This window comes from Anopheles coluzzii, chromosome 3 (genome assembly GCF_943734685.1).
Source record: "Anopheles coluzzii chromosome 3, AcolN3, whole genome shotgun sequence".
NCBI classification, from domain to species: Eukaryota; Metazoa; Arthropoda; class Insecta; order Diptera; family Culicidae; genus Anopheles; species Anopheles coluzzii.
The window spans coordinates 88,436,339-88,940,175 of NC_064671.1; the positions used below are offsets into that span (position 1 = coordinate 88,436,339).

The 503,837-nt window shown below is 44.3% G+C and overlaps 23 protein-coding genes, 1 long non-coding RNA gene and 1 pseudogene across 34 annotated transcripts in view; 6 read left to right on the plus strand and 19 right to left on the minus strand.

Moving 5' to 3' along the window:
* Positions 1-7,335, minus strand: part of LOC120958752 (uncharacterized) — a 13,540-nt gene extending 6,205 nt beyond the window's left edge. The window contains exons 1-3 of the mRNA XM_040381752.2: positions 7,020-7,335; positions 390-565; positions 1-118 (exon numbers count right to left, since the gene is read on the minus strand). The exon at positions 1-118 is cut by the window's left edge and continues 479 nt beyond it. Coding sequence (XP_040237686.2) covers positions 1-118; positions 390-565; positions 7,020-7,068 — 343 coding nt within the window. The 5' untranslated portion in view covers positions 7,069-7,335. The remainder of the gene's footprint in view (positions 119-389; positions 566-7,019) is intronic.
* A 493-nt stretch (positions 7,336-7,828) lies between these two features.
* Positions 7,829-9,750, minus strand: LOC120958806 (venom serine protease-like; annotated as a pseudogene).
* Positions 9,751-10,006: 256 nt separating this feature from the next.
* On the plus strand, positions 10,007-14,851 carry LOC120956701 (venom serine protease-like). Of its 2 annotated transcripts, none has more exons than XM_049608732.1 (3): positions 10,007-10,483; positions 13,928-14,030; positions 14,100-14,851. In XM_049608732.1, the coding sequence occupies exons 1-3, from the start codon at positions 10,016-10,018 to the stop codon at positions 14,726-14,728; spliced, it is 1,200 nt and encodes a 399-aa protein (XP_049464689.1). In that variant the 5' UTR covers positions 10,007-10,015; the 3' UTR covers positions 14,729-14,851. The 2 variants fall into 2 exon arrangements, with proteins under 2 accessions (XP_049464689.1, XP_040234324.2); XM_040378390.2 differs by lacking the exon at positions 10,007-10,483 and adding an exon at positions 13,375-13,848.
* Positions 14,852-78,741: 63,890 nt separating this feature from the next.
* LOC120956300 (gustatory receptor 68a-like) lies at positions 78,742-80,884 on the minus strand. Its single transcript, XM_040377682.2, has 2 exons — positions 79,055-80,884; positions 78,742-78,985 (listed from the first exon to the last, which is right to left on the minus strand). Exons 1-2 carry the CDS (start codon positions 80,288-80,290, stop codon positions 78,866-78,868), a joined length of 1,356 nt encoding a protein of 451 aa, XP_040233616.2. The 5' UTR covers positions 80,291-80,884; the 3' UTR covers positions 78,742-78,865.
* Positions 80,885-109,836: 28,952 nt separating this feature from the next.
* LOC120955150 (1-acylglycerol-3-phosphate O-acyltransferase Pnpla3-like) lies at positions 109,837-319,287 on the minus strand. 8 transcript variants are annotated; one of them, XM_040375699.2, is made up of 10 exons: positions 318,989-319,277; positions 316,296-316,957; positions 308,330-308,562; positions 307,598-308,250; positions 306,666-306,956; positions 306,290-306,395; positions 306,072-306,211; positions 305,835-305,985; positions 305,602-305,722; positions 302,642-304,772 (listed from the first exon to the last, which is right to left on the minus strand). In XM_040375699.2, the coding sequence occupies exons 2-10, from the start codon at positions 316,453-316,455 to the stop codon at positions 304,444-304,446; spliced, it is 2,184 nt and encodes a 727-aa protein (XP_040231633.2). In that variant the 5' UTR covers positions 316,456-316,957; positions 318,989-319,277; the 3' UTR covers positions 302,642-304,443. The 8 variants fall into 8 exon arrangements, with proteins under 8 accessions (XP_049464687.1, XP_040231633.2, XP_040231631.2 ...); XM_040375697.2 differs by having other exon boundaries at positions 306,072-306,214; XM_040375701.2 differs by having other exon boundaries at positions 306,072-306,214; positions 306,666-306,734; positions 318,989-319,276.
* Positions 121,152-250,665, minus strand: LOC120957639 (neuroligin-4, X-linked-like; the record flags this gene model as incomplete). The annotated part of the gene is made up of 15 exons (XM_040379943.2): positions 249,308-250,665; positions 228,762-228,831; positions 175,529-176,247; positions 175,221-175,343; positions 165,419-165,560; positions 156,678-156,830; positions 147,148-147,342; positions 146,637-147,010; positions 146,382-146,527; positions 138,450-138,588; positions 137,290-137,575; positions 127,400-127,546; positions 121,898-122,150; positions 121,547-121,755; positions 121,152-121,450 (listed from the first exon to the last, which is right to left on the minus strand). Coding segments are annotated over exons 3-15 (2,763 nt in total), but the record flags the coding sequence as incomplete, so codon positions are not given.
* LOC120956844 (mRNA (2'-O-methyladenosine-N(6)-)-methyltransferase) lies at positions 160,918-379,519 on the minus strand. 2 transcript variants are annotated; one of them, XR_007452557.1, is made up of 5 exons: positions 378,669-379,519; positions 375,257-377,217; positions 375,042-375,185; positions 370,956-372,922; positions 160,918-160,928 (listed from the first exon to the last, which is right to left on the minus strand). XR_007452557.1 is itself a non-coding variant. In XM_040378616.2 (4 exons), exons 2-4 carry the CDS (start codon positions 377,200-377,202, stop codon positions 372,625-372,627), a joined length of 2,388 nt encoding a protein of 795 aa, XP_040234550.2. In that variant the 5' UTR covers positions 377,203-377,217; positions 378,669-379,519; the 3' UTR covers positions 370,365-372,624. The 2 variants fall into 2 exon arrangements, 1 of the variants encoding a protein (XP_040234550.2); XM_040378616.2 differs by lacking the exon at positions 160,918-160,928 and having other exon boundaries at positions 370,365-372,922.
* LOC120958381 (chymotrypsin-2-like) lies at positions 258,079-259,161 on the minus strand. The gene is made up of 4 exons (XM_040381139.2): positions 259,047-259,161; positions 258,584-258,984; positions 258,366-258,515; positions 258,079-258,299 (listed from the first exon to the last, which is right to left on the minus strand). Exons 1-4 carry the CDS (start codon positions 259,108-259,110, stop codon positions 258,162-258,164), a joined length of 753 nt encoding a protein of 250 aa, XP_040237073.1. The 5' UTR covers positions 259,111-259,161; the 3' UTR covers positions 258,079-258,161.
* Positions 259,379-267,480, minus strand: LOC120956301 (serine protease 53-like). Its single transcript, XM_040377683.2, has 6 exons — positions 267,354-267,480; positions 266,842-267,257; positions 266,466-266,753; positions 263,063-263,578; positions 262,748-262,973; positions 259,379-260,188 (listed from the first exon to the last, which is right to left on the minus strand). The coding sequence occupies exons 1-6, from the start codon at positions 267,463-267,465 to the stop codon at positions 259,467-259,469; spliced, it is 2,280 nt and encodes a 759-aa protein (XP_040233617.2). The 5' UTR covers positions 267,466-267,480; the 3' UTR covers positions 259,379-259,466.
* On the minus strand, positions 262,588-263,625 carry LOC120958380 (chymotrypsin-2-like). Its single transcript, XM_040381138.2, has 2 exons — positions 263,063-263,625; positions 262,588-262,973 (listed from the first exon to the last, which is right to left on the minus strand). Exons 1-2 carry the CDS (start codon positions 263,549-263,551, stop codon positions 262,674-262,676), a joined length of 789 nt encoding a protein of 262 aa, XP_040237072.1. The 5' UTR covers positions 263,552-263,625; the 3' UTR covers positions 262,588-262,673.
* Positions 269,821-271,601, plus strand: LOC120957838 (uncharacterized). Its single transcript, XM_040380227.2, has 2 exons — positions 269,821-270,506; positions 270,567-271,601. The coding sequence occupies exons 1-2, from the start codon at positions 270,291-270,293 to the stop codon at positions 271,173-271,175; spliced, it is 825 nt and encodes a 274-aa protein (XP_040236161.2). The 5' UTR covers positions 269,821-270,290; the 3' UTR covers positions 271,176-271,601.
* LOC120958280 (uncharacterized) lies at positions 282,138-284,259 on the plus strand. Its single transcript, XR_005752024.2, has 3 exons — positions 282,138-282,646; positions 282,719-282,892; positions 283,749-284,259. It is a non-coding gene; the product is annotated as an uncharacterized LOC120958280 (long non-coding RNA).
* Positions 287,433-292,884, minus strand: LOC120957448 (lipase maturation factor 2-like). The gene is made up of 4 exons (XM_040379661.2): positions 292,541-292,884; positions 292,079-292,372; positions 288,777-289,852; positions 287,433-288,704 (listed from the first exon to the last, which is right to left on the minus strand). Exons 2-4 carry the CDS (start codon positions 292,233-292,235, stop codon positions 287,865-287,867), a joined length of 2,073 nt encoding a protein of 690 aa, XP_040235595.2. The 5' UTR covers positions 292,236-292,372; positions 292,541-292,884; the 3' UTR covers positions 287,433-287,864.
* Positions 300,084-302,531, minus strand: LOC120955151 (two pore potassium channel protein sup-9). Its single transcript, XM_040375704.2, has 4 exons — positions 301,900-302,531; positions 301,691-301,834; positions 300,969-301,630; positions 300,084-300,893 (listed from the first exon to the last, which is right to left on the minus strand). The coding sequence occupies exons 2-4, from the start codon at positions 301,815-301,817 to the stop codon at positions 300,525-300,527; spliced, it is 1,158 nt and encodes a 385-aa protein (XP_040231638.1). The 5' UTR covers positions 301,818-301,834; positions 301,900-302,531; the 3' UTR covers positions 300,084-300,524.
* LOC120959247 (ninjurin-B-like) lies at positions 320,782-321,615 on the minus strand. The gene is made up of 2 exons (XM_040382510.2): positions 321,047-321,615; positions 320,782-320,968 (listed from the first exon to the last, which is right to left on the minus strand). Exons 1-2 carry the CDS (start codon positions 321,464-321,466, stop codon positions 320,867-320,869), a joined length of 522 nt encoding a protein of 173 aa, XP_040238444.2. The 5' UTR covers positions 321,467-321,615; the 3' UTR covers positions 320,782-320,866.
* On the minus strand, positions 323,267-336,231 carry LOC120958786 (T-related protein). The gene is made up of 6 exons (XM_040381793.2): positions 334,901-336,231; positions 327,071-327,416; positions 325,722-325,842; positions 324,265-325,173; positions 324,010-324,194; positions 323,267-323,942 (listed from the first exon to the last, which is right to left on the minus strand). Exons 2-6 carry the CDS (start codon positions 327,364-327,366, stop codon positions 323,510-323,512), a joined length of 1,944 nt encoding a protein of 647 aa, XP_040237727.2. The 5' UTR covers positions 327,367-327,416; positions 334,901-336,231; the 3' UTR covers positions 323,267-323,509.
* LOC120957499 (F-box/LRR-repeat protein 20-like) lies at positions 341,666-345,634 on the minus strand. Its single transcript, XM_040379729.2, has 3 exons — positions 344,859-345,634; positions 343,595-344,797; positions 341,666-342,260 (listed from the first exon to the last, which is right to left on the minus strand). The coding sequence occupies exons 1-3, from the start codon at positions 344,964-344,966 to the stop codon at positions 341,742-341,744; spliced, it is 1,830 nt and encodes a 609-aa protein (XP_040235663.2). The 5' UTR covers positions 344,967-345,634; the 3' UTR covers positions 341,666-341,741.
* On the minus strand, positions 345,715-350,274 carry LOC120957606 (uncharacterized). Its single transcript, XM_040379894.2, has 5 exons — positions 348,485-350,274; positions 346,687-347,892; positions 346,259-346,462; positions 345,992-346,198; positions 345,715-345,909 (listed from the first exon to the last, which is right to left on the minus strand). The coding sequence occupies exons 1-5, from the start codon at positions 350,141-350,143 to the stop codon at positions 345,817-345,819; spliced, it is 3,369 nt and encodes a 1,122-aa protein (XP_040235828.2). The 5' UTR covers positions 350,144-350,274; the 3' UTR covers positions 345,715-345,816.
* Positions 350,947-353,514, minus strand: LOC120958334 (F-box/LRR-repeat protein 4-like). Its single transcript, XM_049608735.1, has 3 exons — positions 351,847-353,514; positions 351,569-351,772; positions 350,947-351,508 (listed from the first exon to the last, which is right to left on the minus strand). Exons 1-3 carry the CDS (start codon positions 353,338-353,340, stop codon positions 351,209-351,211), a joined length of 1,998 nt encoding a protein of 665 aa, XP_049464692.1. The 5' UTR covers positions 353,341-353,514; the 3' UTR covers positions 350,947-351,208.
* On the minus strand, positions 353,780-356,636 carry LOC120957862 (dynein regulatory complex subunit 6-like). Its single transcript, XM_040380280.2, has 4 exons — positions 356,045-356,636; positions 354,450-355,946; positions 354,145-354,351; positions 353,780-354,006 (listed from the first exon to the last, which is right to left on the minus strand). The coding sequence occupies exons 1-4, from the start codon at positions 356,255-356,257 to the stop codon at positions 353,914-353,916; spliced, it is 2,010 nt and encodes a 669-aa protein (XP_040236214.2). The 5' UTR covers positions 356,258-356,636; the 3' UTR covers positions 353,780-353,913.
* On the plus strand, positions 356,954-358,396 carry LOC120955955 (28S ribosomal protein S31, mitochondrial). The gene is made up of 2 exons (XM_040377229.2): positions 356,954-357,093; positions 357,179-358,396. The coding sequence occupies exons 1-2, from the start codon at positions 357,062-357,064 to the stop codon at positions 358,356-358,358; spliced, it is 1,212 nt and encodes a 403-aa protein (XP_040233163.2). The 5' UTR covers positions 356,954-357,061; the 3' UTR covers positions 358,359-358,396.
* Positions 358,640-368,644, minus strand: LOC120955954 (E3 ubiquitin-protein ligase mind-bomb). The gene is made up of 6 exons (XM_040377228.2): positions 367,610-368,644; positions 364,534-365,526; positions 362,980-363,087; positions 361,807-362,892; positions 360,583-361,737; positions 358,640-360,484 (listed from the first exon to the last, which is right to left on the minus strand). Exons 1-6 carry the CDS (start codon positions 367,763-367,765, stop codon positions 360,344-360,346), a joined length of 3,639 nt encoding a protein of 1,212 aa, XP_040233162.2. The 5' UTR covers positions 367,766-368,644; the 3' UTR covers positions 358,640-360,343.
* A 1,626-nt stretch (positions 379,520-381,145) lies between the features above and the next one.
* On the plus strand, positions 381,146-383,011 carry LOC120958554 (protein 60A-like). The gene is made up of 2 exons (XM_040381436.2): positions 381,146-381,789; positions 381,904-383,011. The coding sequence occupies exons 1-2, from the start codon at positions 381,572-381,574 to the stop codon at positions 383,009-383,011; spliced, it is 1,326 nt and encodes a 441-aa protein (XP_040237370.2). The 5' UTR covers positions 381,146-381,571.
* A 4,291-nt stretch (positions 383,012-387,302) lies between these two features.
* LOC120958555 (uncharacterized) lies at positions 387,303-462,366 on the minus strand. 2 transcript variants are annotated; one of them, XM_040381439.2, is made up of 6 exons: positions 461,504-462,366; positions 404,563-404,687; positions 388,675-388,965; positions 388,334-388,606; positions 388,137-388,264; positions 387,303-388,068 (listed from the first exon to the last, which is right to left on the minus strand). In XM_040381439.2, the coding sequence occupies exons 2-6, from the start codon at positions 404,566-404,568 to the stop codon at positions 387,678-387,680; spliced, it is 1,089 nt and encodes a 362-aa protein (XP_040237373.1). In that variant the 5' UTR covers positions 404,569-404,687; positions 461,504-462,366; the 3' UTR covers positions 387,303-387,677. The 2 variants fall into 2 exon arrangements, with proteins under 2 accessions (XP_040237373.1, XP_040237371.1); XM_040381437.2 differs by having other exon boundaries at positions 388,137-388,606.
* Positions 462,367-477,987: 15,621 nt separating this feature from the next.
* Positions 477,988-492,792, plus strand: LOC120957235 (chitin deacetylase 1). Its single transcript, XM_040379321.2, has 5 exons — positions 477,988-478,498; positions 482,964-483,124; positions 483,236-483,485; positions 490,104-490,425; positions 490,611-492,792. Exons 1-5 carry the CDS (start codon positions 478,447-478,449, stop codon positions 491,437-491,439), a joined length of 1,614 nt encoding a protein of 537 aa, XP_040235255.1. The 5' UTR covers positions 477,988-478,446; the 3' UTR covers positions 491,440-492,792.
* Positions 492,793-503,837: the final 11,045 nt, after the last annotated feature.

The following is a 503,837-nucleotide window of genomic DNA, read 5'->3' on the forward strand; positions in this document are numbered from 1 at the left end:
GCACGGGCTGCCAGCCGGAGTAGTAGTTGTACCGCATCCGGCCGAGCGTCGCGTCCTCGACCAGAAAGTTAGACCACACGTGGGGCAGATAGAACGCGCGATACCAACCGGAACAGGTCTGCAGAGCGGAGAGTGCGATTGAGAGAGAGAGAGAGAGAGAGAGAGAGAGAGAGAGAGAGAGAGAGAGAGAGAAGGCCTTGAGTACACAATTAATCAATTGGTCGCGCTGAACACCGTCGGGGCTACTGCGTACTGGTCTCAGACACCGAGCCCAGGTGATCATTGTTATTATCGTCATCATCATCATTCTCATCGTTTGCGTTTGGGACGCTCGGGCAACAGAGACATGCACACACACACACACTCGCGAGGATTTTATGGCATCATACCAGGCTCGCGTAGTACCGCTCCTTGATGGTGAGATGGGAGAAGATGCGCTCGAGGATGTGATCCGGTAAATTACTCCACTGCGTCCAGCAATGGTCCGGGTCGTCATTGTTGGAATCGTTCTCGTCCGACCGGTCGACGGTTTCGTTCTCATTCTCGTCCACCTCGATGTAGCACGCTGTACAGCATTCGGAATCGCCATAGATAGTGTGTATGTGTGTGGTGGACGTGGGTTATGCACACGCCGCATGAAATGAAAAAGAAAGGAGAATGGAGAATAAAATATTTATAATTCCAATTCAGTGGCTAGCGTTTCGTGCCGGGCCGGTAGTGCCTTAGGTCCGGCAGCAACGGGCCGGCACGGTGCAATCGTTTTTGATATGAATGTTTCGCGTACCTAGCATAGCGTGAGAGAAGTGAAATAAATTGAGAATAAATTTGAAATAAAGACGATAAGGACGACGGGCTCGAGTCGGTGTTGCAGTTTTTGCTTTTGCACCGGATTGCGGGCAATACAGGTGGTTTAACGGTTTAGCGTGCCAGCGTACGCGGTGGCACAGTAGTGATTTCGGACGTCTTATTTCTCGGGTGATGTATATTTTGTGAATTTAATTCGCTTTCTCTACAGGCTATTCTTGCTTTCGAGCTTTCGTAGCGACGGGAATGGTCTAAACTCTATTTTCTTTGTCTCAGATTTTTTAAGGCAAATTTTACAATAAAGATGTCTTGAATGGTGTGAGCGAAATATGGCTGAGCCTTAAAGAATGGTAGGGTTGCAAAAATTCGAATTAAAATTCTAACGCGTCTATAGACAGATTTACGGATATGTCTTAGTTAATCCTTCAGTTGACCATTCCGTAGGATATTACAGCCATAAACTATTTTGAAACTTGTATGTAACTACTGTCTACTTGTCCCAGATTTTGACTTTATTGAGGTTTCTAGGTCTTCCGTAACCTAAATACAAATGCAATGAAGAGGCCAAAATGAATGATATTGTTAAAAATAATGTGTTGTTCAACGCATTGCACAGTTTAAGGCGCTTTGAGACAGGGTTTTCGATGGTATTATGGACGTGTTCAGCGAGTTGTTGATTTGGTGGAGCATATCATTGACTCTTTCAGGGAGATATTGAATAATAATGTGTTGACATGTTCGGCGATACTATCGAGCTGTCAAATGTTTCGTTTTCACCCTGTACCGAAGCGTGTAATTTTGCATTCTTAAAGGTCTTAAAAGTAGTAAATAATCATTCCCCAAGCATTTTAATAGTTTACCAAAAATGTTTTGATACCAGCTCTAACCATAGTGGAGATGCTTCTCTTCTAGACAACGAGTGTAACTAGACCCCTTTACGCCTCTTTGTTTTTTTGTACCATAACCATCTCTGGACCTTGGGCCCAGGATTATGAGCAAAGCTATGCAAAGCAAATTATTACAAAATACCATCGTTACAATGAAGCGTTCTCCTCAGTGCACACGCGCGAATGCAACGAAGAATAGCTGGCGAAGTGTTCATTCTCTGTGATGAGCAGGAACTTTGAAATGAAAACGTCCTGCAGTTTGAGCTGCTTGTTGGAAGCATAAAAAAGGCATTTATAATTGACCGTGATGGGGAAAAACTACACCAAAACAACGAGAGAGAAATGCAAAATCCAATAATATGCTTTAATGCTTTAATGGTAGGAAAAGTTAAGACGTGCCTGATTATCCATTAGACGAACTTCCCGTCCCCACACCCAAAGCGTCCCGAAAAACCACTCAACACCTTTTCAGTCTCTGAAGTTTTAAAGTGCGCAATCATTCCTGTCAAACTTGCCTCCGGCCGGTCCCGGGAACGCTTAAAGCATTTAAAGTGAAGTTTGTCGCACTGTCGCTTACATTCTTTGGGCAATCTTTTTTTACGATTTCAAACAATTTTATACCGGCTAGCGTGCCCCTTTGGAACGGCAGGGCAGGCAGGCCAAATATGCTCGCGTAAAGTGCTGCGCCACCCCACGCCAGCAAAGCCCAGCCAGCCAGCCCTGCTGTCAAAGACTGTTAACTAACACAAGTGGCAGTTCCGTCCTTTCCCCGCCAGGGCAGCGTGGGACAATTCGTGGAATCCAGCGTGCCGCGGTGGGTACGTGTCTGTTTTAAAAGTGGTAATTTTTGTGAAAACTCATAACGATTCCACTTGCTCCTGGTGGTTGGTGGGCGAAAAAAGAACCCCTTTCGCTATCCGGCTGCTTCCCCGGCTACTTTCACCCGCTCTGCCACGGTTCACGGCGGAAGATTATGACAATCGTTTCCGCCTGCCGCGAGGCAGCGCACGAAAGGCTCAGGTGAGATTTTGGGTGAAACACGGGAACACAGTTTCGGGGCTCGTTAACATTCGGATTTATGGGTACGAAACTTATTAAATGAGCTTCTTATGACTTTTCGCGCGCTTTGATGAAACTTTCCGCTTTGCTGTGCGGTGTGTGTGTGTGTGTGGGAATTAGAAGAGGGAAGGGAATAGCGGGAATGAGAAACACTCCATTTCGCTGCATACCTTTCGCGAAAAGCGGAACACTCCTCTCGGGCTGGGAAATACAATGGTGCGCAGCGCGAGGGCGCCCACCAACCCGTTCCCGAGGGGCAATCCGCATTGTTGCAAATGTCAAGAGGAGAGTGGGGAGTGAGAAGAACAAAAGCGGGGAGCGAAAAAGCTCGCTTAAATTATTTAAAATCCACCTTCCCCGTCCTGCAAGTACTTGCGAGTGTAATTCCGACGCTTGTGCATAATTTATACTACGCCCCGTCTCGCATTCCGCAAGGCTAGAGTAGCGGAGTAGTAGCTTTCTTGAGCCCATCCGTCGTCGTTTCCGTCGTGGTCGTTCGTTCCCCTCGCGGTAAGTCGAACCGTTAGCGTATCCGTTCGCTTCCATCTACTGGCAGTTGGTCGCTGTTAAAACCTTACCCTTTTTGTGGAAGAATCTCGTTTCGGTAGCAGGGTCGCTTGCCGTTTGCGTTTGATTGTGAGTGAAGCGATACCGGGTGGCAAGATTTAATGGCGTGTGGTGTGCGGATATTTATGATCGAGATTTTGTTGTTGTTGTAGTAGCCACTCGCTTGTTCTCCCTTCCACTGACAAAAGGATGTTATGCCTTGTTCTGCCCTTACCGCCAAAGCGAACAGCTTGAGTAATGAAGGTGTGTATCTGTGAGCAAATTATTAGCGCCGGTGCGGTGGTGAACCATTCCGATGACTTGTTTCAAGCCTTAATAGAGTCGTCGCGAAAGTAGCGACTAAAAAAAAAATGTGCCATTTCAATGGGACTGGCTCTCTGTTCGGTGGTGGAAAAGCGATCCTTTCCCTGAACCCTTCGTACGGCATGAATCGAGCAAGCAATTATGCACAATTATTCGCTCGTAATACACCGAACGTGGCCGTCGCCTTCCACCACTATCCGGCTAGATTAAGCGCCATGCACCTCACGCAGTGTCGAGTGAACGGCATCGCCCGTTCACACCCGTTCGCATACGTTCGCCGGTAGGTTTTGGTGTGTATCAAGATTTATTCGCCCCTTCCTGTCGGCGGATTTACGAGAGCCAAGGTCCCAAACCCAAGCTGGAGGATAATTTCCTCGCTCGCTCGCTCGCTATTTATTGCACCCGCGTGAATTGAGAGTTGAGTGCGCGGGTCGTAACGCGGGTGTAGCGGGATCGCGATGGTTCCCGATGGCGGTAATTTAGGCGGCACTACTGCCATTAGACACAGTCGGGCGAGAAACCACCACACGCTCACCCTCAACGCCGTTGGTTCGCACCAAAGTTTTCCACTGCCTTCAATTAAGCTAAAACGTGTGCCCCCCCCCCCCCCCCCCTTGTGTGGCAGTGGTAGGGACATTATCGTTTCGCTGGCTTTCTCACGGTCTCGGTCTCGAGGTGAGTGAGTTACAGCCGCTGGGTCTGATTGCGGATGCGAGCGTGCCTCGTCAACGTGTCCTCGTGCCTGTTCAGGTGACTTTAGTTTTTACACGTTGCTTGCTGAACGTTTCTCGTGTCGGTGGTGGTGGTGAAGGGGTGTATTTAGTGTAAATCGAATTTATCACTCACGGAATTATTGAATTCGTCGCTATGGCTTTGGGGACTGATTGGTACGCGTGGCGTGAGCAAACCCAGTGGCATGGGAGATCCAGCTGTAAACATTTGCCATTTCTGGTAATAACTTGTCTACGAAGGTACGGTTTTTGTCAATTAAATGTCACATTGGAGGTTTTAATAATTCGGGTAATGAGTTATCAGATTGTTTGATTCCAACGGGAGCTGCCGTAAATCCACACATGTTCATCAAGAAGGACCAGCTGTAGTGATGAGAAAAATGACAGGTTCTGGAATCGAAATCGGCTTCGGGATTTGGCTTCGAAATCAGAATCTGCTTCGAAATTGGAGTTAAATTTGGCATCTCTATATTAATAGACATTTGGATCGAATGATGCTACTTGTTGATATAAGCAAAGAATCAAAATTCACTTGTAAACGATCCATTCTCATGGAGATTCCCAGACTGATTTTGCTTGTGAAACTTGTGAATTTTGCCCTGCTTGTGATTCCGAAGTTGAAGTATCTGCTTAAAAACAAAATTACAGTTCTTACACATGATTTTCAACTCACCACAAACAACTGTTAAAAATCAATCCAGCTTGAGACGTGTGGAAAATCATGTAGAAGAATTGAAATAATAACAAGGTTTTTCAAGGCACCTTCGAATGTGCACATAATTATTCAGCGATTTCCGATTCAAGATGTTTTTCAACAGCTCTCACACAGTATTCATCAGAATCAGAATAAATTTTCAGTTCTAACACATGATTTTCAACACAACACAAAAAAACTGTCAAACTAAATCCAGCTTGAGACGTGTTGAACACTATGTGCAATAATTGAAATATTATTGTGATGCAAATGAAATGTTTGACAGCTGTTGAAAAACTTCTCGCAAGCAATGAAAAATGCTGTTGACATTGGAAATTGAATCGGAACACAATGTAAGAAGAAAAAGATAAAATTATGGTTATCCTCACTCTTTGGTTGAATTGAGCAGATCAGTGAAAGCGAAAACACAAAGCACGTAGCCTCAGTGTATCGTCTTCTTTATCAGTCTTCAGTGTCGAATATTTCACTCAACGTATTAACTTATCTAACGGCTAACCTTAAAGTCTAAACCTGTAGACAGCAGCATCTCGAGGGATTAACAGTGGAATGTCCGTGTGCTCGGGAAAGAAGAAAAGATTAAGATGAGATTAAAGACGTTTACACCGCATGGATTTGATTGATAAAGGCAAATAAAAAATGATATCAGCTTTCAAATAAATTTTGATTTAGTATGTTTCATTTATGCCACATGTGTTCCATTTGAGAGATATTTGAAAAGATCATAAATCTGTGATAGACCATAAATATTGCTCATATTTTTTGTATGTGATCATTTTATGTATCATTTTATGTGATACATTGCAGCAAATCGTTCCAGCAAAACTAACTCGTCACTTTTTTTGTTTCAATAAAAATTATGACAGGCGCAATCAATTGAAAAGGCATGTTAAATTAAACATTCCATTAGAATGCAAATGTCCTTTGATGTTTCATATCTCAAACGAATTCTTTGTGGTAGCAGTGACAGATGCACTTGTCTAGTGGCCGGTTCGTTAAGCATCAATGGAATGTGCAATTTTTTAACCAAACATCCTTTATTAAATTGAGGATAAACCCTTTGAAGGAAACAATGTAATGGCGTTAATTCAATCAGTTTCCTGGAGATCATTTTTTTCTCCAAACTGTCTTTTGTTCTATGATACTAAAGAAACTTTTCGCTTGCGATGGACATCATAAGGTGAAATATTATTTAATTTAAAGTTGTTTCAGACCGCAATCATTCATGTTTTTTTTTCTCGCTGCATGCATAACATTAGCAGATTACTTATATCAGTTATTTTGTTCCTTATATTACTCTTTTGATTCAGAAATTATGAACTCATTTCACACCACATAACGGATTTCTCAAACTAGCACTTTAGCGTTCATTCAACATTATTTAATAAACTCTAGCTTGGGCCCATCCATGATGGATATACACTCGCGGCAAACCGAAACACTGCTTGATCACCGACACCGGCATTTGTTTTTCCTGCGTCGTTCTAATTTTCCCATTCAACCCCTTTTCCTCACACCATTTCACGGTCACCGCGTTCGGCACACGTTTCAATTCACACAGCTGTGCCGAACTGCAACGAGAGCACAGCAGCAGCAACAGCAACACCACTACACACGCTGTATTTATCTTAGTTTTTCCCGCTACGGGCCGCCGACCGGCTTCGGGGTGGGTTTAAAAATACAACAAGCACGCAGTATACGCCTGAAAACACTGGCCCGACTGACACGACGGGGTTACAAAAATGGCGAAAATTGCGAAATCACCGAAAAGGGGGGTTTTCGCTTGCCACCGCACACACTACACTACACACACACATGACGCAGACGGTGGTGGAGCAAAATTGTGTAACAAAGTTGGTTTTTGATGGCGGTGTTCCTGATGGCGCCTGTCCAGCATCGGTTGGTGATGGTTATGGGATGAAGAATTACGATACACTTCATGCTCCCGGTTCATACCTTTATCATCACTGTCCAGCTTCCAGCCGGCGTTTACAGCTTTCGTCATCGTGGGTGTGTAGCGTTACTGCTGTAGCGTTACACTTTGCAAAAAACATCAACTAATGGTCCCGATCGCTGGATGCGTTTGCGATTGGGGAATGGTACTGCAAATCACTGGCAATTCACTTTTGCTTCCTGTGCGTAGCGCTTGCAGTCTGATCTTATGCGCGCAAAAACTCACGATCGACTGAGTTGGCGATCTCGCCGATCGCCGGTGTGTTTGTGCGCTTGGCGTACAAACGTTCATCGATTTCTGACCACAGCGGCCAAAGAGGACGGTTGTGCTGGTCAGTGAGGGTCGGTGAGAACTGGCAAGGATGGGATGAAACTAATACAAGCATGGTTTGTGCTTTGTAGAAGCTGCAAGCATTTAGGAAGAGTTTTACAAGAAAAAGTAATAGTAAAGAAGAAATCGGGAATAATATTATGATTTACATGACCATCAAACATCAAACTAAATACGTCATACCAAACAACAACTGTACCACAGCGCCTTGTATCTTCCACGCACAGGTAGTGGTGATGCCAAGCGCCAACGAAAACCACCTTGCGCAGTAGACGCAGACCGTTTTCAGGTTCATCCACCAGCACCCCAAAACAAACTCGTTCACGTTGCGCATGAGCATGCGCCCGAATCTATTTACGTTACGCAAATGAATGTTTTGTTTGAACGGGTGTACGCGCTTAACTAACGAATTCATTCGCCAGAACATCAAACAACTGGTAGTTTGATGGATGAATTGAAAAGCACAAACACAAGTTTCTGCTTCATTTGCAAAGTAAAGAATAACGCTTTATTCAACGATCAGGCCGTTACGGTGTGCAGTAGGTAACGCCCGGAGTAACGCTTTGAATCCACGACAGATAGGAAGTGATGCGGCTGCTGACGGACGGTTTGCTGGATGCGCACGATACACCGTAGTTGACGACGCCGACCAGATAGACGCGTCCACCGGTAGCGAACAACAGCGGACCGCCAGAATCGTACTGGCACGTATCCTTCCCTGGCGTGTACGTGCAGATGTGTGAGGCGAGAATGTTGGGCATCGATGACTGGCAGGACTGTTCCGAGATCACATTCAGCGACACCTTGCGCAGCACGTTCGAGGTCGGTGCACCAAAGTCCATCGTACCCCAGCCGGTCGCTTCCACGATCGAGCCGGCAAAGTTGGAGGTGGAGTAGCGGAACGGCAGACAGGCCGGTCCGACGGCGGCATTGAAAGCGATCCGGTCGGCCGTACGCACGAGCGCGATATCGTTGCGCGACGGGCTGACGACGTACTGTGGATGGTTCGTGACGGAGGCGAGGCGCATCAGCACCGAGTAGCTCGTGTCCGTACCGACGCTTAGGTTGTGATCACCGACCAGCAGCCCGGAAGCGGATAGACTGCGTCCCCGCATGCAATGAGCTGCCGTTATCGAGTGATAGTCGGAAACTGTGGATGCACATAAAACAAAACTTATCACTGCCTGGAGAGAAAGATACACTTTAAGCCTGTATACTCACTAATAGTAGCACCGCAAAAGACGCTCCGTGAGGAGGAATCGACCAGTCCGGCCATCATGGGAAACTCGTTCACAAGCGTCGGCACACCGTTCACAATTTTAGACGTACGGCGCAACCCGCAGCTACATTTGGGAGCCTGCGCTACCACCTGGCACCGGAACCGTCCTCCAGATGTGGTCGTGGTCGTACGCAAAGCAAACACCGCCCGATTGCCGGTAGATTGTAGCGTAAAGGTACGCTGTCCGCAGTACTTGGTGGCGTACGCGAGCGTAGGATCATTCTGCAGCGATATCTCCACACGATCCGCGGTACATCCGGTTGACTGGAACGAACGTGAAACGTTGTCAAAATATGAGAGACGTACCTTCGTGAGGGAGATAACACTCGTAGCCTTACCGCAGCCAGATACATGTCGTAGCAGTTCACGTAGATCGTGTTGCCGGCCGGTGCCGCCAGCTGCCAGCGGCAGTTGGTACCGCGCGCATAGTAGTTGGGAAAGCTCGGCGATTCCACGTAGAACACCTCACCGGCAGCAAGTGTCTTCTGCCGATCGCAGCCGGTGAATTGGCCTACCGCGGGCGAAACTGCCAGCGCGACCAGCGCGACCAGCCACGCGATAAGAACGTTGCTTCCGCACATTGCCAAATGATAGCGCGTACTGTGCCGTCCCCATCGTTGCCCGAACCTGTGTTGGGGGGCTGGTTTGCGATGTGATAAACGAGCAACAAGACGACTTATTATCTTAACTGCTGTATCGTTTCATCGCCCCACACCTTACCTCGCTTACCTGTTGCGATCGATCTGTGTACGGGATGACGGTGGACAAACAATGGGGTGTACATTTTGTAACTTTCAAAAACACATGTTACGTTCTAAACTGGCAAGAACTGGCTATCTGATAGCGAGCCTACCGCGCTACACCGCGTGTGGCCGTGAGGTGTTTTTGGATCTAGAGCGCAAGAGGGTGCATGTTAGTGAACTTTGAAACGAAATTTCGATCAGACCTTTGTGGAAGATGTGATCCTTTAAAAAAACGAGCCGCAAAACATCCGGAAGATGTTTTTGTTTTGATGAACCTTCTGTGTATTGGGATGTTTTTCACTTTTGGCACTGTTTGGCAAACACGTGTCCAGGGACGTTCTTGCAACTAGCTCTTCTTGATGAATGAGAGCAAGTGTAGTACTGCTACAATGTTCCTTTCACCGGCTCGAGACGCCATGTAGCTTGATAACAGTGCCAAGTTAATCGGGTCAATATGTTTGATCAGTTGGCTTTTCAAACCCACTTCAAATCGTACCTCAAGCGTAAGCGATTGCATTATCCATCGCAGCTTTGCGGGAGGCTTTAAAATGCTAATACCAGAGGAGGCAAATAGTTTAGTGATCGTTCGCGATCGAGTAGTGAAAGTACGTGAGCAGCAAGAGATAGTGAGAAAAATTAAAGGAAAATGCTGAAGTTCGTTTGGAATGACAGTGGAGCGATCTTGGTGCTGTTGGTGATACTGATGTCCAATGTGGTGACCGGTCAATACGGTTCGTGTGATCTGACGTACAATTACGCCAGTGGCCAGACAAGCTATATAGAGTCGCCCAACTTTTCCAACTACTATACACCGGGCACCAAGTGTCGGTACACAATAAACGCCCCAGTGGGCCATACGCTGTACGCGCAGTGCTACGATATGTATCTGCCAACGAGTACGGATTGCTACTACGACAAGCTGGCCATCTCGCGGTTCGGCGATCCCAATCTGAGCGATGCGATTGTACGCTGCGGAAATACAACATTCAACGTGGAAAGTCAGTATAACAAGCTGGTGGTGGCTTTGCTGGGGAGCACGAGTACGTCCGGGGGAAGGTTCCGTTGTCAGATTACGGCGCTCAAGCTTCCCTGTGACTGTGGACGTCGCAGAACGGTAAGTGTACGATGGTTGTAATGTTTGTTGTCGAGGAAGTTCATGATCGTTACTGGAATTATCTGTCCTATTTACCCCATGTACTATTGAACTGTTCCACTAGCCCACGATCGTCAACGGATTTCCGACGCAGGCGAACGAGTACCCGATGATGGCAGGATTAGTGGACAACAGTTTGGCGAAGGTGTTCTGTGGATCCACAATCGGTAGGTAGCATGGCTTGGATCAATTATTGAAGCTTATTAAAGTGTCCTGCTTGTGGTTTCAGTTACCGATCGTCATGTGCTTACTGCTGCTCACTGTCTGCTGGATAGAACAGTTACCGGTACAAGCGTGCTCGTCGGCGATCAGGACATAAGCACCGGCTCCGACACCCCTTATTCGTCGCTTTACCGCATCTCCACCTTCACACAGCATCCGAGCTATAATCCAACATCTAAAACGAACGACATCGCATTGGTGCAAACGTTCAACACGATCGTCTTCAATCCGGGCGTTGGTCGGGTGTGTCTTCCGTTTTTCTTCAGCACGTCCAGCTTTGAGAATGTACGGCTCAGTGCGCTTGGCTGGGGTGCGATTGATTTCGGTGCGCCGTCGTCGAATCAGCTGCTGCAGACAACGCTGGCCGTGGTGTCGTCCACCAGCTGTGGCACGAAGCTTTCCCGGACGATTCTTGCGTCGCAGATGTGTACGTTCGCTGCCGGTAACGATACCTGCCAGAATGATTCGGGTGGTCCACTGTACTATACCGATCCAAATAGCCAACTGGTCTACAGTATCGGTGTGGTAGGGTTTGGTGTGGCCTGCGCGTCGAGCTACCCGAGTGTGAACACGAGAGTTACCTCGTATCTGGATTGGATCAGTAGTACCACAGGGTATACGTTCTGTGAGAAATAGTTCGGGTTAGATAGTGCTCATGTAGTGAGAACAATGGTAATAAGTAATTCTCTATTTACGTTAGATTACAGGTGGAATATATGTGCAGTCAGAGCTAGAGATGTTAGAGATCTATTTTGTCTCAGTATGATGATAGCTCATAAGTACAGACACTGGAGATGTAAATTAAGCTGCAATGTATAGATTGCAAACGTTGTTCTGTAATTTTTAATTGTAATCGCCAAAACCATAAATTAAAAAAAAATGTAATAATAAACATGTCTACAAATGCAGACTTAACAAACTGTTTAGTTGTGCAATTTTGAATACATAACATCATAAGGAATAAATGGATTTGTCAAAAGGACGCCTCTTAGACCATTTAAATGGAAAATAAAATGATCCCATTGCTGCAATAGATAAAAAATAAAAAATAAACAATTAGATAAGTACATATATAGATAAATAAAAACATTTAATGATAAATAACAAACATGAAAAAGATCAATATAAAAAATCTATGTTTATCAGTGTACTGTCCGGTACACTGATTATTATCACTTTATTTCAGCGTTAGTTCAATGCTCAATTATAAATATCCTAATGCCAGCTAAATTGTATTGATTAACCCATTAGTAGCTTGGTTAAAAGTATTTAATCCTAAATTGATTGCATAGGAAAAATTTAGGAATGGATGTTTAAGTATTCGAGCACAAGAGACCCTCGACATTTGTCTGTAATAAAGATCGAAAACAGTTAGTATCAAGAAAACTAGATAAATTAAACTCTAACATTTCAGCAAATTGACACTTATAAACTAAAAACTCAAAATCGTCGTATCAGTTAGTCATCGTAACTAAAGTGGGTTGTATGTGTAGGGTTTCCTGTACTTCATAGTTGTAGTATTAACACAAAAAGTATGCGATTTATGATTCACATGCTGTGAGGAGTATAGCTCTAAACGGCCGTAATATGAAACAGAAGTAATATACTTGGAATTTCTAATGCATCTCTAATGTCAAAAGGCTTTGCTTGATTAATGAGGGAGCGGTGTGACCATGTTAAACTATACTAATGACCAAATATGCTTTATAGAATGAGTGCAATCAGAATTAAAACGGCCACAGATCAATACTTTATCTTAACAGATCATCACACATAATCTCAAAGATGCCAAAACGCAGTTGAAAGTTTGTGCGTATGATACGCTTATTAAGTCTTCTAAGTTTTTAAAAATATTGTCTCTTATTTGATCGAATCATGTTTACTACCACGAAATTCCGGTTCGTGTATTTTCGACCTAACACTCCATCACTCCAATGTTTAAGTGTAAATAGTAATATTTTTCATTTAACACAACATTTTCCGAACAGTAAGCAGGGTTTCTTTTCAAATAAAGACGAGCGATTCTTACGCAGTGCACAATCGGAATAAAAAAATATATTCGTTTCTTAGGTGTACCGAACTTCTCTCGGCTGGTGAAAACAGCTAGTCATTAACGTGAGCAACAGTAGCACCCATTGTAGGGTTTTGTGCTTGCATGGCGTCAGAGTGACATTTTGCTCAGAAATTTAAGCGAGAGAGAGAGAGCTGTTACCTCAAAAACACACCCTGAAACACATCCGGACGATGTTGTGGTCTTGCAGTGCCTTCTTTGGAGTTGGATGTTTTTCACTTTTGGCACTGTTTGGCAAATATATGTCCAGGAACGTCTTGTACGGGTTGGAACAGACTGGTGAATGATACTATGTGTTGTAAAAGTACAATGTTCTTTTCACAATTTCGAGACGGAGTGCAGCCTGATAAAAACATCAAGTCAATCGGATCGATCTGTTTGATCAGTTGGTGCGCCCCTCCCAACACACACTTCGAATCGTACCTCAGATGTATGCGATTGCGTTAGCCACCCAGATTGGGAAGCTTTAAAATGCTAACACACGTGTGGACGAACAGGTTAGTGTTCGTTCGCGATCAAGTCGTGAAAGTACTTGAGCAAGAAGAGGTGGGGCATCAATCCAAAGAAAATGCTGAAGTTCGTTTGGAATGTTGGTGGAGTGATCCTATTGCTGGTGATGCTGATGATTGATATTGTGACAGCTCAGTATGGTTCATGTGATCGGCAATACAACTACACCAGTGGTCAGACGAGCTTTATCGAGTCGCCCAACTTTTCCAATTACTATACACCGGGCACCAAGTGTCGGTACACAATAAACGCCCCGGTGGGCCATACGTTGTACGCGCAGTGCTACGATATGTATCTGCCGTCGAGTACGGGCTGTTACTACGACAAGCTGGCCATCTCGCGGTTCGGCGATCCAAATCTGAGCGATGCGATTGTACGCTGCGGAACGACCACATTCAACGTGGAAAGTCAGTATAACAAGCTGGTGGTGGCTTTGCTGGGGAGCACGAGTACGTCCGGCGGAAGGTTCCGTTGTCAGATTACGGCGCTCAAGCTTGCCTGCGACTGTGGACGTCGCAGAACGGTAAGTGTTGTATTAGAGAAGTATGTAGTGATGCACGATCTTGATCGTTAACGAAATTGTTTTATTATCGTTCCACCAGCCCACGATCGTCAACGGATTTCCCACGTTGACAAACGAGTACCCGATGATGGCAGGATTGTGGGATAACAGTGTGTCAAGGGTGTTCTGTGGATCCACAATCGGTAGGTAGCATAGTCGATGTACCATTTGGTTACTAGAAGCTCACTCCAGTGTTTTACTTACGATTGCAGTTACCAATCGTCATGTGCTTACTGCCGCTCACTGTCTGCTCGATAGAACTGCAGCAGGCACACGCGTTCTGGTTGGCGAACAGAACACAAATATTACCAACGAAACCCCCTACACATTGCGCATGCTTGTGTCCACCTTCATAAAACATCCCAGCTACAATCCAACATCCAAAGCGAACGACATCGCATTGGTGCAAACGTTTGACACGATCGTCTTTAATCCGGGCGTTGGTCGGGTGTGTCTCCCGTTCCGATTCGGTACGTCTAGCTTCGAGAATGCACGGCTCAGTGCGCTTGGTTGGGGCGCGATCGACTTCGGTGCTCCATCGTCGAAAGAACTGCTGCAGACAACGCTGGCCGTGGTGTCGTCCACCAGCTGCGGCACGAAGCTCTCCCGCACGATCCTTGCGTCGCAGATGTGTACGTTCGCTGCCGGTAATGATACCTGCCAGAATGATTCGGGTGGTCCACTGTACTATACCGATCCGAACAGCCAACTGGTCTACAGTATCGGTGTGGTAGGGTTCGGTGTGGCCTGCGCGTCGAGCTTCCCGAGTGTGAACACGAGAGTTACGTCGTATCTGGATTGGATCAGCAGTACCACAGGGTATACGTTCTGTGAGAAGTAGTGCGAGTATACGCTGTATGGTAGTGATGAGGTGTGATCGAGTAGTAACAAGTAAAATTCTGTTTATATTTTGTACGGGTAGAACGAATTTGAAAAGTAAATTTGCTATATTTGCGCCATGCAATGTCTGTTTTATCTCTTGATGAAAGAAATGTGTGAACATGCTTATTTATTGTGTTTTTAATTCTTTTTGGCACAACAACCAGTGTCGTTCAAAGCCTGTCTGTATCACTGGTGGCCTTGGCTTTCTGTGATCTATTGATTACACATAATTTACTGACAGCAGAATAGTCAGTCCTACGTTTGGAGACAGAGTCCATTTGTGACTTGAACCTATGGAGGGCTCCGAAGTAAGTAAGTAAGTAAGTAAGTAAGTAAGTAAGTAAGTAAGTAAGTAAGTAAGTAAGTAAGCAAGTAAGTAAGTAAGTAAGTAAGTAAGTAAGTAAGTAAGTAAGTAAGTAAGTAAGTAAGTAAGCAAGTAAGTAAGTAAGTAAGTAAGTAAGTAAGTAAGTAAGTAAGTAAGTAAGTAAGAAAGTAAGTAAGTAAGTAAGTAAGTAAGTAAGTAAGTAAGTAAGTAAGTAAGTAAGTAAGTAAGTAAGTAAGTAAGTAAGTAAGCAAGTAAGTAAGTAAGTAAGTAAGTAAGTAAGTAAGTAAGTAAGTAAGTAAGTAAGTAAGTAAGTAAGTAAGTAAGTAAGTAAGTAAGTAAGTAAGTAAGTAAGTAAGTAAGTAAGTAAGTAAGTAAGTAAGTAAGTAAGTAAGTAAGTAAGTAAGTAAGTAAGTAAGTAAGTAAGTAAGTAAGTAAGTAAGCAAGTAAGTAAGTAAGTAAGTAAGTAAGTAAGTAAGTAAGTAAGTAAGTAAGTAAGTAAGTAAGTAAGTAAGTAAGTAAGTAAGTAAGTAAGTAAGTAAGTAAGTAAGTAAGTAAGTAAGTAAGTAAGTAAGTAAGTAAGTAAGTAAGTAAGTAAGTAAGTAAGTAAGTAAGTAAGTAAGTAAGTAAGTAAGTAAGTAAGTAAGTAAGTAAGTAAGTAAGTAAGTAAGTAAGTAAGTAAGTAAGTAAGTAAGTAAGTAAGTAAGTAAGTAAGTAAGTAAGTAAGTAAGTAAGTAAGTAAGTAAGTAAGTAAGTAAGTAAGTAAGTAAGTAAGTAAGTAAGTAAGTAAGTAAGTAAGTAAGTAAGTAAGTAAGTAAGTAAGTAAGTAAGTAAGTAAGTAAGTAAGTAAGTAAGTAAGTAAGTAAGTAAGTAAGTAAGTAAGTAAGTAAGTAAGTATTGGTAATATCAAAGGAGCCCATTATTTCCTCTATGCTTTTTTGTCATGCTCCTTCACTAATTTTTCTGCGACACCAGATCCAACATAGTTGATGCTTTTGAATCTAAATGAAGCTTTTGAATGCACTCTCTAGTTATACTAATGGAATAGAGCAACATAGGTTATCTTTCTTAATTGACACCTCATGAAACACGACCTTGAAGGTCTCACTAACAACCCATGACATGTGTCCCTTGGAGGGGCTCGACACGCAAAAACATGCCCCTTCAGTAGTATTTATTTTAAAAAAAATGAAACCATTTCTAATTATAGCACCACTTACACTTTGTGCACTGTGTACCTTTAGCACTATGCAAAATAGCTTTTCAAATACAGCTCACCGACCGGCACACAGCGCACATTCGAAGGAAATTAATGATGTCTGTGCTTGAGGTGTACCGAGCACCCCTCGGTATGTTGAAAACAGTCAACCCTTCCTTTTGACTACAGTAGCACCCATTTGGAAGGCAGTTCAACGTACCCGGTCGCAGAGAGTGCATTGAAAAATCGTTCTCCAAATGGAGTGGAGAAGTGTGCTTGCGGCAGGGCGATAGTAGCACCGCTTAATGATATGAAAAACCCGAGCCATTTTCCTGCGTAATGACTTTTAGAAGTAATGGTCACTGTCAATGAACTGTGTATAATTAATCTAGCATTTATTTTAGTCAGCTAGTTCAAAGGAAACCCCGGGTGCTGTTAAGGATGTTAAATTGCATTCGACAGGGGACGGCAGGGAGGGGGAGGTGATGCTGCAATGGAGCTCCGATGCACCCACATTCGGATTCGGACCGGTGCTACCGAGATTGGGCCACAGTGGGCACTGCTTTTGTCTGGTTAGGTAGTTGTGGATTTAATTATTTATCGTTCAGGAAAGCTGAATGAGTACATGGGCGGACTCGGGTTTTGGCCTCGGCTTGTGGACACTCATACACACACACACACGTACAGCCAGGACGGGTGCATTGAAAGTTTCACATCGTTTGAACTGTCATCCTGAGGGAAACTCCGAGCGAGTGAAGGGAATGGCAAGGAAGAAGGGGTGGCGTGTGCTGGATTAGGAAAATTCCCCGAAGGACAAATTTGCACAGGAAAGCTTCCCCTTACTCTCGCCCACACACTCGCCATCAGACTTTGAGTTCGTATCGTCTTGCAGCATTGGTACCGGGGGCGGTTCGTTTTATGTATTTGAAATTCGATGATAAAACCTGACACTTTGGTACGTACCGGGTGACCTCGCTCTCTCTCTCTACCCAGGGCCACCAGCAGACAGTGCGCGCTTGTATGTGTTTGTAAAAGTTCATTTCTTAGGTTTAAAGTTTCAAGTAGAGCATCATCACCCAGGAATATACATAAGGCTGTTAAGGAATCGGCACCATTAAAACGAGAGAGAGAGTGTGGAGGGAGGTAAACTTACACTTTGTACGAGACGGTTTAAACCCGATCCAGCTTGAGACCAGCAGCTCAGCTGTTCTTCGGGGTTTGGCAGACTGGAAAGCAAAGGGGCAGCTTCAAACAACGCCAACGACTGGCAAAAGAAGGAAATGTTTAATTTTGTTTCAATTTAGCACTACACTGCACTTTGGGGGCTCCCGAGCTGGTGCAAGTGTCATTGCCCGAATCAATGCTTTGAAACTTCTTGAACAAGGAACGAGATTGGTTCCGTCGCAAGCACTGGGGTGAGATGCACTCTGGTCGATAAGAAAGTTATGACCCTGGATGGGATGGGACCATGAAGCACTCCCAATGCAGGCTGTGACAGTTTTATGAGCAAGATGGTTTAAATTTCTAGTGACCCTCACCCGCCTTAAAATGCAACCAAAACTGACAGGAAACGATAATCTCCAAGGGTGCGGGAAAATGGAACCATCCAGGGACATAGATCTGGGCCGTGCTAGCCGTTTGCATTCGGATTATGCTGGGAACGATATCTGTAAAGGGAAGGGGACGAGTTGTCAGCAGTTGAAGACGAGACGAGCGTCATTTAGAGGCGATTAAATTAGCCGGATAAGCTTTGCAAAAAGCTTTGCGCAAGTAAGTGTGCTTAGTGCAGATGCAGGGGAAGCGATAAAAATGACTCGAAGAAGTGCACAGTTGACCTCATTTTAGTGGCATGTCTCGTATCGCAAGGGCAAAGTATCCTTTCCGAACGTCTCATCAGACTCAATCGAGCGTTACCGGATTTAAGATTCCTCTGCGTGACCATGGCACTCTCCTTGTTACACAGGTTCCGGTAAAAGCGATAGCAATACAACCACAGGCTGGTGGCGTTTAGTGTCCATTCCGGCGTAAAATTCAACATTCCAGCCCCGTTCCGGGGGCGTGCTGGGTGGGGCAGCTTACAAATAGTGCGATGTTTAGCGGTCAGAATGACAGGTTAATTGGTATAATAACATGAATTCGTAACAGCTGCCGTGCGAAGTGGGAATAAATTTTAATTGACAACTGCACCTCTCGCCCGGGCCTCGGTCGGTTAAGGCCACATAGCACCTCGGCAATAGGCCAATCGGTGTCGGCCCCGAACGGGGTTGACTTTTGCACTCGTGGCTCAATAGAGAGAGAGAGAGAGAGAGAGAGAGAGAGAGAGAGAGAGAGAGAGAGAGAGAGAGAGAGAGGGGGAGGGAACCTTTCGCCTACCAGGACAGTATTTGTGCAGTGTCTGGGCTTTGCCAACCGCAACCATGTTCCCCGGGAGACAGATGTCTGTCTGGTGTTGCGTGGTGCGAAAGGGGTTGTGTGCGTTAGTGTGCTGGTCGCTATCGATTGCTGGTTTGTGGTGTAGCGCACTAGGTGCTTGTTTAGCTACACCAGCAGCGTCGAGTTCAGCTCGATACCACCCCGGAACCGTATCAAATCATGTCGGTTTTCACGGCTGACATGGCTAAACGGAAAGACACACACCACGAGTGCAAAAACAAAGAAGTCGCAGCCGGGTCAGGAGGAGCACAAAAAAGGAGATACTCATAGCAGTACGCAAGCAGCAGGGAAGAAGGTGCCCGCTGCTGTTGCTGCTAATGGTGGTGCTAAGCTCGTCAAGCTTGACAACGACTATCGACGCCTACTTGCAGCGCTCCCTTGCTGTGTTGTGTTGGTGTTAAGGACGATTGACGAGAAAACAAGCACAGTGTGGCCGTAGTCTGCTCGAAGGGAGCAAACGCACCGGAGAGTCGGTTTGCCACGTCACTTATCGCGTGCGGAGTGAGTAGAAAGCGAGCGGCGCTTTTGTGAGCTGTTTTTAGCTGCAGCTCGCGTTTGATTGAACGGTGTCGGTGAAGATGGATTCGTTTGCGTCAATACTGGTGCAATTGCTGCAGGGTGGATTGATGTATTATTTCTTCGATGCAGTTGAGATATCGTTTACAACACAGGAACAGCCAGCACTGTTTGGCATCTGTTAGCGTTGGTAATCTGTTTTGATTGGTGTAAAATAAAAGAAAACAAAAGCGCCGGTTGGTTTGTATTGCTGCTTTTCGTTTCTCGTTAAATTGTTCCGAATGATCGTGTTGATGTTAGTTTGTGCTGTAGCGGCGTCAGAACCTACACCTACAGTAATTTGAGAATGGCTCGTGCCTTTAACCGAACGGGGCTTCATGCAAAATACCGGACCCACACGTGGCCACGCGCTGTCTGGTACATTCGATCTTCCTACATCAATTGCTGTCATAAGCAGAATAAGATATTAGATGCAACTTTCGAAATTGACATTGAAATTCGTTTTAGACACTCCAGAGACTCAAAAGGGGATTTAATAAAAAAATGGTTACTTTCCACGCGATAGTAACTTGTAAGAGCAGCAAGAAATGCTCATCGTTTGTTTGTGTTAATATAATATAGATTTGGTAAATTTTTTTGGAATTTCTAGGACAGACCTGCTATTAAATCACAAATCGATAGTGAGGCAATATTTCAAACATCAATTTGTCAATACGCAACTCTCAATTCGATAAGTAAAATAGGTCAACAAATTTGAGACAAAAAGTCATTATTATTAATTAGAAAACGTTAAATTTGTGTTCATAAAATGCCCACCTATCTGCTGATCAGATACCGTTATCGAAGGATCCAAAAATATGTAATAAAATCATGGTATAAAAGAACCCATTTTCATACTGCGAAACCTCAAAACATCAATAGTAACAATGATACGCAGAACCATTACTGAAAAGCCTTTCTGCTAGCGACAAGCACTCATTGGGCTCGCTTTTGGAGCAACGACCACGGCACATGCATTATCCGGCGTATCGACAGGGCCACTATTAATAAAACAATCCACACCTGGAAGGGGAGGGAGGTTGGTTGGTTGGAAAAGCAAAAGCGAACTAATCAGATCGATTGTGCCCTGGTGCGAACGGAACGGACACAAACCGGATGGAATAAAATGACCACCAAATGGACGCGAGCTTGCCAAACACGTTAGCCAAACCTCGAGGCGATGGGACAGGTTGAACTAAATGCACTAAATGACGCTGAGCAAAGGAAGGGGTGGTGTCATCGTGTCGTGGAGGGCAATGAGGATCAGGGAGATGAATTGTAAATAAAATAACTGTTTGCACCAAAACGTAAAACTCACCTCCCGGGTCCCCGGGACAGCATCAAGCGACAGCGACACGTTTTGTCCAGCCCAGTGCCATAATTAAACTCGCTAAAATGACCCCGAGCTGATTAACATAGTTCATTACGGGCGAATAGGTGAGTTATTTAAATGAATTACCTCCGGAACGGGCCGAGCTGTCCACTCTGTCCACTCCGCTGTTGCTGCGGTCATCGCAAGAGTGGTTTTAAACCGCATAATTTATGATGGCAATAGGCAAAGCTCGCTAATGGTGGTTTGGTGGTGGTGTGAGTGGTTTTTTGTATGCATTCGTATGTGTGTGTGTTTTTTTTTGTAATAAATAGAGAAACTTTGCCCACATGCAAAAGCAATTCGTGGAACATATGAGTTAAGCTCGCTTGTCAACTCCCCGAATTGGTAAGGCGCTGGTAGAGTCGCTGTCATTTGCATAGCGTGCGGTTCCGGTTGTGTAGCCGTTAATCGGATGGATGTGCAAATGTGCCACTCGCTGGGCGGCAGAATGTGTATGGTGTAAATGTGCACCGGGATACAGCAGCATGCAAACAATCATTTGGAAATCGATAATTACATTGTGCCCAGCAGTCACTGCTGGCTGTTAGTGAACCGAGGAGTTAGATTCGGCGAGGGGGATAAGAGCTCCTGCAGCTGTCTATACGCGACGGATGGGTAGAGTTATATCGACTTTTTCCTTAATCCAAACAGGTGCAACTATCCGTTCAGCTATCGGTGTAAACAATTCAATCCGGTTTATTAAAATCAATGCAATGCAAGTGTAAACGGGGCAGGTGATGGATACAACGAGCAGGTATGGAATGAAGCATTACGAACGATAAACGTGCATGACGTTTATATTTGCGTAATCCATTACAAATACCATAACCAAGGGGAAGGGAAGCGACGGATATCGGGGATATTGGTAGAATTAATGCATCTGAATTGTGCAATTGATTTGCAATCATTTGAATCAACAGTTTTCGCACGGAAAAAGGGTACCAACGTACGAGCTACACATCCATCCGGCAGCAGTTATCAACTATCGATTGATTTGTTTTGTAATTTTAATTATCGCATACATGGCTGACTTTTGTCGACTCATTTTCTATCGGTACGATTGTAACGATTTGTACATAAATTACGGTGGAATTACCTGGAATGAGCTTTTACGTGGAAATATACGAGGGGTTGTGTTTGATGCATACAATGGATACAATTTGAAACAATCCATGCTAGAGAGAGGCAATTAAAAGGTGTGAAGATATGAATGTATCTTTATAACAGTATTTTGTGTTTAATGATTGGTACATAACGCTGTTTTATTTATTAATGTTACTGTTGGATTTTGGGTTTGTACAATATTTCGAATATGAATTAAAATGAGAAAACACACATTAATTAGAAGGAACTAAACTACAGCATGTAAATTAAACTACTTGACTAATTTGGACTGCACGAAATGAACTGCTCGAACTACACGAATGAACTTTGAATGAATTGAGTAATGAGCTGTGGGACAAATGAATATACAGTGGCAAACAGACCGGCAATTAAAGTGCACGCTTTTCTCCATCAAATTTACACTCAACAATCACAGACTAGTAACTTGCGGGAATATATTGCATAGCAACGATAATGTGTGCTAACAGTTACCTCGTAAGAGTACCAATTGTTGTGTTTTGATATCTTTAGAGCAACCCTGCCGCAGATCAACACTGAACTTCGTTTTCACTATCAGACATTTTTCTACAATGAAAATATCATTGTTTGTCATGTTTTTTATCATCACTAAGGTTACTGGCGGAAGTGTTGCTCCGTCGTAGCTCCCAACGCCGGACTTTACAGAATGATCGATTCTGTGGTTGGTGTCTGAATACGCTTGATTTATTTAGGTTCTGATCTCTTATATACTATGTAGTTCCTCAACGTACATAGGTCAACTAACTGTAACTTTGATTATTTTGATAACAAATTATCATTTTAATTTAATGCGGCATGTACCGCTGTTTGGTTTGTGAATTGCGTAAGGAAACTCACTCGTTTGAACCATGAGAATAGCTGACTAACCTGTGTATATGTTTGTTGCGTTTCTGAAGCTTGAGGTGTGTTTTTACTTGATGTATTTTTACTTTCCTATGAGGTCGTACGCAACAATCACAGTGGTATATCATGCTTTAAACATGGCAAAACAAGGCTTATTTTGCTGCTTATTTGCTGCAACAACCGAAGTCAATCTAGGGCTTTTTGGCTATCTATGGCTGATTGGTGTATCATAAAGTGGTTAGGATCAGTTTAACGTATAGGAGAGTCGATCCATATGAGGAGTTCACTACTCTATCATGATGCCGGCTGAATTTTGAATCAGAACACAAAGAACAAACCACTACAAAAATGAGTGAAACTACACTTTGCTTGATGAAGAGCATTGCTTGATGAAGATACTGCACAAATAATTTGAATGTCCCATATTCACTGAAGTCCAGAAACAATAAATGCCATTTGTTCTTTAACGACCAACGGTACGGCGCGCCTTACGGTAAGCTAATACTTAAACAATGAAATGATTAGATCTGCTCCACTTACTGTGTAGCCTAAACATAGCTTCTGTCTGTTCTGGTCGATGAAGCATGATCTCTCACTCCTTCAACTAGGATTAAATGAAAAAAGGTCGATGAAAGGTGAGTGGTCCAACATCCATGACGATTCGAGATCCATTATTTTACTTTAAAGATGTGAAAAATAGTGGAAATAAATAAAACATACGTTGAACCATGAATAAGTAATCAATCGTTGTATTCAATCTAAAAAAAAAAACGATAAAACTATGAATTAATAAAACTCTTAATAAGCTTTATTTCCTTTAAATGTTACAATCTTACTTGTAAATTTTGTCTATTTTGAACTATGCTGGCACATCTAAAGCTCATTTTAGCAATTGAGTAGCTGCTCTGACTTAATGGGTGTTTTTATAAATAGTATTTCAGCGTCATGACCACAATCCTCTTAAAAAAATCACGCTTCGATATAAAGAAGTCAAGAATAAAACGCTGCGCTATCTTCTTTATAATCTGTTGAAAATTTGCTGAGAAACGTTGTAACAGTTGTAAAAAACTAAGGGCAATCTTTTCCTGTAATTTACTTACAGACACATACACTGAAGCCTCTACGACTATTAAATTCTCCACTCTCAATCTTCTATTGCTGCCGGCTCAAATTGCTAATGATTATAAGCTCAGAAAGAGAGAGAGAGATGGAAAAACTGCTATTCATTCTATCCTCTTCCCATTATCATCTCCCTTTTACTTACTTCCCTCCGGTCGATCGGGATCTCGCGCCAAGCCGCCGCACCCTGCAGACCACCCCAAACGCATAATGATTAATCCAAATGGCAATGATCGAGCACGTTTCGCCGCCCAATACAATCATCATCGCCACATGGTCCGCGAAGCGCATTTCATTGCCAGTCCGATACGGTACACAAACATACACAGCACCCAACAGCACGGTGACGGCGTACATTTTTGCGTTTCTTGCGCCAAAAAGGCAGCCCGCACCGAGCGAGCGGAAATCAGCAACATAAAACATAATCGGCACTAATGTCCAGCAGCAGTAGCGGGCGGCAGCAGTAGCAGGGCGCATCGTTTTTGTGCGCAGCTGTGCCCGGATGAAAGCGTTAGTCATTACCGTACCATCGGTCGCACGGTGTCATCAGCGGGCGCGGTGCCGGATGCAAACAATTGACTGGTCCGGCAACCATTTACTGTTCGACTTTAATGTTTTATTTTCCCCTGGACGGAAAATATTAACTACCAATGTATGGGGATGGGAGCGAGCTTGCCGCTGTAACCGCTTTAAGTAAAATGGGGTAAACATTATCCTTTTTAAATAGCTCTTCCGCGATTCGACTTTAAATTTTCGCTTCCTTTTTACATTCTCACTCGCAGTGTGAGCATGAACGGGGTTTTGGGCAATTTTTACAAACTGCTTCAAATGATCCTTAAGTGTCAGCAACACCCCGCCCAACAATGAAAGCAATGACGAGACAGTGGCACAAATATTGCACCCGAGAAAGTTGCATTCGCTTCACTTCTTGGAAACGCTTTTGCCTTCGTTATAATTGATTGTACAAGCGCCATTTGTGTTGTTGCTGTGCCCACGGTTTTGTCGGCTTGCCACAGTTTTCCTTTTTTTCTAGTCGGTGCAAAACAAAACAAAAGAGAAAATGGGGAAAAAACTCCACCCGGGTAAAACAATAGCACATTGAATTGCTTTCTTTATAATTATTCGACTTTGGTCAAAGTTTTGCCACCACCCCACAGTGAGACGGCTTTGCCAAGGGTTTGCCCATCCATCGAGCCATCAGCGGAGCAAGTGGCGGACGCAAAAGTAGCTCTTTTAAACTTGGTCCGTATTTCGCTCCATTGCTGGGTGGTGTGTGTGTGTGTGTGTCTTTTTTGCAGCATTTTCTCACCACACTGTCTGTGTCAAAGGAGAAGAAAAGAAAAAAAAACCCGCTGGAAAAAGTGCCATCCGAAACAACAACAACCGGAGTGATGGTGCTTGTTTAAACGTTGCAAAGGAAATTGAAAGACGATGTCGGGTAGTGTTGGCTGCTGGCCTCGCCAAAGTATTGTTCTGCATTGTACTAGACAAAGTAAATGATAGATAATACGAATAGAGAGAAGAGAAGGGAGTTGGTGCGGCAGGCAGACGGTGGCAAACATTCATTAGCTCGTTCTCGCACCCGAAAAGTGCTTTCGTCAAGTACGCTCCCCGCCCGGTAGCCATTATCTTGTAATGAAAATGAGCGCCCGATAGCAGGGAACCCGGGAACTAGTTGCAGAAAGTTTCGACCACTTCCTCGCATCGTTCATCACATCCGTCCCGCTAGCAAGTACCAGTTGCCACGAAACAACTCATCGTTCTGACTGAATTCGTTTTCTTTCTTTCTTTTGGGCTTTCGGGGCTACACGCTTCTCGCCTGGCGGGAACAGAATTAACTACGAATTGTAGAAGCAGTGTGGAATGTGTTGTTTTCTTTTCATGCTCGTGCAAAACTGCAATTCGCTCAAATAAGAGAACACATTGGAAATAGCATTGAAAACCATAAGACAAATCGTAGCGCAAAAAAGCCCTACAAGACACACAGAAAAAAGCTCGCCCCCGGTGAAGGATGAAAACTTCGAACATCCCGTTTAGCTGGTACGGTAGCTGTGGCGTACGAGTACCGGGGCTCTCGCTCTCTTCCAGCGAAGCGAAAGGCAACAAACTTGAAATACCATTTCCCACGGGCTATCGCGGGATAGAAAGTTGAGATGAGCTAAGAAGCGTAAGAAGCGCCGTTGTTTTTGTCGTTGTTATTTTCTTCGCTTTTATTTCCTATCGCACGCCATTTCGCCCATTTACGGGAAATGGGCTTTTGGGGTTCTGTTTCCTGTTTCCAGCACGGTGTCGTATTTTTTTCACCTTTTTTCCGCCCCACTCTCATTTAGCTCATCGGATGAAACTGTATTATTGTTATGTTCCAAGCATATTGATGTCAGACCGACGCTCCCTTCTCGTCCCACCCCACAAAAAACCCCGAATTCGACGATTTGTCTAGAAGTTTCATCCGGAACTTAGGGCAACGGTTTTCCAAACCCAATCGATCCATTTCATTCACTACAGAACGGGCACTTTCATTAGGGTCAGCGTGAGAGTGTGTGTGTGTGTGTGTACTGACCCCGAACTGACCATCGTTCGCCTGGCAGGGTTGCGCTCAGCCACGATGTAGGGCTTGCGGGGGCGATTCTTTCTTTTCGCTTTTCCCTGCCCTATTTTTTTTTGCAATAAATTCAATGAGAGAAAAAGTTTTATTTCAACAAACCGGTGTGCGGGTGCGGGGTTGGTGAACAGTTTTCACGTCGTACGGAATTATGATTACTGCCCGGGTCCAAAACATGGTTTGGAATTGAAATTCAATGGCCGCTTTAGGGCTTGCGGATGGTTTTTGTTTTTGTTGCTCAAAACGATTATGTCCCAACTACGTTTCGGGGGTAATAATATGGAAATGTTGGGCCGGAAAACATTTCCCCTTGGCGTGGTAAAAACGGTGCCGTAAAATATAATCACAGTTCCTCTTGACGGCACTAGGGGTTGAAGCTTTGGGTGATGTGTTTTCTAATAGTGGAAAAATGAATTCATGAACTTTATCCTTTTTTGCGAGACTGCTATTATCAGCACATTGTGCAATTTGTTTATTTATTTATGGCTTATTTATTGGTCACCATCTGGGGAAAGGAGAGAAACGTGCATTGGAAGATTTTTAGTAATAATAAGCGTGGGAATGAGTAAACATACTCCTTGACGATAACAATCCCTAGAGACGAATGGAGTCCAAAAGACTCAAAATGTTAAAATAAACTAGGAATCGTTATTATATGATAACTATACACACAGGGCTCCTCAAAGTTGTGAGACACTATCTAGATTCTTATTTATGGGAAGAGAACTTTACATGCTGGGAATTGGACCCAATGGCATCAGTTTCTGGTGCATTTGGAACAGGTTGAATTTAAGAAACAGGAAATTTGTATATTTTGCCTCTTCTAAATATCAATTATGCGCATTTTTTTAAATAAGATAGATTGCAACGCCACAGAGTTTTCAAAATGTCATTATTTTGGGGTACTTTCTTGACTCTTTTTTACGGGAAATGAACTCATCACATAAGGAAATTGAACACGATAGCACCTTTAATGGACAGTTACATAGGAAATTAATAATTGATTTGTACGAAAAGGGTTCTATAGAGCACAATTCCTATCATATTAAGTTCATTTCCCTGAAGAAAAAGTCACGAAAGTGTCACAAAACCATTCGCAGTTATTGTTAACAGAGAAATGGTTCAAACACATACATATGCTCATTCTCGGTCTCGTTAATAAATCTGACCTTCCTGCTTTGATATTTCTGGCTAACTGTTGTACTCTTATGAGTCGAAGGCATTCATCATTAGCACATGGCCTTGTTTATCGCAAGTGATTGGACTGGCTGTAATTAACGTTACCACAGTTCGTAGAATCATTATCTGAGTAAACGGTTTTGCTGACAATCAACGATATTTGTGGCCTTTTTATATGTTTCTCGAAGGTTTGGTTTGATTCGCGCAAATGCAAACGCAAGGAAAGTGAGCTCATTTATGCTGTATTGTAATATAATGTTTGTCGTTATAACAGTGTGCCTAGACATATGGAGACCACTGAACGTCGTGGAGCGTGAAAAATAGGTAAAATCAACATGGCTGAAACATTGCAACACCGATTTGTGTGTACCTGTCATCCAAGGGTGGTGTGATTCTTCTTTTTCTTCTTTGGCTCCACAACCGCTGTCGGTCAAGGTCTGTGCCTGTACCACTTGTGGGCTTGGCTTTCAGTGACTAATTTATTTCCCCCCATAGCAGGATAGTCAGTCCTGCTGCATATGGCGGCACGGTCCATTTTGGGATTGAACCCATAACGGGTATATTTGTTAAGTCGTACGAGTTGACGACTGTACTACGAAACCGGCTTAATGGGTAGTGCGATTACAAACGATAAAATGTCAAATTTTTCACACGAATACCATCAAATATCATCGATTTTGGGTTCACGTTTAAAGGCGTGATTCTATGTAGCGGATTGTCTGGTTGGGTGGTAAAGTATCAGCATTCTTATTTTTTCATTTTTTACCCTTTTCAAGTATCAAATGAATCGAATATACTAAAAACATGGTTTATTCTATATGAAAAATCATTTCAAACAAAGAGACACACACACCGAAGCAATCATTAGCAACACACACCTCTCAAAGCTCTAAATTACACACACGGAACCTTCACAAACTGCTCACCCTGAAGCGAAATTTGGTACTTCATTCTCTGCGCCAAACGAGCAGCAAACCGCTCGAATCTTAAGTTTAAATATTTTCACATAATTTCCCCCACGCGAAGCGAAGCAGCGACCCGTATGGGGCAGGGATTCCGTTCTTCCCAACGCCTAATCCGGTGACAATTAAAACAGCATTAAACAGCGAAGCGGAGCAAAACCTTTCGGGGGTACAACAATTCATTTTCATTCGGGGTGCGCGTTACGGGTTTTTTGACAAAAAAGAGAACCTACACAGTGAACAACAACCGTGGCGGCCGAACCCTCCCCTAACGGATGGTCTCTTGGAAAAGTGCGTCAAAATTCGGGGTTGTTGCAAAATCCTTGAGATAAACAAAACCTTCCCGGGGCCCAACGGTAGTGCCTTTTTGCTTTCGGTAAACAGGATTTTGTCTCCTACTCGTTCTCATGCCTCTTGCGCCTTTTTGGTGCCCCCAGCATCTTCACACACGTGCGCGCACACTCAAGGTAAAAGTGGTCTCCGATGGCGCAGTCCGTGGATCCTAAGCTGTCCCCCCTTTTTTTTATCTATTGCCGCACCACAAATCCTGGGCTCGCGGGTTTCGCTGTTCCCTTCCCTCGGTCTTCGTTGGAAAAGTACTCCAACCATCCGTGCGACTCCATCGCCCGTTTATTGTTGGGCTCATCGTCATCGCACCGCAGGTTGACCATGTAAATGTGGTCAAAATTTTGTTTATTTCGTTTAGCCAGTTGTGTTTCATACCTTTCCTTTTTCGCTCCTTTTTTGGGATACTCTTTCCGCACACTTCCCCGTTTCATCGTCCACCGGCCGGGACAGTGATGTTACAATTTCGGAAGAGATAATTAAATTGAAAAGTTGTCGTTTTTGCTGCTGTATCACGGTCTTGTCTGCTTTCATCGCTTTTCACCATTCCACCGAAACCGTAGTGTGGCGGCTAATACTGGCCAAATGGCATTTGTTTGGCAATCAGCAGCACTCAATCCGGATGAGCATTCGTTTTTTTTCGGTTTTGCTGTAGATTGACAAAAAATGACACAAAATAGGATGGTGAAGTAAAAAAGGAAAAATAAAGCAACAGCCGTTCCACGCTGCCAGTGAAAGTAACCGGTGCTCTGTTTTATCTTATCCCATTTTCCGTTTCGTTTTTTTCGCTACACTTCCGGTAGCCTACTTCGTCATCATCGCCGCTTCCGACTTGATTCGACTTATCTGGTTGCCGCCCTTCGTGCCTGTGCTGTGAGGTATTGCGAACCCCAAAACCATTCGCCGTGCGTCACCATTGCTATGTTTTGGGAGGGGTTTGCGTTTAGCATTTTTCTGCCTTTTAATGTGTGTAAAGCTTGGTGTGTATCTATGCGCTCTCGCTCTTTCTCCTTCTGCCTCCTTTTGGGGCGACCGTTTCCGAAACGGTCCAAATGCCAAAGCGCCCAATTTGCTTTTCATTTGTGGCGTTTTGGGGCCATCCTAAAAAAACCCCACTGTGTGAGGAAGGAAGTGACAGCACCCGACGGGTACGTGGAACGAAAAATGAAAATTAAATTTTATAATATGCTAATAACTCCCGGCGGTATCATTCATATTTTCTCTCCACACCGGGGTTTTTTTGGAAGAACTTTTTTGATTTCTTTTTCATTTTTTTGGGTATCTATACCCATATAAAACTGGACAATGCTCCCAACTGGACCGAAATGTCCTTGGTTTTTTTTGTATATGTACCTCAGTATTCCATTTCCATTTTGTAGCGATCCTCGCTTGTAGGAACGGGACACAGATCGAGGTCCGCATATCTTGGCGGAAGCGCACACGGAAGCATATCTCACACACAGTCACTGGCTGATGAGGATGATTTCGGTGTGTTTTATTGGTGTTTCGGTGCTCCGCTTGCGCTATGGCTTTGCTTTGCAGAAGCGTGCAGAATGTAGCCTGAAAATGTTGTTCGAAATATAGGTTTTTTTTTGTGTTTGCAAGGCAAACCGGCACAGCTGCAGTAGTAGTTTTTAGCGGGTTATGCCACACCGCATCTCGAAGAGGGTGTGCTACATATGTGAAGCATCTGTAAGCCGTGGCCGGCGGAACGGTGGGCACTGGTGGGCCGGCAAGCATTTATTACAAGCTATTTAGCATACTTTTTCGTATCAGTTAATTTATGACACCAAGCAGAGGAGTGGGGGTGCAAAAAATGAATCCACCATACCCGCAGACACACTTAAACTCATGCCGGAAAGTATACAAAAAGTGCTGCGCACAGCAGCAGCAGCAGCAAAAGCGAACACACTTTCGTGCATCTGTCATGGCTGCAGGCACTGCAGTTCCGCCGCACACCATCCCGCAACACACGTGAAAACAATCGACAAAATACATGGCTGCATACATGCAAAATGTATCGCGATGCTGAGGGACACAGGTAAGCGGGCGCGGCGAAATTTGTCAACGCGCAAAAGTCCACTTTTTAATGTCCATTTCGCGCCACGCTCGATGACTTATGGAGCGTGGCAGCATTATACCCGCCCCACGTGGGTGACAGGTTTATGGTTTTCTCTGGAGGGCGGAAAGGGTGTCGAAAATTATGAGCACATTTTTATTGAAATTCGTTCCCGTGAGGTTGTTGAGCCGGTGCTGGGAAAGATCTATTTAGTTTGGGGCTTCATCGATCGATCAGCAGGTCTGTACTTATGAATTAGTCACAATTTTGGGAATGCAATACTTGAATTAGAGATTGAATGGAGAAGGGAAGTAAAATAATTAAAACAAGCGTGTTTTTTTTATTGTGAGTCAGATCTATACAAATAACATGTCCTAACGTGAGAGCGAAACGTTATGCAGTAAACCCTCTCTTATTTGAGACCTCTCCAATTTGAAATCCCCCTCTCCTATTTGAACATTTTCCGCAATCCCCTCATTTCTAGTACATTTTTGTCCCTCTAATTAAGAAAACCCTTGAAATCTGTACCCATCTTATTAGTGTATGGTGTGGCCATGGTTATTGAATGATGTATGTTCCAATCTGAAACCGTATTCGCAGTTTCCTGTAGCAACAGTCAAGGCTGCATACTGAATGTTCTGCTTCTTTTTAGTTTATATGGACTTTTCATTCATTTTCAACCTCTGTAACTTGAAAACCCCTCTTATTCGACAGTCCCAGCGTCTCTCAAATAAGAGAGAGAGTTGACTGTATACTCTTAAGTTCATTGCAATTAATTAATCACCTCATAATCATGAACCTAACGTACGTTCTATAGAGTTTCCTTTATTTTTAAAAGTTTTTATCTGGAATAATTTTAGATGCTTTCCATATTCTTTGACATTCTTTCCACGATTTGTTGGTCGATAGCCAGCATTTTTGGATGATTTGTATTGATTTTATGAGACAATTAAAAAAAATCGGATAAAAAATCTTATACCCAATATAATTAGTGTAGTATACTTTTTACCATAACTTTTTTTTTAATTTGTTATGAATATGAAGGTGATTTATCAACTTTTAGCGCTTACGACCAAACTTGACAGAATACCTAATCATGTTGCACCACTTTGCTTAAAATATTTAAGATGTATTGCAAATCCCGAATTCAAACGAGACGGTTCTTCAGAAAAGCACCTCAGGTTCTTCAATGAATCGATTGTTTGAAAAGTTATAATTATTGATGCTCCAAAGCGAACTGCGTAGTAAATTAAAAGCAAATACACGGATTGATTTTAAAGATATACATTTACTAGTAAATATCGTACCACAAGCTGGCAATATCTGTTTGCGATACAAAGTATGAAGTTTAATAAAACAAACCAATCACACCCTTCCACTGCTAGCTTAATTGACATCGCGATGCGCGATACAAAAATAAAATATAAAAAAATACACATTACCACTTAATTATGACCAAACGTGTCCTGGAAAGAGGCTCATGAAAAAAAAAACACCAGTAATGCTACCGATCAGTGCAATTTCATCTTCACGCACCGACCGACGTAATTACATATTAATAAAAGCCTTCAATTAACCATTCGGTTGCGTATGCACGTTCGCGTCCCTTTTCGCAACGACTCGGCACGATCCGGCATGGTCGTGCCCGTCATCCGCTAAATCCTGCTACATGTCAATAATTACATTTCATACATACAGCGTAATGGCACGTTAGTGGTGGTCATTTTTAAACCTTTTATTTGCTACTGTGATCTGCCACATATCGTGTAAACGCTGACAGATCCAGTGGGACCAGTCCTACCTTTTGCAATCCGAACCCATTCCGGGTTTTTCGGTCGTTCCATTCCGCGCTCCCAGCGTCCCACGGGGCTATTATCTTCCGCTCTTGGCGCATTATAAAAACATCAGCACACCATTACCTGGTGTAGTCACAATTTGCACAATCTTAAAGCAATATTTACCCCTTGCAGCGCTGCAGTTCATCCGAGCAACGATGCAACGCGGGGAAGAAGAGAGCAAAAATTCATTATCGTGCACACGGCACACATGCACTGCAAGGGCAAGTAAATGAGATATTGATGACTGTTGCGGTAGTGTGTCGCGATACTTACTCCGACGAGTGAGAGTATCAAAGCTTCACTTTTGCAAGTTTTTCTTACGATCGAGTGAATTAAATGCAAAGAAGATCGTGTCTGCTAAGTGACGAGAAAATTAGTATTAACTGTAATGAATCTTGCAGGAGGTTCACTATAGTAATATCATGAACATAATTCATTATTGAAATATTTCATAATAAGGATGACGGTTGAAACCCCCTTCAATGTAAGGTTTTACTCGTTAAACTTATTTTGAAATTTTGAAGCCTAAACAGTATGACATCGACATAAAACGTTACTCTTCATTTATGGAAATAAAGAGCTTACATCCAGGAAACAAAACAGCTATTCATGTAAACCCATACATTGATAAGTACAAAATGAAAGGATCAGTTCCTTTAACCATTTCGATAAACAGTCCATTGAGCCGTAATGGTTTATGTTCGTTGCCTACGACTAATATGAATTAGTAATGCCTCAAAAAGTCGCGTAGTAAAGCCCCGACATAAAGCCAAACTCAAAGTCCACAACATAAATACTTATAATCCAAATTCAAAAATCAAAATTTACAATAAAAGCAAGAAAACTGACATAAATTTGTGGTTTGTCAAAAGTAGCTCAATCCTACAATGAACGCGTGCCTATTTCCCACATAGATCAATTTGTTTTACACCAGTAATCGTTGTCACCGATCGGATATCCCGAAACAGTCAAGCTTATTGTTCCCGATGCATTAATCGTATGGTCTGTCACTCGGTTTGGAACGACTTTCGTTATTTATTGCATCGGATTTCGATATATTCAGGTTCAGGATTTATTTCAACTCAAATGCATAAAAACAACCCGCGAAAGAGCACTCTAAACAAGCTGGTTTTGCATTTTTCACATAACACACAACATGTGCACCCGTTCCGGATGGATAATTAATCTCACCGCCCTCACTTTAATACCGCAGGCGTGACAATCGGAAGAAAGCGCAGCTTTGAAAGCTTCAAAAATCCGTCCCCTGTCCAGGGGACACACATCGGGGGACGCACGTAGAGCCCAGTCACTGCACCGGGATTATCTGCTACCGCATACCGGTTTGCACGTACCGAAACGTACACACACACACTCAAAACGGTTGCGGTGAGTGCGCGGTCATTTGTGGACTTCCTCGCCTACGCGGTGGCTGGGATCCCCACGAAGCGGGGAATCCACGGGTGGGCCACGGATCCGATATGATTTATGTTTATGTTGCATATTCATCTCGTATCTGTCTGACAGGCAGGCAAAGGAATGGACAGCACCAACAGCGTTAGATGGAGGTAGCGTGCATTTTTATGCGACTTTTTTGTTGTTCGTTGTGTTGATTTCATTTCAGCTCTACCCCTATCATCTCGTTGCAAAACACAGTCAGCATCGGGCTGCATTCACGTACGTATGAGTGTATACTTTTTGGTGTGTAATTTATGATCATAACCCTCGCACGCGACGCATGGTTTGGATGTTTGAAATGTTTTATTCAACAGTTATTCAAACCTTAAATATAACATACGGGTTAGCGAAGTGATGATTTCGTATTAGCTAAACAATATTAATTGCTCACGCTTTGAAGTGAAACAAACAGTGCGTCAATATGAGTGATAATAATGAGTGATTGTATGAATCTAGGAAAGGAAGTCGTAATTATTAGGTATATTAAAAAGTTACGAAAGCATGTGTCAGCAGTCAGTGCGATTAGTATCTTAACAAAAATAATGTAAAAGAGATGATATTTATTAAATTCTTCTCCTATTTCACTTTATGTCTAGGGAGGATATGCCGGCCAATTCTGACTTTCGAGACTTATTCAGTATCACGCGCCCGGATAGTCAGCCCTTCCAACGGGAGGAAGGTGCAATCCAGGCTTGAATCTACCGCGGGCATGTTTATTTATTTATTTATTCATTTACCTGTACTGCATATTTGTGCTACGATAACTTATTAAACTATCTCAAAATGAGCATTTCAACTAATCCCCAGATCAACGACAATTAACACCGAAATTGAAAGGTAATAGATGACTCGTTAACGAACTAGCCGAGAGATCAAAATTAAAATGATCAATTAAGTCGTTAAATTGCCTTGCCATCGATAATTCAGGATCGTTAGTTGCATAAAGTGTGCGTCTTGGTACGGTATTAATTAAATTGCGCGATCGAAGTGTTCTAGCAGGTGCATTAATAAGCTCTCTTAGTAGAGAAGGTGCATCTAATGCTTTCTTTAACAATTTGCTGACACTTTCATTAACACACTTTCATTAATTTTGAGACGATGTTGAAACGTTTGAAGATGTAATAACAAACAAAGGTCTCTATAGTTTGGCATACAATTAACATTTGCAAGTTCTACATAATTATCTAAGCTTCAAGAATTATAAGAGTCTATAAACTGTTGTAATAAATAAATGAACAATAATTCTGAATTTTAACAGGTTAAAACAGTTTAACATCCTCAGCACACATCAGACTTGTATTGGGTGGAACACAAGTGGTCAAATCGTTGATAAATAGTAATAACAACAACGGACCTAAGTTACCTCTTCTTATTCTTCTTCTTCTTTGGACACAACAACCGATGTCGGTCAAGGCCTGCCTAGTAGTACAGTGGGCTCAGAATTCAGTGACTTATTTATTACCATAACAGGATAGTCAGTCCTACGTCTGGGGGCATGTTCCATTCGGGCTTTGAACCCATGGCTTAAGGACCTAAGTTACGACCTTGGGTTAGCTTAGTTAGTTACTGCGGATAAACTAACGAACACATCCGACAAAATACTATCAATTTTGACTCTATATCGACGATTTGTCTTCGTCTTGTATTTAGCGTATCATATAAGAAATTTATGTGCAGAAGTATCTTGGCAAGGAGTTCGAAAGGCCATGTTGTTAAGCCGTGCGAGCTGACGGTTGTACCACGGGACTGCATGTATTAACTATGTTTACAAATTGAGATTGTTCATACAAATGGAATACCATAGCCATTCTATTGAACTGAACCTCTTATATCGAATTACTCTTGTTGAGCCCAATAATTAGACCCACAGTAATGTCTTGCAGTTTAATGAACGCCCGGAACACAGCGGACATTCGTTCACGCTACTTGCTCGACTAATCCGGTAATAATTTCCCCAAAGCCACAGATAACAAAAGCCATTGCAAACGGTCAAAACACAAATCCTCACATCGCGATGGCCGGCTCGAGCGGCCTCATAATCTAACCATGGCTAAAGGGGCTGATTATGATTAGCCATTCTAAAGCCTTTCACTGCCACTGCCTGCTGCCTATCGATATTCCCCGAACAGTGTGCTCAATTATTTGGCATCCGAAACCGGTGTTTAGCATTTGCATTGCTAGGATTCGGGTGTGGAAAGAATGCTGCATTCACAGCAACTAAATAGCTTCCAGAGGATTGCAGCATTTCGTTCACCCAATCCACTCACCGTTCGGTGTCACCTTACCAACGCTTGGAAGCGTGCCGGGGACTGCTATAGGAAATTAATTTCACTTCCCATTAGCAATGGGATTCGTTTGCTGCGCGCTGGAATGGCGCCAGTTTACCCGCCTGTATGTTAGTCCCGGATAATGGTGTTAACCTTTGCACGGGGTGTCCCTTTCTCGGCCCCTTCGATCTAAACGCTACTGCTGCATTCCAGTCTAAATTGACACGAACGTGATGAAGGATCAGCAACAGCTCTATTGAAGCTCCCCCGTGTCCCGGGCCGACGGGCGGTAAGGGGCAAGGGCATGTGCTGTGATCGCCGCGAGTGTCGTACTTATCGACGGTGACATAATAATTAATTGAACGTGTCACAAACAGTAACGATATTATCAGCGCAGCTGAAATAGGGGACCGGGCCGCAGTACTCACACTACTGCTCAGGCCCACTGTTTGTACACAAATGAGCGCGTGAACCGTGGACGGATCGCTTGGTGCTTGGTGAACCGTATCACTCAATCTTATTGGCTGCTGTCTTCAGAATTGAGTGGACGAAGTGTTTCGAGTGGTTGCCCTGCTGGCACCCGGGGCAAGGTTGAACGATTATCACATGCTTCAACGCTGCATCTCCATTTCAACGCTGAGGCTCAACGAGATTAAAGTTCACAATGCAACGGTCGTATGGCATTCAATGGGGGTTAAACTGAGGAAAATTTTATGTTTGAATCTGATTGTAGTAACAGTTCGACAATGCTCAATCTTAATCGTTTTGTGAAAGAGTTTTATTATAAGCTTATTATGATTTATAAATAAAGCCGTCACCAATTTGTCTTCCTTTTTTCCACCACCTCCTTGGTAAACAGACGGTTCAGAATGCTTGATTCCATCGCACTAACTTTCAATTAATCCTCTCGTTTGCTAACACTCCAGCGCAGCGGCTTTGTCATAAATTTCACCCTCTGAAGCATCCTATCACTTAGCTGCGCTCTGTACATAACCCATCGCACTGCACCGAAGGCACCCTCTGCGCAAAGCAAATTTTAAAAAGGACCAGTATTAATTTCCATCCCTTCGCACCACGCAACCATCATTCATCCGCTCCCGAAAAGTGCATATTGTTCGGTTGGCGATAATTTATATTAAAGTGTAGCCGCCCCTCTCTGCCAGCACGATATTGCACCGGTAGTGAGCAATCTGTTTCGAGCGATAGAGACCGTAGAGGCGGTTTAGCACATTTTCCTATGCTTTAAAAACTTTCCGGAAGGGAAAGAAAAGAATACCCCATCCATCGTTCCTTCCTCAAAGCATGGTTGGCAAAAATAGCTGTGGTGCTGCTGCTCGATTAATGCTATTAGCATAATAAATTATCCTTTCACATTCTCCCGGAAGGTTGCAGCACAGCCTGGAACTATGTGCCGAATGCTTGCGTGAAAGAAATTGCAGCGGGCGAGAAGAGGTGGGTGAATTTTTAATTAAAAACTCTTCGATTATGAATTATTAACAGTTTTCGTAAGTTTCATTTTTCAGCAAACCACGCGCCTCCTCCGGCGGCTGTACTGGCAGCAATGTGCTGTGCAGGGTTTCGCTTCATCCACAACGTTACGAGCTAATTGTCACCCTGTGCCGGTGAAGCAACATTGTCACCGCCTTCTCTGCAAACGAACCCCCGTTTGATCTTACGGACGATAATGGCGTGCCACTTGGACTGCTGCCCTAATCGATTGCTCCAAAGTGATGCGCTGTCATCACAAGATGCAGAAATAATAAGGGAAGTGCTTCAAAGCGCTTCGCTCAATGCAAGCATCTAACGGGGACGTCTCGATGCGCTCGATATCATTAAGGTGTGCTGATTTGATCTTCTAATCTGTATTCGTATCACTCGCTTGCTACACAGGTTGGAAATCTGGACTGAGAACGATCACAAACACACTAACTGTTCGTCAACTTACTAGCGTTGCCTGGAAGCGCATGAAAAGGTAATTTGTGTCGATTGATTGTACAACAACAGCTGTCTCATGAGGAGATACTGTGGGCGCTAATTAATTATGTCAAATGTTTGAAGAGAATGCAGTCTTACTGGACCTGATCTTTGTGTCGCTGTTGGGTGATGATGCAGCATAATAATAGACGCTTGGAAAATGGTGATTCTGAATGAGAATCATGATAGAATAGTTATCATGATTAGAAGTTTCCTTCTACCTTTGTTCGTATACAAACTTTGTGGAAATGAAAAACAAAGGTTTTTTTAAAAAAGACCAATGTGAAAAAAAGTTTTGTCATTTCATGTTCTGTTAAATATCGCTGTAGGTGTAACTGCTTGAATCGGATAGATCAAAGCGGAGCGGATCGAATCTGTTTATTTGAATTTGTTTGAGCTGATATCAGGTGCGATAAAAAATTATTAATAGATGACGAAAAGGCTTTTTCGCCCTCTTCTTCTCTGGCGTTCTTCAATTGTCGTTACAGTATGTGTAATTATTGATAGCATTTTAATGAAAAAAAAACGCACAAGAATAGAGACTATTTTTTTCCTAGAATTAACGTTGGTGCCGTGACCAGGAAATTTTCCCTCATGTTAGCAACAATCTAATTCGGTGAATTGTTACCATAAGTTGCATTAGATGTAAGCCGAATGTTTTTTTTTCACATACCATGGAGGTATCCAGCTATAAGTATAACGCTGATAAACAGTCAAATTAATTGAAATGTGCATAAGAGCATGGTGAATGGCGTCATTGGGTCGTTGATCCAGTGCGCTTAATGCACTTCAACCCATACTCCCCATCCTTAATCAATCCTGTTCATATACCAGTCACCCGCAAAAATGTGCGAAATTGTTAAATGAAAATTCTTCCATAACTTCCCTCACAGGTCCATCCCCGCACTGGTACCGTTTCAATATAGCTGCATCATAAAACAATTGAAGCTGATGAATTCACACCACGGACAGGTAAGGGCGGAAGGGCAAAAATATAAAACCAAAAAACAGCCGCACCAGCTGGATACCCAGTGCCGGTGACGGTCGGATGAAATGAAATTTGTGGAAGTTATCCATCAAAACTAACCACAATATTGACACAACCAGCGCGCCATCCCGGCGCGCGCCTGGCAGCCAAACATGGGGTGGCTGGTGCTGGTTGTAGTTGTCTGTTGTGCCCGCATGCATTCAAGACGGTTTCGGTTTGTGGTTTGAGACCCCACGCACCCCCAACTCGCTTACTCTCACTTCACCGTTTTTCCCCGGTGGCAGGTACATGGTTTGTGGTTTTTGCGGTTGACCCTGCTCTATTGTCACTCCGACAAATAAAGGGACATGACGCACGCGGGGTGAAAAGACCGTGTCACCACGAAATCGTTTTATGTTTTGAATGCTTTGGTTATCCTGTTTTGCGTGAGCGTGAGGAAGGGTGGGGTAGGGGTTACAAAAATAGGGTGACCGTCGTTGTAAAAGGGATAAAAACAAAACAAAACCAAATCATCCACCCAAAGCCGCGTGTACGTGCGTGGCCGGAAATTGTGTAACCTCAGCGAAGCATTAACTTTAATTGAAATATTTATGATCATTTTCCGGCCTTTGCGCTTGCCAGCAGCGACGGGTACCCGCCGTTCGGTAAATTGTCACAATCGAATTGGCTACTGGTGGTATTTTATGAGTTGAGAGTTGGTGCTGGGCTGACAGAGGTAGGCACGTGCCGTCAGACCATAGATTGGCGCATTACTAATGGAGCAATCAGAAGTGCTTTCAACGCATTGGTTTTTGCATGGACGAGGGTGGGTCTTTGAAAACCTCCTGGGGGGGGGGGAGAGATGATAGCGGTTGACAGCTTACGGGACTGTGTATGCATGGGAGATATAATTTCAATGTTTTTCACTCGTGAGTAATGTATTTTTGAGAGGTGAATTTTCACTATTTCAAGCTTCAAAAATCATTTGTAGCGAGTTTGTAGGAATGACAACATCCTTGTGTATTGCCATGCTTGCCATATAAAGGATATCATTTAAAGTTTAAATTTTGAATGATTTATTTCATTGAACACGTCTTAAAAATGTTGAACAAATGTAACATCTCGATTAAATGGTATATTTTTATAATAAATTGGCAAAATTTTATATTTTTTTTAATACTTAGTTCACTATTCTAGGTACTTTAGTTCACCCGATTCTAGGAATGTTTATTGGTAGATTACAGCTTACAACTGGGAAAAGGAATATATTTGTTGTTCAATGCAGTACCAAGTGCCAGCCAGGACAAGATCAGACACAATATGGGGTAAATATTGAATGTAAAACTATGCCATTCAACACAGATTTAAAGTTTGAAAGACAGATACTTTAATTCTACTTTCTTTGACGTTAGGACTTACGATGTTTGCTGACAGGTTACCGAGACAAATCAGCCGGATAAAATAAACAGCTTTGCTGCATTAAAGACGACAAATGTTTCTAAAACTTACTTAGGGTAGAATTAATACTTGGTATGTAATTTATACTAGTTATACCAAGTTGACAAGGAAAGGTGAATGGATGCTTCCGAGATTTGGTTAAAATCATGTTTGTTTTGAGAGTGCCTTCAATGTACAGAAGAACTTGAATCATTATTAATACTGGATGAAGCTTAGCGCAGAAGAAAACACAGCAACTGTGGTTGAAAATGTTACTGACACACTATTAACCCTACGGATGTGGCCATGAACGTGAGTAGCTAATGTGTGTACTTTATACTTAAAACGCACATTTAGGTCATGATTACTAAAACATAACATCCATTGTGCTGGGGCACTTTACAATTACTCGTTCAAGCGGTCGAAGCCGCAAGCCAGCACTCCGAACGGTTCGTTTTTCTGCACTGCTCATTAACTATGATAATTGATGTGTATGCCCAACGAACGGAAGGGTTCGAAACCGGAACACTACCACACCAGGGCTGTCCACTCATCAGGCTCGATCCATTTGAGTCACACACTAGCCGAGGTATCGATGGCAGCACCAACGAGCGTATCCATTGCTTATTGTGTATACCACCGGGTTTTTCCCCCTCCGGAAGTCAATCCGTTCGATTTCGGCGCCGACTGAATGGGGCAGCATTTTGAGAGCCGTTTCATCAGGCCGCCTGCCATGGAAAGATAATTAAAATTTGCGAATCAAGCAGAGCACCCAGACGCGAACGATGGATTGAAGTTTCCCGTAGTGTGCCTCATGTCAATCATTTCACACGGGCTGGCGGATCAGGCGGGATCCACACCGAAACAGGGCCAACTCATCAGCCCCATTCATTATGGGCAAATTGATCAGAACGTTTCCTCACTTTTAAGCTGCAAATGTTGCCCCACTCAACGAGACGCGCTGCTAATGAAAAATAATTAATTTCTGTTTCGAGCTACGGGGCAAAAAATGCTTCAACCAGGGCGGCTCATTTCTTGACGATGTCATTGTGCCTTCCCTTCCCACAAGAGATTGATGATGAAAATTCAATCCTTTTAATCGTGGTGGACTTGCGAGAACGGCGTTTTGCCGTCAATTTAATCAGCCAAGAATAGTGCCGCCGTGGCATTGGTTTGAGGTGAGCTGTTGTTTGGATTGTGCCCCAACGCTGCTGCCCCGCGCACCACCCAACGAGGCAAGGTGCACGATGTCTTGATGGTCATTTTGTTTTGCCACTAGGGGCAGTCATTAGCACACAGTATCAGCGCCCTTGTGCTTTGGCAACGGAAGCAAAAGGGGTGGAAAATGAAACCCCACCGGAATAGGGATGGCGATAAACAAACAAACTAAAAACTGGGTAACTGCTAGGTAGCACGACGGCACCAAACGACTAAAGCGTCCCCGGGGTGCACGGTCGTTTCGTTCGAGTGTTTGAAAATTAAAAGTTCTTCTTCTAATTAATTCAATTATCTGTGGTGAGCGCGAATGTTGAGCTTAATTGAAAGCTGCTCTGCTGTTCTCGACGAGCGAGAACGGGAGCGAGAGCGCGCAAAAGAAGGAAGTGTTGGAGAATTTTCACGTTCGCTCCGAGGTGGTTTTAAATTGTCCCTTTTGGGGGAGAGGAAACGAATATTTTTAACCCAGTCTTGAGCTGTTGGTCGATGCAGACGTCCGGCATTTGCATAGGTACATGTATCTGTTTGTTTTTTAATCGCTGAAACTTGTGGAAATATTTTATCACCGGGGTGAAATAGAGAACCGGAGGCACAAAACAAAAACAAAAAAAAAATCAAACAAAAACACTCGCTATGAATGCACAGCGCAGGGAGGGGCACTCGTATCGGGCTGGTAAAGGATAGTGAAAGCACAGCAGTGAAGTTAAATCCGTTGGTGGGTAATTAAAACGCGGAAATGACTTTTATTATCCTGCCCGAGTATTACGAGCGTCATGATTGTGTAAACTCCCTCGGCGGGACATTCGAATGGAAGGGAGCTATTAAACTAATTGATATGAAGAAACTTTCCATCAAGCGGTGCAGTTGATGGGGTTGTGGTGAATCGTCACTTTGGATTTTATTATTCTACTGATTATTAGTGCAGGTTAACTGTTTCACTTTGCAGTGTTGTAATGTAAAATTGCGTTTTCTTGCATAAATGTTGCTGAAGTATCTTACGGTGAGACTCGCAGAATGTTTCAAGGAAATTTTAAGGATTTTTGTCGTGAGATACCGTTATCATTCAAATTACTGAGAGCTTCAAATTTCGGATTTTGTGCTGTGATTTTCATTTTAATACTTATTTAATTCTGTTCGGAATTTGATGCACGATGTTTTACATTATTTTTAGTTCCGCACAGCCGAAGGAAATTGTGTTTAGTTCCATATTTATTTATTTCTGCAGTGATAATTACAAGAACAACTATACAGTAATGATACTAAAAAGCGATATTTGAAGATAGATGTGACAGCAGTACTTCGGTTAAATGCATCTCCAAACATAAGAGAAAAGCAGTACCCAAACCCTGTTGTCGGTAAGACCGTCGTCCTGTTGGTCCAGTAGAGCAAAGATCCTCAGGATTAGATGGTCTGATTTTAAAATAAGTTTAAAACAAAATAAGGTGTAGTGTGCGGGTGAAAGTGGAGGTTATTGACAAAACTTTGGGACTGTCTGGAATTTCGATCGATCGAGTATGACAAGTGGACATCAAAATGTCCGTTATTTGAAACATGAGCCCGAAACGTTGTCCGGCATATGAATCAAAATATCATTGCAATTTAATGAGTTTCTACAATTTTGCGATTTTAATTATGGTAAAACTTTCCGCCATATTACCAAATTCATTGCTATTTCGATACGATGGAGGCGCCTGGTGTTTTGTCAGTTTATTTATATAAACCATTTTCTTAATTATCAGAATATAACGATATACTATGAGTCATAAGTTATTCATTTTGTGCGGTCCCATTAAACTTGCACGACTCTACAACATATCCATCATGGGTTCTACCCTCATGTGGACCATCCCCTCGTAGCAAGCCCTGACTATCCGGCTGCGTGGTATTAAATAACGTCTAGAAAGCCTTTATCGGACGGCATGTCCGCGTAGGACGTTTACGCCAAATAGAACAAAAAGAAGATGAAGTTCTTCATTGGAAATAATAATAAATTGCACAGTGAAGTAAGTGATAAAAGTTTTAAGAAACACAAACGTCATACCAATTGGACTGGGTGTTGATTGATAAATGCATATCTAAAGTAAACCTTATTCCAGGCAAGGTTTTGAGAATCAAGAAACAGCTACAGCTCATTGTGTGGCAAAAAAGAAAAAAAAACAAAACAAAAAGGCCAAAGTTGATTTTGGGTCACATCTGTTCAACTCAGTTATAAATTTATCGCTCAATCTTGTGACGAGCACTAAATCAGAGGAGAACTTTTAATTAACTCTAGCAATAGCTGCCATGAAAAACTTTGGGTCAGTGTGCTTCCCATTTCAGTACAGAATGGGTTTGCAACGGAGCAAGAAAAACATGCATCGTACAAAAAAACATTTTTGCTCCAGACCTTGATACTGTTGACCGTCAAACGTTGCAAAATGTGTCAACCTATCAACTGATGCAGCTGAATCTCGTTCGCCTGAATCAGAAAACCAAACCACCACCATTGGCTGTGGAAGAAGATGAGATGCTTTTTTCTACACTATTTTCACATTCTAACCATTGCAGTCGTTGTTCGATGGGCGACACAAAAGCACCATTAGATCTGTCGTCCTGGCGCTGCCTGTACCACGAGGCGGAAACGGACAGGAAACGAGGCATAAATAAATCTATTGCAAACCGCTTTCAGCCTCGCATGAGAGTCGAACAAGGCCACGGGAAATATACGACGGGAACAGTTGCGAATGCGGTTAAATCTTTCGAATGATAGTTTATGTGCAATCGGTACAGTCCATTTGTTGTGCTCGGTTGGGGATGGTGGTTGTAAGGAACAGTCATATTTTAATAATTTGTGTTGTGTTTTGCAAAATTTGCCAATTGAAAATACGTAACAGGACTCAGTTTTTTTAATATAAAGGAAACTCTTTCATTAATCTGAAGCAAAGAAACCTCTATGACGCTATTCAAAACAAGAATAATTCACAATCCTTCACCATTTTTGTATTGCAAATAATGCAAAGCAGGGCACAAACGCGAACCAAAATAAGGCGAAGTAAATGGGGCCTCGAGGTTTTGGACGAGATCGGGCGACCATGCCCCGGTCGGCTCAAAATCAGTTATAAATAAAAATCCACCGAAAGATAAATCTCTCAGAAGATTACCATAAATTTTGCCTCGCGTTGTTTAACGTCTCTGCACCGGGCGCTGGTGGTTTCGCTTGGAGTGCCGGTGTGTGTGTGTGAGAGTGTTTTTTCTCTCTATTTCTTCTCTTGTTGGTTCTATTGTGGCTGTCATCCATTATTCCTACCCAGCGGGATGGTTCAATCCCGACCAAACGCTTTTCCCTGCCGGGCACAAAATGGAGCCGGTGGATCGAACAGCGAACAAACATGACACGAGTTTCGATTTGATTCAATTCCGATCCCATTCGGAGCGCGTGGCAACGAAGTTTGCCCTTTTTTCTGCGGGCCTAGTGTGTCTGGCTATGTGTGGGTCTGTTGATCCGTAGGAAAAATCCCCAAACCTTCAAAACTGTTGTGATTGTGGTGTGGCGCGCAGAGCGTGGGTAAAGGTTTGATTGAAATTTGTCTAAGACCATTGCAAACGTTTGGCGGATTATCAGATGCGAGACGCCGCATAATAGTGTGTGCGTGTGTGTGTGTGGGTGGGAGTTTGTGGTATAAGCATATGGATTTCTTTTTGCCTTCTGTGGAAGGAAAAGGAAGCCCTTTCGCAACGTTTTGGTTGTCGATAATCTGGCTCGGACGAAACCGGATGGGTTGAGCGGGTGGAGATTCAAGAAGTACACTCATAATTGATTGACTTCTAATCGTGGTTTTATCGTGGTGGACAGCTGCCAGCCGTCTTACCGGATTAGGGATTGAATTTATTGCCCTCGGAAACCCTTGGCTGGGATTATATCCAACACAGGGAAAGAGAGAAAGAGAGAGGAAAAAACACAATCACACAGTATCGTGTGCTAGGTGTTTACATAGAAGATTTGAAAGATTTGCATTTTAATGTCGATAAAGGGAGAAAGTTCAAGGGAGCTTTATTGGAAATAAATGGCATAGAATCATGCATAATTGCGATTGAAATTAATGTAGGATAAGCCAGAGCGAGAGATTGATTTGCTTTCTCATACCGTGTGTAACACAGTGAAATTAAGATTTATTCGAAAAAAGTACAGCAAGGATCTGTTTGCAGGGTTGTACACAACAACAAAGAGGACTCCCTTAAGGACATTAAGTTTTGTTGACCATGGTAAATAATTTGATGTTAGCACTGAGCACATTTATTTATGGATTATTTCATACTATTTCATATTAGGAGAGTAATAACTCGCACCCATGGCTTCGATTCGGCTCCGACTACTGTTAGTCAGATTCCGACTCTGGCAAAATCCGAATCACTAGTTCTTCTAGGAGTCGTTCGGAGTCGTCCGGAATCTTCCAGAATTATTAAGAGTCGATCGTAGTCTACCGGAATCGGAGTTGGCCGAAGTCCGGTGCAATGGAGCCGTCCGGGGCAATGTGTTTGTGATCAGGAGTTCAGATGACTTCAACTCCAACCGATACCGGACGACTCGGACGACTCCGAACGACTCCGAACAACTCCGAACGACTCCGAACGACTCCGAACGACTCCGGATGACTGCGACTACCAATAACTCCAGACGACTCCGAACGACTCCAGACGACTCCAGATGACTTTTATTCCGAGCGACTCCGACCGATTCCGGAAGACTCCGATCGACGCCGGAAGAATCCTGACGACTATGTACGACTTGAATTCTGATATTCAACGACTCCAGCCTACTCCAAAAGACTCCGATCGACTCAGGAACTCTCCGGAAGACTTCAGACGACTCCAATTCCAACTCCAAAATAAGGATCAATCAGGGAACGGTTTAAATGGGGTCTGACAAGTCTGAATAAAGCTACTCAACTAAAGATTGCTAACAGGCGTAGAAACACTTTATGATATCGGTCATACCAAGAACTGTTGCGTGAACATAATTTACATCATTACATACGTTAGCAATAGTGTCGTAGCATAGTGTTCATAACATCAAGCAGCTTTGTTTATCCTTAAAATCCCCATCCTGACGAACCCAAAATTATCCCACCCACTTTGCACCATCGCGAGAAGCAATGCAGCTGCGTTGTTTTGCTTTCAATGCTAAAATTAACCACATCAACCACATTGCACGGTTCACCTCGTACCGTGAAAGCCAATCCCAACCAAAGTCAAGGAAACCTTACTCTTCTAGAACCTGGGTGTGTGTGTGTGTGCATCTCCAATTCAATAACACCACCGAAAATCCACTTACCATTTCTGGCGCGTGTCGGGGCGGGAAATGCAATTTACCCGAAAAGCTGGCACGACTGCACGAATGCGTCTTTGGTGCGATCCGTGGTGCGTCTTTGCGTCAACAGTGGCACGCGTCCGGCAAGACCGGAAAACGTAGCACGGAGATTTGCCGAACGCATGGCAATCATGCGCTTCTCCTTATCCTGGTTTGGTCCTGGTAGCAGCATACGCTACTCACGAGCCCGGTGGGAGCAGTTATTCATAAATTTTAATTAATTTTCATTATCCTTTCAGCAGCGCCATGATAAGGCCTGGGATTGGAATGTACCGCTGACGTGCACACGTGGCTAAATTGTAGCCCGGGCCAGGTAAGCCCGGCTGACTTACGACGAGCAGGAATTGGTGTTTGTGAGTGGGTGGGTGTGTGACTTGCCGACCATTGCTAGGGCTTTCCGTACCGGTTGTGCATTACTAATGCAGCAGCGTATTGAAATCAAGTTTCTATGCATTTATTTATTCATTCGTGTTGCGCTCACCCTCGGCCCTGGTCGGCGGTCGCCATTGGGTTAGCATTGTTGCCCATCATCAACCATAGATGCAACCGGTGCATCCCAAAAGGCTGCTGCTAAGCTGCTCGTACGAGTGCAATCTTGAATCGGGGCAGCGTTTGTGCTAGTTGATGGATTATATAAACCAGCGTGGAACGGGGAACAACAAACATGAAATCGCAGCCAATCGCACGGTACCGGTGTGAGTGTGTGAGCTGCAAAAGGATTCATTTTTCATTAAAATCCGCTCGATTCGTGATCATCTGGATGGTTGTGTGGCTGTCTTGCTTCCTCCTTTTTTCGTAATCCAAGCTCCAAACATCCGGTAATCCATCATTCATATGGCACCACTACCGCCCGAATCGGGTCTTTTCCCACGGGTGAAACCGACCATGTGGTCAAGTCGTTTTAGTTTGCGTTTTTCTTTTGTGTGTTTGTTTGTGTGTGTGTGTGACGAACGTTGAAATGGAGAACAGAAATATTTGTCCATTTTATGTTTACATTCAATTTTTCAACCGAGCTCACCGAACTAGAACGTAAATATTATCCGATCGGCTTTTTAGTTGCCTTTTCTGGTTTCGTTCCGTTGGCTTGGAATGAAAATGGGAAAAGGAAACGAGTGCGTATCGAATGTTGCCGTTTGTTCATGGCTATGCAATTGGCATCGTTTTCGTTTGCTATCAATCGGTTGTTGCTTGGTAGTTTTCAGTATCAACAATCAACAATAAAACTACCCCTGTTACATCGACTCCTTATGACCCAATGTGACCTTCGGTTCAAATGTGGTCAAATCAAACTCTCTTGATCCTTGGTTGATTAGGACCATTTCAATTAATTTAAGAGAAAAGTACACATTTAATAATCTATATGCTAGATTGTGATGAACAACTTGAAGTTGTGTGAAATTGAAGCATTGAAGAATCAACATATAGTAACAACATAATCATGTACAGATGAAAAAAAAAACATTATGAAAATGAATTCTCAGTTCCAGTTTTTGCGTTGATTTTATCGGTATCATTGTACATGATTACTGTATGTATCGCTATACTCATAACCAAGTGTGATACCCGCGCTCTGTTACCAAGTGTGATGAATGGAAAACTTTCTCTATATAAACGTTATTTATGTCACTGTGCTGTAGCGCACTGTTTGCTGCTACGTGTAGCGTTGCCGCAGAATCGGAGCGTTGTTTGAAGATGGGCTTTGCTCTTGTGCCGGACGGTAAACGTTAGCCGCTTACTTTGTATCATCCAGTGTGCGCGTAAATCCTTGATACCTCCGTCACACTGCTCGACGACGACGACGGTGTAATGTAAGTTGTGGCAACGTTTCCGGGATATATCATTTTAATGGCTGTTGACAACGTTATGATCACCTGCATGATGGGTTAGCACGGTGTGCTGTTTGTGTTTGTGACGGCAGCGAGAACGTTTGCGGTAGCTGTTTGTTAAAGCGATGGAATAAGGTTGGAAGTAAACGAAGCTTTAAGCTTGAACCATAAACCATTTCAAACTTAAGTTCTGTTTAACTGAACTTTACTCTACATTTGTATCATTAGTATTGCAGCTTGAATGATAAATCAGGGCTGGCAAAACATATGGAACAAATCGCTTATAAACCTATAAAGCTGTAAACATATCCTACATATATACGGCATCTTGGAACGATCCACTAGATCACAGCGAAATAAAGAGCAGTAACAAGATTAATAATTAGACACACCGACTTGCGTATACATATAGACTAAAATAAACGCCTTCAATTTGCTTGTTTTGTGAATGTGATAATACGGTTGTTTTGAATATTCTTCCAAAATTAAAGAGCACGGGTTTGGAGAGTATTTGAACATTGTGCTGTCAAAGAAATACATGCAAATTGATAAGCTATTGATGTTTTAAGGATACCAATATTTACAAACAAACAATCAAACAAGTGTACGGTTAAACTTATATCTTTCTTTTAGTTATAAGGGAATAACTAAGTTTTCCGGGCTAGCTGGGATATTTTTATAAAACATAACTACAATGAAAAATCTTCAAAATTAGCACATATTTTTCCACCTCTTATGATTTTTTTTCTCAATCATTATTATTCTTATTAGAAGTCTTTCTATGATTTTATTTTTCGATATTAACAGTCAATTACGAGGAAAAAATGCTGAAAATCCTCCTAATAACATAAAACAACAACCTTGAATGATTCAAAATACTGATATCTATATGAACTTTTTATTCACTCTGTTATAATATCTCAAAGCATTTATCAAAAAACAACAATTTATAAAAACCACATCGTTCAAGCTGATGCCATCTTGACGTTACATATTTGTAGATTACTACTTTGTTCACAGCACCGTGCTGTTAAAACAAACCACCCATGACTCTCCATGCCTGAACTGGCTAGCTGAACTAGCAAAAGGTGCGCTGCAAATGCGTGTTTTCATTTTATTTTTCCACCACTGATAAGTTTACAGTTTGTGCTCCATTCGTGGATTACTTTACCACGGCGAAAGCACAATAAAACAACGAGATGGCGTGAAAAGTTTTCACGGTACGCTGAACCATCTCGGGCAGCGGGCGTACATGATGAAGAAGATGATGAAGGTATAGTTTGTGCGGGTGTTTTTTTCTGTTTTTGTTTTGTTAACTGGCAGTAGGTACAGCAAAAACAGAAACAAAACAAAAACCCGTCGCTCGCTTTATTCCATCACGTTCACACTATTTCTGCGTTCAGCGGGTAGCGAATCGGAAAACCTCAAAGCCGGACAAATGATGGCAAAGCGCAGTAAGTTTGCTGTTGTTTTTGTGAACGAATCAAAAGCAACGGGAATTGTTGCATGAAGACAAAGTGTGTGAAGGTAATGGAGTGACAGGAAAGTACAAGTAGTGTTACAGGTAGTTCAAATGATTTCACCTTACGCTTTCGGGATTTTGAAATAGTGCTAAAGGATTTGTTTTTTTTTACGGTTTGTTTTACTCTTGCAATGCTAGCGCTAGTTGTAAAGTTTAATTTATTAAAAAAAACGATAATAATTATGAACAGTTGAATTTTGGTTTCAACCATACGACTGTTAGGAATGAAATTTTAAAGTTTTGTTCGTTAATTTATCTTGGAACGTCATGGTCACTCCTGAACACCTAGACACAAGTACTACAAACGTCCTGAAAGCCACAGCTTGATGAAGACTTTTTGTTGAGCTGACGCGTTGAAAGGACCCCGTTAGAATTGTTATGCTTCGATTTCACTTGCCAAACACGGCTGTCCTTTAGACAATGTTGAGCTATTGCGTTCGTGGCGGGAAACAATCGAAACACCATCGATCCAACACGATCACCATGTGTCGCTAAGGACGGGAGATTAATTTGTCATAATACGATATGAATACTAATGCGCCTGGCGGTGGCACCACCGTATCACCCAGGACCAACAGTGCGTACAACAGTGTCAACTTCCAAATAACGTGCCACGAATACCCGTGCGGGCGCATCACACAGGATTAACGGTGACCGTGGCGTGGCGGTCTCGGTCCGACAAACTGCAATTGGTCCATCCGTGTCCTACACGTGTCCTATACTCACACACACACAATGTGTCGGAGAGAGGTACAAACCACCAGGTAAAAAGTTACTACCACTTTAACACACGAAGCATCGGCTTACCGGTCGGACAGTTTGGACAGTTCACGTTTTGGCGTAGTTTTGGCGGCCAGTGAACGAGCTTAGCTGTCGCGCGGCCCGAACTGACCGGATGTAGTATAAATCGATCTCTGACCACATCCGTTCGCCATCGATTTTCCGCCATGGCTGGGAGGGATGTTTTTGGTATGAAGTAAGTTAGCAGCCGGTTCGCCGGTTTGGAGTGGGACAAATGAAATCTACTCGGTGGCGAGTAACGAAAAAAAAAAACAACAGAACGTCCAGACCATTCTCCATTTGAATATTCATCGAGAGTATTGGAGAATTTTGGATGGTATAGTGGGCTGCAGAATACAATGTCCCCGCAAGGGACAGGCTACATTCGTGCGCTTGATGAGTGGTTTTTCAGGGTGCTGACATGCTTCGGTTTGGAAGTTATGTTCCGCTTCCGGGCAGTTCTTGGTTGTCATTGGGCATTGGTTTGGTTCGATTGTTAGTGGTACTTTCGTACTAGTTTGATTCCATTAGCCAACCGAGGGACCTTGCATTTGACCGCACGGGTTCGATGGATTTACAGCAAACGTGAGAATAATTCACAATTTGCCAAACTACGAACACTAACCACTCGGCAAGAGATAGTGAATGTGGGTTGCTAGAGGCATCCAACTGGATGTTGAAAGTTGTCCGTACTCTGTCGGTGGTTTGCATGTAGCCGGGGTTGGATATTGGATGATTGATGTTGTTCTTAGAATTGTGTGAAATTAAATAATGGTAATGTATCTTCCTAACGAAAGAGAATAAAGCGATATTAAGAGAAACAATGAAATGAGTACTATATGGAAACCCCATTGATCAGTTGTGGGTATAATCTAGAGATGTGTTCTGTGGGGCGCACCCACACCTCTAATCCGACTCCTGATATTGTTCCAATCCACTTCCGACTCCTTAAAAACTGGATGCAGGAGTTCGACCAGGAGACGGAGTTGTCCAGAGTCGGAGTTGGCCGGAGTCAGGCGGAATCAGAATCAAACTGGAGTCAGAGTCGCCCGGTGTCGCTCAGAATTCGTCAGTGTCAGGCCGGCATTTCTCTCGGATTTCAACTCGGGATGACGTAGACTCCGACCCCGAATGACTCCGACAACGGACGACTCAGACTCAAACTCCAGATGACTTCGCACGATTCTGGATGGCTCCGAAATACACTGGTCGGACCTATCTTCCGAGGTTGTTTCCCATATTTTCGGAGATGGATCGGAGTCGACTTGGGATTTTTGTCAACTTCAGCCATCATTAGTATAAAATACATTCAAATAATTATCAATAAGAATAGGTTCAGTCTGTTCAGTCTAATTCAAACCAAAGTGATAAAAACCAGCATAAAGGACATTTGCAGTAATACGGTAAGTTGCTGAAAGGTGTCATTTTTAAAGCCTTAAAGCCTCAGATGAAATGAAAAGTCATTCTTAATTAATCTAAAGGTTCAACAAAATTATCCTAAATTGATTAGCTAAAACAAGCTTAAAAGTTGAAACGAAATCAAAATACCAGGGAATTTCGATACTGTACGAAACAATAATCGTCAGACCAAGGCAAATGGTTTAATCAAATGTAAAAAAACTCAATTGACTGCCTGATCTTAAGTAATAGGTTAAACATTGAATATTTTAAGGCTATGATAGTGGAAAATTTTTAAATAAATTTAAAGAATAGCATCATTGAAAGTTTGTATCAATTTCAAAATCATTCGCCAAACAAAGTGCAATAAGAAAGGTTTGAGCAATCAATAGAAACTGATCTTCAAAAGAAACACTAAACATAATCCTTTGTTCGACAAATGTTTCAATCAAAAGCAAACCCATTACACCACTCATAAATCAATCCCATAAATCAGCGTGTTATCATCATATCCATAAATCCGAACCAACCTTAAGAATCATTTTTAATATTCTTCCACTCTAGGGGTTCACTTTCCGCCACTTGGGCGATATAAAATCACCCAATTACTTGGCGAGCGGAATTTTATAACTTTGAAAGTAAAAACATTGTAATGCTCCTTTCTCTCTACCTCCATGGGATTCATTTCACTTTGATGTGTTTTTTTCTTCGACCCTTCCCCCTTCTCGCCTCTGCATTTCACTCGATTGTCTTACCATAAATTTTGCTCCCAAACGATGCTGCACGATCCTTTCGCTTTTAATTGCCACTTGGAGGCGGTGGTGGTTCCGCCGGGCGCCGGCGTCCGTATCATCGTTTGCGTTTGAGAAAATGATTTTCTCAATGCCACTGGCCACTGTGCGGTTCCTTTGCCACACCCGCCAACACAAAAGGCGCGATGTTTAAAAGTGTAAAATTTCGTATTAATTAGCCATTAAGTCGTATCATTAAAACCGTTAAATCTCTTCACCGGCCGGCCGAGCGCGGTTTCCCCCGTTGGTGGCCGTTTAGCGGTGAGAAATTTGTCAAGTATTCGATTTGGTCATCGGGCAAGCGATTAACACGGCCCTTCTGCGGGGAGAGGTGGTTTTCGTCCCCCCCCTTAGGTTTCCCACGATCTGAGCAGCTGAACCGGAGAGCACGGCCCTCGCCAAAAGGGGCGTGAAAATGATGTTGTTAATGAAATTTACGGTTCTCGCTTTCGTTTCAGTGCTGCCGCGCCGTTTTAGGACATTCGCTCGCTTTCATTTCCGATGTGTCCGGGTTGAGCACTCCCCGCTATTCCTCTGTTTTGCTCCATGGGGAAATCTGGAAAAACAGTTTTTCTACTCGTCGTGTGCTGTGTGTGTTCGAGCTGTGCTGCAGACGGATGAGAAGTTGTCCATTGACGAAGTTTTTCTTGCTCGCTGCTGGGGCGTAAAGGCTGTTCCTCCTTCCCATCCAACCGCCTCCGTCTTCCTTTGGCCTAGTTTTTGGGGCCGGCCCGCTTCTCCGTAAAAAGGTACTAAACAAATGCAATCAGCATAATTCACTTTATCCAAGGCGCGTACCGTCCTCGGGCACTGGCAGCCCAGCGCTGAAGGTGGAATTGTTTTTCTCCACCCACATTGATGCCATTTTTTTCTTCTTCTTCTCTTACTCACTCTGAGCTTGCTGGGAGTCAGTGTACGGGGTGGATGGTGAAGCGGGAATGGTGACGCAAAACTGATGGCCTGATTTTGGGAATTTAATGTTTGGCACGGTGAGCTTATTTCTCTCGCTCTCGATGGCCAGCAGCTTCAATTTCATAGGGGTGTGGAAAGCGATTTGGAAGGTGCGCGGTAGGGTGTGTGTGCGCGTGCCGGTAGTGGTGCTGGAATTTTGTGGAACAGCAGTTTGGGGGCGAACAGCACGCTCTCGAAACTCTTACATCGATGATGATTGCTTTGCTGCAGGTTCTGGAATGCGAGCGTTCTGAAAATGCTGCTGAGTTCTGAGAAGTACAAACAGCGGCGCTCGGAAAAAAAATCATGTCTTTTGTTGTTCAACAACCGGTCGAACTTTACTGGGGGAATGTTTTATGAGTTTGAAAATGTTGGTGCATTTTTAGTTTGTTTGTTTTTGCTTTCCAAAGGGCTTAATTGAAGCGGAGTTTTTGGTTGTAAAATTATGCCTTTGGCATGTACAGGTGAGATCAATGGTTTGTGAAACTAACGTAAATAACGCTTTCTATACTTCAACGTACATGTTTTATATAGCTTTAGAATGAAATAAACTAAATTTTAATTTTCGCATTTCATTGGTTGAAGAACATTAAACCTTTGTATGCGTTCATGGAATGTCCTAGAACACAAAATCGTGTTTATGTCGATTATAAAGAAGCGCGTGTGTGTGAAGATTTTATGATAACTTTTGCCTTAATTTGGCGTTGCCATTAAATTCACAAACAGTGCGCTTTGATAAATTAACGTGGTCAGTGGTCAATGATAGGTGTGTGTTCCAATTGTAGTGAACGAGTATGATTTTGATTTTCCGTGGCATTTAAGCGTAGCTCTACTTTCTTAGTATTTGAAAAGGGAACGAACACAATAACTTTTGATTAATAGGAAACATGGGTAGTACTTGTATGAATTGAGAATGAAACGTAACCCTTATTATTTGAACAATTATTTTATAAAGGTCTGGCTCCTTCTGGGTACAAAAGGAAACATTTTACATTTTACAGGATTTACCAGTCCAATAAACAACTGCCAACTTGTTTATAACAGTAGTCGTTTTGAATAGACACCGCTTTTTATCACTTGCTCACACGTCAGACGGTGTAAGCTACTCCGTCCTATTAAAGTGGACACAATTTCCGCTTTCGATTGCACAGCTGTCAGATTTGGAGATTATTCTGTTCCAGAAACTTATTGCAAAATGAGACTAGACGGACACTATATGGAGCTAATGAATCGCTCCTTGCCATAGCTCAGCAATTTATTATATGGTCTGAACATTTCGACTTTAACGTTACTACTGATACTTTCAAACGAAACTTGATTTTAATTTTTAACTTTGGTGACGGCACAATCCGATAGTGGGGCCCTTTCCGTTTGAAATTTCAGCCTGTCAGCTGTTTGCATTGTATAGCAGTTTTCGAACAGCTATCTAAGTGAGTATAATATACAGGTGGGCTTATCCCATGGTGTATGAATTTAGAAGGCTGATTTTTATCGCTTCTGCTTCTGAATGAAGATTGTAAGAGTGTTTTATGTATTCGTCATGCCTTCAGAAAGCTTGTTTGAACAAAAGTGTTCACCTATCCTGTCAAAAAGTGATATTCAAATTTGGTTATAAAAATGCTATGAGACCACCTGGACTACATACACTTTGATTCCAGATTCGATCACCTGATTTCTTTAATGCACCTTGGGATAAATGTAAACAAACCCGTGTTTTCGAGCAGGTACTCGAATCTAATTCTAGTTTTTAGGCTAAAATTTTCTAGACTGAAAATCGCAGGCTAGTTTTTTGTGTGGTTTTGTATGGATTGTTTACATGATTTCAGCCTCCAACTGTCAAATTCCATACAAAAAAACTAACTAGAATCGTGAAGGCCCTCAGTGTTAGAGGTAGGGTAGAATTGATATTTTATTTAATTTGTCTCAGCCATATTGAGCAAGACAAATATGGATACAAAAATAAATAAATAAATAAAATGATCATTATAATCTTCATCATTGGCGGTCGTTGGCAGTCAATGCCTGCCTGTACGACTAATGAGCTTGGATATCAGTGACTTCTTGTCTAGCCATAGCTGGATGGTCAGTCTTACGTATGGAGGGACATGGTCCAATTCAGGGCTTAATCCTAGGACGGACGTGATCTTGCGAGAACTAGATCGATTTAATAAATACTCTTACCACTATTGTGGTCTGATTCTTGTGTTGGCCATGCTTTACAACGCTACGAAACTTATTCTCTATTCTTTTTAGGTTACTTAAGTGTAATGAATGCTCCTAGATTGTGACTCATTCGTGGAACCTATTCACAAAACATTTAGCTTTTTTTGGGAGCAGAAGTAGTACAAAAATGTTATTTCTCATTTCCTGTTTGACACTTTTAGATAAACATCTGCTCCCAATAACGAGCACGAACCTCTCTCATACCTCTAAATTGCCCTTTAAGTCGCGCCCGTCAGTGCAACAACTGATGCCAGGTGCAATCTAAATCCATTTGTTAGACTTTCGAATACCGGTGGGTGCAAACAACCTCCCAACTGCCAATACTGCCAGCGCTCAACCGTTGGTCGGTTTCGCCCGTTGAAAGGCGGAACATTGCTTCGTTTACACCGTTCTATTGTGGTGCGCTTATCGAAACGCCCGTCCTCTAGCTCGCGTGGTGGCCGCGCTAGTGTGCGCGAACTAGTATACAAAACCGTTCAGCGCTAATTTACATTCCGGCAGCATATATCATGTACAGTTGACGTAAAAACCTCATAAATATGTTTATCGCCTGACTTGCGTCCCGCTCGACCGTAGGAGCTTGTCTGTAAAGGGGTAGCCCCCACCGTTAAAGAAGCTTTCCTGCCCTTTCCTTGCAGTTAGCATCGCAGGTAGCAGTGTAGCTTTTGTACCTTTTGGAGCGGCGCTCACCGGAAGGGCAAAAACCCGCCCCTACGCAGTACAAGACGTGAAGGATGTTGCGGATAAATCCTTCCGTCCGCATAATGCCAACTAAAAGGTACCGCGTGTTCCGTGAGCACGTCGAGGAGTGTTGATTTAATGCAAATACCAGATATTTACTCAAGCAACCAGCGTTTTCCGGCGGTACTGGGGCAAATAAAGGCAAGGAACCCGCAGCACCGAACAGAGGGTCCGGGAGGTTTCGCCTCACCCCGTCCGCGCCGTACCCCTGTACCCCCCTGCACCGTGCTGCGTTACCGTGGCAGCTTCCGGAGTTTTCTGGCGGTTCCGTGCGTATTATGCATTGCGGCAGGGTGATAATATGCCTAACAAGCTGTGGGTTCGCTTCCACCCCGAAAAAGGGAAATGGTGCAGCGCGGCTAATATTTACCGTAGCGCCTTGGGGAACGCGGGTGGGCGGCGGAGGTAGCGCAGAAATTTTGCTCGCTATAATGAGCACAGAAAACGCACTTCACTAGAATGGAATGGAATAAAAGGAATCGTTTGAGCTGTCGGTGTTGGTTGCTGTGGCGAGGTAGCTATGCTGACTGGTTGTGGCATTTCTTAGACGAAGGGATTGTGCGAAAGTTGTGTTTGAAGAAGTCTTACCTGTTGTTCGCAAACCATCCATCATGGGTGAAAGTAACATGGGTGGGTGCGTGGTGGAGGCGGAAGGGGATGGAAGGGGGATGTATATGTTCAGACAAGTTTTGCCTTTTGCCTTAGAAAAGCAACAATGCACAATTTAGTGGGAGAGGAGCTTGTCGAAATGAAAAGGATTCCCTCGCTGTATTGTATCATACAATATGGTAAAAAGCTTTCAGTAGTAGTAAATTAAGTTGAATTCATATTTAAATATCGTGAGACACACTTTAAGTAAAATGTGAAAATACCTAGAAACCCAAGTTATTAAAGCTTAATGAAACTTAACACTTGACTTTACTAAAGACAGGTTTTATAATCATGTTTACATTTTTGTGAAGAAGTAATTTTAGAATTTCAGATTAAAATATAAAGTTTAGTTACATAAGTTAGAAAGATTCAGTAAAAGGAACAGTAAAAGGAACATAAAACTTAGCACTCGTGTTCAAATAAATAAACAAAAAAGTTTAACAGCAACGTTCATTATGAAAAAATAAAATAAAATTGAAGTGATTATAATGAGCTTTTGTTAATTCATGTTTTGATTGAAACTTACTGCTTCTTCTTATAAACGACGGAGATTATTAATTGACGGAGATTTTACAGGGTTTTTAACTTGATTTCGCAAAAGTAGCAATGCTTAACGCAACCGCAGCATTCAACAGGAAAACGGCAACAGTTGTTTTCGGAACGTCATCATGCGTAAGACAACCTTCGCACTTGATACTACCAGAGCGATACACAATATCACAATTACAGTGTTGCGGTTTCAAGCAAGTATTCAATGACATGTGTTTAAACAAATTCAGGTCAGTTGACAGCATGCAAAACTGGTTGTTAACAAGTTTTAGAGAAAAAATCAATATTTTTCACGTAAATTTACAATTGAATGGGATGAACACTTTACCTAACTATGTACTTTCGATTTTCAGATGGGTGCTGAAATTTCGGATTAAACTATGGAAGAGGTCATTTATTAAATTCGTACGTAAAAGCCTGCTTCAAGTTGTATTGAACATTTTAGAAATAATAAATTATCTTTATCCTATGCAAGTTTTTGCCGCTTCTGTTCAAATAATAGCCATTGACACATGTAAGTTCTATAATCTACGCTCATAGCAATACGGCCTTTTTGGACCGCTTCTCCTGGATAACAAAAATAATCTAAACATGCAACTGCACGGAGCTGCACTATGACTAGACGATAAAATAGTTGCAATTTACAATCCTCCATGGTACGAAACGTCAGAATCAGATACATGGACACATTTATGGCATTACAAAACGAAAGTCAACTAAATTACGATGTCTGGTGGTAAATATGAATCGACCACATACGGTGATCAACGCACCCGTGGGAATGTGCGTGTGTGTGTGTGGTAAACGACTAGGTTGACACTGGAAAATGGGCAAATTTTATAAAACCTGTCCCACCGGAAGCTTCGCAGCCACACACACTTTGGACAACCCTGCACAGGGGACCTTCAATTACATTGGCCAACTGTGGGTCCCGCATGAGCGGACCCCCGTTTTCACTACGAAGAGGTGGTAACACGAAGCCTGGCCAGGGCCGGGTATCGGGTACGCTTCCAGATAAATTCCCATCGAAACTGCACTCTAATCGAATCGGAGCTGCTGGAGCGGGCTTGTACGCGCTCGTGCAGGATTAAATACGTACCGGCTATAAATTCATTAGGAAAACAATGTAGCGCATGCTTACCGATCGGCCTGTACCGATCGAGGGCTGGGAAACAATGGCGAAGTGGCCAGCCGAACGGGACGGCGGTCGATGAGGGATGGCGGCGATGGCGGCGCAAGTGGAGATGCGATGCGTGAATGCACTCTTCTGATTGCACTGACCAAACTGGGCAATGTTGGCATAATAAATTTACTCAAGGAATTAAACTTCAATTATTAGAAACGTGCAGGCAGGCGTGCAATAATGCTCGGGTACGGTATTCTGCACGAGTCTGCCGGACTTCCATTGCCACTGGTTGCAGGTTGCCGGTGGATTGCTGTGCGGTAGTGAGGTGTTAGCACGGTGGCTTAGCATTGGGGGTTCCGGCACACGTGCAGTGCAGGCGCACGGCAGAAAGTGCTGATGAGTGCGTTACAGACTGGAGACTGGGTATATGTAAGGCATTTGGACATGGAAATGCAAATGGACTCATGAAGGTGTTTTGAAAATAAATTTCTAAAATGTTTTATCTTAAAGTTGACATCCTTAAAGAATTGCTGAAAGGCAAGCATTTAACGACGGTATAAAATGTTTGAAAAACACTGAACAATTCAGCAATATTAAAGCCATCTGAATAAGAGCATCACATTTTTGATGAGTAAATCAAACTACTAGTGACAAGTGATCAATTTGATTATTTTATTTCACATCACATGCGATGTCTAATATGTTATGCATGTCTTACGGACAAAATCGGTACTGTTTGTTTTAGTTTCGGCTACATGTTTGATGAATCCATTAAATGATCAGCCAATGATCAGCATTAACTCCACGTACAGTTTGTTTGTAACGAATTGAGTTTGCACGAATTGAGTAATTGAAATTGGGATTGGTTTAACACCTGTTTCCAGCGATACAGTTGAATCTCGTGCCATTTGCTTTGAAATGCGTACCTCTACTCTCGAATGCGGCAGTAACAAAATGCGACGTTACTGCAACGATCCTTTGGTAAGTTTTTCCCTCCATCCGTCTATGGTAACTTCAGTGACAGGTTCAATCCTCGTATGTACCGGTCCCTAGCAATGACGGACTATTGGGCTGTGTGATACATAATGTCTGGGATCCATTTTAGGTCAACATAACCGCGAAGGTTGTGAAGTCATGAATAATATAAATCGCTCATTTGTAATTAAAAAAACATAAATAAAGAACACTTCACACATTTTATTTTGCGTTGCGTTACAAAAGTTTAACTCATCCTCTTCCTCATGTAAATAATTGTAACGTTTACCGACACAAGCTCCCACCCCTATCAGCGTTACGTAATTGATGGATGATGCCTAAGCTTTAATCTTTATTTTCGTGAAAACTATCACTCTACGGATAACGTCTTAGAACAGGTGTTTCACAAAATAGGTAGTATAGTAGTCAAAGGTAAACGTAACAAAAAGCATGCTCATCATGATTTAAGTGCCTAAAAATTCAAATTTGTTGCAATTTAAAGCTTTACAAATGTTTTGTTCGTCGAAAAAGTATGATTGAAAGTTTAAAGCTTAGTAAAAGATTATTTCTAAATGAACTTATGGTATATAGAGAAAATAGTGGTTGTCTAGCACGTGCATGTAGCATTGCCTAAATTTTTTTGTAACAAGGTAACGCATTCGAGCTGACTAGAAGTAACAAAAGTAACATTACGAATAATTACTAACCATTCGTACAAAAACCCTTGTTTAGCTAAATTGTGGATGAAAGCACGCTGATGCGGAGAACCATACCATTTGCCCTTTCGCTACCCTAAATAAACTTTAGCCACTACAAGTGTCCGGTGGCTCCACAAAAAAGGCTTCGCCCTTATCCCTTACCGTACTCACCTGACCGCTTGTCAGTATAGCATAAGAAGACCAATCATGTACTCTTGTGGTTCACTCTCATAAAGAAAAAAAAGTGCTTACTAATCACCACGAGAGCCATGTTCCGGCACGGCCTACATGAAGCATATTCTTCATTTCAAGAGCTTTCGGCGGGCTGGTACACCCTCCATAGGTAGGACGGTAATGAGTGTGTACCTGCATTAATTTAACATTTCTTTGTATATTTCAGCTCACTCATCATGTTCTAATTTTTGTTGGTGGCTTTGCAGTATTTTTCGCGAGCTGACGATAAGAAATCATCACTCTCAGCATACATGCTATGAACAGACGTTTCCTTTTCTCCTTCCAAAACAAACACGCTTGATTTACCTTATCTCATCATTGCTAGCAACGCAGTAGGGCAAATGAATATCACCTTTATGAAAGGGTCTCTTGCAGATGGGGCATGAATAATTTTGCTGATTGAATGAATGGAGCGTAAAATAGCAAAACCAAGACAGCAAACGAAAAACTAACAAAAAAAAAAACTTTCACATTTCCATTCCGTACAAAACGGTACACCCGACCATTTGGCAAGGTGTGGTGGTGGTGCAATAGTTTGTCCATTTTCTGTTTGAGCCATGCTCATCCTCAAACATCGTGCAGTGTGGTCAGCGAACGAAAATTTGCGGTCGGCGATCAAAACTAATGACCGGGTGGAGGCGCACGGTATGTGTGCTGCGTGAGATGGAGACGCCCGGTGGTTGGTGTCGTCGCGGTCAAAAGAAATGCACCGCACAGCTCTGCCATTTTTTGCTGTGCTGCTGCTGCTGTTGCTGCTCCTATTGGTGTGCCTGTATTCGTGTACAATTTTCTGCACAGCGTCATGAATTGCAAAGTGGTTTGAAGAAACAACTTTTCCTCCGGGCGTCTATTTCTCCGGGGTTACAGGCGCGTTTCGGAGGTTTTCCTGGGCCGGGCTTCCTTAAGGAACGAAGGGGGGGGGGGAGCCAGAGCACGGGGCGTGTGCCATTTTTTATCCGTTTTTGTTCTGTCGATGGTTTGCTCGAGAGGAAAAGGAAGACATAAACGTAAATATCGCATCACAGTAGGATACCGGAACGTCTACCGTTTCGTTTAAGCGGTGGTGGTGGTGGTCGTGCAGCACCGAGCGTCGGGAAAAAGGCTTGCAAAGAGAATAAAAACCACATTTTTCCCGTTTTATTCCGCCGCTGTTTGTGAGGCTGGTCACTGGGGGGAGGAAGCGGTTTGCACAGAAAGCTACGGGCGCATCCTGTACGACGTGGTCGCACTCGATTAGTGCGGAAGTTCCGGTTTGGTGAAGGTTAAACGAGATGCGAATAATGGCCGGCGCATTGCATTTTATGAGATGCAGTTTCGTTTTGGGGTTACCAACCCCACTCTGCCAAACCGCTGTGTTGTGTCTTGTTCGTCTTCTTGCATTGCGGCCCCGACGGACATTCATGTTGGTTGGTTTTGAAGTTAAGCTGAATATGTATTTATTCGTTGCATCGGCATAATGAGGTACAGAACGGGCAAGGTTCTGTCCGGTGGCGTGTTCGTTTCGTGATGCGGTGCAAAAACGTACAAAGAAGCAAGCCGCTATGATAGCTCAAACTTGCATTGGCAGCTCGCAATGCCACGGGCCACGGGACAGAGCGAACCGAAGTACATTCATCCATTGCAAGCCAAAGTAATTTCACTGGGAAGCCACAACAAAAATCAACAACGATGAAATTAAATGATATCACTTGAAGTTCTTTATCGTTTGATATCATCGTTCGTTTGAGCTAGTGCTCCATAAAGGGAGACAAACGAGATGGTAAACTGAAGCAACGATATGATTCTTATTTCTTCCTCTCCTCCTCCTCCTCCTCCGAACGCCATTGAAAGCGTGACCTTCGACTGGTGGATTGGCAAACTCACTGTACGGTCTTCTTGCCAGCCGACACAGAACGACAGAAATTTCAATTATTTTGGCCGGAAATAGGAAATAATGAAGCAATCTATCTGTCACCAGGCAATCGACCGAATAGAATATTGTCCACGCGAGCAGCACAACAACAAAAAATGACACCACCGTACAACACATTCCGTGCTGGGAGGGGAAAACAATAGAAGTAGTGAAATGGTTTCTTCCCGCGGTGGCCAGACAGAGGCGCGGTCGGTTGGAGAAAGTTTATTTTTATCACTGTACGTGGCCGCTAATAATAAAGTGATGCGGTGCTTCCGGTGGTTTATTTCGGTTCGGTCGGTTTATCGCCTCGCACAGTGACAGGACATCGCGCGTGTGTGTGTGTGTGTGTGTTTGTAGTGTGTTATCTGTATGCTGTCGTTTAAGAAATTGGAATTGTCCGCTGTTCGAACGAGGACGTTGGACAGCGACGCCTTTCCTTCCCCATAATCGTTCGCTAACCCAAACGATAAACGGTTCGAAGCGGAAAGGAGAGCGACCGATAATGCGTTTCATGCAGCGGATGTAGTTGTTATCAGGGGGCCGATTGTTTTGGGAGCTGCGTTGGTGCCGGCCGGGTCGGGGCGGAGAGGGCATTACTGTCGGCGTGCTGTAAGACGGTGATATGTAGTATCGCGGCACACGTACAACACAATCAAAATTGTAATTTATGTTTTCACACGTTCTTTATTTCCATTGGGCTGGGTGGGGAAGGAGATTTGTGAGATCATGTTGCGGAACCGTTGTTGGTTACACGTTACACAAGTCAACGGCGAGATCCTTATGGCAATAGAATGTAATTGAATTACATGGGTGTTTTATGTAGTTTAAGTATGTTTAGCTGTGTTTTTGTAAGCGTTTCCCATAATTTATGTTTTTGAAATAAGACGTGGAGAATGAAATACCAAAGAAATGTAATAAAAAAGAGGAAACTGATTTCAGGCAGTGAAATAATAACTTTAATTATACGCAAGGTAAAGATTTCAAAGTCCTGCCGATCGTCAATGGCTGTTCTGTCCAAGCATTTTTAGCTTTTTCTTTTTGTTTTTTGTTTGTTTTTATTTTCTGCTCTATCTCTCACTCTATCGCTCTCGATTACTGCTTAAAATTTTTGATATTGTATACTATATTTTTTAGCTTCAAATTTTCGTTTCATAGTCTTCAGCGGCATGCCCGTCATGGGTTCAAGCCCCAAATAGACCGTGCCACCATACGTAGGATTGACTATCCTGCTATAGGGGGAAATCAATTAGTCACTGAAAGCCAAACCCACAAGAGGTAAAGGCAGGCCTTGACCGACAACGGTTGTTGAGCCAAAGAAGAAGAAGAAGTCTTCAGCGGAAAATTGTTGGTTCTTGTTCTGATCTCTTTTGTTTATTTTTTGAGTTTTATTAAACTGCAATGTGTCAAAGTTTTGTTTGATTTAGATGTAAAATTTCATTCGTTGGATAGGCAGTAACATACCATATAACTTAAACCTAAATTGAGAAATAAATAAATAAAATTATTATATTCATTTAAAAATAAATTAAATCAAAATTAATTTATTCATCAAACATTTAATTACACGTAAAATTCCTTGAGCTTATTTGAATACAAATAAATGGAAAAAAGTTATGTAAATTAATGTAAAATATTAAAAAAAAACCTATTTGGATAATCTTATCATTGAAAAAATATAATTTGTCAAAAAAGACAGTGTTTGTGTTTTGTAGAACCAGCCAACAGTTGATACATATTTTGTTTTCCATTATATTTATTATTGTGACGTAAAATGTAAGAACAATCTAAACAGATAGCGAAAAGCGATGCAATTATATTGTTCCAGCACACAGTCTGAAGGAAAACTGAGTGTTTTTCTGTTTTTTTTTTTTTAATATTATAAAATTCCGACTCATCGTTGTTTTTGTTCAGCCTTTTAATTATGCCATCTTGATGTACACGAAGCCAAGAAAACCCCCCCCAAAAAAATGTACGATAATAAGCGAAACGATTGATTTCTATTACTGCGCGCAACAAAACGGTACCCAAACGGTCCACCTAAACAGATGGATGGGTTTCGAAAAATCCCCAAATTGGGTGTTTTAAATTAATAGCAACCAGGTAATAAATGCTTCCGGCAAAACCCGGCCAAATGTTACATTTCACCATTCATTGGCGCTGTTTGGTGGTTTTGTATCGCTTTCCATTACGGGACGCTACCCGGTTACGCTGCCGGATCGGAACGGTATGCTTGCATTTAGATAAAAGCTGGCCAGGGCTCTTTCTGCTGGAAGGCCTTCTTTTGCTGGTAGGCCTCTTTTAGAGGCTGCACACGCTCTGCTAGAGTTGTGTCTTCTTCTCCCCTGCCCATTCGGTGCACGATTCACAGCTCGCCTCTCCTCACAACAGTGCACACGAAAAAGCCTTCACCGATTGGGGTAGTAACATCATTTGCAGAGCGGTGATAAATTACCCTCTACTTTCTAGGCTATTTAGGGTGAGTTATGGGCTCGCAGTTGAAATCGTTTGTAAATTAGGCGTTGAAAGGCTGTGTGCACGTTGGCCGGCCCGGTTTGGGTTCGGTTTTAATGTTCGCACATTTTCGCCCCGCTGGCTCGAGGTTCGAGCGATGGGCTGTGTTTTGGTGGAGAGAGTACAGTTTTCTGCCATCAGCATCGGATAAATGGAATACGAGTGGCTTATTCGACTGCTGGATACAGTGAGCAGGACCGATGGTACAAGGGGAATAGAGATAGAAGAATAAATGAATACATAAATTTGTTCATTCCAATTCGCACACACACACACATACACTCACACAAAGTACACAAAGTCACCGAGTGATACTGTGTTTGAAGTTGGGTGCTTTTAAAGGTAGCTCTGTGTGCAAACAATGCTTCCCGTTTGTAGAACAAGAAGTGGGCCTTTTCATGTAAATTCAATTGTTTACTGGTTTTCGAGTGTGTATGATTTGGTTTGGCTCTGTTCCGCGTGTCGCAACCGAATAACAATTACTCCACTTCGAGAGAGAACTAGATGTTTCATACGTTGAACTAATTAAATTTTAATCTTTAGTCTACCGATGTATTTATTTAGTTAAAATTTGGATTTTTTTTGTCCTCGGTTTTTTTCTCGAATTTTGAAGTGTCCTGGATGCAAAATAAGCACCACTTCCGTTCCCGCTCACAACCACAACTCCATTGTCAGTAGAAAACATTGTCTAGTTGACTTATTGATTGTCGGTTTGAGCGGGAATTTCTGATTTGCGCTCGTCCTCCGCTCAATTGAATTAAAATTTGCCCGGAACTTCTTGATTAGCAATCAACCACTCGACGTGGTGAGTTGTGCCATTTCGCTAAAAGAGATCGTTGTTCTTCCAGCTGGGCTGGGTGGTTTATTTAGCATACATTTCATTTACAATTTAAATACACCCTCCAGGCGAAACGAAACTTAGGCACGGCAGGCCGCAAGAAACGACACGACAAGTGCCGCCAACGTAGCCAATCATATGGCTCGACGCGTTCAACGAGACAACACCGGAGTGCCGGAGAGCGGAGTAGGAGCAAGGAAGGAAAGAAGCGTAACAATTTCATTGCGGTAAACAGGCAAGTTTGCTAGCATAATTGGCATAATATTCACCGATACGTTTCGGGTGGTGGTGGTGATGGTGGTCTGACGATAATGATGCTGAGGTAAAACCCATCCACAGTAACGACGGTGCGGTGGTACCGTGCCGATTCGCTTACCAATCAAAAGGAAGTGTGTGCACGCGGGCTGATTGAAGTCGGGTTCGAATGCAAAACGGCACACTGGTGTCGATAATTTCTCCTCTTCACAGTCCCTTCCAGACCGAAAGGAACGGAAAGAATGGCCTCAGTGGAAACCCAAATACACCTAGCACGCTATGGAGGAAAAGGGAAAATGTGGCTTGCGTCTGTTGCGGTTCGGGAATGATATCTTTATTGCCTCGGTCCCGGGGTTCGTTATGGGCCGACGGAACTATCATCTCGTTTTCGTAAACATCCGCCACGCTGTGGGGCGGCCTGAAATCAGCGACATCATCAGCATGGCATGGCCACCAGTCCGTGATTTCATCACAGGCAAGTGTTAATGTCACGTCTCTCAGTCGGGCGTGTCGGGCGGTGTTGTAGCTTGAACGTTCATGCCGACCGACAGACAGACACAGACGATTGGCAACGGGCGACACGTACATGCGAATTGTAACAGCGGGTTCGCGGAATCGCGTGTCATTTACATACGCTTTCAATACACCCATCGATTATGGGCGTAGAATGGTATCGAAATTAGCAATGAATGCACTTAACCTTGTGCAGAAAGCTTCCTGTTGTGTTGTGCTCAGCCTCAGCTGCGATGCTATTGATTTTGAGTGTGTATTTCGAGTGGATGAGAGCATTCCATTGGATAGTATGGATGGGTGGTTTGCGATTCTGTTCGCGGAAAGTTGTCATTTGTGCGCTGTAATGTTTGCTATGATCGTGATGGATTGAGTTAGGCCTTTTTGAAGCGACGTAGTCGATCAACCGGAAACACAGCTAGGTTTGTTTGACGTTCAATATTTAGGGTACGATACTTAGAAATAGATGCATAGAGATACCTTCAAACTTTAATTGAAATTAAAAGTATAACCACAGGTATTTGTTTTAAACTACATAACCTGTGTTCAACAGGATCTGTGGAAGATTTTATATTGTAATGTTTAACAATGTTATTTTGTTTGTTTTCTTTTGTTGGCCATTAGTTTGGATGTTTGAAATATGTTTTAATAATTATCAAACTGGCTTCAGCCATTCCAAATAATTCATTACTAGTGTATCCTAATGACATTGAAATTTAGTCATCATTATTAGCTTAAACGTCTGTCTTAGTCTACAAAACTCGCATGCAGGATTGGTATTGGTGTTCGTCTAATTAATTATCTTTATATGGCAATGAATGTAGAGTTATTCAAGCGCAAACTTAATTCAATAGTTTACGTCTATAACCTTAACCACCATCAGCAAGCTTGTAAATATGTTATCCGGGACCTTGGAACGCTACTCTCTCATAGACAACAACGATATCAGTCACTCATAGACAAAGCCAATCATGAATTCATACTAAAGATTCATGCTAGAGACTTCAGTGATCCATTATGCTTAAGAGCTATCTTCTCATCATTGGTTCTCTATATTTTTGAGTAAATCATCATGACCGATTCTCACTTCTAGGGTTGCAATCACTTACCACTGGCGCTTAGTTTCTTATGTCGTTTTTATTGCTATGGCATTAAAGAATGAAATTGAATTGAAATAAGTTATTGTTGAATTGAACACAAGTCCATTGAATCGAACAGCAATAAATAATATGTTAACAAAAGCAAGTAGATAATTAAAGGTTAAAGTGAAAGTAAAGAAGTGCTGAAGTGCTCAACATGTTGTGAGTCAGACAAGTAAAATGAGAATGAGAAAAATAAGGAGGCAACAGCACTAGCCATTTATAAAGCTTGGTTTAACATTTCTTATGCTGTCAATGGAATAAACTCAAATCAATAAATAATGCAGCCATTCTTGCCGCAAGAGTTGCTTTCATGAAACTTCGAACAGGTTTACGGTCGCAATAAATGCCAATTCTCGTAATGTTGCTGATTGTTATTAAATTATTTAATTCGAACGATTAAAGGCACTAAATCGTCGTGTTATCGGCAAGCTACAAAGCATACCTCTCGATCTTTCCAGTGCCACCCGTTACCTCGATAGGCTTACACATCCATCAAGTTCACTCAACCGCCGATAATAGACAGATTGTGTGCAAGCGTTCAATCGGCTCAACCACTCTGCACTCTCCCTTGAAGGGTTTACGTCTCGGATGTCGAATCCGAATGACCACTTTAGCCCGCCCTAATAGCACCGGGATTCCCGGGGTATGGTCGTTGCTTTTCCACGAGCATTCGCCGGAAACGTTGATCCGGTAACGAGGCGTAAAGCATTCGCACGCTTCGTGCGGCCGTGCGCGTTACTGAGAGCCTGTAGTCTCACACTGTTGCTGCGGCTCTTTGCGGCCGATACAATCATCCAAACCCTTACAGAGTGTGGGGCGAAACGCTATCGTATCGCTTTGCGAGGTGTCCCGAGGATGAGAGTGAGCTGTATTTACCCAAAACCGTGCCGCTCACGCACACACTCACATCCGGAGGTGCAAAACACTCGTCAAATTAATCGAATCATTCGCACTCGATGAGCGGCAAACTCAGCCACAGCGAGAGCGATCGTGCGTTAATGTCCAAATGGAAGAAACTCCCAACCAACTCCAAGATTACAAACAGCACCGGCACTGGTCCGGGCTTGAGATCACAATTCTCTGAAGCAGCTCTTGGGGGTGACTATGACTATGACGCCTATCGGTCTTATTTGAATCGTAAATACTTGACCGCTATTAGACCCTGCTCGATGTTTTGTCTACCGGCTTCCAGCTCAACTTCTGGACACTGTCAATAGACGAAGTGAAAGACTGAGCACACAGGCACACACACAGGGATCCACAAACAAAACCGGAAAGAATCTCGACAAACTCCTGAACGCTTGGGGGAGAGGGAAAGCAGCAAGACCTGATATGACTACAGTTGCGCAAGCAAAAGATTTGATAGAGTGTCGGACGAGCAAGTCGACCGATGGACAAGATGTCATTAGGAAGTGTGATCTTATTTAATTATTTCGTTTCACGAGCGGCAAGTTCAACAGAAGTCATCAGCAAACGAGGCGTTCGAATAATTCTGGGTGGGTGGGTTGGTTTGGGTGGAAAGAACAGAGCCCGACGCTTAGCTCAAGTGTGAACACGATAAGGATAAGGCAGTTGTACCAGCCGCTCCACCTCGTTAGAAGCTAGAAGGTGGAAGAGTTTTACCAAAGTAAGCTCGGTTGGCTGGCCATAAAAGCAATGGAGCCTTGTCCAAACGGACATAGAAGCAATGGTAGACAACCGAACATGCTAGTATCGTATCGGTTAGTGCGAAGAAACTACACCGGAACCAGTGCCGGTGTGGGCAAGCGAAGGTGGTGGTGGCGGTGTGTTAAGTAAACAGAACCTCATTCAACCCTCATTCGCACCGTTGTACCGTTGTGGTATGGAGAAGCATTTTCTTTTACCTCCTTTCGGTTCCGTCTTGTGCACGACACTTCTTGCGAGATGAGAAGGATGTATGTGTGACTGTGACTGTGGAAGGTGGTGGTATAACTTTTGCATTTGATTATTGAAGCAGCTTGTATGTGTGTGAGAGAGAATTATAGTTCGTAGCTTGAAATGAAACGAATTGACCGAAACATTGACCATCCAGATCCGGAGAGGTTTGCCGGCAGCAGCAGCAAGGACGTATAAGAAGGACGTTGATGTCACTACGTCTACTTGAATGGTCCATTGATGGATGCAAAGACACTGAGTGCAACGGAGCGCAAGCGAGCCTCCGGGAAACGGCAGTCAGTTCCGAAAGGATTGTTCGTTTCTGGTAAAGTTGATTGGCAAATGTTTGCACAAAAAGGTGATTCATAAGCTCATTTGTTTGGTTGTACTGTTGACAGTAGCTGCTCGTGCAGGTTCGGTCCAAAAAGCACAGGTCACTTGTGAGTGTTATAATGCGATTTACAAATAGGGTTTCGCAAAGTTTACCATTGAAACGTTCTGCAGCAAAGGCGGCAGGCACACGTTATTGAACACAAAGATATCGTAATACAGTTTGTTGGTTGGTTAGTCTACGCCGTACCAATGACACAGTCTTCTTTGTACAGCCGTTGGTCATTTTAGCTCTGAGGTTGATCACCTTCCCGCACGATCCACCCTGTCCATCATGGCTTATCACATGGTGGAACACAGAGTGGAATCAGTTTCACCACCGGCCAGCCTTTTCCAGCCGCCGCTGTGCCCTAAATGTCCAATAAATTTGGTGGTGCAATTTTCCGCTGCCATGAATGCACGTTCGTGTGATGGCATAAATTTTAATCTTCCTCCAAAATGACCTCATCAGCGTTGCGGTGGTTTTGTGTGTGTGTGTCCTGTCGCAACAGTTGAATGCACCGGTGGGTTGACTTCAATCACAGGCAAACCCTTGCGTGCCTTTGACTTTATTAGTTGACGTATCGAGGGCGCGAAGAAGAAAGAGGGAAAGAGTGGCGCTTGAAGCTGTAGTAAAACCATGCAATTTCACCCCGAATATATCCGTGGAAATCAGGTTCATCATCGGGGAAAAAAGCGGAGCCGCTCAGTTGGTGCACACCAGTTGAAGCACACGTGCCATTTTACGGTCAGCAGCGTGTGATGAGTATCTTTTGACTATTTGAATTAACAAGCGGCAGCCTAGAAGCGTGCGCCGAACGTACCCCCGCCTTCGACCGAGCACGGTGATGGGAAGTTATTTATGCGCTGCCCGTTTATCAACACATCAATCGGGTGGGGGAATAGGTTTTTCGTGGAGGTTTTCGCGATGCTGCGCTCTGGTGGGGGAGGATTTCGTTTCGGTTTTGATGCGTAGGAATAAAATTTATGGAAATTTTGCGGCTAGTCCAAAGGGACTGTTAAGGTATATCTGGGATACGTTGGATGGACAGGCTATTTTCAGGGACGCATTTCCGGTTATTTGTCCATCAACGTAGTGATGGGTGGGAGTGAGTTTTGGCAGCTAACGTTGTATAATTAAACAACTTCAAATGTGTTTGTATATCAATTCAACATTATCGTTTGATGAAAAAGGATTAGCAACAAATGTATACTTTTTCATAAAGATTTGAACATTTTACGACTGAAAAAATCTCGCTCAAGAATAAACATGTTAATATCATCCTATGTTTCAATCAATCTAAGTATGTTTTGAGCATTATTAGTTATTATGGCCCGGTTACAGGGTTATGAAATGAGTTTTTAAGGATTCCACATTCTGTGAGATGTACGCAGATTCAAATAAGGAACTGATGATGAATCGATACCGGTTCCGGAACTGATCATGAATCTATACTGGTTCTGGAAACGACCTAGAACTCATAACGATCCTGAAACTTCATATGAATCCAAACTTTTCCTGCAGCTCATACTAAACTCATACTAGTCCTGGAACTGCTCATAAAATCCATAACGATCTAAGAACCGATCATGGAACTGATCATGAACCTTTGCTGTGTAATGTGATAATCGTACATACGTCACAACTGGACGTCGGTTACCGTCGCAAAACTAGCACGCCCAGATGATCATAGAAACCTGGAAGGGGCTTTCCTTACTAGAAACGCTGGAGTTTAGAAGCCTTACCTTGGCTGGAGGGACATAGCTAAACTCTTTAAATGAGAAGTTGATTGATGTACGAAGGGCATAGTCCTATGCTGGCAGTCCGAACGAATCTGACTTGCCATGGTCGGAGTTGGTTTTATTTTTACTCAAAAGATGTGATGGGTTTCGCACATTTGGTTCTGAGCTGTATGTTGGAAAGTTATTGTAAGTAAGTTACGTTTGTCTTTTGTTTTATTGCTCCTGAAATTGATGTAGTACCCATACTTCTCCAGGAACTAATAAAGGACTCATGCCAGTCTTTTACCAGATAATGAACTTATACCGATTCAGGAACCAATTCTGAACTACTACCAATCCCTTAACGATCCCATATCGGTCCTCCCATATTATACCGATCATGAACCCATATGAACTAACACCGAACTTAAAACTTATTACGAATCCGAAACAGTTCTGAACTCATACCAGTCCTGGAACCACTCATGGAAAAAAATGCCTTACGGGTCATGGAAAAAAATCTGCAACCCATACCGGCACTAATAATGATCATGAACCCATACCGGACCTAGAACTAATACTGAAGCTTTATCTGCTCTGAAATAGCCCTTAATTTCATTCTGTTTCTGAAACTACATCTGGACCAATTCCGGACTCGGAACCAAACTTGAGCCGGTACAGTTTTAATGCCAATCGAGTAACTGATTCTGTTGTACGACAGCATATACTCAGCAGTACATGCGCAGCATAGGAATAGCGTAGGAATTAGAGAAAGAAATAGCTCAATTTGTTTAGGGATGATGATGATGATAATTTACGGCTTGAAGCTGTTTCCATTAAACCTTTTGACTGCTGGTTTAAACCATAACCGTTCTACGCCTGGCTTCGTTGATCTCTTACTACAGCCAAGTACATGCAGGGTCTGTAGTTTTAGTTTATCAACAATCATACCAATGTAATTCGATGTGTGACGCCAAAAGAGCAACTTTCGCCATAAAATATTCTCGCTGGAACTGTAATTGATACATCACAATTCCAAAGCTTGTAAGCAACATGCTACACTGCAACTACCCTTTAAATCAACCCGGCAGTGTTGAGCGCTCTTTGTTTCGTAAAATCAAAAACCATAACCTTCGCTGCAACATTTCCCAAATTGCACAGCTTAATGCAACATCTTGCACCACCACCCACATAAGCCAGCCCGGGCAACAGTGCGCCCACACAGTGCAGGCCCGTTGTTAATTTATTCGACTCAATTGACGAAAGTGTCTCCCCGGGTTGCGCACTGCAGCGCGCCATCAACGACCTCCTCCCGTTTCTTTCCCACACAACTCCAAGCGCAGCTCACAATGGGCAGTTAATCAACGGGCATCCGGGTGGGCTATGCCGGGTGGAGCCCTGAACACGGAACAATGGATTATCCCGCTGGCCGTGCTTTATGTGGCGATTATCAAGATCCGCTGGTTTATGATTCGCTGGCCGACCGGAAGCGGAAGGCTGTACAATTGTATCTTTCCTTGCAATCGCCCGCCCGGCTCGCAAATGGGCGCAATGCCCGGGCGCGATTGCTTCTTTTGTGATGGAAAAGCGTCCGGGAAAAGCACACTGCTTGGATGTGGAACGGGAGCAAGGGAGGGAGTAAGGTTAATGTTCAGGACGCCGGGTCATTACTTCAGCGAATGTCACCTAGCTTCCTTTTTGCTGGGTCAGGGGGTTGGGCAGTGCCCGGCACGAGGCTTTCCCAGCGCAAGGAACAGCTGTGCGTGCGGAAGTGGAATCATGTTGTGAACGTTTATCAGTCTTCCGGGATGTTGTTGTCGACGTTTTTTTTTCTGTTGTGTTGTTTTGTTTTGTTTTTGCCGTGTTGTTCCTCTTTGCTTTGTGGGTAAATTTACGGCCATTGTTCATGTTTGAAATAATCGAGTGGTGCTATTGATAATTTTAATTGCTCATTAGTCTTATCCACTGTTTCCTTTTGTGCTTTACCGCACACTGCTTACCTGTCCCGATGGAAGTAATGCTCTCCCTCCGTCTCTCTCTCTCTCTCTCTCTGTCTTTATTGTAGCTGCTTTTCTTTCTATTTCCCGCTGATGCTGATTGTTGCGCAAAGCGCAGTGGTTGCAGAAGGATCTGGACAGACGATCGGAGGAGGATTTGCGTCCGGACAGAAAGTCATGTTTCTGCGAGACCTTTTCGCGCGGGATAATGAAGAGAAACAGCAGTGTACGAGCCGAGCGGAGCATGGAGAAAGGAAATAAAAATCCCGATGGCCGCCGGGCGGGCCCAAGCGTGCAATGCAAAGCAATAAAACCCACGTGCTTTTAATGGTGGTTGCTATCGCTACGCGTCGTCGTCGTCACTGCTGCCCTCGGATGCGGTTTTCATTGCATCATTGCAACCTCTCTTGCAGGGAGTTTGCCGCCCGTTTTGCTGCAACAGTCGTTGTGTTTTTATAGTGATTTTGCTTGCTTCCTCCCCTATCATTGTGGCGCTAGTGTTCTTTTCAATTAAAAGTGTCCATTTATTTTGCCATGAACCATTGAGCGCACCCGTCACAGGGTTGCGCTTTTTTCCTTCTTGCTGCATTAAAACCGACTAAAAGAGATTTCCCGACCAGGGTGTATTATGTTGGCACAATCGTTGCTCATCAGCTGGAAAGGGGAAGAGTAGGACCCTTCAACACTTTTTATTCCTTTCTAATGTTCTGAAGGGTAAGAGTTTTACTTTGGCACAGTTGTTGAAGTTTTATTGTTCTTATTTATAGAAACACAGCATGTTGTTACTCATTTTAATGCCGATTCATCAGTTGTTCTAGTTCAGAAAAATCAGTTCACCTCAAAGAACCTGTCACGTCGGACGAAGCTCTTAGCCGCGTTCGAGAGGAAGATGCTCAGAAGAATACTTGGTCCCGTATGTGTGGAAGGACGTATAATGACGAGCTATACGAGATGTACGTGTGTATTCTAGATAAATGAGGAACTGAATGTCCTTTATTTTGGTGTACAATAAGCCATATTTGGATTAAAATTTCTTGAAATATAGCTGAACGATAGCTCATAAACTACTGTGATATTTTTTAGTGGTTTCCAAAAGTATGTTGCTGAGTCGACTGTCTGATTGCTACTAATCCTTTTATATTTTCGTCATAACCCTGACAGTCCTGCTAACACTAATACTAACGTAATCCTATGTACCCTTTTTCCTATAATCTTACAATCTGTAAATTTGCAGCCATTTAGGCGCCAACAATAGCAGAAATCGCCAAAATTTTACGTTCAATTTCACTGTGGCTCTAATGCTGACTTTAGAGACAAAAATTGGCGAACTAAAGCCAAAATTTACTGAAAACGACTGTAAAACCCATCACTGAATACACTTTGAGCATTGGAATTTATCGTTCCTGTGAAATAAAACTCAAATATAGGACCCAATGGTGTCCATTTTGTTCCGCATGCTCAATTTGACCGGCTTTTCCCCTTGTTTTACTCCTTTTTACTGTATATTGCTTTTAAACTATTGTTGATGCCACAAAGTGGTTTGACTGAACGAAGAAGAAAGATTTGGCTTAACATTTCCATAAAATTCATTTTGTTTCAACAAACTCACTGTAATGTTAAAATATTCCCGCATTTGCACTATTCATTTTCCCTCATTTTCACTGCTCCTTTACAAAATCAGGACACCGTTTTCATAACAAGTGTGCGACAATTGCTGCTTCGCTTTCTCCATCGAGCGCATAAAAATACAAGGTAAACAGAATCGGACACAAAATTCGCGCACGAAACGATCTAACTTTAATAATGTTTTTAATGAGAAAAAGTTACCATCGATGTGCCCGGCTTCCGTTGCCTTACGCCAGCGAGGAAGAGGTAGAAAGCAAAACAGCACAACAAAACCGGGTCAAAAGAATGTTAAAGTGGCGCGCGGGAGTTTTTTGTTTTTTGTTTTTTCGTTCGTTCTTCATCCACCCTTAGCACGGGATTTAACACCTTCTGCCCTAACCTTGCCGCAGTCCTGCAGGCAACGAACGGGGCTTCGCTTCGCGCATTGCTGTGGCCGAAAACGGGGAAAAAGTTTAAATATTTCCGTTTGTTGTTTATAATATAAATTTTAATTTTGTTTCCTTCCGCTCTCGTGCTTCTGATGGGGTGATGGGAAGGCGTCCAAAGGAATGAGGGGGTGTCAGGAAGCACTTGACTGATGGTTAGCTATGTGAAGGTTGTCAAGGACTTGTTAGTTGATTTGGGGGAATGTTGTACCACCGATGAAGCGCAAAATTGTGTCGCAGAAAGAAAAAAAGCTCCATCTTTCGTTAGCAAAGTTTCACTAATTTTCATTCAACCGATTGCAATTCATTTGAAAGTGAGGCGAAAAGTGCATGCATTGGGCTCATTTCCACTGCACTTGGGACGCTTCGGAAAGGCATGCGCACACGGATGGATTAAAACTCCAAATCGTACCGATCGGGTTGGCTAGGGTGGGCAAAGAAAATTGCAGAAGATAATCCACTCGTGAAGGTGGCTTGCAGGAGGTAGTTGATATAAATAGAAAAACATTCATCGTTCTGTTCCGGGCGAAGTGGCACGAAACGGCAGCGGGAAATGAGGTTTTTAATTACTGGCACAAATTTCCCTCTCTCTAAACACTTTGCTGGCTGGAAAGAAGGAGCAGCATGAAGAAGATGGTAGCGCTAAAATGGAAAAGGAATTAGATTCCCTTCCATCATTTCGACCCTAGTCTCCGCGATGGATCCGTTTCCTGTGCTGATAGCGTTCGCTGGACAGTGGAAGCACTTCATTCCGTTTTAATTGTTGCGATGTTAACAGAACATGTTGCTACATCGCTCCATATCGTGTTGAGTGGAGTACGACATACCGCGCACTAGTGGCTGTGACTGCTTTCGCTTGGTGAATCCCTAGCATCTGAGGATTTCGTTCATTATGCTAGCTCCATTTTTCATTTTGTTTTACATTTCAAAACCCCCACAACAATACAAAAGACATTTTTTCCTGCCACAGCTGAGTGCGCTCGATGCAGTTTAGTGCCCGCGACACAATAGGGATAAGTGTATTGATTCGGCTTCACAACGTTCACAATGCCGAGCGCACTTCATTTCCTTTCGAGTTTTGGGTTGGGTTTGGGATCGATGAAAGAAAGGGAGCTCAAACAAACGGTGGAAGCGTACGCCCAGTCGCCGGAAACCGTAAATATATGCTTCACGGAAGCGTTCTGCCACCCTGGACGGTCGTACGACGGTGTGAGATTTTGGCTTTCACTGTGCAAAGATAGCCAATAAGAAAAAAAAGGGTCCTCAATCGAAGTGCTGCACACTTCGTTCAATGAGCCAATGCTTGTGACTGTTTTTGTGTGGAAGCATTCTTCGGTATTCTTTAGCATTCCAGGAACAGGTAAGAATGCGTTGGGTGTGAGCATGAGTAGTGCATGAGCAGTGGTGGCCCATTGTTGGTCCATTGGCTTCGAGACGTACGGCTATTCTTTAGTTCGGTACAAAAAAGCACGAAACGGTTCCCAAGACTCTCTCATCACCATCAAAGGGCACTGTAAGACAAAGACCAATACCAATTGCTTCCATTGAAACCAATGTGCATCCGAACGGGAAGCTGCTCAGGATGCAGGATGTGCACGGTTTCTTTCGGATATGCTTGATAAAGGTGCGACACAAAAGCCCCGAGTGGGTGAAATGAAGATACGAGCGTGCAGGGTGAATATCAAAAGAATGCTTATTGATTTATTGCTAGCTTGAGTGCTGTGAATTGTGCGAAAGTTTACCACAAAGGCGAAAAGACCGGGCCTTAGGTGCATTATTAGCCTTTTGTATGGTGCGTTTTGTGAGCTTCGGATCTAGAACCTCTCCTCGGTTACGTGCTGCTTGCGAGTGTGGTGCGTGTCATCCTTACTGGCCGGTACCATCGAGTTGAACTGGATGAATATGATCAGGTATGTAACCATGCCGGCAACGAGCTGCCAAAAAAAATAGAAGTATCAAAAAACAACAAACTTTAAACAATCTCTGCGCTGTCATCTACAAACCCCCGACAGCATGTTGTAGTTGATGGTGAAGAAACCAAACGCCGAGAAGCGAACGCTCGAGATCAGGTTCGGGAACCAAATAGACGAGTGTTGTGCCACCTGGCTGTGCTTCATGGAAAGCTTCGACAGGTAGGACATCAGCAGCTTCGATTCACTCTCCACCTGCTCGCAGATGTACGGCAGGGCAACGATCGCGATCACATTGTACAGAATGATTCCACCCGACAGGACGAGCGTTTCAATCGACAGGCCGCGATCACCCTTGGCCGTCAGATGCAGATAGCAGTAGTACGATTGGATCGTGGTGACCGAGAACAGTGCGGTGTAGACGGTCAGGAAGAGTGGGCCAAAGTACGACTCAATCTTCTGCCCGAGATCGATCGTGCGCGAAACGATCGCCAGAACCTGCAGGTCGTCCGATATTTCACGCCGCCCCACGGAGTGCAGTTCCTCACCGACCGCCGACTCCTCGTCCAGCTTTACCATCGTCGCGAAGCTGATGATCGTTTGACGCGCCGGTGCAAAGATGTGCCCCTGCCGGTAATACTGCTCGACCAGCGTGTTTAGCCGGCGGAACCGCGCATGCAGCCAGTAGATCAGCACGTACGCGTGCAGAAATGCCATCGCGTAGATGATGAACGGCAGCTGGTGGGACAGCCAGTACCAAACCTCAACCGTAGTGAGCTGCACGAACGACACGAACCCATCGTAGACGGTGAGCGACATTAGGGCCAGCAGCACCACACCGTACCGGAGCAGAAACGACACGCGCTTGTAGCCCGCCACCTCGTGCACGTTGTAGCTGCTCAGCTCGCGATCGATGAGCAAAAAGCCGTCCAGTATCGAGCCGAGTTCGTCCGCCTTCAGCTGCGGCACGACCCAGGCCACCGTCAGTGCGATCGTGTTCATCAGGAACTGGATGTGGTTGGCAATGCCGGTGATCAGGGCCGTCCGGCGCTCGATGAAGAACGTCTCGAACAGCGCGATCCAGGCGACGACCACCAGCAGCAGCACGATCAGCATCATCCAGCGCGTGTTGCGCACCCGGTACCGATCCTTCTGCCTGTCCATCAGGCCGGGCGTCAGGGCAAACAGCCGAAAGCACTTGAACGCGAAATGGAACAGCTGCTCGAACTCCTGCTCGCCGACCGGGGTCGCTTGCAGCGCTGGGCCCGGTTTGGACGGTGGGGCCAGGTTCAGGATGGACACCTTGCGCTTATTAATCCACTTCGACATGATGATCCACCGAGTGCACGGACGGTTCTGTACGTACCGACCATCCCGGGCCGTAGTTTTGTGCCACAAACAATGCGGGACCCGAAAGTTTTACCTCTTGCAAGGGAATAATGGGACGGTATTGTGCAATTTTTGTGCGGAACTTTTGCTCCACCCATTCCAAGCTTGGTTGAATTGTTGGTGATGTGATTACCCAACGCCTCAATGGCGCAGAGAAGTTCCTTTTCTGTTTTTTTGTTTTGTTTTGCTTGTGGGTGCTTTCATTCGGCGGTCCGTTTATTTCGCCGAGTTCGAGCTCGAATCGATTTCCAGCGGCAAAGCAAAGTCCCCGGCCGGTGCTAAAGGAGAAAGTTTTTCGTTTATCAATGAGGCAAGAAATATTTTACTCCACTCCCCGTTTCATGCCCCGGGACACTGTAATGGATGCATTTGATTTCGGGTGATTGTGCTCGCCGGTTGTGCTGATGATTTCGTTTGGTGGTTTTCGGTCCGTCGGTTGCCAAGGAAAGATGCTAAAAATCGACCACTAATGGAAGTGGTTTGGAATGGGTGCGCTAGATCATCGCCAGCGCAGAGGACCTTCCATCCACGTTCCTCGGCAGGACCCTAGTCCCTAGACCCTGGTCTATGGTTCAGAAATCAGTCGTTTTTTTGAAGGAAATGTAAATAAACTTCTGCCTGCAGTAAGCGTTGCGGTTGGGTTTGGTTTGGGAGGCAGTGGGACTTGGGGACAGTTTTCCACTTGAATGAGACTTGCGCTGGTACGATGCGGAGCGGTGTGCAATCGGTATAATTGAAAAAGCGAAATAAATTTCCCCAACAAGTTCGCAAAACTCTTCGAGAGGGCTTTGTGGGGGATAACTAGCTTTGAACCTGGGGGGGATAGAATGTTTTTTACCATTTTGTTTTTTTAGCGACCAACAGCGACGAAACAAACGATATCCGTGGGAATGGGGGAATGTTTTAAAAATAGGGATCTAGCATCATTATGTGCGTACCATAAATTAAACTGGCTGACTCTCTATCTCTCACACAGCGCTCTACTGTGAACTTTTCCATTGTTAGCCGCTACTTAACCTGTCATATTTATTGCGTAGTAATTGCTCGGTACAATTGAGCGAGCATTCAATAGGCTGGAAGGTGCTTATTGAATTAAAAAAAACAAAGCCAATAGAAAGATGGGAGCGTGTTGAATGTTTTGTTTCCGTGGCGATAATAAATCAAGCCCTAACGCGGTGGCAATGTGGCATTGTGTGTGTGGAAATAGAAACAATTGATTTTCCGCTGAACGAGAGCTTACGGTCGACAAACTAAATGATCAATAAGGTTTGGCTGTAATAGTGGTGATTAATTGTTATACGCTGAATGTGCTTGTGGTGTGATATGATAATTATATGTAACTACGCCAACCGTTAGTTTTGTTTATTAATCCTGTTACGAATAATTGAATCAGTTTTGATCAATTGATAAAGGATAATAAATATTATTGAATACAGCTCAACACTAAAAATATAAAATTTACATACATTGTTGTTGATGTAGCTTTTCCCATATGATATTTCAGACATAGCACAATACATTATTTCCAAGAGTTTTTGCAATTACGCCTTATTGAAATTATGTCCAAGAAGGCTTACAATCAATAACTATAAAATTTTGATAATTAAAACCCTTTTCGTCCGAAGTTAAGTGCGAGAGTGTTTTTGAATATGCAGAATTTTGCTATTGGCATAATGGGAATGTTAAAGTTTTAGCGTAATATTTCAATTTGAACTAATTCCTTGATTGCTATGTATTAGTACTGTTCATATAGAATGACAATTTAAAGAAGAATAAAAATCAAAACATTGTGTTTTCTATATTACATAATCTTTTGTTATCTGGGCTTCACATTACTAGTATTGGGGCCCTTTCCGTTCTAAGTTCGTAGCAAAGTCTATATAATACAGAGGTCGAGTCGTGCAGAACATTTGATCAAAAAGCGTGGGAAAGTTTTGACAGCTGGATGAAAAAGCTTCAATAGTTTCATCGTAGCATACATTGAGGATTTAGTTGTTGTGCATGCTGTGGTCTGAAAGCATTTTCGGCCATTTTTACATCGTTTGTTTGTAATATTGTACTTTAAAAAGTTGAGGAATATCAAGAAAAGATAGAATTATAGTGAAATTATCAATTACAACAAGATCAGTGCCCGAAATTACGACGAAATCTTGTGCAGCTCAAGAGGGTCTAAGCTAAGAAGCCAGATTTCTGATTGTGGTCATTTTTAAGTGATGAATTACTGAAAAAACTACTCGTTCATGCCACGTTCATGAAAAGAAATCTATAGTTAAACTAAGTTTTGAGCACAAAATGCACAATTAGCTCTAAAAAGTGTATGGTTGTTTGGAATCGTTTGTGAGCGCTTTTTCATCTAACTGTCAAAAATAAGCTTTCAAAATGGTAGACCAAAATCGAGCTATGCATCGACCTCTGTATTATATGGACTTTGGTTCGTAGGCTGAAATTTCAGCCTGTCAGCTGCATTGTATAGCAGTTTTCGACCAGCTATCTAAGCGGGTATAATATACAGGTGGGCTTATCCCAAGGTGTATGAATTTAGAAGGCTGATTTTTATCGCTTTAGCTTCTGAATGAAGATGTTAAGAGTGATTTGTGTATTCGTTAAGCCGCCAGAAAGCTTTTTTGAAAAAAAGCTTTCATCCGTCCTGTCAAAAGTGATGTTCAAAATTGGTTATTAAAAAATGCTATGAGACCACCTGGACTACATACACTTTGACTCTAGATTCCACCACGTGATTTCTTTAATGCACCTTGGGGTAAATGTAAACAACCCCGTGTTTTCGAGCAGGTACTCGAATCTAATTCTAACTTTGAGGCTAGAATAATCTAGACTGAAAATTGCAGGCTAGTTTTTTGTGTGGTTTTGTATGGAGTGTTTACATGATTTCAGCCTCCAACTGTCAAACTCCATACAAAAAACTAACTAGAATCGTGAAGGGCCTCATTGTTTACAACGTTTTAATGATCCTGCAGTGAAAAATGGACTTACATTTGGTTCGTATTATGGCGTAGCCAGGCCCCGTAGCGTAGGATTTGAGCCAGACCTTGAGGGACCATCAAATTAAGAAAACGTTAGAACACAACAGTACGATAAAAAAACATCATTCAGAGCGTCTCTTATGTTATGACAAAGTTATGACAAAAAGGATTTGATATTCGTAGCAATCGTCAGGCGGTTCCGTGGTCCAGTCATGAAATCGCACGTCTCGATATCCTTATAGACCGGCATGTTCGCAAAGGACATTACGTCAAATAGAACGACTAATGGAATCGTTTAAATTTGAGTGTTAAATGAATCTATTAAAAATATAGCTAGGAGACCGAATTCTATCTGAACAGGCAATACCTAATAATGAGGCCCTTTCCGTTTGCAACTCGTAGGCTGAAATTTCAGCCTGTCAGCTGTTTTCATTGTATAGCAGTTTTCGAGCAGCTATCTGAGGGAGTATAATATACAGGTGGGCTTATCCCAAGGTGTATGAATTTAGAAGACTGATTTTTATCGCTTCTGCTTCTGAATGCAGATTTTAAGAGTGTTTTGAGTATTCTTCAAGCCTCCAGAAAGCTCGTTGGAGCAAAAGTTTTCACTCGTTCTGTCAAAAAGTGATATTCAAATTTGATTATAAAAATATGCTATGAGACCACCTGGACTACATACACTTTGATTCCAGATTCGATCACCTGATTTCTTTAATGCACCTTGGGATAAATGTAAACAAACCCGTGTTTTCGAGCAGGTATTGATGTATTGGTATTGATGATTGAGCCCGAAGGCCACTTAATCGAATTGGTAAATTTATAGACAAGAGCAATTAATTCAACTCCCTCGAACTACGGCAAAGGTTGTTAAAGTTTTGCTCACGCACCGTCCGAACACTATCGCATAGTGATGTAAATGTGATTGTATAATTTTATTTGTTCTTCTTCATGGCCTTCACGTCCGGCGACTTTCCCTGACATTACGATTATGCCTGAACAGAAAAGAATCCTTGGCTTATTGAGTATCATGCATTCACTCAATATTTCCTTTTTACGAACCGTTGTGTCTAAAATAAAAAAAAATAAGATTTTAAATTTAGTTGAACAAAAGGATACTAATGAATTTATATTTCACGAAAAGTTACATGTTTTTTTTATTACGGTATTTACGGTTATTAAAGAAATATCTGTTTTAAAAAGATATCATGCATTTGAATCAGTGAACGCTTGACAGTTGTGGCAATATTCTATTCGTTATTAACTCATTTAAATGGTTAGCATTCCTTGCTTAAAGTACTTTATCCAATTACGCAACTTCAAGCAGAATTTTGTTACGGAAGTATGTTTCACTTTACGAAGCATTTAACTTTTTCCAATTTAACTAGTTAAAAACTAGGAAAACTAACCAGGAAAATGTGTTCACTCCCCATTGTACCAGCAACCGTGATGACATATCACGTAAAATTGACTTCAGCCGCTTGACAAGTTTGTAAAGAGAAGTTTTCCATCGCAGAGAGAGAGAGAGAGAGATAGAAAGTGAGGGAAACAGAAATGCCACTGAACAAAGCACTAGCCACAGCAGTGCCGACATGCACCGACAGGAAAAGAAAATGTTTTTCCACAAGAACAATGTACGATCGAGCCGGCGCACGATAAGGTAGCGGCATCACGCTCACCGATGACGGCCCGCTGTTCGATGTTGTTTTCCGTCAACACACCAGCAAACGGAGCCCAAAATTGAGTTATTGGAAGCGCATTCCAGGTGAGGGCGGGAAGTTGCTGCTACCATCAGGGGCTGCTTTCCTCGCTGCAGGCGCACGGGGCGCAAAAAAACCCCTCGTTGTTTCGGTTGGCTGTGCTGGAAATTAGTTTGCACAAAGTTTAGACAGTGTTGATTTTTCGACGCCGATTTGTTGTTCCCCCTAACCTACCCTACCTATTTGAACGGGGTTGTTTCTCATCATAATGAACGTTATGAATGGACGGCGGAGTGAAGTTCCAAGGGGAGTTGTGTTGGCACTTCTGGCTGAAGCATTTGTCATGTTTGCAAATCATTTGTTGAAGTGTCTGTGCCAAGTTATGAGTGAGTAAGTGGTGAGGGTCTCGGGCTCTAGCCATTAGCATACACAACTGTGTGTGTGCGTGTGTGTGTTAACCACCAACATGTGTTGCACCCTAATGAACCCTAACCACGGTGACATATGGAGTTGGGTGCGTGTTCGAGTAAAGTAACATAAAAACACACACACACAGCGACGGATTTTGTTGAACTCGCGATATGTTTTTGAAACAAAATAATCAGCTAAAGCGCATAAAAACGAAGAAGAGGCTACTCAAACATACCAAAAACAAATACACCGGCTCATGTTTGTGGTTAACATTAGCCCCGGTGCGAGAGTCAACACAAAGCTCCACTAAATTAACACCATACAACAGCCCACTTCCGGGGGTCCAGCCCGTTCGGGTCAAGCGGTTTTTCTACTGTGCGTATGTTAAACAATGGAGAGCCCCAGCTCGCTGGAGTAAGCGCTTGTGCTGCGGGCTTTAAAAGTGAGGCACAATGTTAACACCCATCCAACCATCGCCACATTATCGCCACGGAACATTCGTGCTCGAATTTTCAATCGCAATCATCGCCCTCACTAACGCTCACATCATTAAAATGCGATGCCTGCGATGCTGCATTTGCGTTCGATTGTTTGGTAAAAGTACGGAACGGAACTCTTGTTGAAATGTCGAAATGTAGTGACCCACAAAAAGAGGAAAAAAAGTCCACCCGTTTTTCTCGTTTCCAATCCGATTCCCTCTTCGATTTGCAGCACGATCACGGCAAATGGTAAATGCTTCCCGATGTGCAAAAAATTAAAATTCATAACGTTTTACACGTTTTTTTTTTGCTTTCCACTACGGGCGCGACTGTTATTCGTCGATGATCTTGGCAGCATTTTTCCGAGCACCAGGCACAAGCATACACAGGAAAGCAATCATTACGGCGTAGGAGTTTTTCACAGGTGACTCTCAAACTCTTGAACCAGCATGCTTAAAAACGTTGTACCACGCTCTTCGCTTCGTGTAAAGGCTGTCAATGGCAGTGAGACTTTCGATCATGCATGAGGTATGCTTAATGCTTCAGTGTGTAGAGGGAATGGAAGCGTGAAGGCCAAATGGAAACCAAATCCACTCGGCTGCTTGCTGTACGTGGCTGAATACAGAGTGAGATACCATTAAGATTCAAATGAGGAAGTATGCTTTGGATTAGAGGGTGTGTTGTAGTGTGGGTTTGACTTTGGCGGTGGTACTTCAATGCGAGTTTATTTTAATAAAAATTAAACCTTTGATTGTCATGAAACGCTTGATTCATACCCATAAACGTTTAAAGCCGTTTTATCTGGATTAACAAATACCTTAAGATATGACTAATTGAATCTAAGCTTATTTAAAAATAAGCCAATTGAGATAATTTCTTACCATGAACGTCCATTCAACACCATGAACAAAGACATGCTTGTAGACATGCTTTAAGATCTACCTTCAATTTTTACCAAATCCTCCTCAGTTGTTGGAGTAGAGCGTTTGCATCATGTTAGTCTAAAAGACATTCGTTGGGGCGCAGCTGGGAAATGTTGGACCGGTTCGCGGACTTGGTTATCCTATTGAAATACCGTCAAAACTCGCCTGAAATGATTGCATTGAGTGATTTCATGCCACTTTGAAGCCAGTGGGGACGAATTTGCTTCATGATATGTTTGTTCATGTTTCACTGTTTGGCCAGTTGCATCGACCTCCCGAATCCAAGCAAACGCAGCGATATAGAGTCTTTACGCTCGGTCTTCAACATCCTTTGGAGTCGCTCAAAGGATTCAATCCTTTGGAACCTCAAGCTGCTTGGGGTTGTTGGCTTTCTTTTGTTGCTCTGACTGTTTTCTAATAGTGCCAAGATGTTGTAGATGCCGAAATAGGCTTATACGAAGTCTACAAACTGCGCTACGGGTTGTCGTTCTTTGATCGCGCTCGCTTCTAAACGAAGACTTGGATTATGCATGCGTAGTCTGGACTAGTGATGGGTAAAGTTGTCAAAAATCCGGAGTCGACTCCGATCCGACTCCGATAAATTCGGAATCGACTCCGGAGGGTAGGTCCGTGCCGCAATATCCGGAGTCGTTTGGAATCGTCCGGAGTCGTACGGAGTCGTTTGGAATCGTCCGGAGTCGTACGGAGTCGTACGGAGTCGCCCGGATTTGGAGTCATCCGGAGTCGTTCGGAGTCGTCCGGAGTCGTTCGGAGTCGTTCGGAGTCGTTCGGAGTCGTCCGGAGTCGTTCGGAGTCTCCCGGAGTCGGAGTCGTCCGGAGTCGTTCGGAGTCGTTCGGAGTCGTTCGGAGTCGTCGGAGTCGTTTGGAGTCGTCCGGAGTCGCCCGGAGTCGGAATCGTCCGGAGTCGTTCGGAGTCGTTTGGAGTCGTCCGGAGTCGTTCGGAGTCGTTCGGAGTCAGAGTCTTTCGGAGTCGTTCGGAGTCGTTTGGAGTCTTTCGGAGTCGAGGGAGTCGTTCGGAGTCGTCGACTCCGGATGACTCCGGAAGACTCCAGTCGACTCCGAACGACTCCGACTCCGGGCGGATCTAGTGGTTCCATTTTGCCGGAGTCGGAATCGAACTAACAATATTCGGAGTCGGATCGGAGTCGTGGGTGCGCTCCATACAGCACATCACTAGTCTGGACACCATCTGGTAGCACAGTCATGCAGAGACTCGACATGTCCAGAAGAAATTTTCTCAAATTGCAGTCCGCGGACTTCTCCATTGGGCACGATAGGCCAATGCCTTCTTACTCAGCTCGTTGTCGACTTTTAGGTCTGGTTTACATTACGACTCAACACTTGCACGCTCAGCCCTTTGTCATAGCCGGTCTCCTTTCCTCCGATCTTGATGTTCCCTCCCTTGGCTCGTCTATTCTCCTTTACGTTCCTTCTCGTCGCCTCCGGACTAGACCACCAATTTACATCCCTTTCCGTCGTTCTGTCTTTACTCAAAACGATCCCTGGACCAGAACTGATGAATCCTTTAACTCACACTATCATCTGTTTGACTTCAACCTCCCCCTTTCCCAATTTCGCTCTCGCCTCCTCAATTCTATATATTTTTTCTGCACGCTTTTTCTCCTTTCACAGCATGATGGCCTTTTCATCATTCTGCCACACACAATCAATTTGAAGAATTAGATTGATCCCGTCAGCTTATTGGCTTCCATCACCTACCAAACAAAGAAAAATCTAAAGAACAAAAAAAAAGGCTCAAATAATCCACTCGATCTTTTTATTCGCAAATTGCATTGCATCATCGCTATACGAAGGATAATGAAAAATTATCATAATTCCTAGAGGGGTTGCTTTAACTTAGCTCACTCATCTCCTCCGACCAGGTCGTCTGGTGCGCTGCTGTGCCGAGCACAACAAATGGTACCGGCAGCCGAGCACAAAACGAATGTATGAAGTAACATATAAGAGCAGCCCAAACAAAAAAAAAAAAAACACATCAACAAGATAAAACCCCTGTTTACACAATGGGTACCGTGTAGCAGAAGCGAAATCTGTTTGTGAAAGGGCAGGGGAGGCGCACGGTGGCGTACGTCCAACAGCGGGGAGGAAGACGACGTCCCAGAGCAAATAAAATATAACGATCTCATTACCCGAGTTTTGCAAGCGAGCGTTCTTGCCGCTCGTATGTGCATGTGCGTACAGCCTGTCAACCTGTCCTGGCACTGTGTAAGACGAGCCAAGCATATGTGTGTAGGCAACAGTGTTTTTTTTTCGTGTTGGTTTCTATTTCTTCCTCTCCATCTACCAGCATTACCACTCCACCAGCACTTTCCTTGGGTGGATGACGTTACGCTCGAGTGTGAATGTGTTCGATTTATTTGACATATTTTATTTCACATCCATTCGATCGAGGTTAAAACGAGCCGTTTGCTGCGCCCCAGCTGGATTCATCCATACTGTGCGGGTGGTCTCATCCCCATTTTGTAGCCAAAGACACTGGCTTGCAGCAGCAGTGACAGCAGCAGCAGCATCAGGCAGAAAATCAAACAAGCGAAACAGCAAGGTGGTGGTGTTCAGTTTCAATCTGCGGTTCGTGCCCCATCCCCCTTGGGGAAGATTGTGAGCGTACGATAGGGACGTTTGAATGGGCTCGTTGAGGCGAAAGCGATGCAGTTGTAACGGTGTACTCGAGTACAATTACGTACGAGTAGCATCGTACGTTTGAAAAAACAACGCATCGTTACACCGCACTAGTGAGTGACACCACGAAGGGGCGATTGAATGGGTGTTTAAAAAAAATATAAAAAATATAGTTTCCGAAGATAAATTGGAGGAACATTTTTAATGTTCGTTTGTTGAAAATAAACTCTGCGACAGTTTTTTATTCTGGCAATTATTTTGTTTTTTTTAGTCATATTTTTAGGTATTATATCAATTTAATGATTTAATTAAATTAAATTGATGATTTAATGCAAATATTCCAATTCAATATTACAGTTTCTAGTTTTTCTGTATTTTGCTTAATTCATGTTGTAAAAAGTTGATACTAAGTGAATTTTGCAGTGTAGTATATTGAAATATTGGAAGTGTTTAAATTTCATGTATAAAACAAATACTTTCCTATGCCTTTTATATGTTCGATAATAAACCTATTTTGTTGATGTCAACGATAAAATATTGCAAAAGTTTAATTGTTCTGGTTTTATTTAGTTTCAAGTTTCACGTTAACTTAGAGCTTGGCGCAACAGGAGACCAAAGGCGCGACCTTAAGCACCATTGATACAATTTTGTTTCCTACTGCTATCGCATTTTCCGATAGTAGAAGAAGTGCAATGTTTGGTCGACTTTGTGATTTAGTCCTTTGACAGCTTATCTAAGAAAGCGTGAGCTAGCTCCTTACCTTAAAAAACGAAGAAATAAAATACGATACATTCTCAATGCGGATCTGTGTGCGTTTCAATCCTCTCCTTGTACACATCATTTCCAATACACACAATAATAGCCCGGGCCCATAATTTCAGCAAACACTCAACATTCATGTAAACATCCTTTCAAACTAGTAAATCATTCATCATCACTACGTTCAACAGCAACAAACAGTGATTAGTAGTCAATCACCGAACTAATCGTCTCCAGTCATCCCAATGCCCCGAAGGTTCCTTGAAAATCCATCGATAATGGCAAGGAAAGCAGCAAAAAGCGATGGATAAAACCACTTCGATGATGGGAATTCAATCCCGCTAAACACACTGCACTAATCGAACCCGTTTCCATCTTAACATCGAAGCGACTACTCATGCCGTGACGGAAAACTGATACCATTCACACCGGGTGGCTGTCGGTTGCATCCGCACCAGGCGGAACGAGACGATCAAGAGGCAAGAGTCGGTTTTTTTGCAGGTTCCTTTTTATTTTCTAAACCTACCACCACGCTTCCGACAGTTGCACCAGTGACACATCTGTTAGCTGCGGGCATAATTGGAGCTGACGCGTGGGTAGGGCCGTTTACTCTCGTATATCGATTGCAAGCTCCCGGGGCCTGCTGCTGTTGCTGCTGAGCGCGACCATTATCGGGTTTGTGCACAATACCCGGTCGGTGAAGCTAATCGTGCAATCAAACGGCAAACCCTCCGGGCGTGACAAAGTGAAACGGTTTTTCCAAATGTATTGTTTTTAAGCTCACCATTTGGCGACGCTAGGGGGGTTTGTTTTTGTCCCGAGCGCCACAAAAGCAGACACAAAACATTGTGTGCGGCGGAAAAGGGAAATTTAAACGACCAGACCAACCAAAGTTCACCTCACAATCACAAACAGTCGGAGGAGGATGGGGGAAAAAGTGGGCACTGGCAGAACGCCATAAACAGACGTGAAGTGGAACTCGAACGCTTGAACTTCATTACAGCTGGCAGAAAGCGCAAGAAGAGAGGGAGTTTAAGCGGAGAACGTCATGCCGTTTTTGTTGCCTCCCTTGGGAACATTATTCTACTGGATTTGTTCGGGTTCTCGGGTTTCAAGCACTGGCGAAAGTATTCATACACTTTTATATATTAATGCTCGAGCTCCAATCCAGCCCAATCCCAATGGTGGCCAAGCATGCGGGAACTTGTTGAAGGAATGGTCCGACAATGCTGGGAACGCTTGCAAAACTTAACTCATCCCGGGCCGTATGTCCCACCCGCTCCAATCAGTCGGCTCAAGCGAAGGGAATACCGTTGTGGACGTTTTTCATTAAATCCTGGCACCAGCTGGTTGTTATGAAGTCGAAAATTGGTTTTTATGCTGCCCGGTGTTTTGGGAGGCGTGAAAACGGTCTTCCAGCGTCCTACTATAAATTTGAAGGTGACCAGCACTGGGCAGAAAGGTGGGCTGGCATGGAGTTACATCCAAAACAAGGGCGTTCGACAAACAACTTCACGGAACGCTTTGCTTTGTTTGGGAAATTGCAGTTCAAGCTCTGTGTGATTTGAATTCAACCAGAAGAACTTGGAATGCAGTCGTCTAGCGTAGGGGACGAACAGAAAGCTAATCAGATAGAGCTGATGCTGACTACGAAACGCTGAGATGCGATGTAATCGTGGCCGGGAATAACATTACCTGCGATGCTTGGTTGTATCGGTTACGAAATTGATCCCGAATTGCTGGGGACAGTAACATTCCCGACATGGCAAACATGGTGGTTACGATACGGCATACGGTACGAGGCAAATGCTGCCTGTGACGCTGGTGATGCACTAGACCAGCCACAGCCACGACTCGAGCTTGCGGTTTGTGTCGATGGCTTATGATGGCTAGGCTTGGCCTAGCTGGCTCACTGTGAAGAGCCGACACGCCCGCTTAACATGCTGCCAAGGCGCTGCGTCAACTTCATTGGCATTCGAGGCGCGGTTCAGTGTGCGAATGTCTGACGGAACTCTTCAGCTCTGCTCCGTCCAGCGGACGAACGTTTGTGTCATTGGGTGTATCGATACTGGGAATGCACGCTGTCTCGTCTCCACACCGCCAGCTCCAGTTGGAGTTGGACCAGCTAACGTTGGGGGACTGATTTATTTACCCAAAAGCAAAGTTCTTTCACCGTTGCACATCTTTACAACGGTGGGCGATCGTTTCATTGGCCGCACGCCAGCGATGCGCCTTCGCCCCGGACGAACGGCACGTGCCCTGGCATAACTTCCTTTTGCGTTCGAATCGATGCGAGATGTGCCACGGAAATCTATAAACCGTAAGGCAAAAAGACGAAGGTCGACGGTTGGCTGAGAGTGCCGATCCGGTGAGGTATGCAAGTGGACCAGTTTCACGTCCAATACGCGTACGGTGCGCTTGTTTGTGCAGAGTAAAAGTAGGCCTTCAGCAGAGCAGTGGGAAACAGTTTTCTGAGCCACAGCATATCGTTAGCACAGTGTTACAAGCTTATTTGATAGTTGCCTTTTTTGTCGTTTCCTTTCGGTGGTCAGAGTGTACTGAAGCGTGTACCGTTTGCTGAGGAGATAGTTTATCTACCCACCACTGCAGTTAGAGTTGGCGCTGCTACGGAGATACAACGATATGGAATACTTGGTTTAGGGTATGCAATCTAGCATTGCAGCGTTGAAGTACAGGGATTGATTGTATACAGAAACTAGGGTATATAAAGGCTTGAACACTCCTTTAGATTGATAATTGAACCATATTGATATATTTAAGTTCCGTAAAATTATATTTAATCACGGTACATAATAAAATTTTCGTTTTTTTTTAATTCTTACATCAATGAACTAAACTCGGTAGAATGATTTGCATTAAGGTGGACGAAATGTTTTCTGTTTTTGTTTATAATTATTTCCTTACATCATACATTCATGCGATATAGCTCCAATGTTCAATGTTTCAATGTTCGAACAGTTTTGCCAATGCTACCTTAATCTTGGCGAAATGTGGCAATACTTTGTATGAGCCGCGGACACGCTTTTCATTTTACTCAATGCCGTGCAGACTCGTCAATGTTGGGCCTCCTTCACCTGTGGCTGCTACGCAAGAGCGTGATACATGAAGCTGTCATTTCATTTCATTTTATTTCCTGCAATGGTCATGCAATGATAATGCATCCTAAACATTAAGCTGACCTGGGATACCTAAACTAACTTCACAATACTCACAAGTTGGAGAAAATGTACATTTAATGCTCATTGGCCAGGAATCAAAGGTTTAGGTTAAGGTACGGGCAGGATTCGTACAGGATAACAGAGAAGAAGCAGAACGGAAAGTGGAAAATGAGTCATAACATACATTAAATCGACACAAACAGCTTACCAAAGGACCATTGCTAACATACCGCGTACCGCGTCGGATGGTGGCAACAAAAGGATTACGAGGGCGAAGAGAGCGAGAGGGGATATAGAAGGTATTGTAGGACAGTGATGATGGCGCATCAATGTTGTCCAACAGTGAACCAGCAATGAATGTTGTCTTTGCTCTGTAACGAATTTGTTCAAGAGTTTCTTAATTTATTATCTTACAACGTTCCAGCTAACTGTAAAGTAAGTGTAGCGGCAGTGTACCCAAAAGAGCGCAAAAGTATATTGTTGGGCGCGTTCCAGCGTTTGAAGATCCACACTGCCTGAGATGGACACCAAACAATACTTGCATTATCAAGGATAGGACGTACCAGGCCACAATAGAGAGCCTTAAGACAAGGAACGTCCCGTAGATCTCTACACATTCTGTGTACGAGTCCAATAGTCTTCATAGCTCGACCAATTACATATTCGTACTGAACAATGCATCTAAGTTTATTGTCTAACAGAACGTCAAGATATCGTACAACAGTAGCACGATTGAATGCACATGAATCGCAACAATACCTCAGATACCGCATCCAGTATAATACGGTTGGACAGTTTATTGTAACTTACATTGAACAATGTGTGAGATATTTAGGCCTTTAAAAATGAAAAAAAAATCCTCGTTGACCGTATGATTGATTTTTTTTTACAAACACGGTGAATATGATCAATCTAAACTGAGTGTCTCTGGAATCAAGCTACTGTAAAGAGGACTTGAATTGGAAGTTATAAATATTGCGAACATCAAGAGACGTATGCAGCTAATCAATTCAGATTAGCTATACATTAATACTAAAACTAATGCATATTACTGATGTTTGTTTCACTGTACCACATATAGTTTTGTAAAGACTTTTTACCAAAACTCGATAAAGCAAAAAAAAAGAGATTTCAAAACACCCCGTAGACGTTTGCACACAATACATCAGAACACGATGTGATGGAGCACATCTGCCATTACAAAAGAGTTCAGTGGATAACTGTTTACCATGTGTAAACTGGAGTCAATTCAGCAGCCAGTTCGTTGGTAATAAAACCCAATAAGTGTTCATTCCTAGAAGTAGTAATGATGCAGTATTTCTATATTTCTTCCTAATTCACACCTGAATTTCATGGAAATGAGCCTTCAGCATTGTTGGAATAAATTCCAAGGTGAAGAGTTTGTTCCATCACGAGATGCATCATACAGAGTGTGTTGTCTCTTATTCCTGTTTCATAGCTATGTTTCTTGGGATTCGACGTGCAATTCTTCTTGATAATCCTTTCTGCCACAGTTTAATCCATAGCTAACCCCTTCTGGAGAGTTAACAACTACCAAGAATCACAAAACCATTTAACGTTGTTTTTGCTTACGCAATAAGCACTTTCAAACGATGTAACTTTTTCTACCAACTTTGAACTGACTGTGAAAGGTTGCGCCTTAGCTTGCAAAGGTATCACCGTGACCGTTAGTTGCATCGTCACAAGTTTGATGCTCATTTTTCAAGCTCAATCCATCCGGTCGACTTCACCACTTAATTAGTCTTAAAACCTCCGGGTTTCTCGGGCGCAGTCCCGGATCGTGGTGTGGGTTGATTTGTAAAGACTTTACTTTCATACCCATTCCGAGGCCTAACAAGTTGTTCAAAAGGGATGAAAAAAAATGTTTAACGCAAGCAAAGAGGATAAAAATGAAAAAGAATTGAAAAAAAACGCAGCAATCGTTGTCCCTTATCTTGGCACTTGATCCATCCTTAACCGTCTCTTTTTCTCGATTTCTTTGGTTGGCCGTTTTGCAGCTCGTACTAACTGGAAACTGCGTAGGTAAATTGGAAGGAGTGGATTCATTATGCTGGGATTGGTTGTGAGGATGCTGATCTCTCTCTCTCCCTCTCTTTTTCTCTCCCCTCCCACTCTCTCTCTCTCTCTCTTCCTTTCCCTTCTCTCTCTCTCATTCTCCCAGGATATGTTCTATCGGGAAGACCTTATTCGGGAATGTCCGTTTAAGTATTGCTCGTTAGAACACACACACATAAACCCTAGGGACAAAAAGCTCACATCGCATTGACCGACGGTTTCCCACCGCACCGCATTGCTTCCCCTCTTGCTGCGTACGAGAATGACGACTTGCTTCATTAACTTCAAGTGGGTGCTTGTGCCGACCGGTCGTGAAATCGAGCCGAGGAGTCCTTCACGTCAGTAAATGAATCAGGGATCGTTTAGTCCGAATGGTCGGGAGAGCACCAAGCCGGGTAGTACAGGAAACATATTCATCTAAGGCTCGTGTCTTCGATGAATATTATCACAAGAGCTGCATATAGTAAGAGACACATAGGGAAACGACCGGTAGGATTTGCTGAATGAGCTGAAAAAGACTACCGCAGAAGATTTTCCGTTAGCTTTTTTTTGTGGGTTGTAGTAACACAGCTTTTGGGAGCTGCCTTTCGAGATTCGTGTGGCTCTTTGAGTGGTCATTCGGTGGGAATTGAAAAGGGGAACATTATTATGATGATTGTTCGATGCTAGAAGCAAGGCCTCCGGAAGCAGAGGTAGGAGTGGAACGGGAAAGACACTGGCAAAAGTCCATCCCGAAATCGTTCATCATCCAGCCACGTGCACGAAAGGCATCGGAAGGGACTGCGAAGCAAACATAAATCCCAAACGCTGTGGAAGAAAGGTCACTGGAATGCATTCCCACTCACACCAATAGGTCAAAGTTGTTGGTGGTCGGTGTTAGAGCCCGTTGGAAGGGTAGAAGTTACGCACTGTAAAAAAAGGGAGAGAAAATCGTGATAAAACGGATGTGATTTTCCGCTACCTTCCATCCATTATCACAAACTGTGTACTGTGCCCGGCCCTTCGTTAAGGTTGGTGTGATTTTTTGCCTGTTTTAGATGGGGGAAAATGTGGCAAAAAATGGCACGAAAAAAACGCGAAAACCCTGTTGCAAAAATTGATTGGAAATGGGAAGAAAAATATGGCACGGCGCAAGGATTCGCTTCCGAAACAAACTGATACTTTTCAAACACGCCAGACACACCGATGATGGATTCCCATGTGCATGCAATTTGTGGATATATTTTTCGCTGTCAACGCAAATGGTTCTGCGCTGTGGTGTGTGTGTGTGTGAGTTTTATTTGCCTTTCCTGTTAGTGTTTTAGCACATGAAAATGGAACGATTTGCGGTAAGGCGGATATCATAACAACACTTTCCGGCTACCTTCGTTACCGTAGTGTTCCAGTGAAGCACGTGTACACCGAACGAAAGCGATTGCATCGCGCGCGCGCGTGTGTCTGTAAGCGTCCGACACAAATAAGGTTCAAATAAACCTGCACGAAGGGTTTGTAAATACGCATGAATGCACGAAAAAGGAAGGTAGATAAACCACTCGAAAAATAAAACATCTCTATTGCTTCTACACCGTTTGTTTCTCGAGCTCACCAGCTATAACCCGCGCGGTTACTTTAGATATACATCCTGCGGGTAGGGAAAACAGCAACCATTTCCCTTTCCGAAGCCGCTTGCGCTCACTCACTCGCTCGCTCGCTCGCTTGCCCGCTTCCTTTAATCTCAAGCGAGAGGAGGTTTGCTTTGATGCTTCCAAGGGAGCGTTTTTTGTTTCTTTTTGCCTTTGGAGCAAACCGAACAAGAAATGTTGTTCTTGGTCTGTGTGAAGCGGGGCACGCGTTTTTCACAACTATTTGTGCTGCGTACTCCACGCGCACGGGAAACACGCCGCGGTGTCGAACGCAAACCCGAGCAGCCAGGATTTACTCGCGCGGGGAACCTTTGTGTGTGTATGTGTTCGCGTGAGAAAGATTTTTTCTGCTGTTTTCTTCCTTTTGGGTGTTTTTTCCCTCCATGATGATGGATCACGGTTAGTAAGCGCCGCTTACCGCCGCGAGATCGATTGAGATTTTTCATCCTTAGAAACGATTTTTCCGCTGCACTACTTTTCCCACGCTAAGCTCACCCGACCGAGCGAAGCGAGCTTCAGCTTCTGACCGGAAATTGATTACATTGACGAAGTTGCTTCCCCCCAGTGCAGGGCTGGTGCGGTTTATGCGGCTTTGCGGGTGAAGGATTTTGAAGAACGGGGTTTCACATTTTTCATATGAGAAGGCCACGAAAACAACTTCACGGAATGATGGCTGAACGCAAGCGTGCTTTGGCTGGAACGAGGGCACTTGTCTATGTTTACAACCGATCCTGAGATTTTCACTCGATAAGTGGATGAATAAAAGGCTAGTGCGGTAGTAGTAGTAGTAACAAATACGTCTCGTTGTTTCGCTTTCGCGGCAGACAAATTTGGTGAGTGATCGTTTTTTGCTCCTTGTGTGTCTGTGCGCTTTACTCGCTTCAGATGATACTTCGTTCGCTTTACAGCTGCTCCCTTTACTGTGCAAAAGTAGTGGGGTTTGTGATAAAATTCGTACTGAAACGACGCTTCTCGGTCGGCACAGAAATGGAGACACTTAATGAAATGGAAATTACGACTGCACATATGCTTCATTTGTTCGCTACAGCATGCAAATACGTTAGTAAATGGGAGGAATGGGTGAAGAGGAAAAACTTTTATCACAACCAGGAAAATCCATTTCTTACATTACTGTTTTATGGTGGGATCCAATCAAACTATCCAGAGCTGCCTTCAACGCTAGCAGGAAATTGCCAATTTAATCTATCGCTGATTTGTTTTCGGGTCATATAATGATTAAATGCTAGATTGGCAGTATTCAGCTACAAACACAGCTCAATCAAGAAAAAAAGAATCTAGTTCCTGATTTTCAAAAAGTGAAACATTTTAAAGCAATGCTCCTTTTATTCTTAAATCGAATGAACTTTAATTTGTATGTAAATTGGAATCGGAAAAGAGTCATATAAGATAAGAAAAAAAACAGGCTTCTTCCTTCATTGTTGTCGCGTATACGGCATACAAAATCTTCCGCAGATGTTTGCAGATTATGGCATTACAGATGTATTTTTAATAAAGCTGCATTAAAAGTTGAAATTTCTTAAGCAAAATTTCATATTCCAACACAAAAAAGTATATATTTAATCTCAAGCTACTGGCTTTGTTTGAATTTCTACTATGCTTTGGTGAAACCTAGTTGGTTTTTATTAATTTCTTGTTTTTCCAGCAAGAATATTTGAAATGGGCCATGAAATAAAGCGCTTTTTGATAAGAAAATGGGCTCTGATAACCGTTTTTTCTTCAATTTTTTCAAATATAACTGTCTCGCCTTTGGATATATCGCTTAATTCTTTATTGTCTTAGCAGCACTATCTAATGTTGTCTTTTTCGAGTTCGAGTCGAGTTGAGCTTGAATAATTGGGTGGTGTGCAACAAATGGACAAAAACCCGATTTTTTCTTTATATGTAATTTTAAGTTAACCATTCATTCTAAAATCTAATCACAAGTCATTATAATACTTTATAATTAAGTATTGCTTTGCAAGTGGAAGAGTAAAGATCTTATTTATCTCATATAAATAATGTATAAAACTGTTTTAAAAAATCCTTACAATACTGACTTAAAGTGATCGTCTAAGAAAACATCAGTTTTGCTGTTCAAATATAAGAAAACGAAAATTACTCCGACAAACCGGTCAGTCAGTGTATTATGAGCCGTAGCGTATTACACTTGGCCGCAATCACTATTCCATCCACATCAAAACCATCCAGCCAGGTCGGGTGAAATAATAACTTTCCTCCATCTATTCGCCCGAGATGTACACAATCGCCTCGAACGGGGTCGTTCGTTGCAAAGCAGTGCTGCTGTACCAGTGTCCGTTCGGGTACACTCAATTACCCTCGAGGATCGTAAATTTACATGTCTTATGTATCTGAATTCCATCACCCCAGTATGTGTGTGTTAGAGTGCTATCGAGCGTGCAGAAAATGAGCTGCAAGATCGTGTCCTGGCAAAAAGTGGGCCACCGCTTCAACATATACCTGCAGCCATCAAAAGCATCGGATACGGGAACACGGGTCAGCAATAAGGTGTGTCCCTACGGTGGTTCTTTCCCGGCGCCGGTTCCAGAACGGCACTGAACTGAACAGTATGTGTTCATAATGGTTCCTTTCTGTTGGCCCTGTGTCAGCCGACACACAGGCACACAGCTCACCGTTTTCACCTGCACCGTGAACATATGAGCAGGGCTAAATTCCTTTCGCTTCCTTTCTGCTCCAGCGACGGACAGAACGGTTTGACTGATGTCAAATGGCGGAAGGAAACGGTGGAAAGATAGAACGATTCTCTGGGGTTAATAAAATTTCACCCAACCTCATCCGGAGCTGCAAGCCGGATAGGTATAGGTGAGGTTTTTTCCAGTAACACTTGCTTCTTGAGATAAAGAAGCGTCCAGCACGAACGTGTCTGTGTGTGTGTGTGTGTGTGTGTGTGTGTGTGTAGATCGTTTCTGGTGTACATAGATCGTCTTGATAGTCTCCGGGGAGGATGATTTTACGCAACAGCAACAAACGGACCGTCTCGGAAGTGTGAGACCAGCACCAGGTAACACGTTAAATCTAACGTTCAGGTACGGGAGGAGTAAAGAGAAAAGAAGAGAAAGGTACGCATTCCAGTCTCAAATCGAACATTTAGCATGAGAAAGAAAGATGAGAACATGAAACGGTGTCGATGGGAAGGGTGGACATTTTTTTCCCCAATAAACATGTATGATATCAATATTTCTTACCACCGTGTACACTTCAAAACCCACTCGAGCAGTAAACAGAAAACGGTAACACACACACACACACACACACACACACACACACACACACACACACACACTTGCACCAAGAACGGAAGGGCTCGTGGGCTCGATCTTTTGCCAGTGCCCGGAAACGGCAGTAGAAGCTGCTTCTCGTTTACTGGCTCGCCGTCCTTGGTTGGTGTGCGGTGTTGTATGTGCTTTGCTTTCGAAAGTGTGCATTTGAGAAAATAATAATAAAACAGCGATTGGTTTGGTCACACACACACACACACATACTCACACGCACAGCTTCACACACTCGTAGTGCACGGATCGGAAATACATGCCGAGGACACGATTTCTTTATCCTTCTGGCGTGTGGGCATGGACAGGAAGCGCAAAACCGCAACGCAGAGGAAGCAGAGGCTGAAACATAATAATATTTTCCCGGTGTTCCGTGATTGAAAACTGAACCAAGTGGAACGACCAAGCCCCTTACCTCAAGCACAGCACTGCAAACACATCCTTGACTGAGTGTGTCTGTGTGCGTGTGTGTGTGGATTTGTGTTTTTTCCTATACAACATTTCTGCTTCGATGGGGTCTTTTTTTTTCTTCAATCCATCTCCAATCCTACAAAGCATACACCAAGTCAACCGACTGCATGAAACGAACCATAAGAAGATTGAAATTGAAGAAACAGCTAAACTGCTTCGTCTACCCCTTGTAGACACACGCACGCCAACCGTCGAGCTGCTTTGTTGTCGTGCTTTCCGTTGTGACGTGCGAGTGACATTACGCAGGGCACGGCACGGCCTACCATTTTTGCATGCAACCGAGACCGACCGACCTCGACGGTGCTCGATACTCGGTAAGGATATTAAAAATAAGGGCAAGCAATCTTATAAGCCTTGCATGAAAGCAAAACGGGGTACGCATGATAAAGTGTTTTCAATTAAATCCGTCTTCCGGCTGTAGCTCGTGGGAGCAACATGGAGGCGCCCAGTCCTCCATTCTTTTCTGAATGTACATTTGTAACGTTTAAAATTCGATTTTTTTCGAATGATTTCAATTCATTCTTGATTTGGATGTGTAAAAAGTGAGAGTATCTTATGTTCATTTAGAGAGAATGCAACCGTGATCAAATCTAAAACTCAGCAATTGATTTAAATCAAACAATTAATATGGAGAGTAAAATACAAATTAACTATTTAAAAAAGTTCATATTTGTACAATTTACATTCCTGAAATATTTGAATCCAAGAGAAACTTTTATTCAATATGTTTAATCATTTTATTCAATATCTTATATATTCAAGAGCGTAAATAAATTATGCTTTATGAAGCTTGGCTAAATGCATTTTTTTCTAAGGTCATACACTCAAAATTCTACTGGAAATGGATTACTTAAATTTGCCATTTAAATACAAGATTATTCAAGACCATCAAGAGTGAATTGAGCTTCCCGTACACTAGTTTAAAGTAAAATCAATAATCCACAGAAAAAATTCGTCCAACAACTTTAGCCCGAAAAACGTGTCTATCCAGCAGTGCCGCATGCACCAATTATTTTAGCGAAAAGTCAAGGCTGTAGTAGGCTTTGGACGGACGTTCATTGTTGCTCCATTTTTTGTGTGTGCGGAATCCTACATCAACGGCACAACACAGTGAGATCACACTGACAGTTGGGCGACCCTGTGCTGGGTTGTTCCGAAAAGTGAACATCCTTCCGTGCGACACACCACGCCACGGAATGCCCTCATCCCTACGTACCTAGAAGGGTAAAAACTGGGTCGCACTGAAAACCACCAGTAGATTTCGTTTCCATTAGCTGCCCCCGAAAGTATGCTTCTAGCGGTGGCACTCTCACACACACACACACACACACTCTCTTTCGACGGCGTCATGTCTGCAGTGCATCAAGCATTCCTGATTCGGGGAAAGTTTATAACCACGCTGCTACATCTACCACTGTTGCTATTTCGGTAGCCGTTGCCGTACGTGGCCAAAAGCATTCCAAAATGCTTCCAAAAACTCGTCCGACACCACTCCGGTTGCGAATGACATTTGCATCAGACAACGAGTAAAGTTTGGCAACACTGCGGCACAGGAGAGAGAGAGAGAAGAGGCTGTAAACAAGAATAAACTATCCCCTTCTCTTGCCCCCAGTGCGCTGTGACCTTTGCGATGAAGGTACCTTTACCAGTGATGGAACAACCATCGGGTTATTGAAACCGACTGTTCGGTGTGCTCTGAGATTCGGTCGCTAAATCCACTGCCGGCAGATTTCGAAAGCGGCAACAAAGAGAACTGTGCATATAAAATTAACTAACAAAAAAACAAACCGTATCTTTGATGGAGAGCCATCCCAGGAAGGATGGATAGAGGAACGCATGCCACCACACAGACCAGGAGAGGTGAAAGCTTTTCCTCATCTTTCTACCCCTTTGCGCGGGTAGTGAAAGTGCCGGTGCAAGAGTTAAAGAATGCCACCTGATGGAAGGGTATGCAGTGCGGATGCATCCCTGTTGCCCAGCAGGCCACAGGATGCGCTTCAACGATGACATAGTAAGGCAGTGTCGGCATTGGAATGTGATCAGCGAGCTGATCTGGAAACTATCCTTACCGTTCGTACCATCGTATTCGGAATGATTTGTAATGCGCACAATGTTCGGCCAGGCGACGGATATTTCGGTTGCAAGATGAATGGTTCGTGCAGGGAGCGAGTAGTAAATCGATCCGAAATCTTGGTACGTTGTTTCAGATGTTGCGGACTAATGGCCTGGCCGTTCAACTTTGCATCAATAAAGAAAACAGAACATTAATAAGAAGAAATAATGAAAAGCTAATAATAATGAACATGAAACTAGCTTAAATATGTTTGGGCAAAAATCAAACGCAAGTAAAAAACTAGTAAAGATAAATTAACATACAAAATATTATTTGTAATAAAAACTTAAAGAAAAGAATTAGTTTCAAGCTGCTCGATGAAACTCTCTTTTCTGGAATAAAGCTTCTGTAACAAAAATCTTGTCCTTTAATAATTCTTATCCAATACCATCTAAACAGTTTATAGTTCATTACATCCTTCATTTGATTGTACGATTATTTATGTGTATAGCCAACATGTAGTTCAAAATAGCCGATCGAAGCAGCTTTTTACTCTTTTTTCTCCTTTTTTCCTCTTATTGTCCGTATTCATAACAATTTGAACATGAGAGATCTTCTTGATCGTGTAATTACTGTAGCAAATTCTGTGTGGCGAATGTGGACTAGCAAGTTTCAAGAAATATTTATGAAGCCGATACGTGGGATGTCGTCATTAACGCTAAACTTAACAGCAGGTAACTGTTCCAAGAACGTGTGAGCCAACCTGCTTAATACAGACTCCATGAGATGCTGGCTATTGATTAGGAAATATAACGAATGGAAAATGATTTCCCACAAAGATCAATTTTTACTGCTTACCGTATCAACGCTCAACGTAAAAATCACAATAAACTCTTAGCTCGTCAGCATCTACATCGCCATGAAACAATCCCAATATGTTTAACCATCGTACGCGATAAGATTTAAACTTTTCACTAGAAATCTCTAATTTTGTGGGATTATTTTCCTACTCAGCGCTCCATAAGCTTAAAGCTGCTTATCGCGAACCACCTTTCGACGTTTCTCCCGGTTTTCAAAACCCCAACCGTGCCTTCAACGTTACGTACACTGCACAATCGACCGTGTTTGTGCCCGTAAAGTTTGATGGACAATTTTATTGGATTACGGCACACGCCAACGAACGCCGACGACGACGGATTTGGCATTGGGCGGTTGCAAAATTTAACTCCGACAGCAACAACAACGGTATCGCCGTACCGTACTCGCACGCGGTTGCGCTAACGGAATGTCTATCCTTACCAGGGCTGTACCCCGGACCGAACAACACGGCTACGCTCGATAACCACATCGATTGAATGTTATTAGCATAAAACCATCGACAATGCTGCGAACATATCTGCGCTGCTTTCAGTATCTTCGTCGCTATGTTTGGCATCTGACGAAAGCACAATGCTTCCGTCCGTACCGTTGCTACGATGCCGTACCGAGCTTGGTGGGGCAGTATGTAGTCCACGATGATGATGATGATGGTCATGATGGTGATGATGGCTGATGAAGTCGTTTTGACAGAGCTTGCTCCTATGAATAAGGTCATTGCTGCCGGACACGGAGTCAAATGCTGATCCGACCGGGTAGTCTTCTGTTATGCTCAGCGGGAATAAAGCTCCAAGTACAAAACACAAAGCATACCAATGGGCAATGGTGGAGATGGTTGGGAGCTGAGTTGAACCTTTGTCTGTGCACCGTCGAGCGATCGTGTTCGATCCATTGTTTCGCCAATGGCAAGACGATGGGCTTGAGAGTTTAGTCAGTCTCGGTGCGTCTGGGAGAACAGAACAATAAAACAGAATGCTCGACCATTTTTACATCTCACAAGCACAGCTAGGAGAAGGAGGGTAGGGCTGGAAAAGGCTGGATTCTTCTTTTGTCCCGGCACTTGCAGCCTAAGTCGCAACTTCCTTAACCACTAGCATGGCGTCGCATCCGAGGATTTTGCTTCTGCACGAGGAGGGAAATTATTAGCAAAGTTTGTTACCACACCAACTTCTTTCACGCTCCTGAAGAGCTCTTTAGGCCATTGACCCTTGTGTATCTGTGTGTGTTTCGTGCTTTGCGTGAGCGATAAACTTGAAACAGCAACTTCAAGCTGCTTGCACGAGATATTTGGGCAACTTTTTGCTCAGTTGCTTTCCCACCGCCCCTTTTTTTGGTGGCGGTTTTGTGGCGCGAACACTTCCAAACCGTGGTCTGAGATTTGATGAGCTGAGATCACCGTGCGTAGCATGTTTGAACAGCTCCAAAGCCCCACGCCAAACAATAAGATCGGTAGCGTTCCGACCGGGCGTACGAACCGATGACAACTTTCGGCCTGTTTATCGCACACCAGGCGCTAATCTTATCGCGGCAGCAGAGTTTTAAATTGCGATATTTTATCGATGCTGCACGCGCAGCGAGACACAACTCCGGGGGGGGCCACCCCGAAACGTCGTGGCTCGATTCGGCCTAAATGTGAGCCGTCGCCTCGTGCAAGAAGTCAATCAAAAGTCAATTTTCCAACTTGAATTAACTCGCCCGAGCGAGCCAAACTACCCTAACTCGCGTGAGGATTACGCTTCATGCTGTGCTCAGTTTCTGGCTGCTGCCAACATGGGTGGGTAGGTAGATTGGTGGGCGTTTATTGACTTCGTTCCCTTGTTTGGTAGTGAAAGACTGGGCGTCTCCATCCAGTATGCTCCACAAAGTTTACGTTGCATACCATTCAGGCGCAAGCGAGCGGCTGAAACTTTTGAGTGACATATTTCTCGTAAAATGGAAAGATTTTTCAGCTCAACCCATTAGCGATGGTAAAGAATCTGAAGTCGGTAGATGAAGCGGGCGAAGGAGCAAATTAGGCACCAGTGGGATCAATTAGATTTAATGATCATTAAAATTGATTTCTTCGCACAGATTGAAAATTATCGTAATAAGGTGTATAGCTTTTTAAACGGTTTTTGATGTGCCTTTTGTTGCATAAGCGTTAATGTACGAGACTATTTTGCCTAGTTGAACTAATTTGTTTATGAAAAGCTTTTCGAAAGGGGGGCTTTGAGCTCTACAGCTTGTAGTTATTGGTTCTTGGAGTGTGAATTAAAAATATTCTAAATTAATTCAACGTTCCATGAAAGTCAACAAAATCCAAATTAGTATTTTGATCACAAGTGTTGAGCTAGGCTTATTGTTTGTCTGAAATTGATTAATATCATTAAAAATACCCGTCAAACAGATTCTTTCACACCTCAAAATCATAAAACAGTATTAAAATATATTGCAAAATTAACGTACTAGAATGAAATCAAGCTTAACTAACGCATTGTATTGATCCACTTTTACAATCGATCAGGAAACCGTTACAAGAACAATCAACTTGCGACTGGTCGTGTCATTCTCCTTCACACTGCTGCACCCCGATTTATGTGAACATCAACTTCGGCTCGTAAAAAAAGCAAACCACCATCCTGCTCCGGAAGTGACTAACCTCCACCAATGTCAACAGTTTCTTTGTGTTCCTGGATGGTTGTGATTTCGCCGACATGCAAATAGTGGCTCGAATGTAGCAGCACCCGTTTGTCGATGGCTGCGTACCGTCGCTCGTACCGTTACCGAAGTGAGCGTAAGCGGCCGGCGTTTTTGAGCGAATTCGATTAATTTTCCAAAATGAAATTGATGCTCCTGAAATGGTAAATATTTACACACGCTGTCGTTTCCGAACGCCCTCGACCCATTCCGTTGTTACCGTGCACGGTGGTCCTTGCTTCGACGGGTTGCGTTATTTGAGACAAACCTTGAGACAGTTTCCTTGAGCCCCAGCCCCAGTGTGCTTAACCGAAGTGCGCGCGCGTTAGTCAAACAGAAGTTCTTATCTGCTTCTCACCTGGCAAATGGTAAATATGCTCCGATATGATACGCCTGCCAGCCGTGCCCCGATACAAGCCGCTGCAGACGCTGTAGAGGAGAGGCAGGGGAGCGGGTTTCGGCAGAAGTTCGGCACACTTCTTCGGTGGCGAAAGTTTCTGCACCGTGCGAGAAAACGACGTATTGCTTGTCTTGTTATCTTAATTAGATCCATAAAACCGAAAGCCAACTCGAGTCGTGCCTGTGTGTTTGACTTTTGCTTGCTGCCGTGTTGGCTTCCGTGCTTGGTTGGATACGAGATTTTACGGCACTCGACTCGACTGTGCTTGTGATTTATCCCACGGCGTGCGTGCAAAGCTCAGTGCGTTTCGCAGGATGCGGTGTATGTGTGTTTGCGTGGAATAGCATCAATTATTGAAATAATCATCAGAAATGTTATCAACCTGCGAATGAAATTGTATGAAACGAGCTACTGTGCCGAATTCGTCGGTCCTTTAACTGTAGTTGTATTTAATTTCAGTTGATTTGAACAAATTATGCACACAGTGAGGTTTGATGATCGCCGGTGAAGTGGAGCCTTTAAATGGAATATTTTCGTTCAGCAGAAGATCTTCTGAATTATTTGCTACGTTCTTGTATGAGAGATGAGGCTCTTCGTAAGTAATCTTGAAAGAAATTAGGGGAAAAAAGCAATTTACTTTTATTAGTCATATAAAACAAAATATTCAAAAATGTATAAATTAATATGATTAATAGTGTATGAGCGCTAAGATAAAAGAAAAATCACCACCTATGGGACCGTATCTGCGATTAAGTGCTGAGAGATATAGTGATATTGATTCAGAAGAATGATTTGTTTTTGAAAATAAAAAAAATATCATTCTGGAAAAAGACATTACCAACGAGCACACTGAAACATTTCTTACGATTCTCAGATAAGCTACTCAAACAATCTTTTTCTTTCAAATGGTTACACGCCATAAACCAGTGTTCAACCATTGTTCACGATCACCCAGTGAACTATACACATCACGTTCATCTGTCGATGGCAAAGCGTCGTATCAGTCGTTCGGTCGTAGTCATACAGCAAACAGCACCCAACATTTGCCATAATACCCTGCAAGCTGAAAAGCCAAACATAACCAATATCTTACCCAAAGCATCGTCTAAAACGTGTAGCGAATTTATCTCCATTTGATCCATGGTTCGGTTCCAACGCTCTCCGGGTGTGTGTCATCAGCATCATCGAAGCACAGCACAGCACACACACACACAAAATAAAGCAAACCAAACAAAATCCCAACCAACGGAACAGAAGTGAAAGACTAGCCGAGTGCGTTTATGTATTTGTGTCTTTTTGCTGCGTTGAAACATTTATTATTATCATCTCCACCGCTCTTCGCTGGGCTCTTCGCCAACCCAAAACTGTCACTGTCAACGATCGATCGTTTTGATAAAGCCCCACGCGAGTAACAGGGCGTCGTCGTAGCATCAGCGCACTTACAGCGAACGCCCGTGCTCTGTGTTTCTTTTTCTGTGTATGATGAGAGGATTTGTGTACGTGTGTGTGTGTGTGTGTGTGTGTGTGTGTGTGTATTTATGAGCGTGTATTAGTATCTGTGTTTGTGTGTAAACATGGATGACGACTCCTTCACGGCCAGAAGAAACGTGCCCGGGAGCTGATCGTAGCTCTTTATCGCATCTTTATAAAACGTTTGCCTAACATTGTAGTGTTTCTTGATTTTGTTCTTTTTCTTTTTTCTGTGCCATTTGTTCCTCTTCAGCGTTGTGATGGAATGGAAAGGATGAACAATAAAGCTGACCCCTTTGTTGTATTTTTTTTATATTATTGATGGCAAATGGTACTTCTCTTGCAGGTGAATGTGTTTGTTTTATGTACAAACGTTCGTCGCTCGTGAGACGCTTTCTTGCAAATAATTCCTTAATTCCTCGCTCGGCGCGATCGTTTCAAATCGTGTTAAATAGTATAGTTTGCTTTGCAAATAATGTTTAAATCGATTGCACCTAGTTACCATAACTATTACTCAATCCCTCGATCGTTTACACTAACGATTTTACTAATGATTTTTGCTAAATAGACTCTAAAACTAAAAAAGCTGTTCACTTTAACCGTTCCCTGCATCTGCCGACGCGGTTGAACAGTCTTTGCTTTTTTCTTCTTACGTACCGGGTTGGAGAGGCTAGAGGGAGGCTAACATGGGAAAAAGGAATTGGCAGGGATGCGGGCAAGGGATGGAAGGATTGAAATAACGCATCAATTCGCTGCATTTTCCTGCAAGCTCTGTATACACTCGAACGGAAACGGATAAATTCCTTTCACTTCACTACATTGTATCTACAACACTTCTACTTTCCTTTCCAGTTGGCAATCTCCCAAAGCAGCCGTTAGATCTTTGATAGATTTAAAATTTCAATTACAACCGCTCTCCACGCGCTCGACTCTTGCGCGTGGCTCAATTCCTTAAAATTTCCCATCCCAACTCCCTGGCGGGTAACTTCTGGGAACCCTTTTTTCTGTTCAGGAATAGCTTTAAACACGAGCTTCACGTTCACACGGTCTTAAATTTCACCATCAGCGTCTTCCCTATCCTTCATATCTTCCACATACCCCAAGGGGGATATTTTTTGACCGGAAGCTCACCTGTACCGGTCCGAGTGGCGGGTCCGAGCAAGCAAAAAAGGGACAGAAAAGGGATCGCCTAGATGTATCCCTCCCTTGCTCCCACCATTCTCTTCCCGGGCGGCATCGTGTCTTGTATTTACAGTTGAGATTTATTCCAGCCCGACTTTTCTCGTCCTGCGCTGGGCTATTTGGGCCCGTTGACCTTCGGGGCAGCAGCAATCGATCGAACGGGGCAAACATTGGGTGTAGCAGGGGGAAAAAGGGATCAGCAAGACAGCACTGCAGAATAAAGGTGGCTTGCTTTTTCTGCGAGCACTAATCTTGCCAGCTCTTTTTCTGGCGGGGAGTGAAAAGTCGAAAAGCTCAGCCCAACAGCAGTAGGGAGGTAAAAAAGAACACAGGCTCTACTTGTTGCACTTCGAGCAAAATCGAGCTTTCAAGAATCGGTCAAGGGTTCCCGATTTCTTTCCCAGCTCTCTCGCTTTTTTGTTCTTGCCAAAAGCAAAGATGAAGATGGAAAGATTTATTGATTGGAAAATGGTGAAATGGCTGAAAATGTTTCCAATCGATTGAATTAATGTTCTTTTTTCGGTGCTCGACGATCATCCCCAAGTCTGAGTGAGAAGTAAAGGAAGAATTATTGCATCGCCAATCAACTGCATAAAGGAAAAGCACGAAAAAATTAAAGCAAGCACCCCTTTTATCTTATTTACCCTTTCCGATCGATCGACCTGCCGCTGAAGGTTGGCAAGCATCTCGTTCCCGCATTACTGTAGCGCGCGTTACGCTCATTTATGTCTTCACACAGCTTCCTGGTCGTCGTCAGCTGTGCTGTACCGATGCTATACGGTAACCTCCTGGATCTGGACGCGTTTCTTGAGCGTGGCCGTACTGCCCGGAGCCGCAGGGCCGCCACCAGCCGGGCCACTGCCAGTGGTAACCGATCCACTTCCGCTCGCATGATGGTGCGCATGGTGATGGTGATGGTGGTGCTGGTGCTGGTGCTGACCCAGCACAGTTGGTGGGCTGCTTCCGGTGGCTACCACCGCCGCCACCGTGGCTGAGCTTACCAGATCCACCGTTATGACGCTGCTGTTTGGTTGCGGTGGCAGGGTGGCGTTCGCCATTTCGCAGCTCTGTTGCTGATAGTGATGGGGCTGATGGTTGTTGTTGTTGTTGGTGGTGGTGCTGTTGCTATTTACAAGGATGGAAGTGAGCGGAACGACGGAGGTGGACGCGGTGCCGGAGGACGAGGAGGCGCTGCTACTGCTGCAGGTCGTCGAACGGATCGGTGGAAGGGGCGCTTTGCTTGCCCGGGGAAGCGTCTGATGGTGGCTGACGGTGGCAGCCGCCGGCGTTATTGTCACTGCCGTGTGGCCGACGTTGGTGCTGTGCGGTGCGATTACCTGTGCGGGCGTAAAGGCGGGAAGACAGTTTGAAGTGAGCATTAGATTCAAAGAGGGTAAAACCGAAGAAATTTGGATTATTTGGGCATTGAAACGAACTTTAAATGTCAGTTGAAGTTTACCATGTTAGAATACAGATATTTTTAATTGAACTGTCAACCACCTATCCAAACATTCATCCTGGAAACCGTGCAAACTGAAAGTTGGCTTAAATGAAAAACGTTATCATCCTGGTGCTATGCAGTTGCAGTTGTTACAGTTCGATCGTTTTTAGAACAACACTGCGCTTTTTTATGTACTGTGAAGTCTGTCAAAGTTACAGAACATGGAATAAGTAATTTGATTTTTTTTCAAGCTGTTTGTTAGCAATCAATTAATTCCTATCTCTCCTACTCTTACACACGAATTTTGAGCACTGCAAAAAAGCACAAAAAAGCATAAAAACATATCAGCCATAATTGATCGTCAAAATTTATTCCACTCCTGTTCACACAAACACTTCCTCCCAATTCCGTAATGTAATCCGTACAATCTGGCGCAGATTTGCTGGCGTGAGTTTTCATTAAACACTACCCCTCGTGTTTCCCCCGTTCACCACCCGGGAGCTTTTTTGTTAATTTTTCCCACTGCACTGCACACCACTTTAGTGGCGTTTCACTTTCGGGCCCATCGCTTAAACGAATTAATTGAGCATTAAAGCAGAGCAGGAGGAGCGAGAGGAGGGGAAGGGCAACTTATCCCATATTGGTGTGCCCTGCCTTCCCCTTGCCGCTGCCGGCCATACATTATTCATGGACTGTGTTGTGCTGGGCGCACATATAATTAACTGCTGAATAATCAACGGGAATTCATCATCCTGCCGCCTCGCCCAGGGTGGCATGAGGTCAGAGTCACCTTTCCAAGGGCGGAACGCAAGGATGAGCCCGAAAGCGATGCCTCATCAACTTCAACAACCGTGCCAGCAGGTTCAAGTGGGCTGTGCAAGCTTATCGTGGAGTAGGATTTTATTTTTGTAAACAATTTCTAAACCCAGTCACATGGGGATTGGAGTGCTTTGTGCGCGTTACTCATAACAGATGTTGTTTCTTCCTTCGGGGGGAGATGGAGGTATGGTGTCTTGGGAGCTTTTTTAACCACCCCCTTTGGCGCATTGTGCTGCGTTGTGAGTGTTGTGTATATTTTAATGAGTAAAATCACATCCAACCGGTTGCAGTGGAGGTTAAAGGTGACGAGACACTGGAAGTGTCTATTCTTTGGCCGATGATGAGCGTATCCATCATACCGGCTAACCGCACCGTGTGGGAGTAAATCAATCAATCAAATGCAAACATCGTGGTCCCGAGTTCGGATGGCGGATGTACATATAAGGTACAACGCACACAACTTGGCTGTCAGCAGTATGTATGTAAATCTGTACGCTTGGAGGTGAAAGGGACACAGGCGTTCTGCATTTCCTATCCTCACCAGTTCTTATGCTATGCTAATGCTCCTGTTTTGCTCGCTCCTTCTCGGTATTCTCCTCCCAACCATCAGCTATGGCTATAATGGGCACGAAGATAAATCGATACGCATGATGGGGCAGTTTCTCGGGCCGTGATGAGATTATCGTGGATGAAATATTGCCCACACCAACGCACGCACGCAAACGATGAGCTGACAGTGAGCGTTCGTCACCATGTCTACACAGCCCGGGATGGGTTGCTACTACAACCGACAGTCACGTAATCATCCAAAAAGGCAACGTTGCGTTCAACACGGTGGACAGTTTACCGTCAAACGGTAAGAAAGCGACAGTTGTCCAGCAAACTGCCCAGAGGGTATCTGCTGGAATTGTTTGACATTCCGGACGGTACCGTGATTCCGTCGGGTGTAAAGCTGGCTCTCGTATGGCGTTCTTTTGCTGCCACTGTCATTTGCACTGAATCGTATTGGAAAGCATCGAGGGGACAGTTATTGTATGCGACTGGGTGGAAGAAGTGTGCGGACTATTGGCAACAAATAAGAATAAAAAAAACACACCATTTTAGCCTGGAGACTTCGATTCTCGTACTACCTGTACCTCGTGAACAAATCAAAGCTCAATCAAGGTTTTATCTTCAAGCGAAATTTGTACCTTTTACCAGGAACATGATAAAGATACAATGTATTGGAAGGAAAGTATTACCCTTATTTGCATCGTTTAGAAGAGCCACTTCTACAGGGAAAATTTTTCCTCCCCAAAGCATTGTATCTGCTATTTAAAGTCCTTTTTTAAAGGGAGGTTTTTTAAGGCAGCTTTTCTGGGAAAATATTAAACGCTTTGTTCCAAGAACGTTCAGAGCCAATGTTCATTCATAAAATTTAAATTTCGACAATTTTGAGAGCAACGATGATTAACCAATTCTCTGAAACATTAATTTCATTCCGTTCCTTTGCCATCACTAAAGCACTGAAAACTTTAACGGGCTGAAAATGCTTTCAGTATCTGTGTGATGTTCAGGTGGTTTCAGAGGATGCGTTAAATTGCAAATGAAGCTATTTATTTTGTATTTTTAAATTTTAACACATGCTACCAAATATTTTTGCACCTTACGAAAACAAAAGAAAATTCTTTCTATTACAGAGTTTGCTAGTAGTTTTCATAACTGTGGCACACTTTATTGGCTCCTTCTTACGTTAAATGAACTTAATGCAATGGTAACTGAACTCTATAGTATCCTTGTTAGACAAATCCAATAGGAATTTTCAAAACGCCTGTTCAATGAAGTTCACTTCCTATAAGAGTCAAGGCAGTGTCTCACAACTATGACAACCCCTGAAAAACCTTGTAAATATCGAATGGCAAGCACAAAATCTGTAGCTTGGTGTGTTTATTTTTAATTAAACTTGTTTTTTTTTAACTAAGCTAATTTAAGCTTGTTTACTGTTATTTGTGCCAACAAGTCAAATAAGGAATATTTTAATAATGTTCAAAAAACCTTTGATAAATACTTAACATACATAATAAATAAAAATAAAAAGGGATAAAAAGCCGCAATTCCTCTTCGATTCATTATTTTGTATAAAATCGATGCAGTTTATGAACAGACTTATGCTTGTAGTGCTATTTTTCCGGTATTTCGGGTCTGGCAGTTCCGGTGTGATGGGATCTGCAATAAGCCAAGTTTTATATTGTGCTAGTAAACTATCTGTTCACAAAATTTTCTAATAGGCTTTAATATTTTTCAGTTTTTTAATGTTTATGTTCTATGTTGTTTTATGAGTTAAATAAATGAATAACTGATTTGTAATAATGTTTGTATTTTTGATGCTGCGTATTGATTTTCTCGTTTACTTGTGAGTAATTTTGAGCTGAGTTGATTGGAATGAATATTTCGCCCTATTTTGTTCCATTTCACTGTTGAACATGTGTTTTTTTGCAATTATTTAAAAATGTTCGTCAAGGGTCACATTTTTCCATTCTACCTGTTGTTTAGCTCGAACATCTATTTCCAGTTTTCTAGAACTGCCCTATTCACGCATGTGTGAAACGCGCATCCTGGATGAGCATTCAAACCACCCACGGCAAACGGGTCGGCACGTGTAGCACGTGATTCCCGTGTGCACGATTGATGCGTTCTCCATGTGTGTAGTAGTTTGGAGCTTTTGATTTAGAAACGAAAATAGATGGAATAAAAAAAGGAAACAAAACTTTGTTCCGTTCTAAATCGCTTCAACATGTTTTCCCACTCTCTCCTGCGTGTTTCAGACACACACAGTAGCATTCTCAGAACACGCACACGAAACTGCTAAAACATGGAGGCGAAAATCATGCGTCTCCCCCAAGGGGCTTGACAACCGAATTTCTAGCTCTAGCCTCGTGTTCATACATAAAAATACGGGTCGGGTCGGGTTTGGTATGCATTTCATCCCTCTCCCAGCAGGACACCTCTTCACCTTTTACCGCCTCACCGGTACGAGCGGAAGGCAATTTCGTGGCAAACGCAATCGACAGCATTCTTTTTTTTTTTTGTTGCTTGTCTTATATTCCACGTTGCTCGAGCTGCAAATTGAGCATGGTTTGTATTTCGATTCCCCGTTTATTTCTCACTCTTTTCCATCGAATTTGCAGCCGTGTTCCCCGACACCCTGCGATGCTATGAGCCTATCATTTTCTGAAACAATTTTATCTTCTGTTTCGTTTGTTTTTTTCCTTCTTCGTCCTCTTTTTCGTGTCTCGCCTGGAACGTTTTCCCACGGGGAGTATAAAAGGGCTGCAGAACGGATGAAGGAAGGGACACAAAAAATGCAAAAGCACACAGCAGAAGCGTGAGAGATCAGAGACATTTTGCGTTCATTTGTGCCTCATGCCGTACACCTCTTTTCTTCCCGCTTCCCGGGAAGGGTAAATATCAATTACCATTTTTTATCTTTTTTGCAGCGTTTCGTGTGCCCCTTTTGCCCGGGTGCGCGCACGCTGCGTGTCGTTCCGCCCTCTCGTTATCTGCTGGCAGTGGGGATGGCGAGGCCGCACGACGCATCGTGCTTTAGATCGGTGTGATGCGATTTCTGTGCTACTTACTTTCCTCTTTGGGGTTCTGGTTTTCCTTTTTTTTGTAGCACAATTTTCTTCCCTTCCTATCTTTTGCCGTCCTTGATTGCGGCCTACCGAAGAAGGCCTGCCTTGGCATGCAAAAGTACGAGCCCGACGCTGGAATGTGCCTTTGGCGACAGAATTTATTGTGCTGCTGGGCAGACCTAAAGGTCTACCCCCCCTCACGGGCAAACGGTTGCGTTAGTGGCCTCCTCCCGATTTTTGCGATCTATTTTTATGCCCCACCAATGGCATCTTTTAAAGAACTTCAATTGGAGTTGTTCTGGAGAGAAATTTGAATAAAATTATCCTCCCGTTTGGAGATCATCTGAAGAGCCCAGAAAGAGGAAGCCAGGAGAAAGACAGGGAATGCTGTAACAAGCCCAGCTAGCCCTTTCGGGGGAGTTTTGCTTATTTTTGATCAGTTATGCCCTTGGGATAGGCTCAATTCATTTCCCTAGTACGCCGTAAAAGCTTTCCAAGGCGATGAAAGCTAGAACGGAACGTAAAACAGATGGGCTGGAGTATGCAGAAAGTACGCTACCCTTTAAACAGCTTCGATTTTCCTTATGCAAAAAGGAAGCTGGCAACATGAAGCAAGGCTTTTCCTTGCAGCCGATCCCACACCCAGACATCAATCAGTCATGTGTCAGCTGAATCGGAGAAACATGGAGGGAAACCATGTGAGGAGGGGCCTCGGGTACGAGGGGAAACTTGTTTGCAGACGCAAGCATAAATCTACGCTGCCCGGTTTCCCTCCGTCACGGTCTGCAGCACAGATAACACAGATGGAAGATAAATAAAATACAAATCCACCGCCCGGGCACAGGCGGCCGCCTGGCAGCTTGGCAGGACAGTCGAAAGATAATTCAATGTTTTCAATCGGTCACCGAGATGCGCAAAAACCTGCAACCGGAACGGGAAACGGCCGTGGTACAGAGATGGATGTGGAGCTAAAAATAGACCTCCAGCTTGTTCGTAGGGTCTTTGTGGGGGGGTGGATGAATGGAGGAGCACAAATCAGGCGCCTTGAAGTGGGACGGGCAAGCAGCAAGCAGCAAGCAGCAAGGCAGATCAGTTTCTCGGCGCTCGGACGCATTTGATTGATGTGCGGACGGATGGGTGAACAATTAGGGGGTGGATGGAATTTAAATTTGTTTGCCAAATCGAAGAAAGATCTGTTTGCTGAGGCAGCCGTTCTGGCGTTGTTTGTGGATAGTTTTTAAGAGCGCATTTTGGGTGTCCGTTTGTTTGGTTGGTTAGCTCAATGGGTGAAGTTGTGGTGGATGTTTCGTTAGATATCAACATCTAATAATGATTCGAAGAAACATTCTAATCAGTAGGAGACTTTATGTAAACTTTTTTTCAAAATCAAAATTGATGGAAATACAATGCTAAAATTAAAAAATATTAAATTATTTATCCTATTTGTTTTACCTAAAAGAAAACTGAATAGAATCTAATAAGAAATTATGTATCAACTTTCCAACGATAAATGATTTAGCTAATTCGGCCAACGTTTCAATTCTGTTAAAACGTACAAGTTTATTGAATTTCAGCATAAAAGCTTCAAATTTTGCTTCATAAAGCTTTATAAATGTTTGATTTTCTTTGTTGTTTTCCAAAGCATTGCAAAATGTGTTAAAAAATTTAAAAATCTTTTATCAAATGTTTCCTAGCAAATAAGTGAGCAGTATAGCGAACATTTTGCTACAAACTTTTACCAGAAGATTTGAAGACATTTAAGTCGTTTATTGCGGGAATGAAAGTAAATATTATAGTATGTATTGAACACAAAAATATTCAATGAAAAATACTCCGGTTGAATGACGCACATTGAAGTGACAAATTATTGAGATTATTGACAATGCTGTGAATTATAAGACTAATCTACAGAGACAGTATAAGGTTGGTAGAAGTATACAAAAAGACCGAATTTCAAAGTACACTAAAGAAAAAATAGTTAAAAAAGAATCTTGTTGAAAGGACTTGTTGGCTAATTTAGACAGAAAAATCTAAAATGCAACATGTTGCTAATTAAATAAATCTATTGTTTACACCTGTTTCACTTAACTAAGCCTACAGTAAGCTAACGTATAGAAAACAAATCTATTTGAACACAATATTCTGGGCTTTCAGCTTATTTTTAACAACATCCTACCATTATTTTGTACCACAAAGAAGCAAACGCCTGGTAGGTAAATAATGTGCCTTTAGCATGCAATGCGTGCTTCATATTACACAGTTGATTTTCGGCAAACAGAGTTTTTTTTTCTACAAGGCTCTAGCTTTGATTGTGAGTTTCGATTCTTTTTCGACTGCTTTTTATGCTCCCAGCACGCACCGAAGATACACGCACGCCTACGACCGGCATGGAAAAAATGAAGCGAGGCGAATTATTAAAATAATACCAAATACACACTCCTAGTCACGCTAAGTGTGTGTGTGTATAGCCGCGAGAGAAAGAGGCAGGACAGGGTCGCTATGAGCTTAATGAAAATGTCAGAGAATGATTTAATCAGCAGCGACGCATACACAGCCCAACCCACTGCAATGCGTGAGCGTTTTCGAGAAGAAAGCGACCCCAAGATTAGAAACTTCCGGAATCACTCACCCTGTCAAATGGAACGCTCCCCGGAATGGAATGGTTCGATTGCGCCGGACGGCAACGAGACGGCAAAGTTCACAAGGTCGAGCACAAATTGAATGCAGAGCTTTTTTCGGGATGAAAGAAATTGATTCGTGCCCGGGGAGGAAACAGGCACAGGGAAAATCAGGTGGAAGCAAAGTAAGAAACACTCCCAGTGGCAAACTGAAGTGAAGTGAACGAGACGAGTTTGCACCGGGAGGGCGGGGTGAAACGGGTGCTGTGAAAGTTTAGGGACAGCTGTACCTTTCCGAGTGTCATTCCCAGGGACCACAGTACCGAGCGCACATTTGTGGTAAAGGCGGGCGAAAACGGGTAAGGCGAAAATAAAACCGACCACCATCGGCCGGATGCTGCCACAAGCCGAGCCCCGGCCGAGCCCGCGTGCGGAAGGAAACAGTCCCGCCATCCCGCCCCAGACCGGCCGGTTGCTCCCCTTCTCTTTTTGTGGTATTAATGGAGTCCATTAACGACATTCAGCTTCCATTATTCGTCAGCAAATTGAGATGAATGAACGATGGCATCGTCCGGCTTTTCTTTTTCTGCCCGACCGGACCGCCGATCGTACCGCCGGGCGATCTGAAAGATTGAAGAGGGGAAAATCGGGGAAACCGAAAAGAAAAGCGCAAAGCTGCTGCCAAAGGATCGGGTGCTGATGAAATGAACGTGGTTTTGTGACGTTTATTGGCATTTCCTTCGGTCGAATTAATGTTGACCTAAACAATCATAGAACGGGGCACCAGGCGCAGGGAGGGGCCGGGGTACAAAGGGTAAAAAACAGATTTGCAATCAAACGACCGTCTTCTTTGCCGTACTCTCGGTGATTGCAACCGAACGGAGGGTATGTTAAAGGATTATCGCATTCATTTGGTGGGGGCCATTGGAGTGGAACCGAGACCGAGAAAACGGGTTTTGTCCAGAGCAATTTAGAAGCACAGATGAAAAGCTTTCCCCCCCCCCCTCAGCCAGTGCTTGTTTGCCTTTGAATGTTTGGAAAATTTGGAAACCAGTGCTACTAATGAACTGATGAGTGATGGAGTACAACACTATTGAGTTGCTCTGGGGGTTTGTTAAGCAAATAAAGCAAAGGAATGATTCTCGGCACAGGGAAGTTAATTGTAACCAAGCCAATGAAGACAGTTTTTATTTTTAGGAATGAATAATATCTTTTTGCAAGGAAAACCACAGCTTTTTCAATTTTTGCGTAAAAGGAAACTGATTGATTGATGATAGTAGTAGTAGTATATATGGATCTTTGGAGTAGTAGCTATGGAACTGATTTATCATTTAAGAAAGGGGAAAATGTGACTGTTTGGTGCCTAAATACGCTTTGTATTGATTTTTTAATCAAAGGAAAATTTCAGCTCTTCACGATACTGCTTTCGAATTGGAAATTTCAATCAACAATATATTCTAGTTGGATTTTCTAAACATTAATGAATGAATTAGATTTCAAAGATGAAAGATGACATTTCCGATCAGAATATTTGTAGGATTTTTACTTCGTTTTGAGTTTCATATGTGGTATGGTACGATGCCTTCTACCAATATTATTGTATGCACTATCCCAAAATATTTATTTATAAAATTGAAAATTGCACTAACTGCAACAACATCAACATAATGTTTTAAAACTTCTGTACATATTATATGTTTTCAACGGAACGCTGAACGCAATTACACAAAGTCTTTTGCGTGCTACTATCGTGCGAATTATTCCCACTGCACTTGCTCATGTTACGCTCAATAAACATTAATTATTGCACAATCGAAATGAAAACGAAACTCCTTCTCAACGCACAACCGCTACCGTTCTTCACTTAAACGTACATTCATTTGTACAACAATTTAACTTAAAACTTCTGTTCTATAATTTCCATTTAGCTGTAGCCCGTATGCACAGCCACACCGTCACAGAAACTTTATCCTCTGTGTATGATCAAAATTCATGACCATTTTCAAACACCAACCGGAGGGGTGAGAAATGGTCGAGGTAAAGGAAACAACAACAACAACAGCAGCCGCCGCTTAAATGAAACCATTTTGTGCGCACTGGAAACGTAAAGGGTAACACCGTCAGCAACGCTTCTCCAACTGCTGCAACGGTGGGGCAACGCAATCAACCCAGCAACGGTACGCTTTTCGCCTAAGCAATCCCTCTATTTTTATCCACTCGCGTAACACGCACGTGCACTTTTTTTGTGGTACGCAAGCTCTGCTAACATACAAACAGAATGGGGAGGTTTTTTTTGCACCACTGCCAATGTTTGTTTTTTGGGTTGCTTTTTTGGTGTTTTTTTTTTTGCTCACTCTCCAGCAAGCACTTTCACACATGCTTCACATACAACGAGCTGTTTGAGCTAGCTTTTAACGAAACATGTGGTCACAGCTAAGCTCGGTGAAACCGATTTGATTTATTCAGCAGCAACGCCGGTTGACTGTCAACGGGCGAACCTGTAACCGTGCCGATCAATTTTTAAATCAAACAAAAACTTCCCAGGAGTGGTAGGAGAAAAGCCATGGGAAAATCCCTACTCGTTGTGTTTGGGGGGCGTTTTCTTTTTTCGTTTTTTCTTATGGCTTCTATTTGACAGCGTGCGCAATTGGTGCTTGGTTGCTTGTTTTCGCTTCTCGTCAATTCGTCAGACACCGCAAGACAAACAGTGCGACCAATGTGAACGACAGTTTGAGCACCGATTGGTGCCTCGGAGTGGAGCGAACAGCTTGTGCATTTTTTATGCTTCTTGTAGCCTGTGCGCCGTGTTGCACGATAACCGGTGAAGGCTAAACATTGAGCATTTTGGGAATAAATCAATCATTTCTTGCTTATATTTACACATTGCCCTGCCATTGCAAGCAACGCCTCGGTGGCATTTTATCTTTTTTTTTTAATGCTCCAACTCCCTAAGATATCGATGATCATAAGTCACTGAGGTCACGGAAAGATGACAGTAGGGCGACCTTATCGAAGTATTGGAAAAAAGCGGAATGTTTCCACTCACCTGTTGTGTCGAATACGGTTGCTGCTGCTGCTGCTGCTGCTGCCGGCTGCTGGTGGACGAGTCGTAGAAACTCCCCGTCCCGGAGCGGCCGAGTGTGCTGGCCCCCGTCCGAAGATGGGTGGACGTGGGCGGTGATCCCAGCTTGGTCTCCTTCGTCCCACTCGAGCCGCCCGCCAGATGCTGATGCAAATGGTGATGGTGCTGGTGCTGATGGTGGATGCCCGTGGATGCCCCATTGTTGCCGGTTCGCTTCGGCAGTGTCGCGTAACTGGGCGGTGGCTCGATCGTACGCTTCGCCTTGACCGGGGACGGACTCGGTATGCTGGTGAGCGGAATTTCTGTCGATCAAGCGCAAAAGTACAAGATTAATCAGTACGCGACCGGCATGAAGCCCGGGCCTGAGGGAAGATTTATTGGCCAGACACACCACTTACCCGACTCGTCCGGCGTTCCGTTGCTGCCCGAGAGGGAGGCTGATGTGCCGCTGGTAACGCCACTGCCGCCGACCGTTCCACTCGACTGGGACGTTTGCGATTTCCGTTTCGTGCGGTCGCGCTGGTAGTAGATACCGGCAAAGATCAACATGTTGAGCAGCAGCAACAGACAGCCGACGCCCACCGTCACACCCAGCGCTGCCGTATAGCTACGAAATGAGAGTGAGAGAGAGAGAGAGAGAGAGAGAGAGATAGAGAAAAAAGCGTGAGATAAAAGGGGATAAAATACGTAGGAAATTACGTAGTTTCGCTTCGCACAGTCGGCGCGAGAATCAATCATTCCGCCCGTACCTGTAGTAATGCCGGTTGGCGAGCTTCTCCAGCAGCTCCTCCTCCTCCTCCTCGCTGAGCACGTTCGTGAGGGTGTCGCCGGGACCGCCGCCACCGCCGCCCCCGACGCCATTTTCCTGCAGCACCTCGCCCATCGTCGGGTCCGGTGTGCACTCGGTGCCGAACGATTCCTGGCGCGATTCCTGCGCATCGTTGATGACACCGTTCTGGTAGAGCGATCGCGGCCGGCTGAACGATTCCGCACGTACCGAACCTGGGTAGAAAGGGGAGGGAAACGGGTTGGTTGGGTTGGACTTTAGTTAGTGCTGTTACCGGTCTGGTGTGTAATCAGATTTATTTATATTGGAAATGGGTGCCTCGGCAACGGTTTGCAATAATTATTTTCCGATGAAATTAAGAGCACGGAGAATTGTGTCACAAGGGCACTGTGCTGTATGTTACAGTATATGTTTACTGCTGCAGTTAACTATGCGAAAAACAAACAATAAATAGCAATAAATAGATGAAAAGTGTTCAGCAAATGGGGATTTAAGAAAGAAAGCTGAAATTTCTGACCATCAGTGGAACAATATTCAACATTCGTGATGTATTTTCTATACTCAGTTGACAGTTGCGTTCCACCATATTGGATTTTGACAGTTGTAACTGTAGTTGTAGTTGTTCAAGATAGATAGCAGAATATAACATATCCCTAAACTGTAATTTAATGAGAGATCTTAGGGAATTAAGGTAATAATATATTATTCGAAGCTGAGAGGTGTTCAATCAATATTTCTTTTCCAAAACCATTCCTTCATTTTGCTAATGTTTCGATTCAAGATAAACTCTTGATGAGTGATTGTCGAGAACGCAAGTTTGGCCTGTTCCTACACATTAGTAAAGCGTTTAAGTATTGAAGCGATAGCCTTAACGTTTCTATATCGATTAGATATTTCATTCGTCAATTATATTATTTCCTTGTTGATATCACTCGGTATGGTGTAGCGGGTAATGTATTTATGGTAAAGACCAATTACTTATTACCTAGGTCTATAATCATTTCAAGTCTGAACCTCAACGGCCAAATGCTTTCAATACTTTGCAGTTAATTCTGCCACGAAAATATCATCTTTCTCTTGATCTAGTGCTAAAGAGGACCTTCTTGGTGTTTGTGTTATGTGTCGAAAGTAGCGGTGGGAGCTCGGAATCGGACCTACCCGATTCCGATTCCGCCTCCGGAATCGATTCCGATTCCGACTCCGTCTCCGGAATCGGAATCGGCTCCAGAATTGGCTCCGGAATCGGTTCCGGAATCAGAATCGGCTCCGGAATCGGAATCGGCTCCGGAATCGGAATCGGCTCCGGAATCGGAGTCAGCTCCGGAATCGGAGTCAGCTCCGGAATCGGCTCCGGAATCGGCTCCGGAATTGTCTCCGGAATCGGCTCCGGAATTGGCTCCGGAATCGGCTCCGGAATCGGAATCGGCTCCGGAATCGGCTCCGGAAACGGCTCCGGAAACGGCTCCGGAATCGGCTCCGAAATAGAAATCTGTTCCGGAATCAGAGTCGGCTCCGAAATAGAATCGGTTCCGGAATCGGAGTCGGTTCCAGAATAGTAATCGGTTCCGGAATCGGAGTCGGCTCCGGAATAGGATTCAAAATTGGCTCCGAAATCTACTCTGAAATCGGCTCCGGAATCAACTCCGGAAGCAAAATCGTCTTCAGAAGCGGAATCGGCTGCGGAATCGGAATCGGCTCCGGAATCTCCATGAGAATGGATCGTTTTAAAGTATAATTGGATCTTTTGTGTTTTATTAAAAAGAGTATGGAGATCAATTTAATTTTACCAACGTTGTAAAAAAGAACGAAAATGCATCTAGAATATTGACGTCATTTGATTTATGCGTTATAATTTCATTTGTATTTCTGAAATTACCAAACATTCGACAACAATCGTATCTTTTCTTATATGGTAAAACGTTTCATGAACGCACTTTCCGCTTCGTAATATACCTAGGACTAAACATTCTTTACTTGTTCAATCAACAACACCGTTTCTTGTAATTTCTATCTTGTCCACCTGCTGTAAACGGTTCCTGCATCATCTTACCAACTGCACCAACGCTGCTCAGTGGCTTCATGGCTCAGGCATGCACGATCCCGTACCCGGAATGGAGTAATTACGCCAAAAAGTTATTTCATTCCAACGTAAAAGAACGCCTTTGTAGTCTAATTTCGCGACTAAGCGAGCGGGCCGCACTTCCTGCGAAACTGTGAAACTGGCTAACGTTAACGAAACGGTTCTGCTGCACAATTGCTCCACATTTCCAAACCCCAAAAGGCGGCGGCATGGCTTAAAAGAAGCCAGCTACAGCCGAACGGAGCTCTTTCTGAAGCTGATTTTCTACGGTCCGTCTGATGTTAATGCTGTGAAAAAGGTTATTTTCGTCCGTTTGGTCCACGTCGAAGCGGTAAGCGTCTTGTCAGTCATGTTCAGCACATTGTTGGTGTTGTTGCTGCTGTACGGTGCACTTTACAAGGAAGAGGTTTTAGTTAACCCGAGACGAGTACGGGAGTGTGCAATGAAACTGACGCCAAAGAAAAAGTAAAAAAACGCCGTTTCCGCCTCGCTGCAAAACAACAAACTGTACCGGAAACGAGTCGTTGAACGAGTCGTTCTCGCTTGCGTTGGATGCGCTGGCCGAAACGGGGTGCAAAAGAGATGATGGAACCCGTTTACCCTGGAACCGTTTCAGGCGAAGCAGCCAAACGCGGGGTAAAAAATGGCCCCCTATTCTACCATCGTAAACGGGCACTCGTGCGAAACAACCCCTTGGAGGTAGAGAAGGAGAGTAGGAGCGTGCCAAATGCCATTTCCAATGCCCTTAGGCTCTTGGGGACCGAGTTAATGTTTCCGTTGGTGTTGGTGCACGGGGCCGGGCCGCGTTGCCGCGTAAAGCAGCCGAAAGTAAGGCTGGCGATGGGCGGGACGGATCGACATGGATGAGTTAGCGATGTTCAAGCGGCGTTACTAGTTCCGTGGGTTTAGCATGCTCCGGAAGCAATTAGGTTTCTTGATTTGGAAATATTCTTCCCGCTTTTCCATTGGCCCTTTGAGCCAATTCGCTTTGCTTGTTAAAGGGAGAAACTTAAAGGGGTCGCAAGCAGATGCGTGCAAGTTTTCGTCCGCTATCAAAACTATCGACCGCTTTAAAGCAAACCAGCTTCACCAGCACTCCAGCAACATTGCTTAAACCGGGCAATCAAACAACAATTTCGATAAACCCTTGGCATTAAACAGACAGGATCGGATTTTACGTGCGTCAACTTTCACCAGCTGCGATTCAGGCCGCTCACGCCACCAGGCTCAATCTCAGGAGGACAACGACATGGCCCTTTGCTCGATTCGCGGCTAAATACCCAACAAACCGCAAACCGACACTTTACCTAATCGGCAAACTTTCCGCTCACTCAATATCTCAAGGGTTGCTCCTTGCGGCTGGCTGGTGTTTGCGAGCGAGCGAGCGAGCGAGCGGTTACTATTTGCTGGAATGTGTCCATTGGCAACATACACTCACGCACATCCCGCACAGTGTCACTTCGAGCACTACGCAGTGACGTGCAGCAGCGGTCGCTAAATGGACAAACTTTCGATTGAACTACATGCGAGACGTAAGGGACGAGATTGTTGCCACTCACGTCATGTGACAAGTGGTGGGAAAAACGGGTGGGGAAGCTGAACGGTATCCCGGATATTAAGCATCACCGCCCAGGACACAGGCAGGCAGGCTACACACTCACATGAGATACACTTGACGCTTTGTGTATGTGTGTGTGTGTAACGGTTGAAAGTTTTACTTCCACCGTCTGTGCGGGCGTACATCGTTGTGCAACGGTTAACGAGTAACTTCCGCTTGCGGTTGTTTGTTGCGGCTCTCGGTCTGTGCCGTGGACAGGTCGTTGACGGGTGAAGAATGGGCGCAAACAAACTCGCACAAAATAAAATTGTTGAAAACAAAATATAAATTGCTTTAGTTTCTTGTCCGGCTAAAGTGAACCACTGGGAAAGAGGTAACTGTACCACTTTTTTCGTTTACATGTTCATTCATCTAGCGCTGTGGTTGGTATACATTGTGTGTACGCTCTTTTGTGGCAGGTACAGGGTTTCCCAAGGTTGTTTTTTTGGTTGCTTCCCGAAAATGTTTAATTGCTTCCCATATTGTTTGGTGTGTTCCAACTATTATTTGTGCGATTTTCACAATTTCTCAGTTCAATTGTATTGATGTCCAATGAGACGATACCAATAAATCGTAGGTACGAACCAAAAATCTATGGGATACAATGAGACGAGCTCAAAAATCATACTATAGATTTGACCCATATTTCAAATTCCACATTCACAAAGGACTTTGGAGATTGTTTTTTTTAAAGAATTATTCTGGCTCTCATGTTTTAATTAAATTAAGGTAAAAACCGCCTTAGTTCTTCCAATTATTTAATTTAATCCTTTTTTATTTTTTTGAGTTAGGCTTGTGCTGTAATTTCTCTATTTTTTATAATGAGATATTGACTAAATCCTTCCTCGAATATCTGCCGACTGAAACACGCAATACTTTTACATTCATTAACGATTTCTTTGATCTAGTTTGATTGTTTGACATAAAACAATGTTTTCAAAATTTAAAATATGATGTAAAAAGAGTTATATGTGAAATATGCTTTGATGTAAAGTAATAAACTAATATAATATGTTATAAAACGAGAATGATGCATCAGAAGATGCACGATTTCCAAAGTAAAAGGTAGTAGATGTAAAAACTTCGCTTTCAATTCCCACCACCATTACATTTTGTCAGCTAATCCAGTTAAAAAAAATACGAAAAGTTGTGTAAACAATGGGCGAGATAGCAAAACTTTATGAAAATTAAACAAAAGGATCTAAGAGAACACAAGCCGACAAAACGAAAGGTGATAAAGCACGTCGTAGATGCTTAAAATCGACCACGATGTCCCACAAATGGCTTCATCAGACCATGGCTTCCATTGGGACAAAGCGTTCCGATCGCATGTTTTCCCGTGGAACTGCAAGATTGAAACAAAAGTTTTACCTCGCCCCTTCCGTTTTGCTTCAACCAGAATAGTGGAAAATGGAGCAAAATGTTCCACTCCATCGCAGTAGATACACGTTCACATGCTGTGGTTGTGGTTTTTCTTGGAGAACGAGACCATTCCCAACCCAACCGAACAGCAGGATGCTGACCGGGCTAGTGATACATTGTGTGTACATCGCGTGGGTAGTGATGGTCGTTATTGTTGGCTTAAGTTTGTTCGTCCTGAACAACTAAAAAAAGAACTTCTCGCCTCGCTCACTCATCACTCGTTCGACACGAGACAAAAGCAGCAGCAACTGTGGGTGGTTGTTGCTACGAGATTTGAAGGATTTGGAACACTGATACAAGAAAGACCGGCTTGGTGTAAGTTCCCCCGAGCAACCGAAACGCCTGCACTCACTCTTGAAACTTACCGGCATAGTAGTGGGGTTCCCGTTCGCGGAAGTGATGGTGTCGCATGGAAACTTCCGGATCGCCCGGACGATGAAGTTGCGGAATCAGGTTCAACCAGAGTGCCATCTTGTGCCCCCGATAGTGGCTACGCATTTTTGGCTTCGTCGCTGAAATGAGATTTGACGTTGAAAAGAGATGTTCAATGAAATTACGGGAGCAAAGGTTTGTTGTTTTCGCAATCGCAAAATCGCAGGGCTGTTAAAGTGCTGTTAAAGTTTCGTTCAGGAGTGAGCGTGGTTTAAATTAAGCCAAAGAAAACCCCGAAACACGGACAAGCGTGTGTGAATCGTGTATCGCTAAATTAATTTCATAACGTCAAGCTTTTAATTATCCGTTGAGTCTGCATTCATTGTTCACCACAAGCTGAACATACGCCGTAGAAGAGAGGGAGCAGCAGCAGACAAAAAAAAAGAACAATCGGTTTTAATTCTCATCACGTGCGATGACCTTTATTGTGCCAGTCCTTTTGCAAGCAATAATCATATTGGTGAGGTGTATAATTTTTCCCACACGCCAACGCGATCTGGCCGAGCTGTTTTTTGTTTTTGTTCGAAGTGCTCTTTTGTTTTAATTCCACATATTTAACAACAAACACTTTTTCCTGAGTGACGAAAGCCCCGAGGGCGAAGCGCGTTGAAAAACAATTCTCCTGCGTTTGAGCCAAAATTATGAACCACCATTGATAAGCGAGCATTTTTCATTTTGCTGTCCCGAGTTTTAAAGCTTTCCTTGTTTCAATTTAACCCACCCGGCATTTTCCGGCATGAGTACGGGAAAGCGATGAAACGGGATAGCACAAGGCAGGAGTGTCAAAATTTATGAAAATGCATTTTTCATCCCTCACCAGCAGGATATGATTTATGTCAATGATCCGGCCCCCGTCAGTGTCAGGCGGGCACTCCGGGGAACAATGTCAAATCTTGTGTTCGAATCAAAGGACACGAATTCTGATTCTCCTCCTCTCAAACATGGCAGTTTATTCGCAACCTCGCCTAGCACGGAAGTGAAGAGCTATCAGGCTCCTCTGTCACGTGCGCATCTTTGGTGCGATTTTGCCAAATAGATCCGTTTGTTTTCGGACGGTGCAAGATCTGGAAAGAAATTCTCTCCGGTTCGACTAATGCGTTCTTGGGAATGGTGTGAGCGACTGCTGGATGTAGAGCCGTTAGTGTGGGCTGTCAGTTTTCGACGTCTGATTTTTGGCTGTTTTTCAGTTCCTCGGAAGAATGGTACAAAGGAACCGTTCGCTTCTTGCACGTACGCTAGACGGAAGCGAGTGTGTTTGATGAAGCTTCTAGCTAGAAATGAATCTATTCTGGGTCTATAGCATAACAGGAGGAAACTCATTTGATCGTGTTATTGAGCGGAGTCTGAGCTCATTGTGACAGAGCTTTGTTTCAAGATGGTTGATGTGATTTTAATAAATATGGTTAGCATTAGGATGATTGAGTTGTGCGCAATACTGTTTAGTCTGATCGTTTTGCCACAACGTTTTGTGTATTTTTAAATTAACATAATAATTTTGGCTTTAAACTGTGTGCTGGATTTTAAACAGTTCGATTCATAAGTTATTTCATGGAATCTACATTTTTATGCAAGCGGAAAACTCTGCTATTTTGCCCATATCATTCAGCACAAAACATGCATAAGACTTTACAGACGTTTACCAGTAAGTCTAAACTTCTGTTTTAATTTGTTTTATCAAATTTACGATCATTTAACTTAAACAAGCAAACTTCCATATCCTGCACAATAATAAGTTTGCTTACGTCACTATGCAATTCCAACAAGTACTGGGCGTCTCCATCGTATCGATTAATTATTACTCGGCAAAGTCGTTGAAAATTGCTCAAACTTGGCATCGCAAACGCAATGAGTTCTTATGTTAATTTTACTGACTGGTCCTAGACTGTCTTTAAACAAACGATCATTTACGATACAAATTAACAGCCGCCTAACACTCTGATCGCTGTGTGGTTCGCTTTGGAATCACAGCTTTGTTCACTCTCCTTCTCTGTGATTGGTCTCTCAGCAACTTTTAGCAGAGCATATTGCAGCGGAAAGAAAGAGAGAGCGCATATTGCACAAGCGGCGTCGTACATGAGGATCGAAAAGAGAGTGAACGATCGTAAGCCAATGAAACGCTCTCATCGCTCTCTTATCTTGTACTGTGTTCTCCGCAGAAAAATAATGCAAAATGCCAGCGCCCAGAGTGTTAATTATACTGTTTAATTATTTACCTATTTTTGCCTATATGCGATACAGAGAAGTCGTTAACTGTTTTGACGATCGTTCATTTTAACAGGAATGAACAACAAATGCACATGGTTAATGCCGGTTCCAGCTATTGATAGAAAGAGCCCCAAATAGACCGTGCCCCCATACGTAGGACCTACTATCCTAATAATTACTATCCACTGAAAGCCAAAGCTCACTTCATTAGAGTGGGGTACAAAGCAGGCCTTGACCGACAACGGTTGTTGTGTCAAAGAAGACGTAGAAGATTTTTAACCCACAAAAGTAAAGACGTATCGTATAACCCATCCAAACACGTTCGGGAAACTGTCTATAAAACAAAGAGCTGTTAAAAATTAGGATAAATCATACGGGAAAACTTGTGTGTTGTAAAACCACTTCATAAAACGAAGTAGAATCAAACTCGATTTCACTGTGACTAGTTTTAAGAATCCAATTGTAAGTTATGAACACTCAAAACTCTAACGATTCCTATCACTCAACTAATCATAGACATCTGTCCTAACAGTCCCGCTAGGGAAGAAATAGCTGAAAAAAGTTGAAACGTGCGCTTACTAATGCACATTAATTTATCTTCGTCACAATACATCCAGGCTATTTGTATTCCAAGCATACAGGCACACTCACACAAAGGGAAACCCCGAATGGAAAGAAAAACATACCCGATATAAGTTCTATTGAAAGCAGCCTAACAGCGAATGACATCTTGCGAAAACCGATTCAAAACTATTTCGACTTCCACCCACACCCGCCTGGGTGTCTCTACGCTGACAAAATACAACGTAAACAGGAACGAAATTGTCGATCCGCGCGCTCTCGCACAAACATGCCACACAACCTATAGCCGGTAAAAGGAAGACGGACTTATCCTTCTCCCATAGCGCCGCTAATACGAATATTGGCAGCGCCACACACCGTACGGCGAAATGAAACTTTCAATTTGAAACACGGTGTCTGCTGCGACGTGAGCACGGATCTTCTCACGTGTGTGTGTCTGTGTATTCGGTGCTCCTTCCGAAAGGCAAAGCCGTCCGGGGTTTGCTTTTTATCCAGCGGGCGTCTTATTGCGTGCACAGCACAGCCAGTAGCAGCAGCCGGTGGAACGAGCAGAGATGGAACGGATCGAGGACGAACGTGTGCACGATTGGGACGCATCCGCTGCATTGGAGATGAGAGTAGCAAAAGGATAATCCGCCCGTGTTTCGCAAAGAAGGTAAACGCGCTGCAAAAAGTGCTCGGAAATTGGATGGAAACTATCCTTTAGTAGTGCAGCAAATAAGCACTAAGCACTGTACGCTTGCACTGCGTCACTGTGGGAGAAGATGGTGGATTGAAGGCTGCTGGTAGATCAACCTAGCGACACACAGGACAGAAACACACACACAAAACAGGGGTATTAAGTTTGCTCCACGCTAGGCTGAAAGATGAGCTCCCGGAGAAGCGTCTCGATCTCGATCGGCAGATGTGCCTCTCGGTGAGTATTGAATTGCACGCATTCGAATTCGCTACTAATAATGGATGGAGTGCTCTAAACGAGTAATCAATCCAACGGTTCCCGATTGAATTTTGGAACCTTGGCAAAAGGAGCCGGCAAGTTGTGGTCTAATTTGCCCCGGCACGAAGGGTTATAGGAATAATGAGAGGCAAAGAATTGGATGCCTTTAACCTGCTCGCCCGAAGCAATGATGGTGCTGTTGTGGTTCACGAAGCAACCGTAAAGGAAGAAGTTGCTCAGCTTCGTTCGATGGCTTTCAAGCTACGCTTTTATCAGCAGCACAAGGGGCGCAGCGGGGCCATGATTCTAATTAACAACAATCGTGTTCGCTTTTCGCTTCCAATGTTCAATTCGTGGGTAAGATCTCTTGCGCTTCAATGGTGCCGGGTACGAGTCAGTGAGCATTCGTGTCAAACCGACCGCTTTATGTTTAAATCACTCTACGCTCTGGCGCTTGTCGTTGCGCTGAGCGTTCGCCATTTCGGTGTCGGTTTCACAAGCAATCACTGCACCAGATCTCTACAGCCGTGGGTTTCGCTCAACCGTCAACGAAGACGTCAAATTGGCCCCTTTACGGGGTTCCGTGAATGGTTCATATTTGCTATGGCTAATGAAAAGCTAAAACTTAGTCATGCCTGCGAAACACTTCCGTTTCTCACCCCCGGTCTGGGCCGGGGTTTCGCTTGCCGGAGCCAATCTTTACGCCATTGCAGCCTTGCCGCCATGCCAACGCCAAAATAATTCACTGCTCAGTTCCGGGCGGCTTGCAACCCAAAGAAGATGCTGGCAGAAAGTTTAAAGACGCACGAAAAGAACAACAAAACAACGAGACACTGATCGAGATACTCCAAGTGCCATTTCTCTTTCCGGTGACAGTAATTCGTCACTTTTCCTCATTGACCTTCGCCATCATATTCGGTGCCGGCTGGTTTTATCCCGCCGGGCCGGGGTTGCTAGTGGGCAGCTTGACATGGTACGATGAAAGCGTTTTGATCTTTTCCAGCATGATTCGAGCATTCACTTAACGGTCGCTACGGCTCACTCATCCAACACTGGCAACCGTCTTTCGTACTGACGAGAACGCGCCGTTGCGTCTTACCACTACCACTGTCTCTCTTTCTACTCCTCTTTGTCACTCATTCTCTCTCTTCTTCTCAACAAACCGAGATGTTTATTTTTCATTAGATTCTTTTCGGCTAATGAATGATGCAAACAAAAATATGCTTCATTTCATTCCCGGCTGCCGGTTTCAATTTTCCACCAACAGTCTAGGGCACAGCCCGAGAGGACAATGCGGCCCCTTTGGTTACCCTTGGCATTAGTATGCGACCATTGTTCTATGGTAACCGAAAACTGGTGCTGTGGGTCGCCGGAAGAACAACAAGCATTATGCACGTCTGCTCCCGCACGGTGGTGGAGAGCTTTCACTTTTCACCGCCCAAATGAAGCGTTCTACCCCGATGCTTTCCGTTCTGTGCTGTGCTTGCTGTGGGGTGGGTGGTTCGCCGGCCTACTCGTGCAGCATCTTTTGGGCCGTTGTTTTGGTTCGGCCTATTTTGCTGTCGTATTATTTTGGCTTTGGGTGTTTTTTTCCTCTCTTTCTTCTTGCTTTTGCGCCATGCGCTTCCTCCGGATGGAGATGAATGGAGCCCATGAGTATAAATCTTGAAAATAGATTCTTATCGGCGAGTTTGGCTTCGTTAGGTTTGTGCAAAACGACAGCCAACGACCGGATTCGCGTTCGCTTGGGAAAGGTGTGGAGGGAGGGAACGGATGGGGCCGTATCAGGCACTGAGCAGTGAGTTCAATTTATTATGCAAAACATTCGATTCTCGGTGCAGTATGGCGAGTTACATAAACAGCGCGTTCCATTGTTATTGTAATTTGAAATGTAAGAAGGATTAAGTATCGCTTTCGAGCGGTTCAGGGGGGGGGGTGGGATTTACATATCTCAAGGGGAGATTTTAAAAAAGAAATACGATCAACACAATCATTTATTATCATTTGGGACGGAATTATTTATGCGATTTAATTAAGTTACATTGTTGGTAGAGAGTGCTATTGTTTGGTTTAAGTTTTTTTTTTACAATATACTGCCGTATGATGACGACGGCTACACAATTCAGCCATATTAGTCACGATATGAGCTTTGTGGCATTTTATTGTGTTTTTTTTTTGTGACCTGTAATTGTGACAAATAGATAGCAAAATTTGGCGGCTACTTATAACAGCAACGGTTGGCGCGAATTGTCAATAACATGTTTTGCTATTTAACCAAGGTCCATAAATTAATACAGGATGGTCCGTTCAGTATGTTTTGAAAAATCTTCATTTGACAGCTAGGGAGTTGAGAATTGCATTCAAAATCCTTAGCAATCATAACTCCCTATCTGCCAATCTTCTTCAAATAGAAATCTCTCTCCATCATCCTCATTAAAATTAGAAACTATGAATAAAGCTTTTGGGCTGAATCTATTCTTGCAATTGAGATGTCTCGACGTCGAGTAGAATATTGCTAAGAAAATCAGGTAAAAGTTTTTAGTAAACTGTTCCACCTCTAATTGCTTTTTCGAGGATTGTGTTTAAATGTGTCAAGTAGGAATATTTTATTTATGAAAACGTCTTATTATTTTTTTTTGATTCCATAGTCGATTTAAGCCTGTCGTTCTAGACATCAAGACACTACCGGAAAATGGATCGATATCGCTATTTTGGCAGTTATGAAGTCAAATACTTCAGTATTCTGCTTTGAAAAATTAAGTGCTTAAATATATTAAAAACCAATTAGACCAACATTAAAGAAGAAGCAAACTCAATGAAAAGAGATTAGACTAAATCTATTTGATTTATAATCTATAATTCATTGATTATGTTCAATTTTAGGGTAATGTTCTAATTTTTGAAGCGTGTTTTAAAGTCATCTCCGATGGTTGGCCTGGTTATTTGTCAACCACTGTTGTGTCAGCTGCCCTTTGCAATTGATTTTACTCACCAGAAAAGCCTTTTTACCCTTCTATAATAAGCTTCCTTACAGTTAAAACTATATTTTTCACATTTTTTTTTAATTTTTGAATAGTTTTTTTGTATTGAATATTGAATAATTTCACAAATTTCAAAAAAAGTCTATCTTTCAATACGCAATAATGTAATAGCTCAACTGAACCTGTCACAAGAACAAACTAATTGACCATGAGACACATTGAACAAGTCAGGAATGTGGAGTAAGTTCTAGTCCTTCATGTCTAAAAAATGAAAAAAAAAAAACAACTTAATATCACCAGCAAATCGTTCAAAACGAACAATCCAACATCAATGGTAAATTCTACTTCCTTACTGATTGTACAATTTTGTTCTTCGTTTGCCATTTTTGCCAGCTTTAAAAATTGAACCACCATTGCTTTTACCAAGAATTCCTCCATTTCCACATCCCTTGCCTTCTGAAAACTGTAATTGAATGGAAACAACCAAACTTCCACGAAATTTATGAATCACATCCAAATCCGTACCATTTGTTTGTCTTCCGCCGCATTGTGCCCAGACCGCGAGGGAGAAAAACAAGACAAAAGCGGCAAAACAAGAACAGATTTTCCCCCCAGCAAAACCCCCAGCATCTTTTAATATTGGAAATCGTTTTCTTTAGCTGGTTCATGATTCAATTTTGCTACCACGTCCGTGTCCATTGCCCGCCAGCAAAATGGTACGCTCAATTGATGAAACAAAAACTGCTTTATCTTGTTCCACCGCCATGCGCCTCTCCCAACGGGGAAATGAAACACACGCACAACTTTCCACCCTGCCCGCAATGGGCGGCGTGCCAGCGTTCAATACTTTTGCCGTTGAAATTGCCCCACAGATGTGTATCGATTTCATGGCCACTTGCGCACGCACCAATTGCCGGCAAACTTTGACGGGCGATTTGCCGCTAAAGCAAAGTTTCTCCCCTTCTTCAACTTCTTCTCTAAGGTAGAAACAAACAAAGACAACGTGTGAAAGTTTGTACCCAAAAGGACAGGTTGGGGGAGAAATTAAAATCAACGTTTTCCTTTCCCAGTGCACGGTGACAGACACTTAAGGGAACAGAACAAAGCAGGGTAAATATCGATCCACGAACATTGCCATCGATTTATCGACGGTGACAACCGGGTCCCACCGAAAGAAGCGGCCAATGAATCGGAAAAAAAGTTGTCCATTTAATTGTTTACCCCTGAAAGTAAACCATAAATCTTCCATTGGACAGCTGTAGTCATCGACTTGACCAGCAGCTGACATTTCTCTGTTTAAAGGACCTTTTTCTTCCGACCGTGTGCCGGAGGGGAAAGGCACAAGGAAAAGCAAAACAGATCCAAAACCCTGCGAAGCCATCGTAAACTTCAGCCATTCTTTCATCTCCCGTGTGGCCAGGGTCGCTCGTGCACTGTTGAACTTTTCCACAGGTTCGACCGGGAACTTTGAACGAGTTGCCGAAAGCCCCGACTTCACATTGTCATCACCCACCGGTGGGCGGGGGGCGTCCCTGGGCGAACATTCGTCTTCACGCCAATTTCTTTCCGTGGAGTGTTTTAAGCGAAACGGCCCTTTGCCGGCACATATGTTTCGGCACGCAGCGCAAGCCCACACACACACACCCGCATTTCTCACACGCCCGGCTATGGTTTCTTGGTTTTGGCCACAACATGGACGCCCGGCATATCTTGGTAACATATCTCGGGGAAGGAAAAAAAAACCCATGAAACAAGCGTCGCTTCTGCTGCTGTTTTCGATGTTTTATTTCCTGGTCCACCCGAAAAAGGCAGCAGTTCCTGGGAAGTAAATTTAAAAAGGATACACAGGCCACCAGCAAGTCCTCTTAGCTTGAATCTAGCAAACTTTATCGTCCCATCGTGTACCAGTGGGCCCCTAGGAAAGAGAAAAAAAGCAAAAGAAGGGAAACCCAAAAGTTCCAGTGTCGCAAAAGGTTCGTACGGGTAAAAGATTTCCCACATTCGGCCGTCTCCCGCTCCCAGGACGTCCCGACTTCGTTTTGCTTCTTACAACGTAGAAAAGATTTTACTACTTAACCCTCAGCTCTTGGCAGGATGAAGAAAAACACAACGGCAAAAAATAGCAGGCAGCCAGCAAACTAGGAACGAAAAATGTGCTGGCCGGAAAATGGATTCGACCAAGCTCCTGTTAGTAGACTCCACCGTACACATCGTTGTCGCCGCTCGCGCGTGATCCGATAAGAGCCTTATAACTAAATTGAATTTATCTCTCGCTCTCACTCTCTCTCCCTCTTACTCTGGGTCCTTTCAGAGTTGGGGAGTATTTCTTCCTGAACCGGAATCAGTGTGCATTTTCGTGAGGAACAAAAAAAAAATAAGGAAATCCTCGCCAGCTTTTTGAGGTTACGATCTGTTTTACCGATCTTGTGATTTCTTACGACAAGACAACAGCAAAAAAACGGCCAGGGATGTCGAACACAAAGTCTGTGGTGGAGCAGTGAAGAACTATTTTGGGGAAAAATGTGTAAGCCCTCGACGCAGGAATAGGTTATGGTTGCTCTCCAAACCGTTAGGCTGTTTGTCAACGATTCATTCATACCCTACGCTTACTAGCTTCATTTGATGACCTTCATCAACTACCATGCCATGTTTGTCATCCCTGGCAAAGGACGCATGGGTCGAAATTATTCATGCTACGATCGTTCCTTTCATTCTCTGTCTCTCTCTATCTCTGTGTGTGTGTCTATTACCCACTCCGGGCGGGTAATCATTTCAATCGATCTCTGGTACCCCCAGCCAACCCGGGAGTTGCTTAACGCTGACTTACGACCGCTTGCGAACTACTCCACTGAGTGCCTGGGCACGCACTTACCGCACCAGAGCAGGGTGTAATTTATCGAGGCAAGATAAGTTCGCAAGCAATGGAGGTTTTTTTTGCGTAGAACGGCACTTTTTTATTCCGGGGTAGAAAGAAGCCAAAATTAAAGAACTACTAGCCCCAGGCCCTCTCAATATTCCGGCGAGGTTGCGTTTGCATAATTCAATGCAGTGGACTGCTCCGGCAACATATACAAGGCCTTTTTGCCCGGTGGTCATTTTCAAGCTTCAGTATACTCACAGATGCTCAGATACTGCTGCGTGGTGGTTTCGTACGTTTCCCACGTGATCAACCGGAAGCGGGTCCGCTCCTTCGCCGTACCGTAGTCGGGATGCAGCGGGGCCGCCTGCTGGTGGCCGGCCTCGTTCGGGTCGCCCGTTTTGCAGAAGTTGGTCACGAAGTTGAGCACCGCTTCGTTGACGCCCATGTCCTGGCGCGAGTAGTTCTGGGGAAAGACCGGCCCGCCATGCACCAGCGGCAGCCCGAAGATGTACGGCAGATCTTCGCCCCGCACGCTCCCAAGCCGCTGAGGAGGAAGACGACAAAAAAGAAAAGCAGAGCAAGAATAAAATAGAAATATGATAAAAGGTTATACTTTAAAATAAAACATAGAAAAAAACATGGGAAGCACGGGCTACATCCGCTCGGGCAATGAAAAGCGGAAAGTCTTGAGCGGTGCATTAACTTTATTATATACGCCAAATGCGCCCGCACCAAGAAGCGGGTGGATGATAAGAGCTGAGAAGTAAATCATAGTTTATAGCTAGAATCTTCTTTGTTCGAGAGGCACAGAAAGAGAGAGAGAAGATGAAGAAGCGCAACGCTGTTAGAAATATTAATGCTCGAAAAGTATGCAGTTAAATCACACTCTAAATGTAAATCATGTGATAAGTTTTCTTTGTCCGCGCAAAAGCGCTCTAGAGTAAGAGCACAGCAAGTAGTTGAAGTTTGAAAATAGTGTGTTTGAAACTTTATGCAACTCATCACTGGCTGGTGATAAGTGTTCGGGTCAAGCATATTGATAAACCGATGGGCGCGTTGCACGGGAGGAAGTTTAACTACTTATTATGCTATAGGGCAGATATTTACACACTTTTGTTTGCTCCAATTATTGGTAAATTGATAAACTTGCACCAAAAACTGTGACTTTTGCCGTTTGAAATTAAACATGAAATTATTTGGAGATTTAAAATTAATTTTCCAGAATGTGTTGGAAAAACAAATATTTTGAAGCTGAACAGTTTCATCGCTTTATCCTGACTTGGCCTTGGAACGATACCTCAAAATAATAAGTTGAATTATATTTGAACCTTTAAAAAAATCTCCTTAATTTAATTCCCTAAATTTAATACTTATTTTGCAATAATTACAATTTTAAACTATTAATTTACGTATCTTACCTGCGGATATTCACTCTCCTTGCTTTGATAGCCGAAGTGAAACATGTACGTCTTTGCGCCACGTCTCGCATGCAGATATGCGACCTTAATGATCGGTGCCACCGTGTGGCCATCGCTCAACGCTTCCATGGTCGAATCTCTGTTCGGGTTGGGACAGCAAAGAAAAACGAAAAACAATCAAAAGATGGATCGTTAGAAAACCCCAAAACAACAATACAATAAACCCATCCACCAACCCACGAGTCACGACGCCAACGATGATGATGATGATGATGATGCGAGTTACGAAAACGAAGTCCATTCTTACTGTGATTACCAGCAAAACAGTAACAAAAAAACAGCAAATCCAATCAAAATCGCAAACGCCAAAAGCCAGGAGAAATGGGAGTAATAAAACACTGGGGCAAAATCAGTCCATCCATCAGCCGTGGATAGAAACGGGGAGGAAAATATAAACAACAATCATCTTTCAACAACAATTCAAACGCTTCCCTGCGCCCTGCGGGGAGAAAGAGCAGCGCAGGGAGAAGTTGCAATTTGTGGCTGCAAGGACAACAACTTGGATGCTCGAACCGAAAATTAGCCACCACCATCCGGTGTGGTGGGGCAAATACTTGTCACGTCATTCTCTGCCATGACTAGCAGCGGCTGTATGGCAGTATGAGCGAAAGGACGTCCCCCAATCGTATGTTGTTAAGCAGTTGATTTCCTTCATTTTCCAATCGCTTTTCCATGGCAATTACGATTGCAAAGGCACACCAATGCTGTAGATTTTTCTCTCCAACCAGTCTTTGCATCGTTGTAAGCACAGTCAGTTGATATTTGACGTAAAATGACAGATATGTTCTCGTTCCTTCTCGCACTACTTCGCTGTATCGCGGGCAGACAAAACAAGCCACAAATGACAGGATGGTGACAGTGAAAATGAGCGGAAACTCTCACTCTCGGGACTCCGTCGAGGGCGAACGTCATTTGGAGGAAAAAAGGTAAAACGGGAAAAGGAAGATAAATACAAAAAAGCAAAAAAAAAAAATCGGAGAAAACGGAAAGAAAAGCGATAATCCCGCGGGTCGTGACTGGCAGCATTTGCGGGGGAAAAAATAAACGATTGCAAGCTGTCGCGCTAAAAGGGCGAGGTTTTGTTTCTACCCGGGCCCAACCGTCCCGCCCCCCCAAACCACAAAGTGGATATTATTTCTGGACTGTATTTCACCGTAAGTCCGTCCCAGCGCACCATCTCCCCTCCCGAATGCGGTTGTTCAAGCGAAGCGCTTTGTTGGTCCGTGGGAAATTCTGCGCGTGCAGCCCCGTTGCGGTCGTTGATTGTCTGTTCTTGCACTGGCACAAGGATGTATTTTTTTTCCTAGAATTTGTTTTTGCTTCACTCTCCCTTCATGGTAACAATGTATTGATTCCGAAAGCTGGGCGAGATGTTGAGGGAGTGCAGAAGAACAAAAAAAAAACCTTCGCTATTTGTTCGATTCCCGGGCATCCCGGGCAACGTTTAACAGACAACCTTGCGGATGACGGTTGACACATGCATTGTGCCCCGGTATCGATGGAAAAGATACTCCCAGACAGCTTTATATCTCTTCGAATTTTAAGAGCACCCCCGTGAGAAGGGAAAAACACACCCTCGACGAGACGGACTGACACAAAAAAAAAAACAAAAAAAACTGATCGATTTTCAGCTCTTCCAGAAGCTTGAGAATTTGAGGACTGAGTTGCTTTTCCAGCGGGAAATATGTCGTTTGTCGCCGTCGACAGGGATGTCGTGATTATGTCAAGTTGTCCATTAATTCGTTTGACGCCGCAAAGGCAGTGTCGCTTTTCCCAGGAAATTGAGGATGTCTTAAACATTTCTTATGAAATGTATTGAAGCAGTGCGCTCATGCAAAACTGATACCGGTCGAACAACGAATCAAACCAGCAGATCGAAATTCACACGTACATATACGTATGCAGAAGTCAATTTTGCGCTAGAGCTCTTGCGTGACAAACGCAGTGCCGAATATACATTAGCTCACCCATTGCACACTGGCCGAGCACAAAAGGTGAACCCAATTCTTAAAGGTGGTTTTATACATTTTTTATGAGCTGCCTGGTCCCGAGATCGCACCAAGGTGTGGCGCAAGCGATATTCGCCTAACGCATGGCTCGCAACCGGAGGACCACTTTCCGGGTGGTTCGGTTTCATTGGCAATTTATGCGCATCGGAAAAATGGTTCCGTTCAGGTTCGGCGCACCGAGCATCCCTTTCGGGGTTGGGAAATTGGGCCGGCCATTTTCATGACGAAGGACAAGAACTCATTTCACGCCCTCACGACCAGACCAGAGATTCGGGAGCACGGGGGCACGGGCCACGTTGATCTCGGTGAATCGATCTGAACCCCTCCCCATCCACCGGAAGTTAACCCAAAGCCCCCCAGCGAACGAAATGACCACATCTCGTCCTAGGAACCGCTTCCCTTCCCTCACTCACAGGTCGAGACGGTCGAGTGCTAGTAATAATTTTTAGCACAAGCCGCTGATTGATGAGTTTGTGTTACTGTACGTTCGGGGTGGTTGTTTTTTTACCCCCGGATACACCCATCCAAGTAGAAAAAGTTTTATCCCAATCATTATTGATAAAGTCCTTTATGCTGCTCTCGGTCGGTCGCTGCCTACATACAGTTCAATTTTGACCCAACCTCCCCGAATGAATCCGTAAGGGTCATGCGGTGGGAAAAATGGGTATTAATATTTATTGCCGCTATACGCACCAGCAGCAGCAGCAGCAGCAGAAGGGGGTTGGTAGTGCGCTTTGCTTAATTCGCTCCTTGTACGTGTGTGGCGTGTGATCGGCGTGTGACAAATGAGCCGGAATTATTCACATCACGCACAAAACTGGCCACTCATGGCGGATTAGCAGCTTTGGGTGCTGTTGGTTGGTGGTGGTCGTGGATGGTGGATGGTGATCGTTTTGTTTTACTCATGCGCATCATTTAGCCAACGGGCCCGCGTGACCCCGGCCGGAGCGAAGGTAATTTGTTATTTTAATTGCAAAGTTCGATTGTGCCATTTTGGCTTTTGTGACGGATTGGCTGTTCGGTGCAGTAGATATGTTTTTTTTTTATCTGCATCATTTTTTATGCTATGTTATCGTAGAATGCTATGCTATGTTCTCTGTGCTTCTATGTGCTATGTTTTATGCTATGTTCTCTTCTTCTCTTCTTCTATTCTTCTCTTCTTCTCTTCTTCTCTGCTTCTCTTCTTCTCTTCTTCTCTTCTTCTCTTCTTCTCTTCTTCTCTTCTTCTCTTCTTCTCTTCTTCTCTTCTTCTCTTCTTCTCTTCTTCTCTTCTTCTCTTCTTCTCTTCTTCTCTTCTTCTCTTCTTCTCTTCTTCTCTTCTTCTCTTCTTCTCTTCTTCTCTTCTTCTCTTCTTCTCTTCTTCTCTTCTTCTCTTCTTCTCTTCTTCTCTTCTTCTCTTCTTCTCTTCTTCTCTTCTTCTCTTCTTCTCTTCTTCTCTTCTTCTCTTCTTCTCTTCTTCTCTTCTTCTCTTCTTCTCTTCTTCTCTTCTTCTCTTCTTCTCTTCTTCTCTTCTTCTCTTCTTCTCTTCTTCTCTTCTTCTCTTCTTCTCTTCTTCTCTTCTTCTCTTCTTCTCTTCTTCTCTTCTTCTCTTCTTCTCTTCTTCTCTTCTTCTCTTCTTCTCTTCGTCTCTTCCTTTCGACTCTTTTACTTTTCTATTACTTAATTATTTTGCCGTTTTACTTTTTTCATTTATATTATTTTACTTTTCTATGAATGATTTCTTCTACTCCTATAAAATCTAACTCTTCTTCTTTTTGATTTCCTTATTCTTTGAACCTTTTACTTTACTTTCTTCCACTCATCTTCTTTTGCACTCTGCAACTCTTATACTTTTATATTTTTCCTATTCTGTACATCTGATTCCCTTTCCGTATTATTCTACTCTAATTATCTACTCATTGACGTTTACAACAACAATTCATGGGATGATATCGATATTATCCTAAATATGCGGTTTTTCTAATCTAAACACTCATTCTGCTTAAACACGTAGATGCATTTGACAAGCAATCAATAGTTCATACGAAAGCCCTTTGTCACAGATAACAGTTGTAGCGAGATTTATAATGTACGGTGAAATTGTTATAAGATTGTTACAAAGCACCTCTTTCAGAATAACAGATAACATTTGTTATGAGTCGTTACATGGTATTCGATGCTCTTTGTTGTCTTACCATGTGTTTGTTCATTTCACTGTGTGAAGATTAGCAAATATGATTTATTTTAAGAACCAGATAATGAGCATGCTTTCTGTTTAATTCATCGAATGGAATGCATTGAACAAATTTCGTAGAAAAGCGTGGATTTACCTATCTAAACCTTACCACCAGCCATATTAAAATAATCAATGAAGCCGTATAAATACCGCACACCGGTCCCAACGCCCATAACTAGCCATCCCACAATGCGTTGCGCTTTGTCTTCATGTATGCTCATCAGTTTTATTTTCCCAGAAACCCGTTCCCCTTATCGCATCATCACCGAGCACTCTCAGCCCTTTAACACGTAACAATGGCTCGTAAAATACTAGTCTAGCAAATTGATATTTGCGTAACGGAATTCCTCCCCACGTTCCAGCTGCCGGTGATACGATTTCTAATTCGCCGCGATCGATTAATGACTCCCGCCGCTGCATTGGAACGCATTTGGCACTCACTCACTCGTTTATTATCATTATCGTCACCAAGCCTTCCCAGTCCGAGTGGAAAAGGGACCGGAAAGGGACGTAAATTATCGAGTGGCAAATTATTAATACTCTTACTATATCAACACGACAATGGACCGTCAAATGAAGTGGCCGGAAGGGGGACAAGAAGGCCGGGTATTTTGCTCCATAAACATCAACGAATGCAGATGATTTAGTGCACGGTGGCATTATGAAAGCTGCGGGTGAATCTGCGAACCACTCTCCCCCCGCTCGCCACTGCTCCTACCCATCGATCATCCAATCAGCCGTACACGAGCGCTTCAATCCGGGCAATGCCAACGGTTAGCAAACGAGCTACATAACTAATCCTATTTTACGGTATTAATTGGCTTCACATTTTCATCCGCTTTGCAACAGATGGTGGCAATGCATCCCTGGTTTGCAACCGCCTTTTCAACCTCCCGCAGCCCTGTAAGCAAATAATCAAATCGAAGTACCTTCCCCCATCCGAATGCTTCCAGAGTTTCGGGCGTGGGACGTGCGGGACATTCCGTTTCGCAAAACTACACGTGTTTTGTGGACACATCTCGTTCAATCCAGACTCACCGCACTGGCTTTGCCTGGTTACGGGCGTAATGATTCGACCCCCCGGTTGTAGTTACCTATTTCCTGCCTTTGCTAGTGGAGATGCATTCCAAGGCTGTTGGAGCGTACCTTGGGGAAGTGTTTCATTTGGCAGCCCACTACGGATGATTACACAAAACTGGTCCATCGAGGCTGGGTTACCAGCTGTCCGTTCGGTCGAGTGGAAATGTTTGAAATAATATTATTACCATCACCGGTTATCCCAACCCCCCGCGGGAGATAGGCAATTGGGGCAAACTAAAAATACAACTTGTACAAACGCTGGTACAACGGAAATGGGCAGGGAAATGGAAGGCAAATCTTCGCCAAATGCCGTTGTGGGAGCTCAATTTTATCAAACCATGACTACCGACAATCATGCCACTTAACACAAAGCTACATGCTGCTGGGGCTGCTGCTGCTGCTGCTGCTGCTGATGCGAAAATTACCAAACAGTCCCACTGTGCACAGTGGAATTTGCCTCGGCACTCGCATACACACTCCGTTCTTTACCGCAGTGCCCGAGCACAAACGTGAAAACCAGTCCGATCGGATTGCTGGTTGCTTGGGAGGTTTAATCTCATGTTGGGAATTAAAATTTCACAAAATCCAATTTAGAATCAAAAGTCTCGCTTTACTATTTCCGTGACGCGCCGGATTTAGTCGCAAAGGGAAAGGAGAAGAAGAGAAGCTGATGAAAAGGATGTTTCTCTTTCTCTATCCCTCTCGCTCTCGCTCTCTCGCTCTCTCTGGTTTCTCTCACACGCTCACATGTACTCGTACGCAATGGGAAAGCTCATAGTGGGAGCTATTTGCACTGCGTCCCAGTGGAAGCGTCCTGCTCACCCACATACGGGTGCCGATTGAATTCCATTCGAGCGTTTTATTTTCTTGCGTTACCTACCTTCGAAAAGATTCTACACAGCAGCAGCAAATATGGGCCACCACAAACACACACACACACACACACACACACACACACACACACACCCAACTGTTGGGCTGGGAACCAATTTTCATTTTCCATTCCCGTTCCAATTTCACATCCGTTCCGTTTCGTTTGCGATTGTTTCGCAAACGCATCACGTCCGTAACCGTTCGGGGGAGAGTACGGCGAGTGCTGAAACTTTTATCAAAATCGCGCACACTCTGAAGGACGTGCTCTTTGGTCAATTGCATTATCGGGGAGGGAGCGGGTAAGAAGGCTTTCGCTAAATTATTCCCTGAGCTTTCCCTTGCTTGTCTGTAAATGAGCGTATTGTTAGTGGCTGAAGGTCGGCTAGGACATACAAATGAACATAAAAAAGAGCAGCCCAAAAAACTCTAAAATATACATGGCCTCATTAACTCGAACCTTAAATTGTTCTTAAACATTTCAACATCGAGTCACCTTCACATACCGATTAAGATACTCTTTGGATATGCTGGTACAATTCTGCAGTGCGATAGCTAAAAAAAACTCATGAAAGACTTAATATAAACTTTTTATTGATTTTAGAAACTTCCAAAGTCGTATTCGATCCAAATCCATAAACATCGGAATCGACTTCGGAAATTAATTTTCCCCAGAATTATCCGGAGCCGTTACAAACTGCCTGGAGGTGTCCCGAGTCGGAGTCATCCGGAGTCGTCTAGTGTTGTCCAGGGTCATTTGGAATAATCTGGAGTTGTCCGGAGCCATCCGAAGTCGTCCGGAGTCGGCCAGAGTCGGTCGGAGTTGAAATCAGTCGGAGTTGGTTTCGTCCGAAGTCGGAGACGGAGACGGCCGTTGCAATATTTTGTGGTCTGATAACAACAGCAGGAGTCGAATCGGAGTATAGGATGCGCTCCCTAGAGCACTCCACTATTTCTTAATTTAGGTCATTAATTTTTTAATTTCATTTCATTTCATATTATCCATTCTTAACAAGCTACGATGCGATTTTATAAAGAAATGTAGACTGCCCAGCCTTCCGTGGGCCTCATACATGGGTTGTTAGAAAATCGATCTGTATTTTGAAGTCTAAAGATCTAAAAAGCTCCCAGTATATGAAGTGTATAAATGCGTAATTTCAGCCAGCTAATATCAATCTCCATTAGAAAAAACCTCATAAGAATCGCAATACTTCCCATACACGGATAGCCCATGGTGGCTTATAGATATACATTTTAAATGATGATGAGTTTTTAAGCAATTATGTTATCCACATAAATAATACGAAAGCTGCTTACGATAAGCGTGCACGATGATCCGCTCTCTTGAGTTGTCTCTTATCTAGGCTGCATTGCATTCCATTGAACGTACATCAATAATATATAAAGCATTAATCAACCTTTACCTCAACCTCTCGCTAAGCCCCTGGAGGACGCGAAATCAATTGCTTTCCCATAACCTCCTGGCACACATATGGGAACTTTGAATCACAGTCGTCATTTCTCAAGAGTCTCGTCCCAAAATTTCAATCACCACAAGGCAGTACGCTTCATAGGATAATTCCATCTTGGTGCCGCCGTTCCGCGGGTCTAACATTTCCCACATCCTCCGTCCAATTTCCAAACCATTTAGCCCTGCCCTGGTCGAGAAATCCCCTTTGGCGCCGTTGGCTTCCTTACCTGATATTGATTGGGTGCTGGATCGGTTTGTCCCAGTCGGTGTACTCGTTCCGGACGGCGGAGAATATCTCGTTCAGGTGAAACGTGAACGCGTTGCGAATGTACGTCCGCAGTAGCCTGTTTCGCTGGTCTTCCTCGAGCCCGTACTGTGTGTCGTGGTGGAAGCCACGGAACGAGAGAGAGAGAGAGACCAGAAATCATTGTCAAATGTTCCGCGTTTGCTTTCACCCCTCCCTCCCCGCGTGCCATGCTCACCTGAATGTCAGACGCGCTAAAGTCGCTGTAGCTTTCGGTCGTGGTCATGCCCAGCATTAGCTCGCTCGTAATGAAGCCCTCGCCGGAGTGTTCCATCGCGAACTCCGGATCCATCGAGTCCTCCAGCGGCAGGAACGGGCCCCAGGAGGGCATAAAGCGCACGCTGGTAAGCCGCACGCCCATGAGCGCCTCGATTGGCTTGTCCCGCAGGCATTCGGTAATGTCGTCGGTGGTGGGCTTGCGACCGTTCCGGCCCGGCACGAGATGGCATGCCATCTGCTGCGACACCTCCAGCCGTACCGCGTCCGGGTCCGGGATGAGTGCCCACGGGCTGAGTGCCGAGCCGCTCAGCAGGATCGCCCGCTGTACCAGTCCTAAGCGCACGGGCAAGGGGAACAACGATAGATAAGCGAATTGTTTCAAATCAAATGAAAGAACAACCGGAAGCAAAACAAAAAGAGAAAAAAAAAGAAACAAACGGAAAAACCAAAAACGTAGCCAATGCCCTTACCCTTGCCCGCCTTGGAGATAAGGGCGAGATTCGCGAGCGCGGCCCCCGTATCGTGGCCGACGATGGTGATGCGCTTCGGGTCGCCACCGAACGACGCTATGTTATCTCGAACCCACTGCAGAGCGAGAATGATGTCCATTAATCCTAGATTACCGCCGGAACCGGGTGACAGTGAGGCACGAGTTTTTAGAAAACCTGCAACGAAACGAGAGCAAACCGTCCCCAACAACCGGGCGATCGGGTTAGAATCGGTTAGTGGCTAGAGAAGAACAAAGAGAGGGGGCTTTCGGAAGTGAACAAGGCATAAGATAAACTTCTTAGAAAATCACAACATTTATCTTGTGTCGCAACAGCATTACGAATCCTTTGCCGCTGTCACGCTTAATGAGATTAGGTTTCTTTTGAAAGATATTTTAACGCCACCGGGTACTGTTTTGCTTGCCTGAAAGGCTGAATGCCTGCAGCAGTGAAGTGAATTGATGCGGTCAAAAAAGTTACATTAAGGAGGGTTTTGATTTGAATGTTTGGTCATAAAAAAAAATCCCTTTTTTGTGATAATTAATGAGATGTTTCTGTTTTCTTTTGGTCTTCGTAATGGTTCACTTTATGTTTGCTGCATTTGCAATGTGTTCAGCTGTTATCGCGTGATTTGTGATTTAATTAACCCGTTTTATTCTCTTCCCCTTGTTTTATTCATTTTTTTAAACTATTGTAACGTTAATGTTCTTGTTTTTTTAACAGAAAAATTACAAGTATACTGTCTTACCCCGAATTACGCGACTATCGAGATATTTCAAATCAGTACAATTTTCTCCAACAATCGTCTCACGAAAAATAAATTGCATTTTTGCATGAAACAATTTTTTCAAAAGATTTAAATCGCTTAGAAGACATAATTGTTTATCAAAAATGACATTACATAAGTAATAAAGTACAAAGAAGGAGTAAATTCAATCAATAACCATTATTTATCAACTATAGTTTGGCTCTAAAACGTGATATTCGACTTGCGCAAAAATCCAAGTTACGCAAATGTCTTTGGAACGCATTATTCGCGTAACTCGAGGAAAGAATGTTGTTAAAATTATTTCAAAAAATTCAATTCTATCAGCTAATATTTCGCATAAAAGACAAGTATTCGAAATATTTCATTAGTGAATTAAATTCCTTCAATGTTAATAAAAACGCTTCAAAGAATGAAAAACATAAACGTAATTTTGTGTAACAGTGCTTGCGTGCGGTAGCTTTGTTACACATTTCCAAGACATGTTCCTCCCGCTACCTAACCTTATGCTACTAAAGATACAGATGCTTCAACAATGAAGCTGATATTTTATCGTATAAAACATCCAGCCCAGCCTGTCAGCCTAATTTAACCGACATTTGCCACTCTCATTCAACCGATGTGTGCTTCCCGGAAGAAGCAAAAAAAAAAATCAAGCTTGGTGACGGTCAACGAGGCGATGAACCTTAGAACCGTTCCCGACCCTGTGCATATTTGACCGCTGGCCAAACGACGCCACACAAAAACAGTCCTTCCGAGAAATCGTTTACCCAACAAATAAAAAAGAAAAACCACTCGGTAAAGCAAAAAAAAAAAAACAAGTAATTCCTTCAATTATTCAAGCACAAAGCACCAGAGGCAACACTATTCTTTCTGTCACTCCTTCAACCTCCAACCCCAATCATCTTCGGGAGCCCTTTTTTCCGTTTTGGTCGAGCATCATTTTGCCGTCCGATTGCGGCGGCGACCGTTTCCCCGTTTGCACGTACGTGTTCGTGTTGCAGAAAAAGGGGTACAATGGGGGGGGGGGGAACGCATCAAAACCAAACGATTGAACAAATAAACCATTTCCGGCGATATTTATCTACTGATTACCTTTTGACCGTCTGGTCCGGTCTGCTTCTGCCACCGGAGTCACTAGATCCAATCTATTTCTTCAACACCCCAAAGGTCTTACCCCCAGCTTCTCGGGGGCGGAAAAAAAAGGGAGCACAAAGGCTCGCTGGACTCATAAAATTGATAAATGGTAATCTTCTAGGTAAACGTATGCTCTCCCTATGGAATGGGGGGAACAAAAGGTGAAGATGCTCGATTGAACCCAACCCACCCACCCTCGAAAACAATCACCCGCTCCCGATGATCCGCAGTGATCCCCGGACCATTCAAATCGATCGATTGGTTCCGATTCCGAAGGCGCTTTGTTGCTCATTGTCCTCCCGATGGACCATTATATTGGCCTGCGGAATAAGAAACAATCGCTTTTCTTATCGCATGTGTGATGCACAGCGGAGGGGAGGGGAGAAGCAACACAAAAAACTACCCTCCCCAAACGCGTAAATCTAACTTCAATAGAAATAGAACCGGTACTGCACGGTACGGAATGGATGGACCATTTCTGCTACGAAGGATCTTGCCAGCAAGGAGGCAGCAAGAGCAGTTTATTTATTGACTCGTTCGGGATCGATTCAAACGAATGGTCTGGCGCGTTAGTTTTTCCATCCATGTTTTTTTTTGCTTTTTTTTGTTTTGCTTCCTTTTGCTTCATTTCATATACACTTGTCTGGACTGTCCCACTAACAGCGCAGCGTCGAGCATGATTTATGGAAAATTCATAGTAAAAAGTAAACAAACCTCCAGCAATTCCATTTCGCGCACGGGCTTTGACAGCGAAGCGCGCGAACACTTTCTCCGTTCCCTTCGTCTCCTGTTTGGGAACAGAACTACCAACACAACTAGTCCCAAGTGCACACACACACAGGCATAGAGAGGTAAGTATTGCTTCCTTCCCGCGAGAGTAAGCCGAGCAGGCAACACATCACTGAAGCGAAACGATCGGCTGGAGCGTATAAATTCGATTATTGAACCGCATAAATCAAACGACACATTCGATAGTTTCAGCAGACTTTCTCCCGTACCCTGGGCCCCAGGTAAGTCATAAAGCTTCTCTCTTTCATCCAAATCCCCCCTTTGCTGCACCCTTGTGGCAGACGCGCAAGCCAGACGTGCGTTATTTTTCTTGCGCAAGCAGCACCGTTACATCTGTACACGATCGTGGTGCAACTGCTGTGACTGTGCTGTTTTTTTTTCTGTTTCTCTCTCTCTCTCTTTCTGGGTGCCAGATTTTTGGGCCACAAATTCTGCTTCAGCCTAGAAATCATTGCATATGACATCAGGTGGAAAAATGCATCCGCTGCGTTTGTGCGGAACCGGGGCCACGTGAATGCACCATCATTTGCATCTGTAAAACCTGGTGCCTAGCGTGGTGCCGGGGTGTTTTTTTTTTCGCTTCGAATGATGTTTTACACCCATCCACCCTTCAATTGGGCTCACCTATTGGGCGCGCGTTGGTGAAATCGCGAAACTTCATGGTCGGTGGCAGTCCGGGAAATTCAATCGCTCTCCAATGATTTACAGACACATTGTGCAATGCAATTTTACATTGCCATTGGGTGATGCTGTATGTGTGTTTGTGTGTTTGCTTACCTTGTATGAGAAAAAAAAACCCCATCGTTCGTGAGTGTTCAATACACGAAGAGTAAATCTGTGCTCACCCTTTCCTCTCACTCATTTGCCCAGCATGCAGTCTGTGATTCATTTTACAAGCTAAACCACCCCGGCTTGTCGCTTTTGCAAATAAAATTCTATTCCATGGGAATTGCATTTTTGTGTTTGTTTTTTTGCACTGTGAACAGTTTGTTTCATGTCTGTGTTCATTATTAAAAATGTACACAGAGCGCACAGAAATAAATTGCTGGAATCTAACCAGCATACCATACGGCGTCCAATTTGTACGTTTTTCGCATCATGCAAACAGTCATGCGAGAAGGGTTTCGATGTGCATTATTGGTTGGTTCTAGAATTTTTCGCATTTTTGTTATTGATTGCAAACAATTTTCATGCTTTTTGATTTTACATTTGATTGTACAGTTATGGACACAGACAGTTTACATGAATACTATAAAAATAGGTAAATATTAAGTGGTTTTTTTATTTGCAAATAAGATCAAATTTCTGACGTAATAATAGATTTATTTAATTCAATAGTATCATAATCGAATATTCACTAAAAAAAATTCTAGCCAACTTTTCTAGACTGAAATACTGAGGCTTGTTTTGCATTTATTGACTTGATTTAAGCCGCCAACTGTCACACTTTATATAAAAGAGCTGTCTGGTATCATAAAGTATCGTATTGTACCTCGTTGGATTAATCTAAGAATTTTCTTATATTTACAAGAGTTTACTACAAAACATACAAACATTTGCAAATTGAATTCAAATTGAAAATTCGACTTCGTTAAATAGTGATTCGAAGTATTGTCCTGTGGATCAATGCAGAACAACAACAAAAAACCCAGTCAAATAAGCGATAAGTCATTTATGTTCTATAGCTTTTTTTACTCCTAATCGTTCCCAATGATGTTGGGCACACTGATTTGTGAATAAATTTACGTCCCGTCAGCTGTGAAATTTATTGGAAAAAGCTTTCTTCACGTGCATCGCAAAAAAACGTCAAACTTTCGCCGAAATTTTGCCGTCAATCAACGTGACGAAGGTAGCCGCAAAGCTGTTTGATGTGCAAGCACTGAAACTCGATAAGGTGCAAAGGTAAAAATCAAGCCACTGCCCAACAACTTTCGTTTTGTACGCGTGACAAATTTTAGGACGCAACAATCGTTCTGTTTTTTGCACATAAAAAGGGAAGCTTTTTCAAGCTTAATCGTTACTTAAATTCTGCAATAGTCAGTGAACATAATTGTCTTAAAACGATTAGTTTAAGATGGGTAGCATGAGCTGAAATGCTGCTTTTTATCTATTTTTTTATTCATACAATCCAAACACACATGGCAACACACAAATCTGCTAACATTGTCGTACAATTTTGCACCCAAATGCTCACACATTTCAAACGATTATTCCCTTATCTCTTCCGTGCCGCTGGTCGGACGGGGGCCCACCGTAACTGGATCACCATTGAAAATCGATTCCAATTTACGAACAATATTCGATGCAAAATTCGATGCTCTCCATTAACTTTAATACACCCGCTTTTGTAGTACGCCCTGATACGACCAGCGAAATGTGCTTGCTGCGTCCGCCCTGTGCCATGATATGGCGCCCGCAAATGGCTCGGGAGAGGGAATCGTTAGACGATCGTTCGTCTTCCCATTCGTGTTGAAAGGTGTCGGAACACCTGTGGTTAAATTACACGTCAATTCAAATGCAGTCTTCCCCTTCGACCTTGTTTGGTGTAAGGTGTGATGAAGAGGACTTTTTTTTTCTGTCTCCTCTTCCGCCTTCTCCGCAATCTCCCATTGTGGCATAGCTCGTGCGTGTATGATAGCTTTTTATTGTGCCAAAGCCCGCATGCTGCCGCACCTCGTTTTTCCACAGTAACCCATAATCCGCACAACAGTGCGCAACGCCCCAACGCCATGAAGATTTTCACCGCAGGAGGTGCTACGCTTTACAGTGCCACACGTACGATGCTCCAAATTCGTGGGGTTTCACCTTTACCCACGGTGGTAGGCAGTGTGCAACCGCAAACCAGAGCCGCTGCCGAGTCTTGGTGCCCAAAGTGTTTAGGAAGAAAAATAGGTGTTTAGGTGAGAGCATTACAGCCCAGTTGCCCATGGGCACGCGTGTTGAATTCGAAATTTGGGAAAGCCAACGGGTGCGGTAGGTTTTATTCTGTACAATGTGAGTGTGGCTGTGTGTGGATGGCCCTGTGAGCTATAAATATTTGTGTCTCACTTTTCCTTCGGCCGAAGAAACTCATATCAAGCGAATGCGACGACACACAGCTGGAGATAGACAGGTCGTACGTTATCTCGTAGAGGGATTGTAGAAATTGGAACCATTTGAAGGATGCTGGGTGGTTTAAAAGGTGACCCGGTCAGAGGAGGGGAGCTCAAGCATCGTTATAAGAAAAAAAAGCCCCACTAACTGTAATGGAATGTGAGATGTTGTGTAAAAATCCTCCATTCGCTTCAGTAAGTCGCTCAACTTCAGCTCTCCCTTCATCGCAACATCTTCGACTATGAATAGCGTCGCTCGGTTCCCGCAACGATGGAAATGGTTGTTGCCGACTATCGATGGCACGGTTACTCAGAATTGTGGCTATGAATAGAAATGGTGCAAACGCATGGTGGCGTTGAATTACCCTGATTGCTGAACTGGCGATGCACAGCGTTACAGCGACCTGCACGAAGCCGTGCAATGCACATAGGGAAGCCTTTTGAAGGGGAAAAGGTTGAGCAACAATCTCGGCTGAGTTGAATTGCAGTGCACCAGATTATAAGAATGAGTATGATTGTGTTTGATGTTTTCATGGAATCAATTTTTGTTCATAATTAGTTTCATATAATAATACAATGTTGTGCTGTTCGATTTTAAGCTTGCGGCTCATCATCATCATCAATTTTATTCCCATTTTTAAATGCTTCAATTGTTGTTGAATGTAACACGATGGAAAGAAGCTGTTTTGTCTTGGTAGACTGTCGTTACATTATACGTTTGATATCACTTAAACAAAAATATCCCCCCTTTCAAAGAAATATCCATAAGTCCCCTGGTAATCATACATTTTAGACATGCTTTCCTGGATCTTTACAGGCAAAAAAATATGACAGTGGACTTTATTATAATTTAAGCTAATAAGGCTATATAAGGTTGAAATTTCAGTCTGTCTGTGAGACAACATTCATGATACAGGTTGTATTTATTTGGCAATTAAGTTCTGTCATATTGAATTTTACCATTTTTGTACAAAGAAAGACGTATTTTAATATCTTATTGTTATATTATTTTTAAGATTTTAATAAAATTAAATTTAAAAATATCTATTTATACTGTTTTAAACATCTCTTGGCAATCTGATCGAGCCTGTAACAATTTAACGTTTGTTTACATATGTTTCAGGCTGAAATAATCTAAGCTGAAAATCTTAGTTTAGCGTGTGATTTAGTACGGAGTGTTGACATGATTTCCGCCACCAAGTGGCCACCAAACTCCATACTAAATGCTAGCTAGAAATGTAAAACCCCAATAGTAATCAAAGTGTTGAATGATTTCTTATGATTTTGTATCGTTTATAACGAACTCAGTATAACTGTTTGAACAGTTTCTTAGGAATCCATCCAAATTCAATTCAAATTAAGATTAATTGAAAACATAAATCTCTCTCCTTTTATTTGTAATTTTACATTGATACATACTATTGTAGAAGATTTTACAACAACAAATTCAAAAAAGCATCGAAATTTTCTAGTGTTTCGTCGCGAGTCATTGGTACACACTCAGTGAGCCAGCATAGTGCAACGAACTCACGCGCACGTTCCACGCTCCAAAGCGTCCAAATTACCCAACGACGCGTTGCGCATAGTTTATCATCGTAAACAATTTCCAAGCAGAATCTAAACAGAAATTGCGCTTTCGAGTGGTTGCTGGGGCTGCATTTGTGCATGTCCAGCACGGAGTATTCTCCCCGCTGCTTTAAAGCAACAACCACCAAAAAAAAACGCGATTCGGCTACCACCGTTCTAGACGACCGATACGACCGATAACGACGACATCGATTGCACGTGTGCGTTTGGCTGGTTTGCCGTTTGTAGCAAACCGTTTTCCCCCCGACTTTTGCAATAAATATTATTCCATAACGAAATGAATCCCAGCCATTGCGAAGCATTGCTGGCAGCTGTGGAACCGATTTTCCCATGGTTGTGAACCAAAACGGTGCCGCGTGTGTGTGTGTTCACAACCAATTCCATTCATGCTGCTCGCTGTTACATGGTTTTCTGGCGGACGCTGCAGCCGGTCCAACACGCAGCTGGAGAGCGATGGAATCATTTTTCAGCATTTATATTTATCGTTCGTTTGGTGTCGCCGTAGCACCGTCGGTGGGAATCTACGGTACGATCTACATCATCTGTGAAGCAAACGCCCCGGAGTTCGGTTGTTGTTCTGATTGCTCCGCTGTACCTGCTCTACAAATAAACCATCCCGATTGAGGTTGTATTTTTGGGCTATCATCCGATCCACAGCGAGCAGGGATGATCGTGAGCAGTTCAACATTATTTGATATCGTTCTCTTGAGCCAATGACGAAGGGATTGGATGGATTTCGGAGATAATCGGTGTGGAATTGCACCGCTTTATGAAAGCACTCTCCTCCGACAAACGCGCTCTCAATGTCACCTTCAATCATACGCAAAATTTAATGGCTAGTAGTTCGTGCTGTGACAGGAATTTTCCAGCTTTTTGTTCTGTTAAACTTTCCCCTCCAACCGAACCGTGCGTCGCACGTAAGGGTTTGATCCTCTCAGCAGTGCTTTACTGCTTGTTTTATTATTGTTTTCGTATAAGCACTAAAACCAGTGATAGAGTCAGCCGATAATCAGCCAGTGCTGTATGTAGTGTGCAGCAGCGAAATTGCTGCTACCATCCCCCTTGAATGTACTCGTGTCGTAAAAAAATACGTTAGGAGGATAAATTTAATAACACCATAAAACGGGAACACCATAAACCTTGCCCCACCGAGGTGACCGAGACGGCACAGTGCATACAAACAGGCGCGCGCGCGTGGTTGGAGAATAAAGTTTTTCTGCTAGTGCTGCTGGTGCTACAATTTCAATCTTTTGATAAGTAATGATTTATGATATAATTGTGCAAAATAAAGAAAAATACCATCACACGCGTACAGCTAGCAACAACAGCAATAGTAGGAGGTTAAAATATGTTATTTTACGCTACATACTGCTCGTGCAAGTTGATCGCGAGCGTGATGCATGGGGTAATAAAAATATGTGCCCAAAAACAGAAAATCCCTTTTCTCCTGAAAATCCAAAACCCACTAACACACCCTGACAGATAGTTTGCGCGATGGTTGGAGCGCGGTGGTACGCGTTTTAGACAGTGCGCGTTGAGTCAGCGAAAGAACGAATCAAAACTCGGCTCACACTGGATCGCTTCGAGCGCAGTGAATAATATAAATTTTCATTATCCCGAATCCACTGGACACACACTCGCGTTCGAAGAGTGCGCCACCACTTGAGCGCACTGGGACAGAAAGCCAGCCGCTAGCCAACGCTTCGTAGATTTACGGTTAGCCCGGCAGCGACCAGTTCGGGCTTGGGCTCAGTTTTTCGCTCGAATGCTCCTTCGAAAGCCTTCGCCCAAATTAATGAACGATGACGTTGATGATGACTTGTTGCAATGGGCCAGCAAAAGCACACTGAATGCGTGCCAGCGTGCCATATAAGCGTTTCGACTGTGTCAAGTCAAAGTGGTAAGGAAAGTGCACCAATGTCAAGCTGCATGCGAGCTTTTGCTGCACTACGCCTTCCCCGAAGTGCGTACCAAACCAAGGGTTAAATAGTTTTGTGAATAGCGGTTAGCAGACGTTTCTTAGACTAGGCCACCCAGGGCTGCAACCGATAGGGGCAATCACCGATAGAGGGCAAATGCGATAGCTTTACATTACCGTGTCAGCTTGCCAGGAAGGAGGACCGGCACGGACGATAACTTACCGAGTATTCCTAAACGAAAATTGACTGTAACAACTATGACGTGACCGTAGCTTGCCAGTACCGAGCCGTCGTACGGATTGCCGGAACCCCAGTCGTACGCTTCGCCGTGAATGTAGAAGAAAATTGAGTACGGTGCCTCCAGTCCGCGGCTTCCTGTTAGGTCCAGAGAAGGGATAGCAATGGAAGGGAGAAAAGAGAGGGGAGAAAATTATTAGTGCCATGTGTAGTTGTCGTAGTGTGGATGCGTATGCCATCCGTACGTTTGCATAAAGCGAGAAACATCAAAACAGGAAGGGTAAATTCATCAACACCGCTCCGAGAATGGCTTAGATTGTTTCCAGGAAAGTGGTCGCCGTTCGAGTGTGTTACTGTTAGCGTAAGCCATAGAACAGTTGCAATTGAAACAGATCCGGTTAGGAAGACTATTCTCAGTTCGTTATAATGGTGTAAATAGGTATTCTGTTGGCATGGCATGGCGAAGGATTCATGTGTGTAAATAAAAACAATATTCCATTTGAGTTGTTGGCACGTTTGCACGGAAATGAGTGATAGCTAAGTATTTGTAAGAAATTTCCATCAATACCTTTTGAATCTGGAAGTATTTATTTTCGAAGTATTAAATGGCTCAATATTAAGCTTATTGAATAAAAGCTTCTTTAAACGCTCTGTTATTCTTTCATTATTCGCATGCAATTTAACGTCTCTGTGTGAAATTAAACTGGATATCATATGGAATAAGACTTCAAAATGTAAACGTATTTCAGGAGTTGAGAAGGACAAATGAGGTATAATTACTCTCAATTTGGATGCCATGATGCATGGATAGTGGAGATTGACAAATATAGAGAAATGGTTAAATGGGGTAGATTTTACATGACAAATAGTTCTCCTCAAACCCAAGTCCTTAAAACGTACTGCACAAATCAATCTGTTGTAATTGATTCATCTCGATTCCAAAATTAATATGTGAACTATGCTATGAAACTACAAATCTATGATGGTTCAACATCATTAATATCATTGAGGGTGGCTTGTTGAGCAATCAACTTTGAACTTAAAACTTGTAAAACCTATTTTAAGGTGGTTTGTAGAGGTTTAAAAGCTTGCTTACAGGCTCTATAAAAAGTAAAATAAAAAATTCAAATATGTTGGAACCCCCCAGGAAAATCAATTTGCTTCAATCATTGCTCGTAACATCCCGCAAACTCATTTTGAACTAACTGTTTTTAAGAACAAACAATGGACACCCTTTATCGGTACCTTTTTAAATATTTGACGTACCTTCACGATCAAAAAGCAATGAGTTTTCCAACACAAAGTAATAATATGAGCAACTCATCCAAAGGTCAGCAAAGGGATGGGCAAAAGCAAAGTCCCGGAGCAATTTTCTTTTGGATATTTCATATCAAACGTCCTTAATGTCTTCGCAAAACGAACATCAATCAAAATTAAAAGAAGATCTAAATAATAGGCAGATTGAAAAAATGAATACCTTTATATGTTTCCATTTAAAAGTCACCAAAATATTTGTTTCAAAATCTCTCATTTGATTTCTGCAGTTATCTTTCATCTGCGCACATTTGCAAAACATTATTCTCTTATCAAAAATTGTTTTTTTGCTAGCTAGCAGCAATCAAACGATCATTCGTAAAAGAAAACCCATTTAATTTAAAACCCACACACAAACCTGTGCATTGCAAACGAGCGTTTGATGAGCCTTAGTAGAATCAAAACCTCATGTTGTTGTTTCTCCACATCAAGGTAAACCGAGAACACATTCATACGCAAAAAAGACGCATTCAATAGAAGAAAGCAGTACCAGGGCGGGCTTGAAGCAAAAGCTAATCTTCATTAAATGAAGCTTGCTATTCAATTGCTCCTGTTTTTCGGTGACATCAGTAAACGCTACCCAACCCAAAGCTGTGGAAGCTTGCTTTGAACTTTGAACTTTGAACCACCTCTAAATCCGGCTGGCATACAACGCATCACTTTTTTCGGAGAAAAACTGCCTCCGGCTTGCAGCAAATCATAACGTGAAATCCATATCGAATATGAAATCATACGCCGTACGCCCACACTCGCACCCACAATTGAGAATGGGGCTGCGGGGCTAGGATTTTAGCTAAAAATAATGAGTGAACATAAAAGTGAACAAGCGAACGCTTCCCGGCGTTTGTTTGTCCGGATGTTGCGGATGCTCGTTTACATAGGATGTTGTGGTTTGCTGGCTTACTGGCAGAGCGAACAGCGGGGGAAAAGCGGGTCTAAAACTCATCCACACCCGCCCAAACCAGCCACCAGCTCGTTTCGAACGATAGTGGTACGGGGATTATTACAACCACAAATCCGATACGAAAACAAGAAAGAGAGAGAACCATTTAAGACGTGTGCCCGGTCGTCCCGGACCCGGAAACGAAGGATCTGCTTTTAATTGCAAGCACTGGATGCTCTCCATCATGGATGGCGACAGTGGCGGCCCGGACAGTTGTTCTACCCTTTGTCTAGCGAAAGTCCGAAAAATCGATCGATCGAGAGCGTCACCCCGGCGACTTTCTGAAGAAACTTAATTAAAAATAAATAAATGGAAGCACAGATTGACGCAGCCCGCTGTTACACGTTTAATTAAGATTTCAATTAATCCGCTCTCTTCCTTTCACTTTCGGTGCTAAACGTTCGGTGGATGTCCGCTGGCGTCGAGAGCGCACCGTTTAGAGGAGAAGAATCTACGAGACTTGACTGCAGTACTTCCTTTAGAAAATGGGGCGAAAGAGAGAGCTATAAAAAGAATGCCAACTTGTGCCGTTTAAATTGCAGTGCTTCAAAAGCTCTTCATCTCTCTCTCTTACAAACACTGATCACGCCTCAATGCGAACTAAAAGCATCTCATCTTTCCGTAGAACCACAGCCGTTCAGTTTACGACGATCATCATTTTCGTTGGAATCGCCTTTTAAATGAACCACCAACTCTGGTGGCCGGGCTAAGGCGAATCAGACGCAGACGGAGCACACGCATCAGCTCAATTATGGCTGCAAACGCGTGACACACACACATACACACACACACACACTCACTCACACACATATCTGCTCTTAGGAGTCTTATAGCAAACATTAAATAATCGTTGATTTTTTTGTCGCTTCTTTCCCACGTTTTCTCTAAAAGTCACTTACGCGAAAAAAAACATCCCCCCAACGAATGATTTCTTGGAAAGTTCAGACTGTGCTTTATAGCTTTCTTTTTCGGTTCGTTACAACAAATCCACCACCTTCCCTTTCCCTTTGCCGTCTTCGTAGCAGCGTCGAAGCAGTGAGGATTTCTCCGTTAAAGCGAACTCGATCTCGAATGATGGAACACCGAAAATGTTAAAGTTGAAATTCAATTATCATTTATCATTTGCTACAAGTATCCCACTTGCATCCCACTGCGCTGCCACTACGAGGAGGACATTGGACACACACACACAGAACGCACGCTTCCGTTCGAGCGGAAGCGTACTCGAACAACATCCTACGCTTGACGACAAGAAATACGGTTCGTTCTTCCGGCATACGTACGGCACACCGCAGAGACCAGCAAGGATGAGAGAGAGAGAGAGAAAGAGAGAAAAGAAAAACCCGTGAACGTCTGGAGGGCATGGGAGCCACAAAAAAACAGAAGGAAATTTTGCACATAATGTAGATAAATTGTCGTCCAGGGCAGCGTCCTCACCATCGGAAGAACGATTGCAAATACGAAATTCGAAACAAATAAAAACGCAAAGCACCGAATTGTATTCAAATTAATGAGAAAAAGATTTGTGTCAATGTTCTGCCCGGAAAAAGGAAAAGGACAGAACCGCTTTTTGCCTGAGTAGGAGGTGTGTGTGTGTTCGAGGTGTTCCTAACGACACTGCTGCAAGGGCAACAGATGCTGCTTGCGGCTGAACGGTAGTCATCCGCTTTTAGTTATTCTTGAACATGTTTATTCACCTTTTCGGAAAGCGAATGCTTTGCAGCGAATCGTGTAAACAATTGGTGTCGGGAAAGTGAAGTGAGACTGGAGATGTTCTGGAGATACCGACCGATACTATAATAGCTGAATCACACCTTGACGTGTAAGATCGGAAAAATGCGGTGCAGGAAATTGTCATAACCCAGCAAAGTTTACGTGACATCGCTTAAAGATTCAAGCATTTTGGGTGTAATCAATAATAAAACGTTACTTTTAACAGTTCGATCAGTTGTTGATGATCATACAACTCTCAGACATATCTCTCTACCTTTCCCTTGTTTTCTTTTACTTTTTAATATTTCTTAGGCAAAATAACTTTTAACCAGTGAATTTTCAGTGAAATGCTTTAACGTTTTAATGCAGGACTATGTTTTGGCGGATAAATTCAAGGAATTAATCCGTTTATGGTAAATTCATATTTACCGGAGATGTAAAGAAATTCGTGTGAAACATATTTTCCAAACAAAATACTCAAAACATTTGTGACAACTAATGCTTTCGTAGAGTAGCTTTAGTAGAATTAATTGCTGTATGGACTGACATCGACGATTTTTTTGTTGCCTTGCAATTCAAAAATGTTTTAGCAAAACTGAGTTGTCAAAGTTTCATTGTAATTTGCATTGTGTTCTTGCATCCATCGCTCATTCCTGTGGGTCGAAAACTCTGCCCCAAACCTATGTAAACCATGTCAAGAAAAGTTTTGCATTGAACATGCTCCTAATCGAAAACAACATCACCATCATCCCGGCATCATCATCATCATCATCATGATCGTCTCACGAGCTAACGTCTGCCGCCAGCGTTCTCTACAGCGTCAATAGCAAACCAGAACGATCCAATCAAACCAAGCTAAACGACCGAGAAGCTGATTCCACGAAAGTTTGCACTATATCCCACTACACCAAAACTACACCGCTCCTCAATACGTGGCTGCCAGGGAGAGCCAGCCAGGGAAGAAGTTTGCGGTTTGTGGGCGCTACGAGCTCGTACGAGTTTTTGCCCCCCTCGTCTTGAATTTTGCCCATTTATCGACGTTTGAAGCATCCGCTTCTCGTGCCACCGGCCTCATTCTCTCTCTCTCTCTCTCTCTCTCTCTCTCTCTCTCTCTCTCTCTCTCTCTCCGTATGAGTCATGTATTTTGCGTTGAAATAACCATAAAATATGCATTACTTTTGAAACTGCTTGGCCGGAAAACGGCACGGTTCGCCTTGGCTGCCAAATGCAGCTCCCTTAAAAAAGTTTCCCTACCGTTTACGCCGTGCCACGAACGGCAAATCTCACCACTACTACTACCGTTACAAGGGCGTAAGGTGTTGGTACTGATTTTTCACCTAAATTTATGCACAAAAAACCCACACAAGCATGCACATCACCAGCCCCGTCCGTGTGACCCTGAGGTGGTGAAATTGAATTTACCTTTACCATATTTATTCGGTTAGACGTAATTTCATTGCTGTCGACTTTTGCCCCGTTCCCTCCTTTCTACCCAACTCTACTTCACTGCTCTGTCAATGAAGGGGTGGGAGGAAGCGAATGATTTGACGGACGGGAAAGTTAATTCACTGCGATGGGTACGGCTCATTTGGGAGCTTGTTTGCCTGTGCGCTTCAATTTCCGTGCTACCTTTGTGTTGCGTTACACTTTTGACAGCTTCCTGGTGGCGGGAGGCATCTTAAAATTTCTCAAAAGCTGTGAAGGACTCTTACCATGTTGTGTATATGGGTGCATGTGTGAGGAACATACATATTTACACGCACCCTAAACGTTAAGCGTTAAGCGCCACCGAAGTGATGAGATAAATTGAAAATAACACATTCAAAACAGCACTCGCACACACACACACACACACACACACACACACACACACACACACACACACACACACACACACACACACACACACACACATTTCCTCCTAAAACATATTCACGTACGCAAAACGGTTCAAAAATCTTTACATTCGCGTTTTTGCTTGCTACGCTTCTTGGCACATGGATGGCGTTTGGATGATTTATTTTGCGAATTTTATTACCAAGCGTACATAAATCGAATTGCGTCGCTGTTCTCTATCTCTTTCTCTCTCTCTCTGAACCGTGGGTGGGTCGACTTGTAATGAAATGAAACGATAAAAATAATGCACACCCACACACACACGCATACAAACTCAAACTGATGTTGTGGACCAACATTACGAGATTAAAGAACAAACCGATCAACCCACACTCCACAATGAGGAGAAAATGCATAAACAGCGAAATCGAATCTCGTTGCCTTTGTAAAGGTTATCGCTTTGATTTTCGGTCGATTGCAGTGCGCATAAAAGCGGGAATCGTAAAATTACAATCTCAAATACTGTTGATTAAGGCAAAAAATGATTCGGAGGAAAAAATCCTACTCATATCATCCTTTTTTGTTTGGTAAACATGAATTCTACTTCTGCTCAATTGAAGCGATCACCTCTGGATGCCAACAACAAGAGCGATTCAGGCTCATGAACATGTACCCTTTAAAACAACGTCACACTCATCGTATCTTCTCATGCTGTGTATTCACCAAGAAACAAGATACATTTTGGTTTACCGCCATCATTCGATCCGCCCATGTCGAAAACCCGATGCGATACGCTCGTTAACGGTCCTCTCTTCAGCAAGCAGCCGCACACCAGGCTCTAATCTCCCGTTTTCGCAAGCCCCTGGTGACTAATCTGTTTAAAGCATCGTAAAATTAGGTTCGAAGCTTCGCCCCACTATTTAGTCGACATGGGTAAAGCGGTAGCTCATCTGATAATGACCACCTTTTCGCCATTTTCGTCCGGCCTGCCCTTTGCCAACCAAACTCTCCAGTTGGCCATATATCTGAGGTTGATGACGGGGGGTCACCCAACCCGACACGGCCAATCCCGGCTGGCAGTGCCGCACGGGAGCTTAATAGTGGGACAATAGATTAAATTTTATAACTACAATTATGACGCTACGTCGAGGCACCGGCACAACCCCTTTTGATGGGGGTTGCGCATTCGCAGTTCCGGGCCGGTAGCGCCGGTTTCTACCGGAGATGTTGGTTGGCGGGTCCTGTGTACTTTATAATTTCCCATGTTTTGATAGCTCCATCTCTTTGGCATGTTAAGGTGGCACTTTTCTTATCTTGTACCTCGGCCGGGCAGGGTTCTAATGCTAGGAAAGGGGCTTTTATTTTCTCGGTTTCACACATCATCCCGCCAAACAGAGGCATTCAAATAAAAAAAATCGTACTATTATTGAGGTGTGAGAGGAAACAATCTACAGCAGTGATAAGGAGTATTAGTTTTGAACCGATTTAAATTTACAACCGATTGTTTAATTGAGCAGGTTTTAGTCCGAAATTGGATATTTTGAAACAATCTACACTATCAAAGATATTTCATGAGCTTGGATAAAAATATTGCCACAAGCAATCAGCAACAGTCGTCTTTACTGATATCTGAGTTAAAATTTCACAATTGCTGACATTGTGCTTCACGATTAACCGAAACTACAATAAACTTTAGTCTTTAGTCGAATTTTAGGCAAAATGGTTTGCCAAGATCGTACTTTAACAATTCTGTCACCGTTGTCATTTGTCAAAATGACCGAGATATCGGCTTAATCAAACAAACACTTTACAAAGCTTTTATTTTTTTTCGTCTTCTTCTTCTTATTTGGCCCAACAACCGCTGTCGGTCAAGGCCTGCCTGTACCCACTAGTGAAGTGAGCTTGGCTCTCAGTGACTTATTGTTACCATAGCAGGATAGTCAGTCCTACGTATGGGGGCACGGTCTATTCGGGACTTGAATCCATGACGGGCATGTTGTTAAGTCGTACGAGTTGACGACGGTACCACCAGACCGGCCCACAAACAAAGCTATTGACGTACGTACTTGTAAGTGTAAGCTGTTGTATAAGATTCTGAAGTTAAATGGTTAAGGAGTTAGCAAACAACCCGCTTTGGCAGGAAATATTCAAATGTAAGAAAATATTTTTGAAGATCAGCTCGAACAACTCAACTTTCAAAATGTACAGTTCAACCCAACAGTCCACCATTCCAACAAATACCAACCACTGCCACCAAGTTTCACCCTGAGAACAAAGTCAACTGCTAACAAACAATCATTGTTCAACTGCATTCTACATTAAAAAAAAAACTTCCACTAAAGTACCGGTTGTACTTTACAACAGAAAGTCCTGCCCCATCCCGCCGCGAGCGTTACTTTGTGCGTCAAAGTCAAGGCAACTTGTTTGTTGGCCTGCGATAAAGTTGTTTGTTCAGTGTGCTCCTGGGCTGCTGACCTCATTTCTCTAGTCGGGATGCAAAAAGAAAACAATATCCAATTCCGCTCCACCAACTCGCCACACGCTCAACCGAGGTCAACCAATCTCACCAAACAAACGGCGATGAATATTACAAACCATAACCTTACGGTTGCTACGGGAACTCTAAGAAACCTCGAAATGTTCTCGCCGGCTCTTCCGGCCATTCTCTGTCACACCCCGGCGTTGTATTTTGGGCTAAGCAAAGGCTGTTTGTACTGCAGCAGTACTTCCTTCCAGTCCAAGGGTACCTTATAGTGATCCAATTTATGGTCGATGAGTGCGGAATTTATCACCCTTCGTTCACAGCCAGCCCGACAGGGCGCGGCCAATCGAATCGGCGACTTACATGAGGTGAACCTTCGGATGGAATTGCTGGCAAAACTGATGGAAAGAGAAGAGTGCGACAAAGACTGTAGCTTACCACTTCCGGGGACGTAAATGTTGAGCGTCAGACAGTCCTCGCTCTGGTTCGCTAGCAGTGGTTGCAGTCGCTTCAGATGCTGGTAACGCCCCTTCGGCATCGAGAGCAGTGCCGCCGTCCGATTGCTGATGTCGGGGAAGCTCTGCAAAAGGAATGGTAAAGCGTAAAGGATTAGCGACTGTCGCTGGGTAACTACAGTGTGAGAGAGAGACTGTGTGTGTTTGTGTGTGTAACAAGCATCAAGCGAAATGGGAATGGGTAGAAAACATACACATATATGAGAGTTATGAACAGCCATATCCTGTTCGGGCTATGGGTACGATACTGGCGGGCAATGCTGCAATCTGCTCCCAGACGGTAAGGGCTCGATGATAAAACGGTGCCCCGCGGCCACTACCGACTTAATGGAAATGTTCAATTTGGAAAAACGAACTACCGAGACAGACCGAGATGCCCGCTTACGGTGCCGGCAGGCACGGTTTGCTGATGTCACGAAGCGATGCCGGGCTGCAAGCGCGCACACACACACACACCGTACACCGCACACCGATGGAGCCAAAGTGCAATTTGCAGTTTCTGGCTGCAGTGATTTACTGACCGTTTTTGCTTGGTTCGTCCTTCGCTCCTTGCCGTTGAGCGTTGGCTCCGGAAAAAGGGGATAGATTTTAAATTTGATCTCAAAATCTGAAACCCGTCGAGAGGGGCCCCTATTTTCCCCGGGAGGGAAAGAGAGCTCGAATGAAAGGTCTTTCGATTTGGGATAATTTTCCCCACAATCAGGTTCTTGTTTTTCGACCAATTTGCAGCACGAGATCGTAACGAGATGATGCATCATCTCGAGTTGTGGTTTTTTTTTTTGCGAGCTCGGTTTGCACATCGGTGGGGCCAAGGATTGTGAACGGCGATGGAGTGTTGATTGCACTTAAGCAGCAGTCTGGTAAACAAACCAATCTGTTTCGTCGAATGGTCGGGGCGCTGATCGAGTGGGATTTTTGTTTCAGCGAAGGAGCGTTTACCCGACGGGGATATTCATAAGTGGTCTAGCGACCCTTGAGTAGGGTTAGAGAGCGGTTTGGTCTGAGTCTGAACCGCGGTGAACTGGGGGTTTGTTTGCTGATGTTTTCAGCTTTGCCAACTGTTTATCGATCAATTAGGAGAATTTAATTAAACTGAGCCCGGCGTTGAAAGGGTCACAGCATAATGTATTCCATGAATAAGGGGGTCATCAGCTTTAACAAAGATCATTGGATTTGTCTTAATTAAAATAAGGATTGACACTTTGATGTCAAGATTGTCCACGCTCCAAATTTGTGGGCAAGGTTAGTTTTTTTTGCACCTGAACGGATACTTAGATTCAGAGGAACTTTTACAGGCCTATTATATACATCCAACGACTCTCAAATCCGACGGGAGCTCTAGAATCGAACGGGAGACTATTTGGTATTATATTCGCCGTTCGAATCGATGAAGGTTTCGTCGACTTTTTTGTTCTTGTTCCACCGTGCTTGACGCGTTGACGTTGACAGCGTGCTGATATGATATCATATTTTTCTGTCATTGAATTCTTCACTTAATGATCTGTTTGAATGCCATTCCAAAGCCATGATTAGGTTGATTTTGGATCCTAAATCAAGGGGGCTTGAAGGGTGCATATGATAATAGGTCCACCAATGTTCTGAAAAGTATCTTACTGTCCTTGGTAAGCGTCGAAATAGCCTTACACACCAAATTCTGGATAATGTGATTACCACGATTTGATTTTAAACACATTATTACATTTTCTAAAAAAATAAGTTCTAGTTTCTTATAGAAAATTTAAGACGTTTCAAGTTACTAGAATCAATCAAAACTACTTTAAACCATAAATTGATAGCTGTTTAACACTCTGTACTTATATTACTTTAACTAGCATTATCCAGAAATTTCTTGCAGAATTTATACAGATAAATGTAAAATCCAAACAGACACATACATCCATAAAAACCTTAAACACATCTGCCTTTTTGCACGATTATTTCATGCATCGAAATGCTCGAAAGTGATTTCCAATGCAACGGACCTAGAGTAATCCTAACAAAAGCTCACTCACACGCTTTCATCGAAAGAAAAAAAATGCACACCAAAACCAGTAGCCAAACGTGCAATATGCACAGTGAGAGAAAGAGAGACAGAGCGTTTGCATTCGGGTAAGTATGCACTGTGCACAACTCTTTAACTCAGACATTCCAGAACATGCAGCCATCGTTGGATCGTGGTCCGTAAGCAGCGCCCTTGGCCAAACATCTGCATAAAAACGTACACTTCATTTCTTTCTGTCAGCATTCCGATGATGAAAGCTAAGGAACGAACTACAAACACTCCTTGTTAGCAGCACATATAAGACTTCAAGGCAGGAAGAAACCTCCACACCATAGCATGCTAGCCCTTCAGCGTTCAGATTATTGATCGGAGCATGGTTTAGGTTGTGTAGAAGCCCGTTGTTAAATGGAATTCCGTTCCATTTTAGCAGCAGACGCAACCATCTGCATCCATCCTGTGGTAGAACGCATCGCATCCAGCAAGCACCACCAAAACCTCCTTAAATCCACCCCACTAACACACGCTCGCAGGCACACTTTTACAGGCTTTGCGTGTTCGGTTTCCGGAAAGGTTCAGCTCTTCAGGCGCAAACCTCTGCAGTGATGCTTTCTCGCAAGAGTTGGCAACTTTCTACGAGATCTTCCCCCCTCGTTCCCCCATAAGAAAAAAAAACCGCAAGCATTGGACAGTGCAAGCAGTTTGAAGCTGGCTGGCGTTCCGCTGGATAAGGATGAGGTCAGGACAAACTGGTCGGAAAATTGGAAACTTCGTTTTCCGCAGTATGCACTTCACTTTTATCGAAATTAAAAACCGATGACGATGCTGGAATCTCTCGAGCCGCTGCTTCAACCGACCGTACAGGATCGTCTTCCCATTTGCTCGGTTGGCACAACCGTTTGCGGCATGACACAGCGTCCGCTGCCCCGGCCATCGCGCCATCGGTGAAGTAATATTTGTAACGATAATGAGAAAAATTTTCACTCTCGCAAAACTTATGATGGTTTATCGACGGCTATGTGTCGGCAGCATGGGCGCTACGCCCATTGCCAGCCTCTCGAATTGTTACCTCAGCGTCTTGAGCGAGGCAGAAACCGTCGGTGGTGCCAATAAACACGCCCATCCTACACTCGAGCAAATGACTCTTTATCGGCCCACGTTTCTGTGTACTGGCACCATCAGCCTTCGACACACACACAGACACATTATCTGGAAGATGCTCTGAGTCGCCAAAACTCGTCATCCGCAGCACGCCGGAAGAGCGGGCGTTGAGTGATGGATGAATATTGACTTTTATCCCGGGGGCCATCTTCGTATGTTTCCAGGCGCGTGTCCTCATGGAGGTGAAGTGAACGATATCGATCAAGCCCTCGCTGAAGGACGACGCAGGAAAGGTGTCATAAATGACTTGTCTGAGGGAAGGACGTTTCTTCCTGCACGTACTAGCGCAACTCGATTAGATCCTTCGGCCCATCCGTTTGCTTTGCCGTTCCGATTTTTCGCAAACGTGGCCAGTTAGGTACTGCTCAAGTGTTCTTCCCAAGGATCCGGGCAAGAGCGCTTACTGTGCCACGAGGGAAGGGGGGGGGGATGAAAACTTTCCAAACACCAATCCACTGCTCCACCGTTTCCGTATATTGATCATCGTTTTCCTGGCTTCGGTTCGGTTTGGCTCAACGAACGAACGAGGAAGCGACGGGTAAAGCCGTTTCAGCAAGTGCCTTAGTTAGGTAAATGGAGAGGAATGCTCCTTTCGATGGCGATAGCGTACGGTGGGAAGAAAAGAAGAGTTTAAAAGATTATCTGCATCCATTCGAGAGGTGTCGTTTGCTGCACACATACACAGCGAGGCACTGCGATGTGTTGGGACCGTACGGAAACAATTCTCGCCCTGCAGATAAGCGTTCGGTGCGGGGCCGTTTCGGTACGAAGGCAATGAGAAGCAGAACCAGCTGTAAAAAAAAGCGCCACCTCCTCCTTGCTTCGTTTGACGACCGGGGGAAATGGCTTCAATAATTGAAATTGCAATATTACCATCCCGTAACACATGATTTTGTATGCGCGATTGCACAAGGGAGCAAGTGGGAGCAAGTGTGTCGAGAATGTGCACTTTAGAGGGTTTGAAAAGACGCCATGTAAGAGTAGAGCCAAATTATTGATCCACGAGGAAAACTATCGAATTGATGTAATGATAAACAGAGTAAACAGATTTTAACATACATTTTTTTGAGTACATTTAAGGATTCGCGTTTGGTGAGAGTAGTGTTCAGGACAGTGGTCTCCAACATGCGGTTCGATGGACCATTTGTGATCCTTGGCGTAAACAGACGTTTGATCCGCAAAACGTTTGATTTTATAAAAAGAAAAGCTTAGTAAAATACATATCGTTCATTTTTCCCCCAAAATTAAGATTACATTTTCAACAGGCATGCCTAGAATGATATTAAAAATATGTTTAATCAAAATGCATTGAATTTAGTCACATGTTTTCCGTAATTCTTAAAATATTGAAGGGCACAGGGTTAGGACAATGTGCGAATATATAAAATTTATGAATGACCTATAGGTTAAATTTACCAATTATTGCTATTTTATGTCATCTAGGTACCGATTTCGCTCCGTTAATAATAATCATTGGGCAAACAGTCAAAAGTCTATATGTTTTCTTGAAGCCTAGAATGTCTATAACTGTACCAATAATGGCTGTAAGCTAAAATTCATGGACCAAAATTTTATTTTGTGACATTGTTTCGACTCACATCAAGTAATAACAAGTTCGCTGCTGGAAAATAAACTATATAAACACCATTAAATACATAATATTAAAAGTTTCGTATCTCCATTTTCTATCACTGGTTCTGTTAATAGACATGCTCTATAAATGAGACAATTGATAGAGCGTATTATAAACGAAAATTAAACACGTTTTAACAAATAAAAATTAAGCCTTAATAGTCTAAATTATTAAAAATAATATTTGGCTAATAATAGGCAGTAAGGCTCTCGTGGGACGCATGCGGCCCGAGAACTGTAGTTTGAAGACTCTAAATCGAGAGCAGTGTATTTTAAAATAGCCTTGAAATAAATAACAAAACAATTAATTTAAGCTAACAGATTCCCTAACCTCTCCATTGAAATCATTGGTTATTGTATATTTTTTTACTAAAAGTATTGTACGAAAATTTAAATAATGAAAATCTCACAGTTTACTCGCTTTATCTTGCTTTCAATCTTATTTGCAACCGTGTCTGCAAATACTTGACTACTTTGAATGAAAATAACCATCTTATTCTTCTCCACCTTCCTGTCAAAGAAAGAGTTGGTGATGAAAATTTCATGATACTTCAGTTTGCCATTTTTATCGCTTGTACCCCCTTGCTGCCGTCCGTCCGTTTTCCATCTACCTCTAGCAGCTCCAAGCCTACACCGCTTTGATAGCCTTGAGGCCTCGTTTGTTGTGGTTATGGAAAACAGGGGGAAAATAAAAAAGTACAAAGAAGAATAAAAATGTCATCTTGCTGCCGCTAGCGGCCACCCTTACTAGTAGGTAGGCCCCTAGTCGCCCGGTTAGCAAATCTTCTCTGTCTCGGTTGCAGCGTAACCAAACCGGCGTTTGCCTTTAATGGTTTCCCATTTCCTTTCGCCATATGCGAGACTTGTAACGAGCGTTGAGTAAAAAGGAAGCTGGCAAAACTTTACCTCCGGGACTAGTAGAGGGCCACCATACAAAAACACCCACCCACAGCCATTCGTTGGCAAAAGGACCGAGTTTTCTTCGAGCAATTCGCTCATCAGTGCAAACGAAACGGTGTCTACACATGTGTGCATGACTGTGTGTGTGTGTGTCTTTATGAAAGAGAAAAACCTGGTAAAATATTGTAATGATTGTGTCGAGTTCTGGGCCGGGGCCCTGGGCCCGCATCCCATCCCCGTTGGGGGTGCCTAAGAAAAGCAAGTACCACTTCCCGAACCGGGTACGTTTGGCAGCGTTGCCCCGTTAAACGTGAACGTGTCGGTCGTTGCACGGGATGGATATACCGTTTACACACGATGTGTGTATGAGAATGACCCGTCGCGCCATGCCGCCAGGCAAAAGAAGGGAAATGGGTCTGACGATGATGTGTGCGAATTAAAGCGGAAACAGATGGGAAACGCGCCGGCAAAGACAGGACAGACCGGCAGTTGGCTCCATACCTCGGGGCACTTTCGGCATTTTCCTACACCCGAGCAGCTTATTTTTCATTAGCCATTTGTCGACAATTTAATGCAACGAGTGTTTCCTGCCTGTCTGCCTGCGACCTTTGCCTTTTGAGCTCGTTTCGCGTAAGCAACGGTTTTGAACGGTTGCCCACGTTTCACTGCGCAGTGGTCGTGTTCGCCCTTACTTCCACACCAAACTTGGCGGCATTTTGTAAAGTCATGAAATTGACCTGAATTTTTGACGAAGCAAGTGACCGAACGCTGGTCGGTGTTCCCGCCAGACGGCAAAACTTTGCTTCCATTCGGGATTTAACTTTTTCCTGTTGTTTTTTTTTGTGTGTTCCCCATGGAACAAATTGCTTTTCCAAGTGGCTCACACGGTGTGCTTGCAATTTGTTAGCTAAATGATTTATATAATTGAGCGTACCAGCTGGTCGGGGAGTTGTCGTTTTTGTTCTAGCAGTTAATTTCTTTACGACAAAGCATCCAATGCAAGCAAAAAAAGACTCTTTGCACATGAGAATTGCAGCTAGCAGAAAATGCTTGTGTGAAATGTATTATAAGCTAATGCACTTATTTCCTTTCATTTTTAATTTATGAAATATTTAATGTGGAAAAAACTGACATGGCGTAATCCTTCGTTGGATGCATGGATGACGTACGTGAATACTATTTTTGGCTTGAAAAAATTAATCTCTTGTACTCGGGAGGATTCAAGTTGTACACTTTCCTGTCGAGCTGTTTCACAAAGCAACAAAATGTTGGACTACAGTTTATGGTGGTTAAGTTAGGGAAAAAGAGTAGTATTACTCTTCACTCGTGCATTTGTTAGAACGGAAACAATAGTGAGGCGTAGCGTGGTAACAGAATAATTTTGCATAGTGCTCACTACATCACAGTGCTTAATATTTAATTGAAACAAAAAGCAAAACGATGATGTGAAGGACGATGCTAGTTTTTTTCTCAGGATGGGTACAGACAGGCCTTGACCGACGACCGGTTAATGTGCCAAAGACGAAGTAGATTGATTTGAGAGTAATGATTGTAACATATTGGATTTTTTTTACATTTATCCAAAAATCTTTGCTCTGCCTTTAACTTAACAAACACTGCAACAATTTAATTTTGATCTATGGATTTATCAAGAGATCAAAAGAGAGTGAACGATCGTAAGTCAACGTAACGCACTCACTACTTTTTCTGTTAACTCTTTAGTACTCCACAAGCAGCTTGTACAGAATTATTGTTAAACAACCATGAGCCTGCATGCTACATTGGTTTTAAAACATTAACAACCATGCGCCTCCATGATTTAAAAAGTGTTTTTATTATTCCTATTGAAACATGTTTTGTTTTCTTTCACATTTATTCAAAGCACATTCATGTTTTATTTGTCCCAAGAACTATTTCAAGTAAGCTGTAGTCTCATAAACATGAAAACAATAATAAGCAAAAGAACAAAATTATTCCCATCTAACTTGAAATGAGCAGCTTCATTCCAGATTTAAAAGTACTTCGCCATTTCACCTTCTTCCATAGTCAGTTTCATAAAAATAGCAAGGCAAGCAAATTACACAAAAGTAAACTCACTCCCGCACGATTGCACTTTATGCCAACCCGATAAAGCTCCAGCGCTAGTTCGCCCACAACCAACGCGAAACGACAACCAACCAGATTGCACCGGTGTGCCCGGGAGACGGTGAAAAAATTATGATATTAATTTCCTGAACAAGTGCCGCCAGTGCACATTAAGCACGAACTGGCGCACACACAGTGGACTAAAATATTTCACTATTGAATTGAATAAAAGTGCCCTGCTGTCCATGGACGGCAGTGCAATTGCCGGTTGGAATTTTGCTTTCCTTCCTTACTGGTATTTCCCTTCCAGCCCTTCTCGGGGAAAAAAATCCATAAAGCTGAGCAAGTCTGGACCAGATTGAAGCCTTCGAAAAACGGCACACTTTATTGCGGTGCAATCCTTACGCTCAATGTAAGACAGTTGGTGAGCGAAGGGCAAAGAGAGAAGCAAAAAAAACGAGCTCACTCCATCTTGGTGAGGAAATGGAAAATGATGCTGACCATCTTTCACCGGACGACCGACGTAAGTGCAATGCGAGCTGTGAGAGTTACTTTGGCACCAGCATTTCTAGAATACGCCGGCGTTTTGAGCAATGGGGTGAATTTTGTCCTTCAGTGGCTGGTTGAGAAATTTGCCGGATAAGTGGGACAATTTTTATTCCGTACTTTTGTTTGGATTCGGTTTTTTCCATTTTTTTATTTTTTACTTCTTTTCCAACACTGTTGTAAACCCATTTGCCAGTAGTGCTGAAACGACGATGATGGTACCATTTATCATCTACCAGCACGGACTGCAATCACGTCATCAGTGCGTTGAGGCAGGCACCGACCGTTGGAACCCCCTCTTTCGGTGCCCCTCGCAGCAGGACGGCAAACGTGCGCCGAATGCGAGAAACGGAATCGCCTCATCAGCGACCATTAGGCACGGATTTGATGGCGTGCGTGCTGGGCGCCTTAAGTCAGCCACCCATTTACTTTCCATTCAACGCCGGCAGAACTGGTAGATAATGGGTTTATTGAAATATTTCCTCTCGTGAAGCAGGCACACTTTTCCGCTGAAGAACGGTTCCTTGCTGTGTTTCCTGGCCACATCATTAGAGAGTAATTGATTATTTTACATAGTGACTTTTGTTTTGAGACCACTGAATATTAATAATTGGTTTGGGTTTTGTTTTCAGCGGTTTTGTATCCAAAAGCTTGCTTTAATAAACGTTATGAGCATTTGAAGGAAATATATTCGCATTTGAACTACCATGCGTCTCCATTTCCTATGAAATAAAGGACTTTCAATTGCCCCTTCGCATGACCTTGTCTTTTCGTATCACAAAAATTGAAACAAATATGTAGAACAAATTTGGATTAAAAAAAAACACAATGAAAAATACAAGTAGTTGGTTTTAATTTATTTACTAGTAGAACACTTTACAGGTTGGGTACCCAAACAAATCATTAATACTTCCAATACTCAAAATTTATATATATTTCCATAAAAATAAACCAAAATTAAAATGAAATCAATATCGAATGTCAATATAAGTAAAACCATATTTATCAACGAAACATGTACATTGTTTATTTTTATTATTTATCACTCAGAAGGAACATTACCTTATTTAAAAATGAATCATAATGCTATGCAGCATGAATGTTCCAATTCAAAAAGTTATTTTAAGCTAATTTATATAAAAAATTTACAAGTCATAGAGATTGAAACTTTAACATGAGGCTGAATTGTTATGGAATAATTTTATGAAAAGTACCAGGCGCCTCCATTTTCATTAACTACGCACAAACATATTAATTAAAAACAAATATACCATTAAATTAACTGAATAAAGTCAAACTGTCAGTTGAATCAAATACACTTTAAAAGCTTAAATACATCAGTCACTTGCTTGTGCAGCTTAAATCAGTGTCAGAAACAGTAAATCACGTATGGCAAACTTACCTGTGGACACACCGAACCGAACGTATCCGCTAGCTTCGTTCCCTTCCACGGCGGAAGCTTCTTGGGTGGCTCAAAACGTAAACTTCCTATCGGAGGGGTTGCGTACGGCACTGCTTTAAAAACCTGTTTGTAAAAAATGACGGGAAAAAGAAAGCAGCACATACACTAACCATTTCACACCTTACGGCTACACTCTGCAAAACACTGCTTTCGCTCAAAACCGTGCCCACACACACAACAACACACGCGCGAGGGTGTGGTACTGAACACTGATCGAACACGAAACGTGCACCGTAAATTCAATTTACCTCCACTGGCTCGAGGTGCTTGGAGTTGAGCTCGAGAATGACGCCCCGAATGGCGCCCGACTTTGTATCGACGATGCGCGAGCTGTAGCGCGGTCCGGCCCGGGCAGGAGCGACGGCGAAGCTGCAGGCACACCACAGCACCCACAGCCAGATCGTGGCACGGGCTGGGACGAGTTTCGTTTGCAGCACGAACCCCGCACAGGACGTGACACGGCTGCTCACCTCCGGTTCCGGCTGCTGCTGCTGCTGCTGACGGTCGTGGCGGTAGGATCGCTTTGGCCCATCGTGGGCCTGCATTGTACAGTGCGGTTAACGAATGGGGGAACATTACCGGTTCCCCACGTGAGGATCGGCCATTCTACACACGCGACGAACAACACGGTATGGGGCGGGGCCGGCTAGGATGACGGCAAGAACCTGCCCCACTCGGCATGCCGTTCTTATCCGGCTCGCGAGCGCGCCAGTAAATTCGACGGATTCAATTCACGGGTGCAATTAATATTCCTTACTCGGTTGCCAATTCAATTCCACCCGCACACCGAACACTGCATAATGGAGTAGAAATTATCTCTAGACGGTTCCACACCCGCCGCCAATTCACTTTCGTTAATCTTTGCACAGCACCACACGGATAACATACACCAACTGAAGAATGCAAATAAAAACAGGCAGTGTATTATAATTCCTTTTTCCTCAGTCGATGTTTAAGATGATAAAGTCTGCAAAGAAAAATGATGTATAAGACGTATCAGTAAATAAAGTAAGTACAGTTTGATTATGTGAGATGGACGATAAGGTTATGACAATGTGTCTACGCTATTGGTACTTCAGTAGTGAACGCGTCGTGTCCATATGCGATTTCTGTAACCCAAGTTGCCAGTCGTTGCCACTAAATTTTGGTTCTAACTTTCCTATTTTTGACATCGTGACATACATTGTTGACAACGTGAATCAATTTGTGCCTTTTATGCATCAGTTTTTGAATGTAAGTCAATCTTTTTATTAACAAAATTCAACATAACGGCTGAAACTGTGTTTTCCAAAATTGCGGTGAAACAATAACTTTTGACAACTAAACTGAATCTTGAGATATTTAAATTGTTTTGCTGACATTCGATTCTGGCTTGTAAAACCCTGTATTGAATTAAACGAAAAAAATCAAAAAATACGATTTTTGTGGTGTTTTTGTGACGTCGAATAACAGTTGTCATAAATCTGCTCAAATACATTATACATTTATCATGATTGCTACATCAGTCAAATATTGATGCCTTAGAGCTCAAATTGGGCGATAACGATTATACACCAGTTCACGTTGAGTTCATCAGTATATACCCATGTCATTTTGTGATCAAAATAAGGCATATTTAAACACTTAGTTTGTTGGATACCTTACATGGGCAACCCGTTGTTGGTTAGATTCCTTACGTTCTCAATTCAAAGAGACTGCATTTGATTTCATTTCATTGCAAAACTACGTTTTTTTGTAAAAGAAAAAGTCATCAAAAGATTTTCCTTGTGTATACAAAACTTTCCCCTATCGTTGTAATTAGCACGATAGAGCAGACAGACAATTCCTTCTAACAAAAAGTAATGTCACATATTTCGTCGCCCATGCAGCCAGGCAATGTGACAAACTCATTATGATAAAACATTTGCCCTTTTGCCCGCTACACAAAGCTTCACCATTGCTGCAATCGCACCCAATTACCCACACCCTCACTCCCAGCGCTTCTTGATAACTCCAAACGCTACTCCTCCCTTTCACAGGCGCTACTTAAGAAAGATAAAACACCCTCCCGACAGCGGTACTTAAGACAGTGGGCAAGCTCGCCCCCCTTACAAGCAACTTTGCCCTTCCTGCCACATTGCCATTTGCAGCACCACGTTGCAATTCTAGCGCGTTTTTGGTAGAAGTCATCGGAAAACTTGCCAACTCGTACGCTGCTCACACGACAGACCAGCTCGGTGGGCCAGAGAGCGGCCACAGCCGTGCGCATTTTCCACAGCGCAGCAGAAAACGGGAAGAGATTTAATTCAAAGTCATTTAAACTTCTGTGTAAGCCTTTAAATAGCTACCGAAGGGAGAGCAGCAGTGTCAACCCGAGCTTGCATTGCGTTCACAAAATGGTGCCTCTAAGAACTACCTTGGCCTCTTGGTCGTTTTCTCTTCTACACTTTTTGGATCACAGCGACCGAACGGTGCTGTCGAAGTCGATGAAAACTTTCCTTGTGCACATGGGTACACTCACACACGGTGCGCATCAATGAACCACCCCACCACCGTTAGCCGAAGTAGGTCATTTAGCGATGCGCGACGAACCGAGGGTACTCCTAACCTCCAAAGCTACCGTGTCTTGACCATCTCCCCCAAGAATGTCGGTAGCCGAAAATTCGCGCTTCTCACACGCCAGGAAATTCGCTGACTCTCTGCTCAGAGCATATTTGTGCCGTGATTTGCATCGGTACAAATTAAATTAATTTGTTAGCAAAACTTTGCACCCTGCCAAAGTGCACCGTCAGCGGCCGCAGTAGCAGCAACCGGGACAAACAAAATGCCAACGCGCGCCGATGCCCGTTCGGTAAAGTTACTCCTTTCTCGGTTCGTTCGTTTGCTCACGCGTGGTGGTACATTTTGCAGACTGGGAAGAGTGCGTGTTGGTGCACTTCATGTAGTTTCAACCGACTTGACGTCCATTTTTGCAGCTTCCGTTTTCCGTTGTCGAGGCCCGACGGATGCAATTCCCATTTTAAGGGGGGGCTAAAGTCTCTAAAGTGTCTAAAGGAGCTGCTACTATTCACTCTCACGCGGCCGCAGGTTACGACCCAGTGGAGGGTCGTTGCAAATGGAATTACTTTACATTCCACCGGGAGGGCAGAGTTGCAGTTCTTGCCTTCGAAGACGGCAGCCTCGCTCGGGTGGTGGATGAGAAATCTTAGCCATCACTAAGACACCTCGCACGGTACCAAAGGCGCTGCCTCGTATGGTTTTGGATGTTGGGTAGACTCGCTTTGCTAATTCCATGATTAGGGAAACCCATCCGACGATGTAATGGATGAAATTCGTCCATTATACACTCGGAGACGGGGAGGGAGGAGAAGGAGAAAAAAACACTCACAGGAAAATGGAAGCCAACTTGCACACAGCGCAAGCATTACAGTTTTCCGATGAACGGAGGAACGAATTTGAGGAGTTCCACTCAGTCGTTGTAGTATCCATTAGAAGATTAAATACTTTATCCAACACTTCAGCTGCTATAGAACACCCTCTTGCCTTCCCTACCCTCTTTCACATTGCACTATGCATCGCACCAAGTGCATCAATGGCGAGAAAACCATCCGAATCTCGCGCGTTTCCAAAATGAGTTGATTAGAAAAGTTTGGCTTCGTAACAGCAAAAAAGTTTGGCTTCGTGCGCGTGAAAACTCGATCCCCAAAGCGCCCAACTTCTCGCCCAAACCATTCGACTATCTCCTTCGCGCCCGGAACTATCGAAACTCTGCTCCACGGGAACGAGAAATTGGAGAATCCAAAGTGCCCCAGCCAAGGGGTTGCTTCTTCAATAGTTGTTCGTTAAGAAGTTTAATAGATTTCGCCCCCGTTGGCAAGCGCCAGGCTCCCTGCTTCTCGCAGCTGAAAGGTAACCAACCAAAGGCGTTAGCTGTAGTTGTAATTAATTCCTTCAGTTTTGTTCTGCACGGCTACTGTTCTGCACGGCTACCGTAGCAAGCTGTTCGGGGTGACTTAAGAGATTACACCACAGCCGACAGCCACCAAACCCGACAGCTATCATCCGATGCGATTTCGGAAGTGTAGTGGCTCAGAAAAGAGCCGGACCGACCGAAAAGTAAAACCACAAGCCTGTGTTAAACTATCCGCACTGATCGGCTTCTCGTGGGAAACAAAAAACCCCTCCGAAGAGTAGTCAAGCTCGTCTCACTCTCGAGGAGATTAAGATTGTAAGCAAAGATGTTTCACACTGTTAAAGGTATTAAGCGATTTAAGCTGCACATTCTACGGCCCAATCAGTTGCTCTATCAAGCTGTTGGGGACTTTACGTACATCTTTTGCTTCATAAAACCCAAACACATGCAGGGGTTATGCTTACTTAATGCCCGAACGATGTGCAACGTGGTATCGGAAGCTCGTTATCAATCATGGACGCTTTCGGTTGGTCGAATTATGGAAAGCGAAGCACACACTTGATCGATTTATCTTCACAGTTTATGAATTTTTATACCTTCTTTCCGGGAAATGGTACACTTCCTTGCGTTTTAGGGGTCGTTCCTTGCGTTGAAAGCTCACAAACAAGTCGTTAACAAAGCGCATCGCGTACAGCGCGCCCCAGTATGTTGTGCTTTCTAATCACGATCGCTTCATAAAATGTTTACTACCAGCAGCCGGCCAACCATGTCTGCCGTCCGGTTCGCTATCGTAAAATTCGATTCTCCCCCCCCTCGCCCCCATTCCCCATTGCTCCTTCGAATAGTGTAACATCCCAATTCGGGCGTCCCACCGTCCTCCCGTCCGCCTACACGGGCCAATGAATTTTCGCTTTATGAATAATGATTTTTCAATCCAATAAATCTTCCATTCGGCTGGTATTGGAAACAGGGATGCTGTGGATTGGGTGGCGAGTTAGTAAACCTCATCGTAGTAAACACGTTGGACATTGGTGTACGTTCGCGTAAGGATTCGGTATGTTTAGAGCGAAACGGTTCAAAGGCAAAGCCGCGGGCACGGAATGTTTTTCCATTTTTTTTTTTTTTCGGAAAAATACTGTGCCCACCCACCAACGATTTGCTATTACTTGGCAGATCTTTTGCGATCCTTTCACGTACACACACAAAGGGGCCCGCGTGCCGTAATCCAATTCGGCTTCCGGCATTGCACGCGAAAGTGATTCCATGCAGCCGGCAGGTTTCACTTCCCCGAACTCATTGGAAGACTCAGCCGGCTGGCAGCAGTCACAGGCCAAACGTAAACAAACAGAAGGGCCGCGCGCGATCCGACACACTCATCCACATAAAACGCGACTACCCGTGATACTCCCGCCATGGTTCGTTAGGACATTCTGTGCAGAGCGCCTGGGCACGTGGACATGAACTCGTGTATTTAGCTTCTTCCTAAGGCTTCGTTGAATGGTCAAAGCAGAAACGAAAAAAACAACGAGAGCTAGCACAGGAAACCGGAAGCCGGCGACGTCCAACCGGGCACAAATACAGCGTATAAAGTTGGGCAAGAAATCCTTTTAGCCTCATTACGGCCGGATGTTTTGCTTCATTACGGGAATACTACCGATGTGTTGTGTAGTGGGGGGGGGGGGGGCAGGCCATGTACAACCCGGCCCGGCCTGATGCGCCTTTTTGTTTCCTGCTTATTATATTGCTTGCACTTCATCCGTATGATGCTCGCCCTGCCCAGTTTTCCCGATGCCCGAAGGGCCCAGATCTGCCCACGGACGGCAAACGGCACCCTGATTCACTCGTACCTGCAACGGGAGCTATAAACAGATTGCGCACACGGATTGTGTGTAAGCTGGTAGGCGCACGGGGCTGGGCTGTATTGAATTATTTCTGCCTTCCAAACGGCCGGCACCATGATGAGCCAATTAGAGCTGATAGACACAGCAGTTCAATAGATTGCTTGATGTGCGTTATGTTGTTTCTGTGCATCATGAGACTTTCCACGAAATATAATAGTGAGATATATCGCAGCATAAATGCATGATACATTTGCTTACAAAACTCTTGTAAAACGATTTAAAGTATCTAAATATCAAAATTGCATTAATATAGGTCAGCTATTTCCTAAAATACAATAAATTAAATTCAATTATTACTAAAAACTACGCCAAAAGTTCATGAAACATGTATTAAATAAAACTATGTGCAGTATTTCTTAAACAATATTTCGTATAAGACAATTTTACTGGACCTAAAACTCATTTATTAATATTTAATATCATACCAAGTCAAGATTGGTCAAACATATTTGTATAAAAACTCAACAAGACAGCGCTCATATATATCCTTAGCTAATAAAATTAATTCCTTACATTAACTCACATAATTCAAACATTTTTAAAGCACTCATGAGCTCACAAAGTTATCAAAAAAATGAAGTTTACTTACAAAATGCTACTTTAATTTATTTTAGATTTTTTTCCTCTTTACATACAGATTTTTTTTCCTCTTTACAGATTTTTTAATCTTTTTCTTTGATTCGGATGCTCCACTTGTTCATACCGACAGTATAAATCCGAAGTAATGAATTCGGTTGAATTTTTTATTAACCTTCCTTAACTCACCCATTAAATCATTCCATTACTATGAAACACCACAGCACTCCCATTTGTCTTATACGACAAAGAAGAAACTCCTAAATGATCTGATTTAAATAGAAACAGACATCCGATATCGATTTGCTACACTGTGGTACACTCACGCTATTTCGACCCATCCAGCTGGCTCCAACGTTTTCAAAAAAGAATAAAAAAACAAGAGGTGATTTATAGCGGATCATCAAAATGTGCTTCACATCAACTTTATCGGCACATAACTCTCATATGGCTCTTCTAAACGACTTCAGCATTGCATTACAGCCGGCAGTATATGGTTGTAAACTTTCACACACACACACACACACACACACACACACACACACACACACACACACACACAGTGCTGCAAACACACAGAAACACATTTGTAGCTTTGTAAGCCATTTGATTCACAAAGTTAACCCATTTGCACTCCGCTTCTCACAAATGGAACGCTTTTACAGGCAAAAGAGCCACTCCTAGATGCCAACAGCCTGTGCAGAACACGTATAGTTTCGTAACCATTTTCACCGCTAGCCGTAGTGTACAGTGGGTACAGAGACTTCTGATACTTTTACCACTATAAGTGTTTTTATTGCCACCATTCCCATGCGCGAGGTGAAAGTGCCCATTATACCCTCTTGGCGCGAAACAGGCAAGGTGGCGGGATCGAACACCTCACCTAGCACACTATTGCCCTCGGTTGAAGGTGAATAAACAAGCGCAAAAGAGCGTGGCGTACTTGTTTGGTAGCGAATGCTTACGTACACATTGCACCCAAGGGAGTCATCGCAGGAGTCATGAAGTGCTCCAAAAAAGAGAACTTCGAAGGAGCATATTTGTTCGACCTCGAAAAATGGGTCCAAAAATATGGTCCTAGATAAACAGAAAAAAAGGTTGTGGCACAGAAAAGACAAATCTTGCAATGACTTTTGTCCTTTCATACACTTTGAGTCACATAATCATACGGTCTAATAGTACGTAGACAATACGACCCGTTCAATCCAATCCAATTCCATCCATCGCACACTGGTCTTGGGGTTTTAATAAAGCTTCCAATCATGGAGACAAATTTCACTCATAACCTCACACAACCCGGGTCAGTTACGTGCAATAACATCCTGTCATACCATTCCAGCGTGAGCAAATCTATTCCCGTTCTTTGCCGTTCCCAGCCGGAAGCCTAACATTCCATTTGGAGTTTTTCTTTTCGCAGAAACAAAAGAACACAGGATCATTCCACGGCCGATGCAAGAAGTGGAGAAGTGTGGAGAAGCTGAAAAAAAAACACACGGAACACGGTTATTCTGGAACCGACACGATAAGGCTCTCGGCTAAAACCGGAAAATAAACCGGAGCGTCTGAGCTGAAGCAAAAAAGACGGCAACCCGCACCTGAGCAGCAACGCGGGACGCACACACACCGGAAGAAAAGAACATTCGGCTCCACTAAATGAGGAGGAGCAAAAAGACAGAAATAGAGCACAGTGAAAAGCACATCCATCATGGAAGCAACACGGTCTGCTGGACTCTTTATTGCAGTCTGCCTTGCTGGAGCACGAGTTTGATTAGCGGACAAGTCGGGAGCAGGATAACAGAGCCAGAGCCTCTGGACCGATGGGATAGTACAAACGAACGCCGCCTTTCCTGCCGGACCCTTTCCACCCAACCGGTGGATCAATGTCTCTTCCAGCTTAAAGAAAAACGTAAAGGCCACAGGACGTAGTGACCACCGCAGGAGCATCAGAGCAAAGCGACGACTCTAACGGAAATGATGATTTCGTTACGTGTTCGTTTCGCCAGTCATTCGAGAAACGGGATTCACCGTTTGCGTTGCTGTAGAATGGTTCGTTTTGATGCTGCGTTTTTTTTTCTCTACACCCCGCTTTTACTTGTATTATACGCTCAGATTAACTGACTTGGTATTAGCAAAGACTTCACCCTGATACTAAGCGAATACTTCAATTGGGTTGCCGATAAGGCTAAGCCTTTCGTCGTCTTTGCACCGTTGCAATTGCATTTGCCATGCCGGACGGGCAAATATATGTTAAAAGATAATTCTCTTCAGTCTAGTGATGTGCTCTCTGGAGCACAATCACAACTCCGATCCGACTTCGGATATTGTTAGTCCGATTCCAAGTCAGCCTAAACCGTAACTACTAGTGCTAAAGGAATCGGAATCGTCCGCAGTCGTCCAGATTTGGATTCCAGATATCCCGGACTTTGACTCCACATGTCCTCGACTATGATTCCGAATGACTCCAGACGTCTCCAGACGGCTCCGGATAATGTTGGTCGTACCTACCATTCCAATGTCGGTTGCGAAATTTGCAAAATCAAATCGGAATCCGTTCAGGATTTTTACACCCATCACTACTTCAGTCAGTATAAATCCACTGAAAAGGGTGAGCATCACATCGATTGAAGCCTTTTTTACAAGATTCATACCACAGGATAGAAATAAAACACTGCAAACCCGACCCGTCTCCATGGAACTACTGACCTTTCTCTCACAGTGTGCAAATATTTATAGAAATAGCTCACCGAACGATGATGGATAGAGGCAACAGAAAATCCTTTAGTTTCATTGATAGAGGACGCCAACTCCCTAACTGTCATTCACAGGTCGATGTCCAGCAACTTTGCGAGTTGCTTGTCGCTGCCAGGCGCACGACACAACGTAGGACAAAGTCCCAAACTGCGCCTGCCATTGCAGCAACGTCCCGCCTATGAATAATTGATGTAACACTTCGGAAGCGAACCGAATATTCGCCCCGAATATTGTGAGCGCCAACGGGAAGCTGCCTTTCAAATTTGAACACAACGCTTCAACGCTTCGAAAGCTCGGGAACCATAAAGAAAGAGACCGCGACCAAACGCCCACCGACACATGGACTGTACTCCGATCCGTCCAAAAAATATGCATCTACCCAACTTGCAACCTTCGGAGCATTTGTCCTGCGGAGCATGAGGCAAGGCGTCATTTTATTTATGCCGATTTTTGCCACGAGGCTCTCCGAATTGCTGAACCGAAAAAAAAGGTTCTGGTTGGATCTTTCAAGACAGGATGAACCATTTCTGCCCCTTTCCTTTCGAATAAAAAAAACACGGGCGCTAGCGAAAAATGAAGAACGAAAAGGCCGCCGCTTGTGTGGTCGTTCGGGCGACCCCGCTCGCTTTGGGGATGGACATTTATGCAAACTAAGCCTCAAATCCTATTATTTAACAGTCCCCCGAAAAATTGAATCAAACTTTTTTCTCCTTGCTTCATCTTTTTTTTTCTTGCTCCTGATTTTTTTGTAGTTGTTGACACCCTGGTCGTTCCTTCCTTCCGCACCTCATTTACACTCCTATTCAGTGACCACGGGCACTTTTTTGCGCTACTCCGCCATTCTCCCGTTTTCGCCACTTCCGGTAAGGGGTGTGGTTTTGGTATTTTCTCACCACGCTGGCCACGCTGATCGTCGGGTAAGGGGCCTATCTGCCGACTGCCGACCGACAACCTTTCGAATCATAATATTTCAACAATGATGGATCCAACTCCACCCGCCATAACGGAAGTTGCGGATGGTCCGCTCTGCCGCTCTGCGTGTCGAGCGATGCCTCGGGATGAACATTGAGGTCGTGTGCTAGCGGGGAAAATGGAAACTTTTTACTCACGTACATCTATCTCTCCCTGTTGCTTTGCGTGCTTGTGTCCCAAAAACGGGAAGCTTCATTCGTTTTTCACCCTGCCCTCCCGGTGCACCATTCGTTTGCCGTCCTTTTTACGGGCTACGCTAGCAGGGCATCACTGGTGGGATAACTTTTTGACAGTTTCATGTGTTGTTTCGGTCCTGTAGCTCGCACTGGGCTGACAGATTTAGGGTTTTGATTTTCGGGCGACAGAATAAAAAAACCACACAAAGAAGTGTGTTTGCCTGCAGGCTTATGCAGCGGGACTACCTAAGCAAGGTCCGGCAGTGACAGTGGCGCCATGGGATGTGGATTGATATAATCACATTCAATGGTGAAAAAAACATGTCAGCAGTCTGTAGATTGTGCAGATTGAGTTAAGCACACTCAAACACAAGTACACAAGTTGTTTTTGCACATTCCATCGCATGGTTCATTTTGTGTAAAATTCCAAAAAGTCAATCATGTTGCTGCAACATGTACTACGAACAATTAGAGAGCACCTTATTCATTGACTACTTCAAGGGTGTTAGGAATTTGTAGACGTCAATCAATACAATCTTAGCTGAAAGATAGTAAAAGAAAAGCAATTATAATTGCTCAAAAACTTGCATAGTGTGAAAAAATATGTATTTTGCGATCATTTATAACATAGCTCCAATTAGAAATAGAGTGTTTCTAGACCTAAGTGGTTGGGATGGTGCGTGGATATCAATGCGATGCAGTATAGGCGATGAACCGATGAAGCCATTTAGCAGGCCAGCTATAAAAGAGCACTGTGCATGGCGTCTTCTAGCCGAAAGAGGCGCAGCATAAATAGGACGATTATTGCGAAACTGTTAGTCGAAGGTATTGACGTATATCCTCTACCTAATGGTTTATAAAAAAAGATCCTTTTTAGATCCTACTTGCTGGACTTGCTTGAATAAAATCCCAAAAGATGGAGAGATTCAGAGCAAATAGAGAACTTACTCATAATAAAGCATTTTATTGAGTTGCATCAATACATTTGATTGTAGGATTCAAGTCATGCACAATTACTCATTGCGTATATCTCTGTTTCATATTATCTTTTTAAATTCTGATTGCAAATCTAGAGTATCAGAAAGAGATTTTTGTAATATTGAGTAGTTTGATTGAGCTAAATATTATATCATCAGTACCATATATTCGTCCAAGGTCCAGAATCCTTTTTGTTTGTACATTGCTTCATGCTTCATGATTTTGTGATTATTTTGCTTAACTTCGTTTTCAATGCAACCGTTTCGAAAATCACACGCTTAGGCTTGTGCTTTTTTCCTCCCTTTATAACACAAAGCACACAATGAATAATGAGCCCAGCGATTCAAGGAGGTCATTGCGGTTGCGGCTTCCTACTCCAACCACCAGTTATGTGGCAAAATTAAGCGACAGAGCTCTGCTCCATCTAGACTGTTATTATTATTTTAACGAGATGTTTCCTGCCGATTGAGAGGAGAGGAAAAGAAGGAAAACACAATAGAAAAAGACTGACTTCATTGTTTCGCCAGGAAACCATCATTTGCGGTGACATAAAGTCTAGCAACCGCAATGCAGCTTGTTAGAAGGGAACCCGTGTTGGCATGGTATACATATTTTGTGGTGCGAAACATTGGCTCTGAATCGGTTTGTTTATTTTATGCAACACATTTATGCCCGGAAAAACTAAAAATCAACATAAAAGCTTGTGTGTATACATCACTATCACAAATAACACGCGCAGGTGGGGATTTCGGCAATATGTTTGACCAAAATGATTAGTGGTGCAGCACACGTCAAACTCGAAATTGAAGCATCATGTCAAATATAGTCCCGTGTCCATTTGCAAACAAACAAATCCCAGGAACTATCCAGTGCACAACGGGAAATGGAACCAAAAAAACTCGAGCATTGATCAATTTACACACATGACCTGCTTCAAATTAAAGTCAAAATCAACTCCCGATTCATCGTTTCGTTTGCGCGGGGTCACCGATGCGTGACGCGTACCTTATACGCAGCAGGTTGCAAACATTTAAATTTATGCTTTGTTTACACGATTTACCCAAAAACGGTTCCCGTTTCACCCAGGCTTTGCGGGCAATAAAAAGTGGCAGTGGTCGTGCTTTTTTTTGCACTGTCCTCCCCTCTTCATGTTTTTTTTCTTCTGTTGGTTTCCGAGTTTCGCGGATGCGATTTATTCATCGCTTCATGCCTCCCCCAGCCGAGCGTGGGAAACAATGAGCCGCGCCAAATGTACGCGCCAGTGTTGGATCCCGCCCGGATGTGGATATGGTGGATAGAAATTACTCGAACCAATATGACGGACAATAAATTCCGTTCTGCGTACTCTGCGTTGCCGTCCACGCTGTCCCACTTACCACGCTGCCACCTTCCGCTTGCCGCGATTCTTCGCATACTGCGCGCAACGTTTGAATACATTAAAATCCCCGACCATTATTCTCGGAAGCGCAGCTGCACGAAAAGCTACCCAAAATGAGGTCAACGGGACCCCCTTTACCCGACCCGACGAGGGATCGATTTGGAGTACTTACGCTTTAATTTTCCGATCACATTGCGTCGACGGTTCATATCGAACCAAACGCACAAAGACACGCTTGTTCATCTTGTTGTCAAAAGCTCATCTCCAAAAACCCCCGAACGCCCAAATCATGTAATGTACAACGGCAATTTCGATGTTGTTTTTTTATTGCCCTTACTTTATTTAAACTTTTATTATGAACCGCTCTGCTGTTTTTGTTGCTTTGTACGGGGTTAGCGTGTGTCTCATTCTCTCTCTCGCTCCTGGTGCGGTCTTCGCGTACCGCAATTCCGATACGATCCATTGAAGCAGAAGTTTAATTTTCTGTTTCATTTAAAATCCAATGAAAATGTTTGGGCTCGCACACGCGGCAATAGGCCTGGGTGGGAATGCTGACACTAAGGGTACATGCTTATACCCGGTTCTGTGGGACCGGTTAAGGGCGTTCACATGTAGGTGCAATAATTTTTTTTTCCAAGCATTCGGTGAGTTTTTTGCTTTACAATCCTCGTTTTTTTATCGGCAACCTTTTATAAGTGTGGATCACTAATGGTTGCTGTGTTGCGTATTTTTGTTTTATTTTTTCGAATTCATCCTTTCAAATCCTTCACGCGGAGGTTGAAACAAGCGTCCCTCCTGAAGCCCTTGTTGTATGTGTTGTATTTTTTTGGTCGATGAAATGAGCTTTATATCGCACCCAATTCGATTCGATATCGACATCATTCACTTCCTGTTCATTTTTTAGAGAATCGTGCGGAAAAATCACTCATGCGAATTATGTGAAAATCGCTACCGGGGTTTTATCTCTATCGCTCTCGCTGTATCTCGTTCCTACGCCACCAAATCCACCAGTGTTCCAAACAGTGATAATACCCTCAAGGGTTTCGGCACCCCCCGAAACACCCATACACCCAACCTTTTGGGGAAAATACATACCCAACAAGAAACCCGAACATTGTCCTTATGCTCGGCTAAAGCCAACCGATTAAAACACACTCATACTCGACGCGGGCGCTGCTACCTCCCAAAAAGTGTTTTGACGCCCAGTGCCACCAATTCCGAGGGCTTAGCAGTGTTAGTCAACGAAGCAAAACAAAAGCGGCGCGAAAAAAAACGATAACAACTAGATAGATAGAGTGGCAACACACACACACTCACACCGTTTGCCGTTTCTCCAAAAACTAGGGCTTCCCAATGAGATATATTAGGCTTTACTAGGCTTCAAAATGGTGACAGAGTGAGGTTTTTGTGGGTAGGTATGTTTTTTCCTACAATAATTTTCCCACGTTTTGAGTAGAAAAGCACTCAACAAACAAACAAAAACAACCTCGCGCGTATGTTTGTGACAATCTCCACTTTCCTGGAATGGCGGCTTTCGGTTCGTAATTAAGGCTGTCAGTTTTCCCAGCTCTAAGCCGCTAGTTGCGCACAGTTGCGCTAAGCGCATTTAACGAGCTAACGAGCTTTCGTACAAAACATAAGCGGCTGTGTGTGTTTTTTGCGTTGTCTTCCTTCCTTCACCCAACACTTAGCTGTTGATCAGTTCAGCTGCCACGGGACAGGTTGGTAGATGTATTGCAAACATCTATTTTAATTACTGACCAGTGTGTGCGTTGGGTTCGATCCGTAAACAAAGCAGTGGACACATAATTAATTTTAGCAATTTTTGGGATAAAATACGTGGAAAACTCCCATTTTGACGTCTCGTTCACAGGAACACGAACGTCATTCAACAGCTTCGCTGCATCCAAAAAGCGTACTTGTATTAATATTCTAAACGTATTCCGGGTGCTCTTACTGTGATACAGCGCACTACTCGGTCGCTGATGGTAATTATGGCGCTGCGCTACTCAGGCAATACTTTTTACTGAGCATTTACGGTAACATTCGCAACAAGACACCCGTGAAATGGGAGAGTGATTTTAAATTGTAATTTAATGGTACCCATTTACCATTCGACCCGTTTGCTTCCGCCACCATCACTGCTGCCGCTGCCGCTGCCTGTGGTGTGATATAATATTCGGGTGGTTGCAGAAAATATGCTACTGCGGTTTCATTTGCTGGGACGTAATTAAACCTATCCATTCTACCGTTTCTAGCATCCCACCAGCTGTAAACGATCTTACACGCCAGGCGAGATGGCGTTGGGGTTTTGCGTTTGCAGAGGCTCCATTTGCTGTTAATTAAAAATTGGAACCCGATCGATTGATTGGCCGAATCATGGGCGTGGGCACACGGTTTCATTGGCACCATTCGGTAACACGTCTCGCACTCGACACGGGCACGGGCAGGTCAATAACAATTGCAGCCCAACTTCAAACGGGTTTGCAATCGCTAGCAGGTTCATCGTTTTTAGGGTGTGATAGGGCTGATTGCGCTGGAGTTTTGTGTTTGATTTCAATGATAAATTGAAGCACAATAAACGTTAAATTAGCACCGCCCACAGGGGGGAGGCGTATCACTGCAATGAGATATTAAACATTTATTAACCGACGCACGAATGGATCGTTGTAAGTGTCGAAGGGGTACTTTTTAAGCGTTCATTGAATTTAGGTTCAGGTTTTTACGCAAGCAGTATCTGACAAAATTTGAGTATATTACCAAAAGATGTAAAGTGCATGGGTTTGATACCCCTTTGATACCGCAAACGAATAATAGTGCTAGATCTTGCTAGGATATTAGTCAATCGCTCTGTAATATGAAGCCAAACTAGCGGCATTTAATATTATTAAATATTGATAATTATTGGTACTAAAAATTATCAAACAAAAACAATGGTCATCTATTTTTGCAATGATATAAGAGCATTCTAGCCACATAGAAATATCTGAAAGGATAATAAATAATACCGTCATGAAGAACAAATCAGCACTGTAGACGCTTTGAACACATTTATCAAGTCGGTGTCAACATATTTGATAATACCACACTTGTACCCATTATTCTAAAACGGAAATGTTGACAACATCCGAATAGTGTTGCACATAATCCGTTGCGTTCCTATTCTGGGAGAAGCCATTGCTCGCACCGGACCGTTGCCCAACAAGAAAATCCAATTCGTCGTCGTAGGCACGCGCTTAGCACGCTACATTTTTATCGATTTGTCATATTTCTCTTGCCATACTGCCCCCAATTCGTTGGTTTCCTTTTTTCATAGACGAGCACCAGCTTCGCCAGCAGCCAATAGAGGGTTTATTTTATTAGGTGGTACTCAAACAACTCGCTAGAGGACAATTGAGCGTGTCTTCCGTGTCTTGCCATTGTACGAGGAAAGCAACCATTCTTCCTACGTCAATGGTGTAGGCTTGAAGTTGCCAAAGCCAGCAAAGAATCTTTTTCCGGCTTTTCGCAGAAACAAAAACCTATCTCGGTTTTATGTCCGTTCTATGAAACTTATGTCAGGAGAAAGAAGATTTTATGACATTCGTGAAACAGAATGGGCATGAAGCGATGGGACATTTTGTCATCTTGTGTAGCCGTCGAGGAAAAGGAAAGCGTATAGAGGAAATGTTAAAGTAACAGCGTGTTACAGATCTGTTGAGAAGAGGTGAACATGTAACAAACCATGCCAATGCTGCAATACTTTGGCTTTAATAAGTCAGATTATGATTACAGAAGTAAGTAAGTAAGCTAGTAAGTAATGCTAGAGCTTTGTGAAATAAAGCCCTGAATTATTCTCATTTTCATTGCATTTAGTTTAGTGTTTATTAATCGCCGAGCTTTAACGTTGATATGAATAACCAAAGTTTCCATTAACAAATACTCAAAAACTCATAGCAATAAAACAAACCATCTTAACATGCTAACGTAATTCCAGTAAATACCAATAGCATTACGTACACATTTCCTTTTTCCTCGCAATCACATCTCGTGACAGGATTGAATTCTTCCGCCGCTTCCGTAAGCCACCATTTCGATCGTTGCACAGAAGTAGAGCGCAGCACTTGAGCACTAGAGCAAGATCGGTGAGTGTTTTATTTCGCAGCCGCTTTTAGACTCTCTACCCATCCCCGGAAGGATGTAGATAGCAAAAAAAGGGGTAACATCAACATTGCAACCCTTCAACATGTTTCCAAATTAAAATAAATAGATTTACCTTTACCGGGGTTACCGCAGCGAGCAGTGTTTCAGGCAGCCTTTTTGAACATTTTCCTTTTTTTAGGTGTTTTTTATTTATCCCAATTTCCACATTGGAAATGCATCAATTTTTTCTCGAATATTGTGTTTTCCTTTTCCTCTAGCCCCTTTCCTCCCGCCTCTTAAGGTAGCTTATTATGGTCGTTTGTAGCTGGTTTCCTACGTTTGCTGGATGTTGCTGTTTCGGGGCGAGAATGCGCCATGCTTTTCCTTTCTACACAGCGCAAACTTTACAAAGCTGGAATAAAATTAGGAAATCATTACTGGCAGCAAACGAAAATAGAAATGACTTCCATCGCCTTTATTTTTTACAACTAAATGCATTTCCGTACGAACATCCTCTTCGATTACTGCTAACAGTTGCCGGAAACGGCAAACCCAAGCACACACACAGCTCGTCGAAAATAGACCATTCGTGCCAAATCTCTTACCTCCCGCACCCAGTAAGCGTGGCAGTGTTTGAGAAAATATTTACATTTTATCTACATTTTAAAATTCATTCCATCGCCTTCTATTGCACCGTTCGTATTTACACAAACCCGATCCGTGCAGCGGAAAGAAATGTCTTGTGTGCATCCGCACCGAGCGCGGCTGGTGTTGATGAAGCTAAGTGTATCTGGGAAGCGCCAACCACCCATGGGAAGCGGGAGCTTGCGCCAGCAGAAGATAAATAAACATGATCGGAAAGGTATTCGTCGTTACCGCACCGGAACCGGAGCCGGAGGAATGCATTTAGTCGTAAGAGTGGCAAGCGTCTTTTGCAGTAACGATTGCAACGATTGCAATTCTGACTCCCGCACGAGCACGGCCAGCTGAGGAAGTGAGTGATTGGAAAAGAAAAGCACTCCCAACGGTGTTGCCTTCCGGGCGGTTCTTTTTAATGAACGACGTCCGTCGATCTGCTTCCATCTTCGTACCTGTTCTCTGTGTGTATAGCTTCTTGCAAGTGGAAGCCAGAAATAAAAGCTACACTCAAAGGTACTTTGTGGTGCTCCTGTTGGGGAGGAGCGTATAAGCCAGCACACAAGGGTTGGATTGCTTTGGTTTGCTTTAAAATAACGTGGTAGAAAGCTTCCTTGTTTCTTTGCTGGGGGGAAGTTCTTCGTTCCATTTCCAACAGTCTTTTGTAAGCTTTACGGAGCGAAACGTATTCGAGGTTTCAAGTCAGTGATCTTGCTGCTCATAAAATGATTTCTGTAATTCTGTCATAAAAGTGTAATGCCACCCTCAATATTCTCTCTGTTGTAGTGTTTGTTTTTTTTTTTAACTGAGTCTTTTCAATTAGTGAGTTTCAAAGTTTTGGGCAATTGATGGGGGGAAAAGCTGCATAAAGGTTGAAAACCACTGATCTAGACTGTATTTAGTCACACTTTTGTAGTTATTGTTATGCTAGATTTGTTTTAATTGAATTTCTGCTGATTTTCGTTAAGTATTACCTGTCAGTTATTTCACATCAGTGTGAATTTTACTCAGTGTGTCCGTGTGGTATTGACGGTGGTGAAATGGAAGTGAACAAAAATATTCTACTGTGGAAGCAAACGCAAAATATTATGATAGGTCTAATGTTTCCTTTTATTTAAATTCAAGTGATGGCAATTATGAGTAAAAAAGTATGTTTACTCATAGTCGGTCTATCCCTATAGTCCTCCCTGTAGTCGGTCTATCCCTACTCAATCAACTATTTCCCTTAATTCTCTGTGATGTGTCAGTGTCCTCGTAGCTAGATTTTCAATCCCGTTCGGCATATTGTTAAGTAGTGCGACGGTACTACGGAATGGGCCCGAATTAAAACCAGCGTACTGACTTACTCAATTTAAATTTCAAAGATTTGTTTGCATTTTGGGTACAGATACAGATCAAAACTAATTGAATTTACTTTATCCGCCTGTAAAAATATGGATTCCCAGTACGTTCCCGTTACAAGACATACGTGGCCGAATGTGAACAAGACATCAAATAAATGAAAAAGCAATAAAGGGTACTTATCAACGCTGAAAAAAAGAAGGCTTGAACTAACATACAACTTTTGTGTTATTTGATAAGAATGTCAACACTCCGTGTAGTAATTGAAAACACGAGGGTGTACTCAGCCCAGATCCTTTCATCTTGCACTGCCCTTAAACATTCATTACACGCACCGCTACACCTAAATAGCGCCCATCTAAAATCTAAACAAGGTTAAAAAGAAAAGCCCTTACAGTTTTGTATCGCTATCCCTCCACACCGACCACACGCACAGCAGGGTGTGTGTGTGCCTGCTAAGCTGATAAAGAGAGATTGTAACTGTTTTCATTTTTTAATTAAAATATCTCATATGTAAACGCGTCCCGTAGCGCGTACTGGCGTAGATGAAAATTACCCCCACAAAGATCCCTTTGATTTTGTCATTTGCGCTCCTGCTTGCTCCCTTTCCCGTCTCATATTCTCCTCTTTGTGAAGCTAAATTTTTGTATCCAACCAAGAATGGCGCGATACAGTGGGGCTGGAACGAAAATCCTTACAAATCCCACCCGCCAACAAGTAACACACACACACACACTCACGTGCACGCTCTGACACAGAAAATGTGCCATTTGCACAACACGAGCCAGCGTACGCTGTATGCGCCGAGGTCGAAAACGGATCACAGGCAGTATGTCTTACGTTGTCAGGGCCAACACTTTCTCGGAGCGTTCGCTGTTGCAACGCTGCACTGCATGTGCATCGGTCCGTGGCGGGAAAACCGCCGAGCGGAACGCTCTTGAAGATTAACACTTCAAGATTCGTTTGCGCGGTAGCCCTGAATCCACCCATCCTTCCCATCGACTACCCCCGCGCGTTCCCCTCGTAAAAGGCGGCTGCTGGCAACGAGATGCGCCTTTTAGTGCCTTCACACACCACACGCCCCGAAGACAATGTTTCGTTCGTACGTTCGTTCGCTCGGCTTACCAACACTGACAGGAGTTGAAGCACGGGCTGGGTGGTGGTGAAAAATATAGTTGAACTCCTGCCGGAACTTTATGATCTTTTCCCAGCTCACTCGCTTGCCCCCGGTAGCCTTGGCGTGGCATGGTATGGCGTTGTTGCGGTCGCATCGCAAGCGAAAAATGTGCTCGCATTTGCCGACCCGTTTTCTGTGTGTCTGTGCCATGTGGGTTTTAAGAAAGGCTGCAGAAAGCAGGAAGAAGCCCGAGCTTCGCGTTATTATATGGATTGCTTCGTGCACAGCCTCCGTCGGCAGGCGCGTCGCTGTGTGACCCACTTCGGGACGGGGGTCTTTTGTTTTATGTCCCGCAAGAAGATGATGACGGCTTACGTTCCGCGGTCCGTTGCCTTTACCGCGGCGAAATGAGCAACACGGGAGAAACGGCCAGGAGGTTGCATTTTTGTTTCGCCGGCTCATGCCTCTTCGTCGCAGTCACAGCCGTACCACAGCTTGCTGAGCTTCTTCTTGCGCTCTTTCTCTGATGGTGGTTGAATCGGTAACAAACAACGAGTGAAAAGCGCAAAAAAAGGTACTCGGGCAGCGGCTGCTTACGGTGTACGTACGTAAAGGGTAAGATTTACGGTGTATCAGTAAAAGTCAGCTGACCTCGGTTGAACGGTAGCATAGGTTCACCGTATCGAGATGTTTTGCTCAGGTCCCGGGACAATCAGCGAGCAATGATGAAAAGAGCTCGGTAAGTAGTTACTACAATAAGAGATTTGCGATTCGTCGTAAAAAGGTAATTGGGCTTGAAAGGGTGATGCATCAGAGAAGGTTCACAAAGAGTACAGGAATTATAATTTTGTAGTAATGAGAACTTAATTGGTTTAGAATAAAATAGCAATTCTCAACAATTACATATTGTAAGGATTGTTAAAACGATAATAAACGGTTTAATTTCACACACTAACCTACACTAGTTGGCGTAGCGTCATGAAGGTATTGCGAGTTTATTTACCTGCAGAAGACATAAAAAAAAACGCATCATGATTAGTATACTTCAAAACAGGGGCGTAAATTGTGTGATACGTTTTGTGTAATTTGTGAGCAGCATTAATCAAGCGATGTATTTTAATCAACATATTCGTTCAACAAGTCATGTGTCAATTTGAGCTCCAAAATTCAGTGCCAATGTGCCAATATAACGTCTTTAATCCAAAACAATCAAACTAATCTTGTCTTTCGAGTGGCAGTCAAATTGGTTAATGCCAGACTTGCGAAGCGACAATAGCTCAAAAATAAAAAAATAAACTTTTAAGCTAGCGTTTTAAGCTTTACCTATAAAAAACTAAACACTTATGAATTATTTGATAAAAAACGATACAAATGAGGTTTACGCTAGCTTAAAAGGTTATTTTATTTTGCCAATAGAATTCAAGTGATCAAAGATTTGCAAGCTTTTGATGAGGCATTACTAAGGCTATGTTGATGGCATAATTGGAACGCTTGATATATCTATTACAAAAATAATATTTATAATAAATACATGTTTTGAGCTAGAATATCTATTTCAAATACAGTATCACTCAATGCAATGCTAAGGTTTCCTTTTTGAGAATTATTTTTGAATAATCCTATGATACATACAGCAGATTGAAATATGGAACTTGATTGTTACAATTCCCTCCATAATCGTTCTGGAAATGTATGAATCGCGTATTTCTGATGAGGTATTCACAATCTGATTTCGTAGAAACGTTTAAGATCCAATAAAGCTTCAATTTGGGATAAATGATTCCTAGAAAACGATATACCGCTGATGTTACCGCAAGCGAGTGGGAATCACTTTGCTGTAACGTCCTTTCCGTTTGATGTTATAGAACAGGCACCTACATACCATGATCGATATTTATAACTTGTCTCAACTGAACTGACAAAACCCGATATTGTAGTTGTGAAACTGTACTTTTAATTTTGTTTCCCATCCTTTCTTTCCTTCCATAGCTCATGATTTGCTTTGCAGCATCCTTCGCTACCATTCAAAAACCACAAAGCCCCAGATGGAAGCAATGAGAGAAAATTGAATTAAAACTCAATGTTCCAAGCGCCTGATCCGGGGCCAACCATTTCCAAAGTTCCCTGTGTTCCTCACGATTTTTCCGCCTCCACCCTTTGCTTCGTAGCGCACATCGCGCATCACAAACGTGGAAGCGATAGCGAACACAAAAGCAACTTTTCCAAACCACCGGTTGGCAAAACTCTTGCATTGCTGCAAAAACAAAACCGACCGGTAAATGGTTGCGATTGCTCCGCTCGTAGCTCCAAATTTCAGTTTTAAATTGAATTCTCCATTGAATTTGGAGACGGACAAAACTCGAAGCCGTACGCCCCAGCTTAATCATTGACGACGAAGCGGCCATCAAAATACGGTTCCACAGTTGCACACCGGACACCGAGAGCTGGACGTTTTTTCGGGTTGATGGCATAATTAATGCAAGTGTCCCTGCGGTACACGCCAAAGCACGTCAGTAATGACGGCTAACCCAACCCAGCGCCACTAGACAGAAGAAGGAGGCGTTAGTGTGCAGTAGCACACGTTATAATTCCACACAGGAGGTGTGTGTATCAGTTGTGCTCGTTATGGATTTTGAGATCGATTTTTTGTTTCCCACCCCGGAAACCTTTCGTTAAACCTTACGATGGTACATTCCAACGTTCAAATAGACCTGCCAAACAGAAGCACACACCTCCAGCCATTGAAATGAAACGGTAAATGCACGGGGATTTATAAACATTATAAATAATTAAGTTAATGTTGGCTGGTTGTTACCCAATTAGAACTTTGACCGTGACGTGTGCGCTCCCTCGCCCTGTTTCACTGGCTACAGTGAGCACATAATTATTTAAACAAGAACGAGCCTCCACGAGTCGAACGGACCGCGGTACCCAGGGGATCGCCCTTCCGTACACTCATTTGTGGGCCGCGTGGGAAAACCACCGGTTGTATTTGCCTTTTTTTTTGTTTTTGTTCCGTTTCTACCGTAGCAAGAGTCAACAACAACCAAAAAAAAAAAACAAGAGCGCAAGGCGCAAATTCCTAGACGGGTCAAGAAGTTTTGAAGCACTTTTTGTTCGTGCCCTGCCTCGGTTTCCGAAGCGTAGTAATTCCATTTGCGGTGGTAGCCTTCTGGCCCCGCTCGAGGTTGATTTATTTCGTTCTAATTTAATTCCACCCGGGTAGGAGCCGGCATTCCGAAGCATTTTTCAACGAAGGTAGCAGAAATTTTAATCTATCCCAATTACAGCAAGGGCCGGACCGGGTTTACGGCGATCGGCATGGCAACGGCATGCACGTCTGGTTTTCGTCTGTAAAATGTTGTTTCGCTTTTTCTTACTCTCATCATGCCTTTTAAGCCACAAAGGATAGAGTTTGGCAGGGGATGTACAGAAAAACTAAAATGCGAAAAAAACCAAAGGTAAAATTGTTTTACCCTTTAGTATTAGGAGCAAACACAAATCGCCCGTAGAGGTCGCTTCAACTCCCCCGAAGGGAGGCAACCCATTATGCTGGGCAGTAGCATTGTTATACGGTGAGTCAGGTGGGCACACGTTTGTTGGCAGAACGAAATGGTCAAGGTGCGTAAAATACCTGCCAAAGGTTGCAGGAGAACATGGCAAACACTCCAAAACACTCGGAATGCCAGACCAGTTGGGAAAGAAAAATGGAGAAATGAGAAGACGAGGAGCCCTTCAGATCCTTTGTTATCATTAGACTAGTTATTGGGCCAGTCCGACTACATGCCCCTACTCATTACTGGAGGGAATTTTCCCCCGTCCTGTTCATTTTTTCATTTGCTGTGCCAGTTTTCATCATCACTCTGCATGTTCTGGCTTTTTTTTTTGTTTGCCCCGGTGCTCTTCAAACATTGCCTTTGTTCTTGTTGAAGTCAAAGTTCTGTTCCCTGTTTCCTGTCCAGTCCAGACAGCGGTAGTGCAAGCGGTAGGATGCTTTAGAATGATGATTAAAATTTAGTTGTGTGCCACTCCTTCCAATTTGAAGCTACCGATTGGTACCGGTACGACACTGCTCCCTTACTGTAGTGTCGAACAAACTGACCTTAGTACACACCTGAGCACAAAACTCTTGTGCTGTTTGGTGAGCATGTTCTTCCAGTTTTTTTTCGTTTTTTAAGTAGAACCAGGTATGTTTGACTTTTATTATTTTCACAAACATGCACCCATTCCTCCGTTTTTTGCTGACCGATAACAATGCGTGTGCAAAGAAAAGCGGGCTAATGAACGCCCCTGGGGGGGTCATAGCCATTTTGATGTTGGTTTAGCACTATCAACAGAAACGAAAAGGAAGAAACGATGTTCAATAATGCTTTTTACTCTCGCTCGTTGGTACAATATCTAGTTCAAATGAATGTCAGAATTAGTCAACATTATCTCATAAGCCCTATCCTCTGACTAGTATAGGTAGCTTTCGACATAAATGAGCTGACATAAATGCTTGGAGATCTGCCCTTTCTGCATAAATAGGATTTGAACAAAATATTGCAAACTTCAATCGCTAGCTTCTTGCAAGCCTCACAGCTGCACAGCATTAAGGTACTATGAAATTCAAATTTCATATTTGTAAAGCTTATCCCAGTTCGATGCTGCCAGTGATACAGGATGTTGACCTGTTGTTTCCATTCCCGCCCACCGGTTAGCTATTTTCTATCGACTGTTGGCCCGAAAACCGTTGCTTGCAATCGATCGATCAAACCGTTCGACGTTTGCGATACTATGCCATGGCAGAGTTGACTTCAAAACACTTCTTCCCAACCTCCAGCCTCCGTTCAAACTCCGCCTACAAAACTGCCCTGCCAGCCAAAGCCAAAACCAACATGTGCGACGTCCTGTCCGTTGCATAAATTCCACGAATGCCATCATAATGAATGACGCTCCTCGTGTCACACCTTCTCGCCGTGTTCTCGGTTGCGAGAGCTGCACACGACGCCGAGAATGTAAACATGATTGGAATTTTTAATGACGCAAACGCAAAGTTTACCTTTGCGTCCAGGCTCTGGTTCAGCTTTGTGTGCTTCGGTTGAAAGCGAGCCCGGAAACCATCCGCACCCTACATCATCATTGGCTGGCCGAGTAGCCGAGGCTGGACTGGGTTGCGTCTGACATTGCTGGGTGAGGAATTTTACTCACCCACCCAGGACGACCGTCGGCTGGATGGTCCGGCGTTGGTCACGCGTTGGCATTCATAAAAGGATTATTATGTAATATCGTCAACGTTTGGCGTGTTAGAGATGATCGTTGGCTGACGTCTGCGCTTCGCCCTTTTGTGCCTGACGACGACGACGACAAGTTTAGTAAAGCTAGCCGATTAGGGAATGTCTGTTCCAACTAGCGAGATGACGATGATGATGATGATGGTTGTTGTGGTTGCGGGATGGTTCATTTTAAAATTAAGGTACACTGTGACTCGTTAAATACATTTTTCGAAAACAATGCAAATGGTTGGGTGAAACGCTGACAGTTGAATTCATGTAGATGCTGTGTTAAATTATATTGTATTATATAATGTGTATTGTAATATGCGTTAGTTGGAATCTTCACAACGAAGCGTTTCATCTTAATAGGTACTGTACCAGTTGAGTATGGACAGTGAGGTGCAGAAACTTGAAAAACAGTTACGAATTACGCGAATTAACTCTGAAGCTCTGGCTTTGAAGATGGCTTTGTAGGTGATCCTTTGAAAACAAAATAATGCACATAATTCCTAAATTATAAAAAAGCGTTAAAAAGCGTAGAACTATACTATAAAATGACCAAACAGAGCACCAATCACGGTTAAAAGGGTAAACAAGGTGTTGAGACACAGGCACGGAAGCCCTGTCATCTAATCGTGTTTAACGAAACACGAAGATCGTTCCGATGAGCTTTGAGCTTTCGGCTCGGGCGATTAGTTTATAAGTATAAGTGTAGTTCTACAAATAAACTCTCTTCTAATTTTGCAACTGAACAAGCCACAACCGCCGGTAAATATCGAACGCTAGAAAAGTTACAACCGAAACACGAAAGAAAAGATTATCCGAAATCGTAAGATCGAACATTGATCCTGGTCACGGCACCAATGTTTAGTCGCGAATAGTTTTCGGATAAAGTTTCCTTTTCTTTCTTTGGTTTTTGCTGCTAATAATTACCGAAGCCGTTGTAAGAAATTGCTGGTGATGAAGAGAGGGAAAAAGCCTTTTGCCCTCTATTTATTAATTGAAGATCGATAGAGATGTGTACATGAACGGGCACGGATGTGATCCGATCGGCAGTTCAAATCTGCACGATTCGCGTAGCTGCTCGAACACAAGGTTTTTCCAAATAAAGATTTAATTGTTTTTTTTTTCTTTTAGAGCTTGTTTCATAACAACACAAAGCAGAAAGACTAATAATTGTAATTATTTATTTCTTTTTCATGTTTATAGCTGTCAACATGTTTATCTTTTTTGTCAAATTACAAGATTGAAATAAGACAGAAACCTTAATCTCTGAAAATAAAAATAATACAATTATGCTAAAATTGAAATATTGAGAAACTGAACGAAATATTCCATTTCAATTTCCATTTTTCTATAAAGATAAAAATAAGCTTACGTCAAAACTTGGGCACATTTTGCAGCGAGTATTTTTCCTCCTCATTAACGACATGTATATGCAACTAAATGCATCGAAAAAAAAATCTACAAAATAATTGAGGCCAAATCACCTCATTAAAAACCCGTCCACACATTGCCGAAAATTGAATAAACCGACCAAACCAACAGTCACAGCGCATCATTATAGCATATTTTTCTCTCCCAACCCGAAACACCACACACTTTACAGCTTTTTGTGCTGCTTACGTCTACTGTAACGTTCGTTTTATGTTCATTGCACTCATCTGTTGAATGAATGATGAACGTTACCAAACACCAAACAACATGCTCGGTAGTGGGTGTCCACGTTGAATTCAACAGCAACCGATGAGTGGTGACGCGGAAAACTCACTTCATCTTGCTTTGACAAATGTGGATCCCGTTGCCCCACTGCCCACTTCGACTGTGGACGCTTTACAACCGGCCATTCAAATTAAAATAACACTTTACTCAACTCGCCCGCGCCAAGGATGATTCGCGCCCACAATTGGCGCGCTTTTTCTTGCTTCGCTTACGCGCGGAAATGGGCTCGCAAATCACCGCGTGAAAAATTCGCGTGCGAAAATAAACATTAAATTATGCTGCAGGCGGCTGTTGCGGGCCTTGTGGGTGTGATCGCCGACAGTGCGGCATGATAAGTGCGCGGGGACGGTAAGGTCTCGTCCCCGGGATGCGAATGGGTGGTCCTCGGGGAGGTCTTTGCCGTGGTGCTGCCACTCCGTTAATCTAATTTATGGGTCCATTTCGTTTGTTGATTTCGTTGCCGTGGCGTAAAACACGAGCCACCCGGGGGCGGCCCAGTAAGCCCCGATATCCACGGCCCCACGGTGAAGCGCGCTCGTAAAGCTCGTTTGATAAGGGCCGGTCGAGATTTAGGGTACCGTTGAGCGACAATGAACGCATAAATTGCTGGCCGATGGCGATGAACGATGAAAGAGAGAACGAGAGAGAGAGAGGAAAGGAGAAAAAATCGCAACAAACGAGCCCTCGTCCCTCGATGCTGTCGAAAGGTCGCCTTTGGGGATGGATAGTAGCGAGTGGATTAAGCCCAATTGCCCAACACCGCCTCACAGTCTCACAGCCAATATATCATTTTTGGTCGCCCCCTCGAGCGTAAGAAAACGTACGGAGTACGGTAAGCGTAAAATATGTAAAAAAAAAGTTAAACAAAGTCCACTTTTCCTAAACGAAAACGCATGTCCGACCGACATGAAACTGTTAACTTTCCCGTTGTGCCTTCGAGGGCTTTTCAAGTGTAATGTAATTATAGTGCGCATGGATATCACTGTCCACCCCGAAAGCTTGTTGATCAACTTTTAACGCCGGCACAACAGTTAACAGCTAAACTTTCGTAGCCGGTAGCAAAATCTCGGCTGCTTCTGTGTGTTTTGTTGACTTGTGATATGTCAAGCGATACTGCCGCGAGCCGTAAACTGGGATCGGGCTTTGATCATATCATGGCTTTTACAAATTAAGTTGATTTCCTCCCGGATGTACTGCCTTCTGTCTGTACAACAAAATGGATGAAAGGTTCTCTTTTGGGTGGTGTCGTGCAAATGGATGGATGGGATTTGACACGTGCAAAACTTGGCGTAAGATTGAAAATAGTTTCATCGCCATTAATTCAATTACATGAATGAAATTAATTTTCATTTATTTTTTAATTCTTGTGAAACATCCATTGCGTTGAAAGGACCAAAATGAAATCAAACTTTCAATCAACAAAAGTTCAACGTACGGAATTAAGTTCAGCTTAGCCCCCTTAAAATGATACGATCGTTTTAACTACGCATCCTGCTTGAGGGCTTATTTGACTTGAAATATTTCTCCAATATTACTTATCAGTTAGAGATTTTTTCATTTCATTTCGTTTATTCAATTCTACATCTGCCATCAAGGATTAATAACGAATATTTACAACTACTCATTAACAAAAATAAAATTCATGATCTAAACTAAACTAACTCTTACCTAACAAACAAAAAGAAGATAAAAGGTTAAGCGCAAAGAGACTATCGTAAATCTAGAAAAAAGAGAGAGAAAGAAATCTAGCTGCTTGATAGATTAGAAAAAAAACAGTGTATTCAGTAAGTTTTCAGAATATTTGAGCAGTTCTTAGTATCCTACTGTACAATTCATGCATAATTCAAAATCAAATAAATGCCCATTCCCAATTCCTAATTCTAATGTACGTAATGTTATAGTTTCCTGGACCTACGGCCAACATTTCTAAAATTAAACTTTATTCAAGTTGTTTAGATTACCGATGATTCGTTTGATTCAAAGCATAACCAATGCTGCATAATATACTCAACATAATTTTACTATTTTACATAATCATATTAAAAAGATGAGAGGCTATCTGAGCATTACAATGAACATAAAGTAGAACAGATTGCTGACAGTTTCTCTGTAATAAAAAAGATCCAAAGCTTGAACATAATTTCACTCTTTTGCAGTCTGCTTAACATGCAAAAGTATATCATCCTTTTTTTCACCCTAACATGCTTCCTGGAAACGAAAAACAAAACCGGCAATCATTATTAATTTCTGCCCCAAAAACAAACTCCACCGGATTAATGCTCTGCACCATGCGGAAAATGAATAAAATTTATCAATTATTCGTCTACCGAACTGGTGCCTGCATGCGAACACGGCCGGCACCAAAAGCCGTGGCAGCCCGCCACCGGGGCTCCACCTCGGCGACGACACGGGAATGTATCTCCTGGTGGGGGTGGGACCCATTATAAAGAAAAGCGCTATTCCCCCGTGTAGCGTTATTCATCTCCCATAAAGTTATTATGATTTCGTGCCGCATGCTTCCGAATAATGTAATATGCTACGCCATCTCTCCTTTCCGCTCCGCGCACACACACAGCTTCTCACGTCCTCCGCTGCCGCCTGTGCCATCGCACTTCCGATGGAAAGCTCGGCATGGCTCCCAAACCTCCCGGGCAGCAGCACCGGCGGCGAGGCAGTGTGTCGGCGGGCAACGAATGTAAAATAGATGACATCGCACGGGGCCCGGGCACAGATGAGAACATCGAATGTCGGGATGAATTATGATACGGCTTAATACAGGCATAATCATTAGCATAAAAAATGAAATCATCAAGGGTGACAGTAGCAGCAGCAGCAGCGGCAGTAACAGCGATCGAAACTGTGCCTCCCGTACCGCGCAGATGAGTTTGTGAAATTTTCCACGGTGACATCCGGAGCAACATATATACACACACACACATAGCGCGGCACCACGCTCAAAGCCCATGTACACAGCTGTCTCCAAGGAACAGCCGCAAACGGAGTCAGAGCAGCGGTGTAGCACACTTCTTTCCGAAAACCGATTTGTTCACCCATGCGGCACGGATCCCACGGGGCCGATCGCATCGCGAACGATTCGCTTTATCATAAAGCTATCAAACGAACAAGGGCTATTGATGTAAGCATTCCACCGGGAGCCATATGAGGCTGGTTTCCACTCAGGAGTTGTTTCGCCGAACAGAGCGGAAGCGAGCAGCAGCACTCAAACAGAACAACAACAAAAATCGTGGGAGCTCCTCAATTTCTTGATCAATCAAACTCTCAGTGAATAGAGGAAGTCGAATTGCTCCATTTCCGGTGCTGGTTGATTTCTTACCGCTTCTGATCCTGCTTTTCCCTCCTCTCATTTAATCGCAATAAATACCAAAAGGGCGAAATTAAACCCATCATGGAAGAATAGGGGAAAATGGAAGTTTAATCTGCTGCAGGCAAATCTTTGTAATCAGAAGGTTTTATGAATAGAGTTGCTTGTTCTCTTCAGCAATGTTATACACAATTATGTTTTCTTCTCATGCATTTTACTTTAAAAGTTATAAAATCTCAAAAATAAAAGATTCTTCATTATCAAAAGCATTCAATTTATTCTTTATTGTTCTCACTATGAAACTCCCAGGATAGAATCAGTTCAATAAACTTCGCAGGAACAACGCTTAAATCAATACGATCCTATTCATCCATACGTTCAGAGAATGAAATTAAGATTAGAAAACTTTACACCAGCAGCTCTTTGTTTACATTTTACACAGGAAACCAACTCCCCGTCTAGCCCAAATAACATCGCCAGCCATTTTTCAATGCTGGTAGTTTCTATGTGAACAGGATTTAAAATGAAAAGACATCCCCAAGGCGGTACTTTTTGAATTCCCCAACAACTCCTTTCTCTTTTTTGTGAAATATTTAAACAAGCTGCCCGTTTGTTAAATATGTCAAACTCTCTTGCTTTATGAATCAGGCACGGGAAGGAAAGCCTGCTTGAGCAACAGGATCGAATACCTAGGAGGCATCGAAGCGAAATGAACGGAGCGAAATGTCCTGTGCCTTAAGATAAAGTTTAAAGGAAGTAAGAGTCGCCTCGATAACCCTTGTTTCCTTCCACCGGCTTCGGTTTACCATTGTTCGCTTCTTCGCATTTCGGTACAGCTGTCGGAAACATAAAACTTTTCTGCTCTCAAAACCACCAAGACACGCCAAGGCACACATTGCCGTTCTCCTGCATTTGACCGGCAATTTTTGCCCACAGGAAATCCTGGGCCCCCGATCTCACCTAGACACTCACTCGGTGGTATTGTTTTACCGAATGGTTGCCGCGCACGGCCAGGCGGGACACGGGAACCGGAAACAGCGTGGGCAAGACGTGGTCATCATGCTGAAACGGACAACAATCGGCACGAACTCAATGGGGCAACGGGCGAGTATAGATCCATTTCGGATCGGTCTTCGTTTCTCTTCCCCCACATCAAACGTGGTAAGCAGCATCAAAGAGCTGCTGACTGATCAAAGACGAAATCGAGAATGCCAAAATGCGCCATTGTGCAGAGTGAAGCTTTCATTTCACTGTCAGTTTCCGATTTCCGGCGCACAAGACTGGCGCGTGTGCTCGAACAAACACACAATCGATGGATCGATTAGGTTTCGCTCGAACCAAGACCTGCTGGATCGATTTTAATTCAATTTTCGGAGCATGGATTCACGGGGTTTTCGCACATTACCTTCCATCAAACGGACGTTTGTGTGCCGGGCTGGTCCATTGCAAGCACGATCGCTTAATGAACCCTCTAGTAAATGTATTTTCTACTAAACGTATTACCATTAGGTTTTATTATTTAATTTGGTTGTTATTTGCTATTTTGCAATCCATCCAATAGCTTTCTAGTAAGAAAGTGACAAACCAACAAACGAATCAAGAGAATCCTACCTTGTGCCAAGGATTTGACGCTCATAGGAGAGCTTACCACGTAATAGCAAATATCGTAACTGTCAATAGTGCAGGCTTTGAAAGAATGTGACTTTTGTTAATTAGGGCCTTATCTGGACAGTCCACAACCACTTATTGTCTCGAGCGTATTATTCATCCATTATTATGGCCTTAAAAACTGATGCTGACAAGCCATCTTGTTGTTAATTTGTGCCTCAGTACTTTATGAGCTGGGGAACGATCTATTTGGAGGTTCTCTACCCAGAATTTACCTCAAGTCCTTTATCTCAGGCTAGCGAAATCAAGTGTCCAAGAAGTTCTTTTTGTACGTCTGGAATTCTTCCATTTTTGTCTATCTCCCATAGATTTTAAATCTTCATAGTCTCACCGCGTTATAACCCGAGAGACCCTGCATTAAAGCTATAATACATATTTCCCCATTCCACCAGATCTCAAGCACAAGTAAAGAGTTTCTGTAACAGGAAAAAAAACATAATAAAAAGTAGAAAAAAACATTAAAGTTCTTCATCATTTCTCCAATCGTTACCTACACCCTAATTCACGTCGGCAAGAAAGCAAGTAGCGTTGATACAGATTCTAATTATTCAACCAAGCCATTTAAACGCCTGACTAACAACCCTTCCCAAAAGAACCCCCTGTCCCCAACTCCTCCTTCGCTGCAATCGTAGCGCCAAATAAGGCATGTAATTTGATAAGGCTAAAATCATTCCACGTCTTTTTTCTTACCACCTTTGCTCATTTGCTAAATCACCGCTCCGACAGCCAAATCACCGATCCTCAGTCGCCCCAACCTCTTGCCTCTGTTGTGGTAAGTGTTTCTCGTGCCGTTTTTTGACAAAACACAAACCCACAACCGAGTGAAACAAACGTAGGCTTATGATTCATATCGATCGTACTGCAGGTACAACAGCAACACCCCCAACGCCGCCGCCGCCGCCATTTTCACCCGAGCAATTCTCTGTTTTTGTGATTAATATTCTTCTTCTGCTGTAACGGCGCCCCTCAAAATGCTGCAGTAACGGGTCGAACGGCGAACGGGATGAAAACCTTTTGCCAGCGGTCTCGGGGTTTTCACTTTTTTGCACCCACCCGGTGCGCAGCAGAGTGAGAAAACTGGCCAAGCTTCTACGAATCGAAGCTCATCATAAATATTCATCAACATTGTGACCGGATTTTCCGTGGTTCGGGGCGGCCTTTCGCCCGTACGCAACGCTTATCGTTCGATCTGCCCGTTGTTGCCGTGGTTCGTGGCAACGTGGCTACAGAAAGCTTACCGTTTCCTTTCTCTTTTGCGCTCTCTCTCTCTCTCTTTCTCAAACCACCATTGCTAGGGCGCTCTGTACTGGCACGATCCGAAGCCGGGAGGATAAAACTTTGCTCCAAAGAATGACTAATTAAGCTTACCCCGCCAGGCGACACCACTTCAGGTGCGCTGTTTCGGGGTCGTCTAGGCGCCTAGGTGTGGAAATATCATATTTTCTGTACGTACGTCGCCCGAAAAAGGGCGACAGGAAAGCTGAAGCGGGAAATCTCATGCTCGAAGCGATTGGGCACGGAGCCGGAGATGATTTATGAAGCTTTTCCTTTCCGATGATGGATCAATGATGCGTGTTTGCGGGCGAGGATTGGAAATGCTGGACGCGCCGGAAGGTTTTGTTTTCCTAGTGGAGGAGCTTTAATGAAGAGTTGGCTACAGTCGAACGATAACAAACGAGTTTAAACGAGTAAACAGCAAAACAACACATTGAGACAGCAGCACATTCACGACTCAGAAACTCAAATGCGAACAAAACCGTGGCTTAAAAGCTGTCTTTCATTATTTTCCATAATCCTTGCTTCATATTCGGTAGAACCACTAAGCGTTCCCGGCAATAATGAGGCAAGCGTTTTCGTGCTTTCATTCACAAACATAGCTAAAACGATCAGTTTGTGCGCTCTGCAGCGCTTGAACGAAAATTATGAGAGCATGGAGAAAGTTTTCCTTTTCTATTTATCACACGCTCGGGGGGAAGCAAGGAGTTGGAAACAATGGCATACTTTTCGCCCACCACCACCACCAACACCGACGATTCTGAGAAATGACAGTGCCTATAAAATAGATCCTAGACTTGCGTTTTCAATAGCCGGCAGAACTGGCCGGGGATCGACTGAGCGGGACGGTGGAAAGAATATCGCAACTTCTAGCTGAACAAATTCGTAAGCTTTAAGATGGAAAGATTATCGCCCCGAGGAACTTTTAATCCAGATTAATTTGCACTTAAACGGAGCAGAACACATTTCAATGTATGAATTTGGAGCCCAGCATTGGATTCCGGATAAAAGAGAAGCTAAAAGAGCACAGGTTAGTAGCATGATTCATAAAGTTTTGCACTTTTTATACGCAATAAAACTTTTTTAATTGGTATGTAACACTCCTCAAACTTCATTCACTATATTGCATGTATTTATTCAATTCACCTTTCTACAACTTTTCCTATTTATTGAAACATCTTCTGTGCTACGGATGCTTCCCTTGCAGTATTATTGCATCGAACCGCATTGCGGGTCATCCATCTGAGAAGAACTTGCTGCACTCAACCGGACCATCAAACTTCACCAGCATTTGTCGCAAAATCGTTCAGCTTAGGCAAGCTTAGCCGACGAGATTGATGGAATTTAAACGCTGCAAATGTACGTCTGTACGTCGTTCGGGCATTAGTTACCTGCAATGATCACCAATCATTCTGTCTTGACGATGCAGCAAAACAGTGCAGCTAATGGTACTGTAGCAAAATGGTAAAACAATGCTGTATCAATGATAGAAATGGTTGAAACCCGTTGACAATATTGCAAACACACGCTAATAAAATAATTTCTGTTCGAATTATGAGGCTAGAATTATTGCAAAAAGGTGTTTGATACAACCATTCTTGAACATAGTCTTTTGACACGGCTCTTACAAATTCTTTCAAATATTATGTAAAACATTTTCAAGAAACAAGATGCTGATTCTAATATATTATCACACGTTTTCCCAGACGGAGCAAAAACACCACTTTATCTAACTATAAACAATCCAACTACTAGCAATTAGAATGAGTATTATAATCTCCTTCAGTATAGTTGCGCAAGAGTATTACAAGACTGACTCTGTAGACATAAATGCTTGGTTTTTCCAGCAATACCTCCGCCCAGTAAAGTAAATGTAACCTAAAATGCAAAACCCAAACAATCAAGAGCATTTCAACGAAAAACAGATACAAACACTCGCATTTTCAATCCCTCCCATCCTTCAAACCATGCCAAGCGGGACATCTGGGAGCTATGTTTGAGATGAAAATTCCAGCCCCGCCCTGTGCCGCGCTGCATATTGCGCTGGTTCCTTAAAATGTTAAATCGGATTCGGGAAAATCTCACTTCATATATTCGTATTTATAGGAACATTGTTCTACGACAACAACGAGGAGGAGAAGAAAAAAACATCACTTTACCAACTTCCGGGTATGAAGCTAGCCTGAATGGTGGCTTTGTGACTCCCATTCTTTTCTCTTTTTTTTCGTCCCCAAAATTCCCGGAAGCGTCCTCGGCTCTGGCAAAAATGATGCAACACCCGGTGGTGATGCGTGATGGTACAATAACGGGTGACGCTTGCGTTACTGTTGACGTTAAAAAGTCATAACCGTTGCCCGGAGCTAAGTGAATTTTTGTCATGAAATTTTAATTAAAATCGTGCCATATTTTCACTGGTTTATTCACGCAACAGTACCATACAACGTAGCGTTTTAACAGTTTGATTGTTTAACATATTTAAATGATGGTTTTGATGCAGTTTAAAATTTGAATTATATTACATCAATTCCAAGAGCACAAGCTTTGTGCTTCTTTATCCCTTTTCCGACACGAAACTATGGACTTGGGAGCACTAAAGCGATTTGAGAAACTATTTCAAAAATGGCTAATTATTATTCGGACGAACACTCGATCGGAGTTCGTACCAGGAAACGAAGCTTTGACCCAACGATGCGTTGGAAAGAGGAAATCTATTGGTTAACGATGGAAATTTAAACCAGCGCCATTAAAGAGGTAATGCGGGTACCGAGAAGCTTCATCCGGAATACCGCAGCAAAACAACATTTTGCTGCTTTACTCATATTAAAGACGGTGGAAATTTGCTCCAATTATACACCGCCCGTATGAACCACTTTTACCTTTTTACATTGCACGTTGCAATCAAATCTCCGCATCTCTTTACCACCCCGGTTGAACGGAGCATAACAATTGCACTCATTATCAGCACCTAGGGGAGGGTTTGTAGGAAAAAATGGGACGTACACACGACATTCACATGTATGCGTTGGAAGTACCCATCCAGTGTTAGTGTGTGTTTGTGTGCGAGATGGTTTCCTTCTTCATGCTATAACTGTCCTCTGCAGCTTCCGTGAAGAAAAACCCAGCCCAAGATCTGAACCCAAAGCACTGGGCGGGAAGGGCCGCTTCTCAGCTGTCACCGACAGACGGACGTTCCTGCAGCCATGTAATACTGTCCCAGCAGCAGCAGGCAACACTTGAAGGGGCACGGTTGGGAGCACGAAGCACAAAAGCATGCTGGCTGTGGACTCGCCTTACGCGATGGTAAAGATTCTACTACGTTTGTGTAATTAAAACTTGTTCTCAGCGTGGGCTTCTAGGTTGCAGACTTTTTCTTTTCATGCTTGTGTACACGCTGGTCCTATTTACTGTTTTGCTTTGGCGCACTTGAGTCACATTCAGTCACTATTCAGGTCAGCCCGGTTGAGATGAAACGAGAGCCACCGCTCCTGTTTATTCCATGATCTGCGCGAAAGCAGCGAGATGCCTTTCCGCTTACTGTTGACTGTGGCACTGTGTACTGTTTATTTTAAACTTGAACTCAGCCATGTGCAATGGGGCATTAACAAAGGTGTTAATATTTGCAGCAATTTTATTTTCCTCATACTAAAATATTAATGTTTTTTTTATTGTATAAACATCAAGATACCTCATTAACGTAATGTTTTCGATGAATATATGTAGGATTAAAATCTAAATGCAATGCTTTCATTAATAAGTTACAATAATAATTTAATCCATTGAATGAACATTTGAAACGTTCTAAGTTAACTGCTGCACTCACAGTTCTATAGTGTACACTAGTTTGCAACGGCATATGACAGCGATTCAATAAAAACCTTTTAAACATGGGCCTATGATCAGCACTCACATTATTAAATGCCTTTCTCATTCATTCCGAGCACGTGTTTTGCCCCTTACAAAACAATACACAATTACCAGCTCACTCGCTCTCTGGTGAGATAGAAACTGGTTCAAAAATTTCATTTAGACAATGGTTGTCGAACCGCACATCTCTCGTACCAATTATGCCAGACAATAGCATGTGCGTTTCATGACGAGCCAGAAGTTGCATCCCCTGAAGAGAATGAAGAGCGTGCCCGGACAATGATCAGGAATTGCTTTCAATCAAATTTAATTTTCATTTGTGCTGTGTGTGTGTGTGTGTGTGTGTGTGTGTGTGTGTGTGTGTGTGTGTGTGTGTGTGTGTGTGTATGTGTGTGTGTGTGTATGTATGTTCTGACACGAATACTAAGTGATTGGTGCTTTCCTGTAGCCTAACGAGCCACAATCCATGGGCACATTAAGTGAACACTAATAGTAGCAGATTATAAAGGAATACTTATCACTCAATAGAAGTGTAACGATTGGTTACATTCATGATATTCAATTGCATGGTTGATACAATGTAACATCAGTATGAAATGTGTAATCAAACCTTTTCTTTGAATTGCAAGCAATCAACACCACTTGATCGAATGAAGTATAATTATTAAATGATTGAAATACATTTATTATATAAATTACATACAATTGTCAATTGAGATATATATGTATGCCCTACTTCAATCTTGAGCTGTTACCAAGCCATCTTGTCATGCTCAGTCTCACACATTCTTTTTTTATATAATTAATTACCTTCTTCTGTATTTCGAACAAGAAAATGTTTCCCCACAACAAAAACGTATTGATCTCTACCATCAATACCCCAACCCAACTGAACACACTGCTTCCGTTCGGGTATTTTGTTTTTTCCGTACCTTCCGGAAGCAGGAGGTCGAAGCAATTCAATTAATTCTTCCATAAAATCCAATACCAAAGCGATAAATCTCGGGGCAAATTTAAAAACCACTCTGCCAAAATCACCTGGCACATGTGCGTCCGTTTTGCTGCAACTAATCGTTAGCAAACCACCCGCAGCATAAGACTACGTTTTCTCTATTTATCCATGCATCCATCCTCGTGTTCCTAGGAAGAGCTGGGTTCCAAGGTTTTTCCTCCCACATTTTCAAAGCAAAAGCGCCTCTTTGCAACCGTCGACCACGCTAGATCGCGGACAGGGCAAAGAAGTGTGAAAGAGGTTTGCCGCTTTCTTTTCTGCATTCCTTTTTTTGTCCCATTTTTATTTGTCTTCACAACGAACCGTTTTTCATACGGAGCGGAAGAACCACCAACGACCTACCGTACTTTATATATATCTCTCTCTCTCTCTCTCTCTCTCTCTCTCTCTCTCTCTCTCTCTCTCTCTCTCTCTCTCTCTCTCTCTCTCTCTCTCTCTCGACATGCCAGTGTATCGATTGCTGATACGCTCGGTAGTAGTATTTGCACAGCAATCGAATATAAAAACGACATGACGATGCCGCCAACCCCAAAACCCTAAAAAATGGAAGCCTCAAGCAGCCGAACCTATCGCAGAACATCATCAGAACAAACAAATTGTTCAGATTGTGATGCGAATTTTTCACTCTAGCTCCTTTCACTGGCTCATACACACACACCCATATCCATTTGTGGTCGATGCCTCTAGGCGAGAATCAAGCAACCCGGAAGCGGAAGTTCAAAGCCTATCGTCTCTTGTTGAGCCCACTCGATTTTGTGTATGTGTGTGTGTTTCTGTGGGTAGAAAATGTTGAGTGGGGTCCTTGCTCGCCTTGCTCTCTCACCGTATCGCATATCATCGATCCACTCATGCTTCTGCACCGACAGGAGGAAGGAAAAAAAACTCAGCTCAGCCCTTCCCAGAAAACCAAGAGCATAGAACCAAAAATGTGTACGTCGGTGGAGGCCATTCTGTAGCTCCAGCTAGCCATGCTTGCTATGATAGAAGCAAATAAAAATCTGATAGAAATTCATGAGTCGCTGTGTCGCTAGATTGCTATCGACCGTGGTCAAGCAAACTTTAGCGCAGATCGGACCATCTTTACCAGGAAATCATCTTCGAGATTTTGGAACCTAAGGGAAAGAGGATCGGGGGCCGGTGGATCCCGGGTTTAAAAATAGATCGTGGATAGAAAGGTAGTGTTCGGTGTTGGTTTTATTCTTCGCTTGTTTGCATAGATATTGGACGCTAAGCTTGGCTAGCGTATGAATGCTGTTCTGATTGCAGCTTTGCTTTCTATTTTTAACACTCTACATCAGCGGTCGGCAAACTTTTGATTTAAAGTGCAAAAATTACTTAATGATCCAGAGCCGCGGGCCAGGAGAAACGCTTTTTGGCACATACATGTTTACACTATACAATTTTAGAAACAAAACATTTGCTGTTTGATTCATATTAAGCAATGCAATGCGGTTATAATGTAAGCTTTTTGTGATTATATCATCCAAGCAAGGTTCAAAGTCCCACTACTAAATAACTCTGATTAAATATAATTGTAAAGATGATCGTTAATGATCGGCAAGATACCTACAGATACAAGTCTGCAAAACATGTTGGCAATATTCTGGGGATGGAACAAATTTTACAAATTTACGTAAAAGATTTTCAAAATCAGGCAAATCTTTTCGCGGGCTAGATTTAATGTTCCGGCAGACTGCATTAGGCCCGTGGATCAGACTTTGCCGACCGCTGCTCTACATAATGCTTGGACTACACTGCATGGTCACTGAGAATAGTAGAATATAAATTCAACAACTGCACGAATGTTTTGAATAATCTCTATTTGTAGGCACGATTATTTAAATAATTTAGTATTTAAAAAAAATTAAATGAATAACAATTAGTTAAATAATATTATTACTGATCATTGCTTTTACTTAATACTAGGTATGTTTTAAACATGCTATTACATCTTTTTAAAAAAGAAGACAGAAAAAAGAAGAAGAACACAAACCTGATAACAAGATTTTTGGCTTTTCTATACTAAACTTAAAATAATAATTTATCAAATTTCTAATTTTGTCCTCATTGTCCTAATTTTTTTATTTGGCTTCACTGTGTTAGTCATTTGTCACCTTCAACACCTTTCAACAAAATACATCTGAGAATATTTCATAATTGTTGAATGTGAAAAATTTATTTAAACTATTTACTATAAATCAATTATAATTTTGTCGGTTTCATATATTCGCATTATGCTTTTACCTATCAGAGAAAAATCCTTTCAAACAATATTTTCAACTGCCCAGCCGATTATTATATCGCCAAAGACGGATACCAATACACTCACACCTTGTGTGGCTCATCACGTCACTAATTGGATATTCAAGGCAGCAGCCTTAATCCACGACCACGTCACTCTGACACGCCACGAGCATGCTCGCTTTTCCCACGCGTAGAGCAACCTTTTCTCTCATTTTCGGTCCATTGTTTTCATTGATGTTGAAATTAATTACTTAAACTAGTGGGCCACACACTTCACCACAGAATCCAAAACGAGCCAATGGAATGGGAGAGTGAACCAAAAAACCCCGTTCTAAGTAATTGCCACCAGCCACAACGGGGTGTGCCACTTGCTCTACCGGATCCAATCTTCTCGGAGCGGGAAGGCAGAAAGTAGAGAAAAGCAACGATAACAGCAAAGCAAAAACCCCATCAGCACCGCCAAACAAACGATGGCAAAGCATAATCCTTCAAAACCAAAACCCACCGCCACCCTGCTCGTGCACACCCGGTAATGAATGGGTTGCAACATAATCCACAATCATCGTTCGCCGGCGTGGTCGAGAAGCATCGGCGAGAAACAAGTGGGAAAAGAAGGCACACGATCCACCCACCGGCTAACATGCATACACAACACCGGCACACGATGTCGACCGACACCAAACAACAACGTTTCATAATCATTATGTTTCCTCGCAGTACGTACCCTGCTTCTGGCCTCCCTCCCAGTGGGAGCCAAACGCGGAGGCCGAAGGTTATGCGGGTTGCTGCCGTTCGCTTCGATGATTCGTTTTCATTTATCGTCTTGTTTATCTCGATTTCGGGACGCCATTTTCCCCGGTGAACAATAACACGCCCGAGGAACAACAACTATAATTCAAACTGGTGGGCTGCGTGTTGCTTGCCCGTACGGACCACGGAATGGATGGCTGTGTGCTGCCGTACGAGCCATCTTTTATCCATCGTAGGATTTTTCTACTCAAACCGAACCGTATCTGCCTCTACCCTTCTTATCCCTTTTTTGGAAATAGGGGATGCTCTTACGAGCTTATTCTGTTCGGTTCTACGCTTTTTGTTACTTGCTTTATTTGTACTGTTCTGTTAAACCGTCACGACAAACTGAAGGTGCTTTATTATATGTGTCTTCGTGATCGCCTTGCCGCACACACACACACCCACCAGCACAGTTTGCAACATTGCAAACACCGAACGAGAACATTTGTTAGCGAGCCGGTAAGCTCGATGACGACGACGACGACGACGACGATGGCAAACGGTGACAAAATGCCACTTTTAAGCCCACGTCGCGGACGTCGCACCGTATGTGACAAGCATCTCATATAATGATTTTCCCCGGTGGCCCGTGTTTTCCCAAAACCGCCCGCCCTTTTGCCAGGCGCGTGGTTAACACGCTAGTAAATGAGGCATTGCCGTTGGTGGGCAGAGAGTGGAGCCGGCCATCACACCCGATGGTCTGATCTGTTCCCGTCGAGCGGCATCAATGTTGGGTGTACAGCCACTGGGTGAGCGTGCCAGGAAGAAAAACACCTTCACGTGGTTCCTTTTTGCTTGTTTGTGCCTTACATGGGGCCACCCCCATCCCTGCCTGGCCATAGACCCAGTACGAGGTGTAAATGGATGTTTTTGACGAGGATTAGGAAGGCGCATGTTGGCAAGCATCCACTCGCACTTCGTCATGGTGTCACGTGGATTGAAGTGCAATCGATTTTTTACACTCTTATACCGCACGGTCTCCCGGGTGATGGATGAGACAAAAAGCTATTGTAAAAAAGGGGGTGACACATTCGAAGACAAAACCCCTTGTTTGTATGAGCGTGAAAACTGAACTCAAGTGTGACCAAGACAACAAGGGGTTTATGTAGAAAATATAATAAATATCTTACATTGTATTGAAACCAGAAAAAATACTAAAAACAGGTTTAGGTACAATAATTTCTTTTCATTTTAATGGATATCTTATCCCAATTTAGATAAAAGAAAATAAATTACTCATTTTAATGAAATAATTTCAAATTGAAAGGTGCTGCATTGTAAATAAACATAATAATAATAATTACAATAATAATAATAAAAATAATGATAATGATAATATTAATAATAATAATAATTACAAATGGTTGGTAGTCTGTTTTGCAAAATGACACGCCATACAAAGACATTGAAAAGACCTTTTGAAGCTACTTGAACCATTAGTGTGCTATAAGCAATCATATGAGCGAATGTAAAAGTATTGCATTGCAATTGTGTGCAGAAAAAATCCGATGTAGTGTAAATCGAATTAAAAATATACAAATTGGATCGGATTCATGATACCAGTTGGATTCATGATACCAATAAACTTCACAAGTAAAATGAAATTCCACTTCTCAAGTTGTTGGTGCATCCTTTCATGTTCGTAAATTAATCAAATGCAATGGTCAGAATTTTCGCTGCCAGTCATTGAAATGTGCATGTCAGTTTTATTCATTTGTATTTCATTTTCATGTGAAATGATTTTCCCGACCTGCAATCATCAAATTCTCATTAATTTAAAATAAAACATACAAGTTTGATTATCAAATATGAGTAAAAATCATGAAAAACAAGAGTATTCTCATTTTAAAAGAAATAATCATTAAAGATTTGTCGTTTCAACCACTTCTGCAGTAGAACAATATGACTTGGAACGAAACATGTATGCATTAATTATAACTGAATGTTGAAAGTATATTTCGAAAGCAAACCGCTCTGCAGTAATCGTTCGCTTGTCGTGATAACATACACACACATACAACCAAACTTAAGTAACTTAAACTCCAGTGTGCCGATCGCACCGTCAGCGTACGTGCGTGATAAGCATCAAATCCATCACACCGTCCTCGTCGCACACACTAATCCAATCGACCTGCAGTGGGCCTACAAAGCTGGCAGAGCGAAAATTTGTATTAATGTATTTTTCAAAAAAGCAAGACCATGTATCAACGACCCAGAATGAACCAACTCCTCCACCACGTGCCGGGTTTGCTTCAACAACACACCAGCGCATGCCGTGCCACAAATAAACCCAAAACGTGACGTGCAGAATTCACGCTTCTTTTAATCTTGCCGGCTCGTCTGGCTACAAATGGTGCCCGGCCAGTGGCCCCTGCGGAGCCATTTGTGTGCGCAGCCCACCCCAGAACATGGTGGCCGTTCTGCGCGCCCGCTGAAGGACTTTCCCTTTTTGGCAAAAAGCTTTTACCCGTGACCCATTCGCAAAAGCGAAAGCTGGGAGGTAGGGCCCTTCGTCCAAACAGCGGGATGTCGATGGCTCGCGTTTCCGCTCCGTTGTAAAACGAAGGTCAGCTGGGTTCTCCTTTTTTTTCGTGCTGCATTGTGCCACTTTTGAAGCTACGAACCACTGCGGGATGTAATTATAAATCATCTCAACCTACACACCTGGGCAGTTTTTTTCATTTCTGTTCTCTTTTGAAGGTGAATGTTTGCTTTATTGTTTCCCCTTGCAAAGCCGCAGGACGACTCGCACCGCTTCCTTCCTAGCTGTCAATATTGCGTTATTTCCTCACGCACTGTAAACGACACACATACACACAACAAACACACGCCAGTGGCTGGACACAGGAGGTCGAATTTTAATGGCACTGTTTTATTCATGGCCCCGCTTTGGCTGGCTAACTTTTTTGCGTTTCATGTTAGCTGCTGCCCGGCGAAAGATGAATCCGTGGGCGGAGGGAGGCAGTTTTGCTTTCACTCGACGAGCATTTTCCAAACAGTAACGATAAAGTTTGATAATGGAGTCAGGTAAACAGTGGTTGGATTTGAAAAGCGGTTAAACCTGTGTAGGCAGTGCATTTAAACCCCAAGAATAATGTGATCAACGATGCGCCTACCTACACTCGTTTAGTTTGATTACATTTGCTTACTTTATAAAATGGTTTGCTTGCACAGCTGGTAAAATATCAATAAAATATAGCAAATGCTAATGGATTTATCTTATTTTAGATTAATCCTTGTTTAAAAGCTTAGCTTATCGTTTTCCTCCAATTAAATTTTATAGAAAACCTTATATTTTTCATCTTATCCATGCATTTGAGTTGGATTTAAACTTTAATGTTGAGATGGTCAAAGAATTCCTGTAATATTTACACGGTTTTCCAGAAGTGCTCATAGCTGTGGGACACTTAATTGACTCTTTCTTACGTGGTATCAACTTAATGTAATGGGAAATGGACTCTATGGCATCCTTGTTGGACAAATCTAACAGGAATTTCCTAGAGTCCTATCCGAAAAGGATGGCGTATAGTTCAATTTACATCATATAAAGTTCCCATAAGAAGGAGTCCAGGAAGTGTCCCACAACTATGAAAACCCCGGGAAAACTCTATTTAATCATAAATAACTTACAATAAAAACAAATAATCTTATTTAGTTATCTTATTTATTGAGTTATCTTATTTAGTTTTATACTATATATTGAAGCTAAGGCCCCCACATAACTTATTCTCATATTTGTTTTTGGATCGACAAAAAAAGCTAGTCATAAACGAGACGCACAACGGTACAATGTCTCATGTCATCTGTTTCAGTAAAAATACTTGTCAAGTATTTTCTTTTAAATGTTTGTAAAAAAAAGATTTTACACAACACGCTCCACAAAACAGGGGAAAAAATAATCCATTCAAAGACGATGACGATTAAGTTGGCGTAAGTCTATTTTAATGGATATTTTCCACACCCAACCCGGCATGTAACAAAGCACATCTTCAAACATGAAACACAACTCAACCGCCGAGCCACCGTAGGCAGGCTTCCAATATAATCACATAAATCAAAGCAAAACGCAATCGGAAGCCGACGGCAAAGGAACCAGCCGTAACCAACCAACCAACCAACCGGTCCGCCCCGTCAAGCGCGCTTCGCTCCGTTTTCCCCCGAGGGAGGAGGGTGAGTTGAGAAGAAAGGGAGCCGAAAAAATACACCAATACTGCAAATAACTTAAGAAAGAGGATTACCTTCGAGCCTGATTTGAGCATTTCGGTGTCCTCCGTTGTTGGCATTTCCTGTCACCCTTCGTTCCCGTTTGTACCCCACACCTCGACCCTTTTGCTTTGTACCTAGGCGGTTACTTAGTCCTTAGTATACTATTTCAAGCAAGCAACCACAGAAGAAGAAAAAGAACGACCCGCGTGATCAATGCTATTGGAACCGTGGAACCGTCGTACATTGTTGTCTCGTTGCATGTGAAGTGGAGCTCACCAAAAAAAGCTGCTACAGAAACAACAACAACAAGCAACAACAACGAACAGTTCCCATTACATCGGATCGGGGAGCAGAAATAAAAAAGGAAATGAAAGCAGTAGCAGCGCCCCGATTCGCTCCGCTCCATTTAGCCCCGGTGTTCGCTTTCATTTCGCACTCTCGAGACATGGGCAACTGTTGGATCATGTGGCAAATTAATTGGAAGCCATGTTACCACCTCTAGCGGCCGCCATGCATTTCTGCGTGTGTTCGCCTGCAAAGATCGTGCACGGTGTGATTAACTTGACGAAGGGTTTGCTAACCGCCGGCACTGCTAGGAAACTGCTACTCGGATCGGCGGGGTGGGTGCGAGGCGCAAAACGAGATGAAAATCTGCTTAATCCTTTCATCCGCGGTCCGGCACACGGTCCAGCACCCGACAGTGGTCAGCGATGAGAGAAAATGATTAATTAGCTGTGGCGTAAAGTCAAGCGATACGTTTACGCATTTATCAAGCAGGGAAAGAGAGATGTAACGCAAAACGGGAGACCATGTCCGACCGGCTGATTGGTTGATGCTGTTGCGATTTTAATTAGAATCATGTTGCATTGCTTTGTGGGTTTCGTTTTTTTTGTTAGATTATAAGCTATTTTATACAGATTTTAATTGTACTTTGTTGAACGGCTTACAAATTGTTGAAGCTTTGAATGTTGCCTACGGGTGTTTGACTCGGAAACGACAAAGGACGTTTTGTTTTAATTTCGAATAAAAGACTCTTGACGTTGTTTGCAAGAAAAGATCTTCGTAGAATCGGATTCCTGGTGAATAATTCAGATAAATTGTAAAGTTCTTTTGTAATTGTTTAATTGGGTTTTTGGATAATTCTCATATTCTTGCATTTCTTTTTAATTTTAAATTCGTTGAACCTTGTTTCGTTGATTTTTTGCAAACTTCGTGAGATCGTCAATCGTTCTATATTTCCTTTCAAAGGTTCTTGCAATATGCGGATGACGTTAAAGTTTTTCTTCCTATATCTTCTAAAGCTGATTATCTTGTCCTTCAATTCTGGCTCTGTAAATTCTCTTCATGGTGTGCTTCTAGCGGTTCTGTGTCCTGAAAAATGTTCTGTCTTGTCTTTTTTCCGAACCACTACATGTATATCTCAAGTTTCTAGACCCTGTGATGCCCCTACTCCCCAAGTATCTTTGTCTAAAGATCTTGGTGTATTATTTGATCCGAGTCTCTCTTTCAAAGAGCATCAAAAAGTCATCAATCAGCCCAACAACTGGTTATTTGGTTATATTAGTCGTTGCCTTAAGTCCCTTTATTATTGCTGGGTCTGTCCGTGAAATATTCCTATATCATCTGGTCTCCTGTCCAAGTATCTGTGCTCCAAACGATTGAGAGGATCCAGAGACGATTTACAAAGATTGTATTTCGTAGGTCACTGGGTCATCAGTCTATTCCCTTTTCCTTCGTATGACGATAGATGCGCTTTCGGTCGCTCAGGCTCCTTTCACGGCAGGCCTGTTGCTTCATACGATCGAGGCTCCGTACCTTCTGTCTCGTGTACATTGTTATGCTCCTTGTCGCACTTTACGGTCGTACACATTTTGCTCGCAATGAGCCATTATTAGGAGCTATTTCGTCTTTCAATGGTGCCTCAGATCTGTTCGATTTCAACCTATCCCTATCCCGTCTACCAATCCAAGAGAATTGTCTAATAAATGATATCCTTTTCATAGTCTCACACTTGTACCTTTCATTTTAACTGTTAAGCATGCATACTCACCATCCAATAACATAACAATCTCTCCAATCTCCTCTAACATAGGTTCCTATTTTCAATAGCTGCTTGTTTTAAATTTACAATGCTGTTCATTTCCTAAATCACGTGCAATCTTATCAGTGCTCTCATGGAATGCAAACGAGCAGTTGCGAAATCTCTTCTCCCATCCCAATTCCCAATGCTCTGCAACAGCTGGATCCCAAGCATCCCGAAATGCGTCCCACGCCAAAGCGGCTCTGTCGTTCCAGCTGTGCGCGGCCGGAAGAACGTTGCAAAATCAACCATTCATCAAATTCCGCCTTTCTTCATCTTATTCACCTGAGCTGCTTCTACCACCTGCCACCTGTGCACCAGTGCGAACAACTCGCTACGCTACGCCATCAGCTCGAGCTCTAATCCGACTAAGCAGAACGATATCCGGTGAACGCACCCCACTCCTATCCTATCATGCGCAACACAAGCATCAAAGCTAACAAACCTTCCCCGCCCACAAACCGGAAACGAGGAAACAAAGCACGGGACCGGGAACGAGGTGAAAAAATCATTCCTCTAGAACCACCGGTTCCACCGGAAAAGCCGGGCAAGCGTACTAAATCCCGCACCGAACACGGAGCACGGCATGATGCTGCACGTTCGATCCGGTCGGAACAATGCGTCGCATCAAGTGTGTTGCAAGGCGATAAGATATTACAACACTGATCGGAAGGAAGTGCAGCAGTGTGGTGGCAGTAGTAGCAGTCGCAGCGCTGCAGGCACAGTCAGGTGGGACAAATCAAATGACATGTATTCTTTGAAGCGAGAAAAGCGAGAGAGAGAGAGAGAGAGAGAGAGAAAGAGGCACACAGAAAAAAGTGTGTCACCAGAGCCGGCTCGGTCCGGCACCGTCTGATCGTACACGCTTTGCTAGAGAAGTTTCCGGTTCGCTTCCATTTCCATTTCCAGCTGACAGAGTGACTGGTAACCCCCAGCATCCACCCTTCCCACGGTCGTCTAGCCCATGCTGGAAAGTTGAACCACGTGCAAGGAATTTGTAAGTTTTTCACGCTTCTTTTGTTAGTATATTTTAGTCGGTTGGTGCCTTTTTCTCCTCGGTCGGTGATTGGATTGTTGTTGTGCTTCTGTTGTTCTCCCGTTGCTCTCTGTTAACACTGGCAGGTAAATTGCACAGCAGGTCATATTGAATATCTTGGATACTCCGTTTCTCTTTCTCCATCAATGGGGCGATAAACATCGGAGGCCGAATCCAAGTGCCGGTGGGGAGAAGTCACAACGACAACCGATTGTCGTAGCTCAGATTGCTTAAGCATGATCGACCCCTTCTACTCAGTACACATGCATGGCCGTATGTAAGATTGAAGCAACTTTTTCGTTGCCCTTCCCTTATGTTTACTTGCGGGTTCTTCGAAGAAACTTTCCTTTTCGCCCGAGTTGCTGAGTCCACTTGCCAAGTTCCCAGAAGGGGGCTTAGCACCGTTGGCAGCTGCTTCAAGTGGAATCGATTTATTTACACTTGTACAAATATTCACACCCTTGCCTGCTGCTGTGCTCGTGTTTGTGTCCCTGCGATTGTCTTCGCCATTCCCTCTGTGCCCTATTGCTGCCAACGCCCCTTCTAGTCAGGGCGACAACACAATCGTGACACGTGATGCGTGACTATCACCATTCACCGTGATGGCAAGTGTGTTACGACGCGCGTACGATCCTCGAACCCTCGGCTCCTGTTTGGAATGACTCTACTGCTCAAAGTGTCATTTCAAGTAAGAAAAGGCTTCCCTTTTGGTGTGGAGTGTTTGAGAAGCGGGAAGGGGACACCAGACCGTGTCACCGGAGAAGCATTATCGGCTTCAACAACTTTTCGCTTCCAGATTTGCTGCTGACATGAGCTCTTCAGTGCGCACCCGTTTCAATGGTGCCGAAGAGACGAATGTGGTGTGGAATCGCTCGTTTCACTTGTTGTTTCATTCCGTTGGAAATGAAACCATCCCATTTCCTCACTTTGCTAAACGGGTAATGGTTCTGAAAATCGACCACTTCAAGGTGAACGGAAAGGCGTAACGTTGCTCATGCAAAACGAACAAAAAAACTCATAACACGCACAGGTGGCTTGCTTCAAAACCGCAAGCTCGCGATCAGTTTTGCAGCGAAGGCACAGCGATAGGCTCTTTCTTTTGCAATCGATATCGGGCTGAAGGGTGATGTAGTGGACCTTGTTGAATGTAGCTACAGGCTTCCGTTTTCCACCATTTCCTCTAGCATCTACCATTTTATCAATGATCGCTGCAAGCCACCATCCATCACGGGCGTGATACGTGCGTTAGTGATTGATGAGTACGGTCCTGTCTCGTTTGGCTCTACCGCTCCGGTGTTCCATCTTAACGTCGGCCACATTAATTAGGTAGAATGGTTTAGATGGCAAGAGAGGGAGTGAGTAGATTGATTTCAACACATCTGTGCGGTATCTTCGGACGGGTGCGTTTGATCAAACGCTCTTTAATTAGGTAATTCAGGTTACACGGATGAAGACCAGACGCCAGAGAGGAACTGCTTGTCCATCTTTAATTAGCTTTTTTCGATATTAATTACAAAAAATAATCACTTGTTTTCTTTTTCTAGCCAGTAAGCTGAAATTTCAGCTTGTTACTGGAACAATATTCATCATCCGGGTTGTATCCAGTTGACAATTACGTTTCACCCACATTGAATTTTAGCAATTGTGTAAATTCTAAAATCCTTTTGTTAGTGAGATTTTGACAGCCGCCAGCTGTTAAACGTCTTACAAAAAAGCTTACTAGTATCGGAAAACCTCCCAATAATTGAAAGCTGAATCCATCCCTTGATAAATGTAACTATTTAATAACTGTTTACTATTTAAACTTTATTTAGGTGTTGGAATCATTTTATTCCTAAGCGGCTCAATTCAAGAGCTAATGTGGTTGTTTAATTAATCAAGTTGCGATTATTTTTCAATTGCACTTACATAAAATCATCGATTTTAAATTAATTCAATAAGTTCGAGTTTTGTCCTTACGCTTATAAAATAACATCAATCTTAAGGCCATCAAACTCTTCCATTCGTATTTGCCTCCATTCGTGACAAGCTGCCATTTGCACGTTACTGGAATTAATAAACATTCAACAATCTAATTTTACTCCAACTACCACCACTTTGATCTTCAAACGCATCAGCAACAAAACTTCAAACGGTTCATCAAACACGGGAACTCTGCCACGACAAACAACTGTGCAAAACTTGTCCCTTACGGAAGCCGCACCGAGCGTCGAACTAAACTTGCTCCGCCTCCATTTCCGTAGGCTGTGTATTGAGGCGTACATTAGTTACAGAATGTACAGAAAATCAATTAAACTTTTCGTAGCATCTGCATGTATGGGACGGACGCTTGCCAAACCCACCTGCACAAGCACTGACGGCCAAATGACGAACAATGGCTGCTGCTGCTGCTGCTGTTTGATCCCATTGTCGTGGTACGCCCTCCAAACTCGCTGGACAGTGTATTGTTTTAATGAGACAACTTTTAACGCTCTACAGCGGCGATAACAGCAAAAGACAAACGAAGGGAGGTAGTTCGAGCAATGTGCAGCGAGTAACAGCAAATGCTCAAACTTTACTGGTTATGTTCACGCAGCTGTCCGGTGCAGTGTCGGGCGGAGCCATTACGAGTTTTGCATCGTTTTTTAGGAAGTTTTTGTGATTTCTGCACTTGCCGATGCTCTTTTAATTGAGAATGGATACATTCAAATTATGTTTGCATACAGCCACGCAGGTAATAACAAACAGTTTGTGGAAATTACTGTGGAAAGAAAACAAAAAACTTGACAGCATCATCAATTATGCCGTATACTTATTTCTCGATTTGTAACTAAAGAGAGACAAATCTGGAAGAAACGTTTTGAAATTGAATACAACTGTTTTGCCTTTTACTTTTTCTTGTTACTCTAGCAAACCTGTTCCATTTACATTTCCATTACAATCACAATTTATCAATAATTTGATTCAAACAAAATAAATACATTGCAAATTTTCATTCCTAAGACAGAAAGGCAAATGAAATCAACATGCTTAAAGTCTTGAAAAATATAAACAAATAACAACTTCATGTCCTTAAGCGCCTCCTTTCCTGTCCAGATCATCCCATTTTGTAACAGCTGTTATTCAATGAATGTCACCGTATACATCTTCCGCCCGCTCATAGTATCATTAAAATCAATAACCACCTTGGCTTGGCGTCCGAGTGACCTCCTCACATTTGTCCACCTTACCACACCGAACACCCCAAAAACTTGAATTTATAATCCCTCCAAACCTGGTGGACCACAGACGCTGGACACAATCTGTACTCGGTGATGTACAGCACTGCTGCTTCTGTTAACTGTTTTCAACAGGTAGCGCAACTGAGGCTGCCCGAAAACCCTTTGGAAGCTCATACATTACCTCGCTTATCTTGCTACTGCCGCTCTAACTCTTCATAAACACGTAAACAACAAACAGAAGCCACACAGCCACGGCTGTGGAACGATATCGAACGTTTCCTTTACCTTCTCACCTTCCCTTTTGCTCCCTGGTCTAATCGAATAAGACAGCGCACCGAAGTGCACTGAGGCTGGCGTATGTTTGTGCACACATACACACACACACACACTGTATATTTCCTTCCCTAAAATGTAAATTTACCACCATAAAGCATGCTTCCGTACGCCCGCAAACATACATTTCCGCTTCCTGGTGTTGGTCGTTCCGGTTACGCCACGTACTAGACCACGGGATCAACTGCCAAACCTCAACCCCCTTGGGGCAAGAGTCAGGAAGGTGGAAGCGTAACGCGGGGAACAAAGTTTTTTTCCCCTCTTCCGAGCGATACATCCTTCCATCGCGTCGGGTCGGCAGCCCCGATTGTGCAGTGATTCAGCACGGCAGCGTAACAACATGACAAGGGCATTACAACCCACGGCCCATGGTCGCCGCTGGAGCCTGTCAGATGCAGCCCGGAACTTGCACTTATTGTCCACCTTCAGAGATGTCGGTTGGGATGGGAAATCATAAAAAAAGCGCTTTTTGCACTACAGTCCAACTACACCCCTCGAAACCCGCCCGAGTTCCACCAGATGGCGCTGTTTAAGCTGCTTCCAGAAGCCATGTTTGCAATAGAGAAGCCTTCGAGAGAAGAGAGTTAGAAGAGAAAAAAAACGACTTGCAAATGTCCGACCCCTGGGCTGTAAAAGTGGGGAAGCCCACCGGTCAATGGGGCGACCGAGCAATGGCCACCGTTTGCAAAACGTCAAGTCACGGTGAACTTGTCGGCTTATGACGCGCTTGTTTTGCTGCTTGTTCACCGTTCAGTGGAAGCTGCAACATGTTTACGGCTCCCCGTGTGCTGGCAGCGATGGCGATGGTGTCAAACTTTCTTGTGCAGTTTTTGTACAAGCGTTTGCGTGTGTGCCTTGACTCAACATGGGGAAAACAAGCTGCTTTTCAAACTGTCACTGACCTGAAGAAGTACGCTGCACGGACTGGTGTACCTCGGGTACCGTTTTGCGCTACCATCGAGTAAGACGCTACCGGCGAACGAACCAAGTCAACGGCCTGGCGGCCGGGCTGATTAAGCATTTATGCTAATTAATTAGTTTCACCTTAATTCTTGTTTACTGCTAATACGCAAAGTCTGCCCCTTCATCGCGTTGTTAGTGACCTTGCGGAGCGAACGCAGTAACAAAAGCGAGGCAACATATTATACTCGAACAGCAGCAACCTGGTACCACCGACCAATCAGTGTCGGCCCTTGTTCACCGGAACAACTTTACGACCTGCCCACACGGGAACGGGCTGGCCAACTATAATCACATCCGGTGGCAGCGCTGGTAAAAACGCACGGAAGAAGCTATTAATTCCAATTATTTACAACTCAACCGAACGGGATAATGTGCGGCCTGATGTGAACGAGACCCGGTCAACGGGCCGCACCCAATCAACCGAGCTTCGTTGGTTTCACCCCAAGCGCCCGGACGCACAGCCTGCCAGTACGATTACGCTTTGATTGAACCGTTTGATTTTAGCATCACTCTACTCCCTTTTTTCTCTCCATCTCTCTCTCTTTTCTCCCACTCATATGTCAAGTGTTTGCCGTTTAATTTATCTCATCAATGAACGTTTACCGCAGCTCTCATTTTTTGTTGGTACCATCACATCCCATCAAATTGGGCCCATTTTCTGTGGCTTACCTGTTATGTTTCCTCTTTTCTGTGTTCGACTAAATGGCCACGGCTAGCGGGGAAATTACAGCTGTTCTGGCTGCAAAAAAAGAAAGGAGAAAATTGATCGTTAGTAAATTTGAAGAGTTGATTGAAAGTAAAATGCTTCAAAGTGGATGAGTTTTCTACTTGAATAACAATTTTAGCTATTTTTTCTGATTGTAATCAATTACTACTACTATCAAATGTAGATTATCTTGCCTTTGGGCTTACACATTGATTTCATTATCAGTAAAAGTTTAGTAAATAAAATACCACAGATGTTTTTTTTCTGTAAATCAAAACAGCGATTGTTCAAGAGAAACGACCAACTAGGCAGTTGTTACAAAAATATAAATAATACAGCAATTGTTTGAGATTTGTTTGAATTTAATGTAAACATCGTTTTAAATCATCTTCACGAATATTTCAATTATCAATTATAAAAGCCCTTATTGGGCAAATCCAACTACAGCTCAAGAACAAATTTTCTCAAGTTAAACTATTATCGTCGATTGAGCAATATTATTTTTTATTTCTGACCAGTTTTTGAAATTTATAGGGCAACATTGATTAAATTTATATTTATATTTTATATCTTTCTCTTGTTAAGTCGAACATGGTGGACAAGTATATACAAATACATAAATAAAATATTGTGAAGTTTAAGGGGATTTTATTACAGACCAAAAGTGTACACTATCACAACATATTTTCATAAAACAAATATAAAATAATATTTATTTATTTACTTCTATTCCCTAATTTTGTGCATCTGACCTTAAGGCCGGGCTACATTGATCGTACTCCTTAGTGTAATTTTTGTGAACGCGTACGCCATCTAGCGGCGGCGGGTTGAAGCTAGATGCTGGTATAATTTATCTGTCAAAAAGTGTTTTGGGTCCAGGAGGCTATAATTTTACCCAATGATGGAAAGATGTTGGAAGATGGGGAAAAATGTTGCCTAGCGCTTTGTATGAATGACGATTTATCCACCAACAACAATTAACGGCCTATTTTGTTGCAATTTATGGACGTTTATCAACATTTCCTACGGCAAACAGGTAGCCTGGTCGAAACTTGATGAGACACCAAGTATGAATAATTTTGGCACTTAAATTATACCCACATCTAGCTTGCGCTGGTCGCCGCCAGATGCGCTAGTGAAAATCAAAATTACGCCTGCGAGTACGATCAATGTAGCCCGGCCTTTAGATTCTCTTAATTGTATCGAAATTGCTCAGCATCAGAGCCCCATACCACCCTACAATTTCAAAGCCCTCAGAGGATTAAAACAAACATCTCTCTTCAAAGCATGAATTGATTCGAACCATTTCAATGAGCCTTCGAATATTTGCATATTTTTATTCACATAGCGCAACTTAGATAATTCAGCAATGTTACAAACCCAGTGAAAGTTACGCATCCTTGTTATCACAGCAATGCGCCACTAACAGGCCCCATTGATGCAACAAAAATGAAACTTAATGGGGAAAAACTGCCACTTTTCACGTTTCCAATTGGTGCATCCCTTTCTTCCTACCTACCAACCCATACTTGCCCCCTGATGACCTTCCATAAAAAAAGCATAGTGCATAAAAATCAAACCCTGCTTGCTCACTGTTGCAGCAAATTCGAGCACCATCCAGCGATTTGCTCTCCAATCAGCAACAGCAAAAAATAAACCATTACCCTTTTTCCAATGCTTTTCAAAATTGTTCTAATTCTTTGCATCGCTTTTCGCACAGCACCGATCGGATGCATCACTTTACAAAGGGATGTAAACGATCGCTTTGCACATTCCAATATCGGGGGCAATATCGACGCATTGATGGGTAAAATATTTCCACACTAAAACCGATTCCGGGGCTCGTTTCACACACATTTCCGTTGCAGTCGCTTCTCTTTTTTTTGTGCCTTCATTTTCCTCACTTCATTCATTTGAGCTTCACATTTCGCGTGGCAGTGGGGTAAAAAGCGCGCACATTCACGTCAAGGCACATCAAACCATCAATGTCATACGCTTAATTCCCGACCTCCCAACGGTATTCAATTACGCATCGCTGATGCAGCTGCATGCTTCTGACCTTTTTTATATCTTGTGATGAATGTAAAAACGTGCTCGTAAAAGTGAACGCGCGTTACAAGCTTCAAAACGGAACCAAAAAAAGCCGTGCCTCGTATCCAGTGAGCTTTTTTTCAATGCGCAATCAACCGGCATTGTATGCGCGCAGAAACTGGTCCCGGTAGCGTACTTGAACGCTTTGTAAATCATTCCGTTCTGTTACACCAAATTGCCGATTTCAATATTAATATCATCGATCTCCCTAGTCGGAATGAATGCCGAACCGCACACATCCGCCGTGAGCTACGTTCGAAACCGACGTCAATAAATGATGAATCGAATGATCTGACCTCGCGACAGGGCCGAGTCTGTGAGTGGTCTGGTGATCTAGTGATGAGAGGTTTTCTCGCATCAAACAGAGTCGGTTGAAGCATTTCGATCGATCGAATGATAAATCTTGACCACGTACAGGCTCGTACAGGTTGATTCGTGTAAATGCTGACCAGGACAAGTTGGAAAGCTCCCGACGGACCCATGTGGACCGTAACATCAAACAGGCCAATCGTTAGGGAATCACGCTCAAGAATGCATTTGGTTTGGATGCGATCGTTGTAATTTCTTGTTTACCCTTCAAACAATAAACACTGAGTATGTTGATCATCTCTAGCAGGTTGATTTGAATGGGTTCAATCAAACTGCTTAACGAGCTGACGAATTAGTCAAACTGTTTAACACCCTTCTGTAGGAGTAATGTGTTGATCAAAACAAGGGTAGTGATGTTTATTAGTCGCCCAAAACCCCAGCTGTAAGATATAAATCAATAATGATAAAATCAAAAGTAGCAATGATAATAAAAATAAGGCTAAATCGAAACTCACATCGAAAATGGGTGGTAACACCCATCTAAAATCTAAACATTTTCAACAATTTATATTGCTTTTGAAAAAACAGGCTTCATCACGACTAGTTCAACTTTCCAACATTCGATTGTTATGAATGCACTTTAATCCCTGGTGGCCCTGTAGCGTCTAAAGCGGACTCCTTGTGGCAGTTTGTAGGCTTCGTACAAGCCTGTTCCAGCATCTACAACATCTTGGTACTGTTAGACAACTCTCAGAGCGTGGACAGTAATCCAACTTCCGAATGGTCGACGACTCTGAGTGACTTGAGGTTTCAAGGGATGCTGAAAATGAAAACCGGGGAGCATGTGGCTACATTGCTGCGATTGATTGGTCGGGAGGTTGATGCAACCAGCCTGACAGAGAAATAGTACCTGGGGAACATGAACATATAAATCAAGAAGCAGAGCTCGCGTCCAATGACTTCGCAGCGGCAAGCATTTGACGCCAAAACTCAATGTGACGAACTCAAGCAAATTTCGGCGGAATTTCGATATGACACTCTAATACGCGCACCGGTAAAAACATACCCCAGGTATGTCGCAAGGGATTTTTCAGGATCAATATGATGCAAAAGCGGACAATGTACCCCGGCCTTATTACAGGGTTTCCCACGATTTATTGGTTGGTTGCCATATTTTTTTGGTGCGTCCCCACGATTTTTTGGTCATTTCCCAGAATTTTTTGGACCAATTGTATTGATATCCAATCGGAAAATACCAATAAATTATAGGATACGACCAAAAAATCGTGGGAACGCACTAAAAAATCATGGAAACTGACCAATAAATCGTGGGAAACCCTGTAATTTGGTCGCGAAAACGCCTATACTCATGTCTTTGTCCGAAATTTTCGCAAAACTGACGGCAGGTAGCTCACAAGATCATAGATTTATTTTGGAAGTAAGCTTAAATAATTACCTTTACCAAAGAATGTTCATGGAAAGAAATTCTCTGACTTAGTTTTTTCTTCTTCTTCTTCTTCTTTGGCATAACAACCGCTGTCGGTCAGACCTGCCAGTACCCAAAAGTGAAGTGAGCTTGGCTCTCAGTGACTTATTGTTACCATAGCAGGATAGTCAGTCCTACGTATGGGGGCGCGGTCTATTCGGGACTTGAAGCCATGACGGGCATGTTGTTACGTCGTACGAGTTGACGACTGTACCACCAGATCGGCCCCATTCTCTACATCCACTCAAAAAAAGGGTAGATTTTTTAATGCAAATGATGAATAAGGTCACTTTTCCAACTTTCCAACTTTAAAATTACTTTACTTAATAAGAAAACGTTCCAATAGTGCATCTAAATTGATAACGTTTAGCAGCAATTACTTCAACATCCGAGATTAAACTGAGCTTTATTTTATTCAAAAAGAAATATTATAAAATAATATCATAAAATATTAAATGAAACGAAGGCGTTTGAAATTGAATTCTCCTTTTTTTTTAAATCTCCTTTTAGACCTACAGACAAAAAAACACCTTCAGGCTTGATTGCCAAACGGTTCGGGGTTGATTTGCCTCGTGCTTAATTTATGACGCTCTCGAAAAACCCCAGAAGCTACCACTACTACCGAACACACACACACACATACAATCAACCACAATCTACGGAACCAGGTGGGCCGAAAAGGACGAGCTCATTCTTCATTGATGTGCGAAAACCACCGCCAGCAAACGAGCACTTCTGTATTCATTTCAACTCTTATTTATATTCATTGTTGCTGTACGCGCGCGGCCTGGCCTCGCTTCGCCGCCGTACGACAAAAGCCTCGCGCGCATTGACCGTAGTTGAGTAGTGGCTTCCGCAAAATAAAACGCTCAAGTTGTTCGACTCAATTTCCGCCTTTCGGGTGGGAGCGCGACCGGCGGCCATGCAAAAGAGTGCGCACAAATGGCGTTAACGGTGGTGCGCCATGGTGTTGTCGGTCGGTGCACGGGGAACGATAGAAACCCCCCTCCCCTGCGGCCCTTAAAATTTAGCCACCCTCACTAAATGTGACCAAAAGTGGATGCGCCAGATTGGGCGCATTATTTTTCACTCGCACACGCCCAGACCTTTTCACCCCCCCGAAAAAAGAGGCGAAAGAAACGAGGATCCTGCCTTGCCTTTCGTGCCTGCGTGCCAACGCGCACTCTTAGGAGTCGGTTCGGTTTCACCCTCAAACCACCTGACAAGTGGAATGAAAATTGAAATGGCACACTGAAAGGGCAAGAGTGAAATTTGATTTTTCCCCGCATGCGACCAAGCGCGATATAAGACGACGATATAACAGAAAGGCAGGGGAGGGGGGCACAAATAAACTGCACCGGAAACTGTGGGCCGGCTGTGTCAAAAGATATTAAGGATCCTTCTCGTTCTCTCTCCCACTCAGCCATCATCCCCGCTGATTACTGATTCCACCTACCAGCACAGCCTTTATCTTGTGCTCCAATTTTATTTTTATCGACGCTGAGCAAAATTTCGTAGAAACGAACCGTTCGTCCAGCATTTATGCAAAGGCAAACTTCACCCGTGGACTTGTGCAAAAATAGAAAGAATGCTAGAAATTGAGCAGTAGTATTGCCTGCAGGACATTTTCATTGAAACTAGCGTTGCTTTGAATATGATTTTAATGGCCTTCCCATTCGGTTCGGTTCAGCACGCAAGGGGCAAGCGGGAACGGGATCATTCAGCGAATGCTTTATAACATTGGCGACGAAATTGAATTCCCCTCCCTGGAACCATTCTCCCATGCCCATTGTAATGAATGCCAGCTCCAATTAGGGGACACAGATTATAGTCGAAACGCCCTTCTATGTGCGCGCTCTTTCTCCATGACACTGTACTGGGTACCGGCCCCGATGGCTTCCCAATGCTCATTTCGATGTGAATGAGCCAGTTGCCGGAAATCTGTTTGGAAATTTGAGCAAAACATTGTTACGCTCGTAAAAATGAACGACCCCAAAATGGGCGCTGGTTGTCGTCGCCGTCCCGGAAGATGGAAAATTGGAAATTTCTGTCTTGAAACACCAGGCGCCCCCATCGCATCGCTGTGAGGGGGGTCTCCATCTCCAACTCCTCGCCATAATTGTACCGAATAGAGCTGTCAATGCGACACATTGTTGGGGTGCAATTTCTGTCGTCAGCAGAAGCTACCGGCGCTCCGGGACCGTCCGAACCAATCAATTGCTGTCGGGCTTTTGTTGATCGTCACTCTCGCCCCACTCGCCGTCGTCAAATGGGGGAGCCGAATTTGAACACACTCTCGACACAAGTACGCTTTCCAGCTAACAAAAGCGTGCAGCAAATCGTCACCGACGCTTCGGCTTCTCCATTTGACAGCTTTATTTAGAGGCTCACTTACGGTCCCAATCACTCCTCACAAGGCGGACTGCAAATGTGCGAACCAGCTCGACCGCTCTACGACTAGTGAAGATGTGACACGATAAATTGCCCGACACGAGCATTAAAAAACACACACGTTTAGCAGCAACCCACTTGTCGTTTTGTAATCTCGTTCACTTCTTTTAAATGTTTACCCCAATTTTAAACGCTCTCAATTAAAAACAAGCCCACTCTGTTGCGGACGGTTGGAGTTGTTTGACTCCGAACACGATTGCCGAAGCGCACCCGGGGCGCACATCGAAGTGAGATTTCGCGCCCCCCTTGTGGCCGTGCTCTACGCTGTGGTTAAACAACACGCCCCATCACAAACAATACTACTCGAAACTTCACTCCATCACACAGGGTGTTTCGGGTGAGGTCACTCGAGAAGCCTCAAGCGCAGCGCGTGTGTACTCTACAGCTCTTTGCGGGTGTGCTACGAGCATGCTGCCCTATAACCCTCGCTCTCGAAAGCTCTCTGTTGTCCGGGGGGTGAGTGGCACCACAATGGGAAAACAATAAATAAAACGGCACGGTATGAACAACGTGTTCGAAAAGGGTAAGGCCGGTTAAATATTTTCCGTGTCAAGCAACGGGCGAACTGGCCTGTGTTTTTTCGACGCTTTCGAGCTCGCGAAATAGCAAACATTCAAGGGGCTAGTAGTGCTGGTACACTGCTTCGTTTGCGCTTGCGATGCTTCGGCACTTAAACGAGAGCTGTTTGAAAATGAATGTTCATGCCTGAAGAAATTTATTTTAAAAACATATACACAAACGCACCATGTTTGCTATCCACGTATGAAGTGATGCTTACGGTAACTCGCATCAGCATTTCTGCCACAGCAGAGCAGACCGTTTGCTGGAATGAGGGCGCCCACTTGCCACACGCTTCGCTACGCTCTATTTTCTTTGCCACGTGAACAAATTCCAATAAAGCCTTAAAATATAAATACTACCCTCACTGTACGTTGCTGCAATGTAGCCAAATAAGCTTCGCCATCTCTCTTTTTGCCGTCTTCAAACAACGCGCCACACTGGAGCTCATTAAAACCGTATTAATATTATTCCTTTTTCTTCTGTGTGTGTGTGTGTGTGTGTGTGTGTGTGTCTGTTTGGAAAAGCTTTCAAGTAATAAGCATTGACCAGCAAGCAAGAGATGGTAACAAAACTGCCGCCACCGGCAAACCAACACACGCATTCTCTCGATCGTGTGGTTTTATTTACTGTTTGGCTGCTGTTGCGTTTTCATATCAAACCGAGATCCGCGTATTTAATTAGCAGACACAACACAGGAGCACGCAGTGTTATCCTTGTTTTTTTTTATATCTCACTCCCTCTCATCTGGTTTAGCACAAGACACGTGCAAGATCAAAGGCACGTGATGGCATGGCTGAAGCTGAACCGGGCCTTCTTCTTAAAGCAAATAGACGTTCTGTTAGTTTTGCATACTTTTTTACACACACATTCGATGCCGGTGTGCCGAGGCTGAGGCTGTGTTTGACTACATACGGCAACAAAACAAATCGAACATATTTTTCGACGCACGGTTGCAACGTTTGCCCAGCAGTAAGCAGCAATTTTTCTCGGTTTTATTCTAAAACATGACTGGCACTATATTTGCTCCTGGGTAAATATCAATTTCGAGGTATTCAGCTAACGTGTTTCATTAAAGTTCCAACGACAAACACGACGCATGTAGATGAAAATAATGTGTTTAAGCAAAGTGGTAAGTGTTGATCCTTCTGCAAAATGGAAAACGCTCCTGGCCCTGAACAAGGATGGACAGTTTCCATTAGATCATTTTTTGATTAAACATGATTGAATATCTAACAGTGTTTTCGCCTTAACTAAACTACGAAAGTTATGAAACCGAATGCAGTAATAATAGAAGGATCATACACTTCTTTAAGAAAACGATGCTCAATAGCAACAATGGAAAGGCAGCTTCAAACCCAAAACTGTAAACCAATTTACTTCCTTTGGCTCCTTTCATGGGCTATTCCAAACTCAATATAATCATATTTGAACTAACTATGAATGAATTTTACCAATACTAACACTAACATTGCTTTTACATGGCAATAGTCTTCTCCAATAGAAGGAGAAGTTTAAAAAAATCAGTTACCAATTTGTCTGTCACGGCATTACTAGTTCGTAAAGCATTGTAATAGCTACCGAATGTAAAGCCTTTTGAATCATTCCCAGAATGTTCTAATTAAAAGTTTTCCCCGAGATACGCTAATAATGCGGACCGAGAATAAACCACGTATCTCTAATTTCCAGGTAAGTTGAATCACGCAGTTTCTAGCCAAGATATAGCTAGTTTTAGTGTATTTTTGTAAGCAATGGGTGGTTTTAGCAACCAACATTAATTATTCAATATGATTCTTATTCTGAAGATTACAATTTTGAATCGTTTTGAATGATTTTTAAAATTCGATCAGATGGGATGGGTCAAATCACTACTATTTGCTCCAAGCACTGTCAAATTAAGAAATCCGTGTATCTCCAAATCCGCGTATAAGAGATACCACGCATCTTGGGGACTAGCGGTACCTTGTTTAAAAAAATTGTAAAACATAATTGTTTATGTGCAAAAACAAACTGAATGACTTTTACAATACGTGTAGTCTGTGGTTATGTATCTTTTTCTCAAAATATCAACCGCTAAATATCAAAATAATTTGCCTTTAATCGTAACACCACCATTTGTTAAATAAACACTATGTATCAATCAATTTACTTTGAGTTGCCTGATCTTAACATACGTAACGAAACGTTCATTACACTGCATGTGCAAAATCAAATGGATTCTAAAGCCTCTAACACTAATTCTAATCTCTCTAAACTTATCATGGCATAGCTTACGATCTTGCATGCTGTTGAAAGCTTTAAGGAGCTTTTGGACTCATTTTATGTAGATTAACTTTAAGTCTATTTTTTCGATTAAAATTTAAACGAATTTTAATCATCTACAAACGTAAAACATCCAGCTTTCCCTCCCTAATATGCACCCTGTTTGTTACAGATCTCAGATTCCCCAGACCCACGTTTGAACGTTAAATTTCCCGCCCTATTTTGTTAAGTGCGTTGTTTGGTATTCTCCTCCTTCTCGTTGGTTCCTAGTGGAAAACGCGAAAAGCTGCTACGAACAGAATGTGTTTGTGTGTGCTTTATTTATCGCTATAACCCGCTGTCTAAGCCAGCAGCGACCGGACACTAAACCACAAAACCCCGAAATAGGCAAAACCCCAAAGCCAACATGCGAGTCGGTGTATGTGTGTGCACACACACACTTGCTCGGCATCTGCCCAACGAATGAAAACAACCCAAAAATCTCTACACCGTGTACATAGCACGCCAAACATGTGTGTTCCAATATTTGTGAAAGATTGCCTCTGTAGATGTTTGCATGTATGTGTGTGTGTGTGTGCGTATTTAACCTAGAAAAAGGAATTTGCACCATTAGGTTCAAATGCTGCGAAGCTGCGTTTTCTTCCCTTTTTTGCCACGTAGTGTGTTCGTTCTCCTTTTCTGCACTCCCCTGTGACGCGATAGCAAATGTCGACTCAGTGTATGGTTTTGAGTCCTTCCTCTCCTATCTCTTTCTTTCTCTCTCTCACACACACTCGCACACAGCTCCCTTCTTTTCGAACCCACAATGCAATTCGGTCACAGGCGTTATAGTTCTGCAAGTGTTTCGCCCGATAAAACAAACCAAACGTTTGTACAAGTCGTTTTCCCAACGTGGTTGTGCCCTGCCCGTGCTGCGCCCAAAATCTCCGCCGAGCCTCTGATTCGATGACTCCACTCGTTAACCTTTTGCGAGAACTTTGGCACCACTTCGGCCGGTGTCTGGGTGCCACTCTCGAGCAGGAAGTAGGAACTTGGCTCTGGGCGTGAAGACTTGCCCGCCCGTCCCGGTCCCGGGCACCATCCCGAAGGAATGCAACAACGACTCCGATCTCGCTTGCAATAAAAATGCACTGCGACAGCACAAGCTTTACTTGCCCCTGCAGTCACTGTATAGTGTCCACTGTGGCACTGTGCTAGAGTATTCCCAGGATCAGCTTTGGCGAGATAAAAACGCCAAAGCGTTCGTTCAAAGTTCGCATGACAAAAAAGTTAATTAAATTCCGCAGCATTCGCTCACTCGCTACGAAACACAACTCCGGAACTTTGGTTCGGTGGGCTCGGTTGGCAACCGGGGCCATGTTTGGATCGGTTCCAAAAGTGCTAATCCTGATAATTGAAATTAAAAATTAACCGGAGCGCGCAACAAAAAAGAATACCACGCGTGAACAAGTCCATACACACAAATGCACTGGTCGATCGTTCATTTGGCAGTGTTTTGCAGTTCGGAGTTTTCCGTTTTTTCATGTCCTTCGTGTGTCTGGGAATGTCCTTCACGGTTCAGCAGCTCGTAACTTTAATCTTATTATTCTTAAGAGTTTTGCTTGCTCTGTAGTAATTATAAAATGTATATTTCTCAAATTAAATAAAGACATGCCCTTTTTACTCTGACTGCTTTTCTCGAGCATCTTAAGCGTTGACCTCACTTTAAGCATCAAAATACCTAACATTCTTTAAGCCATCACCACCTGACACCGTTCGTTCAACTTTCTCCCTTCCCTCCATCATAATGCCTCAAACCTCAATCAATTCTTCGCGTAGCTCAGGGACCAGCTGAGCCATAAAATTACTCGCAAATAGTCTACGAAAGCTGGCTCGACAAAAACCAGCACTCCCATCCCTACCCCATCCTTTAATGAGCCGTCTGTGCTTGCCGGACCAATGCTTAACCCCGCACAATTCACAGTTCACTCACAGAATAGCTCCTCGCTTCAACACCCACCAGAGGTGAAACTTCCCATTGGCGGTAAGGTGAGATTTGCTCAAGATTGTCGCGTGACTTTCCACTTTTCCGTGTGGCTGAGCTGGAGCGTAATTACAGGCACTAATTATGCTCCGTGATAGATGTCGATTCGAGCCGTCGCATGGTAGGATGGTGACGGTGGGTGCCTAGCCTAGCCTAGCACCGCCTATAGCAGCTGTTGCCAGCGCGGTAGGTGAACGCGTCCCGCGTACAATGGTTACAAGATTAAAGGTGTAATTATGAATCATCTCCAGCCTTCTCCGCCTTATCGCCTCAGCCTCCCACTCTTGATGGAGTTTGATGGGAAAGGCCGGTGGTGGTTATCGTGACGCTGTTGTCTCATCCTTAAGATGGCCGGATATCTCGGCAAGTGTTCGACGAAGACGATCCGACCTGCCCCGACTCAAAACCGTCTGGGAGTTAACGATCTGGAAAAATGCGACACTGCGATAGTGACAGTACACAGGTGTGTGTTTGTCACAGGATTGTGTCAGCCTCTCGGTAAACAAAGCTCGGCGTGGGGACTGTTTATCACACACACACACACACACACACCTGTAAAGGAGAACTGTCCAGCAGAAATAGCAACAGAAGCACCTGGTGGTTCACAGCCATCTACAAGTTAATAAGACTACTTCGCTACCATGCCACTGTCATTAGCGTCATTATCATCTTTAGTAGATTGGAAGAGGTGCAAATTTAGATAGGTATTCACAGCTTTTCGGATGGAAAGAGATATCCAAGAATTGTTGGAAGTCATCGGATTGAGTAAGACAAAATTATTGCATTAAAAAATTATATATTAAGCGATACTTTATAACTATTAGGCATATCCTTAATCAACAAACAACAAATAATTTGAAAAATTAAGGCAAATATGGCAATATGCATCAATATCAACAACGTGTAGACCCAATAGCCCCTTCTGTCCTCCCAAGATAAAACAGAAACTCGATCGATAGCAAATGGAGTTAAATATCCAGCCGTACTTCTTTATGGGACGAAACGAAATGGCCTAGATGCTGACCTGTTTACTAGGAAAAATGAAAAACTTTGTGACACCCGTCCGTCTTTATTAATAGCATCATTTTACAGGTGTCTGGGCAAGTTCTAGGAATTGTTGACGTTTGGCGAAGCCTACCGAATAATGCCTCAACATTCATAATTACAAATAAATCAGCAAAATTTGCATTAATTACTTTTGGGGTAGGAAAGGTAACACCACAATTCATTTATTAAAATCCAGCTCCGTCTACTTGCCGTTTGCGCGACTCGTTACACGGGCGTTGAAATGTGTTTTGGGATTTATTACAGGGAATCTTGTAGCAATTGTTGACTTCAATCTTTTAAATATATTTCTATGATCAAACTAGCTGTTGAGCTATGCAACAGTTACAAACAGCGATAAAGATACCTATAATGATATTATATGAATTGCACATAAAGAACCCCTGATGATAGTTTTTGTGCAAACGTAAGCTATCTGAAGCTTATTTGTATGCACACCTTGATAATGAGTCCAGCGTAAAATTCCAGTCTAGATAAAATTCGAATAGTTGCGTTCTTGGAAGTGACATGTGTCTATCACTCAAATCTCAAGTTATGCTAATAAAACGATCCATGCGTATTTAACTAAACGCAAGCGTCCTCTGCCAGTGCACAAACATCCTCCATAAATCCATTCAATCATAACAGTACATCCTTTTACATCATCTAACAACATGACCACTTGATCTGGGATTACCATCCATCCCACTAATCAATCTGCAATCACAACAGTACAGCATCCGGTGAGCTTACACCCTAATCCTTAACCTTTGCAACAATAGTACATGAAGATGTGTTTTCCTTTTTTTAAAACAATTCCAACCACTGCAGTACACCATGCGACAAAGATAGAGCATGATGGTCACATGATCATAGCCTTAAAGGCTGTAAAACGGTTACGCCAGCCAAAAAGGTTTACATTGAATTGAAGCTCTCTTTAACATGCTAAAGCTATCTACATTTGTCTGCTGCAGTGTCAGGGCGTGGATGTGTGTCTGTATGTGTGCGTCTATGGCATGTTCTTTAATATTTGATCATCTTTTAAAGGACCTCCAGCACACAAATGTTTGCCTTCTGCTCGAATGCTTCCACTGAAGGGCCTTAACGTTTGCCTACTTTAAGAACGGTTCGTCTTCATTGTCTTCATTATTCAGTATACGAAACACACATACAAACGCGCGTACATATACAAATAATAGCTTCAGGTATGTACCTTCATTTGTCACGATTTTGTTCCACTCTCGACTATCCCCAGAACCTCTCCCAAGCTACCAGCAATAAACAGCAACAGCACCACTCCCCGCAGTACACCGGGGCTGCCGACCAAAACTTTACGGCATGATGAGTGTGGTACGTACATCAAAATGTAAGCTGCAGCTGTCTGTCGTGGCAGACTTCTTGTACCGAAGCCGTGAGTGCGCTCGCTACAGCAATAGGGCGGACCGAATCGCCCGTTTTAAAACCAAACAGCAGCACTGGTTGACAAGGCTTTAACACAACGCAAAACTTTGGCGCTTGATGAAGTTCAAAGCCATGCCAGCGTTATCGCATCCACTCCGAATTTTGCTCCACACTCACAAGAGCTCTCCTTCAGCCATTCCGGCTCAAGTGCCAGTGGCGTGTACCAAAAAACAAACCCATCGGTCCTTCTTGAGCCGTCATCTTGATTTCTCGTGCAGACGCACAAACCCTCCGCAAAGTCCCTCAGCGTGCCCGACCGCGGTGACTCGTAAATCTTTATACGTGTCAGTGCCGAAAGTAACCACCCCGCGCTCGTCCCTTCACCATCCTAACACGAACAAAACCATCCATTTCAGCAATCTAGGAGAGTTTCTTTTCCGATGCCCTCACCTGAGCCGCGCAGTGTAAACGTTTTCACTAACGTAAACTAACGGCCGCACAAGCTATGTGGTTGCATCGGCCGGCAAAATGTGGGACAACCGGCTGAGGCCAGCCGACCACCGAACGAACAACGCTATGAATCATTTTAATTTGAAGATATCTTTTGTGTCCTGGCAAACTACCAAACCCATTCCCGGCCATTAGCTACAAGCGCCGGGAGCCGGGCGTTGTTCAAAAGCGCTCGTGCTCTCCTGTGCTCGCTCCTGCACAGGTAGGGGGATGATGTCTTCGGCAGGTAAGAGTCAAATTTGTGGCGATACGATAGCCAACACGGGCAACACGGTTGTGGCATGTATTTTTGGGCACTTGTGCTCGTGCACACCGTCCAATGAATAGCTGAATGCTGATGAAGAATGACTGCAGTTTATGCTTCACTCTTCACATCCACTTGAGCCCACCCGTTCATGTTCTCGCTCCCTCTGGCTTTCCCCCTATTCAATGTCAAACGAAAATTTTGATTTACCATTGTGTCGAGAGAGAGAGCGCGCCATGCTTAAAAGTAAGACACACCCGCATTGTCTGGATTGTTGGGAAAGTTTTACTTTTATCGGTGCCAGGCACGAGTGAACCTTTTCCATTTTCCACCGTCCAACACGAAAAACAACGCACACACATAGGAAGACACATTGGTGAAAAGTTTCATCTCGACGAACGCTAGAGCCCTTCGCCATTTGAATGATGCACCCATGTCGTGTTTGGGTTTCATATTCTGACGAAACACATCTGGCACCGATGTGTGGTTGGGACAAACTTATGACGAATTACTACCACTCCAACCTCCGCACAGGCAGCAGCGTTGGCCAAAGGGATGTTTTAATTAAGGGACGTTCTTCGAACACGCAAACGAGCACATTAGCACAAAAATGTTCCTACTGAGAATGTGGAGCTTTTTGTTTTTACAATTGAAATGCTTTATAGGAATGGTAGAAATAAGAGAGATTCCATCACACTTGCTCTATTATCACACTAAAACACTGGCCTATTCCTACAGTGACTCAATGACATGTTGGTACTGCTGCATTGGATTGGTTCTTCAAGATAAACTTGTGTTGATGGTGGAGTTTTTTTTATTTTCATTAAAGTACTTTGTTATCCAAAGATTAAGCCATTCAAAAAATGTTTCTAAGCATCTATTTGTCAATTTTGAAATCAAAGATTGTACAACTAACCAAGCCAAATGTCAATAATATGGTTCAAATGTATAATTATGAATAAGATTTCATTTGATTTATTTTAACAACATATCAAACAATTGCTGAAAGATCAGAATGTGTTCAACGTGCACAGCTTTGATCAAATTTCCTTTGTTTTCTTTTGGCTGTACACTCTATTCCTAGGAATATGTCGATTTGAGTCGATTTGCTAAATTCGAAGAATTACGAAGAATTCGAAGAATTGTCTGAAGATTTACCCGAAGCTAAGTTCGGGCACTCGCGCTTGTCTTAGGTAGCTTAGGAGAAAAATTGGCATCAGGTCAGGTCCCTTCATTGCCAACGGGACTATTGGATCATTCGGGAATCCTCGATCAACGTTACACGCTCACTCTCTCTCCTAAACAGCATCTACGGCGCTCTCTGTCGACTTCCATAGAAAGCCAGTCGTACGATCGAATCCACCATTAATATTTAATAACAGTTGCATTTAACAGACAATCCAGTCCCTGCTACGAGGGAACGGTCCCAAGACGGGCATGTTGTTGAGTCGTTCGAGTTGAATACTGTACCCGGGGATCGCCCCTAAGAACAAATTAGACCAACTTGTTTAAATTTCATAGAAGTGTCCATGGCTAAATCAGCATTTATTTCTAAAAATGTAGATGATTTATAAAGCCTAAGATGTTTAGAAAGTCTTGGATTCTCATTGCTCATAAACATTGATTTAGCAAGAGTTTATGAATCGATACATACAGAAGCTATTTCAACAGTTATTTATTTGGAAACAATTGCATTGCAAAACGTTCAGGTCAACACACGAGGGATAAATTTAATAGTTAGGTATTCAAGCAGCTTTTTTACCGAGCTGAACATCATAAACGACAATTGCAAATCCGCAAAATATACGTGAATATTGCCAATGGTCATACAAATATTCTGCATTCGTTATTAGGAATGTAAATACGATTTGCACATACTATCCTGATTTCATGGTCAAAGTGATGAAATCAAAAATGAACTTTTCTCAACCATCAAAACAAAAGCAGTTCATCAAGTCGATCTCAAGACAACTTCATTGTAAGAGCGCAGAATACGCTCGATTGCCATCCGATACAGCTGTACCATCAACACTGTAATCCACTGTGTATGGATTTTAATCAAATCACAAACTGTTAATGCCGTACCGTGCATCTTTCCCATTGAAATGAATGCCCAAAACCACAACCGCTCCCGCCTAGTTGAATGATAAATTGTTTTCACAATTTCACGCGAAAGCGCAGTATGAACACACACACACACAAACACATGGAATTCCTCGATGATTAATTACCATCCGCATTCCGGATCTGTCTCACCCGTGCGTCCCCGAGTGTTAACTTTTGTATCAGATCATTTTCAATACAGCCTCCCGCCCCTTGTTCTCCTGTCCCATTGTATCATTGCACGGTCGCATTACACATCACAATCGTGACATTGAAGCACATCGTTGAAGCATTGAAGCTCATACATTTCTATTAGCCGCAGTCGAGTAACATCTAAATACACTTCAAGATGGACCGCCAACAACCATCACCCATATTACAGCTTTGCTAAATCCCACTCCCCAGGTTGGCAGGACAAGATAATGTACACTTCCCGGTATTTATGAACTGGCTATAAATTTGCAATTTCCACAGCAATTTTGGAAAGCGTTCCCGCAGAAAAAGCCTCACGTTCAGCCTCCCAGTGGAATGTTTCAGTTTTATTGTAATTTAGCGGCGTTTTCAAAGTGACGATTCGCGTAGGTAATAATACTAACTACTCCCACAAGCGCTTTGCAAGAAGCGACCCTCAGAACTTGCCCGAGGCCAAGAGCGTGGGCTGTCCGCGGAGAGGTAAGACAGCCGGACTAATTAGATTAATGGAAAATGCTATCGAAACCAGGGGACCAGAGAAACCGTTTCGGCTGAGTGCCAGCTCTTCCGTTAGTCATCTTCTAATGCCATCCGAAAGATCGTAAGACAGCGCACGCCATCTTATGCGTGCGACGGGGATAAGTAAGATTCCCAAGAATCTCCCGCACTCAGTGGGGAGGATGTGAGCCGGTTTTGGACGGACGGACACTCACACACACACACATAATCATCCGACGCTAATGCCATTCCGGTGTTCGTCGGCAAACAAACAGGACTTTAATTAACTATTTTTCTGTCAGTGTCATCAGTAGAGTTCCTTAGCACCGGTGTCCGTCAGCACCGGATACTCCAGATCCGGCTAAGCTGAGCTGATGTCCTTTTGCATCCGGTCAGGAGACCTTGTGCATGATGTTGGGATGTGTTCTAAGAAAAAAAATCCGGCATTTAGCGATTGATTAGTAGATGGACGCTTCCTGACATCCGGCAGACACGCGCGTTGAAATTGATATTGATATCCGGAGGTAGGGTTTGAAGTACACGCAAACGACTCCGACGGCAGGGACAATTCCCCACCAACAACGGCATGAGGTAATTTGTGTTGAATTCGTAATTCCTTTCCAATCCGGTACATGCGAAATCGAAAAGAGGGATTTTTGTTTTTGGTTCTTGTAGTTTCAGCTGTTGTCCTTCCATGCACTCTTTACATGTCCCCCAGCATCCCTGGTTGCAACGGGAAACGGACCATGTCCGGGGAGGGCGCGCGCGCGTTCACGTCGGAATAATTTATGGTGTCGCAGTGGAATTTTCATTTTACCCATTTCCACAGTCTGCTTGTGTGTGTGTGTGTGTGTCTGCTGTCGTGACGGGAGTGTTGTGTCCTGTTCCGCAAACACCACCACCACTCGAACCGAGTTGTCCAGAACGCAACGTGTGTGAGTGTGTGTGTGGTAAACACCACAAGAAAACATTCACAGAAGAGATGTTCGGGAAAGTTTTTGAAATTGAATTAAACTGACCCGAACTGACGGGTGTACGGGGTGGATGTCACCGGCGTTCCTACGCAATCCAACACCCACAACACAGACACACACACACACACACGCACTGTCACACAATGAGGTCACAAAGCATTACTTATGCATGTGCTGTGGGCAAACGTTTTTCCTCGTACCTCATCGCTGTGGGCACGCTTCCGCATCAAGCCGAACGAGAGCGTTGCACACGCGTTTGATAACTTTTCCACCGTGTATAGTTTTGCCTATAGAGGGAGGGTCGGGGGAGAGCGATGAGGACCCGCTTCTTGGAACTTATTTCCCTGCTAAGAGCTTTTCCACCACCAAGCACACATACACAGAACAAAAGCACTAGTACCCAACCACTTGTAACCCAGCCCGGTGAGCAACAACATGAAATGGCAATTTTCACCAATTTTCACCCCGACTTTTACAAGTGTGGTGTTGTGTCTCACTCACCTGTGGACTGTGTTCCCTCTCCCCGAAATCACCTGAGCGAAAGACACGCACCACTCACACACACACACAGCAAGCGAGAGATATAAAAGCCTCCGAAAGCGATAGGCTGAATTAAATTTAAATAAATTACTTTCTGTCCTGTAGAGCGGGACGCTTTTGTGGCCTTGTTTTCTCGCAGGAGCGTTAGAGAGCGCCTTTTCCCCCGTGGTCGCTATTTTGTTTGCGGTTTAGCACTACAAAGCAACCGCACAGCACACGGTTTGCTGTTACGGCGGGACCATCAAACAGCCATCAAACGGGAAACCTTATTCCCGCTTCCCAATCCGACTTTTGAGCTGTCGATCTTTTGCGTGAGGAGTTCGCGCATTTGGCCCCGCTCCTGCGGAAGGTAATTTGTTTACGGAGCTCCTACTCCAGCTCTATTGGAAACGTGGGCATAGACGTTGAAATTCACTACGGCGGCAGGCAGGCAGGCAGGTGGCTGGTGAAATTAATGATGGATTGTACACCACGTGGCGCGTGTTTGATTTCATCAAAAGCGCACGCTGCCTCCCACCGCTCACCGCTAATTATTATAAACTGATATTATACACCACCACCACCGGCATGGAGGCGTGCCGATCGTATCGAGGCTCTACGAGTGGATGTATAAGGCACACCAAACGGGATGGGTGACTTCATTATAAGGCTTTTTTCTTTCTTTTGCTGTTGGTTTTTGGTTCTTTCGCTTCTTTCTATCTCTTTGTAAGAGTAAGGAGAGCCATAAGACGACTCCTACCACACAGATACTTGACACGCGTGTAGCATATAAAATTAATCATCAGAAGTACGGGGGCGAACAAAAGAACCATCTGGGTCCTCCAAAAACCCCTCCCATTGGTCTGGGGATTCAATAACCTAACGACCTGATAGCACTGCGCCCGTGCACTGCAAACGGTAATCAAGCTCGAGAGTGTACGTCCTACCCAATTCCACGCGTACGCGTAAAACTGATCCAAATTCTCAGAAAATTATTCAAAATCGAACAGCTTTTTATAGAAAGCTCCTGCGAAGGTTTCGCGGTTCGAAAAAAAACCGTTCGATCAGGCACTACACATGACTGAGCACGGTTGCGCGATGCCATCCCACCTCCCCACGGGGCATGAATGATACTTTACAACCATTTCATTCAACATGGTTCCGTTCCGCTGTTAAGTAATAGGAAGGAAAATAGTAGGGAAACCCCCCCCATTTACATCAAACCATTTCCCGTTCTCCACGGGGCGAAGCGAAGCTTTCCGCACGGGCAACTAGATGAGTGGTGTAAATATTACATCGGCGGATAATGCTCCCGGTTTTTTGGTGAGTATGATGAATACAGCAACCAAAAAAAAGGGAGCATCAATCCCTCCGTCACGTTTCAATTGAATTATGAAAGCGGCAGCGGTAGCTGGCCCACTTCGGGGAAGTCGCACATCCCCGAAACCGCTCTTAAAGGGACGCTCTAGAAGCGTTTCTGGGGGCCAGCAAACCTTGAATCGGAACCCTCGTTGCTCGGACGCAATCAAACTGTCAAGCGGTAGTCCATTTACGACACACACACACGCACCCAGCACGCGTCCAGGAAGCGGCAATCCCAACCCGGTTGGGCGGGTTTAACCCTTTTTGGCCTTATTTACCGGTGCTCACTTTCAGCTCGATTAGCTTTTAGCGTTTTCAGTGCAGTGGGGATTTAAAAAAACCTTTTTCCCCTCACAACGAGGTACAACGAAGTGAGCCCCTTTTTGCCATTATTGTTGTTTTGGTAAGTTGAAATGGTCACAAAACGCGCAGACATGCAGATACGATTAGAGCGATGGTCAGCAAACGGTCAAACAACCTACCCGGCGAAGATGGTTGGCGAAGAAATTGGGTTGAAGAAATTCCTGAAAACTTCCCCTTTTTGCTGTAACCTCCAAAAAGCAGCCCTTTATCTCGATGCTTGATAACGAAAGGGAGCTTTCTTTAACACTTTGTGGGATCTCTTTTTTTTTCCTTTCCGCCTTCCACAGAAGGATGTCACACCAAACGGCAAATACACTTTTATTTCCCCACTGGATGAAATTTACACTTCATTGCTGGGGCTCTTAAAGCTTCTGGGGGGAAAGCTCACATACCCACACTTTCCGCCACACGGCTATCGCACAAAGATCTTCGCACAACATCACCACCATCAGGCAACAGCATCATCAGCATCATCATCATCATCATCATCACCATTAGCATGAATATTTGATCATTTTCGCTGAAACACAAATGCACCACGCACACACACGGTTACGGTTAGCGGGCCTCCATTTTTTGTTGCGCCCTTCCTACACAGCCGCATACCACCAGCGGCATTTAATCACCCCCCTGAAACACACACACACACACACACTCATTCACATTCACATCTACCCAACCAAGGATAAGTTTAAGCCAAATCCACCGTTGCCTTCATTCGCCGTATTCACTGCAGCAGTACACACAGGCACACGCAACCAGCAGTTCCGCTGTCCGGGCTTCGGGCTATTTGCATGGCCGGTTGCAGCGGAATTTTATCATTTTTTTTTTTTTTGTTATCTCCACTGCGGGCACAACATAAAAGATTCCCGCACACAAACGCACCCGAGCTGACGCAACCAACCAACGTACCGCTTTTGCTCAACCACACATTCGCGATCCACGCAAGCAACAATGTTTCTCCGCTGCTAAGGGAGGGACGCTTTACGCACTGCACACACCGGACGTCCGGACGTTGCCAGTGGGGCTTTTGCGTCAGTTTTGGACAGCCGGAAGCAATGCAAAACCAGATGGAAATACCTGGATGCTATTGTTTTTTGTTTGCAGGCAGCGCGGCGGAAAGTGAAACAATTCCACTTTTCCGGCTTTTGGATCGGTTATCCAAGCGCTAACCCCGGGGAGGGTTGATAACGCGAGTAGTACGCGACAGAACACAGCACAGCACAAACGCCACAATCACTCCGCGCGAAACGAACGAACCGCTAGCTCGAAAATGCCGCCGTCAATGCCGCCGCCGTCGGCAGAAGCTAAAGTGGAAATCGTACGCTGGCTGGTGGACCGACTAGCAGCGGGGCTCAGCTTTCCAAAACGGTTAGGACACTCACCACGGGATGGGTTTTTTCGTGGGAGAGGTTGAGGCACTCATCGCCTTCGTTCGCTCGCTCTCTGGTAAGGGTGAGTTTTCCGATCTCTCTCTCTCTCTTGCGGGAACTCATTGCACGCGTGTGCCTTATCTGTGCCAAGAGAAAAGTACGTCCACGTGAGGTAGTAATGCAGGGGTTTTCCAACATGTTTTTCGCGGTGAGCGATGCGATATTATGTTTATTTTACGAAAGATACGCAAACACATGTAAACCTCTAACATTTCCATAACTTCTTGTTATGAACATTCCCCTTATTCATTCCTTGTAATAACCCAGGACACTCAAACCTAGGGTGCAAGCTCCCATACGTAGTAATTTCCATGCGTTAAATGCTTATTTCTAAACTCGCCGGCAAGGAGATTTAGTGTTGATTCATCATACAGCTCAACAAGCTCGTCTTTTATCCCATACGTAGTAATTTCCATGCGTTAAATGCTTATTTCTAAACTCGCCGGCAAGGAGATTTAGTGTTGATTCATCATACAGCTCAACAAGCTCGTCTTTTATCCCATACGTAGTAATTTCCATGCGTTAAATGCTTATTTCTAAACTCGCCGGCAAGGAGTGTTGTGTAGTGTAGTGTTGATTCATCATACAGCTCAACAAGCTCGTCTTTTATCGAAATAATGATCGTTCTTTTCCTCCACCCTAACCAACACAAACTTAAGTCCGATGCGCGAGCCATCCAAACACAGCAAGACCGTTTTGATCCTTCACGCGGATGGTCCAGGACTCTTGTATATAGAGGATAATTACGAGAATGAATGAGCAGTATATATCACGTCTTATGCTTCTCTTCTGATTCTCATTAGATTCTTGTAGCTAATTAGACTTATAGCTTCCCCAGAGCATTGCAGCCTCGGATGCAACTGCTAAGATAATTTTCCCAAATAATACATTCACAAATGATAAATGTGTTGCTATACCACGTCCATTATTTTCATATACAACAAATTGAAGAAAAGTATAGTTAAAGTTATGAAATGGTACAAAATCAGCAGAAGAATAAATAAACAGAAGACTGACGGTGTTGTCGGTCAGATTTAACTTTTCTTTGACATGTCAGATTATCGCACAATTTTGAAGGTGATAGTCATACTACGATCTGACCAATTGGGCACTATAGTCTAACTAGGGTGTCAAATCTCCAAGAAATAACACTACCCCCTCTCAAGTTGCAATTAAATTCGATTTAAAATTTCCTTTTCCTACAAATTAATACTCTCTACAGCAACTGTACTACGTGCTCTGCAGCAGGTCAAAACCTCATACAACCCTGGACCCGATGGTATTCCTACGGCAATCCTTGCCAAATGCCGCGAATTTTTAGCAGAGCCTCTGTCTCAAATCTACCAACTCTCTTTTGCACAAAGTACTGTACCCACGGCCTGGACATCCTCTGTGATGTTTCCGGTGTACAAAAAAGGGGATAAAAACTCTGCTGAGAACTACCGCGGTATAACCACTTTGCCTTCTTGTGCCAAGGTGTTTGAGATCGTCATACAAAACTCGCTAATGTATCACTGTCGTTCTTATATTTCTACACGCCAGCATGGTTTCTTTCCTCGACGCAGTGTTACCACAAACCTGGTGGAATTCGTCTCCAACTGCCATGCAGCCTTTACTTCCGGAGCTCAGATGGATGCAGTATACACTGATCTTAAGGCTGCGTTTGATCGTGTGAACCATCGCTTGCTGTTGGCTAAGCTCGCCCGGATCGGTCTCTCTACTCCGCTGGTGAATTGGTTCAGGTCCTATATCTCTGAACGTAGCTACTACGTACAAATCGATGGTGTCTCCTCTAACGTTTTCGAGAGTTCATCTGGCGTCCCTCAGGGCAGCAACTTGGGACCACTGCTGTTCTCGCTTTTTATTAACGACGTCACACTGGCCATTACGGAAGCAGATTGTCTGCTTTATGCGGATGATGTTAGGCTGTTTCGTATCGTACGGAACACTTCCGACTCTCTTTCTCTGCAAAGATCGATTGATGTTTTCTCTGACTGGTGTATCAACAACGACCTGCTAATTTCTGTTGATAAGTGTACGTCAATGTCTTTCTTTAGAATAGCTAGTCCGATAAGGTATATCTATAGCATATCAGGGACACAACTACCGCGGTGCAATACGGTCAGGGATTTAGGAGTCACCCTGGATCGCAAACTAGATTTCCGACAACATTACTGTGATATTTTAGACAAAGCTAACAAAATGCTAGGATTTATTCGTCGCCATTCGAGAGAACTCAATGACCCACACTGCCTGTTAACTCTGTATAAGTCCTATGTTCGTTCCATCCTCGAGTTTAGTTCTACAGTTTGGTGTCCGTTCTCTAGTGTTTGGTCCAATAGAATAGAAGCTGTCCAAAAGAGAGTTACTCGTATTGTCCTACACTTCACTCCGTGGCGTAATGTAACCCCTCGTCCATCGTATCATACTCGTTGTTTGTTGTTTGGTCTGGACACACTTGCTAGGAGACGTGATAATGCCCAATGTACGTTTTTGTCCAAACTTATTGTCGGTGAGATAGATTCGCCAGAACTACTGGCTAGAGTCAACATAAATGTCCCTCCTAGAGTGTTCCGTAACTACAGACTAATAAGAACTGACCTTACAAGACGTGCATACAGCGAGAACGACCCAATGACTGCGATGGCCCGTAAATTTAATCAGCGTTACATTTCATTTGACTGGCACCTACCTACTAGATTTTGTTGATCCGTTTTGTCATTGTACACTGCGTTAGTTATTTAAGTTTTAGTTTTAATTCAGTGATAAGGCCGCTTGTTTGGCCAATCACTTAATACAATAAACAATACAACAATACAACAATACAACTCTACAGCAATGTAGCTACTATCATGTCTAACGAACAAACCTATGAGTTTAGATCCGTTTAATTGAAATTCATGTAAAATATCTATGCTTTTGAAATTAAGTTTTATTTTTGCACAAACGCAACTCCAATTCAATAACCATTACGATAACCATTTCTTTTAGTGCTAATAAAGGTTCTAAAGATAAATGATTTCCTTGTTGAACTTATTTTTCGTGCCACCAGCTGATAAGAATGTTTGAAACTATTAGATGTCAAACCCTGCAGTTTATCAGTCTTTTGAGGCTACCAGCTGGTAGCTTCTGCACCTTAAAACCCATTTATGCTCCCAGTGAATTACTCTCTTTCTCTCTCAACTCAGATAGTAACTCATGAGAATACTCTAAAATAATCAATTCCTGCCACCTGTATGCAGAATGGCGCTGCTATCGCTAGAAAGATTTTAAACCGAACGAACAGATGTTTTCTTCCACAGCGCCAACAGTTGAATTGAAAGTTTTATTTGAATGTTTTCTTGTGTGTGCGTAATACTTATTGCTACAAAGGAAATCCAGCAAATTTTACTCTTTTTCTCTTTCTTCAATCGAACCTCATTGCTGTCAAAAAAAAATCCTTTCGAGCGCAAACAAACTCGAGCAATATTTACCAACACGAGAGGGCCAATTTGTACGTCCATGTTTTATGCAGCACGCTTGCCTACGCGCATACAAAATCAATCTCGATGCTAAGGTTTTTTCACGGTTTCCGCAAGCAACAAGCAAACCACTAACGGAGGAGAGCAGAAACGTACGACACGGCCAGGAATATTCTCATATTGCAAAAGTTGTTTTCTACCTCCACAACCACCACCACCACCACCACCACCACCACCACAGCCCAGTAGTAGCATCGAGGTGCAGCACTCAACTTTGCATCTTTGGAACAGGGGAGTAGTAGTAGTAGTAGTAGTAGTAGTAAGTCACGCTGGAAACTGAAAACTGATTAAGCAACTGTGAAGTACTAACCAAGTGAGATCGCGCACTCGTCCCTACGGCGGGTACGGCGTTGTCTTGTCCGAGGAAGGAAAAGGAAAACAAAGAAAAGTAGGAAAACTTTCACCATTTTTACAATTGACTTTCTCCCTCTCTTTCTCGAGACACATCCTCAACCAGATCCGAACCGAGCGTACTAAAAAGCCTTCCCTTACGCCAGACCATGACGTACGCATCATAATGCATCGCATCCATCCATCCAGGAGCAGTCTGCACACAAAACTGCTCGAATTACTTTCGCCACCTCCTCCCCCTCCTTTCTCCCCCTTAAAAAAAGAACCAATTTTGCCGTAAAACTTCTACCATCAGCGGCCAAACTTTCCACGCACACTGCAACACTGCTATTTTTAAAGCAAGCGTGGGCCTTATTCTACGAAAAAAGAGCGTTCCTTCCCAACTCGCCTTCTGATCCATTTCGTCAAAAATTAATCCACCACCGGTGGATACAAATCGGAGCAATTTGGGCGAACAAATTTCTCACAGATCTTTTTATTGACGCGTTACACACTTTCTCTCCAAAAGGCTCGTACGAGATGGGACGCGGCGAGTACGATATCTTCATTTTCACCTTCACATTTCCTTCATGCGTGCACACACAGACAGGCGGCTTCGAATGTACTTAAAAACTCGTTACCGGCTCGTAAAAATTCCGCTTATTTCAACGACGCACGGGGAACACACACCGTGACCCGTACCAATTTGAACTTGAAGTGGTCGAGGCGATTAATTTTGGACCCACGTCCCACGAAACCCAACACATACGAACACATACAGTACAGTGCGTGGGAAATTTCACCATGCACGCCAATAAGGACACGGACACAGACAGACAGACGTAAAAACAAAACAGCAACAAAACCCGAAAAAAGCACCTTTTCCAGTACAGCGAGATTGGCGCACTCTCATCATTAACCGACGACGGCGAACGACACGGTGTGGGACGTTCCCGTTCAGCCAACCGAACCCTCCCATGGGACCAGCTTCCTGTTCCCCCCAGCGTTCGATTGAGCTGTGTGCAGAAGAGATCGTTTTGTTTTGTAATTTGTATCGCTTCAATTCACTCACCAGGATTGCGCGCGGGAGCGAGGAGAAAGCAAACCGGAGCAACGGGGTGACCGTAATGGCAATCGGTGGCAATCGCCAATTGGACGCCGTCATCGTCATGCCGGCCCTATTCGTATCGTTCCGTCCATCAGAGTGGGAACCCAATTTCGCTCTCCGGGGCCGAACATCATCGACCATCGCCGTCTAATGCTGGCGCTACTTACCGATGAAATTGGATTCTGGTTTCGATTTCTCCCTTCCCTCTTTGCCCTTTAATTTCCACCTCATCACCGTTTTGGATACGACAACGACCGTTCCACAACGACCGGTCGGGCGGTGAACAGCGTCTAAATGTCACCGAAATTGGATTATCTAATTCCTGCTAGCGCTGGCAGCCCCTCGTTCCCTCTATCGATGCCGGAGAAGTGCATCGATACTTTTATGCATCTTCGCTTTACTGCATGCAACGGTGCACTGTATAATTCGGTCGACTTTTCCTGCCCTTGTGTAAATGATTTACTGCCCGGGGAGGTCAGTGATACCTGACGGCACGAGCAGGATCACTGTTTTATCCGATTTGTTGCCGATGCCCGGTTTTCGGGTATCAATGAATATAGAAATGCTACGGTGAAATGCAAGCTCCGTAAGGAGCGGAGGTAATTCAATTTTGACTTTGAAATTAATCGCTATTGATCCTTTGGGTTTGGAGCAGCATGGCACAAGGGAGTTAGCATTTACTTTAGCACTTTACCTCTGTTTACGCAGGCGAGGGGGCACCTGTTTGAGATGCATTTTATTTTGACAATATAATAGGAGCATTCACTGCAAGTAACATGAGTTGTACCATTGCTAGTAATGGTTTGTAATTTAAAAAAATATAATACTTGGTGCTTGCATCACACTAGTTTCCTATCGTCAGAATATCAACAGGTATCATCCTAAGTACCTAATCAGTCCGTTGGAACTATTCTACTTAAATGAAACATATGATAGCCTTTCTTATAATCTCCTTTTCGCTTCGTACAATCAGTCTTTTGTGTACAACAATGTTAAATGAAATGATTTCATAGCATTAAGTTTACCAAGAATACCCGAGAAAAGGTAGCTGCAAGCAGAAACTGGTTTACCTTCAAGCCACTCTAAGCGCTTTCCAGTCCTGGTGCTCTTGGAATTGTGCGTCGAGAAGTGAGTTATCATTACATTTGCGATAAAGTGGTGCCTTTTAGTATACGATTACCCGTCAAATAGATCTACCATTGAGCGGTAAAGCTGTGTCAGGGATCATGGAGTGCTCCTTGACGTAAAGTTGAGCCTCCACGTCCTGCTGAGAGAAAATAATTGATCGGCGCACTAAAATAAATAGCGCGCGACATCACTGACCCGGTCTGCATCAAGACGGTCACTGTGCGGTATTAGACCTCGAATCGTAGAACCAACGAGATTGCAACGTCCAGTGACTTTCGAGCCTCAACATGTATATCCCGCTGAAATCGCTACGAACTAGATCGCTATTCGACGTAGAGGAACACCGCACTCGCTTTGGCTCCTCTGATCAGTTTATCGGAATGTGGCGTGTGTTCAACGTTATCTGTGATCGTCATCGTCATGCTTCAAGAGGATCGCGCGGTCCGTTAAATGGTAAATAAATAAATAAAACATAACATTTTAAAGTTGTCTAGTGGACGTGCTGCTGAATGAAGAATATTAATATTCGTAATTTAATTAAAAACAAAACGCAAAATTTTGAAACAGAATAGAAAAAAAGTTTTATAATAGTTCAAAAAGCCGTTACATATGTTGCAAGGTATTCATTTGTTGATTCAAATAGAATGGTCGACAATTTGCATACTTCTACCTCATACCTCGAAAGATAACTATGGAATGATACAAATGACCTTTTTTGCATTCATGATGAATGACTGGGCTGATTATGTGAAATAAACTAAACGACTAGCCATAAGGTTTAAATGTACGTGTTAGAAACTGCCGTTCTAACTCGGAAAAATTGAATAAAATGAATTTCTTAGGTTGGCACCACAGGTGCACCAAAAAATTAGTTTACTTTTATTCTTGCTATTGCTTATTCACTTTTGGATATTTTCTTGTTATTGTCCTCGTTTATGTGATTTCCTTGCCTTTTTATCTCTTTTCGCGCGCACAAAACATCGCCTTGGCTGACAGTCCGTTGGAACCTTATAACAGTTTCCAACAGTACGAATATATTTAATCAATTGTGCGTTATTTCTCTGCTGAACAACTTAAGCGCAGCTGGTTAGACCTTCAAACCCCTCATAGCCATTTATTTTAAGTCTCTTATTAATGAATGGACCAACACTAGAACTACCTTAGAATAAATTGGTAGCCTGTTGTACCTTGTTGCTTCAATTCAAATCTTCAATCCATATCGTCAACATACGTCACTGTTCACAACAAATAAAAAGTACCCCCAATACGCTATCAAGACAATCTGTGCCTTATCAGCCATACCCAATCAGCCACTACCTCAATGTCTCTACAGTAGCGACCCTCCCCTTAGAGTGATAACAAACAACTAGTCAGGTTTGAAATGCTTTGCTTTATTAACCTATAATGTGAAACATCGCTGCTACCGATCGCCAACGCCAAACCTTATCACATCTTAGATAAAGTTCAGAATCCAGCTACGCACGGCCGAGATACGGACAAACACATCTGGGCGGCCGGTAGCGCACGGAATACCCCACGAGGCAACTCCGATGGCATAGTTGTCCAGCACAAGTGCGCCGCCCTCATCGCCCTAACAGAAAAAAACATTCATTTAGTACATACGGTCACTTCATGTACCACACACACTCCTCCTTACCCCACAGATGCCCTGTCCTTCGCGGGTCAGCGTACACAGCGAGGACGGTCCAATGCGCCATCCTTCCGCACCGAGGAAGTTGGCACAGTCGTCATTGTTCAGTGTGTTTACGTTCAAAAATTGCAGCGCGTTGGTGTTTCCTCCGTTGGCCTGAGAAAAAACCCGTACTCGAATCAATTGCAAGCAGCAAAGAATTACATACACCAAACTAAACATACCTGCGAAGCTCCCCAGCCAAAGACACGGGCACGAACGCCCACGCCAATCACATCAGCCGACAGTGGCAGCGGTTGGACCGATTGGGTCAAAATGAACTGCAGTGCCGTCTGGAACAGGGCGACATCATGCTCGAGCGTGTTGACGTTAAAGTTCGGGTGCGTTATGATCTGAATGCCATAGTACGGAATGGCGGCCGTGTTGAGGAAGCGGGATCCTGCCACCGCCATGGTGGCCGTTGCCAGCCGCCCCGACAAGCAGTTGGCCGACGACAGGACGAACCGGTTGCTTAGCAGCGTGCCACCGCACAGATGCTGGTTGATCGAGTTCCGCAGCGAAACCATCCATGGTGCATCTCCGGCCACCGCATCAATGCCACCAACGATGCGCCCGTTCGGTCCAGCTGCAGGGAAAATCAGAAGCCCCAGTTTCACACAGTGTCTTGGAACGTTTGTTTGAACTTACCGATCGCGGAAGCAACCACAAGCAGGGCGCTCAGCACCAACACCACCTGTTGTACGCGAGTCATTCTTGCAGCAGGGAAAGAGCACTAAAGGGCCACTGAAAGGGTGCTGCCCCTGGGAGGCACATTTTATGGGCTGGTATCAGCGATACACCCCCAACCGCTATCGCCTGATTAGCTTAAGCACCATCATCATTGCCTTAGTAGATATCGAGTCCCCGTCGATGACGATTTCGAAGCAAATGAGCTCTGCATAAGTATGCGTGAACCAGTTTAATCGCGTGATATTCGGAGTACATTTCGGCGGGAGATAAGCGGACCTCGTACACACCTATTTTAGTAACCAAAGAAACGAAACGATTCGTGGATTTATTTGTCGTCATGCTTTAATCGCGCTTGCCTTCGCCGGTCCTGTCGCTCGCTCAGTACACTCCCGTGACTGCGCCGATCCAGGCGCGGAACGATGAAACACGCACATACACATCCGGATAGCCGACGGCACAGGGAATGCCCCACGACACGATGCCAACGAGCTCGCCATCCTCAACCAGCGGGCCGCCCGAATCGCCCATGCAAGTGCCCTGCTCGTTGCGGCTGAACGTGCAAAGAATGCTCGGCGTGATGGCACGATTCTGCAGCTTGCGGAACCGCTCCGAGCAATCCTCGTTGCTGATCGTACGCAGCGCCACGTACTGCAGCCGGTCGGCCGGTTTCGGTACGCTCAGCGTGGTCAAACCCCACCCGGATGCGAGCACAGCCCGATTGGCCGGCGTGTACGTGCGGGCCATCTTCACCGGGAACACCGCCGTATTGAAGCTGATCGACCACTTGGTGCGCACGAGCGCGATATCGTTCTGCTGCGTCCACTCGTTGAAGTTCGGGTGCAGTATGAACTGCTCCACGTCGTAGTTGTAGCCACCGCGCGCACTCGTCAGCGCACCGACCACGGCGATCACTTCCGCCGGCTTGCGGCCGGTGAGACAGTGGGCCGCCGTCAGGATCCAGTGGTTGCCGATGATGGCACCGCCGCAGAAGTGCTGGTACGTCGCCGATGTCAGCGACACCTGGTACGGGAACTGGCCCGAAACCGCGTTCAAACCGTTGACAATACGTCCTTCCCAGTCCGCTGTACGAAGCGCTGCGTCTGTCGGAGGAAAAAGCACAATTCCCATTGAATCTCTATTGAATGTTTCACGCTGTTGGTTTCACCCAGCTTTACCTTCTCCACAAGCCACACTGGCAACGCACAGTACTACAAACGCGACCCAACGGTTCATTGTCACTGCTTTATCCTTTCACTTGTGAGCTCAGCCGTTCCCCTAAGGCTGCTGATTGGACGCTGTACTTTGAGACATACCCGGCGACGGTCGTTCAATTTATAGCAAATGGCATGAGCTGCAAAGCATTCCAACATCTATGTCGATATGAAAAGAATGTGATCGCAAAAAACTTTCAACCGCAACAAAAGAGGGATTGACAGTTTACATGGAGGCGCGTAAGGCACGGGCAGATAAGAGCTGACTCCACAGCGCGTCATAACAAGCGCGCCCAGTCAATCCTGTCACGAGACTGACACTCGATTATGATTGATACTATTATCAGTGACGATCGCTACTGGATCGTATCCAGTTTGGTTCGCAAAATGCATTCTCGCTACTCGGTCGGGCAATGCACACGTGCCATTCTATGATTGAATTATCACGAGACAAAAAAATGACAGTATTAGCTGCCAAATATACATTAATTTGTTGTACAAATGATCTTCTTCAGAGCGAATCTTAACACTGAGAAGCTGAAAGAACTCCAAAGAGCAGCCGCGCTATGACTTTTGAAACGTAGCTGGAAACTAAACTTTAATGGCTAAAATGGAACCGACTAAGGTTCTTCCACCTTGCTGTCATAATGCTACAGATATCAACTATTTAACCATTATCAACTTTGGATTAATTGATTCGTTGATTGTTTTTTTTGTTAATAGTTTGTGATTAAAACTGATTTTGTAGTTCGGTTTTGGAATCATTGGCGCATTGATGAATTGATGCAAGAACTGTACTGAATGCAAGAACTGTTCTCATGTTTTGGAATTCCGACTGATAAAATTGTTATTATGTTGAAGTTATGTTGAAACTATGTTGCATCCATGTGGAAATAATGTTTCAACTATCTTGAGATTAGGTTGAAAACTAGCTTGGAGTATGTGCTTGCATTGGTTTTTACAACTGTGTTTCAATGCTTTGTGATTAACTTATGATAAAGTTGTGAATACTATATATTTAGTAGTCTTTATTGTCGTTGTTAGAATCGGGGAATCATCGTCAATGCTACCAAATAAATCATTTTTTTTTCAAGTTTATCAGAAGGTTGAATTGATCCATGGCTTTTTTGTTGTTTTTACGTGTTTTATAATTTCAACTTGTTCTCGTTCTTCATATCAAGTTGCGCAGTTTTGAGTACAACTTAAATTGCCCCAGTAACAGGGTTAGCAAAATAATTGTTGGAATATCTAATAACTTCAGGATGCGCGCAAATGGTTTTTAAAGACAATCAAGACATCAAGACAAATTGGTTCCTGGAGCTTTTACATAGCCCGTACTGGTACTGAATCTGATTCCAGCTCTTAAGGCTGAGGGACACTGTCCGTACTCGCTAGTGTAATTTGGATTTTCACTAGCGCATCTGCCGGCGGCTGGCGGAAGCTGGTCATCGAGGGAATGGTCATGCCGGATCTCAAAATTAAGTAGTTTTTCCATCGTTTTTTGTCGTGAAATTGCATGCAATACACGCAGGACATGTGCATCTACCTTTTACGAAACGTTTTTCATCCGAATTAAGTACAAAACATGGAAAAATAACATACTTTCTGAAGCGGCTCCAAATTGTTTGGCAAAATGCTTCGGTGAGCCGCCGCCAGATGCGCAAGTGAAAATGGAAATTACACTAGCGAGTACGGACAATATCCCCCGGCCTTTAGAGTTGGGTTTAAACCTACACTACAGGCCCTGGAACAGATCATGACACCATTGCTAACTTAGAACTGCCCCCAAAACCATGCTCTCTGAAACTTCTGCCATTTTTATTTTGGCTTAAAACAGGACCTGTATTTCAAAACTAGGCCGGCATTGCGTTTTCCATAACCAAAGCGGTTGTATTGTATGGATGTAAATTAAAAGCATTCAAGCTACCGCTACGCTGAAAATAATGCCTTTCAATTTCGTCTTCAAATCAAGTCATTTTTAGACAGGTATCTATTTCACCCCGTCTTTCCCTACCATCACTTAGCTGTAATACAAACATGCCATGCAGTGCCTAACATTAGGCGCAACTGAAACCATACATGTTGTTGCGACTTCACTAACTTCATTGCCTTAAATTTGCTCATAAATAGGTAACAAACATGAATCAACATTTTATAGTTTGATAGTGCATTCGACGTTCCATTTCGACGTTAAATCAGGCTAGAAGGAAGGAAACATGAAGTGTCATGTTATGCATGAACTGTGACTGTTTGAGTTTCAACAAACGCTCCCAAAAAGCAAACAAAACTATTTATGTTTAATTTTTTATTTTATATTACATTAAGTACACTCATTTCCTCCTTCTTGCTTAAGTTCTAATATTACGCCTGCGCCTTAAATGAGAGTGTGCGCAAGGATCCAGCCACGGTGCGACGAGATGCGTGCGTAAACGTCCGGATAGCCCTCACCGCACGGAATGCCCCACGAAACGATGCCGTGCAGTTCGGCACCGTGGATCAGTGGACTGCCCGCATCTCCGAGGCACGTGCCCTGGCCGACCGGGCTGCTGCTGCACATGGTCGAATCGTAGATCCGTGCATCGTACGGTGCAGCGAACCGTGCGCGGCATTCCAGCTGCGAGATCACGTTTACCGCAATGTACTGCAAGTTGTCCGGGAACTGGGGGTTGGAGAACTGTGAAGCACAAACACAAAAGTGAAGATTTGTGGTTAGCGTCACACCGTATTGCGAGCTCTCTGTTGTAGCCGTTGTGCTTTACTTACCTCGGTACGACCCCAGCCGGACACAAGGGCTCCGTAGGCCACGTTAATGTTGTACGAGCCAAGCTGCACACCCTGCACGGCATCACTCAGCACCATCTGCTGTGCCACACGAGCCACCGCAACGTCGTTGGCCAGCGTGGCCGATGCAAAGTTGGGATGGATGACGATGCGTCGCAGGCCGAGATTGAAGCCACCCTGGCTCAGCCGGTAGGCTCCCACCACGACGCGCGTGTCCGCAGTCGAACGGCCAAACAGGCACGAAGCGGCCGTAATGACCCACTGCTGGTTCAGCACGGCACCGCCACATATATGCATACCGTCCAGCGTGCGGAACGAGGCCTGATACGGGAAGTCTCCATCACGTGCGTAAGTGCCACCGACGATCCGACCCTTCCACTGCTGGTAGAGCGGATCCGAAGTGGCCGACTCACCACTGACGGCCACTGCCAGGAAGCAGGCGATTAGTGCAACAGCTGCTTTGCGATACATTTTGCGGACGCACACGTTCCCACGATACTAACAAACCGACGATCGAACTAGCAATTGTTCTTCAGTGACATGTGGTCGAGGATTTTTATACCAAAAAAGCCAAAGGAAGTGGATGGTCGACGGCTTATCGCAGATACTAATGGTGGGCAACGGTGGCCGCACCAATAGCCAGCCATTTGGAATTAGACAGATCAGCTCGATAACGTCTTCTACTCAGCTCGTTTTATCGCTCCTCCTCGCAAACTGATGAATGTAAACCAAACTTTATCACCCATTCCCAATGCATCGCGAATGTTACGCTCGAAAATTCTCGTCTCACCCTTGCCGACATTCCTACATCGTTACATTTTAACCCTCTAAAGCGCATTTACGAGCAAGATAGTCGACAGCTCCTCGCCACAACACGCCACGAGCGTCGTGGATGCAGGTGTTCATTACGGATTAATCAATGCAATTAGCAACCGTGTCTAATCTTTTGGCTTTCAATTAAGCTTATCATGCGAACGATTGCAAAAGTGTTGCAAAAAAAACGAGCCAAAAAAAGGATTATCAATACAGCAAGCTCATTCGACATCAAAGAAAAACACCAACACTCGGCACAGACGATTAGATAATCAATCACCGAGCCGCAAACATTCACATCATGTCTGGGAGTTATTTTTAGAGAAAGTTTACAATTGGCAGAATCGTATTCAATCTGCCTCCTCGTGGATGGTGACTGCGCGTAATAGATAAGTACTTACAATTATGTATGTATTGATTACTGGCACACTTTAGCTCCGACAGAGTAAACAAAATGCTACCATTTTGTAATGTGTTCATCGATATCATGCAGTATCGAAAATGGTCAACTAATTCAACAGCCGAATGGAATTGTTATCAATTGATGAGTGCTGTGATACATATAATTTGAACACGTTGTTGACCCGTCGTTTATATCGTTATCAATCGCGAGCAGCGGGTGTTTTTAATTAACAGTATTAAAATTAATACATGTTTGTATGATATCACCTGTTTTATTATTTTCGGACAATATATATTTTTAATAGGAAATATCAGAAATAAAACATAAGCATTACGTTTACAGTGTATGCGTTAAGTTTTGGTCTGTAAGGCACAAATGATGACAATGTGCATCAGTATTTGCCTCTAACGTACGAATTATTGACAACCAACATTGAATCTATTCATCATTATAAAAACTCATTATAAATGCATAAAGGCCGGGAGACATTGTCCATACTCGCTAGTATAATTTTTGTGAACGCATACGCCATCCAGTGGCAGCGGTTGAAAGCTCGAGGCTGGTATAATTTATCTATCAAAAAGTGTGTTGGGTCGAGAAGGTTATAATTTTACCCTATTTTTAAATAATATACATAATTTAAGAATATACAGTCTAACAAACTCCACACAACATTTAAAACAATGTTGAGCATTGGTAGTAGAAAAACTTTGCTACAAATATTGATGACAAAGAGGCAAAAATTTGCGACTTAAATGCACATTCAGCTGTGATGAATAATTTTTAACAATAAAAATACGGTAATAATTTTACCGAAGCTTAAATGCGTTGACCAACACAACATCACAGTTCTTTTGGAATCGTACAAACCTAAGCAACGTTGCTACCAGAATCAAGATGGCGCTACAGCGCTAAACAACGTTTCTTTATCGCCATTTAGGCGTGAAGCTAACAGTTACACTAAAAGAAGGTTCACTTCATCGGTTAATATTTTGTTGTGTTATGTTCAAAACGTTCCGTATGTCCTGTATAGCTGATTATGTTCAAAATCATATTATTTCTCGTAAATTAAATAAGGATATAAAATCGAAAAAAGAAAAAAAGAAAGTAGCAATAGAAACACTATCAATTAATAACTAAGAACACAAAACAGACTAGATAACAAATAAATTCCTTATTACACCGTAATTTAAAATGTATATCTTCAAAAATATATTCGACTTTTAAAACTGTAATAATATAGCTTGAAAAGTTCTGCTAGGTACCGTTTTTTTACCTATTTTTGACGGTGTTTATATCATCCCCAGTGGACAGCTATTTACCCATGAATTATCAAAATAAATCTTAATCTTAAATTATTATACCTATCTTAAATTATTTTTTAACCTAATTCACCCTAAACCTAAAGTTATGTTGGGATGATTTCACGTACTGCCCTGTATCTAGAAAGCCTACATTTTTCTATTAGCATCACCTTTATTGTTTGGCGATGTACCCTCGCACATGTTCCCTAAACCGGACAACCGTAAAGTACTGCTGGTTGGATGATTTGCTTGAAGACAGCTCACTTGTTTTGAAAGGAAAGTCTGGACCTACCCGATATCAGTGGGTTTAAGCTCATTAAGAGAGTTTGACAATCTATCCGTGGGACAGCATCTTGCTATCCAACGTGAGGCACACTCTGCTAGTCCATTCGATCAGAAGACCGTTTACCTCCCAGTTGTTGCTGTTAATGTCTTGGAACTTTAAATATTTTGTCGTTTGTTGGGACATCGTTAAAGATTTTGTAAATGGAAGAGATGAAGTGTAATGCCAGCTCCATTGGTACAGCACACAGTAGAATACTTACTGTCGAAGATGCGTAGATACCTTTATCAGTAGTATGCCTGTTAAAATATATCCTTTTTCCGATAAATCGATAGTTGATAGAGAGACAGTGGCGAGGAAGAAATGAAGGATATGTGCTGGATCGATTTCACTCACAAATAATCCTGCAGCAAACAAATCGCACAATGATGAATGGTTCTTTCTCTATGCCAAATTGTCACCATACACGTTGCATTTTCAAAAGTAAAAACTCTTTTAATTATCCTATCCAATCAGTGCCAAATTCATATCATCACAATCACACGGGTTTTTTGGCTTCTACCAAGCGACGATCGCTTAGACAGCGTTGGCATTGATCCAGCCGACGAAGGACGAGACGCGAGCGAACACGTCGGGCATGCCGAGACCGCACGGGATACCCCACGAGACAATACCGTGGAGGGCACCGCCCTGCACCAGCGGGCCGCCGGAGTCACCCATGCACATGCCCTGGCCGGACGGGCTCAGCGTACAGACGGTCGAGTCGAAGACGCGGCCAGCGTTGGCTGCGGTGTGACGGTTGCGGCAGTCAGCCAGCGTGATGATCTGGGTGTTCAGGAACTGGAGATGGTTCGGGATACCGATGTTGGCCTGTTGGTCATTCAAAAGAACAAAAAGTAAGTTACCATTACAGATCTTCACCAGCGAGCCATCCAAGCCCAAGAACTGTCGAACTTACTCCAAGCTGACCCCAGCCGGAAGCGACGGCTCCACCACCGGTGACGAAGTTCGTTCCGAGGGCGATCGGCTGCACGGCGGCAGTGTACGTGATGAAGGTGGCGGTCTGCACCAGCGACACATCGTTGGCCAGCGTGTTGGCGTTGTAGCTCGGATGGTTGACGATGCGGGCAGTGCTGTGCGCAATGCCGCCACCGTTCAGGAAGATAGCACCGACCACCGAGATGGTGTTGGCGGTGGTACGGCCAATCGTGCAGTGAGCAGCCGACAGCACGTAGCGGTTGTTAATGATCGAGCCACCGCAGAAGTGCGAGTTGCCGGAGGAGCGCAGCGACACCTGGTACGGGAACTGGTTCGTTCCAGCGTTCTGGCCACCAACGATACGGCCGGCCCATTCGTAGTACTCGGGCGACAGTACTGTTTGGGGAGAAGAGGAACGTTGATGAGGACATCCATACACTTCGTAGGAGGCGATCTTTTCCTACTTCAAACACATAGAACACTACTACGTACCGTTGCCGAGGGCCGTTGCGGCCAGACAGATGGTCAGCAGAACGCTAAGACGGAACATTTTGCAGAGACGGTTAGACGACGGATGGTCTTCCCGATAGCCGAGCGTGGTCATTTTATATGGCGGCACCCGATGGTTACGACACCCAACAACAAAAAAAAAACCCCTGATCGACGCGAGCCGCGTCACGCTGCCTGATAATCTACGCGATAGTGAAACGTCCGAGGATTTTGGAAAGTGTGTGTTTGGATTTGATTTATTGTGCTTCAAATTATCAGGCCCAGCGTGATAAGGATAAAATGGCGATAAGGGCAATCGTAAGGGAAGTCTCATTTTGCAATAATTAAGCGTTCAAATATAACGATCAGTTGGTAAAAAGTAAAGAAAATGTTTACACTTGTGTTCTGTTTGTACTGTTCGTTGTAGCTCCATTTCTTTTTTTTTTCTTGCTCCAATTTTTCCACCCACATCCGCCAGTAATCAATTCTAGCCCACCGTCAAACCGACAAACGCCATCCTGAGACAAACGATATCACACTCCAGATAATAACCCATTTATAGATATCAATTACGGGAATAACCAGACCAGGAGGTGTACATGTCGGTTACATCGCTCGTGGCTCGTGGCTAGACCTTGTCAATGAACCGTGGCTCAATTACGCGCAACGTCACGGCCTCTGCCAAACCGCTTGTTAGCTGTTCAAACTAAGGCCAGCTGCGATCGTCATCAAATCAATCTCAGTAAGTTTTACCAACCCGACAACGACACAGTCGTCGCAAGAGCGTTGGCCAACCTTCAACGTCTGGCCACGAGTTATTCATACTGCTAATCAAGAAAAACAGCGCCATTAATGCCCGCTGCGGTACAGAGTGCACTCCAAAATATTCAACCTGGAACGCAAAATTTTGCAAACAATACAAGGATTATTAACCCCCAAACTCTGGCGCAAAAACGGTTTATCGGGGTGTAAAGCTACCGTACGTAACGATACAGTTGGATGACTGAAATTGGATTTCCCTGTGTCATAATCGGGAAGCGATAAAGCAAACAGCTACAAGTAGCTGCACAACCCGATTAGCGATATACTACTGTTTGGTGTATTATCAATACGAACGGAGCTGCATGATTGTGATTTTTATTGTACGAAAGTTGGATTTCCAATTGTTCTTCCATACTTCAGTTGGTTTCGGTAGTGTAAGGCTTATTTTTAGCTTGTAGTCGTAAATCGTTTGAGATAGCTGTCCACCAAGCAATATTTGTTTTTATTTACGTACATTCCCATGTAGTCGTAAATCGTTTGAGATAACTGTCCACCAATCAATCTTTGTTTTTATTTACGTACATTCCCATGTAACATTTCATAACGGTCTCGTTTGACGTGTTGTATTGGGAAAATCCACGAGGATTCTAATATTGATTATGCTTGATCTGCAAATGTGATGATATTTTGAGAAATACGAGATTACTTTCAAGCTTAATAATTGCATTTATTTGCGGAAACTAATTCCTTTCGTTACATTCAGAACCATGGCAATCATATATGATAGCCAGTTATGTTTCCTGGGGTGCCATGGCTATCATATATGATAGCCTGGAATAATTGACTTTTAATCCTAATATCTTGAAACAGATAGGGTGTATTATCATGAAATTTTGCAAAAAGATCAACAAAATGCTAAATAACTTTATGATGTATGTGATTTTCGACAATGTTTTGTTCTTTCCTTTTTTTATAGAATAATTCATTGATGCCCATAAATGGTTGAAAATCGAGAATATAAATGCAAAATAACAATTCCTTCGTTCAATATAGTGCAGCTACACATATTTAAGTTATTTTGTGAGTTTTCAAACCGTATAATGTACAGCAGATATTAGTTAAAATATTCTCTAAATGTAAACATACGTTCTTTACACGAGCGCTTTTCAACAAAGCGTCCTGTTGAAAACAAATCTATATATATAGCTTTAAACAGTTGTTTTCCTCTTATTCGCTATAGCTACAAGAGGGTATACTAAAGAAGAACTTTAAACTGAAGACTGCTGAATTTATTTATTTATTTACGATGTTTTTAACTATAATTGAAACTCGATAGACTAAAGCTAAAGCTAAATTTTATTAGTACAACAATGTATGTACGGAAGTAGGAGATCATTGAACTTGATTGTAGTACAGTTTCTACTAAATGAAGAAATAATCACTATAAAAAAACTAAAAAAAGTGTCAAATTAAATTTAAAAAACAACATATAAGAATCGAACAAGAAGACCATTAAACTTGATATTCGAATAAATATGCAGTCTGCATGCAACACGTAAAAAACCTAAACTACATCCTACCAACAATATATTCAAAATAAGTTCTTAAAATTATAATATTTAAGGAAAATTATTGATAAAGACTGTACTAACTGTTGAATTATTGATGAAGAGTGTTGAATTTTAAGTGAACCAAACAACTTCATAAACTCTTTTACATGAATACACCTCTTGAAGAAAACTTTTTGAAAGACACCTCATCTCACCCATCAAAACAAACTTTTCCCTTTGTTCCTTCTAAAACTGCACACGTGCAAGTTTTCTATCACCCCCCTCTCCCCTGCACAAGACGCAACCTAAACTTAATCCATTGCATTTCCCGAATTGTTGCTTTCCCGAACAGCTACCCCGAAAAAAAACGCCTGTATGTTCTGTGTGTCAAAAACAAAAACGGGTCAAATCAATCGTACCATCCGCCATTCCCACCACCATTACCAGGCCTTTGCTTTCCCCTTTGCTGGGCATGTGCGCTCACACATTGGGACACCGTGCTTGCCGTGCCCATTTCCTATCGATCTAACAACTTAACCCAGCGTTGAGCTGGGCACGGATTCCGGGATTCGAGTGTTTTGGGAAGCCGTTGGGTACCGAGACACTTGCGTTCCAGCGTGCCACCAGTATGGACGCGTACGAAGCAACCGGTTCGAGTGAAGATCCCGAGGTCCGGCAGGCATTTTCCGACAGCATTCTTCACATACTAAGGCCTCTTTCGGTGATGGAGCTGCCCGGGATCGGTTCCCGCCGTGATAACGGTTGCGATGCTACAGACAGTGCCCTATCGGAACCATTTTCTGATCTGGACGATTCCTACATCCTGCTGGATCAGCGCAAAAAGGTAAGCGTAATGAGTTCCTGTACGCATCTTTATAATCTAATTGCTTGCCGTTTACTCTAGCCAGTGGGGAAGGATGAAGGCGACGATATGATGCTGCTGAATCAGTTCACCTCCGAGTTCCGGGAGGTTTACGATCAGCTAATCGCAGAAATTGACCACGAGCAAGAGGAACCAATTCTACCCCCGGACAGTGAGCCAGACCTACCCTTCAGCGCCGAGATGCCGTTTGAGGATGCCGGTGGCTTCAGTCCACCCTTTCAGAGCTTCATCGATGAGATGCTGCTCAAATGTGACCTGAAGTACCATCTGGACGAGAGGAAGCGGCAGCGCGATCAGCATCGCCGCAAGCAACGGCGGGTACGCAAAGCGCCACCGCCAGCTGCACCGAAGGACGCCCTGGAGCCGGCCGAACGTGACTCCCTGTCCGGGGTGTGGCGTATGCTCGATGCCGTGTCCGAACCGAACGGTTTCCCCATCACCGAGGGCCAGTACGATCTGTACGAGGACGAGCGGTTCGAGTGGTTGCTGCGCGAGCGGATGCCCTGGCACCGGTTGGAAGTGTCGCGCAAGAAGTGCGAACAGTGGCTGAAGATAGGCCCGAGCAGGGCCAAGCAGGCACAGGACGAGAAACGATCCCGCCAATCCCATCGATCAGCGGGCAGGCGGTGAGGTGGGGTGAAAGGACGGTGACAGCATTGATAAAAGTCAGTATTCAACATCCACATGTGCCATGGCGTGTCTGTGTGAAACGATATGACTGAAGACCGGTTCCGGATCGATCCATTCAACATGCAGCACTGCTTTCTATTCGGTATCTAAATCGGATTCCATCTGCTTACGAGTTCCGAGAAGCTGCACAATAGGAGAAAAGTGCACCAACAACAACTGCAAAAGAAAACACGATGCACTTTGCCACAAGTCAACCCGGATGTACTCTTAAAGGATTATAATAAAAGAAAATGTACCGTATTTCAATAGCTGGTTGGCGATGATGTGCTGCATGGATTGATAATAATTCGAACGAAAGGAAGCATACCCCGGTGCGATAAATTTGCGTTATGCGTTATCCATGTAGCATCTACTCAAAGGATTCTGTATTGAAACCAAGAACCAAGAACCAATGCACAGTGAAAATAGACCAGGATGAAAGTCACTTCATGTCATTTAAAATGAGTGATTTAGAAAATAATTTCATATTTAAGGGATTAATGGCAAACATATAACAACAAAACTTTAAAAAGGCTAATGTATGTCTTTTACACGATGAAAACTATAGATTTTAATACATTCATGTTTTTCCTAGTACTACACATTGCAACAATGACTTGTTTTAAAGCTTGAGTCCAAAAATCAAGAAGCTTTTTTCGCAACCTTAGAAGTTACTCCATATTTAGTAATTATCAGTTTGTAAGATGTATAGGCTGGATAAGTAAGTAAGTAAGTAAGTAAGATGTATAGGCAATAGTACTTCTTCCAGGTCAAATTAAAAAGCATTATGATGAAATATCAGCGTGATGTAGAATAGCTTCTTGCACGCGGTGAAAAACAATGTTTACATTCAAAACGGACTTGGAAAATCCTGAATTTCATAATAGAGAACAAAGTTAATTTAAATAGCAGACATTTGAATTATGAACTTTAAGAACTGCATGTTTATAAGACGGTGAAGATACATTAGAGCAAATTTAGTAAGTAAGAATAAGATTATAAGTCTTCTTCTTCTTTTATTTGGCGTAGCGTCCTACACGGACATGCCGACCTATACAGGCTTTCGAGACTAAATTCATTACCACGCAGCCGGATAGTCAATCCTTGCTACGAGGGGACGGTCCACTCTAGGCTTGAACCCATGACGGGCATGTTATTGAGTCGTTTGAGTTGACGACTGTACCACGGGACCGCCCCAAAATTATAAGTATATAGTATAAATCACAGCTGGGATGTTTGCATTTTTTTTACGCTTTTTCGTAGATGTAAATATTAAAACAATAAGATGTACGTAGGTAATATTGAAGATAAACCTTTTGTTTAGCAATAATAAATGAATACTTCAATTTATCCTCTCACCGATGTATTCAACTCGTTTGTTCCATCGTTTGTTTCCTGTGTTGTCATTTCTGCTTCCTCAATCAAGAGCGCAACAATTCACCCGTACCACGTGTTTGCATGTGCTATTCAATTATCAAACCATAACATTTACGCACTACGGGACAGCGAACAGAAGGAAACAAAATAATGCAGATGAACATTCACGCACGCCTTATAAAAGTATGACTTTAATTAATCACGCAATCTATCGACACACCGACACCATGCATCCAATGCACTCCAATGCCGATCTCGACCCGAGTCGTGCTTATAGTCGACACGTGCTGCAGCCGGCCCCTGCAACGCCGGAAAAGCTAAAGGAAACGCACTTGTACACCTATCAAAATTAATTAAACCAAAACTTTACATTCATACCGACACCCGACAACGAACGGCAAGGAATGGTACGACTTGTCACAGAGGCAAACGGAAGGGCCAGAAACGGGACGGGACTTGTTTGCTTTAAAAACCTTTGTCACCAAGGCACCGACGATGACGAGGGCGGGCGTGAACCGTAGCTCTATCGTGCGCTCAACCGACAAACGTGTGACTATCGTGCGTGCAGCACTGTGTTTGTCTGCCAATCGATGGTGTGCCAGCCCAAAGGGGTGTGTAATCCATCCGGGTGAAGTGGATACCGGCATGACAAAACATACCGCCCCGGGGGCACCGCCTGCTAAACACGCAGCACGCCCTTCGGTAGTTGGCAAAGAGGACATTTCCGGCCCCCGAGGACGTTCGTCAGCACTTTGACTACGGCCGCTCGCACGCGTAAGTTGTGGCCATTTTTACGAGTACCTTCAGCTGTCCCTCCTGCTGCGCTCACCCGTTGCTGTCGCCCTTACACCTGTGTTCGCTGCCCGAGTTGTTGGATCCAACCCGACGCTGCCAACCGCCGGGTGATAAAATATCTGTGTAAGCATCAGCACCAGAGCCACCCAGGCCAGTCAGGCCCAAAGCCAACGCCAAAAAGTGGGCAGCAAGCACAAAGGGGAAGCACTCTTGTGTGTTTCGTTTCATAAATTTAATCAAAACTAATGACAACGGCGCATTAGTATGCCAAGTCAGATTTTACCAATTAATTCTGCGCCGCGTCTCCACGCCGTGGCCACTTTCAAGCATCATCGTGCATCGAGGGCCCAGGACCAGACGTTGCGATGCGCAACCAACAGCATGTCCTCTATTTGGTGCCCATTCCATCCTACCGCCCCCTCCCCGGAACGCAAATGGAGAAAGTTTTGGAACTGGAAGAAGACAAAAAGAAAAGAAAAAGCAGCAGTAAAAAATTACCACCCCAAACAACACTTTCCTGAGCGCCAAACCCCCGAGAGCCAACCGGTAGAGAAAGCTAATGATTGTTTCGTAAATTCGAGAACACGACGCAAAACACTACTCTGCTGCTGCTGCTGTTGCTGCTGCTGTGTGCAGCGGGTGCTGCAAATGTGTTGCATCGCTTGTCCGTTCGCAAACCCAACCCAACGCGAGAGGTTGATCGATGGAAGTGAGCCACACCGCGGGAAAAGGCGGAAACGTTCCATTTGTCAAAACCTGGGCCGGGTGGCAGAAAAGCACAGACGAGACGAAAGTGCACACACACACATATACAAACACAGCAAAATAACCAGGCTGCTTTCTGGTAATTAGCGACAGGAAATTTATTCATTCGAAACGCTTGTTGAAGGGAATGATGGAGCTGTTGTTTGCTGTCCTTTTGCTGTAACAATGTTACAGCACAAAAGGAGATGGTAGCTTAGGCAAGTGGGAGAGAAAACATTTGCAAGGGTGATTAATTTAAAGAGAGAGAGCGATGCAGTTTTTTTTAACTTTTTTCCTGTAAATTGTTTAACATGAAAGCTGAGATATTGAGGCACGGCAACAGATTGCTTGCTTTTTCAATTCGTTCTACCGAGGTTCAGTGAAATATTCCCTTGGCGTAGCAGGGAAGATACATGGCTTAGTAACATGGTCATCGAAAGGTTTAAAGTCTAGTATAAATCTAGCTTGATCGAACGACTTGAATGACTGTACTGGTGTGGAGTATAAGGCAATTTATAACGCTCAGACAACCAAACCCATTGATGACTTACATAGTTAATTAGTTGCTATTTAAACATTCAAAACAAAGAATAACATCGTAATCAAGGTGATAGGAATCGAGAGCAACTTACACAAAATACTAATCTGTTACGGTATCATTCTCTCTAGGTCTAGTGCTTCAAAGGCAATCCCTGTTTAGTGTACTAAATATTAAAGAGCACAAACAAAGTTTTGAATAAACGATGTTCTCTTCTATTGTGCATATGTGTTCAAGTATTTTCCCTCGCTCATACAACCCCGAAGAGATTCGTCAAGATTTGGACAATGTCTTAAAGGAGCAAATAGGCTCAAACTTCAGCCAAGCTTCAAACGGCAGTGAAAATTCCGCAGGCTACAGCTCGCAATTTTGACATAGTGCATCCTGAAATTCATACCATGAAACTGAATCTCATGTTGTCAATCATACTCCTGCATCCTCATGTTGTCAGCACTAGTGATGGGGGTAAAGTTGGCAAAAATCCGGAGTCGACTCCGATTCGACTCCGAAAATTTCAAAAATTTACTCCGCAAGGTAGTTCCAACCAGCATTATCGTCTAGAGTCGGACCCTTTCTCTGAGTCATCCGGATTCGGAGTCGGAGTCGTCTGGAGTTGGAGTTTTTCAAAGTCATCTGGAGTCGGAGTCGTCCGGAATCTTAGCCGGCATTGAAGTCGACCGGAGTCGATCGGAGTCGAAATGTACCAGAATCAACGAGAGTCAGTGAGTGTCTGGGTTGGGGATCGCCGGTTCAAGGATGATAATACAAAGCATTGCTGTCGTCGCTAAGCGCTACTCTTAGAAGCAAAAGCCTATTTACAAAGAGCACAGAGAAAGCAAAAGATGAAAAATCCGACTCTGGACGACACCCCCATGACTCCGAATGACTCCTACTTCGGGCGGAGCTAGTGATTCCGGTTTTGACGAAGTCGGAATCAAACTAACAATAACCGGAGTCAGATCAGGACTGAGCTCCAGATTACGATCCAGATCACACTGACTTCAACACGTGACCGGTGTAGTTCGAACAATTCAAATATCACCGTTTTCCATTGTTTCTTAGTAGTTTTGGAGCTACGCTTGTTCATGTTTGATTCATCAGTTATCTATATGATATTCCCATACAACAGTTAATGTCATTATTTTCAAGCTTAGATCTTGATATACTCGTAGAAATTGGAAATTAGAACATCATTTTAAAACCCACATTACTGGACATTCATGAAAAATCGATTTTTTAATGGCCGGCTTCTAAAAGACCGGACGAGGATCATTTCCTACATTTTACAAATTAATCTTTTTCAGCTATCAGATTTGACTAGGGAGTATATTTAATAGTAATCCTACTAATCCAAGCTTTTGTTTCAGATTCTACAGGCTGTTAATTTCTTTTAATCCGTTTGAATTAAAATAACTATTCCTCATTGTTTCCTTAGCAATTTAATGGACTTCATTGCTCAACCGAAACCAGTGTAATTATCTAATAATCAATGGCTAATAAACAGATCCACTCGCAAACAACTCTCCCACGAGGTACAGCAAAACAAAAGCGCAATCTCTACACCGAACGGCCAATCATCACAAAACCGACATGATGATGCATGATGTCACACCGTTACGCGTCCCCTCCCCACTCGACCAGTGAGCTGTCTGTGCTGGGAACGGGCCCACTAAGGCCACACTAAACCATTCATCTAACGACCCAGAGGCACTCGCCATCCTGTCAGCTTTCGGTCCGAGCTTAATTGAATTGAACCATCCAACTGACCGCATCCGTCGGAACAGCCGTAGTCCTAGCCGTGAGCAGACATTATCTTACCACGATCCCCACAGCAGCAGCAGCAGTAGCAGCAGCATCCAACGGCCTTGCGGTAAACCATTTCTTCCTCCTTTCTTTGCTCCTCAAACCCACCCATCCGCTTTCTTTCCGTTTAATGCCGTGGCTTTCGTTTGCTGCTACCTCCCTCCCAAAAGATTCTACCGTAAATCTCTTGGCGCTTCGTCTTTTTTACGACCACTTCCTCCAAGGTGTAGAATACCACACCACACAACGCAAAGAGTGAGCAAAACACTTGCAAAACTTTATGTTAATTGTCATAAAGGATTACGGGCTCGTGAAACAAAAGCGTAAAGTTGACTAGACGCCGGCCGACGGTAGAGAGCTTACCGTGCACTGTTTCTCGTTCCACGGACTGGAAGTATCGCACAGTAGTAGTAGAAGTAGCAGTAGCTCAGCAGTAAGGTTTTCCTCGTCAAACCTCAAAGCCTAGGACCAAAATCGCACTCCTGACGAGCGCCTTCCAGCGTGCGAAGTAAAGGAGGGCGTGTGAAGAAAAAACGACCACCCGAAACAAGAAAGTGAGTGTTGTAATTTATCTTGATAATTTATGAGGTGTCGTTTCCATCCACCAGCGACGAAGGATCCGATGGAGGGACGGTCCGCCAGGGTCCTGAAATTGGCCAACCAACTTACATACTCTCTTTCACTCTTCTTCTCCCACTTTCTCTAACCCACACCCAGCTGAAGACCACTAAAAGCGGGATTAGAGAACGCTTGCAGGAATACCGCCCGCTTAACCGCGCAAGAAGGAAGAATGCAAGAATTGCCGGGTCTTCCCGTTTATACATACGCGCCCATTCTTATCCCACATCCCACACACACACACGGCCACCACTCAGCGGTAATGATCCCAATTTACTTACGCCCGTGAGCCAACACCCGAGCACACTGCATCCAAAAGTGCACCTGCACCACTTGGTTTTGGTGGACTTGTAGACTGGTCCTCTAACTTCGAAAAGACAAGAAAAAAGTGCAAGCACGTGCGACACCCAAAAGAAAGTGTGAACTTTCGTGCGGCCGTAACCTAACTTTGGACCAACAATCTGGGCGGCGGCGGAATATTGGAGAAGGAAAGAGAAATCTTTCTACCGTACCAACGCCTTCCGACGGCTGCTTAAGGAGGATTAAGAATGCGTTAGTTCTTGGTTTGTTCTTTTGGGGTTTACTACAATGCTAACCAAAAATGGAACGGGGTGCTCTGTTAGTTTCGAGATTTGACCGAAAGGCGTGAGCGTTGGGAACGGTCTCACGTCCAGACGGGCGCCAACAGCTCCGACCAACCGACAGTGGACTGCGTCCCTAGTCACGTTCTTCCGTTTATCTTGGGCCATTTGCAACTTTGCCGGTGGGCAACCCGGTGCCACTTGCAAGCAAGTCGTTCGCTTCAAGCAAGCTGCCACTGTGTGTTTTGTGGTTCAAGTTATTTCAATGCTTCTCTACATCTACCTTAAGACACCTAACCAACGAAACGAAACGAAACAAAACCTCACATAAAAAAAATCCAACAACCATGGTGCAAATTTTGCGCGTGCATTTGCAAGCGTAGACTAACAACGCAATGGTGGCCGTGGTGCGTGTAGCGGCCGTAGTGCCTTGAAGAAAGGTGTCGCACTCGTTCGCTTGCTTGCCTTTGAAATGCAAATACAGATGAGACTGTAGAGAAGAAGAAGAACGCACATTTTGCACAGCAAGTAATTAGGAAAGTAGCCTCGCAGGTATTAATCACATTTTCTCGTCTAACTCAAGGTAATGGAACGCTAACTGGAGTTTCCCTTTCTTCGCAGAAGTACAAAGCGTTTAGCGGCATTTGCAAACCAAGGTATCGTCGAAAGGCGGAAGAAAGAAACCCGCAGCTTACCTTGAGGAGTAGAATTAGCTTTTGTTACTTAATGAAAAAACAAGATACTATTTCTAGGAATACACAAAGCACGACGCAATTACACTAAAAGGATACGGTGCATTGCACATTGAATGACTAGCCGAGTAGTGAAGTAGATAGACATGTCGAATGTTTGTGGTATTTTAGACACTACAGGTACAAAAGTGTTTTTCTAAACGACAAGAAGCATTTGTCATCATTCACCACAAATGCTTTCAATTTATCCATTCGCCAGCAATAGAAAACAGGAACGGTGTGCTAACAGAATGATACCTGGGGCTGTAAGCCTCAAATGCAAAGTTTTCTAAAGAAGCCGTAACAGAAACTGCGAAATAAATAACATTCCATGTCACGTTTCAAGCAGAAAGTGTGCGATGAAACAATAAATGCTGCATAGTAGTGACGACTTCAACGCAAAATGATGCTTCTCGCAACTGATTCTCACGCTTTCTGTAGAGTGAGAAAAACACTGCTACAGTTAGATGGACGAGCAAACTTCCTCCAAACACAAAGCTAACAGACGAAATAGTGTCACTGCCACAAAGGGGCTGGTGCTGTCTGGCGCTGGACTTCGATGGAAATGCGCGTTGTCTTGAAACGAGTCCGTGCTCGGAAGGATTTACTATAGGTTTGGAATTCGTGCCGCTCCGCTATGGATGGTACCATTAATGTCCATTTTTTTTGCACCGACATTACCTTTCGGACCAATCTGGTCATAATCATAATTGAAGAAAAATAAGTATCTCGTGGTACTGTCGTCAACTCGCAGACTTAATGCCCGTCATCGGTTCAAACCTCGAATGGACCGTGACCATATACGTAAAACCAAAAACCGTATAACCAATTAGACACTGAAAGCCAAGCACACTAATGGAAAGGCAGGGTTTGACTCGGTTGTTGTACCAAAGAAGAAAAAGAAGAAGAAGAAGAAGAAGAAGAAGAAGAATAAGAATAAGAAGAAGAATAAGAAGAAGAAGAAGAAGAAGAAGAAGAAGAAGAAGAAGAAGAAGAAGAAGAAGAAGAAGAAGAAGAAGAAGAAGAAGAAGAAGAAGAAGAAGAAGAAGAAGAAGAAGAAAAGGAAAAAGAAGAAGAAGAAGAAGAAGAAGAAGAAGAAGAAGAAGAAGAAGAAGAAGAAGAAAAGGAAGGAGAAGAAAAGGAATAAGAAGAAGAAGAAGAATAAAAAAGGAATAAGAAGAGGAAGAATAAGAAGAAGAAGAAGAAGAAGAAGAAGAAGAAGAAGAAGAAGAAGAAGAAGAAGAAGAAGAAGAAGAAGAAGAAGAAGAAGAAGAAGAAGAAGAAGAAGAAGAAGAAGAAGAAGAAGAAGAAGAAATGCGTGGGTAATAAATGTAATAGTACATGAATAGAAAAATACAACAACACAATAAAATGATCAAAGAAAATCATTCATAATAATAAAAAAAGCATAAAAGAAATACATTTAACTGTAGAAATACAGAAGTTGATAAATAAATGAAACGAAATTGAGACTAAGAAAGATATCTGAAAGCAAAAGATGGACGGTGCAAAATATGCAAAAAACATTCCATCGTCGAGTATTCTTAGTAGGATATTTAAATTGAAAAGATACAAATAGACCTTGCTTTTAACGTGGATAGAACAGGAAGCAGTTGATGCACTGTAACGAAAATAGTGTGAGAAAAGCGTCCTTTTACGCACCAGTTCCTGTTCCAGAGCAGAAAAATAGTGGAATACCTACTACCGTCTAACGAGCCCGTGTAGCATAATGATGACGATACAGAGATGGACCGGCACAAATAAAACAGTACCACTAGCAGGGAGTTGAAACGAGCCCGCTGGGAGGATAACAAAAACTACAACGCAGAGATAACACACACACACACTCTCTCCTGCTTTCGTTGTTGGCACTTTTCCTTCGATTTTCTTCGAAACGGTGCACAAAACCGCGCCCCCGGGGTGGTACTAGGTTTGGCATGCAGACCCGTCAAAGTATGCAAATTACAGCAAATAAATTCACACACCCATTCCGGCCCGACTCACAAGGAAAAATGAAGATGCTACGGTAGGCGAGGTAGAAAGGGCAACACAGCCACAGCATCGTTTCCGTACGTTGTTTTCTCAGTGACGCGTTGCCATGTCCGCCTTCTTCCGTACCGAGCGGCCCAACCGACGCAACCGAAACACCTTCAACTCGGTGCAAAACGGTACCCAAAACGGGCATCACCCGAAACCCGGAGATGCGAAATAAAACAGGTGAAAATGAAGATAAACTCACACACAATCACACACATACATGCACGTGTAGCATAATGTGTAAAACAGCTAGCATGTTAAATAATCAAAAAGCCATTCCGTCTGTCGCCATCTGTACCGTCGTCGTTGTGTCACTTAGTCAAGTCCGGGAGCACCGTCATGCTATCATCAGGCTACCGGAGTATCTCGCACCATCTTGCAAACAATTGCGTTCCATTGGGCTGGGCTTGAAGGTCCCCCGGTCCGTCCACACCACCATTATGGTGATGTTCTGCCACGACAGTAGTCCTTCGCTTATCATCGCACCGTTGATATGGTCCGCACTTTGGCACTCAGACATGGGCACACGGGCATGCTCGTCAGCAATTTCTTCCCCGGAGAACGAAACGACCAGTTGTGCTGCTCCCACAAACCCACAAACGAGCAGGTTGTAGGAATGTATCATAAAAACGCTGAGATTTTATGAGAATTGATAGGTTAAAAGAACAATGCGCTCCAGCGGTTGACATGAAAAAGGTGTACTAAATTTACATACCTTTCCATGTTTTATGTGCGCGCGAGAGTTCCTTTTGCGGAGAGTGCACTCTTCCGAGCTCATAACACCGACCGGGATTTATAGCAAAGCTATCAATTTTGCCGATCGTAATGATTCATCATCTCAAAAACTGCGATAATAACACAACCCACAGGGAGCAAAACATCAAGAGAGTGCGAGCGCTAGCGTCCCGAGGCCATTCTTCAAATTCAATTATGAGTGTCAATTTAGCGATCCAGAAAGTGAGTCTTAAAATAATAATTTCCCACCATTGTGACCGCCCCGGAATCACGTTGACCGAGGACGTTTGCGCTCTAAAACTTGTAAAGCTCTTAAACCACAGCGCGACAAAATCACCCAGCAGACTGCACTGTCTCGATCATAATTCAGTCATCCTGAGTGTGCTGGATGGAAGTAGAGCGCGAAACTTTTGCCCTCTCCCCTCGTACTGGCACCGGATTGCACCGGAGCGAGATTGTAAAGTTTAATGGTAGAAGATTTTTCTTTACGACCTTTACCCCCGGGGGGTGAAAGCTCTCGGTTCTGCCACGTTCGAGTGGCTTTTTAGTGGCCTGGTGATGTCAATTTTCACGATTTTCCAATGTTTGATGCTTTTCTGTGGCACTATTCCGTCCGAGGGCACTCTACTGTTCGGAACGAACGAGCAACAGGTCGTTCTTGGGCTAGATGCTAAAACACAGGAAAGTTTAGCTTCCTGCCTGAGTGGAGGGAAAGTTTTAACCGAATTAGTAAACACTTTCCCAAAGAACTGGAAGGGTTTCCATTTAGCACTTGCTTGAAGTTAGTTGCAATGTATTCTATAGCAAGGGGAGGCAACTGTCGCCTCGCAATCCAATCTAAATAAAAAAAACACTAAAGACAAAGCTAAAACAGATATTTTTTTCAATTTGTTTGAACAAATGCTAGTCTCTCTATTCCTATTCTCTATCGACTTACCTGTAAATCCGCCAAGGAAGTCACCAATATCCCAAATTCTCCTAGGACTGCAACACATCCGGCACACCCGGCAGGTGAAGAAACAGTCTCGGTGACATTTACATACAGCTAACGAGCTGTCAGCAGTGTGATCCGAGCATCCGAGCAAGCCGAGAGTTTGTCGCGGTGGAAGAGATGAATCAACATACCATTGGAAACTATCCTCGTGCGAACAAGAAAAGGGACCATTGTGCTACAAAATGCACCAGCAGTGTACGCGGGGACATCTTCTTTCCGGTGTTACGATCCATCACATCAGTCTATTCCTCGTCTGTTAGATACTTCCGGTGTTGGGGAGTGAACTGCTGAAAGAAGAAAAAAGTATTGTGCATCTTCCGAGACGGAGTGTGATAGTGCTGTTTTGTTTTGTTGGGCGTTGAAGAGGAGCATTGTGGTTGACGCGAGCGCGTTAGTGTGTAAATCGAAATTGAACGAGTTTCGGTGTGAGTGACAAAGGCGCGCTAGACGTGGGGGCCCGAATACTACTCCACCGCGAGGTAAGGATCTTGCGCTCACCGTGTTGTTACGAATCACGATCTGGAAAGATAAATTCCCTCTCCTACTTCCAGATTGCTGTCGGCTCCTCGGCGCCATTGTGCCATGATCCGGAGTAGTGGAATGGAAAAGCACAAAACACATCTTCCGGACTGCCGGAAGCTTAACGTCACCGATGGAATCCCCGGCCCCCCTCCGGCTTGTTGTTGTTGCACGTGCTGCAGTACCTTTTTAAAAAGGGGAGCGAGGTATTTTCTTACGTTCGTCTTTACGACGCAAAGCGAGACGTCCTCAACAAAACGTCCCACACACACAGGCAGGCAGGCGTTTGTGGTTGCGTGCCCGGTGCAAGTGCATCTCGCCACACCGTCAGAGAGATAAATTATACGAACATGTAGATACACACACAAGCACGCACACGGCCTCCCCCGTGTGGGCGGAAATCAAGAAATGCATCAAGAAAGCTGTGCCGTTCGGGGCCGCCTTTTGCGCCATACTTTCTTCGGGGATTTTTATGCCTTTTTTGCCAGCCCCTCTCTAACCCGGTGTGACGCTTACGCCGGTACACATTTCATTTCTGCCGGATACGCCGCAAATGCCTTCGTCGCCCCGAGACCGGAGATACCACCCTCGGTTCCTCGGAACCCTCCTCGACGGAAGCTACCCACACACATGCATAAATGTTTGCACAGGAACCGGATGAGCGATGGAATTTGTACCGCAAAGAAAGCAAACGCTAACTTCTTGCACTTCATTTCTCGTGCACTATAAATGCAATCTCGCAGAAGGTTTCATTGCATCCGCCTGTCGGCATCGTTTAAAAGCGAACGTGTGTGTGTGTATGTACATTTCCATCGGTACCAGCTGTCGGAAAGCTCAGGATGGCGTCTTGGATTATTACTGCGGGTTTGGTTTTGTGTGTGAATTTTTACTTCTCTCTCTCTCTCTCTCTCTGTTCCGCTCAACTAAACTACACCAAACTTAACACAATTCAAAAACTGGAATCAAACGGAAAGTTTTTCCATTATGTGCTGCACAAACAGCAATTTACTGTAAACTACCACTACTACTACTACTACTGTGGGTGTTGCTTTTCATTTCCAGTAATGCATGCGGTTGACGCGCTACCTTCGCACGAAAACTATCTTTCCGGATTGCATTTGTCTCAACGGAAGGCAGAAAGACGAAAGAGTGAAGCTATGCCTCAAAATCCTTAACAACCAAAACGGAATGCGATAAATGGGCTAATTTGTTCGTATGGAAACACTACACTTTGCAGTCTTGGAATGCCGGCACGGGAATGGTAAGTGGGATGAGATGTTACCTAAAATTGTGAAACTTTTCGTCTGAATCTTTCCGGTCGGAATTAATGTTGCTAAGTAATAACGCGCTGGTTTCTGGCTGATGGCTCCAGTAAGGAAAGACGGTTAACATTATGCATATTTTCCGTGGAAAAGAAAAGTTGATACCTCAGAATTATAGCTACTTTCAATTGCTTGCACGGTTTCGAAGTAATTCTTTTCAGTTTTTAGTTGGTCTTTAAGCGCGATGGAGTCCTAAACTACTTTATATCGTTGAACATCGATGGGCTTGTCCCCTCTATACCAAATATCTATTGTCTTTGGAGGAACTTGTAGATCTTCTATCAGTGCTTTCAAACCAACTCCCTTCAATCGATCATGTGAGCGCTGTTTTATACTTCTTACTTTCTTCCGAAATGGTTTCACCGAACTAATTAAGTATATAAACACTGTGCCCGACAAAGAAAACTAATACAGCAGTGGAAGTGAGCAATACAAATGTTGAAGATTAAAAATTCGAAAGTCAAATAGTTGCTCAAAATGGAATCATTCTGGTATTAACGCATTCAAAGGAAGAGAATCAGCATAGCTGTTCTGAGGCTCTTATCACTGAAGTCAGACCTCCAGAAGTATACACTGTACAGAAGACAAGGGGACAACTAAATTGAAATGGAAGAGATGACCATCTGTAAAATGGGATCTTTCATCCCAAATTTGAGACATTGCAAGAAATCTCATGGTGACTTCAAAGCTCCAACTCTTTGGCATGAAATGTTTTTTTAAGAATCAGATTAATTTTGACCAATTTTGAAAGGAGCATTGACACTTTTATCGTAATGTCCTGGTAGTCTTAAAACAGCTTCATCGCGAAGTGGACAGCGAAAGCTGTCGTTTGAGTCGCGCAATATTTAATAGATTTGGATCTAAAATGAAGAAGTCATCTGAGTAGAGCCTGGAGCAAAGCATATTACTTAAAGTTAGGTTTTACTAGGTCTTAATTTTAAACCTTTTAAAACGCCACACAAACACCATATTAAACCAAAGCGGCTTTCATGGACATAAATACGACGGTTCATGTTGACTCTTTCATTTCATTCAAGTTCTCAGAGATGGCAGTTTTGTTTTTCAAACAAAAAAGTCCAAGGCTTCCAATGTTCCTGAGAACTTCAAATGTTCTTCAATGTTCAGTTGTTTGTTTTCTCTTTGGGAGTTCTGTGAATTTTCCATGGATCCAACTAATGTAGCACTTCTTGTAATAACTACCATCCAGCCCCTTGAAAACCATGAGAAAAATGCATTTCTGTGGCTCTTTTTACCTTTAAATTAAAACTCCTTTTCCCATTAATGATATCTTGACAAGGGAAGCAAAGCACTCCTCTCTCCGGAATGATAGTTAAAACTTTGTTTTCATTGCACTTTTCACCCATTTTGCTGTTTGTCAATCACCTCTACCTCTAATGACATCGCCACTTCACAAACGTAGTGCATCCTACCGCCATCACCATCCGCTTCTTAACGACACCGAAACCTTTGCGAGAAACTGATCCGAAGATGGTCTCACCGGTGCCGAGGGAAAACCGCAACCGTGACATCGCAATTCGCTCGGTCGTCCCGTATTATCAAAACCACCCCGTTTGGTGAACCGTGCGGGCCCACACGCGTATCCAAGCCGATGAAACACCGCTGAAATAATGCAGATTCCTTGTACCGGATGGAACCGAAGGTATTAGCGGATAAGGCGACCACGACGATGATGACAACGCCTCGCACCAAGATAGACATCTTTTCACGCTCGAGAGAGCAGCCCCGTACGTAGCCGCAACACCGCACTGTAGCCGAGCGTCGAACAACCGTCTTCTGCACGGTACAACGGTGCTAGCAAATGCATTAAATTCCAGCCGTTTGAACCCCACCCTCCCCCCACCCTCAGGCTTGCAACCATGCAGCAAGGGGATTACATGGTCGGGCAAAACTTAAATCCAAAGCAAACCCCAATCCCAAGAGCGATGATTCAGCACGGGGCCCCTCCTTGGGTGCGCGTCCCTGTGCAAGGCGACGAATGGGGATTGTTGTGCACTTGCTACAAGTTCCGGTGGGATAAGTACCGAGCTGCCATTTCCTTATTGCTTCTTACTTTCACACTTTCACGGACCTCGGCTCATCCCGGGGTAAGTGTGTGTGGCATTAAAAAATAATCTTTCCGAGCAAGATGACGAACCCTCCCATCCCTGGGACGATGATCGAGTACAGCGTATCCACCAGTCAATCATTTACCACAATTGCAGAAAAACCCCTAAAAAAAAATTGGACACTGAAGCTCAAAAATGCATCCGCAAAACACGGCACTGCAACATCGGTCAATTATTCATCCGTCCATCCATCAATCCGCCATCACACCGGGCCGGGCACCACATTTCCGAAAACTGCCCGACGACCTACGACGGACACACAGCACAAAATGCACAGTGCTCCCTTCCTTCAATTCTTCGAGTTCAAGTTTCGAGGTTTTTTGTGCCGTCGCTCTCCCACTTACCTGTTCGTTGCTTGCTTCCCTGCCCGTTGCATGCAGACACACACAGAGATACAAGAAATGCAAATTACCCGAGCAAGCTGGATGGCTGATGATGATGATGACGATACCAGCTGCTGGGAAGCATCTGTGCCGATGCCACAAAGGAGGGCGGGAACGAAGCGAAAGAAATCGCCGTCCCCCGTATCTATAAATTTTCCACACTTCAAACGCTTCCGGTTTGCAGCAGACGAGCAAGTGAACCGATTCCGATTCTGAGGCACCATCCATTCTTGCCTCCCCAAAACCTGGCGCGGGCAACAGAGGCCTGATGGATACGACGCTTAAATCTACGACAATGGGTAGCATGCACTTTTCCGGAGAAAAATCGCACCGAGCTTCTCTGATCTTATGAATTATTGCTTACCTACGTCAGGAGGTTGGGCCGGCGATAAAGGATGGGATAAGGATGCAACGTGCAGCAGCAGAACCCCCTCCCCGTGCGCCACACCAGAGCTTGCCGGAATAGTTCCATTTTCTCAAATTTGCTGCATGACTTCAGGAGAGGGGAACCTGCTGTTCCAGTGCCTACCCTCCCCCGGTGTTCAATACCGTTTGCCGTAGTGCCGCTGTGCCGATGTGTTTAACAAATCTTTCTAATGGTTCGGACTGCGATTCGGTAGCTCAGAGACCCCCCCCCCCCCCCCAGTACCGGACACGGTACGAAAACTCGGCCCTGTCGGAAGCTGATGAAAAATGCAAACGCTACGTCTCTAACAAACGGACGGCCTCTGCTGACCCGTCATGTTTGGCCCGTATTTACTCGTGATATTTTTGGCATCTACCGGATGTGTGTGTGTGTGTGCGCTGAAGGAAAAATCACTTCACATTCACTCCTTCACAGTGCAAAATTGTTCAACCGGAAACGAAAAAAAATGGAGGCTTTTAACTAAGCAAAAACGAACCGATCACACCTGATCATGTTGAGATATTGCGGATTTTTTATTGTGTGATAATGTGTCTTTATTTGCACTTCTTTGCCTTAGAATCTAGTCCATGTGTGTGTGTGTGTGCCAAGGGAGATAGAGAAAACAGCCTGCAAGACTGCACAGTAACACAGCCCCTCTATCTACTGGAAAGCGGTGGATCGTCCTTTGTGTCCACCCGGGAGGATACAAACGGCTGTCCGGTAACGCTCCGCAACAGGAAGTGAAGACGAGGTGAGATCTTTTCCGTATGGTGCAACATGTGTGGTGCGATTACTCTCTAGCACGTGCGTGTACATATATGTCCTTCCTTTCCGCTCGCTTTGTGTGTGTTTGTGTGTGTGTGTGGGTTGTTGCTAATAATTTGACTACAATTGACACCGTTTTGGCATTTCTTTTTTTGTGTTGTTTTGTGCCACTCCACTTAAGTCGACTGACCAACTCGCTGCTGCTGCTGTTGCTGTTGCGTGTATAACACCATCCCAGCGGCGACGAACAGTCCTATCAGCAAGTAGGAGCCCTCTATTGCTCCCACAAACCGACGCACCGCATCCAGCAGCCAACGGAGCAACCAGTTCCACGAACCACCACCACCACCGCTGGCCGATTGTTCGGCGGCCGTGCGGAAGTTCATCTGCCTCAGCTTGTCCCGCAGATGCGCATCCTCGCGGGAGAACACGTTAAAGTAGTCGGTGAGCCGTTCGCGCGTCCAAAACCCGCCGGCGGCCGCATCGGCGAACGAAGTGTACGCGAACCGGTACAGCGAGGTGCGCACGTACCGCGGCGCTTCCGCTGGGACGTGCCGGCTGTCGAGCAGATCGAGCACCGGTTGCTGGTGGTCGAGCAGCCGCTGCACCAGCGGGTAGATCCACTTCTGGGCGTCCGATTTGGAGCCGGCGGCATCGTAGAACTTAAAGTCGAACCGTGGAAAGTGTAGCCAGCCGTACGGCAGCGAGGCAGCCCGCTCCACCGTCCACGGTTTGTACTGGAAGCCGTACTCGTGCCAGGTACCGTTCAGCTCGTCCCCGTACTCGAGAATGATTTCCCGGCGCATCGGGCGCATCTTGGTGAGGTGGCGGCCGTACTGGTTGACCACGTACAGGCTGTGCAGGCCGCCGTAGGCGCGTGTCATCACCGGCGAGGTGACGGCCGTGCTCGGAAGCAGCCGCGAGTGTGGAACAATCGACATGAAGAACACGGTAAACGCGACGATTGTCGATATGAGCAGGCCGAGATTTTTCGAAAACTGACGCATACCTTCCGCCTGCGGGAAAAAGGCATTTAAATGTGAGTGTGTGTGTTTGTTTATTTCATTATCGGCACAACTTTCGCTTACCAAACTGCCCACACTGTCCTGGGAGGAGAGCAGCTTCAGGAACTGTTTGACCAGCAGCACAAACACGAGCAGTGGCGCCGCCCGCACCATCGTCTGCATCACGTTCAGGTACTGGTCCTGGGTGAAGGTTGGCTGGAAGGTAAGCTGTCCGTCGTCCTTCGACACTCCCACGCTGAAGCACAACCACGAACCGACGACCATGAGCACGCTGATCGCTTTCACAAGCCGGCCACCGTAACGGTCGGCCGCATCGTCTGTGCTGTTCATCTGGCGTGCCGCCGTCCTTCCACGGCCAGCGCGTCGGCGCGTGTCGTCCACCGCCAGCCGGTCCTGCACCCACACGACCAGCTCGTCCTCGTCGTCCAGCAGTGAGACCAGCAGCGTCAGCACGAGCGGCGACAGAAAGCCATAGTTGCCGCACCCGATAATGTTTAGGTGCAGAAAGACGTGCCACCAGACGGCGAACCGGCGCACGGTCCGGCTCGGTGCGAAGAACAGCCACGGCACGACCAGCTCGCTCAGGTACACGTAGATCGTGCTGACCCGGTGGAACGCGTCCGGCAGCTGGTACGTGTACCAGCTGTACGACGTCGGCAGCGGCATCGTTTCGTAGTGGCGCTTCAGCCCGTCCAGCGACCACCAGAGCGGGCAACCGCTCGCCAGCTTCACCGAGCCGGATGCGAACATGAACCGAAACACGAGCCACTTGAGCAGCAGCAGCGCAATCGCCTCCATCGGGTGCCGCCGGTCGGTGAGGCGGGTCGGCGCGAGCAGTATGCACAGGAAGCCCGCCTCGAGCAGCAGATGGTCGGCCTGCTGCCGGAAGGACTGTGCTATCTGGACGAGCGAGAAGTACACCGACCACATCACGATGAAGCTAAGCAGCCGGCAGTGGGCGCGCGAGATGAGCCCCAGGAACGCGACGGTAGCGCCGACCAGACACAGCAAATCGATTGCCTCGTGACCGTGGCCCAGCCCGACGAAGGGCGCGAGCTGGAGCAGGCTGAGCCGCTCCTTCAGTGTGCCGTTCGCCAGTATGCGGCTCGCCGGCAGAATGCCCCCATCGCCGTACAGTCCTGTGGGGAAGGAGAAGAGATGAATCCGCGGGTAAAAGCACAGTCCGGTCCCACCGGGTTTGGCGGGGTTCGGAATCTGAGATTAATCGAAGCGCTCTAATGGATTCGGACATGTCGCGCTCGCCGTCTCCAATGGTCCGAAACGAAAAGGCCAGCGAACGATGACGATTGGGATTGTGCAACCGAGACGCCAGGAATCGATTACCGGCGAGTTTTCTTCTCAAATTGAGCGATAATTAAATTACATCATCGCTCGCTGTTGTTGTGCATTCGCATTCCCGTCTCGCTCGTGGGAGAAGGAATCAAATTGCCGATGATGGCTGAGATGCGGTAGATCCATTTCAGCATACCCTAAGGAACACGGTCCAAAGGGCCCGATTTCAACAGCATCATTTAATGCCGTGTCTCTCCCTCCAAGGAGCCCAGGCTGTGTCATAGTTTGCCATCATTGATTTCTAATTCCTAATGTGCTGACGACCCGGTCATCGTTTCGGTGGCTGGCTGAATAGCAGACAGACAGGAGAGGCCAGATGAAAGGCGCGACCCCCGAAGATGATGAACCTTTCTTTCTAGCACGTAGGAAGGAATGAATCGCATCATTTTCTCTGACCCTGACGATTGACAAAAAAAATCGATCTAATTTACGGTGATCCACTGGTACAAGTAGGAGACACTGAATCGTATTAAATTGGGCCAAGAAATTCAATTACTAAAACACATACACCCCTCTACAGACAGTCGAACAGTGGCTAACCACTTGGCTGAGATGGTTTCAAAGCACTGTTTAAACAGCTTATCCCTGCGAGAGGGGTAAGTGGAATTTGTTTTCAGTCATTTCGAAGAATGTATTTGGGCGAACAACGTTAAACCTCACAAATCGAGGAATTTGGAGCAAAGATGGAAGTTAAATGGAAGTTAATTTAAGGAATTAGCATTGACTATTCGATTCTTTTTTGTTCGAAACTCCATACGTTTTGATAGTGTTGTACGGCACCAGTCGCATAGTATAGCCGCCAAATGCATTGTCTAACATCATGTCCATCTTGGGTTCAAATTTTGTATGAACCGATACCTAAAAAAGCTGAAATATTTATAAATTAATCACTATTGCTATTCCGCTCACGTCTGTAAAGCTAAAAATCCTTTTATAACATGACTGTTAAAATTGCGTTCGTTAGACGAATTTTACGATGTTACTACAATCTTTTCATTGCCGTTGGCGTTAAACTGATTATAAATACAACAACCAATAAATTTTCATTAAACGCTTTCTAATCGTCAGTAGACGCATTGAAGACGATTAGAAGTGCATTTAGCAGAAATAAAACGCATATGCGATATGTTTTAAGAAAAAAATCTTCCGGAACTTTTCATGAAATTTCATAAATTTCATTTGCTAAAATAATTACATGTATTCTCCGATATACGCCATACTCGAAATACGCGATTTTGCTATACGCTAATTTATAACTTTATCAGTTGTTGGAGCAAATTGTACCGATTTGACCCATCAAATGTAAAATGCAATATAAATGCCCTTTTCATCAAATTTTAAAAACGATTTTATAAGGTACAAAATTGTAATCTTCAGTTGATATCAGATCAAACAGCAAATTCAGTGGCTAAAACCTACCAATTCAAGTAAAATTATACGAAAATTATCTAAAATTCGACTGAAAACCTTGAAATTCGACTTCACTAATATTGGACATACGCTGTTCGCATTAGTAACGTATATCGGAGAATACATGTACTTATAATTTGATTAAAATACTGAATTTTTATGAATTATCTAATGTCTCCTGAACGCCTTCAATGCTGTTTAATCCTCCTTTTGTATAGATACATTCTAACTTTCGTATCATTAAATGCAAAAGAATAACTTAACTATCATTTATTTATATTTGAAATTTGTTCACCTTCATGAGAAATCTATTTTTCACTGCTTTGCGACCAAAAACGAACGAAAACGAGCCGACCATCTGACCGCCCGTTAAGTTAAGCGTTTTTCTCAGCCGAAGCGTTTCCGTTTGGCGTTTTCGCTCAATTTGTTACTTGGGCACTCTCTTTCCAGCCAAAGTGAGCGACCGCACGGTCGAGCATACACATACATTCGCATCTTTGCAGAAGAATAACAAAAGCACCGGGTAGAAATGAAATCGATACAACAGACCCGTACTTTTTTTCTTGCTCTCCATTCGTGATTCCTTTGAAATTATTGCTTACCTTCCGCCTGACAATAGAAGCTCACGAAAGCCATCAGGTAAACGGCACACATCGAGCGTAGCAGCAAATTTCGCACCCGCGGCACATCTCCAACCTCATCTTCATGCTGTGGCCTTGGGTCGTGGTTTTTATCACTTCTGGCCTTTGCCTGCTCCATGCTTCTTGCAACTGTGTTTTGTTACGATTTATGACACAAATTTACAGCAGCAGCAGCATCCAAAATTGCCTACACTGCGGCAAACATTCGCGAATTCACAGCACCACGTCTGTCGTTGAGCCAGTGTTTCGATGAGCCTAAAAATTAATACATTTCAGTTACACACAATACAAAACATTCTTTCCCAACACAACAAATTGCGACGCTGAGCCACCAAGCGCTTGCTCGGTACGTAGCGAACACCAGCTACAAAATCAAAACAAAAACATAACCTAAACCCCCTTTTTCACTGCGCGGGAACTCACGAGGGAACTCTCCCACTGCGAATGGCGTCACTTTTTTTCCTTGTTCTGAAAAACAAAACCTTTTTTTGGATCGAAATTTTAACAAACTAAACCAATTTGCTCACTTTCGGATGCAATGTTTAAGGATTTAGAAACACCTGGCCCAAGTCACTGCTGGACGGGAAATGGGACGCGTGCGCTTGGACGGCTGAATTTCATAATACATTGGAGCCGGCGGGCACAGAGCCAGCCCCCAATGCCGGTGGTATCGATTGATAATCATCAGCCGGTAACCTGATACCGCGGGACGCCAGCGCGGCTTCATGGTAATGCTGATACTTTAAAATGCAATGGACAAGAACTGCAATACAATACTGCTCAATCATAAAGGCCCCCCCCAGGACGGACTGACAAACGCCATTGCTATTGGCCAGAGGCGCACGTTATCTAATCAACCATTTAGAAATGGTTTTAGTCAAGTGCACATTTGTTCTATGGCTACCTGTAACCACATGGTTCGTACTGCGCGGCGTCTTTCTGTCCCGGAGCAGAACAACCATGGAAAAAAGAGGACAACCCAAGCCGTGATTTTAATGCCGACGCAATCGAAATAGATTCTCACCTGTACAAGAACAATCCATTTTCCTCCATTTCTTTCTCCTTCAAAACCATCTTAATCTTAACTACAATGTAACCAACACAACAAGGGGACAAATTCAGTTCTAAATTCTTATATTTCTTCTTCACAATTCAGAAAGCAGTTGCGCACACAATTTCATTTCATAATTCACATGTCAGTACAGTTCCAAATCTAGTTCATTTTCCTTCGAATTCTCGCTATGTTTAACAGCATTCGTGCGCCTTAAAGTAATGTGGATCATCGTCATGAAACAACCACTTAAATTTCTGATAATTTTGTTGCCATACGAGAAGGCCGCCTGCTTTCGTAGCAGGGCGCTCCATGGTACGGCAACAAAATGTATCAGATTGGTAGAGTAGAATGTTTCCGGCAGCCTTCGTCTGGTACGCCATTATCTCACGCCACGGAGAATATTACACCGATCGTCTTCACTGGGCACGGTGAGGCTGCGAAGAAATAGAGAATGAAGAACAAATTGTTATAATAATATCCACATGGAGCTGATTTCGGACTCCTTTACATATGGATAGATTCTTACCTGGATAGAAGTAACGCGAAGTTATGAAGTGAATATTCTTCCCAAGAAAGAAACTCTTTTCGGCTCGGCGAGTTGAGGAGAAATGAACGAAAAAGGCGGACAAAGCCTAGAACAAACTTCACCAACACAACAAGCCAACTCCATCAAAACCCAACCAACAAATCTGCTGTCAAAATTCAAGCATGTGCTGGATTCCCAGTTGACAAAATAAGAACAGAGAGGTGCGTAGGCAAAATTGCACACAACTTTTTACTAATCTCTTTTTTTTATAAATTATAAACCAACTGTTTTTACCTTTTCATTTGTCATATTTACGAGATTGCGCCAAACGAAAAACTTGCTTGTTACATTTTAGAGTGGATTACCGAAAACGTGTTTTATTTAAAATGAAAGCTTCACACAAGTGCTACAAATCCACTAAACGACCACTAAACGGCTTCTAAACGACTCAAGCTCTCTACCTAAACGGAATATAGAAAGACTTCGTTTAGCAGACGGCAAACGACTCATGCATTCTTAAAATAGCGAAAAAGCTGGTGGCGCTCTCTGTTGGTGGGATACCCCAACCAGTTGAGCTTCATCGCTTCGATGAGAGCTTTCTCATTTCCTCTGTACTGTTGTATGGTTTCGCATTGAAGTATGGTGATGCATTGAAGATGCATCGCTAGGACTATAACGGCGATACGATTGTTTAAATACTAAACTCCAATGTAAACTACCAGCACTGAAGCAAGTGAGATTTGAGTAATGGTCATTGGTGTTGATACCCATGAATCTGATCACACGACCATTCATATAGATTTTTGCTCAGAAAGTTAGAAGTCTATGTAGGCTTCATGATTAGATGAAACTTGTCGAAACACATTGCAAGAAAAGGACAGCAATATAATGATGAGTTATAAAACGCCATCTATTGAGCAAACCGGTGAAAGTATAGGGCATTCGTTTTTTTCTTTGGATATTTGATTTTCCAGTCGTTTAAGCTTAATCTTTGGCGCTTGGGTGGTTTAAATGAAGGTAGGCGAAGCACATTTCCAGAAAAGGACAGCAATATATCGATGAATTATAAAGCGCCATTTATTGAACAAACCACTGAAGCTATACAGCTTAGAAAAGTAAAACAAGAGGCTATTGCGCAGATCAATGAAGCTTCAATAAGGGGGTAAATAATGAAGGATAATCATTACGTCACTGAAAGCCAAACCCAATAGTTTTACAGGCAGGCCTTGATCGACAATGGCAGGCACAACACGTGCCAAAAAAAAAGAGGAAGAGAGTCTTTCTCAGCCTAATATGATTGTCAATACAGGCGGTCCCCGAGATACACGGTACCTCTTATACGCGGATTCTGAGATACGCGGTTTTCTAAATTTGACAATTCTTTGAGCAAATTGTTCTGATTTGACACATCAATTGCAAGTTGCCAAATAATTTCCGTTTTGATCGAATGTTTAAAACTATTTAAAAAGGTTTAAAACAGTTATATTCAGTCAGAATAATATCAAATAATTCATAAAGTGACTAAAACCACCGCTTACTTGCAAAATTACACGAAAATTAGTGATATTTTAGCTGGAAATCACGAGATTCGACTTACGCGGAAATTCGAGATACGCGGTATTTTCCGGCCGTTTTCGGTCCCCATTAACCGTGTATCTCGGGCACCGCCTGTACATCACAGAAATGAGAAATTTTCATTTGACGCTGCTTAGTGGTAACAGTCAGCTTCAAAGTGACAAAGAAGAAATATATTGCTCTTGCTCTTTTATTTTGTCTTTTTCACTACTGTACTGTACTGTAAGTATGTACTGATTTTTATCGCAGCATAAGATTATACTGTTTCCTGAGTAAAAAAAGAGGATGATTCTGCAAACAGTACAAACACCATTGCAGTAGGGGTATTCATTTTTCAAATGATTGTTAAAAAAGAGCATCATCATTCTGATTTAGTTTTACCACGCAATCGAATTTTGTATTAATGATTTAGCATTTCCAATTAGAGCAAACACCAATTCAGTAAGAAAATGTAAATCCCTTTTTGAAATAAACGCAAGAACAACATTTGTATGACAGTTTCGAATAGTTGAGTGGCCGGCTTTAATTTACACTCTCGGATGCTGGTCAGTGGGTCACGCTCGACCTAAGCACCTAAGTGTGTGTTTCCTCTCCGTTCGTTACACACCAGGGAAGGAGATGACTGTACAAATTGGTGCATTATTTTTAATGTGCAGCAGCTTCACCATTCATAAATATGGAACAGTCGGTGGACCAATGGCTAAAACGTTCCTAGGGACAGGTACTAAACAAACGATCACCCATATAAGCCCGGTTCCCCAACCGGCAGCCAAAAGTCCGAAATGGAACGACAATTCCATTAATGTCCCCTTTCGAACCCCACCGAGTGCTCCGGGAATAAATATATTCGCAACGGAAAATAATTTCCAAACTTATGCTCCAACCGTACTGACCTTGCCGGTGCTGAGGCTCTCAAGGGTGTCGGGTAATTCCGTCTCCTTATCGACACACTTGTATGGTGGGTCCATTTTCTCGTTTCGGAACGAAACATGATCCCCTTCCCCGCTTGGTGGCTCGTTGGTGTCGTCGTAAATATTATGTGCCCGTTGTATTTTTACATCACCCAACCCTTTAGCACGTTCTGGTTCAGCTATTTTTGGGTACTAGCACGATGGCTAAAATCCTTTCGCAACTCGGAAATGAAACGGCCTGCCCTAAAAGGCATGGGAGGCGAGATACGGGACAAAATTGTCGTTCGATGATAAAGGTGTGGCAATTTATTACGAACGCTAAAATTGCTGGCATGGTGCTAGATAGAGTCGTCGGGTACATTAAGGGCTTTTATGCTAATCCCGTCTCGATGGAGGGAAAGAGAGAGTGTATGTGTGTGTGTCCGTGAGTGGAAGGCTCCAAGGTACTTTTCGTTTATTTTTGTGTTGTGGTGGTGCTCCTTGTTGGTAGTAGCTTGTAACAAATATCTTCAAATCACTCAACCATATCGATGGAGCTTAGAAGCTTCAATATCCGGACTGTGTTTCCGATGGGTTTTGTGGGACAAAAATGTGTCACCAAAAAGGATTATTTCGTTGACCATTTGCTTGAAGAAGAGACGATTTGGCAGGGAGTGGGACGTTGATACAGAATGTACGGCCATCCTAGTATAGTTTCGGATGGATGAAATCAGGAAGGAAAGCTCACGCTACAAGTCTCCCGTTCGAGCTTTACCCACGTGTTTGCAACAATCGGATTTGGATGTACACAAAAGGATAAGAATGGATCTAAAAATGTTCTTTTCTAATCAACTCTGATCAGAATGGAAAAAGGATCCCCTGGTCTTAGATTTTACCCTCGAAACGTGTATAAATTCCACAAAGTTGTACGAAATTGAAAATATAACAGATACTGTTGTACGACACAGTCAGCGCCTGATTGGGGTATTTTTATCCATGCATGCATCAGAACGTAATTTTGTATTATGGTAAATAAAGCCAATATTGTTAGTGAATGAAAAAAACGACAAATATTATACATATACGGAACCTAGGCTGATCTCACACCTTACACAGTAATCGGCATAATGAAACCGTTTTCCCCCGATGAAGGGTGCAATTTTATCCGCGAACGTGGGAATGACTGTTTTACATAAGCACACCTCCCAGCCAGCTTCATGAATATTTAAGCTACTATTCGGTATTACTACTACAACGGGAAGCACACGGGAAGCATGTGAGCATTTTATTTAGGCGTCAAATTTCGTCACGTCTGACACACTGAATGGAAGGAGTGGTACTATTGGAAGGAACTAATTTCGTAACGTAACGTACGGCAAAAAAAGGTCATTGAGCACAACAAACGATATCTAATTGTGTGGATGAATATGTTTTCCTTTGGGACAAATTGTGAGAGAAACTGCTATAAAAATTAAGGCTTGAACATCAAGGATCAAACGACTGTTGAAACCCTTGGCTTCGGGTACAGCGTTAAGCTTCATTGATTGTGGGATGGACCAACCATATCCTTTAATGTCGGCCCCAACGCTGTTGTTGTCCTTTCCCATTCTGCATCAATTGACTTCCCGTAAACGCTGCTGTGTGTCGTGCAATTTCTCCCCATTTTTGCACCTCGCGTTGGGCGTTTGTAAGGGGGCGTCGTATGGGAATATTGATGATGGGACCCATTACCATGTTATTTCTATGTTTGGTCAGCGCTGGTGGTTGGCGTTAGCGAAGGTAAGGAAGCGTAACGATAAATCCTACTCTGCGCGGACAGAGATTGAGGGAATGTTGAGAGAAGTACGGTACAGTAGGAGTGGAAAACACATAATATGTTTTCAAGCGTTCTTTCATCTTTCCATTGTTGACTTTTTGGTCTTTTGGCCATTAATTTGAATACTTGTGAATCACTTTAAGTGACGCTTTTTTAATCTGGATTTTTTTATCATTAGTACATATCACTGTTAAAATATCATTTTTACAAAATTTTCACCACACTCTATTTTTTACACTAAATTTTAATTGGAACAATCTGTTTTTTACTTATTTTGTTAGATGGTCTTTGGAGACTTCTTGAAGACAAACGCGCGTTCTCGTGAGCAAATCCGGTAAGTTTTTACCCTAAATATGTCTACAATATTGAATGTTATCCAGATGAACAGGTATCTCTTTGAAAATAACTTGATTCAATCCACACGAGTAATACTAAGGACAATGGAATAGACTTTAAACAAAGAAATTGACCCAAAACTGGAACATATATAGTTGGATAAGACATTTTTTTAAACCAAATAGCCAAAATAGTGTACAAAACCAGGCCGGTATCTAAAAACATTCATGGAAAACCAAGGCATAGCCATTCTATTAATTTTCGGAACTAGTGTTCTATTCTAAACATAGGCCATTTAAAAGTCGTATTTTACAATTTGACATGTCTGGCGGTGGTGTGTATCTCAATGATTATCAGGATAGTCGTCACTAAACAGTATTACCGTAATATGTAAGGTCTGAGTCCATACAAGATTTGAGCCTAGGATGGGTGTGCTATGTTTCTGTTAGGTAGTACGACTAGACGACTATACCACGGGGCATTGACTGAAGACTGATCTAAAGAAACCAATTTAAGCCACACTAGAGACGCGTATTCAAACCAAAGATTTTTTTCTCCAAATTTTGATTACAACATCACAACGGTACTATTAAAAAAAACTATAAAAATATACGAAACTGTATATAATAACAACCAACGAAAGGATACGCACGCCAAATGTTAGCGTTAAACAGTTTGTGTTCGCTAGCATATTCTTTCAACCTTCCTTCCTTCCTTCTTTTTGCATAAAACTTCGACCTGCTTGATTATTCCGTAATAAATATTGCCACTGTCTTGGTAGTCCGCGCTTGCAAATCACGTGGGAAAACCTTACGCCCCACGTGCCGTCGTTACTCATAGCAGCAGATAGTACAACTTTTAACTCATCCACGCCACTTTACTTTCACCTCTTCCCTTAATTTATTTTCTTCCTCTTATATGCATGTTGACCCCATTTTCCGAGAACTATTTTTGCCCTTTTCATCCTCTAAATCCAGCAGCAGCAGCAGCAGCAGCAACAGAACGCTACATAAAAAAAAAACACACCGGGAAATGCAAGAGAGAGCCTTTTTGCGCCATTCGGGTGGGAATTCAGTTTTCTCGAGTGTCCCAATTTACATATTTTTATGTGCATTCATAAATAGTAATCAAGAAATACTTTTACTTTCTTGGCGCTTTCTTGTTGGGGTGAGATTACTGTCCCACAGTGGGACTGACTGGCGGGTGTTGGTGCTGTGGGAAATGCTGCTGTGGAACTCATCCGACGTAGCACTTGCTCTTGTGAGCTTTGCTTGGTGCTGCTGTGTTTAAGTTATAACAAAATTGCTTTACCGTTAGATGAGGTAATTGGTGCATTGTATATTCTTATTTGCCAAGACAGTTGAAGCTTATTTTAAATAATCTTATTAAAGCTAGATAAATAACTTTGAAAAGGCCTAGTTTTGTGTAAGGCATTTAGATGTCTCACAATAATTTTTATCAAGTAAGACTCAATTCTTAACCAAACGATTCTTGAAATTCATCCACTCTTTGTCGCATTCATGTGGAAAATGGATAATTTCTGAGCAAAACAAAAATCACAAATTGAATAGGACAATATTCATTATATCGCTCTCCTTCCTGCTACGAAGACGGTCGAAAAGCGCAATTAATATCGCCATAAATATTCAAGATTAATTTCGATCCTTGGAATGGGCCATCCCGCTGCAGTTGGCGTACAAACAAACCAGCAAACAACCCCAAACCTCAATTTTCTTTCGCCTTTCTCTACAGGAAGGAAATAGGATTACTTTGAACGGCTCTTGCTTGCGCAAAGGATGGCTCTTGCTTAGAGCGCGCGCTGCGTGTGCGTATTTATTTATGTTTCTCACTTTATTTCAAGTAACGCATCAACACCGATTGTTCCCGGAATGTTTAAATTTATCTTTATCATTGCTAAAATTTGATCAACCGCCGCCGCGACCACGTGTACGCACACGCGGTCTCTCTCGCTCTTGCTTTCTCTCTCTCTTATGTATTACGCTTATATAAACCAATTCGTACGCATTCTCGCATAGTGAAGGGATGATTTCTTACAAAAGTAGCTAGAGTAGGAAGATGATGATTCGCGGCCACTAATTGACCTTCCCCACCCATGTCTCCAGGTGGTGGTGACTGTGCCTGTGTGTGTGTGTGTTTTGGATGTGTGAGTTTCATTGGTGTGTGTGTAAAGTCGCAAGGGTCATCATTGTTCAAACCGATGCCCGGCCCCGGTTGGGATGGAAATCGTACCGCAGTGGCCGTATCAGCCCATCGTCGTCCGCTTCAAAGTCGTGCAGCGGCGGCTGCATCCGCTGCTGCTGCCCGTGGTTACCGTTCCCGGGTCCATTGAAGCCGGCCGGCGAACGAAGCTGCGTCATTTCGCAATCCATCAGCGGGTAGCGATAGTTCGTCTCGATGTAGCAGCCGTTGGGCTCCGGCGCCATGTCGAACTTGGTCGGACAGTTGTGGCACACGGTGAGCGGGTTGATGACGGAGATGCGATCGTAGCACCGCTCGTCCACGCTGTCCGTGTTGCCCGTGATGATGTCACCGTCCAGCTTGACCGCTATTTGCAGTGCCTGCAATGAAGGGGGAAACGCATTTAGACCGTGTGCGGCAGCGAGAGGAGCATGGTAAGGATGCTTCAATCTTACCTGTATGGCTTGCGCTTCGTCCCGCTTCTCGTCCTCCGTGTTCATCGTTACGAACCGCAGCACGAGCAGATTGAGCGAGGCGGCCACCACCGCCAGCCCGAACAGGATGAAGATCAGCGCAAACGCCACGTACTCGGGCTTCTTGTTCAGCGCGTTGTCCTTCTGCAGCGCCACCATATCGCCGAACCCGATCGTCGTGAGCGTGATGAAGCAGTAGTACACCGAGTCGAAGTAGCTCCAGCCCTCGAACTTGCTGAACGCGGCCGCCCCGCCCGCTATCGTCAGCGAGCTGAGCGTCGTCACCACCAGTATCAGGTCGACCTCGGACGCGATCGCTTTCTTGCAGTTAAAGGACGTCTTGATCGCGTGCACGATCACGCTGCTCAGCCGGTTCACCCGCTCGCCGATGCTCTGGAACATGACCAGGCCGAGCGGGATGCCGATCGCGGCGTAGCACATCGTGAAGATCTTCCCGCTGACCGTGGTCGGCGTCGAGTGGCCGTACCCGATCGTCGTCAGCACGGTGGTGGCGTAGTAGAACGCACCGGAGAACTTCCACTGCTGGCCGGCCTTGTGCGGTTCCGACTTCATAATGACCGTCTCGATGACTTTGAAGTCCTCCGAGCTGATGTTGTACCGTGTGATGAGGACATTTTCGATTGCTGGAAAGGGGTTTAGGATTTGATGAGGATTCAGGCGGTGTCAGACGGCGTAGTACGTACCACTGAGCGCCTTCCAGCGTTTCTTCTCCGTCTCTGATTCGAGGGCATCGAACACGGCGGCACCGATTAGCAGGTAGGTGAACGTACACACGATCAGCGAGATGGTCCGTACGTTTTGCTTTTTCATGCTCGTTCACTCGAATCCTGGTGAAGGTAAAAGAGGAAAGTACATTAGTATTTGCTTTGCTGTTCAGGCATCAATTGCTTACCTTTTACCCTATGTCGTCTACACGAGGTACTCTGTAGAGAAGTTGTGGTCTACCAGTAGTGTGAATGGGAGGGGGAAGGTACTGGGCACCCTCTTTGGCAATCTAACTACCCTTGGAATCGTTCGGATCTGTGGAAGAGGAGGTGTGGATTGTGTGCCGCCGGAGCTGCTGCTGCTGCCACTACGCGACTCCTGTTGGTCCTCTAGCTACGGGGAATCATCCTGGCAGGGAAGTAGTACTGGTGCTGTTCGGGGGCGTTTGGGAACCAGCGGGAAAGCGACAGCGTTTGAGGAGCTTTTGGCACACGCACGGACGCTCCGCACTTTGGGGCTTCGGTTTCAATTCCGTCACCGTTTTTGCTCGGACAGCCCCGATTTGTCACGGTACGCGATGGTGATGGGTTTCGCAGTATAGCACCATGACCAAATCCGCAGCAGTAGCAGCACAGCGCCACAGTGTCCCTCCTCCAGCGACTACGAAATATTCTTCTATCGATTGATTTTTTTCCCCGTTTTTTTCCGTTTCGTTGTTTGACGACCAACCACCAAAAAGGGGTTTTGACGTTTCTCGCGACCCGTCCGGCTACTGCGCATGACACGCAAGAAGCGTGCAGGACACACACACACACGCACATACGCACCAGGACGCGCGCTAAGGACGAATGTCGCACGTGCTTCGGAGTCTGCATGTGTACTAAAAGGGGCGCGCGCCCGCTGCTGCTGAATTTAAACTACCGCGTTCGTTACTTTTGGCGTTTCTTTATTTTCGCAAAATACACCTAGCACTTAGTTTCAACCGTACATATAAATAAACAAACTGTCACATTTTTCCCTCGCGCTAGGAACTGGGTGGGACACAAAAGGATCGTTTAATTTTACACATATAAATCTGTTTTCTTTTTTTTTGTAAAAATACACATAATGGTTTCCTCCCTCTCTTGTCGTTCTTGCTTTCGCCTTCTTGCTTGTCCGATTCTGGTCTAACTCACGAGGTCCTTTTTAAAATCCAAAACAAAAACCTGTTCTCTTCCCTCATGGCAACAGAGTGCACACCCCCATCCTTCTAGCACACCAGCAAAAAAGTTTAAAGCATAACTACCTCCCTTTTGGCGCACAGCCACACTCTGCCGCCCTTCCATTTCGCCTCGTCTCACCCCCTTTTCACGATTAATTTAAACAAAACAGCTTTGTTTTTCTTCTCTCTATTGCACAGCCTTTTTGTGAAAATCGCGGTTTTTTGTTTTGTTCTTTTATCGCTCGCTGCTATAGCACACCTCACAACGATACCACTTAACCCCCCTTGCGAGCCCCCTTGGTCTAATATCATTCGGTGGCGACGAGTTGGAAAGGGAGGAGCGTTTCAAAGCGAAAGAGGGAAGGGATGATAAATTAATCGATCGCGTTCGCGCTAACCTAAAGAACCATAACACACGCAACCACCATAAATCACATCTCGGTTAAAAGTTGCCTCTTTTGCAAGCTGTCTTAAGCTGTGTACGAATTATTATCTCTTTTTTTTGTATGATTTTTTGCGATTATTTTTTACACTTAAAAATTCTCCACACCAGCAGGGAGAATGGTATATTGTACAGAGAATGATTGAATGATAAAAAGAGAGTGTGTGTGTGAGAGAGAGAAGGGAGATAGAATAAAAAATAATTCTAAGGGTTAAAATTAGCTATGCACCATTATTACGCGATCGTCCGATCATGCCATCTTCAGCGCTAGCAGATCGTCCTCAGACAATCTGTTTTGGTAAAGGCTGGCGCTGCATGCTCGATTCCACAAAAATACAACACAATACTCTAGGTACGCTTCCGGTGGTTCCCTATACACCACGCACTACACACCGTAGATCGATTGAGCCTCAACTGACCGTCACCAGAGCAAAATACGATAGGTTCCTGCCTACGTGCAAAATACCTTTCCTACTAGTTCAGCGCTTGCAGCTATTATCGTTTCCAAAAAACCGTGGCTCCTCTACTAATCCGCGCTCTGTAGGCGTGTAAGTGTATCTGTTTCTCTCTATGTAAACGTTTGCTAAGTCTTTTGATATGGTGAGAAGTCTCCGCGCTTTTGGTCCCGCGTATCTTTCTCTCTCTCTCTTTCACGCGCCAATCGAGTGTATGAGCAATGGCACACGCGCGGGGCTGGTCGGTTTGCTCTCTTGGCGTCACGCTTTGGCTTTTGAAGCTTACTGCCTCCACCACACCACGGCAGGCACGCACGGAAGGGAGCGCGGTGGGGCCACTGCGCCACCCTCAAGAAAAGGTAACTTTGGTCGCTACTAAATGGTAATATCATTCCGGTAACACGTTTCCGTTGCACGATTTTGCTTTCGTGGGAGTGCCAAGCGGCCCCACATCTTGTCTCGTCCAGACGAGAGCCAGCAGTAGCAGTGTTAGTAGTAGTAGTAGTACTAGTAGTAGGTAAGGCACCCCCGATTCTCCTTTGCCTGCGCCATTTGTCGCGTCGGGCGCGCGCGCCGCTTAGGTTTTCTGTTTCATGCCATCAGAAAAAGTCTGGCTCTGTACCGACACACGATTTACATCTCGATCGAGTAGGACGAGGGCGGTTTGCTCAGCAGCAGGGTGGCCGACTCCGACATCAGGCTCGTCTGCTGGTCCGCTTCCGGCTCGAGCGAGGGATCGTTAAAGTCCGCCGACAGCTCCTCGATTTCGACCTGCGAGCATTCCCACGGGTTGATCGGATACTGGGACAGTGTGTTGGGGCCTCCGCTGGTACCATTGTTGTTGTTGTTGTTATTGCCGCTCATGAGATGATGATGGTTGCCGCTCATAAAGACGCTGGGATCGATAAACTCTTCGATGTCAATTATATTGTCTCCACCGTACGAGTTGGCGTAGAGGAAATCTGCGCGAGAAAAAAAGAAGAAAAAATAGCGGAGGATTAGAACAAATTAAGCAAAAGTTAACAAAACAAAATTGATTTTCAACACTAATTACACATGCCATAATATAATAATTACATTAAATTACCAAAAGCCCCAACAATTCGAGCAATCATTACAATTAAAAACATAAATAACATACACAACATAGAAAATGGTGATAGAAGTAGAAGGTGCAGTGGTGCATTGTGTGGTTAGTAGAAAAGAAGATAATACTTTTTGGTGCTTTGGACTAGTGTTGGATTTCATGAATCTTTCGTTGAAATTCATTCATATGAATCTTCAATGATGAGTGTTTCGAATCACGAGTCGAATCTTCAAACATTCATGAATCTCTAAAGATTAACTTATTAAAAAAACTCAAGCTCTATGAATGTTTTGAGATTAATGAATCTTTAGAGACTCATGAATCCTTTAAATTCATGCATCTTTCAAGTGGAGATTCAGATTCATTGAATCATTCCAAAGATTCATTCTGATTCATGAATCTGAATCAGATTTACCCAACACTACTTTAGACTCAGCGGATGGGGAGTAGTAGTCCTGCCAAATTTAAAGGAAATCAAACACATTATACACAAACAACACGACGCTTCGGTATTTTGTACTATACTGAGAGTAAAACAGATTTTTTGTTGTAACAATCTCCCTACAAAAACAAACGAAACTACACAATTAGCAAACGAATGATATATGCGGGATGGGAAACACTTGGTGAGGGGGGAGGAGGACATACACAATGTGCCATGGTGGACGTCCAACTATAACGCTTCTTCCGCCCAGCAGCAGTACCTGGCTGTGTCGTTTCCCAGTCGGTATCGAACTCCAGCTGCTGGTTCGCCTCGAGCTCGTTGGCCGTTTGCAGGGCAGGATTGTCGCTTTCGCTCATGTCGAATATCTCCGTCACCTTAACCTGCGTACGTACGAGATCGTTCGATGAGATATATATATGGGACAGGTTAGAAAAGGGTTCGTCGCTTATAAGGCAGGAAGCGTCGGGCTGAACAACACGCGTCAACAATTACCTTATTGTCTTCGTCCATATAGTAGTAAGCGTACATGGCGTCGTGGTGCGACGACACCTGCAGGATGTGATCGAACGTATCGAGGTCGCCCATCGCCGAATGATGCCCGGCGGAGCTGTAGCTGGGGGTAATTTCTTTGCCGAATGGTTTGCTGTTAAAACGGAGGGAAGAATTTTAGCGGTTAGTAGTTTATGTGTCACTTCTTTTCGGAAAGCCTCGTACTCGTACGACACTTACCCGTCCTCCATTCGCATGTCGATGATTGAACTGCGATGGCTGTGCTGATGATGCTGCTGCAGCTGCTGCTGCTGCTGGCTCTGGTTGTACTCGGTAAGCGCTATCTGGCACTGGAGGTTCGCGGTCAGTTGCTGCTGCTGCTGCAAAGAGAAAAAAAAGCGCAAACTCCCCCGGTTCAAGCGGACACGTGTGCAAAACAGCTTCCTTTCCAGCCTTACCTTCTGTCGCCGTCGCACCCGGAGCAGGATCGTGTTCAGGTTCTTCAGCACAAACTCACTCATCGCCCAGATCTGTTTGCCTATCGACGGTGCGGCACCCATCAGCCTAAACGAGGTGTGATACAAGGGGCATAATTAGCATACACATCTGCAGGCAGCTGTCTCTGCTTTCCAGGAAGAGGCCTTGAAAGCACTTTAGCAACGGCAGCACACACCCGAACGCCCACCACCAATACACAAACAGGGAAGGAATATATACAAACACACGGGGACGAAGGACGAAGACACACAGGCAAAAAGGCACACAAACACAGCGCGTGGTTGCGAATTTTGTGGGGCCGAAAAAAAGGTTAACATTTCTCCGGCCTACGCTTACCGGTACGCTAGACGGTTCTCGAGCTGCGCCAGGAAGCGCATCCGATCGGGGACGGCCAACGTTGCCAGTCTGTCGAGAGGAAACGGAAGGGGAACGATCGTTCGAGACGGGGAGGAAGAGGAGGAGCATACAAAATGGTTACAACATTTGGTACGGTGGTGCTGCTGTTGGTGGTGCCGGTGGTGGTGGTGGTGCTGGCGGTGCCCAACTGTTGGACGTTCTGTCGGGCAGACGACATTGCCGAGCACCTGGTAGCGGAACTGTCGCTGCTCGATTATGCCACCAACGATACTAAGTAATACGGTGCGAATAATTTAGCGGGATTGAGGAAGGAGAGGAAAGGACCAGAGACGGGAAGGGCGTTTTTGCGGTTAGTTACGAATTCTACTTCAACTACTTTAGCGGTGTGTGTGTGTGTGTTTTGGAGGTGGGTGGGTGAGGTGTAATACAGGGTTTTTTAGGGGTTCTCATAGTTGTGGGACACTTCCTGCACTCTTTCTTATGTGAAGCGAATTTCGTATGTTGGAAATTGGACTCTATTGGATCTTTTTGGGCAGGCTCCTTGGAAATTCCTATTAGATGTTTCATAGAAGAATGCGATACAGTTCAATTCCCATTAGATTAAGTTCAATTCACGTAAGATGGAGCCAATAAAGTGTCCCACAGCTATGAGAACTCCTGAAAACCCCCTGTAATGCGGAAGAGGCTGTAAAGCGTGAGTGTTGGTGATAAAAAAAAACGCCAAGAATGCAGTTTTTTTCTTAACCGATTGATAAAGCTTTTTGACATCAATCGGTCGATTGGGACGCGAAACAAAAATGGACACACAAAACTTAATGGGGTGGGGCGTTTTGGGGTGCAACTGGCAGTGAGGAAGTATAAAAGCAAAAAAGAGCAAAAAAAAAGCAAACGATCCGCGCGCACACACTTACTTCGTCAGCGTGGCACACACAATGTCGGCGGGCAGGATTGCCGGCAAGGACAGGGCCGTCAGCAGCTTGCCGCCCCTGTGCCGAAACACCCAGTTGATCAAACCCTTGTTCGCCTGCTCGATGTACGTCTGGAACACGGTCAGCACATTGTCCGGCATGCTGCCGACGAGCGCATTCTTCCGGTGCTGCGTACACTCCTGACACTCGCTACACTCCGGATCGTACTCCTCCAGGATCTTCTCCTCCAGGCTGGCGGACGGCTGCTCCGCGACCACGAACGTCGACTGCACGGCCAGGCAGCGCGTGCAGCTGATCAGATTGTTGCGGTGCAGAAAGTTGAGCGCATCGTCGAAGCCCTGCTGACAGAACGAGGACAGTATTTCCGGCTTCGGCGGGAAGAGGATGCGCCCGAACCGGTTAATGTTTTCCTTCGACAGCTCGATGCTGGTGTTGGCCCAGTTGACGTGAAACATCTGCGAGCTGTTGTCGCGCGGGCAGATGTCACTCTCGCCACAGAACGGGCTGACCGTGACCGTGTTCTCGTCCAGCGTGGGCAGATTGTCGGAGAACGCACCGTCCATGTAGCGCACGCCATGGAAGCGGGGCGGCAGCAGGCCCGAAAACACCGGTATGAAACACGCGCACAGTAGAGCCTGGGGGGAAAAACGGTTAAAAGAGGTCACAATAGGAGCACAATAAGGAGCAGTTCTGGGAAGGGAGATGAGCGCTTACCTGCAGTAGATCCTCCCGGCTGTTGAACTGCGACACGATCACGTTCTTGCCGTCGTACACGCGGGTCAGCGAGATGTGCAGCTTGCCGTTGACGCGCTCGTGCGCATCCGGCGGCAGAAACTTCTGCAGCCCCTCCAGCAGGCAGGTCTGTATGTTGAACCGCGGGCTGAACGGGCCGAGCGAGTGGGACCGGGCCTCATTGACAACGCGGAAGAAGTCTGACGTCATTTCACCTGGAAGAGAGGGGAAAGATGAAGGAAAAAAGGGTTTATTATTAGTTTGGATTAGAGTTAGCAGTTTGGGATGGGTTTGGATTTTTCCCTCTCTATAACTTCAGGATAGTGTGACCCCCCCGGTAGCGCATGCGCAATCAAGAGCCCGCGAGCGTTGCGCAACTGAGCGCAAGGTTAACCACTTGAACCTGACACACGATCTTGCGGCGCGTAATAATTATAGCGCGGGCGAGAAGCAACCGTGCCATACACACACGGTTAGTAGGTGTGTTAGTAGATGTAATTGATAGTTTACTAGTTAGTGGACTTTAGAACTAGAAGCAACAAGTGCTAGGTTTAGAGCAGGATGAAGTTATCTCAACCCTGAAGCAAGTAGGACGCGCAACACATTCTTCCTGTTTTCAAGTGGGCAAGATAATTGATTGCGCACCTTTAATGACGTCTGATCGGTAGCATTAAAGCGCATCTAATTCCCGGTAATGGGTTTTTTGCTTGCCCAAGGCTTCTTCTACCTTCTCACAAAGACCCTTTTTTGTCTAATGCAGCACAAATGCATCGCCCAGTCAGTTTTTTTCCCCGTTTGCTCGCTTTTGTTTTCGAAAGTTTCTGTCGACGTCATGCAACCCACCACCAAGACACACCTTTTTTTCGTTCGTCTTCTTCAGGTTTCTTTCCACAGGCCCTTTTACCTCTCTCTCTCTCTCTCTCAGCATCCCCTTCATCAGCGCGGTGCGGTCGACTGGACGGGCCTCCAAAAAAGAGGCGAAAATCACCAACCCACCACCACCAACTCATCGGCCAAACGTGCTTTAACGCACAACAAAACCGGGTCTTTGCCACCAACACGCTCCCGTCGGTTTCCCTTTCTCACCCTACAGAAAGGGCCGACGTAACCGGCCGAGCTCAAGCGAGAGGCGCTGGTGGTGGCGGATATTTCCCAACATAAGTCGGCGCGCATAGATTTCGACACCGTCGGGAGCTGCCGTTCGTTGTTGTTGTTCACGGCTGGGCCGACCGATCACGCCATACGCGTCCCGCACTCTCATTCCCTTTTCGTGCTTCTTCCCTTCCCGCTTTGTGCGCATCATCTGCGGCGTGACTCATACAAACACAACCAAAAAAAAAAGGGCCCGTACGCACTCTACACACCCTTCACTACAAGCAATGGAGAGGGCGCGCGCGCGAGTTGGAGAAGTTTCTAGATACCGTAACGGGAATGTGGGCACACGTGCTCTTCTCTGTATGTGTGTCCCGGGCGGGAAGTTAATACGATTAGATTTTTGGAGGCCCGTCTCCACGACTGGCATTTTTGAATAGACCCCCACTCCCCCCGTCCGCTTCGTTAAGGGGTGTCAGTTGTTTTTTTGCGTCGCAGTTAAACACCAATGCGTGGAGGGCGACGCGCTGTTGGCGAGAGAGACACGACGAACAAGATAAAATCTCGAGGTCACACTCTAGACCTAGAGGGGACCCCGTGTATGTCAACAACACGCCGGGACGAGCCCTTCGTGCGTCGTGCGCAGAGCGGGTCAGGCGGCTGCCTTAGATTGGCCGAATTTGTGTATCCGGCTTACGCGCGCAAAGGGGAGATGGAGGAGCTGGCAGTTTTTGGAGATCCCAAGACTGGGAATATTGCGCATCAGACTGGCTTGTTGATGTTTTTGTTTGGTTTTGGAAAGTGCGGATGTTTTTAATTGGACACAACACAATCTAATTCCGACAAGGGTCTCTCTGATGTTTGTAAATATCGCGCACTTGCTATTTTTGCTATTTTTCTAATAATAAAATTGGCAAAATTTCCCGCCCATTCATCGTGGTGATAGGAGGAGGTGACGGTCCCCAGGTGGTGCTATTTTAAATCTAATCTATCAACTACTAACGTCATCAACGTGAGCGTTTATATGGATTTTGGCATTAGGGCGGATTAACGAGTCTTCCGACTTTCTTGCCAATTAAGTGAGCGCGATAAAAACCAAAACTCACCTCAAGGTCATTGGCGGCACTTGGCAAATATAATCAATATTTTGCAATAGATTAAAAATGAAACAACGAACTAAATTCCTATTTATTAGATCGAAATATGACCTGCAAACCTTGAAATCAAAACAATTGAAGAAATACTTTTCTAGGCAAGATAAGACAACACGCACTAAATAGACAAAAAGAGTGGTGGTCCTTCACCAGAAAATCCCAAACAACGCGCACTTGGAACACGCGCACTTTTGCTCCAACGCGTTTGCTGCGTTTTCAATGCGAATGTTGACGTCAATGCGGTGTGCGCGGGTAGTTCTTATCAGCAATCCACCACCAACCAACCAAGTCCCTCGGCATAGTGAGCTTGCGGCGCTCTCTTGCCAGGAAGGAAAGTGTTACGAAACGGCGGACAGCCGTTTAACAAACTCTTCATTAAAAACGAAAAAAAAGAAAGAAGAACATAATTCACCAACCACCAGCAGCATAACGTGTTCTTGGGATCATCCGAGTTTCGATCGCGTCATAACAACACACAGCGACCCTGGGGGTCGCGCTGCTGTCGGGATCAGTAGGGTCATTCCACGACACACTACCGAGGAGCTCGGCCGACCGAGATAATCGCTAAACGATGTCGGCAGAAGTCAATTAGGTCACTTTTTGGACCACCGTAGGGAACAACTTCATCAATGGAGAAGAGGCTGCAGATTACTGTTTGATAAGGATCAGCCAGGAGGGCTTTATTTTGCTACCAAAACTACCATTGTGTCTATATTGGGAGCAGCAAAGCATTCGCCAATATGATCATCCCCTTTGATTAGTGCGACTGCTTTCCCGCGTGACACACTACACTATCTCGACTTTGTGCTGCTGAGACTAGTGTGCTAACTAAGTGCTGGCCTGCTTGTGGGTTCTTTGTGATGCCGACACGTTTTTCCAGGTCAACCAATAGCCTGGCTCCTGATAAAGGGCACACCACACTAATAGTCGGAACTGTTCGCTGTTGTCTCGACCAAAATCCCAAGGCACTACCACCACATCACAGCGATGACTCGTGGGGAGTAGGTTTGTGCAAGCATGGGGTGCTATGGGATGTATTGTTAGCAACATTGAATTGATCAATCGACAGAGTCCCCCCCCCCACTTTCTTATCGCCCCGGCTGTTCGCTGGTGTAAGGCCGATGAGGCGATGCACTGAGAGAGGCGAAGCAACAACAGCTGCCTCTAATAAACGTTGCATTTTGCTGGTGTGGTGTGTGCGTGTCGGTTGGCTTTCCATTGTAGCAACGCAACAACAAATCATGCCATCAATTTGCGTCACACACGGCCGATCCAGGCGCTTTTATAGGGTTGGTGGTGGAAGTTGCACGCCGATTACGCTTGGTGATGGTCTCCTCTCTCTCTCTCCACCGGTTTGCCTTTGTCTTGGGGGGAAGAAGCGTGTCGAGACAAGCAGGAAGTTTGCATTCGGCTGCAGAGCAGCGTGCTAGCGCTTGGTGATAGAAGTGCAACGTGCAGCAGCACGAGCGTACTGGCACATGTTGTCCGTTGTGCAAAAATTGGTCGTAATTGGACAGGCAGATGACACACGGCCACTGACTCATCTGTCTCGTGGGCTATGCGCAAAGTCCACCGTGGCTCCTGTCACGTGGCCGACCACTGGAATCACTGTACACTAATAAGCTAAAATTCCTACGCTTAATTCTTGTTGTTGTTTACACAATTGCAGAGGTATTGGATCTCTTGAGCACTCTTTCACCTCTAGTCTACGCTTAATTCCTACGCTATCTCCTAGGCTTTACCTGTACTGTCAGGTATGGTTCGTCCACTAGCGGAATCTGTTACTAGATCAGAACAGAAACTGTATCGGTTCCAGACCCGGACCAGGTTCATGTTTCGTTTCGAATCCGGAACAGGTCCAGATACAGTTCCAGGAAAGGAATTAAACCTGCAGCTATTTCAGAAGCGGTATGGGTTCATAATAGGTTCCAAGATCAGTATGGGTTCGAGATCAGTTCCTGGACCAGTATGGGTTCAACATCAGTTCCAGGACTGGTATAGGTTCATGAACGGTTCCAGGACCGCTAGGCGGTCATGATCGGTTTCAGGACTGATATGGGCTCAGTGTCGATTCTAGGACTGGTACGGATACAGTATCAGTTCCAGGACCTGTATGGGTTCGTGATCAGTTCCTGGACCGGTATAGGTTCAACATCAATTTCAAGACTGGTATAGATTCATGAACAGTTCCAGAACCGGGATGGGTTCAGTATCAGTTTCAGACCCGAACCAAGTTCATTTTTAATTTCCAATCCGGAACAGGTCCAGATACACTTTCCGGAAAGGAATCAAACTGGAAGCTATTTCAGGAGCGGTAGAAGTTCAATATCAGTTCCAGGATCGGTATGGGTTCAGCATGAAATCCAGGACCGGAATAGATTCACTATCAGTTCCAGCACCAGTATGGGTTCAGTATCAACGAGAACCGTCTTTATAAATAGCACTCACGCAATGTCACCATGCGTATGACCTCAACCGCAATGCTGCCCTTCGTCGTTGTTAATCTCCCTCTCACTCTATCTCTCCCTCTCTATGGCTTACACCGCCACACCAATGCGAAAGAAAGGCGCAATGCGCGTGATACCAAAACAACTTGTTTACAACAATCTTGTCCGCTCACCCGCATCAGAGAGAGAGAGACAGAGAGAGAGAGAGAGAGAGAGAGAGAGAGAGAGAGAGAGAGAGAGAGAGAGAGAGAGAGAGAGCGAATATTGCACGTGGTTTTGACCTTGTGCGAAAAATGTGCGTCGCGTTGGCGCAATTTTCGCCAAATTGATCATGCTTGCGACCATGTGCCAGGCGGATGATGGTAAAGGCACTGTACAGACACCGACATCTGCACGTGAGTGAGCTAAAGTGGTGCCATCGAGGTAAGTGAAAGGGCCACCACACTCACACGCAATCTTGTTGCCGTATTGGGCAAACGCGTCCGTCCGATGCCATCATCTCTCGCCCCCGCCATGCTGCATCATCAGATATAGCTAGCCTAGACAAAAAGGCGAAGTAAGCACAAGTGTGTGATACCATCGTCGCAAGGGAAAGTGTTTCGTTTCAACAACAAAACAGCCTTTATGGTACTGGTATGGCTCAATGCAACTGGAAACTGCATTTGTTCGCCGATCGTACATGATGATCTCGACTCTCACGTGGGCATGAGGCAACACACACGATCGCATACATTGCGACAATTGAATCATTTAGACATATTTTCGGCCGTGCACAACGCCTTCCCTTGCGTAAACGCTTCTAGAACTGACCTAGCAGCGAGCAGGTTGCGTTTAATTAATTCCACATTGCTGGCTGGCAACTGACTGGCTGTCGCTACGGAGACCTAATTTCTGTGTTGTGCTTTGTCTCTTGCCCGATTTAAACTGTGTCACCACACACACCGCGGTAAGCACACGCAAAGTAGCATAACAAACTGAGACGCCTCGCGGCACGAACTGCTGGCCGAACGGCAACAAACAGAGCAACAATACACCACACATTGGCCAACCAAATGCGGTTCCCCCCTCGGCCGTTCTTTTGCTTTGGACATGGCCGATTACGCGAACGAGATGATAATGTGCGGAAGCAAATGCACGCCGCCGCGCGGTTCAATAACCCAAATAAACGCGCCGCAACAATATTGCCTACGGATTTGCTGGTAAAAACTCTCGGCGGGAGGGAAAAAAGATGCTCCCAAAGGTCGAAAACATTCCACCCAAAAACCATTTAAAATGGGGGGGGGGGGAGGGGGGGTTGGGGGGCAAAAGATCCATCTATTGCGTCCCTGCTCTCCATCGAATCACGTACGTAAACCCGGTTCATTGCTGATAACCCCCCCAGCAGCCTTATATTAATTGCGCGGAGAGGTTCTCTCTTGTGAAGGAATGGCAAACTAGTCAACTCCGTACTCCAGCACACACACACACACACACAGTGCGCTGTGTCCATTGAACGACCAACAGCGACACTGTTCCGCATCAGTCGCGTTGCGTTTTGCGTCATAATCAACTCAGCCCGGTACACCCCTTCGCGCGGACCCCTTTTGCTTGCGACACGACCGCCGGCGGTACTTGATTTCTGGCGCCCGAATTCTAATGCGCAGTAAGCATTTCAAGGTTGCTGAGGAGGTGGGGGTTTCGATTATGCGATGCGTTAATTCATTTTCAATCACTGCCCAAAATCGCATTTCTTCGGCTTCATCATCATCATCATCATCGCCACGGGTTGTGGTTCAATTCAACAACGCACAAAACCCGCTTAGCAGCCGGCCCAGCGCCATCGATAAGAGAGAGGAGGCAGGGAAGGGGTGCTCTGATAACGATGTGTATATTTCCTTCTCGAAGCGCATAAGTTCCCATACACGCCCACACACCTGATCAAGCCCGGGACGTGTCCAAAGGGCATTGGTGGGCTTTTTGTGTTCGTTTTGCTTCGAAAATCCCTCCACCACCTCTTTGCTCCAAAGCCTAGTGATTTCATCGCTTTGTCTTAGTTCCGCATGTGTGTGTGTGCCTGTTGGGGGCGAAGGGTTTGTGTTGAAATGCCGATAAGGATTACGGCACGCGACGTCAGCCGTGAACCGCGAGACGCTTATCTTTCCCAAGTTTCCGAATTGATTAAAAATGGATCAAATTTCATCCCAAACCCCCTCCCCCTTCGTTTCGCGGCGGTTTTGATAAGCAGGATTGCCGCCGATTTGGACCGGTCTTGGGTTCAGATGCAACGGGCGCCCACCCGCATTTCCAAGACAAAGAACTTGCACTTTCAACGGCGCGACTCATCGTACTGTGTGGCTCTCTGGGATCTTTCTCCAACGCGGCTTAATTTATGGCGGCAGCAACTCAGTGCGCGCCCTTATTGTTTGGAGCGGGGATTTCGGTCCAAAGGCCAGCTTGAAAGGCTTCTCAGCGCGCTCGCTGATATGCATGCCACTGTCTGGTGAGTAATAATCTTCCCCTTTCCACTAAAGCCGCCTTCCGGGAAGCATGTCCATTCGACGCCCGGGACACGTGTTTCGAGGCTAAACAAACCAGCCGATTGTGCTGCTGCTGCTGCTAGAGATCGATAGAGATTGACTGTTTGGTCTTCTATCGCTCGAAATGGGGTGATGAGGCATGGGCAAACAGACCCGGACTTTGACGCCTGTTCGGCCTGACGTTCTTGACATAGCGTGCCGCCAACTTCAAACAAAAATTGCATTGTCAGTGCATCAAAACGCATCAAAAAGGTCGTTGCCAGCCAGTCACACATCCCCGTTTTTCCTTTGTGAGTCTGCCCCGGTCTTTCTGTGACGGAAGACGGGGCTCATAATCGCTGTCGCTCCGGCTTCTAACCCTCCACACACCCGCACACCTTCAGTACTTTTCCGCTCCTACAAGTAGTGCGGAGAAGAAGAAGAAGAAAAAACGCCTTCATTAATGAGGACAATTATTAAGGGGTAGAAGAAGTTAAGCAGATTTTAATGCACCTGACGACCAAACTGGACATTGACACCGACCCACACACACTACCTGCTCCATGGGTAGCTCTTCTTTTTGGTGTAGCTTTAATTACCCTTAATTTCCCATCACGTCAATGCCACCGAAACCGCTCATGCCTCACGTTTTCACGTGCTCCTCTCGCCCATTCGCAGTTTTTGGGGCGGCCTGCTAAGCTGTAAAGGATTTTGTAGGGATTCGGCGCTCGGCAGCAACACGGCGGGTGCTGCAACTTACCCAGCGGCATGTCGCAGAGCAGACAGCAGGCGGCGAGGGCACCGGCCGACGCACCGCTGATCCGGTGCAGCAGCAGATGCGGCGCGTACTTCTTGAACGCCACCGCCACACCGACATGGTAGATGCCGAGGAATCCGCACCCGGCGAACGATAGATTCATCTTTGGAGGTTGCGAAATTGATGTCGTTGTTGTTGGTTTTTGCTGGTTTCCTCCTATCACAATCACCAAGAAAATCTATCCCTTTTTTTACTTGTTTTTTTTCTAAGGCTTTACCCAACAAAACAAATGCTGCTTTGTAGCTTTAAAACTTTATAAACACTCCGCGCACTACACACACACACACAGAGACTGCTTCGTTGTCTACTTCGGGGCTGTCACACGTGACACACACGGCCCACAAGTAGTATTTACGTCACGCCTCAACCCCCTCGAACCACACTCCTGTTGGAATGGAATATTTCCGTTTAAAGATGATTATTTTTCGCTGCACTTGACGCTCGGAATGTGAATGATCGCTCACGTCCTTGTTGGGGGTGGGGGTGGGTGTGTTTTGTTCAGCTGTTTTCTTTCACTTCACACTCAACCACACACACACACACGCACTGAAACCTTGTCCTTGTTTTCCGATGTCGGGGAGATGATGATTTACATCCTGTCGGCCCTAAAACGAGACAGAAGGTGAAGAAAAAAGGGCGGAAATTAGTTTAGAAAATCAGGGGAAGGGGAAAAGGGATTCAACACACGGGGGAGAGCAGTAAACAAACAAACCCCTGTGGCCTGCTTGGACGGGGAAAAAGGTTTGAAAGGGAAACGCGCTAAAACCGCGGTTGCTGCGCGGGAAAGGTCGTACCGTCGTGTAATGATAATTTGTGCTCCAAACAAAAAAAAACCTTCGCCACCGTTTAGGTCACTACCAATCACTTGAATTGGTGAATTAGTGTAAAAAAAGGTCGTAAAAAGGGGGGTCAAACACGACTGAAAAGCGGTTTCGAACGTGCGAGCGTGCTGTGCCGTGTACGTGCTCGCGCTCGTCCGGAAGTAGACTGAAAGCTGACCGCTAGCCGGGGTCGCGGTTTTATACCACCTACCCGACGTATTTCACCCCTTGCTGGACCGACCGCCTATCGCCCCCTCCCCCCCGCTTCTTCCCTGTTGGATTACTTTGCGGTCAATCGTATCAACACAAACACACAAGCATGGAAAGAGAGGGAGAGAGAGAGAGAGTCCGTATACTGATTGTGGGGACGGTTGGAAGTGTGATTGACATCACCATCATCGTACGACACACAACCAAAAGCGAGACTCTCCAGGAGAGCCCGTGGAGACTTTTTTCCTTCTTGCTTTCTATTGCGTAAATTTGCTCTCTCTCACTCTCTCTCTCTCTTTCCAAATTGCTTTTTTTGCTTTATGTATGCAGTTTTCGTTGCGTTCCAGGGTGCTGTGTGTGTGTGTGATGTAAACAAAAGCCCGTTTCGTGAGAGGGCTTCAATTCAGCTTGAAAGTTGTATTTTTTGCTTGCTTGCTGGCACGAGTGTAACAGGTTGCCTTCGGAAAACTCTCTCACACACACACACACACCAGCAGCGCATTGCTTATCAGCGTTTTTAAAAGGCAAAGAGAGGGAAATTGAAGAAGGTGGCGTGACCATGTAAAGTGCAACGGAACATGCAAACCATGCACACACGCACACACATGGAGCTGCAAACAGCTGTTGCAGCGGCTGCAATAATCACATTCCACACAGAGGCAGCACAGTATGCGCGCCTTTTTCGTTTTCGGAATTCCAAAGAAGCATCACAAAGCAAACCCCGCAAACACACACACGCACACACACCTGACCCGCTTCTGCACACCTTCCAACGCGCACGTACGCGAAAGCGGGTCGGCCGAGGGGCCCCGTTTCCATGGCAACCGAAAAAGCGTATTTAGCGTGCCGAGGCCGTTTTCCTCCTTTACCTGCTTCCGGACACAGGAAACTTTCCACGCACACGCACACGCACACCCCCCTTCTCTCCTACTGCCTCCGGGAGTCCATCCGGAGTCAAAAATCGTTACATCGGCGGGTGAAAAGACAAAAAACGGCGCGCACTGTACTGTATCTGTGCTCTTTTCTCTCACACTCTCTTTGCAACAGGCCGCGTCGTTGTAAGGGCTTCTCTTTCTACCGCACGCCACGCACGTGTATACACGCAGGATGTGTAAGCAGCGTTATCCTTTTTGTAACGGACGTTTTCTTTTTGATCGCTTTTTCGCTCGCCTCGTGCGCGCTCTCTCTCTCTCTCTCTCTCTCTTTCCTTTTGCTTTTCCGTTCGCAAACCGTTTTGCCTTTTGACGGCCGCCGCCGCACACGGCTGTGGCCGATTTTGTTTTACAACCTCTCGCACACACACACACACACACTCGCACTGATTTGTACCGCCGCAAAAAATCTTCCATCGGGCGTTTTGTTAGCTCTTCTTCTGCTTCTACTGCACGCACCTTTACACAGCGCAATTACAAGGTGTGTGCTATACCTTGGCATTGTTTGACGTACGGCTTTTGTGTGTGTGTGTGTGTGTTTGTGGCCAGCCCTGCCACAGTGCGCGCTGTTCTAATTCTCCCCCCCTCCCCTCTGATAAGAGATGACAATTAAACGATTCGCAAACATGACAACCGCGGCTTGCACCACACCGCAACCACATCGTATACGTACTTGTTTGCACACACTGAAAGAAGCTATCCTTGATCGTGAACCCGTCGTTCGCACATCACGTGCAGTAGTAGTATAATCACCCGGCAGTATTATAATTGAAACAAACAAGATAACCACAAAAAAATGGCACTACGCTCTCTCTACGGTTTGGTAGATGGTTTCCCTGTTTAGCGCACGTACGTTATTCTATACACACACCGACGACGACACACCCAGTGTTGTTTTCTTTTTCTACGCGAGCTCGCTCTCGGATGACCCGCTCCGTCCAACTGTTTGCTACGATATGAGAACGCGGCGTTGAGCAAGCACGCACCGCGGGCGGAGAAGGGCTCGGTCGTTCGGTATTGGGCCGGAGGGGAAAACGGGCGCCCGTGTTTACACGGAGGAGTTTTCGTTCGACCGCGGTTCGTCTGCCGCTGACGGTTGGAGGGGGACACGGGATGTGTGCTGTTGGCTCTTTCGGGCACGGATAAACCGAACGTCATGCTTTGAAATGACCGTTGGAAATTAGAACAAATGATGAATTTCAACAGATTCATTAAATGTTTTCCATTATGAAGCCAAGGAGTTGTTTCGAACTATTCTATCGAATTAAAATAAACATCAAAACGATCTTGAATGTAGAACTACACAATGAATAATTGCTTTTGTGTGTTGTTCTCGATGCCACACCAAGTTCTGAAATTAGTTTAGAACACGATTGTACTATGGATTGCATACTTTAGGGCGAACACTGTTTTAAGTTGTCGGTTGCATAGATATCGTCAATTGGGATTTAAATTGTCGCTACAGGGTACAGGTAGACCCCGAGATACGCGGATTCGGAGATGCGCAATTTGCTAAATTAGACAATTCTTTTGGGAAAATTCATATCACACGTTAAATTTGAACGATTCAAATGCAAAATTAATTCCCTAATGATTGAGTTTAATTATTTCAAGCGAGTTTAAATTGTAATACACATTCACAGAACAAACAAAATGTTTAAAATTCCAATACACATTGCTTGAGATACTTCAACAAGAGATTGAGAATCTTTGCTCAGCTTGAGAAAGCTCCATGCCCCGCGACATAACCTTTTTACCTCAAAGAATATGTTTCCAAGGCTCGACTGTATGAACATGTTGTGGCAATTTTTGTTGCCAAATCGTTTGGACGAACCTGGAATAATTTTGACAGTGGATTTCTCTTTCTTGATAGAATCAACATTGACCAAGACCGATTCATTTTTTCCACCCGAGGTAAAAGCTGTCAAACGAGTCAATATAATAGGCCCTTATAACATAAAGAATTAAGTATAACTTGCGTTTAACTTCGTACAGTCGTCAACTCGCACGACTCAATAACATGCCCGTCATGGGATCATGGAATCGCCCCCCCCCCCCCCCCCCCCTCCGCATAAATGACTGACTATCCGGCTACATGGTACTGAATAAGTTTCGAAAGCCTAGATAGGCCGGCTTGTCCACATAGGACGTTACGCCAAATAGAAGAAGGCTACAGTACGACAGGATGTTTTTTTTTCAATCTGGTGATTAATTTGCGTTAAATTATCATATTCTGCTGGCTCTACTTTTTAATAAAGTTCAATTTGTTCACTTCCATGCAATCTGACAATCTGTTTTTGAAATATCTAGCTCGATATTCGATGATGTTTAGCTATTGCGAATAAAGTGTTTTTACCCGAAAAAACTACCAAACTTTACAAGATTATATTTTTATAAATGTTTTCGGAACGTTTTTTTATACATCATTTTTATTCATCATTTTTAACACCCATCATATACCATATCTTTCGAGTGCGAACTCACTATTTCCTTGGTACACATTGATAGCACGTTGTGATATTAAATAACCGACCGTATTCATTTCTTTGGTTTATACTTGAAGTAAAGCTGCTAGCAGTACGTTAACGACCGTTATGACAGCAACAAGGATTGATAAGGTTATGCCCATCTTTGGTACAATCTTTGGATAGCTCTAAAGAAAAACAAAATGTTGATAAAAATTAAAATCCTAACAATTATCCACAATCCAAATGCCCAAATTAGTACACACCTTCATGACGATGACACCCAACCCTTGCATGATCTCCATCACAAGCGAGATAATGACCAAGGAGATGCACACAAAATATGTTCTAGACTTTTCATTGTACGATAGCAGAAGACGCAACTGGTTAGCATTGGCCGTCAGCAGGGAGATATCCAGCGCGCTGGTCACGATGCCTTTCGGCAGATGACGACGCTTCGGCGAGGCGGATGTTGTTGTATCTTCATGATCAGACGTTGAATCGTGTTCGTCTGATGTGCCAAGTGATTCCATAGGAATATCTCCTTTTTGTACGCATACAGTTATCTTAACGTCTGTTGGACTTGCACACGCATCCATTGCGTCTGCTGCGAGTACATTCGGCTCGTCCGTTTTATCGACCATTTCGATCGCCTCTTCCATTGGATTTTCGACTATCTGATCCATTACGAATATTCTGTTGAATAGTGTGTCAACGAATATGGTTTATCAATATTGGATATACCTTCGGCCTTCACATTGGATTGCTTCGCACTCAACCACTTTCACCAACTTTACCTAAATCTTACAACTAATACCTTTTACGACTAGCACAAAATGGGACTGCACCGAGCTCCTTTTACGTTAGCGGCAAAACTGAATAACTGTGTCACGTTCAAGACACGTACGAGCAACGAATGATCCATTGGATTCAATGATCAAAAATCGTATGTTAATCTAGCTAAGAATAGTTAAACTTATGTGTTTTTTTATTAATCATACTCTTAAACATAAGCAGTATGTGTGTATCATTCTTTTCTAAGCCGTATGTATTGGTCATCGTGCATGAGTCAGTCATTCGGTCCGATCGAATTAAGAATTTTTATGTTTACACACGATATTTATCTTGCAAATTTTGCATATGTATCTTCTGATATGGTATCACGCATGTGTCATTTGTTGTCTGAATTAAATAAACCAATATATTAAACCATTGGAACGGTTCGATTGTATTCGATGTGTAGTGTGATCAAAAGCAAGCAATTCATCTGAATAGATAAAACGTATTTAAAGCGTACCACCGACAGTCGATAAGCCATTAGTTAACACGGATCACGAGATGTAATTTTCAGTAGAACTTCGATTCCACGCCATCCTACTTCTCAGAAGAACAACATCAAATATCGGTAACCTTTGCAACCTTTACGCAGCACACAAATACTGCGAAATCTCTCTAAGATGCGGTCTCCTCAAGATTAATTGTTTCTTTAAGATGAACATTTGGACGGTCCCGTCATATTCTATACATTTTATGTCTCTTCAAGAAGCATGTCCAGTGTTGTTAGCGGTGATGATGATGATATTGGTAGTAAGTCCCACCTCTTACCCCAACACAGGTTTGAGAAGGATGGAAGAATCTTTACGATAATATTACTGTAATAGAACCTATCCTACCCAATTGTTAAGGTTACAAAACATGTAGGATGCCTCATTCCTTCACTTGATCAGCGTTTGGTCATTTTTCTGACTCCCATTTCCATTTGAAACGCTTACACCATCCATTCCCTTCTTCTCTTCTTTTTTGGCTCTACAACCGATGCCCGTCAAGGCCTGCCTGTACCACTTGTGGGCTTGGCTTTCAGTGACTAATTGATTCCCCCCCATAGCAGGATAGTCAGTCCTACGTATGGCGGCGCGGTCTATTTGGGGATTGAACCCATGACGGGCATGTTGGTAAGTCGTACGTGTTGACGACTGTACTACGAGACACCATCCATTACCTTCAATTTATCAATTTCAAGTACAGCAGTACTTAACGGTGGTACCGTAAAGGAGTTTAGAACAGAAGTGATAACAGAATATTCACTTCACTATACAGGTAGTACAAAAATTAGCTGGAAATTACTAGATTTGTCTTACGCTGAAATTCGAGATACGCGGTATTTTGCGGTTGTTTTCTATCCTCATTAACCATGTATCTCGGGGACCGCCTGTAGTTGAACATTCTAGATTAACTTTCACTCACACGCTAAATGGACCTTAAGTTGCATTTCCTGATCTCGTAATTTGCCTACTTTTAGGCGTTTTGTTGAACATGTCGCACCGTTTTACTTTCGTTCCCAGGCGCTATCAAGCATAGAGTATCTTGAAACGAGCGAATGTATGAGCGTTCCCGAGCTCTACAAAAATAGCGCCATAGAGATAAGCATTAGCAATCAGCAAATTTTCTCATACAAGCTTCACCAAAGTTAAAACGCACCGTTAAATTTCACACATTCTTAAGCTTTATTCTATCTAGTTGGACATTAATTTAAAATTGCATTTCTATTTAAAACTAACGCTTTTTAAAATCCTCAACGCCCCATCTCCCACTGGATACACTTTCACACCACTGGAGCACAAATTCCGCGTTCCCCAGAGCTGAGTTCCTTTTCTGGGACTAAAGCAAAAAAAAAAAACGAAAACTTGCAATTCATCCCTGTTTGTTCGCTGTAACTGTGGTCTCGCTGCTCAGATACTGCTCGTCTGTGGTGGTGTCAACGGTGTCCAGGCACTGCCAACCGCATTCAGCGACGTTCGACCGTTCGGGCTGTGCGAAAGCTGGCCCGCCGTTCCGACCGCTCCGGGAGAGGAGGCAACCGAGCCGAGTGTACTGGCAGCACTGCTGGTTGCCACCGTTCCGGGCGCCGGTTCGGGGCTTTGATTTTCCGTACATTGCACATTTGCCGTTCCGTGGCTCTGTTGCTGCTGCTGATGCTGCTGCTGATGGTGGTGGTGTGGATGGTGATGGTGTGAAGGGAGCAAGGTGGATGAGTTTTCGCTGACATGATGCCCATGGTGATGGTATTGCAGTGGGGACGGGGCAGCCGCCGGTTCCAGATGCCGATGAGTTGCCGGGCCGACTGATGTCAGCTCCGTGATGTCCGAGGGATGATTGTAAGTGCTACAAGAAAGGAAGGAATTACAGTCACGAGATGATCCTACGATGGTGATGTTAAAGAGAACCTTACTTGATCTCTCCTATCATTGGGATGTACTCGGCCGTCGGGTAGTGGTACGTGCTTTGGTAGACACTGAAGTCACTGGCACTGTGCCAGGAGGTGGAATACCCGAGATTCGTGATGGAAGGTGCATTCAGCACATTGCCATACAGCTGATGGTTCGGCGATGCTTGTGTCGGTGTTGGATGGTAAATCTGTGCGAATTAAAAGTGCAACACCGTTAGTTGTTGTGCGAGTCACTACAAGAGCTCTATAGCATCTTACCTGATGACTTGAAGGCGTGTAGATTTGCTGCGGCGACCCGGACGGTTGGTAGATGCCTTCCATCTGCGCACTGGACACGGGAATGTACTGCGGATGCTGTGGCGTCAGCGCCGGATGACTTGCCGGGTACGATGGCGATGAAGCCGCGTACGATGGTGACCCGTTCGAGGGTGTTGGCGAAATGTTGGGAGCGATCGAGTTCGGGCTGCCCGGGTTCGTACCGAGCAGTGGTTGCTGTACCGCCGAACCGGTCGGATTGCTCCAGTACGACCCGCTTGCCGTCGTTTGCGTCTGCCAGGTCGACGGGTAGGACGAGAAGACGGGCGACGAAACGGAATCGAGCGGCAGGTACGAGCTGTGCTGTGGCGACGAACCGCCGCTAGTGTTGCGCGAACGCTGCGTCGTGTACGGCGCGACCCGGTTCGATCGGGCGACCGTGTGCGGATGCTGGTAGGAACGGTCGACCTGTGCCTGCAGCGGCGACTGGGCCGTCGCGTACGAAGGATGAAAGTTGAGCCAGCCGTAGGTGGAGCTTTCGCGCGAGTACACCGAATCGGGGCGCTCCTTCGCATCGAGGAACGCTTTCGCGAACGGGTTGTACTTGATCTTGAGCGAGGTGACCTCCTCGTTCTGGTACGCCGTCACCGCGATGAACTGCGTCTCTGGGAATGGGTACGTGTGAACGTTGCGCTGATCGCGCGCATCCGACACGACCTGCACCAGGTGGACGCGCGGCTCGTACTTGTGCAGCGAGTTGAGCATGATCTGCCCATTGCCGTTCGTCTTGTTGGTGAGCTTCACCTTGGCGAACGAGATCGGTTCCTTCATCCAGTGCTGGCCAAAGTTGGGCGACTCCGGGTGCACGTACACCGGGTTCGGCGGTGGTGCTTCCGCCTTACCGCCAGCAACCTGACGAAGAGAAACAGAAGCGAAACGAAACCCGTACAGTAACGGAATGGATGGTGTGCATCGCGGGGCCCGAGCGGTTGGTTCGTTGCAAATTGTGCTGGGTGCACCGGAACCGGAGGCCGAGATGCACGGGACACGAAAAGCCCTTGCAATAACGGCCATCGGTGTGGTCCGTTCTCATTAGCACCACCGTCGAACGGGGGAGGAATTGTTGTTTCTGTGCATTAATTAGCGTAATGTAAATAGTTTGTTACGGAATAAACAAGCGCTCTTTAGTGGATGCACACAGCAGATCCGTACAAGTGAGAGCCCTTTACGGTGTAGCGAGGAGAAACCAAGTAGACAAAAAGAGGGGAGGATGCACCATCAAGATGAAGAGCCGCGGCCGCTTCAGGGATGCTGTCCGCGTGCACAAACTGTTTCGCAAAATCGCTACAGTGTGTTTGTATGTGTGTGTGTGTGTGTTTGTCTAATCATTACTGTGATGCACCACCGTCCCGGATGCCGCGGCCGCTCAAAGCTCTCTTGCAGGTAGCCGCTCAACTTACCCATTCGCCGTTGACGTACTTCCAGCGGTGCGAGTCGACTTGGGAAAATTCCAGCAGCACCGTGTACATGGCGGTTGGGTCGAGCCCGGTTGCGGTCACCTTAACTACCGGGAACATGCGTCTATGATGGAAGATGGCGAGATGGTTGGAAAACAGAAATTGTAGTTGAATTGTATTGAAATAGGTATCTTTATGATTAGGGACCTGTGACTCCTTTAAGAGAGAAAATTTGATATGGTAGATGATGTACAAGGCCCTAGACAGTCATGTTAAAGAGAATTATTTTAGAGAGTTAAGGTAATACCATATCCGCGAGTGATTATTGGTCTAGAAGTTCATTATGTGATTATCTCTCTGAAGTGAATTGTATGATTATTTAGTGAACAAGATGCTACACTAAAAACCAATACTTTCACTATGAAAGTACATTTTAGAGAATGCAAGGTAAACGGTTAGTTTTAAACCCTGGTGCCTGGATTATCTCTTTTCATGGTTCAATCTATTTTTATTTGACGGACAATATTTGTTCATTCGTTAGTCATCAACCAAGGTATTCAAGCAGCTCAATTTTACTTTGTATGCGTCATATATCTAACGTAAATTCCGTGATGTACCATTGCTATCTCTATGTACGTCCATAATGGGTTCAGGCCCTGAATGGACCGCCCCCCGTAGTAAGGACTGACTATCCGGCTACGTGATATTGAATAAAGTCTTGAAAGCCTGTATAGGCCGGCATGTCCGCGTTGACGTCAAATAGAAGATTTTTTGAAGCAAATTTACATTGATTGATATCTCCAATGCCTTCTTATTCCAAAGGTACACCGTATTTCTCAAGAAATACGTCATAAATTACTCGGTTTAAACTAAGCAAGAGGAATAATTACAATGGTAAAATAGAGTGATAAGCTAGGACTGCTAAAAAGTTCCATTCAATTGTTAGCATTGAAGTTATCTTATAAGTGCCTCAGCAACTCTTTTCATAGCTTTTTGTGTTTGTGTGAGGTCTTACTTTCGTTATTTAGTATTTTGTGCTTATTTAACTGGAAGTTTTAAATGGTCTTTTGCAGCAATCTAGAGCTGCAGTTGCTGCCTGCCCACACCCGAATGTAGAACCTAAGATTCGATGAGGTTTCATTCGAATTATGGATCCTATTTGGTACTTAATTATGCAATTTGCTTTCAACGAGTCCTCACTTAAACTAATTCCTCAGTCTTATCCTGCCAGAAACTACTTTATGCTGGTAAAGCAGCAGTCAATTCTTCTATGTTTATATTTAAATCAACCCTATCAAGAGTTATAGATCCAATCATGCTGGACTAACAAACCAGATGCGTTCTGTACATACCTGCCATTCTTGGTGACGATCATCTCGTTGGTAAGGTTCTGAAACCGCAGCCAAAGATCCCGATCGTCCAGCGTTACCGAGAGGCTTCGATCGCCCGCACCGCGTCCCATCACCGTCGATCCGGACTGCAGCAGCGTCGTGGTGCCACCACCGCCACCCGTATTGGCCCCGTTCGAAATGGAACCGGCATCGGTACCGTTCATTCCACCGCCGGTCGGAGTGTTTGCCGACCCGGTTATAATTGGATCGATGGCGGACAGTATGTGGGACGTCGCCATCTCATCGACCGATCGCATCGAACTGCTGGCCCTTGTGGGAAGGTTTCGACGCCTGGTTACGGCCGCAGCTAGAAAGGCAAACACAATTAGTAAACAACTGGTAAATGGTGCATTTTACAGCGCGGGTAAATCGCGCAAGCTGGCTGACCCGGAATGTGTTAGCAGTTTTGCAACGGGGGAAGGAAGCTGTCGCCGAAGACGTTCGGGGACTATTGGAAAGTTTTCTGCAAACGCTGTATGCTTCTGGAGCCAAAAAAAAACTCCAAGATTTGTAGTCAAGTGCCGCCCGCAGCCAAACGGGTGTCGGGAACGACACCAAAAGCAGCACGACTGTAACTGCTGCCAGCGGTAATAGGTAAACACGGTGCCTTCGATCGGCAAACATTATCGAGAGAAAACACACAAACGCACACACACACACACTCAGTTGAGAAGAAATGTACAAATTGTTCATCATCGAGCTCTTTTGGTATGTGAGCGCCCGACCGGGAGAGGGCGACGAATCAACGCCCCAAAACCGGTGCGCATTAGGCGATGGCCAAGCCGGACCAAGGGGCAACATGGGTTTAACCTGGAACGTTTATGAAAAATGATCGTTTGTTCAAACACCGATCCGGTCGGGTGCAAACAAATCGTAAAATAATGCCCATCCGTCTGCGTGTGCGTGCGTTGACGCGGTTGAGCGCGCAACCCGGGCCCCGGGAGAATTGATCAAGCGCTGCCCGTCCGGACACCACATCCCCGTCGGGCCCCACAATTGAAATCCTTGGAATTGAAGTCGCGCAGCGTGAGCAAATCGAAACACGAAAAGTTAAAGGAAAGCATCCAACAACCAAAAACAAAAATGGTTTCGATGGACCACACATACCAAAAAAAGGCGTCGGGCTAGTCGGTTTTTTTCGGAATGGCCGCCGGAATGAGATCTGCGACGAAACAGGAAAACCAACACGGTGTTTGAGCAAAGCTAAAAGGGTGTAGCGAAGGTTAAAGAAAGGGTATAGGGGAACTCAGGTGTACGCATAAAATGGTGGTAGTTTTCTTGTTGCAGCATTACGTAGAGCATTTTTTAAAGATGGTGGATTTCACAATAAAAAAAACATAGGCAAAGCGTTGCAATCTTGGCAGCATATATTCATTGATTCGCAGAGGTTTTTTCTAGGTCTAAATTTATGATTTAAGAAGTCAGGTTGAATACACCCTTTTGATCTTGTTCCCAACTTTCGACTTTCACTTCTTACCAAAGATAGCTTAATAATTGCAAAAGCTGAATAAAACCTGTACCAATTATGCCCGCAGTTGAAAGCTTCACATGTATAGCTTAGTGTTGTAGATATGTTACTGCACAGCCTTCATGCTTCATAAAACCAGTAATTTCAAACGCACCAAACTATATTAGTATCATCCAAAAACAGACTTACAAAACAGACAGGCTTTTCTACGGTTCACTTAATTTTGGGACACTTTCTTGATTCTTTCTTGAGGAAAATCACATTAAGTTACAGGAATTGGACCCTTGGGCACCCTTATTGGAAAGGATCATTGAGAATTTCTGTTAGATTTCCATCTCCCGTCGCATAAAAAGAACTAAATTTCCAATATATAGCAAAGATGCAAATGTTTTGCAAATGAAGTGACCCACGTGAAGTGACCGGATACGTTATGCATAGGCCAAAAAGCATTTTTACGGAACAGCTTCATTCACCAAACTAAAACAATAGATTTACAGGGCTTTTCAGGAGTTCAAATAACTTTAGAGAAATTAGATGTTAGTTTAAAGTAGAGTTAACCTTATAGAGATTTTCTGCCTAGTAAAAACAAGAAGGTTAACTCTACTTTAAACTAACAACTAATTTATCTAAAGACTAAAATATCTAAGAACTAACAAGTAATTCTTCTAAAGACTAAAAGATCGTCTAAACGTATACACATTAGTTTATTCAAGACTGTTCATTATAAGTGTCATTTTTAAACCCTTCAGTAATGATTGACCAATCCATCATACGCTAAAACATTAAATTTAATCACCAACTATCTTAATTTAAGAACACCAGCATGCCAAGAAATGCAGAGAATGCAACAAAACGTAGTCAATATGCTGAACAGAGAGCATTGTTAGCAAACGTGTTTTATTAGCGAATTTGGCTCAACAATAATCCCTGCTCCTAACGGGCAGATTTTGATACATTCGAGTTTCGAGCTCAAGGTCATCGTTTTATTAGATAGTGCGATTTCAAACTATTGCATGATACGAGCAGGATAAACTTGTTTCCTGACCGGTAGGGCATGAATTTTGAGCGAAGATAAATGTATACTGGCTCATTAAAAGAAACCCCTTAACGAAAAGACTCTAGAAACATCCGTATGTATTTAATCTATTAATAATACATTTTAGAATATCCCACAAATCTTATTATCACATAGACTATCACAAAATTTAAGTAAACTATCAACAAACCAAGCTAGAAGTGTGCTACGCCTCACTCAAAATCGTATTCGATAAAACACATGTTCCCAGTCAACCGTTGCAACTGCGAACATGTTCATCTAATTTATTTGAATCTACTGCAAACCGGTCGAACCAAGCTTCTCCAAGCTCAGGTTTTTTGTTCAGGCTCTTCTATTTTACACACGGATTATGCCGGCCCGCACCGGTACGATCAAAACCCTGCCCCCCAGCCACCTCCGTTTGATGGACCATTATAAACGAATTAACATTTCGATGCTTACGTCGCCGGGCTTGCAAATTAGCAACGCACATAGGGCAGTGTGCGTAACGGCGTGACACCTCGCAGATCAGATGGCATGCGTGTACGTTCAATGGAAAATTGGTCTACCAAAAGTCAGAATCTCGAAGGAAGCGACGAACCCTTTTTTGCGCTTTTCCTCGCACGCGTTGACGCTTTTTTTTGTTGTTGCTTGTGCGTGACGTATCCGTCACGTGGGTCACTTCGCTACGTCACGAAAGTACGCAATCGCACCCCAACCGACACGTAACACTTATCAGACGATCGGAGCTTATCGAGCGCGTTAAATGTGGAATGAGTGTGTGAGCAAACAAACCCCCTTCTCCCCCCCCCCCCTCTGATCGTCGGCTCGCGCGCGTGTGCGTATTGATATTGTTAAAAGGTGGAAATTTGCCACCATATCAAGAAGCATATACCGAGCCCAAAATTGGCAACCAACTATCGCACACAAAAAAGGGTACCGGACCGAGGGACTTTTGCTACCGGTGTTGGTGCTCGAGGTAGTAGGGCTTTGCTGTCAAAATCAAAAGAATCCGGCACCTCCAATAAAACTGCTGAATGCCGAAACGTTTTTTTTTCTCTCTCTCGATTGCACTCAAAACGTGTTTGGCTTACAGCACCCCGGCACGCAAAGCTTTTCAGTGACGAGCATCATCGTCCTACCAGAGGCTTCGTCGGAAGAAGCAGATAAAACAAAGCAGCAAAAGCTTGGGCTGCTGAGCGATCGAGCCACAGGGCGAGCGAACGAACGATGCGAAAGACGATCGACGGCGTGGCCACATAAATCAGAGAAATATTAATTGATTCATCAACAAAACACTCGAGCACGGGAACACGGTTTTATGGCCGCTTTTGCACTGTTGCCGCGGCACAGTTCAAACTCCCAGATTGGCTGGCACCGGGTGAATCCGGTGAAGATTGCACGTACCATCTTGAAACCAAACCGGGACCGAAACTGTTGTTCGGCAAAGTTCTTTTGATTTCGTTTTCCCACCACGGTCGAAGGTCGGATGGGAAATGGAGACGGAGTGTAGCGGGGCGTTTCGATGAAGAAAAAAAAAAGGTTAAAGCGTTGTAAATTACACTTCGAGCGTGTTGTTTCGTGTGTGTGTGTGTGTGAGTGTGGATGCGGGAAAGGTTCATCGGCATGTAGCGGCAAGGAAACGCTGCTCTCATTTCACGCTTGCGGCAGGGGTTTATCTGGACTCAAGATTTCTCAGTAAGGGTCAAAGGGCGCCTTGATGCTCATTATCAGCCTGTATGTATGCAATGCGCAAACAATTAGAGCTTTCTTAATCTCGGCTTCAAGCAGAAAGCGCTCGTTTTATCGTCCTACAATAAAGGTTTCTGCGCACTCTTCTCGAGGAGCGCAAGAGTCTATTGTAATCTCTCCTATCTCAGCGCGGTACGAATCACGCCAAACGTTTGACCTTGTCCGTGCGACCATTCGAACGGCACCGGCACGGACGGCTTCTGTACTTTCGGTGTGCCCGTTTGCCTCATTCTCGGGCACGGATTTAAAGGCCCCGGCGGTACATCGGCCCGCGATTAGACCCTTTTGCGCGAGCGCACACATTCACGCATTGACAGCAGCAGCAGCAGTGTCGGCAGCAGCCAGAACCACTGACGCCCATAAAGCGATAAAAATTAAATGATATTTTCCAATAAAAGAGATAAAAATAATAAAATATTGATATTGGGTCCAGAAGAAGCAAGGGTGTATGGTATGCAGTGGTTGGTTTGGTCAATCGAGTGGCTTCCTCTACATGATTCGCTTCTTTAGAAGTCGAAGCACTGCTGCACGATCGCGTCAGATCGTACACAGATTCGAGCCACGGGATGCAGGAAGACCATATTCTTATGCCCTCGTCAACCGCGACGGCCTCACTTCAGACACCGGCTGGACCAACGGTTGCCGGCACACTGGAGTACCCTGCCATAAAAGCAGTATTATGGCATGGGATATTCCTTTACATGTGATGCCGAAACCGCGATCGAGTCCATCGAATGCGCTGTTGTTCTCGCGCGCTTCTACCACTACTGCTGCTGGCGGTGCTCAAGAGGTGTGCCCGCGAACGGTGACGGGCGGTGATCTGAAATAATTAAGACATTTCCGATGGTTGTAAAGACACTCGAATGGGGCGCTCGATAATCCATCCTCGAGTGGTGGTTGTGGTGATGATCGAACCAAAAAGCTGGCTTTGGCAAGCGAGCAAAAACCCGCGAGAGGTCAAATCGCGCTAGATTGGCGTATCAAGTCACCGCGAGACTTGGACGATGCGCAAAACGACGAACGGACAGCATCAAACTCCACGTCCATAGACGACATAGAAAACTCATCGAACAATCCATCGATGGGAAGCCAACCAAAACTTCACCACCGAAAAGAATTCGAACAAGATATGCGAGCAAGGGAGGAAAGGAAGGTGATCGCTCGGTGGTAGTGATGGTGTGTGACGGGCTCACACAACGCACGGCCCGAACTGCCGTCGTAAAAAATTAACTCGTAATTTGAATTGTATCACTTTCGTGTGTTGCTAAGTGGCAGGCTACATGTCATGATGTGTTAATTAGGTGTTTATACATTTCTGAGCCGGGCGAGCGAGCGAGCGAGCGAACTGCACACATTTTGGACCGAATTTTCTGCCCAAGCGTGCGACACAAACGTTCGCACCGGGACTGTTCTGTGGATGAAAGGGGGAGGATAGAGAAGAGGCAAAGAAAGAATCGATCGGAAAACATACTTTCCGGGAAGGGAAAAATTAGTTCATCGATTCGGTGTGACGACGATGGCAAAGCATTGTTGGGAAATCCACCGATCAGATAGGTAACGATGTTTTGTACACTCATCTGGTGTACGTTCGCTGAGCTTGTTTGGAAATGTATGTACGTTTGTTGGAGAGAAACCATTTAAAAAAAAGATCATATAAACAGACATTGGATTTTGAATCATCTATAGCAACCAGATGATTTTTGAATGGTGCATATGATTTTTAATAGTAGTTTTTAGTAGTTAGTTTTAGTTCACTAATAGAGCAAATAATCCAGAAGTAGATCAAGTTAGGAAGTTAACCATTCAGTTGTTATTAATCATTTTTAATGCCTAGATTGTTGAGCTATTGATTTAGTGTTTGATTGAGTTAGTTTTTAGCAATCTTTCATCTTTTCGGTTGTTATTGATAAAAAAATTAAATTAAAAAACGATCTGTTTTACACAATATTTATTCTTCTCTTTAGAACATGGTCTTCTGAGCTGTCATGTTGTCACAAACTGTGCTGAACCTTTATTATTTAATTTTTCTTTACAAATATTTTCTTACATATTTGTTGTAATATACAACATTTAAAAAGATAGAGGATAAAGTAGATCTTATAGAATTAGAAATACGCTATTAAAAAAATCGATTAATTAATCAACGTGGAAGATTGCCTGAATCAAGCTAACCCATTTAGGTAATATAGCAAATATTTTAATAGTTGTTTCACAATGCTTTGAAATTCATGCAAATACCTTAATGACAATCATGTCAATAATCACAAAGTATTGCAAAGCAATTAGAAAGGTATCAAAATTCCGGTTAAAGTAAGACAATATTAAAACATGAAATTATATTTTCTTGGAAAAAAAAATATTCTAAACTGTTTGTTGTGGTTCGGAATACTCACAAGGAAATTAAATCATGCTGTTAAATTTTGTTTTTTTTTTTTGAATGCCATGTAATCCCTTACTGATACCGATGGCGTTGTAGGATAAATGTCTGTAGCTGTTTTTTGAAGTACTAATCCTAAGCCTTTAACAGTTTTTATCGTTTTAAACGCTTTTGCAATTTTACTTTACTTCAAATAAACACCAAATAATGTGTAGAAAATGTAGACAAAAAATCGCCTATCCATTTCAATTTCAAACTTTTAGTCCAGCTAAAGCATGGTAACAGAAAAAATGAATAATTTAACAGCATGTGTATTTTAATTTTTTGCAGTGTTCATCTTGGTGTTCAGTTCAATAAAGCTCAATTAAAAGGAATTAAATTTATCCTCAATTAAAAAAAAAATGAGTAAAATAAATTGAGTATAAGCGTTCTTGCAATTTTTAACATATTGGCTTATGATTTTTACTTAAAAAAGTTAATTCAAATTCAAATGTGGAAATACCATCGCTTAATTTGCCCGTTGAACCATTCATCATTTCCGATGGAGAGAACCATACTACATGAAAGGTAAAACGCTTTTATATTTCGAAAGACTGTTATTAAACATCAAATCGCGAATGATCTTGCAGCACAAGTCCACAAATACTGTTTGTCGTGAGGATTTGTTGCAAATCCTACCCATCCTCCATAGCAACACGGCATAAAATCGCCAAAAAATAAAACATTCCCTCCCACAAAGCACACACAACAGCACGTCATCGCTGGCCGCTAAGTTTCTCCTGCTTTGTTTTCCATTTCTGTTTTAGTTGTTGCTGATCTCAATCATTTGCATACGCACACACTGCTCTTCCGTGGATGTTTCTCCCAGCTCTACCTCCATAGCAGTGTTTGCCAGTGTCGTGTCATGTTTTGTCAGCCGCCAGCTTCAAATTATACACCTATTTGTCCAACAGCCGCAGACTGATTTGGCTGGGTGGTCCATCTTCAATTATTACAAAAAAAAGCACAGCACAACACAGAGTTTGTCGCATTGCAGTGCAGAATTTTCTCACGCTTCCAAATGGGGGGGAGCCGAGAGGAAGGAGATTGGAGATCGGGAGCGTATGCCAAAGGATTAGTGTTTTAATGTTGATTTCAAAATTCAATACTACAACTTACCCTTCCCTCTTTCTCTTCCCGCTGAGGTGCTGAGGTGCGAACGATGCGCGTGGGAGATGTGTTCGCGTGCGCGCGCGCGCAAGATCCTCAGAAGCAGAGCGTGGATGAAATTGGCTGGATTCCGTTAATCACCGCCTTTTGTGTGGGGTGGGTTTCTTGTGCAATTAGGAAAATTATCTCCTCTTTAAGCACCGTTTGGCACCCGCGTCGTCCGCTGTGCCGAGGAGTTTCCGTCGGCAAAAGCACGCCTATTGGAGTGACAGTAGGGAGCGTAAGCACACACTAGTCAGTTTGCTGACCACACACACAGACACACACACACGCACACATAAAATTTGGACAAGTTTGGAGCATTGGCACACCGATTATCACACCGCCAAAGAGATTGGTATGACAATTTGCAAAACTGTAAATTTATTAGCCCGGTTCGGTAGGATGATTAGAACTGCAGTGTGACAATCATAATTCTCGCAGACACTCACAAAAAACACACACGCGTCAATTACAAAAAACGCAACGTTTTGCACCTCGTTAGGACCTCTGTTCTAGCGCACAGAAGTGTTGAAGAGGTCGGGACGGGAAGGTGTCAAAGATCATTCACTTTTCAAGCAAGATCGCACACACAGATACAGGTCGGATCAATGTTAGAGAGGAAGGATTATGAATGAAATCGTATGTACGTGAAAGAATAACGACGCATTGGCTTGTACACATATACACACATACACGTGCACGCACTGGTCCACAAATATGGACAATTTTAATAATAATCTTTGTAATAATGCTATGGATATACACTAATTAATTAGTATGGGTTTGTCAAATGTTTTATAAATAATCAACATATTCCCACGCGCGCACCTACACACCCTGCTCGCACCTCGTTTGCCGGCACACGGGTTCACCCTCCACGGACCCGATGGTTCGATTGACACTTTGACACACTCTCCTCTCCTGAAATGGGGGTCCCGCACCCGCGGATCCTATTTGGCACACTTGTCACAGACAAACACACACACACACACTCAATCACTAACACGCAAACACCCGTTGGTGGGAGATCATAAATAATTCACCTTTTCAACACTGCGCACTGTTTTAGAGGCTATATAGAGGAATGGTTTGGGTTGAACTGAAACTGACACCTCAGGCACTCGTTGCGCGCAACAAGGTTCGTCGCTTGATCGCGCTTGCAAAGCTTACTGAACTCCTCCGCCGTACGCACTCACACCGAAAGCGAACCGCAAACGCGCACCGCAAGTTACCGCGAGGTCCTTCTCGACGCAATGATGGCCGGCAGCAGAGTGTGTAAAACGGCAGCATGGTAAACCCATCTCGCCTGGTGTTGCGCTTTAGCGGCAACAGATACAGAAAAAAACATACACTCAAGAAAACTAAAACGAAGCCCTACGGCTCAGGTGTAATGGAGAGTGTGGTGCGGGAACAAAACCACTGGCTGTCTTGTTTTCACCTTCCAGCTGCGCTGCACACTACCAGTATCAGGTGTGCCTGTGTGGTGTCGTTGCTCTGGCAACCGGGCCCGGCCGGGTTACTGCTTAGCTCCTCCCTTTTCGGGTGCTAAGAAAAGGCAACACACTGGACGGCAAGGGTGATCGTTATGGTGGATCGTAAACGGTTATGGCCACTCGAGCACAATGTGCCGCGTTGTGTTTTGGTGTGTTGTTTTTTTCTATTCAACTCTTTTTTGTAGTCTACTTGTGTTTTGTTCTTATCATTGGTTGTTGTTGGCAGTGTTTCACATTTCTTATCGATACTACTAATTTCAGGGCCTAACCGAAAATATATGCGTAAAGAGAGACGATTTTAGTGTTTCGGTTACATTAGTTTTAGCGTTTGCAGTTTATGTTTTTCTTTTTTGCGCTCCTAATACTAATTAATGCAAAGCTGAAGTAAGGTTTATTGAGCTTGATTATAGCAAATCAGCCAACAATATTTCTTCTCCATCTTATTTTTTTTATCTTTGTTTTTTATGCCTTTTATGTTTTGTTTTGTTTTTTGCTTGTGCTTAATTTACTTTTATAATCAAAAACGCTCCATTAGATCTTTTTGGTGCCGATTCGTTATTCGTTATTTAATAGAAATTGCATTTACTTGTATTATTGTATCCTGATTCTGTAAAGAGCTCAAAACTTCTAACTCTCTTTTTCATCTTTTATGTTTTAAATGACTTTTTGTTATGTTGTTCGACCGTTTTGTTCATTTTTGTTCTTTTTACATAACCATTGATTGCAAGAATCCTTTAAATTTGTTTCCTTAAATCGTTGTCATTAGCGTTATCTACAAACTTAATAATGTTTATTGACATGAAGCATTCGACATGAAGATAAAACAGCAAAAAACCATACAATTTGATATGTTTTGAATGTTTTTCCTGCTCGAGGAAAGAAAAATGACAAAATAGTCTGTCGAAAGCAAATAACAGCTTCTTACACTTGACTTCAAAGCAATGCAAACTAACTCTGTGCAGTCTTTCTTTTCCGAGTGTTCCGCTTTCAGTGGAATTGAGAAAGCTTACCTTTCAGCTCACCTCATTTCGTGCCCGTGGTCGATCTAGGGCTCATTTGAAGAAGAAGGAAAAAAGGACGCAATGATCTTATTTAAACGTTCAATCGAAAACGTTTGTACAAACGATCGACCCTGTATCATTCCTCCTCTTGCATCCTCTTCTTCATCCCCTCAAAAAAAACAACACCATCACTCGGTGGTCGTGTCGTCGCCGCTGTCGTGATACCGTTTTTTTTTTAATCTCTCTAATTTTTCCCGCAAACATTTGCCTCTACCATCTGACTCTGGAACGCGGAGCGCTGCTTGGTGCTGCTTTCGTGTAGGGGGGAAAAGCAACGCAGATTGATGGAGCAGGCCGTCACCGAAAAAAGTGAGACAACCGAATCCGAACACCCTTCCACATGGCCTTTGCCGAGCGGGGCTGAAAGGTTTTGGCGTGACTTGAAATTAATTCAAGCGAACCAAGCTGTCAGGTCGGCTGCCAGTGGTGTGGCCGGTAGGTGCCCGGGAAGGTCCATCCAAAGTCGCCGTCAATGTCGCGCAACGATTCCATTTTGTCGGTTTCGTCGTTGCCGTTGTGGTTGTCGTCGTGGACGACGTCGTTCAATTGTTTGCGTTATGCTGAGCATGAGCAAACACACCATTCGTACGATCAGATTGCCACAATAACGCGCGTACTCGCACACACATACACACACAACCGGCCAAACGACGTCAGCCCCAGGGAGAAGAAAAGGAATTTGCTTTTCGTCCCCGCTGCTGGCAGCATCCGCCACGGATGGCTACTCCGGTTTTGCTACGAACTGCTCCGGTACACACACTGCCTATTTGCCGAGTGCATTTGTTTGGAGAGGTTTATTTTCCATTTTTTGTCGTTGTTGTTCTTGCGTTTGGTTCGGTGCTGTTGCTGTTGGGATCGATTTTATTGCCATGATCCTCGGGCAACGGCAAGCCAGTACGAGGAAAGGCTTGATATTTACCGTAGCCCGTCTAGCTGCAGTGCCCCAGTTTGAACAAAGATCAACAGTAAAGTGGTAAGCTTAATGCATTTCTTTTTTACAATGTACAAGGGGCAAACGCAAAAGGTGTAACACTGTGAGGAACAGTGTTTGTCTCGATTAAGGCTGTATGAGGAGGAATACGTACGAAGTACGAAGCAAACAGTTGGCCGATCGTTACTATTCGATGCTTGTTAAGGTTGCAACGAACACTCATGCGTCCCATTCAGCGTTCGCCAGGATCTCTTGCTAGCAGGCCGTGCAGTACGTTTGATATTAGGCATGTTAGCAACTAAAGCGATAACACCAGGCAGTTGTAAAGATGAAAGAAAAATATGTAATTCACTAAAAGATTTGCTTCTATTTGGGGCTTTCCACAGACTTTAGAGACTTTATTCAGTATCACGCAGCCGAATAGTCAGTCCTTGCTACGGGGGGACGGTCCATTTCGGGCTTGAACTCATGACGGGCATGTTATTGAGTCGTTTGAGTTAACCACTGTACCACGGGAAACTATTTGCTAGCCCCCTTTTCAGCCATTATAATGGATAAAAGAAGCTTATTTAGCCATCAAAACATGATCGATTCGAAGAAAAATATTCATCCAGTTGGTTTACAAATTCATTGAAAATACTTCATGCAAAATAACTATAATCTTTTGAAAACTTATTAAAAATACAACATACAACAATAGCCAGGCAATTAATAGAAATTAAAATTCTCATATCGTTTATACAATACGTCTATGCAGCGTTGCAAAGGATCATTAGAACCAAATACAGTTCGTTAAGGCTCTACGTACATAAAGGGCATCAAGATTTGTAAAAGATCTCGCATGAACGCACCAGTTTTGCTAATAATGCGAGAGCATCGGTTTTATTTCAAAGTAATCCACATACAAAGCTGGCACGTGCTGTTAAACGTTGCTCTTCTAGAGGTCACCTCGCTCAATATAACTCGGTAAAGGAACATCCCTGCTCACACGTAATGGGAACATGAAGCATGAAAACCATTTTTGTACGGCTTCTAACCGATGAATCTACCCAATTCTGGTAGGGCACGATAATACTGAAACGTTTTCCAATATTGGACGTACTAGAGCACAAAAAAGAGCTTTAAGGTAACATGCATCAAAAAAACTACGGATCAAACGATAAACAAGACTCTGGTAAGCAAGATTGCTGTAAAGTAACTTGATATTGTATCTTGGGTCATCTTGGATATTGTACAGCCATACAGTCATCTTGGATTGATGGGAAGATTTTGTCAGTATTTCACTAATCTATCTATCTATCTTCTATAATACCATTTCTAGCAACGACTAACGGTGCGTTACTCCAAACATCCACGATAACAGGTTGTCTTATCATGTGAATAAAAGCTGTAGGCACAATTGGTATTATAATATTAAATAGATACATAAGACATCTGTTTAAATAACCGATACAAGATACATACGCGGGTCCGGCACTCTGTGACCTATTGTTAAAGACTTGGACCATGAAGTTTACTGTGCTGTGCGTTGGTTAGTGTATTTTTTTGGACCTTTTTAGCATCATTTATTGCTATATTTAAGATATAGGGCTTAAGAGATCATTATGTGGTAATGCCACTTCAATCGCTTATGCAATAAACAAAAATAGTACAATACAATACAAATAATCAAAATCAATTGGAGTTTATTTTTCATTTTATAGCTTGACTAGGATAGAAAAAATTTCTGTTTTTTTTCTGCTGATCTCTCGGCCTCTCCTATACCAATTACTGACCAGATCATATCAGTAATTGAATTTGATTCACTCACGGCCTTACCATACTACTGTGTAAGCTATTCTTGATTTGATTTGTCCATTTTGAATTGCAGTAAAATAATTTCAAAACGATCCTAACAGCTTTGATACCAGTTTAACTATTTCATGGGCATATTTGTTTGGCGTAAATCTCAGCGATGCTTTAAAATTAAATAAATTAATCTACCTTTTCTTGGACACCAATTCTTAAGTTGAGAAGATATTTAGCAAACAATATTACTGAACAAAAAAAATCTGTTTTTGTACCACTTAAACTCACCATTGAAGAATTTTGCTAGCCTTTTTCTGTGGCAGAATTTTAAATGATGGTTTTAAATGCCAACCCCTACCGTTCAATAAACAGCATTCTTGAGGCACATTTTTGCTAGTGCTTTTGTTTGCCCATACATATATTTTTTGCATCAACCCACCACCAAAAGAACGAAACATACCTTCACCAAAAAGGTAAGACGGCGGTAAAAAAGGTTTAAACAGACGGAAGCAACAGAATCAAATCCAGAAAGAGAAGCAAAACAGCAAAAAAAACACTGACCATCGGAGTCGGTAGTCGGCATCTGAAAGATCTGACGAGTGGCCGATGTCCAGTACCGTCGGAACACTCTGTCTGTTCCACACCGACAGCGATGACGAGGACGACGGCGACGACGACGAATCCGTTCCGTTTAGGGTTCCCCTACCATAAAACAACACAGCAACAACACCGGAGATGCGTGCAATAAAATTATTAAATCATATAAACTTACTTCTGCATGTTGCCCCTGTTTCGGTGTCTCTCTGTGTTGGACTCGTCCGGCTCGTCCGGTTCCCAAATGCCCGCCGCAAGTGCTTTCATCCCCCTTTTCGTTGTTTTGGGACGACGAGGATTTGTCGTCACTTTGAGAAGTGTTTAAGTGTGCGTGCGTGCGTGCACTTTTCCACCAGAGGCAACCTCCGTTTGGCCTAGGTTCTGTTTGGGAATGCCCGAATCGTACGCCGATGGTCGCCACCCGCCGCCATCGGGTGGGCTGGAATGGACGGAGAGGTGGGCGGCCGACGGAGAGAGAGAGAGAGTACCAGTAGCAGCTCAATCACTCGATGTCCGTCCGTCCGTTGGGCGGCATCGTCTTTGATCTTTTATCTCAAGCATCACCGACTAATTAACCAAAAAACTTCACTGATCATTACTTCGCCCACCGCGCGTTCGGGGACCATTTCGTTCAGCTCGATCGGTCGATTGAAGCGACGGGACGGTCAGGATGAAAAGGGGATACACTAGCTGCACTTTACCTGTTCGTTCGAAACGGCGTCTTTCGAACACCTCCAACCGAGCGGTGGATTAAGACGTTCGGAAACAGGCTGCCGTGGCTGCAAACAAGTGGAGAAAGAGATTGTGACCTTGAGCGCAGCGATTGGGATGGGAAGATAGAGACAACAGACAAAAAAGCAAGAAGCACTTTCGAAATACATTTATTTACCTAAATAAACACAATTTACAACACCTTCCACCGTGCACACCCCCCTCCTCCCCTAGATCACTTCCGGTGTGGTTCCGTGCAGATATCGCAACGATTTCACTGCCGACAGCTTTTTCTCCGCGTACGATGAAATGTTAATGCAGCCGCGTATGTTCAGTACGCGCAGTACGCGACAGTTCTCCACGATATGCCGGATCGCCTTGTCCGTGATCTGCGTGCAGTTCTGGAGCTTCAGTGTGGTTAGCCGTGGCTCGCACTTGGTGATGATCTCGATGCAGCGGTCCGTGATCGTGCGGCACTCGCTGAAATCGACGACCTCGAGCGAAGGGCAGCCGAGCGCGAGTCGTTCGATGCCATAGTCGCTGATCTGCAGCAGCCGGGCCAAGCTGATCTCCTTCAGCTCCTTGAAGTTGAAGCAGCGCTCGAAGGAGTAGTCGGTGATTTTGTAGCAGCCAGATAGTTTGAGGGATCGCAGGCCGATAAGATCGGCAATGGAGAACGATAGCTCGATGTCCCAGATGGCGAATGCTTTCTCCTCAAGGTTGACACCGGTGATGCCGGCATCCGAAATCTGTCAAGGAAAAGGGAAATCATCAATTCAGCAAAAGGCATTGGATCGTTTTATGATTTTTGTATTGTAATACAAAACGAATTTGGTTCATGAATCGAAGATTCTTGACAATAATCCGTAATTGGTTTTCTAGGATTATATTGGTCTTTTTTGAAGATGGCAATGTGATGGAGGCGTCTTAAGTCAGGCAGGGACGTATCAATCACTACGCAAATGAAGTTTTCGGTCATGGCCTCGAGATTGCTCTTGGGGCCCGAAAACCTCTCTCTCTATCTCTATCTATCTATCTATCTCTGTCTTTCTCTCTCTCTCTCTGCTCATAAGCAAATTTTCATCTTGAAATTTCCCCGGTCGGGAATTTCCCTATCAAGTTTCCTGCTGGACTCTCAAACCTAAATCCGCCACTGATTGCATTTAGTGGCAAATTCAACAAGTTGTCAAATATCAACTTTTTGCCTTTTTGTCTCGTTTTTTTGACATTTTGACTAACCGACGGCATTTTTCACATCAAAATGAATAAACATTTAGTTGAGCATGCTGCATGCATCTTCTTCTTCTTCTTCTTCTTCTTCTTCTTCTTCTTCTTCTTCTTCTTCTTCTTCTTCTTCTTCTTCTTCTTCTTCTTCTTCTTCTTCTTCTTCTTCTTCTTCTTCTTCTTCTTCTTCTTCTTCTTCTTCTTCTTCTTCTTCTTCTTCTTCTTCTTCTTCTTCTTCTTCTTCTTCTTCTTCTTCTTCTTCTTCTTCTTCTTCTTCTTCTTCTTCTTCTTCTTCTTCTTCTTCTTCTTATTCTTTTTCTTCTTCTTCCTTTTCTTCTTCTTCTTCTTCTTCTTCTTCTTCTTATTCACTATTGCAGTCACTATTGCACTTTAAAATTAATGTAATTTGATCAAGTTTATTATTATTAGCTAACTTACATTTTGATTTTGTCTGACAATTACTCATTTTAGATCATGATTCACAAGTTTAGTTCAATACAATGGTGATTTTAAGAGGTGATCGATGCAATCGATGAAGACGATAATATTTGCCATACAAAACAAACGTTGATTTGAATACTTTAATAATGGAAACTTTCAACATTCTAGTTGTAATAGCCATACTGATGTAAAAAGAAAATCAATACTTTTGGCAAGAACGAAAAGCATGGCCAAAATATCTATAGCCCCAAAATGAGCTACAATAGATATAAAAATAGATATACTTAATAATTTTCACACCCCCTGCAACAATACAATGTACCACCTTATTGACAACACTTATCTCTAACAATGAAACTATCACCAGCAGTAAGAACATGCTCCCCACTGCCCCAACCCCGCCGCTTTTCGCACTTACCTTCGCACAGCAGTCTAAATTTAGCTCCTGCAGTTTCGTCATATGGTAAAAGATGTACTGTATCGACAGATCGTTGATGCTGTTCGAGCAGCCGCCGAGATCGAGCACGACCAGGTCGCAGAACTCGAACGACACCTTCGTGAGTGCCGCATCGCTCATGTTGGTCAGCAGGCCCAGGTACAGCTTGCGCACGTTGCGGCGATTGTGTGTGAACAGGCCGCCCACCAGCCCGGCGTCGGTAATGCGCTCGCAGTTCGTTAGATCGATGTGCCGCAACCGCACCAGACTTTTGATCGCCGTAATGCCGTAGTCGGTAATCATCCAGCACCGGTTGAGGATGAGCGTCTCGAGCTGCGGAATCGAGCGAGAGATCTGTATCAGTGCGTAGTCGTTCAGCGCCAGCGACTTGGACAGATCGAGATGGATGAGGCCCGTTTGAGCACGCAGCAGATCGATAATGCCCGGCTCGTTGGTGGGAATCTTTTCGCATACCATCAGCGCCAGGCTGCGCAGTGAGAGGGCGCGAATGTCGGCCAGGCCGCGGAGAAACACATTGTCGATCGGTGTACCGGCGAGGAAGAGATGGCGCAACCGATCGCAGGTCGTTCGCACAAACTCGAGAATGTGATTCAGCATGAGTACGCGCTGCCGCGCCTCGATGCTGCTGAAACACTCCGACACGTCGAGCGAATCTAGCCGCGGTGCAAGCTGTACCAGCTGGTCGAAGTGAAAGTCCTGGAAGCGATTGTTGCGCGCCAAGCTAAGGTGCCGCAGCTCGGGCATGATGAGATTCCACGTGACCGTGGTGTTCTCGATCAGCTTCCACGCTTTGAACAGATCGGGACAGTTTAGGACGTGCAGACGGCGCAACCGGGGCATATACTTCAGGATCGAGACGAGCTTGTGCTTCCAGATGACACAGTTATCGAACGTCAGCTCCTCGATGCCGTCGCCGAACTCGCTCCAGAACTCGCTCTTGTTGCCGAACACCACCTTCGTGATGCGGACGTCGGTGAAGTAGCGAAAGGATGTCATCAGTTTGTTTAGCGGATGCCCGTTGTCAACAAACTCTATGTCGTGGATGTGAAGCCGAACGGCACGCTGGAACTCGATGTAGCGAAACGCATCGTACCAGGAGCGGCAGACGAGTGCGGCTGCACTGCGATCACTTGGATTGAGGTACTGGAACAGTTTGATCAGGAGCTAGAAAGATGAACTATAAATTAATGACTCAACTCAATACTGACGACCATCCCCGACTTACCTCCGGTGGCAGTGCTTCAAAGTTTGGCTCGAAGAAGTAAACAAAGCTATCCTCGTAGTGCACGTACAGCGTTCGCTCGATTCGTTCTACCAGCCGAGCTAATGCCATTTCGTGGTAGAATCCGGACAATCAAAACAACACCCAGCACACAACACAGATCTCGTGACACTTTTACCGGTATTCTGCTTTGGCACGACCCAAACAAATTCTGTGCCAAGCGCCAAGTTTCACCTTCACACAAGAACACGTCCGCACTATCTTTCCGAACTGAACGGGTCAGTGAATGAGGATCGACTAAAACTGAGAGTGTCCCGAAAACGTGTGTCTACTTCCTTGTTTGCTGCGCTAGAACCATGTTCGTTTCGGGTCGTGTCGGGTTTGTAATCGTCCCTGTCTCGTAGAAGATCAGCCGCAGATCGTGTTCTTAAATCGTGTGACATAATCGACGACAACGACGGTGACGAATTATATCCCGATCAGAAGTACGCGTCCCTTTGCCAAAACAACCGCATGCATTTGCGCATGTGAAAGCGTTCTATTACGTGCTGGCTACAGGTAGAGGTTATTTTCTGCGTTCTTGCAAGGACACACGGGCAACACAGCAACACGGTTACGTGGGAAGAACGAGTAGAAAGTTGATACATTTTTGTTAGAAGATTAATACATTTAAACAAGAACGTTTATGTCGATCGGATCTATGGTCCATAAAAGATCTTGATATCTAGATGAAATCATTCGTCATCATATGTTTCGTGTTAGGTTGAATTTCATTTTCGATAAGCAAATTCTTCTTCATGTACTTTATGCTTTATTAACTCACAATAATGTACAAATAGCACTAATTTTTTCCGAATTATTTTGAATTCACGATCACCTTCTTTTAAAGCTATTTTATTGGGTTAAAATATGTTTGGTCATTATTTCATTAGAGATTAAATATGATCTTAAAATTATCGCCCTACGACTTGTACACCTGTCTCAAGGTGGGTATCTTGGAAAGACGTTCCGCAATGTCCGGTGGCAGCTTAAAGCATCCTCTTACGTACAGATACTACGAGAATGTGAATAGAAGGAATGAAACATTGTAATTAGTTTCGCTTTCTTCGCAACCAGTTCGAAAAGTTGTAACCCACCTTCAAGTTTTTGCAGAACGTCACCAAATAGTGTAGACATATCTCCGTCAGCAGCGGGCAGTTGGCCAACTTAAGGGTGCTGATACGCTTCAGCTGAATCGCGATCATTTTCACACAGTTGTCGTTGATGTTGGGACACTCGCTGAGATCGAGATACTCTAACGTCGGACAGGTTGATACTAATCGTTCAACGCCAGCTTCTGAAATCTACAACCGAGAACGATCAATTACAATCCCTGCGAACAACCACAACCTTCCAAACCTTACCTGATGACACCGGGATAAGCTAAGCTCCTTCAGCTCGTTAAATCGGAAGCCGTAGCGCAGCGCGAAATCCGTCATACGATAACACCCGGACACCTTCAGCACGCGCAGCTTCTTCAACCGATCGATCGCGAACGTTTCCTCCACGTCCCAGATCGAGAACGTTTTCTCCGGCAGATCGATCCCGGTAAAGCCCGCATCCGTCAGCTGGAGTAGAAGAGAGAGAGAGAGAGAGAGAGAGAGAGGAGAGAGAGAGAGAGATAGAGAGAGAGAAGGAGAGAGAGAGAGAAAGAGAGAGAGAAAGGTTAGGCATGTTAAAGAATGCGTCGATCACGTTTTGCCTTTCCCGCGTCCCCGTAGCTATCCCCAACATTCTTGCTGTCGAGGTGTTAATTACACGCTGGGCAAGCGCAGTTCCCGCGCCGTTGTACCTTTGTGCTGCGCTCAATGTTTAAATGCTCCAGATTGACCAGATTGCAGAAGATGTACTGGGCCGACCAGTCGGTCATGCAGGTCGACGAGCCGCCAATGTTCAGCACGGTCAGGTTGGGAAAGTTTGCCCCTATCTTCACCACACACTCCTCGTCGAGCGTATCGAGCAGCTCGAGGTGCAGCTCCTTCACGATCGCACGATTGCTGAACGCGGCCCCATCGATGATGCCATGCTTGGACATGCGGATGCAGTTGGAAAGGTTGAGCGATTCGAGCTGCTGCAGCCGAAACACTTGCCGAATGCCGTAGTCCGAAATGCCCCAGCAGCCGGTCATTACAACCACCTGCAGCCCGGCTATGTGGCGTACGATCTGTTCGACACAGTAGTCGGTGATGCCATTCGAGCCTGTTACGTCCAGGAAGCGCAGATTCGTTTGCCTTCGAAACAGATCGACGATCGCTGGCAGACGGGTGGGCATTTTCTCCAGATACGTTAGGCTTAGCTCATCCAGCAGCAATCCTTCCGCGTCCGCTAAACCCCGCAAAAAGATATCATCCACCGGAATGCCACTAATGTTGATCGCTCGCAGTACGTACTGCCGTCGCACGATAAACTTCTGTATGCAGCTCAGTAGGAACATCTTGCGACCCGTCTCCACCTGCCGGAAGCAGTTGGAAAAGTCGATCCGCGTCAGATTCGGCATCATCTCTACCATCGACTCGAACTGTAGCTGGCTGAAGTTGTTCTTCGCCAGCGAGAGTGTCTCCACGCCCGGGAAGTCGATCGTGTACAGACCGTTGTCGAAGAATTTCCACGTCCGGAAGAGATCATCCCGGAGCAGATCACACTCCACGAAGCGTGCGACGCGCAGGTTGGGCATGTGCTTAAACAGTGAGATCACTCGCTCCCGCCAGATCATACACTTCTCGAACGTGATCTCGCGCACGAACGGGCCATAGTTTTCCCAGAACTTGCTGTACACGTTCAGCTTGACGCGGGACAGCTTGATTAGTGGGTATTTGCGATCGGCGAGGATCAGGTTCATCACAGGCGGCTTGAAGTCATCGAAATCGACACCTATCAGGTGTAGGACCATCTGCTCGGCAAACCGGCAGTACTTGGATGCTTCATACCAGCGGCTGCAGACGTACGAGGCCGATCGGCGATCGCTCGTCGAGAGGTACTTGAAGATCTGCACCACGAGCTGTTTTGTGAAAAGATGAGCATGTTATGATTCAGTTTTTTTTACAGTCGCTTCGTATGAAAAGCTTCACTTCTTACCTCGACGGGCAGCAGCTCAAACTGGGGCCGAAATATTGGCAACGGTTTTCTGTGGTAGCGCATCCTTGAATGTGATCGCTCCGATGGTCGGCTAGTGAACTGCTGCTGCCCGGCTTGAATTAAATAATGATCGCTCGGGTGTCGGTGGTTCGGATTCGGTTCGACGATCGAAAGTGTTCGCTCTTCGAACAAGGAAATGGCGCGTCGTTTACCGCGTCGTGATGTGGCGTGCGGCCGACATTTTGTTGTTGTTATTACGCAACACAACAAGCGAGAGGCATTCGAGCGACGCGGCGCATAGTTGAAATGTGCATTTGGCCGTACCGAGACGCCCGCATGAGGGAAACTAAAGCAAGCTTATTTTCGCTGCGCCTATTTTGAGGACGGCACCAACCTTTGGCAGCGACAAGTGCGGATATCAAATGACGATCATTACGCGGATGCGCTTGCTTTCCCTTTTCCAACAGCGATGCTTAAAGTTCCAATAACACTCATTACCCATTCCCTTCACTTACCTTTGCACAGGATTGAAGGTTAAGATTGCGTAGATCCTGCGAGTAGCAGCACAGATACTGTAGCGACGTATCCGTAATCGTCGCATTACTATCCAGATCGAGCACCTGCAGGTTCTTGAACATCAGCACCAGATAGTACATCGTGTAGTCGCTCAGCGTGCACAGCAGCGAGAAGTACGCCTCATCCACCTGGCGCGGACGCTTCCCAATAATCCCTACGCGCATCCCATAGTCCGAGATACGCTCACAGCTCGACACGTCCAGCACGCGCAGATGCTTCAGCGTGTGCAAATCCTGCACCCCTTCATCCGACAGCAACCAACAGCGCCGCAGCTTCAACACCTCCAACAGTGGACAGCTTTCCACGATCAGCTGCAGACAGATATCGTTCACCCCGATCGACGAGGTTAGATCGAGATGCGTGAGCCGCGTCTGTACGCTGAAGAACTTCAATATCCCCGGATCCTTCAGCGGTATACGATCGGTGTACGTGACGGTAAAGTGCGTCAGGTAGAGGCCACTCATCTCCGCCAGCAGATGCCAGGCGACATCATCAAAGCACGGAATGTCACTGATGTTGAGTGCCTTCATAATGTTCCGATTTTTGCTCACCAAGCGCATGACGCGCGATATCATCGTCATGCGCCGGGAGAGATACAGGTTGATGAAGCAGTTTGACACATCGATCGATTCCAGTGCCGGCGCCGCCTCAATGAACCGCTCAAAGTGATACTCGTTGTAGTAGTCACACGCTGCCAGCGAAAGATGCTTCAGGTGGGGCAGCGTGAACGGGAACATCGGCTCGTCCGTGCTGTAGTCCAGCGTCCAGTGCTTGAACAGCTCGTCGCACTGCATCAGCTCGAGCCGCTCGAGCACGGGCAGGTTCTTCATGATCGTGATAAACTTCTTCTTCCGTATCAAACAACAGCGCAGCGTTAGCTCCCGTATGTACATCCCGTTGTTCAGCCAAAAGTCACTATGCTTGGTAAACTCCACGAACGTAAAGGACAAGTACGGGTACGTTCGCATGGGCTGCGAAAAGTATTTAATCGGCCCCTCCTCATCGTTGAACTCGATCCGATCGAAGTTGAAGTACATCTGGCGCTGGAACGGTTCGTAGTAGTGAGCCGCCTCGAACCACCGCCGGCAGGCCTCGCTGGCCGCTAGCCGATCGCTGTAGTTCAGCTGCTTGAAGATCTTCAGGATCAACTCCATCGGCAGCAGATCGTAGCGTGCGGTGAACTTCCCCTCACAACTAAACGGTTCCATCCAATCGCAGTACTGTACCGGCACGGAAATGTTCTCCTCCACCGTCGGCTTCCACTGCACGCTGGGAAAGAGCGTGAAAATACTGTTTCTTTTGCGCTTTTCCTGAACCACCTCCTTTTTCGGATCGGTCTTTTTCCTCGACGATGACCCAGAGCCGGACGAAGAGGAGGAACCCGCTTTGGAGCTGCTGGCACTGCTCGACTTTCGACTACTTTCAGGCTGTTTTGTCTGATCGCTTGACTCGCCAATTGCACCATCTTCCTCCACACTGACCATTGGCGGCGGTTGATCGAGGGACTTTGATCGGGAGAGCACCTTGGCGGGAGGCTTTCTTGCGGGCAGGAACACACTCACGGGACACACAAAATCCATCGCGTCTCGGTGGTGCATGTGATGTGGGCGGAATTGACAGACTGACTGAAACTGAATCTGAGCCTCGGTACGGTTGCGTTAGATCCTTCTTCCCCCATCGCAACCGATTCCGAGCGGATCGAGCCGAACGATTACCGAACGGGACGGCAGCTAGGCAGGGTTATGCAATCACGGGTTTTACCGTAACGCGAGCGCATCGCTATTCATATGGTGAGTGTTTTTTGCCGAATGAAAGCGAAAGTATTTACTGTAACGGGTGAGAGATTGATGCTGAATTGTGCATTGGACGTTAGTTGCACGCAGAGCAGTACATTTGAGGGTTAATTGCCCAATGAAAACGTGTTGGATTGCATACATTTAGGCTATTTATTTGCCAGAATGTGTGCAATAATATGAAAAAAGGTTATATTTGGCTATGCATAAATTTATTGTTTTATGTTTAGCCGTTTAATTTTATTTTATTTTCTTACGTATATTAGTATCAAACGCCTAAAGCAATACTTTTCAGCTTTTGGTGATTAACTTACAGGCAAACTTATGAGTCTTAAGGTATGCAATTTGTTGCATTTCTGTATTAAATTACTTGTTTTACTTACTGATGATGCTAATGGACTAAATGGAAGTTTACTAGTTTGAACAATACTAGTTCAAAAATTTATCATGTTTGTAAATACATTGCATACCCTCGGGCGCTATTCATCATTCTTACCACATCGATTTCATTATTTATTTAAAAGGCCCTCATAGCATACAGAGAAAAAAATGGGAAAATTAAAGATGGTTTCTCAATAACTTATAAAACTGTTTAAGTAAACTATTTCTATGGTTTATTCCCTTTTTTTGTTATGTTTTGTTTCCTATTTATATCGATTCACATAGTACACAGCTGGTTTTCTGTGATCCAACATCATATATCCAATATACTTATTCCGACGTGCCTGAAAGAGGAAAAATTTACATATCTTAATACCATAAGTCTACAGTCAACAACAACTAAACACAAACGACACTAAACACTGGACGCTTGGCCACGAACACGAATAACCACGATGGGACAGAGCACAGAGCACAGACACACAGCGGCTAACACTTGGGTATATTACGTAGGGTGGCAATTTTCTTCAACCGCTCCGGTGCATCCTTCGGTATTTTGGGGCAGCCGCGTATGTTGATGTACCGCAGCGCCTTCGCGTACTCTACCAGCGCATCCACACTGGCAACCGTTAGCAGCGGAAGTCGCACGAGTTTGAGGGAACGAAGTCGCACGAGGTTTTTCGCCAGTGCCACTACACACCGATCGTTCACGTGGAAGCAGTCGCTCATATCGATTTGCTCCAGCGCAGGGCAGTTGAGGGACATTGCTTCAATCCCAGACTCGGATATCTACAATAAGACGTTGTAGTTTTATCATTAGGCAGAGGTTTTAAGCTCACATTTACTCACCTGCACGCAATGTGCCAGATTGAGTTCACGCAACTCTCGAAAGCGGAATGCATGGGTCAGCGTAAAATCGGTCACCTTGAAGCACCCGGACAGCTGCAGCTCCTGCAGACTGCGCAGCTCGCAGATGGCGAATGTGGTCTGCGTGTCCCAGATCTCGATCACCGCTACTGGTAGGTTTTCTCCCGTAAGCCCTGCATCAGAAATCTGGAAATTCGAAATGCAATAGATCCTTGAAAGCTCCAACAATCTAGCACAGAGTCCTTTCCCCGCTCACATACCTTAACGCATCCATTCAGCCGCAGAATACGCAAACACTTTAGATAGCAAAACAGAAACTGTACCGAGGTGTCGTTCATGCAATCCGAACCGCAGAAGTCGATCACGGTAAGGTTGAGCAGCGTCAGACAAATCTTCAAGATCACACTATCCGTCAGCCCCGGCAGCATGCTCAAGTACAGCTGGCTCATACAATCCCGTCGCCGGTCAACGATCGCCTTCATAAACCCACGATCACTGATCTTATCACAGTCGGACAGATCGAGCACCTGCAGCCGATCGAGCTTGTAGATCGATTCAACGCCAAAGTCCGTCAGCAACCAGCAGCCATTCAGCTTGAGCGTTTTCAGCAACCGAAGTGAAGTAGAAATCTCAATCAGCGCAAAATCGGTCAGATTCAAAAATGACGACAGATCCAAATGTACGATCGCCGACTGGCAGCGCAATATATCGATAATTCCCGGATCCTTGATCGGTGCCCGCTCGAAAAAGGACAGACTGATCTGGCTCAGCGACATGTTTTCAATCTCGGCAAACTGCTTCAGAAACAGATCATCGTACATGGTGTAGCTGAAGTCGACCGCTTGCAGCTTCTTCTTGCGCATCTTCATGATCGTCAGAATGGTGGTAAGTATCTTGACCCGCGTTGGTGCATCGATCTGCTTCAGACACTTGGAAATCTCCAGCGCACTAATGTTCGGTCCCATCGCGACGAGATAGTACAGATGATCGACGGTGAACGCATTGCTTTTCCTCAGTGCCAGCTTGCGCAAACATCGGCACACCGGCTCGATACGCTTCAGCTCAACCGGGGTCCATGTTTTGAAGAATTCGTCCGCCTCCTCCAGCGCTAGGCACTCCAAAAACGGAAGCCGCTTCAGTATCATCGTCAGCTTGGACTTTGTGAGCGTGATGCAGTTGCAGAACGTGATCTCGCGCAGATACTCCCCGAACACGTCCCAGAACTCGCAGTACCCGTTGAACTGGACGCGCGTCAGCTTGATGTTGGAAAAGTGACGAAAGCTGCGCAGAAAGAGGGCGATCGGGGGCGTCCCGTCGCAGATGCTGACCTCCTCGAAGTGGAAACACACCTCGTCCAGAAAGTCTCGGTAGCCCATCGCATCGAACCACCGTTTGCAGGTGAGGGCAGCCGCATCACGATCCACCCCATTGAGGAAGCGAAATATGTTCAGCAAGATCTGTTGGCGATCGAAGGAAGCTTGTAAGCATTCAGCAAAGCATTCAGCAACTCTTACCTCCATTGGAAGATTGTCAAAGCCGGTACGAACACGCGGCCCCTTCAGGTTGATGTAAAACACATCGTCGTGAAAGGGAAACTCACGATCGTCGACCTCCACGATCGGTTCCTTCGGTGTCGGCTCCTCCTCTTCGCTTTCATCTTCCTCCTCCTCGTCGTCATCGTACCCGCCACCGTCCACACCGTGCCCGAACCCGTAGTAGTGCAGATTGAACCAACTCTCTATCGACATCTCCATCTTGTAGGTTGTACGAACGCACGAGACAGCGACACAGCTCGGACACACGGTTCGGATGCCAGGCTACAACTGCTGACTAGCGCGCTGGTGGAATTCTGATTCTATCAAACCCCGTTTCCGCCAGTTCGGTGTGCTCGGTTCTGCGTCTATTATTAAGCTCACGATCGGTCACGATCAACACCCGTTCGATACGACCGAGACATTGACACTGAAGAGTGCAATCGACGAGCGCCTAGTGCGCCTGCGCGAAAGCGCATCCGATCTGCAGCAAGGATCGCTCAAATTGTTTACAAACAAAAGTCGCGCCTCAAAAGTTCACTGGTTCGGATTAATGTGGGCCAAACGATCATGAAGCATGTCTCATGCCCGAGACCAGAATTTCGTAATAGTACATGACACCCCTTTTACGCTTACCTTACTGACTATTACGCCCGATCATGGTGGTTTTAAAATAGAGCTACACCGTCTTTCTTTTTACTCGTTTGGCTTTCACTTGTTTATTGATCGTTTCAGTACAATTGGTAAAGTGGGAGTAGTCATAGGAACCCTTCACCATCTGGGGACGGGACGCCGCTACCACTCGACGTAGACCGCCTTGAGCGAGCGATGGTTCGCGAGCCGTTCGCGCGGTTTTCGCACCCGCCGGCAGTCGATCATGTGCAGGTACTGTAGGAAAACTTCAAGCACATAAGCGAAAGGTGGATCACACGGAACGACACGGACAAAAATACAGTGCGGACGAAACGGTGTGTGTGTGTGTGTGGTTGTGTGTGCGTGTGCCTAGCTGACGGGCACGAAGCTTACCTTCAAGTAGCTACAGTTTCGTCCGATTATCTCCAGGCAGGCGTTCGTCAGCTGGGGACACTTGTTCACTTTGAGGGTTCGGAGCCGCTTCAGGTTAGCCGTCAGCATCTCGATGCAGTTATCGTTCACCAGCGGACACTCGCTGAGATCGATAAACTCGAGCGCGGTTGCCACTTGGCTCAGGACGGCAATCCCCTTCTCTGAGATCTATTTTTGAGGGAGAAGAGATAAAAAACCAGACATTAAACAAGCTCATACAGTCATACAGAGCAATAGCATCTATAAAGGGACACTTGACACTCCACCTGATAACAACGCGCGAGATGCAACTCCTTCAACTCCGCCAGCTTGAAAGCGTTCTCGAGCGACAGGTCCGTAATGCGGTAGCAACCGATCAGGTTCAGTACGCGCAGCTTAAACAGCCGATCGAGCGGGAACGTTTCCTCCTGGTCCCAGGTGATCATCGGCTTTACGGGCAGATCGATCCCAGTTAGGCCCGAATCCGTCAGCTTCGTGCAGCAGTACAGATGGAGCTGCTTGAGCGACACCAGATAGTAGTTGACGTACTGCATCGTGGCGTCCGTTGCCGCATTCGGGCTGTTGCTTAAATCCAGCACCTGCAGCATCTCGTAATTCAGCGTCACCTGTATCAGCGAGTAGTCGCTCAGTGTGGGCAGCTCGCAGAGGTACAGCTCGTGGAGGTTTTTCACCTTCCGCCCGATCACACCCCTGTACATCGCATGATCCGAGATGCGATAGCAGTTCGACAGATCCAGCACCTCGAGATTCACCAGATTGACGATGTTCATGATGCCCTCGTCCGTCACCAGAATGCAGCGCCGTAGTTTGAGCGTTTTCAGCTTCGGCAGACAAGTCGTGATCAGCTCCATCACCTCATCCGTAATGCCGAGCGAAGAGGTTAGATCCAGATGCACCAGATTGGTTTGCCGCACCAGGAAGCTAATGAACCCGGGCGCTTTGATCGGATGCCTGCCCACCTTCCACTCCAGGTCCTGCGTAATGTTCAGGTCCGGCTGACGCCTCAGCAGATCAATGATCGCCGCCGGTATCTTGTCACAGAACGTCATGCTGAACGTTTCCAAGCTCAGCCCCTCGATCATGGACAGTGTGCTCAGACAGATATCGTCGATCGCAAGCGTCCCGTTAAACTTGAGCGTGTGCAGCTGGAACTGGTGCATGTTGATAAAGCGCATAATGTGCTCCACCATCGCGACCCGCCGATGGGACGCAATCATCTTGAAGCAGTTCGACAGATCCAAATGCGCAATATTCGGTGCGAGCGTCATCAGCTTGTTAAAGTGCAGCTCGTCCAAGAAGTCATTGTTCGTGAGCGACACGTCGAGCAGGTCCGGCAGCACAAAGTGAGACTCGCAGCAGCTTTGGCGCTTCTCGAAATACCACGACCGAAACAGCTCGTCGCACTGCTCTATTTTCAGCTGGCGCAGATTTGGCACGTGCTCCAAGATGTACAGCAGCTCGGTATCCTTGATCAGGCAGTTCTTTATCGTCAGCTCGATCACGTGCTCTCCAAACAGCGGCCAGAACTGGCTGTTCCCGTAGAAGGTGCAGGCTTTGATGGCGATGCGCGGGAATATCCGGAACGCGCCTAGGAAGCTCTTGATCGGCGGCTCGTAGTCGGTAAAGTTGACGTTCGTGAAGCGGTAGATGATGCGATCGCTGAACGGTAGGTAGTAGTGGGCCGCCTCCATCCACCGGTGGCAGGTTTGGCCGCAGGCAAGCCGATCGTCGACCGAGATCTGTTTCATCACCTTCAGCAGAAGCTGTTGGGGAAGAATGGTCGGTTGGGGAGTTAGTTGTATTGTTGGAGGTCTCAGCACACCACCTTCTCCCTTTTGGAGAGGATCTCCTTAACACTTACTTCCATTGGGAGATAGTTAAAGCCCGTGAATATCTCCGGCTCGGGCGTTGGCTGTTTGAGAGTAGCTTTAGGTTTCTTCTTCTTCTTCGTCTCAACAACTCCGTTTGTATGTTCTCCGTCCTCCTTGGGAAATGGTAACGTGAGCATCTCCATCTCCGGCGCCGGTGCCTCCACAGGAGTGTTGTGGTTTTTCGCAATAAAGAAGTCCATCATTTTTGTTGTTGCTGTTGTTCGCACACACACACACTAAAGGGACAAAACGGTGCTTCAGGGAAAGCACTCCTTATCGTTAGAACTCAAACCGCTGACTGGCGCTGGTTAGCAAGAAAGGTAACATCGGAAGCCAACCGCCGAGAGTATCCGCCGCCGGTGAGTAAGTGAGGGTGCTGTTTAAAAATAAATTCATCCAACGGTGAAACGGTGGAGGGTCAATCATCCGTAAAGCTTGGGCGAGGGATGCGTGGTGGTTTGTTTGTTTGATGTTTGCTGCCAAGAAAAGCGAAACCAAGCGAATGGGAAAGCTCTGTTTCTTGGTGTGTGTGTGTGTTTGTTTTTCGTTGGTACAATCACATGGTAGGAGTGCGGAAAAGCGTCAACGCAGGGTGAAAATAAAAACACAACTTTTTGTTTGGTTACATTTGAGTTAGTTTGTTACGCATGGGGAGGAACGCACATATACGCTTGCTCTAACGCGTTTCTATTTTTAGTCTTTTTTCGAGCAACTATTTTTCACTTTAAATACATTGAAAAAGAAGATTTTCATCAAGAGAGAATGAATTTGCTCCTTCTTTCTTTTAATTCCGTTTTCACCGCAATCACGTGCTTCACCTCCGCAGTGTAACGGTCCGAGCATTTCTTCAACTGTCAATTTTGAATTTGACAGCTCATCGAGTTGCCATCGCGTATGTTTTTGGGCCTGGTTGTAAACAATCCCACGAGTTGTTGTTCGGTTTACAGCCGGGTTTGGCAAGGGGCATTTCATTGGAAAGTTGTAACTTGTAAAGATATCACTCCACCATGTTCCATATAGCTCGTGCACCTTTGTTTAGGTAAGATCCGTGTACACTCGTCAGCGTCCGCAAACAAAGCTAATCTTGTCCCATTTTCTCCATCACCCGGCTGCCGCTTGTCCAGATTACATAAGTCACAGAGCATCCGAGTGCTGCTGTCCTGCAATGGCTTTTCCTCCGACTCGAACACTCCCGGCGATGGTAGTGACAAACCAAAGCCACCAAAAAAGTCCACAACACGACCCGTGGCCGACGCGAGTGAAGGTGATGGTAGCAAAAAATCGTCCGCCGCTCTGAACCGCCTCAACGAGCTGCTCGCCATGATGAACACCGAAAGCGAGCTGAAGCTCGTCAAAAAGGTCGATCTTCCCCGTCCGAAGGGCAAGAAATCGCAGGATAAAAAAGCATCCTCCGACAGCGATTCCGATTCCGACGCGGAGGAGGAGCGCCCGAAAGATCTCGCCCAAGCGACGCGCAAAGTGGCCAGCGCGCTCGGGGGCGACGCGAAGCGCACCGAATCGGAACTGCTCTCGAAGCTGCTCGGTACAGCGGCACCGGCCGCCGATGGGGAAAGCAACCTGAACGACATCATTACCGGCATGGTGGTGGACAGGAAGGCACAGAAGGCGGCGCAAGCATCTGGCGGCGACCGTGAGCCAACGCGCAGCACGCTGGTGAAGAAATCGATCGACTCCAAGCGGGCGAAGCAAAGGCGCACGGAAGAGGGGGGTGCTGGTGGTGAGCAGGAGCGCTTCGGCTCGAAGGATCGGTACGAGCGCAAGCGATCCAGCGCGAAGCAGACGGCCCACGCCGCACCGGGCGGTCCGGGCAGTGTGAAGCTGTTCGGCGAGGAACCGTTGGGCATTTTTACCGACCAGGCCGCGCTGAAGGAAAGCCCCGACAAGCTGCGCACCTGGCAGCGGCTGAACGAGCGCGAGCTGCGGCTGGCGGTCACGCATCCGCCCGCAAACTACTTCCAGAAGATGGCCCTCTGGACGGAGCAGGGCAAGCTGTGGAAGTTCCCGATCGACAACGAGCAGGGGCGGGAGGCGGAAGCGACCGTCCCGTTCACCGAACACGTGTTTCTCGAGGAGCAGCTGGAAGGGTGGTGCCCGCGCAAGGGCCCGGTCCGCCACTTTATGGAGCTGGTGTGCGTGGGGCTGTCGAAGAACCACTACATTACGGCGCAGGAAAAGCGCGAACACATCGAGTGGTTCCGGGACTACTTTGAGCAGAAGAAGGAACTGCTGCAGGACCTGATCGTGGCGGAAGCGGCCAGCAAGGCGAAGGAGGTTGAGAAATAATCATTAATTCCGGTAAAATAGAATACGTTCTAGAGAAAGTGCGTGTAGTCGTTTGCTTTACTTTTCGTCGTTTTTCCTAATGTTATTTACGGTTTATTGATGTTGCTTTATTCACAGTTCTATTGAGCGGAAGTTGTTGTCGGTGATGGGTATACATCGTATAAATGCGTGCCGGAAAAGTGGGTTGATTGTTTTGCTTGACGGTCGGTGCTACCCCACACTCTCGACCGACCCGGTTTACCCCGGGATTCACTGTCTTTTTTTTCGTTTAAACGTACTCTAAAAAATATATTACCTATTTTTAATCTATTTAATGCATTGGATACAATTATAATTTAAGCGAAAATCAAAGGCACAAATGGGAAAAATTTAATGAGTAGAAAAAAGGTGTAAAACTATGCACCGAAAATGTGCACTCCCTCCCACTAAACCAAATAACTAAAGCCTGTTTTTATGACAACTTTTTTGCACATTTTAACCTCATGATATTTTGCTTCTTCCGTTGTGCTGCAGAAAGCGTTTTGATTATTTGTGCAAACACCTGCTGTGCTGTGGACGGCAACGATCGGTAATCGAAGGGTTTTTTTTCGGGATTGACAAAACACAAAACACTACTACTACTACTACTAACTTAACAATACAAATTGGCGCAAAGGGAGTCGTCTCGGTGTCAGCATGATGAGGGGGAGGGCAGGAGTGGTCGGTGGATGATGATTGATATAAAACAAAAAAAAGTGCAAAAACACCTAACCTAACAGTAGCCACTATCGTAAATGAGACCTAAATGGGAAGGTGCACACGATCGACATGTTCGAAAAAGACGAAAAAGAAGCAAAACTCATAGCAGGAAAGGTACTGTACTGTGTATGACGACATCGGCATATACGAGGCTTGAACCCATGACGGGCTTGTTGTAAAAGTCGTACGACTTAATATGACCGTCGGCCGGAGCATCCGACTCCGTTCGCCGAAATGCGTTCGACGCGACACCCAATCTCGCTCTCATTTGCACTCATGAGTGCCTCACTTTTCAATGAGAAATCCGTTCGTTCCCGTTTGAATGGGACGAAAAACCTGTTTAACATTTGCAAATTTAGAGAGTGAAAAAAAAAACAAGAAATGGTCGATTTTAAACTGTTTGCGTGAATTGCTTTCTAGGGTCAAATGATATTAAATGAGTGTTAATATTGGCTTATTTTTCATGTGATCAAACCAACGGATTAATTTGTAGTTTTACCGATTTTCGAATAGAATACCGATTCACAGGACTTTACAGGTATTGCTGTTTGCTAAAGAACGAAAGAACCGAAATCACGTTCACGTTCACAGCAATGAACGATTCGGTTCATTCACGTTAACTTAAAAGAACCGAAATGCTCACCTCTAGTTTTTCGGAGCGGATTCGCACATTCTGAAGTGAGCGTCGAACGGATGCCCATGTTCTGGCCGTGTATCATGGAACCGACTTACATACAAGAGTTGGCCAAGGGTTCTCATAATTTTCCGACTCTTTCTTGACTCTTGCGTTGTATTGGTATTACACCCCTAGTCTTAAAGAAAAATACAACAAAAATCCCATGACTTTTATAGTAAACGAATCCGAATACTTTTGTGTGTGGAAAAACGTACCAGCAAAAATGTACAAATTCAACTGTTGGCAGGCAATCGAAGTTGAACCAGTTCTAGTTCCGATTGTACTACTCTGAAACAAGACAAAATACTGACAAATTCGTCAGTAAAAAATCTTGCAACATTCCTCTTGTTTGGCCCAATTCCCACGGCAGGTGGAAATTCAATTCCGGAATTCCGGGCAGGAAAAATCTCCAACATTGGCAAGAGTCCAAAGGTCAGCACAACACAATCCTTCGAATTGTTTTCCGAACATGACCGATCGTAAACCACTTTGCATTTTTAAAGCCTATTGGGAAACGGCGGGAGGAGATGGGGACTCATCTCTATCCACCGTTTTTTGTCTCTTTTTGTCCTTAGAACAGCAGAATACGCTTCTCCACCGTCTTGCGGCAGATGGGACAGCCGTCTATCTGATCGCCGCACATCTGGCACGTGCCATGGCCGCACAGGAACACCATGTTTTTGATCCGATCGAAGCAAACCGGGCACATCGTCTGGTGGTAGGACGTGGTAGGAAGACAAGAGAAAGAGAAGATAAATTAGTATTTTCACGCAAAAAAAAAAACTGTAAGAAACCCCTCCAAATACCAACCTGCTCCTTAATGTCCTGCAGTTGCTGCTGCAGCTTCTGGAAATCGTCCACCAGGTTGAGATTGTTGGGCGAAACAATCAGCGATGCGTTCGTGTTGCTGCTACCCGTCGAGCTGCTGGCGCCCCCGACCGCCTGCCCATTGTTGCCCAGCGCAACGCCGCCGCCGCCCGAACCCGCCGCCAGTGCGCTTGCATTGGGCGACATCGTGTTGTTCATGGCAACGCCAAGCCCTGCTTTGTTCGTGCCCTGCAGCAACTGCTGCTGCTGCTGCGATGCATTGTGATTGTGCAGCAGATCCTTCTTACCGTCCTCCACCGGGTGCTGGATGTTGATCACGCTACCCTGCCCACCGCTGCACACCGACAGCGGTACCATCTGCTCGAGCTGCGTCCGGCACTGGACGCACTTCTTCATGATCGGGGCGCAGTGCTCGCACGCCACCATGTGGCCGCACGGTTTGAAAAACACCGACGCCTTCCGGTCCGAGCACACCAGACACTCGTCGATCTTTTCGCGCGACAGCACCGACTCCCGGCAGATCAGACACTTCTTGATGCGCGGGCCACAGTTTTCGCAGCACACCACGTGCCCGCACGGTTTGAACACCGTGTCGCGCTTCTGGTCCGAGCACAGCAGACACTCGTCCAGCGGTCCACTGCTGTCGCCGGCGGTGGTGGTGGCGACACTGCAGGCTACGGAAACACCGCCGCCGCCGCCACTGCTTGCCGTGTTGTGGTTGACGCTTACGTTCGTGTTCGCTTCGCCGGCCGCGTTCGGCTGGATCGACATCTTGCTCAGCCCCATCAGCAGGTTGGCGTCGATCTGGGCGTGGTTCAGGCCGCCCGAGCCGAGCCCGCTCGTGCCCGGATTGCCCGCGGACGTGGAAGCGATCGGCTCATCCGGCGGGCGGTAGCCTCCGCGCCGCAGTGGCATGGTAGGGCCGCCGCCGCCGCCCGTGTGGCTCGCCATACCGAGGGTCATGCTGTCCATATCCTCCGTCTTGCGCTCGTTGTAGCATTTGATCAGCGTTTTGCAGAGATTCGGATCCGGGCATAGGTCCAGCGGTGTCTGTAGCTTTCTATTTTTTATCGTCAGATCGGCCCCATTGGCCGCCAGAAAGCAGGCAATCGATGCCGACGCTTTCTTGTCCGTGTTCTGCAAAAAAGGAAACATAAGTAAGTTACAAAATGTTTGCAAAAATAAAGCGCCAAACACAAAACGTACATTTCGCAAGCCCATTAAAATCTTGCCAAACCCTTCGACGTCCTGCAGCTGCCGCAGCTGCGACAGCGTGTGGTGCCGCAGCGCCTCGTGCAGCGGCGTGTCGCCGTCCTTGTCCGGAATGTTCAGGTTGGCGCCCTCGCGCACCAACAGCTTCACGATCTGCACGTGCTGCCGCTCGACCGCCAGATGCAGCGCCGTCTGCAGGTTCACGTTCTGGCAGTCCATGTTCGCCTTGCCCATGCGCACCAGCAGCTCCGCGATCTCGACGTGGTTGTTAAGCGCCGCCAGGTGCAGCGCCGTGTAGCCGTCGTCCTTCTTCTCCTCCACTATCCACAGCCGGTTCGTTTTGGTCAGCAACACCTTCATCGCGCTCGGGTTGCCCTTCAGGGCGGCGTGGTGCAGCGCATTGAACCCGTTGTTGTTGGTGAGCGTTATGTCCGCCCCGTTGTCGAGCAGCAGGGCCAGCATGTTGTCGTGCTCCTTCGAGATGGCGTCGTGCAGCGCCGTATCACCCTCCGAGTCCTGCAGGCTCGGATGGCAGTTTAGCTCGAGCAGCGTTTTCACCACATTGAAGTGGCCCTTGTTGACGGCGATGTGGAGCGCTGTCTGGCGCCGCTTGTTGCGTGCATTCAGGTCCGCTCCCGCCTTTGCCAGCATGCCCATCACGCCCGGCTCGTCGCCGAACGCGGCATGATGGACGGCCCGATCGCCGTCCTTGTCCTCGATCTCGACATCCGCATTGTGGCGCAGCAGCACCTCGATCACTTCCAGGTGGCCGTTCTGGCTGGCCGCTTGCAGGGCGGTATGGCCCGCAAACACACCGTTCACGTCGACCTTGACGACCGACTGGGATTCACCGAGGCTGGCAGCGGCACCGGCCGCCGACGACGAGGACGGCGTCACGTTCTGGCCACCGGCCGAACCGATCAGGAACTCTTCCACCTTCGCCTTGTCACCGTTGGCGGCGGCCTTTACCAGCTCTTCCGTGGTATCGCCCGAGGCGTGCGGTTCGAACAGCTTCTTCAGTATCGCCGACAGCCGCTCGCCGTTGGTTGTGACGGCCGTGGCACCGTCGGACGAGGAAGCCTAAGCAGCGAGAAGGGACAGCAGGAAAGTTGAGACGTTAGTGAAGTAGAATTTTCCCCAGGGAAGGCTCGTTTGTCGCAGACTTACAACTTTTGTCACAGCGAGCGGATTGTACGTCCAGGATGTGTTGCAAACTTCCACCTTCAGATCGTTGTCGTGGTACACCTGCTGCACGCGGCCCACCTTTCCGAGCGTCTGTAATTGAAGGAAGCAAACGGGATGTTGTTAATGATCGTTAAAAAAGGTATTTAAAATAATTATTTCAACCAGGTTTAGGTCAACAACCTGCTATCAGCTTGGTTTGACTCAATCATGGCGAAGGATGGAAGTCTGATTCTGAGGAAAAGTGATTCATTTGAGATAATTCGTGCCCATTTCATATGACTCAGTCATAAGCTCAAACGCATGACTCAAACAGTTAATAGTCAGCGAAGAAAATTTAATACTTCTGGCAAAAACTATTAACTTATTTAGCTTAAAATGTTAAAGTGAAACAAATCTACATAACAACACTTTGGAGCTGCGGTGATTCACTTCAAAAGTGATTATTCTTAAATATAAAGCTGTTTTATGGTCGCACACTTTACTGCCTACGTATTTATGTCTAATTTTACCCTTTTCAAACAGTACTTGTTTGTTACCATAGGCTGTTTCCTTTCGTTCTTTGTATTTTCTATTTTATTTTTCTATTCTTCACTCTTCTGCTGTTTATTCTTGTTTTGTTTTCTATTATTACTATGCATTTCTGTTTTCTCCTTTATGTTCTTTAGATTTCTATATTTTTAATAGTTATTACTTCTACAAAGTGGGCATGTTAAAATGACCATGTTAAGTGTGGATAAATACAACACCGTAGTCTCACCAAGCGCCGCATGTCAAAGCATCAGCTCATTTTGCTCCAAGCATGACTACTCATTTTGCCCTAAGTGGAGTAATTTTATATTTTTGTTGTATTACAGGGTTTTCCAGGGGCTCTCATAGTTGTGTGACACTTCCTTGACTCTTTCCTATCAGAAGTTAACTTCCCTTATTTGGTGAAATTGGACTCAATTGGATCTTTTTGGGCAGGCTCCTTGGAAATTCCAATTAGATTTGTCCAACAAGGATGCTATAGAGTCCAATTCCCATTGCATTAAGTTCATTTCACGTAAGAAGGAGTCATTACAGAGTCCTATGAGAACTCCTGGAAAACCCTGTAATAATAATACACATTCAATGGCCCAGTGAAATAATACTTAAATAAAGGGTGCCCATTTTGCCCCGTTTAGCCCTATCTGATTCACGATTCCTTTCCTCTTTGAATTTGTTTCTGTAATTGAACCCCTTTAAAGTAAGTAAACTAATCAATTAGAATTTGTTTCATTTACTCTCTAAATATGACTGAATCATTAGCATGGAATCTATAGGACGCACTGAGAGGATTTAGTTATAATATTTTTGAGAATTATTAAGCTTATAATTCATCCAAATGCATTCAGCAGGAACGGTCCAAATGGTCGTATTGTTTAAAAAGCTTCTTACAATATATAAAAAATGGCATCGAAGATTGCTGTACATCGATAGCACGTAGAATTGATAACAAACAGATAACAAAAACGGCTAACAATCACTAACAAAACCAAAACCACAACTCCCACTTACCGGCACCATCGCTTCCGCCCATTCGCCGTGGCCCCGCTGCAGTATCTTGATGCGCTCCAGGTCGCTGCAGATCTTCACAAAATCGCCGACCGCGAACTGCTGCGGCTGGTTGTCGGCGAGCAGCATCATCGGCGACGACACGATCGTCAGCACGGTCGGATTGAACGTCCAGCGGTGCGAGCTCGGGTACGCGACCACTATATCGTGGTCCTCGTCGATGCCGACCACCGTGCCGGTCGTGCTGAGACACTCGAACATCCCGTCGGTCCAGCCGCCGTGTCCGTGCTGCAGCGATTGCACTATCTCGATGTCCAGATCGACCGTCACCTGGTCGCCGATCTGGAAGTTGTTCGGCGCCCGGCCCGGCCCATACTCGCCCAGCAGCGGCAGATGGTCCCGGTACACCGTCATGCCCTTCGCGTCGTTCACCACCTTCAGATCGGCCATGCCCTCGAACCCGACGCGGTACAAATTCTTCGCCCCGTTGTCCCACACGACGTACGCGGCGGACCGGGGCGACGCCGACGACCAGTCCTGCACCTCGTTCACCTTCCCCCGGCGCCCATTGCCACCGTCCTGGTCCTCCCACTGCCAGTCGACGCCGCGCACGACCCGCGCCCCCGGGAAGATCCCCCGCACGGCGATCTTTTTCGACTTGCGGCGCGGCTCGAGCAGCGTCTTCTCGCCGCCGGGCGTCGTGATGCGGTGAAAGCGATGCCGCAGATGATGCTTATCGCTCTGGTAGCAGATCGAGCAGAGATCGTAATTGTTACACTCGGCGCACTTCCAGCGGATGCCGAAGATGGGCTGCTGTCGGCAGGTGTCGCACATCGTGCCCTCGTGCTTGATGCCGGTCGGCGCACTGTCCAGGATGCGCAGATCGTACGCACCGGCGCACCGGTAGTTGGCGGCCGTCCCATTGTCCCACACGACGACCACCTCCTCCTGCGACTCGAAGTTGCGCACCGTGCCGACGTGTCCTTCGCCACCGTCCTGCAAACCGAAGCGGGCGTAGTGAAAGTAAAGAGAGAGAAAAAGAGAGAGAATTAAAAACAAATCAAAATAGAAATCGAGCTTAGAGGGCTGATGCCGGAAGAGATTCCCCCAGCAGTTCCAGCGCGGCCCGATGCAAAGCCGATGCAGCAAAATCGAATGAAAACAACACCGGCACACCGAGGCGGAAATCTTGTCCGGGGTCAAGCGCTTATCGCGCGGTGAGCTGAGCAGGCAGACATGGCAGGCGGCATGATGATCGCGTACGCGATCTAATAGTGGCGCGATGTCTCTCGTTCCCATGTGACTACTGCGGTTTGTGGTGGTTGGTTGGCCGCGTGTACCGCCTGCCCCACTGTATGCCCCGGCGTCTCGGGCCGTGTTGTTGTTGTTTTCATTTGCCCCAGTGACGATCGATTGAGGCATCACACAAACGGCTTTTGAAGGTGGCGGCGACTTTTGCGCAACGCGGTGCTCGGGTGGGTCGGCCCCCGCTGCCATAACCGACGTTGAAAGGAAATAAATAAACCAATTTACTATCTTTTTTGGGGGAGGGGTGCATTTTTAAAGGTAAGAGTCTCCACAGCATCGTTTTGTCGTAATTAAACCAATGCTTCATTGGCCACAGTTATGTGGTACGGAGTAGTGATGAAGGGAAAATGAAGTTTTTGTCGGAATTGATTCCGACTAGCTCAGAAGTTTTCTAAAATCGATTCCAATTGGTTCCGGAATCGGAATTGGTACCTGAATCGGAATTGGCTCTGAATTCGAAATCGGCTTTGATACGGAGTCGGTTTCGGCATATCCATTGGAATAGGAGTTTATGTTCAATGATGCTACGTATTGATAGTCGCAAAGAATCAAAATTTCCTTGTAAATGATCCATTCTCATGGAGATTCTCGGACTGATTTCACTTCTGAAACTTCTTATCAATTCCGATCTGGAATCGGCTCCAGAGTCGACTTCGGAGTTAGCTCCAGATTCAACTTCGGAATCGGCTCCAGAGTGCACTTGGCTCCAGAGTCAACTCCGGAATCGGCTCAAGAGTCAACTCTGGAATCGGAATCAATTCCAGCATCGGAATCGACTCTGGAATTGATTCCGAACACGGAATCGGAATCGGGTAGGTCCGATTCCGAGCTCCTTCCACTAGTACAGAGGACGCTCTAAAAACGAAAAACAAACTGAAAGCTTGTGAGAAGAAAAAACTAAGCATAACAGTGGCGCCTCACTTAGCAGGCTCACTTGCACACTCCCAATTAGTTTTCGCTTTAGTAGGCGAGACGACTAGCCCCCCCCCCCCCCCCCCCACAGACTGCCAAATGTTACGAATCGGTAAACCGTGGTGAGCGGGCAACTCCCGGAGCCGCTGCAATTGTTTTCCGTGCGCAATCCTCCACCGGCGCTGTTGGCCGTTGATTGATGAAATAATAAATTTTAAATTAACGCTGCGCTGCCTTCTTCACTCCAGCGACCAACCGGAGCCGACCGGAGGTCTCGTACACACACACATACAAACACAAACAAACTGCTTTATGTGTGCCGTTTTTCTCTCGTGGCCTGCTTTGCTGCATCATTCTTGTAAGCGGATGCTCCTTTTCTCGGTATGTACGGTCGTTTGCCCTTCGCTTGCCTGCGTTTACCATCGCTTCGCTTTGCCGTAAATGCTAATGGTGCGTGCCTCTCAAGCGGTCGGATGGGTCGGTCACATAAATCCCAAATCTATGCAGCAGCATCCCAAGCGTCAGCAACAGATAATGCCATTCGCATTGCCTTCAGACGGTTCGCTTCTTCGGTTCGCTCTAAAACGCACAAAATCGGGATTTAATTTCTGGTACCTGCTGATTGTGCTCCCTTCCTTAAGCATGAGCCCTCTTCTCCTGGGGAAAGAGGATTTCCCTTTTGTTTCCATAAATACACACACACACACACGGTGTGTGTGCTCTTTCTCCTCTTCGCCTGCCAACTTTATGACCCAAATTGTGATCTCTCGTTTTGCCAGCGCATCCCGGAACTGGCACTGCCCGGCCGTTCTGGCAGTGCTGGAATGTTCTACTGTCGTCGCCCGGCTGTGAAACTCACCTGCTTGCCCCATTTCCAGTCCGGCCCGCGGATGACCCGCGATCCGACGCCTTCCATCGTGAAGCGTGAAGGTCGTGCTGCGGCCGCTACGTTTGTCGGCCCTGCCGGACCCACCAGCTCCATGCTGGCCGTGGACGAGGTACTAGCACAGGCCATTGTTTCCCGTGTGCATTGGAATCTGGTCAGCAGCGGTCGCAACAACAATCTGCGGGATGGATTCTGCCACCACTATTATCGTGCCCTCTCACTCTCGCTCTCTCTTTCACTCTTCCTTTCTGACTCACTCAATGACGAGATGTCGTCGTCGTCGTCGTCGTTTGATGTGAATGCTGGTGAGAAAAAAAAGGCAACACAACCGCGTTCTTCTTCTCGTTTCTTGTTGCTGGTGGTGTTGTTGCTGCTACCACTTCACTATGGAAAACTGTTCACACACACACACATACACACACAAGCACACTTTACCACCCCATCTCACTTTGCACCCCGTTGGTGGGGCGGCCAGAATATGTTGGAGATGTTGGAAAACTTTTGTACTTTTTACACAACTTTGCCTTCAATTCCAACACACTAATAGGAACACTTTTTTGCACACTCGTGCCAGCCAGCCAGCACTTCTGTGTGTGCGTGTGTGTTTGTATGCCAAATTACTGGGCAACCGATCAAACTTGTATAATTGTTCCCCCGCGCGTGTCCCGGGGAAGAGGAGGTTGGGCACCTGGCACCAAACTTTCTTTCGCACCCGTCCCGCACGGAAAAATCCACCAGAGGCAGGGGTGGGGATATGTGCTCCCTCGTTGCACCTTGAACAGTGTGTGGACAGCTATTGCACCAGTTTTTCAAATCACAGCACTTTGGTTTCGGCCCATTCTCCCCACGGGTCAGGTGTACGTTTGGGGATGATATTTCATTGAAAAAACCCACTGCAGAAGTGAACCAAGTCTTGCTTGTGCTGAGCAGCCCAGCAGCTTTCAAACTACGGGCTCGCACGGGCTGGAAGACGGAATAGTGTGTATGTGTGTGTGTATGTGTGGGAAAGTGTGACCGCGTTTGCCGTTTTGGAAGGGCTGAACGCGAAGCAACCCGAAGGCAGCCCGACAGGCCCGAAGTTTGACAGCGCGCATGCGGATAGGAAACGTCAAATCGGGTTTGAATTTCGAAGCGCCAGTTGGGAGATATTTTAACCCCCTGAACTGAGCTCTTTTGTAATTTTATTTCCTTTTTGGTGAATCATTTGAGTGGTTTAGTGTTATTCTTGCTGTTCGAAACAATGGTTTATGTTTATTCAAAAATTTTGTTCAATGTTTGAAGATAACAAAATCTAGATTATGCTAATAAGATAACTCCAAGAGTCGCAGAAGTTGGACCGAGGAACGCTTCGGCTTCGGTCCTGAAGATGCCATGATATCAGGATTGTTGTGAATGCAAGTGAATGAAGCCATGGTGTCAACGATGTACTTGGCGGATGATTCGCTTCTGGAGCTTCGAAGGAATAGCAAGTCGATCGCTGAACATGGCACAGCTGTCAACGACTTAGAGTTCCTGTACTTTGGCTACATCTGTACTTAGATATTGCAGCAGGTTCTGCCACAGACTAATCAACCACCAACCAGGGCTGGAACGCTTTTAATCTAGTTTCTGGTTAGGCTCAGTTTTATCGTTTATCTTAATTTAAATTTTATTTGTTTTAAACGAAGCTAGTGTTTCATCTATGCTAACAAGTATAATGTACAGATCCTAGGCCATAGATCAAGAAACTGATACCATATCCAAAAACCCAACTGGCAAGCAGTCTGGGAAGTCATCCAGCTTTATACTTTTGACATCTATATAAGCCCATTAAGGACCTCAGTAACGATATAGTCGATATGTACAGGCTATTAGAAGACCATCTAAAAACCAAAATCTAAAAAAAAATATGTGTGTAAATGGAAATATGTCAACTTCCAGATATCTGTACTATAAGGTCTTCAAGGGCTGGCAGGATACCATGGCTGGGGTATGTCATGAGGATGCTGGACTCATGCCCCACCAAGAAGATGTTCGATAGCGATCCCCAGTTCGGCATAAGGGGCAGGAGAGCACAGCGAACTCGATTGCTAGATCAGATGAAGCGAGATATGTCGAAGATCCAGTATCTACATGGATGGGAGACTGCAGCCAGGGTCCGAGCATCCTGGAGAATAATTGCTGCCCGGTTCATGTCACGACGACGTGTTCTATCGTGAGCAGGCCAACAAGAGAGAGCGAAAGAGGAAGTCTTCAAGGTCCTCAATGAAGCAATAATCGAGATCTAGGCTATTTGAGACCACCATGAATGAGGTGAGGCTTTCATGAGGACATCTCATCTCTCTCGCGCCGTGATCCTCACTGTGCCGAACGTCGGTGAACCCACGGGATGAGGCAGGATACCCCCATCTGGGACAGTGCCTCATCACCAAGGACACCCAATAAATATAGTAAGTCGATGTAAAGACCCCAAGATGATGACGGAGAAGGTTCAATGAGAACTTCATCCATGGTTTAGTATATCTAAGGTACTCTCTCACTCTATCTCCAAGCGTTCAAACAACCGTTGAAGGCATGTAATCAATTGAAAAAAATCTCCCGAACGTTGAATAGTGCTGTTATTATTGAGAATTGACCCAGAAATAAGTGCACAACACTGAAATGGACAAGGGTCAAAGTATTAGTAGATCAATTAGTAGATAAAGAGACAAAATATCCACCTTCAATACACGAGCGATAGCAGAAAACATTAACGTTTTAAATAATTTTTCCTTATTTATTGGTTCAATCTGTAACATTATATTTCCGATCTAAAAACTGATTTGATTAGAGTAATAAGCATTGTTACGTCCTCGTACTCGGCGTTTCTGTTCCTCCTTCCGTACCTAAGAATGAGGGGGAGAGATACCGGAGTTTCCCTACAAGAATAGAGTGCCTTTTGTTGTATTTGTACATTGTTGCTTTTGAACTAATAATTTATGTGTGTGTGTATATATATACGCGTGGACGTTCACTTGTGCCGTGCGCCCTTGGTCGATCATGTAATGCCAAACATAGTAACACAGAAAGAAAATTGTACATGTTTTTTTTTTAGAATAAAGTTTGTTTACTGTATCCGAGTGCGCTTAAATAGACACGCGATCGTACCCTCTAAGTGGGTTACGTATCGGGGGGGTATTATCATCATCTTCGGGTTCCTGTATACTCTGAGACGCTGTGTTTCGATATCGTCAGCGGATTTTTTGTAAGTGTGGAAAGTATGTGTATTAACCACTAGTTGAACAACAAAGTTACTAAAGACCTCTTCTTTTCCTTCTAACCTTGATCCTCAGACATACACACACACATACAAACACGACGAATACACGCTACACGCTTGTTGGAAAAGAAGGATGATCTCGCTCGATCTGAATTGATCGCTGAAAGAACCGCTCATTATTGCTACCTACTAATCAATCGTCCGCTCTGCTCTCTTTTAGTAAACTGTCTAAAAACTCGAAGTATGATGGTTGGAAGGGTATGCTACAAACTACCTTCCCTACAGCAAGCTCGATCTTTCCTTTTCCGATCGTGAAAGAAAAAGAAGAAGCGCTTTTTACCAACCAACGTAAACCTGGGGGGCGCACGCTACGTAATCTCACTGTTATTTGAATAAATCTTATCGTTTAATTTAAAAATAAAATTGCCACCGTTACACAGTATAGCCAACTGTTTCCGCTTTCCACTTCGCACACAACAATATATAAGGTAAGACCCAGAGAGAAGTTACGTACACCTTATCATATGTGGTTGCCCTTGTGGGCTTTCTCTTACGCTCAAACGCAACTCAAGCCCTCAATCGTACGTATTTTGTGTGTTTGTGTGTGTGTAATAAATATATAAATCTGCATTTAACTGTACCTATCGGCGGCTGCGGCCGTTGTTTTCCTACACCTTAATCATAAACGAAGGGTCTGGGGGGACACATTTTACATAGGATGGGGTGGTGGGGCCAACCTTTAAAACATTCCTATTCTTAGATTTAGCTAACGAACGATCGAACGAACGAATAAATCGAACGGGAAAGAACCTTTTCTGCACTATGCATTGAAATTCTACCATGCACAGGGGTTTTCAGTGACAAAATAGTCCTTTTGTGTGGTGATTTTTAAAAACTTTTTGCTGCTGTTTGTGAATGTGTTCCCTGTACGCTATGGGAATTGTGTGTGTGTGTGTGTGTGTGTGTGTTGTTGCTATTTCCCTACCATGCTGTCGTTATACCAGCGAAACGATTTGAAGAGGCAATTAATTTAAGATAATATACGTTTTCATCTGTACATACATAATATGCGTGTGTGTGTGTATATATAAATCGTTACTTTCGTTCGAATATGGCCCGATCTGGAGCTATGCCCCAAATCGGTGACAACTACTATCGGCCTAAAACGTAGCAACGTAGAGGCAATAGAGATCTCGGGTTTTGTTCTTCCTTCTCCTTCCACCTTCACGACACACATTTTCCACCCGTCGGAATTATGCTACCAATTCCTTACCTTACCACCAACGTGATTCGCGGCTTTTTTTTGTTCTAGTTAGAAAATAAATGTAAATCCTTTTATACATGTAAACCATTCTAGGCGTGTTTACTGCCCACCGTACCGTACCGGATCCTTTCTGCTCGTGGTCGTCGAGAGCGCAAAGTGCGTTGAAATCAAATAAACAGGATCAAACTGGATCGTGATTGCTATGAAGGTTGAAGGTGCTGGTTGGTCTGTTTTGTTTGCTTTTACCAACTAAAGAAGGAAGCGTACACTTCAAAGGTACGCCACCCCCGCTAATGGATGTCTTTCTCTATTGGCGCTCTCGATTGGATCGCTTAAAAACTACATTGCGTACGGTTGGTGTGGGGTTTTCTATGTGGTACACGTTTGCCACTGATTGCTATTGTTGTTTTAACCGGTTTTTACTTCGACCCACTTCGACACCTTGCGCATCCTTGCTTATACTCTGCTTAAACCACACGAGCGGTCCTAAACGGTGGCCGGCGTCGAAGGCTTGCTCGGACCGGTGGACGACAGATCACCGGCACCACTGCCGCTGTTCCCCGCCGTGCCCGGTTCCGGTGAGCTGGCGGTGGCCGAACAGCTCGGCTGCACAGGTACGGTGCTGGTAGCGATTGCCTTGTCCCGGTCGCGCTCACGCCCCGGACGGAACGCTTCCAGCAGGGCGTCGACGCGCGCCTCGGTCGGGGCCCATCGGGCGTACCCGGCCGCATTCTGCAACCAGACCACCATCGTGCCGACGATGCTTTTAAAGTTCACCTCCGATCTGCAAAAGTGCAAAAGAAAAAAACCCGTACGATTAGATTCGGTGGTTGAGCATAAATTGCCGCGGAATGTTTTGCTGATATATTTAGTGAAGTGGTGCACACAGCTGGTGAAATGATTGAATTGTATTTGTTTTATATTTATAAAATTTAAGAGATTCTTATAGCTATAGCACTTTAATTCAAAAATGTCATGTACATTTCGCCCCTGCAGACGATCTTCATCATATCTTCGAAACGAGCTTCGTTAAATTCAGACGATCTTCAACAAATACAAAACGACCTTTGTTAAACAAAACCTAAAAATTGAAAAATTATACAAAAATAATTATTTTAATTGAGAATGCTTTAAGGTAAAATTTTTAAAGCTTCCTACTTTCAACTAATATTATGTAGCAGTGGAAATTTAAGTTCAATATTCGTTTCATGCAGCAGAAGCAGCAGGGTTTGCCGAATAAGTTATTTACTTCCGTGTGGATGGAATTACAGGGTTTTCGAGGATTATATAGACATGTTCATCGAGTTGTAGATTCGTTCAGGCATATAATAGACTCTTTCAGCGCGATATAGAATTGTTCGGAAGTAGGTGTAGACTTGTTCGGTTATACTGTAGAGCTGTCACTTTCGTACCCCTTGGACTGCAACTTGCATCATTCTCAGCAGGAGGTAAACAAACGGTTTTCGAAATAATATGCTTTTTTCAACTAATTTATGTATTCAACAGCTTGGAGAATGATTATTAGCTACTTTTAGGACTTTTCAGAATGAAAAATTGAACCCTGCGGCACAGTGTGTAAACAAAACAAATGACAGCTCTACAGAATCGCTGAACATGTCTACGCCTACATCCGAACAATTCTATATCTCGCTGAAAGAGTCTATTATATGCCTGAACGAATCTACAACTCGCTGAACATGTCTATATAATCCTCGAAAACCCTGTAATGTTTCAGTTTTTCCACATGATTTTCAACACTTCTCAAGCTGGATTGCGTTTGACAATATTTTGTGATGAGTTGAAAATCATGCGTAAGAACTGAAATTGTATTGTGTTGTCAATACAATAAGAGATTGCTGTTTGAAAAATAACTTGGAGGTGGTGAATAATGATGTGCACATTCTAAAGTGACTTGGGAAACTCTGTATTAACCGCGTGCAAGATGTTAATCTACATCAATCTATTATTACATTTTCAACGTCATAATCTTTAATTTCTTCAGCTTGATTATCAACACTTCAAATGTCAATCCGGATGATGAGATCCGGCTCCAAACTCCGGTGAAAAAACGAAGGTAACACCGTTGAAGTGTTGAAAATCATGCTGAAGAAATAGAAAATTATTAAAGGCTCCATTACGAATGTGCACATAATTATTCACCGGCTCCAAGATGTTTTTCAACAGCACTCAAATGATGCATTTGTCTCAAAAATGCAATTTCAGTTTTTACAAATAATTTTTAACACACCACAAAAAACTGTCAAACTCAATCCAGCTTGAGACGCGTTGAAAATTATGCTGAAGAAATTGAAAATTATTATGATGGAAATGAAATATCAAGTGCACGTGGATTAACCCAGTACGATGAAAATGAAATATTAGAGTAATGTGGAACAACTGTTCATATGCGGCGAAAAGCATTGTTTACATTAGAAAGTGACTAGAAAAAACCTTGCAATTTTCATCATAATAATATACAATTTCTTCAGAATGATTTTCAATACTTCATTGGCCAAGGGGTAATGAGATCCGGCTTCAAACCCTGCCTTAGGCTTGTGTTGAAAATCATGCTAAAGAAATTGAAAATTACAATGCTAAAAATGAAATGAGGAATAACTTCTTGCGCGCGATGAAAAACAATGATTACATACGAAAGTGACTTAGCCTACCTGCTTACAGAGTTTTCTAGGATATATATAATACAATTACCCATAAAAGGAAGCATACATGCTCAAGTAAATCATTACGCACACCACAAACTGTCATTTGACACAACGTGTAGGTAAAGCTTTGAAAAGCCTGCGACAAATGTGCCCGCTTCAGGGGGGTTTTAATCATTTGCTGACTCAACTACAACCGTCCCATTAACCAAAATGGTGTGTTTGTGTATGTCGATTACTCACTTTGGTATACAATGCTGCAGGCCATGGCGATACTCGTGCTCCATACCCATCACGACCACCTGTTTGCGCTTGTACGGGCTATCCTCGATCTTGGACAGACACTTTAACGGTGGATCCTTCCACTCTTGCAGAAACACAATGAAGCTGTGAAGGCAATGGCAAAAAACATTCCAATCAGTTGCATACAATATCGCACAAACATTCCTCCCCGTTACCTCAACGGTTCGACCGAATCCGTCAGCAGCCGGTCGATGTGCTGCAGGCTCGCATCGATCAGCTCCTCGCAGTACGGTGGATTCACCTGGAACGAGCCCGACACCGGCTTAAAGTCCAGAAACGAGCCGCGCGACCCGAAAAACGAGTCCGTATCGCCGAACGCGGAACAGTACTGGCGGAAGTAGCAGTTCAGCGGGCTGGCAAAGCACTCGAACGTCACGTTAAAGTGGTGGTGCAAACACTCGAACACTACCGCCGGCAGGGCCGCCTGCGTCAGCTCCGGTTCCTGCTGGTTCGGGTTCGCATTGTTGCCGAGAAAGGTGGCGTACCGCTTCAGCATGCAGTACGCCCGCCCGATGAAGAAGTCGAACTTCTTGTCGTCGAAACAGTTGTACCGGTACAGCTGCTCGAGCTTCTGCAGGTGCGATATGTTTACGACGTGCGTGTCCGGCGCCGCCATCACCGCCGTGTTCGTGTACTTGATCACCATGTGGTCGCGATCGTTGCTGTAGTCGATCTGCGGCATGCGGGGCGAAGGCAACGCGAACTGCACCGGATAGCACCAGACCTTGCGCGTGACCGGCGGCTGCAGCGGCGCGGACAGCTCCGGTATGCCGTGCTCCTTCAGTATTTGCGCGTGCCGCTCGCGTATGTTGCGCGCGTGCTGCATCGACAGGTGGTAGAGCTTGGCGCACAGCTGCTCCACGCTGACGCGCACCGTCGCGATGATGTGCGGTTCGCACTGGCGCTGCAGATGCGTGAGGCGGTCCTGGAAGTCCTCGTAGCTGGCGCCGACCGTGCGCCGCAACCACTCGTACGCCTCGTCCGCGTTCCACTTGACGATCTTTTTGCTCTCCTCGCTGGCGCCGCGCCGCTCGACGATCTTCTTCGCCGCGTCACAGTAGCGGGAGAGCTGCTTGCGCGCGTCGCCAGTGAACTTTGGCTTCACGATCTTGATCGGTATGTCGCGCAGGATTTCGCGATACATCTGGGGCGAGATTTCGGGCGTGCACTGGCTGGGCAGCAGCGGATCGATGCCCTGGTCGATGATGCGCCGCTCCATCAGCCAGCGCTGGAAGGAATCTTTCGGCGGCGCGATCGATTCCCGCTTATTGCACAGATCCTCGTACGTTTTGGCGAGCCGGAGCGTGAGCGAACCGCGCAACGCTTCCACTTCCGGGTAGGGCTGCGGGAAGGTCGTGGGCAGTCGCTCGTAGATCAGCACGTTCGTCGGCACCTCGAGATCCCAGGGGCCGGGCAGGACGTACTTCTTGAGCGGTGGCGGTCCACCGACACTGCCGGCACCGGGCGGGAGATGGGCGGAGTGATGCTGCTGCTGCTGCTGCTGCGGCTGCTGGGCTGCGTCCTCCGAGGCACGTCGTTTCAGCGTGTGGTGGTGGTTGTGGGGCGAGGGATGGGTATTGTTGTTGTAGCCGGTGCTGTTGTGCATCGGCAGTGGACCGTTCAGCGGGCTGGTGCTGCAGATGCCGAGCGGGTCGGTCAGCGGGTCGAACTGCGGGGGGCCACGGTTCAGTTGGGGCGGTTCCCAGAGTGATTCGCCGGTCAGCTTGTTCCAGAAGTAGGGTCGCCCTTCACGCTTGGACCAAAACTTCCGCCAGCCTTGCTGCGTCAGCTCGGGCGCCAGCTCCTCGTTGAAGTTGGCACCGGGGGCACCGGGGGCGGCGCCGGACGGGGTGTGTGCCACGTCGGGAGGCGTCGTTTTCGTGGGCGTTAGCAGCGGGGCGCTGATGGTGGTCGGGCTGGACGCTTGCATTTGGGGCGATTGGGCCGGATGATGCTGGTGCTGGTGGAGCGGTGGCACCTGTTGCTGCTGGTGCTGCGGGTGTTGCTGTTCGGCCAGGGAGGGGTTGGTCAGCTGGTCCCAGGCGGACGGTGCCGCCGGGAGTATGTTCTCCGTTTTACTGTTCATGCCAACGTCATTCATGTTGTGGCTTCCGTCCTGAAACGAGGAATAAAATGGGACGGTTTTGGATTATGATCTTAGAGAAAATTAAATGAATTAAATTAAAACAAATAAATAAATAATTAAGTAATTTATGCTTTTTAAATTTACGAATCATTTTACAATTAAGCTAGTTTTATGCACGCTCTGTTTAACAAAATAATGGCTAATTTTTTTATTTTTTTAATATTAAAAAATATATTTTGATAATTACACTTATAAAACATATAAAACCTTCAAAACAGTTATAAAACACTTTTTTTAATTCGTTAAAAATAGTATGTCTGTGAAACTTTCCTAAAATATGTTGTTTCTAGTTTTGGACGATTTTTTAAAGCATTACTTAGTACAAAAACCCTATTTTTCGAGGTGTCTATATAGTTATGTTACGATCCTTAATTTGTTTTTTTTTGTAGTGAGTCATGTAATAATGGTCTTAAAAATTCGAAAAAAATACACAAAACTGTGAAAAAGTCCTTTGCACAATTCATACATTCACTGTTTTCTTCTATCTACTCCATATTTTCCGCAATTCGCGAAAAACGACTGTCCATACGGTAGGGCGCTGTATAGTAATTACACACTAGTGATTGGTCATTAGTTGCAATAATTGACAATATTAATAAGAAAAAGGCACCTTATTATGAGTAACTGGTCGTTGCGTATTGTGATGAATTTAAAGGGTAAAAGTAACTAATAATGACGAGTTATTTGCAATAGTTACAAGAAAACGTTCCCATCTCTGATTCCAAAGACCAAATATTTGACCCTGAATTTGAAGTATTAGAGTACCTCAGGTTCAATAAAAGTAATAGAAATTACACGATATCTTTTAAATCCGATATGAGCATTCCAACAGAAGAATAATAGTAAGTTTTGCTTATAGATGATTTTGAGTCTTTCGATTACATGCATCTCTTCAATCTCTTGAACAGAACCTAGGCATGATACTGTCAACCTATATTCAACAACTGGAGTCAATTTAAGGTATTTCCTGCTAAACTACGTGAAAAAAGAGCTTTCTTATCGCTTGCCAAACTGTTGTCTATGCAACTGAGATTCCATTTTCGAACGAGCATTCCTTCCGTTGTGAGGAGATGCATCCTAAAACGGAAAAAGACAAACATCTTCCGCCACATGTTTGGGATCGTAAACTGATGCTTTCGGAAGCTGCTACTGGCCGCATAATGACGACGCGTCCCCTACCCACCCCCTCCTGTTGAATTGGTTCGGGACGTTCGTGCAACATTCGGGGGAAGCGCGATGCCTGCCGAGGTGTCACATGGTGGTTGTTGCGTTTATTGCAACCGGTTCCACACAAAAAATAAAAACCTTTCGCCCCCTTTCGCATTGACTGCTGCTATGCACTGTTCCTCGTAACGATCGCTACAACATATGCTACAAAGAAAAAAATGGGAAACACATTAGCATCACCAAATGCTACTCACCTGCGATGTAGGGGTGGTGGGAGATCGTTAGACAGAAAAAAGCGCGCCGTTTTCCCCGTTGCGTTTTGCTGGTGCGCGCGAACCGTGTAGCCAGGCCTCCTGCCCCTCGGTCTCTTATCACCTTCGTAGTCGTATGTACGAGGGAACGAAAATAGCTCTTGAAGAAGAGAAAAAACCCGCCAAAACGAACAAACTGCTTCACTCTGCCGTCGTTGTGCTCCGGAACCACCCGATTCCGTGCGTGTTCCGTGGCGTTCGATATGGCACTCTTGCGTGGAAGTGGCCAACAACAACAACAACAAAAACTACCTGCTGCTGTGGCTGCACCCCCGCCAACGGTCCGTATGCATCTGTTTACTGCGCAGCTAACGCAAACTATCCACCAGCAACAACACACAACGATAGGCAAAACAAAAAAAAAAAAACACACACACACAACACCCCCCACCCCAGCCCCAAAAGCGGGATCACACACACGCGTCACGGATTGTTTTGATGCGCACGACGCACCACCGCTGCTTGCTTCCTAAACGCTCTCGAGCTGCTGCGGCACAGAGCACAGAAGGGCACAGCGCTTCAGCTGCACGGAGCAGCAGCAGCCGTAGCAGCAGCAGCAGGTCGGTTTTGGGTAAAAAGATGCACTAGCCTATTTCCGCACAGAACCGCATCCAACTCGGCGTACTCCAGCGTACCGAGCTGCGGCATCGAACGCACCACAGTTTCACGCACCGATCGGCCGCCAAAACATCGCGCAAACTATCGCAAAGCACGAGAAATCGGTGACGAGGAAAAATTCACTACAGCCCACCGTCGTACGCCATTTGCATTTTTTTTACTTCTGTCGTTTTCTCGCTGCCTGGCGAAGCACGGTAAACATTCAGTGTGGCCAGATTATTTTGGCGGTTTTCGGCAGGAGCAATGTTGGGAACGTGTAACAAATGAGGATAGCAATCCTTGAAACAGCATCCCAAGCGCCACAGATTAAGCTTAAACGACTGAAATCAAATATCTGTGATTTTCGGTAAGATGAATGGAAAATCAGTAGTTTTAGGGCGGTCATTTGTGAATCGGTAGGCATATAAAAAATCGGTAGGAAAACAGATAAATCGGTATTTCTGGTCACTCTGGAACTTTGGCGAGGTGGTCCGTTTATAGGAACGAGTTCAGGTGCTTCGAAAGTGAACGGGACGCGGTGCGTGATTGTGGTTTTAGTACAACATATTTGTTATTGTGTAATGTAAAGTTTGGGGCATTTCTTTGTAACATGTCTTAACATAAATAATGTTTAAATATGTTGTGTTATGTTTCTGTAATATGTAGTTTAAGAAAATATTTTACTTTTGCATTATTGGGTTCGTGTGCTAAAACAGTCCACTTTGTTGCTGTTCTAAAATAACATGTAGCATTTTCATCGGGCAACAGTGATGAGAATATTTATATGGGTAGAGGAAAATACAGTGGAGCGCCGTTTATCCGGGCTTCTCGGGACTTGCCCTCGCCCGGATAAGCGAAAAGCACGGATAATGAGTCAAATGATATATTTTATCACCAATTCCTTATTAATTTTTGGAAAATTATCTATTTTTTTGATAAAATAACCCCGTTTTTAATAACTACATGTTTTTCCAATGAGAATATTTGAAATTTACCTTGAATTATCGTGTCTTTTGTTATGAGAATGTGCTCTTATAACCGCTTTTTCAAATATCCTCCTCATAACGCAATGTCACCTTTGTATTGAACTGTCATTTCTCAATAGCACGGATAAACGGAAAGCCGGATAAAAGGTACCCGGATAAACGGCGCTCCACTGTAATGTCAAACAAGGATTTTTCATGTTTAAGACGACAATTCAATAGTAATTTTTTTTTATATATTATGTTTTCCACTTCATGATGATTACCCCAACACAGGTTTGAGAAGGACGGAAGTATCTTTACGATAATATTACTCTGATAGGTATGTTGAAATATATTGTACGAGCTAGTGGTGGCATCGGCACATGCTCAGCGGAACCCACCAAGTCATACACACACACACCCAAGACGACCAACATAGTTTTATCAAGAAATAAACGGGTCATACTCCAACGAATACAATGGTATTCCCAAGCATCCTTATCACCACTTATCAGGACACAGCTGAGATATGCATATGGCCAGTTCCATTGGTACCATCGGCTGGCTCCAGAGTACTGCCCTCCGAAGCAGGTGAACCTAATGTATCTGGAATGGACCACTTACAATCATCAATTATTGAATTCTGCTGTGACCTCCCAGACCTTGGGCAGACAGTAAATTGCCCCAATGTCCTCTTGTACGTGCGCGTGCCTCAAACCTATGATGTCGCTTTCTTCTTATAAAATTCAGCCAATAGCGTTCCTTCTACGCTCCTTCTACGACTATGTAGGGTACTCACTCGCGACCTTGCAAATAATGGGTAGTCTCACTCATCACTAATTTCTTAACACCTTTTTTTTATTCCAACATCTTTACCTAATCTTTACCTTAAAAAAATCACCTGTCCTTACAATTCTTGCAAAATGCCAATTCAGGTAAAAGTCCACACCACGAACCTACCACAACATTTCCAATAGGAATTCCACAGCCCTAACTTCTCAAGGCAACACTTTGTTTACAGGACTTCTCTACCCCGTAGAGCCGGCGCGCTCTCGTCCCTTCTCTGGCTGGCGCCTGGCTCTTCCCGTAACTCGTGGGTGTTCTTGTGCCCTTCTTTACCTAAGCCCCCGTATACCCTTACCCACGCACATACACACATTCCGGGGCAAAATTTATGGATTTGTTATAAAAACTATCCAAACGATCGTAGTCCGCTGTCAGTTACGTTTCAAACCACGATCACAGCACATCGTGATCTCGTCGGAAGATCCGCATCATTCCAAGATGTTCAGGAAATACAGTGTGTGCGCTGTTGCGATAGTGCTGTACGTTCTTATCGGGCTGGTTAGTTCGACAGGGTTCTACATCGACAATGGTGTCGATCAAACCGTCCGGGAGAAGAGTGTCGAGCTGCACGAGCGGCAAGAGATTGAGCATGAAATTCTCGAACTGCTGGGTCTTCCCGATCGTCCCAACAAGCAGCATGTGCATCCTTCCTTAAGGTAGAGCGCGGATACTCCTTACAACCTAAATGTGATAATGAAAAATGGAATGGAAATAAAAATGGAATGGAAAAATTAATAGCAATTTTTATTGTATTTCTTCTTTCCTCACAGAAAATCAGCACCCCAGTTCCTGCTCAACATCTACCACAAGTTTACGGAGGAAATGACCGGTGGCCGGCGGCGGAAACGGTACGCGGACGGCGCCAACCTGCTCACGATCGCCGACGAACGGGCGATCGGCGAGAGTGACGTGATCATGTCCTTTCTCAACAAAGCCAACCGCCATCTGCCCAAGATCCGGCATCATCGCGGTGGCCATCGGCTGTGGTTCGACACGGCCGAGATCGATGCGGAGCGGGACAACAATCAGCTGCTGTACGCGAGCTTGCGCATGTACAAGAACCGCACGACCGAGCGGCCCTGGGATGCGATTGTCCGGGGCCGGCAGATAGTGGTGCGTGCGTCACTGATCGGTGGGTACGATGCGTCAAAGGATGGGCATCGGTTGGAGCTGGTGGCGGAACAATCGGTACCGTACAACTACGACGGCTGGGTCGAGCTGAACGCTACCCAGGCCATGCAACGGTGGGTCGTCGAGCGGGTCGCCAATAAGGGCATTTTCGTTGAGGTTTACTATGCGGAAAGCCCACGGAAGGAGATCCTGCCGCACGAGGTCGGTTTGATCCTGTCGAACCGGTTCGGTCGCTATCAACCGTTTCTCGTGGGCTACTGCAAGGGACCGGAGCTGGTCAAACCGACGGCAGCCCTTGCCGGTGGCAGTGGGACGGTCGGGGGGCGCTCGAAACGTAGCGTCCGGCGAAAGGCGGGAACCGGCACTGGGAAGCGTAGCGATCGGGTGCGAAATCCGTTCCTGGAGCGGTTCGGCGGCGGTGGCGAACGGCACAAAAGCTGCCAGATACAGACGCTGTACGTGAGCTTCCGGGATCTGAACTGGCAGGATTGGATTATCGCGCCGGACGGGTTCGGGGCGTTCTTTTGCTTCGGCGAGTGTAACTTCCCGCTCAACACGCACATGAACGCGACGAACCATGCGCTGATACAGACGCTGGTGCATCTGATGCATCCGACGCGCGTCCCGAAACCGTGCTGTGCACCGACCAAGCTGAATCCGATCTCGGTGCTGTATCATATCGATGATGCGAACATCAATTTGAAAAAGTATAAAAATATGGTCGTTAAGAGTTGTGGGTGTCTGTAGGGAGGGAGCTGGGGCGGGGCGGGAGAGCCTTGTGGCGTTTGATGCTTCCAGTGATAGGAGGAAAACATGGAAGGGAACAAGAACAAAATGTAAAATAGGCTTTAAATAAAATTAATTAATTAATGGATGTTCATTAACTTACTTTTACGATTTTACTATAGAAATAACAGCTTTTCATAATGTTTAGCTGTGTTTAGAGGAAGGCGTTTTGTTTTATATTAAAATTATACATTAAACTATTTGAAACCTCGAAAAATTGCACTATGTAAATATTAAAAAAAGACTGAAATGATAAAAATAAAAATCAAAAAGAAAGCTTTTAGTTACCATCATGTTGAAATATAAGAAAGAATAAAACAATTAAAAGTAACAAACTACGAAATACGAAAGAAAGCAATAAAACATGATATGAAATTAAAATGAAAAAAAAATTCTAGGGGAAGACGGGGTAAAGACGGACAAAAGGAAGTTAAGGAAAATGTAAAAAAAATGTAAAAAAATATAAATACAATGACTATGAAAATGTCCATACTCTATTTTACTCTCATGTTTTATCTGAAAATGTGTTGAAGTCTTTAAGTTTCTATCATTTTTTAAATTTTTTATTTTTGTGCAATTTTGAAATATTTGTGTAGAATGGACAGCTGATATGGGGAAGATGAACTCTCCGAAGAGTAAAATGGACACTTGTAGAAAACTTTGAAAATTTAAGAGGTTTCCTGTTGTACGTCCATTTTCCTTATGCAATCCACGCCCTGAAACGTACATTAAAAAAATCTTGGCCAATTGCAACGACGGTTCATTCAGCCGTGAACTTGCCTTGTGGAAATTACTGAGCGGAGAGTCCATGATCCCAGCATTAATGAGGGACTTTTATGATAGGTCAAGCCATTTTTGATCTTTGTAATCCCATAAAATATGTCATCTATTTCTGAACGATGTCATACTAATGCTTCTTCTTTTTGTTGATTGAAGTTGTCCAAATCGAGGCAGATATCGGGTTCCTTGAAGTGTCTAATCAGCATGCGTGCGTTTAATAGCATAATGCATGCTCGATATTTTCACAGGTGGTTCATTTCTCGGAATGGTCTTCCGAATACCTTCATCTAAGGTATTTTATGATATTTATTCATCACCAGTTGATGAAAGAAGCAAAATAAATAAACATTTTCGAAAATTAAGCAATACAATTTATAGAGCATAAAATCCGCAGTAGTCAAATTAGATCCACACCGGTGGACACACGGTTCAAAATTGGTTTATTTCGTGAATTTTACCAATTTTGCATATATTATGCCAACAATGTTCTTAAATGAGTTGTTTTACTTTCAGTTTGGATGCATTGATGAATTATTCTATAGTTACTTTTATCATGTAATTATGAGAAGTGTCCGTCTGTACCTACCTTCCCCTTCGTAATGAAAGGATGGAAGTATTAAAGGGATAATTGATTATTCAATATTCATTATTTATTACTTTAAAGAAACACAGAAACAGAAAAATAGAAAATAAAATAAAATAAAAACCGGAAGAAAACAGAACAATTCAATTGCTAAGTAACTGAGAAAACACAAAAGTGTAATTATTAATTTGAAATATTTAAATAGGATGTAATTAGTAAATGTAATTTTTCAAAACAGTAAAGCATTCAAACAAAGTGAACATGATCAGTTGATTTTTTATTGACTTTTATTTTCATATCGCTCTTTAAACTTGTTCCATGTTCTACCTTTCCCCCCCGGATATATACCGTAGAGCCTAAGCACAACCCAACTTGAATTCTAATTTTCACCCACTTTTTCTTCACACGCTTTCCCCTTCCCTTGTCACGTACGCACGTATGTATTAGTTGCATTTTTGTAGGCTTTTTGTCACACTGTTTTCTTATTTTACATTCGATTGGTTGTTTAGTCATCTCCTCAGCGTTCGTTTATTTTTCCTTTTTTGTTTTACATCTTTAAAGCTGATCAACTGTGTAGTAGATTTTTCAATTTTCCTGTCTCTTATTTCTGCGTTTCGGTATGATTTTAATGATTTTTTTTGCATTTCTTCTCGGCTGCACTTAACACACTCACGCCTGATTGTAGTGTTTTGGGGTTAAAACTGTTACCGGTAAAAAATGTCCAATGCTGTTTGAATGGGATTGAAGAGGATGAAAAACTCAAACGTGCACACACACAGGTATGGGGCCGTCTGGTTAGGTTTGGTGCCAGCGAATTAAATGTACAGCACACCTTTCCCATATGGATAGGGATCAAGGTGACTTATTTTCGCCTCGAACATCTCTTCGCTTGATTTGGGATGCATGCTGGATTGGAATATAACCTGCTGTTGCTTAATCAAATACATGTGTGTGATAAATATAATTCATTAGGAGGTTTTTGTCCTATGTCCTATCTTATTATGCAGTTGGTTTTTAATTGGCTAGGAGTTTAATCTTGTTGTTTACCAAGCAACTGCAGCGAGTATGAAAAGTAAGCGGATGAACAATGGCTAAGAAAATGAGTAAAATATTAATGGTACTGCCGACGAGTGTCGGCTTGATTACTGGACTAGGTAATTCGTTAAGGTTCAGTTTGGTTCGTAGGGTTCTTACATTGTTAAGTTAGTTCGGAAACGATTCCCACTCGCTACACTCGAGGGATTGGATTGGTTCCATGGATGTGTTTTTTTTCTGTCTGTCTGTGTGTGAGTGTTTGTTTACATGTTGTGTGGTTTTCATTCCAATTTTATTCTTGTCCTCTCATGTTTAGCGCGTATTGATCACAGAGTAGAGTTGCTTTCGCGTGTCGCTGGCGTGTTGGCGTTTCACGCGCGGAGCGTATGTACACGCACGCACAGCCCCGCTTAGAATATGTATATATATCTATATGTATATAGCCTACTTGTTGTATCTTGTTTTATCTTTACGGTAAATTCTCTTCTTCTTCTTCTACATTGCTATTTACATGCGGATAGTGCATCATCACACGAGCGTAGCTTCATATTCTTTACCGGCTTAGTTGCGTCTAAGGGTAAGAGAGGGATGGCTGACGTTTAGAGATGCGAACGATTGAACGAATCTAGACGCATGATTATTAGTTTAAATAACCTCTAAAATCAGCAAATTATCTAAATTTATTTTAGGATTGCACCATAATGTAAGATAATTGATGGCCAATTATGATGTAAAAAGAGGTAATAAGTCAACTACAGTGAACCCTCTCTTATTTGACACCTCTCCAATTTGAAAAACCTCTCTTATTTGAACATTTTGCAGTCCCTTGATTTCTAGTACATTTTTGTTCCTCTAATTTGGAAAACCTCTGAAATCTGTGTCCCTCTTATTTGTGTATGGTGTTGCTGCATACTAAATGTTCTGTCTCTTTCTTGTTTGGATGGACCTTTCATTCACTTTCCACCTCTGTAATTTGAAAACCCCTCTTATTCGACAGTCCCATCGCCTCTCAAATAAGAGAGGGTTCACTGTATTAACAAATTAATTACTAAACTTATAATTGATAAATTTTTATGAAAGTATACCTTCAACCAATACATTTTAATTAAAAAATGTTAAATATTTTGCTCTACAATGATAAAAAACAATAAAACTGTTCATTTGTGATAAATAATACATAAATATAGGCTTTTTGCGTAACCGATTGCATACATTGAGGCGACAAACTGCAACGCCTACAAATAGGCTATTTGCATTACACATTAGTTTCATTGTAGCATTTGAACAAAAAAGCCTCTTAATACGTTCACTTACCAACCAATTCTAATGAGTCTAATGAATTCTTATCCCAGTTATATATTAATTTTATCTAATACGAATGCAATGAAGAAAAAAAAAATGAAATAGCAACAGCAACCACAAAACGACTAAAAGCTTTACAGCCGTCGCAAATTATTGGATTATTGTCTTCAATCGTAAAATTGAAAGATATATCAATAAAAATGTTATTACATTTGTTTGAGAATTGAAATGATGCCTCTTTTTACTACTTTTCACACCCATCAATGAATGATATGCTTCTAGACGCAGCGAAGGTTCTTCCGATTCCGAAATGTTGGTTACTGTAATTGTAAATTGATTGTTGTTCGAATCGTACACACCATTTCCTACCGAACGAGACACGCGAAAGGAAACGTTGCCAAACGTTGCTCTACACGCTTGTACCGTTGCACTACAGAAACCGATTATCTTTTAGCATTCTTGTTTTTCCTCGTGAGCCCTCATCACACACACGCTCACACAGCGGGGCTTAAGGTTGAACCATTGTTTTTTCATAAAGATTGTGGGATTTGATTTTTGGTGCATTTTGAATGCACTTACTTTCCCGTGATTGTATTATCACTAGGTCGCATGAGCGAGCTCGATAGAGATTTGTGGACATTGAGGACGAGCGTCGCGAAATTCCGCTGACATAAGACGAAATTGCACAGCACACAAGTGGAACAAACTACACGCTCTTGCTCTCGCACAACCGCATACAGTCACACACATACACTCAAACGGGCGCATTGCACCACCGATCACTACCGGCTGGCGTTACGTTTCAATGTTGAAGAGCTTCCTGAACCCCGACACCATCGTTTTGTTCGCGACGTGCTGGTGGAACGTCGTGGCGATGGTAGTGGTCGCCTGCACGGTGGCGACCTCTGTCGGGGCCAGGAGCAACCCTCACGTCCGCACGTACTTGTACACTACCAGAAACACGAGAAAGCTCACCATCACCAGGACGCAGGCGGTCACGACCTTGGCGAACGTGTTCAGGCCCGACTCGTTCGGGTTGAGCGGCCGGGACGAGCTTTGCTCGGTGGAGTTGCGCCGCTTGGTGGCCAGTCCGCGGGCCAGCGCCGGGAAAGCGAGCGACTGCGTGAAGGTCAGCTTGTGCAGTGACTCGCTGAGCGAGTAGGGTCCGACCGAACCGCGGGCCGCCGCCCGCAACAGTGCGTACTCGAGATCGAGCGCATCGAACAGGGACAGCCGGGCCGTCATCGTGGAGGCACGGCGTTGATCGAGCTCGAGGTTGTCTTTGTCACGCTCCGGCCGTAGCCAGGGATCGGAGGACCTGTCAAAGACGAGATGGAATGTGAAATGAAAGAGCGACATAGAGAGGTTGTAACACCGAACGCTTACCGCTGCGGGTGTTGGCCAAGGGTCGCAACGGCTACCGAGGTAAGCGAGGAGGTCGTGCTGGAGCTGGCGGTGCAGAGATGATTGCTGGTCGTGGGCCCGTTAAACTCCGTGCTGTCCTCGAGCGAAGTCTGCAATGGATGGGGAGGAGTGGAAGAGGTCCTATGATTGTCAAACAACGGCAGGCTGGCCAGGCTCACTTGGTCGGGAGAGGCGGGCGCACGGAGCGCGAAGATGCGCGCATGGTCCGGGTGCAGCAGCGACGTCGAGGGGCGCCGCGTCGCCCGGTCCACCGAGGGTGTGGGCGAACCGGCCGTCGGCGATGCGCTGGGCGAGATGGCATTGGACACGACGAGCGGATGGCAGGGCATGGCGATCGGTGAGGGTGACGCCTGCACGGAATCGATACCGGAGTCACCCGCCTGCAGCTGATCCACGAACAGTGAGTTCCGCCTGCCATTGGAGCTCTGTTGCTGGAAAACGGCACAGAAATGAGACACACGATTACAACCACACCATGCACTGTGCCCCGCACACCAACCTGATCGTCCGCTACGATGGGAAAGACGAAGCTCTGCCCATCTGCTTCACCCCGGGGCGAGTCCTGGCTGGGCCACACCTGTAGCAGCGGCAGCGAACAGGTCGGATGCTTCGGCGGACTATCGCTGCTGCTGCTGCTGGCCGCAATGGCCGGACCGGACGGTTGCTGGAACGCCTTTCGTCCGAGTTTTGTAGGACTTTCGCAGCCGCCGGACTCCTCGGAGGACGTCGGCGGTTTGGTGGTGGTGCGCCAGAATCGTTTCAAACGCAGCTCGCGTCGCTTTTCCTGTTGCTGTTCGTGGGGAGGGAAAAGATGGAAAAGAAGATGCAATTAGAGTGCGGTAGAGTTAGACAGTATTTAAAATTACAATACATTTTGATATTCTAGAAGAGATGTAATTCCTTGCAGAGCATATTTCATAGCGATTTTTTCCGTTTTGACTTCTTTTAAGAGGCTATTTTTAGAATATTTTTAGTGAATCTTATGGACATTACACTTTGATACGTCTCAAAGATGTTTGAGACCAAAATGTTTGCGATCAAGATTTTTGAGATCAAGATTTTTGTGACCAAAAATGTTGCGACTGTCCCGGGGTTTTCTGTAGTACAGTTGTCAACTTGATAACATGCCCGTCATGGAATCAACCACCATATGGACCGTGCCCCCATAGCAAGGACTGACTATTCGGCTGCGTGGCACTGGAACACTATAGAAAGCCATGTCCATATAGCCATATAGCTGGCATGTCCGCGTAGGACGTTACGGCAAATAGAAGAGGATCAATTTAAATATACCATAGGAAAACAGTTTGTCGGCAGCTACCAAGCTGGATTTGTTGGAGGCAAATCGACCACCGACCAAATCTTTACTCTACGGCAGATCCTCCAGAATTGCCGAGAGCGCCAGATTCCTACGCACCACCTGTTCATCGACTTCAAGGCGGCTTACGACACCATAGACCGGAATGAGCTATGGAACATCATGCAGCAGTACCATTTGCCTGGGAAGTTGATCCGGCTGTTAGAAGTAATCATGAACGGGGTGCAGTGCAAGATGAGAGTATCAAACATGACGTCGGAATCGTTCGAATCTCACAGGAGACTGAGGCAAGGTGGCGGACTCTCCTGTCTGCTCTTCAACATCGCCCTGGAAGGTGTCATTCGAGGTGCGGGGCTAGACAACAACATCCGTGGCACGATGCTCTACCGATCTCTCCAATTTCTTGGCTTCGCGGATGACATCGACAACATCGGCAGGACTACAGCGAAGGTGTGTTAAGCGTACACCCGACTCAAACGCGAAGCAGCAAGATTTGGATTGAGAATCAATGCGACGAAGACGAAGTACCTGCTTGCCGGTGACTTAGACCATCTGGGAAGCAGTGTATTAGTTGACGGCGACAGTCTCGAGGTAATATAAGAGTTTTGCAATCTTGGCACGGTCGTTACTTCGGACAACGGCATTAGCAGCGAAAGCAGAGGAATCGTGCTTACTATGGGCTTCACCGACAGCGATCTCCAGTTCGGCATAAGGCGCAGGGGAGCACAGCAAACTCGATGGCTGGACCAGGTGAAGCGAGACCTGTCTGAAATCGGGTGTCTACATGGATGGGAGACTGCAAGCCAGGGACCGAGCATCCTGGAGAATTGTTGTTAACCGGGCCATGTAACATCGACGTGCTCTATCGTGAGCAGGCCAACAAGATAAAGAGAGAGAGAGAGAGAGAGAGAGGAAAACAGTTTTGCTTCTAATTAGGTTTTATTTGGACTGATAGGATTGTTCATAGCTGGCAAAAGATGGATGTCCTGCTGTGGAAGGTATACGGCATACGAGAAGGGAAACATTTATGTTATAGAATATACCAGTTACTAAAGAAAACTAAATAATTCCACAATTCTTTCCGCACAACGATCTATAGTAAAATTGTGTTCCAATCGTACTATTTTTAATAAATTCACTATCAAGCTTGGAACCTCAAAGAAATGTTTCAGAACAAAACAGTTTTTAAACCTATTCACATTTTAAAAGCCAATTTAATTCAAGCAGAGATCTCCATTCATCGTCTTCCACGGCAAGCCTTACCTATGACTTGATTAACTGTCAGCACTTTTTCCCTCCAAACACAAAAAGCGACTGCATCCTCGTTACGACCTCTGCAGGTTCAAAAAAACAAAAAGCTCAGCCCACGCAAATGGTTCCACAGGGGGGCTAAATTTCCAACGGCACTCTAAAATTGCTCTCGACCGCGCCAAAATAAACCGAGCACGAAATTCACTGCAAAACGGGACGATTTTTCACCGTCCCGAATGTTTGCGCCGGTGTTTACAACCGGTAGAGACGGCGTGTGGCCCTTGGACCGTTTTTTTGTCGTTGTTGTTGCTCGTTGTTCCATCCCAAAAGCTTAATCCACCAAATCGTTCTCTGAGCCAATGCCTGTGCTTTACCCGTACCCGGCGCACCGAATCTGACGTCAGTATTAAAGCACGCAGCCTTCCCAGCGATCATCAATGCACGAAAGGTAATCGTCCTCGTAAAAGGGACCGCAATGCGATGGCATGGATCCCTCGAAAAACAACAAAAATGCCGGTAAATATCGGACCGTTTTGGGACAGCCGAAAGGGCCAAAGCTCATCATAATAAATCTTCATCCACCGTGCCTGACCTTTTCGACGCAGATTACTTTAAAAGTACACGCAAACGGTACATTTTTCTTCTCGGCGGGGCGCCGGTATTGGTGTTGTTTTTTCCATCTTTTCCAGCTGCCATTCGGTGTCACTCTCCACGAGGATGCAAAACCCCTATTTCAATAATTTATCGCTCCCTCCCACGGAGGGATGGATGTGTAGCGCGGGCGAAAAGGACACGTCGTTCGCGCGCAAGCAAAAGCCCGAGGATTGGTGATAGATTTAACGGAAATATGTTTTTAATTTTCATCCCAATCCCAGCCCTCATCGCACTGATCCAATGATTGCAGCCGGTGAATTAATGCTGTTAGTTCCGGTGTCCGGCGGGAGCCGGTGTGTGCTGCAAGACCTTTGCACACTTTATGCTATGTTGCTCATTCTGTATATCGCTGAATTGGAGCGATATATGCATGGGACCAAAGCCCGCTACACGGCATGCGGAACTAACACGGACCCAGAGCTCACGATACAGCTGTAGCTCGATTGGAAGCGGCAGACGATTTGCATAAAGTATTAAATTTAATTAATATTGAACACAATGTCTTCCTTTTCCGCCTCGCTAGGTTCACGCGAGAGCGTACGGTGTTCGTGCACACGGTCTATGAAGCATACAATTCCGACAGGAATGCAGTGGGTTCGGTGCATTGCAGTAGAATTAAACAGCATTCGTAGTGGCACAGCAACAGCAGAACGAGTTGCCTTCATCGATTGGATGCATAAATATGGAAGGGTGAGATTGTTTGGTCAGTATTGATGATTGTGTGTGATTAAAAAGCGATTGTAGAGATGTGATGGAGAAATGGCAAAGGTATGGGTGCTACAAAACGAGTCATGAAATTTAATTGGAACAATAAAGTAAAACGATCGAATCACGGTACAACATGAGCGAAGAAGTTCAGCAAAATCGACCGGAGCCATGGTTTTTAGGCGTTTGGGGTAACTTGTTTCCATGTAACGCGTTATTGTAGCATGTCCATATCTAATTTCAACATGTTGAAGAGTTGTACTGGATTGGTATTACCATGTGCTTCGTTTGTCTAGTGAATATGAGAACTCCGGCATTCTTCAAAGCGTGCTACTATCATAGGCTTTTATCTTATCTCTTTTTGTAGATATGGCCTCTGTTTTATAGTTATCTGTGCTTTTTATTGCTGGCCTACTTTTAAGCTAGCCTTTCCATCCCATACTTTTCAATATTTTTCCTAATCGTACTTGAAATGTTAGAACCTACGCGCTTAGCATATGAACGGCTAATTGGAATGGAACTGGAAACTGAATATTGGCTATCCCTGTTTTTGGCCTGATTTGAACCTCCTAATCCTAAATCGACTCCAAAATCTACGCCGACCTACCCCGGAAGGTAGAGTAGTATTATCCGGACCCGTCCCGAATCGGCCGGAGCCGTCCGGAGTCGAAATCATCCTGAGTAAGAGTCGGAGTCATCTGGAGCCGGATGGAGCCGTCCGAAGTTGGTGAGTGTCGGTGCTGGGGACGGCCAGTTGAAGGATGCTGTCGCAAAACATCGTTGTCGTCGTTATAGCTATTCTTACAATCAAAGGCCTGTTTATGCAGTGCACGTGCAAAGCTGTGTGTTATAGTTTGATTCCGGATGACTCTGGCCTACTCCTATTCCTGTCGATTCCGACACTGACTTCAGACGACTTCGACTCCGGGCCGAACTGGTGGTTCTGGAGTTTTGCTGGAGTCGGAATTGGACTAAAAATAACCGAAGTTAGATCGGAGTCGTGGGCGCGCTCCTGCGAGCACATCACTGATGAGCAAATTTATAGAATTTGAGTTTTGTCAGCAATTGTCAAATATGTCTGCAATAGGTTTTGTATTGCTGAAGCTGTCCATATCCATTACTTCAGTTCCATAGTTCCATCAACGATCAATACGATCGTTTTCGTCTACATCATCCAAGCGTTAATTTCAATAATAAAAATGACTTGTTTTTGATGGGATCAATGACAGATAGATGTATAGAATTACGCAGATAATACATACCTGTCAATTCAAATAAAATCATAAAGCTAAAATACAAAATACATTATGTTTAATTCTTCATCCGCAATACAATGGAAGGACTTCAAGGAAGACATACAAGGAAGAAGCTTCAACTTTCTGAGTTGGACAAAAAACTCAGCTTTCCTAAAACATGTATATCCATCATGCTTTGCTGTTTTTTCCCAATTCCTACACTTTGCTTCTAATTTTCTCGGAAAATTCCACCCAAAAAAAAGAAGCCTTCATACATTGAAATCCCTTCTGCGTACATACACACACAATTTGTAAAACACGTGACGATGATACATTATGATACCCGACGCGCGCGCGACTGTGCAACTTTTATTTCTCACGGGATACCGGTCCAGTTCGGGTTCATCATGCATTACCAACGGCAGAGAGAAAGAAAAAGAAAAAAAAAAAGATTCCTATTGCGAGGAAAATGTTTTATTGCTTCTAAATAGAAAAAAAAACTCCATACCACACCAAAGGTGGGTGAAAAACTCGCCCAAAAACCGGCCAGGACGCATCATTCCCTGCTGGCCTGATGCCGACCTGTCAGTCTGCAAAGTGGTGACGTCAAAGCATCGGAGTTTTTAACTGCCACCGGGGGTTTGTGTGTGTGTTCTTTTTTGTTGTTTCTGGCCCTCGCTTTCGTCCCTGCTCGCCAACTTTTGCCTTTCATCTAGATCGCGATTTTTGTGTTTTGCCTTCTCCTGCACCGTGGAAGCGAAACGGTGCCGCTTTCGCGCTCGTGATGGATGGTCATGTACTTTTTGTTTGCACAGTTCGCTTATCTAGGCATGTTATCAAACCATCTACACCAAAAAAAAGGAGGGAGGTGGGGGCAGCACCCTTCAGCACGCTTCAGTACGCGTTTGTTTGAGCAAAAACCTAGCGAATCAGCGCGGCAGATGACAACGCAAACTTTGGCTGCACATCCTCACCAGTACACTGCTACTGCCAGCTGAAAGCGGAGCCTTTGGGTGAAATTTTCATCCAGAATTTTAAATGCACCTTCCGTGCACACCACGCTTCTGTGTCCGTGAGAAGGATGATGAAGAAGCAAGAAAAAAAGAGGATATTTGCGAATAGCAAGAGAACACCAAAGCGTCGAGAAATCCGCCCCCCCCCCGGGACATTGAAGCTAGTGCGCCCCTGTTAGGCCCGGTCCGGCTATGCGCTTTGATTATGAATTATGAATTGCCTCGCTAACGAACCAAAGGTGTATTCCCCTCCCTCTCCTCAACGGGACAACGCGGATGAACGGCAGGTTGGCCGAGGTCAAGATGGGTCTCTAGCACCGGGCCTGGGATGCATTCCTGTCGACTAACGGCGCGTGTTTTTTGCTTCTGTTTTTAAATTTACTAACCCGCCCTCCCCAGTGGTTCGTGGCTCATATCAGGTGCTCGCTCTTGTGGAAGAATTGCAGCGATAATAGCGATGTTGCATGCGTGGGCCGGGCAAAGGCCGGGTGCGTTTCAGTGCAGTCCGACGGGTAGACGTGGGTCTTATAAATAACTCTATTATCCTTTGGCGATCGTGCTGAACTGGCAGGTTGAATGCAATATGCGTTTCATGTTTTTTTTTCCCCGCTCATCGATACACTCGACCTGCAACGACCTGCCGACCTGTGGAACGGGTTCGTGAATGCAACAGTTCTTTTGCGCTGGTCTTTACGGGGTCGCTACGTGTACGTGGGATGAAGGAAGGCAGGGCGTGGGCTGTACAGACAGAGAACCTTCCAGGAGTGTAGAGCGTGGTTTTAAAAGCAAAAACAATGGTGCGATGGAATGTGTATTAATTGAGAAATTGCATTTTTATCGAACTTTTTATACTAGAGAGCTCAATTAATTTGAGGAATTTCATGATAGCAAAGAAAAGGTATTGCACGAGATTACTTATGTAAGAGCCTGAGCACCGTAGGTGATATGCATTCCGATAAAGTGGCTGAATAATGCATTAATTTCCACGGAAAAGCACTGTTTTTGTCACCTGTGCTGTCTATTTCCAAGAGCAGCAAATCCTTTGAAAAATTGATTTACGATAATGGAAATGGAGTGTGGACAATTAAATATGCTCAGGCTACCTACACTCACAATATGGATGAAGGAAAGCATAGTACTGTCCGAATGATGAGAAAAACTGGAGTAGCAAGCGAACGAACGGCATTTCTTTTACTGCAGTTTAAGTTTTTTGTTTGAATAGAAGTGAAATTGCAATTCCAGGAAGAGGAGCAATATCAAACCTTACCTCTGTTGACGATACTTGAAATTGGATAGATTTTGGATTAACTGGATGACTTAACCGCCAATCATAAGGTTTAGCTAGTTGATTGGGCTGCTAAAAATTTAAGGTTAGGTAAATGCTGAATTATAGATGTACATGCGGTCCCCGAGAAACACGGTAATTTGGGCCGCAAAATTCCGCGTGCCTCGAATTTCCGTAGTAAGTCGAATCTCGTGGTTTTCAGCCCAAATATCCTTGTGTAACAGTTACAAATAACAGTTCTAAACCTTTTGAAAATGGTAAAAAGAAAGATTTTTAGAAAAGAAAGCCGCGTATCTCCGAACCCGTGTTTCAGAGTTACCACCGTCTATCGCGGGGACTACCTGTACTATGAAGTTACAGGGTTTTCCGAGTCAATTTTTGATGTCAACGAAGGTGCCTAGATAGACTACAGGTACTTAGATCTGATTTTGGTAGCCATGATGGATGGAGATTTCTATGGAGATTGGGAGATAGGTTAGTTAGGGTTGCTAAGGACTTTGTATGAGTTGGAAAGGACTCACTAGCTGTCAAATGAAAATTTTCAAGAACTTCTTCTTCTTTGGCTCAACAACCGTTGTCGGTCAAGGCCTGTCTGTACCACTAGTGGGCTTTGGCTTTCAGTGACTAATTGATTCCCCCCCCCCCCATAGCAGGATAGTCAATCCTACGTATGGCGGCACGGTCTATTTGGGGATCGAACCTATGACGGGCATGTTGTTAAGTCGTACCAGTTGACGACTGTACTACGAGACCGGCTCAAGAACTAGAACAACAATATTTGTTCAGTTCTTCCACATGATATTAATACATTAGAAGCTGGACTTAGTTTGATAGTTCTTTGTGATGTGTTGAAAATCATGTGGAAGGATTGAAATTTTGAAATCGTTAGCTTCAGTTTCGTTAGCTTTGGACAGTACGACAGGTACTATATAGGTGCTGTATAGTCCCAGCTTAGTCCGTCGCGACAGGTTCTTTGAGGTGAACTGCTGACTGAAGACCAGCTATTTGATTTTGAGATGGCGGCTTTTAACCGTTCATGTACTCTAAAGAACTTTCACACAGTTATTCTATTGGTTTATCAGTTTGGCTCTTCACATGGACCTCTACGAACATTTTTGTAGAAATTGGTTCTTTCGGTGGCAATGTTTGCCGACCGCTGCTGAGGACAATATTTGACAAATATATGAAGTAAATCGGTTGACAGATGGTGGTTCATATTAAATTTTTAATTTGTTTGAAACCTGCTAGAGCATGTGAAAAATAATGGGGATAATAAATAGTATTTATTGGGAAATAATGTAGAGCTAATCCAGTAAAAACTCTAATAAGAAAACTTGATCTGAAATTAGAGGTAGATTTTTGAGCGAAAATGGTAAACAATATTGGAGCAAAAAAAAAAAAAACAACAGAATGATATTGTCTTACGAGGACAAAAACTGAATTAAAACAAATAACTCTTTATGTTTAACTTCGTTTTCATGCAAATTTCGAGTTGATCAAAAGTGTCTGCTTTTCGCGATCGTCCACCATATTCCACCATGGTGCTAACGAGCCATTTGAGCTACAGCAACAGACTGCAATTGAAATAAAGGAAAGAAAAGCTTCCATTTTGTAATACCCCCAAACATGGCCCTTCCCGGCATGCCATTATCGTACCGTAGGGTGTCGGTAGGTTTCCTTTTACCTTTCCAATGCCACTCGATGCGGTTTCATTTCACGGTTTCCACCACGCCGAAACTTCACGTTTCACTGTTCTCTCCATACCGTTCTATTGGAGTGAAGCTGATCGAAGAAGTGTTTCCTTTTCCGTAACGGTGTCCATTCTCTTTCTCTCTTATTTCAATGGTTTGTGCCGATTTCTTGCACAGAGAGTATAAGCGGTACAGGGTATCCCATCTACTCGCCTTACACATCGTGCCCGAGAGCGCGCCAAAATGAAAGTGAAAATATGTGTCGCTGGGGAAATTAATTCCGGTAAACGGTAGCCACGCGGGTATTGGCGCAATATTGGCAGGCGGTCGATGATTATCACGATTATTTGCGCTTAATTCGAGCCCGCCCGAACCGTGATGATGTGGCTGTTGGTGGCGATAGTGATTTTGTAATGCCTTTGTCTTTTGAAGTCGGTGGAACACGTCGGAAAGCTTTTGTTTTTTTTTGCTAGCAAAACAGCTTTCTCGGAACGCTTTCCACGATTGGATGATGAGAAAAACCTCGCAATCAGTGGTGAGCGTGACGATTAGAAACGGCTCATCGTACGCTTTCCAACCAAGCAAAACCAAGCAATTGGTTGGTGGAACATTGTTGGAAAGTTTCTTTGTTGCTCAGAATCGTGAGCATAGAATGAAACGTATTGTATGCACCCACGTACCGCTGCATCCACTCGAGCGTAGTATCAAGCTGTGCGCCATATTTACACATTCCTTCATGCGCGAACAAACAGCGAGTGGAAGCGTCACATGCGCTGGCCGTGTCAGTTATAGCTCGTTAATGAACTGCATCCGATGCCAGCCGGGGCTCGATTTCACCGACGATCCATTACTGGGCCGTTTCGGTTTCCGGTCCCGGTGGACTAATTGCCGTTGAAATATTATCTCCGGCCCCCGGTAGTAGTGGTTTGCGGGTAAATATGCATTGGCTCCATTTGCAATGCGGATATGTAGTTGCGAGCGCACAACCCCCTGGGAGTCACCAATGTTTGATGCTTTCCCCCCCATTTTTTGCATCCCCCTGCCCACCCTTCCAATGGTTTGCTTCGGCTCAGGCGGAAGCTTTGTTTCGGATGCTCAATCGAGTGTGGTGTGACATCAATGGGAAAAGTCACACAATGGAGCCGCCTGGTCGTTTTTGCCTACTTGAAAGAGGTGGTGGTGGGGGTTTTAAAATAGGTAGGATAATGAACGGCCTAGTAGAGTGCAGTTTGCACCGTTTGCATGCTGCGTGTGAAACATTGTAACAAACACCTAACCCACAGCACCCACATCAACTGGTAGGCAAGCGAATAAATTGAGGTATTTAACGTATGAGCACGGTAATCGCACGGTAAATTAAATTAATACCTGGCCGGCAAACGTGTCCCATTCAGTGGTGAGAGCGACTGCGAAGTTCATCTGACTTCCCTGTGCACCCCCCCCCCCCCTCTATCTGTGTAGGTGTCGGTCCGGCTCTGTGAGGCGATTGTTTAATTGGAAAATGGGATCATAATGCTAATGAGCAGGGCATTTATTTTAGGCATTGTTGGATAATTTGTCCCCGCCCATCCCTGCCCCAATGTCACGACCACAAACGTTTATGGCAATGAAAACGTTTGATTGTTTTGTGCAAACGATGCCTGTTTGTAGGGAAAATGATAAAAGGCAATCAAAATGTAATTGGAAGCGGCAGCTAGTTGTTTGAACAATGCTTCTCGATCATAACATTTAACGTATGTGCTCGACATTTTATTACTCGACACACGAGTACAATAAATATTATTCTTTTATTGTATATTATCCTACGTAAATTGATTTAAATTATATGAAAGAATTTAAAAATAAATAAAAAACTAAGTTTGAACGATTTTAGAGCACTAAAATATAGCTTAACTTGTTTCAAAAAAGAACATCTCTTTAATGTCATTTTTTATAAAACAAATAGCGTAGTTTTTCAATTATTGTGCACTGCGTATAAATTGCTGTTTTTTTAAATATTTATGAAATATTGATGAAAGTTAGAAAGTTAGTAATTTGTCATTGTATATTGAGCATTTCTGCCTCATATTCCACTATTTTATTAAAAAAAAAGAACAATTATTCGATTTTTAAGGACAAATGAAAATATTTCAACTGCTTTCGATCCAACTGAACGTGGTTCTCAGCTAAACCGCTTAAACTTGTGCATCACAAAATAAGGTTTATTTCACCCTGTACACCAACTGAACTGTATATTTTGATTGGAAAATGTGCACCAACATAATTTGGAGTTTTTGTAAGTGTGCAACAATTCGTATTTTGAATAGGTTTAACAATCAGTATTTCTTGCCATTATGCATAATTTTTATCCTCAAAATAAAACATACATACCATGTTTTGAAAACAATAGTGATGTATGCTGGACACATATAAAATAATACACATATAAAATTTACACATATAAAGTACATTGTGGTTTTATTCCTCTCAAACTTATGAAAAAGGTTGACTATTCCGTTAAGTGTGCAACACTTGGCAAATTACCCTAATATTGGGGTTTTCCAATTAAAATAAAGGACTTGCTGTCTTGCTTAATACTTCTTCTAGTGTGGAAAATCACATTAAAGTAGTTAAAGCACTTACTTAAACTTCTTTAGCAAGGTCAGCATCTTTCAAATAAACGTGTCGTAATAAAGATCAATACCTCTTACTTAAAATTAAAATGAATCAGAATCACAAAGAATGAAGGTAGTATGCTTACCATATACCACTGGATAAAGTATACCACAATGTACTGTTGAACGTGAACCTCGCTCAATGATTGATCCTTCTGCGTGCCGTGAAAGGTAAACAGAAAAATTGAATTTTGATTTCCTAGCCGTTTGCAAGATGGAAAAGAACGTGACGTGTGAGCGCGATACTCTCTTGCCATCAATCTTTCTCCTGCAGCGTATTCCACTATCCACACCTCAGCCGCCTGCATGCAATGGCTCGACCGTGTATTGGACGTGATTCTAATCAAGCCTCAAACACGTCAACACACATGTTGCCTCTCACACACATGTGTGTACTTAAACCGCCGGCCCGCTGGTTTATGAATTAATTACGAATTATTTCGTTCCCGGCTGTGCCGCTCCACCGATTGGAACGCTAATGATGATTGAGTTTTGAAAATTCAATCACTTCCGCATCAACCTGGCGATCGGTTCACCGGCGGCGCGAGCGTACTGGTAACTGCAGCGGAAGTAGTAGTGGTTTCAGCAGCAGTAGAATAAGCAGTACCAGTGAAACATGGGAAAATAGCTTCAAAAGTACCCCCAGTTTTCAAACACACCGCAACAGTGTCGCATACGAGCACGAGCACGGTATTCAAGGGCGCATGGTTAGCGTGGGTAGACGGGTGCTTACCGGGGGTGGTACCGCGGCATGTTTTATTTCCGGTAGCCATTTTGCGTTGTTTATTGCTAGCAGGGAAAAATAAGTCCGTGCTTTGTTGCAGTTTGTGCGCTTAACTACATCCGTCCACAGTCCCACGCGCAATTTTCGGTCGTTTCGGTCGTTTGGCGCGTGTAGAATTTTCACGTTTAGGTGTGTAGGGAAGTTTGGTGCACAGCAAGTTGGATTTTTTGGGGTACAATTGACGAATGCTGCTGAATTTGTGCAGTGTGAAGAGTATTTTTAAAGTAAAAACAACCCCGAGGTATACTTTCTGATGAAATGCGTAATTAATACAAACAATAATAAACCAAAAACCTCTCCATTAGTACTTTAAAAGCTTTTTGAGTCTCTAATAACAACAACTAATGCAGTCGCTACTACTTCTGTCTACAATATTTGTTTGCTCTTGGTATGTTTATCTTCACCTATTCCCTTAGTTTTTCCACGCTTCAGCAATTATCTGTCAATAATCATTATTTAGATGATTTGTTAATACCATTTTCTAATATTTATATGCTTTGATTGACAGATTTTTCACATAATTTTCTAAAGTTGGCATATTTTCTGAAATTCTGCATGAACTTGGTGAAATTAAGCGATGTCATGTCGTGTTTGTAGTTTGATGGATTATGGCGTAGCGTCACAAAATGTTCAAAAAGATTAATCATTGATTAAATTATTCACAATGTAAACAAACATATAAGATAATATGTTTTAAAAATAAGCAAATAAGTATCAAAATAAAGGCACATACAAAAAATAATTTAGCGACTTCATGCATCATCGTTTCAAAAATAGTGTACAAACTGTTCAATCTACCCAACGTTCGGTTTTTGCATGGCTCGCAGGCAAATGGCAGAATTCAGACTGTTAGCGCTTCCGGGCGAAAAGACCAAAAAAAAAAGTGTGCCAGCCGTGATTATTTTGTAATTTAATTTCCATCAACATCGGCTTAATGGTTCATCGGGCGAGGAGCTGCCGGTCGGGCGCGTTCGCATGTTAACCTCGTAGGTTGAATATCGTCTTTATCAGACTTGATTTACCCTTGACCTGATGATAGCAAGGATAAGAAACACACACACACACACACACACACACACACACACACACACACACACACACACTCACACACACACACACACACACACACACACACACACACACACACACACACACACACACACACACACACACACACACACACACACACACACACAACACACACACACACACGGCTCGTTGACTCGAGCATTGAGCGCAAGGTGGAATGTATAATGAGGTGTAGTTATAGCGCTTTTGGCGATCCCCCCCCTGGGCTCCGATTTTGACAGATGGTTTTCCGCTTGTATATGTATTGATGGATTGTTTACGTTTTGCATGGTCAATATTTGGTGGAGATCAATTTGGGTGAATATTTCAGTTTATTAGAACACAGTTCGTAATTTAAAATGGAAATTTTTCTTCGAGAACTTGAAGCGTTCGCCAAAAGCGGAAAACTAACTGTCAGTTTTCTTCGTCGATTCTTTTTCCACCTAGCTGTCAAAACGGGCTTATAACTTGACCTGATATCTTTACGGTCCTTGATTGAGCGTGATTTATCAGCTGCTCGAGGAAGGAGACAGTTATGTGACAGTAACCGAGAAACGGCAGGAACTCGCGCGGTACGAGGAACTAAGAAAACATAACTTTAAATTTAGCAGCTCGTATACCAGCTCCAGCCAGTGTGTGAGGGAAGGCGAGCAGGGGTGGGGGGCGGTTTGCTTTTTCCTGAAACGCCACGAATGCCAAGGAAACGGGTGCGGGAACGAGTAGCTTTGGAATGGCATCTGAATTATTTATCTAGTTTTGCGCAAGTGTTCAGCGCGAACCACTGCCACCGGGCTGCCACCTATCTGGCGCGGGAAATATTCACCCGCTATCCCTTTTTACCAACGTCGGCGAGTCTACGGGTAGGTAAGTATGTTAGGTAGATATAGCTGAGGAGGAGCTGCTTTCTCCGGTCTTCCTGTCAAGCCAAGCTGAAACTGTTCACCAAACAGGAACGCTCATTGTTTGTGCAAACTATGAACAATTTGTGTGTGAGCGTGGAATGCGTTCATATTTCATATCGGGGCGCCTTTTTCCTCCTCCTGCTTGGGCGGCTGTTGGCAAGCAGGTTCGAAGCGGGCAGAATGGAGCCTCATTCCTCAAAAGGCGAAAGAAAAATGAATAAAAGTGTTTCGTGAAGTGGCAAGTGTAGCAAAAGTTACGAGCGGAAAGATTGCACAAAGTCCACTTTTCTTGGTCACCCAAGTAGGAAGATGATGATGATGATGGTGGTGATGATGATCATTTCGAAGTGAGAGAAATCACTGCACTCGGTGGTGTGGTTTTTGTGGCAGCACAAAGTGGTTTGCGAAAGCATTTGTTTTTGTTAATTTAGTTTGGAAACGCTTTCGGGTTTGACGTACAACTTTCCCAGACGGTACGCGTACGTTTATGCATTTGAATTGGAGTTTTTTTTGTTTGTCTTGGAAATGGTGTAAAGGGATGCTCGGGCAATGGGACTGATGTGGCGGGCAGTAGAAATAGAATTGAATTTGTGCAACCAGTTGAACATTTTGCCTTGCATGTTATGACTTGTCGGGAGGACAGTCGGAAATTAAATTGGGCAAGCGTTTTGTTCTCTAACTGGATTAAAAGGGTGTGAAATATTGGAAAACTTGGTAACGGGTCCGAAGTGGAAAGTATTTTTGTTTATTAATCTGGCTTATTTACTTTTGTGGATAGATTAGATAAAGAATGACAAAAGAATGTCATGTCAATTGGAGTCAATTGCTTTATACTACTGTCACAAGCCCTAATGCAACCTTTACATTCTCAGTATGGAATTCTTGTGCTAAAACACATAAGATCAAATTACGAAGAATACAAAATACACTTCTTACAACTATTCTGAACATACTTCCATGGTTTAGACCAGCAAATGTTTACAACATAAGCAAAATTCCAACCATCCCAGAATATGATCGAAAGTTTAAACACTACTACAACACAAGAAACTTGATAAATATTCAATGTACATAACACAGCTCTGAGCTCCTTCAAACCCAAAGTGATACTGTTCATGTCTTAACAAATTCTGACCGAAACAAAGTCCATGTCAGCGTTGCGTATTCAATTGTGATAATCATGAGATGATGCTCAAACAGATAGTGTGATCAATACATGCTTGGTGACATTTTAGTAATCAACGCTTGGTCAGTCACTGTGATCAATTCCTACATAAACAAATACATGTCAACGTCGCGAGCTCTACTGTGATGATAAATAAATAAATAAATAAAGAAAAATCTAAATAACAGTATCATCGTTATCACTCGTAATATAAACTAGAACTGAAGGATTGTATCTCAAAACGACCTTACCCAAGAAACGGTATTAAAACTATCTTCTTTAGAATGTGGCTAAAACGTTCAAGCGGTTGTCTAAGTCACACATTTAGAAATTGTTTGATTTAATAGCAGACCGATTGTCTGATCTGTTATCCATTTTACGATGAAAGTCATATCACTACTGCAAAGCATTTAAATACTCGAAAAACTGCCACTTTAAACAGGAGTAAGAATTAAAGTTCGAGTAAGCCTTCTTTTGAATGTTTTACTGCTTAAAAGTTCACATCAATCTTGCTGACTCTCATGCTAGCACAATCAATCTTTAAGCTAGAATGAAGGAAACCTTCTTACACGTAGTACACCCTTCAACCAGAAACCTCTTCCTTTGGTAGTTTTATACACACACACACACAAACACACACACACAAATACAAGCCAACTCACCTGCATCCTGTTGCTGTCGGTGTTCGGTTCCGATCAATGTTTTCATCCCCAAACGTTTTCTATAAGTTTTGCCACGTCAGCAACAACGAGAAGCCGGAACCAGCTGGCACCTGAAGCCGTTCGTGCTGTAACGAGACAAACGACACGAAAGCGGTGAGTGAGTGAGCATCAGTAAAGTGGGACGGATCCAAAAAAAAAAGGAAAAAGAAGAATAAAAACTATTTCCCCCGTTTCCCGAGGGTATGTGTTTTGGATTATTGATGGTTAATGTAGATGTTCCCTGCTGTTGCTCTGAGGGGTTTACGGGCAATCGAACTGAACTTCGTTTTACGATTGTGCTGCAGTTTGCCAGCGTATGCAGTTTTGGCTTGACGCTCCCAAAGGGGGCATGACCGTCAGTTTTCCCCCGAGCGGGTGAGTATGCAAAATACAATAACCCTCTATCCAGCTCGACCGCTGAGTGGCCAATTGGCCGCTTGCCGGACGGAAGCGGAAAGAAGCGAACGGAAGCGGTGCTCTGATGCAGCATTTTCGACCGGCGCTTCCGATGGGAACATTCTGCAGCGACATCTGGTTGTGTTTGGTTCTGCTCGGGCGGGTTTCTATCGGAAGTGGCTGCTGGTGCGATCATCGGTGAACTTGCAGACAAGGTTGAGGTTGATTTATGAAAATATTTAGTGCAAATCAAGCGAGGCCAAACATCAAGCGCTCGGGCTCGGGAGGCTTTTAGTACAGGGGATCGTTTAGGAAACGAGCCATTCTCGCCGTTCGCAAAGTAGGATATTGAATATTGACCCTCAGCAAAGGCTTTTCAGGTCAATATTGACAAGGAAATGGGTTCAGGGGAGGGAAGGAGGCACCGTCTGTTATTTCTGGAAAACATGTAGCGTGCCACTATTATTTCGGTGCATTCGACCGAACAGCCCATCAGCCCCGATCCCCTCACTGACGACGATGACGGTGCTGCTGCAGCATCTCAACGAACATGGCCAACTGCCAACTGCCTTCCCCGCGCTTGGGAGTTTGTGGATCCCCATCCACAAACCGCACGCCGCCGTCAACGCCATGTATCGCCCGGTCGGTGCGCAAAACTTCGATCCGATAAAGTTATTAGACTTCCTATTCGGCTTTCCGACGCTCGGAGTAGATTGTTTTTCCTTCCTTTTCTGTACTGCTGCTCGTCGTCCAGATACTGCTGTCAGCCTTCTTCTGTGGCGTTGCTGTGTTTCTGGTTACCGTGTTTCGGCAGGCGCCTTGCGTCTGCGTTGAACACACACACACATATGGATCGAATACGAAACACACGTTAGACTCTGCCCTCTGCCAAGGCGGACCAAATGCGGATAAATTGATCGGAAGTGTAACGGAAGAGTACGGACATAAATAAATACGATCGCTAGCACTAGCAGCTGCTTGTTACGAGCTGCATGACCCCCCCCCCCATCTCTTCACTTGATGCACGTCCGGGGGTTTATGCAACTGCAGAGCGCACATAAAAGAGCGACCGGATGATCGGGATGCTGCTGCTGCAGCAGCAGCCGCCGCCAGCGCTTCGGGTGGTGGGAAGCTGCAGTTCGATAAATTGCACTTTTCAATTGCAAAACGAGGTAAAGCAAGAACGCGTGAGTGGAGAAAAAAAAAAGGTGGACTGAAGGGGTTTCATTCAGGCATACTTAAGTGGAGCGGGTAGGGTTTTATTGATTTTTATGACTTGTGTAGAATATGAAGGAGGTTATTCAATGGAATTAATTCAGCAGCACAGCATAGAAGCGCAATGCAAATTGGAGTAATCCGTTTCATAATGCTATTCATCTCAACAGATGATTACAAATTACTTTAAGAAAGTGGTGTGTTATAATTTACTAATTTACTTTTTTTATAATTTAATGACGCATATTAATTCTTAGTCTTTACTCAAAACAAAATTAAAAAATATCAATAAAATGTTTATGCTTAATTGATTGTTTTAGCATTGAACTTTTGCCAAGAAGACCTTTTTTGTGTAATGAGAAAATCGATTGTGTTAAGTGTGCTACAGTTTTGATTTATGAGCTGTATGGCAGCATGAATTCGTTGAAAATATCTTAAAAGCTCTTTTTGCGCCTAAAAGTATGCTAATAGAGGGTAAATATGCCCCTTTCCCTTTTAAGATCGAATTCTGAAATTTCAGGTTGCATTGCTGTTTGCAGTTCTCGAGCAGCTATCTAAGGGTGGTTTAATATACAGGTGGGCTTATCCCAAGGTGTATGTATTTGTAGGTATGTGTATGCAAATTATCTAGAGTGGAAATCGCAAGCTATGGTTAGTAGTGTATGGTTTTGTATGGAGTGTTGACATGATTTCAGACGCCAACTGTCAAACACATATAAAAAAGCTGGTTAGTATCGTGAAATTGGGCCCGTCTTGTGGTACAGTCGTCAACTCATACGACTTAATACACATGCTTCTTAACAAAGAATAAGAAGAAGTATCGTGAAAGGCTGAAGCAAATAATAATAATAAATAATAAATGCATTGTAATTGTTGATTTAGGTAAAGTATACTTTAAGTGATACGGCAAGCTAGGGCGAAAGAATAAAAAAAAAAGATTATCTCACAACGATTTTTCTCAGCGCCTGAAGGTATGCAAAATTACAGCTTACTTTGCGATTTTGATTAATTTAGGGCAAATTAATCCGTTTATATAAAAAATGGTACTTAAAATAAATATTCAGGACCAATAAACCCGAAAAGATGTAAGGAATAGCAATAAGTAATTATTTAAATCATGTTTCTAAGCCAAAATTCTAGGTAAAAACCGTCCTGAGGAATTCTTTAATTATACCGTAAACCTAACATTCTAGGAATCAATTGTTATTCTTACTTAGAAAAAAAGCCAGTACGCGACCAATGCCCTGCTGAAACAAATGACAATATAGCCAGCAAAAAGAGGAGAAAGAAAAAAAACAAAACACCCCGAGAAACAGGAAGCCGTAACGGCCGATACTCAACTTTCGTGCATTATTATAACGGAATGAATAATTTGCGAGCAGCATATTCAGCACCATCACGCGCACGGCGCACGGCGACCATAAAAACTTCATTTCAATAACACCATTATACCACCGGGGCGCTACTGTCAGACGGTGTCCCATTCCCATCCCACCTCCACTCTTCCAACTCATTGCACTTCCCCTAAAAACTGCAATCTATTGAGTCAGCATGTTTAAAAAAAAACGGACATCGAAAGGACCTTAACAAATGTCGACATTTGTGCTCAACATACTCTCTCGCACACACACACACACACACATGTAGTGTATGTGCCGCTCATCGCAAGGGTAATTTAATGTTAGTTTTCAGTCGACTGGCCACGATGACCACGGAGCTTTTTTGTTGCTGCTGCTGCTGTGAGTTGGCTTTTTGTTGCTTCGTCCGTCCGTCCCTATTTGACCATGAACGTGTACCGTGCAAACCATATTGAGTGAGAGTATATGCTGTGTGTGTGTGCGTGTCACTTTCGCGCCCAAAATCACAGGAAGGGAAAGGAAAATCGATGAAAAGCTTCACGTTGATTCACCGAACATGGGTAGGGCGCGAATCGGGAAAGAAAGCGTTGCAAGCAGGAGGTGGAAATAAAAACCTACCATTTCCTTCCCCACTTTCTCTTTCTCTCTCTCCCTTTCTTTTCCCTTTCTCATAAACCCTTTCTCTCGGTTCAGCCCTGCAATCACTGTCAACCTGTAGAGCGTGTACCGAGCGAACGAAGCACGAAAGCGCGTATCGCGTAAAGCGATTCTTTATGGCTGCGTCATTGTAATCACGGTTGGGATCATCGGTCGGTCGGTATGAGTGGTGAGAGTGTATGTGTGTGTGTGTACGCGTGTGAGTAAAAGGAACGCTACCAACGGTATTGAACCGTGTGCACGTACGCCCAGGTGTAGTCGAAATCAAACAATAAAATTCCCGCCCCCTGCTGCTCAACCGGTTCGTCGCTTGCTTTGCCACGCTGTGGTTTGCCCTTGAAGTGCGTGCGAGCCGTGATGGAGGAATGTTTGTAAAAGGATTTCCATACCGCACGCAGTATTTCAGCACTGAATGGCTGTATCCCTTTTTTCAATAGCAAGGAAAAGGCTTTCAAGCCGACCCGAGCGATGCTGAGTGGTTTTCGGGGGGAAATGAACATAAATGCACCTCGTACTCACTTATAATCAGTTTGTGTTTGTGCTTTCTTTTTCTCATTTCCAATATATCCTTCAAGTATATCCTTCAAGTTCAAGCAAATATTAATGTGCTTGTGACAGTTTCTATACAGTTGCTGTTATTTTTTTTTCAATATGAATTGAAGAGCCGCAGAAACAATACGTGCCAACGAGCGGACATTGAGCTGCCGGGTGTAGACGGTCTACCATTGCGACATTGCTACCACGTTATTTATACATCTTTATGTCTTTTCTTGTTGCGAGTTGGCAATTGTGTTGCTTCCGTGCCGGGGTAGTACGGGGTTTGCTTTCGTTATTCTTTCCCACCGCCCAGTGTGTCGTGTGTTGTTTTCTATTCTATTCGGTAAAACAACATCGGCACAAGCCTCTCAGCAGTGTACCAGTATGAACCGAGCATTCTCGCGCAAGAAAACGCAACGTTTTTGGGAAGGGAAAAGTACAACTCAACTAAGCCTTGCCTTTAAGCGGGTTCGTGGTGAGACACAGGCGCAAAAGGACACTGTGAAACAAAGCTTTAAACAGAGGGCAGAGGAAGAGGAACGAGTTGTGAGAAATGAAAATGAAAAGTATCAACCCAAATGACTAACGATGACGGGGATCGGTGGAGAGCGCTGGCGACGAGTGACTTTATGTTTATGAGGCGTGTGACAACCTGTGGAGGAAGGGCGGGGTATGGGGTAGAAACAAAACACACACAATGAAGAAGTCATTTTTTAATCCCACCCAGAAGAAAAATCCGTCCTTGAGCCGTTGTACTTGTCATCCAGCAGCAGCAGCAGCAGCAGCAGCAGCACTGCTATTGAAGCTATTGAAGTCTGTCAAAGGGCGTGGAGGAAACCGCGCCTGTACCGCTCGGAGCGTGCAACTCCTGGGACTGGGACTGGCAATGGTTTAGAACAAAAAAGGGACGAACTTGCGGGCGTCATATGTCAGGATGTATGGTAGCTTTTGGTATGATTTCGTGTCATTTTTGTCTGTGCTGCTGTTGTTATTATTAATGCCACGCGAGCAAACAGGTGGGATGAAGCTCGGAATTCTTTATTTTTGCTTTTTTTAGTCGACGAGTTTCACTGCTGGATTGAGTGCTCTTTCCCGCGCGTGTGTGTGTGTATACAGGTGGGTGAGTAACAGTCCATCGACGGTTTTGCTGGCTTCCGTGACACTTTATTTCTTCCGCTTTCGCCCTCGCACTCGCTGCACGGGCGTATCGGAACCGGCGGCGTTAGAGCAGCAGGTGCTGCGTTGGCGGGGATTCAATTATGGTGCCTTTCTTTGTTTTATAACAGAACCATGCCCACTCTTCTCCCCCTATCCTCCACCCTGTCCACACATCGCGCGACTACCGTCCGTATCGGTATAATGCGTTATTCAATATTGCGCGTTTATGTTGCGCCCTGTACGCAGTTGCCGCTGGCGTGCCGTAAATTGGCGTGTTTCACTACCATTAAAAGCTTGAAATAGCAGTTTAATGCTGCCAGTGCGTGGGCAGTGTGGGGGAGCAAGGAGTTGAAAAGTGTTTACAAAATTTTACCACTGATCAAATCAACGAGAGCCAACGCGCGTACGGGTGATGAATGCTGAGAGAGACGTTTGAGCTTGATTGGTGAATGGGATGGAGGCGCATGTGGGTGGTGTGATTGTGCGTTTGGCGCTCGGTTTGCCGCTTGACTGTTGGCGTTTGATAGATCAAAGTTTAACGGCATCATCAGTAACGTTTGATTGTGTGTGTGTGTATAATTGAACGATTAAAGTTCAAAAGAAAGGGATACACTATCTTATGGAGCAAACAATATTTTATAAACTCATCTGAGGGAATATCTTTTTCAGTACATATTTTTTAACTTCATTAATTTATCGTATAAAGATATGTTTAAAAGGTTAAATGTTTATTACTTTTAAGGATAAAATTAATAACACAATAAAATAATATAAAAAAGCACACTGCACGAAAGGAGGCGCATGGTAGTTAACGATTTTTATTAAAAAAAAGCCAATTGCAATTTGTTTCTTTGAAAACAACATGATCAAACTGGGTAAAGATTGATTGTCAGGGTGTGAAATAACACCAAGTAATAACTGCAAATATGAATAGTCTTCGATTAGGATTCATGAGCCTAGGGAGGCATAAAATGAAATGTGCAACACAATCAGGGGGCATCCATAAATTACGTAACGCTCAAAGGGGGGGGGGGAGGGGGTTCCCTGTAGCGTTACGGTTTGTTACATAGGGGAGAGGGGGGGTTCACATTCTGTTACGTAACGTAATACAATCCTATCACTGGTCACTGACAAATGATCGCCCACCTGGGTAAGTTTTGCACTTTTATTTCTTTATATCTTTTGATAGGGAATACGAACTTGACATTTATAAAATACCAAAACAGAGGTTTGACAGAAAATTGCCATGAAAAAATCCACCGTGTAATACAGGTTTAAGAGCCGTGTGTCTCAGGTAAAGACTGTAGTTTTCAATCTTACCGTCAACAAAATTCAAACAGTTACATGTCATTCTACGCTAAACGCATCGACCTGTATATTATTGTTGGTAAACAACAGTCGTGCGGTGCTGTCAATCAGGATTAGTTGGATAATTCGGCTGCCTCGATCATCCGAACCACCCGGATGATCGAGAAAGGGAATTCGTAACGTTACGAGACAGGGAACGATTAAGCGGTAGTAGCGAAGAAACAGGCAAATAAAGCGCAGCAAATTTTTAACCCTCCCTTCAAAAAGGTGTTCAAAGATCTGTTTTTTGTTTAGCAGTTTCGCTACTCTTGTTACATTCGTAACAATTATACAGACTTTGCTTCGTACAACGAAAGCCATGTCGCTTAGGCGCTATCTCAAAAATGTGTGTTTAATTTATTCATTTAATTATTATTATTTGTTGATGCAAAACCAAATTAAGGGGGGGGGGGGGGGTGTTCGATCATGCGTTACGTAATTTTGGAAGGGGGGTCTCCTCCAACGTTACGTTTTGTTACGATAGGGGGGGGAGGGGGTCGAAAAATCCCAATTTCAGCGTTACGTAATTTATGGACGGCCCCTCATACAAATTATTTGTATTGTGTAATAAAATGCCGTTTTTTTAAAAGAAGTTTTGAATGAAATTGTTTATGCCATTTGCATTGAATACTTACGTAGATATTTTTATCCTTTTTTAAATATAAAATATAGCACCTACAGTAACTAGATGGACAGTCGTTTTTCGTAATTTGTGAAAAATCCGGAGGAGATAGCTAAAAACAGTGAACGTATGAATTGTGAAATTTTAAAATACTAAGAATAACCGTAAAGATGTATCGAAATATAGAGTTTTTGAACTAAGGAATCCATTTAAAAATCTTCCAAAAATACAAATTACATATTTTAGGAAGGTTTTATAGATATTTATTTTTAACGATTTTTAAAAAGTATTTTCATAACGTTTTTGGGGATCTTATGAGTTTTTAATTCCTGTTACTTCATAAAAATGTTCGTGTGTGTGTGTTGATTCAATTCTGTAGCATTTTATTTATAACGAAATAAACGAATGATTCATGAAATAAAATATCATGAATTATTGATCCATATTTTGATATCATTTTCATATCATTGGGAAGCTTTTCGACTACGCGTTTAATTAACTCATCAATTTAATTTTCAGGCACTTTACCTCCTTTCGGTACCGTGATCCACTGGCCTATTCAACGCCTATCACGGCATTGCAGTTCAGTGAGCCATTTCGGTTTCCTCAACTCAACTCATTTAAGCTCACTCTGGTCGATGCGCCTCACCGAACAGCATGTCAACGGTCCGTTAAACGTTTAACGCGTTTAATCGATGATGGCGATGATAATGATAACACGTTCCATCGCTTACATATCACTGACCAGCGAGCGTGTACACGCTGGATAGGCCGCCATCGTCGGTGCGAAGGCGCGGGTTAAACTCGTTACTATCTCGCGCCGAATCGGAAAAAGGATGTTTCGACCGTTGGCTGCATAAGAATGGTGCACTGGCCGGACGGTGGTTCCCGTAAAGCCCTACAGCCATTAATTCGACCCGGGGGATCATAAAACCGGGCGGGGGGAGCTTTTATAGTACCAAACACAGTTTCTCCTACACCAAAAAAAAAGCAAAGACCTTGAATTTTATGCTTTGCCGCAGTCACGGCCCGATCGAACGAAAACGGTGTACTGTGTTCGTGGTCGGCGTCAAATTGGTGATAATGAATTGGAGGGATTTCGGCTTGCTGTTTATGTTTTTACTCAGTGTTTTGTTTTACACCGGATAATGGTAACGTTTTTCTGCTTTTTTCATGCCTCAAGCCTCAGCTGTGAAGGTCAGGTCAGGGCTTGGAGGGATTTTGAGCCCTAGCGGTGTTTTTTTTTCTCCACTGCTGTCCCCCCCCCATTGTCTAGCATCGTTACGCGAGAATCGAGAATTATGTTCCTGCTAGCAAAAGTAGGTTAATTGTTGCTGGGTGCTGCAAAAGCACGGTAAAAAAGAAGGAAAGAAGAAAGAAAGAAAGCTATTCATTGCGAACGATCGCAAACCACCATTTGCATGTAAGTGAGTTATCAGCAGCGCGTTTTCCGACAGGTACGGGATGCGGTTAGTCGGTCGTGTGCCGCATTCACGAGAGAGAAAAAGGGGCAGCATCAGAATGTTTAAAATTTATTTGCTCGTTCATTAGCGTTGCTGCTGCTGCTGCCTGCAATCGAGGCAATTTACATAATCGCAACGAAAGGCGACCGGTTTGCGACAAGAGGCGAAAAGAAAATTGCGCTATAAATCTGTTGAAGGGCGTGTAACAGGGCCTGAAGTTGTACCAGCATAATGGGTGAGGTATAAATAAAGAGTTTGAATATAAGTAACAAAATAATGATAAGGAATGAGTGTGAAGTGATGTGTGTACGGTTGTTCATTTAATTTGATGCACATTAGCGTAAAATGGTGCATTAAGTGCAAACAATCAACTTCAATCCATCTTCTTTCCTTTTCATACAAACGATCGTACTGTTGAACGTTACTAGTAAAGAAAATGAAAATTGTCTGTATAAATTTGAAAAACTATTTTGCAATTGGAAAAATCCAAGAAAACAGATTAATTTTACATAATTTACAAATTTTACAAATCAAACCCTGTAAAACCCTCAATCTTCATCGATACAAAGCGATCAGAAATACTGATTTATTCAGTACCACCTTCGAAAAGCTCACTCAAATGAACCAAAACAAGGAATAAATGGATGTAGCGAACAATCTCTCAGTCACCGTTCATCTTTTCAATTTCATTTTATTCGTCAAACATATGGAGTTGTGATTCCAGGGGCAGCCCATCCTTCCTATCATGTTTTACTGCGCTGCGTTGGTGTGAATCAATTTGATTTTATTTGCAAATCACAACGGGGTTCAATCCCTTGTGTTTTTTTACTCGCCATTTCCCATTCCCACTGTAAAGGTGTAAAAGGTGCTACGGTTTCTCAAAAGCCTGTCCCGATTGTAGGAGGACACAGGGCATCGAAGAGCTCGATGGGACGAAACACCAAAGAAACAACAATCCAAGATAAACACATTCGATTGCATTTTGTAATTTAGCTACAGCGAAGGCCAAGATTAAATGAGACGGAGAGGTGCTCGAGCTTGGCGAAAGGTGCCTCAAAAAGATTGGCATTTTATTCGATGCGATTGGAGTGGTGTGTAGGAGGCAGACCGCTTTAAATGGATTTTTTCAAAGGGGCTTTGTCAGTGTCGATCTGCTACTCACCCTTGTCCCTTGTGAGCGTGGGAGAAAGCAACCATTTTATAGACACAATCGCACACCGTAGCCACAAAAGTTTACGTTTCATTGCAAATGAAAAAAGGCAAACCTTCGGTCGCGCTCGTAAAGTGCAGCGATACGTACAGCGCGGCGCGGGTCGGCACGCTATCGAACATGGTAAAGTTCACCACACACCATGAGAGATGAAGAAAACTGTACAACACACACACACACATACAAGATGGACTGAAAACAAAAGATGGTTTTGCTATAATTTTTACCACACAAGAATGTGAACGCTGCCGTGTAGATCGTTGTGCTTGTTTTTGTTGTGTGTTTGTGTGTGTCTTTGTAATTATTTCAACGAATTCATGCCCTTTGCGAATGCTGTGGCTGTTACGGGCTGTGCGGTCAGGCGAGCCGCTCTAGAATCGTACCAACTTTACCCGCCCAAAAGAGTGTGATGATTTTCTTTGTTCTCGACCAAAGCAACGGTTATTGTAAAATGATGGGAGAAAACTTTTTGTACCTCATAATCATAAAACGGACCCAGGCGTAAGGCGGCGGGCCGACCTGTAAAAGGATCTTTGGCAAATTTTACTTTGATGCTTAAGTGCACCATGAATTTCTTCAACAGTTTTTACTGAAGAGAAGACATTGAAAGTGACGAGAAAGAGAGAGAGAGAGAAAAAGAGAGAAAGAGAGAGATAGAAAGAGAAAGAGATCGAGAAAGAGAGAGCTTTAAATGATGTTACGGCGCATTCACGCGTCGCGTGAAAATCATAACTTTGTTGAATTTATCGCAATTATTGAACGTTTTTAGTATCAGGAGAGAGAGACGGTTTAGGATTTACTGCATTATAAACGCAATGGGTATAAGGTAGGCAACAGAAATACATTTGACGGCAGTCTTCATACCTGCAACAGCATTTGAACATAGAACAATAATCAATGCTGCAAAATGTCACTGTCAATGTCATATAAAAATCTGACTGAAACAAAATCCATGTCAAGTACTCACCGTACTTGTGATGACCAGAGGTGATACTCAATTCGATTGGTGTGACCAATACAAGCTTGGAGACATTTTTGCGACCATCACTTGGTCAGTCACTATGTCATGTCCTTTGTTTTACTGTGATTCTGCAAAATTGTCAGTGACATAGTCATGACACATTCCGGTTGAAACAAAATCTTGTCAACGTCACGAGCTTTATTGTCATAATCAGAGGTGAGACTCAAACAGTTGAAGCGACCATCACATGCTTGATGACATTATGACATTTTGACAAAAGTCATGACGACCAGAAGTGATAATTAATTCAATTGGTTTGACCAATACATGCTTGGTGCCATTTTGTGCAACCAACTCGTTGTCAGTCACATGGTCGTGATATTTTCTGTCTGTGATCATGACGATAGTCATGAGAGATATGTGGTGCTTGTGAGTGGTTCCATGAAACAAAAGAGTGTGATGAGCGTACAGCTGTACCTCATGTACCGTCGCGGTAGGTCAGTTTTTACTGACATGAGCCGAGGTGGAATAACACTTTTGTTCGAAGCGGACTTTTCAACACTTGATCGTCCAGGCGATCCTAGAAACCTTTAGGAGATTTCCCTTACTGGAAACGTTAGAGTTTAGAAGCCTTACCTTGGGTAGGGGGACATAACTAAACTCTTGAAATAAGTTGGAAGGCGAAGTATTAGGAAGCGTAACGTCCTATCTTGGCAGTCCGAACGAATCTGACTTGCCACGGTCGGAATGTTTCTCGCCGAAAAAAACTCACATTTAACTCAAACACTCGCATGTCGTGTTCGGCATGTCATGACGTAGTTTCATTGAGTATCATCTTGTATATGTTTATTGTTTTCGTTGGTGAACATCTCGTGATAGCTCATGACATTTTGCAGCACTGGCATTTATTCATTGGAGCTTCCAAAACTCTTGTGTAAATGAAATTCGTTAACTATTTTGCAATAAATTGTTGATTATGCGAATTGAATGAATTTTCCAACAATTGGATTCTCATTCTTCTGGAATTAACAATTTTGAATGGCCATGAATTTCATATATTTTTTGCATTTTACATATAAACCTCTTAGCATGTTCATTTGGCCCCTGGTTTCATCAGGAACACTGTCACTTTAGCAATATACTTTACAATCTTCCCCTTGCACGCAAGCTTACTATCGTTTTGATTTTAAAAGCGCACGAATATTATCCCTACCTAGAGTGACATCTGTTCCGGTTGGTCGATGATTTAAAGGCCCAATATGAGAGCGCCGGTGCAATGAAAGTAATATCTCGAAAGCAAAACATGAAAGCAGGTTACATTAACTGGCACCATTCCGGCACTGTGAGTGATGCTGTTTCGAAGAAGGCTATACAAGTGGACTCCCATTGAAATGCACACAAACACAAACGGGAGAACTCTTTACGATTCAAGCCGGAGGTCATAAAATGATAAAAAGTAAATAGTTACACTCACTTCAATGGGCACGAAGCTTCCACAGAATGAGACGAGTAGTTGTAAATAAGCATCCGTAAACTGGGAATGCGGCGAGTGAATGTAAGGACACGCTTGCATCATCATCCCACAATCCTTTGACGGGAAAAGTCGTTGCGGGAAAGGGATTCGAGCGAACCTGGTTTTTCGGACAAAGACGATGGATGGAACGAGTTATGCTTTGCAGCTCCAAAAACATACCGTGGGAAGAATCTGTTTCTGTTGTTCGCTGTTGTTTTGGGCGAAGCAAAAAGACTTATGAATATTAATCTAATAACTTTGGATGAAAACTTTCACAGTTTTTACGACACTTGGTTTATTTGTTTTGTTGCTGGGGAGGAGCGAGAGCGAGTCCTTTCTTCCGCACCTGAGGCAGTGGCAGAAGATCACAGCCACTGCTTAACTTGTTTTGTTGTTTGCCGGAGCTGACGAGGACGAGATTCATGTTAGTGATTTTTTTTGTTGCCTTGCCGGCTGGCGACTGGGTTGTGCCGAGCTGTAGGGAAGCAAGTGTAAGGTGTCAGTGCATTAGGTTTACATTTTAATGACAGCTTGGTGAGCGTGTGGTGAGCAAAGTTTTTCGGCAAAATGTTCCGCACACCACTTACTGCTGGCATTTGATGTTTGGTACACCTGCGCCCGGGAGCTTTTGACGTCCGGAGCGAGGCAACTGTGCTCCGTGCACGGGGAGGAATTTTTCAGCGCTGTTAATTTAATTTCGATTTTACATAATTTACGCTGTTTGTTTGTTTATGCTGACTTGCTTGCTGAGCCAGGACGGCGAAGCGCCCTTTCTTTAGAATGTACAATATGAAGCAAAAGGTTAGGAGGCGTGAAGCAAAACATCTAATTAATTATTGAATTAGGAGGGAACGCACAACAAAAGCAGTTGGCAGTTGAATTAATGATGTAAATGGTCGTCTTGCTTCTAGCGGCAGCGATGCGGAACCAGTAGTGCCTGCAATGCAGCATCCATCATAGGTTGTCCGTGGTTGTGCAACTATGAAAAGCGTCAATGTTTAGTTTCATTTTCCGGTTGGTGAATGGCTCCCGGACGGAGCACCGTGTTTTGTGCAACCTCGTTGAAGCTTGCACTACAAAGCGGAGGTCCGTTTTTTTTTGCTAAACACTGCCCTTGACCAGACTGTCGCCAACGCTGTCGTCCATTAGGTTTTTTGCTTGATTTTTTATTCATTTGCCACTACAGTCATTAGTATAAATGCACTTTAGATTGAAATTGTATTGCAATTTCTCTGCTGCTGTTTTTTTGTTCGTGTCGTCTTGCTGTACAAGTTGTGTCGAAACCGCTCCCGAAGCCAAGGAAAATGGTGTTGAAATCGAAACATTCAGAAGCTACGCTCGGGGACGACCACGCTTACGATTAATGGAGGGAAATGGTTGCACTAGCACTGCGTTCGGTACCATTTCAACCGGTGAGTCCATTTATCATCAACGATTTGCACAAAGCAGACTAGAGCAGGAATAGAGGGTAAGTGTGTGTGTGTGTGTGTGTGTGTGTGTGTGTGTGTGTGTGTGTTTTTTTTTTTTTAACTTTTTTTTCCTCTCCGTGCCGATTGCATGGGTGCAACAATGTTGCAAAGAGTGGAATAAAAATGCTCGAAACTCTTTTTTTTAAAGCCCGCGTGCGAAAAGTTGGATAGTAAACTTTTCTACCATCGTTTTACTTGGTCCAATTAGCAGAAAAACTTTAAAAGTATGCGCAGAAAATGATTACACCGGTTGCATTTTGTCATAATAATTTATGTTGCGGATGCTTTTTTGCTATTGAATACAATACAGAAGTCAGTAAATCTTTTACAAATTCAAAGTACAGAGAAACCCCTCATAACGAGTACCCCTAATGAAGAGTTTTTCGCATTACGAGCAAATCTAAATACTCAACAAATACTAAACGAGTAAAATCTCATAAAACGTGTAATATCATTTGAATTTCTGATATATGTATTACTTCCGATGTGTTATAAAGAGCATAATTGTTATATTATGGATTTATTTAATTTCTATTATCGCTGTGGTAAATGAGAGATTAGTTACTAAAGGCCGGGCTACATTGATCGTACTCGCAAGTGTAATTTTTATATTCACTAGCGCATCTGGCGGCGACCAGCGCAAGCTAGATGTGGGTATAATTTAAGTGCCAAATTTATTCATGCTTGGTGTCCCATCAATTTTCGACCAGGCTACCCGTTTGCCGTTTGAAATTTTGATAAACATCCATAAATTGCAACAAAGTAGGCCGTTAATTGTTGTTGTTGGACAAATCGTCATTCATACAAAGCGCTGGTCAACATTTTTCCTCATCTTCCAATATATATGCATCATTGGGTAAAATTATAGCCTCCTCGACCCAAAACGTTTTTTGACAGATAAATTATACCAGCCTCTAACTTCAACCCGCCGCCGCTAGATGGCGTACGCGTTCACAAAAATTACACTACGGAGTACGATCAATGTAGCCCGGCCTTAAGATTTGCTTTTATAAAACCATTTCCAGCACAAAAAGGACGCACATGTTGGTGATATCAATATTATCAAGTATTTCTGGCGTTTTGATACTCACATTTGAACTTGCCTCATTCGGAAAATTTGATGAAAATACTAAAAAAACTTGACCACTTTATAAAGAAAATGGATCAATGGACCATGGCTGAGAAATAGCGAGCTACAATCATTAGAACTATAAATATTATTATATCTCGTAAATTGTTGGTATTATGAGGAAATTTTTCGTATATTCATATGCGTTTATGCCCTTTTACCAGCACATCTATGGTTCTGAAATCAATTATTTCTCTTTTCATACAAATTGTATGGAAAAGAGTCTCCCGCATTAAGAGATTGTCGCATGACGAGTGATTCACTGGAACGGATTTAACTCGCCAAGCGGGGTTCCACTGTACATTTTTTACAAATTCAAATCATTATTGAAAAGTAAATAATGATCGAATTACTTAAGTTTTACGTTGTCCGGTAGGTTTTTTGTGTACACTTCATACTGATGTTTGAAATTGTGTTTATTTGATCATAATGTCTTTTCTATTCATACCGACCGTGCAACGAGCGGTCTTTAAGTATATCAATAGTGATCACAAAGTTCGATTGTGTTTCCGTAATTAAATTAAAAGTTAAACTGTTTTCGTGAAAAGAACTTTAACATTCATTTCAGCTTCACTAACTCCTATTCCAGAACGCTCGGGCGCAGAAAATTGTCCGTAATGTTCACTCATTTGCATCCTGCGCGGTCCAGTGTCATTGACTTTGTTGGCACCCGAGCTACCACCATGAGAGCAAAGTGGCAAAAGTGGTTAAGAAACCATTTTCCTTGCTAGTGAAAAGTCTCTCCACCCGCCAAGAAACACCAGTGAGTGTGTTCGAGTGAGCGAAAGAGCTGGTCCGATTCCACTTCATTAAACCGATGAATTATGGAGCATTTGTTTTATCGCCACTTTCGCGACCCAGCCACGGCAAGACAGTGTGGTGCGTGTTCGCTCCAACTATCCGGTACGATATGGCAGCGTACGGCAGAACTTTCGCTCGCAAACATCTGATGCTGTGGCGCAAGTCATAGCTGGCGGGCAGCTATGCCACCGACAGATACTTGTAGCAAAATGTGGGAAAAGTTTAGCTTATTGCACAGTTTTCCCTCCCCAAACGCACCAAAAAAAACTATTCGCCGATACACCGAACGATGCGGACCGCCTCAGCGCGTCGAAGTTCCGTTGCGGAAATTTACCCTCCAGACATAATTCTTCACTGGCAAGCTCGGTTGCTGTCGGGCGTTTCGGTTGATTGGTCGAAGTTCACATTAGTCGTGTTAAGCCGTCACAACAGGCACGGTGCGGTGTCTTTAACAGATACGTGACGTTTTCCGCTTCAGTGGTCACAAATTGATGGGACATTAAAAGCACCATCCCCTTCCAGCAGTGAAATTGGTTTCGTGCTGCGGTCAGCATGTTGTCACAACTGGACAGCGGCCGCTGGTTTACCGCAGCCGTTGCGGATATTGTAAATAATTGCTTCTAGCTTACGTGAACAGTGGGACGCCCTGGGCAGGAACTGCAGCAGTAACTGCAGTGTTTTAATCGTGAAAAATCACCCCTCGTTGCGAAGGTTCTTCGGGGTTGATGAATGCGATGCTCGGTTTGAAGAGAAGCGGAAAAAGGGTGAGACGCTACTGCTACAAGGGGCTGATTTAGATGATAAATGGGATGGATTACGCTGGTGATGGTGTTTGGTGGAAAAGTGTATTTGATTCAATAAAGTGCGTGAGACGACGTCGTGAAGAGGGCGATAAATTAAATCGTAAGACGCTAGGAGGCACTTATTCATATTCATGAGTCCCTTTTGTTGTGGTGTATGTTTGCGAACTCTTGATAGACATTATCGGAGTTGATTATAGCTTCTTTGGTATCTATTTTAGCACTGTCAATATCAACTAATAAATTTAGATGTCAATTTCAATTTGCAATATTTTTAAGTCTTTATTGTTTGTCTTTACTTTTACTTCAAATAGTTGATTTGGATGATTTAAAAGTTGAGTGTTATTATCATCGTTGTTATTATTACTATAAGTATTATTATTATTATTATTATTATTATTATTATTATTATTTTTATTATTATTATTATTATTATTATTATTATTATTATTATTATTATTATTATTATTATTATTATTATTATTATTATTATTATTATTATTATTATTATTATTATTATTACTATGATGATTATTATTATTATTATTATGATTATTATTATTATTATAAATATTATTATTATTATTATTATTATTATAAATATTATTATTATTATTATTATTATTATTATTATTATTATTATTATTATTATTATTATAACTATTATTATTATTATTATTATTATAAATATTATTATTATTATTATTATTATTATTATTATTATTATTTTTATTATTATTATTATTATTATTATTTTCAAAATTGATATGAATATTATTATTATTATTATTATTTTAAATATTATTCTTATTATTATTATTTGTATTATTTTCAATATTAATATGAATATTATTTTTACTATTATTATTATTAATATTATTATTGATATTTTTATTATTATTATAATTATCATTATAAATATTATTATTATTAATGTTATTATTATTGTTGTTGTTGTTGCTGTTATTGTTTTTATTATTTTTTTAATACTAATCTTTTTATTATTTAATTATTACTATTATAATTTTATTATTATTATTATTATTATTATTATCATTATTATTATTATTATTATTACCAATATTTTAAATAATATTATTTTTTATTTTTTTCTTACTTTACAAATAATTGTGTTGCGAATAAAACTATTATACATCACACAACAATGACTGTTTTCCCCATTGCAGCACACATACTCAACCCTCTTCTTATTGAACTGTCACGGCATCGATCGGTAACATCTTGCTTGATTGACATTATCAGCTGATCTGCATCAATACGCACAACCGTTTCAACCATGCTCCTAGATTTCCTCTGTTTGTCTTCTCGCAGCATATTATACTAGTAGGCTACACCAGTACACCACTCGTCCTGCTCTACTGCTGCTCTTTCTCTCATAGTCACACACGCTGCCTGATGATATGTTCATTTGATAATGATGATTGAGCAATGCATTTACCGTAATTATCGAACCGATGGCAATGCACAATGGACGCACAAAAGTGCATGCGACCGACTGGTTTGCCCTCTGGTTCCGGCCACTCCGACAAGCGTAACGGTGCTCGCACGTATTCGTTTCGCTTTTCCATCAATCATTGTCATCGGTATCGGTTTGGATGGATTGGTTGTCGAGCATCCATCGCAACGTATATCCTTCCGGTTTCTGTGTGACATGCGGGATGGGGATTGAGATGAGTGTGTCCACACTTGCACGGAACGATACACACACGCATAGGAGTGCGTGCTTGGAGTGTAAAATGGTAAGATTCACAAAAAACCAGAGGAAACGAACAAAAGGGACCGTACCAAACAGTGAAATGTCACGCTTGAAGGTAGCGACAAAAGTAGCTAAACTGTTCACTGGAAAAATCGACGTCACCCGACGTTACTCGGGTCTATCGGTCCGGTGGTCAACGTACACGGTTTGTGCTTTCGCTTTCATCTCTCCCGGGCCATGTAATCGAGACAGTTCATCTCGACCGGAAACCGGTGCGGTGTTTGCCGTGCGTACATATCCTTCCAGCTGGCCACCCATCTCCTTCCTGCCGCGGGGCAAATATTCACTATCCATCGTCATTTTTTCGCTCGGTTGAGCAGAAAGGTTAGTTAGCAGAGAATAGCTTCACCACGTTCCTTACTGCTTCTCTAATGTGTGTGTGAGTGTTTGTGTGAGTAGGTTGGTCATCGTGCAGCAACAGTAATGCCGACGGATACGAAGATGATCACGCTTCGTATTTGCGAAAGTCATTGCACGAGTGAAGCGAACCCAACCATGGGGAACGAAAAGTGAAAGTTAACCGAATTCCACACAAAACGATCATATTGTGCCACTTCCGTAATGGGCGAAAAGTTGAACCCATCGTGGGAAGTTTTCCTTCCAGCACTTCCCCCTCTCTTTTGTTTTTCTTTCCCTCGCTCTCTGTATCTGCTTTTGTCCATCTTAATTTCGAAACATGGGTTCTTGGGAACGGTATTGAATTCTTTAGGAGGGTTCGCTCAGCCCGAACAAGCTCGTACAATTTTAGCTTCTGTGGTGAAATTACTGCACGGTTGAGTGATTTTCTTCTTTTGTGGTTTGGGATAGCGCATGGATAATCGTTGAGCATGCCAGAAGGGAAGGATGGGTTGACACAATGGATACATTATCGTGATGCAACTCTCCCGAGCGTCTAGAAACAGATAGAGCACAATTTTAATTGCCCAAAAAAATAAGTAATTTACATAATATTCTCTTTTATCCTCGTTTTAATTCCCAGTTGGTCAGCTGCATACAGATAGTACGCTCAATTGTGGGCATTGTTTGACGTAATCTTTTGAGATTGGTCCTCCATGCACAGCTCGATGATAAAATATTAAATTAGTCACAATCACAGCTTGCTTGCAGAGGATGGAGCCGCCTGGTAGTTTAGTGCGAAGTGACCGGATGTCGAGTGATGTCACCCTGCGCCCAAGTGGTGTGCAGCACGCATGTTTACACGCGTGATTATAATTACACAGCGTAAGGTAGCGTAAACGCTCGGTACACGTAGAAGGGCATGTTATTTTTTCCATTTTTAATGCAAGCTTCTCGCTAAACGAAAGGGGAAATCACATGGTGGTGGTGACCAGTGTACGTCGTCGTGGCCACGGTGTGAGAAAAAAATAATCAACCTACTTTATTACATTATTCGTGTCATGAGGCAGTGTGGTCAGCGCGGTTACCTTTTTCGTCGCAAAATGGTGATGAATTTGCAGCACTAGCGAGACCCGAGGGTTGTTGCCCCATTAGCTCCAGGGAATTAGCGAAGATTTTATGCGTCACCGGTTTGAGATTGGCATAGTGTAATGGTGTAGCGTCACACACGGCCGTACCGAACCGGTGGCGTTGGCGTCAGTGAAGTAGATTCGGTAATATTTATTTTCCTTCCGCATTGGAGCAACTACGTAGCGGATGCACGGTGGCACGATGTTTGTGACGTGATTTAAATGATTCATTCATGACTCTAATTAAAAGGATGTTGTTGGACCCAGTCCCAAGCGTGACCCCCGGTTGACGCACACGCTTGGTCGTAAAGTGGGCGTAACGGGGAAAATCCTTTTCGCAAAGGTGTGTTGGTGGAAAAGTAAGCTAATTACCACGGGTACTGGTTTTGTACACTTTGATTTGCAACGCCGTAATACGAATATATTTATCTACTGTAGCTTAGGTGCTGTTGGAGTGTATTTGAAAGTAGATTAAATTACATTTATAAATATCTTTATATCTTATTCTGCTGAAATTTGTTCACTTTCAAGAAACTCAATTATTGATTGAAGTATGGAAATTGCATTTAATTTAGTAACTTAATGTTCAATGCTTTTTGAATTGATAGCTTCTACTTTTATTTGTTCAACATATCTTCAAAGCAGGACAATTTGAGCCTTATTTACAATCATTATAAACAAAATGAGAGATTTAACTTAATAAATACAATTTTCCTTCAAATATTTAGATAGAGCATAAATGGAATGCGTACAAGAACATTTACTCAACGAAACTGCTATAAATTTTTCTACAATTACATACATTGTGGCTTCAATAAGAGCAATTAATCAGCATTTTAAAGTGCTTGCTGTTGCCATTGAGCTGTACATTACAGCCTGAACTCATTGGTGGAACTTCTATTCCTTGCCCATTATTGAATATGTGCTTTTTAGTTGGTACGTTTTTGCTCGGTAAAAATAATTAAAATAACTTCCTATCTGTCAATCTCCATGCATTATGGCTACCAAAATCAGAGCTTAGAACCCACCTGTAGTCTATTCAGCCACCTTGAAACAAACGCATGCTTTTTTAATTTTAACTGTCAGCCAACAGTCCAACAATTACTAAATATCATGCCAGCTAAAAAGCGGTCAACTATTGAATTTTGACTATATTTGCAATGGAAAAGAGTATAATCAACAACAGTATCACTTACTTTGTACTAGCATTGGAACATCTCTGTATCACAAAATGGGTAAAACTCAAGAAATCAAAGATATAAACACAAGCCAGGTTGAAAGTACGAACGAATCGTGACTGCAAAAGTTTAAAAAGTCCAAAGGAGCGAGAAAAATGAACTGAAATTAAAAAAAAATAAACGAAAGGACACTAAACTTGTTCGACGTACCAGCTGCTCCAATTAATCCCATGCAAACGTCGTGAAGTTTTACCAATAATCGGTCGTAGAAATATCCCTTGAATTCGTTCGATCATGGTATGACTTTTTTATATGTCTTCGCTAGAGAAAATTAGTTTCTTTCGTGCATTAAAACGGATGTAGGAAAACAGCAGAGTAGGAGAGTAAAATATAAAAAGACACAAAAGTATCGCTCGAGGCAAAACTTTCTAATTATGTTGTTGACAGGAATGAAACGGGACAGTGACTATAACTCTCCCCAAACAGAGTTCGAGCTTTGCCCCAGTAGCACACCGCTGTACTACTCCTTGCTTTTTTTTCTTTCCACAAAACTCCTTCCACACCAGCTTCATTTGCCCCCGCCCTTCCTCCGCCCGGCAATGGGATTGACCATGTTCATGAATAATAAATTGAGGCATACGCCGTATTTACAGTACAATATCATGGCTCTCCTGTAGCAACGCTCACCCATTCCTTGCGCCCTTACTAACGACATGCGACAAACGACCCACGCTTATAGCTTTTCTATTTACCTACCTAGCACCTAGCGTGATCATCACGATGAGCGAAACAACCTACAAGGGTGGAGCGAGGCAAGAGCTTCTCTAGGGGGAGGGGGCGAGTTTCCAAGGAAAAAGCTGTCTCGAGTCGAGCTGCAGAACCTTCGGCAAGTGGCAAGTTATTAGGTGTGACAATGGCGTAACGGATAGTTACTTGGGCCCGCCGTGTGCTGCGGATATGGGAACAAAACGAAGCACATTTGATGCGTCACCTTCGTGGAAAAGATGGGTGAAAGAGAGAGAGAGAGAGAGAGAGAGAGAGAGAGAGAGAGAGAGTGAATGCGTGTTTGTGGGCGCCACCACTATGTACTACCAAGCCACGACGGGAATTCTACCGAACAAAGCCACGCTGTCGCGCGTACCAACGCACTTCCGGGCTTCCGGGGGTTGGATGGAAGGACTCACAAACACAACTCGATTACGAGTACATGGAGCTCGTCAGGCGGTGTATAAAGGTGCCAGTGCTTTGTAGCAGGTGGCACACTGACAAACAGAGGGTCGTTGTCTGAATTGATATAAAAATAATATTGCCTTTATCACACGCACAACACGCGACGATGGCCAGCACATGATGGAGGAAAGGTTAAAAGCTCTTGCAGGATCGAACGGGGCAGGTTGCTATATTCACCCTGTACCGTGGCTGTTGCAGTGGGATAAGGGTGAATATAAATTTCTTGATTTTATTGTTCTGTGGCGGTATTTTCATAATATAAATTTAGAATACTATATTGAAAGAAATTAAAGTATAACACGTGAATATGTTTAGCCTTTAATTTATCGTGACTTAGTGTAGATTACGTAAAAGAAAGCTTAAACGAAGTTTGATACTTAACGGTTGAAATGTGTTAACGCTCCCCTACCAAGACTAACTACCGAGCTACCAAAAATGATGAATATACAATAATTATAAGCTTCTCGATATTAATTACCTGTGAAAACAGTTCTTAAAACAGTCCTTCAAACGTGTTTCATATGAGCCCAGCCCCCTATCATTCCACCCTTCAGTGTGAATAAAGCACTATTTTCCCCCTCTTCCGGTGTGGGTTGATTCTCCCGATTCCAATTTAGCCGCAGTAAAATCCATACAGCGATGTAGCTTAATATTTAAATTTTAAAACACCCTTATCCCTTTGGCACAAGGACGAAGGGAAGCAACTGTTTTTGTTGCTTTTTTTCTCCGTCTCATCGTTTCCTTCCCCCAAAACGAAGGCAAGGGAAGGGTTTCTTTCTCCGTTGGCTTTTGCCTTCCTTGGCGGCACAGGATGTGTGCAAATGAGCACGTGCACAGCACGTCGTTCGAGTTGATGGCGCCAAATAATACACGGAAATAACTGCTAACGGCCAAACTTGACCCAATTACAGTAATAAGCTTTTTTTTGCGTTCTCTGCCTCCCGCTGCACTTCAAAGGCAGTTTCTTGGGAGATCGTACACGCGATATGGGGAACGTTCGCCGCCGTGCCAAACGCTTTCCCCACGCATCCCAGCAAAAAAGGTTGAACCAGCAGTTTGCAGTCGGCCGGCAATGGGTCCAGAAACCGTTGCCGGAACAGCGCCACGTACAGATAAGCGTAATACACTTCTTCCACTAAAAACCTTGCCCCGTACTGTGGAGAAGCTCCATTCTAACCGCCACTCGCCGCGTTACGCTTGATGAACTCAAAGCCCACAAGGCCCACAGTAGGGGCGGCTACACGGGCTGCACGTTCAAATATTTACCACAGTTTTACTGCGCGATGGTTTTCACGAAATTTCGTCCAACTACTAACCATTCGTTCGGCCACTGCTGTTGATGGCGCGTTAACCAACACACGTATACACACACAAAACGTACACTTCTCGCAAATGGTTTTATGTGAGGTGTTTGCTTTTCATTAAAATAAAAACGATTTTATTCGCCATTCGAACTCTCTCGCTCGGGCAAACGTACCGCTCGTTGCTCGTCGTACCGGTGTTGATCGTTTGTGTGTTTGGTAGGATGTTTTTGTTTTCCCTCTTTGGAGTGGGAATTGTGAATAGTGAAGTTCCGCTTCCGAAAGGGGTTCCCAAGCTTTGGCCTCGGAAAACCGGAGGTGGATAGCGCTTATAGATTGGTTGATGAAATTTTCATCGATGTCCACATTGCAGTACCGGAATCGTAGTGTTGGTGGCAGTGTTTTTGTGGCTAAAGTTTTTGTTCCCTCTGCACCCATTTCTTGCAAGCGTGACATGAAAATGTCAAAGTTGGTATCTCTCTCTCTCTCTCTCTCTCTCTCTCTCTCTCTCTCTCTCTTTCTGTTTCCTTTGTAGATTAGGTTCAGCTATAGAGCCACGTCAGCCATAGCCAATCGAAACGGGAAAAACAAGAAAACACATCAAATGACTTTTCGATAGCGGATAGTTTGGACCACTGCCTCTGGCACTGCGTGCAATGGCGTAGTTCTGTTGTTTTTGCTTCCAGGAAATTGAGCCATTCGACTTTCGCCGACGGTCGATAAGATAAGCGCGGAAAAACGCTTTGCATCAGTGCATCAAACGGCGCAACGAACGTACGCAGCAGCAGCAGCTGGAAATCGAATTTATTCTATCCGTTTTACAACCGGGATGCGTTGGGAGGTGCTGGGAGAGCTGCGGGGCAACAGATTGAGTGACATGGTCTCCGGTCAGCAGGGCAGCAACAAATGTGCAATCTAACGTTTCGATATCATTGGCTTAGCGTTGCACTGTTGGTGGTCTTGTGTGGATGGAAACAAATGGGAACTGTGTCATTTGTGCGCTTTGTTTTTTAGCGTTATAGCTCACGCACTGATGGGACATTTATTTCTTTTGTGCAGGTTTTTGTTGGACATGTGGTAGTAATTTTCAAATACGAGAGGATCCAGTAGTTTGTGGTAGTTGTTGTGCGTGTATGTGTCCTGCTAGGAATCGAGAAGCAATCAGAGAATGAACTGTAATTTATCTTTCAGTAGTTTTTCTTGATTTTAACTACTGATGCATTGTAAAATGAGGAATAAATTACAAAAAAATGTTTCAAAACTCACTGAATTATACAGAGTTTAACATAGTAACAGAGCAAAACCAATTTGATTGATTAACAAATCTATATAATACACTTCTAGTAAGCAGCTTTACTTTCCAATATTTGCTTGGATGCTTTTTGCTTAGCTTATATCCATCCAACAGCAGCTGCAGATTTAAATAATGTTTTCAATTATTTTTCATCTATTCTCGTCTCTTTTTGTCTTGTCTATCGTCTATTTTTTGGCTGAAACATGTGTAAAGAATGTCAACCACGAAATGTGAGGAAAATTTTCCAATAGTTGGTCTAACCAATAGGAACCAGATAGCCTCAAAGTCAGGAGGTGCGTGTCCTACTTAAGGTGGTCGCTCCGATCCGCTCCGGTCAGTTCAAGGACCAGCATGGGTTTTGAGATGAGTTCCAAATTAACTAGCTCTCCTATATTACAACCAATATTACAACAAAGCTCTCCTTATCTCTGCTTCATTTGATTCATATTATAATTGCTTTAAATGTATCAAAGATTTGCTTGTACCTTTTTAAACCTATTTTCCTGTTACTTATGTTTTAGCAAAGCAGAGAGTTCTCAAATAACTTTATGCCTTGAACAATAATCCACACTTGAACCAGTAAAATTGGATTAATTAAATGAAGTTCATTTTATCGCAGTACATTTACATGGAAAAGCAAATCAGGGCTTATAAATAGAAGAAAATGCGCCTATTTATAAATGTCATTTACTTCCCTGGAACACTTATCTAGAAAAGAAGGCTATTTCAGCGCGAACGTCGACCAAAACCCCGTGCAGAAAAGCCTTAGCATGGAAAGATCTCTTAAAAGTGAAATGAAAATAGCTCCACCGAAACGGCGATTGTGGGTGTTTGTTCGCTATTTTCAAACCATACTATCGTGATTTAAAATTTCCCATAATTAGGTATAATGAAACGAGCAGAAATAAATTTAATGTGATTCTCCAAAAAATTAAAAATAAACCGGCGTACGTCATTGCGGAAGCATTGCCGACAGTGGCAGAGCCGTAGCATAGCTTAAAATAATTGAGCTATCCTATTAAATGAGCGTCATTATTTTAATTGAAGCTATTGATAAGCAACAGCGAAAGCAGACGGAGCCAAAAGACGGAGCGCAGAAAACACTTTTGGAGCACAAAACAGGTTCAAAATAAACCGATTCGGTGGAAAAATTTGCTTTATATAAATCTCACGCGACGAGCGGTCGTCGGTTAACCGTTTCGTGGCAATTATTTCGATTGCAAATAATTTCGGAAAATGTATAATAATGATGTGCTATTTCTGTATCTCGATTGGAAGGTTAAGTTAATGATCCAATAACCTTAAACGTGATTACCTGATGAGGGTGTATTCAACATAAAAAACGAGAAGCCATTTAATTGCTCCGTTAATAGAATGATTTAAAAAAAATCTTTAAAGCCCAATAATAAAAAAACGCAACGTACATCGACCGGAAGTTCGTCTTTCAGACAGGGCAACAAAGAGCTTCCGCATTGGTGGCTGCGGTAAGTAATGCGATAGCAATCATTTGAGCTACAACAGTTTTCCAAGAAAACAGGAAAACAGCAGCATAATAGCGGCGTATCGTCCAACGTGGCAGTTAGTGTATTGTGTAGCGATTTTCTTGTCAAATTTCCCGTTTAATTTTGATTAATTCTCATCCAATGCCACTTAGGGACGGTGTTTTGCATCGCACCATCGCAGTTTGAGGCCACACAAAGCGCCGATTGAATGAAATGGTACGGTATGGTAAGTGGATTTCAGGTTGACGAATAAATCCTATTTGGTGCTGTTCTCGCACAAAGGTAATCAAGCGACGGTGGTTTTGGGTAGGTTCAGGGTGAAAAAACAGGTAAAGGAAGTTTTTGTTCTGCAATAGCATGCTATAAGATGAAAAAAAGAAATAAAGTAAAAGAAATGTCCTACAAAAATTGAACAAAAAAAGGACCTTAAAATAACAGTTAAAAACCCCGATTGCAGTCTTTACAATATGAGCATATTTCGACACTGTAAAGTTCTTGGAAATGGGGGTATAACCTAATCCAAACAACCGCATGCACAGCTTGCTTTGGCATCGCTTGTTTGCCTAAATTCATTGACCTGAAGCATGATTCATAGAAAAATGTTGCAAAACCACAGAAAAACAAACAAGATCTGCAGGCATGCACAAGGAAAAGTTTCTACCTATCTTCTTCGATCCTTTTTTTGTCTATTTCCGTCGGCTTCAACATTCTTACAGTGTATTATAGAAGCCTCTTACATGCACATCAACACTGACGACCGAGTGACAGCTGGGGAAGAGATTATATTCGATTTAAGATGCTAACATAATGCAGTAGAAAGCCCTTCGGAAGCTTTTTGTTCTTTTTTCCAGCCTTAGCACTACGAACAATACGAAGCAAGTGTGTTAAAATTGTGTCAATCTTGCCGAAAAAGATGTGTTGATAGGGTTGATTGTTGTTTGAGTAAGTGTTCAGGCCGAAAGCAGGCCGCAAAGCCGTTTAGGTAGCGCGAACATTGAGGGTTGGAAAATGGAGAAAAATGAGCAGTGGCATAAAGTTAACTTCTTTTCCGCGAAACAGTAATCAACGCGTGATGGATGAAATTGTTAACCGTGATGTGATCGTTTCATGAGCGCTGTGTACGTTGTTTATCAAATGCCATTGATTATATTACTCTCACGAAGCAGCGAAAGAGGGAATGGAGTGGTGCACGAAAAAGCATAAATCAAGAAGCCGAAATGAAGTTGTTATTCATTCATATTAATTTTTTGATGCTTTGTTTCGTTCCACTGATTTTCGCTTGCTAAAATAAATGCTTGCTAAACAGTTTTACTAGAAACACTTTCAAAATTATGCTGAGTAAGTTAAAAATAAGCTTAAACATTATTTCACACTGCTTATGTAAACCCTTTATACACTGCGATGCGTGTTGCAGGCGAAACTGTTACGCTAGCTGGTCGAAATGCAAACCGCAAAGGGCCTATCTCAGTGGCACCACCATAGACCATAGCCCACAATAGACATAAAAATATATGGCCCCTCTTGACCGTCAAAAAACCCGCACAACTCAAACGCCATAAACCTGCAAACCACAATTTAGCCGCATGGAAATGAACCCTCGATAAAAGGGCTAAAGATAAACCGAAAACCATGAATCTCACCGCCCCTTTCGTATGGCTATGAATTTCAAACCCATTTCTATGATGTTGTTTTAGCGTTAAATCTATTCTGCCTGAGCGGCAAGTCATGTCTGTGTATTTAAGTATCTAAAGGAACGTGAAGAATGGGATTTTTCTCTAAGCATGTAGCGCTATACAGCGTAGAGTAAAATATATGTTTTAAAAGAAGCTTTTAAAAAGCTCATTTCCCCACTGGAAACGAACGCACAGCGGATTGCATACATTTGGGAGTTGATATTGGGTTCAAGAGTAATTTTAAAAACGCTAAACAAAAGCAACATACTTGCTGTGCCGTTGTCTGGCGTTGTCTAGCTGCCTGGTGTATTATCCGGTCGCCAGCTTGTCCCAGCCCAGCTGTGTCTTCCAGATAATGTAATATCGCCTTCCGGTGAGCGCACCAGTTTCGGTTACATTGTTCAATATGTCATCAGCGTCTGCTTTTCTGTTTGTCTCCAAAAGTGAGGTTCGACTTTCGACGAATCTGGTGGTTATTTTTTGCTCTTCTGTTTGTCACGCTACTCTCGCTACACTGTTGGAGCATTTTAAGATGATGATGCTTGCTTTCCCTTTTTTGTTTTTTCAGCGATCGTTACGTGGAAATGATAAATTGGGTAAAAAATGGGCGATGGCAAAGTTATTGCATGTAAAGCGCAAGTATGGAAATCGTGACTCTCCGTCGATGGAACGACTGGTTGGTTTAAAGGAAAAAGCGTTCCTCTTGATTTAAGACCCAAGAAGCGAGGTTTGAACCAAGCAAAAGTATGTACGAACTGTTCTCTTCTTTGCAAATCTATCATACCCTTCAACGTAAATGACGGTACATCATATCCCCATCCCAAGAGATACAATCCCTAACGTTCAGAAACTGAATAATGTTTGCTAGCAGTAAGCGCCAGTAAGCATTCCTTCCAAGCTAGTTGAATTTCAAAATCCTTGCCTTCCGAGAAGTGTGGCCTATGCACGGTGGCGTAGCAACCGCTTCCAATAAATCCACACCATCTTGTTGATTCATTGTGGTTTATTCAGATAATAATCCCGATGATGTACCATTTCTGTTCAAACGAAACAGCGTTTGCGCCACTTCCGCCCCCAGAAGCTGTCAGGAATCTGTAATCCAGCGCTTCAGTGCTAATAGATAAACATACACAAGCGTTCTTTGCATTCCAGTCTGTCGGGCCTACAAAGATTGGCACATTGGCCGGAGGAAGCGAAACCAAGAACCGATAATGGACGACGGCCTGAGTAATCGCAAGCACAAGGTATCATAAATTTTATCTCCCCGCTTACGTGCGGAATTTTAATCAGCAAACCGAAACCATCCCAGCCACCGCTTCTGCCTGCTTGGCGGATTTATCAGCTTCCTTCCAGCCGTCGCCGTATGCCAAACAATGGGTGGGCAGGATCAGCAGGATTTACCCGATTCCGGTCACGATCGCAAACCGATGGTCTATTTGTACACAAATTAAGTCCGAAATGGTTGCGTCCTCGACGGCACAAACCATTGCCCGGGCGACCATTGCTGGGTAGGAATAGAGCAAACTGTTACCATTTCCGGCTGTCAGCAGCGAGCGGTTGGTCGGGTTGGTTAGCAGACACTCACGTTCAGCCCTGTCAGTCCTTTTTTCGGCCGTGCTCACCATAATATTGCCAAATATTCCAACACACCCAGCAGCAGCGAGCTGTCACACTTTGCACAATTTGCGTATCGAAAGGTTCCGGTGCTCTCAAAGGATGACTTTCTGCTGGGACGCTTGTTGGTGGGTGAGACCCAATTTTCGGGCTCGAGGGATTTTGTCAACGTAGTCGTTTGTTGCCTCTACCAAATCCAAGCTTCGGGTGAGGAAGTTTCGGTGGAAGGATCCAATAGCCTGAGCAAAACCACCTGCTAAACCTGCCTGGACATTAAGCCAGATTCGAGACAAACCAGCGATGAAAGTTAATTTTCTGTCATCGTCAATCGTTTTGTGACCTTATTCTGGTGTTTGGAGGTTCGGAACTGCACGGGAGTGTTGTTAAACCAAATTGTTAAATTTCTATCGCATCTTCCTCGATATGGGATGCTGACAACTATGTGTTTGCTTAACGAACATGTTTGGTGGTGAATAGAACCTTTTCAGGGTTGAATTGCCAAACCAGGGATCTAAAGGGTTTGGGGCAGATTGCATGACTCTGCAACAAAAGATGCAATGACTGCGTCCCGAAGCGTTTTGTTATAAAATACCCTGTACAAGTATGCTCAACTAAAGCAAACGTGCAGGTAATGGGTTCGATTTACACCGAGAATTTGCATTTGTTTAGTAAATATTTTAACTACCAACATCCATTCTCGGAAGGCAAAGAATAGACCTGAGCTGTGATGGTCAGCAATCTAATGCTAGCGATCCTCTTTATCTATCCCGTTTTCTCCGGGCACTCTGATGGGAAGCATTTCTTAGTCGTAGGGGTTTTATGTGTTCTCTAGCCCGTTCTCTGTGTGTTGATATTCCAGCCCGGACGGCTCCAAGTGGACATAATAGTAACGGTATAGGGTAGCATCGTGCTTCGAGCTGAGAATGAGAAATCGTGTTTGAAGAGGACCCATCATCGTCGTCGCATCCCATACCCAGGCAACCCACGTCGATGGAGCTGTCAAACGGTGCCGGACAGCAGGCTAGAAAAGCCCCGTTCTACCCGTAGCCGTAGCCATCGCACGTCCATCATCAAAGAGTGGCAGTTTTTCGTTTGCTCACAAGTAGTGTGGCAGCTCAAAAACACAAATAAAAGGCTCCCGTTTTTCGGTAAGCGCGTACGTGACCGGTAGCCACAGCCGGGGTGTGAGCGATGGCGTGTCGAAAAAGGAGGAAAGAGATGCAACTATCGCAGGTGTGTCCATTTCGGTGCAAACGATTCACCTGGCCCGGCTAAGGGAAGATGGCGTGTGCTTTTATCGCAAATGAAAACATTTTAAAGCACCACGCTCCGGTGAACGGCAGTGTCCTCAAGCGATGGTAGACCGTTTGAAGACCGGCACGGGCAGAGAACCAGCTGGACAGGGTGGTGATGGCGATGAAATCATTTCAAATGCTCCACCCAAGCCCATCCATTCATTCAGTAGCCTGATGCTGATTACATTTATCTGCGCGTTCGTATGCGTTTGCTTGCCCGTTCATCGGGGGGAGGTCATCGGAGTCGTCGTGTTCTGGAGTGAAACGTGCAGAACGCAAGCAGAGGGCGTGTAATTTACATCTTATCTCGTACTCAGAATCGCTGCACAGTTCTACACTGTAGGGGACGGAAGGAAGTGGAAGGAACGTCCGGAAGTAATATGTCAACGGTGCTCCATATGGGAGCACCCGACTAGAGCAACGACTCCGAACGAGTGAAAGGATTGCTTCTAGTGAATGGATGAATTACCAGCACCGGCAGTATGCATCATCACTGTCATCACCTACATAAACGCAACGGACCTGTGTGCCTTGTGTGGAGCTGCAAAACTGCACATGGCGTTCAGTTTACATTGCCCTACCTAGGAGAGACTGTTCTGTAGGGCTATATTTTCCTCCGTTTTCCGTTTGAAATCGCTCCCTTCAAAGTACCTGGGCACTTCCTTAAACGATTCCCTCTGCAGAGAAAGGACTTTCGAAACGTACTTAAACGGATACGGTGACGTTGGTGAAGGATAATGTCTACAAGTCTGGGTTCTTAGCCTCAACATCATCGTCCTTCATCGAGTCGGCTCAAATCTCAAAAGCGTAACAATGTGGCAAGCCGAACAACTGTACCTTTGTCGAACCGAGACCGGAACAGATTCGGTACAGTTTTTGGCAACGCAATCCGGTGCACGGGTTGAAAATGGGAATGCACTTTTGAGTTGCGGTGTGCGGTGGAAAGATAAATCAGGCTTACGGTTAGCGAGTTGTGACAGGGGGAGGCAGATACTTAAGAATCTTTGCAAACAACCAAGAACAGACAGAGGAGAGCAGGGGACTGCGATTGTTGACAATGGTAAATATATTTTCTTGCGTCAGTTCACGGGGAGTGGGAAGTTTGGGTTCTGCTTCATAAGGTACTTAAAAGGACTTGAAAAGCGGCTTTATCTGAGCTGACTTCAGATCGGCTGTTAAGCGAGTTCAGGCGAGGTGTACTCCTTTATCATGGAAGCATTTTATCTGAGCGGGTGCAAACATTTGACAATGGTAGATCTGTCGTGGAATGAAAGCAACCGACTGGTTGGTAATCTCTAGGATCATCTTGTACCACAAAGAAAGCTTGCTATTTTCAAGATCACGTTACGGAACCGGCGATAGCTTTCAACTATCTTTAACAGTGTTTTTCTGAATGAAGAATGAACTTGGTTTTTTCTTAACTATAATTAAAGATCCGACTAAAGTTTGGATGAAAAGCCAGCCCAGCCAACGCTACCACAAAGCCCGGTATTGTTAGTTTCGCGTTTCGTTGAAACTGAAAATGTGTCTAAAATATACACCGGTTTGCCTGTTATTATTGCTATATTATGCTACAGTCGATTGCTGTACGCTTCCTGTTGACTATTTCGCGCACCAAAATTTGCTCGAGTATAGTTATGAATAATTCATAGCTCAAACATCACCGAGAGCGTTTGGTACAGAATAGATCCGCTAATGGAGTGAATGGACATTTGTGTTGTTTTACCTTGCAGCGGTGTGCACCACTCGGGGACGGTCCAAACCGGTTCAAAGCAAAACGAAAAGAGTGGTGAAAAGCTTTTGGAAGTATCCTAGTGGGCGGAGTACGTTCGTGGTACTAATATCGAACGGATGATTTTTTTTATTTCAGCACGCCGGGAGAAATGAATGCATTCGATTCGGCTCGACGCAATATAGTGAAAATGGTAACAGCAATAAAATATTCACGACGTTCTATTGTAAGTTTACATTCATTTATTCAATGCGGTACTGTAAAAAACATTGGTTATGTTTATCATTTGTAGAAACGAACAGTTATTCATTGATGCAAATTCAATAAAAATCAATAATAGAATAAGAGTAAATACACTAAAATCTGTTGCTCAAGCATTTATCTGTGTTAAAAAAATAGTAAGAATATGTAGTTATAGTGATATTTTTAATTTTTTTTTTATTTTTAATAAAGGTTGTCGCTGAGTATGTTTTTTACAGTATGTCTCAAATTTGTCGCGATGGCACACATTTTGTTTCTTTGTCAAGTATGTTTATAAGACACACAACGAGTTTATGAGCTGCTTTGGGATAACTTGAATGATACAAATGTGTTGAAAAGGAATATAATTTTATATCTGTATTTTGCAAGCAAGTTTTTGTTAATTATTTCATGACTCGAATTTGAACGACTGGATTTAAGATATGCAAATCAGCGAAAATAATAATAATATTACCAACACTTTTCTTTACACCATTGATGCATCTTCGTCTTTGTCACAGCAACTGTTGTCGATCAAGTCCTGTCTGAACCAACTTAGAAGACTTGGTTTTCAGTGAATTATTGATTACTCGAAGGTGGAAACTTCGAGAACCATTTTTTATAAGTCAACCCAAACCCTGGCATATGCTGAAGATATTGACATTATTGGTCTGAGGCTCTCCTATGTAGCAGTATGTTATAAGCCTACCAAGGGATCAAGCAGGCGGCAGAGATCCTCGGACTGCAGATAAATCAGGCGAAGACCAAACTGGCAACATCAGCGACCCTATCAGTAACAAATCCAAACGTAGGCGTGACGTACCAAAATAATTGACAATTCACCTATCCTGGGTCAAACGTCAGCAATGACAATCGTATGCAAGGTCAGTTGCGTGCAAGGATGTTGGTCGCCAACCGGTCATTCTACAGCCCGAGAAATCAATTCACCTTAAAGAACCTGTCGCGACAGACGAAGCTGGGACTATATAACACCTATACAGTACCGGTACTTAAGGTCGAGAGGAAGAATTATAGAAGAATAGAAAGAATTTTAAAACGACGAACCATACTAGATGTATGACAACCTCACTGTCGTGCAGCGTATCAAGCTCGCCAGGCTCTTGGGCGCTGGCTATGCTGTAAGCATGAACAAGGACGAGCCAGAGCGTGAAGTCTTTTTAGGCCGTTCACAAGGACAGAGGAGACGTGGTAGGCCCAAATTGAGGTGTTTAGATGGCATGTAGGCGTCCACCATTAAGGCCTGGATAACGGACTGGCAGACGAAGGCGCGAGACCGTGAGCTGTTTCGAACATTCCTGAGGCAGGCCTAGACCGTAAAGACCGCTGAAACATTGATTAGCCATAGCAGGATAGTCGTATGAGGGTGCATGATCCATTCGGGACTTAAACTCATGGTGAGCATGGTGTAAAATCGTACGAGTTGACGACTGTAGTATCTAAATTTTACGAGTTTTGATTTCAGAAACTTCAAAATACAAATGTTTAAATAAAATGTGCAAGCAACAAAAAAAGCAGATAACCAAAAACCTGCAATAAACTTTGCTCCCGTTTAATTTTCCCTTACCAAATCAAACAACCATTAGCGGGACACAAGCAACACGTTAACGTAGCGAGTGCGTAAATAATCCCGATAAAGTATATCATGCTGCACCACCACATAACTAGTTGTTCCCTCTTTATGACCATCAACTACAGTAATAGTAAATCATCCCGTACCCGTATCCTCACTATCACCCCGCATGTTTCTCGAATAGTTTTCCCCGAAGTGTGCTCCGATCACGTAACACGTGGCACCACGGTGGCCTGTGTTTTAATTCGACAATTTGTGAGCCAAACTTTAACTGCTCTCGAGGGGCAGTAATACATTAAAGATACTCTTTCTCTCTCTCTCTTTCTGTTCCTGTTTTTCCTCCATGATTAAGCATGTTGAGAATTACGAACAGAAATGAAGTACCAAGGGAGAAGCGCGTGGTGGAGAAGGTGCTGCATAGCAGCGGCACTTTCTAAGACGACGCTTGAAACAACACTTTAAGCTATAACAATCTCATTTTTCTCTGGCTCCGATAAAGCGTTATCCCACGACGGCAGAGCTCGCGGAGCGCTGTGCCAAATGTGGAACACTTCACAATTTGGAGTTGCATTGCGATGCGATGAAGGAAGGCACAAAAAGAAAGAAAGAAAAAAAAAACAACACGAGCAGAAGTGAAATTGCTACCAGCTGCTTTGCAGACGGCATCTAACGTTTCGGTTCTGGCGGGTTGGTCAGCAAGCTTTTCGGGGAGGGGATGGATGGATGGATGGGGCTTGGCATTGGGAAGTAGTAGTAACATTCCTGCTGTCCGACCACGAAACCCCAACACAGTTGCCACTGGAAGCATTTTATCTCGCGCTGTGGGTGGTTGGGTTCGGACGGTTGCCGCGACCAGCTGAAGTGGATAAAATTCAATTCAATTAAGTTTTAAATTAAATGTCCGAGTTGGTGGACGGGTGGGTGGGTGCTGTCTCCTGCCCGCAAAAGCTCTCTCCCGGTGGCGGGACGATTCTGCGGTCGGTTAACGTTAAGTTCGGCTTCGCGTGCTAAAATGCGACCACGTCGGGTCGGTGGGTGAGGACGAGCGAGGACGGGAATAAAAATTATGCTTCACCTAAACATCTCTCTTTCCCCCTGACGCACAAACACACACACACACACACTCGAGCCGAGTTGTTCGGGGTTTTTGAAAACCAGCAGACCAGAGAGTGTCAGGAAAGCAGGGCAAAGCGACGCGCCATAGAGTGCACCCGTCCAAACGGATCAAAGTAATTCCGTGCGATCCCGCGAGCGATCCGGAAGTGGTGGTTTATGCTCAGCGAGGCAAAGGATAGGAAGAGGGCAAAAGGGACAGGCCAGGGAACGGAGTAGACATTATCGTTATTTTCATCATCATTATCGTTGTTATCTTTCGAAGATGGTGGACAGTCCTGGAGACAACAACGGGCGCCTTGTTCGAGTGCAAGAGCGACATTGAGGAATGGTGGACATGGTGGTGTACTGGAGGACAATGCTTTAAAGGAACCGTAAGCACCCCATGGGCAAACAATATCGAATGAATTGAGCGGGTTCGTGTCGCTTTTCGTTTTTGGCTCGGGATAATGGCGTGTAAAAATTGAAGAATGGCTCCACATTTTGAAGGTCATACTGTACTTGGTGGAGTTGAGAAATGGAATTGCCGTGTAGCTCATCAATGTAAAACAAATGGAAGCTTGAATAACAGGGAACTCAATGTCATTTCAATTGCTTGAGACTAGCCATTTCTGAAGCAATTTTTCATTCCTTAAGAACAGAGTAAAAATCAAAAACCAAATATCCCAGCAACATTTTCTTGAGAACTTTCTTAACTACCCTTTGTGCAGTGGATGAACTTCAGTAATAAGATTCTGTTAAAAAAATAAGCTATTACAAAATGTGCCACCAGCACAAACGAACGGTTCCGCTTTGTTTCATTTCTTAAACTTCCATTGCACCTTAAGCAAAGCTCGTTCCCCGCTGACAGGACTCGCATTAAACCCATCAGCTTAAAGAATGGGCAAGCATTATCCTTCTGCATCCATTTTTTTCTCTCTCCAGCTTTTCAAACGCAGACTTGCCTGCCAAGCTCGTCTTTCTGCTTGAAGGAAATACTAATGGAACTCACCGTGTGCCCGTGTGCCCGCCGAAACGATGCGAATCTTGTTGTGCAGAATGTGCACCGAGACATTCCGAGTTAAGATAACGTTTTGGTGCGTTCAGAGCTTTGCCGGGTGGATTTTTGAACGGATCGCGCGCTTTTAGCTGCATCGTGAGGCGCTACTCTTCTGAGGGGCAGTCTGTCAGTTACGACAAGTACGAGCCAAGGTGGGAAAGCAGCTCGGATTTGGTGCCTTTTGTAGCATTTGATGTGCCAGCAGTGTGGAGTACGCACGGGTGGAACGGCGCTCGGAGGAGTAGTTCATTTGCATTGCTTGCCAATTTTTATTTACAGTCTGGAGGGTTTGATTGTAGCTTGCCTTTGGGGCTTGCTCTGCATGTGCAAAAGGGTGCAGCTAAAGAAGGCTACAAACTTTGTGATAAGACATAACTGATTTAAGCTTGTTGATTTGGGTCGCGACAATTGTGTTTCGGTTGTATGCAGACATTTTATAAAATAAAATTATTTTTTCCAATTCCTCAAATTGTTCCTAAATTTTGCTCTTCTTAGACATCTATTTAGTTGGGCCAACCAAAATAGCTATTAAGTATAGAATTCAATCAGGAGAGAACATGGTACCTATTAACGCGTAATAATAATGGGATTTTTTGAGCCGGTCTCGTAGTACAGTCGTCAACTCGTACGACTTAACAACATGCCCGTCATGGGTTCAATCCCCAAATAGACTGCGCCGCCATACGTAGGACTGACTATCCTGCTATGGGGGGGAATCAATTAGTCACTGAAAGCCAAGCCCACAAGTGGGTACAGGCAGGCCTTGACCGACATCGGTTGTGTTGAGCCAAAAGAAGAAGAAGAAGAAGAAGAATGATGGGATTTAAATAGGCAAATAAAATAGCTAACTAACTAACTAACTTTAACATAAAAGCCTAGTATATGATAGAACTGAGAGAGGAAATAACACTCATTTGATTTGATATAAACTTGTCACAAAAAATGCCACAATATGGATCGAGCGTAATAATAAATTAAATGAAAATAAGTAAATTATATAAAAATGAATAAATAAGGAAATAAATAAGTAATAAACAAATGAATAATTCAATGTTCTAAAATAAAGTCAACTCAGCGTATAGAATAGCAGTGAAAAATTGAAGTATATCAGTAGCAAAAATATATCAGAAATAGAAAATTATTAAAACAACAATTTTAAACAATAAAACAGCTTCCCAATAAATATTACTAAAACATGAAATACACGATTATCTAACAAAACTAACAAGCTAACAACGTCTGCTCTGTCAATGTAGAAACATTAAAAGCTCATTCATATGAAAAGAGTAACAATAAGCACGTCCTGGATTCAATCATGGAAAATGAATTGGAACCAAACAGCCGGCACCACTACTCGAACAAAACGGTGTGTTCATAAAATCAGTTAACAGTTGCTCCATCATTGCTCGTGCTCGCCAGCGATCAGTAGATGAAAACGAGTGGAAAATCTCTCATCACAAACACTCCGACAGGACGCATGATGAGAATACTAATCGCCGTTCATCTATCGTACACCCTTTCCCATTGAAAGCATCCCCATCCATCCCCCAAGCGGTGCATTGGTAGCAAAAAGGCGTCACCGTGTTTGGCTGTTAGCCCAAAAGGCCGAGACGATGGCGTACCGAGAAGAAATGGCTGTCGATAAATTTCGAGACGTGCGGTTTTACATCGACGACCCATTTCGCTATTTCCCCCTCTTAGGCTGGCGAGTTTTAGCCCTCCTAGGGGCGCTACTGAACATTACGCCCTAAAAACCTCCTTTCATGTGCCTTTTTTCTCCTTTCGCTTCGCCGAAATTACGCTAGCCAGTTCACTTAGGGCTTTGGCGCAGTTTGCACAATTTGTACCGAAAGTTAAACGATAAAACCGGAACGTTCCTCCGGTGTGACCCCGTTCGAACTGTTGGATTCTCTCTCCCCCTCCAAACGCGATGCTTTTAGCGACTCGACATGTTGGGCCCCAAACGTTGGCTCTGTGCAGACAGCCTTACCCGGGTGCTCGGGGTTGACTTTTGCCGGCTAAAGAGGCTGACGAACCCACAGAGATGGAAACGGGGCGGTAATTTATCTTGTCGGCCCCCGTGTCGAAATGGCCCAACGTGCCTAGTTTATTTCGGTCGGGCAAAACAATCCCACCAGGAGCTACAAAATAGCACAGGCCATGAGGTAAAGTGAAACACATTCTCTTTGGTTGTGATGCGGTGGAGATAAGATCATCCGAGGTACCTAGAGAACGGTGGGCGTTTTTGTGCACTAAATTTAGCGCTGTTTGCATCCTTTTTGCAACCAGTTGTGGGCTGGCTGGACAGCCATGGCGGTGAAGACGGTGGCTAGCCTTTTTTTGTGTGTCCCCAAAAACTCGGACCGTTCATCATTCGAATTGTACAAGACACGAATCACAAGCCCTATCACCTCGTTTTCCTTTGCGAGGAGACGATTTTCCTTTAGAGATTAAAAGACAGCGTGCGGTATTGGCTTTGCTTTCCGAAAACACGGCTCCTGTTGATCCTAACTTTTCTCCGAATGGACACAAAAAAGGAGCTAGACAATGGTTTGCTTGGCTGAAGTCGTCGCAACCCAGACAACAGTCTTCTACTCATCGTTCATAGAACTGCAAACCCCAATTCCCAGTGGGATGGGATCGTTTTTTGCAACCATCTTCCGTTTTGCTGTAGTTTGCTTTTGTTTACGCAAGCAAAACCTTTGCTATCGTACAGTTCTAATAGACTAGAATATATTGTGTACCTGCTGTTTAAAGAAGCTAAATAAATGATGATTGGGTTGAAAATCTTGTCCGCAAGACCGAAAGAAAGTTAATTAGTCTTTTTGTTAATCTAAAGCTCACTAAAAGCATGAGAAAATCAGTTTCTTGTTATGAAGAAAATAATTCAAAAAGAAATATTGACTAATGTTGCACGGCCTTTCGTTTAGCTGCTACATTCATTTTGAAAGGTACACTATCTTTCTGCTTCTCAAGGTGTAAATTAAACTTCAGCGACCTTCACGTGAGCATCGCTGTACAAAAGCGGCAGACCACCGCTGCGAGCTATTTTCTTAGATTTTGAACGCTCGTTTGGAGGCACCGGAAACATCTAATAGCATTTAACTTTTCCGGCACGGGTTCGGGAAGGATTTTCCCATCATCGTTAAGACAGTTTGCTACAGCATGGTGTACAATATCACGATTTGCAGCTCAGTAGCAACAGCAGCAGCAGCAGGCAGTGGTAACTGCGTAGCTGATGACAGTGCAGGTATGGAGGAAAATGTTGTTCATTGCGAAGTGGGTGTGATGGCGTGAAAGGAGCAACGATGCTACTTGATCCTAGCTGATGATTTGATTAGGGATGTTGTGTTTAAAGCTGCACCAGTGATGACAGCCTCTCGTAGCGATTGCACCAGGGAGGGCTTTTTATCTAATTACCCGGACCGGTTAGTTGAATGCTATTGACTTACGAGCGAGAGAGAGAGAGGGAGTTAGTATGAGGTGTTAATTATTCACATGAGTACGCCAGTTGATAAGGCAGCATGAAATGATGCGTTAATGGTGTGTTAAATGGCAATGAAACGCTTAGATGTTAAAGTAGATAAATTGAAATTATAAAATGACTTTTAAGTTCATTTTTGGAAGGAGTTTCTGCTCAGGGCGTGAGGTAAGGGAGTATCGGCCAAAGAGCCAAGAAGCAATAGGACTATTTGTGTCATTAGGTCATGAAAGGCATGCATTCACTATTTCCAAGCATATACTGATGGTAAGCCATTCCCTGACTGTAGTGGTATATCTGTTATCTTGATTGGCCAGTTGCACAGCTGGAAATCTTTGATGTCTTGTCTAATCATAACGCTGCAGGTAATCTGTCTGGCGGCGTACACATAGACGTCATCAATTATTTGACGAAAATTAGACGGCAATTCGCAGATAATGTCCCTGTGAGCAAAATGTTCGGTGAGATTTGATAGCGCATACAGAGACACTAGAATCGGAGGTTTTGTGATGTCACTAGCTTTGCTGTGGGACTTATTGGACTCTTTGCTGGTTGTTTGTCATTAGTGGAGCCATTTTATTGAATAGTGGCACTTGAATGAAGTCTGTGATATTAGGTATTCCTCATTTTACAGGAATATATCCAACATAGGAAATTGATTTAGCTTTAGCCATTAAAGAACAATCAATTTAGAGAACATCTTCGTCTGATTATAAAGGTCATACCAATCAGATACCTGGAGGTGTATCCTTGATGTCCTCCAAGTCGAATAAATCAATGTTCTGGGTGTAAATCGATTTAATCAGACATAAAAGATATCTAAAGCTAGATAGCTTGGAAATGGTGTCTTAATCTTGATGTACCGTTCCCAGCTAAGTCTCACTAGAGGATTTAGGATATTTAGATACAGATGCCTAAAGATGCTGTGTTTGTAATAATAACAATCGGCCATTATGTTAACGTCTTACCCATCCGGAACATTCAATGTTGAGTTTCCTATCTTGTTGAACTTTGCGCCCATAACTTGAGCTGGTGGAATTTCGATATCTTATTGATTTTGTTTCCTCCATTTGAATCACGATTTTGTTTTCATTTTAATTAAAGTTGAACTTGATTAAAAAATGCAACCAAAAGATTGCATGCCGTATATGACCGTAAACCAATTTGAAACCGTTTCCAAAGAAACAGATATAAACAAAATCCATTCTAGAGGCGATAGAACTATCGATTGCGTGTGCAACGTTCGGACGGAAACGGAAATGCAAGGTGCCAAGAAGAAGAGTAGTAACCTACCCCAATAAGGAAAGAATTATGTGATACAATCCCGTAGAGAACGGCCGATAACAACGCAATCAAAAGAATCAGCATCAGCAATCGAAGAAGAACAGCAAAAAATAATCAAAAACCTACAAGTAAAATAAAATCTCACCAAAAAAACAACCTCCTCACAGACGAAACCAAACTCGCACCAGCTCGAAGCGAGTAAATGGAGTGAAAGTATGCAAGAGCATTGCTGTGCATAGAGCAGAAGGGAAGAAAATGAATTAGACTCGTGCGGCGGTTGCGGTGCGCGGCCGAGAAGGGTACGAATGAAAACAACGATCGTATATCACCATAAATGGTATGGAATGAAAATTGCATGGTTAGAAGCCATAAAACAGCGTCCTTCACCACTACTCTACTTTCCGTCCCCCCACCGGTGGCTCCGTTCACATTTCGGGCCCGATTTGAGTATTTCGTTTTCATTTATTGGAACTGAAAGCAGCGTGTAGCAAAGGGCCGGCCCTCTGGTCATTCGGATTGTGTCGTTCGTTTTTATCACAGTATTTTGTGTGTGTGTGTGTCCGTTCCGTGCTGGCGGGTTGGTATGTCAGCCCTACTCTTAGTCTACTGCCGTCCGAGAAAGGGTTTCGTGAAAAAAGAGCATAGCAAGGGTGAAAGTAAGAGGAACGAACCAAAGCCAAATTTCGGCTTTCATGTACCCCCGGTACGTATTGGACGCCTTCGAAAATCGGTGTGTTGGTCATTGGCCATTCCCTTTCCGGACGGCTTACACGATGGACTTTCGTTCGATTACTGTTCGCTTCGGAAGATTATCTTCTTTGTGTGTGTATGTGTTGTTTTCATCCCCTTCGTTGGCAGGAAAGGAAACGCAACCAATTCGGCATTTTGATACGGCACATCTGATACTGGGCAGAATTTGAAACATCTGTACGCGCATAGAGGCAACAGAACCTAAACCCTGCACTGCCGGCACTACTACGGCTAAAGAGTCGAAGGACGACGGACGAAAGGCTTATGCATGCTGTTCGACTCGTATCGCTTAGTCTGGTCTGGATGCAAAAAACAGTCACACAGCTCGAGAAGTCAGATCAACTAGAAGCCCTGCTTGCGGACGCACCGATCGAAATTCGATTTGCCATTTAGGTGTGCATACACCCGGAAACACAACACGCGCGCGTGTGTGATGTGAACAAAAGAACAGCAAAGCTGGCTTATTTCCCATCTTTCCCCTGTACTGTACAACACTAATTCCCTACTATCGGTCAGATCGGTCCTTTGCTGTGTGTGTGTGTGTGTGTGTGTGTGTGTGTGTGTGTGTGTGTGTGTGTGTTTGACCGGTACCGTCCGGTAGCTCTAGCGATCTAGCTCGTGGTACGAAATTGGCGAAATTGAGTGGAAATTCTCGCCTTGTGAACAAACGAATCACAAAAAAAAAAGCAAAACAACCCCTCCTCCTTCCAATGGCATGGTGCAATTTCGTCGAGCGCAGTTACTGCTGCACCTTTTAACACACATCACGCTGCTTGGTGGTCGGTGGGTCACCGCCACTTCGTTTATTTTCCATGTGACCGCTGACCACCCGCGGGCAAGTAAAAAGTACAAAACAAAAAATGCCACCATTCGTTCTTTTAAGTGACTGCCGTGGGTGTGATAAGAGGAGTTGGACAGCGGATAGAAGAAAAAACAATAAGGTAACAACACTACAGGAGCTACCCGAGCCACCTGCACAGCCAGGATCACCGTATGTCGTATGTCAGCGGTTGGCGTGAAAAATGGCAAAAGGATAAAGAGGAAATTAGCTGCACGAAGGGCACAACTTTGCTCCTGCTGTCAGTGGGGAATAGCAAGAGAGAGAGAGAGAGAGACAGAGTGAAAGAGCGAAAAAAACAAAAATGGAAACGCGATCGCAGCAACACGCGATATTGCATGTGGCTAAGAAAATTCGATTTCCCATACGCAAGAGTACAGGGACCGTCCGTACAGGTCAACGTGTGGCAGCTGCTACCAGGGGCACCCGGCACCATGGGTGGGCTATGCATTGGGAAAGGAAGCGCGTTTGCAAGTTACGGAACTTTGTGTCTGTGTGTGTATGTGTGTACTTTTCGAAACCTCGCTCGAAAGCGCCATTTTGGCTGGCTGGCATGGGTTTGATAGTTGATTAATGTCACCCGGGATGTTGGATGAATAATTTGTAAATCTTTAACGGGGGAATTTGCCCGCACCGGGACTTTCGGGGCTTCCGGGGCTCGTGGTGTGTAGTCTCCGTTCTCTTCCCAGCCCACATTCTTGGTGGCCTTGCTTGATTGTCTATGTTGTAGTGTGTGTTTCTGTGTGCAGTATTTGCAGTGAGTGGGATTTACGAGCTGTATGAGAATGTGTGCGCGTGTCTACCTGAAGTAGTAGGATGCGAGCCGGCACTACAGTCCTTGGCATAAATTAGATAAGAACCCCTTAGGGGAGGCTCATTGGAGCGCCAGTAAAATGAGGATAAATAGGGAAATAATAAAGGAGCGGTGCGCGCTCGTGTCTGGCTGGAGGTTTAGGGATGTAAATTGCCGGCTGAAGCTTACAGTTTACAGAAGGCTCTAACTTCACCGTGACAACAAACACGTACCGCTGGAAGCGCGCGAGAGGTAATGTACTTTTTAACTAGGTACAAAGAAAAGATGTAGCTTTTTAACATGCATGAATGATCGTACAAATACATCGTCGCGTGATGGGTACAACTCAATTATTGTAGTGGTTTCATTTGAAGTTTTTTGTAATTATTTTACTTCATATTGTTTTACTTCATATTGCTTCATACCACGAAGATTTGTTAGGTACAACCTGTTTGCCAAACTAGTGTTCTGAAGAAGCCAGCAGTCGATTTTTTCTTAATATTATGCGAGTTTGATCATTATGGTAATGCGTGTTTTAGATTTGTAATGAATGAATATGGTATGAGCTTTTCAAATGTTCACATTTCTTTTCCACAATCTTTTCAAAAGCACTTTGTTCATTGTGCCACATTTTCAAGGGCTCCTCCATGCCCTCGCAGCATTATGGTCTTAAAGTGTCCCGGAGTATCTGTAGAAACCACTTTCATGAATGATTTTCCAGTTACAGAATGCACCTGTTGTCAGATGAAAAGATTCGGTACAAAGAATACTGATCATTACCCTTTTTTAAGCGTTGGCGAGCGAGATGTTGAGAGCCGCTTATAAACATAGTTTTGTGCAACACAACTAAATTACTTTGTTAATAGTAATTGTAACACTTTATGTTTTCTTGTTGTTTTCTTGATGTTTTCTTGACAGCAGCTTAAAAAGTATTAAATCAAACTTATCTAAAAACAAGCTAATTTTACAATATGCTTCTCCAAATGTATATGATGGAAAACACTTCAGATTAGTACTTCAGATCCCGATTAAATCGTTCATATTATTATCTAAACAACCAGCCGCGACAAGCGGTAAGCGAAATTGCATTACACACGACGATTTGTAAGTAACCTGCCTACCTTCAGGCGTATAATCCGTGCAAACGTCGCTCTCGTCAAGTACAAGCGGGGTAGAATCTCTCGTTGACTCGAGACGCGTTCGCATACAAACACCACCATTTCAGTAAACATACGCAATTACGGTGGCGGATGTTACGGATATCCCGGCCCATGCTACACACTTGGTGCAAAAGTTAACAAACCATTCACGCGGCTTATAATACACCGTTTGGGTGGGGGGGTTGACTCTTCACCTCACAGTACAAGGTCTTGTGCCACAAGCATTGCTTTTAATTTCACACCACTAAGCTGAGTTGCGCTGCTTTCTTTTTTTTCCTCCGTCCTCTGGAAGGTGATTCAAAACGGTACAGGTGTCGGCTTCTTAAGCGCAAGAGATCAGCATGCATGCATACACATACAGCGCAATTGCCATTAAGACCGGGAAGGTGAGGCGTTGCTGCACCCCCGGAGCTTGTAGGTGTCAAGTGCAACGCTTATCATGCGAGCTGCAGCTGTTGGAATACAGCAGCAAAAAAAAAGAAGAGTGTCACCATTTGCATTCAAGCTTAAAAAGCAATGAGCTGCGGAAACGAGGTCGTCGTGCGGCAGGAGCATGGAGCTTCAGGATGCTTTTACGGTCATTCGGGGCGACACTGAGCAAAGCGGGCAGCAGATTGAAAGGTTTTCTCGGCGGCTGCCGTGGTAATCCTTTGCCATCTATTTGCCACGCTCTAAAGCCCGTGTGTCTGTCGATGCCAGGCGTTTGGAAAGTTGCTGTTGGAAAATTATAAACTATCCTATAAGCTGGCGAACCCTGGGTGCACAAGCACGACCATCAAGGTGCAGCTGTTAAGTCTGCCGCAACCCTGGCAGCGCCATTTGAAGCGTGTCGGTGAAATGGTTTTTCGTGTGAAACGATGGCAGTACTACAGCGACTACCTTTTACCGAAACGCGAACCATCAACCCCATCAAGTGATGGTATTTGATTTCAAAGGATGAAACCTTTCCAACCGGAGCGTCCAAAAGCCATAACACGATGGCATGACGGAACCCGTGTCCGTCCTACTGTGTGGTGTAGTCGAAAATTTCACATTTCATCCTTTTTCCACAGCTCAGCAGCTTCGTGAGTCGTGATCAGTCGACGTGGAAAATCAAAGAACCGGGGTGCTAACGCCGCTCTGTGTCGCTTCGTTGTTTAGTTTTTCCCATCGAATGACGTCACGGGAGCGGGAGAAAAGGCGTAGAACAACCAAACAGGGAAGCACCGCTTTTCCGAGAACGTAACATACATTAAACTTTTCGCCAAACACAACAAAACCCATGCTGCTACACATGTTGGAAATTTGGCGGAACGCTCCATGTCCCGCTTTCCGAAGTGTCTACGTGTCTGGTTCGTTTGTGCACACGAACTCTTAAGAGGATTGATAACACCATCACAAAGCCACCGCCGTAGCAGCAGCAGAAACAAAGCAGGAGAGCGTATCCACTTCGGAGAAGCAACAGTGTCCTTCCCACGCTGGTGTCTGCAGGTTGAATTACTTCAAGGACCCACTCGTTGGGATGGATGGAAAAGCGGCCCATCTCCACTACAAAACAGCATCGAAAGCGCGCCATCAGCATGTGGAAGAGCAGAGGAAAAACAATGGAACTCTAACGACAAATCGTTACAATAAACTCCCGGCCCTGTAAGCTCGGGAAGGATTTGTTCGCCTTTCATGCATCCCTTTTCTACCAATTTTTTCTCTCCCTTCTTTAGACACAACTCTTTCATGTTTTGTAAAATTATTTGTTGCCAACAGTTGCAGCTGGGTGTTGGGTGTAGCTTTGTTTTTTGGCGTGTGTGTGTCTGTGGATGTGTACTTTGTCCCGGAATAAAACAGGGAACATCGTGGAACAGCACGGAGTTGGATTGAAGTGGATGGAAACGACACACTGACGAGATGGAAAAGTTAAACAAAAGCTTACTCCCGTCCTTGTGCAGGAAGCCATAGAGAAAGGTATTATGAGCAGCAGTAGCGTACAGGAGGAAACGACACATGAACACGTTGCGAGATGTTTAGTTTGATGTTGGTGGGGTAAAACTCATACTGATGAAGGGAAGAGCCTGAAGAGGCTGAAGAGGAAGATGGGATGTGTGCTTAGAGAAAATAGTTTTAACTGCTATCTCTTCACTCGAGCAACGTATCGAGCAGATTGAATTGCACCGTAGAGGTAGCAGCAGTAACGTTTAAGCAATTATGTGAATGTCACTTTAATTAGAAGCTTTATGCTTTGTACCATCATTTTAAATGTTCCTTCACTAGCGTAGATTGTGATAAAGATAGTTGTGTAAGTGCTTTGCTTTTCCTGGATATAACTTAACTGAATAGAGGGTAGAATACACCGTTTCACTAAATTTTAAGCGTTAAGGACAGAGTCTTTGAGGTGAGCAATAATTATCAAATACCCTTTTAGCCGTGAAGATGAATTCGAATGTTTTAAGTGCCTTTTGCGTTGTTTTTTATCGCTAAAATAGGTTTTTTGGACAATCTGTAATAGGTGTTTAATGAAATTCATAGCACAACAAGTTAAAACCCTGATGTTAATACGTTGATAGTTATGACTCCGGCGGTGTACTGAACGACAGAAAATATTTACGTACCGTGTCATCAGGGCCTACAAGGGGTCAGGCACATTTTTAATTGTTTCTAATACATCATAGCAATTATGTAAAATTAACTGCAGGTTTCGAACAAATAAAAGCATATTTCTTATCCAGGAGGAACAACTTTACTGTATTGCAAAATCAAAGATTAACCATGGATAAACATCGCGCTAAATACTCCTGAATGTATGCAACATATTTTTTTTTTTTAATCATGTTCAAAATTAATTAAATCTAAGTCAGTAACCATGGTATAATTGAATGTATACAATCATCAATCAACAAAAAAGTAAGAGAAAATGCACTAAATGAGATTTAATGGTACACGAGATCTGAGGCAAATACAAGCAGATAACCCAGAACAAGCAAATACAAGCAGATAACTTAATTTTAATCAATCTCTTCTTTATGAAATTTGAAGTGATTTCAACGTAAAAAAACTGAAAAATTTAAAAACCTTGTTAACCATAAAAAAAAAAACTAAACATGAACGAATTTATTGTTCCCTATTTTATGAAATTAACGAAGATTTCAGTGACCTACTAATTACCATAGTAGGATAGTCAGTCCTACGTATGGCGGCACGGTCCATTTAGGGCTTGAACCCGACTGTACTACGAGACCGGCTATCAACATTATTAGCATCATGTTATTCCCACGAACACACGCTTCCCATATGTTATACCAATACACACGGGTGCAACTTCCAACTTATCCCGCACACAAAGTAGTTAAAGTACTATTAGCAATTAAACTATCGCACCCAAACAAAACGATACAGTTCCACTCCAGTGCATGAGTGCAATAGGACCGGGAGCTTGCTTCTTGCAGGGTTGATAGAACCATTCAACAAAACACTAAACCCCACTAAAGAATACGTAATGGTGTGTAAGTTTTTCCAATATGGCTCGTAAGCATAGTGTTGTAAAAGCCACAAGCTCGCCATTGTTGACCGACCCGGGCGGGTTTTGTCTTTGGGCAGTGGGTTGGATCGCAAAATTTAACGATCGCTTTAAATACCATTAAGCGGTTACTAGGTAGGTGGATGCGGGTTCTCGCACACGATGCTTTCATCTGCACGCGTAGTTTCTAGTTGATCGTACGACTGGCACAGCACAACAGGAGTAACACTCGTTCGTTCTTCGTGCTAGCAAACGCCAGCTGACCGAGTCATAGTAGTATCCCATTTTTACCCTCCGCTTGGTAAGCATCATTCGCGTGATACAGCCAGACAGCAGGAGATGTAATGGCAAGTGCCACACCGCTAATACCGTTTGATTCCGTCCGTCTTACACGATGCGATTAGATTGCGGTATCGGTGGGTGCAGCGAAGAGCGTAAAAAGAACAGGCAGCAGAAGTAGAAAACAATTTATCGCTTCATTAGGCGTCCGTGTGGCAGGACGGTGGCGGGAGCGCCCCGTCTAATGACCAACGAACGGTACGAATATCTGAATATCAATAGAGATCGGCGAAAAGGGAGAAGATGTTTCGCATCTGCTCGAACGGACGGGGTCGTTATGTAGTTCTTGCAAGTTGTGCGTGAGCATGTTCTGTGTGTGTGTGTGTGTGTGTGTGTTGTTGTTGCTGTTGGTGCTTTAACGAGTCACCGGTGTATTTACGCCGAAAGACGTCTTCCATCTTCTATCTTCCAGTCATGCCGAAGCATCGTTAAGAAGCGCTCTTTATCTCATTAAAGTTTGCTTCGATTCTTATTTATTCGAGATCATTAAAATAACGTTACCGCAAATGGTAGCAGGCATGGCAAATCTATTACTGCTACCATTTTGCAGGAAAGGTTAAATGCCGGACTTATAGCAGGAAAGGAGCGCGAGTGTGTCAGAATGGATTCTTAAGAAAGTCAATATTCTTTGTTTCAGCATCATGCTATTTCCAAGCTCGCCCGACAAACGTCCGTCACATTTTGTTCACCATCACAATCTATCCTCGCCAGCAAAACACCCTCACGCGGTCCGCCATCTTAACCGATTCACCACGACTGCCGAGGACAAATTGCTTGCTTCCGTTTTCCAATTGAACAGTTCAATTTATTCCACTGCAGCTCAAAAGCTCAGGCATCTCGTTTCACTTTCTTTCTACGAAATGTCACTTCTCGCAAGGACGATGTCGACGACGACGAGGGCGCTTCGTCTTCCGCTCGATTTGTGTAGCGATTTGCCTGTCGTATTTGCTGAGCATTCCGGGGCATTCCACTTTCTCGATTGCGCTCGAGATCCGAGCCAATATATCACTTTTGTCGTTTGAAGCATTGCCCTTCCGGAATGCTTCACATGCGGGCCCAAGCAGCGTGAGAGGAAAGGATTTGCGCTTTTCCACTTTGCGTCTTGTTGCAAAATGGGAAATGGGGTTTTGAAGTGCAGGAATGTATTTTTTAAAGTGTGGTTACCGAGCAAGTGATGAGATTCCAGGGATACCAAAGCACTGTAGATGAAATCAACTAGATTGGTTTTTCGTTTGATTTCGTTAATACACACTACAAGTGAATAAGAAATTAATTTTAATTGCATAACTTTCTCGTCTATCTGATCCTGGCGAACTGAGTGCGATCTGTCGTTCGCGCTCTACCACAGCCGATGGAATTATTTCCGAGAAAGTTAGTTTTGCTCACTCGGTAGCTTCGCTCCTAACAAGGGTGACAAGTGGAGGCTGTTGATCCGGCCCAGGCTTCTGATGGACCTGTCCCCGGTGCCTTACCTACTCATTACAGAGACACCTGGGCTGCCTAGGTCGGTTTCGAGAAAACGAGAGTGTTCGCTTGTTAACTGCCCTAATTGGCCTACCTCAAACTAATGACACTTGATCCTTCCGAAACTTCCGAACTTTTCCTACCCCGTCCCCACCTCGTATATGGTCCGGTTCGGCGATTGGTTTCGGCAGCACCTACGAGGTAACATCTAGCCAGATTTTGGGAAGGTTGAGTTAAGGATGAAGCGCAACCGAGCCTCATACACACCCATCCACGAGCGATTAATGGGCAACTTGGGCAAATGGAACTGGGGCCGAGGCGTACGAGATGAAGCCGCTGTGTGGATGGTTGCACATTGATACTAATTAGCTTATTGGCCCGATGCCACCTCCGGGTATTCTGATGACGAGCACGAGTTGTAATGCAAACATTCATTATAACGCTTCAATGGACGTGTTATCGTGATGTAGGTTTGATTAGAGGCTCGCAGTTAACGGCGAAGGCAAGAGGCAAGATGAACAAAGGGCCGGTCGAGAAGCTGAGGCTAGTGATTAAAAGGCCCTACTAAAGTGTATGCTTCATAGTCCATCAGGGATGGGAGGGATAAGGTTGGGTTTTTGGGGATATTTGTTTAGTAAAACTTTGCACGCGTAAGAAGATTTACTATGGACGGCTTGTTTACTTAGTAGCTAGGTTTACTTAGACAGCTAAGTGTAGTTTTGGCGTAGATATACTTTTCCATAACAATAATAAAAATCGTTTAATAATTATCTTGAAGAGAATTTTATCAATATTTCATAGAAATTGGAAGATGTTATATCGATAGGACATAATCAATTATAAATGTCAAGTAAAGTTATGAATTCTTCGGCACTTTGATGAGGTTTGTTAGTGAATCTTTACACAATGCTGAAGCTCTTCTGCTCAACAGAACCTTCTAAAAAAACTTGAAACATGCAACGTAAATAGGAAATCCACTTTCGCAAATACACTAAAAGCATAGCGTAGATTGGGACAGTATGGTTATGCATCATAACCATAAGAAGGAGCAGTATATACACCCAAAACCCAAAACAGCATCTTAGTGACAAGAACTATTGTTCATGTCAATAAAAGCCAAACGTACCTAACTTAGTGAAACAAATAACAACAACCAACTGGAACGAAATGCACAAAACCCATAACATTTTTCAAGGGAAATAAAACGAACTCCGACCATGGCAAGTCAGATTCGTTCGGTAAGCTACAGCAAGCTACCTACCCAAGGTAAGGCTTCTAAACTCCAATGTTTCCGGTAAGGAATCGCCTGGACGGTGAAGTGTCGATAAGTACGGCATTGAAACAGGATTCACATCAGTTCTACCTATTTCGCCAAAACGAAGACCTTCCGTAACGATGTTTGAAGGCCTCTCTGGCCAGCACGAGTTGAAAGTTACTACATGTCGACCGTATCCATAATCAGACTTACAGATATTTCTTAATCCTGCCCCTCAACACCAACTCATAATTAGAGTTGTACTCATGATAGATGGCACAGTCCATTTTATTATACATTTAAATGCATGTTGCATGAAGTTCTTAAAAAAAAAAACAAATCATAAATGAATTTTTGCAGAATTTTACTATTTGTGGAGAACATTTCTAGTTTCTATTTTGATGTTCAAAATGTTCAATATAAAAAACAAATCACGTTCTGCATAGTTTTTAGATAATATGTTTCCTTGATAAAATAATATTCTGAGAATGAAAAAAAGAAAGCTTGTTCTATTGAACGTTCAACTCTGCAACCAAATTTAAAGAAAAAAAAACACTTTTTTCGGTGGAAAAAGCAAACATCGACAAGCGGAAGCGTGCATACATTTCATGCAATATTTAATAGTGCATCATAAAGGAGCGGTACGTTCTTGCCGCTGGAAGAAAAAAAAGAAGGATGAGTTCACAGCGAAAAACTTTCAGTCGCCGCAGAAACGCAGCCTTTTCCCCATTCCGTAGAAAGTAGGAAGAAAGAAATCGCGGAAGCGTACGGAATCTCATGCCCGTGCAGGCGCATATAGGTATAGGCATGGAACACAGACAATCACCATAATCGTAGCTGAGCAGGATTTTTTTGTGTGTGTGGTTCTTCATTTTCATACCGGCATATAAAAGGCAATGCGCAAACAGCCACACGATTGGGCACGACCGGCAGAAGAAAAGTTTGCCACACACATACACACACACACACACACACACACACATACACAGTCTCACATTTCACTTCCAAAAAGGAGTCGTGTCAGTAAGGAAAATTTGAAACCGTATGCATATAGAAAGCGGCATGAATGTTCTACTGTTGCATTCATAATTCACCTGCGCACGGACTGCGGAAAATGGAAAGGTAGTGGCGCCAGCGTGAAATGCATTTGACGCAACACACGCCCACCGTTCGCTAACCGTTTGCTGGTGCTGCTACTCGGATTAAGCCCGTGATAGCACCGCGGGCCTTTCCAGCAACCTCGCAACGTCAAGCTGGGGTTTGGGAGAGGCATAGGAGGCATTGGTGGAAAAAATAAATGGAAAATGTTTGCAGCATTCCAGGCGCAAGCGAACGCACCACCCTTTTGCCTATGAATTTCTAAATCCCACTCAGTCATTCTCGACCGGTGAGGACGAACAACGGTCGAGGCTCACCGTACGACCACGAACGACTGAGAACCACATGTCACGGACACAACGATCACGAGTGAGCCTTGCCGGGACGCTCCTTCCCTTCCGACACGCTGTGACTGGCACACTGAAGCTTTGTGGGTGTGTGAGACAGTAAAATATTGCAAGTTTGTGTTCGTGGTATGTCAACTATTTGTCGCCGTTGGGTTAGGTTTTTCGACACGTTTGAAAAAAGCAAAAGAAAAACCAAAAACAAAAATGGTGACAGCCGGAAATGAAAATAACTTACGGTCAAACGCAACAACTTGGTAAAATAACATAGAACAAGAATAGAGCAAATAACGCGATCCGATACGGAGAAGAACGTGCTGAACGTGTGACCAATCGTTGCATAACAAATTGGATCTTTTTTTTCTTATTGGAAAAGGTTTAAGGGTGTGTTTCAGAAAAGCACAATTGAAAAAATGCGGCTTATAACTCCGAGGGCTTAATGTGTCGACGCTTGAACACCCTTTAGTTGGGGCTGCCGAGTTAATTAATCGATCTGATTTACCCTACTCTTGGACGGTGGTTCACACAAAAAAAAACACAGAGTGTGATAAAACTCTGAAGGGTTCAGCAAGTTTGCTCTCGTTCCGTTGTCACTCGTTGTCGCCGTTTCTTTGCGGCACAGTTTTTAAGGCCCGTTTTTGGGCGCTTTTTTGTCTTGTAGACACGTTTGATAATAACCATCTAGTAAATCGTTTAAAGCCCACGCGGGTGTGTTTCATTAAAATGTAGGGACCGTAACATGTAAGGGCCGAGATTTTCGGGGTCGGTGCCGTCCTTCAGTTTCAGCTACTTTCGGCACAGTGGGACCGGCACGGACAAACTGATGCAAGGGAAATGTGTGTGTTTTAAGGGGTTTGTATTACATTTGAAGTGAATATTTATAATAGGTAGAACCGAAAACTGTTAAATTTAAAATGTCTGTTATAATTTCTGTAGTAGAAATATGAATAATGAGATTCATAGAAATCAAGATTGTTATAGAACTCATACAATCAATAAGTCTTTAAATAATTAAAACATTTTTAAAAAATTTTCCTAATAGAATATTACAAATTTAATATTTATTCAACATTTAGCTTAATGTTTTATCTTTATTCCTAAAGATGAGCAGTTCAAAGCCTTTAACACTACATTTTTCCAGCGGCAACTATTTAATCCCACCATGCAGCCACGTAGCACGGTGAGATGAGTTGTGTTTATTTAAATTAATTAACGAACCACTTTTCCTGCCACGTATCCTCTCTCCGCCGTCCTTCAGCTGCTTAAAACCGGCCCAAAACCTTCCAGTTTTTAAAAAAAAGCCCCCTGTAGCACGTTTCGGATTTATGCTGACTGCAGCTGAGATAAACCGCATGAGGGCGTTGAGCTACCGCTACCGGCTCATCCTTTTTCCCTCACTTTCCCGACGCGCGGGCTGGCGAGTGCTGACAATGTGTGGGTGAAACCACGGAAAATATGTCCCCGCACGGTTAGTGGACTGTAAAAGAGCGACTGTCTGCCCTGCATGCTCGCACGTTTAAGCATGTGTGAGTGTGTTGAGTAAGAGTATTTTCTTTTTTGAACAACCGGTCGCCTTAACGACGCTTCGCAGCTGAGGTGTTTTCGGGGTATGGAAAATCTTTCAACCACAGTAGCTTAAAAGGCAAAGAAAGGCCAATCCAGGAGGATCCAAACCCAGCTAAGCACCTTTCCAAAAGTGATGCATTTTTTTTTTGAGGGGATCGATCGAAGAGCGGCTTTTCTTGCCTGAAACGATTGAATCTTACAAGGCAGCGGCGAGCAAATTCAATGTGCGGCCAAAAAAAAAAAGGAAGAAAAAAACGCACAAAAATGGAACGAACACTTTGTAATAAATCACTAAACAGCGAAATAATTCCTATGGGAGGCAGATACCTTTTTTATGGTGACGGTCTCCTAGTTTTTTTGCATCCATCGGTTGCAGACATTTTTTTTTACTTTTTCCTTCATTTTTTTCGAGAAGGTCACACTCGCCTTCTAACGCAATTGATTTTTTGTACAGCATTCCATTTTCTTGTCTACTGTCCCGGAACGGATCTCAGAGCGGATAAGCGGTGCCCGAAAAATCCCGCAGCAGCGGCACCAGGAAAAGGGCACCATACGGTCATGCTCTGGGGGAAGAAAAAAGGCTGTAACGGGGGCGCCTGGCCTGGTTTAATAATGTGAGGTTAAATTTTATTGTACGTTTCGTTTGCTCCCGGCTGTGGGCCAAAGGTGTGAGCAAAAGAGCAACCAAACAACAAACAGCACAAAACAACAACAAAAGGGAACAAAATTGATTCCATTACACGATAAATATCGGGTTGCGTGCGGCAAGATTTTCATCCCATTCTGCAAACTACAAACCACCACGCGTCACCTCCGACCACGGGAGAGTGAAGGTAAAATTCCCACGAGCGAACAATGTGGCCACAGGATGATTATTACAGCCGCGGAAGGTGGCTACGAAGAGTGCTACGAAACTGGGCGAGGTGTGTGGTGAAAAATGTCTCGCACTTAAGGGACTGCTCGGGTGCTGACAGAAGTAAAAGCAACGTCAAGGTGTAGTCGGGTCACATGAACTCATCGCACACACTCACACACACCCGCCCTCGGAGCAACAATCAGCAAGTCGTTTGAGGTCTGTTCATGTTTGTTGCTCACTGATTGAGATCGTGATTTTGCCGGATAAGAGCGAAGCGTCCCGACAAACAGAGCGTCATTCCGTGCCTCATCACGGTGCCTCGCAAGGGACGACACGAGCTGTTCCATTTCTTTATCTGTGTCTAACTTCTTGCGGCTTGCGGCAGGCTTGCGTGGGAGCAGTAACACATCACAAATTTTCATATCTTTGGGTCCATCCCGAGTGTGTAAGTGTAAGTGTGTGTGTGTACCTTCCGTAGCATCCCAGCAAGTTTTGGAAGGAAGGAAATTTTGCAATTTGTCTCCCGGTCGATCCCAGGCACGTTTAGGTAGAGAGATGCGTTGATTTGGAGCAAACAGGCAGGACAGAAAGCTAGTGTGCTGGAAAGGGCAAAGTTGAAGACATGTGTGTATGTGTGGTTGAGCGTTGGTGGTTTGTTTGACAGCTTTGTTTGATAAAGGTGACTGTTTTGACTGTTTAACTTAATGGTTCAGGTGTCTTCAATTTAAGATGATGAGATTTTTGCATTATACCGTGCAAAGCTCACATCAACCTTGCCCTTCGAACGACAGTTATGAATTGTGAAGCGTTTGTAATACAAATGTATCCACCCAAAGATGTATTATTTGAATTTGTAGCCAGAATTAGCATTAAGACACGATAAACTTACAAATATGATAGAGAAATGCGGGAATTTTTAATTAAATTCAAACTAAAATAGCAAGCAAAAGATATTAGAGATGAGATAACATATTCAAGGATGAAGCTAATCTATTGTGATTGACAGTCATTGCAGCCAAATTTTAGCTCTAAGGCATCAATTTTTGATAGTGTACATCAATTTCTTACTCTAACGCACTCAGTTTTGTCTGTAAGCTACTCTTGTAGGATTGACGATAAATCTGCTCAAAAACAGATTTATGACAATTGTAATTTAAAACAGCGTGAAATTCGATTGTTTTTTTAGAATGAAATTTAATAAATTCACAATACATTCGATGAACGCTGTCAAAAAATGACGCCTTAGAGACAAAAATAGGTGAGTTAGTGCAAACATTGGAGCCGGAGCTATGCGTATTGCATAAATTTAGGCGCTTATTATTAAAGCGCCTTGATGTATGCAATACTCACAGCAAACTTATCCCACTAAGCTCTAGTTAATATCTTTTTCAATCGTCGTACGAACAACCTCATCAAAACAGGAACATTGTTATACCCTCTCATTGAAATGGGAAAATCCTTCAAGAAATGTTTCAACCGGAATTAACGCCTTAAAGGTCGACTTACCATTTAACTGCAGCCCCGAGTGGTTCGTGGTGTCACTTAAAGAGAATCGAATTGAACCGAGATTACCGACTCGAACCTCACCCAAAATTCCAAAGCTGCACGGCTTCCTTTCTCCACCACTCAGATTCCGCGCACCAAATTCCAGTGGTAAGCTCGCCACTAAAGCCGCTTGATCGAAACAGTAGCCCTTTTTCACAGTTTGGCAATCGCGTGCGCTTGGATTGAAATTAAGTTTCAGCGCAAGTGAGCAACGAAAAAGACAAACAGCATTCCAGCTTAGTATCAATTTCACCGTACAATTCTCTAACACCCAAAACTTTCACCATGGACACAAATGTACACTTCTTTCCACCATCACCAGCCAGCGAACTGTACACACAACAAACTCTCTCTCTCACTCACCCTCTCTTTCTCTTTTCTTCGCACTCGCATCAAATCTTTCACTTAATTCCGACGGATCACTGCGGGCACGGTTCCGTATTCCTTTTTCGTAAGCGGGAGTTTTCTTTTTCGTAATTTAATTTCAAACTTTTAACGCCACAACACTTCGCCACCATTTTCGCACCGCTGGTCTTGGTTTGGCCCGCGTACGTATGTGGCGCTTGTTGCTTGCCCTAGACCCCGCCGATATTCGATGTGATTGCGTACAGCTGCGTTTGCTGGATCGCTTCCGTTTCGTTTACTACTCCGCTGCCCTTGGCGTGCGTTTCTGCCGGTTCCGGGCCTTCCGAAGTAACCGATTGAACGTGAGACGATTTTCCCATCAAATTAACCGACCGAAACGGCAGCTGGTGAGCCGCTCTTGTGGCAGAAGTTGAGATCGAATTTTCCTTCTAAAATTTCAGCCACAGATCTGGCGCGAGTACGGCGTGGGGGAGTGTTTTTGTAGCAGTACTCGAGAACTCGTCACTTTAGCACAGCCTTTCGGGATCATTTTAACGAAGATCGATTGGTTCTCGCTACTAATCATCGCCGTCGGGTTGGAGTTTTTTTTTGTTTTGGGACCGTTCAGTGGGTTGAAGGGTGCGTTTTATTGGCCATACTATGGCTACAGAGCAACGAACGGAAATAACGAACGGCACTGGAAACTGATTAACTTGCGTTTTGTGATTGATTTTTTCTATATTATTTTTGGGACACTTGCCATTGGATTTTTGAAGTTGTATCTATAACTGTACCATTTTGCTTAATTTACATATAAATTTAACTTTTAGCTTTTTCACTTATGTATATTCATTTTGCATTTATAACACATTTTGCAGTCAGGCTTTCCTCAGAAGATTTTTAATGCATTTTACTAATCACACCAATTCCAATGCTCTCTCTCTCTCCAACACGTGATGCAGAACATTCACAAACGCTCAAACCGTTCGAGACGGTTGCCTCACACTGAAACCTTCCACACAAAAAAAAAGCTTTGAACGCACCTGTCTCCCCGTTTTACCAGCCGAGTCGCTTCAGGTGGCGCTGTGACGATACGCCCCACAAACCAGTTGTGCCGCAGGTGTGAGTAATTACTTTTCGATGTTCGGTAAATAATTTCACACTTCCTTTCGGGCTTTTTGGGTTGCCGAAGGACTTTGCCACACAGTTTGCCACTTATCTTTATTTTCTAGGCTTTATTTTCTGGCGGCGCACGGAACGAAACTGTTAAAATAGCTCTCAACGAACCCATTAACGATTGTTTAAAATGGGTTTCACGTGCCGCAAAGGCTCAAATATTTGCACACACACATACACAAACACACCTGTACACGGCCATATATTTGCTAATTTAATGAGATTTTAATTGTGAGACATCACAGCTTTTAGAGCGCTTTTTTACGTAATTTCCATATTCTTTCACAAAATAAACATGTTTATACACTTGCACAACTCCGAATGCATATACAAACTTCGAAAGAAGTCTGCAAAAGAAAGAGAGAGCATCACTTCACCACTCCTTCTTCTGCCATATCCTCTGCACAGGGACACGGCACACCGGACCACCGGGTCGTACTGCACTGGGTCCCACCAGCAGCTGGGTCCAAGGAACGGACTGGAAACGGTCGAGGATTCACGGACACGGGTACGGGCTTTCCCGTGTACGAGCAGCGAGCACAGGCGGGCGCGCACACTTTCCCGTGGCAAACGTCAGCAACAAACTGTTCGCTCGCTCGCTCCCCGACAAATGGTCCCGGCGTGAGCTCGCCAGACTCGTGGCCCGGAGCCGTCCGCTGCTGCCGTTCGCGCGATCCTCGTGGCTGACGACGATGATGGTACGTTGAGGGTTTTGCGGTGTTGACTGCGGTTCCCTCTGATGAAGCGCAACAGCTTCAGTGGAGCGTAGAGGGACCGCGGACACAACAGAGGGGTGGATTGAACGATTGCGCCCGAATCCGAACACGGCCGAGGCGGAACCGAAGTGAAAAGCTTTCAGGAGCGGTGAAGCTTTCGTGCAGCGGATACATTCAACAGAACCGAACGGTCGTCGGCGCGGGTTCGGTGCCTGCTGGTTCCGCTGGGAAGCTGCTGCCTCTGCCTGATGTTTTGAATGTCAGGTGCTACACCGTTTACCAGGGGGACGGGGCGTCTCCATCGAGCATTGGGGTGCAAAATGGGAAATGCTGAACGACTGTTGCTTTTTGTTTACGGCAGACCGATTTTCGCTCCAGCACAAGACGGATGGATGTGGTACGGATGCTTTCGTGGTAGTGGCGTTTTAAAACGCGAAACAACCGTGAAAAAGATTTAAATACTTAATTGTGCACGAGCAGTTACGTTGAGAAGTGGACAGTAAATGCACAGCCAGGCAGAGCAACTGGCAGCGCAAGTGGAGAGCAAATGCACAGCAAGTGGGTTGATTTTGCGTTCTCTTCTATCTGTAGCAAAACACTCATACAACCAAGGCAGACAGGGAGCAGTTGTAATATTGAACCATCTCAAACACTGCATGGTGATGGTACGCATCTCCCCAGGCAGGAATACCTGAGCTTAAGTGCTACTTGCTACTGCTGCTGCTGTTACTTTTACTTCTTCCCATCCTGTGCTGTCCATAAACTCCAAACGACAGCTGGCTACCGGTGTGTGACCCGCTGCAAGATGTTCCACTGCGGGTGCCTGAAAGAAGCTGTTGTTATCTTTCCGCTTGCTTGGAGCTCAACAAGAAAGCTTGAATTCCGCGTACGTTCTCGGTGGCGTGGGTTTGGCCCGTTTCCCCCTTTTTTCTTTCCTAGAATAAAAAAAAATGGCAGGAACCACTGGCATGTTTGCGTTTCTTCTCCATTTCTTTTTTCTATGCTCTCCCCTTTTTTCTTTCGTTTACACGCTCCGTTCGTTCCTTTGATGTGTCCCTGCGTACGATGTACGATAAGCCGGCACGAGGAAGCTCATTTTCACTTTCTTTCGCTTATTTAACTGCACTCTCGTCAACTACTTTCCATCACCGCTGGGCGGGGAAGGAACACGGTTTGTCGTTTGGTTAGTTTGCCTGCCATTCTGTTGCGAGCGAAGTAAATTAGCTCGCTGGTTCACAGCGGAAGCTCATCATCATCGCCACTCATCGGCCCGCCCGCTTTGAGCTCACTTTCTATGCTCACTCGTTTGATGCCCGTGCGCGTGAGCTTAATCCTTTGCAACCACTCTGTCTGGCTGCTAATTTATGATAATAAGCATGTGATAATAGACACGCCGTTCGAGGCGCACGTGGGCACAACAAACGTTCCCCTGTGGTGGCGGTGGAGAGGTTCCCTTCGCAACACATTATTGGCACAACGTGCACAACACACACACACACGCGCGCACTGTCACCGGTTCTGCGTGCCCTTCACCGGTGTCACGAACTGGCAGTGCTAACGAATTTCATTACGAAAATTGGTTTACACGTACGGCACGGCAAGATGCCAGCGGTTGTATTTTTGTTTGCTGTCCGGTAATTGTGTTTGTCGGGCTGCGTTTGATATCCTCGCCGGAACGGTCGATTTGCTACGTGTGGATTAATTTGGGCTAGGTGTTCGAATGAAACATTTCCCTTCCCTTACCGCCAAAAAAAGTGCTCGTGTGTGTGTGTGTGTCTGCTTTCCAAGGTGTATTATTTATTACACCAGGCACACCGTCTTGCGGGACACGCACGATTTTGCTGTGACATTTTTTATTGGTGTGTGACGGTTTTTTTTTCCAATGCTCGTTGTACATGTTCAAGTTCATGTCAAACAAGCTATTTTTGGCTGCATGTCATGTCAAGGGTGTCTGGTACCGAAATGGTTATTAACACTAATACATCGTATGAATTTAGAGAGAAGCAGCTAGAGTTTCTGTTTGAGTCTGGTTGTTGAGTTTTGAGAAACTACGATCACTACGGACAGACAAATAATACTTAGTACCCAAAACTTCGTTTCATATCGTTTCAACAGGTCGTTTCAACACATCATTTTAGTGATACGGCCAATACGGTGGCACTTACGGGAAATTTTAAAAAGTTGGTTTCTCAATTACTCAAACATATCCCAAAGTACTCAGAATAAGGTAGCTACATGCAAGAAATGTTGTGCAGAAAAGAATGACAGAAGAATGAGCTCTTATTCCAGCTTTGACTAATGGTATAAAACTAGTGGTATGAACCCCCAGCTTCGTCACCCCGCCGCAAACTAGAAAAACGCTATATCACATTGGGATTGGGATTGGGATTAAAAGATTGGAATTCCAACCGGAATTGGGACTTGAAAATTAGAATCCCTTCTGAGATTCATTTTTCCCATCACTACACGGGACCGACCAAAATAACGTCTATAATCTTCAAAGTCACATTTACCCAACACCTTTTAGCTTTTTACTTATTTTAAGTTCCAAAAATCCAAATCTCAGTGAAGGAATCCTCCTAGGCCGACAGAATGATGGTCTTAAAAGCAACGGACTTTGCTTGCTGTTTTTCTCTTGTACTCGTAGATGCGTAGAACTGAAGAACTGGTACTGTCTACTGCAGGGTCTACTTGGGGTCGGACATATTTTCAACATATTCTAGTACATCATGACAATTATTAAAAACTAAAAAGCGGCATCCTTATGGACTGCATAAGAAAAACCACCTCTTGTTTAATTCAACCTTGGGAAAAAGTTGGGAAAAAATAGTTTTTAGCAACGAATTAACGCATCTCCCAAACCTTACCCCAATTCTTCTCTTCGTTTGTGTCATTTCTCCTAACCAAACAAAAACCAAAAATCCAAAAATTGATGAAAATTTTCTTCTCTACGACCTTAGCTTACACATCGATTCTAGCAAAAACCCACTGCTTCATACCCATACAGCTCGAAGTAAACGAACTTCAAGTGCTAACACCGAGCACCGAGTGAGCATGAGTTGTAGTGATCAATGTGCCTTTTATCACGATATCGTGTAACGCTTGAGCAGTTTTGGAAAACGTTGAACCACGTTTCGTGGCCGCCAGTCCAAGGCCAGGAAGACCGCTTGGAATGGAAACGCCAGTTGGTCACGATTTTAATCTACCAAATTGAAGCACGCACGGTGTTACCCATCACCCACCCCAGTGGCAGGAGCAACGAGAGCCGCTGGATCCATTATCGGTGCTAAATCATTCCGGGGTTTTTCGCACCAGTAAGGAGACGGATGTATGGAAAGCACCAAAAGTGGTTTCGTGGCCAGCGCTGGTACGAAATATTGAGCGGGAGCAGTTTCCTCCGCTACTGGGGCCATGTGGGTCTGCACTGTGCAAACAGTGTTTGTGTTGTGAGGACACCAAAGCAAACCAAGCGAACCAAAGTGTAAACATAAAAAAAACATGGTTGAGAACGCTTCGCGGACCGCTTTCATCGCCAGTCGAAGTTCGGCGGAGCCCATTCTTTATCGTTTGCTTCTCACGCATAGGTCTGTTCCTTTAGAACCAAACACCTACTGGAGACACACAAACACACCCGTACTGTAGCACTAAATCAAGAAGAAACAAGAAACTCCCTCCTCCTTCCGTAACGATCTCAAGCCCCGATATGGATGGATAAAGTTTGTCAGCTAACCATTGTTGCGGCTGGGTACGCCACACCGGTGAACTTTTCGGCCAACGGCAAACGATGGAACTGGAAAGGTCAACTGGACGATAACTTTGTCCGGGGGCCGATTGACCGAACCAGACCAGGCCAGACCAGGACGAGAATGAGTTTCAGATGAGTTTTCTTCTGCACACTAACCGCAACCGAGATAAGGTGCGAAAAGCGTTTCCAGAGCGTCGATTGGGTAGGCTTTCTGCAGAATTGCACCTTCGAAGTGGTCTTTGGAATTCTATTAGAAGAGTTGATCCAACATCTAGCCACACAATGGCACCACCTGAAAAGCTATCAGTTGCGGTAAGGCTTTTCTTTTTCACTTTCAAATAGCTGTGCGATCGAAACCGACCAATTACTCGGATAGCACTTCGGTAGGAAGTACAAGAAGTCCTTTTTTGGAAGAGAGCTTATACAGAGAGAGAGAGAGAGAGAGCTTCTCTTCCAATGCTTTCTCGTTTGGTGGTTTGGAAAAGTTTTGTGCTTCCTAGAAACAAAACCGAAACGCCTAATGCACCACATAAATTCATCTCGGAAAGTAAGAAACGACCGCCCTTCTGGTTCCAAAGCCTTTCCAAGTTCCAATATTAGCAAGCAAACACCATCAATCAAGCAGATCGAACAGAAAAAGCAAAGCCAAAAAACAAAAAGATCTTACCATTTTTGCTGAAGCAGTTACTGTTCTTCAACGGCAAAAGAATCGAAATTAATTCAGTACGCTTCGCTCATCGTTCCTAGGGTTCTTTTTTTACTCACTCGACTGTTTACACTTGCTGGGCAAGTAGGGAAGAGCGATCAAGTAAAAAAACGGCTCCCAAAACTAACCCCCATATGAAAAGTTTCATTTCGATTTTCGTACCCATGGATGTATCCTAACGAACGAGAGCGGCGAGTGTTGTTGCTTCACACCGTTTTTTTTTCTTCCCTTCCCAAATCAAAACGAATGCTTCCGATGGGAGCAAAACTTGTTGGGGATAGTGCGAACCCGGGCCCGCGACAGTCACGGTGCTGGGATTGAAATGAAAATTTCCAACCGAAAACCCAGACACATATTTGCCGTGTCGTTGTGGATGTGTGGCGGGAACGATCGCACGTACCCGGAAACCTGGAAACCTTCGGCAGGTCCGCAAACGAGCGCAAACGTGCTGTAATGTTGTCTCAGTGCAGCCAACACCGACACACACACAGGGGATGCCGGATGCGTTCGCACCATACAACCGCGGTTCCGGCTGCTCGCCCGCGCCCGGATGTTGCAGGCACCAGTTGTTGGTGCCCGTGTTTCGCGTCGAAGCTTCCCCTGCATCTGCAATGCGTACATTTAACATTTCACACTTGTTTGTTTGGTTTTTTGAGTTAGCCGTTCCGGAGTTAGGACATAGTGTAGGTGGTCTAAGGGCGGCACAGCGGCAAGTAGAAGGATGGTTTATCCAATGTGTCTTGCAAATCGAGGTCGTGTGGACTACACGTTTGATAAATGATATTGTTTGTGTCGGGGCAATAACGAGACGCATTGATGGCGCTTGCTAGCGAGTAACATGATTATTCAAATAAGGTTTCACGGAGAGTATTTTTTGCTGGAAACGATGAGGATCATAACTTCAACAAGCAATTTTACATTGTTTTTTTTTTAGTCTTGCTTTTAATATTTCTTTATGGCTTTCAATTTGGAATAAAATCCTTCAAACAACTAGTCTTAAACTAGGCTCCAAACCCTCTTTACTTCCATTGTTATTGCCGATTAGAATGTTGAGTGCATGGATCATTTAAACTATATCCACGGACCAACAGAACTTTATTCTACTAAATGTTGTAAACGAAGAGTTATTTTTAATCTGTATGTTCTAATATCCTCCATAGCCAATTCTATCAAAGTATAACAAAAATATCAATTTCATCGATTCGTGTATTTGTGCCATATTTGTCCACCGTGAACAACATAAACTTTTTCTGTTAGATGTCTATGTGAGCCTAAGAAATGAGCAAAGAGTCTGTGAGGTAATTATTATACTAGGCATTATTATTATTGTTCGAACAAACGTATCCTTTTGTATAATAGTTTACATTAAGATTAATTAACAGGTATTGTGCTACAGTCGTCAACTCGTACGGACTTAACAACATGTCCGTCTTGGGTTCAAGCCTCGGATGGGCTGTGCCCTCATACGTAGGACTGAATATACCCTACTAGTACCAATCCTTACTAGTGGGTATATGCAAACCTTGACCGACAATGGTTGTTGTGCCAAAGAAGAAGGAAAAGAAAAAGAAGAAGAAGAAGAAGAAGAAGAAGAAGAAGAAGAAAAAGAAGAAGAAGAAGAAGAAGAAGAAGAACAAGAAGAAGAAGAAGAAGAAGAAGAAGAAGAAGAAGAAGAAGAAAACTGTAAATGATTGTATCACTCATTTGAAAAAACACCTTACAAAGAAGAATAAAAATAGATAGAAACACCAATTGGTACAAGCTCAAACTTTTCCAAACTCCTCTTTCGATTCGTATTTGTTGACCCATGCAAGGCTAACCTCAATATGCCTAATTTTATTGCTTGCCTAAAGCTTTCTCTAACCTAGACATGATGTTCTGCCCTCTCATCTCCTAACCGCCCTAAACAACCTACCCCATACCACCCTATCGAGCCATAACGATTCTAGGAAGTCAACCTCTTCAATCCCGCTAAGCCACCGATGACAGGCACAATAATTCTGGGTCAAATGGATGGTCGACGGGACGACCCACCACACCGCCACAACCTCACTTCACATCAAATTGACCCGCGTCGCGCGTGCTGTGTGTGAGAGATTCAATTTTTACTACTACGCAACCAACGCGTCAATCCGCCATCATCGCCTCCTGGTCTTTTCTTCCCGCGCTCACTACCCCGTGACACACGCCGTGGTACCGAAAACATGCTATCACGAGTTAGTTTAATCATCTTCGTCGTTGTGTGGAGGGCTGGCCGCTATCAACCGGTAGCCAATAATCGTAATAATGTTATAAAGTTCATTTATTCGCCCTGTCGGTACATAAATCTATTTTATAGACCTTACGTGTTTAATATTTCGCTGTGCCGTGGCTTCGCTCTTCCCGTTTCGCACCGTGGACGCGTCTGGTTGTGGGTAGAATGCGACTCTCTACTGCTTTATTCTACATTAGCAACCAGGGGAACGTCGCACTGATGCTATCATTATACTACCGTTGAGGTAGTTCGCCCTGGGGGTAGTACAGGGGGGAAACGGATACCGGTGTCGGACAGTTGGCAAAGTGGGTGGTAGGCGGCTTTATGTAAATTGAAGCACGCATACGTCCGATGGAAAGCAACCGCTCTGCAAGGAAAACGCTTCACTCTAACGACGTGGTCTGGACGGTAACCAGACGCCTGCTGCAATGGAGCTATGGACTCGCTATTCTTCAGGGCCTTCGGCAGTCGTTGAGAGCAGGACGGACCGGGACGAATTGTAAATTCCGGCGAAGAAATTGCTCAAACCGTACTTGGCATGCCATGGACAGGCTTTTGACAGGCAAAGCAAAACCCCCCCAGGAGCTAGCCGGTAGGGCTGGGGTCTCACGAACACGAGCTATGCCCGCACGCACACACACACACACACGCGTAAAGAATAGACGAAATCTGATTCAATTATCGGGAGCCGTAAATAATGGTGAGCTGGAATTTATTGAAACACGATCCGGGCGGGATCGTGAACCGGAAGCTTCATCAGCTCAGACCCGGTCGAGTGGTGATTGGTACCGGCTAGGATAACTACATTCCTCACAACGGAAGGTGGTACAGCTTAACACTTTGGAAATTGGAAGCTTGTGAAAAGTATACCGCCAACTAGGGGCAGAAAAGTAATGAGTTTGTTTTACGATCAATCTGATTGAATCGATCAAGCAAACTTGATAAGAATAATTTTCGTGTCTGGAGAAGTTTTGAATGGATTCCATCTCATTCTAGTTGGATGAAGTATTATTGGGCCGGTCTGGTGGTACAGTCGTCAGCTCGTACGGACTTAACAACATGCCCGTCATGGGATCAAGTCCCGAATGGACCGTGCCCCCGTAGGACATGACTGTCCTTCTATGTGTAATAAGTAAGTCACTGAAAGCCAAAGCCCACTTAGTGGTACAGACAGGCCTTGACCGACAACAATTGTTGTGCCAAAGAAGAAGAAGAAATATGAAGAATTTTGTGGAAATTGTTGATTTATGGAAATCCTTCTCATACAGTTCCATCCCTGGAAGGCTTGATGTAGCGATATACCCTGACGTTGACCTGGATCGTAATAGCGGGAGCTTCTGCTGAATACATTGACAGATTCTCATTGAACAATTGGTTGTACTTTGAGTAAAACTGCCACGGTAAGATTGAGGAAAGTCTTGTACTCGGAGGTACAAAACAAAAATTTATTGAATGCACTGCAGTGGAAAAACAATGGAAATATTGAAAGACTATAGCACACGAACTAAGAATAACATTACCTAGTTTTCAAGAATTAGCGAAACCAGTGTTAAAAAATATTAACAAAGCGAGAAAATGACATATATTAAAAATATTTGTAAAATATAAATAATCCATAAGCAATCAAAAAACCACAGTGCTACAAACGATGGATCTACGTAACAGCGAGTTCTAGTTGGGTCGGATCAAGGTAGGTGCAATACTCGACCCGAACTCGCTGCACCAACGGGTCGAAGCCGTTTATGCTTTCTCGCACCTACTTAACATTCGGTTCGGATTTGATTCCGATTCCAACCTATCGTACTCGCTGCACCCACGGGACGGAATCGATTCCGACTGGCTCGCACCCGACTCCGGGGCGGGTCGTGAATTAAATCAAATGACCCACCACTAGTTCACACGAGCGCTACAGGTTTGCATGCTATAAGCTATTCAACTTGCATCAAAGCGATCCAAAGTTCAAAACACTGTGGGAGAGAATCATACCATCTTTCGGCCAAGAAAAATATATAAGCTGGAATATGATCCATCGCAACATTCCAAGCTCCGAATACAAATTGTGTAATTGTGCATGGTAGTGCATATACTGTTTTAATACTAAATCAAAGCTTAAATTCTCGATTCTGTTACATGACATTAATACAAAGCCATGGAAAAGGAATATGAACTGTGATGATGATTATCCATGTTTTCTAAGAGACGAATGTCAGCCAAAAGGTCCAAAGCCTCTATAGAATAAATAATAAAAAAATGCCCATGTTTCCTGACGAGATTGTTCCTCTTTCTAGGATTTTAAAATTTGTAATAATTCCTATGAACTCCAATTTAGTATAAGGGTTTAGATATATGAGGTTTAGCTTTAAGTTATTGTTGTACAGCCATCGTGGCAAACAATTTGAAATAAATACAATAATAATAATTATAAACATGAGATATAGATGAGGAATATCTTCACCAAATTGTTCAAAGCTTAAAAGACAGCAGCTGTGCTCACTTCTCATACACGATTAATACCATATGTTCTAAGACAGAAACGCCCAATTCCGTAGTGAAAGCGTAAGCAACCCCGGAACAAACCGCCAAATGCCGCATTCCTTCTGCTTGCGGTGCCCGTTCAACATGTCAGCTAGACACAATCGATAATCGATAGACTTTCAATGAACGTGAACTTTGGTTCAACGGCCAAACGTCATCGTAGACCAACCAAATATAAAAAAAACCCACAACCTCACTTTCGTTTCCTACTTCAACTTCAACCCAAAAGCCACCCAGCGGAGCGACCACACCACGTGAACCTTGAACTAAATCTGTTCCACATGAGATGGCACACAACTCGGCGCGCCCCGCCCGCTAGCCAGTAACGACGGACCCCTCCACACCCCGTATCCCGCATCGACAACTGACACTGACCCATCGATAAATTATTTATATCCTCCACCACCAGCCAAAATTAATAAAAATGTAAACTAACATCCAAAAACACAAACACACTCGATGGGGACAAAACGGGCACACATCTCCCCCTTTGCACTGAAAATAGAATCCCGTGCCACCCCGCAAAAGAAATGATTTATGCTGTCAGAGGCGTCCGAAGAACTCCTTTATCAGACACTGAGCGGATTAGCATAATTTGGTGGCAAAACACAACGAAAACGATAAACTCCGGCGCGATTTCACACTTTTGCCACCGGTTTTATTGCTATTGCACATAGTGGTACCATTTATATCCACTGATACTGGGCGGGAGGAGGTAGCAGGAGGATGAAATGCTTCAAAATGCCATTTGCATTTCAAATGGAGCATATCTCCTCTCCATCTCCTCCTACCATCAAGTATGATACCACTGCGGACGGGGACGGTTGCTGTCGAGTTTTCCTTATCGATCGATTATGATCATGGGAACTCTTGCGCCATGCCATCGTTTCGCTTCGCACTTTTCCTCGCATTTTCCCACCTCTCCGCTCCGCTTGGACCATCGTTCGCTTCAATTGACCATCGATGAGACCATCCAGCCCCGAACGAATCTGTGATAAAAACACTGACAACGGGCACTGGTTTTGCTCCTTCCCGTTTTCTCCTCCCGTCGATCGACACTGTGCTACTAGTCGGCGGCCCCTCGCACCGATATATTATCATAATAATTTCAAGGTGAGTTAATTTTTCGTCCGATACCGAAGCCAAGGAGGCTCCAGCAACCGTTCCCGCTTCCCCCTTTCTCACCCTGTTTCCAGGCGCCCTGCGATGGCGCCGAGTGTCGGGGCCATGCTGTGCGTGTCTTTGTGTGTTTCGTGTGGCGATAAAGCAGCGAGCCAGAAGACTCGAGAATGTCTTCCTGATTCTGAGCTGCCTGCTGGTTTAATGGACGGCGGAACAACCCCCTAAAACTGAGCGACAAGTAAAAAAAAACTCAGAAATAAAGGACCAACAAACCTGTCGAACGAGATCCGGGTCCCCAATGAAGGTCAGTGTAACGAGCTCACCTAAAATGGAACACTGGTTGAATCGATGGAAAAAGTGAATAAAACAAAAGCGAACGGCAATGGCTGGCTGCGCGATGAAAAGTCCATGATAATTCTTTTTCTTTTTTCCTTTTTTGAAAGGAGTACTTTGAACTTGTGCGACGCTCCGAATGGTTAGTCGTACGGTGGCTTTAAAAGCAGGGAAATACTTCAGTCATAATTAGCGTTTTCTCTCATCAGGTCAGACAGGATCTTTGGAGCATTCAAGGATTTTAAAAGTTGTCCTGCACTAATTGCCCATTGGGCTCAGTTATAGATAACCACTTTCTATGTGCTCTTCCGTGTTGCTTTAAGGGGTATCAGAAGAATACTGTTTTGTTTTTGGATTTCTTGTCGGATATTCGTCGGATTCCTTTAATCCTTTCTTTTATCTTCTACTATCTAGACCTTTTCGTAGTAAATTGATTTGAAGACCATTGTAGAAACATTATTCACTACGAATGATGATGAGAGGACACTGGCAATCATTTCCTTTATACGTTTCACTTCCTCGATGCATTAAAATGTATTTTCCATAGAACCTAACGGTAAAGCGTTACCTTCTCCGCCAGGCAAGGGTTGATCTTACCAAGAGCGGCTCAAACTCCCGCTAATGTTTCCGTCAGTTGACCGCGCAATGATTAACGTTTCTAGTCATTTGCCGACGAAGCAACGAACCAACGAAAACAGAAGGAAAAAAAGACATCATTAACCATTAAGCATATGCACATACTCACACACACACATACTCTCTTGGCACATCTACAAGTGCATTGGGGCGCACATCCACAACTGTTCCCGAGCGTTGCTTCACGGCGCAGCATACGCGGCAGAGGCAAAATGTCATCGTAGCTCATCGTCACATGTCACCCCACCCGGTGGTTGCCCGCTTTCGACATGGCGTGCAATGCACCGTGTTCTCGAACCCACACCCGCCCCCCCCCCCCCTCTCCCTCCTCAACACCACGGTGGGATATGGTGAAGTGATTTAATATTCAAATTCCTTGCCTTTCCCCTTGCTTCTCGCTGGCTCGTGGCGTGCTTCACCTGCGCCCACTAATGCCCACTCCCAGCCGAGGAACGGCATGGAATTCTTAATCCATGTCGCATTGCATCGACATTGCCCGGCGGCCCGGTCGGATTCGTTCGTTTGGGTGCGCGGTGGCATCCGCTCACGGCATTTCTCAACAGGCCGGCGTTTAAAAACGATTGTTTTGGGGTGGGCAATCCACAAAACAAACCAACACAGTTGAGTTTGTACGTTTGTACGTTTGTGCATTTTCAGTTTGGTTGATGATGTGTTCCAATTTGTTGAGCTCAAAACAGTAACATGATGTAATTCATTTGATTTTGAAGCGCTGGAAATGAAGCTGAATTACTGAAATGAATTATTTTGCACAAATTACAAATTCTCAAAACTACTGTTAATAAAGCATCAGCCAATATCAAATAAGAATACAGGATTGACAGCCGTTTTATAATGATTGATTCAATAATGCAGATTTTTCAGAAGGTTTATGCGACAATAATTTAAATTTAAATAATACAAATTACTAGTCAGATCCATCCTAGAATACTCCTCAGTAATTTGGTACCCAGCGTCCTCGTTATGGTCAAATAAGATCGAGTCAGTGCAGAAGAAATTCAGCCGTTTAGTCTTATGGTTTACATCCTGGTGTAACGTGGCAGTGAGACCTAGTTATCACGCCCGGTGTTTAATACTTGGCCTCGAGTCTCGTAATTTCAGAGACTATATCGTACTAAGAGTTAACCAAACTAGACTTACATATAGCGATAATGAACCTATGACTGCGATGGCTATCAGATTCAATGCACGCCATGATTCTTTTGACTGGAACTCCTAATGTTATCCTGTGTATGTCTTGATGTGATACTCTTTGTTTTTTTTTTAATTTGTGCTGATGTTCCAATGCACCGTGATGCTTTTTGTTATTCATTGCTATCCTAGACATCTAAGATAGTTTATAAGATCAGTGATAAGGCCGCAATGATGGCCAATAACAAATACAAATAAACAAATAATGATCAGATGTTTGTTTTACATGCTGTTTAAAAAACCTTTAGCCTAATGCTTAATGCAATGCCTAATGCCCTAGGGATGAACCAGCCTTTACTAAGGAATAATTTTAGTCAATTAAACCTTAAATTGTCTTAAATAGCGGAACAGTTCCTGTACTAAAATAGAAAAAAGCTAAATTTAAAAATTCAGAAAAAATAATACAAATATGCACTTCCACCAAACATAAATAATTTCTACTGAAATTATGGAAATGTTGCTTTGTAAGTTGCTTTGTATAAAACAATTTTAAACATTATCTTACAAAGTTTAAACTAATGTAAGGACTAATGTAAGGACTTAAGAATTAAAATTGATTACAAACCATTAAACTATCATTTGTTTTAGACGGCAGAGGCTCTGAGCTGAGAAGTAAAGCATAGCACAATAGCATAATACAACAATTTACAATGAATTGCTGGAATTGCTAGCTACACATTATGGGTTAGGTTTGATAAGGAAATTATAGAATTTCTGGTAAATTATACAGCCTACACTAAATACTCCCAAAAAAGTGAAATACTGACAAAAAATTCCACAGAGCAATGCAATTGTTGGTACCACATTCCATTATTAAATTAACCTCTGTTTTTTTTCAATTTCACAATCACCTCCTAGCAACGGTACAGCGCATCACACGTGTGTCACCACTGGCTGTCTCGCATAATCTTCTGCTCGGTGGGCTGTGTATGTGGAATTACCAGATTGCTACAATTAATCGGTTGCAAATGTGCGCAGGCAGCCGCTAAACAATCGACACACAATTGAAAGGACCCGTCCAAAATGTCTCTCACCTCCGCCTCCGCCCTGTCACCCGTTTCCCGCAACTCCCGCAACCAGCCCGATTTCACGGTCGTCACACGGTTGCGGCGAAGGCGTATGGGAAAGGTGCGAGATGAGCCATATTCAAGCGGCAGTACCTTTCGATGCAAACGGCACGATAAAAAAAAGCTCCCACTCAGTACGGTTTCCCCTCTACCGGAGCGACCACTCTGCAAGCACTCTTCGTGAAAAGCACGGCTCGCGAGTGCTGCTGAGTGTTCCGCTCCGGTGAGTGTAGTGAGCGGATTTCTTAAAAGCCCTCACCACGCAGCCACCGAAACAAGACCTCTTATAGGTGGCACAGCCAGTGTGCGGTGCAATTCAACTTAAACTTTTTACTTCGCTCGGTCCCGGCCAACCGTACTGAGTGACCGGTTTGATCGTGATCGGTTCTCGCCCTCCCCTCTCGAGCGCGGCCAGCACAACACAACAAAACAACAACACACGGCACACTCAAAAACCCCCAGCTTAGCTCCCCTTGCTTGCTGCCAGAAACCAACCCTGCCACCCGAAGAAGGAAGCAGGGAGAGGGGGAAACGGTTTTGCCGTGTGTGTGTGTGTGCGCGCGTGTGTGCGCGCCCGTTTTCGACACGAAAAAGCCCGTCGACCGAGCTGCAAAGCTGCGCGACGGTCACAGCATTAAGTCAGTGTCTCCACCACGGTCCCAGTCGGCGGAGGTTTCTTTCCATTACTGCGCTGCCGTTTGCAAACACAACAATTCGTCTCACTGTTGAAGCCACCGAGCCGAACCACCAGCAAAAGCAGCCGACAGACAGCGGCGAACAGACAGACCGAGTGCGTGCGTGACCGAGTGCGTGGTTTGTTGGAAGTCAGAGGCCAGCGTGCAGTCACTTGCCCTGGCGAGGACAATTTTGGGCGAGGGCGGTTTTTGGAAGTTTCTTTTCCGGTGAATCTGAAGTGTGCGTAAAGGCAGCGAGGAAAGGAAGCGCAGGGAAGCAACCGTGTAGCGAAGACACGAATTAGAAGTAGTAGTAGAAGCAGTAGTAGTAGTGAGTTATTCCAGCAAATAGCAAACAAGTGGCAGGGCGAAAGTGTACCGTCAACATGGTGAAGTTGCTGGCCTTAATTGGCATCCTCGCGCTAACGGTGGCAGCAGGTAAGCTTACTAGTTTTAAGTGCTCGCTCCCCCTCAAAACACACCCACTCGCCTTTCCCTACAACGGCATACACAGGGGTCGATTGCTACAGAACGGCTGACATCATCAGCAACACCCACAAACCCAAAGGAGCATTGTGGGGAAAGGGCTTCCGCTCCTTGCCCCTTTCGCTGTGCCAGTTTGAGAGACTTTTTTTTTCGGGGGGAGGAGAGGGCGTTTTCCCTTTAAGCTCTTTTTTGCGATCGTCAAAACGAAAAAAAAGACAGTGCAATTGCCGTTGAGCGCAAACGCAACGACGGCACGAACTGCTGCACAAGAACCAGTTTCTGTGTCACACACACACACGCGCGCGTAAAAGCAGATCGGGTGACTGCCGGGTGAGATGGCGGGGAGGGAATGGGGTGCAAAACCTTTCACAAATTTGCTCACCCTATCGCTCACCCTTTGCACGGCTTACGCCTTACGGGGGAGTTTTTGCCTGCGATGGTTTGACACGCATCTACGACTTTGCAACACAAACGCACAAAATCGATCGTTAGAGTGGTGCTGGTAGAGCTAGCCCCAAAACGAACCATCTCCAACGACACCTCCACACACTCCACCCACAAAGAGGACTGAACATTTCGGAGCTTCTCCCACAGGACGGAATGTCCTAATTGCAACTAATCGCGAACGCTAACACTTCCGCACCGTAGCTCAGTGTAGCTCACACACACACGCGATTACCGCACAGACGGTGCCTCAATTTCCCACCCCATACCGGATATGGAGATGGAGCAAAAAAAAAACGGAGAGACCTGAATAGCAGATAACATTATACAATCAGCATATCGCTCGGTCCGCTTGCAACGTCCCGATCGGATGAATTGCGGACACGATCACTAGCGTCACCCAATCGCGTGTTGTTTTTTTTTTTTTGTCGATCCTCAAGCGGTTTGCGGGCCGGAACCGGGTCGACTTGGCTGGTTTGCTCTGGCGTACCGGCTTTCTTTCTCCCAGCGGGTATTACGTGATAATGCATCAAACTGCCCGCCGACACTGCCGAGGATCCGGTGTGGATCCTGGGACGAAAGAGCGCGCGCGCGCGCGGAAAACCTGTTCCGTCAGCGCATAATGCAAGCCAATTTTGAGCACACACTCACAACCTCTTTCTCCAACTCTGGGACTGGGAACTGGGGTGGATGTTTTTTTGTTGTTTCCAGGTGGAATTCGAAACCGAACGTTTCATTTTTTACGTACACAAAAACGAAGAATTTAAATGCAGATATTAAGACACGCTCGTAAGAGCGGGCACGGTGGCCATCCAAAATGTCACCTCAAACTCGATGTAAATGGGTTCGATGCAGCGGAACGGGTGGAATGGGCTACGCAATGGGGGTGTTGGTTTAACAGTCATATAAATACATACAGATTAAATGTAGTTAATGCTTCAATATCTTCATGTTTCAAGCTTTATTTTCTAAGAACACGAGCAGAAGACCTACATCAATTGCTGAAGTTTAGTTCAGGAATTCACTCGGGATCTTCGTTGAGACAACTTCTGCTGTAAAGAAATATATGATCTTGAGGATATTGATGTTTATCCCAGAGCTTCTTTAGCTTTGTCATTCTTTGTCTGAACTTCTTCTGAACATGTGAATGCATCTTCAAAAAATCCAATATTTTATGCTTCAGAGCATCTGTTTGTTGACGTACAATCAATAATTCCCAAGTTCCTTCAAACTACAAAAAGATATTGAAGATATGGCCTTTGAGGCTAGGCTTTTTAGGATTTTATTCACATTCATTGAATGGTTTGTTTAAAGTCTTTAATAGAGAGAATTTATTAATTCAACCTGCACTTTTCCAATATCCTCGTAAACCGTAGTACCCTTCGTGCCAAGTATTGCGTTTCCAGCTACGAAAACACTTAAACTGTTAAGCCTGGTACTTGCGATACCTTAACTACTGAAGCGGAAATTATGAGCGATTTTGATTGTAATTTCAACATCCCTGGAAATGGCACTAATGCACCTCAAGCCACATATAACTTCCCTCCTTAAGTTGTTAATTGGTCTGAATTTGCTCGCAAACAGGAGGTTTTAAATTTTCTGCATGCTACCTTTCTGTATGTATTTTGCCCAAGTTGTCCGAAAAAAACAAAACAAATAAAATCCAACGCAACCGATAGCTGGCAGAAATTTTGGTGAAAAGATAGCTCCAAAAACCCTCCCGGTACAGACCCACCCCTGATGAGTCGTTGCTATTCTGCTGCGTGTGCAGCGTGCGTCATTAATGAAGCTCGAGCGCAGCGCTACCCGAGCCATGCCAAGCAATTATGGGTGTGCGGGTTACTTATTTTGCCATTACATCCTTTTCAGCGGTCCCGGCTTCATCGCATAAAGTTGATTTGTTGTTTCCGCCGGTTGGCAGCCGGTAAGGGAAGCGCCAGAGCGAGCGCGCGGTGGTGGTGCCTTATGCAATGCGCGATCGCTCGCCGAGGTAGATCGGCGAGATCGTGCCACAGCTTTCCGCGTTCAACGCATGCCGGTTGTGGTTGCTTGCAATCGAAGTGATAGTTTTTTTTTCTCTTTCTTCTTTATAATTTGCTTTTCAACATCCAAACCGCTTCCTTGATCCTACCCCGTCAAATGAGAGGAGATAGGGGGGTGGCTGATCGACAAAATCAATCTTGTTTTTTCGATCCCACCCCCCCTTCAGTAATGATTGCCATCAAGTGCGCAAAGATACAGCAAAACAATTGCGATTGCGTGGTCGGTTTTCGGGTTCATTAGCTGAACCGTGCTCGAATCGAACCTCTGGATCATACCGAGCACCGAGGAAAGATCAAACAAACGAACCTCAAACCCATTGAGCATGCTTCCCCGCACCCCCTCCATGACGGCTTGTGAGACGCGCCCAGATGATGAAAGGAGACCGAATGCTGCCGTAGCAACGGCAGCAGCCATTTATGCTGGTATGGAAAATGATCCATTCGGCTGGCGGCAAGACCCTTTCGCAACACGGTTTTGGGGGTGCCGCATCAAATGTCAAACGGAGGAGGAGTGTTTGCCTCACACCGTGAGATGGGTTTTGCGTTCCTTCTTTTTTTGCTGCTGCTGCTGCTAAGCTCTCCCAAGATTGTTGCGATTGCCTGATCACGAATCACGGCTCGATCGCTTACACTGTCCTGGTTGTCCCGCCGCAGCGGCAGATGCATTCCACTGCCGTCCGGGCTTTTGCCAAGGGCTGCCAAACCCATCGCCCATTCTCGCACACTGACTGTGGCTAAGTGTGTGCCCGTGGGGCAACTGCAGCTGCACCTGTTGCATTGTACTTGTTGCCGCTGTCGAGCGTATGAGGATGATCGACTAGAGCTTAATGTGTAGCCTGTGTTACCTTTTGTCGGCGAAAAAAAGGGGAACGCAAGCAATGGCTTACAGCTACAGATGACACGCTTTTTTACTGTCACAACGTCACAACGAAACTGTTTGTGTAAATTACACACCGTTTCGCACAAAATGTCAACACTGCTTGAACTCTAGCTTATTGCACGAAACAACAGTGGTTGATGGTTTAACTGCGTAAGCACACACCATCCCATCTCGCTGACCCGGCATCGGTAATTTAACACGCTCATCAAAAGATCGATTACCGTGGGGCTCCAACGTCGCAACGCAGTCGGGGCGAAAGTTTGGCTCAATTCTCACCGTACCGAACCCCGCACTGATCATCACCACCCACCAGCTCGGCAGCAAACTTTCCCCTTTCAACGTCAGGTTTTTTTTGTATTGTTTTTCTCACCCCGTGCGCGCGCAAAAGATCGAACGGACCCCAGTGCCCACTTAAGCATACCACGAGGGGGGGCGGAGGGTCAAGGTTCAAGCGATCTACAAGTGATACTTAAACCGTACAACCGTACCTCCGTACCTTGTGGTTAGTCAATAAATGTACCCCGGGTCACCGTCACCGTGCCACACAGGGGGGGTAACCTTAATCATTCCGGCTAACTGCTCATCCCCCTGCACCCATGCATGCATCTTGCCCGAATTGATGCGCTCCTCACGCTGAGAGCCGTTCACGCAAATGCGCCCGAGGGCAATCGATTGCCCAACCGATGGTTGGGGTGAACAAAAAGAAGCCACACGAAAAGATGAATCTTTGCCTGGCACGGGCGATCGGTATCACGGCCCTGTGAAACGGGCACTAGGTCGACCCGGGCCAACGTGCTCCACCATTAGCCGGTGGACGGTAATAGTCGGCGTGCCAAATTGCCTGTTCAACCGGTAGAACGAAGTGCACTTCGGAGCACGCCGAGAGTGCTGGAGAGGCTCACTTTACCCTGGGTGTACTAGATTTACGCTTAACCGTTCTGACCTTCGGTGCACTTTACATACCCATCTTGCATTGAGATAGAGAGTATAAGGTTCGATTTCGTTCGTTTCATGTTTTTTTTTTCCGCGACCTTCTTCCTCCTCCACACAGCCACGGCCGAAGTGCGAATCAAGCGACAGGCGGAAGAAACGACCAAGAAGGAAGAGTCATTCGAGAAAGAGCTTTGCAAAGACAAAGATGCCGGTGAATGGTTCCGGCTGGTAGCGGGCGAAGGCGACAACTGCCGTGACGTCATCCAGTGCACATCGTCGGTAAGTACGGCACTGCTATCCGGCTGATGCTTGTGGATGCCTTCCCAAAACATCGGACCCAAAAGCTTACTAATCATCTTGCTGGGATGTATTTCTCTATTTCACCACCAGGGCCTGCAAGCCATCCGCTGTCCTGCCGGTCTGTACTTCGACATCGAGAAGCAGACCTGCGACTGGAAGGACGCGGTAAAGAACTGCAAGTTTAAGAACAAGGAGCGCAAGGTGAAGCCGCTGCTGATCACGGACGAGCCACTGTGCCAGGACGGGTTCCTTGCCTGCGGCGACGGTAACTGCATCGAGCGCGGCCTGTTCTGCAACGGCGAGAAGGACTGTAGCGACGGCTCGGACGAGAACTCCTGCGGTAAGTCTCCGAACGATTTCACAATCGCCGATCGAATTTCTCCCCAAAATGTTATGCGCCAAAATTAACCACACAACCACGCAGAAAGCAAAAAAAACACCTTTTCGTTGGAGGCCGTGCCATAGATCACGCCCGTTTTAAAATTCATATCCATAACTAGCAGCAGCAGCAGCAGCATCCTCACACACACACCCGACTGGCACACAATCGAGTGCGCGAGTCGAGTATTTGCATAATCCTCCACAATCCGCGCCAAGGCGTGGCAGCGAAACTGGATTCCTTTAAATCAATCCAACAGCAGCGGCAGCCAAGAAAATGAAGCCAAATTCCACCTAATCGAGTTGTTACGAAAAGTGGTGCTAAAAACCACAAATCCCGCCCTCCCCGCCCCCGCCCGTTCGCGTCACCTCCCCCAAAACAACCAGTGGCAACTCCGGGGCGCGCGGTAGAAAGATCACATTCCACAAATGCGCCCGCAACAAACACACAAAGGCGCGACACGCTTGCCACGGTGCGGCGATCGGTTTTCGAGTTGCAGACGCTCTGAAATCCAAACCTGGACGTCCTTGAGGGAGAGCCGCCGTTCGGCTCGCCCAGCTAGTCGCCACACGTTGCTTTTAGCGGGGCCGGGGGATACACAGACGATACACAGACTTGCCAAACATTGGCCCAGCAGGATCGAATGGATGCCTATTTTTGACTCTTCAAGCTCTTCTCTCCAAACACATTACCATACGCGCCTCGTTCTTCGTGGTCTGACCTTGCACAAGCTAGCCGCAACACCAAAAAAAAAAACGGGGAAGATCTTGCGATCGTGTTGTTTTGGCAAAAAAGTCGACTCTTATGCGAAATGATTGTAGTCCGGCTGGCAGCTATTTTTAGCTCTGTTCACACAATACGCAAAGACAGGTTGTAACAGGCGAAGGGATTCGGCCGCTCTAGGGCGAATAATTTCACCGCAACAAAAACTTTCTCTTTCCCCCGGTGTGCGGTCTTTCCTGCGCGGTACAGTTCTGTTAGGCAGCAACCACGCACACCACGAAACGAAATGGAAAGGATCTTTTTTTTTTAAACGAAAAAATACTGCAAAAAAACCTTCACCTTTCGATTCCCGGGTTTGGGGCTTTGCGATCATTGCGATCGACATCACGCGGGCCATTACAAAATAACACACTCACAAAGCACTGAAAAAGGTTTCTCGCTTTTACTCTCACCTGAATCCCTTGACTTTAAACCCAGAGCTAAACGCAACAAATGCCGGCCCACAGTGGCTTTCACATTTTGCATGCACTTTGCGCTCCTGAATGGTGCGTTTTTCACCATTTTACTGTGTGTACGTGTGTGTGTTTGTTTCGAGTTTTTATTGTTGTTGTTGTTGTTTTCGGTTCAAACTATGCAGCTGAGGTAAATTGGCGATGTGGTAAACGCACGCTCGCTCGCCTGCTCCCGTTTTGAGCCGATTTCCTCCAACGCGCGTGCTTGAAGCACAGGAACAGCTGTGTAAAACTGGTGTTTTTTTTTTTGCAAATATCCTGCACCTTCATCAGCGAAAAAATAAATAAAAAACTCCCTAGACACACACACGTGGATGAAGGTGAAAGGAGAAAGGCCGATTGCTGGAGCCGGATGTAAGCGTGATTCTACGGTTCGGTTGTACGGGCCGGGGCCGATTTTACTGCTAGCCTTTAGCTGCCCCGCGGGGCAATTAGCTTGGTCGATGGTCTTTTTTTATTTTACTTGTTTGTTTCGCACCCTCACCCTCTTCTACCCGATTTGTTTGCACTATTGTGCCGGTAGAAAGAGTGGTTTGGAGGATGGTCAAAGGGTTCCTGATAGAGTGGTGTACATACTACCTTTGACAACACACTCCGCAAAAGGTTATGCAGCGTAGGAATCGCGATGTGATGCGCGCACGAAAATAGCGCAACACACGAAACAACAATCACAGCAGCAGCAGCAGCAGAAACGGCAACAAAAACAGACACACACACATACACAGATAATCGGGGTCTAACACGCGGACAGCAGGTGGAATTGCAAAAGCTTACGCAACGGTTTACTGTGCATACGTCGACGTCTTCATCGTGGTTGCCGTTGTCGTTGTCGTCGTCGTCGTCGCCGTCTTCGGCCAGCATCCCAAGCGAGCCACAATGTCACGCAAGGCCTGTGCCTCTTTTAGGCGCTGGGAACAACAACACTTTCTTGCCTGCAGTCGAGTCTTGGGTCCTATTTTAAGAGCTCCTCTTGTTCTTCGCGCCGGTCGAATGGTCGCGGCTGGTTCAATAATTATGTGCGCATATTTTAGACCATGGTGTGTGCACACGGTGGTGTGACCGAACCGACCGAGTCAGGCGATTTGCATCGATTTAAGTTGCTTACGCTAATGGGATGGGAATAGCCACTCAGTAGCGTGAGCCTATTCTAAGTTGATGAGTTAGAATGGTGAGTTAAAATTGAAAACTTTTTGCTCCTAAATTGCCATCAAAACCGAAGTAGAAGTTGATTGCCGGCGTTTTTAAAACACTCCTGGCGATCGGACAAGTGAGAACTCGCCAAAGAGTTATTTAACACACGAAAGAGTTTATTTGCTGCAAGAGAGTTGCTAGTCGGTTTGAAGAGTTATTAGTTATTAGTGGAGATTTTACTCTCGAAAGAGTTGTATACATTTTAAATGCCTGTAAGTGAGTTATTACTCGTCGAAATGAGTCACTCAACGAGCTTCAACTCTCAAATGAGTTCGGAGAATCAAAACACTCGTCAAGATTTAGCTCTCATAAGAGCTATTACAATTACGAATGATTCTGTACACTATGAGTGCGCTACAACTCTTTGCAAAGAACTCAAAACTCAAATGAGTACTTCATGATACAGGATTGAAGTATTGTACTGCACAGATTTCACTCTTTGAGAAGCTAATAATGAAGCACAACACTGTTCAGAATGTATCAAACCATCCTGTGCAATGACCCGTCCCAAACCCCCGAAGCTGTGCTCCAAAGCACACAATTTGTAAGGTTGGCACAAAGTCTCTATAAAAATAAAGAAACAAAAAAAATTGTAAGGCTTCTAGCCAAACATTGCAACAGGACTCAAACCATGCCTGCACGGCAAGTCGGTCGAGTCCGCCGCCGACCCGGTGTATGTCGCGTGTAATTTCTCTATCAATCTGCGAAGGTGCAGCAGACAAGATTCCAGGCCGGTGTTTAGGTCACTCGGATCAGCCGTACCGGAGTTGCCATACCATGGAGCTCGACGAACCGGTCTTGTGCACACGCCCGGCCAACCAATCTGGTGTCACCGTGTGTGTGTGTCGCGCTGGGAGATAGCAGGACTACAGCCCCTCTGCTCGCCTCGAGGATTTGCTTGTCGCTGCGAGTCTGTGGCGGTAAAGCGGGTTTGTAGGTTACACACCGATCGGTGTACCCTTTCGGTTGGCAACTCTTTAACCCCCCCCCCCCCCCCCCTTCTCCCCGTTATAAGTTTCATCGATCAGCTCAGCTGGCTTATGTAATCGCACCGATACGCGACGGCAGCAACCCCCGCGGGAGGGATCGAGGCCGGCTTGGGCCGGGGTAGGTTTTTAGTCTAGTCTTCCCTCCCAATCGATCGTTTGCAATCGATCGTTTGCAAGGCACCACAAACACACACATTGCGCTTTCTCGCTGGCAAACGCTGTGGCGGTGGGAATTGGATGGAAGAAGAAAAGTTCAATTTCATGCACCGAACGCTAGCCGAAATGCCAGACACAATGAAATTAAAGGAACCGGTGGACGACCGGCACGACCGGCTTAGACATAAATCCCAACCCAACGCCCAATTCTTACCCACCCCGCGGTCGGTTTTGGTTGTGTGTCGTGACGTGGGTTGCGGTACTGCCGAACTAATAGGGTTATTTATTCGCTATTTGCTTAGCCGTGCGCCAACAAAAGCACGCCAGCTGGGCAAATTGTTGAAATAGCATCGCTCTCGTTTGGTCGGTAACGATACAGACCAGTCCGAAAATCGAAAACAACATCGCTCCGTTCGGTCTTTCATCACCTGGAGCTGGCCGGTCACACTGGCCAGTAATGGGCAACTGCTTGCTAATGGAGCATTGTTGATTAATTTCCGTCCCTTCGTGTGGTGGCCATTTAATAAAACAGCCACAACACAGCCAAGCACACCGCGAGCATGAGAATGCACTTTTCGCGTGCAGACATTCCACTGCAGGCTGTAGGCGTTATTTGCCCACGGCACACAAAACCTTACACGGCTTTGGGGCTAGAGGGCTAGAGAGCTACATGAGTTGCACGCGGACGTTATGTTCCAAGCCACGTTTAACGAGGCAGAACAACGGTGATCGTCAAAGCGTGCCGGGAGGTGAAAGGTGAAGCCTACAATTTCCGCATCAGAATATCTAGATAGTTCCTGCACGCCTCTATCGTACCAGCGCCTTCAAGCAGGTACATTGTTTCCAGGAACCCAGGAAAACCTACTCAACTTGAACAGTCTAGAAATCTAGGAAGTCTAACGGCAACGTCTAGCGGTGAGCTCACGCCTGTTAATTGAATCAACGGCCCAGTCATCCCTCTGTGTGGGGCGTGCGTTAAGCTTTACCCGCCTCATGTGTATCTAATTTGAAGGATCGTGTCAATTTCTGTCCCATCCGATAGAATACATCTCATACACCTTTCTTACTACGCGTCCTTCATCACGGTGCGCGAAAGTTCCTGGTGGTGGTGCTTGAAGGTTGGCCACCTATCTTAAAAAGGGAGGCCTGCAAGTGGCCGAAAAGTCCAGAACTTTCCTGATATTACCCCACCCTCTGAGCAGCCCCTTGGGAGCAGGTGCAGCACCTACTACTCGAGCGCTGGATCCGGTTTGTGCGCTGATGGTGCTTAACGTGCGCCAATCGCAAGAAGCAGGAAGCAATCAGGAAGCGTCGTCGGTAAGCTGCCACTTAGCTGCCCTCCACACCACAGTGCTGTGCTGGCGATAGTGCGGTGGCATATATGGGTGGTACGCATAAAATGCGCACACATCATGGCTCTCCCATGCTGTAGCCCTTCCCTTCCGCATACGTCACACAGTGACCACAACAACGGCAGCAGCAGCAGCAAAAAAAGAGATATGTGGAAGTAGCCGCGTATTCCAGCTACGTGTCTCAGCCACGTCGTCGTGGTCGGCTAGAGTGAGCAGTGAGCGCGACGTTTGGGTCAGACCTACCACACACACACACACACACACACACAAACAGGTTTAACTGAACCAAGGGGAAGGGAGGGAAGACTGCTCATTATAGACTGCGAGGAACTGCTGTGTGGACTGGCGGTGGTGACTTATTTTCGGACACGCGGACATCATCTGGACCTATGTCCAAAGTTGCCGAGACAGCAGCGATGTTGCTGCAGGAGATATCAGGCAGCCCTCCTCCTCCTCCTCCTCCTCCTCCTCCCTCAACCTCCTTATAAGCTGTCTCCACTCCCTCGGGAGTCCGCCGACACGCCGTAAGCACACACTTTCGCTTTGCGTAATATCACCTTCTCCTCTGGCCCGGAGCCGCACGATCGCTCGGGAGACGCATAATCCCGGTGAGCCGGTTTCGAGCCGGGCCAAGAAGGAAAGTAACACAAGCAGACAGGCAGGGCAGCAAAAAAAAAAGCAAACCTGAAAAGCACACACACAAACTATGCCCCGCGGGGCGCGATACCGCTGCCACGCCAAAACCAACCTTCACACTGTCGCGCGCGCGCGCGCGCCCGCACGGTTATCAAATCGGCGTGATCTTTACGGATCTTTCTCTCCGACGGCGTGTCTCGACACGGGTCACGCCGAGATTGGGCGGGTGTGGCACCACCACCGGTGTGTGTGTGTTTGCTTCGATATGTAAATTGAATTTCACTCTCGATTTCGTTTGAGAAAACTGGATTTCGCTTGGCTGGCCGCGTAAGACCTGGGACATAGCAACAAAAGGTTGCTTTGTTTTCTTATCAGGTTTTCGGGGCTCTGTTGGAGTGTTGTTCGCTTTTCGTCGTGATTTTCAATGATTTCAGTGTCCGATCAGGTGGGGAGAGGTGTTTTGATTCCCGCAAAAACCGAAGCAAAAACAAGCATTTTGATGGACGGCTGGGAGGGAAACCACAAGCCAGACGGGGTGTCCTTTCCGAAGCTGACAAGTTCATGCTTTCCAAAGCTGCATGCTTACACGAAGCTTAACATCATGTCGATCAGTTCCCCGGTCCGGTCTGCTGCTGCTGCTGCTGCTGGTGGTGGTGGTGGTCAACATGTTTTCTTTGTTTCGTAACAACCGCACCATCAGCAATGTGAACTAACGAAGATCTCTATCGAAGTCGCACGGAGTCGTAAGTCCAAATGCAATGTTCACGGTCTCGATCAGCGTTGTTACGGCTTCCATTACGTTTCTTTTGTCCGCTGCTGCCACTGCCCTTTTGGCTGCAAACCTTGAAAACTTCGCACATTGTCCGGGTCCAGGGCCGCAATGCTATTAATCATCCCAGCAGCTCAAGATAACTTTTAATGATTCTCGAGAGAAAGAGATATCGCTCACTCTACATGCTCAGTCGCTCGTTGCTTATGTTTGATGTTTCGGTTCATATCTCCCCCATTGCCTCACGCTAGATATCGAGAACGACCCGAACCGTGCGCCACCGTGCGACGAGTCCGTCTGCCAGCTGCCCGATTGCTTCTGCTCGGAGGACGGTACCACCATCCCGGGCAGCCTGCCGGCCAAGGATGTGCCGATGATGATCACCATCACCTTCGACGACGCGATCAACAACAACAACATCGACCTGTACAAGGAGATCTTCAACGGCAAGCGCAAGAACCCGAACGGTTGCGACATCAAGGCGACGTACTTCGTGTCGCACAAGTACACCAACTACTCGGCCGTGCAGGAGACGCACCGCAAGGGGCACGAAATTGCCGTTCACTCTATCACGTAAGTACCCCGAGAGTGTGTGTGGGGATGCATCATAGACGCGATTGATTTGTTACGAGATAAGGGAAACGAAGAAGCCTTGAAAGACCTCGCAAGACACCGTACCCTATTGGTCACTAGGTCCAAACCTCCACCAACATTTGTTCTCTCTCCCCTGTTTTTTTTTTTTGCAACTGCCACAACAGCCACAACGATGATGAGCGCTTCTGGTCGAACGCTACCGTGGACGACTGGGCGAAGGAGATGGCCGGCATGAGGATCATCATCGAGAAGTACGCCAACATTACGGACAACTCGGTCGTGGGTGTGCGTGCGCCGTACCTGCGCGTCGGTGGCAACAACCAGTTCACCATGATGGAGGAGCAGGCGTTCCTGTACGACTCGACGATCACGGCGCCGCTCTCGAACCCGCCGCTCTGGCCGTACACGATGTACTTCCGCATGCCGCACCGCTGCCACGGCAACCTGCAGAGCTGCCCGACGCGCTCGCACGCCGTCTGGGAGATGGTGATGAACGAGCTGGACCGCCGGGAGGACCCGACCAACGACGAGTATCTGCCCGGTTGCGCGATGGTCGACTCCTGCTCGAACATTCTGACCGGCGATCAGTTCTACAACTTCCTCAACCACAACTTCGACCGGCACTACGACCAGAACCGCGCACCGCTCGGTCTGTACTTCCACGCCGCCTGGCTGAAGAACAATCCCGAGTTCCTGGACGCGTTCCTCTACTGGATCGATGAGGTGCTGGCGAACCACAACGACGTGTACTTCGTCACCATGACGCAGGTCATCCAGTGGATCCAGAACCCGAGAACGACCAACGAGGTCAAGAACTTCGAGCCGTGGAGGGAGAAGTGCGTCGTCGAGGGACAGCCCGCCTGCTGGGTGCCGCATTCCTGCAAGCTCACCTCCAAGGAGGTCCCCGGGGAGACGATCAACCTCCAGACGTGCGTCCGCTGCCCGAACAACTACCCGTGGGTGAACGATCCGACCGGCGATGGTTTCTTCTAAGCTTAGCTTATCTTCTGCAGTATCCTTCTTGACAATTTTTAACATGTTTTTTTTTTGTAGCTTTTCTCGATGCGTCCTTAGTTTTTTGTTTTTTAGCGGAGGTCGTAAACACTCAATTTTAGAGCAATCATTCTGTCTCGATTTTAAGAGCGGGACGACTGTTCAATGTTTCGTTTTTCATCTTTCACTTTATGAACATGGGGAACTTCTTTCCGTTTCCTGATAATACTGTCAACGCAACCGCACTTTTCTCACTTTTCGGTGCGTTGCAGATTTAACATCCCGTCTTCGACCACCCCCGAGGAGCTAGCTGGGTAGGATCTTAGCGACCTTTTGTTTTTTTTTTTTGTTTCAGCCCTACCTAGTCTCCTTTTCCCGGCTACGTCTGGTCTCGCGCCTCGTTGCCTCGCGCACTGCCGGTGGCCAGACTTATCCTGACAAAGCCGTCCCTCGAGGCAGGGGTTGCAAGATGGAATCCATTCCACATACACACAAACAAATGGAATGTTGCAAACAAAAACGAAGAAGACACGCATAAAACAAGAGTAGTAAGAGAACAACGAATGCTGTGGATATTACAATTATGTATTTTTTTTTGTCGTTTATAACTTAATTTAATACACAAACAAGATGGAAAATTAAAGAAAACTCAACTGAAGTAAACAAATGGAGAAACAAAAATTGCAACAACAAAAACACTATTATTCCAGAAAACTATCCACTCAACTCAAAACTGCACGGCAAACGACGACGAAAGTAAGATTGACATTTTGTACATCCGAGGAGGCAGCGGAATAGAATGCAAAAAATAACGCCTCTCCCACGGTATGCGTGATGAGCAGAAGGTATCCCTCCCCCCCCCCCCCCCCCTCAACAACTTCTCTTTCCTAGCCCTCGTCTAATAGAACTTGACGAACGGTACAATGCTAAACACAGCGAGCTCTGCAAATCCTGCGTTTTGCTGCTATAACACCGAACCGTTACTAGCTTCGGTTCTGTACCGCGCTTTTCACCGACTTTCTCGCTCCACTGCTCCACACGGGAAACCTTCTCGACTCTCGATTAATATGTAAATACTGTGTAGACGCCTAGTTGTTTAAGTGATTTCTGTGCCGTAATAAGCGGTTCCTGTGTTTTTTTTTTGTGTGCGCGGAATGAAAGAATCCAGCCCTACTTTCCAAGCAAATTGTTTCTCATACATGTTTCATACGGCGGATCGGGTTGGAGAATCGACACCGACCGGTCGCACCGTTGCAAAATGTTGCAAAATTTTAGCGATTAGAAGACATACTCTTCGCATAGAAAACTCCAAGAAAATACGAAATACAACACCTCATTCGAGCCACAAACGAACGTTTTGAACTTGTTTTTCAATTCAAACCACCGCTCCAAAATTGACTGTGAAAGAAGACAAACTATTTTAGAGAAAGAAACGCAAATCCACCTCGCCCGAAGCATCTACATGGTGTCGATCGATCCGCGGGGCAAATTTATGTTAAGTCCGTTCGTCGTCTATCGCTGCACTGCGCAAGATGTTGCAATAGAGTTCGCTCTCTCTCTCTCACTCGCTTTCTGTCTCGATTCTGGGCCTGCGATCGAACCGGATCGTTCGAAAGTTTCGTTCGCTCCGGTGTGCATCGTGCGCAGTCCGTTCGTTCGTCCGCCCGCGTCAGCCATGCCAAGAAAGAAAGGGAGAGTTAGCAACGGCGTTCTGTTTTTCCAGTGCTGCTGCTTTTTCGTTTTCTATTCATTCATTTTGCTATCCCATCCAAGGTGATCCAGTAATCATACCACATGCCCGCGCCTCGGCTTCCCGCTTGTCACCGAAAGACCCCGCCGCTCGAGGGGCCAACTTGCGGTGTGTGGTGTGTGCACGGAGCGTGTATCATTTGCGTATGTGAATGCAGCGCCAAGCACGCCACAGCAGCTCGCGTCTGCTTCCTTCTCGTCTGGCGTCGCCAGGGCGCAGAGCCGCTGAGATTGCATTAAAAACAACGGGTCGACCCGGGCTCTGTTTTCTGTTATTTGCGCTTGGTGCTGTGTTTGTTTTTGCTGTGCAACTGTGTTGTTGCTGGCTATTCGATTCATCCATACACCGAAAACAAAAGCTCCACACGGCAGTGATTATGCCGAAAGCGGGACTGGTTGTCAGCTCACGATCGTACCCCGATTGCTTTTGTGTACTGCATGGTGCCTCTAGCCCTTTAGCCGAAAGTGTTAGCGCACCCGGTGGGAACTCTTTTGCTAGAAACCACCACTATCAGTGTTGTCTCATGTGGCCCAGGGACTGACGTGTACTTTGGAGCAGCGTCACGACGACGCCAGCTTAGCACAGTAATCGAACAGGGTCTATGTTTTATCCACACCTTCCCCCCTTCATTCTAGCTCTGAGCTAACGCCGCCACGTGTAGCAGCCAGCGTGGCCATATTGACACCTTTTTTACGCTTAGGACGCACCAAGAAGCGTTTGACTAAAGCAAGAGGCGCCGCTACGGGGGGGTTGTAGCGCTTATGATAATGAACCGGCGAAGAATTCACACGTCACACACCCGGAACAAGCGAAGGGAGAAATCGGGATGAAAAACGCTATTCATAAGTATGTTTCAAGGTTAGGGTGCTTTGGCAGAAACAAGTTCTGGCTGGAATCTTAACGCCATTTCAGTAGCTTACGTGTTGTCACGTGGAGTGGAAGGAGAGCTAATGGAAGGAGGTATAACTTTATGGGATTATGATTTAGCTCAAATAAGAGATGTACCATATGTTGCCAAATAAAGATCAAAATACCTATGAAGTATAGGTAATGTTGATTACAGTTGCTAGTTGATAGGTTTTTTAATCAATTATTGGGTAATATTCAATCAGAAAATAGGTATTTTTGCTTTAAAAATTGGAATTTCTGCAAAACCGCGAATCTCTGAGCTGAGCAAGTGTCGACAAATTCTTGCCTTTTTTAAACTTCAATAGCTACAACATCATTCACATTTGTGTCCATATTCTTTCATGCAATCGTAAGATTCGTACCAATAGCAATGACTCACACACACACACACACACACACACACACACACACACACACACACACACACACACACACACACACACACACACACACACACACACACACACACACACACACACACACACACACACACACACACACACACACACACACACACACACACACACACACACACACACACACACACACACACACACACACACACACACACACACACACACACACACACAATTTCAATGCAAAGGTTACATTTCCAATCGCAACACCGATCAGGGAAATACCCTTAATTTCAGTATCGAATCAAATCAATTTTAGACCGCCCCACAACTCACCGAATGAATGTCAGCAAAGAAGAATGTGCCAGTGCAAAGGTCCCGAACATTACCGGCTATGACTAAATGTCTGAATGAGAAATGCTCTAGCACGTAGCACGGCTAGATAGTGATCTTTTTTAAATAACAAGTAAAAAAACATCCAAACCAACCGCTCAATAAGAACCGGTGAGCCCCTGCACCCGTGTGCTGGAACCGAGAGACTCCTTTTTTGGATCCAAACGAAGATCTACGATTCATTGGGGTTGGGTTTTTCCAGCGCAAAACCATCCGATTGTACCCATACACCCCGTGACAGGCCGAACAAGGAACCTGGGATCGTCTAATTAACCTCCTCGATGATGATGATGATGTTGATGGTGGCGGTGATGATGATGAAGGCGATGATGTTGCTGGTGCGCCTACCTAAACCTAAACGCTCACACACCACCGACGACCACGGTGTGTAGAAGGGGTGGCAAAAGCGACACAGTGCCGATCGATTTCACGGCTGTACGCGCAGCAACCCGCACCATGGCCGCCTGACAAAACCGTTACCGTTAGCACACCCTGATCGATTCCTTTCATAATTCACCGTTGCATTGCGGAACACCTTCACCAGCCGCACGACGACGACACGACGCCTGCCACGACACATTTGCCGGATGGTCTCCTCCGTACGCACCGGGCCGCACACTTCCTTCTAGGCCGCTCATCGTCAACTGTCAATTATCGTCATCCCAAACAAAATGCTACAAATTCGGTACAAAGAAGCTGAGCGCTTGGGTGTGGGTGAGTGTGTGTGTGTGTGTGTGTGTGTGTGTGTGTACGGCGTGTTGGCGAAAGGGGCACGGGCTTCTCACGATATCGCACCGCTGGATGGGCGGCCAGCTGGTGCGGGTATAAGGGCCATGCCATGCCACGCTATATGTCAAGTTCGTGCACGAGCCGGTACCCGTTGGCCACGGGCGCCTTGCGAAAGCCTGGTGTCTGCGGAAGATCGTGTGGCACCACCAACACTCCCGGTGTGCCGCTGTAATGGATGATCATTTTCGTGCTTGATTGCCGGTGCAGAGTGGGGGTTATAGCTTGGATGACGCCTTCAAATCCAGCCTGGCCCAGAGCTCTCTATGCGAATCTAACAGCTTCAGAGAAATCAGCAGCATTGGGAGTTCATTTGCACTGATTCATCGTCAAGTACTACTTATTCAAGATACGACGACAATGTGTGTGCAAACGGTACTGAAACGCACACTAACTATTTGCTTGACTTAGCGACAACATGTTTCTAAAACACGAGGAAACGTCGACCTCATCCATCAATCCGAAAGTCGCTTGGAGTTCCCTTCCACCGACCGAACAGGGTCTACCATTCTGACCTCCAAGCCGCAATCCGGTAGAAAAAGGCGCGAGGCACGGTAATTAAAAAAAAAAGAGAAACAACCGTTCAACCATTACTACATTCTCGACTCACTTGCGCCCACCGACGACCACCAATCGTGTTGCCACGTTGCCATTCGGAATCGATTCCATTCGAATTGCCTCCCCCTTCTTTCGATCGTTCTATTCGGCTACCGGGTCTGGGCGGCGCACAAATTGACCCACTGCTGGTGTTGTTGGCTACTGCGCGGCAAAACGGTTGCAGAGGCTACCGAAACTACCGGGTGCTGGGAAGTTGGAATCCGGTACCGCTATCTACCGCTATCGCCGTCCGAACCGCCACGGCCCGCGCTGTCGAACCCTGCGTCAATTAAGTCGTATAACTGTACGCGTTGGAATTAGTATGCAATGCGAGCTGCGCGATTCTGACGCTCAGAGCCTGCGCCACCTTACTACCCTTGCGCCCTTAGAACATTGAATGACAATCGGTCGGAGGTTGATGGAATGGTTGGCCATATACTGATCACGGTGTGGCGGTGTAATTCCGAACTATCCGGATTGTGAGTCAATGTGCCGGCTAATCGGTTCGGAGATACAAGATGTCTGCTACAAGAATAGGACTAATTGTGCAGAACTGGAACCATTAAGCAACGGAGCGCTTTGAGGTGTCTGTATCTTTTCATCTACCGTTGCTCTTTGGTCTCTTTGGACAAATTGCAGATTACAGATTCTAGAAGGGCGTTCCCGTGATACAGTCGTCAACTCGAACGACTCAATAACATGTCCGTCATGGGTTCAAACCTGAAATGGACCGTCGTTCCCCCGTAGCAAGGATTGGCTATCCGGGTGCGTGGTAATGAATTAAGTCTCGAAAGCCTGTATAGGCCGGCATGTCCGCGTAGGAGACGCCAAATAGAAGAAGAAGAAGATTCTAGATTTAACTGCAAATGTCGTGATCTTTTTAACGAATACCTCTCCATCAAAGGTGTACACTATATGTGGCGAAATGCCTCATCTTGAGCCTTGGAACTGTAATTTGAATTCCTTAAATAAAGAAGTTTTAACTTTTAGAGCAATTCCATGTGAAAGGATCTAAATAATCCAGCTAAAATAAAGATGAAGAAGAAAACGTCAGATATTCCTGCAGATGATGACTACCGGGCACTATGATGTTCACATTGTTGCTGATAGCCCTATGATTCAAGGTTAGTCTAACTTTAAATTCTCGCCAATTTACGCAGTAACCTTCAAATAACGAGCGTAGGCTAGTATAAGCAAGACGATTGACTTCATTCTACGTCGTTGAAGTTAACCTAGCTATTAGATTTGTAATTTATTGGTTTGTTTATGCTAGGTCCTTAGCAGTTAGGTTCTTAGTAGTGAATTATGCACCAGCCAGAGGATTGTTTCGTGACACCATTCTTGGCAGTCTTATGGTACCACAAAAACAGTCCAAAACAGACCAACCAACCAAAAGTATCATTTATGTCATATTTAAACCAATGGTACACCTGAATGCAACATAATAACTATTGCAACGAGCTATTGGAGAGCTTTTATTGCACGTAAATATCCCAGTACTTCTCGCGTATTCAAACCAGTTCTACCAACACTGTACCCAAACCACTCGTTGCTTGCACACAAGATTTTTGAATTCTTTCACAGCCCCTCGGCAGTTAACGTTTGATAAATCGCACCAATTCTGTGCCCTGTTTTTCCTGACAACCCTCTGGACACCCTCTCTCGACGGAGACTAATCGTCTCACCGGTGCGACAAATGCAACGCCGTGTTATTGGCCTTTTGTTCTGGAGACGCATTCTGGTCCACGCGGGTGTCACTAGTAAAGGTATGCCCCTGCTGTTGTTTCGCAACTGCTGGTGTTTGCTATCCAATCTGCAGCAGCATGCGGAAGGTTAACGAGTCCCAGACCGGCCGGGTCAACGGAGCGCGAACGCGATGAAAGTAAACCCGGTGCCGTTGTTGTCGGGTCGTGTTTCTTTGCCGCGACACACCGGGCACCGCCCGGCTGTGAACTCTTAGCCTTGAGTTGGAGCCGACCAACCCAAGCTTCCCCGCGACTCTATCGCACGGATACACCGGAATGAGAAACATTAATTTCCCACCGAATGCACACGCTGCCGGGTGAGTGTTGTTGCTGGCCGTAGGCAAGAATAATATATGGCTTCTGCACCACGAACAGAACGGTCCCGTCGAGCGAACAAGCACACCATCACTGGAAGATGCATCCGAGCGGTGGATGCTGTGCGCACGATACATCGTTCGATCGGGTCGTGTGCGCCACAGCAATTAATACACGCAGTGACATCAGCATCCACGCATCGCATGCGCATTTCCTTTCTCCTGCGGCGATCGGCAAACAGCATAACAAAGGTGCGCAGACCTTGCACTTTGAAGGATGGTCAAAGAGCGGGGTAAGGCTTGTAAACAAAGCCCCCCCAAAGGGAGGGGGAGGTACTGAAGATGCCTCAGGGTTGAGAGAAATCAAAGTAAATGAAACAAAAGCAAACCAGCGACAGGTTTGTGGCAACAACGAACAACAACAAAAAAAAAGGTGCCAAATGCAAAGCACACATTACCCACCGATTGCACGTTTGCATAATCTCGCGAACTCGCCCATTCGCCAGCCGGTGGTGTGATAAACATGGACGACAACAGCCACGAAACACACACGAAAAAAGAAGGCAACACAGACCCATACCGCAAAGAGCGGCCCGGGTATTACGACGGCTCGCTCTCTCGTTTGCATTCCACGATAGCAAATCACTTTCGTTTTAGATCATCGTGTTGGCGAGACGATGAGCGCGGCTTCTGGAGTGAATGAACCAGAGCGCGGCGCGAAATGGTGTACGCGGGGGAAATGGAAGAAGCGGCAGCATCGAAAGTAAGTGCATCTGCAAGTGAGTGCGATCGATCGAGCCGCACCGTATCCGCCCGCACGGCACAGCAATCGCGCCACCAGGATCCTGGCTTCGATTGCCATCCATTTGCGAATGTTCATTGTCATTAGCTGGCGCCGGCAGAACACTATGGGCTGGAACAGGACAGAATGAATGGATTGTTGTATTGTTTATAGTTTTTCAATCAAGTATAGTGAAAAAAATGTAATAAAAGCGATAAAGATAAAGGATGAATTTTTAATTAATTGTTACATTGTCAAAAAAATGCTACATTAATGAGTAAGTTATAACTCTCTACGCTTATTGCATTATTAAATAATATTACGGGCCGGTTCCGTGGTACAGTCGACAACTCGCATGGCTTAACAGCATGCCCGTCATGGGTTTAAGCCCCGTATGGACCGTTCTTCGCATACGTAGAACGAACTATCCTGCTATGGGTAATCAACCAAAGTCACTAAGAGCCAAACCTATTAGTATTGCCACAGGCAGGTCGTTTCGCTAAAGAAGAAGAAGAAAGTAATATTACGTAAGTTGTATGTTTGTTAAAATTATTTGTTACATAACATGTTATTAGATTGCAAACTCTCTATTTCCCCTACAAGCGTTACGTTATTCATGGATGACGCCTAACTTGCACCAAACATGTACTATTTGATTCTTCAATTTATGTATACGATTCCGAATAGAATTAATCACTCATAATGCCCTTTAATGCAAAACTTTCATTCGTACAGCTTAAAATTTGAGCTCGGTTTAAAAAAAAAAAAAATCTGTTCGATGTATTCGATCGAAAAAAAACTCACTCGACTTCAATACAACGGAAATACAAAAAGAACAAATTCAAAGAATCCCAAAATAATTCAATAATTTTAAAAAATTCATAACTATCCAAGTCGATTGATTGGCTCATTTTTTTTGTATAAATTCCTAATTATTATTTTTCATAATAGTGATGTTTTGTCACAATAGAAATCTCAATTGAATATGAAACAGTTAGCTACCACTACCAATACTAACCATTCCCATAGTGCTGTACAGTCAACGGTGTACCACGATCTCATCGCATGTAATAGGCATGCAAAAGTTCCGTGCCTCGAGCGCATGTGAGCCGAGGGGCTTGTGAGCCAGTGGTAGACGAGTAGACGAAGGGGGAAGGTTGCTTTTTTATGGTCGAGATCGTAACAGCCGCGCGCTGACCGGAGCTTCCTTCTCCGGTATTTTTAAACCTATTTGTAGCGCCACTTTGGTGCATCGGCGTAAAATAAAATAAAAAATAAAATCCACAAATCCACTCTTCCACCAAACGCGAGCATAGCGGGCCGGCCGGCAGAGCACAATGAACATTATAACGTCCTCGAACGGAGAAGAAGGGGGGTTTGGTGAGGTTTGGGTATGGATTGCACTCCGAAATGGTGCTCCTCTCACCAACGCTTCTCGGTTGCCTTTTTCACCTTCGGCCAAAAATCGACAGCCCACCATTTCCTTGACATTTGCCGAATAATAAGCTGCCTTCCCGTCTGCCTGAGGTGTTGCGGACGGTGGCTTTTTATACCGTGTTTCCTTTTTGCTAGCCATTTTTTTGGTTTTTGCATTATTTTGCGGATGCGGATAACGGGTTTTCGGGCAAAGGTGTGAGAAATGCAGACAGGGAAAGGAGTGCACACACAGTGCGATTGTTTTGCTCTTGCAATATTTACATATTCACTCACCCAAATAGTTCAGAGCAGACTGATAGAGCGAACAGCTTTATAGTGTATTTGTAGTGCTTCCGTATTACCTCGAGCGTTTGGTGATATAACACGCAACATTAATCCGTTCCTATTTTGAGGGTTTCCTTATTTTCAGCTTCTTTTGCTTGGGGTTAATTTATATGACCCGATTGTTGTAACGATTTAAACTCATTCTCATTGCCTAATATCCTTCCATTTTAATCAAGAATATAATGGACCGACTATCTACGCATCTATTCTTTGCTACCATTTTACCGAACTAATCAATCCACCAGACCGGAGCGATGAAAAGAGATTAGACGCCTTTTGTCCAAAAATCTCCACCCTTTTCCGATTGCTTTGCTTAAGGGCAAACGGACAGGCAACTATCACCGTCCACGCCGTCATCTGTGAAATCTGTCCTGAGGGGAGTAGCCGTTTCACCCATGCACAACAGCTTTCAATCATCGTTCAGGCGACCTGCTCACTAGTGGGCTGAATGTCAATTAACGCTAACTTCCCTTTCCAAGGCGCCTCCATCAAAAGACCAGGACGTCGTGGGTCACTCTACTTTCTTCTCGCTTCACCAGAAGCACCTTCAATCTCCTGCCCAATGTGTCCGAGCTAGCCGATTCCCTGCCCAAACTGTGCCCAATATGTGAACCACCGGGCAGCATGAATGTGTGATAACAACATTTGGCAACACCAAAGCCCCAAAATGTGTGGAAGAAAAAGGAACAGCACGAAAAAGCAAGCTCAAACACGCATCGGCTACAAACAGAGCGTAACTTATTTCATGGTCACTTGAAATGGGCTAATCATATGAGTTGTGTATATTTTTTTTCTTCTTCTGTTTGGTTTGACGGGGATGTGCGTGGATTGTGTGGATTTCTTTGCTGCATGTCTGTATCCCCGTCAACTTTAAATTGTTTTTTTTTGCAGGTTTCGGTCTTTGGCTTAATAAATCTCCATCTCTCTCACACTTCTTTCTCCAATCTGGCAGACGCCAGGCAATTGCGAAAGGGTGGGAAGGAGGTGTCCCGACCAATACCTTTAGCAGTGCAGGTCCAGAGGTATTAGAGGTGGTTGCCTTATTCGGCAGGCCCGCAGAACGGTGCCAAACAATCGACGACCGAAACCAACTTCAATTCAAAATCCCACCTGGAACGTGTCAGGCAATATTTAACGGTTGACAGTTGCCTGCCCACGGAGCGCGCGGATGATTGCTGGGGGGCCGTGCACTACGCCTCAAACACTCTCCGCCATAAAAGGGCAGACGGTGACATTGTTTACCGTACCCACCGTGACGAAAGAAAGCCCGTCCAAACAGCCACACGCATTGGATGAAAGAATGCTGCTACGCGGTTGAAAAACAAATCGACCTGTTCTACTGGGTTTGGGGAGAGGAAGCTTACGCAGCAGAACTGAACAAAGTGTGCATGAGTCATTGTTTTCAAAATTTCATAACACTGCAGCCGCGTTTTGATCGAGTAAATCAAATGTAACACGCATGTTTCTTAGCTGCGCACGAGTAATTGAAAGAACTTTCTCAACCCCGAAGGAGCGTCTAGGACTTCCTGCTGGTACCAGAACAATGCTTCGTTAGGTGCGGCTAACGCAAGACGCATCGAGAACGCAGTGGATGACGATTTTTGGAAGTACGTGCTCGTTAACCTCACTCACGATTTATGCTGCCAACGTGGCCAGAATGGCCGAGTGGAAAACTTTCTGTATGCGCTGCGCGACGGAAGGTTCGTCGCCTGCAAAAGTCGCGCAAGTCGTACCGGGCGTTGAAGTCTTTTGTACATTATTTCTCCTACATTCACTTCAGCCGTCGCCGCCGCCGTTTGCATCCTTCCATGCACGTGACGCGAATGTGTAAAATGCTTTAACCATTTAGCCACGGCAACACGGTGGAGAAAGACGATATGATGGTAATTTCGTTGCCACTTTATTTCTCTTAGCCGCGTGTTGTGATGTATGTGTGTGTGTGTTTCGATTTTGACCAGAGTTCATTCACATTTACCCTGACCGGATGAAACCGGTGTAGAAATGTAGTATTGTATTGAAAAAATGGAGCTTTTTTGTTATGCTGCGTGAAATGTTCTGTTTCAGACCGCATGAAACATCATGGCAGCATCATTTCAGCTTGTTTTTTTTCTATTCTCGGGAGAGAAGATCATGCAAATTGTGATCAATCGAAAAAAAAACATGCACCGAAACTGTACCTCCCCAATTAAAGCGAAAATCGGGGAGGAAACATCCGGTAGCAAAGCATTCAACCGAACTCGGTCCAAACCGTATCCAGTAGCACCGGCTTATGACAAATGATCATTGATCCGCACCTCTTTCCCTTTGTCCCAATCTTGTGGAGCGATGACGCTCGGTTTCGCTCAGCTCCTGCAACGTTGCCCGCCACGCCGGAGGACCTTTGGCGGAGGTGCGAGACCGCAGCCGGCGGCTTTCTCATCGTCACCGCGGTGAAATTATCGATGCAGCAAGGCTGCCCGCGCGCGAGAGAACCCCAGCCGCGAAAGAAAAGGGAAAGTTATTTATTATTTTACATTTTCACGTTCACCCGCAACACCGCACACAGCCGCCGTTGGGGATGATGATAAAAAAAAAATAAACGCACAAACAAACCAGCCACACTCACACACGTACAAAGAAACCCCCAAAGCGAAGCGACTTATTCGTGCAGGCGTTCGGTGGCCAAAAGGTGCATGAACGGAGGACAATAACCACGGCCGTCGCCACAAACTGCCAACTTTCGAGCCAATACCCCACCCGCTCGCACGGGAGAAAGGGAAGCCGGGAGCTGTGGTTCGTTCAATCGCATCGTAGTGGGACCTCAGCCGCCCGGGCCCGGGGTGGTGTCAACAATGCGATGCGACGACAGCCAGCCGAACCATGATGGATGGCAGCTAAGAAAGAAAAAATAACGGGTGCTACACAACAAAAGCTACAATCCCTTCTTTTTCTGACAATGCGGGCAAGATCGTCAATCAAGTGATAGCACAAAACTGAAACTGGACGGTAAGCATGGGGAAACAACCA

Excerpts from the sequence above, each read along its gene's own strand:
- LOC120958555 (XM_040381437.2), bottom strand. Across the intron at positions 388,607-388,674 it reads CCATCGTAGCGGACGATCAG|CAACAGAGCTCCAATGGCAG; the intron begins GTTGGTGTGCGG and ends GCCGTTTTCCAG. Across the intron at positions 388,069-388,136 it reads CTTGGCCAACACCCGCAGCG|GTCCTCCGATCCCTGGCTAC; the intron begins GTAAGCGTTCGG and ends CGTCTTTGACAG.
- LOC120956701 (XM_049608732.1), top strand. The coding sequence starts at position 10,016 with ATGCTGAAGTTCGTTTGGAATGACAGTGGAGCGATCTTGGTGCTGTTG. Across the intron at positions 10,484-13,927 it reads ACTGTGGACGTCGCAGAACG|CCCACGATCGTCAACGGATT; the intron begins GTAAGTGTACGA and ends TCGTTCCACCAG. Across the intron at positions 14,031-14,099 it reads GTTCTGTGGATCCACAATCG|TTACCAATCGTCATGTGCTT; the intron begins GTAGGTAGCATA and ends TTACGATTGCAG.
- LOC120958380 (XM_040381138.2), bottom strand. The coding sequence starts at position 263,551 with ATGTATCGCAAAGCAGCTGTTGCACTAATCGCCTGCTTCCTGGCAGTG. Across the intron at positions 262,974-263,062 it reads CCGGCTGGGGTCGTACCGAG|TTCTCCAACCCCCAGTTCCC; the intron begins GTAAGTAAAGCA and ends TGTGCTTCACAG.
- LOC120957862 (XM_040380280.2), bottom strand. The coding sequence starts at position 356,257 with ATGATGGACTTCTTTATTGCGAAAAACCACAACACTCCTGTGGAGGCA. Across the intron at positions 354,352-354,449 it reads ATCTCGCGCGTTGTTATCAG|ATCTCAGAGAAGGGGATTGC; the intron begins GTGGAGTGTCAA and ends CCTCAAAAATAG. Across the intron at positions 354,007-354,144 it reads GAAACTGTAGCTACTTGAAG|TACCTGCACATGATCGACTG; the intron begins GTAAGCTTCGTG and ends GTTTTCCTACAG.
- LOC120957606 (XM_040379894.2), bottom strand. The coding sequence starts at position 350,143 with ATGCACCACCGAGACGCGATGGATTTTGTGTGTCCCGTGAGTGTGTTC. Across the intron at positions 347,893-348,484 it reads ACCTTCAATCCTGTGCAAAG|CTCGTGGTGCAGATCTTCAA; the intron begins GTAAGTGAAGGG and ends TTCACAAAACAG. Across the intron at positions 345,910-345,991 it reads CGTTCTGCAAAAACTTGAAG|TATCTGTACGTAAGAGGATG; the intron begins GTGGGTTACAAC and ends ACATTCTCGTAG.
- LOC120955150 (XM_040375697.2), bottom strand. The coding sequence starts at position 316,455 with ATGAATCTATCGTTCGCCGGGTGCGGATTCCTCGGCATCTACCATGTC. Across the intron at positions 306,215-306,289 it reads GGGTGCGACGGCGACAGAAG|CAGCAGCAGCAGCAACTGAC; the intron begins GTAAGGCTGGAA and ends TTTTTCTCTTTG. Across the intron at positions 305,986-306,071 it reads GACATGCGAATGGAGGACGG|CAAACCATTCGGCAAAGAAA; the intron begins GTAAGTGTCGTA and ends CCGTTTTAACAG.
- LOC120958554 (XM_040381436.2), top strand. The coding sequence starts at position 381,572 with ATGTTCAGGAAATACAGTGTGTGCGCTGTTGCGATAGTGCTGTACGTT. Across the intron at positions 381,790-381,903 it reads CATGTGCATCCTTCCTTAAG|AAAATCAGCACCCCAGTTCC; the intron begins GTAGAGCGCGGA and ends CTTTCCTCACAG.
- LOC120958381 (XM_040381139.2), bottom strand. The coding sequence starts at position 259,110 with ATGACTCGCGTACAACAGGTGGTGTTGGTGCTGAGCGCCCTGCTTGTG. Across the intron at positions 258,516-258,583 it reads TTGGCTGGGGAGCTTCGCAG|GCCAACGGAGGAAACACCAA; the intron begins GTATGTTTAGTT and ends GTTTTTTCTCAG. Across the intron at positions 258,300-258,365 it reads AAGGACAGGGCATCTGTGGG|GGCGATGAGGGCGGCGCACT; the intron begins GTAAGGAGGAGT and ends TTTTTCTGTTAG.
- LOC120957235 (XM_040379321.2), top strand. The coding sequence starts at position 478,447 with ATGGTGAAGTTGCTGGCCTTAATTGGCATCCTCGCGCTAACGGTGGCA. Across the intron at positions 478,499-482,963 it reads CGCGCTAACGGTGGCAGCAG|CCACGGCCGAAGTGCGAATC; the intron begins GTAAGCTTACTA and ends TCCTCCACACAG. Across the intron at positions 490,426-490,610 it reads ATTGCCGTTCACTCTATCAC|CCACAACGATGATGAGCGCT; the intron begins GTAAGTACCCCG and ends CTGCCACAACAG.
- LOC120957448 (XM_040379661.2), bottom strand. The coding sequence starts at position 292,235 with ATGGAGCAGGCAAAGGCCAGAAGTGATAAAAACCACGACCCAAGGCCA. Across the intron at positions 289,853-292,078 it reads CTTCTATTGTCAGGCGGAAG|GACTGTACGGCGATGGGGGC; the intron begins GTAAGCAATAAT and ends CCTTCCCCACAG. Across the intron at positions 288,705-288,776 it reads AGGACAGTGTGGGCAGTTTG|GCGGAAGGTATGCGTCAGTT; the intron begins GTAAGCGAAAGT and ends TTTTTCCCGCAG.
- LOC120956300 (XM_040377682.2), bottom strand. The coding sequence starts at position 80,290 with ATGTCGAAGTGGATTAATAAGCGCAAGGTGTCCATCCTGAACCTGGCC. Across the intron at positions 78,986-79,054 it reads ACTACAACATGCTGTCGGGG|CTCGTTGCCGGCATGGTTAC; the intron begins GTTTGTAGATGA and ends TTTTTTTGGCAG.
- LOC120955955 (XM_040377229.2), top strand. The coding sequence starts at position 357,062 with ATGTTCCATATAGCTCGTGCACCTTTGTTTAG. Across the intron at positions 357,094-357,178 it reads GCTCGTGCACCTTTGTTTAG|ATTACATAAGTCACAGAGCA; the intron begins GTAAGATCCGTG and ends CCGCTTGTCCAG.
- LOC120957499 (XM_040379729.2), bottom strand. The coding sequence starts at position 344,966 with ATGGCATTAGCTCGGCTGGTAGAACGAATCGAGCGAACGCTGTACGTG. Across the intron at positions 344,798-344,858 it reads TTGAAGCACTGCCACCGGAG|CTCCTGATCAAACTGTTCCA; the intron begins GTAAGTCGGGGA and ends TCATCTTTCTAG. Across the intron at positions 342,261-343,594 it reads ATTTAGACTGCTGTGCGAAG|ATTTCGGATGCCGGCATCAC; the intron begins GTAAGTGCGAAA and ends TTTCCTTGACAG.
- LOC120956844 (XM_040378616.2), bottom strand. The coding sequence starts at position 377,202 with ATGAATGACGTTGGCATGAACAGTAAAACGGAGAACATACTCCCGGCG. Across the intron at positions 375,186-375,256 it reads GATTCGGTCGAACCGTTGAG|CTTCATTGTGTTTCTGCAAG; the intron begins GTAACGGGGAGG and ends TTGCCTTCACAG. Across the intron at positions 372,923-375,041 it reads CTGCAGCATTGTATACCAAA|ATCGGAGGTGAACTTTAAAA; the intron begins GTGAGTAATCGA and ends GCACTTTTGCAG.
- LOC120955151 (XM_040375704.2), bottom strand. The coding sequence starts at position 301,817 with ATGAAAAAGCAAAACGTACGGACCATCTCGCTGATCGTGTGTACGTTC. Across the intron at positions 301,631-301,690 it reads ACGCTGGAAGGCGCTCAGTG|CAATCGAAAATGTCCTCATC; the intron begins GTACGTACTACG and ends ACCCCTTTCCAG. Across the intron at positions 300,894-300,968 it reads ACGAAGCGCAAGCCATACAG|GCACTGCAAATAGCGGTCAA; the intron begins GTAAGATTGAAG and ends CCTTCATTGCAG.
- LOC120957838 (XM_040380227.2), top strand. The coding sequence starts at position 270,291 with ATGGACGCGTACGAAGCAACCGGTTCGAGTGAAGATCCCGAGGTCCGG. Across the intron at positions 270,507-270,566 it reads TGCTGGATCAGCGCAAAAAG|CCAGTGGGGAAGGATGAAGG; the intron begins GTAAGCGTAATG and ends CGTTTACTCTAG.
- LOC120959247 (XM_040382510.2), bottom strand. The coding sequence starts at position 321,466 with ATGGATCAGATAGTCGAAAATCCAATGGAAGAGGCGATCGAAATGGTC. Across the intron at positions 320,969-321,046 it reads TGGGTGTCATCGTCATGAAG|AGCTATCCAAAGATTGTACC; the intron begins GTGTGTACTAAT and ends GTTTTTCTTTAG.
- LOC120955954 (XM_040377228.2), bottom strand. The coding sequence starts at position 367,765 with ATGGCCTGTGCTAGTACCTCGTCCACGGCCAGCATGGAGCTGGTGGGT. Across the intron at positions 363,088-364,533 it reads GGGCGGAAGCGATGGTGCCG|ACGCTCGGAAAGGTGGGCCG; the intron begins GTAAGTGGGAGT and ends CTTCAATTACAG. Across the intron at positions 360,485-360,582 it reads TGCAGGACATTAAGGAGCAG|ACGATGTGCCCGGTTTGCTT; the intron begins GTTGGTATTTGG and ends TCCTACCACCAG.
- LOC120958334 (XM_049608735.1), bottom strand. The coding sequence starts at position 353,340 with ATGGAGATGTCGATAGAGAGTTGGTTCAATCTGCACTACTACGGGTTC. Across the intron at positions 351,773-351,846 it reads GGCTGAATGGATGCGTTAAG|ATTTCTGATGCAGGGCTTAC; the intron begins GTATGTGAGCGG and ends TCGAATTTCCAG. Across the intron at positions 351,509-351,568 it reads ATCTGGCACATTGCGTGCAG|ATATCCGAGTCTGGGATTGA; the intron begins GTGAGTAAATGT and ends GTCTTATTGTAG.
- LOC120956301 (XM_040377683.2), bottom strand. The coding sequence starts at position 267,465 with ATGACCACGCTCGGCTATCGGGAAGACCATCCGTCGTCTAACCGTCTC. Across the intron at positions 266,754-266,841 it reads CCGGCTGGGGTCAGCTTGGA|GCCAACATCGGTATCCCGAA; the intron begins GTAAGTTCGACA and ends AATGACCAACAG. Across the intron at positions 263,579-266,465 it reads GCTGGATCAATGCCAACGCT|TATCGTGGGAACGTGTGCGT; the intron begins GTCTAAGCGATC and ends TCGGTTTGTTAG.
- LOC120958786 (XM_040381793.2), bottom strand. The coding sequence starts at position 327,366 with ATGCGATCGGTCGATGAGATGGCGACGTCCCACATACTGTCCGCCATC. Across the intron at positions 325,174-325,721 it reads AGTACGTCAACGGCGAATGG|GTTGCTGGCGGTAAGGCGGA; the intron begins GTAAGTTGAGCG and ends TCTCTTCGTCAG. Across the intron at positions 323,943-324,009 it reads CCAATGATAGGAGAGATCAA|CACTTACAATCATCCCTCGG; the intron begins GTAAGGTTCTCT and ends CCTTTCTTGTAG.